At 42.9% G+C, this 469,763-nt stretch overlaps 2 protein-coding genes and 1 pseudogene across 9 annotated transcripts; 1 reads left to right on the forward strand and 2 right to left on the reverse strand.

Moving 5' to 3' along the window:
• The first annotated feature begins 58,670 nt into the window (after nucleotides 1–58,670).
• Nucleotides 58,671–387,998, forward strand: Csgalnact1 (chondroitin sulfate N-acetylgalactosaminyltransferase 1). Of its 8 annotated transcripts, none has more exons than XM_076553249.1 (13): nucleotides 58,671–59,066; nucleotides 87,420–87,713; nucleotides 135,288–135,402; nucleotides 204,010–204,162; nucleotides 204,469–204,545; nucleotides 230,863–230,951; nucleotides 294,650–295,571; nucleotides 343,927–344,143; nucleotides 357,100–357,201; nucleotides 374,087–374,265; nucleotides 375,097–375,191; nucleotides 383,445–383,526; nucleotides 386,140–387,998. In XM_076553249.1, exons 7-13 carry the CDS (start codon nucleotides 294,944–294,946, stop codon nucleotides 386,427–386,429), a joined length of 1,593 nt encoding a protein of 530 aa, XP_076409364.1. In that variant the 5' UTR covers nucleotides 58,671–59,066; nucleotides 87,420–87,713; nucleotides 135,288–135,402; nucleotides 204,010–204,162; nucleotides 204,469–204,545; nucleotides 230,863–230,951; nucleotides 294,650–294,943; the 3' UTR covers nucleotides 386,430–387,998. The 8 variants fall into 8 exon arrangements, with proteins under 8 accessions (XP_076409364.1, XP_042118409.1, XP_006989628.1 ...); XM_042262475.2 differs by lacking the exon at nucleotides 87,420–87,713 and adding an exon at nucleotides 159,819–159,924; XM_006989566.4 differs by lacking the exon at nucleotides 87,420–87,713.
• LOC102908691 (large ribosomal subunit protein P1 pseudogene) lies at nucleotides 109,586–110,028 on the reverse strand (annotated as a pseudogene).
• A 5,010-nt stretch (nucleotides 387,999–393,008) lies between the features above and the next one.
• Sh2d4a (SH2 domain containing 4A) lies at nucleotides 393,009–460,530 on the reverse strand. Its single transcript, XM_016007951.3, has 9 exons — nucleotides 460,392–460,530; nucleotides 455,087–455,454; nucleotides 444,966–445,122; nucleotides 443,020–443,191; nucleotides 419,436–419,547; nucleotides 417,272–417,473; nucleotides 413,407–413,537; nucleotides 397,367–397,587; nucleotides 393,009–396,941 (listed from the first exon to the last, which is right to left on the reverse strand). The coding sequence occupies exons 2-9, from the start codon at nucleotides 455,265–455,267 to the stop codon at nucleotides 396,849–396,851; spliced, it is 1,269 nt and encodes a 422-aa protein (XP_015863437.1). The 5' UTR covers nucleotides 455,268–455,454; nucleotides 460,392–460,530; the 3' UTR covers nucleotides 393,009–396,848.
• Nucleotides 460,531–469,763: the final 9,233 nt, after the last annotated feature.

The raw sequence follows: 469,763 nt of genomic DNA on the forward strand, positions 1-469,763 counted from the left end.
ATGGAGCTAAGTCCAGTGCTCAAAGAGATAAAAAGTTTAAAGAAAAGTCTGATGCTAAATGGAGTAAAGGGAGTGGTGACCTCATAGTGTGATTCCCTTGCAGGCTTTATAGCACACAGGAGAAAGAAATGATCCACGAAGAGACAAGAATGAAACTCAGCTCAGCCCAATTTTATTGTAGCCAGTGCTGGACCAGAACTTCTAAGACTGGCCCAGATCATTTTACTTTAGTCATATTTAAGCACAGCATGATTTTGAAAAAAAGTATTCAGATAACAATTAACTCAGCCCCAAGTGCACAACAATTCAAGGTATGTTTACATTGAGATTCCTTACAAAGTACATCTGGCTTCTTTCACAAGAATGGGTACTGTTAACCCAGAGATAGTGCCCAAGATTTAGGGTCTAGGGAGTTTGACTGAGGTAAACATAATGGGTGTTAGGATTGGTCTGGCCCTAAGATAACTTAATAGAAGTCACTTAGGCTGTTATAAAGTACAAGTGATCTTACTCATTAGACTGGGTTTATGATCTAAAAGCAATGCTCAAGATTTAGGGAAAAGGGTACTGGATAAGTAAAAGAATAAATTCTGGGAGATAAGGTAGAGCCTGTCTGATCAGACAGCACAGGATCACCAGGTTGTAAAATGACATCCTTCCTAGCATAACAGAAGAGCAACTTTGCACCTCATTCTTTTGAAGAAGTGAGCTGTGTGTTTAACTTTCCTGGCTTCTCCAGTGCTTATCTGTGTGCATAAGGCTTTTTGCTCTCTAGATCAGGACAAGACTCCACCCAGCCAAGCTTCCAACTTGTGAAATGGAATTTTAAAGAAGCATAAGCAGTGAAGGAAACCATCAAAACTAGGAAGCTATTGAAATGTATTTGAACAGGGGAACCAACAAGCAGAAGACCTTGGCAGCTTTGGACATGTGGTTCTGGCTTTAGAGTCAAGTATACAAGAAAGGGTCTGTAGAATCTCTCTCTGAAGCTAAGGAAAGCTGCTGAGGCCAGACATATATTAGGGGTGTCCCTGAATGGAGGCCCAGAGAGACCATTGTGTGGGGTGGTTTAAGTGAAGCCTGGATTTCATTGGAGACCAAGATGTTAGAGATTCCAGAGTTCTGGGATACCTGCCAAGGAGAGCTGCTAATGGTGTGGAAACAGACCAAGAGAGGGGGAGGTGTGTTGCCGTCAACAAAGCTGAAAGGAGCTGGAGATCTGAAGACTTCTTTGCCATCAGACATGGAGATGCAGAATTTGTTTGACCTGATGATTTTCAGTCCTGCTTTAGTCCAGTGTTTCCTCAGAATGCTCTCTTCCCTCCCTTTTGGAATGGTAAAGTATGTTCGGTGCCATTGTATGTTGGAAGTATGTGGTCTGCTTTTTGATTTTGATCTCACAGCGATAATAGTTAAGAGGCTGCCTTAAGTTTCAGAAGAGAGTTTGAATTTTGGACTTTCAAACAGTGTTGAGATTGTGATAGACTATGGTGACTTTCGAAGTTGGAGTAAAAGCATTTTGAATTAAGATATGGCTACAAGCCTATGAGGACCAGGGAGTGGAATGTGGGGGTTTGAAAGAGAATGGCCCCCACACGCTCATAGACTTGAATCTTTGGTCACCAAGGAGTGGCACTATTTGAAAGGATTAGGAGGTGTGGCCTTGTTGGAGAAAATGTGTCAGTGGGAGGTAGACTTTGAGGTTTCAAAAAGCCCATTCCAAGGCCAGAGTCTCTGTTCCTGCTGCCTGTGGATCAGATGTAGAACTCTCAGATACTACGACTCTACCACCATGCCTGTCACCATGCTCCTTGTCATGAGGTCAATAAACTAAACCCCTGAAACTGTAAACCAGTCCCAATTAAATATTTTCTGCTGTGGATACCACTCTATATAAATAAAACACTGATGGCCAGTGACCAGGCAGGAAGTATAGGTGGGACAAAGAGAGAGGAGAATTGGGGAAACAGGAAGAAGGAGGGGAGACACTGCAGCCACCGCCAAGACAAGCAGCATGTGAAGATGCTGATAAGCCACCAGCCATGTGGCAAGGTATAGATTTATAGAAATGGGTTAATTTAAGATAAAAGAACAGTTAACAAGAAGCCTGCCATGGCCATACAGTTTATAAGTGATATAAGCGTCTGAGTGATTATTTTATACATGGATTGTGGGACTGCGGGGCTTGGGGAACCTGGAGAGAAGCTCTCCAGCAACAAATGGCGCCCAACGGCTCGAGTTTCCACCTTAAACCTGAGAATATTTAATAACCAATTCTAAACAGAGCCAAAACCAGGTTCCTGCTTCTTGTCTCATATGAGCAGCTAGACGCCACAAAACGCAGGTTTGAACACTGGCGGGTTCCTGTTGAGTGCGTTTGACCGGCAGTATGGTGGGAATGAGGCGTCTGCCAGCAGCACAGTACGCTATGTGGTAGATTTAGTCTTTACTAGTATTAAAAAAAAAAAAAAAAGAGGTTTCTGGGCTACACACTGCTTTGATAAAAGCAAAGACCCATTATTTCTGAGACTTGATGACTCCCAGAGCTGGCGGAAAACGTACCACCGCCATGTTGGGAAGCTGAAGTGGTCGGAGCAAGCAGGCACAGCGCCGTTTCAGTCTTAGAATGGTGCAGTTTAAAGCAACAGATTCACAATACGTAGGCTTGAAAGAGACCAAAAAAAAAAAAAAGATAAATTAATATAAAAAAGCCACATAAAGATGGTTACCACACAGAGAATCTGGATTATGTTGTCTTTGATATTAGTAACTGAAGAAAAACATTTGATTGCAAAAGCTGTTGAGTTATGCCAAAATGTATATTTTAAAGGTACCTTGACTTCAAAATTTGGATTTAAGGATATGTTGCTTTGGAAAAGAGGTTGTGTTTTTGTTTCCACAAAAAGCCAGAGGCTGTGGATTTGTTCCAGATTAAGATACATCAGGTTTCACCAGCCAAGACCCCCTGAAAGGTCTCCGATGACACCATGGCCCAGATGATCCAACATCCAGAGCGGTTTCAAGGCAACTGGTTCACACAATACAGCCTCACGGACTACCCCCATAGGCCTAAAATTTTCTTTTGCGTCCCCATAAGATACAGCGCCCCCCTCCAGCAGGAAGTAGTAAGAGATGCTACGCCCAAATTCCCAAATATACCAAGCTGGCTTTAGAGGTGGAATTGTCTCACTCCCCCTCTAAACCCAGACATATTGCTTTAAAAAAAAAAATGGTTAAGAGATTCTTGTGTCCCAAATCAAAAGAGCCCTCTGGTGTGGGACAGAGAAAAACCAATATTTTTATTTAAAATAGGTTCATTATAAATGTGATCTCTTTCTAAAAAAGAAAAGGGGATTTAATATAGATATATAGGAGGATATAGAGATGATAAAATAAAAGGATAGATTAATCAACCTACTTTTAGAGAACAACTTGTTTAAAATGTTTTACATTGGTTTTATTGATACAATAAATGTTTTTATTGATACAAACTTGAGGTTAATTTTGTTATACTGTATATATATATATTTCTATTCTTGTTTGAGGTATTATGTTTATGTAACATTTAAAATTGTAATGGATAATTAAAAATAGATTAATAATTAGTCATCTATGATAATCATATTTGTAAGCCATGTTAGTTAAGTCTTCTAGGTATACACAGATATATTTCAGATAGATAGGTAATCTTCAAACACTTCATAGACCTAGAGAATATGGCATTTAAATAACTTAGAATTCTGTTGACATGAGACACAATTGCTCGTGTCTGCACCAATTGATCCCGAGAGAATGTTGGGCTTCTAAGCCATTTCCATTTGGAAGTTTGTCTTTTTGGCACAAAATGGCCTACTGGGCAAAGAACTGCCCTTGCCTTGACGGCTAACAGTACAAATGCAATGCTGTCCTTTCTGGACAAGCGGGACACAAGGAAAGCGACCACTGTACTCTGCCAAGACAGGGTAAGATGGTCTCTCAGAATTCCTGCTTCTAAAAATGGTCTGTCAGATACTCTAGGCCTGTAGCCAATTTGAATGCACCAACAATGCTGAGAAACATTAGGTGACTGTCCAGGCTGCCAGCTGTCTTGGTCTACTCTTGCAAGATTCCCGAAAGTTGCTTGCATCCGTCTACCATTTCTTAGGTACCATTATGTTCCTTCTCAGGTCTTTGATGTGGTTAAAGACTAGATAGTTGTAATTTCCTCAGTTATGATAAAAGATAAGTTAGATATAAAACTTTAAACTCACAAATATAAGATAGATAGGACATCTTCTTTAATATTGTAACTGTAATTCTTGCTCAATAATTGTTTTGTTATATGTAATATTACCATGTTAAAGTTAAAACCTTCCTTTTAAAAAAAAAAAGAAAAGGGGAAGTGCTGTGGATACCACTCTATATAAATAAAACACTGATGGCCAGTGACCAGGCAGGAAGTATAGGCGGGACAAAGAGAGAGGAGAATTGGGGAAACAGGAAGAAGGAGGGGAGACACTGCAGCCACCGCCAGGACAAGCAGCATGTGAAGACGCTGGTAAGCCACCAGCCACATGGCAAGGTATAGATTTATAGAAATGGGTTGATTTAAAATAAAAGAACAGTTAACAAGAAGCCTGCCATGGCCATACAGTTTATAAGTGATATAAGCGTCTGAGTGATTATTTTATAAGTGGATTGTGGCACTGCGGGGCTTGGGGAACCAGGAGAGAAGCTCTCCAGCAACAATTTTCTAAAAGTTGCTGTGGTCATGGTGTCTCTTCACAGCAATAGAATATTGACTAAGATAATGCATAAACCCTTTCTGCTTTACTTGGATATTTTTCAGACTTGACTTAGTTTCATTAGCACCCTTCATCCACAACTGAGCTGATGTTAGCTACAGTTCACTGTGTTAACATGTTAACTCTGTGATGTGTTGTGTCTGTTGGGGTATCAGTGTTTCTGAACATTTATAGTCCTAGGGATGTTGCTTATTTTCTCCAATGATGCCAGGAACAACCAAATTATGTGATGGCTTTGCAGGCCAATATTACTCAGTGATGGAGAACTTGGGACTTTGTAGAATGGACTAAAGCAGAAGACTGAATGTAGGTGGACTTTTCTGTCCCACCAGCCAGTTCCCAGATAACCACTTATATTAATTATAAATACTTGGTCAATAGCTTAGTCTTGTCTTTAGCTAGCTCTTATAACTTAAATTAACCCATTTCTATTAATATATATGCTGCCTGAGGCTCATTTACCTTATCTATCTACTTCACATCCTGCTCACTCTGCATCTCATAGCATCTCCTCAGACTCCACCCTTCTCCCCTGCATTCTCTCTGTGGAGGCCCAAAGAGGCTTCCTAGTAAGACCTTCCTCAAGGTCAGAATCTGAGCTTGCTTTACCCAGCAGGGCTGCATAATGGGATGATTTGGCCACAAGTATGGTTGCCAGGTGTTTTGAAGGGTCTACACTTGGATGTACATTGTGCTTTGATCTTGAAAGGGGAAGGTCTTTTGCCTTGCCTCTTGGCATTGTATAAAGAGCCCTTTGTAATAAATCTCAAGGTGAATGGGTATTGACCTAGGACCCTCTAGAAGTATCCTGTGTCTCTGTCTTTTTCTTGTCTCTGCCTATATTTCTATCTAATGCTTCCTCATTCCTCTCTCCTCTCCCCAAGAATGCTTAGAAAGGTAGGAGAAGGTTAGAGCTGGTCTCCCACGGACTCCAACACAAACAATAGAAGAGTCATATTATTACTTAGATACCTAAAATTACATGTAACACATATAAAGTCTATGTGTATACACATATACATATATAGTTTAAGTGAAATTATTCCATCTGGGATGATGTGGTGGTCTGAAGGAAAATGGTCGCCAAAGGGAGTGGCACTGTTAGGAGGTATGGCTTTGCTGGAGTAGGCATGGCCTTGTTGGAGAAAGTGTGTCACTGTGGGGGTGGGCTTTGAGGTCCCCTTGACTCAATCTATGCTCAGTATGACCCACAGTTGCTTCCGCTTCCTGTGAATTAAGGTGTAGGACTCTCGGCTCCTTCTCCAGCACCATGTCTACCTGCACACTGCCATGAAAACAATAGACTAAACCTCTGAAACTGTAAGCCAGGCCCAATTAAATGTTTTCCTTTATACGAGTTGCTGTGGTCATGGTGTCTCTTCACAGCAATAGAAACCCTAACTAAGACAATGTTCCCGCCAAGGCCATAGACTAACAAAATCCCCAATACTAGGCATGAGAAATCCACTTTCATGTTAGGAATCAGGGAGTCTGAGAGATTCTCAAAATAATATAGGCTATTGTCGTTGCTCTTAGCTGCCTCCTGGAGATTAAAGGTAAGTCTCTATTGCTGAAGACACCATGCATGTCAGACACAGGATCCAGAGGACTGCAGCTGGATCTGACCCGAAAGCTTCCTCCTTGTGAACTAGCTTTCATAGTACAGGAAAGTGCAATGCAAGGTTCTAAGGGAGGACTGATATTCCTACCCAGCTGTGACACCTATGAACTACAACAATGACCAGCATGGCACAATAGTCTCAAGGGAACAAGAGTGGCACTCATGTCAGTAGAAACCACCAGCTGTGTGATTGGACTTATAGCTTTCTCAGCAGGTGGAAAGTCATGTCTGGTACTGGAAACTAGCCAGACTACTCAGAGCTAGTAATGTCAAGGATCTCAGAGAAGAATCTACTATAGTCACCTTACTACACCACCATAATTCTTAGCTGCATTCTAAATACTTATCCTTATACACACAGAGAACTGTAACTCTCACAGCCCATCAAAGGAACTTCTTTTAGCAAAAGAAGCAGATCATTACAGATTACCACAACTGGTCAAAATGCAGAGAATGGGATGCCTGGCCACAATTAATATATCTGCAAAACAACTTCTGCACCCAGAGCTCAGGAAACATGAAGGAAGATTTTAAGAGCTAGAGAACCAGGAAATATGCTGTGAGATTGTCTTCTAGAAATGACAGAGAAGCTTCACCCATGATGCCTCAACAGTATAGCCTAGACTAGACCCAAACAAGTACAACACCAACAGACATGCTAACATGGGATGATTCCCCTCCCTAGACAAAGAACTGCAGCAACTAGGAAATGATAAAAAGAGAAATAGTCTATCCTAGGGATTATCGCTGTTTACCCAATACCAAGGGGATGGCCCTGAAATCATATACAGACAAGCAACACTATATAGACTCAGCAGTTTGTGTTTGTATATTTAGAGTTCTCTTTCTCTCTGTTTCTTTGTCTCTGTGTGTGTGTGTGTGAGAGAGAGAGAGACAGAGAGAGAAGAATAAAGAAAAAGAGGTTATGAATTCAAGACAGCAGAAGGTAGGAGGATTGGAGGAAAGAAACGGAAAGGGAAAAATCATGTAACTATATTTTAATGTAAAATTAAAAAATCTCTAAAATCAAAAACAAAAATACAGAAGAGAAATATCAGTCAGTAAGAAGGTCAGTTACCATAAAAATGATATAAGAAAGCTCCTTTGTTCTATAAGGTGAATGACTGAAAGGAGTGATCTGTTTTCCATTCCTCATTTCTATTTTCGTTGGATCCTTTCAGCCTGTGAAGTCATGGAGTCAGCTCCCTCTGCTAGGCTAATGGGAACACTCATTCTGTCCTGTACACGAAATGTTGCCCACTTTTGAAATCTCATATAAAAGTCAGAGCCTTGATCTATGTGCATCGCCATTGTGCTTTTCAAAGTTTCTTAGAGTCCCCAGTTAAATGTAGAAGGGCATTAAACAATGAAACCATGGTGGCGAGCGTCACGACCATGATTTCCAGCCTCTATCTGCGCTACTGTGGAATGCCCAACAGTGGTCAGAGCTCAGACCTGCCATTTGGAGAACAAAATCTTTATCGCCCACTCCAACTCCTGTAAACTTTTTTGGTTTTTTTCGAGACAGGGTTTCTCTGCGTAGCTTTGCGCCTTTTCCTGGAACTCACTTGGTAGCCCAGGCTGGCCTCAAACTCACAGAGATCCGCCTGGCTCTGCCTCCCGAGTGCTGGGATTAAAGGCGTGCGCCACCACCGCCTGGCCCTGGATCTCACTCTTTAGACCAGGCTGGCTTCAGATTCACAAAGATCGGCCTGGCGCTGCCTCCTGAGTGCTGGGATTAAAGGCGTGTGCCATCGCCCCCGGCATGAGTTTCACAATTCTTAATCCAGACAGATCCTGCTGGTTGGCCTCACACTGTTACTTTCCTTGACACCCTAAGGTCTTGCAATTCTGCTACAGTTTGTCCTAAATACTCAGTGTCAAAATTAATTTAACATTTATGAAAACTGACAGCAAGTTGCTGTGTGGGATTTAGGATCATCAAGAGTCAGCAGGAAATGAATTTTTAACAATATTTCAAGGACTTCTTCATGTTATTTTCTGGGTTATTCAAGGACATAAGAAGGTGTAGTTTTGTACATAAATGAAATCTAGCTATAGAAACACACTGGAGAAAAGTTTAAAAGCTTTGGGATTTCCTTACATTTGCTATCATACTAAAAGTAAAAAGGCATAGTATATTTAGATTAAACATTTTTTGATCTAGAGATGCAGCCCAATTGGTAGAGTATTTGCCTAGAAAATACAAAGCCCTGGGTTCAATCCCCAGAACCATATAAAACCAGGCACATGGAGTGCACACCTATAATCTCAGCATTCCAGAAACAGGAAAGAGGATCAGAAATTCGAGTCTATGTCCAGCTACACAGCACATTTGAGGCTTCCCTGTGCTATGTGAGACCTTTACCTTGCTTTCCAGTGCTTCTGTTGCAGTACTACAGGCTAAAGAAGAATAATGGGAAAGAAATACCCAAAGCTTATATTCTTTTGTATCAGGCTTCTTTTTTAATGCTTTATCTTTTTAGGTTAACATTTATTAATTTATTTATCTATTTATTTGTTTGTTTATTGCCAGCAGCCATTTATTAACCATTTATTAATGGTTCAGATTCCAGACATACTGTAGCCAATGCCTTACTTCATCTTTTAGTCAGTCCGGTGATCTTGTCTTCCTTATTTATCACGAGCATCCCAGCTTCTATAATGTGGGTTGTCTATCTCTTCATTCTCCCTCATTGAGAAGAGTTTGTGAAGGGCCACAGGACCCTTTTCTAGACTTCTCCAGCAGTCTAGATCTCACAAAATCAGCTCCACCATGCAGATGAGGCCATAGTTACCATGGGATCGACCAAACAACAAATTACCTTTTTAGGTAATCCCTCCTTGCTGATTTTGCCGTCACTGTGTGTAGATCATTTCATTTATGGACTTCAGGCTCGGGCACACTGATCAATGTATGATTTCACTCCAGCATCTTACCTGAAGCCTTGTTGAGCTTAATAGGGCTGCCATCGAAGGACAGCAAAGGCGAAGGAGCTGCAGGGCTTATCCCACGGAGAGCTTCGGTTCTGATGACAAAGGTCAGCCTGGGTTCTGCAGTATGGAGATGCTGCCAGCTTGCCATGCCGTCCTGACCATTCAACTCTTAGCTCTGTAAATTGACTCTGGTCCCTGTAATAGTGCTCAGCTTTCTCATAGACAAGCTTCCTGCTTGCCCCTTTGAAGCATCTTTCAGCCAGACTTCTTTTGAGGTGTTTTGCCTTCTACTCTACAGATTCCTTCACCTTTTCCTAAGGTTTCCTGGCACAGAACTAGCCTTTTTCTTCTGTGGTTCCAGCTGGAAGAGGCCTTTAGTTCTACTTTTAATTAAATCTGTTTTATTCTATCCTTGACTAAGCCTGTTTTATTCTCTGAATCATCAATACATTTAGTTTTTTTTTTTTCCATAAAGCCCTTTGTTTGCACCATTTTGTGTTGATGTCACAAAATACCTGGTGTGGAGTAAGTTGTAAACCCAAACAGCATGATGCTGGTATCTGGCCTGGGCTTGTTTCTGTATCAGTGTAGCAAATGACACTGTGATGAATGTATATGTAGTGTAGGAAATAGAGTGAAACCTTGCTAGAGCATGCAGAAGAGATTGCATTATTATAAGGAGTGACATGAGAACAAGCTGAGAAGTTTGAAGTCATTTAAAAAAATCAATTTGTTCAAATAGCATGCAAACTATCGGGCCAGGCTTGATTATGGCATTTCATATAGTTTGTGCATGCTCGCCTCCTCCTTTTCCTCTGTAGTCCCCCACCCTACTGTAGGTTCCCTTCCTTCCCTTGAGTTGTCCCCACTTCTACTTTGATGTCATATATAGGTGATATCACACACACACACACACACACACACACACACACACACACACACACACACACCTTTAAGTCTAGATATATGACCAGTCATAAGATATTTGTCTTTCATAGTCTGGCTTGTTTTGTTTAGTTACTGACCTTCGATTCCATCTATTTTCCTGTGAGTGAATTTGAATGAATGTGTATTTTATTCTTTGTGGGTGAATAAAAATACCTACACATGCTAAAAATGAGGATGGAACTCAATACAGAAAGTGAACAGAATTGGAAACAAGGGGTTGCTGTATGAATGTCTAATAGAGTGCGCATCGAGCCAAAATTAGCCATAGGAGATAGTGAATTATTATAAGATAATAATAATAAAAATATTCCTTAGGAATAAGGAGAACAATCCAAGAAACATATTTTAAAATATCAACAAAGAAACTTCAGAGTTAAATGGCACCTCCGAGCAAATGGACTTAGCAGATATCAATAGAATATTCCACCTGATATCTGGGGAATGCCATTTCTCTCCCCACCTTGTGAACTTCCTCTAAATAGTTCACCTTTTATAGTGTCTATCAAGTCTCAATAAAAGCAAGAAAATTGAAATAATTTCTTGTACCTTACCAGGTAAAAACAGAATGAAATTGAAATCAATAGCAGAACTCAGAAGCTGTACAGACACATGGGCATGGAATCATCCACCACAGAACCATAGAAACTAGGGAGAGAATTGAAATATTACTAGTATGAGGTGAGACTGAAAGAACAGCTACTCAGAACCTCGGAGCAAGGAGGGCTGGCTCCGGCTAGGAGTGTTCACAGGAACTCCCTTCAGTACAACCCATTCTCGAGGAAGCTAACTCAGTCCCGATACCTGCCTCACTCCTGGGAGACAAGACTAATGCCCCAGGCTCTCTACCTCAAAGATCTCATCACTTTCCAACACTGTTACATTAGAGACTGAGTTTGGGGACAACCCGTACCCAAACTATAGCAGTCCTATGTCTCCAAGTTCTTTAAAGTCAAGCATCACACTTAAAAGTCTTCTTAACGCTATGCACTTCTGAGTATAGTTGTTACTTGACTAGTATTTGTTAATTATTTGAGATATGAGAAACCTATAACTTTTAATTTGTAATAGATGGATAAAGGGATTCTTTTATTTTAGAAGATGCTGTATTAATAAGAATTCTGATGGGACTGAAAGCCGGGATTTTTCTTGGTGTTCTTGTCCAAATTATGGCTCAAACTTCCTGCATAACTTTTATTGCTGCCAGAACCTGTTTGGCATGTTAATAATTCATTGGCATGTGTATAGGTTGATAACTTGGTGTTTCACATTTGGTTCTAAGTCATTAGACAAAATAAATGAAACTTTCAAATAGGAAAAGGCCACTATTACTCAATTTTAAATGTAGAGCACCTTGTAATAGTTTGTGAATCAGTACTATAAATCATCTAGATATCCCATAAATTTAACAGTTCCGCATTCAAATTTTATTCCCCAGGCCTTTGCAAAAGCCATTGCTTTTATTCACCAGAATCAAGCAACGCTTAACTTTCCAAAAATAATTAATAATCATTATGGTAAATTAGAAAAGTACAGAAAAGCACATGAAAGAAAATATAAATCATAACTCAGTCGTTCAGAAATAAGCCTTTTTAACCATTGTAGATTACCATTCAGTGTGTGTGTGTGTTGGTATGTATGGAAGTCAGAGGCTGATATCTGGTATCTTCAATTGTCATCTTATGTTTTGAGATGGAGCCTCTCACTAAACCTGCTGGCTAGCAAGGTCCAGGGATCTGCCTACTTCTACTTCCCTGTTCTGCTATGATAGACTCATGTCTTCATCCCAGGCATTTAACACATGTGCTTGGTTTCCAGTCTTAAGTCTTTGTGCTTGTAAAGCAACAACTTCACACATGGAACTAAGTCCCCTCCCAAGGTCCCCTCCCTTGTTTACTAAGACAGGTTTTCATGTAGTTCAAGCTGGCTTTGAAATCATGACATTGTAGAGGATGATGCTGAACTCTTGATGCACCTGTATGTATATCAGATACATCTTACATTGCTCCCAAATTTGAGACTTAAATTTACACTTAAATATTTTTTATTGACTTTGAAAAGATAATTAAAAAACAAAAATATAATATTATGATGTCATATTCATATAATATAAAACTTTCTCTGGAGTACCTTTTTATTTCTGATATTTTTATTTTTATTTATTTATTTTTTGTTTTTTCTAGACAAGGTTTCTCTTTGTAGCTTTGTGCCTTTCCTGGAACTCACTTGGTAGCCCAGGCTGGCCTTGAACTCACAGAGATCCTCCTGGGTCTGCCTCCTGAGTGCTGGGATTAAAGGCGTGTGCCACCACCGCCCAGCTCTGATATTTTTCAAAATAACATCTTTGTTGTAAAAGAAATCATGAATATAGAAGATCACAAAAGGACTAGAGAGATGATTCAGAGGTTAAGAGCACTGGCTGCATTTCCAAAGGACCCAGGTTTGATTCCCAGCACCTAAATGGTGGTTCAAAAATCATCTGTAACTCCAATCTCAGGGTATCTGCTGTGCACCTCTGGCCTCTGTCAGCACTGAATACTCATGTTGCACAGACAGACATGCAGGCAAAACATCCATACACTTAAAATAAACAAAAATGTTAAAAAAAAAAAGAAAGAAAACTGGCCACTCCTGCCAGAGAACCAGGTAGGCTGAGTGCGTATCTTCACCTCTCTCTCAGCTTCTCCGGATCCAATCCTCCAATCTCATATCCAGCTCTATAGCAGACCTTTGGGGGTGACCTCCCTTCACAGTCTAACCCCCCAATCCAAGGAGACTAAATAATCAGATCTTGTGGAATACTCTCTTCTTTTCCTTGTGAGTTCTTCCAGACCCCTATCCCCATTCCTAAATGTCAGCTCCCAAAACCAGAAATATTTTTTACCTGGAAGCCCCAGTGGCCAAACCTACAGGTCCACAGAAAAGTTCCTACCAGGCAACACACAGCCACTACACTCTCCTAAAACAGAAAGGAAGGAACAAACACAACCCAACAAAGACAAGTCCAGAAATCAGCACCTAGAACTATATTCATCCTAATCCTAGATGCCTAGATGCCAGTATAAAAACACAACCAATAACATCCAGGACACTATGTCTCCATGAGAGCCCAGCTATCCTACCACAGTGCCCCATCCTGAATATTCCAACACAGCTGAAGCACAAGAGAAAGACCTTAAAATAGTTTATATGTTGATTAGAGATGATAGAGGTCTTTAAAGAGGAAATGAATAGATCCCTTAAAGAAATCTAGCAAACACACACACACACACACACACACACACACACACACACACACACACACACACAAATGGGGAAAGGGGTGAATAAAACTGTTCATAACCTGAAAATGGAAATAGAATCAATAAAGAAAACTCAAACTGAGGGAATTATGGAATTGAAAAATATAGGAATTTGAACAAGAATTACAGAGTAAAACTTCACTGACAGAATACAGGAGATGGAAGAGACAACCTAAGGTGTTGAAGATGTGTCAGAAGAAATGGATACCTTTGGCCAAAGAAAATGTTAAATCTAAAATGCTCCTGATGCAAAACATTCAGAAAATCTGGGACTCTATGAAAAGACCAAATATAAGAATATTAGAAATAGAGGAAGGAGAAGAATCCTAGCTCAAAGACCCAGAAAATATTTTCAGTGAAATCATAGAAGAAAATTTCCCTAACCTAAAGGAGGAGATGCCTATAAAGGTACAAGGAGCATTCAGAACACCAAACAGATTGGATCAGAAAAGAAATCCTCTTTGCCCATAATTATTAAAACACTAAATGAACAGAACAAAGAAAGAATATTAAAAGTTGTAAGGGAAACGACCAAGTAACATATAAAGGCAGACCTATTGGAACAGAGGTTCTCAACCTCCCTAATGTTGTGACCCTTTAATACAGTTCCTCATGTTGTGGTGACCTCCAACCATAAAATTATTTTTGTTGCTCCTTCATAACTGTAATTTTGCTACTGTTATGAATTGTAATGCAAATATCTAATATGCAGGATATCAGATATGTAACCCCTTTGAAATGGTCATTCGATTTCCACCCCCAAAGGGGTTACAACCCACAGATGTGTTGAAGACTCTCAGAGATCACAGATGCCATCCCAGACTACTATACCTAAGAAAACTTTCCATTCCCAATAGATAGAGAAAACAAGATATTCCATGATAAAGCCAAATTTAAGAAATATTTATCTACAAATCCATCCCTAGAGAAGATGCTAGAAGGAAAAATCCAACTTTTAAGGAGGTTAACTACACCCATGAAAACACAGAATAATAATCTCAGACCATCAAAATAGAAAGAAGGGAAACACACACACACATACCACCACCACCACCACCATCACCACAAATAACAACAACAAAAACAAAATAACAGGAATCAACAATCATTGGTCATTGATATCTCTCAATATCAAGGGTCTCATTCTTAGTAAAAAAGACACAGACTAACAGAATAGATGAAAAACAGGATATAGCCTTCTGCTGCATCCAAGAAACACACCTCATTATCAAGGATAGATATTACCTCGGTGTCAAGGTTGGAAAAAGATATTCCAAGCAAATGGACCCAAGAAGCAAGAAGGTATAGCCATTTTATTATCTGACAAAATAGACTAATATGACTAAACCTAGTCAAAAGAGATAGAGAAGGATGCTACATACTCATCAAAGGAAAAAACCACCAAGATGACATTTCGATTCTTAACTTCTATGCCCCAAATGCTATGTTCCCAAGTTTGTAAAAGAAACACTAATACAGTTTAAATCACACATTGATCCTCACATACTGGGAGACTTAAATACCCCACTGTCATCAATAAACAGGGCATCCAGAGAAAAACTAAACAGAGAAATACTGGAGTTGACATACATTATAAACCAAATGGACCTGACAGATCTTTACAAAACATTTCACCCAAACACAAAAGAATATACATTCTTCTCTGCACTGCACGGGACTTTCTTCAAAATTGACCACGTGCTTGGACACAGAGCAAGTCTCAACAGATATAAGAAAATAGAAATAACTCCCCGCATCCTATCTATCAGACCACTAGGGATGAAAGCTGGTTATCAACAACAACAGAAAAACTGGAAAGTTTTCAAACCCATGGAAAATTGACCAACTCACTATTGAATGAAAATGGGTCAAGACAGAAATTAGAGAAGTTCTAAAATGGAGTGAAAATGAATATAAAAACTTATGGGACACAGTGAAAATAGTGTTAAGAGGAAAGATTATAACACTAAGTACCAACATAAAAAAAGTGGAGAGTTCTCATATTAGCAATTTAACAGCACACCTAAATGCTCTAGAACAATAAGAAGAAATAACACCTAAGAGGCAAAAAATAATCAAATTGAGGGCTGAGATCAGTAAAATAGAAGCAAAGCGAACAATACAAAGACTCAATGAGACAAAGAGTTGGTTATTTGAGAAAATCAAGATAGACAAATACCTATCCAAACTAACTAAGACAGAAAAAGAATATCCATATTAATAAAATCAGAAACAAAAGGGGGGGACGTTATAACAGACACTCAGAAAATCCAGAGAATTGTAAGGACATATTTCAAAAATCTGTACTCTACCAAACTGGAAAACCTAAAAGAAATGGATAATTTTCTCAATAGGTACCATTTACCAAAGTTAAATCAAGATCAGATAAACAATTTAAATAGACCTATAACCTCCAGTGAAATAGAAGCAGTCATTCAAAGTCTCTCAACAAAAAAAAAAGCCCAAGGCCAGATGGATTTGGCAAAAAATTCTACTAGACTTTCAAAGAAGAGTTAATGCCAATACTCCTAAAATTTTCTGGATATTAGCTATTAAATAAATGATAAGCAAGTTATACTTCATAGACCCAGAGAGGTTAGGTATAGAAGAACAGACTTGGGGGAGGGCCACATGGATATCCCTGGGAGAGGGAAATAGAATAGATTTTATGGTGAATAGGGGTGGGTGAGAGAGGAACAGGAGGATCAGGTGGGGAGAGGAAGGGGAAATAGGGTTGAGTGAGGGAATGAGGGGAGAGACAGCTAGAACTGAGGGGCATTTGAGGGGTGAGGTGGAAACCTCCTACAGTGGAAACTTTCTAAAATATATGAAGGCGATCCTAATGAAGTCTCCAAATAATGAAGGAGTCCCAACTAGCCATCTCTTGTCACTAAATGAAGCTTTGAGTCCCAGGACTGGGTTACACAGAATTGAATATTTGGCTAACTGGCTCCAAACAACCCAGGCTGTGGTGAAGGCAATAGATTGTTCCCCACAAACTGACACCAAGGCCTCATTGCTGAATACATCACCCAAACACCTCCATGAACATGGATAAGTTGAGCTGGTGACTGTGGAGAACCTTCACCCCTCCATTCTACTGTCCCTTGGTATGGAGAGGTACTCCGCAGGCTACTAAAAGAAAAAGATAAACACCAATCCAGCCACAAAACCTTTGATCTACAATCTGTCCTGCTTACAAAATATGCTAGCACAAAGCTTGTGGGAGTAACCAACCACTGTCTGATTTGACTTAAGGCCCAGTCCACGAGATGGAATCCATACCCAACTCTGCTTGGGTTACCAAGATCCAATGACTAGATAGCCCAGGGACCTAGGGTTAAGCCAAACACTACATTTTTTTTTAAAGTAACAATAAAATAACTCCTTTTAGTGCCTTATTCAGTCTTTCATCAGAGAAGCTGTCTGTTATTGTTTTTGCTTTTTTTGGGGGCCTGCCACCCAGTTCCCCAATAAATCACACATGGAGGCATATTCTTAATTATGAATGCCTGTCCTTAGCTTGGCTTATTTCTAGCCAGCTTTTCTTGACTTTAAATTATCCCCATCTGTCTTTTGCCTCTAGGCTTTTATCTTTCTCTATTCCTGTATACCTTTCATTATTTCTTACTCCATGGCTGGCTGGGTGGCTGGGTGGCTGGGTGGCTGGGTGGCTGGGTGGCTGGGTGGCTGGGTGGTTGGGTGGCTGGGTGGCTGGCTTCTGGGTCCTCCTCCTCCTTTCTCTGGCTACCTGTTCCTTCTCCCAGATTTCTCCTTCTATATGTTCTCCCTGCCTGCCAGACCCATTTATCATGTCTCCTGCCTTGCTATTGGCCATTCAGTTCTTTATTAGACCGGCAGGTGTTTTAGACAGGCGTAATAACACAGCTTCACAGAGTTAAGCAAATGCAACATAAACAAAAGTAACACATCTTAAAATAATAGCCTACAACAGCTGTCTCTGCCAGACATTATACAGCGCGCGAGAGAGGTGGGAAATCACAGCTCTAAATAGGATGTCTATCTCAAATCCCTCCCCTCAGAGCTCAGGGAACCCTGCAGAAGAGGAGATGGAAAGAGTGGAAGAGTGGGTGGAGGACACCAGGAGAATAAGGTCCTTTAAATCAAACGAGCAAAGCTCATATGAACTCACAGAGACTGAAGCAGCAAACACAGGGCCCGCGTGGGTCTGCAGCAAGTCCTCTGCATATGTATTAGAGCTTTCAGTTTAGTATTTTTATGGGACTCCTGAGTATGTGAGCAAGTGGGTCTCTGATTCTTGTGCCTTCTCTTGCATCTCTTTTCCTTCTCTCTGTTTGCCTTGTCCAACTTCAATGTGATGATTTTTGTTTTTTCTTATTATATTGTATTGTGGGCCCTGGCCCCCCACTGTGAGTGGCTGCCACCTTGCTTGAGACCTTGACCAGATGTCCTCCCTTTTCAGATTCCCTGCCAGTTTCCTTCTCACCTAACCTCACCAGAGGTTCTTTGTTCGTGTATCCTGCATTTGGTGTAAACAGCTTAGATGCAAGAATGTAGAACATTGGACAGCGAACTTCTGCCCTCCAGGGATCCTCCATTGTGCTGTAAGCCTGTATTTAAGGTTTCCTCCCTCTTTCAATAAACGACATTTGGCATTCTGCTGTGACAAATGACTCACTGTCTCTTGTTTCTTATTTTTTAATGCACAGCTCCTCGCTCGGACATAGTGAATGGGTACCGGTAACGCGGGCGTTACTGCAACATTTTATGTTGTTTAAATAAAGAAAATCACGTAAAACAAAATTCAGTCTTGTGATTTGTTCTAAAATCAGCATTCTGGATGAGGGGATAGAACTATTATCTCCTAGAAGCCCATTCATGGGCTAGAGAGATGGCTTGGCTGTCCAGAGGGCCTGTGGTGCGAACATGGGACCTGGAATTCTGCTCCCAGCACCGATGCGACAAGTTGTAGGGGTTTCCTGCAAATCCTGGATCCCCAGCTCCAAGCAGGGCCAGACAGGCGGACTTCTGGAGCTTTCTGGCTTCCCCCATGACTGGACACAGTAGTCCTAGGTTCCTCAGAGGAACAGGTGGAGAGTGATGGAAAAAAGAGACCCAATACCCTCTTCTGGCACACACAAATAAATACATAAACTTTCTTTAAAAAAATAAAAACGTCCATTCACTGGCCCTTGCCCCATGTATATTCACTATCTGACTTTTGAAAACAACTTCCATGTGTATGGGTACAGAGTTAGTACCCAAGTGTGTACTCCTACACATTGTATGGTCTGTTAAAAGTTAGTATCTCACTCATTGTTATTTTGAAATTGAGGTGTGCTTCACCTGACCCAAAACTCCCCCTCCCCCCCCCCCCCCCCCCGTGTGAAGTGTGCAGTTTGCTGGTTTTGGGTACTTTCTCATGGATGAGCATGTAGGGGTAATATCCAACTCCAGAACACCTTATCCCTGAAGAGACGCTGCCACCATGAGCCCTCACTTCCTGTTCCTTTCCCAGCAGCCTCGGCAACCACCAGCCTATTTTCTGTTGCTGTGGCTCTTCCTGCCCTCCACATTTCACATACCTTGAATCAAAATGTGGCTCTGTGTCTGGCTTTTTGCCCTGTGTATAATTTTTGCAAGTTCATCTATCTTACATGGCATATGTTTTTAGTATTTCATTCCATTTATGATGGCCAACATGTAATCACATTTTGTTTATGTAGCCTCAACGGCTTGTCGCTCGTGTTGTTTCTGCATGCGGGCAGTATAAATGGTTTTATTAGAAACATTCTGGGCAAGCGTTTAGGCGAGCATGTGTTTCTGTTCTCTTGGGTACATGCGTGAGAGCTGGATTGCTGGATCACAGAGTCACTTTCTGCTCAACTTTTTGATGAGCTGCCAAATGGTTTACCCTAGCAGCTGCGCCATTTTACATCCTCGCTAGCATAGGCTTCATACTCCTGGGCTTAATTCCATAAATTGAGATTTTCCCTAAAAAAATCATTTCGAGGACAAAGGTTTTCCAATTTTCTTGTCAACCCTCATTATTCTGGAGTGCTTTCTACCCTATTTCTTTCTTCTCCTAACAATTTATCTATTAATAAAACTAAACTGTATGACCTGCAGATTTTCCCCCACACTTGGATTTTGCCGAATGTGTGCACAATGAACATTAAATCATCTCACTTATGCAAATTGGTGGCTGTTTCCAAAAGCTGGCTCATTCTAGATTTGGTTCATTTAACAAGTAGAAGACTAGGAGGTGGAAATATAGGCGTGGTGGTACATGCCTGTAATTCTGGAATTGGGGAGGTTAAGACTGGAGGATTTCCAAAAGTTCAAGAAAGCCTGGGGTACACAGTGAGACTCTGTCTCAAAAGAAGGGGGGTTGGAGAATGAGAGAATGTCAGTCCAGGGAGATACTTGAGTGGGCAAAGGTGCTTGCTGCCCAGCCTCATGACGGGAGTTCAAGTTCCTCAGGAACCATATGGTGGTAAGAGAGAATTAACTCTTACAAGTTGTCTTCTGACCTCCAACTTGTAAACAGCTTGTGAACATGTGCATACAGGCACACAAGAAATAAATAAATAGGTCTAACTTTTAAAGAGAAGGAGGCACATCGTTTCTTATTTTCTAGTGGTCGTCCTTGGTGTCCTTCTGGGTTTTGACATTGTCTCACTTGTAATGCCAGCTGGCCTGTAACTTGCAAAGCACACTTGCCATTGGTAGTTGGGGTCTAAGCTGGGTGTCTCCAGGTTCCTGAATGAGATAAAAGCCCACAGAGAGAGCAAAATAGCCAGGAAACTTCATTCCAAGTGATAGTACAGGTCCAAAAGTACACTACAGGAGGGCAGCAGGCCACGTGAGTGACAAAGCATTCCAGGGCTTGATTAATGTTTGGGGCTTTATTTTATGGGGTTCAAGGGGAGAGGAGTTTGGTTACAAGGAGTGAAACTTCAGTGGTTCTCTACTTTGACTAATGGGCTTGGATTATGTAAGCCTTGCTCACATATGTTCTTTCCCATAATGCATCTGTTTTTAACTGTGTGCATACCCAGTTACTTATAGGCTTAGTTTTGTAAATTGAGATTTTTTTCAAAGATTCACTTTGAGGATACAATTTGCCTTATCAGAGAGCGTATCCCAAACTAGTTTAGACAGGGCTGCCTATAGACCTCAAACTGTCTTCTAGGATGTGCCTGAATAGAAACAGGATGTTATACAGGGGAGTGACCTATTTCTATTGTTTACAGCAGGAATCCATGCAGCTCTGTGCAGGTGGGGCTCCTAACAGGTTGCTAAGTGCATAGTTTATGCAGGTAAAGGGTCTCAGGCTGCCAAGGATGTTGTTAGATGAGGAGTATGCATATAGCCAACGACATGTAAAGGCCCAGCATGCTAAACTATGCCTTATGCTTGCCTGCCTCAGCCTCTGATCTGCAGTGGTCCTCCTGCCTCTTCCTCCAAAGTATTGGGATTTTAGGAATGTACCTGCATGCCAGGCTCTGATGGTCTCATATGATGTGAAGTGACTTCAGACACCAGCAGCCACCGGTACTTCCTGTCCAGGTGTATTGGTCCACTGGGGGTTACAAAATGACAATATTCTAAGTCTAACATCTGATGTCACTCATTGGCTGGAATAGTTTGGTAACTATGGGGTATTTGTATACTGTGTAATAGTGTATTGCTGTGATTAGTGTAATAAAACACTGAATGGCCAGTAGCCAGGCAGGAGGTATAGGCAGGATTTCTGGGCAGAGAGAGGAAGTAGGAGGAAGAATCTAGACATGTGAGAGAGACACGAGGAGACATGGAAGAAGCAGGATGGGTGGTACATTACAGAATGTAGATGAATAGCAGTCGGTTAAGTTAAGTTATAAAAACTAGTTAAGAACAAGCTAAGGTCAAGCTTTCGTAATTAATAAATCTCCATGTCATTATTTGTGAGCTGGTGGCCCAAAGAACAATCCTACTACGTTATAATTCAGTTCATATAGGATATGGTTTATACTTGAGAGGACAAGTAGACAATCAATTTCTGTTTGTCAGTTTTTCAAGACACTTAGTAGCTTTCTTATGACCTTTCAGAACTCACCACTTTCATTGGCTCTTTTAAAACATTATTTTGTAGTGTTATAAAATCTTGTGTAAGTCATTTTGTTGATTTCAACCCACTGAAATTCGGAACCTTAGTGAGTGTCTATTGTCTCATCTTTGGCAGGTGGCTGCAGAACTTCTCAGTAGGCTGCAGTGATGTTCCCTCGTGACCTGAGGAGTCTTCTACAGCATTCCTTTTGCCTAGTGTAACAAAGTCCGCTGGGTGTGTCCTCTGCATCTTCTGTTTTCCACCTTCCAGCCCTTGAGAGGCCTTTGTGGTTCTTCGTTTGTTATGGTGTGTGGCAGACTGCCTTCCAACTTTAGCTTTTTCTCTTAGGGTATCTATTGTGCTGCCTCACCTGTTGAGTATTCCATGGTAACTCCCTTTTCTCATCTGCCAGATGCTGTGGTCCCTCTGCCTCCTCCCAGGAAGATGCTGGGAACCAAGCAGTACCATAACCAAGGAGTGCTTATCCCTGGACCAGCTACTGTAGAGATGGCCTGTCTCCTAGACCCGCTGAAAATATTGCCTGGAATTTGTTGTTTTTTCCCCCTGTTGTGGTTTCATTGTCATTGCATTCTTCACAATTCAGCAACTTTGAGAATCTGTTACTTGTGCCAATGATGACTTCCCATAGCCTTTCCTATTGTTTTCTTATTTTGAGCTGCAGAAGTCTTAAGCTTTAATGCTGACAAATTTATTAATATTTAATGTTATAATTTTATGTAGGTTTCATCCTCATAAAGGCTTCATCCATTCTAAACTCAGAAAAGTAATCTCTCCTATATTTTTAAATCTTTATTTTTGACTTTATCTTTTGTATATTAAAAACCAGAGTCAGACATGGTGGCTCATGCCTATAATTCTAATGCTTCAGAGGTCATGAGTTCAAGGTCAACTGGGGTACAAAATGAGACCTTGTCTTAACTATTTAAAAAAAGAAAGAGAAAGAGAGAAAAGAAAAACAGAAAGAATGCATTTGTAATTTATTTTGGAGTTTAGTGAAATTCAGGGCCCTGCATCTACTTTTCCAAATAGCTGTTTCTAAAACCTTTCATCCAGTGACCTAGGAACTGATTCAAGAGACCTCATTGATCACAGAATGCATTAGTTATTCTTCTGTTGCAGTGATAAAACACCATGACCAAAAGACAACTTAAGAAGTGGAGTTTATTTTGGCTTGTGGTTCCAGAAGGATGGGCCCACCTGTCAAGGAGGCATGGCAGCAAACAGAGTAGGAAGCTGAGAGGTCACATCTTTTTTTTTTTTTTTTTTTTTTTTTTTTTTTTTTTTGGGTTTTTCGAGACAGGGTTTCTCTGTGTAGCTTTGCGCCTTTCCTGGAACTCACTTGGTAGCCCAGGCTGGCCTCGAACTCACAGAGATCCACCTGGCTCTGCCTCCCGAGTGCTGGGATTAAAGGCGTGCGCCACCACCGCCCGGCCGAGAGGTCACATCTTTAACCTCAAGTCAAGCAGAGGCCAACTGGAAGTAGGGCAGGGCTTTCAACCTTAAAGCCCTCATGTGGTCTTCATTTACCATGGTCTCCTATTCCTTGTTCTCCCTCTCTGTTCTTGATCCAGCTGGGATCTCCCGCTCTCTTTCCCTCGACCCTCACCCTTCATTGCTCCTACTCATGTCCAGGCTATTCATGTAGATCTCATCCATTTCTCCATGTCTTCCTTAGAGTCCTGTTTTCCAGGTAGCCTCACTGGTGATGTGAGTAGTAGTCCAGTCATCCTTGTTCCACATCTAGCATCCTCCTATGAGTGAGTACATACCATATTTGTCTTTCTGAGTCTGGGTTACCTCACTCAGGATGATTTTTTCTAGATCCATCCATCTGCAAGCCTCATGATGTCATTGTTTTTCTCTGCTGAGTAGTATTCCATTATGTATATGTGCCACAATTTATTTATCCATTCTTCCATTGACGGGCATCTAGGTTGTTTCCAGGTTTTGGCTATTACAAACAATGCTGATATGAACATAACTGAGCAAGTGCTCTTGTAGTGTGATTGAGCATTTCTTGGGTATATGCCCAAGAGTGGTATAGCTGGATCTTACAAAGAGCTAAAGAGGCCCACAGAAATCCACAAAGATACCACCACAAAAGATTGCCGGCAATGGTCGAGAGACAGCCGGGACTGACCTACTCTGGTGATGGGATGGCCAACCACCCTAGTAGTTGGGCCAGAAACCCCATCCAAGGACTGAGGAATCTGGATGCAGACATCCACGGCTAGGCCCCGGGTGGAGCGCTGGGAGTCTAATTAGTGAGAAAGAGGAGGGTTTATATGAGCGAGAATTGTTGAAACCAAGGTTGGATAAAGCACAGGGACAAATAACCAAACGAATGGAAACACATGAACTATGAACCAAAGGCTGAGGGGCCTCCAACTGGATCAGGCCCTCTGAATAGGTGAGACAGTCGGATTGGCTTGATCTGTTTGGGAGGCATCTAGGCAGTGGTACCAGGTCCTGGGCTCGTTGCATAAGTTAGCTGTTTGAAACCTGGGACTTATGCAGGGATGCTTGGCTCAATCTGGGAGGAGGGGACTGGACCTGCTTGGACTGAGTCTATCAGGTCGATCCCAGTCCTCGGGGGAGACCTTGATCTGGAGGAGGTGGGAATGGGGGATGGGCTGGGGGGAAGGGGAGGGGAGCAGGAAGGGAGAGAACAAGGGAATCTGTGGCTATTATGTAGAATTGAATAGTATTGTAAAATAAAATAAAAATAAATAAAAAAAACAATAAATATCCAAGTTACAAAGTGAAAAAAAAAAAAAAACCAAAAACCTTCAAGCCCATCCCATAGGGGCATACTTCCTCCAGTATGGCGGAACTTCCTCCTAACCTCTCTAAACAGAGCCACCAATTTGGGATCCTGTGCCTGCACCAAAGGGAGACAGTTAAACCATCCAATGGAAAAAATAGTCTCTGTAGGTAAGTTTCTTATGTAAATATGTCTATTTCAGTGTCTGCATCATACTGCTTCAATAATCAAACTTTATTGGTGAGATGCCTCAGTAGATAAAGACACTGGTCACTGAGCCTGGTTGACCTAAGTTCCTTCCCCATGATAGAAGGAGAGAACAGACTGTGACAACTTTTCATCTGACTTCCACGTGCATGCTGTGCTGTTCACCCTCTCCTCCCTCCTAAAAAATGTAATTTTCTGTACGCACTAAGTTAAGAATTGTCCTTTTATTTATCCCCCTTGACATTTTCTTAATTATTCCTTTCCACTTGTTCTTAATTATTTGAACAAATTTCATCAGTCTCATAGGTATTTTGACTGGAAAGTTGCCAAGGAGTTTTATTTTTAAAACATGAGAGTTTTTCCATTCAGGGAAAGAGTGTATTTTTTCTGTCTGGTTGCCTCTTGTATTCCAAGTAAAGCTGTCTACATTTTTTTCCTGTCAATTCTCCAAGTCTTTTCCTAAGAGAAGGAACTCCATCTTAAATGGCAGGGACTGGTTCTGGAAGACACACAGCTGACTCCCAAACAGGGTTAAAATGCATATTGCTCCCAACTGGAAACCTACAGAATCAGGGAGTCAACCCGGGGTGTCCATCAAGAGCGAGTTCATGGAGCTGTCAAATTCCAGGGGCCGGGGCAGGAGTTATCAGCCTCTGCTCCTCACCATGGCATTTGCAGCAGGCCTCACTTCCCTCAGGGAGCAGAATTTGATTTGATAATAAGAGAAATAAGCGGCGTAGGGCTTGGTGCTTTGTACCTGTAATCCCAGCACTAGAGAGGCTGAGGCAGGAAGGCTACTGTATGTAAGAGGCAACCTGGGCTACAGAGTGAGACAGTGTCTCAGAAAAAAGAGGTGGTGGGGGCAGTGGGGGTTGGGGAGAAGTCACCAGAAACTATCAAACCAAGGTGTACAGGTTTTACCTTTCCTGTATAGAAAGAAATTCAAATATTATGACTCCTGGGAAGAAGTTGGGTTTTCTTTCTTTTCTTTTTTTTTTCTTTTTTTTTTCTTTTTCTTTTTTTTTTTTTTTTTGGTTTTTCAAGACAGGGTTTCTCTGTGTAGCTTTGCACCTTTCCTGGAATTCTCACTTGGTAGCCCAGGCTGGCCTCGAACTCACAGAGATCCGCCTGGCTCTGCCTCCCGAGTGCTGGGATTAAAGGCATGCGCCACCACCTGCCCGGCCTCTTTGCCTTTTCATAAGGTCCTAATAACTCATAAGCTTCTCAAGTCTTCAGCTCTCAGGGGTGCACCACCAAGCCTGGCCTCAGAGTTTTTACACTGGATGTTTTTTCATTGAATTTTTTTCTTTTGATTAAGTACAGCTTTCAACAAAAACAAACAAACAAAACCCTTTGAAGCCAGTCTACCCTGGAAAGGATGTTGCTTATTTTATCTGGTAGTTGTTTGAGGCCGAGGACCTCAGTGTTTCATGTGCTGATGCTGACACTCCCAGCTGGGTTATGCATCCACTGAAAAAGGCACAAACAGAACTTGGAGACTCCTTCACACTGTCCAAGTTTACTTTTTTAAAAGTTACATTTCCAGGTGTGGCAGCTCCCCCTGGCTTGGAACTAGTCAACCATCTAACCCAACCAAGGCCATGCCTATCTATTTCCATCTCAATTTCCTATGTATCGGTAGAATGCATGTGATTGGCTGCAGTTAGTTGTTTCAGAAAAGCCTTGTAATGTCTTGAAGGTTCCTGGCAAACAGTTCCACCAAACTTTTGTTTTCTTGACTGGGTTATACAGGATTAATTTTCCATTTTTAAAATTATTTATTCACTTTTCATATGTGTGCGGAAACCAGAGGTCAACATTAGCATCTTTCTCAGGTAGAGACCTTCTTTTTTGAGACATGCTATCTTGTGGAAATGATAAGGTACTGCACCTTGCTTTTTTACACTGGTTCTGGGGATTGGATTCAGGTCCTCATGCTGGTCCATGCCCTGGTTAGTTCTTATGGTCAACTTGAGACAACCTAGGGAAGAGGGAACCTCAACTGAAGAATTGCCTTAATCAGATTGGTCTGCAGGAATGTTTGTGGTGCCATTGACTTGACTGATGATTGACTTGGGAGGTGGAGTCTACTGTGGGCGGTGCCATCACTAGGCAGGTGGTCCTGGACTGTAAAAGAAGCTAACTGAATCTAAGGCAGTCCAGCCAGCCAGTGTTTTGTTTTGTTTTTGTTTTTGTTTTTTTCCCCCTTTAGTTCCTGCTTGAATTCCTGTCCTGACTTGACTCACTCAATGACGACTGTGACCTGGAAGTGTAAAAGGGACTGATTTCCCTTTCTCCCCTTTGTTGCTTTTGGTTGGGTGTTTTATCTCAGCAGCAGAATACAGACTAGGACATCCAGCTAACACTTTACTGACTGACCTGCCTCCTTAGCCCTAGTTTCCCATTTTAGATGCGGCTGTTGGAAATAAGACTCGGCGTGGAAGGCGTTATTCCATGAAGTCAGACTCTTTCCGTTTTGTAGCTTTTATCGGCGAAGTTTTATTCCTTTGTGTTAGTGGTTTTGGCACTAGGGACCTTTTCCCCACTCACGCTGGCTCACGACTAAGCCACCTTAGATTGCGGCTTTGGAAACGGGGGCCTGTTGCGGGGTCTTTCATATGACTACGCTAAGGGAACGAAGCCTGCAATATAACGCTCTCTGGCTTACAGTATTTTAGTTCTTTTGGTGGGGATTCTATCCTTTGTTATGTCCATTGGTGTTATTTTAATGGCTCGTTTTCAGAGAGATTAATTATCCCCTTGGCACATCTGCTTTCTCATTTTACATTTTTCCTTTCTGTGGCAGGATTGGAAAATAATAGAAAGCAGTTCCCACAGCTGCCTTAGTTACCAAGACAACCAAGCGTTGAAGTAGGTGGCTGCTTGACCGCCTTTCCTTTTTCTGAACTGTCCCTGTCCTAAAAGCTGCACATGTGTTAGGGAGTGCTGGCCGACAGCTAACGGGTATGGTAATTTTACTTTCTAGCAAGAACCTATATATCCTCATTATGGCTTAAGAACAAAGTCTTTTTAAAGAAATTCTTTAAGTTATCTTCAGAATTATTTTCAAAGAATACCTACACAGGTGATACATTTATAAGTGTTGAGTAGAAGAATGTAAAAACTTTAGGGAGGCTGAGGCAGGAAATTCTTGCAAATTCCCAGGCCATTGTAAGCTAGGTACTGAGACTCTGTTCTAGAAAAATAAAAACTTTAAACTTGAGAGTGGCGGTCTATGCCTATAATCCCAGCACTTGAGAGGCATGCGTAGTAGTATCAAGAGTCCAAGGCTATCCTTGGCTATATAACAAGTTTGAGACCAGCCTGGACTACATGAGACCCTATCTCAAAAAAGAAGAAAGGACTGGAGAGATGCCTCAGTTGGTAAAGAGCTTTTTAGAGCATGTATGAGGAGCTGAGTTCTGATTCCCAGGCACACAAGTAAAAGCTTGTGCAGTTGTGCCCTTCTGTGTCTTAGTTACTTTCCATTGCCATGGTAAAATGCCATGACCAAGGCAACTTAAAAAAGAAAGCATTTAATAGGGGCTTACACTTTCAGAGGGTGACTCGGTGACCATCATGGTGGGGAGGATGGCAGCAGGCAGGCATGGGGCTGGAGCAGTAGCTTACATCTGGTGCACAAGCTCTAGGAAAGAAAGCTAACAGGGAATGGTGTGGGCTTTTGAAACCTCAAAGCCCGCCCCCAGTGACACACCTCCTCCAACCAGGTCACACCTCCTAATCCTTCTCAAACAGTTCTACCAACTGGGAACCAAGCATTTAAATATATGAGACTATGAGGGCCAGTCTCATTCAAACCACCACATTCTGTAAACCCAGCTCTGGGGAGGTGGAAATAGGACAATCTAGGGAGCTCATTGGCTGTCCATTTTAGCCCAATCTGTGAACTCCATCTTCCAAGAAAGACCCTGTCTTCAAAAGCCAAGGTGAGTGACGGGGGAAGACTCTTGACATTGACATCTGGCCTCCACACACAGGTGCAGGCACAAATGAGCATGGACACACATGCTCACACATGGAGGTTGTACACGTATAGTATAAAAAGTACAAGTCTCCTGGGGAGGAGCTCATGAAGCCCCACCCATCCCCGAGGACATTGTGCAGCTAATGGTTTCTGGAGAAGGAGAGACGTTCCGTTTAGTGTTGTAGCCACTGGTAAATTGCCCATGGTCCTGCAAATAGACCCTCCTTTGTGTTCCTGTAAATAACCCTCATTAAACACTCCAGCACAGAGAAGGGAGTGGATCACAAGGCTCCACTGAGGGACCATTGGCAGCTGATGGCCTCTGTGGGCACCAGCATTTATGTGCACACACCCCAACAGAGACACACACATACACACATAACTCAATCTAGTAAATAAACTACTAGAAATTAAGAAAAACAAATTCAGTCACTATACAATATGAGAGCAACACACAAGTGTGAGTTAATTCCTATGCAGTGACAGTGAGCAATGGAAAAGGAGGTGGAGGAAACAGTTCTGTTTACTGCAGCACCCAGGGAAAAGTGCTTAGGTGAAAGCTTTATTAGAAAGGCAAATGACACCTTGTCCTTACAAACCTTTTTCTCCTTCCATCACGTGGGTGCCAGGTGCCTTCCGCTGAGCCTTCTCACCTGTGCGGGGTCCTCCTTTCCTGGCCCAGCTGCGCTACCAAAGCCTTCCTACCACGGGAGATGCCAGCCCTGTCTTACTCCTTTTGAGGAAAAGCCTTTTAGCCTGAGTTATATTACTTGTAGGTTTTGTTGTTTTGCCTTTATCGTGTTGAAAAAATGACTTCCATTCCTAATTCATGGAGTTTTTACCATGAAAATGGGTGAATTTTGTTAATGCGTTTTCTGCAGCTATTGAGATAGCTAGGTGGATTTCTCGGCTTCCCCCAATTAAATTGATATATTTAATTGATTTTCATAAACAGGACGTAAATATGATCAAAATATGTTTAAGTATGGCATGTTACAATGAAACCCTTTATTATATGGAAGGTGTGTGTGTGTGTGTGTGTGTGTGTGTGTGTGTGTGTTTACAAAATCTTTCCTTTAAGGTAAATATCCTGCACAGGGTGGTGACACGTGCCCGAAATTTTAGCACCTTTAGGGGGAGGCAGGAAGATCAAGAGTTTGAAGCCCATCTGACTACAAGTGACTCTGTCTCAAATAAAGGAAATATTTTCCCTTCATTTGATTTGAGGAACACATCTGGCACGACCCCTTTAATGTGCTGCTCAGTTTGGTTGGGTTGTATTTTGCTGAGGGCTACAGCTTCAGTATTCAAACGACATGTTGTTGGATAGCTGTCTTGTAATATCTCTGTCTGCCTTTGCCGTTGGGTTGACCATGGCCTCTACAGTTAGGAAATATACTCTCTCCTCTTTGGGTTTTGGGAAGAGTTCAGAAAATTGTGGAGTTAATTTTTCAGTCTTTGGTAGAATTTACCAGTAAGACCATTTGGTCTTGGGCTTTTCTTTATGTAATGTCTTTGATTTCTACACCAATCGTACAAGTTATAGGTCTGTCACTTTTTAAAAAATTTCTCCTTGGGTCAGTTTTATTTGTTTAGAAAAATCTGTCCATTTGGTCTAATTTGTTGGCATATAATGTTAAAGTATTCTCTTATAGCCCTTTTTACTTCCCTAATGTCAGTAACAATGTCTGTCTACTTGCCCCCTTAGATTTCTACAAATCTAATATAGGAACATGGATAAGTTTTAAGAGGGAGACTACTGAATTTACATTTCTTGCTTTTGCCTTTTTGAGATGAGGTTTCACGAAGCCCCCCACTGGCCTTGAACATGCTCCATAGCCAAGGATGACCTTGCATTTCTCATTCTCCTGCCTCAACATTCCAAATTCTGAGATTATAGGTACCTGCTGCCACTCCCAGCTCCCAGACCTCTTATTCTTAGTCTGTGTAGTTTATGTGTCACGAGTACAATCTTAGAACCAAAATTTAGAACTAAAACTCTTGAGTCTGGTTTGAGTCAGAGTCTATGGCTACAGATCTTTCTTCAGATGGTTCAGTGTTTTTGGAACATGGGATTCCCGGCACAGGAAGATCTAATGGGAGGGTTGCAATAGCATCCAGACCTGATGCTCCTGTTTTAGTAATGACATCAGGTGTATAACATCCTCATGGAGGGGAAACTGTGGTTGGTATATAACATCCATACTGAGCCTTCATGGGACTGAACTAACAGTCCATTGATGCTACAGTGCTGCAGACAGAGGAGTAAGAAGACAGAATCCCCAGTTCATGCTTCTGAAACTGCACCATTGCTCATTGTTGTTATTTTCCAGTTCACTCGATGTGCATACCTGATTCAACCTCATGGAAGATGTAAGTTAAACAAAAATCATAAAACAAGATTTCTACTTTTTAAAAGCAAGAATAGCTTCTAGAAATTAGAAAGCATTACAAAGTATGGAGAAGCCAATATCCTTTTTTATTTTATAGTTATTTTTTTTATTGATTTTTATATACCAACCACAGTTTCCCCTCCATCTCCACCACCTGCTCCCCCCCTTCCCCAGTCCACCCCCATCCACTCCTCAGAACCACCCCATCCATGTCTCAGAAAGGGTAAGACCTCCCATGGGGAGGCAACAATGCCTGGCACATTCAGTTGAGGCAAGACCAAGCCCCTCCCACCCCCATCAAGGCTAAGCAAGGCATCCCACCATATGAAATGGGCTTCAAAAAGCCAGCTCGTGCACCAGGGATAGATCCTGTGGTCCCACAGGATAAATTTGTGGTCCCACTGTCAGGGTTCCCACAAACAGACCAGACAACAAAACTGTTGCCCACATGCAGAGGTCCTAGTTCAGTCCCATGAAGGCTCAGTATGGTGACTTCTCAGAAAATTGGGAATCAATCTACCTCAAGACCGAGCAATATCACTCTTGGGCATATACTCAAAGGATGCTCAATCATACCACAAGGACACTTGCTCAACTATGTTCATAGCAGCATTATTCATAATAGACAGAACCTGGAAACAACATAGATACTCCTCAACAAAAGAATATATCAAGAAAATGTGGTACATTTGCTCAATGGAGTATTACTCAGCTGTAAAAAACAATATCATCATGAAATTTGAAGGCAAATGGATGGAATTGGAAAATATCATCCTGAGTGAGATAACACAGACTCAGAAGGACAAACATGGTATGTACTCACTCATAAACGGATACTAGATGTAAAGCAAAGGAAAACCAGATCACAATACACAGCTCCAGAGAAGTCAATATCCTTTAAGATGGAGAGAAATTTTATTGTTTCAATGAAGAGTCAAGACAGTGTTTCAAATGAGAGATAATGGTGTTGTGAATTGGTACATTTAGTAATTTGCCAATACATTCATAACTTTGTGTCAATAATTATTGATAAATACAGTCTGGGAAATAACCAATAAATATGTAAAGAGGTTTTTTTTTATGGAAAAAAGAAAGCCTTTTGAATAGTACAATAAAGTAGATTCATTTGGAAAGATAGGAATGAAGTATAAAAGATAATTTGACTGTGGAGTATCTAGGTGTCACTTGCATCAGGAATGTCCCAGAACAATGTTTTTCAGCTTGTGGGTTCTGACCAAAGGGCTATTACTCATGGCTGTATCTGAGGACAGTTTTGATTGTCCTGTTGGGGGTAGTAAGTGGGGACGTGTTACTGACATCTAGTGGTCAAGGTGAGAGAGACATCCTGCTGACATTGCCCATGCTTCTACCTTCACAACTGCTACTGTATGTAGACAAGAAGAGTTAAGAGCAATAGGTCAATGTACCTGTGCTTTGATTAGAGAATAAAATCACAAACGTACTACATTTGAGCTGCAAGAGAAGAGAATTACATAATTACCACGTTCCAGGGACACATTCTATTCTCTTAAAGAATATATAATTCTAATCCTATCACAAAATTAAAGGGCTGGCAAGATGCCTCAGATGGTAAGCTTTATGGCTGGAGTTTAACACTTGGAACCCACATGGTGGGAAAAAGAACTGACTCTACAAATTGTCCTCTGACTTCCACATATGTGCTGTGGCCTCTGTACATACACATACATACAAATTAACAAATGTAAGTTTAGAAGAATTATCCTTGAAATGTAACAAGAAATTAAGATAACTATGAAATGATATGTTAGTACCAGATAGAACTATAGAAAATGTGTTTTTATAAGAGAAGTTGCTACCAGGTGGCAACATCTGTATTCCCAGCATCTGGGACCTTGATATTGCCACAAGTTCAAGGCCAGTGGTATTATGGGGTCCACTTGGGTCCAACACAACTCAAACACCAAGTCAATGCAGAGAAGTGAAGTTTATTGTAATCAAGCTACTACTGGTCAATCAAGGACACAAAATAGAATCAGGAGCTGAACTGTGACCCCGAACTAGAACACTATGGAGCTTTTTTTTTTTTTTTTTTTTTTTTTTTTTTTGTGATATATATTTTTTATTTTACAATACCATTCAGTTCTGCATATCAGCCATGGGTTCCCCTATTCTCCCCCCTCCCACGCCCTCCCCTTACCTCCAGCCCACCCTCCATTCCCACCTCCTCCAGGACAAGTCCTCCCCCGAGGACTGTGATCGACTTGGTAGAATCAGTCCAGGGAGGTCCAGTCCCTTCCTCCCAGACTAAGCCAAGTGTCCCTGCATAAGTTCCTGGTTTCAAACAGCCAACTCATGGAATGAGCACAGGACTTGGTCCCACTGCCTAGATGCCTCCCAAACTGATCAAGCCGATCAACTGTCTCACCTATTCAGAGGGCTTGATCCAGCTGGGAGCCCCTCAGTCTTTGGTTCATAGTTCATGTGTTTCCATTCATTGGGCTATTTTTTTTTCAATAATTGAGTAAAACTGAAATTTATTATATGCCACAGTCGTCCTAGGGACCTCCATGCTATATATATAGCCTCTATGGTTCTATGGGTTGTGGTCTGATTGTTCATTTTATATCTAGAATCCACCAATGAGTGAGTACATACCATAACTGTCTTTCTGGGTTTGGGTTACCTCACTCAGGATGATTTTTTCTAGTTCCATCCATTTGCCTGCAAATTTCATGCTTTCATTGTTTTTCTCTGCTGAGTAGTACTCCATTGTGTATATGTACCACATTTTTTTCATCCATTCTTCCGTTGATGGGCATCTAGGTTGTTTCCAGGTTCTGGCTATTACAAATAGTGCTGCTATGAACATAGCTGAGCATGTATCTTTATGGTATGTATCAGCATTCTTTGGGTATATGCCCAAGAGTGGGATGGCTGGGTCTTGAGGTAGTTCGATTCCTAATTTTCTGAGAAACCGCCATACTGATTTCCATAGTGGTTGTACAAGTTTACATTCCCACCAACAGTGGAGGAGTGTTCCCTTTGCTCCACATCCTCTCCAACATTGGTTGTCATTGGTGTTTTTGATCTTAGCCATTCTAACAGGTGTAAGGTGGTATCTCAGAGTCGTTTTGATTTGCATTTCTCTGATGATTAAGGATGTTGAGCATTTCTTTAAATGTCTTTCAGCCATTTGTAGTTCTTGTTTTGTGAATTCTCTGTTTAGCTCTTTAGCCCATTTTTTAATTGGACTGTTCAGTGCTTTGATGTCTAGTTTCTTGAGTTCTTTATATATTGTGGAGATCAATCCTCTGTCAGATGTGGGGTTGGTGAAGATCTTTTCCCAATCTGTTGGCTGTCTTTTTGTCTTATTGACTGTGTCTTTTGCCCTGCAAAAGCTTCTCAGTTTTGAGAGGTCCCATTTATTAATGGTTGTGCTCAGGGTCTGTGCTGTTGGTGTTTTATTTAGGAAATGGTCTCCAGTGCCAATGCGTTCAAGAGTGCTTCCTATCTTCTTTTCTATTAAGTTTAGTGTAACTGGATTTATGCTTAGGTCTTTGATCCACTTGGACTTGAGTTTTGTGCATGGTGACAGATATGGATCTATTTGTAATCTTTTACATATTGACATCCAGTTATGCCAGCACCATTTGTTGAAGATACTTTCTTTTTTCCATTGTATAGTTTTGGCTCCTTTGTCAAAAACCAGGTGTTCATATGTGCATGGATTAATGTCAGGGTCTTCAATTCGATTCCATTGGTCTGTATGTCGGTTTTTATACCAGTACCAAGCTGTTTTTATTACTGTAGCTCTATAGTAGAGTTTGAGGTCCGGGATGGTGATGCCTCCAAGGGTTGCTTTATCGTATAGGATTCTTTTAGCTATCCTGGGTCTTTTGTTTTTCCATATAAAGTTGAGTATTTTTCTTTCCAAGTCTGTGAAGAATTGTGTTGGGATTTTGATGGGGATTGCATTGAATCTGTAGATTGCTTTTGGTAAGATTGCCATTTTTACTATGTTAATCCTACCTATCCATGAGCATGGGAGATCCTTCCATTTTCTGATATCTTCTTCAATTTCTTTCTTTAGAGATTTAAAGTTCTTATCAAAAAGGTCTTTCACTTGTTTAGTTAGTGTTATCCCAAGGTATTTTATATTATTTGTGGCTATTGTAAAGGGTGATGTTTCTCTGACTTCTTTCTCAGCCCTTTTATCATTTGTGTATAGGAGGGCTACTGATTTTTTTGAGTTGATCTTGTATCCTGCCACTTTACTGAAGGAGTTTATCAGCTGTAGAAGTTCCCTGGTAGAGTTTTTGGGGTCACTTATGTATACTATCATATCATCTGCAAATAGTGAAAGTTTGACTTCTTCCTTGCCAATTTGTATCCCTTTGATCTCCTTTTGTTGTTTTATTGCTCTAGCTAGAACTTCTAGTACTATATTGAATAAATATGGGGAGAGTGGACAGCCTTGTCTTGTTCCTGAATTTAGTGGTATCGCTTTGAGTTTCTCTCCATTTAATTTGATGTTTGCTGTTGGCTTGCTATAAATTGCTTTTATTATGTTTAGAAATGTTCCTTGTATTCCTATTCTTTCTAAGACCTTTATCATGAAGGGGTGTTGGATTTTGTCAAAGGCTTTTTCAGCATCTAGGGAGATGATCATGTGGTTTTTTTCTTTCAGTTTGTTTATATGGTGTATTACATTGACTGATTTCCGTATGTTGAACCATCCTTGCATCCCTGGGATGAATCCTACTTGGTCGTGATGGATGATTGTTTTGATGTATTCTTGGATTCGGTTTGCCAATATTTTGTTGAGTATTTTTGCATCAATGTTCATGAGGGAGATTGGTCTGTAGTTCTCTTTCTTTGTTGCATCTTTGTGTGGCTTGGGTATCAGGGTAATTGTAGCCTCATAAAAAGAGTTTGGTAGTGTTCCTTCTGTTTCTATTGTGTGGAACACTTTGAAGAGGATTGGTATTAGTTCTTCTTTGAAAGTCAGGTAGAATTCTGCACTGAAACCATCTGGTCCTGGGCTTTTTTTAGTTGGGAGACTTTTGATGACTGTTTCTATTTCTTTAGGGGTTATTGGTCTATTTAAATGGTTTATCTGGTCTTGATTTAATTTTGGTATTTGGTATTTATCCAGAAAATTGTCCATTTCTTCCTGGTTTTCCATTTTTGTGGAGTACAGGTTTTTGAAGTATGATCTGATGATTCTCTGGATTTCCTCATTGTCTGTTGTTATGTCTCCATTTTCATTTCTGATTTTGTGAATTTGGGTGCTCTCTCTTTGCCTTTTGGTTAATTTGGCTAGTGGTTTGTCTATCTTGTTGATTTTTTCAAAGAACCAACTCTTTGTTTCATTGATTTTTTGTATTGTTCTCTTGTTTTCTATTTCGTTGATTTCAGCCCTCAATTTGATTATTTCCTGGCGTCTATTTCTCCTGGGTGAGTTTGTTTCTTTTTGTTCTAGAGCTTTCAGTTGTGCTGTTAATTCATTGGTATGGGATTGCTCCATCTTCTTTATGTGTGCATTTAGAGCTATGAATTTTCCTCTTAGCACTGCTTTCATAGTGTCCCATAAGTTTGGGTATGTTGTACTTTCATTTTCATTGAATTCTAGGAACTCTTTAATTTCTGTCTTTATTTCTTCCTTGACCCATTGATGTTTCAGGTGGGTATTATTCAGTTTCCATGAGTTTGTGGGTTTTCTATAATTTTTGTTGTTATTGAGTTCTAACTTTAAGGCATGGTGGTCTGATAAAATACAGGAGGTTATTCCAATTTTTTTGTATCTGTTGAGATTTGTTTTGTGTCCAAGCATGTGGTCAATTTTTGAGAAGGTTCCATGGGGTGCTGAGAAGAAGGTATATTCTTTTGTGTTAGGATGGAATATTCTGTAGATATCTATTAGGTCCATTTGAGTCATAACATCTGTTAGGTCCTTTATTTCTTTGTTAAGTTTCAGTCTGGTAGATCTATCTTTTGGTGAGAGTGGTGTGTTAAAATCTCCCACTACTAATGTGTGGGGTTTGATGTGCGTTTTAAACTTTAGTAGTGTTTCTTTTATGAATGTGGGTGCTTTTGTATTTGGAGCATAAATGTTTAGAATCGAGACTTCATCTTGGTGGATTTTTCCTGTGATGAATATGTAATGTCCATCCTGGTCTCTTTTGATTGATTTTAGTTTGAAGTCTATTTTATTAGATATTAGGATAGCTACACCAGCTTGTTTCTTAGGTCCATTTGCTTGGAAAACCTTTTCCCAGCCCTTTACTCGGAGGTAGTGTCTGTCTTTGGAGTTAAGGTGTGTTTCTTGTATGCAGCATATGGATGGGTCCTGTTTTCTAATCCATTCTGTTAGCCTGTGTCTTTTTATAGGTGAGTTGAGACCATTGATATTGATGGATATTAATGACCAGTGATTGTTAATTCCTGTTATTTTTTGGTTGTGTTGTGTTGTCCTTCTGTGGTGTATGTTGGTGTAGGATTATCTATTGCTTGATTTTTCATGGATGTGTTTAGCTTCTTTGGGTTGGATTTTCCCTTCTAGTGCTTTCTGTAGGGCTGGGTTTGTGGACAGGTATTGATTAAATCTGGTTTTATCCTGGAATATTTTGTTTACTCCGCCTATGGTGATTAAGAGTTTTGCTGGGTATAATAGTCTGGGTTGGCATCCATGGTCTCTTAGTGTCTGCATGAGGTTTGTCCATGATCTTCTATCTTTCATAGTCTCTACTGAGTAGTCTGGTGTTATTCTGATGGGTTTGCCTTTATATGTTACTTGGTCCTTTTCCTTTGCAGCTCTTAATATTTTTTCTTTATTCTGTGTGTTTAGTGTTTTGATTATTATGTGGCGAGGGGACTTTTTTTTTGGATCCAGCCTATTCGGTGTTCTGTAAGCTTCTTGTATCTTCATAGGTATTTCTTTCTTTAGGTTAGGAAAGTTTTCTTCTATGATTTTGTTGAATATATTTTCTGTGCCTTTGAGTTGGTATTCTTCTCCTTCTTCTATCCCTATTATTCTTAGGTTTGGTCTTTTCATGGTGTCCCAAATTTCCTGGACGTTTTGTGTTAGGACTTTTTTGTCTTTATTGTTTTCTTTGACTGACGAATCTATTTTCTCTATCGTGTCTTCAGTGTCAGAGATTCTCTGTTCCATCTCTTGCAATCGGTTGGTTATGCTTGTTTCTGTAGTTCCTGTTCGTTTTGTCAGGATTTCTATTTCCAGCATTCCCTCAGCATGTGTTTTCTTTATTGTCTCAAATTCATTTTTCAGATCTTGGAATGTTTCTTTCATCTGTTTAATTGCTTTTTCTTGGCTTTCTTTAATTTCTTCCCATTTTTTGTTCGTTTTTTCTTCCATTTCTTTAAGGGAGTTTTTTATTTCCTCTTTAATGGAGTTTTTCATTTCCTCTTTAAGGGAAGTTTTTATTTCCTCTTTAAGGGAGTTTTTTATTTCCTCTTTAAGGAAAGTTTTTATTTCCTCTTTAAGGTAGTTTTTCAATTCCTCTTTAAGGAAAGTTTTTATTTCCTCATTGAGGGAATGTTTTATTTCTTCTTTAAGGGCCTCTATCATCTTCTTAATGTCATTTTTAGGGTTGATTTCTTCTGTTTCTTCTGTCATGGTATGTTTAGGTCTTGCAGGTGTAGAATCACTAGGTTCTGATGTTGCCATATAGGTCTTTATGTTGTTGCCTGTATTTTTGCACTGGCGCCTACTCATCTCTTCCTCTGTGAGGTGCAGGTGGTGTCTGTGTCTGAGAGTGCCTCTCTTGTTCTAATTTTTAGTCTTGGTTTAGTAGGGGTTCTTGGTTAAATTGGTGCTTTTGGGCTATTTCTTCAGGGGCTGCTGATTTCGATCGGTGAATTATATACTTATGATTCTGGTGATCTGGTTTGGTGTCTGGGTAGCACCTTCTTCTGTGTTCTCAGGTCACTTTTTGTTCATTTGTCAACTCCTCAGCTGATCTTGTTTCTTCAGACTTTAAACTGTAGGCATCTGAATCCTCTCCCAGATGGGTTTCAGCTGAGCAGGGTAGTCTCACCAACACCTCCAAGTTGTTGGGTTTCACAGGATCAGCAGCTGGGCCCTGGGTTGTCCTCAGACGGAGTGTTCAGATTCGTTCTGGTTCTGACCCACGGAGATAGCTTCTTCCCCAGATGTTGGGGTTAGGGGTGTCCCTGTTCCAAGCCGTGTCTGCTTGTCTCCGTCCCTGGGCCTGTTTACCTCTGCGGTCCGCCGCCGGGCCTGTATGTCCCTGTCAGCTGCCGCTGGGTCTGTCTGCCTCTGGGGGCCGCCCCCGGGCCTGAATGTCCCTGTCGGCCGCTGCACGTCTACCTCAGCGGGCTGCCGCTGGGCCCGTCTTCCTCCACAGGCCGCCGCCACAGGCCTACCTGCGTCGGCTTGTCTTCGCCACCGGGCCTGTCTACCTCTGTGGACCGCTGCTGGGCCTGAATGTCTCTGCCGGCTGCCGCCGGGCCTGAATATCTCTGTCGGCTGCCGCCGCTGGGCCCGTCTACCTCAGCGGGCTGCTGCTGGGCCCGTCTACCTCCGCGGGCCGCCGCCGCAGGCCTACCTGCGTCTGCTTGTCTCTGCCGCCGGGCCTGTCTACCTCTGTGGGCCGCCGCTGGGCCTGAATGTCTCTGCCGGCTGCTGCCGGGCCTGAATGTCCCTGTCGGCCGCTGCCGCCGGGCCCGTTTACCTCAGCGGGCCGCCGCTGGGCCCGTCTACTTCTGTGGGCCGCCGCTGGGCCTGAATGTCTCTGCCGGCTGCTGCCGGGCCTGAATGTCCCTGTCGGCCGCTGCCGCCGGGCCCGTTTACCTCAGCGGGCCGCCGCTGGGCCCGTCTACTTCTGTGGGCCGCCGCTGGGCCTGAATGTCTCTGCCGGCTGCCGCCGGGTCTGAATATCCCTGTCGGCTGCCGCCGCTGGGCCCGTCTACCTCCACGGGCCCCCGCCGCAGGCCTACCTGCGTCTGCTTGTCTTCGCCACCGGGCCTGTCTACCTCTGTGGACCGCTGCTGGGCCTGAATGTCTCTGCCGGCTGCCGCCGGGCCTGAATATCTCTGTCGGCTGCCGCCGCTGGGCCCGTCTACCTCAGCGGGCTGCTGCTGGGCCCGTCTACCTCCGCGGGCCGCCGCCGCAGGCCTACCTGCGTCTGCTTGTCTCTGCCGCCGGGCCTGTCTCCACTATGGAGCTTTTAAGCACAAAAGCTGTGAAAGCCACAGACATCTGTGCCGTTTTCCACCAATCAGGATTCAGGAGTGGGGGACCTTCCTAGGGACATTTCTTCGTGTTACATATATCCTGATCTCATTGGTTGGCTTGTTTAACTGTGGCTGAGTGGCTTGTCCAGCATTCATGTCTCAACTTGCCAACCAGGATGTCAGTCACCCAGGGAGGTCTTGGAAACTTAAGCTTTATTTGACTCATATTCAAAATGGAAGTTTTACTCATGATGGCTTCAGTTTGGTTCCTTCTTACAGTGTGACTACATAGCAATAATCTGTCTTAAAAAACAAAAACAAAACGTGTTATTATTGAATTGTTACTAATAGATATAACTGTATCAACAAAAAACTTTGTAATGATTGTGTGTAACATACCTTGATATATGTAAAAAATTGTACAATGATTAAATCAATCTAATTAACACACTCATCTTCTCATATAACTAATTTATTTTTCTCTTAAGGCCACTTAAAGTGTAACCTCCTAGCAATTTTCTATTTTGCAATACATTTACCACATTGTGCAATGGATCTCCAGAATTTGTTCTTCCCAGCTGAAACTTCATGCCCTTTAGCCTATAACTCTTTCACTCATCTCTAGAGCATTTTTCTTAAGGATGCTGAGGGTCCAGCCCAGGACCTTCCATACATGCTAGGGAAACACTCTCTAAAACTAATCATATTTTTATACAAAATATGTAGGAGTAGTTATGCACAATACTTCACATATGTAGATATGACGATGGTAAAAATTCATGTAAACAATGATGTCTTAAGGAAATCCCCTGAAAATCGCCACCAAATTATGATTAAGAACTTAATCAATACAATGGGCTCCTCCTGAGTTCCACGCCTGGTGTAACCACTTCTTTAAATAAGTATTTTTACCGTATTTGTTTACTTTATGTGTGTATGGGTTTGTGTGTTGGAGCGTAAGCCACAGCATGTGTGGAGGTCAGAGGACAGTTTGTGGGAATCAGTTATCTCCTTCGACCACGGAGGTCCTGCTGACCGAACTCTGGTCATAAGGCTTATGGGCAAGTGCTTTTGCCACTACGCCATCTTACTGGCCATTTGAAAACCTAGCTTTGTCACTTTCTTGCCTTTTAAGGCAATGCTTTCCTGTGTACGTATGGTTGTTCTTTTAAGTTTCTTTCCTACTCCTATCTATATAAAACATCATCATAATTAAGGCTGTCCCATATGACTTTATTCCTTTTACTCAGTATTTTTCATCTCATCACATGTGATCTATTCATGTTACTGCTATAAAACATCCTTTGAGGAATTATTCCAAATGTTGTGTATTCCTGTATATTATACATGAATGTGGGTTGTTGTGCCTTTGTAGGTTTAATTAAGGTAAAACGAAGTCACTGGGGTGGATTCTACCCCTATCTGTGTGCTTTAGGATCCTGAGGCCCTACATCACGGCTTTCCTTGAAGGCCTTTGTTTTACCTTCTGTTGTATCTCAGGGGATGCTGCTAATCCCTGACCCCTTCAGAGGACTCAGCTCAGTGCTGGAGTCTCAGGTTACTGTCCAGACTCTGAGTCATTAAAGGTGTCATCTACTTCACTGTGTGGGTCTATTGACTGTGATTTTTGTGTTTTAGTGCCGTGTTATCTGGTAGACCCATGTAGAATTGTTATGTGGCCACCACAAACCTAACCTTTTATTGGTGTAGCGACCCTCTGTGTCTCTAATAATTGTCTTTGTTCTAAAGCCTACTTTGTATATTCCAACTTGCTTTTGTGCATATTTTTCTATAATTTGATTTTTTAACTTACCTGGTTTTTCTTTTTCTTTTCTCTTTGTTATTCCTTCTTCTTTTCTGGATGAGACTTAAGGTCTTTCTAGGTCAGTATTAAGTATGTGTGTGTGTGTGTGTGTGTGTGTGTGTGTGTGTGTTTAGACAGACTCTTAAACAGCCAGTCTAGACTCAAATTCATTAAGAATAACCTTGAATTCCCGATTCTCTTCCTCAGCCTCCCAGGGGCTGAGATTGCAGGTATGTGCTTCCAGGCCTGGCTCTTATCTATCTCTTTAATGTTGACTTCTTATAGAAAGAATTATTATTGTTTCTTGCTTTAAAACTTATTCTAATCTAGCAACTGCCTTTTAATTGAAGTTAATAGTTGAAAGTTAGACAAGAAAGTCCCAAACTGATCCTAAATTGAATATTTTGTTATCCTTATTGATATATTAATAATAGGATGAATGAAAAATACTAAACTATGCCAAATACAAGTGGACTGGACATTGTAAATATAATTCTTTTTTAAAAAATTTATTTATATTTTATGTATGAGTGCTCTGCATATATACCTGCATGCCAGAAGAGGGCATCAGACCTATTACAGATGGCTGTGCACCACCATGTGATTGATGGGAATTAAACTCAGGACCTCTGGAAGAGCAGCCAATCCTCTTAATTGCTGAGCCATCTCTCCAACCCTGTGAATATAATTCTTACTAGATAATTGTTCTTATTGTATATAGTTTCACTTTTAAAGTTAATTCCTTTTCTTTCTATTTAGACAATATCTGGTAATTGTTCTTATTGTATATAGTTTTACTCTGTTAGAGTTAAAAATCTTTCCTTTTTGTTTAGACAAAAAGGGGGAAATGTTGTGGAATAATCTTTTTTGTTTGTTTGTTTGTTTATTTTTCAAGACAGGGTTTCTCTGTGTAGCTTTGTGCCTTTCTTGGAACTCATTATGTAGCCCAGCCTGGCCTTGAACTCACAGAGATCTGCCTGATTCTGTCTCCCAAGTGCTGGGATTAAAGGTGTGTGCCATCACTGCCTGGTGGAATAATCTTTTTGTACACTGTGAAGATGTGTCACTTGGATTGGTTTAATAAAAAGCTGAATGGCCAATAGCTAGGTAGGATTTTTGGGGCAGAGAGGATACTGGGAAGAAGAAGGGGGAGATGCCAGGGACATAGAGCAAGCAGGATGGGCACTATGGAAATTAGGTAATAAAGCCACAAGACAGAAAGTAAATTAATAGAAAGTAAATTAAATCATTAATTTAAGTTATAAAACCTAGTTAGAAATAAGCCTAAGCTACTGGCTGAGCTTTTATAATAAAAAAAAGAAAAATACTAAATTATTTGAAATCATTGTTGCCTTGTAGATGATAGAGATGTGTTTAGGGTTACCTAGATTCAGAAAAATGTGTTCATTGATTTTTTTCTATTTTCTAAACTCTATATAAGATAAAACAAAGAGAGTATGCTGTCAATTTGTGTGATTTCACCCTTTCTTATTTTCAGTCTGAAGTGACAGAGTTGCAAACAGTGACTATGTGGTGCTTTGAAAGAAAATGGCCCCCATAGGGAGTGGCACTATTAGGAGGTGTGACTTTGTTACTTGGGTGTGGCACAGTTGTTTCTGCTGCCAACAGATCAAGATGTGAAGCTCAGTTCCTTCTCCAGAACCATGTCTGCCTGCACACTGCTGTGAAGATATGACTAAAACTCTGAAACTGTAAGCCAGCCCTAATTCAATGTTTTCCTTGATAAGAGTTGTCGTGGTGTCTCTTCACAGCAATAGAAACCCTAACTAAGACAGGCTGCTTTCATCAGGCCCTAATCTGTTATTATTGAGTTTTTTATTTCCCCCAATGATGCTTGTTCCTGGTTTCACATGGAACTAAAAGCAGGATATGTTTTGAGTACTGAGGCTTGACTGAGTAGATCTCCACCCATCCTCTGCCTCTTCTCCCAGCTCCTGTCCAGCAGTGGGGCAGCAGACCCTTTTTTTTTTGATGCTTGGTGTAGCTGAAGTGGCCCACAGGGACCTGTAGTCCAGAGGCTGTAAGGATCCTGGCTTAGTCACTGTATTTCTCTAAGACTGAAGGAGATTTAGATTCCTGTGCAAACAATGCATAGTAAATCCCAATTTCTAACCTCTTGCTCCATTAGAAAATTTAAAACTCAAAGACAATGTAAAACATCTTTAAAGACACAAAAACCCCCTAGGTTATTAATGACTTCCTTTTAAGATTTTTTTTTTATGTGGATGTGTGTCTATCTGTGTGTTGGTGCCCATGTAAGCTAGAAGAGGGCATGAGATGCCATGGAGTTGGAGTTATAGGTGCTTGTGAATAACAACACTATGTGGGTACAGGGAACTTAAATCCTTTCTGTTCTTAACCATTGAGCCTTCTCTCCAGCCCCATTATTCATGCCATTCTAAGATATTTATATTATGGGAAATTTCAAATGTGCTAAAAAAATGGAGATGATGTTACAGTAAACCCCTGTGTTCTCATTCCCTAAACATTTGATCAATTTTTTTTTTTTTGCTTAACTCTGAACCTAACTTTTTTCCTCTTTCACTCTCTGAATCATTTTAAAGAAAATTAGGGATACCAGGTCATTAAACCTATAAATATTTCAGTATTTAAGTGAATCTTTAATCGTTTCTTAGTTCTACCCTCTCTTCATCAGGTTAGGTAAGAAGTTAATGATTTGTCCAAGACCATATATATGAGTGGCAGAAATGAAATAAGAATTTCAATGTTCCTAATATTTAATGTGTTCTTTCCTTGTAACACGTTGCCTTTAAAAAATTATATTTATTAGCCTGCTCAGTCTAGTCAGGCTGCTATAACAAAATTCTAAAAACTGGACAGCTTATAAACTATAGTTCCTGACAGTTCTGAGGCTGGGAAATCTAAGACCAAGGTGCCATGAGATTTGATATCTGGTGAGGGCTTGCTTTTTAGTTAATATATGGCACCTTCAAACTATAGAGAAAGGAGCAGACAGGTTCCCTGCTGCCTCTTAAGGGCCCTACCTCATTCATGACCTGGTGGCCACTCAATATCTCAGCACTCAAGACTATGTTTCAATGTATGTTTTTTTGGGGTGTGTGTGAATATTCAGACAATAACAACAACTTGAAAAATTAATGTAATTAGAAACACCAAACATGGTTGTGTACATCTTTAATCCCAGCACTTGGGAGGCAGAGACAGGTGGATCTCTGTGAGTTAGAGACCAGCCTGGCTTACACAGTAAGTTCCAGAACAGCAAGGGCTTCACAGAGAAACCCTGTCTTGAAAAAAGCAACAACATTAATGTAACTAGAACCTTTATCTTAAATCAGAACCATCTAGAGAGATTTTTAAAATGCAAACTCCTGAGTCCAAAACCTAGAGGATTTTATTTCTTAAGGCTGGAGTGGAACCAGCAGTATATATCTCTTCTTGAAGGTCAACTATGATATTTCAAAGAATTTTATTAACTAATTACTCCAAATCATTAAAAATTAAATTGCATAAACTTATAGTTATAAAATTACATAAAAACAGAGAAAACCAATATTCACGGCAGTGTTTTTTTGTGAACTTTTCTGTTCTTTATTGTTCTCTATACTGTTGAGGTTAGTCTGTTATGTATATATGTTGGAAATACCCTAAAGATTTAATTTTTGTAGCTTGTCTGTTTTGAGTCTCGGTCTCACTTTGTAGCCCAGGGCAGCCTGAAATTCCCTGTGAAACCCACGCTGGCTTTATAATCATGATAGTTCTTCTGCCTCAGCCTCTCAAGTGCTGGCATTGCAGGCATGCCCAGCTTGCAGGATGTTCAGGGGTGACACTGTGACATGATATCATTTACAGTCACAGTTATGCTGGGGCAGATGAGACCCAAGCGTAGATGGGAGGCAGGTTGAAGACAAGCATATACGGTGTGCCACTATACATATAACACATATAACACATACGCTGTATTTATTTCATGTGCTCATGTGTATACGTGAGTGTGCGTGTACCATGGTGAGCATATGGAGGTCAGCGGGCAATTTCCTGGAGTTGGCTCTCCCTTTTCACCACATAGGTCATCAACTCAGGTCATCAGGTGCCTTTATCTGCTGAGCAATCTTGCTGGCCACCAATTTGTTAAGCTTTGGCTTGTACCCTCTTGTAAAATGGTCACCCCTCATCAAGATGTGAGCATACCCGTGACCCCAAGTGTCTCATGCCTGTTGTAAACCTTCCTTCCTGTCCTCTCTCCACCCCACACCAAAGCAACCACTGATCTGCTTCCAGTCATGGAGCTTTGCATATGTTTGCATTTCCTGGAGTCTCACACAAATAAAATTAGCATTGCTTTTTTTCTGGGGTGTTTTCTTTTATTCTGCACCGCTATTTTGAGATTAAGTCTTGTTGCTCAGTATCTGGGTTATTTTTTTATGGTTTTTATTTCTTTTAGTTTTACTAGCATATATTAGTTATATGTAATAATTGATTTAATTTTCATACATGTATACATTGTATTTTGAACATATTCACCTCCAATTGTCCTCTCCTATCTTTCTCCCTCTTGCTAATTCTCTTCCCTTACCCAAATGTTCCCTTTTTCTTTTTTCATGACTTTTTAAAAGTCTTATTTTATTTTATGTTTATGAATGTTTTGCCTACATGTATGTATATGTACCACATATGTGCCCAGTGCCCTCAGAGGTCATAAGGGGGCTTTGGATTGTTGGGGACTATTATTTCAAGGTGTGTTACTTTTGCTTATATTGCCTTTGTTTAACTCTGTGAAGCTGTGTTACTGTGCCTGTGTTAAACACCTGATGGTCTAATAAAGAACTGAATGGCCAATAGCAAGGCAGGAGGAAGGAGAGGCGGGGCTGGCAGGCAGAGAGAATATATAGAAAGTGAAATCTGGGAGGAAAAATAAGCAGCCAGAGAAGGAGGAGGACTCTAGGGTCCAGCCACCCAGCTACACAGCCAGCCATGGAGTAAGAGTAAGATTTACAGAAGTAAGAGAACAGAAAAATCCCAGAGGCAAAAGGTAGATAGACTAGGTTAAGGAAATCTGGCAAGGAACTAAGCGAAGACAAGGCTGGGCATTCATAAGTAAGAATAAGCCTCCGTGTGTGATTTATTTGGGAGCTGGGTGGTGCCCTCCAACAAAGGAGCAAAAATAAACAACAACATCAGATCCCAAAGACCAGGGTCAGATACCCTGAAACTGGAGTTACAGATGGTTTTGAATTGCCAAGTGGATGCTGGGAACTGAACTTGGGTCCTCTGCCTGAGCCATGAGTGTTCTTATCCACCGAGTCATCTCCCCAGCCCTTTCCATGACTTGTTTTTGGTACTCTTTATTCTGAGATTATAATAAACCACACCATTTCTCTTTTCCGCCTTGCAGACTCTCCCATATAGCCATCCTTGCTCTCTTCCACATTCGTCCTCTTTTTTCATTAATCCTTATTGCATGTGTATATTTATATGCACATATGATATATTCCTAAATATAACCTGCTCGGCTTGTTCATGACTTTTTAGACTTTCAGTGAACTAATGAGTCTAGTTAAGATAACTAAAGCTGCAGGAGCCATTTACTAGTGGCCTCAGCAGTGAAGAAAGTGTTTCTTATTCTTCCAAGCAAGTCTAAACTGCCTATGGATTCTCAGGGACAAGTGGGGCCTCCCCACCAGTCACCATTAGCACCCTAAGTTCTTTATCATTCAACCGCTGTGGACATTTTGTATAATTCTTTTGTATATATATTTACTTCCTTTTGTCCTAGGTCATTGATGGCTGGATTAAATGGGCAAATACTATAGGTTGAACCTTATAAAAGCTCTCACATTATTTTTCTGAGTAGTAGATATTTATTTCCCCCTTCCATCCTTTTCTTCTTCTCTTCCATTCCTCAGCCTTCTTTCCTCCCTCTCTCCTTTTCTCTCTCACTTCATTCTTTCCCTTTCTCCCTTTGACATGGGCTGAGGAATTTCATGAGCGCACCGCAAGATGCTAGCCATGTAGCATAGCTCAAGCCCTCTTCTTTAAATGATCCCCAACATTTATTTGGTGGCGATGGGGAAGAAACTCATCGATATCAAAGGCCTTTCCAGAGTTTGAATCGCTTAACTTACCTTATCAGCTAAAAACGGATTTGTTTTCCAGTTTTTCTGCAGTCCTTATTTGCAGTTCTATTTTCCATTGTTAGTCTTTTAATTTAGGCAACCTCTTAGGATATATAGTAAAAGTTTTAAATTTATGTAATAAAAAGACATTCATCTCAGTAAGCATTATGCCATACACCATCTGATTGCAGAAGTCAAGCAGATGCAATAATTACTATTTAGTACATACGTATGCATTGCCAAATCCGCAGCAGAGCTGTTTATGTGTCTGTGGTACTTGTTGCCAGCTCCAAATTACCCATTTCCAGAATGTCTGTTTCAAAAGTTGTGAGGCCCATCACATTTTACTCAGGTTAACTGGGGCTATACTGCTAGTTTATTTCAATGATATGGTAGTTTCTTGTTATAAATTGTTGCCCTTAGGAGCTGCTTGGTGGGCCTCTCAATTTATCTGGTCTGAGTGGTGTCATGGACGGAGGGTCCGAGCTAGGACTGGGCAGGCCTCTATTTGTTAGTAGGCATTACACACCTCCCGTCTCCACAGTAGAGCAGTTAACTTCTTACTACCTGCAACTAAGGGGTCTGAGCTGCACTGGGGTGTCAGGAAGGACATGATCTTGAGGACTCTGTGTTCACGTGACAACTTGTATTCCAAGAAGTGGCTGCTGAAGCCTGATAGACCCTCACTGCCTAAATCTTGCATGTAGATTGACTGATGGCAGGATTGGAAGAGAGGCTGAATCTAGCTAATGGCTGATACATGGGAGCTTCAGACAGACAGACTTCAGAGGGAGTTGCTTCCAGAGGCCTCTTCCATATCTAAGAAAGAGGCAAGAAGTGAACAGAAGTGTGCCCAGTGTTTTGATGAATCTACAGTGCAGTATTATTACCGTATTTACTTGGCTGCTTTATCATCGCCGTATTGCGGTGCAAACACAGAACTGTATGTGGAGTGGTGGAGCTTTAGGATTTTCACCCTTCTCCTCGGCATTGTTCTCCAGAGCATGGCAGGAGTCCCGCAATCCTCTTCAAAAAAGTGCTTTTCCAATGGGAGAGTGATCTGTTTTTCTCCATCCAATCAAGAAAAAGTCTGTGTCTGAAGGGAAGCCCTGTTTATATATTCCAGGACTGGTAGTCTTCCAACATGCTAGTTAAAAAAAAAAAAGGAAGGAGAAGCCTGTGCTCTGTGGGAGGAAAAGAAACAAAGCTTCTTCATAAAGTTACAGATCTAGTTACGTAAGCACTGTGTGACCCTAGATGCTGGCTTAAGAAATTGAGAATGCATTGAGGACATTGACTGTACCCTCGAAGCACAGAACATGGTAAGATGAGATAGAAGAGGGGGTGCCTGAGGAAGTACTCACTCATTCACATCTGCTTGAACTTGAACTTTTTGTTGTAATGCAGTCATCCCTCAGTCTCTGTGGGAGACTGGGACAGGGCACCCCGTACTTACCAGAACCCAAAGTGGCTTGTATCCCTTGTATGAAGTTGGCAGACAATTTGCATAGACTTACAAATGTCCTTCTGTATGCTTTCAGTCATGTCTAAGTGACTTTTGGTGTCTATGTGACATCATTTATTGTACTATATTAGATTGCCTAGAAAGTAATGACAGGACATATGTCTGTATATGTTCAGTATGGATACACTTAAACGTATTTTCTATTTGAGGTTTGTTGAACCTGTGTATGTAGAAGTCACAGATAGAGACAGCCGGATATCCTCTGTTTCACATACCGTGAGTGAGACAAGGTGGAGAGCGTTGCCAGGTCACTGGAAGAGCTCGTGAAGTAGACAGCAGAGCACCGCTCTGGGAGCGATGTGGGCTGCAGCTCTGTCCTGGATTTATCTTGTTTTAAGAGGACAGCACTGGGGAGACAAATGGCTCTCAGATTTTTCCATCATTAAGAACCCATTTTGAACCTTGTAGGGTGATCTATGCCTCTAACCCCAGCACTGAGGGAGTTGAGGTAGAGAGTTCAAGGCCAGCCTAGGCTACATAGTGATTTCTAGGCAAGCCTGGGCTGTTGAGTGAAACTTTATCTAAAGAAAACGAAACAATACAGCCAGGCTTGGTGATGTGGACCTGGGAGGCTGAGGCAAGAAGATTAGGAGAGCCTCAGTTACTTAGTAAGTTTGAGGCCAAGCTGGAAAGAAGAACTGGTAGTTAACAGCACTTCTTGCTCTTTCAGAAGACCAGAGTTCCCTTCCCAGCACTATGTCAGGTAGCTCACAATCACCTGTATCTCTAGCTCCAGGGGGATCAAATGTTCTTTTCTGGCCTTTCTGCCCATATCCTAACATTTGTGTGCAAATACACACATGCACACACACATAAATGAAAAAACAAACAAACAAACCTGTAAACAAGCAAATGTATACAATTTTGAAACAGAAGAACCTGTTTTGTTATTTTTGTCATATAGATACAATATTTTGAAAGGCTTTGTGAGTTCTTTCGATTCCTTTATCTTTAGCTATAAGATAGGGAAAGCCCAAGGGTGTCTGTGGGAAAGTTGCTAATGAACTTGAGTATAAATCTTGGCCCTGGGATGGCTATCTCTGCTAAGCGGTGGAAGCTATATGACCTCTTTGAGCCTCATTCTCTCCCCGCTTTGTCCCCCACTCTTTGACCGTCTCTGTCTCTCTGTCCCTTGCCCCCACGTGTGTGTGTCAGACAGGGTATCGTTCTGTAGGCTCCGCTGGCCTGAAGCTCAAGCCTCGGTTTCTTCACAGAGCTGTGACAGATGTGTCAATGGCCATGTGACGAGAGCAGAAGCATGGTAAAAACCAAAGGCTTTAGTACATAACAATGGTGGCAATTATAACGAGAGCGCTTCCGCCGTCGGCGATTAGAGCTAACGGCACAGAAGCCCTGGCCTTTCTGGAGTCGCGGAACAAACTTGTCTCCAAAGGGATTCAGCAACGGTTGGTGTGAGCAGTGTTGATGTAGTGTTGAGGGGATACAGGAGTGAGTGACAGGTTTGGGGGGGCAGAGAAGGTTCTGGGTCTTAGGTGCAGACCTCTGTGTTAATTTTGTTTGTTGAGGTGAGAGCGGGGTTCAGGTGGGGAACAGTAGTGAAAAGGGGGATGAAAGTCGAGGAAGAAAAAGACACCAGGGCCAGGGCCAGGTTGGAGAGTCTAGAATTCAATGCAGAGATTGTTTCCGGATGGGGAATCTCCTGGCAGACAGCCGAGTGGGTTGTTAGAGCTTCCTGAGGCAGGAAGGAAATAAGGGGTGGGGTGGGGGGGGTGGTAACAGCTGACAGTGGGCGGAGACTCTGTGCGGGTCCAGGCTGGGAGTACACACCCTGCTCCTAGGTGGTACTGTGGTTCTCAACATATGACTAGACGCGTTTAGGGTAAACTCCGTACTTGTGTCTTCGGGTGAGAATCTGTGTGATGGTTTATACCCATCCTCGACTTGATGGGATCTAGAGTCACCCAGGAGGCAAACCTCTGGACGTGTTTGTGAGGGAGTTTGAAGATTTGATCGATTGAAATGGGAAGACTCACTCTAAATGTGGGTGGCACTGTTTTATAAGCCATGGTCCTAAACTTACAGAAAAGGAGGAAGTTGCGTGAGCACCAGTGTTAGTCACTGCACTTCCTGAGGGCAGATGCAATATGACAGTTTCTTCAAGCTCTTGCTCTCAAGGCTTCCCTGACATCATGGACTGTAACCTTGAACTGGGAGCCAAAATAAACTTGGAAGTTTCTTTTGTCTGCTACTGTATCAAAACTGGGATGGGTGACTAATACAGCCGTGACAGCCTGGGTGATGAAGGAAGGGACCTACCAGAGTTATTTTTCCCTCAGAGAATAAAAGAGGTTTATTCTCTTAAACCTCTGATATATGCAGATTTCAGTCAAAGGTTTAGTAACATGAAAGGCATATAACAAATTAGTGCATTGCTGAAATAGTTATTGTGCTGAAAGCCATCAAAATAAAGATTTAGTTACTTATGAATTAGTCCCTGTTTCTCATTGCTTATTTCTGGTTGCTATTGGTTTTCTAGGTCAAGACTAAAGCATGCCTGGAAATCTGTACGCAATGACAGGGTCACCACTCATCGTCCAGGAAGTCCTGTGATTTCATTAGCAGCAAACCAGGTTGGGCTCATTGTGAAATGTTAGTGTAACCACACAGATGTTTATGACTGTAAAATTCAGGGCAACTTTTTCTGTAGTTAACTTGTGCAGCCACACTGTGCGTATCTGATGTGGCTTTTGAAGGTCAGAAAAGGATGTCGGATCCTCTGGAGTGGGAGTCACAGGCAGTTGTAAATCATAGGATATGGGTGCTGGGTCCTCTGCAAGATAGGACGTGCCCTGAGCCATCACTCTAGACCCATCTAGTGACAGGACATTATGCTGTGACATCTCTCCACCTTCTGAAACTCCATGGCTTCTAAGCATCTCACTTTTTGGTTTCCCTCTGTCCTTCCACTTTCCTCCATGGAATCCTCTTTTTCTCTGAGCTGTGATGCCCATAGAGTCACCCTCATCTTCCTCTGTCCTAGGACTCTCTTAGCTCATCTTTCCACTTACTGTTTAGATGGCATTTTGTCCGTAGAGGATTTCCCATTCTTACTCTCCTCTCTCTAACCCTGGCCTTTCCTGAATTCATTTCCAACTTGTATCCGGACCTCTCCTCTGAGGCATCCCACAGATTCTGTGAAGGTTTAGTCAGGTTTTCATACTGATTTTTCTCTTTGACTTGAGCTATTAACAATTCACCTTTCTCTCCCCTTCTACAATCAGTGGCATTTTTAATGATTTATTTTTAGAATTGTGTATATGTCTATGTGCCCCAGTCTGTGTGCATATGAGTACAGATGCCCATGAAGGCCAGAGACATTGAACTTCTTTGGAGCTGGAGTTATTGGCCATTGTGAGCTGCTTGCTGTGGAAGCTGGGAACCAAACCTGGGTCCTCTGCAAGGGAAGCATGTGCTGCAGTTAACTGCTGGGCCGTCTCTCTAGCTCCAGGTGGTGGCAGCTTTGACCTTCTTTTTAAGGCACATCATGGAGATGTGCTCTGAGTAAAAGCAGGACTCTCCCATCAATAAAGAAAGCTGATTAAGCAACCAACAGTATTCACTTGTAAGTATATATTGGCACTCCACAAAAATTCATATAATAAAGTCTTTATCTGGCAGAGTTCCACATAATCTAGATCCTGGCCTTTGAGACTTGTCTCTTCTTTCTCTCTAAATGTCCCATATGTCCTGGTTATTTGGAATATTAACTATTTCCAGAACTTACTCAGTCCTTCCTTTACTCTGCTTTATGGATCAAGTGTGTCTTGGAGGTTGTCTCCCTCTTTTTTTCCTGCCTACCAAAGTCCTACATTCCTTGCAAGGTCCCTCCAGAAAAGCGATTCCTCACAGGAGGCTATCCAACTGCAGGTCACTCGGGGAACAGGCTTCCTTTTCTCTCCTCTGAGCTCTTACATGCCAGGTTCAGACTGTTCCACTAGATGTTAGGTTCCTCGGTGAGGACGATGCTTAGTCACTGTGTTTTCCCCACAGTGGACGGCACACAGTGACTGTCTCTCTTGCTGTGGGTAACTGAGTAATGATTTGACTAATGCATTTCCTCATAAGTGTGTCTCTTGAAGCCAGGGAGACAGTATAAGATCCTCAAGTTTGAAGGCAAAGTCCCTGCTGGCCTCCCTTTGTGTGCGGCTAGGCTAGGTGAACTGTAGCTGTATCTAGAGCCGAATAAACAAGGAAACCAGAAATGGATGCTCTTTGCTGTTATCGGTAAAACATAGTTTCCTCATCTCTGCCTCTTTGATTTGGCACAGCCTCCCACTTGTTGCCTTCCTTAGGTCGTTTTTCTTTGAGGGGTTATTGATTCTGAATGTGCTTGCTCTTCCTGTCTCCAAGCTGCTTCCTCTGTTTAGTGCTGACATATCCTACGGTCGCTCTCCTAATATCCTCGAGCACTCCTCCATGTATCACACTTTTCACTGTCAGTAATAAAGATCCTTACAATAATGCGTGTCATTGAAGCATATTTTATTAATGGAGAGTTTGCTACAGTGTATCTTTAGGCCAGTGGAAGGGTACAGAGTAAGGTCTTGAAAGCAGGACAGGGGTTTTATAGACATTGACCTAAATAATAAATGATCTAAGATGGCGATAATTGTTAGAAAGTTGATAATAATTTCAAGTAAGCCTATCCACCAGTTTAAAACAAATCAGTGCTGAAGTGAAAGTTAGGGGAATCTTTCTGTGACCTTTAAAGACTTGAGTTACTAAAGGGAAAATATTTAATATTTGAAAATGAGGGTTAGCAAGATGGCTCGGCCACTGAGCTTGATGACCTGACTTTGGTCCCTAGGACCCACAGAATAAATTGAGAGAAGTGATTCTATTAGGTTGTCCACTGATCTCCATACAGGTGCTGTGGCTCACATGCACATACATGTACACAAAACAAAAATGTAATAAAAATTAAAGGGAAAACATGCTCACTATTGGTGAAATTATTAAGGCCACTCCATGTAGTTAAAAGGAGATTTATTTAATGGCGTAACTTACAAATGAAGGGATAGGTAAGTTGAGGGTTCTGGGAAAGATGCAGTGCAGTCCGGTGGTGTTGTCTGGAGAGCTCTGTCTGTCCACCTCTAGCATCCGGATTCCCAACAGCAAGAGAGCGCAGCATGGCCCGATCTGGATCTCCTGTCTCCAGGGCCCTCCCTTGGCCCCGCGTTGTGGGCGTGATAGTTACCAAAGCCTCAATGGGGGTTGGAACTTCCAGACCAAAGCTGGAATGGCTACCCACTACAGCTCACAAAGTAGATTAAGATGTTATGTGAAATTTAAAAGAAAAAAAAGAAAGAAAACGAGTGTTTCTAGCTGAGATGAAAGGCCTTGGACGAGCTAGATCTCCGAACACTGGTGAGCAAATGCACATAACTTGACAAAGCAGGGAAGGCCCTGCTTTGAGCAGCCCTGTGCTTGCCTATCTGGGTGATGGCACAGGGATACAGGCAGCTGTGGACTGCTCTCCGGCGCTCCACTCACCTTATGTTTCTGAACGACCTTCTGCAGCTTGTTAATGTTCTCCAGAGTGAGAGGCCATGTAGTGCACAGAGACAGGGTGGAAAATCCACCCCTGAAGCATGGGGTGTGCCGGACAGATTTACTTGAGTCTTAGCTACACGGTTGCAAGTGTCACTTCCGAGAATGGCTCCTGCCTGCCATGTGGAGAAAAGATTAAAATGGGAGGGATATTTCCTCCTTTCAGACCTCCTGGATTGCTCTAGAAAGAAAAACATGGATAATGTAAATCTGAAAGTATTGTAAAACAGCCAATTAACTAATTTTTTGGGGGGTTGCTGGGATTAAACCCAGGGCCTTGCACATGCTGGGTAAGTACATCCCCTCTAAACTGCCTCCCAGCCCTTGTTTAGTTATTTATTTATTTTTTCCACTAGGATCTTACTGTGTAGCTCAGGCTGGCTTTGAACTTGTTAGGTATAGCACAGGCAGGATTAAAGTTAAGATCCTCTGCCTTGTTTGTGTCCAGTCAAAATACAAATTGTGGTAAGATGTGCATTCAAAGATGGAAATATGGAGACAGCCAGAAGAAGGTGAAAGTATCCCTCTCTCAGTTAACAGATATTAGTTAAGCCCCTACTGTGTTTGGGTTAAGGAACATTCCCTAGGAAAATAAAATCTACTTATTTGGTCTATATATTATTTACTTTATTCATTCCACATGGAAAAAATTATTTAGAATTCTATTTTATATTTCCAAGGTTGTTAAAAGTAGACTGTATAGAGTATAATTAAACCCCATCTTAATGACTACCACCCACAACACTACCTGGCTGATCTTTAATCTCTGCACAGAAAACCCCTTGCACCTAATGACGCGCCTCTGACTACACAGCCCGTCTCTGTGATCTGAGAATCAGATAACCCTGATAGTGGAGCTGAATTTAAAGGGAGAGTCAACACGACTCCAGTGTATCTCTGAGAAAGTAGAACAATTAAGCTTTAACGAATGAGTTTCACAACTGATGCTTCAGCTCCTGGATGGCCCGGGTCAAGTTTCTCAAGGATCCCGGTGAACTTGAGACACCCAATCTAGAATTATGCGAAATACTCCTGTACTTGGCGACTGTGTCTGTTTAAGACAGGTGATCAGCAAAATGAAGCTAGGTGTGATGTTCACACTTACACTCTCACACTTGGGGTGCTAAGGCAGGGGGGATGCGCAAGTTTGAGGCCACTCTGTGCTCCCTAGTGAGGCCTAAGCCAACCTGGACACACTTGTGTACAATATTCAGACTTGCCTTTTGTGACTACAAAAGCCTTCTACTTTAACTCATCCTGCTATTGCGTCTTCACTTGCTTCTAAAACTGTCTCTGTATTTCCTTAGCATTCCTATGCTGGCAATATGACCTTGTTATATCTTTATTATGTCTTCGGAAATCCAAACAGCATAATTTAATTTCTAAATCATGCTTGTGAAAGATATTTAACACCAAAACTAAACAAGCTAAAACTCAAGCAGTAAGTTTTAAAAACTGGTTTCAGCCAGGTAAGGCCCATGTCTATAATCCTAGTATACAGGAGGCCAAGGCAGGAGGACTGTGAGTTCAAGGCCAACCCGGGCCACATATCAGGACTGTCTATAAAAGAAAGCATTTTTTTTTCTGTTTACTTGTTTGATTTTTGGCTTTCCTTATTCTTCCTTTTTTTTTTTTTTTTTTTTTTTTTTTTTTTTTTTTTTTTTTTTTTTTTTTTCAACACAGGGTTTCTTTGTGTAGCCCTGGCTGTCCTGGAACTAGATCTATAGACCAGGCTGGCCTCAAACTCTCAGAGATCTGCCTGCCTCTGCCTTCCAAGTGCTGGGATTAAAGGCGAGTACCCCCCACTGCCTGGATGTTTTTACTTTTTCATCCAGTGCTGACTTCAGTGGTGACTGTCCGTCTGCACTCCCAGCACTCAGGAGCCTGAGGCAGGAGGATCATAGGTCATTCTGGGCTTGTGAGACCCTGTCTCTAAATAACAAAATAAAACTGTGCTTAGGCTTGGTGTTCTGCCTATCTTTCTGGCCCTTGGCCCTGGTGTATGGGAACCCATCTTTCTGCTATGCTCACTGCTCAGTTTTGCAGGACCTGCCTCTCCTGATGATGGAGACAAAGTGTGACTGTGACATCACTCTGTAAGAGAAGCTCCTGAGGAGACACGCCATTGTCAATCGACCATCTCTCTCGTTCATCCAGGGAAAGGTATCTTTTCTCAGAGACGTTGTTACTTGGTTTCATAGCTTCATCAGTTTCTCAGTTCACTTATTCTTCATATATTATGGATATATGAATGTAGTATTATAGTATTCATATAAGAACTGAGGGGCACCAATCCCTTAAACCTGGCTTTGGAGTTGATGTGCAGCTGTGCAGTGGCATCATATCCATTGGTATCCATTGCTGTGCTCCAGAGTCACTATCCAAATGGGAGAAGATGGAAAGTGGTAACCCGAGGAGGTACCTCCATATATGAAGCACCCATAAAGTAACTGCAACTAACCCTGAAATGATTTTACTCTTTCTTTTATATAGAGTAATAGAGATTATTACAGCTCTAATGTATCTCCTCCATCTTCCTCCTCAGGCCTACAGGGCACGTCTGTCGTGGGCCATGGCAACCTGTACTAAGTTTTCTAGCCCGTTTTCCAAACTAAAGTTTATGCTTTATTGCATGATTCTGGGGACATCATTGAATAGAGAGATGAGGGCTGCTTCAGTAGTCAAAAGCAACCAAAACTGTAACAACCTATCTATCACTTAAGGCTCTGAAGATGTTGCTTGGCTACCCACAGAGTGACTGAATATGAAATCGGAAAAAAAATCTTAACACAACCTGTAACTAACCTCCATGTAGTGACTTCCATCTGCAAATGGAAGTTGCAGTATGATTGCCTTTTGAGGCTGTCAGGAGATAACCTGGGGGTAATGGCTTGTGTCCATATAGGTATGCACATATGCATGCAGTGTTAACTGTTTATCATCTCCCTATCAGGCAGTGCTTTGATGCAGTCAGAGAAATGACACTGTATGTTTTGTTTGGTTGTTAAACACGGATTCTTTCTTCTGTTTTCCACAAATCTTAGCTGAGCTGATGTGGTGATACGGCCGCCAGAGGTCCTTGTAGGCATCGCTTAGCCACAGTGGGGCTGAAGGGTTAAAGGGGTTTCTGGTCTTCTGTAAATAAGAGCGTCTTAATGAAGGCATTATCACCACCACCCAGGGCAGTAAAAACAGCGAGCAGCTCATTAATTCTCTCGAGTACAGTTTATAAAGTTTTGGATGCAAGCCGTCTTTGGAATTAGAGCAATTTTAGGAAAGCAAATGACAAAGGGGGATGTGTGTGGGAGTGGGTGGGGGGAAGGAAGCAAACTTATAGGAGAGACACTGAGCCACCTCTCCCCTGGGGCACAGCCTCCAGCCGTGTCATAGTCCTTTCACCAACTTCTCTGGATGTCAGCGATCAGTTTAGGCTCGAAGGCTCCGTGGTGCAGAAGACCCTGCTCTCCACGCATGGTGTCTGCAGTGACAGTGCCCTGCTCTGCTCAGGAACCGGACGCACTGCAGAAGGGCCCTGGTGGAATCCGGTGACTGCAGCCAGGCGCGACCCCAGCCCTGAGGCCCACGCTGCCTCCACTACGCGGGCTCGGGGGCTCCCACCCCGAGGCGGGCACTGTGCTTGGCTGCTGTTCAGTCGGCGCTGGCCCCCCTCCCTCCCCCAGTCCCTGGAGGCTCCGTGGCTGCCGGAGCAGGAGGTGGAGCCCAGCCCTCGGCCGACTGGTAGGAGGGAAAGTTCGGCAGCAGCGGCGGGAGTAGCTTAGCAGCGGGAGCCCCGCCCGGCTGTCTGCAGGGCTGCCTGGGGTAAGTAGGGGTCCCTTACCCGGAGTACGGGCCGGGCGTGGCGGGCTGCGTGCGGGTGTGTTGCTGCCGCTCGCCTGTCCGCTCAGCCCAATGCCACTGCCCGCGCGACCTCAGGGTTGGCTCTCCGTCAGGGGTAGAGGACGACCCCACCGTTGGTCTCCTTGGATCACTGCTATCCTAGGGCGGAGGACTCCGTGATCACTACCCGCTGTAGCCGGTGCTAGGTGGGTGGCGGGATCGGTGCCTCTAGATGGACACGCGAGCGCAGCTCTGAGAGAGGGTCCCCAGTGCCGCACCCCGTGGTCAGCCCGGCTTCCCCAGCGCTTTTGGAGTCCAGAGCTGCTCGCTTACTATCCAGAAACCCCCTTTTCAAAGTAGCTTTGGCAAGTGCTGGCACCCCTAGTTTGCTGTCCCTGGATTATTTTTTGCTGTGATGGAGAGGGTGGCCCGTGGGCAGCACGATCTCCTGCGTTGTACCAGGGCAATGGTGACTCTCGGGATCCCGAGGGTCTCCACTATCTGAGTGTGAACCGGTGCAAGTGTGTGCGCCAGGGGTGGAGAGAAGCTCTCCCGAGGCATGGTCTTAGGGGGCAGTGGGGCGTTCCGAAGGCTGGAGGCAAAGGAAAACTGGGCTGGGCGAAGGCAAAGTTGTTTGTTTCTGCTACACTTCCTGCACCTGTACCTCTGTCGTCAGTGATTTTGAAATTATAGAGGAAAAGACATTAACAATACTGTACATGCCCAAACATTGAGCCTCGGTGGTTACTAAAAGGAAATAGTAATGAATGATAAGGTGGCTGTTTTTTTTGCAAACTCCATTTTTATTCTGATTGTAACATCTTAGCATGATTTTCACTTAAATGTCATTAAAGATAACTAACTTCCAGTTCCATGTTTATAGGGAATTTAAATGTTTAGTAAATCCCAGTAATTCTACAGGGTTTCTTGGATTGTGTTAACACTTTTCATTATAAGAGAGTCTCAATTATTGGGAACTGTGAGCATTAATAAACTGTGGGGTTTGGCCACGTGGAGAGAAGTCTTTTAAACGTGGAAATAGAAGTATAAGGCAGAGAGTAATTGGTACCCTAGGCGTAAAAGGTCACCTGAACACACAGAAGAATGATTACTCTGATAGAGGGATCATGCGTTGAGCTTCCAGAAAGTGCCAATTCTGGGGAAAGATGAGATGGGCCTTACCCACTGTAGGAAATTAATACCTGTAAAATCATTTCCTCTGCATTGAGCTACCTATTGGGTGTGTCCAACATGCAGCCAGCCTATGGTGTGCAATAGGGTGAAGAATAGCTATTAATATAGCTCAAGACAAAATCATGAATTTATTTAAAACACTAAGGGGTTTTTGTGATTAATTTTTTTTTCAACTTGGTGCAATTGTCAAGCTTGAATTTTGCAGCTTAGGACACACCTGCTGCCACTCCAAATCAAGAAATTATTCATTTATTTTCCTGAGACAGTGCTTCTTTTTGTAGTCCTGGCTGTCCTGGAATTCATTCTGTAGACCAGGCTGGCCTAGAAATCAGAGATCTGTCTGCCTCTGTCTCCTGAGTGTTCGGATTAAAGATATGCAACCACCAAATCATGATCACCCAATATTACTTTAATTCTCTCCATTTTCCTGTCTCAGATCTCATTGTAAACCATATTAGGGAACTTCAAAGAAAATATCCAAATGTTTGGATTCATCTGAAGCGTTTATCTAATAATTCTTTATCAATAAAAAGCCGGGAGTCAGATATCGAGGTAAGAACCTGAAAGATCGGAGAACAGCCACCAGAGACTTCCTATCTTTTCTGTCCTTCTGTCCAAAAGGGTCAAGATCCTCTCTAAGCCCCGCCTTACTACTTCCTCAGTCCTCCAAAACCTCAGCTAGCTCCGCCTTCTGATTCAAAACAAACTTTATTGTCAGAAAGCAATCAGTATTCACCCATTATATTACTGTGAGATTGTGCTTCGCTGTTCCTGAAAGCTGTCCTCCAAGATGCTTGTCCTACTTTTTAACTGCCTGACCCTGGGCAAGTCACTTGCTCTTTCCAATACCAGAGTTCTAATGTGCAAAATGGTTGCAACACTCCTCACATGATAGAGATATTTGGAGAATTAAATAACATTCTTTTCTAAGTGCTCAGAACAGTTGACCCTTTCCTGAGTGCTATCTCTTGTCTTTCTTAAATACTTTCAGATATGTTTTGACACTTAAAAACTTTAAAATTTGTAATTCTTCCTTTTATGTGATCTTTTGCCCATCCATCCATCCATCTATAATACATCCATGAGGCTATTTCTCACTGAAGGTCATTGGATTTTGCCCTGCTTGGCTGTTTGAACCTAGGAGTTGGTACTATGGAGGATGGTGGTAGGCAATGCTTCAGGGGTTTCTTTTGGCTGAGAATCCATCATGAGGATGTGAGATGATGAAGTGGACTTTCCAGCCTTCCTGTTTCCCAGTTCTGTGCTTTATAAGATGATACCACACTGAAAAGAAGAAAGGGTAGGCTGTGCATGACTACTGTTTCCCCTGCTTCCCTTTGCCATCCAACTCCATATTGGCAAGTAGTAAGGACTTAAGTGTTTGTTGGTTTGAAATTCACAGTGTAATGAAGTTATTCTTCAGGTCACATTCTTCTTTTTGTATTCCTGGTGAAAGGACCTTGGGCTTGTAAATTATAGCCCTACCATATATTAAGGCTAACAGAGGTACTAAAGAGGCTGAGCTCAGGTAGACTTTATTACCTATTGATTTTGGCCTCATGATAAAGTGGTCTTATAAAACTTGTAAAAGCCAGGTCTAGCAGTGGCTCCGCCACTAGGGGCCCCCTCTGCACACTGGATTACCCTGGGCTGTCATTTGCTCCCATCCTTCCTTCCTTTCAGAGAGCAGAGGAACAGATTTCTTCACCAGAAACGAATACGTATATGCAAATCTTTAACAAAGGACTGAAAAGAAATGAAATCTCTCTTTGATGGATTCAGTGGGCTTTTAAAAACAACTTTAGAGACTTAAAAATTGTTTTTTTTACTTTATATATCATAATATTCAAATATGGAATTTCTTAAATTTAGAAACTAAACACATGATTCAGATGTAGAATTTTAAAGTTTTTCTTTGTATATGTGTGTGTGTGTGTGTGTGTGTGTGTGTGTGTGTGTGTGTGTGTCCATCTGTTTTTGGTGGAACATTTTTTCTGAATCTTTTAATGTATTTAAAATAGCTTTTTCTCCTAAATGGATACTTGCTGTGTTATGTGTATGTCCTACATATACATTGTAATGTATTGTAGTAATATAAATTGCTTCTCAGGGGATTTTATGTAGCCAGTTGAAGCCCCCCCCCCTTCTCTGCCTCTTTTTCTTTTTGGCACTGCATTAAAGTTTACCTTTAACAATGTTTTGTTACATTCTACTATGCAGCATTAAAGGGCATCTTTCTTCTGTGTGAGCAGTTTTGTTTAAGGTAGGGCCTCATTATGTAGCAGGCTGGCTTCAAATCTCAGTGATCCCCCATGAGCTACCATACCCAACTATGAGTTTTGAAAAACTCTTTTACTTGTAAATTCTGATTTTAATAAGTTAGTCAGGCTTGAGAATATTTGTTGAACAACTTGAAGGTGCTTTTATTTCCTAGACATAACTTGTTATTTGGTAGAAGCAATACTGGCAGTGTATGTAAACAGGCATTATTGCCCCCAATGTGGCCATATTGTTTGCAAATAAATAAGAGAATATTTTCAGGTTTCCAGTGAGATTTAGTTTATTTTGGGAAACTAAACACCTTTATTCTGCACAGAAAAGGCAACTAAGGTAAGAGACCCAACAGACTGAGACCAATAGACTGAGACCCCAAACCTTACAAAAGGGTTTCTCTTCTTATTTATCAGAACCTTTCTGAATTCAGAAAAATTTCAGATATCCAGTTCTGATTTCCACACGGTGTGATTCGAAAAACAAGGAAATCTGATCGTTGTTGTTTTTCTATGAAGGTTCGGCCAGTCCATGGCTGAGGCACAAAATAAGAGAACTAACTTTTATTGTGAAGGCCATAGATAATTTTTATTATCACTTCCCCCCATTAGGCGGAATTTTTTGGATTGCTTTTAGGGTTCTGGCATATCAAAGAGTTGTGCAGATCCTGTTTGTACAAAGGAATGCTTTTCTAGAACCGGAAGAGGTTTTTAACTTCTGGCTAGGGAAGGGCTTGGCACCTCTAGCCTCTCCTTCCTCTTCCCAAGGCGGAAGTTGAGCCTAAGCCAGAATGACAGACATACAGCTTGCTGCGGGCCGTGATTTAGTTTGGGCAAAAGCCCTGAGCTGACAAAGATTATGGATGTTTGCCGGAGGTGCGGGAAATGAATGGCTCTTTATACCTGGGAGTCCTTTATAGGGACCTGCATTTGGGAGGTACCACCTATATGGAAATGACAACGGTGAGCTAGGATTCTTTGAACCTATCACTCAGCATAGGGTGCATGGATGATTTCTGTTGGTTTTAGGCAATGCAAAAACCAAACATTTGGTTATCCTGGGGTCACATTTGCTTCTTTATCTTATTTGCACACATCAAGGACGTTTGAGTTCATGAAGTGGGAAGCAAGGAAGTACAGTAGGTAGGTAGGTATACTGAGCACTGGGATAGCCTTGATTTTTGTATTCCCAAGGCATAGGTTAATTTAGCAATCTTCACGGATGGTTTCGGGAACGTCATCTATTCTGTTTCTGAAACTGAAGCCCTGGGTACCCTCAAAAGTGGCTTTTTTCTTGTCTCTCCTTTGTTAGATACTTAAGAAAGTGTTCTTTAGAAAAAGTCTCCTAGTGCAGCTGAGGCTGACCTTGAACTTTTTCTGCCTAAGCTTCCAGAATGCCAGGATTTCACACACCGAGGTTAGGTATTTGCTACTAAATTGACCAGTATGTTTTCATGGTGCTGCTGTTAGTCCATGAGTTGTCCTTGTACAATTTAGTGCTAGGTACTCCTTTCATGTGTGATTGACCATCCTGGGCTAAGCCTGGTAAGCATACAGCTCGTTAGAGTTCGGAGACCCTTACCTCCCTGCTGGACTCTCCTGTGGCACTGCCATGTGTGAAGTGTTGTCTGTAGAAGTGCTGAGAAGATTGCCTACTACACAGTAAGTTGTATATGTACATATGTGTGTATCTCTGTGCTGGTGTTTATTATAATTATTGCCTGGGTTGCTTTCAATGTAGATCAAGATCACTCTAGCCATTGAAATATCCTGACAAAGATTCAGTGAATTTAGTCCTTCTGGTAATGCTTTCAAAGCCAGGTACTTCATTGAAGTTTTCTCATAATACTTCAGTACAATGTAATTCTTTCCATCATAAAAGTGGCTAATGCTATGTTAAGTATGGGGCATGAGATGCTCATTTTAGCTTGCACAGCCACTTTGAGGTATGGTCACTGTTATTATCTGCACATTACAGGTGAGAGTACTAAGGTTGTGGAGAGGATACTTGTGTAAGGTTGGGTGGTAGAACTGGGTGTTAATCGACTTCTGCCTGGTTCCCACCTAGAACCCCTGCTGTTCCCAGCACCCCTCTCCGTGTGTGTGTGTGTGTGTGTGTGTGTGTGTGTGTGTGTGTGTGTGTGTGTAAGCCAGAGGTCAAGCTGGGGTGTTGTTCCTTAGGAACCATCAACCACTGGTTAGGCGGGGCTGTCTGGCTTGTGAGCCCTAGGGATTCAGTTGTCTGTGTCTCCCCGGTACTGGGGTTACTCATGCACACCACTATACCCTGCGTGCTCTGTGGCTGCTGGGGACCAACATAAGATCCTTATGCTTGCTTCGCAGGCAAGCTTTTTATTAACTGAGCAATTCCCCCAGCCTCTGCTGTTCCTTCCCCCCAGCATAAACTCCTTGAATTGGGCAATTGGGAAAATGTCTTAGGGTTCTGAAGGTCGATGAAACACTAGGACATTGATTTTCATTAGGTTATTGTATTGGCATCTATTTCTGGACAGGCTAGAGCAAGATAACAAATGCAGTTTTATCAGTGTGTCTGCTTCAGCACTTTTTATTTATGTTTGTACATCTAGGGATTTTTTCCCTAGTAGCTTAACATATATTGTAGATAACATTCCTATGTGATGGTGAACTTCTTTTCTTTCTTTTCTTTTTTGTTTGTTTCCTTGTTTTTTTTCTCTTTGAGACAGGGTTTTGGTTTCTCTGTGTAGCTCTGGTCATTTTGGAACTTGTTCTGTAGACCAGGCTGACCTCAAACTCTGAGGTCCACTCGCCTCTGCCTCTCCAGTTCTGAGATTAAAGGCATGCACCACCTCCACCTGGCTGATGGTTAACTTCTTATCAAGGCACTTTGCAGGCAAGTTATAAGAAGATATGTGAATAAAATCAAGTATGTGGGTTGCAGAATGCAAAGGTGTAAAGGCTGGGGCCAGCCATTCATGCATTCATTGGGCAAAGTGCTCATGTTCATGTTATGTAAAGGCTTCCCACTAGGTAATTCAAGGAATACAAAGAAGAGGTGAAAATGCAGAAAGAAGGTGTGTTTTATACTTGGAGCTGGGCAGTGCTGGGTTTGTTAGCCCAGCTGTATCTCTTCTTGGCTGTGGTGCCTGGACCCCCACCTCTTAGTTTCCTTGTATGAATTTTGCATGCGTAATGGAAACAATGCATTTTGGACTTGTTGCAAGAATTAACTAAAATCTCAGATAAAATGTCATGCCACTGTAAGTACCTGGTACCAATGACAGTACCTCCCTCTTTTTCCTCCTTAGCTATCTCCTCTCATGGTCTCCCATCCCTTCCTTCTTCCATCTGGTCCTGACTGTTCAGGGAGGCATGAATATAATGATACCTGAAATTCAAGGTAGAATGTAATCAACTGTTGAAAAATATATTCCTCTCTGGTTCCCCCCCATGAAGCTGGGAAAGACTTGGCAATGGTGTCAATTGGTCTGTGAACTGGCATTAGCCTAGGGTCCCTAGCCCATGTTGTCATTTTCTGAGCTGACCAGAAGAGGTTAATTTTTAGCAGCCCATGCCAACTTAGTGCTTAGTGTAGATGCCCATGATATAGAAAAAGGCTGGGGCTTGAGGGTAAAAGAGAGAGTGTTCAGGGAAATTGGAACAAGTTAGAAATGAATTCAAGGTAGGCTAAGCAGCAAATATTCAGGTTTTAGGAGTGAGCAAGGCTGACTCTTGGCAGCTTGTACCTGAGGGCCCTGGGGCTGGCTTGACGGTTCTGAGTTACAGACTTTACAGACAGGCTCTGTCCAGAAGCTCACAAGAGAACGGAAGCCCTTCTGCACCCCCAGCTTGTTGTATCGACTAATAGACATGTCTAGCTCCCCAGGCTCCGACTGTGGGGCTTTTCTGAAGGTGGTGCATCCTCTGCCAGCCAGAAGCTAAATCCAAATTGTTAGCTCTCTGCCAGTTCCCACTTGAGATTTCAAGGGTTAGTTGATATCACAGAAGAAATGAGCCTCTTGTTTTTTTCCTTTTTTCCATTTGGAGATTTGGTTAGAGACACCCATGTCTGCTTCACTGTGTGGCAGGGAGCCAGACCCACAGGGGCCCCTGGGTGTGTCTTCTTGGCACAGCCTGTATAGTGGGCTGTGTTGTAGACCAGGGTGGGTTTTACCAAGATGTGCCTGGTGGTTTTATGATAATGAGCCACTTTGTTTGGAGTGCAGAGGAGATGCTGTGTGTGGCGGGGCAGGAATGTGGGTTTTACAGCATCATTGCAGTTCAGGACCAGCTCATTCAGCCACGGAGCAGGAGGCCTTGAGTTATTTATTGTGTGATGGCACATAGGCATAAACTGACCCTTCTGTGAATAAGTAAACAGGACCTGCCCAGGTGTGAGAGAAGCTTGAGTTAGGGGGTTTAAAAATGTGGGGGAAAAAATAAACGCAGAATGGGGTTGGAGAACCATTTATTTAGAGCAATTTGCTGTAATTTTCAAAATCCCATTTTTATGGGATTCATAGAGTGTATTAAAATGAAAGCAACAAGCCAGCTTTAAAAACACAACAGAGGGAGAGCTTTGAAAAAAAAGATGAATAGTCCTTAAAGTGGAATTCAAGTTAGTTCACACGGGTGATTATTGGGGAAGATTATCATAATGAAAACAATTGGAGACAGGTGATAATCAGGAATTGTGGGAAGCAATGTCTGGAATGAAGAGGCAGTGTCCTTAACACCGAGGCTTTGGAAGGTGGAGTGGGTTGCACAAAGCTCAAATCTGGACAGTTTGTGTGATTTTAGGCAAGTCAGTTCTTTAGATTCTAGTTTCTCATTTAGAATATGAATCAGCCCGTCATGGTTTTCATGATGGGGGTTTGCTCATTAATGGAGATGTATGCAACCTTTGTTCTGCATGGCAGGTGCTTCATACATGGAAGAGATAAGAACTATTCTCTAGTTTTATTTTGGAGGCAATTTGGGAGACAAGAAGGAGACTGCTATATTTGCCATGGACCTTGAGTCTCTAAATTCTGCTCTTGGGTTAATTTTCTTACTGTCTTCAGTTCTTAGATCACTATAAACCAATATGTTTTTGGATTTCCACCAAGCATATGCCACGGTGATAAGTGAAATGAATTCCAGAAAACCATACTGGGTACCAGGATTAGTTACTTCCTTGTTATTATGACAAGATCCAGCAACTCAAGGAAGGAGGAGGGTTTCTTTTGACTTACAATTTGAGAGAAGAGTCCATCATGGTGGGGAAGACACAGTGGTGGGCACATGTGGTGGCTGGGCACCTTACACCTATAGTCAGGGAGCAAAGAGACATGGATGCTGTTGCTCAGTTTATTTCTCCTTTTCATTCACTTTGGGACCACAATACTTGGAATGTAATGGGCAACATTCATGGGTCTTTCCTACTAAATTAAATTTTCTGGAACATTCTCACAGATATACCTAGAGGAATGTTATCGTGGTGATTGATTCTATGTCCTGTCAAGTTGAGAGTCAAGATTGACCCTCATAGTATCATTACACAGTTTTTGATTGACGGCAGTGGGACCAGGGCTTTCTGTTCAGCATTGGATGTCTAATGTCTCCTGTCAGTCTTTAGACTTCCGTGGACATAAATAACTCAGATTACTCACAGTGCCTTTTGGTAACCCGTGTACCTAGGTTAGCAGTCAGTAACCTCATGAACCAAATGTAGAATTTCTTTGCTTATTGAGAATCAGGGCTCCATTTCTCCAACTTCTGCTCATCATTTCAAAATGGTGAATTTACTGGTGGTCAAGGGTAACAAGAGAGTGTTTGCATTTTTAACAAGGGAGGTGCAGTAGGGAGGTAGATATGAGTGGTTTGTAAATTTAATTGCCTGAAAGCATGAGAAAGTGTGTGTTTGATGTGGTGTTGGCTGGGCTTGGGCTGGAGAGAGCCCTGAGAGGTGTTGCTGGCTACTCTTGGGGCTAGATGACAGTGCAAATAGCCAGGGATGGCAGCTGTTCTTCATCACCAAAGAATGAAAGTTAGGGCATGAGTAGAGTAAGCTTAAATGAAGTTGGCTTTGTTCATTCAATAAATTCATATGGAGTAAAAATATTTGGAATGGCCACGCTGTGCATTTGAAAGAGTTGTTTTTCTTCCAGAGGGCTTTCAGAGTCCACAAAACAGTATTCTTGAAGCTAGAGGTATTGAGAAGACCATTGGTTAGTAAAACTATAGCCATTGAACTAGTAATATTTCTGAGATCATTGGTTTCATTTCAGTATGTTGCAGAAGTCCCAGCTCACTGGAGACATTCTGCAGACTATCACTGCGGATATACAGAAAGCCAGGAGGGACTAGTCTCAGATGACTCAGCTACCAAGCAGCATGATGTTGTTAGGAACAGACCCAGGTGGTTTGCTTCCATCATGCTGTTACTGATGAGGACGCAGCATTATTAAGCATGGTGGCTAGTTAGAGGTAATTCTAGGTGCTCCTACAATAATGCAGCAGATAGAGCTAGCTAACTGTCTGCCCTCAAGTTTCTCGGAACCTAATTACAGATGCGTACTGTGTGCTGAGTGTTTTGGTGCTGGCACAGATGAACAAAGGAGGAATTCTGGCTTTAGAAGTTCAGGGGGGCAGAGTTCTACAAAGGAGGGGCTTCGTGCTGCAGAGAATGTCTTCTCTTGGATGGTAAACACTCAGTGTCTGCATCAAGGATCTGGTTTTATTTCTTGCCGATTTCACAACATCAGAAGTGGAAATGGGAGGCTGGGGCAATAGTGAGTAAAGTGCTTGCTTGGCACCCACGAGGACCTGAGTTCAGCTCCTAGCATTTACAGAAAGCCCAAGCATGGGCATTTGTGACTCCGCACTGGGTGACAGTGCAGATCTTTGCAATTCAGCCAGATTAGACAGACTGGTAAGCTCCAGATTTAGAGACTGATGGATTTCAGTTTTGATGAGAGGACTTGTCAAAAAAAAAAAAAAAAAGCTGAGGAGAAATAGAAGAAGAAAACCAATGTAAACCTTTGGCTTTACGTGGTACCTGTACTCACGTCCTTATGTGTGTGCGTGCTTTAAATCCTTTAAAATGACCCCTCTCTCTTTCTCAAATGATCTTGGTTTCATTGGTACAACTTGTAGTTAGGTGGTTTAAATGTGAAACCCTTTGTTCTCTGCACTGCAAATCCACAGTCTTTCTGAAAATAAAGAGATTTTATTTTTAAGAATAGTTCTGAGGAGTTGTTTGGCGGCAAAAACGGGGGTGTACATATGGAAAGACATAGATTGTGTGTCACTGGGGATTGTCAGGGCTTGAAGGGTGGGCTTTTCAATTAAAAATAAGTCTCACTTTTCTCCTGAAATACGGAGTGCAGAATGATCAGAGACATCTCCTATAACCTAAGTACCATCGAAACAATTATTATAGAATTCATTTACCATTGGGAAAACGGTTTCTGACGATTGGGTCTGATCACTGTGTAGGCAGAACCTAGATTTGAACACATCTGCCTAGAGAGATTTGATCCCAAATTTCCCATACTTAACAAGTGAAAATAATGTTCTGGGCTGGGAGGGCAGCTCAGTTAGCACAGGACTTGCCTAGCATACACAAAGCTCCGAGTTTTGTCCCTGTATAAAATTAGAAATGCTGGTGCATGTTAGTAATTCTGGCACTAGGGAGGAATAGGCAAGAGGATCAAGAGTTCAAGGTCAGTAAATTCAAGGTTAACGTACATTGATGAACCTTGTAAAAAAACAAGCCAAACCAAACAACTAACCGTGGTATAGGACTATGGATACTTTAGTTGCCTTTATACCTTAGGTCAGTCTGTAGATTCCTGTGTAGGGACCATAGTTCAGTCCACCACGACATTTTCGATATATTCTAATGCCTATGGTGTGGTTAGGACAGAATGTCCACACATGAGGCTCTCCATAAATATAAATAGGTCAACAAATGCAGCAATTCCATCATCAATAGGGTTAGTACGGAACTGTGCTAGTGAATGGGCAGATGACTCTGTAGGATCCCTGTATGTGACGTAAAGCTGAGTTGGGTGAACAAAGCAGAGGACCGTGCTTATAAGTCTTTTATTATTACGTACAGCTTGTAACTATGCCTGTTTTCACTCTATCTCCACTTACTGTGTGCTTTCTTAAGAGTTACCTCTGAGCAAATTATGTATTCATCATCTTGTGGCAGGCTGGATCTCATACAGTCAGGAAGGCTTCCAGCACATTAAGTGCTCTTGAAGGTAATAAAAAAGGAGGGCTAATTACCTGACTGAAGTGATTACAAGAGAGATGTTGGACATCTTGACTCTCTGGGATTGTGACATCAGCAAAAGTGGCTTACAAAAGACTGCTTTGAGAAACAGCAAGGATATATCTCTTTGAATGAAGTTATTTTACTAAATCCATGGCGTGGGTGTATCCGTAGTTGACAGAGCATGAGGACTGGACTAAATAATGCATCAAGTGTCTGTGGGTGAAGTAATTTTAAAGTATGTGGCTGGTGTTCACAGTTGGAGCCTGTGAGATTTTACATTTAATGATTATACCTTTCCCATGGCCATCTGTCTTTCTCTTTAATAAGCAATACTCCTTATCAGGCCTGATTTGTGTACATTGATTGCACCATTATACTTGTTAAATATTAAAGCATTTTTCCCCGTGTGAAGTCTAATTAGGCAAAGTGTTCAGTGCAAGCCTGGAATTATCATTCAGAATAATAGCTCAGTCATTACCTGTGACACATACCTCAGTCTGCTGAATTGTGGACCTTTTATTCACCCCCTAAGAGAACACCAGTGTACTGATCTCTCGCTCTCACTCTTGCTCTCTTTCTTTTTGGTCCTCGAGATTGAACCCAGGGCCTTGTGCATGCTAAGCAAGCACTATGACACTGAACTATATCCCCAGCCATCTTTTCACTCTTTATTTCCTTTTTTATTTTAATATCTGTTATTAGTATTTTTGGGTGCATGTATGTGTGTGTTGGGTGTATGCATATGTATATGTGTATTTGCATTTGTGTGCATGTGCCTACAGAGACCTAAGGTTGGTGTTAGGTGTCTTTTTCAAATGCTCTTCGCCTTATAATATGCTGAGACAGAGTCTCTTGCCAAACCTGGAACTCACCATTTTTGGCTAGCCAGCTTACTCTAGGATTTTCCAATTTCTGCCTCTCTTTAGCCAGGACTACAGGCAGCTGTCATATCCACCTGGATTTTATATGGTTTCTGGGGGTCCTAGTTCCACTCTTCTTCATTGCATGGCAAGCACTTCATCTGCTGGGCCATCTTCTGGTTAATTAATTAATTAATTAATTGACTGACAGGGCCTTATGTAGTCCAGGCTGGCCCTGAAATTACTGTGTAGCCAAGGATGGCATTGAACTCCTGATCTTTGCCTCTTGACCGCTGGGATTGTAGACTTGTGTCAACACACCTGGCTCTCTTTTCTTATTTACAATTCAGAAAACTATCTGTAGACCTCTGTGAAACTGTGCATATAGACAGGTGCACACATACATGTGTCATATGAGGCTGATGGGTCTGAAGCAGATGAGGCCCAGCTTATGCTTTGTTATTCTCTGAGAGAGAAGCTTTTAAGCCACAAGTTTCTTGCAATGTCTGGTTATCAGGCTGATGGGTTCCCTCTCGGTGGTCCCAGTACATGCTAGGGTGTTCGAAAGTGCCTGTGTCCTGCCACACTTGCAAACATCAGCAATGTCGTGTTCCACTTATGGATGATGGGCATCAGTGTACCTGTATCTTTAAAGTGAAGATTTATTTCCATTTGATTTTGAATGTGGTCAGATAAAAATGAAATTTGTCTCTCAATTAAAATATGGACATGAACCTCATAGAATGGACCAGTGACTCCACATTTTCTTCTTTACGGATGGAGATGTGGAAGCTCGGAGGACATGTGGCACACTGAGGTCCTCATGGGTGCTGGAGGTAGGAACAGACCTGGAGTCCTGTACACCTGCACTTTCAACAGGGAGATCCTTGGCAGAGTATGATGGGGAGGACCCGTTTCCCGCTTCCCAGGCCCTTTACACATGGTATATTAGTAGCCTGGGGAGCTTGGGAAGTGTTTGAGGGCAAGATTCCTGCCTACAGCCAGCTGAAGACAGGGTCCGTATCATTTGAATTTATCTGGGCTCACAGAAGAATTTGCATTTTGTATTTGCTAATTGGCAGATTGCTGGGAACCGGAACTCAATGATTCAAAATCCAAGTGCAGCCTTGGAGAGTCTCAGTGTTCTGTAGCCAGTTAAATGAGCAGCAACAGCTGCCAGGCAGTGATCCCAGCGAGTGCTGGCTGCATCTGGCCAGTGTCAGGGCTCAGCTGGGGAGCTGGGCTTCGATGACAAAAACCTCAGTGTCTAACTTGATTTTTCACAGCCGGAAAGCACACTTCCTAGTTCTGCATATCTAACCTGAGATTGAAGAGGATCCAGAAGACCATTTACCTTAACAGTCACCTGTCGGTTTATACAGTACAATGCATAAGCCCATGAGCTCTGAGGTGTGATATGTCTGGGTTATACCAGCTGCCATTTGCTAACTGTGAAACTATTACTGTGCCACTCTGCCCTGCCACCCTGGTCCCATTCTTTTGTCTGCAAAGCAGGAGCAATAGCAAGCATTTATGTCTAGTTTGCTGTGTGCCAGGGGCTATCTCAATGCTATCGGGGTAGAAATCATTCAACCTTTACAGCACATTGTTCTTCAGCTTCTCCTCTTCTCAGTGGGGAAACTGAGGCCCAAAGAGGTGTAACGACTTGTTTAAGGTTGAGCCGGCATTTAAGTCTGGGCAACTGCATCTCTTTATCTGCAGAAAGGACTAAAGTGACTGTCAGGATCAGATGGGATAAATGAACCAAAAATACGAGCTCTCATCCTTGCTTGTCATCACATGCCCATGTTGCTTTCATAACAAAACCGGTGAGACCCTCTGAGGTAGCGTTTTCTTTTCTCATATCCAAGCTCTGTAAGGAACTGGATCAGAATCGGAGGGTTGCTTTGGCAATTTTAAAATCACCATAGACAGAATCTAGCAAACTGTTGCATGTCCCTGGAGCTGACGGGACAAGTGGACCCTGCACCAGGACAGGCACATCTGTGCCTGTCAGTCAAGGCTCCTTGTCTTCTCTCAGGGCTCCCCATGTGTTTCCTGGCAGAGAGTCTAAGGATCAAGTTGGCTTCTCCCTTAAAAAGTTAATCTTGTTAGCCATGTTCACACTGTTTCCTGTGCCCTGGAGCCAAACACACTCAGAAGACCCCAAGAGCAATTCCCTGATGTCTTCAGGAAAGCTTGTGACTCTCTTGGATAGTTATTTTTCTATTCACTTCTTTCCCTCTGTTGAGTTCGCAGCCCAGTTCACAGAGCCCAGTCATGCTTCCAGGTGATTTGGCTATGGAATGTAGGCATTGTCTTGTGCCTGTTGTTTTGTTTACTTCTAAATTAATAAATCATAAATACATATGTGTATATGTAACATGCTCATTACACATGTTAAGTTACAATAATAATGTCACTCTTCCTCAGCATCTAGAACATCCCCTCTCAAGCCCTGGGCATGCCCTTCTGGTCACATTTCCTTCCTTCGTCTTCCTCCACTGCAAGGGCAACAGATCTCTCAGCACTATAAACTACTTGCTGGATTTTCTTCAGTGCTCTACCACAGATGTACACCTCAGAGGAGTTCATCGTTTCTGAGACAGGTCACTGCAATAGGAAGTTTGACTGATACCTTAAGATAGACTAGTGAGAAGTTACTAAAATGAGTAGCGAGAAAGAAAACAAAAATGGAGACTTTTCAGAGGAAATAGTGAACACTAGCTTCATAGTCCATGAAAATTCTCCATATTCTGGAGGCATAGAATGCATCAATGTGGGATTTGTACCAGAATTTGTGTGAAGAAGCCTGGTCTGTGAGGCTCTGCCAGTCTGTCTTCCCAAGGAAGCTGTGTTGAAGCGCTCTGGACATGCGATGCTGCACGGGTGGATGGATGGATGGACAGACAGACGCTGCACAGACAGCAGGCTCTGTGTCCCTCCAGGCTAGGAACCAGAGGGTTCTGTTGGTAGAGTCACAGAGCTGGTAGGAAGCGTGGTGACATGGCTTGTGGATGTGATTTCCCTCTCTCTCATTGTGTGTGTGAACTTCCTGGAAGCAGACCTGGCCTTCTATGGTGACAGAGAAAGCCTGGAACTCTCACCTCTGCCCAGGGGCTCCATGTTCAGAGGGCAGAGGAGTAAATTTCAGGAAAGGGGAAGGTGGGATGGTGCAAAGAGAAAACTTGATTATATCACCACATCCCAGGGATGTAGGTCAGAGGGTCCCAGTGAGGGATCCACCAGAAACCTACCAAAGGGTCCAGGAGAAGGAAACAATCTTGGTTGAAATACGTGCTGGCCTAGAGAAAGTGAAGGTTTTTTTCAGTAGTGAGGATCAAGTCTGCCTTCATATCAACACAGGAAATGTAAAAATAGAAGTTTCTTTCTCTCTTAGATAGAAGTAACCGAGTCATTCAGAGACGGAGCTTTCTCAAACAGGCTCCAGGAACAAACCGCTTACTCTACTGCACCCATATCCTATGTGAGCAACCCTTGGAGGAAATTGCTAAAGCTCCAGCAGTCACATCACACTCCGGGCACAGGAGGAAGGGAAGGACAGAAGAAGTGTAGGCCTCCTCCCTTTCAAGGAAGCCTTTAGGATAGCCTACCAGGCTTTTTTTGCTTATATCTCATTCATCAGAGTTGAGTCACATGGTCACATTTGGCTGCAAGATTACCTAGGAAATGTAATGAGCCTGAGCCTGGGTAGTGGTGAGCCCAGCCGAGCACTGTGATTCTTGTGTAAACTGCCAGAGGCAGTCAGTAACCTCTGTCACTCCATTTTTACGACATTGTCAAGAGGTCTTTCTCCATACCTGGAGGGACCAGTGCTGCAACTATGGAATGGAGACGGAAGTGGGTGGACAAGGAGGACGCTCTGGTTTGTCTGCGAAGACCTGGCAGGGTGAGGAGCTGGGTCCAGAAACTCGGTGGTCCAGGATCTTCTTTGAAGGTCAGTCTACACACTCAGCTTTCTGCTTGCTGTATTTTCTGACACAGCATCCTTAGGGACTTTCTACCTAGGACTTTTCAACCCTAGGGACTTTCTATCACCTCCCAGTGGCTGGAGAGTTTCGCTGTCTTCTAACCCTTTCTTTGCTTATCAAGGGGACACGTGCTGCCAATAGTGAAGGTATTTTAATTTACTAACTTGACATATAGCTACTGTGCAATTTTAACAGCTAGTTTTAATAATTATCCTTTAAGATGAGCCTGATAATAACCAGACCAGGTTTACACTTTTGTTAGTTATCTCAAGAAGTGTCTGCTGAAATCAGGGTTCATAAGGCGTATTTACTTAGGTTGAGTGGGTTAATCAGATTTCATTTTTCTTCTCCTTTCCCTTTGTACCTTCCCCTTTCTGTTCCTCTTCCCTCACACCCTCCTGCTGTGGTACCGTTTTTGGAAGTGACATGTTTTACTCTCCCTTTCCTTAGTTTGTCTCATAGAATCTTTTCCACATGTTTTGATGTTAACAAAATTATTAACCGGTATCTCCTCCAGCCTCCCAAACCCCCTTTTCTTTTTAAGATAGTTTGCCATGTAGCCCGATTAGCCTGGGACTTGCTATAAGAATCAGGCTCAGCTGGAACTGGCAATAGTCCTCTTGTCTTCCAACTGCTGTGATTACAAGTGTGAGCCGCCACATTTGCCCTCATGCTGGTGCCTCTTCCTAAAAAGCAATATGGGATATTAAAAAAATATGATCCTGGCTGTTTATCGTTTAACAGTGCTGTTTGTTTTACAAAATTATCAAATTAGGTGCTATTGTATTTTGTAGTGAGCATTCACGTATATTTGCTGCATTTGTGTGTGTGTGTGTGTGTGTGTGTGTGTGTGTGTGTGTGTGTGTGTGTGTGTTTTCACTCACTGCTTTTGCATTTCAGACATTCTGGGATGTATACACTTCTGATACATTATCTCAAGGTTCTTATATTAAGAGTCTGTTAGCAGCACACTGCCTATGATTTGAATGTGATTTGGATCCCAGCTCTTTTATGCCCTTTGGCCTGGTTGACAGCAGGGGTTATTGGGAGTGAGCTTTGAGGGTTCTAGTCAGCTCCTACTTCTGACCCACATTATCAGCTTCCTGACCCACCAGTACATGAGAAGGGGCAGTTCTAAACTCCTGCCTTCCAGAGCCAGCTGCCTCTCCATGCCTTCCCTCCACGACAGACTATATCCCCTGGCACTATGCACCAAAAACAAACAAACAAACAAACGAATGAACCAACAAAAACAAAAAAAAGCTCTCCTCCTTTAAGTTACTTTGTAAGGGTTAGAGTGGCAAGTAAAACACATGCTCCCTGGGTTTGTTTTGCCAGTGGTGTGGTTTTATTCCTATTTCCGAAGCATAGCTCCATGAAGGACAGAGTTCTAGCCTGACATTAGACTCTCAAGACTTCAGACATTGTGTTCAAATCACTTTCTTTGTAGAGACACACCCTCTTCTCCGGGTGCTTGAAATGCCTCTCTTTCCCGACCACCTCTCGCTCCTCTTGAATGTTTTGATGGTAAGGGAGGCTTCATTGTGTGGATTTGTTTAGCATTTTGTTGCTTTCTAAACCCATGGTAAATTGTTTTTCATTAACCCCAGAGAATTCTCAGGTGTTATTTCTTTGAAGAAAACCTCTTCTGATATTGCTGGCTCTCTTCTGCAATTCCAGCAAGAAACACTACAGATTTTCCTCTTTCTTCCTTAGTCTATTTCCACATTTCCAGTCCCTCTGGACTGTCCTCAGAGTCTTCTCTTTTAAACTAGAGATAGAAACAGTTTATTAAGAAAGAGGAAATAGCTGGGGGCGGAGGTGCACACCTTTAATCTCAGCACTCGCAAGCAGAGGCAGGGAGATGGCTGTGAGTTAGGGACAGCCTGGTCTACAGAGTGTGTTCCCGGACAGCCAGAGAGCTACATAGTGAGACCTGTTTAAAAAAAGAGAGAAAGAAAGAAAGAAAGAAAGGAGAGAGAGAGAGAGAGAGAGAGAGAGAGAGAGAGAGAGAGAGAGAGAGAGAAAGGAAGAAAAGGAGAAAGGAAGGAAGAAAGGAAAGGAAAGGAAAGGAAAGGAAAGGAAAAGAAAAGAAAAAAAGAGCTGGGCGGTGGTGGCACACGCCTTTAATCCCAGCACTCGGGAGGCAGAGCCAGGCGGATCTCTGTGAGTTCGAGGCCAGCCTGGGCTACCAAGTGAGTTACAGGAAAGGTGCAAAGCTACACAGAGAAACCTTGTCTTGAAAAAAAAAAGAAAGGAAAAAAAAAAAAAAAGAAAAGAAAATATTCCGGAGACTAGAAGGGACCAATGAGTTAGGGAAAGAATTAAGCATGAAAAACCTATGGTAACGTCCTTAGTTCTGTCTCCTATTTTATAATTCCTTTCTTAACCATATTTAATATGTTTTGACCATGAAATATCCCCCATAGGCTCCCGTTTTGAAGCCTTGGTCTCACGTTAGTGACATTAATTTGGTGGTGGGGTCCAGCTGGAGAAACTAGGGTACTGGGAACATGACTTGAAAGATTATATGAGATCTCCAGTCTGCCTTCCCCACCTCTTTCCGCTTCCTGGCATGAGGTTCAGAATCTAATCTTCCTGCTGGGCAGTTGTGGTGCACACGTTTAATCGTTTAATCGCAGCACAGCACTTGGGAGGCAGAGGCAGGAGGATCTCTGTGAATTCGAGGCCAACCTGGTCTACAGAGTGAGATCCAGGACAGGCACCAAAACTACACAGAGAAACCCTGTTTAGAAAAAAAAAGAATCTTCTCTTCCACATATGGCTACTATTTTCCAACAAGTTCATGGGGATGAGCAACCACAGACTGAACCTTCCAAAACTGTGAATCAAAACCAAACTATTCCTTTTTTTAAATTGTTCTTGAATGTTTTGGTCACAGAACCTGTAAGGCACAATGTCTAGATCATCAATTAGATTTCTAATTAGGCATGGATATGCTGTGCATAAGGGTTGTCCAGTTAACAGATTTTGGTTCCATTTTTTTTTAGGTAATTCCTTTTTTATCTTTGTTTTTGAGCCTCTAGTGACTTTTATTCTGCTCCAAGCACACACAATGAACCTGCACGAAGTGATGCATGCACACTGTAATTGGAGGAAAAAGCCACAATCACTAGTTTACTCAATATAATAATTTCTAGCAAGACCACCCTGCAGTAACCTTTCCTGTAAAGGACTGCATGTTGACTACATTAGACACTGTGGCTAATCTGTCTATTCTGTCATTGTTTAACTGTGCGTTATGTGGTAAAAATCAATCACAGAAAATATATAGGGATTGAGCCTAGCTGCATTCTAATAAAACATTATTTATAAATGCAAATGGGCTCCACTTTTTGAATCCTGCTATGGAAATTTGAATTCTTCTCCATGTTTAGATGAATCAAAATATTTTCCACTATAATTATTTTAATCAAGAGAAACTGCTTTTGTATGCTCTTTAGCCAATTTTATTTGTACCATTTCTAAAAATCTCAACCATTATTGTTTTGTCTTAAAAATGTTTGCGTGTGGGGTAGGGGAAATGCCATATTCTGATGCCATTTTACATGAAGATGAGCAGAAAATACTCAACATTAAAGGTTGGTAAAGAAAATTTTACAAGAGAACAAGTTTTTGTTATACTGCATTTTATCTACTTAACATGATATCTGTATTACATATTTATTTGTTTTCAAATTTCTCCTAAGTGTCAGACTGCTTTTTGTTGTTTATTTCCCTCCCTCTCTCTCTCTCTCTCTCTCTCTCTCTCTCTCTCTCTCTCTCTCTCTCTCTCTCTCTCTGACACACACACATACACACACACACACACACACACATACACACACACACACACATTTATACTTGTAATGATGAACTGTCTTATGGTTTTTCTGTGACTAAAGATTTTTCATATGAAATTGCTAATTGGGGTCTTTTTTCCTTCTTATAGCTTCAATTTTTTCTTGTTCTCTTAAATATTTTCCCGAATTTTTAGACACTTTTTTCGTTACACTCTTGTATCTCTAAACCAAACATGTTTATTTTTTCATGATTCTGATATGTATAACTTTTGTGAATATGATTTTGCAAAATTTTTCTGTTTCTTGCTCATTGCAACTTTTCCCTTTAAGTGTTTTGTGGTATTTTACTTTGAGTGTTTGGTCACACAAACATTATCTTTGAGATTTTTGTGTGCATGTGGTCTATGTGTATATATGTGTTTATGTATATGTGTTTGTGTGTGATATATGCATTTATGTGTTTACATTCGGGTAGGTTTGTATGTGCTTGTGGAGGCTAGAGGTCAAGGTCAAAAGTCTTCAGTTGCTTGTCTATCTTATTTTCTGAGACAGAGTCTCTTGCTGAGCCTGGAGTTCACTGATTAGGCTAGACTGGCTGCCAGCGAGCCCTAGGAATTCTGTCTCCGCTTCCCCGACTTTTATGCAGGTTTTGGGATTCTGAAGTCAGGTCCTCAAGCTTTTGAAGTAAGCCTCCTGACTGAGCCATCTTTCCAGGACTGAAATGTTTTTGAGGCCTGTATTGAAAAAAATTTTTTTCCAGAGAGAACTTAAAATGATTTCCTTTTTTAATTTTTATTTTATGTGTATTTGTGTGAAGGTGTCAGATCCCCTGAAACCGGAGTTATAGATAATTATGAGCTGTCATGTGGGTGCTGGGAATTGAACCCAGGTCCTCTGGAAGAACGGCCTGTACTCTTAACCACTGAGCCATTTCTCCAGCCCTTGAAATGATTTCTTGGAGCAATCTGTGTTCTACCATTGTGCTTTGATTTCAGTGTAGTCTGAAGATGTTCCTCAAAGGTTCAATGTTAGAAACCCATCTTTAGTCTGTGATATTGGTTTAAAAGGTAGGGCCTGTGGGGAGGCCATTAGACCATTGTGTGCATGCCTTCAGAAAATGTAAATACTGTTCTCACTGAATGGGTGTGTTCCCTTAGGAGTGGATTAATTTTATTTTATTTTATTTATTTAGTCATTAGATGAGATTTCTAGCACAACAATTAGGGTATTTGGTCATCCTATCACCAGTAGTCTATTGTGGGGGTATCTTTGTGGATTTCTGGGGACCTCTCTAGCACTTTGCTTCTTCCTATTCTCATGTGGTATTCTTCATTTATCATGGTCTCTTATTTCTTGTTCTCCCTCTCTGTTCTTGATCCCGCTCCCCTAAGCTCTCTTTCCCTCGAACCTTGCCCTTCATTACCCCCACTCATGTCCAGGTTGTTCATGTAGATCTCATCCATTTCTCTGTCATTGGGCGATCCTTGTGTCTTTCTTAGGGTCCTGTTGTCTAGGTAGCCTCCCTGGAGTTGTGAGTAGCAGTCTAGTCATCCTTTGTTTTACATCTAGTATCCTCCTATGAGTGAGTAGATACCGTGTTTGTCTTTCTGAGTCTGGGTTACCTCACTCAGGATGATTTTTTCTAAATCCATCCATTTGCCTGCAAACCTCATGATGTTGTTGTTTTTCTTTGCTGAGTAGTATTCCATTGTGTATATGTACCACATTTTATTTATCCATTCTTCAGTTGAAGGGCATCTAGGTTGTTTCCAGGTTCTGGCTATTACAAACAATGCTGACATGAACATAGCTGAGCAAGTGCCCTTGTGGTATGATTGAGCATTCCTTGGGTATATGCCCAAGAGTGATGGTTTCAGCGCAGAATACTCAATAAAATATTGACAAACAGACTCCAAGAACACATCAAAACAATTATCCACCATGATCAAGTAGGCTTCATCCCAGGGATGCAAGGGTGGTTCAACATAAGTCCGCCAATGTAATACACCATATAAACAAACTCAAAGAAAAAAACCACATGATCATCTCACTAGATGCAGAAAAGGCATTTGACAAAATCCAATACCCCTTCATGATAAAGGTCTTGGAGCGATCAGGAATACAGGGAACATATCTAAACATAATAAAGGTAATTTACAGCAAGCCAACAGCCAACATCAAATTAAATGGAGAGAAACTCAAAGCGATTCCGCTAAAATCAGGAACAAGGCAAGGCTGTCCGCTCTCCCCATATTTATTCAATATAGTACTAGAAGTTCTAGCCAGAGCAATAAGACAACATAAGGAGATTAAGGGGATACAAATTGGAAAGGAAGAAGTCAAGCTTTCCCTATTTGCTGATGACATGATAGTATACTTAAGTGACCCCAAAGATTCAACCAAGGAACTTATACAGCTTATAAACACCTTCAGCAACATAGGAGTGGACTAATTTTAAAGCAAGGTCATCCCATACACATGCTTGGATTCTTCTAAATGTGGTCCTTCCCCTTTCTGTTCCTCTGCCACACTGTCCCTCATCCAACATGATGCCCACCAGAGGCAGAGCACATGGGGCTATCTCATCTTGAATTTTCAGCCTCCAAAACTGTAAGTTAGAGGAACCTCTTTCCTTTATAAGTACCCAGCCTCAGATTCCTTATTGTAGCAACAGAAAACAGCATTACGACTTTCAAAAGTCCTTCAGAGCAAAATATTTGGTATTTGGAGTGACAGTAGGTCAATGTCAGTCCATCACTGTTTGAAAGAACACTCTAGTCAGGCATCGAGGAAGGGTGTCCTCTCACTTTTATATCTGGAGCCATAGGTGAGCTATGCAATATTCTATATTCTTCATTTATGCCACATTTTTCTAGTTCAGTTCTTAACACTGTGTTTTTATTGAGGGAGGGTTCTGTGCATGGAATCCCTCTGGCAACTTTTAGGTCCAGTGTATGACAAAAGTATTGTCTCCTGTCCCATCTACCTGGATCACTAAAACAGATTTCTAGGCTGTAAGGTTGGTATATGCCCTAATAGCAAACCCAATTCTCTTATCTCTTTGGATCCTTGATTTTCTATTGTTTTGAGGCTCTGAAGATCTTCCTATTTTTCCTATAATGGTACCACAATTCAAATGTTCATTATAATACATAGAATATATATATATATATATATATATATATATATATATATATACATAGCTACATATACATACACATATAAGTGCATATGTTGTGTTTGTGTTTCTTTTTTAAACTTCAGTAACTAGATATTTTATACAGATTATTTTTGCCTGTCTAGTCTACTGTATTATTGGCAATGGGATTCTGTGTTTTCTTCTTCCCCAGATATTCTTGTGACCTCTCAGACATCGAGTCCAAAGTACACTCATTGAGAGAGGGTCATTTTCTAACTCTCTCCCGTGTCAAAAGGCAAGATGTAGACAGGTTAAATCTAGCAGAGTTTTTGAGCAAAGAGTTATTCGGAGTCAGTCAGCATCCTGGATCTGTGGAGGTTCAGAGAACGCCACCTAGCAATGGTGGCCAGCAGTGCTCATAGCTAGAGAATGGTGACATTCAGGAAGAGCTTAGGTGGGTATAACTCAGAGAGTTCATTATTTGGGAATGGCCTGATTGTTTGGCTGTCTGTAAATGGCTGAGGCTCAGGTGCTATGATTTCCCGAGACTTGGCTAGTTGCTGCTAGAATCACCCTTAAGTTGGGTTGCAGGTTGTTTCAATAGGAAGTTGCCATGGCAACATAGTGACTCAAAGTATGGAGGTAGCTTTAGGCTAAATTTCATTTAGTTTAACAGTTGATAGGTATCAAGGTGTGGCTTTCCTGTGTGGGGCAGAGCCTACTACAACTTTTGATACTTTTTAATCTCTTTTTGATAGAGAAAACTTTTTGATATAGAAATGTTGATACTGAATTAGAAAGGACTCAGGTGGTTATAGTTCTGAAGTCCTGGTCCAGCTTGGTCCCAGGCTATCACCTGAGTGTGTGGCCCCAGGAGCAATTGCAGAGTTGGGCATATGGACCTGCATCCCTGGTGTTCTAGTGGAATTGACATAAGTGCTTTTTAGAGACATTCAGGCCTCCTGCATGGCTTGGATGTGCCCTTCAGATTTGGGCATGCACACTGTTATGCTGATGCAAGCGGTATCTAGAGTGATAACTGAGGTTCCTCCCCAGTTACTTCCAGGTGCATTAAAATAAATTGAAAACTGATGGTCATTAGTGACGACAAATAAAGCTTAGTCTTTGCTCACAGTAGGGAAGCACTGTGTAGAATTCTCACATCATCTCGTATTGTCGCTGAAGGTCAGTGTGCATGCAGGTGCATAAAAATGACATACATAATTTAGTACAGGATGCTTCTGTGTCAGCAGAAGGATGTAGGCTGTTCAGCATACACAGTATGTTGTGCAGCACCATTGTTACCCTTTGATTAAAATTCTGTCTTAGGGACTCTGGGAGGAGGTTAGTGATAATCCATATTGGCATCCAACTTCACATGTCATACAGCTGCTGCCTCTGAACTGAGAATTTGAGACAATGGGGTTTGATTTGGTAGTTATCCTAGAGAGGGAATTGATTTATTCTTTCTAATGGAAAGCACAAGGCTTTGGAGTGGGAAATAATGGAAACTCTTTTACACCTAAATAGAATTTCACATCGACAGTGGGTGACATTTGGGCTACAGATATGGTCATGGAGTATGTTGCAAGGAGTATGTGCCAGATGGACAAGGTGCTTGGTAAAATTCTGGGATTAAAATACACAGATAAGATTTTATGTATATTTAGCTCACACTCACTGATATCTATCCTAAAAGCATTTCAGAGCCAAAGTACAAAACTCTGAGGTAGGTGGTAGTTGAGTATTCATTTGTCTACCCCAAATTTCTATTCTTTATCCAGCTACCTATTGATCCTCACACACCCTTCCTTTTTCAACACTGTTGGAATGGTCTCCAACAGAAGAATGGGACACTTGGTAATATAACCATTGGAAAGTATAAGCATCACATTTCCTAGTTGACATTTTGCCTGCCTGTTTTCCAAAATGTATTTGTGATGGCTACTTGTTTTACTTTCAAAATGGACAAACTGACAATAACAAATGTGTATCAAAGTTATAAGATAGCATGTTAGGGAATTATTTCTTTGTATGCGTATACATGTATGAGTATGTGTAAGGATGTGTGTGTGAAGATCAGAGGACAACTTTGCTATTTGAGACAGCATCTCTCATTAACCCGGGGCTCACTCCGTAGGCAAAGCTGACTGGCAAGTGAAGCCTGCGACATAATTGATAGAGGCATTAGGTTATGCTATATGCTGCCCTCTGACCACAGTTGCCAAAGATAAAGTTTGTGCATTTTTTGCTCTTTCATTCCAGGTTTATTATAAAGTTATGAACTGTAATACTATTTTACCTGGTTGTTCTTTTAACATGTCACACACATACACACACACACTTACATGCATGCATACATGCACAGCCTCCACAAATGCACACACACTTGCTCCATATGCATAAGTATACACACACACACACACACACACACACACACACACACACACACACACACACACACACGAGACAAGTCCTTGCTGGTGCTGGGAAGAAGTCTCATGAAGGTCCGGCTGCTTTTTATTTAAATTTTCAGTCATTGGAGAAGACTTAATATCAAGTGAAAGGTCAGTTACTAGTGAGTCAGAATTTGTTTGTGTGTTCTTATCTTCAAGAGATGGTTTCTGAATCTAGCTACTGGTTCTGGGATGTGCTTCATGGCAGCTGATAAATGACGCTTACCATAGCTGACACTTATTGATTTTAAATGGATGTATTTTGTTGCAGGAATGCCGTTAAGAACTCTTCACCCCTGCAGCTATCAGGAAATTAAAAACAATGTTTTTGAGTGCAGATCTTTCTTGTTAGTAAACATCCATCAAAGACAGCTTGAGGAATACAATTAGCACTGCACTAGTTCATCTGAAGCCATACCAGCGGCAGCACGTTAATTTCTAGAAGGAGAGAACCGAGTCAAGACAGCAGATTAAGACTGCAATGTTCGTGGGGCTGGAGAGATGGTTCAGCGGTTATGAGCACTGGCTGCTCTTCCGGTGGAGGACGTGGGTTCAATTCCCAGCGCTCATATGGCAGCTCACAACTGTTTGTAACTCTCGTTCCAGGGGATCTGACACCCTCACTCCAATGCACATAAAATAAAGTTAAAAAAGTATTTTTAAAAAGACTTATTTGTTTTTTTTTTTTAAATGACTGCAATGTTCACTTACATTACCTGATTCTTTCAACTCAGAAAACTTAGAATTGACTCTAAGGAAACATCTGGCGAATATACCGCATTTCCAGGAACAGTCTTGTTTTCTATGTATTGTCCACACATTATGGCGATCAAAACCCCTATCAGACATAACTAAGATGCCAGGATGGAATCTGAGCATAGCCTGACCACTCAGTTGTTCCTTGATACAGCATTTTAATTTGTTCTCTAGATGTATCATTTTATGGTACTAGCGATTCACTCTAAGATCTTGTGCATCTAGGCAAAGTCTAATTCAGAGATGTATCCCTGGCTGGCTGAGCTCTTAATATAAAATTACAGATATGAACAGGAAAACACCGATAGTTGCTTCATTAAGAAGTAAACTTAAGCAGAAACTTTAAACATTTTTATTTTAGTAAAAAAAAATACATATATATATATATATATATGTAGCATGTTTCTAAAAACCCAAATAAAACAAATTTATTAACAAAATAAATTCCTGCTTGAAACAAAACAACCTCATCCAGTTTTTCAAAAGAAGAGTTTTTTAATTTAATTTTTTATTTTATGCATATGAGTGTTTTACCTGAATGTATGTCTGTGCAGCATGGAAATACAATGCCTTCAGAGGTCAGAAGAGGGCATTGGATCACCTGGAACTGGAATTACAGATGCTTGTGAGGCAGCCAGCATGTGCTTGGAATTGAACCTAGGTCCTCTAGAAGAACAGTAGCACTCTGATGAGTCGCCTCTTAGCTCCTCACCCATTTATTTAAGGGTCTCTGAACCACCCTCCCAAGGGATCTGCTCCACACCCCCATGGAGGAGACCTATCAAATCCTGGGAGATATCTGCCCATCCCCCAATGCATCAAGTCATTCTTGTCTTCCCTCCCTGGACATTTCCCAGCTGTCCTGGCGGCACAGAGAATGCAAGGCTGGGGAAAGCTAGGGTCAGCCTTCCTGGGGAGCAATGACTTGGGCTCAGTGGGGAAGCTTGGGCTTGCAGGTTACATTCTGGTGTGCAAGATTTCTACGTGACAGGACACAGGAGAATTACGTCAGTGTCACTGGCCAATGAAACCCCAGGACAGTGTCAAAGCACACTTGGCTCTAGGAAGACAGTCAGGGACCATGAGGGATCAGCTTGCTCCAGTTCTCGGGCTGTTTGGTTCACTGGGAAATACCCATGGCTTTGCACTCATGAACAGACAGCACTCTGCTGAGTACAATGACCTACTTACTCCTTTCTTAGACATTTTACCGGTTTTGCTCACCTTCCAGTTGATTATTTTACAAGTCCATTCAGAATCGCAGCCTGCTTAGATATTATAACTCTGATCTGAGCACACACAGGTTTAACTCAGCAGAATGTTTTCAGTCACCCAGTGTAAGCAGTTTCTTTACGCGTGCAGGTGTGCAAATTCTGTTAGCAGCAGCATTTTTTGTTTTTTGGTTTGTTAGTTTTTCTTCAGTCCCTTCTTCTTAAGGCCCAGGCTGGGCTGCCATATGGGTCATGTGACCTAACTCCCAGGATTTGTTCTGTGCTTGCCACCGTAGTCCTTTGGGTGGCCCAGGGAGTTGGGGTTCAAGGGTGATGATAGTGAGATTTTGCAAAGGGGAGCATGGGGACTGTTCGTGTAGGTATTTTATTTTATTTTTTTATTTCTCAGGGAATGTGTTGTTCCTTTTCTGCCCTCTGTGCCAGCAAGAGCTGTGATGAGGTTAGAAGTCTCGCCATTTTGTGTGACTCGGCAGGATTTTGAAGGCTTTGACAGCTGATCACTTTGATGAGCCCTATGGACATTCTTTCTTTTGGACTTTACCTCCCCCGTACACAGAAGGAACGGTGGGTGACATCACCCTCCCTGCTCCTGCTTTCACCCTGTGACAGCAGGAGACACAGCCCGGTACAGTCACCAGTAATCTGAGGAGTGCCCTGCCTCCCTTTCAAGCCTTTTGGTCTGGTGAGAATATTTATTTCATTTATTTTTTTTTCCCATGACAGGGTCTCATTCTTTAAGCCAAGGCTTGCCTTAGTTATCCTCCTGTTGTAGCCTCCCAAATGCTGGGATTACAGATATAAGTTGGTGGCCAAGCTGAGGATATTGATGATGCCACAGGAAGGAATCTCACTGAGAGTCACTAGGAAGCATAGTAGAGCTCACAAGCTAAAGACAAGACAAGAAGATAGTACACACTTTGGATTTAAGTACGGGTGTTGAGACAGAGGGATGTGCTCAAGTGTCTTAACAATAGCTGTAGTGTTTTGTGACTTTTGAAGTCGCATTGTTCACTCAACACATTTTACAACCGGGTTTGAAGATTAAGCTGAGTTTATGCATTAAGTGAGCTGATTTACTTGCTTTCCTTATCTAGAAGAAACTCCTTTGTAGATAAAACTGTACAGTGGGTTGTGAGGGACATTGTTCAGGCTTGGGGATGGGAGGAAGGTATTGGCAAGGCTGAACTCAAGGTCACACAGGTTTCTGCTTTAATCACGCGCGGCCTACTTGTTTTAACATTCTTGGTGGTGGTATTGCTCCGAAAAGCGAGCAATCCCTGATTTTGTTAGTTTTGTTGAAGTTCTGGACTAACAGTCAAAGAGATATTCAGATTAGATCTTGAGGCATCTTTCCTTTCCCAGGTCCATTTACTTTGCAGTCTTTGTTCTGCCTTGTGCTGATGGGGAGAGGTCTTGGGGAAATGAAGAAAGGATGCTTCCTCACCCGGACGGAGCTGCTGCTTGGCTGTTAGGGAGCTTGTGACATTCTTCCTGGGACTTTAGACCACCCGTTCTTCTAACTAATGCAACCTGTGTGAAACCAAGGATCCTCTTAGCATTCTTCTCTGTGTGGCCAGGATAGAGGGCCAGGAAGGGAACAGACAACTCTTTCTTTTCACAGTCTTCATCCTATGACTCGACTCCTGTAACCAGACGCTGTAGGAGAAAAAAAAATGTTAACGTGCCATAAATTAAGTGAAAGTCTATGATGTGTGGTGACACAATGTGAGGATCTCCCATTGGATGGATGGCGACTGTTTCTAGTCTAGCTGGCCATCTGGTACTTGAAGTCTCCACAGCATCCCAGTTTGCCCACCTGTGCCTGAACACGCCAGGAGTCAGCAAACTCCTATTTTACAAGTCGGGCGGCTCAACGCAGAAGCATTCCCTATGATTTCCACTGCTTCCCCTTGTTGATCTTCAATTCTATCCCTGAGACAATTGAGCAATACCGAAATGAGTAAGGGGTAGGTAACCACTCCCACAAAAGCGTTGTCTACAACTATTCATGAAAACACGTAAGAAGCAAGCAAGCAAGTGAATAAATGCATAGAGTAAGCTCAGAGGCGCCTTGAGCTCTGTGTTGTTTAGTTCCCTTGGCTTCTCATACCTAAGGGCCTTGCTTTTCAAAAGATATCATTGGCTGTCTTTGCCAAAGTAGTAGATTTCAGAGGACGCACTGAGTCATATTTAACTGTTGAGATATCTATGGGATGTCTTGGGAGAGAAAAATGAGAGAACATTGTATTCATTGCCTTTGGGAACTCTATCGGCTAAAAACAAACAAACAAACAAACAAAAAACCAAAAGAAAAGCAGATAAAAAAAATTACCATTTTCAAGAATCTATTCTGTACCTCAAGGCTCTAGAAATCAAGTTGCTTGCTTGAAGTTGATTGCATTTTAACTTCCATTTCCATTCATCTTGTCTTGAATGGCCCAGGAGTCTTGCTGGTGAGCAAGTTAAGTCTTCTGGGGGTGAGGAAAGGTTTAGATTCTTTTTATCCCCACAGTGCAGTAATATACACCTAAAAGCATTTCAGAACTTTTGGTAAAAATTCTAAGAAAGTATTAACACTCAAGAAGTGAATTAACAAGCCACCTTTTTATGCAGCTTGTGACATGCCTCTTTAGTGAATGAATAGTACTTTATTCTGCCAAGGCACAAATCATGGGCTGAACTGTGGAATGAGCAAGCGGCACCTAAATCAATGAGGGTGTGTGTGTGTGTATGTGTGCGCTCAGATTAGAACAAGTCTGTGCAAATAAGATTAAGAGTCAGACCTAAACTCACAGAACCTGAGACAGGATGGAATTCTGACTTTAGCTCCCACCAGTGTTGGGGTGAAAGGACGTCTTTGGATTTGTCAAACACATCATTCTGGTGATTGCGGCAACAATACTGGCAGCACAAAACCCTGTAGCCAAGATCCTAACTTGCCACTTAGTTTTAGGGCTGATCTGAGTGTGTACTCATTTTTTCCCAAAAGCTGAACTATGACTGCAAAAAGCGAGACTTCTTTTGAAATGACGTAGAAATTACTACAAGGCTTCCTGCCTGCGAGTTACAAGGAATCTTTTCCATGGACACATCTTTTAATCCTCATGACCACCCTGTGAGATAGGTGCTGCCATTAGCTCAGTTTTACCAATGGGAAAACCGAGGCAATGAATGACTAAATGACCCATCCTGATGGTGTGGCTGGAAAGTGCTGGAACACAGATTTAAGAACCAGTGTTTGGTCCCTAGGTGTGGGCTCTGAATCAACACGTGACACCTCTTGCTTCACTTCTCTTAGGACAAAGCCCGATAGGGTGTTACAACAAAGAGACTAGCCAGCTTCAGAGTTTTAAAGAAGTATACATTAATTTCCCTTCTATTTGATGTCCCCGGAGCAGGCAGGGTGAAGGAGGTCTTCTAGGAAGGCAGGGGTGGGCGGGGCAGTGTGCTGCACATCTTCAGGAAGCCATGCGGAGGTTACGAGCAGATTTCACCTGTAAGGAGGGCAAGGAAGTAGAGCTGGTTCTTTTGCCCTCAGCCCCCCTCCCCTGGACCCATCACACAGAACTTTCTATCACCTTCTATCAAAGAGAACTTGGTTCCGCCCACCTTGGTTGCGCTGTCACAACCTACCCGCAGAGAAGAGGGGGAGAAATCCAGCATCGGTGTTAGGGAAAGGGGAGTGAAGTGGGTAACCAGCGCTCTCTACCATGGATGAAGGAAAAGAGGATACGGTTAACTTGGTAAAAATAACCTATCGTCACTACAAGAAACCTGGGAGAAAATAGGAACTTAAAAAGTGGAAGTAAAACTCACACAATTCTACTGATTAGGGCCTGCTTTTTTAAAACTGTCAATCATCTCCTTCCCCTAAAACGTTCAGTTTCTGTCAGGGGAACTATGTCTCTCTACTGTCAGGTGGTGTCTAGCAGGACTGAGAAGCAGGTGTTGGCTTTCTTTTGTCCTCCGGATGAGTGCCTGGCCTAGGCTGGGCCCACGGAGGACCTTTTCCCGAGGATCTCCAGCAGTTAAAAAGGCTGACAATCACTTCTCCCTTGTGCTAGCACTTGGCCACTACGCCCACCTGTGTGAGAAAGTTCTTGAAGTTGCTGCCTAGGAGTCTTTAGAACTACCAAATTCTAACTTATTTTGAAACTTGGCTTCTTAGCTCCCAGTCTCCTGAGCCCTTCGGTGTCCCGAGGAGACTGCTTCTGTTGAAGGAGGTCTGCCCTGGCTCCCGTGGTTGGCAGTTAATGGACCTGTGACAGCTGCAGTCCCAAGGAGGCCTCTGCCATTGAGTGACATACTTTCCATCCTCTGTCTTTTATTCTGTTGTTTTCACAGGGTATTATACGGTTCATACAGTTTCATACCGTTCCAAACTGCTTATACACCATGACTATAACTAATAACAATAATATATTGGAAAATTACTAAGAGACTAGTTGGCCAATGTTCTTACAGGCAAAAATATGTAAGCACGTGCAGTGATTAAAAATGTTGGTTATCTCTTAAAAATTAACAAAAATTGTATGTGTTCATGTTGTGTTAGGTGGGCGCACATTCGTGGATGTCAGAGGACAATCTTGTGGCACTAGTTCTCTTCTTCCACTTTTTCATGGGTTTGGGGGACCAGACTTGGTCATCAGGCTTTGCAGAAAGTGCCTTTACACACGGAGACACTTTATTGGCCCAGAAAATATGGTAATTTTGATGTAGTAACTCCACAATATATACATGTATCAAAACATCACGCTGTGCATTCTAAACATACACAAAGGGAAAGGACTTCTTCCCTGAAAAGAAAGTATTTTGTCAATTTCATGGGAGTGGTTTTATAAAATTAGATTAAATGGGTATTTCATATTTATTAATCTAGTTATTTTTGTCATTATTATTAGCCATTTTTTCTTTCTTATATATCATTTTAGGACAGCAGGAATATTTGATTTATTAAATGTTGTAAAAAACATTTATCTGTCTGTCTAGCTCTGTGTGTATGTATGTGCATGTGTAATATGTGCACATGTGTGCAGGTACCTGTGGAAGTCAGAAGAGGGCATCAGAACCTTCTGGAGCTGGAGTGACAGGTGGTTGTGAGCTGCCTGATGTGGGTTCCGGGAACTGAATTTGGGCTTTCTGCAGGAGTGGCGAGTGCTTTTAACTGCTGAACCATCTCTCCAGTCTCTAAAGATCTTATATTTCATTGAAAAAAGCCCACTTATCTTTCAGTTTCAAACATTTACAATGCATTTAACATCCATGCACTTTCTCTGCTTTCTGACTTCCAGGTATATTGGGCAGAATTACCAGTATTTTGTTGGAAACTTTAAATTCCCACACATTCCCCAGGTGCTCTGACTTGAATCTGAGATATTCCACCCTGGCTCATGCTTTGAGTACCTGTTTCCTGGCTGGTGGCTGCTGTTGTGGCTGCGGAATCTTTAGGGGATGAAGCCTAGCTGGAGGAAATGGGTCACTGGGGCTATGACTTTGCAGGTTATAGCTTGGCCTCTGGTTCTGGTCATTCCCTGCCTCCTGGTGCACCACTAAATGCTGCCAGGAGCTGAGCTGCTCTGGGTCCATTCCTTTCTCACTGTGATGGACTGACACCTCTAAAGCCATGAGCCAAAGTTTATACATGTGCACATACGTGCGCGCACGAGCACACACACACACACAGAGGCACACACATAGAGAAACACACACACACACAGACACATACATAGACACACACACATCACAATCCATTGCAATAGTCCCCCTTCTGTCATTATAATAACACACTGGAGTCCTCTAGTGAAACAGTGTATCATGGCAGGGGTGTGAAGCATAGGCAGCCTCTAGGCTCAGGAAAAGGCAAAGGAATGGATGGATTTCTCTTTCAGCCTTCAGAAGGGAAATCTAGCTCAGATAGAGCAAAGCCATTCACTCTATCTTCCAGGAAGGTACTAGGGTACAACCCCCTTCAACGTCCTCCAGAACCCAAGAATATCCCTGAGGCTCACCTCCTACAGATACACAGCAGCTCCTAATAATGCCATCCTGGGGGAACAAAGCCTTTAATTCACAGATCTGTGATTGACAAGCCAAACCATAGCACCAATAGGGTGTTCAATACTGAGACTAAATCTTAATATAATGTAGGCAGTTTGGTTGATTAAAATGTGTCAGAGTGTGTTCATCAGTTGTCAAAAGCATAGCACTTTAGTGGGGGATGATGATAATGAAGGAGGCTAGGCATATGTTGACTAGGGTAAGTGATATGCTAGAAATCTCCATACTTCATTTTCCTATGAACCCAAGTCCTATGAACCCAAGTCTGCCCCCTCATGAACCTTAAAAAATTCAGAGATTATGGTGCGTCGTCTTAGGCTTGTATCAAGCTGCTTTCCAGTAGCACCTCTGTGCTTTGGACATGCCGTGGGCAATGATTTGGATTGCTGTGCATTCTGGAACTCACCCATCTCTAGCTGGTTTGGAAGATAGAGTTCATTAAGAAATTCCCATAGCTTAGTGCCTGGATTTCTGCACCAGTGACACACGGTCCATCCTATCAGATGAACTCATTTCTGCTCTGAAGTGGTCACCTGGATTAGGGTGGAATCAGGGTCAAAATACACAGAAGCAAACAGAGATGAGAAGATGGAGGCAGGGGTGTGAACAAGGTTAGCATTTCAAGGTACCCAATTTCACACAGGTGCAGATGAGGAGACTCATGAGAGTCCAGCATCCTGCTCATGCAGACTGGGTCTGGAAGGCATTGCTAGCTAAAAGATACAACGTGGGTTGACACAGACATGCTACACAGGGACAGTATATTTCTGTACATGAAGCCCATAAGACTACAGTACCTGGAATATCAGAAAAGTGCTGTCTCTGTGGCTTGTTTTGTTTCTTATTTTCTTTCTTTTTTTTTTTTTTTGGTTTTTCCAGACAGGGTTTCTCTGTGTAGCTTTGCACCTTTCCCGGAACTCACTTGGTAGCCCAGGCTGGCCTCGAACTCACAGACATCCACCTGGCTCTGCCTTCTGAGTGCTGGGATTAAAGGCGTGCGCCACCACTGCCCAGCCTGTGGCTTGTTTTGAACCCTTAGCTCCTTGAGTATATTTTATGAACACTTATTTATTAGATGTCAGTTTTGTGAAGGGCAGAATCCTGGCCTCCCAGTAATGGCTACATCCTAATTCTCATAATCTGTAATATTACTTTAGGTATCAAAAGAAATCTTTCAAGGTGTGACTGGGTGGGGATGGGATAATCACAAGACTTGTAAAAAGAGTCGAAAGAAGATGAGATGATGAAATCAGAGAACAGTAGTGCTATAGGGAGAAAAATTCAGCCCATCGCTGCTGACTTTGGGAAAGGGATGATGAGTTATTGGCCAGGAAGCATAGGCAACTTCTAGGACCTGAGAAAGGCAAAAAAAAAAAAAAAAAAAAAAAGGATGGATTCCTCTTCAAGCCCTCAGAAGCAAAGTCTAGCTCAGACAGTGAGGTCCATCTTGGACTTCTGACCTCCAGAATTAGAAGATAGTCCATGGGTTTTTGTTTGTTAAAAAGCCGCCAAGTTTATGGAAATTAATACAGATGTGCTTTTGGATAGTGGCTATCTTGGATCTTTGGGCAACTCTTGGTCAGGTGACTGGGAAATGCCAAACTAGCATGGAGGTATATGCAGAAACCCCATTTTGGACCAAGTGTGGTGGTGATGTGAGCTTATAATTCTTAGGGTTGTATCGAGCTGCTTTCCAACAGCTTGGTTGGCCAAGACAGGAGCTTTGTGAGTTCAAAGAAAGCCTATGAAGGCTACACAGTGAAATCCTGCATTAGGCACAAATAGCCAGGAGATTTTTTAAATGGGACATTTGAGTTCTTCCCTGAAGCAAAGAGAAGGCAGTGTGTTCTTAAGACTGCTTGAAAAATGTCTCTTCCTTGTTAAAGATAGACTCTGATTACAAGGGAAAGTATAGGTTAGAGGTCTATTTCAAACTAAATGTTTATGTTTTCACTTAAATTTGGAGCCAGGACTGTTTATGGCTCCTAATATAGCCACTTGGACTTTCCAAAGTGTTTTTAGAATTTTCTCATGTAAGGTACCATTCAATGATGCAACTGTATCATTAAAATAATTATAAACTTTTCAGAGGAGGCTCTTTTTCCAAAAAGAAGGTTGCAGTGTGCAAGGAGCTAGCTGTGACCTTTGCGCTCATTCAGCAAAGATCGAGATTGTTGGCTCACCTCCCAACCCTCATATTTTCTCTCTACCATGGTGGCACTTATTCAGTGGTGACAGCTTTATAAGTCCTGTTCCATTGTCTACTTTCAATGACCTGAGAAATAATAGTCACCTAGTCTTGTGGTTTATAGATAAACATTTATGCACACCATTTACCGTATACTACATGCATTCGAAGAGCATAAAAACAAGACGCTTCTCAGTGATTCCAGCAATAATGAGACCTTTCTTAATGCCATCATGTTAAAAAACCTTCCTATTCTGGACCACTTCTCTATCGTTAGCATGTTAAATATATTAAACACATACTATGTTTTTAACTTTTTAGAGTTATGCAAAAAGACCCCCTCCCAATTAGGAGGGCTTGAAAAACAAGGGAAATAAGATTGACCTTGATCTCTCTGTGTGTGTGTACATGGGTGCATGTTTGCGTGTGTGCAGGTACATATCTGCATTTGGGTATGTGCACATGTGTGCATGTGGGGGCCAGAGGTCAACCTCTGGTGTCACTCCCGAAGAGCTCTCTATCCTTTTTCTTTTTTGAGACATTGTGTTTGGGGCTCTCCCATTTGTCAAGGCTGGTTAGCCAGTGAACTACAACTTAACCTCTTCCCTCTGCCTTTCCAGTGGTGGGATCACAAGTGTACACCGCTGTGCTGGGCTTTTTATGCAAGTGCCGGGGCTTGAACCCAGGTCCTCATGCTTGTGTGGCATGTGCTTTACCAACTGAGCTATCTATCTCCCCAGTCCTTGATCTTAAATTTTAATCTTAATTCATTCAGCTTTTGTCCAGAACACCTCTCCCTTTAAAGATGGAGGGTTCCAGAATGTGGGTTTGAGAATAACTCAGTTAGTTGGATATTAAATTGATATACACTGAGATTCACATGAATGTGAATGGACATACACACAGATGGGCATGCACACAAATGAACATGTGCATAGATGGATATGTGCATAGATGGACATGCGCATAGATGGACATGCGTATAGATGGACATGCACATAGAGGTTTTTCTAAAATAGAGATGATGAAAACCATTCAGCTTTTAGAGGTTGGAATTTCCCATTTAACTTTTGTCCCCAGAAGAGAAGCCGGTGGCAGATAGTGGCAGCCAATAAAACCCAAATATTCTAGTTGCTTTGAGGAGATCTGTAAAATGGCTGCACCTATCCTCATTCTTCTTTTCCAAGCAGTGTTCTCATATTGACTTGGTTTCCCATGTTGCAGATCCTGCCCGTGGGAGAAATTGCTCCTGTGATGTTATTGACCACAGAAGCCAGACTAGAGTCGCTGAGGGACACTTTTGAATTGTTGAGAACACAGGGCCAGTGTTCTACCTTGCCTCTTGACTGTGAGAAATCCCTCAGGACCAGAGAGACTGATGCTAGGCAAACACCAGATTTTATCAGGTGCATGTAGACACCTATGTTCACATGTTCCAGTAATCAGCCTTGGGAACTGGGCTGGGGAAGTGCTGTCCAAATAGGGTTGTTGGGCAGCTTTGTAGCTATACCAGCGTTTGTATTTTGGCCCTGCCATCCACTGTCCTCACTGGCTTTTTTTTTTTTTTTTTTTTTTGTAGACTTGACACAAGTTAGGATAATTTGGGAAGTGGGAACCTTAATTGAGAAATGTCCTCATCAGACTGGCCTGTGGGGCATTTTCTTGATTAATGATTGATATGGGAGGGCCAGGTTCACCATGGGTGGTTCCTGCCTGGGAAGGTGGTCCTGAACTGTATAGGAAAGCGGGCTGAACAGGCCGTGAGGAGAAGGCCAGTGTCAGAGTGTTTCTATGGCTTCTGCCTTGAGTTCTTGCTCTGACTTCCCCCAGTGATGAACTGTGATGTGGAAAGGTAAACTGAAATACACCCTTTCCTCCTCCAGTTGATTTGGCTACGATGTTTACTCACAGCAACAGAAACCCGAATTTAGACGAGTTATTCTGGGCTTGTAAGCTGAACTTATCAGGCCCTGTTTCCTTAACAGTAAACAGCATTTCCAAGCAGTAAATGTCCAAATGCTTTCAGCTGCTATTATTATTTTAATTAGCTAAAGGCATCCTAAGATAGTGTAAGCAGTTGATCAAATAATTGATTTATTTACCTATATAAGATGTCGATTAAGGCCTGCTGTGTCACAGGCACTGTGCTGTGCCTTCCTGGGAAAGTGATAGTTAACAGGGCAGGCAGAGCTGCCTCGGGCTGCATTGCTTTTGCTGCCTTCTTGGTTTTTATGTTCTTTTCACATCTAATTATGGAACAAGTAGATAAATAAATGCTCATTTTAAACCCATTTGAAATGTAAGCAAATTGCTTTCATTGAACTGAACTTAAGGCAGACTCAATTAATCAGCATTAAATTATGGGTAAAAAAAAATCAATGTGGAATTTCTATCTTTGCTTGCATTCAAGAGTTACTCTGTACTGGTAGCCAGTGTCTGCAGACTGTTAACTATAACATTTTAGATATGTGTTTCTTCAACTCACGTGTGCCAAGAAATTTATTTCTATGGTCATTGTGTTTTTTTTTTTTTTTGAAATTAATATGCCAAGGGATACATTTAGTGCTCCATGGAAATATTGACTTTATGCAAAAGAAATAGACTAAACTAATTTGCATATATTAATTTATGTGTGAGGCCCATCTCCTTAGACAGAAATGTGTTTTCTTTGTTATGATGAGAAGATGTGGTTATCTTTTCAAATTTAACCTTTTAGATTACAGATGTTGAATTCAGTTGACTTCTTGCAGTCCATTTGTTTAAAGTTAAAGCATTTTTTTTTGTAGTTATTGGTTTTGCAATGAGAATGATGGTTTCCAACATGTTGACTGAAGTCCATGGATCAGGATAGGCAGAGGGCTTCAGATTCTGGAGGGACTCAGGTGTGGTCAACATGTCCTCAGTACAAGATCTCCTGGGTGTTGTTTACAGGGAAGACCAAGTAGCCTTTGAAGAAAGGCTGTAGATCAGGATAGGTGGCTCTGAGGCTGCCACAGATGGTCATATCTTTTTTTTTTTTATTAACTTATAAATGCTCGGCCAGTAGCTCAGGCTTATTACTAAACTAGCTCTTACCCTACTTTGAAGAGGAAGGAAAAGTTGACAGCCTGATTCTGTGGGGGCCTGGCCTGGTGAAAGCAACCCAAGGCTCCCCAACCATGATGTGGACTCATGGATAACCTTATGGGGGTTCTGATGGCATGGACATTCTGCTTTGAAGCCTATGTGGTTTCAGAAGAACATGAGTTTGGCTCCTTCAGTTGAAGTGACTGGTAGTTGGGGACTTGGAGTGTAAGAGGGGAAGAGGTCAGCATGCAGCCAACAGCAGGTTTTCGAAGTTTGGTCAGCATGCAAGGCCTAAGATGAGGAGTCTGAAAAGCAATAATGCCCTCTTCATAGTAATAGTCCTGGAACTCAGAGTGCTGAAGGGGAGACAGATTTATTGTGAGGTCTGAAGAAGTCGGATCAGCCTGGACAAAAGGCAAAAGTGGCTGGCATGATGATTTTCTATAAAGCAATGGATTTTATGTTCCTGATTGCATGTCCCTGTCCCCTGAATTCTTCTTTGGCTGAGTTGTTCAGGGAGGTATGATCTCTGTGTCTAGTGATGCCCTCTCCCCAGCTTTCCCATCCTTTGGTTCAGGACACCAAGGTTTATCTAATAAATACCCTGGGGTTCGAGCTTCCCTCCTTTTCTGATACTTGTGCTCAGACACTCCGACTGCCTGTAACATCTCAGTCCCAGAGTGAACCGAGAGCTTGTCATCGACAAGCAGGCACCAGCTGCCAGCTAGGAAAGACAGGGGTTTAGTGCCCCTCCTTATTTGTGGTTCTTTAATGAGCTCTCTAAACATACCTCATAATGAAAATGGGCCATAATGATCTATTTCTTATGAGAGGAAGACATGGCAAATATCTCCTACATAGCTCTTAGGTGCCATCCTTGCCTGAACAACCCAATGGGGACTTTTATACAGTGGCAGGATTACCAACAGAGTGGGAAGAGGCTAGCTGCACTGTTTGATTGATGTATCTGATGACTCATATTTCAGACCTTGGCCTATTGTGGACCAAAAAAAAAAAAAAAAAAAAAAAAAAGGCTGCTTTACAGTACTGCATGCTTCCTTGGCTCTGCAGGCCCTCTCTATAGCCATTCTAGGACATGAGGCCTGGATGGAGGTCTGCTCACAGCTGCTGTTCTCATCAAAACGGGACCATTCAGGACAGGCCCTAGGTCCAGACTCCTTACCAAATCTTTGACTGCATGGTTTAACCTTGTTACTCAAACCCTGCTGTGTGATGTTGCTTAGCTCAGGGTACCTAAAGGCATAGGCCAGCAGCATCAGTATCTCCTCGAGGGAGATGGAAGAAAGCCTTTCCCCTAAGGACACTAAGAACACATGTTTAGAACATTCTTTGAAAGGAAGCGTCAGGGAGAGGGAATCCAAATGAAACAGTCCCATGCCCACATCTGGCCCAGATGCTCTCTCCAGCCCCATGTGGAGAATGATAGTAATTGCTTGACAGTACTCCCTAAGATGTGTGTTTTGTTCTACCCACAGAGATTTACCCTCTTAGACTGCACAGTGTCTCTCCAGGTGGGACAAATGTGGTGTTTTCCTGCCATGTGACCCAATTTAAATGCTTTTAACTCCACATCATTTCTCCCTCTTCTAGTCTCCCTTGATCACTCCAGCTATGGCTCACATACCTGTCACGTCACAGTTTGAATTATGAAAATTACTCTTGAGCTTCTTATCTCACTTCATAAATGACAACTGTTATAGACTTGGATCGTGTCTTATTTATCTCTCTCATTACCAGGCACAGATCCCCGTCATTGCTAAGGATGGAGGGTGGTTTTGTACAATGCTAAATCTAAACTGTTGGGTGGAAATCCAGGGCTCTTTCCCCACTAACTGTGGGGGATACTGGGTGGTGGCCTGGCTCCAGTGAAGCAGTTTTTCAACATCATCAGGTCCCAGGATCCTTCATGTGTTTGTTCTGCATTCTTTACCATCCACCTCCCAGGTGGTGAGAAGGGGAAACCATGACATGAGGAGATACAGGTCAGTGTCTGTGTTCTAATTGTAGGACAGGTAACCTTTATCCAAAATGTTTATGACCAGAAGTATTTTAGACTTAGTTTGTTTTAGATTTTGGAATAAAGTATGTTTTGATGATTTAAGCAATACTTTTGTATTTGCGTTTGCTGTGTGTATCTATGTTTGTATGTATGCGTGTGTATGTGTGTGTGTATCTATGTGTGTATGTATGCATGTGTATGTGTGTATCTATGTGTGTGTGTATGTGTGTGTGTATCCATGTGTGTGTATGTGTATCTATGTGTGTGTGTGTGTATCTATGTATGTGTGTTTGTGTGTGTGAAGGCCAGAGGTTGATGTTGCGTATCTGCTACTATCTTTCAACCTTATTTTTTTAAAAATGCGTTTATTATGCAAATTCATGTATTGTGTGTGTGTGTGTAAAGGTCGGCAGATAGCTTGTGGAAATTGGCTCTCTCTTTCCACCCTATGGGTTCTGGGGATCAAACTCAGGTTGTCAGACTTGGCAGCAAGCCTCCTTAACTACTGAGCCGTCTTGTCAGCCCTCCATCTTATTCTTTGAGACAGGATTTCTCACTGAACCGAGATCTCACTAGTCAACTAGATTGGCTGGCCAGTGAGCTCTGGGCTGAGAATCCACCTGTCTTTGCCTCTGTAGCAACCAGGTTATGGAAGTGTATGATCACATCTAGTTTTTATGTGGGCTGGATGTCTGAATTGGAGTTCTCATATTTCTGAGTCAGGCACTTTACCAACTGAGCCATCTGCCCAGCCAACTTGTCAATAACATCTTTACATCCTAGAGCAGGGACTAAATAAATCAAAATCAAACCAAGCCAGGACAACACTGTGAGTGATGTACATAGAGCCTGACCTTGTACAGGGTATTGTGAGGAGTCTGATGTTGTTATATGGTCCTGAACACATGCCATTTTATTACTTTTGTGGGTGTGCATATGTATGTATGTAGGGGGAATCTGGACATGTACAGAAAAGATATATTACAGTCATAGAGGTCTGGGGAATTGCTTTTTTTTATCCAGAATGGTAACTACATTGTTTTAAGCCTGCTTTTTGGATTGTGAAATTTTATACTCATGTCACATCAGTATATGATTTAAAAAGCTCTAGGATTTTGGAGCATTTCAGATTTCAAAGTGTTTGATAAGCAGTGTTGAACATTCATTAGAACAATGGCTTTGTCTGAAGGTCCCACAAAGGAGGCTTCTGCAGATCATTCACTGGCCTTCTGGAGTGTGGCACGTGACCATCCTCCTTGACAGGCTACTCTCCCCTGCAGAGAGGAAGTATTCATTGTTGTTATGATTTTATTATTTATTTCTATGTTTTCGCATATGCATGTGTGTGTGTGTGTGTGTGTGTGTGTGTGTGTGTGTGTGTGTGTGTGTAGATGTGTGTGGAGGCTAGGGGCCGATGCAGGGTGTGCTCCATGATTGCTCTCCACTTCCTATAGGAATTCATGGTCTCTCATGTGAACTCAGAGCTGGCTTGTTTGTTTAAACTAGCTGGTCATCTTCTCTAGGGATCTCATCTTAACCTCCCAAGCACTAGGTTGCACGTGTGCCCTCATACCCACTTTGTATTTCCATGGGTGCTGGGGATCCGAACTCTAGTCCTCACACATGTTGCAGGAAGTGCTTTACATACTTAATCATCCCCCCTAATTCTTTTGTGTATTTTCTTTTGCAAAGGGTATATTGCTGCCTGGAGCAAAGATGCATTCTCTTGGGAAAGAAGGAAGGGAAACACCGTGTGGGCTTCTGGCATTGTATAGCACACTCCCACACAGAAATGACTCACATCAGCCCATGCAGTTCGAATAACAAGCTTCACTGTTGTTGTACACAGGCAGCGCTGAGGTCCCTGTGAGTCTTGGCTAGCCAGGACAGCGGTGGCCAGAAGAACTTGTGCCCTCTTCTAGGCCTCTCTTTCTGTAACAACAAACCCCAACATGTGAAGGTCTTTCTTGCCGGCTTTGCATCCAGGGACTAAAAGGCTGTCTATGCCAGGAATGGTTAGGAATGAATGGAGCTTTCTCTGACTGCCTCCCTCCATCCAAATAAAAATGCAAGCAACATAGCCAGAAAAAATATATTAAGTCAGAAAGACATGTGAGTCAAAAAGAAAATAATGTGGAAAGCTATGATATCAGTCAGGACTGGAGCTGAGGTTCATTATAAGTATGTACTGTCAGGTCTTTACACTTCCTGGGAGTAAGATGCAAGTGAAATTCTCTGCTTTTTAGTGGTTATCAGGTAAAAGGAAAGAATCGAGCTTAATGTCTGCTTGTCCAAAGACAGGACGCTCAGGAGACACTGCACTTTTTTCAAACTTGAGATTTTGTAGGGTGGAAAGGAAGCCTGCTCATAGCCAGAATAGCCAAGGACAGCTTCTGATAGGAGAAGGGTTTCAGGTTCTAGGAATCCAAGAGACTTAGCAAATTCATGGTCATCTAAAGGGGTTCACGGGGCCCAGGACACTTACAGGAGGGAGCAGAGATGATGTGACATAAATAGGTTCTGATTTGGTTTGTTTTGTTTGTTTGGTGGTTTGTTTGTTTATTTTATCACCTTGACACAAACTAAAGTTATTTGGGAAGAGGAACCTTTCTTTTTATATATACATATATATTAATTTAAATTTTTTATTCATTTTACAAATTAACCACAGATTCCCCTCTTATCCCTCCTCCCATTCCTCCCCAGCCTTCCCCACCCCCAGTCCATCCCCATCCCCTCCTCCAAAAAGGGTAAGGGCTCACATGGGGAGTCAGTAAAACCTGGTACATTCAGTTGAGGCAGGACCAAGTTCCTCCCCTACATCAAGGCTTAGCAAGTCATCCCACCATAGGTAGTGGGCTCCAAAAAGCCAGGTCACACACCAGGGATAAGAGGGACCTTTCTTGATTAATGATTGATGTGGGAGGGCCCAGCCAAATCTGGGCCATGCCATTGCTGGGTTGCATAAGAAAGCAAACCGAGCAAGTCGATAAGCAGTGTTCCTCCATGGCCTCTGCTCCAGTCTTGCCTCTACGTCCCTGTCTTGAGTTCCCACCCTGAATTCCCTCCATGATGAACTATATATACTCTATGAGGCGAAATAAACCATTTCTTCTCCAAGCTGCTTTTGATCATGGTATTTATTACAGCAATAGAAACTTAACTAAGACCGGTGCTGCGTGCCCACGTGCTTGGTGTGAGGTAGGGTGAAGGGGGTTGAGGTGGGATGGCAAGTCATGGGAGGGATTGGGTAAGTTTAGAGATGGCTAAATAGTCCGGACGTTATCAGGTAAATGAGGTAACAGGATCAGAATAGTTGCTTGTGGAGATTACTAAGCATCCCATATAATAATGATTGCTTCATACAGAATAGAAACAGAGCATGGATTGCCAAACTAAAAGAAAAGAAAGCGTGTTCACCGTCTGGTTCTTAAGCCATGGTAGTCGCGCATTTCATGCGGCACAGGGTGGGGACTGCACGCACTGGTTTTAACTTCAGGCTTGGGCGTCCACTCTTTAAACAGGAAGATGGCTATAAGATAGGACCTTTAGACATGGCAGATTAGAGCTCTCAGCAGGGAGCTCTAGCATTCCAAGTGGAAGGTGTGCAGACACCCACCCATCAAGGGTAAGCCTTGGGATGGCAGTGTGGTGCTGGCAGATGTGTGAATGGGGGCACTTGACCGGCTTCTTGGTCACAGGAATACTTGGTGCCTGTCTCAAAGGAGGCTGGATCTGACTGGGGCTAAAAAACAAATTGCAACAGAATAGTCTCTGAGTAAGCTACTGGGGCTATTGCTGAACTGGCTCAGGGAGTTGGGTCCTGGGGAGTTAAGTGTGTTTACTCCTGGTCTGAGCCTCATTCCCAAACCACACAATGTGGGAGCAAAGGGGAGGCTGGGAGCAGGGAGCTACTCTTGGTGGCTCTGATGTGATCGTCCACAGCAGTTGGACACACACAGGCTTAGGATGTAGCTCAGTTGGCAGAGTGCTAGTTGGCAAGAAGGCCCAGTTTAGTCCCTAACACCATGGAAAGTGGGCGCTGATAGGTCCAATTCAAAGTCACCCCCAGCTACATAGTGTGTTTGAGGCCAGCTTGGGACCTGTGTGATTCTGCCTTAAACAACAGCGGCAGCAACAGCAGTAACAAACCCCAACCCCTAAATTTAAATAGAAAGTACATGCGTACATGCGCCCGGAGAGCAAAGTGTGGAGGCCTGGCAGGTATTTACAGCCTTGGAATGTCCCTGGGCTCCCATCTCTCTCGGTAACATTATAAGTTATGGATTTTAACATGGGTAGACAATGTAGGAACACTGAGCATGGTACATGGGACTCAGCGAACGCTAATCCCTTTCCCTCTCTCTGCCAAAAGCAATTATTTTCAAGTGATACTTATAAAAAAAAAGCCAGCCTCTGCACAGTGCTTAGCATGTACATTATCTCAATTAATCTTCACAGTAATCCTGTGAATTACTATTTTTCCCTCAGTTTATCCCCATTGAAGCTTAGAAGTTTCAACCGTGTGCTTGAGGACACAAAGCTACCAAGAGGAGAATGAAAGGTCTAATGTAGGACTCCTGACCTTCAGTTGCATATAATTGTAACTATGTTCTGATGATGGGTGCATAAGAGGGTCCAGTTAATCTTTACTTTTCAGTGCTATTTGGGTCTCTTCTGTGGGATGAGAATATAGGAAACCGTAAATGTGAAATATTAATCCTTCAAAAGGAAAGTCTGCTATTATTGCAGAATAAATTACTTTGCTTAAGATACAAGGTAATAATGCATAACAGTTACATAATAATAAACCATGATTGACATAGTAGGAAAACCCTGTATTCTGTTAGGCGAGGTGAAACATATTTAGAAATAGACTACCTTCAAGACAGGGCAAACCCTGTGCAAAGAATGACTAATCAGGCAATACTCTGGGCATACAGGAAAGAGGGCTGACCTAAAGGTGAGGAATGAGGAATGCTTTAAATGGATGGGTTGGTTATGTTTCTCTCTCTCCCTCTCGTATATATATATGAGAATGTATCTATATTAGGCTCCTGTGCACATGTATGTATGCCTGTGTATAAGCCAGAATGAACATTAAGTGTCTTGTTCAATGGCTGTTTACCTTATTTTTTGAGATAGCATCTTTCACTGAACCCGAAGTTCCCAAATTTTGTTAGACAGGCTGGCCAGTGAGCCAGAAAGTTCCTTCTATCTCTGCTTGCCTAGCTATGGGATCACAAACATTCCCAGATGCACCTGGCTTTGCGCATGGGTGTGAACATCTGAACTCAGATCCTTATGTGCGTCCAGCACTCCTGGATGGGTAGTCTTTAAGATGAATTTTGACGTTTAGAGTTAAGCACCAAGGTTATTAGTGGCAGAGAACCTAGGATAACAATGAAAAGAAACTTTTCAATTTGGAGATGTGGGCAGAAAGAGAGGGCTTCTCCCCAACTTTACAGTGAATAAACAAACAACAAACTGACTATTCATGAGGCCACCCACCACAGGAGGGCTGAGATTTAGGCTCCACTGAAATAAGACAGGCCCTCAGCATTACCTTAGCTGAATGACCCTCCACCAATCACAAAGGGCTGCAAGAGAATTTTGAATGTTCTCTCCACAAAGAAGCAATAAATGTACAAAAGATGGATGAGCTGATTAGCCTGCTTGGGTCATTACAAATCATATAGAGGGATTAACGTATCACAGTACAGCAGGTCCAATCTCTAGGCCCATCCACACTCAGTGACCCCCAGTACGTGAGTTTTGACTCTAACTTCAATACTTCATTTCCTCTTTTTCCTTCTGCTCATGGTTCCCCCCCCCCCACCTCCCCCACCCAGGGGGCTGGTGCCTCCATCAGGGTTAAGAGATGAGATTCAGGGAAAGTAAGCATCATGGCAGTGTCTGGCAGGTCTGTGACACCACACGTGGTTAATTTGTCACTTTCTAGACTGGAGAATATGGGACCACAGAGCAAAGAACAGGAAAGCAGTCCCCGTGGGCACGCCAGTTTGTTAGCCTGCTCCACAAGCAATCGGTGTGGTCTGTCAGGACCCTGCACGTCAGCCGTTTAATCTGCAGGGTGCTAGGCAGTGCTTTCGCCTCCATGTTCGTTCCTTTTATAGCTTATGACACATTTGGCAATTAAGCTTCTGAAAAAAATGTGAATTTTTAAGTGTGCTAGTATTGCTGATTTGGGATTTATGCTGAAAAAGCTTCCAGATAAGGTTAAGCTTTATTTGGCAGTATTCATTTCTTTAAATAGAAGCCATAGTGTACATTATTTCTTGTCAGTCAGCACACAGGATTCAATCTGCGGGATCCCATCACAGCAGCTACCTCTCATGCAATTTATTACTGAGCTGCTTAAAATGCCTTCCTCGGCCTCTTTTTCTACTTCTTCCCTGCCCCACCTTCTTGAAGGAGAGAAATATCCACGAGTGCTATGAAACTGATTGATAAACATTGTTGGGTAAAAATATGAGTTCTTGAACTTACAGATTCCATCTCTTTTTCATTCCCTGGAGCACAAGTCAGCTCTGTAACTGGATGACAATGTTCCTTGTCTTGGGCTAGACTAAGTATGACTGTCAGTTGTCTTTTGTAGACATATAAGAACCAAATACTGTTACCTGTTTATGCCAAAAACACATATTAAGAAGGAAAAGGACTATATAAAACCTGACTCTAGCTGGGCGGTGGTGGCACACGCCTTTAGTCCCAGCACTCGGGAGGCAGAGGCAGGCGAATCTCTGTGAGTTCGAGGCCAGCCTGGTCTACCAAGTGAGTTACAGGAAAGGCGCAAAACTGCACAGAGAAACCCTGTCTCGAAAAACCAAAAAAAAAAAAAAAACAAAACCCAAACAAACAAAAAAACCTGACTCCAACCTTCTTGGATACTGGCAGAGATCTGAAGGAAGCAGAGCCACATAGACAGTTTTCCTTGAAGATAAACAGTGTCTTAGTCCTCTATTTTTCTGGAAGTATTTCTGGGAACCAGATTCCACCTGATAGTGTAACAATGGAATAAGGGAGGAAGCTATGCAATAGATAAACCAGAAAGCATTTGACAGCACCCTGGTTGGTCCCGCAGTCTTAATAAAACAGAACAAACTCCAAGGATGAGTTCAGGAGAACTGCTTCTCAAACTGGCAAACGGCACTGTGAAGAAGTAATTATAGGCCTCCTACCCAATTTAACACATTTTGCAAGAAATGTTAAATGAAGCATTTCCCACCCTCCAAACATGTTCTCTCTTCTTGGATTTTTTTTTTCCTACAGAAAAGCACAGAGAAAGACAACAGATACTCATTTCCCCCTCCCTGGACTTAATAAGTACTAGTGTTGTGCCCTTCCTTCTCCAGATTGTTTCAAAACTGAAAGGAATAAAATATCTCAGCTCACTGGACCCCTTGCTCCTCCTGCCTCCCTCTTCTGAAGAAGCCTCGGTGGTAAGCTTGGTGTGCCTCCTGTCCCCAAGCATATTATCGTTAAGCTGACCTATGTCTTTTATGGGAGCCATCCTTCTTAGAGATGATCTTACTGCCTGATGATATGTGCCATAAAATAGACCAGATGTCAGGCTGCAGCAGCCTTGCTGAATGGGCTCTCAGTGGGTAATTATTTCCTGATACATGGATTATAAACCCTTCCTACTCTCCCTATATAGTCAAGCTGTGTTAATTTTTAATTATGCATTTTATAGAATGACAGGGACAATTATATCAATTTATAGTTTTTCTTGAGGTTTTGAATATTTCATATCAGAAGTCACAGATCACGTCCAGGGATACAGATCAAGCTGGTTAATTAGGATGTTTTCCCAGAAGTGCTCCTTAAGGAGGAAGAATAGAGGCTATGGGAAGGCACAGCTTGTCTCCATGCAGGCTGTGATGTGAGACTGGAAGGGACTGGTGTCTGAGTCAATTGTGGACCTAACCAAGCTATGAGCATGTTCGGCCGGGTTGCTGACTTGAGTGAATATTCTCAAGGGGTCCTTGGAAAATGAAAGGCCTTCACTCTGCACTTCCCCAGGGTATCCCCTAGTCTCTATGGATTGACACCTGACCTAAACATCCCAAATACATAGAGAGCCTGAAGAGTCTCCATGCCCAAGCCCTCCAGATCACCGCTTCAGAATGTTCTAAGGCAAGCTGAACCTTGGAGGTCCAATCATCTCTTAGTGAGAGTGCTGAGCCCCATTAGGAAGCTGAGCTTTGAGCACCCAGCCTCCCCTCCCCCCAGTCTTCTTCCTGCTTCACAAGTTCAGCGCATGTTTCCCAGCTGCAAGGGCACGTGAACTTCCCTTGCTATGGCACACACATGCATGTGCATACCATAACACACACACACACACACACACACACACACACACACACACACACACACACACTTGCAAAGAACTTGACAGGCAATATTGAAACAATATCCAACAAGAGTCACCTTCCCCCGACCCAGACAGGTTTTTCTTGAATTTGTAATCCCCCTGCTTCAGCCTCCTAAGTGCTGGAATTACAGGCATGCAAACAGCATACGTGGTTAGCTTTAATATATTCTCGTATTTCCATTTGCTCTTTCGTGAGGGACGGAGATGACCAGGCATAGATGAGGAAACAAGCTCAGAGCAGCTAAATAACATGTCGGAGTCTGTGTATGTGGTCGGTGATGGGATCAGATATTATACCTTTGTCTGGACATCATGAGAGTGGAGGGTCTTGCCGCCCCCCCCCCCCCCCATTCAGTGTTATTGCTGTGCTCATTCTCCCTGGGAAAGAATTTTAGTTTGTTTCACGATTCTAGAGGTTAAAGGGCATGGTGCTGGCATTTGCCTGGCTTCTGATGAGGGTCACAAGTTGGGTTATAATATTGCAGTGTACATGGCAAGTGCCACGATTCTCCGGTGGAGGTCAGAGCACCACTTTCGGGAGTCAGTTGTCGCCTCCACCTCATGGGTTCCTGGGGGGGCAAGCACCTCCAACAGCTGAGCTACCTTGCCATCTCTCAATCTGCTCTTTCAGTGGCAGAACCCTTCCCAAGAGAACTAACTCACTCTCGTGAGGAAAACATGAATCTTTCCACGACAGTGAAGCCATGTGGCCCAGGCACCTCTCAACACTATAGCATTGAGGACCGAATTTCAAAATGAAGGCTTTTTTTGTGTGCATTTTTAAAAAACAGTTTCAGCTTTTTATTGGACATGTTAACAAAAGATTTAGTCAAATAGACCAAAGCCCATATCATCATCAGATTCCTCAAATTCTTCCTTCTTTGCTTCCACTTTCTTCTCCTCAGCTGGGGAAGTCAGCTGGTAGAAGCAGCGGTGGAGAGGGCAGGACCACCTACTGGTGCGGCTCCAGCTGCTGGAGTGGGCCTACCAATCCATACATTGCAGATGATGCTTCCAATGCTGACATGAGTCAGGGCCTTTGCAAACAAGCCAGGCCAGAAAGGTCCAACACTGACACCAGCTGCTTTGATGAGGGCACTGATCTTACCCTCCATGACCTTGTCCTCATGCAGGATGAGGGCAGAATAGATGCCAGCCAGCTCAGAGATGAAGGCCATGTTGGTGACTGTGGGCACGTGCTCGTTGCCCGGGGCGAAGTAAGGGCCTCACTCAAACGCAGCCTTTGCTTCCTCAGAAGGACTGAGCACCATGGCGGCTGCTGAGGGAAAGCCAAAATGACATTTTTTAAGGATGACAAACTATAGCAGCACCATAACTCATATGCATGTACCTTGCATGGAGCAAACCATTTCATAATTAAACTATTAAAATCTAAAAATGAGGGCTGGGGTAATAATAGCTCTGTGGTAAAACACTTGCCTAGCATGGGTGAACTCCTAGGTTCCGTCTCCAATACTAAACCAAACCAAACCAAATGCCCTAAGAGAGGACTGTGACTAGTTAGCTTGACTTCAGGGCCAAAGTGACCTGCTTTCTTCCTCCTCAGTTCCTTTCTCTGCTTATCTTATCTCATCTCAGTACGAAGCTGTGTTAGTTTTCTTTTTTGTTGGCTGTGGTTAAAATACTCTGACGAAAGCAGCTTAGGGGAGACATGGTTAGGTTTATTCCATAGTTCATTTAAGAAAAGTCTTTTCACTATGAGCTCCTATAAAATAAAAACCTGTATACGTCTGGCATGTCACAACAGTCTTACTTTAAGAGTAAACATTCTTATTTTAAGAGGGAAAATTTTGGATAAAACAATCATACCAGAGCAAAACCATACTCTGGCAGCTTCTTTCTTTCCTTCCTTCCTTCCTTCCTTCCTTCCTTCCTTCCTTCCTTCCTTCCTTCCTTCCTTCCTTCCTTCCTTCCTTTCTTTCTTTCTTTCTTTCTTTCTTTCTTTCTTTCTTTCTTCCTTCCTTCTTTCCTTCCTTCCTTCCTTCCTTCCTTCCTTCCTTCCTTCCTTCCTTCCTTCCTTCCTTCCTTCCTTCCTTCCTTCTTTCTTTCTTTCTTTCTTTCCCTCCTTCCCTCCCTCCCTCCCTCCCTCCCTCCCTCCGTCTCTCCCTCCCTCCTTTCCTCCTCCTCTCTCTCTCTTGTTTTTTGTTTTTTTTCAGACAGGGTTTCTCTGTGTAGTTTTGGTGCCTGTCCTGGATCTCGCTCTGTAGACCAGGCTAGCCTCGAACTCACAGAGATTCACCTGGCTCTGCCTCCCGAGTGCTGGGATTAAAGGTGTGCGCCACCACCGCCCAGCTTCACCGTTTCTCTCTTAAGGCTAGGTTGGCTCTATTCCACAGCTGAGGTTCTCTTGGATGGATGTCCCATGGTTCTGGACTCTCCAGTATTCTGGGGTCTCTTCTGCAGCTTAGGCCTCACCTTCACAGCTCCATACAATAACCTCTCAGGGTCTCTTTGTGGAGACTTCAGCTCTGCCACTCAGAGCCTGGCTCCAGCTGCTCTTCCTGACCCCCTTGATCTTAGATCCTCCATGCGTTCAAAACCAGTACTACCTGGGTGACTCTTAAGATATTGCCAAGCTGTGCTGCCAGACTGGGATGTAGCTGGCCTTCACCCCAGCTGTATCAGCTCCTGTGTGTTGGTCCTGAGGAAACACAGGCCAGTTGTCAGAGTGCACTGTGGAAAGCCCCTTTACAACAGTGTTGATCTGTGAATTATAATTTTTTCTTCGGCACTAGCTTGAATAGCATTCCGTCTTAAAATTTCTTCTGCCAAACAAATCAGTCCATGGTCTTTAAATTTACCTTCACATCGTATCTCAGGATATGGACAGAATGAAGCCAGGTTCTTGGCTCAAATATCACACAAATGGCTCCTATCCAAGGTCGCGATCGAGTCCTTGTTCCTCTTCGCATGAGTCAGGCTTCCCCTGTCCTTCTTTCTCTCAGCATGACTGTCTTCAAGTTCCCATTAGACTCTCCCGTGAAACCCTTCTTCCTGCATTTCAAAGCTTCTCTAGCTCAATGAATCAAGCACTTCCCTATCCCTTTAACCATATAGTTCCTGAGCCTTAGTTCATCGTGACAGTCACCACATTCCTGCTACCGCAATCTGTGTTACAGTTCTTAGAGGACTAGAACTGATAGGACTAGTAGACATTGTGAATTAGATTGGCTTACATGATCCAGTCTGGGTAATCCAACAATAACTGTCTCACACTGGAAATCCAACAACTGGAAATCCAACAATAGCTGTCTCACACTGGAAATCCAACAATAGCTGTCTCACACTGGAAATCCAACAACTGGAAATCCATCAATAGCTGTCTCACACTGGAAATCCAACAACTGGAAATCCATCAATAGCTGTCACACAGTGGAAATCCAACAATAGCTGTTTCACACTGGAAAGGCCAAGAATCCAATAGTTGCTTACTCCACAAGACTGGGTGCCGGGCTGGAGGGATAGCTCAGCCGTTAAAGGCTAGGCTCACAACCAAAAATATAAGACTGGGTGCCTTAGCAGTCTCAATCCAGCACCAAAGGTCTGGAAAATTCCTTGAGAGGTGCTGGTATTCAGTCTACACTGGAAGCCTGAAGGAGCAGGGATTTGGGATCAGGAAAGGAATATAGCAGCAACAGAGTAGAAGAAATTGCCATCAAGTGTGAAGGCAAGCAGGCAAGAAACACGTTCCTTCTTCCGTCTCCTCTTTCCTGAGATGCCACTCGAAGATGTCACTCATGTTTAAGGTGGGTCTTCCCACTCCACATAATTTTTTTTATCATGGGAAGGCCCAGCTGCTTGCCTGTTAGTTGGTTCCAGATTGAGTCAAGCTTAACTATCATGGGATCTGTGAAAATTTTTATCACTTACATCCCTCACATGGTTTTAAGATCATTTTGAGACCTATAAAATCATGTTAGTTGAGTTTGTCTAGTTCTCCATTACAGGTTTTGTTTTTTAGGTGGCACTGGAGAGGGTGCCTTTACACATTATTTGTGGCAGTCTCATTTGTACTAATAGTATCAGTACAATGATTAACAGGGACTTCTTTTAGAAGTCCAATGGTTTTATAGTAATTGCAGAGACCCCCTCAACAAACACCAGAATGAGCCCTATTCTGTGAGTATGTGTGTTTTGCGTATGTGTTCATGTGGGTATGTGGACATGTGTGGAGGATGTGTCTGGGTTGCCCATGTGTTCATTTGGGTAAGTGGACTTATGTGGAGGCCAAAATTTGAAAGCAAGTATCTCCACTTATTGCTCTCCATGTTATATTTTGAAACTGGGTTGTCACTGAACCTGGAGCTCCTTAGTGTGATGAGGCCAGGCGACAGCGACCTCAAGGGGTCCTCCTGTTTTCACCCCTCCCAGTACTACCAGGGAAACAGTGTGCTGCTGCACCTGGGTTTTAGGAGCGTGCTAGGGATTTAAACTCATGCTTGTTCAACCCGCTCCTAACCTACAGAGCCATCTTCCTATTCTATCTGCCTTTGATCATTGCCTAAAGTCAAAATGACTCCCACCTCTGAGACATGCATTAGAAATATGCTTCCTCCTACTTCTGACCTACTGAACATTTGTGTCCTTATTTTACACTGGGCAACATTAAAGGAAGTAATGGGTAGATAGGAAGCCTATTTTATTTTATTTAATTGGGTCCCTGAGTTCACAGACTTATTCATTTGGATTAAATATTGTAATTTGCTGTTCTTAAATATACAGTGTTTTTGGACATAGAACCAAGAATTTCCTGGATTCAGCACCAGTATTTTCATTGACATTCTTGTTCTTAAATCCAATTTAACCTTTTGATATTTTCTCTTGAACTGCCTTCTGGTTTCCTGATGGGTTATTTTGGGTCACAGATGAAAACATCAGTGACCTCATATTGAACAGTCCCCTTGATGCTGGTAAGATTTCTCCTGCCTCTTCCTTCCTGTTTCTCATACATCTTTAGGGTTGCAAGTTTTCCTTTTGGGGAATATTTTTAGCCTATGGACTGTCCTTGTGTTGAGAGGAAGGGGAACCAATGCTTTTGCTGGGGCTTCCCACTCTGGGGAAGATCTCAAGCCCGGAACGGCCTGCTGCCCACTGCTGACATTGGCGACTGCTGTTTACACTTCCCAGGAAAAATGATTCCTCCGAGGGTAAACTGAGGTGCTTCTGGGTTCTTTGTGGACTCCGAGCTGGGGAAAGACACTACTTTAAAGCCGATTCAGTGTCTTCCAGCTTCTGATTTGAGCACCCTCATCTCGCAGCTCCACGTCTGCCTGCACTGCAGTGGCTGAAGTGCTCCCCGGGGATTCATTTGTCAACACTGCCACTTTCCTCTTAGGAAGTAACACTCCCTTGGAGGATGTAGAGGGATTTATGCTTTGACAACAGAGACATGCACAGAGCCAAGCTTTTGTCCTATACTGCAGGGGTGACAGTTCCTAGCCCTCTGGCAGAATCCCTTTAGAGCATGAAACAGCATTCTCCTTAATTTGAATGAGCTGAATTGTTAAATGGAGAAGGGTTGATGGTTCATAGACAAAGAATGAAAGCTATGGATAACTCCCCAGTTATTCTTGCATGCTCTGATTTATTTGTGAGTGTCCCTTATAATTGGTGTAGAGTCAATCATTTTTATTTGGTTAAAAAACCCACAACTTCCATGTCTCGGTTTATTTGCGACCACTGTACTCTCAAACCTGTGCCTTCATCCTCATGTTGGGACTTAGTTCGAAGTAGTCTCTGACCATTTAGGAAATGGTAGAAAATGAACCGTCATTCAGCATTGGGCAGTGCCAACAAAGTGGCATCAAGATTAGATTAGCGCGCATGTGTGTGCGTGTGCGTGTGCGTGTGTGTGTGTGTGTGTGTGTGTGTGTGTGTGTGTGTGTAGTGGTAGTAGTAGTAACAGTAGTAGTAGTGGTAGTAGCTTGTGTAGTGCATATTAGTCTTTCATGTTTGATATTATTGACTTGTAAGTGCCTAAAAGTAAGGACTCTGGTTCCATACCCTCCAGATTGAAAAGCCAGCTTCATCAGTTAGAGATTATAGTGCCTTGGACAAATTTCTTAAATTTTCCAGCCTCCCTCCATGCATAACATCTGGGGGTATCAATATCTCCTCCTCCTTCTTGTTCTTCCTCTTGTTTTTGCTCTTCTTCTTCTTCTTCTTCTTCTTCTTCTTCTTCTTCTTCTTCTTCTTCTTCTTCTTCTTCTTCTTCTTCTTCATCCACTGTCATTCATTTATAACAGACTGTCTCACTTTATAAGATGCAGTCTCTTTTCTCTATCTTCAGTATTCTTCCATGGAGATTTGTATTTGGCTTAGAATATTAGACCCTCTACTACTACGGATTCTTACACTCCTGAGGAATTGTTTTTCACTAAGGTAGGTGGAGAGGGGCAGATTGGAGGCACTGCTTTGTTTATTGTCTTAAAGATACCAGGGTAAATGAAATTCTCTTGGGCTCCTTTGTGCATGGGCTCAAGATAACTGAGCTGGTTCCAGCCCCTTGTTTCAAAGGTGAAAAAAAGGAGGCAGATAGATCATCACATGGGTTCCTGCAAACTGAATAAACTTTTAGTAAAATTCCTTGTTTGGAAAGCTAACTGAAAGACTTCTACTGGTATCTCATTAGTCAGTCCCATTTTCTTTTCTCTCCTCCTCCTCTTCCTCCTCCTCCTGCTCCTCCTCCTCCTCCTCCTCCTCCTTCTCCTCCTCCTCTTTTTGGTTTGGTTTTTGATACAGGGTTTCCCTGTGTAGCCCTTGCTGCTCTGGAACTCACTCTGTAGACTAAGCTGGCATCAAACTCAAAGATCTATCTACCTCTGCCTCCCAGAGTTCTGGGAATAAAGGCATGTGCCATCATGCCTGGCCCCATTTTCAGTGGATCTTGGGAAAGTTAATTTTTCTCTAGGAACTTTTCTTCTTTCAAAAATATAGACATTCTGTCACTGAAAGGGAGAATAGATAGCATCCTAACAGCAACTACTGGTTTTGGCCACAGTGAATCCTACCTTCAGGTTTCAAGAAATGTTTATGTTTTGTTTAACTCAAATTTTAAATTTATCTTGTATGTTTGTACACATGTAGCCACACATGTGGAAGAGGGATATGTGCATGCCAGCTTTTGGGAGTTGGTTCTCTCTTTCCAGCATGTGGGCCTTGGAGTTCAAATGAGGTCATCAGGCTCAGAAGCAGGCACTTGTACCTGATGAATCACCTTGAGATGTAGAGGAGGAGGGTGATTTATGGACGGGAAAGAATGCCACATTAAGTTTATATTGACAAAAGAACATCATGGCAACAGAGCACCATGACTTGCTGTCCTTGAGTTCAGGCAGAGTGGAATGCAAGCCTCCCTGTGAGTCTGAGGTCTAATATCACAACTCAGAAGTGGGAAGATGTTCTATCAGTGATTTATATAAGAGGAAAAATGACTTAATCTTCTTATGCTTCATTTACTATTTTAAAATAAATTATATCTATCAAAGCTTTTAAAAATTGTGATAAAATGCCTTCAACATTTACCAGGTTAGTAGAGAGTTCTCTGGCATACTATATATTCATGCTGTCAGTGATCATTACCACCCAGTCTCTAGAAGGCTCCATCTTGGAAGACTGAAACTCTGTCCCCATTCAGCAATAATTCTCTCTTTCCCACCTCCAGCTCCTGGCAACCACCATTCTACTTTTGGTCTCTCTCTGACTGTCCATAGTGCCTTATGTCAGTGGGGTCTCCCAGCATTTGTCTTTTATCGAATGGCCTACTTCACTTAGCTCAGTGTTTCCAGGGTTAATCCACACTGTAGCATGTGTCAAAATATCTTTCCTTTGTAAGGCTGAATACTATTTTGTTGTGTGTCTACTATATACATCGTATCCTTCATTGATAGACACCTGGTTTGTTTCCACCCTTTGGCATTGTGAGTAGCACTACAATGAACATGGGCATTAAATATTGTCTTCAAGAGTCTGCTTTCAACACATGTGGGTGGAATGGCTGGACTCATGATGCTGCATATACTCTTTTCTGGCTACATGTCCAATGTTACTCTTCCATAGTGAACAGTGAGTCCTGGAAGTGCAGCCTGATTTCAATTCATTCTCATACTGTTGGTGTGGTCACCCTGCTTGTCTCCTCCATTTCCTCATGTTTCCATGAACAATGTGTCACATAGCACACACCAATATTCCTAGAAGGAATGACTGAAGGAACATGATTATGTTGGTGGATGAATGACTACTGAAAGAATCTCATAATGGTCTAAAGCAGTGGCCAATAAACTACATGCCAGACCCGTCTATCACCTGTTTGGGGGTGTGGCCAGCTAAGAGTGGTTTGTAAGATGAACATTTTAAGTCTGACAATAAGGAACACTAATTTTGAACCCCAGTTAAGTGAGGTGTTGTCTACCCCCAAAGAACAGTCTTCATTTGTCTTATACTATAAAATATTCCCCTCTCAATTGAGGTGGCCGTTTCTGGCATTTCATCAACAACATTTTAGGAAATGGTTTGCTCCTTTTTGTCTGTGAGTACCTATATATTAGCCTAGATTGTGTTACTTGGTCCACAAGCTCTGCTCATAGTAAGCACCGAACAAATGATGCAATTTTCCTCTCTTAAACTTAACTCTTCTGTTCCTAAACTGAATTTCATAGAAAGAGTAGTCAGTTGGATTAGGTAAGGGTACTGGCTTTAAAAAGAGGCTATTCAATGACTTACTTTACTAGGTTATACATAATATGAACTGTAATTTGGGTTGGGGACAAACTTATTTCATATTGTGAAGTCTCCAGATTCCCTATGACAGTGACTTGGGCCACAAGCTGACTAAATTTGTGGTGTCTTAGCGAAAAGAAGACTCAATGTTTCCCTTTGCCAGTGCTTTGAGTACTTTAAAAACAAAGCCTGGGTCTACACACATGTTTTTCCTACTGGTCTTGTATCTTTAAGATCTTTAAAATTTTATGTTCAGAGTGTTTTCCTGTTCATTTTTTCATTTTATTAAGAAGAAACTATAAATGAAGCATAACAACGCCATCATTTTTCATTATTGCTAATGGTTTCATGACACGATGAAGTCTTATGCAATATAATGCTTTTTTTTTGGTGCCTCAAATGTTGGCAGGAAAATCATTTAGAAATATTACTGAATTTTCTCTAGCAAAAGAAAAAGCTTTTGACTCCACAAATTTTTCAAATATGAAATATGGTGCATTATATTGTGTGAAATCTCAGTAATTTTTGGAGGCAATCCCACACCTCCTACATTTCTGTCCTGACACTGTAATTCACAATCTCTAACCCAAAGTGCAACACAGCCTTTAAAATACTAGGAGTCTAAAAGCTAATTGTTTTACTTTTTCATGCTTCAATCATACCCTGAGTTAAATCTGCATTTCTTAGGTTATTGTGGAATTAATATGTTATTTGTTTTTTGTTTGTTTGTTTGTTTACTGTGTTTATGCTCTTGTGTGTGCTAGTGTACTTGTGTACAGGGACATATGGAGGCCAGAGGTGATGCTGATGGTCCTTCCTTGGGAGCCTTCCATCTTGTCTTTTGAGACAGGGTCTCTCACTGGTCTGGAACTCTCCAGGCAGGCTAAAATGACTGGCCAGCAAGTCCCAGTGACTTTATTCAATCTAACCTCCTCACTTTATAAGGAGAAACTGAGGCTAGGAGAGAGGAGTCCGTGTCAAAGCAGAGAAGGAACCAGGATGACTTTTGAGCTGTTTTCCTCTTGGATGTTATCGGTTAAAAGAAAATAAAGACAGTACGTATGACAGAGACTAGGGTACTGCCGACTTCCCATTCCAGACCTACGAATGGAAGAACCAACAGGAGTCAAATGTAAAGCACAGTGATTCAAAGTATCTCTAGCTGTGTAGAAGCTTGAATGATCAGTGTTAGGAAATTAACCATCTCTTTAAAACGTGCTGTAGTTCACACTGTTTGTATAGATGGGCTTTTTTTGTGGGGGAGGGTTCTACATCACCATGGATAAAGTTGAAATAACAGAATTTCTCAGCAAGCAAACCTAAGTGGCCAGAGGAGCAGCAGGCTTTAGGTACGTAGCCTGTGTTAACCCTGGGGCACCTCTGTGTCATCTCGGGGGCCCTTTGTAATTATTTTGTAGACCTGGTAACTTTGTGTGCCATCTCTGCTGCTCAGCCATCCTGGCACAAACTCTTGGCACTCTTGTGTATTTGTACAGTGGATAGTTTGGAAAGGGACCCAGCTAGCCATTTTTTTGCTTTCTTTTATTTTTTATTTTTATTAATGTCCTTTTTCTTAAGATAGCTGCGTGAGTTCCTGTGAGGAAAGACTGAGAATAGTTGAGCAAGAATGGAAGATCTCAAAAGCCTGCATTAAGACAGTTTAATCAGTTGTTTCAATTTACTTAACGTTCACAGAAACCCATGTTCATAAGTCTATAAGACCTCACGGGCACTAGTTGAGAATTTCTATAAGCCTCAGTGCAGACTGAAACATGTACAAGTCTATTGCTGTGTGCTTAGGAGCATCTTTGCCCTCGCATGCTGCTTCCAATCCCAAGACAGCAGCACCAGAGTCTTCGCTATATGCTGTTTCTTTATTTTTCTTTAACTTTTAGAACATTCATTAAGAGTCAGGTGTTCTTTTTTTTTTTTTTTTTTTTTTTTTTTTTTTTGGTTTTTCGAGACAGGGTTTCTCTGTGTAGCTTTGCGCCTTTTCCTGGAACTCACTTGGTAGCCCAGGCTGGCCTCGAACTCACAGAGATCCACCTGGCTCTGCCTCCCGAGTGCTGGGATTAAAGGCGTGCGCCACCACCGCCCGGCAAGAGTCAGGTGTTCTAAGCTGGGTTGTTAAGGATAATTCAGTGATTTCTTTTGAAATGCAAGTCATGGCGTGGGGTCAGTCTGCCTACAAAATGAGAAGCACCGAGGAAGGAAAAACTGTCGTTACACTGTCCCCACTGCGCTCATGTGGGCAGTTGCCCAGAACATAGTCGTTTTCTGGAACATTGTGTTCTGACTCCCGGTTGTACATCTATTGTGTCTCTGTAGCCAAAAGGAAACCGAGAGTTGTGAAAATATCAGGTGAGTTTGGAGCCAGTTCCTTAGGGACTTTAAACTTCATTTTTGGCTGGTTAGCTTAGACACTCACTTAATGGCATATACCAAGTTTAGGGTGAAGAAAACGGCAGCTACCTCAGGGACCAGCTAGTCCCAGGAGATCTGTAGTGTGGGTGGTTGGGGCTTGAGCTGGTACTGGAGCACAGTGGCACGGTCCAGTGTGTGAACTGAGGATGTAGATGTGAACAGGGGCTCCCTGGAGGAGAAGACATGAAAGAAAAGTCTTCAGTGGAGAGCCAAGTCAGCTGGGTAGGCATCAAGTAGGGCATGGTCAAGATTGGAGACGTGAAAGGAGGCTCATGAGTCATGGCCTGCAGAATCAAACAAGCACGTTAAGACAAGGACTTAGATAGGAAGATCTTTAGAGGGTGCGAAAAGCCAAATAGGAGATGATGAGGTCATTCAGAGATTAACAACTGAAACTCGCCACACCACAAAGGCTGGTGGAACAAAGGAGAGATGCAGAATAGCTAGAGAACAGGAGCTGTATGGCAGCTCCCAGAAGCACTTGAAACCACAGATAGAAGATGCCTGATAAAAACAGAGCCACAGAAAGCACAAAGCCACATGTCTTAGTCTCTTTTGTGCTTGGGTAACTTATATAATGGACATCATTTATTTGATGGCTCTGGTGTCCAGAAAACCCAAGGTCAGGGAGCTAGCATCCCATGATGGGAAAGAGAGGGAAGGAACTGAATTGGACTCCTGTGGTAATGGCATTGATTCATTCATGAGGGCACTGAGTGAATCACCTCCTAGAGATGTCCTGCCTCTCAGGAGATGCAGCAGGGGAGGAAGTTTCCCATGCCTGGACTTCACATTCAAACCTTAGCAGCACCTCTGGTGAGATCATCTACAGCAGAGAGAGGAAGGGGGTACCCTGGCTTCTTCTGATCTCTCATCTTCTAGTCTTCCACTGAATATGGCTAGAGTTAGTTGACAATTGATTCTGGAAAAGGCAGTTTTTAGATCAAGGGCAGGGGTGGATCACAGAGTGAACAGGCGCACGACTAGTGTGTAAGCATGGAGTAGGGCAGGACTGAACATACTCTTGGCAAGCGTACTGATGGGAGTCGGTGGCATTACAGAGCCTCCTGGTGTTGAGACCTTGGATGTGGCATCCATCATGGTTTCCAAAGCACAGGATTGGGTGCTAGCTATTCAGAGGCCACTGAGTGTTAGGTGACTGCTTATTCTCAGATTTCAGGGTTCTGGTGGGTTCTCTTTGGAATCCAGATATTCTTATTAACATCTTCTTGTCAGAGATGACCCCTCTATCCATTTTAAGTGACTGAACTTTTGTAGATGAGCAACAGAAAATTCTACTATGATAAATGTAAAATAAAATCTCTCTCTGAAAAGAAACTCATCCTAATGTTTCAATGTCCTGAATGGCTGCAAAAGTGACACTTTTTCTCAGTTAGTCATATAAACTCTAAATGAGGAGTTAGGGCATCTTCTGGCCCTTGTCCTCCTTCCACATGGTCTAGATAGAAAAATTTCTGCTTGAACCATCCCCATAATTGTGATGGCTGTCCTCACTGCTGTATCATGGGTACAGCATCCATAAGGACAACACTGTGTTATCTGCATTACAGAGAGGAAACAAGGTAAGCTGTCTGTAACAATGCTTTCAGCTGCTCAATGGCCCTCAAACTTTTGTGTGACTCACCCAGCGGGCCTGTTAAAATGCAGATGGCTCTAGTCCCCAACTTCTTGCACTCCGTTTATGATTAAGCACGACTCCGTGGGCCTAGACATTTGCATTGCCTACTGGTTCCCAGATGTCATTGCTACTCAGGAGATATCCTCAAAGTCACTACACTAGTACCTTGGCTAGTCACTGTGTTCCAGGCAAGTATTCTTATTTCCACCCTTCCACAGCTGAGGCTTCCCGAAGCCAAGTCACCGCTTCATAGCCACATGGTGAGGGAGAAGTAGTGGAAGGCCATTACTGGGTGCTGGTCTTACCCTCGGTCATCTGTGTTTGATTGTCATGCCTGGACCACCACCAGGATGACTATGCTGCAGGACTGGGTAGCCACCACCCTCTGGGCCTTCTGTGGAATGTGTGGTTTGTCTTAGCACTAAGGCATTGTCTTTTAAGAAATGAGATGAGGCTACATATTTTAAGGAATTTGGCCTTGTTCATGTAGTGAGCATTGACTTTTTGTTGCAAATGCCCCTGCTAGCTGACAGAGACTGTGAGATAGGGAAGTCCCAGTCACCTGCAGTCAGGGAGAGAATTCATGCATGGCTGGCAGAGCTGTTTGGGGCCTTCCCAAGGCTGGACTGGACACCTGGGACTACCTCATGCATGCAGTGTGGGACATTTGCCTTCACAATCAGCCCTGTATATTCCTGCTCAGAATGTGCCTGTTCCATCTGGTTCTATAAGAAGCCAATGGGATGATTAGTAAATCAGTTGTTTAGTTTGAGGGCTACTGTGGTCCAAACCAATGATCTTGACAGAGGATGGAGCATGTCTTCGTCTTCCATCCCAGATCTCTCACTTACAAACTCTACCTAATTTCCCACATCACCCATTGAACAAGGATGATCTAAGACTCGGCAGATAAAAAGGGCAGCTCTGCACAGCTTGCTACCTTCTTCTGCATGAATTTTAGTAACATATTAATTATTGATCCAGAGTGTCTTTATTGTTCCATCTGCAAGCTGCAAATGTGAATTCCGGACATGTATTTTTAAACATCTCTATTATGATCAAGCCAATTTGAATATCACAATGTAGTTTATTACAAGTGAGCTTTGTTTACAGAGGAAAAATCTGCTTAATATATGGTTTCTAGATTTTCATTTTTGCTAACTATAGCCAAATTCTGAGTTAGGAGAAACATGAGCTATTTTACTACTTAATAGTTCCATATATCATATTTCCAGAAGCTTCTATTGTGTTTGCTTTGTAGAGACAGAGAATTAAGATGGGAAGTAGAAAAAAAATCAATGTTCTGGGACCCGGAGTAAATTATAGGAATCAATAAATTTATAATGATACAGCTAAATCATAGATGACTTTACCTGGCTAATAATGTTTGTGTGTATGTGTTGTGTATACAGGCGTGCTTGCCTCTGTGTGTGTGTGTGTGTGTGTGTGTGTGTGTGTGTGTGTGTGTGTAGGACAGGGGTTAATTTCAGGTTTTTGCCATCACTTTCCACCTTATGTTCACGTTCTCTTCACTTGTTCGTGTCTGTCTGTATGGGTGTGCATGTGGAGGGCAAGGGCGGCTTGTGGGAGTCCATCCTCTCCTTCCACTCTGTAGATTCTAGGGATGGAACTCAAGCCGTCAGGCTTGGGGTTAACTGCCTTCATTGCCAAGCCATTTCTTCAACTCCACATTTCTTGAGACAAGGCCTCTCACTACACCTGAAGCTTGCCATTTTTGCTAGACTGGCTGGCCACCAAACCCTGGGAATCTGCCTGACTCTGTCACCCCATCCAGGCCAGTCATGAACCCCCAGGCATGGCTTTTATGTGGGTGCTGGGGATCTGAGCTCAGGTCCTTATGTGTAAGCAGTGAGTATATTGCTCATGGAGCATCTCCTCTGTCTTCCTGGATAATAACATTTAAAAGCAGCTTTACATGGTTATAAATTCAATTGGCACTGCCTTCTGAGAAAGCAAAATTATAAGCTTACATGTTCTGGAAACAAGTTCCCAAAGTCTTCACATACCAATTGTCTAATCAGTATTAGGAATTCTTTTAGGAATATACTTGCAACTTTTGTTGCAAGGTACCATTCTACAATTCCGTTAAGTTTGTGACTGCACTTTTCCAATCAAGTATAAGATATAGTATTATTTTTCATATATTGGCTTTGTTAAAAAACAAATTTTCAAGAAGAAATGGTAGCATATACTATAATTCCAGGACTGTGGTGGCACGTAGGGTAGGGGGTTGTGGAGTTGAGTCGGGGAAGGGGACAACAGAGGCTGAGGCAGGAGGACTCTGAGTTTAGGGCCAGCTTGAGTTATATAGTGAGGCTCTTTGTAAACAGAGGCTTTTCTGTCCTGCCCTGTCCCGTAAATAATCATTCAGAAGCTTGATATTATTTATAAATGCTTGATCTATTGCTAAGGCTTATTATTAATTAGCTCTTACAACTTAAATTAGCTAATTTCTATTAATCTATGTATTGCCGTGTGTCCATGGCATTACTGGTCTGCTGGCATCTTGATACTTGGGTGGCTGGATGGCATCTGTCAGACTCCGCCCTTCTCCTGTATCTGTGCTTGGATTTCCCACCTGGCTCTATCCTGTCTTGCTGTAGGCCAAAGCAGCTTTATTCATCAACCAATGATATTAACACATATTTACAGCGTACAGAAGATCGGGTGCCAGGTGAAGTGAGAACCCACAAAAGTCTGGTCAATAATTAAAGAGTGCAGTAGAAAAACAGACTCAGGAATACAGACAAAGTAGACAGCACGGCTAATCCAGCTGCTGTTGTCCTGCCATTCTGGCCAAGGGCAATGAGGACCAACCGCAAGCCATGCTCCAACCACTCGAGAGAGAGCACACGACCCCTTCCTCAGTTTTACCCAGTCATGTATCCAGAGAAAACCATTCTCATAGGGCTAGTCACCCCAAATGTCATTGGCTACACAGATTAAACTCCCATGACAGCTCTTCCTTTAAAAATCCCGAAACAGGTATGCCAAGATGATTCAGAAGTAATGGAGCTTGCTGCCAAGTCAGCTAGTAAGTTGAGTTTGATCCCTGGGATTCCAGTAGTAGAATGAAGGAGTGGTCCTCCTCCTGCAAGTTATCCTCTGACATTCACATTCACACCATCACACCATCACACACACACACACACACACACACACACACACACACACACACACACATACACACACACACACACTAAAGTGTACAAAACAATCCCAGAATCCACTCCCCACAGCAAATCCCTTAACCCACACATTTTTGTCAGTACAGCAGTGTACTTTGCTTTGACCATAAGTGACTTGCGAGTTGGAAGCATTTCATCTGTAGCGGAAGGAAAGGCAATCTCTCCTGGGCAGGGCACAGTGCCATTTGATTTTTTTTTTTTTTTTTTATAAAGCAGCCTGAGCAGGAACAAGGAAACAAAACAATACAAAGATTCGAGAACTGGATGGTTGATATCTGGTCATCCCAGCCTTCCTTCCATGATAAAATCAGCCTGTTTAGGAGTTGATCTCTGTGGGTTCTGGGAAGGCCAGAAAAACAAGTTAGTTTGGATTTGGTGATATGGAACTTGAACAGTTTTTGTTCAGTCTGTTGGGGTCTTCCTAAAGAAGTCTGTCTAAATCAGGGTCCTCCCATAAGTTTTATCCAACAGGTTAGCAGTTTAGCATGTAGAAAATTCTTGGCATGCCCTTCCTTTGCCCCTTACATCCCAGAGGTAAGTACACTCTAGCTGCCTGCAGAGTTTCCTGCTGAATAGTCAACCTCTCCCAAATAGTGGCTTGACACTGAGTTAGGTATTGAGCTCAGGACAGGTGACTAGGACACAGCTTGCTTTGGAAAGTTTAGGTTCTTTGCATAGTAGGTTGGAAGTCCAATGGGGTGCTAAATACTCCATTTCTAAGATGGCCACTCATGTGACTATCTGGTCAGCACCATATTCAGACTAGAAGCTCAGGAAGGACTGATAGCCAGAGGACCAAATAGACACCCCCAACCCCCCTTGGGACACACTGGGCTGCTATGGTAGCTGGGCTTAGAAAGAATCTATCCTAAAAGAACAGACTGCAGAACCACATTACAGCTGTTGGGACTGGGTCTGGGAAGTTATCTAGTGTCACTTCTGTAGTTTTCTATGGGTCCATGCACGTGTGGTTTGTGGATACCTGAGCACACAGATGAACATACATAGACATATACATCTCACACAGAGAGATTAAAAAAAATAAGACTTTAGCTGAGGCAAAAAGACAAGAGCAATTGCAGGAAGGAAGGAAGTGGGTAGACCCATATTGATGATCTTTTCTTTTTCTTCTTTCTTTTTGTAAAGAGAGTGAGAATGAAGTCAGTATGAAGAAGAATGTGGTGTTTTCCGCATTCACATATGTGACCTAATTTCCTTTCTACATTTTCCAAAGCACAAGTTGCTGTAATGCCATATAAAGATACTTGAATAATCCTTTTCTGTACAGCCAGGGAATCTCAGTGTGGCTCAAGGGATTGCCTACCCTCTGCTTTGCCTCTCTCCTTCTTTGGGATACCATCTTGTTTCCCAATAAACTGAGAAGATTTTTACATTAAAGTTGGGGGATGATATGACCGTCCCCAGTGGCATCCATATGGGAATAGCTTCTTCCCACCATTCTGTCCCCAGTCAGAACTGCCTTATCATCCAGCATCAACTGGCCACCTACAAACTGAGGCACAAACTCGCGGAGGGATGTTGTGCGGTGAGTATTGTCAGGTCCCTCACTCTTGAATTCCTCTCACACGTTCTAAACTGCTAAAGTCGTCAACAACAACACACGGTAGAAATGCAGGAGGTGATCGTCTGTAGCCTCGATGGCTGGTTCGGGCTCTACCATAAACCTGAGCTTTCTCTTGAAGGTCACAAGAATCTCCTGTAGTCATCTCCTCAAGATTTTTATTAAACAAGAAATTGGTCTGGAAGTATCAGTGACTGAAAATGCATTTTTTTCTCTTCCCGATCTGATGCTGTATTAGAATAACAGCTCTCTCTCTCTGGTTGTTTTCTTCTTTCTAAGAAGTGAAAACCACTGGTTAGATTAAACACTAAGGGAGTGTGAGGGAGTGGTGCTTCCTTCCTCTGACACATGAGAAATGGTGGACAGTCTTTCAGGAAAATTATTCCCATTAGCATGGTAATGATCCAAAGCTATAACAGAGAGAAAGAGAGAGTAATGGTGTCTAGTTGGTAATTTGTGCTAATTAACTGCTACAGAAAGGATTTCAGCTTAGTTAATTTCATCTTTCCATAGTTTGTATCACATTTGTGCCACCCAAGGTAGCACTGTGCATGAAGATTATTGCCATGATATAATCAAAGGGGGCATTCTTTAAGAGGAACTTGCAACTTGCATTTCTAAAGCAAAAATTTTAATTGCTACAGAGGGTAAGCCTTCAATTGTGCATGCATTTCCCAAGTTTTTCTGCTTTAAATAGACTAGCTATGGATCAAGTGTTCAAATTTACAGACAACTTGTGGACAAAATGTAAGATTTAAACCACAACACTAGTATGCTGGCTTATTCATTCTATATGATTTTGACTTAGGTGCAAATATTGTGCCAAATCTAAGAGGTAGGTGTTAAACTAACTAGTTGGATGCAGAGTCAGTAAAGGGAAAGAGATGTCTATTCTGATGACCATGATGACATCTGGGATATTCCTGTTACTTTCCCAGGGTAGTTGCTGAATTAATAGCAATAGGGGTATGGAGTTGTTACTTCCATGAATGTTCTGGCTGTGACTAGCTTGTCTTCCCTTAGGGAGAGGGGATTAAAACTTCACCTAAGCTCCATGTGGCAAGTGTGTCCTCCTGAACTGAGTACAGCATGCGGAATATAGTAGACTACTTCTGCTCTACCTGTAGGCTTGTCAAACATTCCCTCTGATGAGTCAGACACACTTCCTTGGACAGTCAAGTCAGTCCAATGTACCTCCCTGGAGTACTGGATCTTGAGCAAGCAACACACACCAAAAAAAGATGGTTACAAGTTACTTGCAGTAGCAGCAGCAGCAGCAGCAGCAGCAGCAGCAGCAGCAGCAGCTTCCCCTGTTATTTCTGAGACTGGTTATCTCCCTTGATCCTCTGGAGTGCTACCTCTGGGGATAAAGTGATGGTCATCTTTGCCTATTCAAAATGGTGCCAGAGGTGGCAAAGGTTAGTTCCATCCCATATTCTCAAATGAATCCTGACCAAGATAGTCTATTTCATAGTTGTCTCCAGGCTGCCACTTGTCTCCAGCTTTCTCTTGGGTCCTTTTCGTCCGGTCATCTTTGGCAGCCTCCTGGGTGAGTGCAAAGCTAAGTGTTGGCTTTCTCACTTCCCATTAACCAAGGTTGGTGCCCTGGTGATAAAGAGTGAGCTGTGCTCTTGCCTTTGCTGTGTGGCATTCCTGGAAAGTCTACATCACTGTAAGTTTTAGGCCTGTGGCGGCACACACACACACACACACACACACACACACACACACACACACACACACACACACACACACACGGTATGAATGTACATGCTAACTTTGATGAAGGAGCATGGGTGGACCTTATTACTAAGTATTACTAAATAACATCAGTGCAGTCAGGTGAGTTGCTTGGGGTCATCTGGCTATTAACTGGGAATGCAGAGTTTTAAAGCCTGTGCCTCCTGCCTCTAAAACCTCCTTCCTTTCCTGCTGATCTGTGTGTCAAGTCAGCCTATGGTGAAATACCCTCTCAGAGGTGTCCCACCCAGATCCGTAGTCTCCGCAGAGAAGGGTTACAGAGGACCAGTGGTGCTGTGTGCCTCTGAAGATGGTTCTGAGCTGTCTGAGGCACAGGCTCAGTTCCATGGCTTGAAGATCCTTGTCTCACACCTCCATCAGAGACCACACTGAGCTCAGCAATAATGATGGTACCCAACTTACAATTGTAGTGTTTTGACTTAACAGCAATGTGAAAGCAGTACACATCTGCTAGACAATGTACTGCAAATGGTTTGATTTTGGCCTTTTCTCTGATTAGTAAAACGTGTTCTTTCCTGTGATGCTCGACTGCTAGATGCTCTTCTTAGCGTGCTTACATATGTTATCTTAAGTTATCTTAACTTCAAGCCTACTCAACCCTGCCCTGCCCTGCTCTGCCTTACCCCACCCCACCCCAGCCTGCCCTTTCTTTCATTCACATTTTGAGAGTCTCATTATGTTTTCCAGGCTAGTTTTAAACTTATAATCCTCCTGCCTAAGCTCCAAGAGGGCTAGGATTATAGGCTTGTATCACGATGACTAGAACTTGAATTCAAAGCTGGTGCTCTGAGCTGTCACACTAAGTACATGCTATTATTTGCTATATATGATGTTATTATACATGATTACATGCAGAATTATTTAATGAGCACTTACTGAGGCTTCCTTCTGACTATGTTCTTTCTAGTCGGGTAAGTTGTACACAAAACATATAGTGTTATAGATGAATATGTAGGGGGAGGGATGGAACCAGGTTGTGGGGCATAAAGTATAGGCAAATTGGCTTCTCAAACAAGTCAAAGCCACACAAACATGAGGGATTGGCAGAGTTCTCAGTGAGTAATAGCACTGGCCATGTAAGCCTGATGATTTAAGTTTGATCTCCAGCTGCAGAACCACAGTAGAGGAGAGAACTCACTCTGGAAAGTTCTCTGGCCTATATGCATGTGCCCATGACACACACATACTCACAATCATATACATGCACATGTACACAGACACAGACACAGACACACACACACACACACACACACACACACACACACACACACACACACACACATGCTCACATACCACACTAAAACTTTCAAAAAAAAAGACACAAATATGAAACTGGGTATTAAGTAAAGAGAAATCAAAACCAAATCAAGGGTTTGAAGAAATTCTTGAAGTTTGGAGATTTGGTGCCTTCTTTTTCTTCTGAGAGCTTTCTTAGGCAGTTATTAGGATAACTGATGTAACAGGCTTTCAGACAAGAACCTGGCTTTCCCTCTCTTTTCAGAAGCCTAAACATTCAGAGGGGCCATTGCAAATGGATGGCCTTGCTTTAAGCTTCTCCAGCCTCTAAGAGGAGGGAGCCAACAGCTGGAGTCTACAGGGGACAGACGTGGGATCTAGGGTACAGCAAGAGGCCCTGGGGTTATGGAGAACCACTTCCCGACAGCTATGAAACAGATGATATTAAGTACTGGCCGACATTTTCCTCTCCTAATGTTATCATTTCTTGCCCTGGGTTTGTTAGCGCTACAGTTAACTACAGTATAATCTTGTAAATAGAGTAGCGATTTCTACTATATATATATATATATATTTTGCTTTAACTAGCTGATCCAATGCCATTTGTTAACTCACCCAGCTTTCTCATTTAATTTGAAATCACTTCTTGGATTTGATTCTTGATTTTTAATCCTGTCCCATTGACCTTCCCGTCTATTGCTGAGCCATTACCCAATCACTGCATTTTTACGTGTGCTTTTTTTGCTTGGCTTTTTTGTTTACTTGTTTGTTCTAGTTTCTGAGACAGTGCCTCACTTTGTAGCTAGGTTACCTAGAACCCAGTGTGGAGCTCAGGCTGGCCTTGAACTAATGCTTGAACCTTCCAAGTGCTGGAATTATAAGCACACATTACTATGCTCTGCTCAATCACTAAACTTTATTATATATTTTTACATGTGATGGGAGCAGGCCTCTCTCTGGGTAGCTTTTCCTTTTTTTCTTTTGAAAAAAGTCTTAATTTTTCTCTCAAATTTACTAATCAGAAGCTCATAAGGATGATTTTTTTTCAAGTTCTAGAAAGGAAATTCTATTGGGATTTAATTGGCTTAATATCCATTCTTGATGAAATGTAAATACTTAATTTATAAAGATCTGAAATCTTTATAGTATTAAGTTATATCTTCAGAAATATGGTGTGCCTCTATAATCTATTTTTGTTGGTTGTTCAGCATACTCTTTTGGTCTTCTTGTCAAAATTTTTATGTTCAACTTTATGCAGTTACTTTTGTGTTTGTTATGAAAGGCATCATATATATTTCCCCCCTAATCTTTTCTAACTGAATCTGCTTAAGTATAGAGAAATGATCTATTTATACATTATGTAGAGATGTACATATGTGCATATTGCAGAACTGGATTAAATCCAGGGCCACGCACATGCTAGGCAAGTTCTCTACTTCTGAACTACATCTCCGGCCCTAGAAAGACTACTTTTGAAAGAATTTAGTATCTTCCCCAACCAAATACTTCTAGTAATTGACCAGCAAACAATCAGGCCCTTTTACCTTTTCCTTCCTTTTTGAAACCCATTTTTGGAGTGGTTTCTGGAAATAAAATCTTGATAGTATAAGAACTGGATGTTGTCAATGGGCTTGGGCATTCCTGGTAGAGTTTCTCATCACAATGATTGTGATTCAGGGAGAGCAGGGCAAACCAAGGTAGGGATGCACAGGCTGCAAAAATTGTTATTGAAAGCCAAAGTGTGAATCGTAGAGCACAAATGTGTCTGTGGCATAGATCTGACTCTGTAACTTGATCTCTCATTGAATTTGATGGCTGCTTATCAGGGGTGTCTTAGAGGATGCTGTCTTCATGGCCCTTCGGACCTCCTGCAGTGCTGATCCAGTGGTGACAGATTGCTGCTGTGATGGATGGCCCGGGGAGCACCAAGGGGAGAGGGCCCTCCCTTCCTCTCTGCACATCTGTTGTTCTCTGCGTTGTTCTCTGGTTCAAATTTAGGTTCACCAGCCTCCTTCATATGCTTATTCAAAATCTCTCTCTCTCTCTCTCTCTCTCTCTCTCTCTCTCTCTCTCTCTCTCTCTCTCTCTCTTTCTCTCTCTCTCTCTCTGTGTATGTGGGGGAAGGGTGTTGCTGGAGGGCTTCTCTCCAGGTTCCCCAAGCCCCGCAGTCCCACAATCCATGTATAAAATAATCACTCAGACGCTTATATCACTTATAAACTGTATGGCCGTAGCAGGCTTCTTGCTAACTGTTCTTATATCTTAAATTAACCCATTTTTATAAATCTATACCTTGCCACGTGGCTGGTGGCTATCCTGGCGGTGGCTGCAGTGTCTCCCGCCTCAGCCTTCTGCTTCCCAGAATTCTCCTCTCTCTTTGTCCCACCTACTTCCTGCCTGGCCACTGGCCAATCAGTGTTTTATTTATTGACCAATCAGAGCAATTTGACATACAGACCATTCCACAGCAGAAGGGGTATGTATACATATATGTGACCGCAGGTCCCCAGTTTACTTACATCTGATTCCAAATGGCTCCCTTTTCCAACCTGATGATGTGGTTTAGGCCTCAAAGAATTGGCAGGTGCTGTAACAAGTCTCAAGGAGGGTAATGTGGCCTAGAAGATGGAGTGGAATCTGCTGGGCTCATCCCGAAAGCTCTGTACATAGATATGGTATAGCTGGAGGAGGTATCAATGGGACCCATGATGCCTGTTGCCTAGAGTATGGGCATCGCTTCTTGGCCAACCTAAGATATACAGATTAGTGTCTCTGTGTGAGTGGAGAGAGCAGGTGTGAGGTTGGAGCTGTGTCTGGGAGGTGAGACGCTAAAAGTAGTGAGGTCCATCACTCCAGACTTGAGAATGGTGGAATGTGCCAAGCTGATTTTAGGAACAAACTTTCATGGTTCTGGATTTGGGCTGTGTACCAACAAATTTATCACTTACCTCATGGAGGCCGAGAGGATGCATCCTAGATCTTTCTTTCTCCCCTCTCATCTCTGTCTCCCTTGGGCCCTTCGGACCTCCTGCAGTGCTGATCCAGTGGTGACAGATTGCTGCTGTGATGGATGGCCCGCGGAGCACCAAGGGGAGAGGGCCCTCCCTTCCTCTCTGCACATCTGTTGTTCTCTGCGTTGACCTTCTGCTCCAGGCAACCCCAGCTTTTTATTCAGTTTCCATTCTCATTTGCTGGACTTCCCTTGCCTGAGAGTTTCTTTCTTCAGCTGCCCTGGCATGGGCAGTAGGGGTCTTTACAGGGAGGTGGGGGATGCTTGCCTCGTTAGGTCATTGCCGTATTTGGATCCTTTAGTGGCAGAAAGAATTCCGTGGGTTCACATGGAAACTATCTCTCACAACACTTTCCCTGGAGAAGGTGCATGTCTAGTTTCAAATACCTGATTTATGAGCGAGCTTTGGAATAAAACGCGCTTGCCCTTGTGCTGGTGCTTCTAGACCGTTTTAGCATCTGCGAAGGTGCTGGGCATACTCAGGTTTCATAGCTGCACTAAGTCTGCTTTGAGTTGGAGACGCCTGTTCCAGCTCCAAACACCTGAGATTTTAGTTCACCTCTCTCAGTTTTGCAGGTTAGGAAACAAAGATCAGAAAACACAGGAAGTCAAACAGACTTTCATCTTGGGCACCAGCTTTCCAATCCCATCGTGCCCCTCGTTATGACCATCAGACTCCAAGGCTGCCATTTGGGTCTCTTGAAGGGTCTGCATGAGCCCCTCTTTGAGGGTCAATAGCACAGAGAGGTGGGGAGGGGGCATGAAGGCCTGAGCTGCCCACAGGGATGCCCAGGGCTGATGCTGGGCTGGTCTGTGTGTGAGGGTGGAGGGTGAAGGGTGGGGAAGTGCCATCAGAAACAGCTTCTTGAGTTTAAATGTGGCCCGTGGGCCATTTGCTGAGTCCTGCCATTCTTGTCAGTATATTAAAATGAGATTCATCTGTCTATGGAGTGAAATTGCTACAATTTTTTTTATAGCTTTGCGGCACTTTTGCATATATACCTGTTGTGGAATATTTGTGTAACTAGGCAAAGATGTGTTGCATTTGTTTATGTTGCAGAATATTACTTTAACTATGTGAGGGGGTGTTACGTTCATTTGTGCTGCATTTGTTTAATTAGGTAGAGTTATGATGCATTTATTTCACCCTGCCTGCTTAAAGCACCTGATTGGTCTAATAAAAAGCTGAATGGCCAATTGGTAAGCAGGAGAGGAATAGACAGGGCTGGTGGGCAGACAGCATAAGTAGGAGGAGAAATCTGGGCTTGAGAGAAGAGAAGGAGGAGGAGAGAACAAGGGAGAAAGAGAGGGACGTGCCTGGGGCCTGAAGCCAGGCAGCCACCAGCCAGCCAGACATGCGAAGCAGTGCAAGAAAGATACACAGAAATAAAGGTAAAAGACAAAATGTAGATAAGAGAAACAGGTCAAGGAATCAGAGCTAGTGGGGCAATCATAGGATAAGGCTGAGCATTCACAACTAATACAAGTCTCCTTGTCATGACTTGGGAGCTGGTTGGTGGCCCAGAAGAAAGTCCGCTACATATATCATTACCGGGAATGACAACATCCGTTCCTCTGAGCTTTGTGGAATCATTTCCCATGCTTCCAGTTGCGTAACATCTCTGTGGTTGTTTCCTCCTCTGTAAACAGGGGTAATGAGAAGGCCTCTTTAGTCCTTTTCTCGGGGTCACATGACAGGAGAAATGGAAGATGTCCAGCTCTAGACTGGCCCTCAATAGGCATCCCTTACCCTGTGCCTTCTATCAGTGTTGAAGCTGTGATTGTAACCAGCGCTTCTTGCTCACTGCCGGAGTCTCTCTCCACTCCCTCACAGCACAGGCTTCCTCGACTCCCTGGAACCTCCTCAAGCATTTGGGGGTATTTGCTGCTGTCCCAGAGAAATGTGTTACTACCTGCCCCCTGCTTCCAGTCTCTCCTCAGTCTGTTCTTCCCTCTGCAGTCAGCTCACATCAAACTTTATTTAGCCCTCTCCCCTGCTGATGACTTCTCTCCCTGTGTATAGAGGCAAAGTCGCCACAGTGCCCGTAGCATTGTTGGAGATCCCCGTTCCTACATTACTCCATTTCTCATCTCCCTCAGTTGACTCTGGTCACAGCGCTCTAGCCATTCTTTGGCTCTTTGATTGTGTCCCTGCAGGTTTTTGTCCTTGCTGTTCCCCTAACTGTTTCTAAGGACGTTCTGCCAGCTGTCCGTAGGACTGTCCCTTTGACCTGTCTCCTGATCTCTGCTCAAACATCTCCACAGAGACCCTACCCCTCTCTTACCCCTTTCTTCTCTCACTTGTCGGTATTCATAGCACTCATGGAACTTGCATTGTATACATTTGTCTGCCTCCTGTTATTAACTCTTTGATAATAAGTTATTTGAGTTTCTTTATTCAACACTATATTTTGGGTTCCTAGAATAGCACCTAGTATAGAATAGACTGTACATACTTGGTGAATGAATGACCTGAAAGACAAATGATATAATCTTAACCAAAAGGAAGATGGTACAGTTATTTCTAATCTTTTCCAAAACACTGTATTTTATGAGGGGTGAAGAAATGAATACTAACAAGTGCCCTTGGGGTCTGCCTCTGTAGTCCCCAGTATGAACAACCTACTCGAAGGAGATGAGTTCATTTCTGGCTCTTACATACTTTAACTTGGTTGTTTGGGTCCCATAAGACCATTTCTAAGGATAGATTTGAAAATTAAAGATGGGAATACCCAACTTTGATTCTTGTGTCCCATAGTACATCTTGAAGGAGGTTAGGGCAAAGCAGTTCTGAAGTCAGTATGGACCACATTGTCCATAATGAGGATACTCACTGTATTTTCTCTTAATCATGGAGCCATAACTTTTTCTATCTGCTATTTTCTCCCAGAGATTCTTTTTAATGCTGTCTGTTTTATTGTGAACAGGTCCCTTGACCACGAATGGCAGATTGAAGAGTTGTCATGTGAGAAACTTTAGACAATTGTTTCTGTGGCTGGAATCCTCAAATCTTCCACTTCATTGCCTCTGGAGCATAACCAGGTTGGTGGTGAAGATTTTGTCTTCATTTTTCTCATTGGTAGGACAAAGTACCTGACAATTTAAGGCAGGAAGCATTTCTTTCAGCTCACAGTTTAAGGGTACAGTCCACCAGGACAGCAAAGTAATGGCAGCTAGTCACATTGCACCCACAATCAGGAAACAGTGAGCAAGGAACCCCACACTTTCCCTTTTATTCCAGCCAGGCCCCTGGCCTGTGGAATGGTGCAACTCATACTGATGATGGGTCTTTCCACCTCAATGAATGCAATCTAGAAACTACCGCCCAGACACATTTAAGAGTTTGTTTCCATGGTGATTCTAATCCTATCCAGATGACAATCAATCTTAATCATCATAGATTTAGTAGATACACAGCTAAAAGACTTAAACTCAGATCCAGGGTGGACTCTCAAACCCACATCATCTTGTAGCTAAGTCCATTTGCAGTGAGTGTGTGAATTGGCCAACTGAATCATCCATAGAAAGGACAGTTGGCTTCCCAGTTGAAGAGTCAGGAGGGTGTTTGCTTCCTGCTTCTCCCAAGGCTGCATTGGAGAGGAAGAAATAGTTTCAGAAGGCTTTTACTACCAGTTAGCACTGGACTGGGGGGTTCTGACGATGTTAGAAGCATGAAAGGCAGTACTTACAACTCAGCATCTCCTATTGCCTCCACAGAGATGCTATTATTATTCAGTAGCATGTGCCCATAATGAACCATCTTATATGACAAATAAATGCTGTATTCTGTTGACATTTTTCTTTTTATTTTTGGAGTGTAGACTTCCCTCATTTGCCAAGCTTTGTACGAGTCTTATTTAGGCTTATTTCTTCTTTCTGTGGCAGTATAACTTGTTTCTTTTAAAAATAAAAGCAGACGTTTAATAATGCTACGACTAGAATTTAAGATGCTTAGTTTATAAACTATTAAAATATATTTCTCTTTTAGATTTCAAGACCAAAGCATTTATATAATTGTCACTTTCACATGACTAGGAAGAGGGATGATAATGAAAGTGTTTTCTGCATTGTCTCTACAGGCTACTTAGCATTTACTCAGATATTCATAGTATTCTTTAGCTGCCCAGATTGCATGGTGGTTTCCGTATCTTAAGGCATTAAGAGATGCATTGCCACCTTATGAAGCAGGTGCTAAATATGTCTGAGATCTGACTCACCCTCTTCATAGAAGGAAGCTTCAGTGGGAGGAAACGTTTCCAGGCATCTCTAAAGCTGGATGGAAGGCAGCATTCTTCATGAACACCCTGTAATTTTTTGTTATTTATTAACCCAGTGGGTAGTCATGGCTTGTTCCTCTTTGTACCAGTCTGTGTGCTCCACAGGCACTTAAGGTAGACTTCTCTACTATAAGGAGTATTTCTGCTACGTAAAGAAGCTGATGGTAGAGCAATGGGGGAAGCCAGAGCACTTCTGTGGAGGCTGATGAAGATTGTCATGTGTGGGTGGTTGAGAATCTTCACAGGAGAGAGAGAGAAAAGGAGTCTGAATTGGAGCTCATTTGAGAAACTTCTGACTTGTGTATTCAAGTATTGATATACGTAACCCCATGCTCCTGACTTTGTATTAGCTCACATCTTTACTTTTCTCATCACACACACACACACACACACACACACACACACACACACACACACACACACACACTCAAAAATAAGAAAAATCTAATTGCCTTGCAGAGCAGAGCAGTTAAAATAATATTGTGTGCTTATGAATTGGAATTCCCCAGAGTCATTTAAAAATCATATTGTAAAATAATATTTAATGACTTGGAGATAGAGATATGCTTACCGTATTTTAAATGCAAAATAAAAAGTATGAGACATAAATATGGCACTGGGTTGTTAATGTTGTACTGTCAGTTTGTCTCACTGAATACGGTACTAATCTGTGCTTGTCCTTCCCGCTGCTCCTGCACCCCCAGAGTGCCTGCCCTACCTGGCCCTTCATTTTCCTGCAGTATCTACCATGTTCTAATAAGCTGCCAAGTTCACTTGTTTCTACCAATTTTTATCATCTTTATCTCTTGATGGAATATAAATTATTAGAGGCAGAGGTTTATATATTTTGTTCACAGTGACTCCCCCAAAGCTAAGGACAGTCAATGTCCTATACATAGCAGCTAGAATAAATATTGATGAACAAACTCATGGAGGAAATGTGGTTAAAGTATAATATGATTGACCATACTTTTATTTTTCTGAATTTTTCATTTTCCTATGATAAGCTTTTTTTTTTTTTCTATAATTAGAGGGAAGGAAGGCTACACATGAATTCTTCATATAGACCTGAAGAGGTCATCTTTGGGAAATGTCTGAATGAATGACTAAAGATGGCAGAGTCAAATCGCTCTAGTTGGATGTCTTAGTACCTATTGTGTTAGGTCTGGGTTCTGGGCTTGTCTAGCCACCTGGTCTTGAATCTACCTTTGTTTTCTCTACCCACCGTCTCCATCATCTCCCTCTCCTGGGCCCAATGCTGGTCCTTGGGCCCTCTGCTGAGGTCTGCCCCTAAACCTTTGTCTGTGTCTTCTCTTTCCTAGGTTTTTGTTGTTGTTGTACTAATTATTTCAATTTCTGCATTTTCTTTGAATGTCAGTTTGTATCCTGCTCTTTTTCTTTTTAATGACTTTCTGTGCTGACTCTCGCTTCATCAATTTTTGAAGTTCCCTGGCAGCTGTGGAGTATGCCAGGCCCTCAGAGTGATGCCTCCAGCTGTAAGGCAACCATGTTTATCACCGCGTTAGCTAAAGAGGCCAAAAATCTGCCACCAGTGGGAACCCGGTGGAATCTGGCTCCATCTATTTTAAGCCAGAAACCAACCATAGAAACACTTAGAGCACATATGCTTTTCTTGTCTCATGTGTTACTTTTTATTTTTTTTCCCTCGGTGAGCACATGACAAGCTGTTTAAGAAAAAGCTTTCTATTTTCTACCTTTCTTGTCTTCAGGAGTGCGGAAGCCCTTCTGGTCTCGGAGTTACTTCCATGTGATTTAGTTAGTGGCTACTTGGATTCCCATCTAGAAAATAGACATTATTTCTTACCTTTCTCAGATGGCATTAGAGTAGTTTAGGGGGACTTGAGTGCCTTTGGAGACTATATACATACATACATACATACATACATTTAATATCAGGTTCTTATTAATATTTTAAACACTAATAAACTAAAGTGAAATATTCAAGATCAAACTTGGTTGCTACAACCTCCTGTTAAAATTGTAAAATCATTTTGTTCAAAGGTATAGATTGATTTTGAGGAAGAAGGATATTACATAACAGAGTTCTCAATTCAATAAGGGCTTATTGAGATTCTGCTGTTTATTACTGCAGCAGGCAGTGAAGGAAATTGTAGAGATCAGCTAAAAATGGCCCGTGAACAATACAAGCAAGAAAGATCTATTGTTGAATATTTCAAAGAGGAAGAGATTACTCAGGTAAGCATGCGTGGATGTTGTGATAACGACAGAATTATGAAAAGGTTAGTAGGTGTAGGCTGTAGACTGGAGGAAACAAAGGATTCCACATGTGGATGAGAAAATCAAGAGAGGAGGGGAAAAGGGCATTCATGGGAGGCGGCCTGTGGCTCGTGGGCAGGACTTCAGGGAGCAGGCAGATGAGGCGGTGGGAGATGAGATGAAAAGGCAGGTTTCCTAGTGTCATCTCTGTTGCTGTGATGAAATGCCTTGATCAAAAGCAACTTAGGGGTGAAGGGGTTTGTTTTATCTCACAATTCCAGGCTGTATGCTATCACTTTGGGGGAGTCACAGCCGCAGGTGTAGCCAGAGTTTTCCTGCCTTGTCCACAGTCAGAACAAAGGCAGGAAAACTCTAGCTACAAGAGGGTGCTGGAAATATCACATCATATAATGTCACCAGCAGAGAGAATGCGTGCACACATACCTAGTACTCAGAGTCTTTTCTACTCTTATACAGTACAGTGTCCCAAGCCTGGGATAGTACTGCCCAGAGTTAGCTGGGTCTTCCCACATCCATTAAGGAAATCAAGACAATCCCTCGCAGATATTCCCACAAGCCAAGTGATCTGGATAGTCCTTCATCAAGACTCTCTTTGGAAGTGATTCCAAGTTGTGTCAAGTTGACAAAACTTACCATTTCAACAGGGTTAGGAAGCAGACGGAAGGAGGGCTTTCAGGCTGAGGAAGCACCTCTATGTTCAGCCTCGTAAGGGACCTTTGTAGGTTCAACACCCGAAATGAGGTTGGAAAGAGAAGGTTTACAGCTCCATTGTATTTGACAAAACAGCTAGAGGCCCAACGTTGTTGGTGTTTGAGATAGTGTCTTTCACCTCATAGCTCAGTTCTTAAAGGAAGGCCCAAAACCCGAGGGGAAGAGCTGTTCATATCCAGCATTATAACGCTTCTCCCTGCCTTCTGTGATCCTGACAACATAGTCGGACTGCAACCTGGATCTGCAAATTTACTCAAACGACTATTAAGAAAATAGGAGTTAGCCGGGCGGTGGTGGCGCACGCCTTTAATCCCAGCACTCGGGAGGCAGAGGCAGGCGGATCTCTGTGAGTTCGAGGCCAGCCTGGTCTACCAAGTGAGTTCCAGGAAAGGCGCAAAGCTACACAAAGAAACCCTGTCTCGAAAAACCAAAAAAAAAAAAAAGAAAAAAGAAAATAGGAGTTAATTTTAAATGGATTTTTTTTTTTTATCAAAGCTATGTAGTAAGAAATCAATATGCTTCTAACAAGAGTTGGTGAATCCGGATGCTAAAAATCCCACTAGAGCTGGGACTATGTGGTGATATCAGAATGGTGTCAATATGATCAATAGAATATAGATGTTTAGCCAGTGTTCTGATTTGGATGCCACTTTAGTGTATTTCTTTGTGCACAAGTTGTTTCATAAGCAATAAATAGTCATCTGTACCATTTTGAAATGTTTTGATGAAAATCTAAACATGGTTACTGGAAGATTATAAATTAGGTTTATATTATTATTATTATTATTATTATTATTATTATTATAGTTTTCATAGTATTTCAGTAGGGTCTTCCTGTCAAAGGTTACTTATAATAATTTTATTATTTCAAGTAGATTAGCCACTTAGATGTGTTGAACTAAGTCTCTGAATTTCGTTTTGTTCATGAAGTCATGTGTCAGTTAAAATTTTCTTGTATTATTTAAATTTTGAACTTAACCATTACTTTTTAAAAAAATTCTATTTGAAAACAGTATATTTTAGAATATTTAGTAGTATATTTAGAAAAATAATTAGGGGACTCATTTCAAATGTTTGATGATTATCTTTCTAGAAGTGTGTGTGCATGTGTACATGTGTACTATGTGTATGTGCATGTGTGTGTGTGTGTGCACATGTGTGTATCTGAGATGGGAACTGAGTGAGCAGAGAAACAGGCTGAGTTGTGACTGACCCTATCTTAGGGTAGTTCCAGAGAAGAGGTGACATTGAAGGACTGGAGGAAGGGTGACTTCCTACGACTTTACAAACCTTAAGAAGAGAAGCTGGGACCAGCAGTGGCCCAGTGGGTAAGAAGTTATTGTTTCCAAGCCTGATGACCTGAGTTCAATCCCCAGAACCCATGCGGTGGAAGAAAATAACCAATTTCTGCAAGTTCTCCTCTGACCCCCGCATGAGAACTTTGCTACACACAAATAAATAAATAAATAAATAAATAAATAAATATGTAAGTAATAAATAAATAAGTAAGTAAGTAAGTAAGTAAGTAAGTAAGTAAGTAAATAAATAAATAAATAAATAAATATAATAAAAATGAATGGGGGCTTTTTACCATGCCACATTTGTATTTTTAAAGAAAGATAGAAAAGTGTACTTGTCCAAACCACTTTTCCTCATGTAGGTTAGCATGTGCACACCCTGGCTAGTCTTTCCTCTCTTACAGTGCTTCCAGCTTCCATTTCTAATATTTGAAATTTAAAAATTTCTACTTCAACTTTACTAGTTCCATTTTCAGAGATTTTCACTCTGATCCACACTTTAATTACATTTGTTTTAAATATTTAGTTGGAGAAAAGTCCCGTGATCACTCATAGAGTTTAATCCTTTTTTCACATGTTTTGTTGAATGTTTGAATTCATGCCCATGCTTAATGCTCCTGTAATGAAAATATATGGATGGAATAATCTTCCATTCCACGCTCTGTTCTGTGAGTTATCGTGATTTATGGCCCATGATTTTCACATTCTGCCTGATGAGGCAGTAAATGATCTTTTCAGCTTTTTGAAAGTGCTCCTCACTCGTGGGGCAGACATTAGGTTTTGAGTTTCAAATACCTTTTCCTTACTGTCGTTTGGTGGTTGTGCTGCCTGAAGGACCTTGACCCCTTGCGGTGTCAATCATACATGGCTCAAGGGAGGTGTCACAGACAGAAGTCTTTCACTGTCGTTCATTATTGCTCTCGCATTGTGTCGATCAAAAGTTAAATCACCCCGTTCATAATCTTCTGAAGTAGGCTAGACATTAGCACACTTTGCAAAGAACGTTTTGGCAAATGAAGTGAAAGGCTGAGTGGACTAGGGAGAAGCAGAAGAAATGTTGATATTTTTCATGGAAACTGGGGCATGTTATTTAACTTTTCTGGGGTTCTCTTCCCGTACTGTGAGGTAAAGGCAATAGATGGGACACTTTTCATTCCGACCTTATCCCCTGCCATTCTGTGGCTGCTGACATCTGTTGGGGGCGGGGGGGCTTTGACCTGTGCAGAGTTCTAGGCATCTTCACAGCCTCCAGCTTGGAGACCTGGCTGCAGAAGCCTCAGAGGACAGGCAGCAGGCACTTCCTAGTATTTGCAGGGACAAAGGACTGAATTTTAAAGGCAGTGGAGTTATACTTGTTAAACAACTTGAAGTAACTCTGAAAGGAGTTAAAATATGGACGGCCACACAAGAGCTGTCGTGAAAAAAATACCTAAAGTGGAATCTTCAACCAGAAAGATGAAAAGTGAAGAAATAGAAAGTCCTGGAAATTGCTAGAATGTGGTTTTATAAGCATGAGTGCTGTTGACCTTGTCCTGGGGAGGGGGTAAGATATAGGGAAGTTGAAGTCTTGTGTTTGATTGGACAGTGGGGATATTCTTTCTACCTGGAAATTATTCATTGTCACCAATGTATCAAATCCACTGCTTTATGTGATACGTTGAACTGGTGCATTCGGGACCATCCATGTCTTCTGTGGGAAGAACAAGGGCTGCGTCGTCTTAGGTTCCTGATTCACTCTTGGTTCTGGTGGCATATGGAATTTTGTGCTAGACTGAGGTTCTACCCCTAGGTTGTAGCTCAGTTGTGAAGTCTGGAAGATATTAGACTCAGGCAGGGGGATTTCAACATTGGCCATGAGAAAAGAACAAATGTCTACTCAAAGTCTGAGCATCTTTGAGATGTTTACCTTTCCTTGTTCCTTGCTGTTGAGTTTTTTCTTCTATTTGTTGTTTTAGAAAGCAAACTGTTTATAAACATACATCTTATAAGCAGTTAAAATGCTATATTAAAAGCATGAAAGAACCATTTTGTTTTTAAAAGCTCAATTCAGCAGTGAATATTTTAAAAATAAATTTGCCTTTTATTTCCACAAATCTTCAAATTTACCCATCAAGGTGATTTGAAGCAGAGTAAAAAACACTATTTCTTTATCTAGGAATTCCATAAAAGCCAGTGATATCTTCAATCTGCTCTTAGATTTACAGCTCTGAAAAATGTTTTCAGTGTAAAATGCCAGTGGGAGTTACTTTTGGGGCAAGCAGATGACTTTCAAGAACGACTGGGATAAAGTAGCTTCATTTCTGAGAACCTAGACTGAGCCATTGTGCAGGTACCTGGCAGGGTCCAGCCTATGACCTGGCAGTGACTTCCTTGGCCAGCTAGGAGTAGTCCTTGAGATGAGAACTGGAAGTCTCAAGAGTGAGTAGTATCAGTTCTTGTCTTGTATACAGAGTGACATTTGCCCATCATTTTGACATTGCCAGGATCTGAGCCTGGAAATGATGTTAGGACCATTATCAGAATCAGAGAGAGCTGATCCATGGTAGGAAGAAAAGGAGGACTAAGAGCAGGAGAAGGATGTGGAAGGAGGGAGAGGCAAAGGAGAAGGAAAGAAAAAAGGAGGAGGAGGAGGAGGAGGAGGAGGAGGAGGAGGAGGAGCTTTGTGTTTGGTGCTCAATCACTTCTCATATCTCAGATTCCTTACTCAAGGACTGAAACCTTTCACACAATAAAAATACAGCAACACACGCACATACACACACGTACACACATATGCACACACATACAGACATACACAGACACACATACAGAGACACACACACATGCACACACACAGACACAGACACACAGACACACATACACATATGCACACACATACAGACACACACAGACACACATACACATATGCACACACATACAGACACACAGACACACAGACACACAGACACACACACACACACACACACTTCCCCCCAAGGCTTTAGATAACACACAGGTTCCCTACCTTCCTCTGATTCCAATCGGGAACCAGGCTTCGTCCTTTGATCCAGGTTAGATCTACAGAAACTCAAGGGAGTGTGGCCACCCCAGCCACACAATGCCTGATGTGTCAAGAAAGCTTTTGCATTCTTCAGGACTCTCTCTCCCCAGCCTGTGGAAGTGTGTGCTGTACCATTTGGAAGGGGGTTCAAAATAGGAACCCCTCACTTGAGGGATAAAGAAAAATTAGGATGTTTAGTAATCAACTGTTTTAAAATTTAAGGTTTTCTCTGAATATATTTACTTGTAATGAGTGATTTTCAGTAATTTTTGTTTTTAAGATTTTTAAAGATGGGAGAATTAAAAAAAACACCCAAAGGGAACAGTTTTTATAGCATCTTATCCTTAAACTACATCAGGAAATAAGACTTTTTATTACTAGTTTTTAAAATTAGCATATAAAGTAATGGATTTCATTACAACATTTGCATATATTCTTTGTTCCTGTCGATTACCACTACTCTCCTCCCTTGTTGTCCACCCCCTCCCTCTGGTCCCCTCCTCCTTCAATAACCCCTCTGCTTTGATGTCACATGTATTCTATTACTCCCCACCTTTATAGCTCCCCCTCCTATTTTCATGTCTCATGATCGCCCCCCCCCCATATATATATTTATAAAGCACAAGCTCTAGGATCCCCACCAGAGGAAGTGTGTGAAACTGTTCTCTGGAGTCTGGCTGAGTTAACATAATGATTTCCAGGTCCATTCACTTTTCTGCAAATGTCATGATGTCATTTTCTTCACAGCTTAACAAAATTCCACTGTGCACGTGTACCACATTTTCTTTATCTATTTATAGACATCCTGGCAGGTTCTATTTCCTACCTATTGTGAATGGTTCTGTAATAAACATGGATGTGCAAGTACTGTGTGGTAGGTCTGAAGACTTCTTTGGGTATATATATATATATATATATATATATATATCCAGCAGTAGTAAGCTGGGACATGTGGTAGTTTCAGTTGAATTTTTTAAAGAAACCTCTATACTAATTTCCACACTTGGTGGAAATTACACCAGTTTATACCCCGAGTAGCAATGGGTAAGGGTTTGTTTGTTTTTAACTAGCAGCTTTGCCAGCATTGGTTGAAATTCACTAGGAGATAAACATAACCTATAGTAAGTGCAGGCCTCATCTTAAGTCATGGAGGATAGAAAACAAACTCTGTCTTCAGGATGCTGTTCTCTTTTTAAGGTGCCCACATAGCTGTGGGGAGGAAGCTGCGATGAGTCACGGGAACCTTAACAGACTCAGAAAGCACATCCCTTTGTTCTGTGCTTCCCTTTCCAGGCATCTCTAGGACTGGGATGTTTTTCCTTTCCTCACAGTAAATGTGCCCAACACTAGAGTTTCTGCCCCTGGGGTCACCAAATTCTCTCTTGGGAGTGGTCATGTTGTAGGGGGGAATGACATTAATTGGGTGGGGGTGGCATGGTAGCTCCCTCACTCCACATAAATCGCCTCATCAGCTCCCATTTGCTCACAGTGGACAGCAATGGAGCCAAAGGAGAACATTGCTAGTGTTCGCCATCGGCACTGAAGGGTGGAAACCAAACAAAGGGCTCCAGATGTGTTTACCGCACGTATTTCAGCGGCCACCTGCAAGGGCAGCTGCTTTCCTTTTCACTTATGGTTTCCTATCAGGAAGCAGGAACTCAGAGCTCACTAGAAGGCTTCCTCTCTGAGGGCAGGATTGTCCAGAGCAGTCCTAGCTGTCAACTGTTGAGGATGATGTGAACCTTTTAACCTCGGTGTCACACCCGCCATGCAGCTTTGACCTCTAAATCAGCAAGAACACCAAGGCCAGGAGGTGATGCTGCAATTGTTTTGGTTGATGAATCTCAGCAAAGAGCTGGGGTTGGGGAGAATGGGGTAAGGGTCATTTTAAAGTAACAATAGAAAGGAGGTTGATACTATGGGAGCAACTTCAAAACACCTAATCTCTACTCCTTGAAAAGTGAAAGTTAGGAAGAGGAGTGAGGACTTATTTCCTAGACCTTGAAACATTAGATGAAGTTAATTATGAAGAGACACATCCCACCAAGAGGCCCAGAGCTGGCCTATGAATGTTGAAGAGAGTCAAGACACAGCCATGAGTTTATTTGTGAGTGACAGATGCATGACTCCGGGAAGAGGTATGGATGTTCCTCTCGGTTTCATAGAAAGTGGTTGCCAGATAGTTTCTCTTGCTAACAGAATCTTCCATGTGTTTATCACATTAGTTTTATAGAGTATAACATGAGAACAGAGCATGAACATCCCTAGACCCCTTCCAGTTCAGGTTGTATGTGGCTGTAGCATCCCTAGAGCTATCTGAAAAGATTGTTTGGAAAGTCTTAACTGAAGCATGAGCCATGGTCCCGAACCTCCCACGTATATTATCAGGCTGCAGACTGCTGCATTCCTTAGATGCCAGGCAGATTTCCACTTTCAGTTTTTCTTTTCACTTTATAAATAACTTTTTTTTTTTTGTGCTTCATGGCAAGCATGCAGGAGACTTTTGCAGCATTTTATTGAGATTCTGGGCTGGGTGGCAGATATCAGGAGGGACCTCTACTCAGTGACTCATCTTCATACTCTCTGAACAGGAGGAGGGCCTTCCTTCAATACCTAGTATGCCCTGTATGATGACATATCAATTAATTCAGAATGTCGGGCATTTTAGGTATACTGAGACCAGGAGATTCTGGTTTGGGTTACAGAGACCCCTCTACAACCAGATGGCAACGGGGAAATGTTGGCTTTTCCCACAGTTTTGAAAGATTGTAATCTTCAGGAGGATGTGGCACCATGGTATTACATGAAGATTATGCAGCCTAACCCTCCTTCTGCCTCTCATCAGCAGTAATGGAAGGTTATAATTATCCCCAATTTACAGATGAAGAAATTGAGGCTTAGGGAGATTGAGTAATTTGCCTGCAGGTTCCATAGTTAATAGTTAGGCCTGTAACTCCAGTTTATCTGGTGCCCAGACTAGATAGACTCTTAGATCTGCTGAATCTTCTCATCTTTATACTCTGTTTCTCTTTGGCCCCGCAGCAGGATGTATTGGATAACACAGTAGGTCCTTTAAAGATGTGTGTATGGAATTATGGGTAGGAAGAGGAACTTCAGAGATCAGCAGATTGACCAGTTCCTAAGCCTTCACCTCACTATTCCAGCTGTAAGATGTAATGTCTTGTGACTCAATTTCTCCATCTAGAGCAGAGGGACAATAACAGTGCCTACCCTAGAGTTAGTTGTCAAAACGTTCAATGAAGTTCTACATAGAATGCAGTTAGGATGAATCAAGTTTTTGATTAAGAGTAAATGTGAGCCATTATTATTATTATGATTATTATTATTAATTATTATTCCATAGTTTGTTGTCATCTCAGGCAACAGAATAGGTAGGCACTTTGTGGATGGTAAGAAACACACAACTCTGTCTCCTCCTGGACATGCAGTATTGGAAGGTCATGTGCTCCTGGTGTCACAGCCAAGAAGACAATTCTGCAAGCAGCATATTAAGCAGGTGTCCTGGTGTCCTCAAGCCACCTACAATAGGAGAAGCTGAAGGACCTGCCAGTTTTCAGCCCACAACTAAGACATAGATTAACTTGGTGTTTCTCTCTCTCTCTCTCTCTCTCTCTCTCTCTCTCTCTCTCTCTCTCTCTCTCTCTCTGTGATACTCTTAACATAAAAAGAGAAAATTATCCTTAAAGCCAATACCCAATTTTGTTGAAAAAGACTTTTATAGTAATTTATAACATCCAGGAAGGTTTTGTTCAAATATTTTCAGAGTCATTACCAGTACAGTGATACAAGTTCTGGGAATTCATATGACAAATTGTTTATTCCTAGCAAACATTCAATTGATCAGAAGTCCAATTTGTTGGAGAAGGCTTCATAAGAGGTTGAATTGGCAATGAAAGTGAGTGGCTCCTGCTGGCACAACAGAGTATGAGGATACCCAGACAGAGGGGAGCGCCCGAGAAGAGTCTGGCAGAGTTGGTTCTCAGCAATTCCTCCTCTTGACTTTTCTTGGTAGCTACTACCTTGAAACACATCTTAAAAAAAAAAGTATTGTGATCTGAGTGTGGTGGCACATGGCTGTAATTACGGCACTTGTGTGATAGACAATGAGGAAATCAAGTCAACCTTGGTAACATAGACAGTCCCAAGCCAGCCTGGGCTATATGAGACCTCGAGACAAACAAATCAAAACAACAAACAAAGTATTAAGAATAATTTTACTAATCGTTTCTGCTACATTGAACATGGAGTGGCTTAAACGCAATTTGGAGGCCAAGAAGCATATACCTAAGATGCTGGTGGTGGACTCTGTCTGGCAGGGCTTTGATGAGTGCTGTTGGTGCTACAGAGGAGATGGTTTGCCGAAACATCTGTCCTCCCCTGATAATGGCAGAGATGAGTGCTGTTGGTGCTACAGAGGAGATGGTTTGCCGAAACATCTGTCCTCCCCTGATAATGACAGAGATGAGTGCTGCAGAGGAAAGGCTTTCATTTATTCCAGGAAAATGATTTCTACCAATCATTATTTTTCAAAGAGATTGAGCCATACCATTCTATAAAAATTATTGCCCTGAAATTTATTTGATTCTTACTCAGTGTATTTTATTCAATTTGTTAGCTGAATGAAGACGTCATACTTTTTTTTTTCCTTTCTTTCCAATTCCTCATACTCAGATGATTGTTAGATTTTGTTTTTTCAGAGGAACTACACAAATAATTTTTTAAAAGTCTCTGCCTTGGGACTGGAGAGAGAGCCCAGGAGTTAAGAGTGTTTACATTTTCCATTTTAAAGATGGAGACATTGAGGAAAAGTAACTCTTCCTGGTTGCTTAACCCTGAGTGGGTGGGGCCACTGTGATTGGACTTAGATATGTGTGGTGGGATGTTTTCTCTCTTCACTGAGCCATAAATTCATGGTATAAACTGGCTCCCTTTTCAGCGTTAAACATTTAGTATACTTAAATGCATTTCCCTTTTGTTTTCAATTCAAAGTTCACTACTATATTAACAGAACACGTCCTTGTAGGAAAATTGTGAGCATGTCCGGTTTCTGTTATTCATTTTTCATTTGGAGGAACAGCTGGAAAACATTATGTCCAGTGACTGCTTCTGACTTAATGACTCAGGTTTGTGTCATAGTGTGGGGCTTCTCACACCCTCTCCAAGCCATCACGAGGAGTGCTTTTGGAGACTGCTGACCAAGGCATGTTTTTGTGAGAGGAGCACACCAGGAATTTCAGAATTCACTGCTCAGGATAAGAGCTTATATCCCTGTGGGAGGAACTGAGCCTCATCTTGTGTGAACCATATAGACTGATTTCTCATAAGGAAGTAAAATTTCCCTAGAGAGGAAGAAGGAGGAATCATAGTTACATGTCAGACAGTCACAACTACAGCCATTGTGATGGCTATTTTTCATGGTCAACTTGAGTACATCTGAAATGAACTAAAACTCAATTATCTGGGTACACATGTGAGGAATTTTCTTCTTAATTTAATCATTTGAAGTAGGAAGGCCCACTTTTAATCTGTACCTTTTGAGGTATGAAGATACACCTTTAATCCAGATCTTTTGAGGTGGTAAGATCCACATCTTCTGCTGGCAGCCTACATAAAGGACATGGAAGAAGGAAGCTTTAGTTCTTGGATTGCTTTCTCACACGCTCCCTTTCAAGTCCATTCCTTTACTGGTATCAGCATACTTTTTTGGAATTCTGAGGTATACTGAAGACTAGCTAAGACATCCAGCCTTGTGAACTGAACAACTACTGGATTTTTGGACCTTTAATTCGTAGACAGCCATTTTTGGAGTAGCGGGACCACAGTCTATAAGCCATTCTAATATGTGTGTGTGTTCAATATGTATTTATACTATAAATTCTGTTTCTCTTGAGAACCATGACTAGTACAGCCTTTATTATGTTCTTAGTAACTACATGGAGATATGGGTGAGTGACTGGGTGGAAACAGAGAACCTCTAGAGAAATGTGTGGCTGAAGATCTCATTAGATTCTAAAATTGTTTAGATGGAACATAAAGAAATGGGGCTGGATGAAGGCCAAGAGCAGGACCCCAAGGCACACACAGCCCATAAAAATGGAGCCTGAAAGGCAAAGAACAGGCTCCCCAATTCAGAGATGAGAAAGTTACAGCTGGAGGAACACCCATAATGTTCATGAAGCAAGATCCTCAGGCCCTAGTAACCAACAAAGTATTTGTTAGATTCATTTATAAAGATTTCATAATATGAAAACTGACAGAAGGTGACCACTGACTGGAATTGTAGGTAAAGGAGGAGCAAACTAGAGAAGTGTTTTGATTTGGCTGAGGAGGAGGGCGCATGGTTTCATGATGTGGCGCAACAGATCTGGGAGGTGGGACATGTTCGAAGACTGGAAGGCTTCAGCTGCCATCAGGTCATAATTCATTTCCATGGTTGTAATAAAAATGGTGAGCTTAGGCACTCTCTAAACTATCTAGAGAGACCACATCTAGAGAGAGGAAGCTCAGTGCAGAGAGCTGGTTGATAGAAACTGTCGGAGTTCCTGCTCTGTTGCTGTGGTAAAACACCATGACCAAAAAAACTCATAAAAGAAGGCATGTAACTTGGTTTGTGGTTTCAGGGGGTTAGAGTTCATGATGGTAGAGCAAAGGAGCAGATGCAAGTTCATATCTCGATCCACAACCAAGAGTCAGAGAGAAACATGGGGAATAGTGAGAGTCTTTTGAAACCTCAAAGCCGACTTCCATTGACACACCTCATCCAACAAGGCCACACTTCCTAATCCTTCCCAAAGAGTTCTACCAAGTATTCAAGCATAGGAACCTATGGGGGCATACTCATTCAAGTCACCACAGAAATATTTGAGGGTACAGGGACACATAGCTAGAAGGTCATGGAGCAATAGACATTGACATCTGATTAGCTGAGTGGGGAGCATGTTTGAAGGAAAATCGGGACTTTTCTTTGCTAGAGAAAGGGGTCAAGGGTCCACTGATTTTGCTTAAGATTATTACAATAAATGAATGGTAGATATCTAAGTACATGGTCAAAAGATGATGGAAAGAGGGAATTGAGAGAAAAAGTTAAAAGATAATAGAGAGGAGAAAACTGAAGGAGTGAGATTCCAAAGGGGTATATGGGAGGAGTGAAGCATCCTATGAATTAGCCCGGATGCAATCTGGACTGGTGAGATGCATTGGCTTCTAGAGATGCGCAGATGGTCACAGTCAGGGAATATCTGATTTGGTACATAATAGCCCATAAGTTATATCAGCTCACCCACTTTGACCTAGAGCTTTAAAATATATAACATTGGAAAAGTTCTTGCTGGAGTTTGATGCAATTTTTATTAGAACATTATCTGCATGTGTTTTGGGTTACAAGAATAAGACTAAACTTTTCATAAGGTAGACCCTAGACCAGCTGATAAAACTAAGACAGGGAATGGCAACTTCAAAGTACTCCACCCCTGTACTCTGTCCAGCCCTGGGACCATGTTTCCCTCTGCATTATTTGGTATTCTGGTGCTGTTGATTCTTTTAGAATCACTTAGTAACTCCTTTTCTCAAAGATTTCCAATAGTCCATTTTTTAAACATACAATTGTACATTTACACAAATTCACACCACTTGCTGCACAACTTTGCTTTGGTGCTCACTGAAGACACACAAGCTAGGCACAGGGACGTGTGTTGTGGTTTTCATGGGTCTTTGCTCTCCATGTCCCAGAAGGCAGAGGTTTGCATTGCTTTACTTATATGGAGTTTCTTTATTTGCCCCTCAACTTAATGTTTTTTATTAATTATTTGGTGAGTTCATACAATGCACCCCCAATCACACTTGCTTTCCGTTCCTCCCAGATACACCCACCCTTGTGACACCCCCTCAAAAAAACCCTCCAATGTCCAATTTGTGTTGCCCATACGCTAACTGGATCATGGTCAAACTCCCAGTGACCAGACCCGTAAAGAAAACTGAGTCTCCTGTGCCCCACCTGACCCCCAGAAACCATCAACTTGGAAGAGCTGCACTTTCACATCTTTATCATAAATTTTAAGGACTCTCTTCAAAAGTGTCATGTCTGAACTGTTTCTTTTGGGGGGTGAGGATGGGGGAGAGGTTGGCACAGAAGCCTTCACTCTCTCTCATTCTCAACTATGAGTCTGCAGCCATGAGTAGCACCGCAAAAGAAGCTCCCCTGACCACAGCAGCATGGCCTCTGGCGGCAGCACAGATCATGGACTTCAACATGGTTTCTATCGACGTGGTTTCTGGTGACATCATGGATCACAGAAGTCTTTTGAGGAGGCTTAACCCAGGAAAGGAACCATTCTTCATCTCGGATATCTTGTTGCTCAGAGTCAGGGCGATGATGGGGTTGGTCAGCATGTCCGGGGACTGGGTATTCGAGAGCTCCAAGCTGCTCTACACTACCTGACCCTTGGCACCAGCCGCCCTGCCAGTAACCCAGACATGACCATTACGTTTGCAGCCTGTGGGCAACGCTGCACCCCATGCTCCCCTCCCCCAAGCAGGGCAAGTGGCGCAATTAGCAGCAGCAGTGCCAGCTCCAGGAGGGCCTGGTGGTGGCCCAAGCCTCCCAATGGCTGAGGACTGGCTCTACTCAGTAATGACAATCCCTCCTTCACCCCACCCCCACCGTACCTGTAACTACTGCTACGTCTCTAGTTCCACCTGCAATGATGGCTCCACGCTGCAGGCCTGGACTGTGGGCTGAGTGGCATGCTCACATACCTGTCGCCATCTTGCCACTTCATTCCACCATCTTTTCCCCGTCTCCTTGTTTTTATTTTAAATAGGGGTCTCACTATATACCCCAAGCTTGCCTGGAACTTACCTCTCCTGCTTCTTACTCCTGACTCCTGAAATTCCAGTTGTGTACCAGTATGCCAGCTACGGTTCTGTGGTGAGTGTGTGTGTGTGTGTGTGTGTGTGTGTGTGTGTGTGTGTGTGTGTGTGTGTGTTCTTTACCTTTTCTAAGAAGCTGCCACTCACTTCTACTCTGAAATCATTATCCCCACCCCCTGACACGTGCTCCTTGTTCCATGTCCTGCGCTGTAGTTGCTTTAATGGGAACTTCCTCATTATTTTAGTGTGTAGTTTTCGATCTTACACACATTTCCAGTATAGCCTGTCTCTACATCATGGTGCAGATTTCACTAAGGCCACCAGGGGACAGGGACAACCCCGCTGACCCTGTCTTCAACTTCTTGTGTTCTACTATTCCTAGCACACTATTTATGCTCATCAGATGAATTTTAAGTTAAAAATTGTAAGTGCTTCAAAACTGCTCACTCATACATACAATGATAGGCTAATTCCTAACCCTTCTAAACTATTCATGAAATCAGAACCCTCCTGAATCTTTGGGAAACTATGTGGAATTACATTGGGTTATTGTTCAGATTTGAAAGCAAAGGACTCACAGGCAACTATTCTCCCCGAAGTTCACACTGCTCACAGCTTCTAAGAGAAAAATCCATTTCCTTTCCTGCATTTGAAGGATCACAATAGTTGCAATTTAGTTCTTCAGCTTGATTCCTCAGAGTTGTGTTTAATTAGACATCATCTGGCATGCTTCAGTTCAGGCTGTTGCCTGTCACCATTGGTGTCTCAGTCACTAGGGAGCTTGTGAGAAGTGCTGAGTCTTGGTGCCCTGCTCAGGCCTGCTGAACCTGTGCATTTGAACAGTATCCCCAGAGCTGGCTCATGTCCAGACTTCACAAGCGCCATGCTGTGCTATGGATCTTGTGTTACAGAAGAGTACATGTACATCACAACTCTATGGCACCCTTCTGTGTGCTTCATATATTCTGATGATGCAACTTCTGTATCTATAAATATTTTACATAAAATTATGTATCTCTCTGTTATTGTTGGTAATAGATGGGGCAATATGCTGTTATTTTCACTACCTGGAATGCATTTAACTTCTTCCTTTATGTAGAAATAAAGTCAAAGGTTTCTACTCTCCTGATTAATCTGTAGTGGATAAACAACCTCAACCCTCACCTGTAGCAATAGGCACAATGTGTGTGTGTGTGCATGCGCATGCACACATGTGTGCAACATGTGTATGCTTGTATATATGTATATAAATGTGCATGTATGTGTACATATGCATATGTATATGAGTGTATGTGTACATATATATGTGTGTATGTATGTATGTGTATATTTATAAGAGAGTGCATATTTTATCATTTCTCTGTGATTGCTTTGGAAATTTCTCATGCTCCTAACTATGGATTCTGTTTACAATGAATTGTATTTTTCATTTTCGAGTCCCTTAAAAAACAGAGGGCTTAATTATATAAGTAAATATGGGAATAAAAATTCATTTTGTTAAAAATGCATTATTCATATGTGGTGCAGTTTGCATGGTCCTTCTTGACAATTTATTCAAGCAAACAATGACAAGTGAGTGGATTATTAATTTTAGACAGCTTATGCTTGTGACAGAATTCCAAAGATTTGGGTAGAAGTAAGTCTTCCGCCTCCACCTTCTATCTGTGCTGAACTGTCTCTCCTCTTTTAAGGTGGCTTCCCCCCCCTTTTTTTTAGTTTTTAAATTAATTCTATTCTCATATATTAGGTCCTGATTGCAGTTTCCCTTCCTCCCTCCCCTCCCAGTCCCACCCACCCATCCACCTCTCCTCCATTGTGTCTCTTCAGAAAGGGCAGGCCTTCCATGGATATCAACCAGCCAAGGTATATCAAGTTGCTGTGAGATGAGGCGCCTCCCCTCATATTAAGGCACGACAAGGCAACCTAATAGGAGAAAAGGGTCCCAAAAGCAGGCAAAAGAGTCAGAGACAGCCCCTGCTCCCACTATTAGGAGTCCCCCAAGAAGACCGAGCTACACAACTGTCACACATATGCAGAGGGCCTAGGTCAGTCCCGTGCAGGCTCCTAGGTTGTCGGTTCAGTCTCTGTGAGCCTCTATGAACCTAGGTTAGTTGATCGTGTGGGTTTTCTTGTGGCTCCCACAATCCTTCCTCCCCCTTTTTCCACAGGATTCCCCAAGCTCCCCCTAATGTTTGGCTGTGGGTCTCTGCATCTGTTTCCATCAGTTGCTGGGTGCAGCCTCTCTGATAAAAATTGGGCTAGGCACCAATCTATGAGTAGAGCAGAATATCATTTGTAATCATGTCATTGACATTTTTCCCCTCCAGTCACATTTGGTTCTATTCTAGGTCTCTGAGCAATCCAGCGTCTGGGTCCTGGCCCTCCAGGCAGTGGCAGGCATGGGCTCCCTCTCATGGGATGGGTCTCATGCTGGACCAGTCATTGGCTGGCCACTCGTACAATCTCTGCACCACCTTTACCCCAGCACATCTTGTAGGCAGGACAAATTGTAGGTTGAAGATTTTGTGGCTGGGTTGGTGTCCCAGTCCCTGCACTGGAAATCTTGTCTGGTTACAGAAGATGGCCAGTTCAGGCCCCTTATCCCCCAATGCTAGAAATCTTAGCTAGGGTCATCCTCATTGATTTCTGGGACTTTCCATTGCATTAGGTTTCTAGCTTGTCCCAGAGATGCACCCCACCCCCAGTTCTAGTTGTTTCTCCAAGTACTCTCTCCCTCCATCCTTCCTCCACCTGGTCCCTCCTGTTCCCATCCATCCACACTCCCATCCACTCTAAATATCTATTCTATTTCCCCATCCCAGGGAGTTTCATGCATCACCCCTCGAGCTCTCCTTGTTCCGGAGCTTCTCTGGGTCTGTGGATTGTAGCTTGGGTATCCTTTACTTTGTAGCTAATATCTACTCATAAGTGAGTTCATACCATGTTATCTTACATACCTAACTCAGAATGTTTTTTTCTAGTCCATCCATTTGCCTGAGAATTTCCTGGTGTTATTTTTTTTAATAGTTGAGAAATACTCCATTGTGTGAATGTATCACATTTTCTTTATACATTCTTTGGTTGAGGGGCATCTAGATTGTTTCCAGGTTCCGACTATTACAAATAAAGCTGCTATGAACATAGTTGAGTAAGTGTCTTTGTGGCATGATGGAGCATCCTTTGGGTATATGCCCAGGACTGGTATATAGCTGGGTCTTGAGTTAGGTTGATTCCCTGTTTTCTAAGAAACCGCATATTGATTTCTAAAGTAGACATACAAGTTTGCACTCCCACCAGCAATGGAGGAGTGTTTCCCTTGCTCCACATGCTTTCCAGCATGAGCTGTCACTTGTGTTTTTGATTTATCCATTCTGACAGGTATAAGATGGAATCTCAGAGTCATTTTGATTTGCATTTCTCTGACAGCTAAGGATGTTGAACATTTCTATAAGTGCTTCTTAGTAATTTGAGATTCATTTGTTGAGAATGCTCCATTTAGATCTGTACTCCATCTTCTAATTGGATTATTTGATTCATTGATGTCTAGTTTCTTGAGTTCTTTATATACTTGGGAAATTATACCCCTGTCAGATGTAGGGTTGGTGAATATCTTTTCCCATTCTATAGACTGCCGTTTTGTCCTATTGACAGTGACTTTTGCCTTACAGAAGCTTTTCAGTTTCATGAGGCTACATTTATTAATTGTTGATCTTAGTGTCTGTGCTTATTGGTGTTCAATTCAGGAAGTTGTCTCCTGTGCCAGTGCCTTCAAGGCTATTCCCAACTTTCTCTTCTATCAGGTTCAGTGTTTTATGTTGAGGTCTTTGATCCACTTGGACTTGAGTTTTGTGCAGGGTAGTAGATATGGGTCTATTTGCATTGTTCTACTTGTTGACATCAAGTTGGACCAGCACCATGGTTAAAGATGCTTTCTTTTTTCCATTGTATAATTTTGGCTTCTTTGTCAAAATTTAGGTGTCTATAGGTGTGTTGATTTACATCTGGGCATTTGGTTTGATTCCATTGATAAACCTATTTTGTTTTAATGCAAATACTATGTGGATTCTATTACTATAGCTCTGTAGTAGAACTTAAAATTAGAATATTTTTTTCTAGCCTTTTACTCTGAGGTAATATCTGTATTATGTTAAGGTATGTTTTTGGAGGCAGCAGAAAGCTAGATCCTGTTTTTGCATCCAGTCTATTAGCTTGTGTCTTTTTATTGGGGAAGTGAGTCCATTGATGTTGAGAGATATTAATGGCCAATGACTGTTAATTCTGGTTATTTTGTATTTTGTTGTTGTTGTTGTTGTTTTAGTGTGTATGTGTGTCTGTGTGTCTGTGTGTGCGCATGTGTATATGTATAAGTGTATATGTGTGGTGTGCTTCTTTTAGTTTTGCTGGTGTGAAATTATTTATTCCCTGTGTTTTCACAGGTGTGGTTAACCTCCTCAGGTTGGAATTTTCTTTCTAGTGTTTTCTATAGGGCTGCATTTGTGGATAGATATTGTTTGAATTCAACTTCATCATGAAAGTTTGATGTAGTCAGGACTAAGACAGTGGGCTCTGAGACCATGTGAGACTTCGAACCCCAGCCAGTTGCTCTGCGGAGAAGCTGTTAGACTTCACTGTGCCTTGATTTTGTCACCTGAAAAGTGGGAACCGCTGAGAGTAGGAGTTTCTGAAAGGAACAAATGAGATAATTCATGTGACATGCTGAAAACCAACTCTTGGCATGCAACAGTTAACAAGTACAAGTTAAACGGTGTGGGTATTTCTTTACATCCTTGTCATTTTCATGTATAATAGTAAGTAGTATTTGTTTAAATATGTTGCTTTTAGAAACCCAGCAACATGAGATTTTTCACCTGAGCACATGGAGATTGGCTGTCTTAGGGATTGAACGGCCTCACTTTTTTGCTCCAGAGCATTCAACTTTGTGGATAAACTTATTAATTTTGATATATAAATTTTTATTATTTGTTTAATTTATGTAATTTTAAAATATGTTAAAGGAAAATTTTAATATGAATGTATTTGATTTATATAATTCACGTATCCAGCTTTCAAGTGGTGACTATCGGGCTGCTTTCGTTCTTGTGATGTGAGGAAGCCCTGGAAGTAAGCTGTGAGCCCATGCAGGGCAGCGTCCGACCATAGGCTTCTAGAGCCAGAATCAAATCAGGAAATGGTCACAGCATAGGTTCCAGGACAGTGTACCTCATCTGCAAAGTGTGAAAATGCTCACTTTTGACAGTCACATTTCAACCGTAATGTTCAAAATTTCAGTTTTATTTTCAGGTGTAATAAGAATACCTATTTGGAAATTGGATCAGGATTCCAAGGTTCTCTGGAACAGTTAGTGGGTAGAGCCAGGGAGATGGTGCTTACTCCTTAAGTAACGTTAGAAGGGACAACAGATTTCTATGGGAATTCCTGTGAAATCCACAGCACATGGTCCCCATAGCCACCAACTACTAAGGATTCCTGAGCTATGGGGGAAAAGCAAAGAGTTTGGGAAGAGAACACGAACAGTGGTGCATTTCATTAGTTTGCATCACAGCCTGGCCTCTCTCTGCCCCTTGAACTTGTCTTGGCTGAGCAGAGCTGTCTGTTGGTCCAGTTTCTGAGAATGCCTTTCTCGTTCCTTCACACAGACAGGCCATTGTGCAGATCTTATTGCTTCCCAAACGGACCATATAGCTTCTGTCAGGAGGTAGGTGGGCAACTTTCTCTGTTTTCAGATAAAATCTCTCAAGTAAGATGTGTTGATTTCAGCTTCCAGTATCTTATATTATATGACCTTCAGTAGTACTTTTTAGACAGCCTAAAATATTTTCAATCCCTTCTTACATATTTTATTGTTTATAATAAATTTAGCCACTGTGTTTTATATAGTTCATGACACACTGCCCTCCTGACACATAACTCTAGTCTCTGGTGAGAATTAGGATTTATAATGAAATATATATTTTTTAGTCTATTTGGCAAGTGCTCAAGGTTATATTTACATATACAAATGAGCTGAGGAAGTGAAAACTGAAAAACAAAAAAATTAGCATTCTAAGAGGAAACAAACACTTGAACATTTTTTTTTTTTTTTTGGTTACTGACATTGATCCAAAAATACTTGTTGGCTATTCAATGTGTTGATCATGACACACTGTCAAGGGTGAAAGCAGTGTGATGGCTGACCTCTCGGAACCTAGTAGGAATGTCCCTGCTCCTTCAGAACACCTGGTCTGTGGGTCTGAGCTTGGTAGTCTTGAGCTTGTGCGGGGGTTGTTCTCAGCCCAGACGGATTCTTATTAAAGGACCAGACAGACAAGGTGAGTGAAATCCCTTAACTGCCTCCCTCCACTTATCATTTTAAGGACCAAAGGGAACTTTTCGTGTATTTCTAAGGAACTGAGTACTAAACAGTACTCGCCAACATTGTGGTCATTTATTGTTTAGAAATTTGATAGCATCTTAACTGGCAGTGGCAACTTGTGTCTTTTCCCCTTTCTTTAGAATCTACTCAAAACAAATGATGCTCTCACGTATCACATAGCTGTCGTGGATAGCTCCTGCTGTGTGCTGTCTTTTGCCAATTAACTATGAATAGTCACATGCGTCAAGAATAGAGATATTCGTGTATTCACTTATCTTTTACATATCTACATGATTTAGATAAAATAGCAGTAGAGAATGTAAGGGACAACTGAAACTCACACCCATGGCTTTCTCTCCCACCCAGTACAAAGGTGCCCCTACTAACATAAATGTCCACCATGCCTGTTACATACATTTTTTTCTCAAAATAAGAGCTCATTATTACTCCAAGTTCAATGACCCTTAATGTTTATTATGATCAATTTTAATGTTGCTATTGATTCTCAGTGGCTCTATAAATTGTCTTTATTACTTCTCTGCAGACTGAGACTTTATGACTTCTCTGCAGACTCACTGGCAGGTTGTCAGAACTGCCTTTTCTCTTTCCAGTGATTGCTGGTAGCCACAGAGTCTTGCAGCAGCAGCTGGTGATGGCCAGAACTTAGCATGCCTGCTCCTTCCCGCAAGGTCATCGTCTGATTCTCTTAGCATCATGGTACGTGCCGTGTGGTACCCACTTACTGCACACGCTTACCTTGTGTTTCTAGAATTTGTCTCTTATCTTGTTACTGAGTAATATTGATTTCCGTCTTCATGAATTCTTCCCAGCACTGCCAATTTTCTTCCCTCTTTGTCTTCGACATCTCTTTTAAAGTCATGTTCAATAGGCTTATCCTAGATTTGCTGAGTTCTCGCTGAATTTATTTTCCTTTTACTTAAAAGTTTTATTGAATTTTCTCTGACATACTCCCCCATCTTCTGTGGTTTCACCAATCCTGCTCTGACATTTTTTTTTTAAACTTTCTTCCATCCCCAATTTTATGCAGACTCAGGGCTTGGGACATAGTAGGCACAGTATAAGCCAACTCTTACACTCGGTCCAGACACTCGCTGTCCTGGGAGCTGTACCTAGGCAACGCCCACATCATCAGTTAGGTTGCTGACACAGCATTTTTTTCTGCCTCTTCCAGCCTCTCTCCAGCATCAAGCAAGGCCTTTCCCCATGCTTTCCATTGGGCCAGAAAAGCAAAAATGATGCCCATGGCACCAGAGACGCTGGTGACTGGCTTCTCTTCATGGAGTTATTGGTAGTTCAGCAAGTTTTCCATTGCTTTCCATGAGATTATTTCCCTTGGCTCTAGGTAAAGAGGGCAACAAAAGATCAAAGAAACTATTCCCCCAAGTCCAGCAAGGTGAACCAGTGAGTTCATTTGAGTTGCTTCTAGGAGCTTGGATCTTTGTTTACTTACAAGAGGATGGGTGTCTCAAAGGCACCTGCATCACTAAAAGGCTCACACCAGCAGTAACAACATACAAAAGTCATGTCCTTTGTGCAACTGTGGGGTGCCTCTTGGGGAAGAGTCTCCTCTCCCACAGCATTGATTTATTGCCTATGTAGCCTCAGGAGAGGGATCTGCGACCTTCCTGAGCCTCTTGAATCTCCCCCCTCACTGTAGAAAGTAACACTCCGATCCACAGGAAACCGTTACAGAACGGAAATCTGTGATTTTCACTGTAAGGCTTTGAACCAGCTGCCCTGTTTTCTCACTCTACACCCACCCTTCAAGGTTAGCTGCTTCTGTGCTTGATAGTGGAGAAGAGGATGGATACCATGGGAGCAGGTTAATGATCTCATACCGTTTGTACGCTTCTGTACTGGGTGGGTTCTACTCCTAGTCCCTGGGACAGTCTAAACTAATCTATACCAAAGCTATTCAGTACTAAAGTATGTTTTATCCCTTTGGTCTTCTTCAGTTGAACCATCTCCTTCATATCTTAATTACAGGGTTTCTGGGTTATTCCCTGCTGTTGTATCTTAATACTCTTGCATCATACTCCATAGGGTTATTCATTTCCCCCAGTTGATTTGTTAATAACCCCAGTATATTGCTTCCTTTGTTCATTATATTAGCAGCAAGTGACTAGCAAGGCCTGTTTCCCAACTTCCTGCCCTAATAAGGACAGGCCCCCATTAATTATAGTGTTTTGCTCTAACAATCTAATAATGTCCAAATCAAGGTTATTGATCTTGTTTCTTTTAATGAATCTGGCTTTGCTGTTACAGAATATTTATTGGCTCTTGTCATTTGTGTACAAACTCTGTATTTACTCTTTCCTGGGGATGAGCATTGTGCTGGTGTTTATGCCAGTGTATTTTTAAGAAATGTCTGGCTCATGTTGGGATAAGATCGTGAGAAATTTAGGGTATGTCTTAGTCTCATAAGATACCATAAAATATGTCTTGCATGTGCCCATGTGTGTATGTGCCTTTGGAGGTCATAGGTGTCTTTCTAAATGGCTCTTTATGTTGTATTTTGAGACAGCATCTCTCGTTAAACCTGGAGCTCACCAGTTTGGCCAGCCTTGCCTGGCCAGAAAGTCCTAGGATCTGCCAGTCTCTGCCTTCTCAGAACTGGGATTATAGGTGTGAACTGCCACACCTGGCTTTTATGTGAGTGCTGGGTATCAAACTCAGGTCCTCAAGGTTGCACAGCAAATGCCTTACCAACTGAACCATCTCTCTAATGACTTGATAATGATTTTTAATCTGCATTATGACATCTTATATCACATGCCAGAGGTCATTATCAGTTGTTTTCTGGTTGAGAATGAGTCTCGGCTTATTGAGCATCAACATTTTTCTTTCTGTTGTCTTCTTTTGAGAGGTTAAGGGTTGTTTTCCAAGTTTGTTTTTTTCTGACTAGGGAAATTAGGTATTGCCAATGGTGGAAAGCATAGAAAAGTATTTAAACAATAAAATACTATAATCTATCTTCTAGGGAAATTATAGTGATGATCACTAATGACCATTTTGATGTATTTATTTTAAATCCTGTATGTGAACACACACACACACACACACACACACACACACACACACACACACACACACACACACATTTCCTGAGCTGGGAAGCTGGCTTTGTGGGTAAAAGACATTTCATATGCAAGCCTGATTGAGGCCTGATGATCTAGTTTGATCCCAGGCATTTACAGGAGGAGAGAGACCACAAATTGTCCTCTGACCTCTACACATACTCACAGCATTTATACACCTGCACTCATACTCATACTATACAAATACAACTACCCACCACAACAATAATATTAAACAAGTAAAAAGACACTTTTGCTAGGCATAATTTAAATCGGAATGTAGAATATTGGCATATGGATTTGTCATAATTTATCAGTCATTTCATTCCTTAGAGTTAGGTATTCAAACCCTGCATTATGTATCATGGCCCAATGTACATCTTAATACATTTATATCTTTGTATATACATTTGTAACTGTTTTGTCTAGATTTATTCCTTTAGGAATTGTATTTATTATTGTGTATGTATGATGTGTGTCTGTGTGTCATGATGTGTATGTTGTGTGGAGGTCTGAGGACAACGCTGTGGGATTGGTTCTTTCCTTCTACTGCAGCAGACTTTCTTTTGGGCCACCAACCAGCTCCCAAATCATGACACAGAGAATTATTATTAGTTATGAATGCTCAGCCTCACCTTAGTTCTTACTTTAATCTTCTTCTCTGTATCTACATTTTGCCCTGGGGCTTTTTACCATTCTTTCTTTCTGTATGTCCTACTTTCCCTGTTTCTAGTGTTTGCTGCCTGGTGGCTGCCTGGCTTCCGGCCCTGGGTGTGCTCCTTTCTTTCTCTTTCTTTCTCTTCTCCCTCTTCTCTCTCAAGCTTAGATTTCTCCTACTCATTCTCTCTGCTCTGGGCCAGCCCCATCTATCCCTCCCCTGCCTAGCTATTGGCTCTTCAGCGTCTTACTAGACCAATCAGGTGCCTTAAGCAGGCAAGGTGAAACAAATGCCACCCATCTTTACATAATTAAACAAATGCAGCACAGACAAATGTAATGCACCTTTACATCACTAACAAAGGCAGCAGAAACAAACGTAACACACCCTCACATATTTAAAGTAACATTCCACAGCATAAACAAATGTAACACTTCTTTGCTTAGTTAAAATAATATTCCACCACATTCCACTGTTCTGTGTGTTTTGGAAATCACACTCAGGTTATTAAGTGTTTACCCACCAAACCGTCTCTCCAGCCCCTACATTGACTTTTCTGAAGGAAAATTGTTTGATCAAAAATCAAGGCCACTGGAAGTGTGCTTGATATGATTTATAGAAGAGAAATGAGTCTGTTTTTGTTTCATTCATAGATGAGCTGGAGCCTGTATTGTGTACTCACAGGGCTAATTTGATCACCTAAACCTAATGATGCTGTCTTCATTTGCAAACTCCAAAAGTACTTCTTACAGTCTCAAAGCAGTCATTGTTGGCATGTAAATGGTTAATTTTATTTAATATTTAAAAATACTATATAATATATAATAATATGCTTACTATATTAGCATTATAGGTAACATATAATTGTAAGTTTAGAAGACTGAGTCCAGGGCCTTGAGCCACACTATTCAAGTGCTCTACTACTGAGCTACATCTCTAGCCCCAAAATTTATTAATTGAATTTATTAAATTTATTTTCAAGTATTCATGTATATCGTATGTGTGTGTGCATGTATTAATACTATAGTTTTAGAATGCTGTTCCCCACAAAGGGAGAGGAGAAATATTTAATTATGTTTTCTCTAATAGAATTTTAGAATTATTTAAGAATATAATTTATTCTAAATATTACAAAATACTGAACTTAATTTTCCTCCCACAAATAATCAGTTGGCCTAGAAATTCTTGTTAACTCAGCCTTTCTGCACCTCTTTCCCACACACTTTTTCAATATTCTGTCATGTGCTAATTTCTTATACGTATTAAGATCTCCTTCAGTTTTCTGTTAATTTTTGTGTTATTGATCTGGTTTAGGTTTATTCTCTCTCTCTCTCTCTCTCTCTCTCTCTCTCTCTCTCTCTCTCTCTCTCGTGTGTGCATGTGTGTAGATGTAACCAATCGTATTATTAAAATAAGAAACACAGAGCCAATGTAAAAGAGAAAGCCGAGAGGTCAGAGCTCAGAGATAAAATCTTACCTCCTGCAGTGCTCCTAGCTTCCCAGAGAGAGAGGGAGGTACTTCCTGTGTCTCTGTTTAAATAATCTTTCTGTTCTGCCTTCTCATTGGTTGTAAACCCAACCACATGACTGCCTCATCACTGCCTGTAAGTACCGCCCTCCAGGTCTTAAAGGCGTATGTCTCCAATACTGGCTGTATCCCTGAACACACAGAAATTTACCTAGCTCTTCTAACCACCATGCTCTTGCTATGGCTCTAATAGCTCTGACCCCAGGGCAACTTTATTTATTAACATAAAATAAAAACAACATTTCAGTACAAATAAAATATCACCACGTGTGTGTGTGTGTGTGTGTGTGTGTGTGATGCTCCTCAATTTCCACTGACCTTGTTATTGGAGACAGAGTATCTCATGACCTGGAGCTCATTGAGTTGTCTAGGCTTGCTGGCCAGCAAGTCCCAGGGCTCTGCCTGCTTCTGCCTCTTGAGTCCTGGGGATTAGAGATACGTGCCACTCTGCCTATTGTTGATTTTAAGGTAAATTTTAGTTACTGTGTGCCTAAGTATTGTCTAAGTATATGAGTAAGTGTGTAGGCACCTATGTGGGCATGTTCACGTTCAGAGGACAGAAGAGGGCATCAGATTCCTCAGGGCTGAAGCTACAGCTACAGGTGTTTCCAGGACTTCTAACTTGTTACATTGGTTCTGGGATCCAAACTCCAGACCTCATGATGAACTGCTAAACTATCTCTAAACCTTTCCTTTCCTATTTTTTTTTTAAAGTGGATTCTTAGGGTCAAACTCTGGTCCTCCTGCTTTCATTAGAAACACTTTTCCCTTTGAGTCATCTCCCAAGCTACTTATACTCCTAATTATCATTGCTTTCCCAATTTTTTTGGGGGGTGGTGGTGGTGGTGATTTTCCCTTCTGACTTTTTTCAAAAACTCCTTCAACCTTAAACATTGTATTTGTATGGATCTTAATAATTGGCCAAATTCCTTAACCCTACCACCTTTGCCTCCTTTTTCTTACTGTAAATCAAAGACAAAATAAAAGCAAACAAACAAAAGAAACACAAACACCTCTGGACTTTTTATTAGAATTGTGTGAACCCAGCCCATGGACTTGGGGCAGACTTGAACTCTGCTTACTCCCTGTCCACCAAGGTATTGTCCTTTCCCACGGAGGGCCCTGGGTTTTCTCTATTTTAGTCATTTTGTCTGATGGCATGGCCAATGTGCTTGGCTCAGGCAGGGATGTGGCAGAAGCAGCCTGTGGGGCAGATGCTGCCAGCGAGTGGTCCTCATGTACAGAATGGCTTTCAGGCTCTGACAGGGCTGCACAGCGCCCCAGAGGAGAATGTGCAACAGAACCTGCACAGAGCACAGGGCCCCAACTATCTCACTCTCTGGTCCTTTTCTTTGCTTGGATGCTGTGGCCCTCGAGACAGGCTTTCACTATCCAGCCCAGGCTGGCTTTGAACTTACAGTCCTCCTGTCTCAGCTCCCTGGGTGCTGGGATTACAGGTTTGTGCTACTAAGTGTAGGTTTTATTGAGCCCTTTTCAGGAAAAGTGTGTTCAAGGCATGGGGTCCTCAGAGTAGTGTCGTAGGTGCAGAGGGCATTTGGAGGTCATAAATGGACAATAGTCATCATTTCCATTCACTTTCCTCCTCTTCAGCATCTTGTGTAGGAAGCTGTTGCTTGTTTAATGCGTTGAAGGCAATGTTTTAAAAGACATGAGTAAGTGAATGCCTGCAGGTTTGTTCCTTCCTACCTATGCTTTCTTCTCAACATTTTAAATGATCTTTTCATATACTTAAAAAATGCCTTGAGTACACATTGTGCAATTCTTTAAAAAGGTTTTCCATTTGGAAGGGGCCTGTTGACTCATGTGAAAATCTCATTTTCATCACCTGCCCCATGCAGCTGCACTGCTGTTAGTCAGCATCTGTCCAGATGGAAGGCCTCTCAACAGGAAGGGTTCTCAGTGTGGTTTTCCACTCTGCCTGCTGCACCCAGTCCAGAGCAGGGTTGTGTCATAGACATCATCTTAATTACACTGAAGCGTTTTTTAAAACTTGATGTGATCTGGTCTATTATCCAATTAACTTCCATCTGTTATCATCAGACAAAACCCCAGGCTCCCAGGAATAGGATAATATGTATGTGTGTAGAGGGGGAGGGGTTTAGGGATGTGAAGACAGTGCTTTCACTGTGGGTATCCTGAAGGTTATCCTGAAGGATCTTGCAGACTTTTCCAAGATCTTGTTGGAGGGAGAGTCAAGATAAAGTTTAGGAAAAAATAGGCAAGTTTTTAGGTAGCCAATACCAATCACAGGGGCCATGGCCTTTGGGAGAAGCCTACAGGAGGGGAGATGTAAGAGATAAGCAGGGAAATGCACTTGTTTCACATTGAGATTTCAGTCTTGAAGGATGGGTCCACCGTCTAAGCAGTTCCATGCAGGTCTCTCTGCTGCGTCTCAGAGACTGTGGTTGTTCATGCACTGTGGATAACATGGGAGGAAAACATCCAAAGTTTATGTCTTATGTCCCCAAGTTTACTTTCTGAAATATTGAAATGATTTTCTAGAAGTTTCATAGCTTCTCTCTCTCTCTCTCTCTCTCTCTCTCTCTCTCTCTCTCTCTCTCTCTCTCTCTCAGTGTAGAATTATTCAAGATGGACACAAGGCTTTGTAGAGTCTGTCTAGTAGAACTGATACAAGTTGGCAAAGACTTGTAACTTCTCCGCAAAACTTCTAAAGAAAAGATACTGGGATTAAATCAGATTCACAGGTGACAGATCAAGTATTGAGAAACATGTTGGCGCCTCACTGTTCAGTTCTGCTGGAATCTGCTTAAAATTAATAGAGATTTTCTGATGCAGCTGGGGACTGATTTGAGTTTTGAGTCCAAGTATGTACATTTTCCAGATGTAATCATTTTACCCAGTAAATGAAAGGATGGCTGTCTCCAAGAATCAAGCCATCACATCAGGAATGTGTCTGGCTGCAGTTGGATATTCAGTAAAGAACATTTTAGTCACTCAATTCTGAAGAGTTTTTAGGGAATTTCCTATTTAGAAAAAGTTAGTTTTAGGAATGAAGGAGAAAAAATGATCATTTAAAATTGGGAGATTTACATGCATGCATCATATACATTAGAGTCTTCTTTTTTCTTCCAGATATACTTAACATTTTTTTGCTAAGGTAATCTCAGTTTATTGAACATAAATAATAATGACTGAATAACAATTAATATAAAAGTTTTAGTACATAGTGCATATAAGTATATATATTTCATAAAGTAGGCTTGACATATAAATATTTCCTACTCTATTATTTCACAGCTAGCAAGTTCCATAGGGTGTGAGGTAAGGTGCTGATGCTAAGTAGCCATCCGTTTGCTAAAATACCATTGGTAGGATCTAGCATCCTTGTGCATCTTTATTCTTTCACTTCAGTGCACTGCCCTCTGGATGCTCTCATTAGCAGATGATGATGATGCTCTCATCATCATTGTCCAGTGAGTCCTATGGACAGAGCAGAGGTCTTGGTAGCTTCTAATGGGTGCTATGCTACCTTACCTCCTTGCTACATGTATTCCATTCCTTTCCAGGTCTCTAGAACATAGCCCTATGTATTAATGAAGAATTGTACCTGGGCCCTCCCAGACATTGCATCTCAACCCTTTGAAGGGCATTGCCTGAATCTTGGTGATATAGAGTTACTGTAGCATCTGACAGCATTAGGTCATCAGCTCCTTGTACTTCGTCCTGCCCATGGTGGACCCTCAGCCCATGTTTGTTGAGAGAAGTACTGGACAATCAAGTTGTCACCTTGGGATTATGACCTTAATTGGACACTGCACAATGATAATAAAAGTGATAACATTTATGAATTGGTGGCTTCACAAGAACTTTGTCTATTTATTTGTTTTTGTTTTTCCAGACAGGGTCTCATGGCAAGGACATCTTATATAATGGCATTTCATTTCACCCAAACACTTGAATTACATTAGTCAGGATATGCCAGGCTGTGCCTCACTGTTCCCCTGTCTGTACTCCACAGACTAGACAAGATGATTGGAGGCTGCTTCAAACTCATCATGACTCTGTTTCTCAAGTCTAGGCAAGATCATAGGGAGGACAGAGCATCATATGTGGACTTTTCATTGTCTAGACCTAGCAGTAGCAAGCCAAATACCGGTTCCTATTTCATTGTCAGAACCAAACAGAAGGGGCATTCATCAGCAGGGGTCTGAGGTGGTCTTCCATGTACTGGAAAGGAGAGGAAGACTAAACATTGGTGTGTAACAATGATACTGGCTATTGCAAGTTGTACAATGCCATTATTCAATGACTCCCACTTTATAGACAATAAAAACTGAGGCCCAGGGCTGAGAAGATAATTCATCTGGTAAAGTGATTGCTCCACACACACGAGGACCTGAGTTCGTTCTGAGTGATGATTCACATTCAGATCCCAAGCACCTAAGTAAAAAAGTGGTGTGCTAGCACATGTCTGTAACCCCAGTGATGGGGAGAGGTGGAGGTAGGTAGACTCATGGGCTAGCTAGCCAGCCAGTCTAACCAATCAGTGGAGAGACTCTGTCTCAAAAAATAAGGTGGACAGCAGCTGAAGAAGATTGGACATTGGCTTTTGGTACTCACACGGACACACACACACACACACACACATACACACACACACACACACACACGCTCAGAAAGTTTATGTGACTTGTTCAATGTTAGACTACACACATAAGGCAAAGTAAGGTCTGGATTTTCAGATTCCATGATCTTAATAAACCACGGAGCATTCCTTTTTAAAAGGAAATTCATTTTTTTCTTAGAATAGCCTGGCTTTGGTGAGGACGAGAATAATAGCAGCACTGGGTTTGGGCTTGGAGAAGCCAGTTTTATAAGACCAATTTCTATCATTCACTTACTGGTCCAGGTATTAGAACCACTTCTCTGGGATGATATCCCCACAGGGATAATGGCTATGATGGCCATGTGAAGTGGTGTATCTGTTGGTACCTTGAGAGGTGTGATGTATAAACATGATGTTGTCAGTACTGAATGACACCTGCTTTCTGAACTGGCCCTGTGCAGATTCCTAAAACATGACCGTCCATGCTACCTACAAGAAAGTTTCTTCTCCTGTAGAAAATAGAGCCTGTAAAGTTATTATGGCCCATTTAGTTATTTCCCTTGTAAAAGTCGATGCCATATAGAGTGTAACAGGAACGCTCACTTCATTTGCACGAGCTCTTCCGTGGGCAGCAGCATGGAATCTTGACAGGATTGATTAACTCTGGTCCTTCATTTCCCTTGCACTATTCTTGAAATCATATTTTGTTTTGAAGATAAATTTATTTTATGTGTGTGAGTGTTTTGCCTGCCTGCCTGCATATACGCCTGCATGCATATGTGCCCACAGAGGTTAGAAGAGGCTAATGGGTACCCGAGAACTGGAGTTGCAGAAGGTTATAAATGCCATGTGGGCACTGGGAGAGGAACCTGGGTCCTCTGCAAGAGCAATAGGTGCTCTTAACCATTGAGACATCTCTCCAGGCCCCTTGAAATCACACTTTAACAGTCCATTCCTGGTAGTAAGTGTTCCTGTGAGCATTCTCTCTGACACACGTGAATATTGTCACTGCGAATTCAGGAAACACTTCACATTGTTTTGTGGGTCAAGCAGTTGTGTGTTGCCTAAGACTTAAGTAAAGCAGTCCTTTCCTGAAGGGGGAAGGAAAGGAAACACTTGTCAGGTCTGCCGTCAGCAGCCTCGGTTTCTGCCTGCCGAAGGACTCGCGAGGCTGGAGTTCCCAGTCTTTGTCTCCTGATTCGAGAATCTCCCAAGCTCTCCAACTTAGGTGTGCTCACTGCTTCTCCCGAGCCTGCAGAGAGCCTCTCACTTAGTCAGGAACTGGGGAACTGGGCCTCTAGGGTGTTTTGTGCAGTCCAGCCTCCACATTGCTTCAGATGTGATGTCCTAGGTTTAATAGCCCTTTGACCTCCTCCTTCCTGGCACAGGCTTCCGTGCAATAAATTCATGGCATCAGAAAGGAAAAATGTTTCGGTGGCGATTTGTGAGTGAAAACACCCATTAAACAAACAAACAAACAAATAGGCACATGTTTTCCGCAGACCCTGTCTTTTGGGTATGCCTACCCCTGTTGTCTCAATATGGCCCCTACTAACCAAGGGCGAACATGCCACACCTTCCTCCTGCTCTCCCATTTGCTTGGACAGAAAGCCTGTTATTATTGATAGTTCAGTAGTTGGTCCTTGTGAAAATGAGCTTTCACTTAAGTAAGACATTTTCATGACTGGATAGTGGGGCTCTTTAATTTTATTCTTTTAGAGAGGCTAGGAAAACATTTACATTTGCTCCCATTTATTTGTCCTTTTCAGAGTCATAAAGAGTCATAGAGAACTCATCAGGGAATGGACTACCACAACAGCCTTCCTTACTGCTTGAACCACAAAACACGGAAAGAAGGCTTCTGTAGTATTAGAAGCTTTCGTCTAATTATAAGTGGCGCTTTTGACTGACCTTGGAAGTTACCTAAGTCTTTTTAGTGCTCTCATGCCAGCCTGTGTCCACAGAAGTGTTAAGAGTCTGTTGGATTTACACACTATCTTCCCAGAGGCTTGGTTGGACTCCTTTGTGATGGGATTGATGGATTCACCCTGCACCTCTTGGCTTGCACAGGTAGCATATCTTCTCTGTCCTTTCCCTTACATAACCAGCCTTTGCACAGGTCTCCTGCAGCTGTTTGCGTTCCAGTTCTTTTGTGCATTTGGATTTCCGTGCCAACTGCAGCTCCAACACTCCTTTCCGCTTCATTGTCCCCCCTCTATTGTTTCTGCTCCTCCAGTCAATGATTTACTCCGTGGTTTGATAACTTTCCTTGTGCTATTGAAAACCATAACTAATTAGGACAATGAGCCAGTTTAAAATCTTCCAGCACAGAAAGCAGAAGGGTGGGTCTGAGGTGTGGTTCAATCTAGAAACAAGTTAGAGGCGGCGTTGGTGGGGACTGAGAGGGGAGCGGGGCCCTGTCCTCTCCTCTGCAGATGGTCTTATCTGCTTCCGTTTTCTGCCCAGGCCCAGGGAATCCTGGAGACAGTTCCGGCAGAAGATGATCCCGGGGTGCCTTTCTTAGATGAAGCCTGAAGGGTGTGGTGGACGAAGGGACACAGAGAACCAGGGAAGGGGCCTGCAGGTGGCTCAGCGCATGCTAAAGCTGGGTAGCTAGGACTGGATCCTAATGCTATGATTCTTGGTCTCCAGGAACTAACAATTTAGATTGGCTGTCCAGGTTTCCCTGTACCTTCTTCTCCAGCTTCCTCCTAAAAGCTGACAGAAGCCAGTGAGTCCCATCTACTGCCACTTCCTGTGACCCTATCCAGTGTCTGCCTTCTGTTTTAAACTGATAGCCTGCAGGGGGGCTGTATAAGCATCCTTTTGGATTTAGCTAATATCTGCATCAGGCACCTGGTTTCTGGCATGTTATACATGAATAACAATACAATGTCTTCCAGCCTGTCCATCTTGTTATAAGTGAGAAGATGTCATCTTTTTTATGGCCATGTAGCTTTCCATTGTGTATATGTGTACCATTCACCGTTAGTGGGTCCTTGGGATGATTTCATCCAATAACTATAAATAGTGATGTCATAAATATGAGAATGGGATCTTTTTGAGATTTGGTTCAGGTCTTTGCTCACTTTTGATTGACTTAAGTTTTACCACTCCATTATAACTCCCACACCTGGAGCTCACAGATCCCTGTGGGAAAAGGAGTGGAAAGAGTGTAAAAGCCAGAGAATCAGGGAGTTTGCTATGGGATTGTGTCTCCTAAAGTGCTGGAAGCTCCCCCTGTGAAGTCTCATCAACAGGGCTAGATAAACATGACCTGAACGAGGGTGACACCAGTGTACAGGCAGATGTAGAAGGGGACGCTCATGAAATCCTAATCTTATACAAAGAACGACAGGCAACTAGGGAGTGCCGAGAGCTGGAGAAATAGTCTTCCTCAGGGAAGAGCATGTCACTTGATTATCCAATACCAAATGGTCAGCTCTGAAAACATGCAGGTACCATTACACAGACTGAGCAAATTGTATTCATGTATTAAGGCATGTGTGTGTGTGCATGTGTGTGTATGTGTGTGTGTGTGTGTGTGTGTGTGTTTGTATGTGTATGTGTATGTGTGTGTTTGAGTAAGAAAAGTTAAAGAAATAAGAGATCATGAATTTGAAAATAAGCAAGGGGCAGGAGACACATGGGCAGGTTTAGAGGGAGGAAGGGTAGGGGAAAATGATGTAATTATATTATAATCTCAAAAATAAAATATTTAAAAATTATACACAAATACACATGAATCAAAACATCATTTTGTATTCATAAATATGTAGTTATTATAGGTAATTGACAAAGCAATGAAGGCAAAAATAACAGAATTAATTTAGACTTGACTCTCTTCTTCTTCTTCTTCTTCTTCTTCTTCTTCTTCTTCTTCTTCTTCTTCTTCTTCTTCTTCTTCTTCTTTTTGGTCTTTTGAGACGGGGTTTCTTTGTGTAACAGCCCTGGCTGTCCTGGAACTCACGTCGTAGACCAGGCTGGCCTTGAACTCACAGAAATCTGCCTGCTTCTGACTCCCAAGTGCTGGGATTAAAGGCCTGCGCCACCACCGTCCAGCTTAGAGTTGACTCTTAAACAGTAGGTGTAATACTTAGGTTGTTATATTTTCTGTCAAATGCAAATGACCCTTAGAAGTTAGTCCTGCCCTGACAGTGATAAGCTAAATTTCCCATCCTTTTATTTATTTTACCTTTTTAAAAACCAAAATTCAGCTTTACTATATAGATCAGCCCTTAAAGGGATGCTGCTATCTGGATAAACTGCATTAGACTTAATGTGTGTGTGTGTGATAATATTAACAGTGTCTGTAGGCTTATTTTCCCTTCTATGCATACAATCACATAAGGTGTTATGCTAACATAAAGTTTTAAATGCTTTTATTTTAAGTATCAGCCTGTGGGGGCATAATCAAGACCTAACAGAAGGGAAAATGAGGCTTATGACATTATCATGCAAAAAAGGAACATTATCATAGACTAGAGAGAAAAGCCATAAAAGAAGAGTCCTATCAGCTTCATATGGTAAATAAAAAAGAACAATCGCTGCTATTAGTAAAGTACTAAAATCGCTAACTCTGAATGGATCGTCGGAAGATTGTTGAGTGGAAAAGGAGGCGGTTTGGTTTATCTGTTGACCTGGAAAATGAGTTTTCAGGGAAGAACATTCCGCTGAATGCTTTGAGAGCAGATGGCACGAGCTGAGAAGTCATTGCTCTCCGTAACGGACGGCACACTGGGAATGCTGCTCCCAGGACTCGGATTAGCTGATGACAGCATGGCCACAAAGCATTTCATAATCAAGGAAGGACCGTAGACAACTCTGAAGAGAGAGACTCTAGTTACATATATTCAATAGAGAATTCTAGAAGAATTCTGCCAAGTTCTCAAGGTGAGGATGCCTCTATCGTCTGTGTGGATGTAATGTAAGCAAACTTCAGATGCTGCAGTTGTGGCTTTGGGGAAAACAAAACCAAGTGTATAAAACCTGTAAACCGCGGGCTGGGAGATGGCTCAGGTGGTATAGCTCTTGCTGCACAAACCTATGGAGTTTAGTTTGCAGAATCCAGGAGAAAAGCTGTGTGGGCAGCAGGTACCCGTAATCACAGTGCTGGGGAGTCACACAGGAGGATTCTGGAGCTGGCTTGATGACTAGCCTAACTGAATTGAAGAACTCCAGGCCAATGAGACATCATGTCTCAAAACATAAGGGGGAGAGTGACTGAGGAAGACACTCACTGTCGACCTTTGTCCTTCTTGTGCACCTGGACATACATACATATACATGTGCACACACTAGTTGGGTCATATAGGACCTATCAATGCTTTCAGACATAGAGGAACACAGATCTTAGAGACCAGCCCTTCTCTTTGAAGTAACCCCAATGTATCAAGGGGGTCAAGATGGTTCCAGAGAGTCTTGCAGCTGTGCAGGTAGGAGTTTTGTCTACCTGGTGGTACCAAGGATCAGAGGACATGACAAAGAAGGGGGAAAAGGAGCAACCTAGATCCACCGCTCCACTGCGCTTCCCTCCAACCCCAGGTAACTTGCACATTGTGAGGCATGCCAGATGTGCTGATTTCCTCCGGACACAGGCAAGTAGAACTTGCGATCAGAGCTGGCAGCAGAAGGAACATTTGGAGGTATTAGAGGTAAAAATGGGCATCGGGGAAGCTGAGCAGAGAAGCAACCTGAGGCCACCCTGCCCTTGACTCCAGCAGGCTTTACAAAGGCATGAACAACCTTGGGGCTCAGGCAGGGGCTCAGTGATAGCCCCTTGCCTTTCCCAGCAGCAGAAGACAAGAGGACTCTTTACCCTCCTCTCCTGTTGCCAATTTTCAGGCAACCAGGCACAGGAGAAATCACATTGCCATGAAATGTGAAGTAAACTGATTTTATTTATTATTGAATGCAAAAGAGCACAGCTACTTCACGCAAATGTAATCATGTAAACGTTTGTGGAACTTGAAACATTTAGCTTCCAGAGAGTCAAGTCCTTATGCAGATGACGACTGATAGCCCTGTCATTAAATTGCATATGTAAATTCCTTTATTTACATATGATGGTTGTTCTAGTCAGCCCAAACAAAATACTATACATTTTATATAATAATGTAACATAAACAATGAGCATTCATTTCTTCATAGCTCTGGAGGCTCTAGATCAGCAGTTCTCAACCCGTGGATCACGACCCCTTTGACAAACATCCATCTCTAAAAATATTTACATTACGACTCATAACAGTAGAAAAATTACAGTTATGAAGTAGCAACAAAAATAATTTTATGTTTGGGGGTCACCACCGTAAACATCAGGGACTAGATTAAGGGGTGCAGCATTAGGAAGGTTGAGAAAACACTGTTCTAGATAAAAATGTGGAGTGAGATGAAAGTCTGGGTGAGGGCTCCCTTGAGGACCACACATGGAGGTTTCCTCTTTGTGTCCTCACATGGCTGGAACAAAGAACAAACCCTGTGATGTCTCTCCTCACAAAGGCTCTGATCCCTTCCTGGACACTCCACCCTCATGAACTCACTGAAGCTGCCTGCATCCCCGAGGCCCTCATTCCATCCCACTAGGAGTCAAGGCTTCCAGTGCGAACTTGGAGAAATGGACTGATTCAGCAAAAAATGTCAACTCAAAGCTGTTTCATACAGACATAAATGACAAAGTCATTTTAGGAACAATAAATAGGAGATAAAGCATCAAATGCATATTTTAATTTTAAGTGAAATCGTAAATGTCCTGGATCATTTTTGTTGTCATTAAAAATGAGGTAAAAATAAGCATTTCTATTTCCTGAAGGGGCGCCCACGGGTCATGATCCTATGTCTGTAGAGCTTTGGGCAATATCCCTAGAGGCTGGGCTTCTGCCCAGGGAAGTGTAGGGACAAACAGGAAGGTGTTCTCCCTGTGTCTGGGCAGGACGCTGTTCCCTGAGTATGACTTACTACAGCACAGCTGGGTCCCCATCCTAGGGAGGAGTAACCCCCCCCCCTTAGAGTTTGTTCAGTAACAGAATGCCAAACTCCAACTCCAGCACCTATTTTATAAGACCACTACAGTGATTGCCACAACCTGAGAGGATTAAATAATAAAAGTGTGTTGTTTTCAGCCAGTAGGATGGCTCAGTGGGTGAAGGAATCTCCCTCCAACACCAGCAACCCCAGTTCAGCTCCTAGGTCCTGCAAAATGGAAGGAGAGAACCAACGCTCTCAGGTTGTCCTCTGACCTTGACTCATGGGCCTTGACACATGTGCAATCACACGCATTATAAACACACAAACAGTAAATAAGTGTAAGAGTGTATTATCACATGGATGTGAACATTAGATGTCTTAGACCTGAGAAAGTCTGAAAGGTGAAAATGGGCCATTTGTAAACTACAGGGCAAAACCATTTCTTGTCTTTCTAGCTCCAGGTGGTGGCTGTGGGTTCTCAGCCTTCCTTTGATTGGGGCAGAGACTATAGGGGTGCTAAAACCTCCAAACCTATGAACTACCTTTCCTTTTTATAAGTCTTATGTATTTTGTTACAGAATGGAAAGCTGACTAATAACTTATGAGGGTACCAACTATGAAAGTTTAAGGGACCCATCTGTAGTATGGCTTCATATTGGCTAATTACATCTGTAACCATCTTTATTTCCTATAAGGTCTTATTCTGGGATATCAGAGATTGGGATTTCAACATATGTCCCTTTATAAAAAGATTTTACTTTATTATACAGAATTACATAAGGACACACACACACACACACACACACACACACACACACACACACACACACATTTGAAACAATCTACCCCCAGATCTGGCTCCCCTCTCTTCCTTGGACCTTCCTGCTCCTCTTTGCTCCCCTAGGCAGTCTCGTCTGGTTGTATCTATAAACTCTAGGATCCACAAATGATCTTTCAAGACTGACTTAGTTACTCTGTGTGGTTACCTGTAGTCCCATCCATTTTCCCACAAATGGCATGCTTCATTCTTCTTCATGCTTTATCCCTTATCTGGTCCTTTGTTGATGGACACGTAGTTTGGTTCCGTATGTTAACTGTCGTGTGTCATGCTGCAGTCAACATTGATGTACAAGTGTTCCTGCTTTTTTCAGGGACACCATTCAGCGCCTGACAGAACATTATACAACTTTATATCTTTGGTGAAGACTGAGACTATTTTTTTCTTTTTTGTTTTCTCAGTCTCCAACTCCTTTTAAAGAAGGCCCCAGCAGAGCAAACATCACTCTGCATGGATCTTTGAGTAACAGGGGTGAGAATTCCCTTAGTGCTGGGGAGGCTTGAGTGCTCTGTTTTGCTGGAAGCTTCTTACACCGAAGGAAGTTTCAGTGTGACATACAGGAATGCCTAGATGCATTCGAGGTTAAAAACAGAAGCACTGGAGGGTACTCCACACAATGCAGCCATCAGAACCAAAGAGAAGCTATTCCAAATGCTATGCTTATTTCTGCCTGGCGCTCTTTTGCGTTTGCTTTGCCATTCGGTTTGGAAAAGCTTTCAGGCATCTTTGCCACCTAATTATGGACCACTTCCAAAGCCTTTAGGGGAGCTGTCATAAACAGCAGATATGCAGTCGAGGAGAAAGATTTGCTTTATAGGGTTTGATTTTTGCCTGTTAAGAACGGGCACATAAAACAGGCCATTTACAATGGCAAGAACTTTGCCAGTATTCTTTTCAGGGTAGATGTGTTATGTGACTTTTGATTATATTAAGTCTCACAGACATGAAGTCATAACGATGGAAAGTTCACATTTAAGAAAAATGTCAAATGGAATGGCTGCTTTTCAAGAACCTTTTTTTTTTTCCTTCTTCACGTTATTGCCTGAATCTTTATGGAGTTAATGAACATCAAAACCACCACGTAAACATGCAGGCGTGAAATGTAGCTCTGAGAACCACTAAGAAAACATTACTATTTGAAAAATTAAGCCACAGCAGGTGTGGTAATACATAGCAAAAATGTTCTTCCCATTATCCTGTTTCTCCAATTTCAAAAAAAAAAAGTGCTAGGATTTGGATATGGCAGGATGGGAAGGAAAACCCAGACCCCACCCCCACCCCTCCACACGGCCCCATTTCACATCTCTTTGTGTCCTAGAATAGCGTGAACTAATTTAGGGTGCCACAAATGCTTGTTTAAAGCCGAGTAGAGCTTGTAAAACAAAGTCCAATCCAGAAGTGTCAATGCAAGGGCCTCGTGAAGCTAGTTTTTAATCTCTGTGCCTTAGGTGTCTGCTGCCACTGAAAGCTCTTTAGTGTGTCAGGCATGGAAGGCCAAACTTGATCTGGCTCCCTGAAGCTCCCCATGCTTCAGGTGTAATATAACACCCGCCCTGCCTTTAGCACTGTGAATTAATGGATTTAAATAAGTTTGCTCTTTTGTCAGAGATGGGGTTTCCAAGAATGATGATTATGGGATGAATTTAAAAGATTGTCTTTGGACAGTTGAACCAGTATGCTTTAGGAAAGATACACTTATTTAAAACAAGATACCACTATAACCCTATGGCAAAAATCTAAGTACTGACAATGCCAAGTTCTTCATGGATATGGGGCAGGATGTGCCCCATATCCGTGTTCACAGCTGGGGGTGATGGAAAGTGATACAGCTGCCTCAAATGTAATCTGTCTCTCCTCTGCTCTCGCTGACTCGCTTCCTCCCTCCCTCCCTCCCTCCCTCCTCCCTCCCTCCCTCCCTTCCTTCCTTCCTTCCTTCCTTCCTTCCTTCCTTTCCTTTCCTTTTTTTGAAATAAGGTCTCATATAACCCAGGCTGGACTTGAACTTGCTATATAGCCAAGGATGACATCAACTCTTGGTTCTCCTGTCTCTACTTCTACGTGCTGGGATTACAGGCATGTATTGCTATCCTTTCCTAATTTGTCAGTTTCTTACAAAACCAAACATAGTCTCAAACAGTAACTGTGATCCTTGATATTTATACAAACATGTTAATGATATGACTACCCCCAAGCTTGCATATAATTCATAGCTTGCACATAATTCATAATTATCAATATTGGGGACATCCAAAATGTCCTTTAGTATGAGAAGGGATACACAAGTAGTGACATCCTCCCTCAGTGGAGTATTAGATAGTAATGAATTAAACCTGTAACCCTATATTTGTCAAATCCCATTGACCCTGAAATAAGCTATACACATTTAAAATAGCAACATATCAATATTGATATATCCACTGTAAAAAAAAAAGTATACCACACTAATGAAAGATATAACCACTGGGTGAATATGTGTGAAGAGAAGAGACAAGTGAATATTCCATGCTTTCCACTCAATGTATCTAACAACTTAAAACTGCTCTTTGGGAACGAATGTCTATGAAAGAAAGAACTATGAAGCCATAAGAAGATATAGAAGAAACTTAAAAAAATATATTTGCTAAATGAAAGAGATCAGCCTGAAAAGCTACTTACTGTGTGATTCTGACTGAATGGGAATAGGAAAACAAAACTATTGGGACTGAAACATTTGGCGGTAAGAGGGATGGCTGTGGGAAGCACAGGGCAGTTGTCGGGCAGTGACACTGGCAGGCATCATGGGGACATGCCCTTTGCTCAGAGCACATGCGTCTGCTACAAAGAGTCCAGATTAGAGTGTGGGCTTTGTGAATTCAAATGACTTGACATTGGCCTGCCAGTTGTAATGAATGTTCTAAGCCAATGGGAAATATGAATAGTAATGAAACCCAGGGGAGGTGCTTGGGACTTTATGAAAGCTTTGTTGTTTCTGCTCAGTTTTTCATAAACCTCCATGTCTAGAAAAGTCTATTTTTCACTTAAACATTTAGCAAAGACATATGACCCAATTTTAGTTTTCACAAATACAGTTTCATTAGAGTACACAGATACCCCACTTGGAGAACTTTGGTGATATCCCTTTCCTGGTGCTTTAACCATCGTTATCTATAACTGTCTGCAAACAGTGTCCTCTTTTGGAGCCTGTTGGCCTGGGTGGGAAGAGCCCTTCCTTCCCACTGGTATATTTACTGTTTCGTGGCTATCTCTGTACCCGTCTGCTTTTGTTTTTGAAATCTCCGGAGGCTGGGCTGTTCAGCAGCCCAAGTCTTCTTTCACTCTTACTCAATGTCTACTTTATACCTGGATTGCTGGGCAACTCAGTGTTGCTCTCTAGAAGAAGAGAGCCCTGAACTTCCTCTTCCTCTTTGGTTTCTTCTAATTGCATTTGTCATCCCCTTCAGGGATGTTCAAGGGAGGATGATACAGTAGAAACAAAGGTGAACTTGCTGGACCAAACGGAGTTCCCTTTAGAATGGCCTAATGGAGATGAGGGCAGGAGCTGGTGTCAAATCGGTTAGTAACGTTGGCGGGGACTGATATGTCTCCAACTGGAAGGGAGTGTATTTGATTATCTGATCTGGTCTGATGTGAGGAGGCAGGGGCCTCTGCAAACCCTTTACTCTATAATTTTTATAGTGAAAAGGTCTGAGAGGTAAAGGCAGACAACAGAGGTTCGAACCTGTTCCATGGTGGGTGACTGGGTTGCCTTAGGTAGGCCTCACCTCACGCTCCTTAAGTGTGAGATGAGAATGACCACATCTGCTGTACATTTAGCTACAGGGATGGAGCAGCTAACACACATGAAGCACCTCACGTGGGGCCTAGTCATGTGCTGGCTTGTGCCGTGCCTTCCCTGCTGGTTTAATTTCACTCTTGGCTTTTTTCTTTTAGTGATGAGAATCAAACTAAGGACCTTACTCATGGCAGGCTTCATTCCCAGTGCCCACCCCTGGTTCTGTGCCCAGCCCTGACTCTGTTTTTCCTTTTTATTATCTCAAAAGGAAGAATATAAGCCAGGCAGTGAAGATTCCTTTCATCTCAGCACTCAGGAGGCAGAGGCCAGTGGATCTCTAAGTTTGAGGCCAGCCTGGTCTACACAGAATGTTCCAGGACAGCCAGGGAGACACAGAGAAACCTTGTCTTGAAAAACCAAAAAAAAAAAAAAAAAAAGAAAGAAAAGAAAAGAAAAGTGTAATGTGTCCCAGTTTTATTCTTGCTTAGAAGGTTATAAAAACACTTTTTAATGTCAAACTAAACTCTACTTTTTCAATTCAGTTTCTGTCACTTGTCCTATATCCTCTGGACATGCTCTCAAAAGCTGTCACAAAAGGTGGCAATTACAATCCTTCCTGACTTGATTAAATAGCCCCAATTACTCTGACCTATTCAGAGAGAAGCTGCGAGCATCCCTTTGAAATGGTCCTTACCTCTGTCAGTGCTCTTCTGCCTTTCAGAACTGCGGGTTGCTGATCAGCATGCATGCACTCGGTGGCTTTCCTGTGGGACTGACGGATGCAGAATGTGCTAGAATGATTGCTTCCCAGCTTTTTGCATGCCCTGGTTCGTTCACTCCAGCATTTTGTAATGTCTTTCTTTCCCTCTATTTGACTGCTTCTGAGTCAAACAAACAAACCAAAACACTACTTTATTCCAGGCTTGGTAGTGTACAAACCCCAGCACTCAAAAGGCCGAGACAGGGGCTGGAGAGATGGCTCAGAGGTTAAGAGCACTGACTGCTCTTCCAGAGGTCCTGAGTTCAATTCCCAGCAACCACATGGTGGCTCATAGCCATCTGTAATGAGATCTGGTGCCCTCTTCTGTATACATAATAAATAAATAAATCTTAAAAAAAAAGTAAAAAAAAACAAAAAAAAGGACAAGACAGGAGGATTAATAAGAGTTTGTGTCCAGTCTTAGTTTATAGTAAGAGTCTGTTTATAAACAATCAAACAAATACTTCTTGTTAAGATCAAGGTCTCTGGAACTGGGATTTCCGGGTGTGACTATTATGTTATCCACTTAGCAGTGGTGTCCTGGCCCACATTTCTTCATTTTTCTGAAACTTGGTTTCTTCACCTGTTAAATCCCTAAAGATCTAGGGATTTAATGTATTGCTAGACACAAAGTTCTCTGCAGTGTGGATACATGGAACACACAACAAAAATTAGTTATTTAAAAATCTTTTTATTTTGAAATTATTTTAGACTGTCAAGAAGCTAAAAATACCTACTTACGTGTACCCCAAGATAGCTAAGATTGCAGCCCACCACAAAATTATAAACTTACTTAAAATGGTATGAGAATTTGTTTGAATGATATTTTTGTAACTTGATTGCATAGTTCTTGATTGTGAATTTTGAAGATGACACATGGAAGAAAATTGGATACTAACTACATGAGGTCATCTCTAGATGATATATAACACCTGATGTGATAGAAGTACACTATAAATAGTTGTCACCTTGTAATGTTTAGAGAGTAATTACAAGCAAAACATTTCTCCCCATACTCAGTTTCGACACAACCACCATAGACCCAACTATGTAGCAGAGGTCAGCAATAATGCAACTCTCCCCCCTCAAGCATTTTGGAGTTCCTCCTTGTTGCATGCGAAGATGGAGACCATTCGATCTGGAGGCCAAGTGTACTTCCAAGATCCACTGAGCTTACATAGTGTCATGTGATTTGTTCTGGCCAATTACAGTGGAGTGGAGCTGACACGTCATTCCTAGATTGAGATAATTGAGTGATTCTCACAGTGCTCCTCTGTTTCTGCTGCCCGAGTGACATCACATCAATTCTGAAGCCAGAGGACAGCAGCCCGATGTCCCTAGTCATCACTTCAAACTCTATTAACTGTTAGGTTGGGATTGAAAGAAGTAAAGATTTCTTGTGTTAAAGCATTGGAATTGGGGGATGTGTGTCAAGGCACTTAGTGTTAATTATTCCAATAAGCAGACAGTTGCATTTCTGAAAATGAATCCCTTGATTCACAGTCTCCAGGAAGCATGTGAAAGCATGTAAGCAACTTCAGAAAGCAAGAGCATGAGGAAAGCTCCATTTCTGGTGTGCAATAAATACATAAAATAAAATAAATGTGGGTATTATGTGTATAATCTCAAGTAGCAGAGAGAGAGTCTCTTCATCTTATTCAAGCCCGAGAAGGATTGTCAGCAACAGATGTGTCAAAAGATATAAATACAGAACCTCAGAGGGTCTGGTCAGTTGAGGGGTTGTCACTGTAGTGTAGGGTGGGTAAGCTTTCCCCCATTGGGAGGGTAGAGCCAGACAATAGAGGGAAGGGCCAAGGGTCTGTAGCATACAACTACTGACTCCATTTCTCACAATGAAATAGAATATTCTTGTGTTCAAGGAGGTAGTTTTCCAGAACCCAGATTTAAGATATTTCACCATTTGCCTCAAATGACCTCTTAAACCAAGGAGCAGGTGGAAATCTTTTATTTTGAAATTTTATTCATTTTTTAATTAATTTTTAAAAATTTTTAAATATTTAAATTTTTTATCAAAATGTATTGTGTGGTGGGGTGTACATGTGAAGGTCAGAGAACAACTTTGTGAAGTTCTTCCCTCTTTTCACGTGCCTTTATGTGGGGCTCTAGGGATGAAATTCAGATTTCTAGGTTTGCATGTCAAACACTTTTACCCACTGAGCCATCCTACCTGTCCTCAAGGTCTCTTCGAGTGAATGCAAACCGTCCTTTAATGAAAGAGAACGTATTTCAGGCCATCACAGAGCAGTGAGCAGTCAGCAAGACTCTTGGCTCCAATGATCCCTTTTGAAAGGGCTTCTATTTTTATTGACTCCAAGTTCTTAATAAATAACCATAGACTCATGAAACATTTAAACATTCATTAGTTAATACCCAACACCCGGGGACATTCTTTTATCTTTTCATTAACTGATTATTGGCTTAATTCTACTGAGTTCACAGGGAACCCCCTCTGTATAAAGCTCAGTCGTTAGAGATTAATAGAAATCATTCATACAGATAGTCAGTTGCTGTGAAAATTCTTGTGTCCTTGAACATGATGTAAATACAGTGTACCTATATATGAAATTCTCAAAAAATGGTTTACAAATTTTAAAAACTGTGATTTCTTTTCATCTGTTCTCGTGATTTTTTTCTTTTCTTTAAAAAAAAAATTAACTAAATTCTGAAATTCATCCTTCTCCCCAAATGTGATTGTATTGGCCTCAGGTTAGAAATTCCAGATAATGCAATTAATGCTTCAGTGTTTAAAGAAGAATTTGAGAAGTAAAAATGAAACACATCAGCAACTGATTTAGCTAAGTCCAGTCATCCCAGAACCAGTTAACTGTGCTGTCATGTATTTTTGTCTGGTATCAACATAATTACTCTGGTGGATATTTAAAATGAATGAGGTAGCCAGGTGGCGGTGGTGCACACCTTTAATCCCAGCACTTGGGAGGCAGAACCAGGTGGATCTCTGTGAGTTCCAGGCCAGCCTGGGCTACAGAGTGAGATCCAGGACAGACACCAAAACTATGCAGAGAAACCCTGTCTTGAAAAACAACAACAACAAAATCCCAAAAACCAAAAAACAAAACAAAGAAAACAAAATAAAAAAGAATGAGGTGACTTATTCTCACATAACAAAATACTGTGGGAGAAATGTTGTGTTTTTAATATGCAAGTTTTGTAAAATATGCTCTGTGCCCCTAAAAAGCCCCCAATCTAATGTGCTAAGTGCTATTCTTTTAGTGAATAGATTTTTTTAAAAAACATAATATGATAGTTTCTTTTTCTGGGATGAGTGTTCTTGCATTGTTCTAGTGACTGGTGAGCAGGTGGTGCCTGTTATATCCATGCACCTTCATAAAATTTATTTTTAAGCAATGGTTAGCATTAAGAGCTATTTCAGGAGTTGGGGAGGTGGCTCAGCTGTTAAGAGCACTGGCTTCTTCTATAGAGGACCAGGATTTGCTCTTAGCACCATCATGGTGGTTCAAAATTGCCTATAACCCCAGTTCCAGGGGAATGTAACACCTTCTTCTGGCTTACCAGGAGCACCAAGCATACACAAGAGGCACACATACATGCATGTAGAGAAATATTCATATACATGAAATAAAGATAAATCTTAAAAAAGGCCTACTTCATATGTAGCACTGAATGACAGAACTTCATAGACACATATCCAAGTTTAATAACAATAATAAAAATGAAATTTTTGGAATTACTTTCTAGACTGTATACATGGATATTTAAGAACTCTAAATAATAAAAGGCCATGTTTCATCCAGTTCAGTACACAGAAGTTTATCTGTCTGAGGGACACAAACTAGGAACTGGGAGGATGTGTCAATAAATGTGCCGCAGGGAGGTGCTTGGAGGAAATTCTTTTAAGGGTGTGCTGCTACTGTACATTTCCCACAAGCTCAGTGATAAGCAGTGATTGTGCTGCAGCTCAAAGTTGGCCACAGTGGACTATTTACCTCCCATAGTATTGACTATATATCAAGACTTGACTTATTGTTTTGTCGTCTAGACTTAAGATGATGAAGATTGAAGGTTAAAGTGGATCGTGTCTTCTGTCTGCAGCATTATGTCATGAATGGTGCAAGCACTATTGAACAGTCTTCTGATAGTAGAAAGTGATCAGGCCTGGAAGGGCCACTCAGCAACCTTGGGTGAATGACATGCTTTAGTGTCAACATGAAGGAAAATATCAGAAAGCATTCATGTTTGAACTCTACTCACACACTCACACGTTCATTTCAACCATGGGTTTTCTGTTGATAGAATGTGTCAAAAGTTAAAGAATCAAAAGGCTATTCAAATTTAGAATAAATATATTACATGTTTTGTTATTCATAAGTTGTGTGCAACACATAGGTTCTATCAGTCAGGTTTACAGAGAGCCTATGCCATGCTGGCAGATACGCATGTTTCCTTCACTGAAGAGCTGGATGGTCCACATTCGTCAGGACACCACTACTCCCCTGAAACTACAAGTAGATGGCTTGTTATTTTATCTATGGACTTTCCAAGAATCTTAGGTTGAAACTTAACAATTGTTCCTGACTTAAATATGACAATGGCTTCTTTATTAATTTCTCTATGAAAGTTTTCTTACAACTTGAATTTTTCCTTTTCTTGTTCCCAGAAAAGCTACCAGGACTCTATCTTTTCACAGAATTTTTACCTCTTTAAGAGTTTCGCTGTCTCCTTATAATACCACATATATTGTTCTCTACCTTTGGCCAAAAAGCTTTTCTTATTAATGTGACATCCCCTTTAAAGCTCCTCATAGGGATCTTCTGTCTGCTTTGGGTCCAAGAATGTCTTGTACTCTCCATCTGAGGTACCTTTGCTCCTCCTGATGACCCTGGTAGGAACTGAAAGGAAACATCTGGAGACTCTCCCCACCTCCCTGGGTGTTGCTGCATTGCTTCTTGCCCAGCACTCATAATAGGGTATTTTCAAAACAAACATTAATATTTTAAATTTTAAATCAAGGCTTTATTCCTCTTTAGTGCTAGGAATAATCATAGTACATGAAAATAGAATTTATTTAGTGAGTGCTTAATGGTTGGGCCATACACAGCCATTTGTATTATTTCCTGATACCTCATGCCTGTGTCAGTCTCTTTCTGTCACCACAAAGGCTCTCTGAAACAACAAACTTGTAAAGAGAAACAGTTTATTTTGGTCCACAGTTTGGGAGCCTCCAGTCCATGATTGGTCGGCCCTTGGTCTTGGGTTTGTGCTACAGCATCACATCGTGGCAGGACACCCGGTAGAACAAGGTGACTTCCTTCATGGCCAGGAAGCAAACGAGAACACGGAGGCGGGGAGGGCCCCACAATTCCCGTTCGTGCGATGGCATCGGTGAATAAGAGAGCATCTGCTAGATGTCCTGTCTTAAAGGCTCCATGGCCTCCTCATGGGAGGAGAACCCCACTGCCTAAGCAGTAGCTGCACTGTTCTCGGAGGTTTACAAAGGACACACTGAGAAGGAAAAGACTGCTTGCTCAGAGTCTCAAGGGGCCAAACTCAGACTGAGCGTAAACTCATCTGGCGCCGTGAGTGTCACATGGTACCTACTGTCCCTTGCCAAGGTCTTGTACTGTTTCTTTTGTGCCGACTCATTTGTCTCGACTCCAGTTTTTCGTATCAGTGTTTCAATCGCTTTCCTTGAAACTGAGTCTGAAGTCAGGGCCGTTTTATTACTATGACACTGAGATGATGTGTTTTAAAAATCAACAGCAGTGAAAAGATCCTTGGGCTTCTCTCAGCCCATGTCACCACGGCCACCAAACCCTGACTCTAGTCTCTTCATCTCATCGCTCACCTAATACTCGGATTCCTCAGGTCAGGCTCTCCCATCTTTGCTGGTTCCATATGAAGTGGCTCTGGCACCTTTAAGATGTAGCTCCTTCTTTGCAAGTAGGTTTCCCAACTCCTATGTGCCCACAGGAGTCTGGAACTCCAGGCACACCGAATGCCTTACAGGTCCCATCATGATTTCCCGTAAGTGCTCTGTCTAGGGCCCTCATTCTCCATCTCTCCTTTCTTCTCTCATCTGTACTTCCACCTGTCTGCCCTGACCGCGTCTGAGCTGGGTCAGCCTGACCCAGTTCGATGCCCTTCCCATACCCATGCCTCCTCAAGGCCCATGGTCTTCTACATTGAGCGTTGTAGGGATAGTGGTGTTTTCTTTTCTCTATTTTCAACAGTGGGAGGTAATCCACGAGCTCTGGGGAGAGAGAGTGACCGAACACAACCCCTTTAGAGAAGGTGACTCAGGACATTTCTGTGAGATGACTAAGGTTTGCCTGTTTAATCACTCACATCGACTGTGAAAATTGTCTGTTCTTCCTTAGAGGCAAAGAGAACTGTGGATAGAAGGAAATGGATGGTGGTGATAATTACATTATGAAATGCAGCAGCAGGGAGAAATGTCGAGAGTTAATTACAGATGCAACTGTGCCAGGAAGAAGTACCTGCTGAGAACTTGGGCATTCCAGTCCTTTGGACCATGCCTTCCAAGAAAATGGAAAATTGGATATTAGGATCATCCAAGTGCTTTCAGGGCTGTGTACCACAGAGTTCACACTTACCTGCATTATCATTCTTACCATATTTTCATATAGTTCTGAGATATAAAGGCTCCTGGAAGATCTGAGTATTTCCCGATCATAATAATATGTGTAAATCTCATTTTAAGAACATAGGTGTAAAATGATTTTAAGATTTTATTTGGAGGCATATCATTATTCTTCCTACCAGGAAATAAATAAATGAAATGTTAACATAAGGTAATGCAACTTTATTTGCAGACACCTTAACACGTAAAAAAATGTAAGTCAAAATGAATACAAAGTAACTCAGTGAAGGTACTTCAGGAAGCCAGTCTCAGGAGGCTGCCTTTGTTTGAAATGTCTTTGGGACTTCTTATTCAGAATTATCTTGGAGCACGTGGCATAGATTTTTTTTTTTTTTACTAGCATTGGCAAATTGATGTCTATGTAGCAAAGGTCTGTGAACAGAATGAATATCTGTCTGAACTATATTATTGTCCTCTTTATTTAATGTGATCATTCTATTTATGATAGAAATTTATGTTCCTTTGGAGAACAGAGAAGACTATTTTAAAAATTTCACGCATGTATTCTGTATTTACATCTTTTGCCCCCTCCTCCTCATCTCTCCAACCCCTTCTGTGCTTGATCCCCAGGGAAGAGAAGTTCCCCCTCTCACAGCAGGTTGTTAACTGTCAGTAGCCTTCATTTAGGGGAAGGCCTATGGAGATTCCCCTTACAGGCTGGCATGTCAACTGACGTTGTCATTGTCTAGGTCTTGTTTGGGTTACCACATTGTTGAAGTATCATGGGAAAAGCTTCTATGTTGTCACTAGAGGGTAATACACACACACACACACACACACACACACACACACACACACACACACATACACACACTCACACACACACACATACACACACTCACACACTCATACACACACACAGACACACACACACATACACACACACATACACACACATACACACACATACACACAATCATCTGTATTAATGAAAAGATTTCAGACAAATGTCACCGTGGATTTCCTGGTCCTCTGGCTCTTACAGTCTTTCTGCCCTCTCTTGTAAGTTGTTCCCAGAGCCTTAGATGTAGGAGATGTGTTGTAAGGTATCTTCTGGGGCTGGGCTCCCCATGATCCCTTGTTCTGTATGTTTTGACCAGTTGTAACTTTTCATAATGATCTCCATCTGCTAAAAGAGGCTTCTGTAAAAAAGAATAATAACACGATCTGTCTTTTAGGTTAGTAAGCATTCTTGGAAAAACAAACAAAAACAAACAAACAAACAAACAACAAATCACAGGGATTGAGAGCCTGGAAATGATGAAAGGTTGGGAATTCTCACCCAGTGGCTTCTCTGAGATTCCTATGTCTGTGGGGTGGAATTTTCCCATTCCCATTTCTGGATCCTGTAATCACTTGGGGGAAGCTGTGGCTTCTAAGGTTATCTTTGATTTATTTTAGAATTTTGATCACCCCTTTTCTAAGTAGAGAAAAGTAGCACAATGAATAAGCAAAAAAAATCCCTTAATGTAAGTAGAATATTACTTTTAAATGCCCTTTTTCCAGTGTGAAGAAAGCCATAGAACAACTTCTTGAGCTGAAAACTAATCAAAATAAATGAAAATCATTCTATATTACATTTATAGAACCTTATAATATGTTATAATATTTTACTATCTTCTATATTAGTAAGAAGATTTCAGGCAAAACTCAGTACTGTGAATACACAATGTGATATTTTATGTCAAAAAAGAACCACACAAAACATGGAACCTCCCTTGGCAGTCAAAGAAAGAGAATATCTCATAGCATGTGCATATTACACTAAGATAAAATTCTATTTTATGTGCCTTATGCTTTACCTGTTTGTACTTAATATCACATCATGAATACATTGCCATTTCATTAAATATTTTACTACATTTGAATATTTTATTGTGAATTTCATGCAGTGTGTTCTAATTATGTTCACCCTCTTCCCCAACAACTCTTCAAGATCCAATCCCCTTCCTTCCTCACCCATCCCATCAAGGCCAATTTGTACTGCCCAAATATTTTTGAGTATGTGGCCTTCTAATGGAGTATGCTCTACTTATTAGGGCTTAGCTCTTAGAGAAAAATGACCTTCCCTCTGCCAGAAGTCATGAATTCCAAACTCTATTTGGTTAGGGGTGAGACTTTGTGCCCTCCTCCCCTTCCCATGCTGGGGTTTGGTCTGGCTTAAGCTTGTGCATACGTTATACATGCTGTTGTAACCACTGAGTTCGAACATGCAGCTGCCTTGCTCTGTGCAGCAGATACTCTTTCCGGGTGGTCATCCACCTCTTCTGGCTCTTCCACCCCTTCCACCCCTTTCCCACAATGATCCCTGAGCCTTGGGAGGAGGGGTGTGGTGTACACGTAGGGATGAACAGTCTGTCCTCTCGCCTTTTTCTCTGCACCTTGACTACTTTGGGGTCTTTGTATTAATCACCCTCTATTGCAAAGCTTCTTTGATGAAGGTTGAAAGATCCCTTAATTTATGGGTGTAATGATGACTCATTAGGGGTTGGTTTAATACTATGCCCATTTGGTTTTCAGTGGCTGCATTCCATTCCACCATGTATATCCACACTGTATGGAGGGCTTCCCTATTCAGAGCAGACAGTACGGCTGCACCCTTAATGCTAAAATTATCCTTAAAATAAACAGCCCAGTTGTGGAATGAGGTTTGTATCTGGGGTTGGGGAAGGGTGGTGAATAGCATTATGAAACAATGTATAAAATTCTTAAAGAATTAATAAAAATATTATAAAATGAAGAACACTATAGCACATTGCCCAGGGCTGGGTTGTAGCTCAGCAGCAGGGATTTCCTTAGCATCTGCAAGGCTCTGAGTTCACTCTTCAGCACCAACCACCAAAATAAACCACCAAATAAACAAAAATTTATAAAGCTTATTGTCTATGTATGCTAATTCACTAATATTTTTAGCTTTCACATAAAACACGTTTAGCCAATTTAAGGTAAACTACTTTGTTAAAAAATGGAATTTTTACTTTCAGCAAAGTTGACATTTTTCACATATTCGTCATGCTACTCTTCAGTCTCAAATTCTGCTCTATTTAATATAAATATTGTCACCTAAATGTTCTAGTCATTCCTGTTTTTCTAGATATATTGTCTTCTCCTTTCTTTTATGTTGTGAAGCCATGTGGCTGGAGGCCTCTCTACAAGCAGCATATAGCTCGGCATCCAGAAGTTCTGTCTTCCACTGAGGTGTTAACCTGTTCACATTCATCATTATGCTTTGGTCTTTCAAACCATTTGACTTTAAATGTTTCTTGCTAGTCCCTATGGCTTATTACCTAGATCATATTTGTGTTTATTTTTTTTGGTAGTGTAAATGGTACAGAGATGAAGCTCAATGTTAACTTACTATTCTAAAAAGTAAAAATGGAGTGGGATGTGGTAGTATCTGCTTATAATCCTATATTTGGGAGTTGGTGACAGAGGGCTTCGAATTTCATGACGAGTCTTGGCTACACAGTAAGTTTGAGGCTGGCCTGGGCTATATGAGACCCCATCTTACACCATTAAATAAATAAAAATTGGATTGACTCATATTAGCTCTGAAGGTTAATCTCAAAAAAGGAGAGAAAAAAAAAGCCAAAAACCCAGGGGCATTTTTAGAGTAAGCACTGGTTGTCACAGAAGTCTGCTCTAAAGGGCAAAACTCATTTGATTTAAAACTGTTGACATTTTATGTAAAAAAAAAATAGTGGTATATATCAGGCTTCTTAAAATTTTCCTACTTAGGTCTCCTTTTCCTCCTATAAATTTTTACATGACTCCAGGTAAACACATGGACAACATAGGCATGCAAGCCAAATGTTATTGGTGATTAATCATAATGAAATATGGTTTAAAGCAATTTTTTGATAGATCATATAATTTTCCAAAATGAGATGGCTGTGCTTGTTTATATTTACATAACAAATTAAACCTTTAATGGATATTTGGCACTGTGGGCCTTAGAAAGTCTTGAACATTTTTCAGTTGATTGATGCCTTTATAATTGGCAGTGCTGAGAACAATATTTGTATATACACACAGTAAAAAGTTATGGTAGTATGAAGTCCTTTTCCAGTCTCAATCAAAATTATTTCAGCAATTTTTTTCATGAGCCTTAATTCAGTTATTCAAACAACAGTTTTAAAAATCAGACATCTAATTCATATTCTTTGGAGATATATTAATTTGATGCTTACATGCTGAGAAATGACAGTAGGAAAATATTAAAAGTTTTGTTTTCCATAATTAAACCATTATGTTTCCACATAAGCAAAAATATTTTATATGTACATTAAAAACACTGCAATTCATAGCATACTACAATCTTAAATCTAGTTGAAGTTGTAGGCAGAAGTTTCTGTCCCTCCAGCAACTCTCAAATACCCAGCAGCTGCTTTCCAAAACACCATACAGGGGCTTATATTAATTATATATGCTCATCCAGTAGCTCAGGCTTATAACTAACTGGCTCTTACACTTAATTAACCCATAATTCTTATCAATGTTTAACCATGCACCTTGGCACCTTTTCTCAGTACTACATTCTCATCTTGCTTCCTCTGTGTCTGGCTGATGACTCCTGATGCTACCCTTCCTCTTCCCAGTATTCTTAGTTTTGTTGCCCTGCCTATACTTCTTGCCTGGCTACTGGCCAATCAGTGTTTTATTAAACCATTTTGAGTGACAAATCCTTACAGTGTACAAGAGGGTTATTCCACAGCACGAGGTGATTCAGGCAGTGTTTGTTGGCAATGTTGGGCTTGAAGGAATCTACCATACAAAGTGCTGAAGCCCTGTGCACAGAACCAAGGTCCCAGTGAGGTCATGTGGTGCAACACCGGTGAGCAATGCCATGGACACTTAAGATTCACTTTGGGGTTGATTTAGAATCACTTTTTGATTTCTCTATATTCAGAAACCTTTTAAAGTTGTCAGATTTTGTGACTCATTCAGGGTTATGACCTAATGTAGGGTCAATGTTCCTTACTAAGCTGTGCAATGTTATTCATTAAGCAGCGCTGTTTACCATGCTAGAAAAGCCACAAGGTACAACAGACGCACTGTAAGAGTTTATTAAGGGGAGGAAATAGAAGGGGTGCTTAGGCCTATGGAAAGATCATGCAGGAAGAGGAGGCGGGATATGTGGAATCTGCTTTTATAGATCCCACACACACATGTGCATATGGACTCATGTAGCTACGCCACGCATGGGCATAGATTACGTGATCACGCTGCGTGCAAGTTACATGATCATGCAGCACATGGATTACGTGGGACTTAAGTCCCTGGGATGACTAAGCATCTTGCCAGCACATGCACAGTCATGGAGGAATGGCTAGGAATTCTAACAGTCACAACGCACAATTTAAAAAGTGGTGTATATTAAGGTCATTTTAAAAACATGTCGCTCTACCAGTTTGACCCCTTGTTTACTTCAGGACTCTAAAATAAAAGTGATGATTATGAAACCCTTCCCCAAGCCTCTGTCTCTGCTGTGCACCCACTGACCACTCGATGATACAAAGATGGACAGTAACAATGAAGGGCCAGCAAGGACATTCACTGGCATGTCAGAACTTTCCTGGATCGTTTTCCTTCTTGGATTCAGTTTCTCACTTCAGAGTTTAAGAGTGTAGGACTTATCTGTCACTTATTCTGTCACAAAGGCTTTAATCTGGGATCAAAAACATTATTAAGTATGTTCTGAAATAGCTTTGGGATCAAACCTCACATAGAACAAGAAGCACAAAGGCAACATAATGCATAAATATTATTTTATTTTAAATGTGTGTGCGCGCGCAGGCAGATGAGTGCAGGTGCTCTCAGAGGCCAGACATATCAGATCCCCCTGAAGTTAGAGTTACAGGCAGTAGTGGATCACCTGACATAGAAATCCGGGTCTTAGACAAGGCAGTATGTCTGCTAAGTACCGAGTCATCTCTCTATGTTTTAAAAGAAAGGGATGAAAGATTGTGAGCTGACCCAAGACTCTGTGTCTTGATCCAAAAGGTGGCTATGCACTGATAACAACGTGTAAAAGGCCACTGAGCTAAGGAGGTGTGCTTTATAGACTCAGGTTAAAAACGAATTGCAAGGTGTTGAAGGCTGTGTTTTGAGGCTGGATGGCACCGTGAGAAACCCACAGGAAAAAGCTAGTAAGATAGCAGCCCTTAGTAGCCTTGGAGTCTCAGCTGGTGAGTTACAGCTGTAAAAGATGAATTTATCATGTCTACTTAGTGAAGCCCTTGGGAGTACTGAATGAGTGGCAAGGTACAGAGAGCACCTGGTACCAGGTGATTGAGACTTACTGTGTAAAAGAAACAGAAAGAGTATCACACAGGTGAGTCAGTTTCAAGGCACTCAGAGACTCCCATCACTCTCTTGAAATCACCCCACCATCAATAAATATTGACATCTCAGTGTTAGAGAGACTGGATAAAAAGGCAGACGTATTTTATTGATAATATCACAGATTCTTATTATTTTTTTTGAAAATCACCTGGCAATTTGTAATAAGCCACATAGCTGATTATGGTTTTTAAGTTGCTAATTCCCTACTTCAGACTGTATACTAAGGAAATAGCTCAACAAAACCCACAAGATTTATTTACTTAAAAATGCTTGACTGGGTTATGATAAAGTATGGCTGAAAGATGGCTAATTAAACATTCTTTTAGCAACATGGTGGGATATTGCTCCATTGAAAATGGCAGATATATAGGCTAGGTAGATACATAGAGAAGTCAAGCAAAAAATTAGGAAATAGTGTGCCTGTGGTGAATGCTGAACACATAAAGCATGTTTACATGATGATAAAGGTTGGCAGTGAACTGTCAATCACTGCTGTAATAGAGGAAAGATGGAATCTACATTTTGAGGGTTGGTTCATAATAGTATCATGATTGCTAAATAAGCCCATCAAGGAATGCAAACACATAAATCATATATCCAGAGACAAAACAGTGTTTATGAAAATGGTATGCAAAGGGCAGAGCAAGACATCTGTGTAGGTAGAGGACAGGATAGAGATTATGTTCCTTGTGATTTCAGAGCTTGAGCAAACCGTGCGTCGTGAAAGTAGTTACCACACAGAAAAATGCTTTTCCCAAAAATAATTTTCAGTTTGGCTAAATTCCCAAAATAGTGAAATGAAAATTCATGAGAGAAGTTATTCCAGAGATAGCAAGTTCCTAGTCAGCTGCTCTGTTATTTTTTTACTCAAGTTTTCTTTCCTTCTTTCCCCCCTTTCATGATGAAAGGGAAGGCTTTCTACATGCTGAGATGTTTTACAACCCCCTTATTTTGTCTGTCTCTGTCTGTCTATCTGTCTGTCTCTCTCTCTCTCTGCCTCTCCAAAGGGCCACAAAATCCATTCACTTAAAAAGAGAAAATGATTGATTTTTTTCATACAAAGAGCAAACGCTCATGTTAGAGCCCCAGTAGGACTGGACCTACAGGGCAACCATAGCCCCAATCCCCCAGGCACCAGTGTTCCTTCCAGATGCAGGGAACATCAGATGAGCTGGCTGGAGTGGTAACAGGGGTGGGGAAGTGAGAGGGATGGGGTGGGGTGGGGTGGGGCGTGGGATTTGGTTCAGGTCACACTTTCCTCCTTTTCTATTGCCAGAAGGTTCAAATCAGCACTTGAGTGATTTTGAAATGAAAAAATATTGTTAGGGTATCAGAATAACATGGCAGCCCCTGGATGGGATCCCGCTTCCTTTTGGGGTGTTCATGTTTGGAAAATGGTGCAGAATCTTGCTAAGTATGGGAGAGCTTCAGGTCTTTCAGGGAAGGGAGAAAGCTTTGAACTTGACATGTATGTATTGTTATCCTGTTGACCCCAATACTTGTTGACTCCAGTAACAGCGATAAGAAGGATTTCCCGAAGGAATCTTGAACTGTTAGTCTAAAACTTTAGTTTTGCTAAAGAGAAAATAGATCCAAGGATGAAAATTGGCTTGCCCACATTTACAGCCACTAGATCGGGTGTGGCCCAGAGCGGTTCTGAGGATTTCTGCCCATTCTCTTGCCCCCGCTCTTTCTGTGGCCCCCCACTCTTCCATGATTGCTTCATTGGTCTCTTCTAGAACCACACAAATGACTAACATCCAACTTTGAAGTGTAGCTGGTGGCTATTTAGTGCACAAAGAGCCTCTTGAAGCCGTGAGAGGCATGAGTCAGCAAGTCATAAAACAGAGCGCCACTCCAGGATCCCATGTTTGCTGTCTTTGTTTGTCTACCAGAAGGCAGGAGTTTCATCGCCAGCATCCCAACTGTGGCGTCACGCTACCTGGGATGGTGTGTGACCCTACCAAACTCTTTGAACTCTCTGAACTGGAGAGTCCTCCCCTGCACCCTGGAGTTCTGTATCTGTCCCTGCTAGATTGGTTAGGTGAAATTATTAGAAAAAATATCTTTTTTGATGGGGCCCTGCCTTATTGAAAGCATTCAATATAAATGCTAGTTGCTGTTTTACTCAAGAGGGCAGTTGTAATTACTTAGGCCTACATCTTAAAAGAAAAGGGGTACTATATTTTAAAAAGTTATTCTTTTCACATGTTATTAGAGGGGGTAGGAGACCACTTGTCATAGTGGAGGTCAGAGGACAAATTGCAGGGAGACAGTTCTTTCCTTCTACCAAATGTGTCCTGAGGGTCACACTCACATCATTAAGCTTGGCATCAAGAACTCTTACCCACTGAGCCATCTCAGCAGCCCACAGCTCTGTACATGTTGTGGGGGCAGAGTATTGTGTAGGCACAGTTAGTTGGTGCTTTCAAAGACTTTTCTGGGGCTCCCTCTTACCTCATATTTTTAACAGAACATAGCAAGGACTAAAAGCATATTTTAATGATTTAAAAATGTATTGATTAAGCATCTGTGGTCCCTGCACTTATATGTAATTTCATTGCTATCTTCTATGCATAGTAAGCAGTATACAGAAATTATAGATTCCCTATGGCAATATTCATTTGCATTTTGTGGGCAGTTTTGTTAAATGATGCGTATGTATAAGCAATATTACTGTTTATTTATTTGAAACTTGAGATACATATTTTTTTCTGCATCTCTGGTTTAAACTCTACCCCTCTATAAATCCTTCCACCAGCCCAATCCAGTGGAGTAATTGAATAAATCTATTACATAAACATTTACACAAGGTTTATATTTTCATGGTAGAATATTAATTTGTAATGTCACAATCCGTATCTGAAAGTATGGATGGTGTGTTCTCAATCCTCGCTTAGTGGAACAGGGCCTGGAATATACTGGGAAACGGATACAGCAAACTAATGCATTTTCAGGATAATGAGGGCTCATCAGGATGCAAGTATATTGCTGCACGGACATTTTTTTTCCTTATCATGGTATCTTTCAACATGGACATTCTCACATCTGGCAAGATGACAAAATTGCCACTCCCCTCCCCCCAAAAATGTCTGTTCCACTTTGATGAAAGGTGGAATTTCTTCATCTGTCAGTGTCACAAGCCCTGTGAGTCCAATAGATCAACCTTCAGTGCCAGCCACAGAGTCTGGGCAGTGCGAAGTCAGACAGAATCATAAAGAAGCCAGAGAAAACAAACTTTACCCGTTCTATCTCACACTCATGTTCTGGGCACTTGTCCTGAGTGCTCCCACCCGAGAAGGCTGGGAGCACTCGGCACCTGGAAGGCACGGCAATGATGGAGATGCCTTCGTTGCCGTGATCGGAGCGATGCGGCAAGGATTCTAGTAGCAGATGGACTTTATGTGGAGTCATAAAGAGCAAGTCTTTTTTTGCTGTCCTGTAAGGGAATTGGAGGATGATCTATCTGATTCGAGTTGTGGTTTGCAGGTGATTTACTCAATGTCGTCTGATGACCTAAGAGCCAACCTGAAAAGGCTTCGACTTCTAGCGTTTGTTTCATGATTTTGTAAGTCTGGTGTATATGCACGGCTGTTCAGCTGTCTGTGGAAGGCAGAGGTCAATGCTCGGTGTCTTCCTCAAAACCTCCTTCTACCTTACTTTTTGAAACAGGGTTTCTCATGGAACCTGGAGCCAGCAAGCTGCAGGGCTCCTCCTGTCTTCGTCTCTCCAGTGCCAGGATTATAGCATTTACGCTTCCCCCTAGCTTTTGTGTGTGTGTGTGTGCTGAGGAGCTGAAGTAGTCCTTATGCTTCTGTGGCGAGTACTTTGTCAACTGAGCAGTCTCTGAAGCCTAGGCCTGGCGGACTTGAACCACAGTCCTGTGCCCACTCCCCACTGTGCCCCCTACTGTTTTAGTGCCCGATCTGTGTGCATTGTGGATTTTGTTTTCTTTGGGTTGTCTCTGTTGCCTGGGTCACTGCATGCCCCATGAGCTGTTGTTGATCGGTGTGTCTTCGGTGGGATGACTTGTCTTTGTGACATGAAGAAAGCCCACCCTGAGAGGTGTATTTGGTCAATGAAAAAAATGTGTTAGAATTGCCTGCTCTGCATTAGTGAATCTGAATAAACTGTTATACTCAGAAAGTCCATAACCTTAAGTGTTCACCAGCTTGGACTTTCTTCAAGCCCCTCCTCTCTCCTAGTCTTCACAACTAAGCTATACTGCCGTGCATCTCTCTTGTTATTTCAACTTGTTGCCCTCTGTAACTAATCTTAGACAAGAATTCTCAGCTGGGCGGGGATGAACAGTCAAGGCTCACGCTCCCTCACTGAGAACCACTGATGTCCCACCCTTCCTTTCACAGATCCTGAACTGGATACTCATAGGTGTTTAGGACTTGCAGGAAGCCTTAGTCATCCACACAAGAGGACAGGCCACATTTCTTTTTCTGTGTGGGATTACATGTTGCTGACTCCCTGGGGCATTGTTCATGTCTCATTGGCATCTTAGATGCCATCAAGCTGAGCAGGGCCAGCCCGGAAGGGTTCCCTGGAAGAGTGTGTCTAGTACAACGAATATATGTGACTACAGCTATGGTGTTACAGACTGTCTGCTGGGAAACAGCTCTCATTAGAAGGAAGGGCTGTCTGTACTTACACGTCTCTATCTTAGCTGATTTGGGAGAAAGATTGTGTTGTTGGTCTTAACTAAAGCAAACAGAAAAACTTAGTTTCTTGAGAAAACTAGTTAGAACTCCGACTCTGGTTTTCATTAGTATCTCTTTCTTTATGCACCGCCAAGCCCCACTCTTTGTGTTTCTAGTTGTCATGTGATCTGAAACACTTTCATTTTCTACACATTCATGGTTTGTTCATACACTGAAAGCATGAAGACAGTTCACACTCGGGGATTAAGGGATTCCCATGCAACTAATCCTGTACATTTTATTATTTTTATCTTTAGATATACTTGCCTTATTTCATGAGAATGAATGTTTTGCTTGTGTATATATATGTATGTGTGCCATATGTATGCCTGGTGTCTGCAGAGGCCAGGAGAGGGAATCAGATTCTCTAGACTGGAGTTGTAAATGGTTCAGAGTCACCAGATAGGTGCTGGGAACTGAATGCAGGTCCTCTGCAAGGGCAACAAGTGCTCTTCCCTGCCAGGTATCTGGCTCCTAGCGCTGTGTGTACTAAAGGAACACAGATGTTTAGACAGCATAATTGTGTTACACAAGGTATCTCCATTGACCAAAGTGAGAAGCTGAAGTGAAGAAAATAAGCGTGGCATACTTCAGCGGAAGGATTATGAAGAAGATATTTTTTTCAATGTGCATCTGTGCTTTCTGAACTAGGGACACAAAGTTCATCCTGTTTTTTATTAATTTTTTTTATTTTACAGAATGACAAAAAGTAACCTCTGGGATGGGGATCATGGCTTTAGAAATCAGTTATGCCCTAAAACACTATTTACAGTCAAATTATTCAATGTGGAAGGAATGCAGTTAAGAATATGGTGGCATGCTTCTTGCAATGCCTAAAGTCCCAGAGTACTTTCTTTTCTGAAACATAGTTTTGAAAAAGATGATAATTTTAGAAGCTGGACACACAGTACTGATCCTGTTCCCAGCTCTGGCTCTCAGTACCAACAGGCAGAGAACTCCACTGACTCATATTTAAAAAGTTTTCACTCAGCCAGGCAATGGTGGAGCATGTCCTTAATCCCAGCACTCGGGAGGCAGAGCCAGGCAGATCTGTGAGTTCGAGGCCAGCCTGATCTATAGAGCTAGATCCAGGACAGGCACCAAAACAACACAGAGAAATCTTGTCTCGAAAAAAATGAAAAATAAAAAAACAAAACAAAACAAAGCAAAAAGTTGTCACTCAGGATTCAAAGTGTATGCTTTTATCTACATGTGTACAATGGAAATCTCAGTGGGATGCTTGGGTGGGTTATTGGTGTGTGTGTGTGTGTATGTGTGTACTTCTGCTATAGTGACCATGTCTAGGGGAAGAGGCCTTGAACTCCTTCGTCCTTATTGTACCAATCAGTGAGTCTAACATCCATGATTGTTTAGATGAATAGAAGGTGTGAATATTTAATTTGAGGGAAGTGCAGATGTCTTATAGCTTCAGGCATCTACATTCTTGGGCAAGTTGTGTTTTCGCCCTTGGAAGCAAGTAGTGGGATGAACATTGTCTTGGGTATGATGTATTGACTAGCCTGGCTCCTAGGTTATGAAGATATTATTGCTTTCGATGTATTCAGTGTCACAGTTTTTAGGTAGTCTTCTTGTAACAGGACTAAAAGCTAGCTTATTTCAGGAGATGTGCTAATGAACAGATGCCAAATTCTACTCCTTTGGTTGAGATGGTAGATATCCCGATCTGTTAGAGTCCCAGATGGAAAAACCTCTAAAATGCACACACATGTATTTTTTTTTTTCTGTGATTTCTCCCATCTACTCTTGAGCTCTTTTCTACCTTCTTCTTACCACCCCTTAAACAACTGTGGCCACAAGAGGTCTACGTTAATCCTCACTCTCAGTGCCGAACTGTCCAAAACACAGTGAGCTGACTAACAACTGATGAGGAAGGGAACCTGAGCCGAGACAAAGGTACTGAGACTCAGGGATATTTTCTTGCAACTTTCACAAATGGCATAACAAGGCTCTGCATCTGGACTTTTCAGTTGTTAACTGGGTTCCATTCCTTGCTTTTAGTATATTCTCATTCTGTCTTATTCTTTAATAGTCAGGAAGACTTACGCAAAGATTTGTTTTTGTCATTGAGATTTCCGTCTATTTATTTATTTATTTTTTGGTTGAGGAGGGCAAGATCGCATGCACCACAGGCAGGTGTCAAACTCACTATGCTGAAAAAAGCAGGCCTGGAGCTCCCGCCCTTCCTGCCTCTGTGCCAAATGCTATGTTACTGATATTTCTTATGAAGAAAGATCAGGTCGATCCAGGGGAGACTGTGTTCTAAAGGCCTCGGTGACCATCTGTGGATGCTGGTGGCATATCTACTTGGTCACTTCTCTTCTGCAGCTACTAGTCTACCGACCCTATCTCCATTACTAAAGACCAACACAGGAGACTGGTGTCTCAGTTCTTTCCTGGTTCCTGAGCTAAAACCACCCTGACAGAAGCAATTTAAGGGAGAATGGCTTATTTTGGTTTGCAATTCCGAGGTTTATACTCCATCATGGTGGGCGAGTCATGACAGTAGGCAGAGGAGACCTGGTGGTCGGAGCTAGCTGCTAGCTGGTCACATTTTATCCACACTAAAAAAGCAGAGGGAACAGGAAACGGAGCTGGGCATAAAACCTCAAGTACCATACACAGTGATCCATTTCCTCTAGTGAGGCCCTACTTCCTAAAATTCCACAACCTTCCACAATAGAGTTGACAGCCGGGACTAAGTATTTAGATATGTCAGCCAATGGGGTGGGGGCACAGTTCATGTTCATCTCACAGCCAGGACCTTCATGGGCAGTGTCAAGTACTGGAAAGAGGGAGGTTTGCTTTTCTCTTCGGTGTTTTTGGGTTTGAAAGTTTAAAAAACAACAACAAAACAAAACAGACAAAACAAACAAAAACCCCTGTCTTTACCATATATTAGCCATGCAGATTTCTTCACCTTCTTCCACCACGCCTCTGTAAAAGATGGGAACTATGAATACATGTGTCCTTGGTGTTGTTGTGGCTGCTGCACAGCTTCCTAAGCAAAGCAGAAGTGCCGCAGAGGGCCCGCCGCCTGGGTCTGCTCGAACACACTCCTTTCTCTTCGCCATCTCTACTGTTTATCTTCTGAAAATTTTCACCATGCTGCTTTGTTTCCACCCTGGTCACACTCTTGGTTTTGCTGGCGATTCTGCATTCTTGTGCTGTCCTCTCCTTCACCAGCTTGAGAGGGTTCCTCATCTTTGGAGGAACAAGAGGTTGGGATTACTAAGGGGACTATGCACTTCCCAGAGCCTAGGAGCAGAGTTTTAATGAGTTCTTTGACTGGAAGCGGAGGAAGGAAGGAGCTGAGCTGTCCTCCGATTCCAACCTGCCTACTACCAGGGTCTCAAAGCTGGCTGAATGTGGATGGCTGTGTGCATATGAAATGACTGAAGGTTTCTGTTCCAGCCGCTGGCATGAGAGAAGAATGACTGGGTTTATTAATGATCTTGCAGAGCTATGAGCTGACAGTCTATTTGTTTTCATTATGTAAACCAGCGTGGTTTGGGATTATGCAGATTTGCACCTTTTTACTTAGAAGCCAAAGAATATTCATTAAGGATATCAATAAAGACCAAGCCTGGTGATTGAATCTCCAAAGCTGTCCCCTGCATGCTGAAAGACAGAAAACTTAAGGGGTTGAGAGGATGAGAGATTGATTGGAAGGCAAATTATAAACCCATTTCAGCTCTTGGCCTGCAGGCTGGGAAGTAACGTTATTTGTTGTCAGGGATGGGAAACAACTCAGCTTCAGGTCCAAGCGATTATTCCACGTTGCCACTGCTGCCTCTCTGCCAACCGCGGCTCCATTTAGACATAGATTAATTAGGCTGGCAGAGGGGGAGGTGGGCGGTGAGAGCAGGTCTGAAGCGGGCTGCTCTGCCATCGTCTCCGCTTTGGAGGTCTGGAGATGTGCCCCCCAGGAAGACGACAACCCTCTTTCATTGCTAAAACCCACAGCAAACCCGGGTGAGACAGTGTGGATGGAAAACACTCTGAACTTCTATAGTAATTCACTGCACATGTCTACGGACTTCCTTAACGCCGGAGAGTCAGAAAAAAAAAATCTCCAAACTTAGTTACTGGCAGGCTGTCCCCATGGAGACAGGGGGGACCAGCTAGCAATCTGTAGACTTGAGTGGCTTATCCATCTTTCCTCTGTATAAACCATGTAGGACTTTTTATTATTCCTGCACGTGAAATAGAAATGGTAGTGTATACACACACGTGGATATATTATGCCCATTATCTGAATTATGGGACAGATGGGATAAAAATAAGGAAAACTCTCGGGGGGAGTGAGCCCCAAGTTAGTTCATTGAAAACAGTATTTTATAGACTTGACAAGAGGGCTTTAGTTCCTCACCGGCATCCTTCTCAGCGGCTTTCTCACGGGGAGTCTTTGACCTGGACGTCTTTCATATTCTGCTTGTATCTCAGCTGACAACATCTGTTTCCTCAAGGGCCGGGACAGTGTGGGGTTCATTTGTAACTCACTCGACCACCACCTTAGTGAGGGCAAGATGGGAGTGGAGAGCTGGGGGCTAGGCAGGCGTTCCTGCCCTCGGGTGGGGGTGGGGAGCCTGGAGATTATCAACAGCACCCAGTCCATCCTCTCCAGCATTCTGGGCACCGCGGCAGGCGCCCACACCGCCAGCGTAGCATCCCCCTGGTGGGCATTCTGCAGCAGCAGCCTGTGTTGGTGCTGCTCGGGGGCTGTGGTGAGCAACGGCTATAAGACTCCAATAGGGAACCCTTGCAGTGTGTGGATTCTTGCCTCTCCATGAAAACTCAGAGGAGGAATTTTCTCTTTTACTGTTAACACTTCATGGCACGGATTTTTTTTTCTTCCCCCCAGTGGTGGCGCTGAGCTGAACGCGGTGCGAGCAGAAGGGGGCGGTACTTTCCGTCTGGACCCTGACTTGGAAGCCAAGTGCGACTCCAGGGCAGTCACCACCAGAAGCAGATGTGCGATCCATCGGAGCAGCTGTGTGCCTTTCTTTCTGCGGAGGTTAGCTTGTTTGGGGTTGTTCTTTTCCACGTGGAAGTGCGGGTGTTTGGCTTTCCTCCTTCCTCAGCGGGGCTTTCGTGCGTTTAAATATTGATGGTTTCATTTTAAAAACAAATATTTTGCATTTACTTATTAAAAGGGGAAGGGGAGATACGCTACTGCTTTGGGGTGGGGTAATAATGTTCAGATGAATTGTGAATTATATACTAAATCACATGCATTTTACCGTTATTAAATCTCACCTACATTTAAAGCATGGAAATTTACAGGGGTTACCCCCTATTTCTTTTCTTCTTACCATTTTAGACTCTTTTCCATTACAAGAAGAGAAGCCAAGATCGTTTTTAGCCACTGAAGGACTTATGTAGCACTTATTCTTACAGGTAAGTGGTCTGTTTATCACAGGTGACTTAGAAAACTTACCTGGTCTGCTCCGTTGGGGCCTCTCAGCTATGTATGGCACGTGTTCAATTCATCTTACTTTTAATAGTCATAGTAATGAAGTTATTTCAAGGTATCAATATTTTTTAAGTAGCTCAATTGCTCTGCTTTGAATCTTCTCACCCACTGGCTATAATCTCTATTCCACTATCAAGACTCTCAGTATTTCTGTCTTCTTAGAATGCCAGCCAACAGCCTAGCTAGAAGGGCTTTGTAATTCTCTCTCTCTCTTCCTCTCTCTCTCTCTCTCTCTATATATATATATATATATATATATATAGATATATATATATAGATATATATAGATATATAGATATATATATAGATAGATATAGATGTGTGTGTGTGTGTGTGTGTGTGTGTGTGTGTGTGTGTGTGTGTGTGTAAAACTGTCTACTTAATCAGGAACAAGTTGAGGCAGAATATTAACCTTTCTGAAAGATTCATTCTGCTACCAAATGGATACAGTGATTTTTGATCAAGGTACAAAATAGTTGTTCAAGCAAAATGGTTTGGGAAGATGAATGCCCCCTTGTAACACCCCTAAGGGTGTTTAATTGGAACTATTTGAGAATAGCTTCCTTATGAATACATGCTGTTGGTTTAGGCCTTGGAATAAGTGTAAAATCTCTGATAGCTTGTTTTGCTCTTATATCCAATAATTTTGAGGTTTTTTTTTCTCTAAGATATTTAACTACAACTGGGAAGATTAATGTTTAAAAATGTAATTTCAGAACTTCAGAAATGAAGGCAAGAGAATTAGGAGTTCAGGGTCATCTTTACCTACATAGCAAGGTCCAGGCTAGCCTGGGCTGCAAGAGATCCTGCCTCAATACAAATAAGAGCTTGTGAGAAATTGTTAATGTTGGAGAGTGTACGGGGAGTTGTACACACGAAACCTTTTCTTTTACAGTTTTCTCTAGAAATACAAATGAAAAGTAGACAGAAATGAAGACACTTGTCTTCTAGGTGTCTTTCAAAAAGAGCTGTTTCCTCTTAACATATTTTAGTAGAAGTTTTGTTCATGATTTTGCATTATTGAGAATGGGGGCAGTGTTCCAGCATTTTTATCCTGATTAAGATAAAAAAAGTAGAAGTTAAGTTACATGACTTGATTTTACATGAGTGAACTGCCTTATATGAAGATGATAGAAAATATAGAATCTTAAAAGGGACCACATTTGAATTGTTTATAAAGAAAACATAAACAACCTCAGCCAAAAGTGAGTAATAGGAACACAATAATGGAGATTACATCTTCACAAACTCTTCTCTGAGTAGCAAGTCAAGGAGCTATGAAGACTGATTGGGGCCAACTTCAGGGCGCAGAGAATGGCTCTCATCTTGAGTCTTAGGATGCTTAATGTTTTCAAGAATGACTTGGATGATGTAAAAGAGAACACTGTCATTTAAAAATCACATGTGCCGTAACTGTTAAAGCCTTAAGATGAAGTAGAAAGGAGCCAGGGTGAAAATTAGCAGGAGAATTAATCAAAAGCTGATCAAAGTCTATGTGGGAGAAAATGCAAAGCCAGGGGGTGTTTGTGTTCTGAAGCTGTTGGGGTGGTAAGACAGGGCAGTGATTGGGTAGTGGAGGGCAGGCTGTGAGGCATCCATTGGATATGAATACCAGTTATAGTTCTGTTAAAACCTAGGACAGCACCAGGAGATACTGCCCAGGAACCAGGAGGCCTGCTAGCTGAGTGCTGGCTTGGGAGAGTTGCCAACTGCTCTGTACTTCACTGTACGGACTCAGGCTTGGGATATGGCAGCAGTGATGGACAGGTCCTCCACCTAGCACAGGGCTGCTAAACATGGACTTAACCTCGTGTGGAAGGGGTTAATTCTTGTTTCAGACATTTAACAGCAGTAGGCTATTCATACCTTACAGTACAAATACCCTTGTGTCCTGTATTGTTTTTCTTGTTGTGATGGAGTTAACTGTCCAAATATCTTAAGGGAGGGAGGATTGGTTCTGGCACACAGTTCTGGACATGCAGTCTGTCCTGCCGGTGAAGGTGGCGGAAGCTGCTACGGCTGTGGCGTTAGGTGGGAAGTAGATGGCTATGTCATCGGGGCAGTCAGGAAGCAGAGAACAGGGGCAGGAACTTGAGAGATTTATAACTCATAAGCCCCATCCCTAGAGATCCAAGTCAAGAGCCTGTAGCCAAAAGATCCCAAACCTTCCATAATGACAGCATCCTGGAAGGAAGAATAGTGTGGAGGTGAACTGCTTCAAACAGTCATAGTGAGTTGAGGAGGAATGGACAGGAACGGGGATCAGAAGGTGTAACCTTACTAGAAGGATCAGACTAGTTAAGGACCAAGTTTTTAGACACACGAGCTGATGGGAGCCACTGCACAGACAAACCATAATTAAGTCCGACATGCCTTCATCCTGGAGTCTGTCCCAACATGGTCCCTTCTCAGTGAATTAACCCTTGCCACAGTTTTATCCTCACTTGGTGCTTGCCACAGCTCACTGACATATTTCCTGCATCTGCATTTCCATACCCATAATTCTCTTCTTAAGGAAGAGCTTTGCTCTTCTCCCTGAGTGCAGCCTCTACCGCTCTTTACACCTCCATGCCCTTGGTCACACTGCTCTGGTCTTCCCACCTCCTGACCTCTTGTTCATCCCTCCCTTACTCATTGTGACTGTCTGAAGCTGTTGACCTCCAGACTATTCTTCCTGCCAGGATGCTGTCATCTTGTAACCCCTCAGGGAACTCTTACTCACCCTTTAAAGCTCAGTTCCGCAGCAGTCCACATAGCAAAGCATCCTGCATTGACATTGCTTAGCTCTGACAACCAGAATATAGCTTCTGTGTGGAGCCACGTGGAAGGGGTGAACGAGTGAATGGAAAAGTTAATGAAGGGACAATTCACACCTGAACACGTCTCCTGTCATTGTATTCCCTGGACACCTTCGTTGTCTCTTTTCCTGGGGAAACATTAATAAACACCTGTTCATCCCAGGTAAAGCAACAATGGCAGAACACGTAGCTGATTCCACCGAAGTCCTGCTGGGTGAGCCAGTGAGTTTATCGGGGACATTTACAGGAATAAGGATGAGAGGTCACACACATGGGTGACTCACATGGAGCTACATCAGCAAATAGGTCATCCCAGTAAGAGTGGTGACTCACGGAAGCTACATCGGGGGTGGGGGTGGGGGTTCCTGCACAAGTAGCAGTCGTCTCCATGGAAGAGTCTCCCATCCCTCATTTGCTTACTGTGTACATAACCTTATGGAGGGGCATTTGTGAATGTTATTGAGTTTCCCAAGGCTGGCAAGTTTCCTTAGGTTTCTGAGTCTTAAGAGCTCCTCTCATCCCTCCAGGAGAGAATGTTTCAGTTCAGAGGGAACATCTATGGAACATCCTTTTGCATTCTGTTCATGGCTTGTCGCCTTGCTGCTTACACAATGCTGTTCTCAGCTCGCCCTGTCCTTTCTCATTTCAGTGGTCCGGCTCTTTGGATAGTGTCTTGGGAACAGGGATTCTGTTTGTAGATATCTAGTCTTGTGAGTCTTTGCTGTTCTTCCACAAGTTCAAAAAACACAACTGCCATGTAGCATAAGGTTGAAAACCAAGTGAATATTCAACATAAGCATAACAGTGAACATCGTGATGACATTGTCACTAATGACAAGGTGGTTCTGGGAGATATTTCACCTGGGGGCTGGGAAGACGGCCCAATGGATAGAGAGGACTTGTGGCACAGGTATCCCAGTTTGGATCCTTAGCAGCACCCACCTATGAGTCAGGCATGAAACTGTGTGGCTCTAACCCCAGAACTTTCTGGCTAGCAAGTCTAGCCAAAAGAACAAGTTTCTTGGTTTAATGAGGTGCCCTGTCTCAAAAATGAAAGGAGAGACCAACAGAAGAAGATATTCAAAGTTCAGCAGGGTGGGTTTGTGATGGCATGGGCATCTTCTACTAGACGTTCATTTATTCCAGTTGACACGTGATTGGGTCTGGCTTCTCACCTTTCCCGTTGTCTGGGGACTGCTTCTTAAAGCTCTGTGAGGATAACATCTGTCTTCAAGGTTGTGCTTCACTCTCATCTTCAGGGCGTGTTCTGATGTCTCCTGTCTGTGGGACACCCCTGCCTCTTTATGCTTGTCTCTCTCTAGTCTTTCTTGGGACTCAACTGATCAGGAGTGATGGAGGTGTAGCAGGAGCGTTTTCTGAATCCTCTGCGGGTAGGGCTGTTGTGTCTCTTATTTATTTATTTTTGTTGTTGTTGATATTCATCTACTCATTATATACCATAGTTTGGGCTTCATTGACCTCAGAAGAGACGTGGTCTCTGTTTTTAGGATCTAGTAAATATCTGTTGAGATCTATCTTAGAATGATTTATGGTACCTGAAAATTCTTTTCAGTTCCTAACACCGTCAGCATTTTTGATTGCTCAGTTTGGTACTGTGCCCACCTGTCCTCTTTCATTTTTTTTTTTTTTTTAAATCCCTCTGTGAGTCTAGTTTTTGAACCAAACAACCTAGCCCCAGCCCCAGAGCTTCTGAGTTAAACATGTATGAAGGGATGTCAAAAAAGTGGAGGCAAACCCAGATCTATTTTCAGATAAATAAAATATGGTCTGCCCTCACATTGGGTTATTATTCAGTTTTCAGAGGGGTAGCCACATGCTGTTGATGAGCCTTGCAGACATTATGTTAAGTGAAATAAGCCAGAAAGAAGGCAACAGATTCTATATGATGCCACACAGCTATGAGGTACCTAGAATAGCAATATTGGCAGGAAGTAGGATATAATGCCAGGGGCAGAGGAGAATGCAGAGTTGTTCAGTTGAATGGTTCAGAAGATTGGTTACAGTGAATGTACTTGGTACCTTAAGCTGTGGATGTGGGTTATAGTCTTCAACGTATAGTTGGCTAAAATGGTCAGTTTTATGTTGTATACAGTTTGTCACAATAAAAAAATAAAGAATCTGATTCTACAGTGACACCCTTTAAAAGGAAAAACAAGTGAAAGGGGTTTCTTTGATGTAGCTATTTTTTCCCTTTTAGTTTTATTCTTTTATAGTTAAGCAAATAAATCTATCTTTGAATTTAAATATATTACATATTTTTTCAAACCCATAGTTCCATTAGTAAGATCTTTGAATTTTATTTTAGATCCTGTTCCTTTTCTTATTGATTTTTTTTTTGCAGATAAGATGTGATTGTGATTTATTCTCTCACCTCTTTTTCTTCATCAAAGATAATAGGGTCTCAGTGCTCATCTAGAAATACTTGTATGACACTTTAAAAATTACTTTCAAGAGAGAAATAGCTGGGCGGTGGCGCACACCTTTAATCCCAGCACTTGGGAGGCAGAGGCAGGTGATCTGTGAGAGTTCAAGGTCAGCCTGGTCTACAGAGCAAGTTCTGGGGCAGCCAGGGCTACACACAGAGAAACCCTGTCTCAAAAAACCAAGAGAGAGGGAGAGAGGAAGGGAGGGTGGGGGACCAGGCTTAGAAAGATACATGTCACACTCCCTCTCATTTACACTCTAGATTTAAACTTACACGCATGTATGCATGTTTATATGGCAGAAAAATAGAGTGAAGAACAGAAAAGGGAAGGAAGAAATCTTCAGCGTGTGTGGGGAGAGTGGTGGAAACGTGATGTGATATGAGAGCCAAAGAGGGGCCCTTTGGGAAGATAGAAGGGACTGGCAGGAGAGGACAGGGAGGATGAAGGCTGCATAAGAACACGCCCACATTATTTGTGTATGCTTGTATTAAAGTATCACAAGGAAGCCCATCACTTTTTATGCTAACTAAAGATGAGTAGGCCTAGTTTGATGACCAAGAGCAGAAGTATTTGTTCTGTCACTAATGGGGGCATGGAAATCACATTTCAGGAGGTGATTTAACATGTCACAAGAAGCCATCTATTTCGGTCTTTTTCCCCCCATAATCATATTAATATTCCATCTTTGTGGAAAACCATGCGTTGGAAGTGTAACTCACACTCCGAATGCCCAGAAACACCAAGGAAGTTGTTCTTTGTACTCAGTTTCTGACCCACTGTTTTTCCTGCAGAATTTATAGCAAAGCCAGAATCCCATCAGCCGAGGAACATGTTAGCTGAGAAGGGAGGAGCGCCAGAGTGTGATGGAGTGGTGTAGACGGGGCAGGAGTGAGGGTGAAAATCTGAGCGTGTGGGGTGGGCGAGGAAGGCTATATTTTTCTTGTTGAATGTTTAGGCTTTTTCATATTACAAATATGATTGTGAAGTCGATTCCTCCTCCCCAGAAATAATAAACAAACAAATAAATAATAAAGAAATCCATCTCTTCTACTTGGCAAAACATCCAATCCGAGGTGAGATTTAAACTCTTTTCTAAAGTTCCTTAAAAATATACTGCAAACAGAAATATGATTTACTATTTCAACTTCAGTGTTTCAAGAAGAGTCACACATAATCTACTCATCCAGTACAGAGAGAGGCCTACTGTGTGTTTGGCTTTCAGAGCCTGTTCTGGTCATGGTTCCTGGACTTGAAGTCGGTCTAGGGCGAAGGTCTCCACCATAGTGGTTGATGAGAAAAGTGTGTGCTGTTTTCCAAGAGCTGGTGTTCCTTCCGTGAAAAGCCTTTTACTCTGAGGGTCTGGCTTTTCCTTTCTATTAATCAGCATTTGAATTTTCTTTTAGGGTCACTCATTAATTGCATCATGATGGTCAGTTTTCGTTTCTTATGCTTTAGAGTATAAAATACCTAATATCATTTAGCATTTTTGGTTGCAAGAACCAGAAAATGAATTTACATTTTTATTTTCCAGTTTTTATTACATTTATTTACTGTGTGTGCATGTGTGATTGTGTACATGTGTGTGTCACAGGTGTGTGAAGGTCAGAGGACAACTTCCTGAGTTGGTTATAATCTTCCACATGGGGTCTAGGGATCAAAGTCAGGTTGTTAGGGTTGATAGCTCGTGCCTGGGCCATCTCAGGAGAAAAGGAATTCATTAGGGAAATACCCCACAAAAGTGGTGGGAAGTTTAAGAAATCACAATCTCATACTTAATCAAAACTTAAAGCAGGAGTGGCTTGTCCCATCAGATGTGTTTGTAACTTTTGAAAACATGTAAATAGTCAACCTTGTCCTAAGTGTGTGTAACATGATCTTCCTTATGACTGGGGTAACTGACTTAAACACTATCACTTGTTTTATAATATTTAACTTTTATGATAATTTCCTTGCCATGAACTGAATTAAAGCCCTTCCCTATAGCTTTGGAAAAATTGTTTCTGTCCTAATTTGAGTCATAGCCTGATGCTGGATTGAAGGCTGTCCCTGAGTGTATATTAGCTGGGTGCCACCTTCCCAAGAGACAAGACTGCTTAAGTTTAATCTTTGAGAATAAGTAAGAAATTGTCGAGTCAGTAAGCTGAAAGAAGTTTCCATGGAAAAGCATTGGCTGGAGGTGGAAGACAGTGTTAGGGATCTGCACGAGATTTGATGTGATGAGCACAGAGGAGCACAGGGATTGTGTGGAAGACGGGCCTCAGAGGTAACCCCAAGAGTGAGGTTATGATATCTGACCAAGAGCTGTGTGAACCAAGGCCACTGTCACAGCAGGGCCGAGGAGGGGGCCAGAGAGTAGAGAATCATGATTACAGGAAAGAGGAGTTGAAGACGACCTCGTCACATGCAGCCCAGAGCAGTGAGGACTGGAGTGGACCAGAAAAGAAGAAGACAAGAGGCTCGTGGCAGCGGACTCCTAGGCTAACCTGCCCTGTTAAGTCAGTTGCAAAGTGGTGCTTTTAACATCACTTGGTTTCATTGCTGTTTTGTTTTCTCTTTTTGATTAACTGTGTGAGCTCTTGAGGGTGATGTCCTCTTGGTACAATATGGCATCATTAGAGCCTAGCATGATGCCTGGAACATAGGAGGTGTTGGCCAAATACTTAGTGTATAATGCTAGCTAGGGATGGGTAATGAGAAGGGCCTTGTGCTCTTCTAATTGGGTCCGTGGTAAACTGTACAACAAAGGATGGGAAGCTTCAATCAATGTCAAGCAGTGTCTGTTTTCTCATGCTTCTTTTGATAATCTCTTCCTTTGTTCCTCTCTCAGGAGGAATGTGACATACTTGTCTTCAAGGAGCATCCTAGAGGGAGAGGCCGGGAGAGCTTAGTTTCAGCACAAGGTTGGGGAGCCAGGAGGGAAGAAACTGGAGGGCTCAGTTTCCCAGGGTGCTTACACCAAATTCCTAGGAAGCCTGTAGTAATGAGCTGTGTGGACCAGTAGGGGCTGCAGGTAGCTTTAACTACAGGTGTCAGTTTCTCTGTGGTGGGTCCTAACTCTCCTTGTCCATAACCCATAAACAAATATAGAGTACTTTAGAGCATAAACCATTGTCCTTTAAGTACAACTTTGTGGCTGCAGTTTCCCAGAGTGGAAAGGGCCAGCTGAAAGCAGAAAGCCACAGAATGGCCCTTTGGCCAACATGTAGCTGTCTTCAAAGGTCTCAGAGAATGTTGGGAGCCCTTAGCTGCACTCACCATCACAGTACAGAATCACTGGGAAGTCATGTGGCCCTGCCCACAAGGCTACCAGGATGATTCTGACTTTCCTTTCCCTGTGGCAAGCCCCAGCCATCATGGCTCCTGTCAGGGTGGTTGGTAGGATGGCACTTTTCAGGCTTGACATCATTAGGTGTTTTCATGAGTTCTGTGGGCTATGCATTACAGCATGTGCAGCAGGCTAGGTCTGACAATCTACTCTGTATGATTTGGTACTACCACAGTGGACTTCCTGGCGTAGGTGGTGTAGTTACGATCCTGTTCAGTTAAGCTTCTGGCTTCTTGCACTCAAAGGTAGCATACACGGCACTTTAATTTTGAACCTATGTTCTTTGGATATAGTTTCAAAGTATAGGAAAGCAGCAAATTAGGACTAGAGCAAGTAATTTTCACACAACCTTTGCCCAGGCTAACCCACTGTTAGCATTGTGTGTCCCCTGCGCCCTGTGTATAACACACACACACACACACACACACACACACACACACACACACACACCATAGATAGTATTTTAAACCACATGAGAATGAGTGTTTACATTATAGACCTTTACCTTAAATATCCAGCATGGACTTCCTAATTCAAAGGCAAGTCTCTCATGTAACAACAGTGCAGTTTTAATATCAACAAACCTAACATTTCTCTAAACTTGCCAGATTTACTATCTGTGTTCTGGGTTGTAAATCAGTGCCGTAATGACCTTTTTTTTAAAGCATGTTTCTCTTCAAGTACCAGGCCTGGGTAGGGACTTTCATCATCGTGTCTCTGTGTCTCTGTGCTCCTTCAATCTGAAACATTTTCAGAGCCTTTCTTCATCGTTGTGGAGATGTTTTTGAAGAACATAATCTTTTGTTCTTTTTCTATTATGTGTCTACCTGCAGAAGACCTACAAAAAACAAAACAAAACATGAATGCCAGGGAGAGACTGGCTGCGAAGGGGGAGGGGGTCAGAGGGAGAATGAAAGGAATGAGGAAGGATAATTTTAAGGGCGAATATTATCAAAAGGTATTGCATACATACATGTCAAAAGTCACAAATGAGAAAACAAAGTTAAAGAAAGAACATTCCTCACTTTTGCGTAGATGTGTAGGACACATTATTCCATGTAGGTCCTGCATTCTAGCCGGAAATCTCATTGGCAGTGATAGCTGTTAACCCACCACCACACCTGAAGTCACATGATGTCCATCTGTCTTCTATTGTGATATTCGTTTTCCTAATCCATGCCTGATTTCTTCCCCATATACTCACCATTTCCCCCTTAAACTAATAAGAAACAGGTTGTTTTTCATAGCCCATCTGTTTTGATACCTATCAGTCAGCTATTGCCCCACGGTGAAATCAGCATTCTTAAAGCCTCCTCTTTACAATTATGATGTCTGGCTCAGAGCGCAGCTCCCGCCTAATCTTATTATATGCTGAGAGCTCAGGTGGGGAAACAAGATGAATGGATATAAAGGGCTGAAAGGGAGCGAAGGCAGCTATCACGGAGCTGCACTGAATGCTTGTTTGGTATCATAGTGAGTGATTCTGAATAGCCCGTACTTGGGAGTTTATAATGAAGATTTGCGGTTTCACAACTAGGAAAACATCCTTCAGCTGGCAGGTTGTAGTGAGTGTGTATTTCAGTCTCTCTTCCTTCGACCCTCGGCACCTCCAGCAACAAAGGTGGCTGGAGCCACACATGGAGACACAGTGTAGACTCACAGTTACGGGGGCTGCCGTGACTTCATGAGGCGCGGTCCAGGAGCAGGTGTCGTTGGCAAATATCTGAAAAATGAAGCTATCTTGTTCTTTGTTCTCCTGTTTTGAGGATGAATCAAGAGGTTTCACAGGTTGGACGTTCTGAAATGTCTTGGCTCATGCATGCTGCCACTAGCGTCTCACCGACTTTCACAGAATCTCTCAACTAAAAGAAAAATCTGCTTTTAAAATTGTGTAATCAAGTCTGTCAGGCAAATGATTTTATGTCCTAATAACTTAGTGGCTGTTTGAAAAAACAAAGGAACTTATCTGCCTGAGCTCACTCTTCTGTAACAATTCCTTAATAATGGGAGGTGGCAGCCCATAGGGATGGTTCATCCATGGAATAGAATTAGCCCCCACCACCTCATTGTGTGTGGCAGTTTCTTTTTATTACAGAAACTTCCCAGCATTGTGTGACAAAACGTTTCCTGGAAAGATGCAACACATATGTCTACTCATCCCAGACAGTGATCCCATGACAGACATGGGATCTGTCTGTCATGGATGGGATCATGGTGGTACAGATACTACCGGAGTCCAATTTGGTGAACCATTAAGTTTTACTAGGGTTACTTATAGGAATATGGATGAAGGGTTACTTACAGGAGCAGAACTGATTCAAAGACAGCTGTATTATCACCAAGCGTTACCCCGGATGAGTGACAGCTCATAAAAGCTGGGAAATGCAGAGCACATTGAAGATCCTGTAGGCATCTCAACTGGGTGGAGCCTGTCCTTTCCAGGGGCCTCAGTTGCACTAAACCTCTTCCAGGCAGCTCAGCTGGCTTCTCGTTGTTTCCATGTAGCTGATGTGGTCTCAGAGTCTTTTTTGCAGATTTTCTCCTTGAGTGTCCTTGCCGCTTGACTTCACTGTGCCTAAGGGAAAGTCTCCCAGTTTTTATTGCTTAGTCTAACTGGGAGGGGCCTAGCGAATCTGGTTAGTTTCAGGGACTTCCTGAAGCCATTTTGAATTGTTTACCTTCCTGCTTAAGGCGCTTCCTGTAGGATGGAATCTCTAAAGAAACAGTTAGACTACACCCAGGCAGCAAAGTTTCAAGGCTCTAATGCCATCAAAGGGAATACAGTTTGCTGTAATTTCACAGGTATGAGCTGTCCTAAGCCAGTAGTTGTCATGGTATCCAACAGATGTCCAACATCGCTATATTTTGCTCAAAATTCAAAATATCCCGAAGTACTATTGTGGCACTCCATTGATGTCTCAGGTACCTTAGTACATAATTTGGGAACTACTGCTTAGGTAAAAGAGATTTTCAGCGCAGTACATATTCTATCATCCTTCCATAGCTTTCAGCCAGCCAAACAGCCTGTGTGGTACAGGTTAGGAGCAAGATAACTGTCAGAAGAGGTAAGGCCTCCTCTGTGCATGGGTAGGAGGCAGAGATAATGGAATAGGATGATATTCACACTAACTGACAGAAGGTAGAAATTCCTTCTTCTATATATGATAGATGTCAGCTCAAGGGGCCTAACTGTGGCCTCCAGGATGATGCTTCATTGTATGCTGCTGAGCAAGGAAGAGAATGATGGCTGTTTTGCTCTGTTGCTGATGAGCTGAGATGTTCTTACTTAACAATTTTTTGTTTGGTTTGTATTTTAATTGGCCCTTCCCAAAGGTATTTATCTTCCTTTGTAAATTGTTTGTAAAACATTTCAGCATCATCCGCTTCAGACTTTGGAAGAATGCTATACCTTTTCAAGAAACTAGGATTGTAGAAAGATTTATGCCTTTTCCATTACAAAATGCAATTGCTCCAAATTAGCTGGGTTCCAGTAGCAGTCTGATCTGCTGATGCGATAATTTTGATTTTATGGATTTGAACATCAGCTATGGAAAGACTCCTGATGGGAGACTTTTGAACATTTTAGCAGCTTTAGCGGACTACCTAGGAATGGCTGCTTTACCTGGCCTGCGGCTTTTAGAGGCAAGGGTCTTGGCAGATGTTTTTCCCATCAGAGCAGCAGCGTGCGTGAATACGGGAACAGGAACTCAGGTCGCATGACACCTAGCGATTCTTCAAACAGCGAGGTGGCTCGGCATTCAGAGAAAGGGTTGAATGTCAGCAGATCTTGGCTCTCACAAGGTCCTGGACACCAGATCAAGTTTGTCCCTGTGACATGTAGGGTATTTGTCACTTCTGATCCACTCCAGAAAGGTCACAGAACACCCTTTCTCTCCCATGAGTCTCTGGGCTCCACTTCTCCAGCCTGTGCTGGATTCAGAGTCCGACTCCGTCCTTGTTTGATGATGAGGACAGTGAGGCTCAGAGACCTGAAAGAGAGGGTCATCTGAGGTCATATGGATCGGTACATGGGGCAAGGAAGCTGGTCCACAACACACACCAGGCTACCAGAGCACTTCCTTTCAGCTCTCAACAGTTGAAGGATTTTTTTTTGTGACCAAAGAGACAGATGGATTATGACAGTGAACTTGCAAGAAAGTTGAAATGGCATTTGTTAAATATTTGGATTCATCATAGATCTGGAATGAAAGATTCATAAGGACAAAGCCTTTTAATCTACTATTTGCTGCTGCCCAGGACACAGTCTGGTGTTTGGGGAAGTCTGTGAATTTGTCAACAGAGAACACAGTGGACTATAATTTATGTTTCTGAAAATTATTTACACTTACTATATGGAAGAAGTACTAAATTCTTTCTATTTTTTTTTTTGTAGATGAGCTTTATTTAATAATTTTTTTTTTTTTTTTTTTGGTTTTTCGAGACAGGGTTTCTCTATGTAGCTTTGCGCCTTTCCTGGAGCTCACTTGGTAGCCCAGGCTGGCCTCGAACTCACAGAGATCCGCCTGCCTCTGCCTCCCGAGTGCTGGGATTAAAGGCGTCCGCCACCACCGCCCGGCTTATTTAATAATTTACTAAAATCAAATAACAAATCAAAATGTTAATGTTTATAAGAGTTCCCGGGGGCTGGAGTGATGGCTGTTGGTGGTGGGTTTTAGTCCTTTTTACCCTTTTGGTAGGCCCACCACCCAGCTCCCAAATAAACCACACAAGGAGGCTTATTATTACTTATGAATGCCCAGCCTTAGCTTGGCTTAGTTTCCAGCCAGCTTTCCTTATCATAAAATATCCCATCTACCTTTTGCCTCTGGGCTTTTCCTGTTCTCTTACTTCTGTAAATCTTATTCTTACTCCATGGCTCTCTGTGTAGCTGGGTGGCTGGCCCCTGGAGTCCTTCTCCTTTTCTGGCTCCTAGTTCTCCAATCCCTCTTCCCAGATTTCTCCTTCTATTTATACTCTCTGCCTGCCTATCCTTTTTCCAGCCTTGCTATTGGCAAATTCTTTATTAAACCATCAGATATTTTAGACAGGAATAATAACACAGCTTCACAGAATTAAACAAGCACATCATAAACAAAAGTAACACACCTTAAAATAATATGCTTCTGCAGATGGTTCATCATTTAAGAGCACTGCTTGCTCTTCCAGAGGTCCTAAGTTCAATTCTCAGTAATCACATGGTGGCTTACAACCATCCATAATGTTGGCCTATGGGCACACATGCAGGCAGAACACTGTATACATAATAAATAAATAAATAAATAAATAAATAAATAAATAAATCTTTAAATAAAAAAGAATCCCATCAGCAATAGTTATACTTTGAGTGTAATCATGATATCAATAATCTTTTGAGGCATCTAGCTATTATTTTTAGCTATGTATATGTATGTGAGGCTGTATGAGTTCATGTGCATCATGTATGTGCAAGCAGCCAGAGGGCACTGGATCCCCAAGAACTGGAGTTACAGGTAGTTGTAAGTGGCCTGATGGGGTGCTGGGGACTGAAGCCCAGTTCTCTACAAAAGAGGTATGTCCTGTTAACTGCTGCCCCATCTCTCCATGTCTCAATAATCTTATTGTCAGTAACTGAATACCTTGTCTATGGCACTTTGTGCATGTCTGTATGTATACATTTTAATATAATGTTTTTTATTTATTCTTTGGAAATTTGATATATGCATACAATGAATTTTGTTTACTTTCCTCCTTCAAATCTTCCCAAACTTCATGTGCTTTAAAAAAAAAATAAGCCTTTGAGACATATTAGAGCTGCCCACGCAGGAGTAGGCATGGTGCTGTCCACTGAGCATGGTCAACTTACCGTGTACTTCACCCTTAAGGAAGCTGACTCTCTTTTCCATTTTGTTGTATGTTTTTAATATTGGTCACGAATGGAATGCAGATACGAAATGGATTGTAGATCCATCTTTTACTTGTGTTGAACATTTAAAATTCTGACTCCCCCAAGAGGAAAGCATGAGAGGATAGCCTATCCTTGATAATGAGGGCATCAAACAACCTTGAGGTTGGAAGCTACCATGCCTTCTGGCATTCTGTTGTGAAGCATGGACAAGAAATCATTGCTTTTAATTAGGATGTACAGCACGTGGGCCTTCTATATCCTCTCTATGTCAAGACCGAGCTACTGCTGAGAATATGGATTATCTGGCAACACTATCCCATCAGTAATATGTGTCCAGTTTCATTTTATTACTTGTGTTTGTTTCTATGGGGAATAAATTAGGAAAATACTGTGGTGTTTGGAGGACCTTCACAGGTAGGTGATATGAGAAACTGGATTCTCACCACTTGGTTCTGAACTAGTCTGCAAATGGAAGTAGTTTTTTAGCAAATTGCTCTTGGGATCCTACAGCGCATAGCGAAATCCAAAGGTCAAGAACATGAACACGGTTTTAAACGAATATTTTCACTGCACCGTCTTTCCAGGAAACCTGTAGAGGCAACTAATGAGGAGTCATTACATTATATTCCCAAAGGTGTCCTCCAGGGATTGCCGGTGTTGTGGGAGCTTTCCAGAACTTTTATGAGCAGATGAACTTGGCAATAACTTACGTGGCATACCTTTAGCCCATTAAAGGTTTGGAGAATTCTAAAGGAAAAGCAGACACATTGTTTAACTGCAGCTTCTCCAGATTTTCTCAGCGCCTTTCTAGAATGAGGTCTGTTTCTTTACTTTTTAATGAATCCCACCCTACCTCAGCAGTCTTTGAGCCGTGCACCCAGGGGGGACCCAGGCTCTGAGGCTAAGCTTCACCCCTCTAGGAGCTGTAAGCTGAAAGTGCTTCCCTCTGACTTGGAGTTTTAAGAAGACAGGGATGCACCTCCAGAGACTGTATGTCTAGGGCTGGTGCTACCTGCAGCTTTGGTGAATGCAGCAGATGGTATTTTATGATCTAGAGCTGAGAATTACTGCATTTGGAAGAGGTTTCTAGGGACCATTTCATTCCTATAAGACTAAGACAGGCATCTTCATCTTGTAAGCTTCTCTCTGTGTGTGGGTGTTTGTTGGGGGTTCAAGTGTGCGCTATAACACATGTGCACTTGTACGTGGAGGTCAGATGTCAATTTCCGGTGGTCTTCTTCAGATTCCATCCACCTTGTTTTCTAAGACATGATCTCTCATTGGTCTGGTACTCACCTGCCAGGCTAGGCGAGCTGGCCAGTGTGCTCCAGGGACCTGCCTGTCTCCCCCTCTTCAACATTGAAATTACAAACACACACCACCAAATCCCTTTTCCTTCCTTCCTTCCTTCCTTCCTTCCTTCCTTCCTTCCTTCCTTCCTTCCTTCCTTCCTTCCTTCTTTCCTATCTTCCTTCCTTCCTTCCTTCCTTCCTTCCTTCCTTCCTTCCTTCCTTCCTTCCTTCCTTCCTTCTTTCCTATCTTCCTTCCTTCCTTCCTTCCTTCCTTCCTTCCTTCCTTCCTTCCTTCCTTCCCTCCTTCCTTCCTCCCTTCCTTTCTCCCTCCCTCCCTCTCTCCCTCCCCTCCCCTCCTGTCCTCTCCCCTCCTTCCTTCTTTCCTATCTTCCTTCCTTCCTTTCTTTCTAACACATGTCTGGGGATTGACCTCAGGTCCTCACGCTCTCATGGCGAACACTTTACTGACTGAGCTGTTTTCCAGTGCCATCTTGTAAAATCTTTCAGATACCAAGTGTATTTGCTAAAGGGAATTGGCCTTTGGGTGGAATAGAGGTCCTCTGCCTCCCCGCACCTCTCCTTGTTCTCTAGTTGGGGCTCTGGCATAGCTCTGTGGCAAGTCCGGACTTGAAGGCCACCAGAAGGCTGTAAATAAGTGGTTAAGAATGAGAACAATGCCGAGGGGCTTTCCAAAGCCAGTGTGGCTGAGGCCTGAGGCTCTGCTTTGTCAATACAACTGGGTGATTGGGTAAGGCATCGGCAGGTTGGATGTTCTCTTAGAGAAAGGGGCTTTGTTGTGGTTCTTTTCATCTTGGACTTCATGCTTTACTGTTCTCTAGAATCTCCCCCATTGGCCCGTTGCCATGAGAAACCAGGTAGGAAACAGTGTAGCTAATTAGCAGGTTTTCATAGTCACCTATCAGGTAATTGATACAAAGATGGCAAAATGTTGATCTTTTCCAAGAAGGCTCACAGGTGGGAAAACATACTGGCAGTGGGTTACAGGGATTGACTTTAGCTGCGAGACTTTTGTTAACATTTTTAGAAAATGCACAAGCAGCTAAATATTTTATCACAGGAAGGAGAATGAAGTTTGGGTTTATGAGGTTAATAAAGTGCTTTGATGAGGGCAATTTATGTTTAGCCTGCAGTCATATGTGGTCACTAGCTGCCACTGCTTCCATGTGTCCCTAAAAGTTCACATGTTGGAAACAGTCCCCCAAATAATCATATGTAAAGGATATTTTTGCAAGTTATAAGTTATTGAGTCTCAGGTATTTTGTTACAGCAATAGAAAGTGGACTGAGACACTAACCTTGGAAGCAGCCCCTTCTTTTAAACGTGAAGCTGGAAGAGAGACCCTTTGCTGGTCTGCATTCTTTTAGTGGAGTTATGGAGTGATTGGCCTTGGGGTAGGCCAGAAGAAAGGAAGACAGTCACTTGCTGTAGAGTGTTCCAAGTGCTGTGTGACCTATTTTACATATAACTCCCTCTTTATTATCTTCTACAGCCCTTGAGGGATAGTTCTTACTAACTCCTTAACTGAAGATGAGCTATGGAGACCTGAGATAAAATAGCTTGTCCAAAGGTACATAGCTAGAGAGTGATGGGAAAAGAATTTAAATTTAAATCTACTCAGTTCCAAAGTCTACTTTGATGTCTGCTCTTCTGTCCTGCCGTCAACGGCTGTCATCCATCTTCATGGGCACCAGTCTTGCTTCAGAAGATCTTTGCAATAGAATGGAGAGGTAAACTCACAATTCTGATTTGAAAAAAAAGAAAGAAAGAGCTGCCTTCTTGTAATGCTAGACTGCTGATTATATATAGTGACTAGCCATGAATGGAGACTGAGTTATGGTTGCAGTCATGATGCATCCCTCTGAAAGACAAAAATGCAGTACCACACCAGAGGACCTGGTTAGTTTATCTCATTTAGGTTATACTTCCTCTGATTTTTGAAAAGGCAGTTAATGGTGTTCATTAGCTCTGTGTCTGAAGTCTAGAATTTAGTGGCATTAACTAGAATTTTATAATGGTGTAAACAATTCCTTAGAGGAGATAAACAATCGCTCGGTGTGGCATAAAGCTAATATCAGTATAATAAATATTAATTTAGCAAGGCTAGGTGTTATGTTAGCCTAAGCTTTTTAGTAAGTCAAATATCCAGGTAATTCTTAATCTGTCAGAAGTCTTTTTTATTTTAACCTGGTTTGTGCTTCAATGTGAAAATAAACATAGACTTGTGTAGAGGCCCACAAAGGTTTCTGGTGAGATCTGAGCTTGCTTTACCTAGCAGAGCTGCATTAGAGGATTGCTTGACCACATGCACGGTTACCAGGTGATTAGAAGGGGCTACACTTGGCTGTGAGGTTTGCTTTGATCTAGCAAGGGGAGGTCTTTTGGTCCACTCCTTGGCATTCCTTTAAAAAGTCCTTTAGAAGAGACAGAAAGGGCTTGTGGATAAGGATCCAGGCCCTCCTGAGCCATCCTGTGCTTCTGTCTGTTTCTCTCCTTTCTATCCTTCTATCTAAATATTTCTCACTTCTTCCTCTTCAAGAGTACCCTGGGGTAAAGTGGGAGTGGGTCTCCCACAGACTTGAAAATTGTGGTATGAATAATATTAAGTATCTCCAAAGTCTACAAAATACCAAATAACATTACTTAGGAGGCACATGAATCTAAATATGCCAGTTTAGAGATCACAAGACTTCTCAAATGTTAGCTCTGAGAGGTCACCATTTGGTTTGACTCTGTCAGGTGGACAATCTTCAGATCTTTCACAGCTAGTGGATGGGAGACATGGACTCCTTATTGTAGATAGTGTCATATTACACTGGACCATTGTGTGTGCATGGGTGTATGTTGGTATGGTTGTGCATGTCTGTGAGTATATGCAGATAGTGTGTTACATTGGAGCATTGCGTGCATCAGTGTACTTATGCATGTGTATGAGTGTATGTAGATAGTGTTGATGACATTTGAGTGGTGTGTGTCAGTGTGCTTATGCATGTGTGTGAGTGTATGTAGATAGTGTTGATGACATTTGAGCGGTGTGTGTGTCAGTGTGCTTGCATATTTGTACATTGCATGTGAAGATCAGTGGACAACCTCAAGTATTATTCCGCAGCTACTGTCTACTTTTATTTCTCTAAGACAGGGTCTCTTACTGGCCTAGAACTGATCAATAGGCTAGGCTGGCTGGCCAACAAGCTCCAGGTATGAAACTATCTTTGCCCCCCAGTACGGTAATCACAAGAGTATACCAGCACACCTGGATTTTTTTTTTTTAACATATGTTCTGGGGAATCAAACTCAAGTCCTTCTGCTTGTGAGGAGAGAACTTTACTGAATAAGTGCTCCCTGCCCCATGGAGCATTTTAAGGAAACAGTATAGTCAAGCCTCTCATGTGCAGGCTGTTAGGCTTGGCCTGGTTTATGTTTCTAACGTGTTAGCTAATCACAAGCAAGAAATACAGACACACCCTGCGGGCTGCTGCGTGGTGGTGGCTCATGCTCAGATCACTGGCCTGAGTCCTTGCAAACATCTATTTCTCATGTGAGCCCAGGCTTTAATGGCAGAACCATGCAGCCCATGTTTTAACAAACTCAGTGCAGAAGCAGGTGGCCAGCTGATTCCGGAAGCATTTGATTCCTGTGATTTAGTTATTGCAGAACAATGATCGGTTTAAACCCAAATGTGGAGGCTCTGTGGCTTGTGCAAGGCGGTAGGGAACACCTGAAGAAGGAAAGAAGCCGCTGCTGAATGGCTGCCCTGGAGTATAAACTCATCGAGGCCTGTTATCAAAATTATAACAGAGAGTTGTAACAGTCAAGAGTCTTAAGGAAAACATAGCTCTCTGCTGAAATATCTGTTTATCACTACTAGGAAGGTCTGAGAAAATTTAGTATCTTGGTAAGTTTATGGAAAGGATCACTTGCAATGCGTCCGGCAGCTTTATTTTTTATTATCATTCAGGCTGCTCTGGCATCATATATAAACAACACTTTTCACTGGATACAGTGTAGCTCAGACTTGACCCATCTCCAAAACACATACATCACTGTCAGTGATTGCCCTCCAGGTAGAAACTAATTCCTCATTCCAGATTTCTAGATGGGAAATCATTTGAGGCAATTCAAGAGGTACCATAATGATGGCAAAATGATACCAAAACATGGAAGTCAGTTTTGTTATGATGCTGCCAGTCTCCAGAGTTAGCATGCACAGGGGGACTCATTTAGTGATAAGTGTTAAAAAATGTATCACTTACCAGGTCAAGAAGATTAGGGGAAATACTGGCTTATATAAACAAACATGGCCACCTGGCTTCTGGGGTGCCTTGATCTGGGAACTTAGATCTCATGGTTCTCTTCTTCTTGTTGGCTTCACTTTAAGGAGTAAAAGTGCTATAGCATCTTAAGATGTGGGTGAAAAATGAGCATACTTCTTTCTCAGTAGTCCTGGCAGAGTTCAAGAATGACTCCCCTTGGTAGTGACTGGGTCATACATCCATTTCTATGCCAATCACCACAGTCAGGGGGCTCTCATTACTCAGCTTACCAGGTCTGGAGGTGTGTGTCATTCCTTAAACAGATGATTTCCTCCGAACAGATGCCATAGAAAGTGGTGAACATAAGAGGTGTTTCCAGGCTCTTCAAAATGCCCACACCTTAAGGAAAACAAGAGACAGAAATTCATCTCCTCTATCTCCACACTACAGAGACACTAATGCACATTTAGGGTCTGAATGGCTTAAGCAGTCAATCTTGTAGTAAGAGTGTTGATTTTCCTTTCATAAATCAAATCTCTAGCTTTTTATGAAACTTTAATCTTTTCTTTTATTCACTAGAACAGTATCTAAAATGTCCCCAACCCCTAGATGAAGGCATATGTAGTACCTGATAACAGCCATTGATTGAGGGTGGTGTTCTGGCACAGTTGTATTTTTTATTCTAATTATTTTAGTTCTATCATTTCCAAGACACATTTGGATAATAGAGAGAACTGAAGCAGAGCGTGGACCAGTAAGCAGTAACCTTTAAACATAGTTATCTGGATGTTTTTCCACTTAGGTTCTTTTTCTGTCAATAAAGATAAATAATGTTCTAAGCTGAGAGAAGCATAATAGACTGTGGAGTCATTTGAAGTTATAAGCTAAATGCCGACTGTCTATGTGATAAGAAATCAGTCTAACCATACAAGATAATGGTTGACTTTTATTTTCTACCTTAAGGAGCCAGAGTTCTAGAAATTGAAATGATGAATATGGATTGCTGTGTTGTTGGTCCTCAGCAAAGGTTGCATTTCTAGGTTCATTTTCAGAGTTGAGGGATCATTAGATTTCAATAAAATATTTTCTCCTTATACAATAAATCATGGATTTCTTAAACAGAGTTAAAAAAAAGATTTTGTATGTTAAAACCGATATCTAGTAGAATTTTCCCTAAATTGACCTAACATTTCGAGTCGGGGCCTTTAGAAGAGACTCATCTGCAATTTTGTCCTTACTTGAATCATAGCAACATGGAGAAGAGAGGCCTCTGCTTCCACAGTGGAGCTTGGAGCTCTGAGGCAAGCGTGAACACGCCATTTCCCCCTCCCTGCCATCCTCCCTTTCAGCTCAGCTGTTCTGTTATTTGGGGGGTATAACTTTGTTTTTAATGTTAAAGTCCTATTCCTTTTTTAATTTTTTTTATTAAGAGATTTTCTATTCATTTTACATATCAGCCATGAATTCCCCTGTCCTCCCTCCTCCAACCCCCAGCCTCTCCCCCAATTCCATCCCCCATTCCCACCTCCTCCAAGGCAAGGTCTCCCCTGGGGAGTCAGCAGAGCCTGGTACATTCAGGTGAGGCAGGTCCAGTCCCCTCCTCCCTGCACTCAAGCTGAGCAAAGTGTCTCAGCATAGGCCCTAGGTTCCAAAAAGCCGACTCATGCACCAATATTTTTTTTATCTGAATAGTTTCCCCTCCCTCTCCACCTCCTGGTTGCTGCATCTCTCTCTCCCATTCAGATCCACTCCCTCTCTGTCTCTCTTTGGAAAAGAACAGGCTTCTGGGACATAACAACCAAACATGACAAAATAAAATAGAATAAGATAAAACAAAACCCATCACATTAAAGATGGACAAGCCAAGTCAACAGACAAATCAAAGAGCCCCATGAGAAGGCATAAGAGTCAGAGACCCATTTGTTTGCATACATGGGAGTCCCATAAAAGTACTAAACCAAAAGCTATAGTATATGTGCAGAAACAAATCCAACATATTAAAGATGGCCAAGCTAAGCCAACAGAAAAATAAAAGAGCCCCATGAGAAGGCACAAGAATCAGAGATCCACTTGTTTGCATACATGGGAGTCCTGTAAAAGTACTAAGCCAAGAGCTGTAGTATATGTGCAGAGCACCTGGTACAGGCCTGTGTGGGCCCTGTGCTTGCTGCCTCAGTCTCTGTGAGTTCCTTCCCCTCTGGCTCTTGCCCTCTTTCTGTCTTTTCTTCTGCAGGCTCCCAGAGGGCTGAGGGGAGGGATGTGATGGAGACATCCCGTTTAGAGCAGTGTGTTCTATGGTCTCTCTCTCTCTGCACCGTGTCTTGCTGTGGGTCTCTGTATTTGTTCCTATCTAGTCCTAGCTGTTCTTGAGTTGTTTCTCTTTAGGGAAAATACTCTCTTGTTTTCTTAAATTCCTCCTAAATGGAGTTGGAGGTGCTTAATCCAGAGCTTGGGGTCTTTCCTCAGTTTCAGAGAATTCTCAGCATCACATGGCACTCACTTCTCTAGTTGTCCTTCCTTTCTTCTCAGTGCTTCTGATTAACTATTTTACATCACCATCTATTTCCTAGAGTAGCCCCTCTTGCAAAGCCATCTATTTTTCTTATAATTTTTAGAGCTCCCTTTGATTTTTTTTTAAGATACAGATGACTAGTATCTGGTAAAATTTTCCATCTTTATTTCTCAAGCATAGTAATGAGAGTATTTGATTCTGATCATTGTGACACATAGGTCAGCTGTAATCCTCTCTTGCCTGTCTTCCCTCCTCTTGGTTTTGGCCATTTGCTCCCCTTTGTTGTTATTCATAATTTTTTAATCAGACATTCTATATTTTATATATAAAATTGTAGAGGTCTATAGAGGCAGGGCTGGTAGGAGCACTGGAGACCTGAGCTCCGTTCCCAGCTCCCACACGACAGCTCACAAGCTTCTGTGACTCCGTCCCCGGGTGTCTGATGGCCTCCTCTGACCACGGCACAGGCACTCCACTCACATGGCACACAGACATACCTGCAGGCGAAGCACCCATCCATACACATTGAAAAACCAGAGAAGAAAAAACAGAAATAAAGGTCGAGTGCCTGCATGCCGGTGTCCTCCCCGGGAAAGGGTTTAATCTTTCCCCGTGGAAGACAGCAGAATAAAACTGTTCATTCAGAGCCATTCAGTTATTTCAAAGATCAGAGCAGGAATTTGAGTTTGGTTTCGGTCTTGTTTTCTTGACTCCCAAGGCACAGCCCACTGAGACCTTGCCTGAAATCACAGGATGCTTACTAAGGGCCCTTTGTCTGTGGTAGACCCTAAAGTTCAACTCCCAGGTAAACTAAGGTAGCCACAACTTGTGCTTGGGATTTTAGACCCTTGACAGCAGCTTTCTCATAGCTTTAGATCTATCAAATCCTTTAAGTCAAAGGTGGAGAAGAAGGCTCGGGTTGTTTCTAAGGGTTCCTTCGGGTCCTCAGCACCTCAAGTCCTTGTTGTACTGGCTGTCCTCAATTTCCTTTTGGTCTCCTCAGCTAGGGGAGGCTCCTAAGCTACGAGTCATGTAGAAACTGATTGATGAAGGAAGCAAGATGCAAAGGGAGAGCTCTGCGTCCTGTGTTTCCTCCGTTCCCTCAAGTCCGTTTGTCTTGATTGAAGATGAGTGCTCGAGACAGCACATCCTTCTTCTGCTTCGGCTTTTCCTTCTCTTTCATCCAACTTTTGTAATTGTTCTCAGTAGAGAACTCAGTGGATTTTTCCAATTATAGTTTGGAATTATGCAATCTAAGGTTTTCCATAACTGCAGGGTATGTGGGAGTATTATGTGTTTGTAACAAAGGTTTGCTTTAGGAACAGAGGGTATGTGAAATATTCTAACTCTATTCAAGTTAAAATCATGATATGTTTATTTTGTTGCTGTCTCTTTCTTCTTTATAGCTGAATAGGCTAGAGGTTGCAGATAATGGTAGAATCCCTACCACTGAGGACATCTCTGTCCTGTAGTAGAGATACAGACCTGTTTATCACTTATCTCCATCTACATGTACACCTCCCTCTCTGGAGTTATAGGTTGTCCTAAGTTCTTCAGAGTGAAGTAAAGGATGTTATAAAAGGGAGTAAGAAAACATTGCGACCAGGAGAAAGGGTTTTAGAGAAAGTGTCCACTTAGCAGTGTTGCCCAAGGACTGAAGATTGGAAGGAATTATCCCAGCAAAGAGGGCTTTCTAGAAGCAATAGGCTGTGCACAGGCTCAGAAGCAAGAACTTGGTTTGTGTGATAACTGATAGCATGTCAGTGTGTCCCTGGCATTTCTGGAGTGAAGAAGAGGGATGTGTGGGCAGTGGGGGATAGAAGAAAGGAATGGGGGCAGGTGAATTTGGGCCTTTATGATTTCTCCTAAATGCAGTTGAAGGCACTTCATGCTTAGGTACTCAGGGTCTTCTACTATACCTAAATCACCCCAGAAGCTTTGTGAGCATTGCAAGACCAGAAGAGAAGGTCCATTTAGGAATTTTTAATAGAAAGAACATATTAAGCTGGCAAGAACAGGCTTGATCCTAACTGAAAGGCAGAGACATAAACAATAACATTAAGAATATAGGTGGTAGTTCAGTCTAAATGTGAGAGGCACTGGGGTGATGAACATCTCCCTCTTGGGTGAGATGGCTGATTTATGAATATATGGAGGGTCTCAGGAAGCTACTGAGTGTGATACGTGCTTCTTGCCCTGGATTATCACGGCCCTTGCTACTGACCACATGCTGGCCCAGCTTATGTAACATGGCTGGGACTTTGAGAGACATGAAAAAAAAAGTCTATATGATAAATTCTTGCTCTAAATGCCAGTGGCAAACTATCTACCTATAGGCAAATACAATTTAGCAGGCATCTGTGGCCTGTTTGTTGCCCTGTGCCTCCGAGGTGGCCTCGCCTGCATGCTGCCCGCACCTGAACTTGAAGGCGGTATCTGATCTGGAAGCAGGCACCAGCCCTTCGCTGGGTGGAAGGGAGCTAGCACGCTTTGTCAGTTTTTCCGCTGCCGCCCCGCTCTGTGCAGCCACACCTACACGATCCATTGGTGTTGGACTCCACCAGGCCCTTTATTTCACATTTGAACTGTGGCTAGGGGCTGAGTAACTGCTGTGAGCCCGGTACTAACAGCTTCATGTAGTCCTTGGCTGTGAGTGCTCCCGCGGAGCTGGGACTCATCTCAGCCACCTCTCTTGTTTTACAGTTAAGTCACAATAGCTTAACTCCAAACACTGTTCCTGTTTCTCAGTCAGATGTCTGGGAAGTGGCAGATCCTGGCCCCATCCCCATTCCATGTCATTTTTAGACCCAATGGGGGTGTGTTCTGTTTGATTTAGTGTTTTCCCCGCCTAAGGCAGAAACCTGATCCCACACACGCAACAGGATGGCCTGTGCTGCTAACCGCCTGCTTTAGCGAGTTTGTGGCTAACTTCTCCTTGCTGTGACCAGACGCCTGACACGAAGCAGTTTAAGGGAGGGGTTTGTTTTGTCTCATGGTTGGAGGGTACCATACAGGCCTATCCTGGCGGGAAGGGCATCTCCGCGGGAGTGTGACGCAGCTGATCACCCTGTGTCTGAAGTCAGGAGGCAGAGAGATGAATGCTGGTGCTCAGCTTGCTGTGTGTGTGTGTCCATCCGTCCAAAGGGTAATCTTTGACATCACCCTATCTCCTGGAGCTTGCTGGTTACTTAGACTGACTGGCCCATGAGCCCCAGGGATCCTCTTCCCCTGAGCTGGGTTGTAAGCACCCTGGACTAAAGATCAAATGATGTTTGTGAGGCAAATTCTTAACTGAGTTGTCTCCAGAGCTCAGTCCCCCCCCTCCTTTTTTTTCAATCTTGGACCCCACCCCACAGGGTCCTGTCTACATTCAGGGTGACGTTGACTCATCCGTGAAGCCTCTCTGGAGACACCCTCACAAACATGCCCAGAGGGGTGTCTCCTAGGTGATTCTTCATCGGGTCAAGTCTCCGGGGAAGCATCCCATCATTGTCATTTTATTCCACACCCCCAGCCCCAAGAGTAGAACTGGTGCACACTCCAGCAAGGCTGGCGACAACTCCAGAACTATTGCTAGGTGAAAAAAAAAAAAGTTTAGCCAAACTTTTCCTAGTTAAAAATAGAAGGAAGCCCAAGACAGAGGGGGGTAATGGGCTTTTCTTCTACGAGCAATCTTTGTGAGTGAAGTTTACCCCTCTCTCTTTTCTACCAGGAACGGCAGAGTTTAGTAGAGATTGGATGGTCCCAGGCTTCTGACCTAAGTAAAGATGGAGGACATGTGGATGTTGACATAACCCACGGGTAAGTGAGTCTGTTGTGCATTCTCTAACTGGGTGTCAATGCAGAGGTTGTACATTCTGGCCTGCCCCAGAGCATAGAGAGGAACATTGATGAGCGAAGTTATGGTTATTGCCAGTGATAGAGGAAAAAAATCCAAATGTGTGGGCTCTGGGAGAGCCACAGATGGCATCCCACTCATGGACATGCCCCTGCATTGCCCTTGTTTGGTCAGACTAGCTTGCACTCTTTAGCAGGTGAGATAGGAAGATTCCTCTGTCAAAGTGAAGGGGCTTCTGTCTGCCGATTGGGAGTGTGCTGGGAGATGCAACCAGATGTGGCAAGAGATGGCTGCTCAGGATTGAGATTCCCCGCCAGCAAGACTTGTCGGGTCCCTCTCCGTATCAGCTGTGATGACCAATGGACAAACAGTGACAGTCTTACTGTGTGGAGTAGTGGCCAGTCTGACCAAAGAATGGGTCACAAGGAAATGACTCCTAACAGCTGAGGTTGGGATCTCCCCAGGCTTGGCTCTTCTCCATCATCAGAGAAGAAGGAGAAGTACCCTTCCTTTCCCTCTGCCCACCTCCCTCTGCCCACCTCCCTCTGCTCATCTCCCTCTTCTCACCTCCCTCTGCCCATCTGAGCCCTTAGCTCACTAGTCTGAGATCCCTACAAAACAGAAGTGAACAGTCATGGGCATGACATTGACATATGTCCTTTGTTTAAAAAAATACTTTTATTTATGTGAATATGTCTATATGGGTATATGCCATATGTCTGCTGGTGCCTGTGAAGCCAGAAAAGGCATTGGATCCCCTGGAGCTGGGATTATAGGCGGTTATGAGTCACTTGACGTGGTGCTTGGAACTAAACATGGGTCCTCTGAAAGGGTAGGAAGCACTCTTTATTCTTCAGTCATCTCACAGAACTGCCTAAATGTATAAATACAACCTGCTCAGTCTGTTTAGTGTTACCTGTGACTTCAAGACTGATCAGTTGGTATTGGATACCAATTGGGGGCTCATCCCTGGGGAACACAGTTTCTCCTATTCCCAGCATTCCCAAGTTTCCTATAGTTCTTTGTCTAGGGTTGGGTGGGACCCCATAAGATTTCCTACTTACATGTTAGCATGTCTGTTGATGTTGTACCAATTTGGGTCTGTTTTAGGCAGCCAGATAGTTAAGATTTTACGAGTGAAGTTTCCTTGTCATTTTCAGGATACAGCCAATGGTCCTTATGAAGACTTTTGATTCTTAAATTCTTCCCATCACACAAATAAAATCTAATGAACTTTCATGAACCTGCCATCCAGCCCCGATGAACACTAACACTTTGCCAGTCTTACTTCATTTGTTCCTTTCAGGCTCTCAGTGGTTAAAAACATTTGTGTGGGGGTCTTACTCCGTGGCCCAGATGGCCTTGAACTCAAAGTGCTCTGCTCTTCACCTACGTTCTATTCCTAGCTTGTCTTCCCGAGTACGGAGGCACAGGCCCGTGCCACCATCCCTGGCTATTTAAAAACTTTTGTAGAACCACTTTAAGGCAATTATCAGGCATTATGCCATTTCACATATAAATACGGCCGTGTACATTTCTAATTGAAAAAGACTTTTATTTTCACAACCATTACAGCATTATTGTTCCCAAGTGTATTGGTTCATTGTACCATGCAATACCTAATCCATATTCAAATTTCCCCAGAGGCTTCAAAGTTATCTTTTTATTGTTTCTTTTCAAATTCATATGTGAACACAGCCCTCACTTTACATTTTATCACTGTATCTTGTAACTTTATTTTATTATGCATCCAGTCCCCCATTCCTCTTTCTTTCTCATGGCTTGCTTTGATGGAGATGTAGTTTCATTTTTCCTATGGCAGTTCACCCTTCTGATGGATAGCCTCTGCAAGGAATCCTGTAACTCATTTCTCTGTCTTGGGTATAATCTGTGAGTTGGCACATTGTCTCAGCAACTTGGTTAAATTCAGTGTAATTTCTTTTAGACAAGAGTGCTTCCTAAGTAGCAGTGGTGTGTGTGTGTGTGTGTGTGTGTGTGTGTGTGTGTGTGTGTGTGTGTGTGTGTGTGTGTGTATCAGGCTATTTTATTTATCAATGTGGATTAATATTTTTGGATGCACTGGGAACTAAGGTCGGTCACTTTCCAAGGGGAAAGGATATCCAGAGTGTAGCCAGGGGTAACAGTTACTGGAAAAAGTAGAACCTCTGGGTTTAACAGTCAGCCGAGTCTCTTGGGCTGCTCTGGCTGAGGTGTAATGGAATTTCTCACCAGGGATCCAAATTCAATACATGTGTGAGTTGGCAGACAAGATGGTTTTGAAAATAAGCCACAAGCTTTGAATGATCAGACTATGGACAAGAGGCAGGGCTGTAAAGAGAAGATTCTGGACACAGCCTGGCCTTTTATCCTTAGTCTTTCTGGAACTTCCTGGGGATGTAATTGCTGGGCTCCCTCGCTTGCAGGGAACCAAGCAGAGGCTGGAATCTTGTAGTTTAGGTGGAGATTTGTGCAAGGCTGTTCTGTGGATTCTGGCGCCATGAGCGAGGCTTTCCTGACAGAGTCTGCCTGTCCTGCCAGTGTTTGTGAAGAAAGTGAAACTAAGTGATTTCTGTTTGTGTGCCAGCGATGGGCTGCCTCTGAGAACAACTGGCATGTTCTCTTTGCTCTGTCTAGTAAATTGACCTCTGCGGAAGGGACCCTGTTAGTTTTTTTCTTTCGTTTTTACTCTTTGCTCTTTGGGGGCCTGCAACCAAGCTCCCAACTAAATACATGGATACTTATTCTTACCTATGAATGCCTGGCCTTAGCTTGGCTTGTTTCTAACCAACTTTTCTTAAATTATCCCATCTACTTTTTGTCTCTGGACTTTTACATTTATCTATTCTATTTCTTTCTTTTTTTACTCCATAACTGGGTGAGTGGCTCAGTGGCTGGCCCCTGGCATCCACCTCTCCTTTTCCTTTTCTCATTCTTCCCTCTTCTCTTTTTCTCCTTCTATTTATTCTCGCTGCCTGGCAGCCCTGCCTATCCCCCTCCAGCCTAGCTATTGGCTGTTCAGCTCTTTATTAGACCAATCAGGTATTTTAGACAGGCAAAATAACAGAGTTATTAGAGTTAAACAAATGAACATAAAAGAATGCAACACATCTTTGCATCATTAAACAAATGTTCCAAAGCATGAATGAATGTAACACATCTTAAACTAATATTCCACAGTAGACCCCAGGAGCCAGAAATGGATGCCAGATTCCAAGGGTATAGAGGTGGTTTTAAGACAGCATGGCCTTAAACTGCACTCACCAAAGGCTCGGGGATTGGCAAGAGAGATGCCTCCTGGATTGGGAGAGGATTATTTTGTTTTGTAGTGATAAGGATGGAATCCAGGTCCTTGCACAGGCTAGGCGAGAGCTAAACAACTGAGCTACACCCCAGCTCCAACTCCAGGATGGAGACACTCTTTCAAGGCTACCATCCAGCAGCTCACACAGGGCGGAACAAGCATTGAGTGCTCTGGGCCCATAGAATTGGTTGCCAGCTTTTGATAACATCAGCTCTAGTAAGAGCTGTCTCCTCCTCCTCCTTCCTCTTTCCTTGTATTCCAAAGCCTGTGGGGATTAACAGCTGTTGAAGGCAATCTTGATGCTCAGCCTACTTTAAGACTTGGTCTGAAACCCATCTAGACTTGGAAGGAAGAGTTGAACTTCTAAATATTACTGTAAAAATGGTTGAAGTATTTAATAAGTTCAAGTGATTCCTAATGACTTCAAGTTAAGAGGAAGGTCCTGGCACCTGCTGAAGTTTTCATACAGAACAAAAGAAAGTTCACCTTCCAACCTCTCCAATGGGACTCTTCAAAGAACAAAGTAAACATAAAATGTTTTGATCATATCCTTGTAGCCTGTTTGCCTAGCTTTCTGGTAACATAGCTGGTTAGTGCTTGAATGACAAAATTGGTAAAGGCTAACTTGCTGGCTGAGGAGAAGGTGAACCAAGCTGACTTCATCTCTTTCCTGCCTTCAGATCAAAGTGCAGCCTCAGAGCTCTGTAGCCAGGGGCACACATCCTTCAGATGGCCTGTCAGTGCCAAGTGGAAAACTGGCTTTCAGTCATTTCAACCTTGTTATCATCTTGTGACTTCCCAGCTGGCTGAACAAGTGTGCTTTTGACTCAAAATGCCTCATGCTGTCTTCTGATTCTTTCGATGTGACTTTCAGGGTCACGGAAATTTTGTAGAGAAAAGTACTCCAGTATGTCTTTACCGGGTATTCACCTTTACTGAGGTAGAGTGAACCGCTGTTTCCTTTACTTCTTTGAGAATGATTATTATGATGAAAAAATGGCCACACATAAACTTTTTCATTGCTGCACCCAAAATATGTGATAGGAACAAGAAAAGAAAATTTTATTCTGCCTCATGGTTTTAAAGGTTTTAGTCCTTTATAGAGGCGAAAGCGTCCAATGGAGTGGCATGGTCTATGGTGTCGGGAACATGGATTAGAGGCTCTACAGTACATCAGGAAGCAGGGACCAGGCTAAAACCTTTAAAGGTCCATTCCAACATTCCACAAGTGAGGCCCCAAAGCCTAAGATCTTACAGCCTCCCCAATTAGCACCACCCACTGAAGAACAAGCATTCATGATATGAACCTGGCCAGGGGAACATTTCAGATTCAAGCCACACAGTCTATAAGCATTTAATAATCCCACTTCTGCTGGTTTTCTTTGTTTTAAAAACAAAAGCTCCCTATTCAATGTTATCTAACCAAAGGGCACAATACTCAATGATTTTATTTACAGTTGGGTAGACAAAGGTAGCCCTATAGGAAGACTGTACTGTGTGTGCTGAGTGAGAGCTTGTTCGTCATGGGTAGAGCATGCATATCAGTGACTCTTCTGCTGGTTCAAGTAGCTTCAGCTGATTTATTGGTGTTTGAGCCTTAATTATTTTGCAAATCATGTTTCCCTGAGAAATTTATGAATATTGATGCTTTTTTGATATCCTGGCCCAACCAGTTCCAAAAACTACTGTAATTTTTCTATTAGTCTCACTGTCTGGCCCACTATCCTATTCTTTCATCGACTACCCACAAAAAATGACAAGAAAGGGAGGAAACTGATAGTATAGATTTTAAGGTTTTTATACATTCGATTTGGGAAGTTGAAATTCTGTAAACTTTTAGGTCTTCTAGGAGAGATGCTGAGCTGTAGGGAAATTGTTCTCTGAAAATGAAAAAAAAATTATGAAAACATTATTATTTTTGAGGGAAAATAGGTGTTTAACTTCTTGCTGCTGGTTTTTTTTCTGGTTACTGGCCAATTTTGCTATTTCTAATACAAGAAAAACACTTGATGGTGAATAATTTGCTCAAGTCAGATAAAACACAAAATTATAATGTATGATAGATGTGTTTCCATTCGTGTGGAAAGTCATACTGAAGACCATCCAAAGTACAGTAGTGAGTTGTTGTTAAAATGGGGCAGGCAGTTTTAATCCACATTTTGAATGAATCATACTTCTTTGGAAGCCCTTCAGGGGGCATGTGGCATCTTCTAAGAGATTGATGGTGGTCCTCTGATGCTGGTTCTCATGGAAGCAAGCATGGAGGGCAGAGATTTTTGCTCCATTTTGCTGAAGGATTGAGGGTTTTCTTTAAAGCTCTCTGAAAGGTTCTTGGCTAATTTTCAAGAGGTTTGGCTGTGACAACTGAGGTAATGTTATTTAACATGACTTTCCAGAATTTTTCAAATGCTGGAGATTTCATCTAGAGATACTTATATAATATAACTTCATTTCTGCTTTAGCTATTAATAATGTATTCAGTCTCTCTTTTAATGCAGATGATATATTAACCATATCAGTCTCCAGAAGAAGAGGTAGCAACTGCAAGTGGTTGATTTGGTGGTCCTTATTTTTGGCTCCTCCCATTGTTTTTAGACTTTGACGTAATATTGCTCACATAGCTCCCACCGCTGGCTTCTGTAATGTTTAAGTGGTGGCTTGATAGCTCTCTAGTTAGGGGTTGGCCTAGATAAGATAGAGGGTTTAGCGGATGGGTGAATAATGTGTATCAACCGTAGAGTTCCATGAATTAGCTACGTCTCTGTATGTGTCTTATTAACCACGCAGAGCCCTCAGTGATAGCTATTGCTTGGAACAGACTGAGGACTTTCATGTACAGACAGGGGGTGCTATTGTTTTTAAAAGCAGGGCTAAGGGTCAAACCCAGAGTCTTGTACTACTTGCTCTTGCCACTGCACTGCACCCCTGGTAGATACCCATCTCTGTGTCTGTCCTGTTACCTCTGGATGTCTTCCTGTGTCTGTCTTTTGAATAGGTTCATTTTAGATGTTATCAGGGAGCAAACAGTTGATACAGAAACTATGTAGGGTAGAGTAAGATCCATATTTGACTGGCTGAAGAATTCTTTCAGACGATCCAATGTCCAAGTTATAACTAACAACAAAAGTATGTTTAATGATGATTGGCTTCCCATAATTAAAGTGATTAAAACAAATATTAAGCTGTTGAGAAACAGTGTTTTTTAAATTTTACCTTTTTAATGAAGTATCAGTAAACAAAACACAGAAATCTTCAACCTACAATCCAGTGGAAATTGACATATGATGCACATGTTTGCTTTCCATATAGATCAAGATACAAGTGCCAAGTATGATGGGACATGTCTGAATCACAGCACTTGGAAGGCCAAGGGGGACTGCTAGTGTGAAACTAATATGGACTGCATTACAAGGCCCTATCTAAATAAATACCGAAATAATTTCTAACACACACACACACACACACACACACACACACACACACACACACACACGGACACACATACACAGCGACTCAAGATGTGTTTGTTGCTTTAGGAGTTTGTGTGCACTTCCTATTTCGGGTAGCTGTGAGGCACCCGGCAGAGGCGCTGGGAACTGATCCTTGGTCTTCTGCAAGAGCAGCGGGCACTCTTAACTGGGGAGTCATTTCTTTGGCACCCCACAGTGATTTCTTACTCGCCTCTCTCTCATATTTTATAGCCCCTTGCCAAAAGAAAGCCACTATTCTGACTTCTAGTCTCAGCCAGCATCCTGAGGATGTCTTGTCTGTTCTGGAACTTCACACAAATGGCACCACAAAACATATACTCCTTCTTTCTGGAGTGTATACTTGAGTAAAAATACCTTTTCCGTGGCAGGGCCATTCCATTGAGTGAATATACTACCATTTAATTGTTCATAACTTTACTGATGGACAGTCTTCTAGTTTTAATAATTTTGTATTAGTATGTGCATATTACGGGGGGCTTGCACATGTGGAGGTCAGAGGTTACTTTTGTGTAGCCATTTTTCTCTTCATATCTTTACATAGATTCTGGGGTTGAACTCAGGTCATCAGGTTTACATTGTATTGGGGAAAGAAATGTCTTATCCACTAAGCCATCTCACTAGTCCTTCAGGTTTTTCTTTATTATTTTGAATAAAGCATCTCTGAACATCATGTACATGTTTTCTGGTGGTCATGTCTGTTATTGAGTTATAGAGTAGACAGACACTTACTTTTTAGGACACACTGATAGACAGTTTTCCAAATTGATTATGTCAAATTAGACTCCACCAGCCAGATATGTGAATTCTAGTTGATTGTCAAACTTGCCAACACTTGGTATTGTTCAGGATCAATTTGAAACACTTTAAAAAATGCTAGCTCTAAATCTGAAATACAAAGTTCACATCAAGTCAGTGACATTTTATTTAAATAAAAATTTGAATCACAGGTGTCATTATTATTGCATGCCTTCTGGGTTCAACATGCTTTACTGTGGCATGAGGCCTCTAGAGAATAAAATATAACCTCTTCTTTCAAGATTTCCATATGTCATGCATGGGGTGCCATAGACAACAACTCACCAGCAGAACAAGTCATGTCCTTACTCCCCTGTCAAGTGTGTCCTGCATGTTTCCAGTACCTTTTCACCTTTCCTACAGCCCTGGGAGGTCATTAACACTGTACTTTCCAAGATATGTCGCTGTGTCAACTTGTCTGGCTAATGGTGATGTGCATAATGATATGTTGCAGATCTGTCTACCTAAAAGCACCCAACACTCTCCTCTACCCATCAGGATTTATTCCCCCAAACCTTGTTTGTGAATGAAGTAAATTAAGTTGTAGTATTAAAGCAGGATAATGGCTTGTTTGTTTATCTCTTCCCAGAAGTATTTTCATTTTAATAGTGGATTCTAGGAGACAGTATCTCACTCAGCTCCATGGAATTAATGAATACATGTTTGGTGTGTTTCAAGCTAATGGAAAAATTAAAATTTTTTTTTACAACATTTATTTATATATTTTTGTGTGAAAACTTCACGCAAGTGTACAATGTATCTTGGTCACATCCTCCCTATGACCTCCCTCACCTCATCCCCTCACTACACTTCTTCCTTCCCAACTTCATATCCTCTTTATATTCTATAACCCATTGAGTTCCATTAGTGTTGCGCATAGGTTCGTGAATGTGGGGGTCATCCCTTGGAGCATGGGCAACCTGCTAATGTCCACTCCCTAGCTGAGACCTGCCACTACCCCTCCCTCTGCATCTGCCACTAGCTCTTCGACCAGGGTTAGGGCTTTGGGAGACACTCCCTGCTCTGCGATGGATTTTTACCTTGATTCATCTTGCATGGGTCACATCCAGGTTTGAGTTCATGTGAGCAACAACCATGTTATGTTCTAAGGCCAGCATTTCACAACACCCCTCCACATCCTGCATCTCTTACATTCTTCTGACCCTTCTTCCATAGTGGTCTCTGAGATTTCCTTATAGAGATGACCATAAATGATGCTGTGTATTTTGCCTACATGTGAGGCATAAAATAAGGCAGAAATGTCAAATCCGTCCAATGTAAGGATGAACTGACATGAACATATATGTATTGGCTTTGGCGATTTAATTCTGAGTGGACTGACTGAAGAATGTCTCAGATGCATTCATTTTATAGGTCTTACCCGATAAGATAATTTTTCCAAACAGATGCTTCTTTATGCTCACAATATAATTGAAACATTTAAAGTATTTCTATATGTCACATATATATATATATAGTACTTAATGTGGAAATTCAAATTAATAGGATGGCTGTGGAGTCCTTCGACGATCTGATGGGAGGGTCCCAGCGCCTCTGGTGTGGAGAAGGTGATGGGATGCAGAATGAAAGTATGGAGGTGGGAGAGGTCCGCAGCCATGACCCCAGAAGCAGCCGCAATAGCACCGAGATGTCATCAGCTTGACTAACTGATTCGAAGCAGTGCCGATGGGATTCTAGATGGAAGATAGCCAAGAGAACAGGAAGAGAATGAGGGAAGATTCCTCTCCTGGTTGGAGCAGGGCTGTGGGTAGTATCTTCCTTTCCTGAGATGGGACAGACTGAGGAAAGAGAAGTCTTGGAAAAGAAAACTAAGAGGTTATTTGTAGGTACGTTAAGTGAAAAGGGTGCTGTAACTGAAGTTTAACCGAAGTCTTGTGGGAGCTCTGGGAACAGGGGGATCGTTATGTTATTTGACGGTGCTAGTGTATCATTGCCAGGAGCGGTAGAGACAGACCTCCGGGCTCAGAAACAGCTCCTGTGTGAAGCTGTGAGTGTTGATGAGATGAACTTGGCAGAGGGAGAAGAGAGCACCATAGCAGCAGTCTAGGGTTGGAGGGGGGGTATGATTGGAGAGAGCTGAGTATAGGCTGAGGCCCTGCACTGTTATGCAAGTAGGTTTAGCACTCCTTACAAACTCCTGGGAGTTCCTGTAGACTGCTGACGATGAGGAGTTCTGAGCAGATTTGTGGGCAGAAGGCAGGACCCACAACTTTGATGGGTAGATTAAAGGCGTGAGAGGGACAGGGAGACCTTGGGAGGCTGTTGTGCTAAGTCACAAAAGGGGTCATGGAGCAGGATCTGAAGTAGGACAGTGGCAGATGGAAGAGAAACAGACGGATCTAAAACATGATAATGACACCCTGGGCCGGGCTCTGACTCCTTTGACACCAATGTGGAAGCGGGTATTGACAGGGGAGGAACAGCAATCGGTGACTCCAGGCCAGCTGGGAGCAGCTAGCGGCTTCTGCATACTAAACACCTTTTTATTACTATTTTGATTGTACAAGCAGCCTCAAAATCATTTTTATGTGTCTAGAGAATTTTGATGATGTAAGTTAACTTAACAGCAGTTTCAGTGACCACAAAGGGCCTCTCCATGAACATGGTAAAGCCCTGGATCTGTAGGATAGAAGCCATCAGGATTCCAGCCTCTGGTGTAGCTGTGGGAAGACTCAGGTTTGTGGTAGTGGAGAGCTCCGAGCAGCCCGCAGCTGTTCTCCTTCCATGTGACCCGGGTTTGCTGCCAGACACCTCCCCATAGGAGTTCCAACCAAAAGGGCTCAGGGCATGGAGGCCTGGGGGTGGCCCCTCCAGGTGATCAGAGACAAGGGATGTGGGCACTGAGAGGACTTGTTGGGAGAGATGACCCTTCGCCAGCCGATCTCGGCCCTGTTCCGGCTCTGATGCTCCTCATCTGTCTATCGCCCCAGGACACTACTCTCTTCTCCTCTCCCTGCAGCCTTCCTTCGCTGCCAAGGCCGTCCTCACTCTTGGCTCATTGCAAGTCGAAACAGATTCACAGCTTGTTCCTTCTGCTCTTGGCCCTGTCGTCGGTTTGGTGACAAAGCAAATGGGTTTAGAGAGTCCTGATTCTCATGCTTCCTGCCTTTTCTTACTTATTTGTTTGTCTTGGAAAGGAAGGCAAGATTCTCAGTTCTGTCCCATCACCGGACCTTTGGTGCAACAATGCAGAGTGACTTCAGCCCCAGGTCAAAGTCATGCTCAGCACTGGACTCATTCACAGGCTCTGGGACAGAGCAGAGTGGAAGGGTCCCGAGCCAAGAGCCCAGCGGGGTCACAAGAGGAGCTAATGAATAGAGAAAAGTCACCATATTATTTTCTGTGTTTCTTAGTGCGCTCCATTCCTACTGAGTTTGTTTATGATAATGAAACACATTCAATATCTTCCTAAATTTTTAAATTTACATATTTTATTTGCTTATTTTTATTATCAGTTACAACATACATACTCAAAACTCCACAGATTATGAGTTATAAGCTAATAAACAATAAGACTATCAACATTCCATTAACTTAGGATGTGGCCAGCCTAACAAATCCCTCCTTAGTTTCCTGCTTGGCCACTTACCTTCCTCCTTCACAGACATACACTTACTAATTGTTAAGGTGATTTTCTTACTGCCGACAACAATCAATCCCATTACTCTCTAAACAGATCAATTTATTTGTGTTGAACTATGCATCACTGGAGAATGCTTGCACTTGTTGTCCAGGGTGTTATTTTTCTGTTTTTGACTATTCTTGACGCTTTGCATTTTCATATAAACTTTTAGGATCAACTTAGTCAAGGCCTACAACCCTAACATAAAATTTATGGGATTATGTTGAAAGCTTAAATTAATTTGGAGAGAACTGACATTTTTACAAGATGGAGTCCTTATTTAAGTCCCTTTAAATGTCTTACAAAGCTGGACTTGTTTGTGTGTTTGTTTTTTCTCACAGACTTCGTGTGCCTTTTGTTAGAATCATTACCAGGCACTCTATATGTTTAGAAGCTGTTGCAATTGCTGTCTCTTTTAGGATTTGACTTTTTGTGTGAGGCTGTTGAAAAAAATTCATTGGCTTTTTTGCTTTCTCTTGCTTTGGCAACTTCTGTGACCATTCGGAGTGCTCCATGAACTCAGTCTTGCATTTGGGAACAATGTTGGCTTGTTTCTTGCTTTCTAATCTTTATACCATTTGCTTGTGCCTTCATATCCTGCCTGGGCCCCGAAGGGATGCTGAAGGCTGATGGCTGGCCTTCCTCTTGCTTTTGATAATGAAGGGAAGTTCTCAGCACTTAACCATTAAGTATGATGTTCAGATAGTAATTTTTCATGTGTAATTTAATAAAGGGAGATGGGAGCAGCCTTCTGTTCTGACTTTTCGAAGAGCTTCAAGTCATGAAGGTTGTATTTTATCAAGTGTATTTTCTATGTGTGTTGAAATGGTTATATGCTTTTTCTGTTTCCAGTTCTTAATTAGAGAAGTTAAATTCATGCTTTTGGTGTGTTACCTAGTTAGTAATTGTAAAATCAACTTTCTCACAATGATATATTTTGTATTACCAGATTCAGTTTGATAAAACACTGAATAGGGTCTTTGTATCTACATTCATGAGAGAAATTAGCCTGTGATTTACCTTTTCATACCATTTCTGTTGTTTGTTAAAATGGGGCACTGGAATATTTTCATCTCATTCTGAAGTTTCCCAAAGGAAAAAAAAATTAAGTTTATAAAACATACTTGAGTAATTTTGTTGTCTTGGCATAGAGTTATTTGCCTATGCACACAACTCAAGGAATGTTAGATACTTAGAAGTTGTCTTCCTTTGGGAAACTTCAAATCATGTTCAGAATGTTTTCAGTTTGACAAATATCAGTTATTTCATGGGAAAAAAAACCCAGTATGTTCTTTCAAAACTTCTTCAAAGAAATGCTGGCAACTTGGCTCTGATGGCCTCATCTTTGGGTGAAACATTATTTTTTTAAAGATAACTGTAGTAACAAGTTTCTCAATAGTGCACTTTAGTTTCTAAATTAAAGGTCAGCGTGGAAAGAGTGTTTCTCATCATGAAGAACCCATGACACTAATAGTTTAAGTATTGAGTCATTGCTTGAACAGTGCCCTGTCTAGACCAAATTTTCACTTTTGGAAAAGAAAGACAAGTAATTTAAGCTAAAATTCAAAATCTAGGTTAAAGACACATGATGTAAAATATACAGTGTTGGCTGATATTAATTAGCTTTTGGATCCATATATGTATATATATATATATATATATATATATATATATATATATATCACACACACACATATATATATATATGATACAAGTACATACATATAATGATAGATATGTATATAAGGATCCTTCTCTCTACTAACACATTTTCAAGAGTGTTCAGAGACCACTTGGAAGCCCAGACCGTGCAATTTCCTCAGCTGGAGGCAACCTTGGCTCTCTAATTATAGAATACCATTTGTTTTGTAAGGACTGAGCCCAGGAGATCATATAGACTAGGCAAGTGTTCTTAGAATATTGTTTCTGCTGGGCATGAGTAGAGCATGCTTTCCTGCTCTTGGGAGGCAAAGGCAGGTGGCTCTCTATGAGTTCAAGACTAGCATGGTCTAGATAAAGAACAGGAGCTTATTTGTCTCACCATTTCTAGCAATCTCAAAATACAGTACTGCCACCCAGTCATCTCTGATGAGGTCCTTCTGGATAGCAGTGTGGTGGTAGGGTGTGTGAGAGGGGCAGATGACAGGAAAAGGAAGGAAGGAAGGAAGGGATGGAGAGAGGGAGGGGAGAAGAAGGCTGAATTGAGAAAGAACTACATCCTTCATTACCCATTCTTGTGAGAACTAAAGCATTTTGAGAGCTCTGTGCTAATTCCCTATGAAGACAACTCTGCCATCAAGGCCTTGGCTCTTAATGGTTGTACCACCTCGATACCAGCACATGGGTGAGGAGGCCTCAAGCATGTGAACTTTTGGAGAACACATTCTAACAAACCATAACTAGTCATGAGAAGGAGGTGCATGCAAGGAAGAAAACAGAGATGACAGGGAGAGTTGTATTAGGCAGGATAGTTTGAAAAAGATCATTGAGGGGCTGGAAAGATGGCTCAGTAGTTAAAGGCACCGACTGCTTTCCCAAAGAACTGGGTTCAAATCCCAGCACCCACATGGCAGCTAACAACTGTCTGTAACTCCAAGATCTGACATTTGCACACAGACTTACCTACAGGCAAAACACCAATGCACATAAAATAAAAGTAAGTAAATTTAAAAAAATCATTGAGTAAGTAACCTTTGAGCAAAGCCTGAATGAAAGGAGGAAAGAAGACCTATGGGTAGCTGGGAGAAGACTCTTAGAAAAAGAGAGCAGAAGATGCATAGCATTCTCCAAGCATTTGCTCCTTCCCAGGAACAGCAGGGGGCCTATTTGCTAAAGCAAAATTAGTAAGGGAAGATCTCAATTTGCAAGGCAGGCTATGACACCAGTTGCCAGATCACCCAGGGGCTTATAGATCAAGGGTAGAACTTCCAGGCTTATTTTAAGTGTGACAGGAAGACATTGGCAAGGTTGGACCATTAAGTCAAGCTGAATATTCTGCCTAGAGTAATCTGAGAAGAGACATAATGGAAGAGGTACGGAGGTGACTGCCCATTGCAGTTTTACAGAGAGGGACCAAGGATGCAAGGATGGAGAAATGCAGGAAATGCAAGGTACAATGGAGGCAGCTTTGTTCTTTTCCCCTCTGCCTTTTAAAAATTAATTTTTAAGTCAGCATCTAGAGTAACAGATCTTACCATGGACTTCTTGACATATCTTAACAGTGAAGGCAAACAATATTTTCAGAAGACTCAGGCACAGGATAGCAGGCAGACTCCTGGATCACTGTATTTATAAAAATGCTCTGGATGAGCAGTGCTTGATTCCAGGCTAAGTCTTTTGTATTGTTAGACTTGTTTAAGTTTAATGGCGTATTACTATGGCCACAGGGTAACTCTGAGTGTTGATCCAAGGAAATTATCCTGTAAGAAATAAACAAGAAAGAAGGCGGCAGAGAGAATCTATTAGCTAGTGGCTGGGTGCAGCAGATAGAAGCTTGCATACAGAACAGATCCAATAATGCTGAGTTCTCCTTGTGCCAACTCATTAAGTTGCCAAGTGACAAGCAGCACTGTTTGTCAGCCGTCCCCGTTGCCGTGGTGCGGTGACACCAAATGCTGATTCTGTATTGATACAAAAGGCAAATCCATTGGATTTCAATAGTACTGATTGTCATTCTTTTTTTCCCTTCTGAAACAAAAAGCACATGTTGAAATAGTATCTTATTCAGAAATTAAATATGTGTTTTCATGTAAATTGTTAAAGGGAACGGGGGACATGCATTACAGACCATTCCAGATGACATGTTTTTAAAAGGGACAAGTGATAATGAGCGCTTCTCTTACATAGTTGCTGTGACTCCTCCTGTGACCATGTCGCCAAGGGGATAAAATGTTTCAGCAAATGTGTTTCTAGAACATTACATTTCTAGTAGTTTCCGTGTCAGCTTGACATGGTACATCCTAGTTCAGGCAAAGGTGATACAGGTGACTGGACACTGAATTTTGTAAGCAAGTTGAAAAGCTAGATCTATTTCCCTGGTATTGGCTGTCTAGTACATGCTCAGTGAGGTCTAAGACAGCTACACAGCGTCACAGCGTCACACCGCACAGATAGATTTGAATGCCACAGATATCCCCTGTAGCCAGTGTCAGGGTCTCCCTTGATTTCTGTATTGAATTCATTAGGAATTGTGCTGCATTTAACTGAGTAGACTTTGAATACATAATCTCGGTACTCAGCCTGGGTCCTTCCTGAGCTCTGCCCTTTGGAGTGGAACTCATGCGCATCTGAGTTTCTTCTGTCTTCACCCTCTACCCAACTTGGCTTCAGGAAGACTAAGTGTTTTGGTTCTTTTCTTGCTGTGTGTGTGTGTGTGTGTGTGTGTGTATGGGGGGCAGGTGGTCCATGTGCACACATGTACAAGTCCATGTAGGAGCAACAGAACAACCTGGGATGTTATTTGTCAGGAGCCATTCACCTGCTTGACATAGAGCCTCTCACTGGCATGGAACTTGCCTAGCAGTCTTGGCTGGCTTGCTAGTGATCCCAGGGGATCAGCCTAGCTCCACATTGGCCGCACTGGGATCATAAGACTGGGACACCATGCTCAGCATTTTAAAAAAAAAGGTTGTTTGTTTGTTTGTTTTTTTAAACATGAGTTCTGGGGATCGAACTCAGATCCTTGTGCTCACAAGGTAAAGCACCATACTGGCTGAGCCATCTCCCAGCCCTTTTGCAAACCCCTTCCTCCCTTCAAGATTGAGTTTTCTCTAGGGTTTCATCCTTGGACCACTCTTTAATCCTACCACCTGATCTCTAGACAACCTCACTCACAGGTTTGGTTTGAACCTATGGACTGTCAAACTGTGATCTCGAAGCCAAATCAGTGCTGTAACCTTTAACCTTTACACCGTGGACACGGCAGACTCTGGAGGGTCTGTGCTGCCCGCTCTGTTTTATCCCTCAGCTGCTTCCCCTGCCCTGAGCACTAGTGTGCTTGGTAGCTCCTCTTATCCATCCATCTACTTACAATCTTCCCTACAACACAACGATAACAAAATCCTACGTTTCGTTATTTCGTACTCTGTCTTCTTTCGGGTATTCATCACAGTAGCTCACACCTATGATTAAAGAGGCAACCAGTACAGAATGGTTCATGATGGAAGCCATCAGGAGGATTTCCTTGCCTCACTCCCCGCCCCACCCCCCCGCCCCCCGCCCCGTTCTTTAACTCCTACAACTACTTCTCCTTGACCATCTCCTTCTCCATCATCACGTCTCTGGGTGTGGTGCTTACACTATCATTTCATGATTAGCAGTTTGGGCCACTACAGGCTTCTGCCACCCCCTTCTGCTCCTTCTCCCACCTTTAATCAACATTGTCTCATAACGGTCATCAGTCCCTCTGCTAAGTGAACTTGCACTGTTTATAGTTCATGCTTTGCTTTATTGCCCAAACACAGATAGCCTCCCTTGGCTCCTGATCCAGAGGATGAAAGTATTGGCGTGTCTACCTTCAGCTTCTCTCCCTACTTTCCTTATCATCTTCTGTGAAGAGCAAGGACACTCTGCTTACCAAAATGGACATTTCTTTGACACATTGGTCAACTTATTTTCCCTCAAAGCCTTGAAGACATCTCTCCACTGTCCTTGACATCCATTGTGACTGATGATAAATCTGACCTGCATCTAATTTTCCTTCACTCTTGGGTGATTCTTGCTTTCTCTTTGGATCTGAACTTCTGAGGCATTCCTGTCTTCTGTTCAGACATACGTGTTTTCTTCTAGTATTTTCTTAATTCTTTACTTTCCAGGGTTTCTATAACTTGGTAAACAATGGATAAACTGGAAGTTATACTTTAGATGACCATCCTAGTCTCATTTCCATTGCTGTGATAAATACCCTGACAAGAGCGACAACTGACAGCTCTGGCTGCAGTCTATCCTTGCAGGGAAGTCAAGGCAGGAGCTTGAAGCAGCTAATCACACCCATAGTCAAGAGCAGAGACAATACATGCGTGAAAGCTTAATCTCAGCTCATTTTCTCCTCTTTCTAATAAAGTGCTGCTACCCAAAGTGGGCATATTAGTTAACATAATCAAGACACTTCTCCACACAGATGCCCACAGACCAACTTGATCTGCACAATCCCTTATTGAGACTCTTCCTATGTTATGTCAAGGTGACAAAATTAACTGTAAAAATGACTATATTTTCTCTTCTGTATTCTGTAATATTTCTTTTGCTGTATCTGCAAACCATTTATTTGTTTATGCATTTTATTTTTTTATTGAATTGTATGTGGAGAGGGAAATTCAATTAGCTTTTTCTTGTTGTATAATTATTTTTCCATAGCATCTTATAATTGCAGTGTTTTCTTAGCCCACTAAGGATTTTAATTATATTTTTAAAATTCTGTAATTTAATTTTCTGAAAATTTGTATTTGGAGCTTCTTTTGCTTATTGTATCTTCTCTGTTTTGTTGACTTTTGAAATCCTGGGCTGGTTCCTGTCTTGTCATGCTGTGCTGTTTCTTCAGTCATAAGAAACACTGGGAAAGCTGTGTTGGACCTTTGACTGGTGGGCTTTGCTTTAGAGCAGTGGGGTGAGGTGGGAAACCCTTCCACGCCAGGACTACTCATTGGTAGATTGTAGAGGCCTTTTTCTAAGCTATCTATTCTCTATACTAGGTGCCCAGTACAGTGCTGATTCACTTCTAAGGGAAAGGGTACATCCTTCATCCCTCTGGCTTGCTGTTAGGTATGTCCTCCCTCCCAGTTCAATGTTGAAAACTGGAATTTGGAAGTTTGGACACAATGGGAGGTTTGGGGTCATGAGGTGGAATCCTTATGAGTGAATAAATGCCTTTTGGGGGGGCAAATAAGCTTTCAGGGAATTTGGTCTCCTTTTCCCTCCTTTGCATGTGCCCATTTACCATTCTGCTTTTAGTCTTTGTTGAAGTAACATAAAACCTTCTCTAGAAGCTGAGCAGATGCTGGCACTCTATATTTGAGTGTCTGGCACCATAAGTGAAAATTAATTTTTATCCTTTATAAGTCATACAGGTCCGGGTATTTTATAGGGACATACCCCTTTTTACTTCATTTACAAGATCATTTAGTACATGTAAGTTTTCCTTTATTTTAACATGATCCAATTGATCAATCTTTATGGTTAGTGCTTTGTACATCTTCTTTAAGGGATCTCCTCCCAACCTGAAATGCATTAGATAGGAATTTGTTCTTCTCTATCTGGAATTCATTTCAGTGTGTAGGTAATATGAAGTCTGGTCAAATTTCCGTGCTATTAATGAGTGGGCACAAACCTAGATTTTCTTAATAACATATAAGTCAAGAAGGCCAGTTGGGTGTGTCTTCTGTCTTCTCCATCTGTCCTCCATCTGTCTTGTTGTGTACCTCCTCCCCTGCTGTGCCCTGCTCCATGACCCCCTGCTATTCATCAGTGAATTCCCAGAAGGAGCCTATGTGTGTCATTTGTGGAGGGCAGTGACTGGTAAAGGAAGATATAACTTGTTGGTCTATTTGGCTACAGTCTGACTCTATTTTCATGACACTTTTTAATGCAAGGAAGCTACAATATTTGAAAAAAATACTTTTACACAACACCTAGTTATTCACAGAATAAATAAAAACTCAAAGGGTAAACATTTCATCTTAGAATCATACAGCTCACCACATCTAGGTTCACAATGCAAGCGAGTCTATGTCAACAACCAGGGACAGACCTTCCAGAGAATCTGCTGGTTTTCTGTGTTGCCCATTCTCACAAACGTGGGCCTCAGCAAGTATTTACTGGGTCTGGACTGCCTAATAGGTCTATAATAGAGTAGACCACACAGAGACAAAAACAAACCTAAGAATGTGGTTGGTTAAAAAATGGTTAAAGAGATGCTGACACTGCTTGTTTTAGTCAACACTGTGGTTGATATTAAGATCCACCGTCTGTTAAGGACAAGAAAGAAGCACGTCTAGAAGTATCTTTGTACGTGAGGTGGAAGGCTGAGGTGAGGGCTCAGAAGGCAAAGAATTTACTATGCAACAGTGAAGAAGCTTTGACTCCCCAGCACCCAAGTAAAGGCCACGTAAGCATGAACCTACCCATGATCCCAGAGTGTAGGAGGCAGGGACAGGGTCCCAGGAGCAAGCTATGGAGCCAGACGAGCTGGAACAGTGAGTTCTGGGGTCAGTGAGAGATCCTGACTTAACATGTAGGTTGGACAGTAATAGAAGAAGACACATGAACTTGGGCCTCCATACATGCACACATACATGTATACCCGCTCTTCACACATTCATGCATGCCCACACACATGTAAAAAACATTCATAGATTTACACACACCACACATCAATACACACAGGGAGAAAAAAGGGGCAACAGCCAGGCAGATGTCACATGCCTGTGATCTCAGCACTCCAAGGCCCGAGGAAGGAGAATCTAGAATTCAAGGGCAGTCTGGGCTACAGAGCGAGACCCTGTGTCAAAACAAAGGAGACAAACTTCCAGAGTGTGGTACACTGCAAAGAAAAATCTTCAGGGTCAGAGGAAGTAATTTTTGCCTCAATCTTAAAGTGCCACCCACATTTTGAATGCAGCCATTTTAATGTGCATGAGATCAACCTCTGATTTCTTCAAAAGATTTATCAAAATGTGCATGCGTGAATCTGGAAATGGGGCTGAGTCTGTTTAGGAATGTTCTTTATTACACACAAACATGTAGTTTTTTTCTGCTAGCAAAAGAAGAAATTTTAAAATAAGAAGCTTTAAATAACCGTGATCAGCTCTTACATAAAGTCTATTGGAAGGAAAAGAAAGCTGATGTTACTGTACAGTGCTCACCTTGAAGGGGTGAAGTTTTCTTGTTTTTAATGTAATTCCAGATAATCTCATGCTCTCTCCTGGTAATTCTTTACATTCTTTGCTGTTAGTCTGTGCTAATTTTTCTATTGCAAATGGAAACAGAATAATCAAGGGGCGGGGACATGTGGCATAGGATAATCCTCACCCACTTTCAGTCAGTAGCAAATCTCCCGTTAGCCTGTTCTCCAGTGCATAGTCTGTTCCTTTAGCTCTTTCCTCCACGCCAGTTTCCGGATCTTCTGAATGCTGTTTTCATCCCATCATATCCCCAACTCCTGCTTCATCTGTTAATTATCATTTGCACGCTCCAAAATCGAAGGTCATGTTTTGGCCCAGGTATGCTCAGGGGTTGGCCAAACTTTTAGGATGGTACTCTCCAACTCTCTAATCACCTAACCTGGATTTTATTTTTATAGTAAATGATTTCCAGGTTTACGGTTAGAAGTGGCAGTTTACCCATGCTAGTTTATCTCTGTGACCTCCTAAGACTGCTCACAATGATGGGCACAAAATGAAAAAGCTGCAAGTTCTTAGAAAAAGCTGCAAGTTCTTAAAGGGAATGGACTCTGGGGGCTGCAGATGAAGGATGTGGAGAAAGTTCTGGAAAGTGGAAAGCAAATAGTTGAGTAGAAAATGTGTTAACAGAGGAGAAAATGCTGGAAGCAAAGGGATCACAAGGAGGGAAGAGAGTTCAAGGCAGACAGATAGTGCTGGGCACAAGGAAGCCCCAATCCCTGGATGAACCTCTGTGCCAAAGACAGGTAGGAGGGCAAGGTAAAACACCGTGACTGGTCAGAAGTCTCCATTCCTCACTCCATCCTAAATGGCTAAAGAAATACTCATGCTGAGTGGATTTTCCAAAGGAATTCAGCTACGGAAACTGAATTTGGACACAGATATATTTGACAAGTTCTTAAAGAAAAACAAATATTTATGAGTAAGTATGTGTATAGAATAATGCTTTTTCTCTTCTGTGGATTCAGAACTCTGACGATTGTTAGCTTGTCCTCTAACCCTGGATTAGGGGGTTGGGGAATCATTGTGGGGGGGACTAATTGGGTGACCAAGAAAGCCAGATGAACATGCCTCATCAAATAGCTGGACCCATCCAATCATGTCACATATGCTGTTTGAGGTCACAGGGTGGACAGCCAGGTCCTGTCATTCACTGGAGGGTCGCCTCCCATAGCAATGAATGTGAACTGGTTAAGTAAGGAGCAGGGAGGGGCTTCAGAGAGCCTGGATCAAGGGGGAGAGAGACCTTAAAAACAATAATTGATGTCCTTTGAGACTACAGGAAATACATACATGATGTCCACAAAAGGAGACTTGGAAATGGAAACTAGGAGGACATAAATGAAAAGTTCAGAGAGGAGTCGGACCACTGATGAAAACTCCCAGGCAGCAGAACCAAAAGGAGCTGGAGACCGAAGAGAGAGCAGGAGGCTATGAAGGCGCCCTTTGCAGAGTCCTAACTAATGAATTTCAGAAAGAGAACAAGTAAAATGCTAGAGGAGAACACGCTGAAAGAAGCCACGATGAGCCCCAACACACATTTGTTCAAGTCTGTGAATAAAATATCTATTTTTTCAAAAAGTTTTGACAGAGAAAAAAGTAGGTCACATTTAGAGTCTCAGGGAGCCAACAAGTCTCCGACTTCTCAAACACAGCAGTTGACGCCAGAGATAACTGAGATATACCTTGAGGCATAGGTTATGAAAACCTAATGCAGTAGAAGCTTCCTGAAATATAGACACACATGAAGGCAATCTAAATGAAATTGCCAAATAACAGGGAGACAGAGCCCCAATTGGACATCTCTTTTCACCAAGTGAAGCTTCCAGAACCAGGATTGAGTTACATCTAAATGAGTTGTTGGCCAAAAGGGTCCCATGGACACTCCCAATAACCCAGGCTGTTGCCAAGACTATAGCTTATTCTCCACATACAGACGGCAAGGTCCTATTGCTCAAGACAACACCTGCACAACTCACTGAACATTGAGACATCAAACTGATGCCTACCTAGAGCCTGCACCACCACAGGCTAGTATTCTTGGTACTCTGAGGAGTACTCTTCATGCTACAAAAAAAGAAATGTAAACACCAGCCTAGCTAGCTATGAATCCTTCCACCTACATTGGTGTCCGGCCTACAAGATATGCTAGTGCAATGGGGGCACAAAGTTTGTAGGAGTAACCAACCGATACTGATTTGACTGATATGAGATGGAATCCATACCTAATACTGCTTGTATGACCAAGAACCTGAGACTAAATGGCCCAGGGACTAGGGTAAAACCAAGAACTACTGTACTACTCAAGGCATGTAGCAATACAGTGAGTCTTAATGACATTCCGCTGTACTCATAGATCAGTGCCTTGTTTAGCCATCATCAGAGACGCTTCCTGCTACAGCAGATGGGAACAAATACAGAGACCCACAGCCAGAAATTATGCAGAGAGTGAGAGACCTGGTAACACTCAGCCCTAAACAGGATGTCTCCATCAAATCCCTCCCTTCAGAGCTCAGGGAACCCTGTGGAAGAGGAGGAGGAAAGAATGTAAGAGCCAGAGGGATTGGAGAACACCAAGGAAATAAGGCCTTCTAAACACAACAGGACCAACATGCATATGAACTCACAGACTGGGGCAGCATGCACCGGGCATGCACAGATCTCACCAGATGGGCTCTTATACCTCAAAGAAGAAGTGGACACATTCCTCTATACCTAACCCCAAAGCTATTTTCAATTGATAACCACCTGCAAATGAAAATTCAGTTTTCTTCAAGGGAGTCTCACTGGGGGAACAAACTACTCTGAAATATAGGCTGCATGGCCAGCAGTAGATGGCCAACAGAAAACAAATTCAATGGCACCTTTGGTGTTCCTTGTCTCATAATAAAATGTCAGGGCTTTTAAAAAAAATTATCATTGTTTTTCATTATTTCTTTTCTTTCCTCTTCTCTTTTCTTTGTTTTTAACCCTTTTAACCCATATACATATGGCTTCTGTTGATTGTGCAAAGGAATGGATCTCTGTGTCTATTGTGTGTCTTTTGTCTTTTCCTGGACTGTTTTCCTTCTGTTTATTTATTTTGTCCTATTCCAATGTGTTGTTTTTTGTTTTATCTTATTATAATTTATTATTATCCCTTAGATGTCTGTTTGTTTTCTAATGAGAGTCAGAAAGGGGGTGGATCAACATGGGAGGTGAGGTGGGGAGGAACAGAGGGATGGAAAATCATAATCATAATTATGTGAGAAAATGCCTTTTCAATAAAAGAAAAATTGCAATAAGTAAGCAATAAAATAAATCTGAGGGAAATCCGAGCCTACCTGGAGTCCTGTGCCTGATCACATGCAATCAAACGCAGGGTAGAACAGTCATGGCTGCAGAGTGACTTAAGGTCTCCAAAGTTCTCTTCCCTTTCCTGGAGACTGGAGAAAGCTGCCCTCTCCAAAGGCGACAAGACAAAAAGCGTTTAGGATACCGGTGAAATCTCTCTGCTGGGGGCTGTGCAGAGATTTGAGAGCCTGAGAGGCTGATGGGGGCAACTCACTGTCCTAGTCTGGAAACCCCAAGAACCTGGAGTTCTGAAGTCCAAGCATGGCTGCAAATGGTCCCTGCTCCAGAGGAGGAAGGGAAAGATGGATTTGCCCTGCTTCTTTGTTCTGTCTAGGCTGACATGCTTACCCACACTGGGTAAGGCACAGTCTTCATTCCAGTGTGCACCGGTTCAAATGTCAATCTTCTCTGGAAATGAAATCACCGACAAACCTCATTAGTGCTTTGCCAGTCATCTAAGTATCTGTTCATCAAGTCAACTCAATGGCTAAAATCCATGATCATGGGACGTAAAGGAAAGTTTCAGGTTCACATCTGGGTATCACCTGTGTCAGCCCTGGAAGTCAGGAGGATGGCCCAAGGAAATCAGAACAAAACAAAACAAAAATGCAATGCACTGGAAAGATCACCTGGTGTATTTATCCATCATGAGATTGTCTTCTAGATGTGCTTAAGTATGAGGAAAATAGATACATTTAAAAAACACCAAAGAAAAATGTGAGACAGTTATTGGCATGAGAAATAAATGCAACAGATTATACAATAACTAGTATACTATTGGGTTCAATTATGAATGATATTAAATCATTATAATGGTACAAATACTCAATTTTATTATAACCAAAAATTATGATATGATTAAATTGAGAGGATTTTGGCTGGGCTGTGTGAGCATGTGTGGAAGGTTAGGGATCTGGACCTCCTCATCTTACCTGGAAGAATCTCATAGGTATTAAAGAGGACTAAAGGCAGTTGAATATTATTTTAATGTGAATGTCAGCACTAAACATCTGAAAGAGTTGGAAATTACTACCTTTGTACTTTGGGACTTAAGGTTGGTTTGAGTGAGAACTATTGATTGTTTAGGTTCAATTTGATTTTTGCTTTTACAGTTATGTGCGTATACTGTTTTGAAATATAACAATACTTTTTTTCACTTATAAAATTTTAATATATTTCCAGAAATATTGTTTAAAGTCATATTTATTTGAAAAAAACTGACAGAAGTATGTTTTGGGAGGTTATTGAAAAGATGACATACGGTTTAGTTTAATATGAGTTTGAGTTCAGATGCACATTCAGCTGGATGTTTGACAGGGGGGTTTGTGAGAATATGTTATTTTATTCCCATATGTAATATCCAGCTCTTCTACACTATTTATCAAGTATTTGGAAAAGGTGCTAGAACAGTTGGGAACCAATTTCTTGTCCCTCCTCCTCCCTCCTCACCACACTCACCCTCCTCTTCCTCCTCACCACACTCACCCTCCTCCTCCCTCCTCACCACACTTACCCTCCTCCTCCCTCCTCACCACACTCACCCTCCTCCTCCCTCCTCACCACACTCACCCTCCTCCTCCCTCCTCACCACACTCACCCTCCTCTTCCTCCTCACCACACTCACCCTCCTCCTCCCTCCTCACCACATTTACCCTCCTCCTCCCTCCTCACCACACTCACCCTCCTCCTCCCTCCTCACCACACTTACCCTCCTCCTCCCTCCTCACCACACTCACCCTCCTCCTCCCTCCTCACCACACTCACCCTCCTCCTCCCTCCTCACCACACTCACCCTCACCCTCCTCACCACACTCACCCTCACCCTCCTCACCACACTCACCCTCCTCCTCCCTCCTCACCACACTCACCCTCCTCCTCCCTCCTCACCACACTCACCCTCACCCTCCTCACCACACTCACCCTCACCCTCCTCCCTCCTCACCACACTCACCCTCCTCCTCCCTCCTCACCACACTCACCCTCCTCCTCCCTCCTCACCACACTCACCCTCCTCCTCCCTCCTCACCACACTCACCCTCCTCCTCCCTCCTCACCACACTCACCCTCCTCCTCCCTCCTCACCACACTCACCCTCACCCTCCTCACCACACTCACCCTCACCCTCCTCCCTCCTCACCACACTCACCCTCCTCCTCCCTCCTCACCACACTCACCCTCCTCCTCCCTCCTCACCACACTCACCCTCCTCCTCCCTCCTCACCACACTCATCCTCCTCCTCCCTCCTCACCACACTCACCCTCACCCTCCTCACCACACTCACCCTCACCCTCCTCCCTCCTCACCACACTCACCCTCCTCCTCCCTCCTCACCACACTCACCCTCACCCTCCTCCCTCCTCACCACACTCACCCTCACCCTCCTCCCTCCTCACCACACTCACCCTCACCCTCCTCCCTCCTCACCACACTCACCCTCCTCCTCCCTCCTCACCACACTCACCCTCACCCTCCTCCCTCCTCACCACACTCACCCTCCTCCTCCCTCCTCACCACACTCACCCTCCTCCTCTCCCCTCCTCACCACACTCACCCTCCTCCTCCCTCCTCACCACACTCCCCCTCCTCCTCCCTCCTCACCACACTCATCCTCCTCCTCCCTCCTCACCACACTTACCCTCCTCCTCCCTCCTCACCACACTCCCCCTCCCCCTCCTTACCACACTTACCCTCCTCCTCCCTCCTCACCACACTCCCCCTCCTCCTCCCTCCTCACCACACTCACCCTCCTCTTCCCTCCCACTCTTCTCCACACTCACCCATGCCTCTCAGGGCCTCACCATACACCGTCCCTTCTGCCCTTATGTAAGCTTTTCTCTTACTTCACCTCTCAGTATTTTTTTTTTTTTTTTTTTGGTTTTTCAAGATAGGGTTTCTCTGTGTAGCTTTGTGCCTTTCCTGGAACTCACTTGGTAGCCCAGGCTGGCCTCAAACTCACAGAGATCTGCCTGGCTCTGCCTCCCCAGTGCTGGGATTAAAGGTGTGTGCCACCACTGCCTGGCAGTATTTTTTTTTTTTTAATCAGGAAGCGATTTGTTTTAGAAACTGGTCATCTCATCTCCCCCCTTTCCAGTAAGTTTTTAGGTACCGTTCTTGATGCAAAAGAAATTCATAGAACACATTGTTCTACCAAGTGCTCAGTGCATTCCTGATTCAGAATGGGTGATGGCATAGGCCGTTAGGAGTTAGAGATTTTACACCTGCCCCGTGTTAGAGTGTACGTCGGGTTACCCTTCAAAAATGGCCTGCAGATATCAAGCAGACTCCCAGCACATCCAAGCCTTCGCTGTTACATCATCATTTGCCATGCTCTGCAGAACACTTCCTCTCCCGGCTGCCTTTCCCAGCCGGGAGGAGTGGGGATATCATTTTCTGTCTGTCATATTCCTGAGGGTAGAAATACCTTGAGAGAGTACTCTGAGGCACTGGCAAGCTTTCTGGTGTTTCTAGAAAACTACTGGTGAATGTTTCTAGAGAGAAGACTTGTGCTGATGGAATACTGTCAGCTGTCCCTGGGAAGAGTGTTGTCTTGATTAGTAGCAAGACTAAAGAACCTCCTAATATCTCTTGGATAATTGACTCAGGACGTCAGCTAAAATATCAAGTCTCGGGTTGCTCTAGAATCCAAGAGCTTTGCAGACAACAGACCCCTAGGTACTTGTGTGTGCTTTTTAGCTTTCATCTAGACTTGGATAGAGACTCAAGGAAACTTAAGACATTATTTGATTAGCAATTTGGGGGGACTGTATAAATAATCACACAATGAACAAGGACAGTTGGTGGGTCATGTAGAAGGAAACAATGGGAACTTGGCCAGTCCTTTAAACAGGCTGATTTGGTAATAATCCTCCCCATCCAGTGGACATGAGCTCATTAACATGATCTCTGTGGGGGACTTCCATTGCCAGTTGACTGAATTAAATTGGGAATGTAGCACATTGGAAGACTCACACTTACTTTCTTAAAAAAATTATTAAAATGCAAGTTCACATACCATAAAGATCACCTATTTAAGGTATATAATTCAATGGTTTTAACATAATGTACTTTTCATTTTAAAAGTATTGTAAAATATATGTACCAAATCTTTTTAATGTTGTAACATAAAAATTGCCATTTGTATCAGTCCAAGTTCTTAGAGGAGCAGAACCCAGAGAATATGTGTGAATGCATATATGTATGATTTAAAAGGAGATTTTAGTAGAGTTACACAATTGGAGAAGAGATAGTACAGCAATGGCTGTCTATATACTGTGAGACGTAGGACTTGGTAGATGCTCACTCTAAGGATCCAGAAACCTCAGAACAAGAAGGACCAGTGCTGCAGCCTGAGTATGAGGCTGTCGCCTTAGAAGCTCACTGGAAAGTCGTGAGTGTGAACTGATGTTGGAAGGCAGGACAGTCTAAATTCTGATGTCCGGAGGTGGTGGCAATAGACACTTCGCTCAAGACTTGTGCTTCTGCACACTTGCTGCCTCCTCCCTTCCGCTTTCATTTCTTCTGTCCTTGCACTGGATTGGACACTATGCCCAACATTCAGAGCACACCTAACCCCTTGAGCTTCTGTTCTACATGTCAATCATCTCTAGAAATGCCCCCATAGACACATCTAGAGGCATGCTTCACTAATACCTAAGTGTCTTTCAGTCCAAGCAGGACTATCCATCAAGCCATTTTAACTATTTATAAGTACATATGTGTTCAGCAGCATTAGGAAAGTCACATTATTGTTTAACTGTCGCTACCATCCAGCTATGACACTCTTTTAATCTTGCAAAACTGAACTTCTCTGTCCCTATAAACAATAAACCCATACCCTACCCTCACCCTAGCGTCATTAACCAGGTTTTTGCTTTCTATGTATATATGAATTTGTCCACAACATTTGCCTTTTGCATTTGGCTTATTCATTAGCATAATAGTCCCAGAGTTTATACATGTTGTAGCATGCAGGAGAATTTTATCCCCTTTCAAAGATGAATTAGTATTTCATTGTTTATCAATTAGTCTATTAATGTACATTTGAGTTTTCTCTTCCTTTTGGCTACATGTGAACAAGTATTTGTTCAAATCCAGAAGGGCTAAATTCTAACCAGTTCTTTCCAGTTCATATAACCTAACATGGAGAGGAAAGAATTTCACTTGCTTTTTGTATAGCTGTCATTCAGGGATCAATATGAGTCAAAGGGACTCCATGGGATAGATGCTTGGAGAGTGCCTTAGAGTTTCTGTCACTGTGAAGAGACACCATGACCACAGCAACTCTTATAAAGGAAAACATTTCATTGGGGCTGGCTTATAATGTCAGAGGCTTAGTCCATTATCATCATGGCAGGACATGGTGGCATGCAGGCAGACATGGTGCTGGAGAAGGAGCTGAGAATTCTACATCTTGATCCACAAGCATCAGGGAAAGAACTGAGACACTGGGAGTGTCCTGAGCATAGGAGACTGCAAAGTCCACCTCCATAGGTCCTTGAACAAGGCTACACCTACCCACATCTCCTAATAGCTCTGCTCCCTATGGGGACCACTTTCTTTCAATCTGCCAGAGAGTTTATCAAGAGGTGGTGATATAAAAAAGGTGGAAGTGCAGGAAATCAGAAGACTGACAGGCAGAAAAGGTTGTGTTGTGTCTGTTCCCCGTTGCTAACACTGTAAGGTTTCAGAAGAAAGCTAAGCTTACACAGTGGTCATGTGATCCATGGTTTCTGAATGGCCTACAATTGAGGCCCAAATAACTATACTTCATGAAGAAAGACATCTCAAACGCTAATGATTCAGGGACCTACAGAGGACTTTGCACTTGTAGGGACAGAATATAAAACTCCTCTAGTCTATTGGATTTTATTAAATGTGTAAAATATATTAAGCTACCCCTTGTCTCTAAAATGCCATAGTGATGGGTTTAAATACTTTGGCACCTACATGTTCTCCATGACTCTATCACAATCATGTAACTATGCTTGCACTTTGTAGACTACATGCCTTGTTTACGTTCTTTCTGTACTGCTTAAGGAAGACACAGACAGCATATCTTTTCTCCATCTCTCCTCAGACTTTTCTACCTTTAGCCTCCTGGAGACTTTGGGAGGATAAGCACATGGAAATTCAGTGTGCTAATTTGACTACTTTCGTTCTTTGGAGCTTGCTTTGTTCTTTTAGCTAAAAATTTAATTTTAGTAGATAAATAATTGTAGGTATTTATGAAGCATAGAGTGTTATTTTGATATGTTTAGAATGTGGAATAAATAAATCAGAGTAATTAACAAATCCATCACCATATAGAGTTATTTTTCTGGATGACATTAAAAATTTCTTTTAGCAATTTTGGAATATACATTTTTTATTTATTATATCCACCATGCAATAAAGTGGATAAACTCAGAGTGCATTATGCTAAGTAAAATATGTATTTATATGCTCATTTCATTTATATAGAAACCATTACTGGGTACTTTCTATGTCTGAAGTGCTGTACTAGATATTGAGGATAAATGAAAAACTCCGGTGCAGTCCTGGCCTGCAGGAAATTGGCCAGTCAAGTCAATCATGGAGCAAATTCAATGGTAGTGGTCCCTGATCCCTCAATGTCAGTGTTGCTTTCACAGACTAAGTCCTTGTGAAAATCCTCACAGTCTTATCTTCCATGAAAAAATCTGCCTGACCACTGGGCATGGAGTTGGGAGAAGAGTTGAGGCAAAAGGATTACTGTGCATTTTGAGTCTCGCCTGGACTACATAGTGAGTTCTAAACTAGCCTGGGTTACAGAGCGAATTCCAGGCAATCTAGGCTTGTAGAAAAAGATCTGCCCCTCCTCCCTTCCAAAGTCTCCTAGTAATCTAAAGCTCCATTTGAATATGAATTTTCTTGCAGAAAAGTGGTTTTCTAGGTTGTCTATTAATTTAAGAAGACTTTCTAGACACGGCTATGGCACAGGAGACAGTAATATGGCAACTGCTAACATATGTGAGAAAGCCCTTCTCTGGATACGGGTCAAATTTAGACCAGTCTGGAAACATGACTGTTTCAGTTCCGCTGGAGAAGAATGTATGGATGATCTGCCTGTCTACAGCTACTCCCTGGAGCTCTTGAGTTCCTGTGTGGTCTCACAGCTTACCTCCATCCTGGGAGCCGAGTTACTGAGAGTAAAAGTGTAGAAGAGTGGACTGACCCTTCCAGTTTTGTTTGTTTGCTTTGGCAGGGTCTCCAGTGCTGGGGGGCTTGAATTCTTTTTCTCCTGTGTTTTGGGAGGACAGGTTTGCATCATCCCGTCTCATACGCCTGCTCCAGAAGTTCCTTCTGGGAGCCCTATTCTATACCTTGTGTTCTTTCCTACAGACTTTCCCTTTTCTCTTCCTAGTTCATGCAGCTGGCTTCTATTTGCATGATGAGGTGGTCTGTGCACAGTTTTCCTAGAACAGTGAGTGATGGTGGGACCCACTGTAGAGTTAAAACCCCACACAAGAGATACAGGAATAACGTTCCTGCTAAAGATGTATGAATTTACTCCTGACATTTTCCCAGGATAGCTACGGGGCCATATCCCATATTTGCCTTAGAAATGTAACAAAATATCTGGATAAAGATGTTTCAGATCTTCTCTGCCATTTTTGATATCAAAGAGGTTCCTAGAACAAGAGAATTGTTCATTGTGGTGCATATCTATTTGGAATTGCTTTGGTCTAGGTTTATGCATTTATAAAGTAGTTAAGAAATGAAACAGGGCTTTCCTCTTCCAGAGGAACCAGAAGGCTGAACAGTTTTCCTTCTCCACTGGGGAAAAAAACTAAATTCTTGTATTTTTATTAAACATCTGTGTTTTCGTGTTTAATGTGCTCAGCACTTCAGTAATAAATGTTACTTGGTGATAATTTATTCCCAGTATTTTTTAAGCTGTATACATTTTAAAAGTGGAAGGGAGGTGTATTCAATTACATTTTGTTAAAATTGAATTTGAGAAGTGAAGGCCTGGTTTCCCTGGTGGTAGCACACAGTACAGCTGTCTTCTCTGCTTTATTTGGTTGCCTCTGGGCAGAAAGCAGATGTATTGTTTGGGGCTCTCTCTAAATTCATCGTTTGACAGCCATGTCCTTCCAGCCACCAGACTGTTCTCTTCCCATTCATTAAATGGCAGCAAAGCAGCCTAGAAGTTACAGTTGTGTCTCCGTCACATAAACCCCATCTCATCAGCCCTGCTTGATTATCCCGTGTTTCCTGAAGGGCGAATGAACACCTTTCTACCTCTCTCCTAAAAATCCAAACCGATGGGCAGGCAGACAGCAGTTGCTAACTCCGTGGTTCCCCTTTGGGAAATTAGCCATTCTTACAGAAGAGGGAATAATGTGCTTTGGGATGAGAGGATGGAGTGGGAGCATTCCCACATTCTCAGTGGTTCACTAGAAGGGCTCAGGATCAGTGTATAGGTGCACAGACAAAATTAACGGTGGTGTGACAGCAAGGACACACAGCTAGATGGCAGGCAGAAGCGGCAACAGTGGCGTGTGGAGCACGTGCGTGCCTCTTCCTATGTGAAGCTCACAAGGCACATACCCACCTCTGCCATGAAAAGTACAGCAGTATGAGTCCGGGTTCCTTCCCAGGCAAACGCATTTGAGTCTTGGGGTGTAGGGAGAACACATAGGCATTCTCTGCCTAGAAACCACCGTTCAATACCAGGCTCTCAGAAGAAGGCAGCTGCCCACCGTGAGTCACATTGTTGGTACAAACGATCAAGGCACAGAAAACTGATCTTATCAGTTAGACAGTCCTTATCTGCCTAGGAAACTTTCCGCCGGCCGCATTCCCAGAGCCGGCCAGGGCAGCCTTGTCAGCAGACCTCTCTGAAGACAGCGCCCCAGGCAGCGTCTCCGGAGCTCTTGTAAACAGTTGGTGAAAACGCACTGAAGCCTGAGTGACAGGGATGAGGGAGGGCCGTGTGAGCTGGACTATTAGAGGTCAGACTTTACACTTGATAAAGACATTTAGAACCAAAGATAAATTTGGAAAATTCTCTGTAAAAAATTTCTAAGTTTAAAACCAAAAAAACTTAGGAATATGATTTTTTAAAATTACAGTTTATCATAATTTGTGTTATATTTTGTGCATGTAAGAAGACTGCTTCCAGAATTTTCTGATTTAGTTACTGTACAGTTGAAATCGGGTCTTGTTGCCAACAACTTAAATTAGACCATGCTGTCTGCTTATTGAACAATTGTGGTGAATATTTCTGGAATAGCTGGGACCTTTCTATTACATTATTGGAAGTATGAATACCAAATTGGATTCACCCAGAAATGGAATTAGAAGTTAGTGACAGACTACAATATTTATTTTATAAAAATAATTCAACTATTTTAGAACCCTTTAGTCAATAAAATAATTGAGAAATTACAGCATCTCCCTGTTTTGAGTCATAACTGTTCTTCTTAAAAGTTCAGTGAATTAAGAGGTGTTAGGTAGGTGAATGAACAAAGATGATAGGATGGTGGAGACGTGTCTAGAAGCCACCTGTTTCCTTCCCGCTGAGGGCCTGAGTGTGGTTTCCTCCTGCAGAAAAGTTCAAAGCTGCCTCCGTACAAAGTAGCCCTCATTTCCTGTCTGTATTCTGTAAGAATGTCATTCAAAATCTGTGGAGGGCAGTTGCTCTAATGGAGGGAAAGGAAAACAAGTTGAGAGTTCTGGGACTCGACTTGGGAGACTCCTAAGGAGCCATAGCGCTGAGCCGGTTATCTGAGGTGTTGAATGGTTCCTTTGTCACTAACAGGGGTTTGATCTCATGTGACACGAACATTGTTCCCTTGTTGTTCTGGCTTAACTGTTGACTGACAGTGTTTTATACCAGGAATTTAAATTTCATTTCCTTAGTAGGGCTTAGCTACTAGGCACCATTGTACAACACACACACACACACACACACACAGTGTATGTTTGTGTAGGTACATGTATACATTTGTGTGTGGGAGCCTTGTGTTTGCTCCCTGTCTCTCACTCGCTTTTTCTTGCTCTTTTTCATTCCTGGAGTGAAATTCCTGTCAACATTGAGCAGCTCACAGATGATGGCATTTGAAAAAGCCTTCCTTGTCACCCGCTCTTTTTCATCCCAAACTAGACAGTCTCCTTGGGTAAAGAAGTCCCTGTAATGAGATCTACACACACCAGCACCCCTGTTCTTTCGCATAAACACATCTTGTCTGCATCCGAGGAGTTGATGATGACTGAAGACCTTTGCTGTCAAATGCTATAGTAGTCAAGTAAGAACTGCCAGAAGCAGTGTTTGACGGGAGTCTAAGGGGCTGGTGTAAAGGTGCTCTCCTCTCTCCGGGCCAGACGCAGAAAGGGATGCTGGGAACATCCAAAGACGGAATCTTGTATCCTACAATATGTGTTTATTGAAACCAACAATGGGAATGTATACGATCAGAACTAATGAAGGTAAACATCACTTCATAAGGTGTCATCTGCCAGTCAGAGAAAACAGTCACATAACTGTGTCATTTATGCCCCAGGCATAATTTATAGGGAGTTAATAATGAACAGTACATGATTCCTTATTAATTAACCCTCACTCTGGGAAGAGGCAAGAGTGTAGATAATGAGGATGAGTGGGCAGGCAAAGTGGATGCACTGTGACGTGCTGGTGGGCATTGAGTCCGGACCCAGACAAGCTGTCCTGAAAGGGGGCATACATGCTGCTGTGCTGATGCTGAGGATGTGCAGAGAAAGCTCAGGCAAAGGGAAAAGAGCCTCCAGCTTGGAGGACAGGGACAGGGGACTTGACACATAATTCTGCACAAGCGAGAAGAATCAAGGACTCACCCAAGACCTGCACCATCTACTCCTTCTTCATTGTGTTACAGTCCCCTCTAGGGAATGTTGGGGCTTAAATGTCATGAATATCTCTATAATAATCCAGCAGACAAAGGGAGCATAGTTAGCTGGACAAGTCATGAAATCCTGTTTATATATTTAGGTTTATGACTTTTAGTCATGTGACAGCTGTGTATATATACACATATATTTAATTTAAATTAACACAGAAGTTTTGAATTTCAGTGAAGTTTATTTTTTCAACATTTCTCACCACTGATCATGCTTTTGGTGCCAAGGTAAAAAAAACTCCGTCTAGTGTTATCTCCCAAAGATTTCCTATTTTCTAAATATTTTACAAGTTTAACCTTGTACATTGAAATCTGCAATCCATTTTGTGTTAATCTTTGTATACACTGTGAGATGTAGAATGAATACTCCTTCAATCTTCTCAGTTGTCTGGAAACAGTACCTGTGCTGCTAACATCCCCGCCTCCTGGGACGTGACCCCTACACCTTGGGAAGAAGTCACTGGTGCATCTCAGCTGGGTGTCTGTCTTGATCCTCTGTTCTGAACCACTGGTCCACGTGGGGTTCTATTGGTATCACGTGACTTTGCCTACCACTGCCTTCCGTAATTTCTGAAGTGGACAAACTGCTTCCTCCCACTTCACTCTTTGTCGAATTGCCTTGAGTGTAGCCACTGCTTTCTCATACAAAATTTAGGATAATCTTATTTATTTTTGTACAGCAATCCTGCTCAGATTTTTATAGGAGTTCTGTTAAATCTTGTACCCAGTTGGGAAGAATTTTGTATTCCCTATATTGACTGTTAATTCATGAATATATTTTCCATAAATCCACTTATTTACACCTTTGAATTCTTTCATCAGTGTTTTTATTAGTGTTTTCAGCAGATATATCTTATGATTTATAGATTTATAGCTCTATGTATTTCAATTTTTAGGTAGTTGTGTTACTGTATTTTTAATATACCGTATGTGCATCAGTAGTACATGGACATATAATTGGGTAGTTTTCATTTTTTAGGTTCAGAGAAACTTAAGAAGGTAGAGAGATATCTCACATACCTCCACCTGCTCCCTAATATATAGTCTCCACACTAAAACACTACAATTCAGAGTGGTAAATCCATCACAATTGATAAACCTACACAGACTCATCATAATCACCCAAAATAGCACATTTAATATAATTGATTTTTGTATCTTTTGACTTTGCTTGGAGGTTTTGGGGACCAGTTTGGATTATCTATCTAGATGATTACACCATCTTCAAATATTGACATTTTACCTTCTTTACTTCGATTTTATACACTTTTATTTCCTTTCTTTTCTATTTTTTTTAAACCAGCCAGAATTTCTACAGCAGCTACTAGGAGTTGGAAGATTGCATATCTTTGCTCTTTTCCTGATATCACAAGGAAAGCATCTGGGATTTCAGCATTAATATAAGTAATATTAGCTCTAGGGGTTTTGTAGGTGTTTTTGTTCAAATTGAAGAAATTTCCCGTATTCACTTTATCGGAGGCTTTTAATCACAAGTGGGTCTGATGAGTTTTATGAGTTTCACTCTTTTTTCCATGAGACTACACGACATCTCATCTGTAGCTCGTTAGCATGTAAGCTGCATTGAAGGTTAAGTGTAGGAGCTCACTGTTTAAAAATTGTATTCACGTTTAACTTGTTGGTTCCACTCTCATTCCCAAGAGTAAGTGGAACATTGTTTTTGTCTGCTATAACCGAAAGTCCTACTTTACAACTGCTAATGAGTCCATCAACTATTGTTTAAGATATTCCAAAGGTGTAAAATTGTACTGTTACTATTAATGGTCATTTAATTGACTGAGTCGTTGTATGAGTATATAATGTATATTTTTCTTGAGCATTGTTTTTAATCACGAGGCTTCAGTTGATGAATCATCCATTCAAGGAGGTCACGCCTAAGCATGTATCAACTCTTATTCCATGGCTCATTGATGTCACTGGGGCAGAAGTTGCAGGTTATTAATTATCTCAGACCATTGGTTTGAAAGTAGTTTAACTGGCCACTTGGTTAGTGAATGAATCCTTCTCAAAGGTGCTGAGAGAACATTCCTTGATTCTCTTCTCCTCCCTTCTTTCTCTTTCTCCTCTTCTCTTGAAAGCTGTTAGAGGGCTGGAAAACTTAACTAGTTAGTCCATATAGTTAAACAGAAGAGACAATGATGTTTTTAGTTATGTTTTGGTGTAATCCACAAGACAGTAATAGCCTTAGGGACTATAATTTGGAAATGTTAGATGTATGTTAAAATGTATGAGAAGCATATCTTTTCCGCCCATTCCCTCCTGCATTACAGATGGTTTGAGCTTTTGCTCTGTTCCATGTGATTGTGCCTCCAGCCCGAACTGCTAATTCTGTTTCCCCACTGACTTTAAAGCAAGCAGCCGTGTGCTTTGCGGTGCCCAGTGCTTCTGTGGTTTGCAGAGGTCCCTACTTCTGGAGGCAATAGTGTGATATCAACAGACACACACACAAAACGTATCGCTCTACTTACCAGGACTGCACCGATTACAAATTCTCCCTGTTGGGTCTGCACATGAGAGCATGGCGTCCAGTGCAGGAGACATTCTGAGAAACTGCTAACGGTTATTATTTGAATCTCTCGGGCATTTTTATGCCTCCTTTAATTGTCATTCCCTGAGCATTTTCGACATTTTCAGGAGAGTTTAGGTCACTTGGGGCTTTTTCATTTCAGATTCAATTTTCTATTTCTTCTACTTTTAGACCTTCCAAGAAATAGTTTTTGGTGGATTTCATCTAATCTTCCTCAGACCTTGGCTTAATGGCTTCTGAGAGGTCATCGTGTGTGTTGTTTCACTTTCGCATCCCTGCCACAGCAATGAGAATGCAGGGGCTCCATTCCCCAGGAATTTTCCTCTTCATTATACTCCAGGGAGCCCAACTGTCTGCTTGCTCATATGCAGTATTTTTTCAATCTTTACTCTTATTCATAAATTACTGGATAAGATGATGCATTCTTGATGTTAGTTTTTAAAACCATATATTCTTGTTTTTAATTAAGTCTACGAGTGTGGGCAGTACGTGCACATGAGTGCAGATGTGTGCAGATGCAGAGGCACCCACTCTCTCTGGATCTGGACACACAGTTGATTCTGAGCCACTGGGCCTGGTGAGTCCATAGTGCTGAGAACTAACCTCGGGTCCTATACAAGAGAAATACAGGCTTTGAGCCACCGAGAGATGGCTCCAGCCATTGCAGTGCTCCTTTCAAGTTCAGACTTTTGAAGAGAAGACCAAATGCTAACATCTGAGCACCTAGAGCAATTGAATTAGTATCAGTGCTGGCAAGAGGGGACTTAGAAGACTTGGGAAGGCTGCATTTTGATAGAAGAGCTAAGCTTTTCTTTGCATGCCCTCATAGTTTTACATGTCTTATCATTCTGGCCTTTTGAAGAAGTTTTTCCTTAGCTTTATACTTATGATATATCTAGTTTGTTTCCCCAAATAGATTGTGTCTTCTTACAGAAAAGTATCTAAGAATTTCTTCCAGGGTCCCAAAGCAGGGAGTGTGATGATAAGTATGTTGTGGCCACTCAAATTGCAGCTGAGCATGAGTCTGCTTGCATGTACCAAATGAAGAAGATCTGCTCCTTGTTCTCCAAGACCATCTAGTGCTTTAGAGGGATGGAAAATGCAGGAAAGTGTGTGATCAGGTTAGAGTGTAGCTCAGGAGAGTGCTTACCTAGTGTGTGGTGGAACTGACTGGGCTCATTTCCCAGAAGCACAAGCAGCAGGAGCAAGAGCAACAAATATGAAAATATATGATCTGAGTCACTTGATGACAAATCAGGATAGAAATAGAGTCATAGAGTAAATTTTCATAAATAAATTGGTATTTAAGGTAAGTGAGAACGAATAAGGTGAGGATTTGGAAAGGGGAGATGTTAAAATAAAGAAAGAAGAGCATTTAAGGCAAACATTACAACATGATCATAGAAATTGCCATCAAAGTACCAAGGATGACAGACAAGGGGCCCATTTTCAGATCAGATATAGTTTAGAGAAGTAGAGCATCTATGTGAACACTCTCCTGCGGTTCAGATGGTTCTGAGATAGACGTGCTAGGTGACACCTTACTCCCTAGGCCATCTTTCCTGGGGTCTAAGATGGAGCACATGGCCTCTGGCTCTTGCTGATGGTTGGGATACAGTAGGAAACAGGACTGGAAGGTGAGGAGAAGACTAAGGTAGAAGGATGTTGAGGGTCGGAATGGGACTTACTTTGTGTATAGTTATTATTGAAGTTGTATCTTAGTAAAACTAAGGCAGCTGTGGAGGAGCATCTGGAGTGGGAAGGCCAGTCTGGGAGCTCTTCCTTGGAACATGAAGCAGAGAAATGTTTAAGGAGATAAGAAAGAGGAGGCAAAGCAGATAATAGACTTTTGTAATATGGAAAAGGTATATATATATCTCAGTCTTGTATGCTCTCATTTCCAGCAATCTTCAATTGTTTATTGCTTCTCAAGTAGGATGGATTCAGACAGCATAAAGCAGCCATGACTGCTTCAATAAGAGTGTGTTTTAAACACTACATTGCAACAATAATCTGGCTGTAAACATTCTATGTTTCTAAAAGTTGACAAGAAGGAGCAAAGAATAACACAAAAGACCTGTGCCTTCCCATAAGCCTAAGATGATAACAAGCTAGCATAGAATTCCCAGCACACAACAATGCTGAAACAGTGTGAATGTCAGGACCCTCTTCCCAAAAGTGGAAAAGAAAAACTCTGGCCAAATATGGGGAGTTAGGAGGTTCAGAAGGATGCTGTCTTCTGCTCCTGTCCAGGAGGCTCTGCACACAGAGGAAGGGAAGAGCAGGCAGAAGAAACCTTGGTCTGTCGTCTGCCAAAAAGTCATGGAGTTTATAACAGGGCTCTGATGGGCACAACAGTGTGAGGATCTGATGGGAGGGAAGGCAGCAGTGGATGGTGGTGAGTACACAGCACGAGATAGGATCAGTGATCTGCTCCATGCCCCCTGGGCATGAGGGCCAAGCTGAATTTGAACATGGAAAATCAAGTTCTTTCTTTTTCAAAGAAGTCGCAGTTGACCTACAATTTCACCTTGCCTCAACTGTGAAGAGGGGAGACAGATGAAGCTGAACTCTTGGGGTGCCTAAGACCCTAACTTCGCTTCCTTTGTATTGAGAGGCTGGGAGCAGAAGAGGGTGGGACTGACCAATGTGATTTACTTGGGAAGTGGTGAGTGGCAGGAACATGACATAGGATTCTATTGGATCGTAGGTTGTGACATTATCTTTCCAAATGACAGCACATACGTACACTCAAAGCTGTCCCAGCTGTTACCGAACTGAGCTTTCCACCGCCTGTCTGGGAGTTGCTTTCCCATCCAAGAGACATCTGATTAGCATAGAAAAACGCATGCCCTTTCCTTTTGGCCCAGATTCGCTTTCTAAATTAAGTGCAGAAGGAGTGAAAATTCTAGCAGATGGATTAATTAGCTAATTGTTTTACAATAATCTAGAAGGCGTGAGCTTTGGGGTTTAAGTCTTTCCAACTCTAAAATAAGGATGCTAGCTGCTTGCCTCCTGTGCTGGAATGTCATGGTGAGCTAGTGAGTAGTCTGTAAGGAGTTTCAAGCTTTCTGAAATCAGTCTAAGGGCTTTATTCCTTTAATTTGTCATTATGGTCTTCTGCAATAGGACATGACAGCCTTATCATTGCCAGTGATTTGGGTTCTTGGGCATTCAGCTTGAAGTTTGGAGCTTATAAACTAGCTGGTATCTGTTGTGTGATGGGAGCTGCCCTGGGGAATGGCAGAAAACATGGCCGAGGCTCAGCAGCATTGTTCTAGAAGCAGTATCAGGTTGCAGTGAAATGTGGAGCAGAACTGTCCCATTGCTCATTGCATGTGACACATTTCTTGTCACCAATCCTTTTCTCATTAGAATATCTTAGAAGTGAGATGTGAAGTCTTGCCAACCTTGTGGGTAATTGATTTTTTTTTTCTGCTTTGCTTTTTGGAAGCAAGAATTTAGCACCTCAGTTATAGCAGTGTTTATATATCCTCATTTATAATTTATAAATGCAGAGAGCAAATCCTCAGTACAAGCTCTGCTGCTTATCGACAATAATGAATGAAAGGGCTTATAGATACTGTGAAATCCTATGTATCTATAGTCAAGGGAGGGTTGGTGAATAGCCATTATTTCCCTTATGATCTTTTTATCTATTCTTATTCTTGAAACTTACTAGTAAATGATAAAAGGGTCACAAAAATGATTAATGAGATGTTAAGAACTCAAACCTTTTGCAGTTTATCTGTGTATATGTATGCTGTGTGTGTGCACATGTGCATTTTTCTGTATGAATATGGATGTGCACGTAGAGGTAAAAGGAAAATTGAGAATGGCCCTTGCCTTTCGCTTTATTAGAGGTATGGTTTCATGTTCTATACCACTGTGTATACCAGCCTAGCTGGCTAGTTAGCTTCTGGGGATTCTCCCTTTCCTTCCCTTCCTTCTTACCTTAGGAGGATTGGAATCACAGACACCCACTACTGCATCCTGCCTTATGTAGGTTCTGGGCTCCGAACTCAGGTCCTCAGCAGTTGCATAGCAAGTGATTTGCACAGCGTCTTGTTTCCTGCCTAGGAGTTTAAGTCTCAAAGTGAAAAGAAACGGAAGGTGACAGATCGTTTTCGGGATCTAACTCCTGTGCACCTGCCACCAGTTTTGAGCAAGACTTGGAGGCTGTAGGGAAAGTTAGTGTCTAGGAAGAACCTTGGGCCATAGCCTTCCCACCTATTCCAGTGCAGTGGACATCCACCTGTTACGTAGTTCTCTGCTCCTCCATTGCCCACCCTCCCCGCACCTCACACACACTCTCCTCTCCTTGGAGCTAACCTACTTCAAAGGATTTCTCATATTCATTGTCTCCATTTCCTTCACAAATACCCTTTAACTTACTCCAACATCTTCCATGCCCACTCTCTGCCACACCGGACAGTTCTACTGCGTCCTTTCTATAAGTGCATTGTTAAAATTTTCGTTCTTCATATTTTTTATTAAGAATGACAACCTCATAGACTCACCCCTCGGCTTCAGAAATAAAATCTTAAGAACAACTGTTCCCTGGTGCCGTCCCCAAAGGCTCCACTTCCACCCCCATCATTCTACCTCTCTCCCAAGGGACAAGTACTGCCCTAAGACAGGTAAGTGTATGTGGACATTAAGACTCAATTTGTCTTCCACGTGTGTGGTCCGCCAGTTCCTTCCAGACAAAGACCATTGGGAGTATGCCACAGAGAACATGGGGTGATTACCTGTAGCAAAGGTTAGGTTAACACTCACTATGGAGGTTCACAAAGTTCATAAATGCTAAGAATGGTTAAGAAACCTATTACTTGGGTTTGGGCTTTGGTGGGGAAAGGCCTGAAGGAGAGATTTTTCTCTAGGTTGAATGCAGGATTATTTCTTTCAATAAATCTTGTCTATGAGGGAGCTAGGTGGCTAAGGTAAGAAGTAGCCGACAAATAGTTTTGGCTGAGAGGTGTTCGGTAATTTATAGACGGTGTTTTTGTTTAATGTTTAAGCAAAATTATAAGACGACCTTATTTTATCTCTTTAAATCATGTCCTCAGAGCGACCTTACTGAAGGTTTATATTTATGGTGATGTTCATAGCCAACAGCAGGATAGTGTGTCCCTGTTGTGAATGTCAGGGCAGCTTATAAACCACAAAGGTGGCTTTCTCCCCTTTCTTTTTGGATTTGAATGAGCTGAGAGAGTGTATTCAGATATAGGGAGCTGAAATACCAGCTAATACAGAGAACATGCCTCGGGTAAGTGGCGTAGTGGCCTTGCTAATTCGTTGTGTGTTACTGTAACCAATCTCCTGTCATAGGCAGTGCACAGAGAAAGCGGGCTCAATTGAATGTCCAATGAGCGAGCGCCATGAGGGCTCCCCTGGCAGTATCTCAAGGCAGAGAGCCTCATACTGCAGATCTGCATGCAAGAGACAGAAAGAGAAGGGGCAGCAGACAGGGAGAGAGGAAGGAGAGAGAGACCATACAGTGAAAGAAGCAGGAAGGAACCCAAGAGGGGCCAGGCTCATGTTCCATGATATCAACCCCTGACGCACGCACGCACGCACGCACGCACGCACGCACGCACGCACGGCGTGTCTGTCTCTGTATCTCTATCATCTCTCGCTGAGGAAATGACTCAGTTCTGAGAAAACTATGTTAATTTCTTTCTATGGGGTACCCCTACGACCTGACACAGAAGTCCCCACTAAAAGCTTAGCACGTGAGCACCGATTAGCACAGGAGCCTCTGGGAGGCGTGCTCCAACCGAATCACCAGAATGCAAGTGCTGAGCACAGAACTGCGGAGCTCCCCATTCCAGTCATGGGTGGCCCTACTGCCGCTGCTTCGGGGAAACCACTCTATGTTGAGGCAACACAGACCTGCTCTGGAAATGCCTCTTGATTTCCTTCGCAGCTTATCTCCTTTTCTTGCCCATGACATTGAAGATGTCTACAGCTGAAGAACCTCACTTGCCCATCACTCTCTAGCACACCCGTGGACCCCTCCAACATCATCCTTTGGCTAGTTTCAACAATGACGTGGACCCTTGATCGCTCTCCAGCCTTGACTTGGCTTCTCTGATGTGCTCACCCATCTCTCCGTGGATATCTCTAGGTACTTCCACTTGCCTTATCAACTTATTATCCATATCCTGAATTTAATGTTTCTGGTACCAAAACCTTGATCCCATTGCCCCATATCAGCAGCCCACCTGCACTCAGACACGATGTTGCCTCATGCCTCCTAGCCACTGCCATTCATAATTTAGTTATTCTGTCTGTCAGAAAGGGTCCCCCCCCCCCCGCTTTCTCTTTCTGGATAAACCCTTCCTCAGAGACTTAGCTGTCTTCCCCTGCACAGAGCCTTCTCTGACTCCTCTGGAGGAGATGGACTATTCCTCCTATGTAACCATTAGCCCCTTTGTTCCTCTGTCATCACAGCTGCCTCATTCCTTCACCCACCTCTCACCTCCAGCATCCAGCAGCAAACTTGAAACGCTTTGAGTTCAGGAACCTTATCCTAGTACTCTTTATGTACTGAGACCTGTGTATCTAGCATAAATAGATTGGAATATATATGCACATATACATATATATATATATATATACACACATATATGCATCTTACCTCTTAAATGAGACCTGGCCCTAAGTGTGGCATTAATCAATATTTGTTAAACATCTTGCTGTCTAAGGATTCCCCCCCCCCCCCGTGTGTGTGTGTGTGTGTGTGTATGTGTGTGTGTGTGTGTGTGTGTGTGTGTGTTTTCTCGTGTGTACTATGACATGTGTACAGAGGAGAGGACAGCTTTGGGGAGTTGGTTATCTCCTTTTAGCACATGAGCCCCAAAATCTCACCCGGGTTGTCAGACATGAATAGCAAACAAGCATCTGAGTCATCTTGCTGGCCTTATCTAAGAATTTCTGTTAGAATTTTTCTAGTCCTAAAATAACCAGGAATTTGATCTTTCAATAAAAATATTAAGCCAAGTATGTTATGTGCTTGTATTTTTGCTTTACTGAGAAAATGCATTTCTCCAAAGTATTGAAATTGATGTTAGATGATCTAGGCAGTGTTTTTCCTTTTAAATTACATATTCTCAGAAACAGTTGTTTTTATTTGGGCTGTGACTCCTAATCATTTCAGCAGTATCTTCCTCAGGGAAATACAAATGTTCCGTTTTACTCTTAATTTTCACCTACAAATCATGGTTCTTCTGCTCTTGCACTTGAGGAGATGTCAACCCTGAGATGGGAACCAGGACTCCTGCTTTCCAACCCTGAGTTATTTTCCCCAGACCTGGCTGGATTTCGTGAGGGAGATGAGTTTGGGTGGAATGTAATACAAGGTGAACTCTGGCAATGCTCGGCCTACAGAGTTGGGCAGATGTTTCTGTCCTCCTCCTCCTCCTCTTCTTCTTCTTCTTCTTTGTTTTTGTTTTTCTAGACATGGTTTCTCTGTGTACCTATGGCTGTCCTGGTAGGACACTCACTGTGTAGACCAGGCTGGCCTCTAACTTGAAGATCCACCTGCCTCTGCTTCCCAAGTGCTTGGTTTAAAGATATACACCACCACGCCCAGCTTATTATTTACTTCCAAAAGGCTTTTGTTTCGAAATAATTATGTATTAATTGGACGTTGCAAAGGTCCTTTTTATGTCTTATTTCGCTTCCCTGTTCCCATGAATATGATAAATGAAATAGAATGTCAAAAACACACACACTAAATACTTCCTGTGACCTTTCTAAATCTGACCTTGTAGGTAGCTCTATAAAAGATGTAAACATCACAAGAGTTTTAATGGGCACTGACAGTGCTCCTCAGCAGGCATAGGAGGAGCCAGGTAGAGTCAATGTGGATGTCTGGGCAGGTGAACAGCTAGTCCAGACGGTAAGCAAGGCATAGGTGAGGTGTACATAAGGGAATTGTCAGGCCTGGGCAGCTGGGAGAGGAAGAAGGCAGAGTGCTGATCGGAGAACAGATCACTGTTTGCACATGTTTCCTATGTAAATAAGGATTTCCCCAGCCCCTCTGATGATCACCTTTGATTTTTTTCCCTCAAGCTAGAATCCTTTGAAATGTCTGCAGGTTCTTGGTGTCAGTCACAGGGGAGATAAAAGCTGGGGTGGCCCTTTAACTCTGTAAAGCACTTGCAAGGTTGTTAATAGAAAACTGGCAAACTTTTCATTTATAACTAAGATGGGGTGCTCTCGAAAGAGACCTCGGCCTGGCAAGTCAGTTGGACAAAGTACACAGTTTCCGTACTGAAGACATATCCTTGGTTAATCGAACCCCAAGCGCAAAGATGCCGAAGTCTGTAAATGGTATGAAGCACAGAGGCCTGAGGATGTGGTCTGGTTGTGTCTTCCACTGTTTCTGGATGGACTAGGTCTTCTCAGGGCACAGATGCTGGCTATGTGTCATGGTGGGGACAGTCTCCTCAGGTGCTGTTACAGCCCCTTCCATCTGGTTCCTGAAGCGGGGCTCTGGGCTGTCGGATACGCTACACTCCAGTATGACCCTGTTGCTCATGCCAGTCATCTCACTGAGCTAAAACACAGGAAATAAACAAGTGAGGGACTTCAGGGACACCCTGGTTAGCCTCCTCTGGCTAAGGAAACTTCTAAAACTCTTGATCATATTGTAAAGCCTTTAACGGAGATTAAGTGATGTTCATTAAAAGCTGAATCCTTCTCAGATTCTCTATTCCACAGGATAATTGCACTTATATCAGTCTTGAGACCCATTAAGTTGGTTCTAGGGGGGAAAAGTCTCACCTTTTCTTTCTACAGAAAGGGAGCTAATATTAAAAAATAATAAAGCAGAAGGGACTGCAACAAGTCCATTGTATTTTCAGCTTTCCCTGGGGCCATATAAAAAAGGTTTGATAGCTCAGAGACAGTCAAGCTAGGAAAAAAATACAGAAAAAAAAATTATATGGTCAATAAAATGGTGAATTTTTAGATTTCCCCACTTTTTATTAAGAATTGGATGAGAATGGGGGAATAGTCAGATGCACAGCACATCTTAGGTCTATGGCCATTTAGATCATGTGTCCCCATCTCCATCTATCTAATAAAAATGTGCACTTCAATAGGAGCCATGGAAACTTCTCTGATCTTTTAGTTCAACATGGTCCTTTTTACACAGTAAGCATTTCGTACGTATTTGGTAGTCAGTTGGACATGACTTGTGTCCTGTCACATGAGCTGGATTTGAGAATAGATTCATAGTGACACAGATGTGCTACCTCACATATGCTCTACGGAAGGGTCCCACATGTGACACCTCGCACAGCCTTAGTGCAGGGGGGAGGGGCTTGGACCTGCCTCAACTGAATATACTGCTGACTCCCCATGGGAGACCTTGCCTTGGAGGAGGTGGGAATGGGGGGTAGGTTGGGGGGGAAGGCTGGAGGGGGTGGCGGGAGGGAGGAGAGGGGGGTCTGTGGTTGGTATGTAAAATGAATAGAAAATTTCTTAATAATAAAAATAAAAATAAAAGAGTCCCACATGCTGGGCTGGGGGCGGGGGATAGTTCTTGCCTTGCAAGCATAAGGATCTAAGTTTGCTTCCCAGAACCTCCATTTTAAAAATCCCTGTATAGTGGGATGCACCTGTAGTCCAGCACTGGGGAGTCAAGGGTGGGTGGATCTCTTGGTCTCGCTGGACTCTTTGGCAGATTCTAGGCCAATGAGAGACCCTGTCTCAAGAAACACCCGAGGAATGATGACCAAGATTGTCTCTACTTATGTACAACTGTATAAATACACACACACACACACACACACACACACACACACACACACACACACTCCCACATAGCATCTTTCTAGTAAGTGTGGGCAGGGTGATGAGCATGCCGTGACTTCAGAGCCTGTCCCTTGCTTTCCTCAGTCGCCTGCTACAAGGTTAGTCACTCCAGCATGAGATAGAATGTTTCATTATTTTGTTCCTTGGAGATTATTCAAACGCAGTTCTAATTTCAACAATCATTGCAGTTCCATGTATATAATCAAAGGACCATTTTCCAATTTTATTTTTCATGTGGAAGCATTTTATGTCCACCCTGAGAAGAAGCTTTTCAGTGAGACTCATAACTAGGGGAGTGACATTCTGTTGAAAGAAGGAATCAAAGAATTCTTTCTCTTCCTGCACACATCTGGATGCTTAGTTGGGAAGGTTTAAGGTCATTCTGAACCCTGGGAATATGTATAGTAGCAGCAGCTGACACTGGCGAATCAATCATGTCATTTTGACCTGCTGACAAATTGCAATTCGGAAGTATGCTGGAGACTGGGATTCCACCCATGTTACTTGCTGTCTGCTGCTGCTGGGCAGCGAGCGTTCAGTGGAACCATGCCTAGGCGTCTAGTGAGTTCTCAGGTGCAGAAAAACTTGCTTGATGCTTACAGTCTCATGTCTACAGCCACAACATATATCGTCCCGAGGTCCACTGTTTCCACCTCCATGCCAGGCACCTTCACATCAATGGCCCCTTTAGTCTCCCGGGTACCATTCTATTCAAATGGGAATGGAGGGAAACTTTTCAGGTTAGCTGCTTGTCTTCCCTCTGTCTTTCTCCCTGAAACCATAAGGCTCCCTTTGATCCTCTAACCCAAAGCCGTAGTCCCTTCCCTCTCCTTTCCTCTTCCCTGCCCGCTCCTTCCCCTCCATTCATTCCCATTCCCCTTTGAAAAATAAACTAGGGTTGGGGGATTCTAAGGCTATGAGTTACAGATCTCTCTCAGAATCTGTAGACTGTTAGCTCTAGGGCCCCAATGATGCCAAAATTTGGAGATGCTTACGCCCCTTTTATAAAATGACATCATATTTTGCATGTAATAAATATCTTCCCTTATATTTTAAATAATTTTTAGATTATTCAGAATACCTAGTACAATGTATTAATTAAACACTTTTCCTGGATTAGGGAATAAGAATAAGTAAAAATAATCTGTGCCTGTTCAATATAAGCACAACTTTTAAAGAATATTTCAATCTATTGTTTGAATCCACAGACATGGAACCAGTGAATACAGAAGGTTGAATGTTTGATTTAAATTCTAAGGTGCAGTTTAGAGGTGAAGGACAGGGTCTTGAGTTTGGGGTCCTGGTGATCATCATGCTTTTACCCAGCTCTGTCGCTTTACCCAACCATCATTCCATTTCTTGTCCCTGACGACCCTGCCATTCCAACCCCTCTCCTATTGTTTACGAGTTGAGCTCCCAATGATGGAAAATTGACTTTGCTCTAAAAGCTGTGACAAGTGCTTTGCATGCACTATCTCAGTTTTCAACACAAAACCTCTTCAGGGAAGACCCTTTAGTGTTTGGGAGACAAAGGCAGAGAGAAACCAAATAAGGCAGGACTCACATGACTGGACCCCAGGAACCCTGCTCTCAACTGCTAAACTGTATCCTGAAGAAAAAGAATATAAAAGATATGTAAATGCTTAGCAAACCGCAAATTGACACAGGAAGTTTTATTTAGTGTCCAGAATTGGCAGGTGCTTCCCTGGGCAGATAGTTTGAAGAATGTAGGCAGAACTCTCTTGCCAAAGCCCCACCCCTGTGTCCAGTTTAGAATCAGCACTTCCAAAAGCACACTAGCCTTTCTTGTGAGTCTTCAGATGTGTGTGCTGCTGTTAAAAATGGGAGCTCCATCTCCTGAGTCATGCAAACCAGACCCCAGACCCTACTTCTGGTGGATATTCTGTCACCTCATGGAATGAGTCTCCTAGTCTTGTGGATAGCATCTGTGGTGGTCTGGCGAGTATGTCCCCCATAAATGCACACATTTTTACACCTGGCCCCCAGTTGGGGGTGCTGTTTGGGGAGGCTTGGGAGGCAGAGCCTAGCTGAAGAAAGAGCCATGTCACTGGGGCAGTCTTGCTGAGTTTAAGATCCTGCCCCACTCCCACTTTGTTCTCTCTGCTCCATGCTTATAGTGAAGGATGTGAGCCCTTAGCTCCTAGACCGGCCCACCATGCCTGCTGCCTGTTGCCTTGTCTTCTGGCCATGATTGACTCTTACCCCTCTGCAGCCATAATCCAAAATAAATTCTTTCTTCTATTTATTTATTTATTTATTTATTTATTTATTTATTTATTTATTTATTTATTTATTTATTTATTTATTCATGCCAGAAGTAGAACAGTAACTAATACAGTATCCAAGAAATAATTCCTGGACCCCCGTCTCTCCTTTTCTTTGGTCCTATTGCCTTAATTCAAATCCTTCCTTATCTGTAATAGGGTAATGATTGCAGATCTGCTATTCGTAATGCCAGTCTCTGATTTATACTCATACTGCCCATGTGCTAAACGTCAACTCTTATCATGTGGACTTTCAGTTTAAAAACCCCACCACGGTATAGGAGTCCTTTGCTGTAACCCTTTCCCACTACGTTTCTGTTGCCCCTTACACACTCCATCTCTCCTGTGGTTGGTCATTCTGACTTCCAGGTCATCCTGCATAGCCAGGAAGGTGAAGCTGGCAGGAAGCACATGCAGAGTCCCGAGGGTGATGCAGAGAGAACACATTTGGGAAACGTTAAACGGTGCTGAACTGGAAAACAAGTATGCATTAAATACATGCTGTATGCAATCTCTTTGGGTGTACAAACCATAACTTCTATTTCAGAAAACTCTGTTTGCAACCACAATATTATGAAATGTTTTCAGCTACTATCATAATCTTTGCTCTCTGAGCAGAGATAGTTGGCCTTGGGCCTAACGGCAGGAGTCTGGTGTGAGACGCTAAAGGGAACATAGGCAGTACCAGGAAAGACACTCAGGTTGGGTGAGCTGGAGCCATGACATTAATAAATATTGTCTACAATATTAAATTTTATTTTGTCAAAGAGGAATATAAATAGTTATTTGTTTTGGAGCTTCCTATTATATTTTTCTACAATCGATCTATCATCTATCTGTCTGTCTATCTGTCTATCTATCTATCTATCTATCTATCTATCTATCTATCTATCTATCTATCTATCTATCTATCTAAGGACCAGTCTGGCCTCAAACTCAGAGATCCCCCTGCCTCTACCTCCCAAGTTCTGTGATTAAAGCCATGTGCCACCACCGCCCAGCATTATTTTTCTACACATTTTGACTCTGTTTCCATTCTCAGAGAGATGCTATAAAGAGAGGTGGCTTTGTTGAACTTGTTTTATAGAGTTTCTAAAATAATTCTTCATGACGTGTACTTTCTCTAGTGCTCTTATGTAATTACAACCTTCCAAAAGGAAGCCTCTCCTTTGTGTGCTGATGGCTGCCTTGTAAACGGGGAAGGGAGAAGGGGGAGACGTTAGGCTGGTAATTTTGTCTGACAACAGTGACAGTTTCCTTCTTCACCTTTTTCGCTTCACTCAGCTAACAAAACTCTTCCAAGACCCCATGAGGGCAGGTCTGACCTCCTTCCATTTGGCATGTTCCCTGTTGTTTTTTTCGGGGGCATGGAACTAGGGACCAATAAGTTGGTTGATGTCTGGGATGGAGAATGGGATGCCAGATGCTAACCACAGAGAAGAAAAACACATGACCTTTATGTGGCCACAGGTATCTGAGTTGGCCCTTCCTTCTCAGGTAGTCATTGCTTATACCAAGCAGAGTGTCCTACCTAGCGGCCCCCAAGTTGGAAGTGGGAAAGGTTCCATGCTCACCTTTAAGTCAAAGTGTGGGCCCTATTCAAGTCAGATATTAGTAGGTTGTCTACTTGGGACACTATGTCCTGTCTCTAGATGGCTTCTTTGCTCTTCCCTCTTGCCCTTTGTTGGAACGCTGCCATACATACATACATACACACACACACACACACACACACACACACACACACACACGTTCCCATATTATCATTTTTTTTTTATTCTGTATATGCTGAGTTGTTCTCTTTGCTCTCTAAAATGTAAAGCTGACTGCAGAAAGTCATTGTAATATTCTAGAATTAGCAAACCTTCCATCCTTCTGGGGACTATGATAGCCAGCTTTATGTCCCTCTAATAGATGCCTGAGATCATCACCTCATTGAATTGATTGATTTTGGCCAATGGTTTTGCACATTCCAGTTCACGTGTGATTGTCCCTTTGCTTTGGGGCTGTGCTGGGAAATATAGCATGTCGAGACCACACAGTGGAATAAAACCACTAGTCTCGTGGCTGAGATGCAAAAGAGAGAAGCAAGGGTCAAGGGTCCATTATCTCCTTTCAGAATGTGACTTTCCCACCAACCTGAAGCCCTCCCACTGGGCTCTTCCTCTTGAAGGTTGTAGTACCTCCTAATAGTGCCAAGCCAAGAACCAACGTATTAGCACACAGGCTTTGGAAAGCACGCCAGACCCCCTAACCACCTGACCCTGTTTCTTGGCCTTGGAAAATGGAGATCAGTGGCTTGCTATTGAGAGTATCACAAGAGTGCAGTGAATCTCCAGCAATACAGGAGGCTCAACTTTCACCTACTGCCCCATGCAAAGCCTTTTTTCTGAGACTCCCAACGAGACCATACTCCCAGGGTAGCTTTCTTGGTCTCTGAGCCGGCTTCTCTCTCTTTCCCTTTATTGCAGTGTTTTCTATAGTTTGCTTTGCTCTCGGAGATCTGAGGCCCTCGGTCAACAGTGTCTCCCACTCTGCGCTTCCCTTGTCTCTGCTGACATGACCTGTAGCACATTTTATCTGAAAGGCAAGAGCTCCAGTTTGCTTCTTTCTGTGTTGTTTTTCACGGAATGAAATTGAAAACATTTTGCCCAGAGCTACCAGACCCTATCTATGCAGCACAGCATGGCGTGATTCACTCTGATCTCACCTTGTGGCTAATACTTAGCAATCAGCACTCAGCAGCTCCACCTGCAATTTGTGTATGACATTGTACTTATTGAATAGCTTCGAGCATGGCCTGGGTTCTAGGCATTGTTTTCTCTTAATTAGTCCCCTAATGTTCATCATGTTCATTACCAACATGAATTTCACTGGAAAGCTGTGCTGCATGATCTCAGGACTGGATCCCTCTAAGCATTCACTTCTCTGCGTCTGCCCCAGTGCCAGGCTGGCTTTGGCTGCAAGAAGGAGGCTAAAGTAACACCATGGTGCATGACCATGGCCATGGCTTGATTCTCAAGAGGAAAGAAAAGAGCACAGTGCTTGGCATCTGAACACTCCCATTGCTGCCAGCCACCATGCTCACTGACCTAGAGCTGTTCTCTCTTACTTTTGAAGAGACGACTGTCTCTCAGTTAATTAAAAATTCCACTTGCCAGGGTGCCTTCTAATTAAGATGTCTTAAACTTGATATGCGTGTATAATCTTCTGGCCTCTGCTCAGAAACACTTGAACGCTGCAGACATCGTGTCCCGGGTCCAATTGGGGAACAGTAACCCAAAGGCTCACACCGTTATGCTTGGATATATGATGTTTGATATTGGAGTGTGGGATTGATAGCCAGTGACAAAATGTGAATCACAGCTGACTGGGAAGCAAGCAGCTCGAACTAGGGAAACAACTCTTCTCCTGTTGGGGATGCTGGGGGTTCTCGTCAATGGAAAGCTTCACCCTCAGCTCAGAAACTGGAAAACTGGGGTGCATTGGGTCTGCAATGAGGAGCGTGTGCCAGCAAACAGTTTGGATTATTGAGGATGCTGGGCAGTACAGTCTAGTGGGTACACGCTGAGGCTGAGAGTCATCTGGAGTGGTGCTTGGCCACTGGCCCGGGCTGGGCACCTTGGACAAGTCACTTCACTGCTCTCTAAGCCTCAATGTTCTTATCTTTAATTGGCTTAATAAGACTTACCTCATGGGATTAAATGAGATAATGCTTGTAAAGTGCTTAGTGCTGGTGTCTGGCCTGAAGTAAGTGCTCACTAAGTGGCCGTAATTGTGAGAAGTAGGAGGGTGTAGGAAGCCTTGCTCTAAGGGTTCTTGTCTCGCAGTGCCAGGGTGGCTCCCAACAGCACTGAGGAAAAAGCAAGCTAGGCAGATCCCTCTGCAAGGGTTCACAGCTGACTCAGCTTACATCTCTGACGGAGACATCCTACTTCTGGGAAAAGGGTCTCCATTCTACCCAGGTCCCTTGAGTAGGGTCCTATTATTCTGTCTTTGCACCCTATTGACTCCACATCTGCTGCCTGTGCCGACCGACTGCCTCAAAGCTCCCTGAAGCCCGAATGAAGATGGTAAGGGGTGGGAATGGAAGACACTTGCAACAGAGAGGACCCCTTCGAGAAAGTTTTCTCTACCAAGATCTACCAGTAAATGAAAAATAGAAAGCACAAAGGGAGAAGAGTTAACTAAGGTGGCTGGGAGAATTTCGTACCTTTGCAGTATGCGCCATTATCATGATTAATTTGTATATCTTCATTTTCTGATTAGCCAACCTCAATTTATTTTCTGCCTTTCTCTTGTTCTGCATCTATAGATGGGAAAATGCTATAGGATGATTATTTAAGGAAATGGTCTTACAGAGGAGAGGCTGTAGGGCGCCACCAAGCTCGGGAGTCCTTAACTGAGGAGTAAGCAGCAAGCCAGTTCCATTGGGCTATGTGTGTGCTGAGAACCAGCTCTCAGGGACTGGGCACGGGGAAACCTCACAGGGCAGACCCCCGAGAACCATCTTAAAGCTGCGTCTGGGTCCTCTCAGTTAGGAGGAAGGAGAAGTGAGCTCCCGGTCTGAGTGTGTGGCTGAGCCGCAGATGTTGGGACTTCCGGAAGGAGGCAGCGGAGCCCAGAGCAGGAACATCCGCCTGAACCCAAGGTTCCCTGTCGAGGAAGGGAGCAAAGCAGAGCCTCCTGGGGCTCCAGACTCAGTCCTGGCAGGAACTCTGTCCTGTGAGTGACTAAGAACCTCAAGCAGTACTCCTGGGTTTAGTGGGGCCACCTGTGTGAAAATGCTTTAAAATAGTTTATACATCATTATTTCAGAGATGCTGCTTTGTAAACACACAAAACAACATTGTGGAACTTGATTGTAACTTACAAGTGAGTATATTTACATATACATTACTTACCCGAAAGCTACTTACTGAGCTAGGGGAATGGCTCCATTAGTAAAATGCCCACCATGCAAGCCTGAGCAAGGCATGGGCCCATGTGTCTGTAACCTCAGGGCTGCAGGGGTGGGCACGTGCAGGTCTTTGTGACTGGCTAGCCAATTGGTGAGTGCTGGATTCAGGCAAAACCCATCTCAAAAATAAGGTATAAAGAAGTTGAGGAAGATGTCTTATGTCAACCCCTGTATATGTATATTCAGGCACCTATATGCACGTGTGTATGTGTGCGTGTGTGTGCGTGGTGCGTGCGTGCACGTGTGTGTGTGCATGCATGTGTGTGTATGTGTGCGTGCGTGCGTGTGTGCGTGCGTGTGCGTGTGTGCGTGTACGTGTGCATGTGTCTGTGTGTGTGTGTGCGCGTGCGCGCTCGTGTGTGTGTGTGTGTGTGTGTGTGTGCGTGCGTGCGTGTGTGTCCGTGCGTGTGTGTCCGTGTGTGTGTGTGTGTGTGTGTGTGTGTGTGTGTGTGTGTACACCTCCCATCCACACACTGGATGCCTGGAATATGCTATTTATTTTTAATAAGTTTAGGGGCATCTGTTCTCTACTGGTGCTAAGGGGGAGGTAGCAGACTACATAGACCCTTCTCAATGAGAGGTCTGAGCCACTGCTTGGTGTTAAGCAGCCTGGTGTCCTCCCTAGAGAGAGTCAAAGAGTGTGTCAGGCTCTGTCACAGCCAAGGAGAAATGCTTGGTAACTGACTGTTGGTTTTTCTCTGAAAAGCTCATGTCTCTGAGATTTGGCTTAAGCATCCCTTAATTTATTCAGTGGTAGCTGATGTACCTCCCTCCCGACATCCACTTCTGCAGTCTCTTTCAGGGGCGCACCTAAGGCTAAAGCACTTGGCACATATCTATATGCTGACTAATGACTCCATGGAGCATAGACACCTGTAATCCAGAAGGAGGTGTGGGGAACTGAGAAGCCCCCGATGAAGCTTTCAGTTGGACTGGGAAAATAATAAGGCATCTGTCTGTTTTCAGATTATTTTACCTACTATGAAAGTACTCTTGGCCTTGAACTAATTAAGTATACATACCATGCAGATTATTATAAATGCGATACAACAGTTGCTAGGGTAGTTGAGTACTCTTATTTCTAGAAAATGCAGGTGCAGACATGCATTTTTATGTGCACATGTGCATGCACTGAGAGTAGCATCTGGAAACTTTAGGGTCTTTCAACCCTAATAAAGGTTTGTTTTCGTCTGACTTCAATCGACTCTCCCATTAGTTTCTTCAATAGAGACCTTTACCGTCCTTTACTGAGCCGTACGGGCTTCTCCTGCTGTGCCTCAGGCTCTCCCTTCCTGCTGTTAGGCTGGTGGGGGGGGTTAGTGCAGTGTCTAACAGGAGATGGTGGGGAGTGGACAAGAAAACCCCGCTGAGGGAGCTGTTCTGCCCTACACGATAAAGTGGAACCATGTGTCCCCAGCGACAAGTCAAAAGCAAAAGATGGTAGAAGAGATGGCTCAGGGATGCTTTCTACATGTCTCTTCTGAGCACCACAGGGGAGCACCCCTTCATTCCAGGGACAGAGGCACTTGTGGCGTGCTCCACCATCCTTGAATCATGTGACCTGCGGCTCATGATAGTCACCTACGTCTAAGCAGTACCCCATTGTTGACTCCAGGGTTTTGTACAGGGTTCCCCTAGAACATTATTAAATTCTACTCAGAGTTTAGTACTTCCCCACAGTCCTTGATGTTAAAAATAAAAGAGAGCTGGTTTGTCATAAACACAAACTGCTTGCCAGTGAAATCTTGGGCTTTGGAAACAGGTGCTGTGGCAGAGAGGACATTGAGATTCACATCAGAGAAGGATTTGGGTGCCAGCCATTTGGCTTTGGGCTGTGAGGGGAGGCTGACAGCTTCTTTGAGTCTTCTGTTTCCAAATGGAGGTGTGGTTACAGGAGCACCTTTCTGACCACATAAGATTACTATATCATAGGAAATAAGCATGTTAAAGCCATATCACAAAGTAAAAACAAAAACAAAAAATGTGCTATTTGCGAGTGTCCATTTTGTGTGAGTTTTCAAGCCTGTAATTCTATGCATCAACTCTCTAGTGATACATAACAAATTATCCCCAGACCTGGAAGTTTAAAGCCTAGGGACTTATCACATCTCACAAGAGCTTGGAAGTAGTTGCTTAACTCGGTGGTCTGGTTCAGTCTCTCGTGAGGTCGCCCTGAAGCTGTCATGCTCCTGTCAATTCAAGGTCTGTCTGTGGCTGAGGAATCCATATCTATCCCCACTGGCTGGCCCGTCTCAGTTCCCCACTGGATATTGCCTGGAGGTTTCAGTTTATCACTTCATGCTCTGTCCCAATGGGCCTCCTGAAAAGAAGGAAGGAAGAATACATTGTAGAGGGAGGAGGTTGGGAGGGCAGAAGGGAGAGAGAGAGAGAATATGAGAGAGTGAATATGAGAGAGTGAATACCCAAAGTAGAAGCTGCTGTCTTTTAACACATAATGTGACAAATGCCACATCACCTTTTCTGCCCCGTTTGGCTGGTGACTCGCTTCAAACAGCAAGTACATGTGGGACAAATCAGATGATTGTGGGAATACTAGGATTTAGTAATCTTGAAAGGTCACCTTGGAAGAGGGCCGACACACCCCACCTACAGGAATTTAAGCAGGGCTTTGAGGTGAAGAGGATTCTAAGTGTCTAAGCTCAGCTGATGTTAGATTCTATCCATTTTGGAGAGCATTTGCAAACCCTGAATAAGAATGAGAATCCTTACATACCATCCTTCCCATGCTTACCCGGGATGCTGTGTTTATCCCCGAGATGTGATTTGGTGTCCGTTCTGTTGGTACAGTTGGTCCTTTGCCTGGAGCCTCATTTGCTTCCTGGCAATCAAAGAGCTTGCTGTCCACACCGGAGTGGAGCTGACTGGCATGGTGGTGCTGGGCTTCGGCCTACCACTTCCTGACCCAGCAGACACTGCCTGTTTCTTTCCTCCATCTCCTGGCTTGCCTGCACATGGGGTGGAGAGGTCTTGCTGGATTTATTGCCTCTCCTTGAATGGTTCCCTTTATCACTCACAAGGCCTCTCATTATGCAGCACTCTGCTGCCTGACCTGGTCTCTTCACGAGCCCACCATCTTTTCTGTGTGCTACAGAATCTGACAGCATTTTGTCCACAGGGCTTGTCCTGGAGTCCTTCGTGATTTATGAGCTTCTTGTGGACACAAATAGACTTTTGCAGGTGTTCTGTCATGGTGCATAGATCTCGTGACCAAAAGTCTACTGAGAAGGAAATGTCAACACCCTTCCTAATAGCAATGCCCGCTCCGAGTACAGAAATTCTAATATCTACTGCTTCTCTGGGGCAGCTTGTAGGCTCAGTTCGGTTTCATCGCCTGGGAGCTGAGTGGTAACAGCACTGGAATATCTTAACCGATATTGATCATTCCTACCATTGCCCTACCCCAGTTTTATTAATTTCTATTTATTTTCTTAGGTCTCATTCTCACTCTGACATAATAATTATAGATGTGAATAGGCACGGATACTTTACATCTGTTTTAATAGCATTCGTCTGTTTGGGGTTCAAAGTATAGTTCTTTAAAAAGATATAAGTTCCTACAAACTGACTAAAGATGGGATTTGTACTTAACTCATTTGTTGTCTCTTCCTCCCTCTCTGCCCACCCTGTGTGTGTGTGTGTGTGTGTGTGTGTGTGTGTGTGTGTGTGTGTGTGTGTGTGTGCATCAGCATCTATGTCGGTGTCTGTTTAGAAGTCAGAGAGCCAGCAACCTTGAATGTCAGGAGTCATGCATCCACCTTTATAATACAAGGTCCCTCACTGGGGCCTGAGACTCACAAATTAGGCTAGACTGGCTGGTCAGCAAGCCCCAGAGATCCGCCTGTTTATGCCTTCCTTGGGCTACACCAAGCTTTTCACTCGAGGGCTGGGAATCAGACTCAGGTCCTCATGCCTGGCCAGCAGACACTTTCCCAACAGAGCCGTCTGCCAGCCTCTCACCTGCTCTTTTTTTTGGGGGGAGGGGTTGTCTGTTTGTTTATATATAAAGGCAATCCTAGATAGAATAAACCGAAACTAATATTGTTGGGTCATTGCTGTGTTCTCCTGGGGAAGTCCCCAGATGTTCCTTAGTCTGGGTGCATTGTCAGAGCTGTTGTCCACCCTACACTTGGAGTCTGGAGAAACTCATCCCATTGCTAGATTACTTGGCAATGGCCCATATGTCCTCCAGAATACCTGTCTCCAAAACTCAGGAAGAGCTGTCAATTCCTTAGGCACCCCCTAGCTCTATGTCTTGCAGTTATAAATCTCTTTGGGTTATTCTACTGTGGAGGGATAGAGGCTCGCCCTCTCAGAGAACACTCCAAGTGTGAGAGCACCGGTCCTATTCAACAGGATCCCACACTTCACAGGAGACTATGGAGAAGCCACTCCCCCAAATGGTGCCACGCTCAGAGCTCTTCAGAATGACAGCAAAGCTCATAAGAATGGTATTGTGCTTTGTGTCTCCGTCAGTCCACTGGTAAATACAGTGGCAAGATGTGGCCTTTGGTAAATACAGTGGCAATATTTGGCACATCTCAGACTCATCCTTGGGGGCTACCAGGAGGGAGAAAGTGTTGGGCAAAACCCATCAATGAGGATGAGTGAATAAAAATGTAAGTGGCAGGAAGCCTGACAAACGGGAGGATTTCTGACAATAATAAAACCCAAGTACCCACTTCTTTTCGCCCAAGCATCCCAAATCAGTTAATGACAGGGTTGTCTTCTTCCTCCACATACCCTCCCCGTCCCAGAGATTTCACGAGAGACTTCGCTGGGCTGAAAAGCTGAGTTCCCTGTCTCTTTCAAACAATAGCACAGTGTGACTGTGATCTCATAAAGCTATATTTTTACTGTCATCTGGAAAGTGTAGTAGTCCTTGGTAATTACATGGTACTTTCCATCTGCGAGAGAGTCAACACTACATATACGTTAAATCTAATGCTCCAACTCCTCTGCCAAGACCAGAGAGGGTGCTGTGCTTTCACTGGTCCGCCTGTGTCTTGCTAGATTATCTTTTCTGAAGCGGGCAGAGCTGGTAAAGTGACCCCCATCACTTACTGTGAGGCTAAGTAAACTGTCTGGGTTTTCCACAGAAGCAAGAGCGCTGAGGACCAGTGTTTCCTAACTGTAGCAAGCAAATACTCGTCTGCAGAATATCAGCCTCGGCATCATCACCAGTTACTATGTTTGATTACAGATTCGATTCCTAGAAACATTAGGAAATATTTTGTCTGTTCAAGGGTGCAGAATGTTGTTTCTGATGCATTGTCTGCTCCCAACATTTTACATAGAAAAAAAAAATTGCCGACTCTTTGGCAGCAGGCTTTGGTATCCTGTTTTTTTTTTCTTTCTAAATGTCTGTGCTTCCATTCTGTAGTCTGTTCACTCTGCTGAGAATTTCCTTTGCAGTGAAGAAGTTTCTAATTCCACATAATAATAGTTGTCAATTCTTAAGGCTATTTTCGTGCTTTCAGGGTTCTATCCAGAATTTTTTCTCTATACATGTGTCTTCTTTTCTATGTTTATTTCTAGTGATTTCATTTTTTCAGGTTTTAATTTAATGTCTGTTCACTTTAACTTAATGTCCTCTTTGAACTGATTTTTGTACAGGCTGAGAGACACACCGATACAATTTCTTTCTTCTTCATGTCAATATCTGGTTTTGCCTGCATAGTTTAATTAAATAAGATAGGTGTTTCCAGGAGATGTTTGTGACAATTTTGTCAAAAATTTGGTGTCCGTAGCTGTGAGGGTTTATTTCCGGGTCCAGTTTGTGTTCCATGGCCTGCATGAGTGAGCCTCACATTGTCTTGGTCACTGTGACTCTGGACAACAGTTTGAAGTCACATGTTGCGGTAATTCCAGCACCATTCTTTTTGCCCAGGATTGCTTGGCCATCTGTGATCTCTGTGTTCCCATATGAAGTTTAGGATTTCCATCCCCCCCCACACACATACCAATCCTATGAGGAATGTCATTTGAATTTTGATAGAAATTGAATCTGCCCATTAATTTTGGTAGTGTAGCCATTTAAACATTTTAATGAAGGGTAGGGAGCATGCTAGAGCACATGTGGTGTGTTACTGGAAAGGGGGATACTGGGGGCCACAGTGGGGAGAGGAGCAGCAAGTTGAGGTCGTGAGTGATTGGGGGAAATCAACCAAAACCAGGTATGCACAAAAATATGGCACTGAAACCTGTTACTTGGTTTGCTGAAGAAAATTGAAAAAGTCTGTTGTCTCACAAGATGTCTTGGTTCCCTTGGCTCCTTTTCCTCTTTTTCTCTGATGAGTGGAGTCCAGATAAACTAATGAATTTTCAAAGTCAAACTAACTAGACTTTAAAACATATTTTACATGTGTGCGTGTGTGCGTGTGTGTGTGTGTGTGTGTGTGTGTGTGTGTGTGTGTGTTTATACACACAAGAAAGTTGGTTTCCTCATTCTACCACATGGGGCTAAAGCATCCAAATAATCAGGTCCAGGCTGCGTGTGTGCGTGTGTGCGTGTGTGCGTGTGTGCGTGTGTGCGTGTGTGCGTGCGTGTGTGTGTGTGTGTGTGTGTGTGTGTGTGTGTGTGTGTGTGTATACACACAAGAAAGTTGGTTTCCTCATTCTACCACATGGGGCTAAAGCATCCAAATAATCAGGTCCAGGCTTGGTGGAAGGTGCCTTTACCCACTGACTCATCTCACGGCAACCCCTAATACTTGTAAGCAAAAGACCTGTGGGTATAACAGATAGCCTATAGTTTTAATTTTCTGCTAGTGTTTGTTGTTTGAGACAGGGTCTGTCTACAGAGCCCTGGCTGTCCTCGAACCCAATGTAGACTAGGCTAGACTCAAATTCAGAGATCTGCCTGTCTCTGCCTTTGGAGCACAAGGATTAAAGGCGTGTACTACCACTGCCCTAGTTTTAATTTTCTTAAACATAGTCTTAATGCATTGCTTCAGTTAAACCAACATGACTTCAATCCATTATGCAAATGAAACATTTATTCCATTAAAATTTGGTAGCATGATTGCCTCTCTTAATTTTTCACAGCACAATAAATTGTGTTGAATGTTCCGTTTCTTTGTTTTTTGATTTTCTTATTTTGCCTGTAATGACAACGTATTTAAAATAAAAGTCTTTAAAATGGCAGAATAATGTGATAACATGTCCTCACTGATAATTTAATACTTGGCTATAATGAGCTTGTCTGAGAGATTTCATTAAAAACAGCAAGGTGCCTGAACATCAAAACCAAGATGGTTTTAATCACAGAATTATAGTAATTATACAAATCCTGAGATTTTCATCAGACATAAAAGGCTTCCAAGGGCAAGCATACACTTTAAACCTTATACTAATAACTATGTATTGTTCTAAATTATAGTTGAGAGACTCCTTGGGGCTATAGAAATACTAGAGAATAGATCAGAGAGAAAACGTTATATACTAAACTTTTACAATTTTGGTGGTGTGGGGACATTGGAAAGAGGCTTGTCTCCTGGGCAGTGCTAGAGGACCTCCCCTGTGTGAACACTGAATGTAGCAGGTGCACAGTGCACTCAGGACAGGCCAGTGAGCCTGGATCGTCATCGTGCTTGAGTGCAGAGAATGTCAGTGGGACTTCTTTCCACCGGGGGAGCTGGAGGTGCATTTTGCCCGGACTCTTTCTTCCCCTCTGGGACACAGCACTTGGAAAAGGAGTCATTATTGTCCCAGAACCTAGACTGCTGAGGTTGAGAAAGGACACTAAAAATTATTTCATCATTATAGGGATTATTGAAAATGCCATTTTCATAAAGTGGCAAAGTGCAGGTCCTCCTTGATTTTAAGAGACCTGGTATGTAAAGATACACAAGTAATGTTTTACAAAGATATCCCTAAACAAAAGTATTTATTTCATCTAATTTTATTGGTTCGTTGATTAATTTATGGCTATGAATACAAGGGTGATTAAAAAAGGGGGGGACACTTCAAAATTAATGTGTCAAGAGATGTTGTCTGTGGCAGAGGAGGGAGGAAGGGTGGCCTTGGAGACATGGAGATGGTGAGTGTGGCTTGCTCCCCCTTTATTACAAGGATTAGGTGTTAGGGGAAGACACAGAAGTCCTCATGTAGACTGGAAGAGGTATGCCTAGATAACTTGAGTCCTGACAAGATAGCATCTCATCCCTGCTCTCCTCACCCATCCCTGGCTGTGGCAAACTCCTCGCTGCCACTTGCAGGGATGACTGGAGATTTGGTGGGACACCTGTCATAGAATCCTTCTTTGTATTTGTGTTTGAACTTCTGGATACGGCCCTACTTGTTCAGAAAGCTCACCGTCTGTTCTGATGGCCATTGGGCCTGCCTCAGAGGTATCCACACGTGACTGCAGTCCTCCTCCTTCTGGACAGCACCAGCAGAGCAGTCTGCCACCAGTAATTTCAGTGCCATTGAAGTATTGCTTTTGTGCATTAAAATAAGTGTCATCGTGAGGAACTCCAACATACAGAGAAATAGAGATGAGTCAAAAAAAAATCAGTCTCAATTCTCAACAGAAGTACTCTCTGCATTTATCAGTGGTTCCCACCCATCTTTTCATGTTTCCTTTGATGCATATTGTGTTCTGATATACAAACACACTTAAACTTAATTATCTGCCATAAACAATTTCAGTAAATCTTGGGAGGGCAGTCAATTGACTATTGATTGCCATAGGGAATGAGCCCTTGGTGTCTTAAGCAGTGGACTGCAACTTCATGTAACTGAATGTGGGGTTCATGAGAAATCCCGCAACTGTAAGGTTTCTGAACACATAGTGACCAGAATTGCTTCAAATCCAAATCCCCAATGAATCCATGTGTTTCTAGCAGTACTCACCCAAGCTGCACTGGGAGACTTCACGGAAGCCTTGATTCTCAAGACAAAACGTGCGCTTTGCATTGCACATACTATTACACCATACAACAACAGCGAAGGCCCAAAACACCCCAGTCCGGAAGTATGTTAGGAACTGTGGTGTATTTATTGCCCGTGCAAATTTTTCCACTCTGGTAGATACATGATGGCTTGATTGTAGTAAACAAAGACTTTTAGTGTTCTCCTTCTGCTGTTCCTCGGAATGTAAGTATCAAATTAGTGTATCTTGGATTTGATGGGGTTGAAATATTTGGTTTAAATAATTTCTATATGAGTTTTCCACTAGGGTTTCATAAATAATGACTAAACAAATGTTGACTTGGGATCAGGGAAGCATTTTCAATAATTTCTGAAAACACTTTAAATAGACTTCTACTGTTTTTCATTACATATTTATGCAAAGTGCTTTTCTTAGTACCGGTGATTATAGAATCAAAATATTGATCAGTTCTGCAAAATGAGGAAGATGAGTTTTCCATCCTGCCGTATCAAATATTCAGCCAAGACTGAATTATGTCAGGGAATCACATACACCTCATTAATATGCACATTTGCTTAATCTTCAATAAATGTTGAAATTGTATGTATATAAAAGAATTGCTTTAAAATAAATGTATGATTTGTGGTGACTAAATAGTTGACTTGTGTGCTTATTTTATATAACTATATACTTTGGATCAAGTGAAAATTTCTCAGGTGAAAAGGGATCCTGAGTGGGAAAAGTTCAAGTCTGAGTGGAAACACTAAGGGTCCCTGTCCTTTGTGTCTTCTCAGGTTTCCCCTCATCTCCAGTGCATCAGGAAGGCTATGATGGGAACACATGAAAGAACTTGGAGGTCCCATTTAACTGGTTGTTTCTGCCTAGAAGATCTTCCCTTGGAAGCAGGACAGCGGTCCTGTGTAATGGTTGACCTCCAAAGGCAGGCCGCATTCTAGAAGGAAATGGATAAAATTGGTCCAGGGGACTTCAGAGGCATTGTGGTCTAATCAGGAAAGCCCTTGTGTGGGGCCTTCCCATTGCCCTGGGATGCTGCACACGCTGGACGCATGGCCTGCACCTGAGTGAGGATGGTCCGTCGTGGGCTGCTGGGGTGGATTTCTCGGGTAGTAATTCTGCTGGTGCTGCTCTGCTGTGCCATCTCTGTCCTCTACATGTTAGCCTGCACCCCAAAAGGCGACCAGGAGCAGTTGGGACTGCCACGGGCCAATGGTCCCACAGGCAAAGATGGCTACCAAGCAGTGCTGCAAGAGCGTGAGGAACAGCATCGCAACTATGTGAATAGCCTTAAGCGACAGATCGCACAGCTCAAGGATGAACTGCAGGCACGCAGTGAGCAGCTCCGCAAAGGGCAGGACCAGGCCAGTGATGCCACCGGCCTGCGCTCAGGCTGGGATCCTGCACCCAAAGCCCAAGCCGATCTGCTGGCCTTCTTGCGCAGTCAGGTGGACAAGGCCGAGGTCCATACAGGTGTCAAGCTGGCCACCGAGTATGCTGCTGTGCCTTTTGATAGCTTCACCCTGCAGAAAGTGTACCAGCTGGAAACCGGCCTGACCCGCCACCCTGAGGAGAAGCCGGTGAGGAAGGACAAGCGCGATGAGCTGGTGGAAGCTGTCGAATCGGCCCTAGAGAGTCTGAACAGCCCTGTGGAGAGCAGCCCACACCAGCGTCCTTACACGGCTGCGGACTTCATAGAAGGTGGGCATGCTTGGAGATTTTTGGGGTGCGGGGAGGGGGATTGAGAAAACACTTCCGAAGTACCTCAGAGCCTAGGTAGGTCTCTGGGGTGACTGGTGTCGAGTTTCATGAGGGAGACACCAAAGGTGTACTGGAGAGTTGTTGTTTTCCGGAAACTCTTGCTTCTCCTCACTTTCTGTTGGAAATTGCACTAAATACAGTTTAGTTGTTCTGTGTTAGAAGAAGGTAACACTTCATGCTTTGGATGGCAAAGTACTTGCCTGGAAGGCATGAAGACTTGGAGTTCAGGTTCTCTGCATCCAGATAGGCAGCTCAATTTTAATAAAAGACCTTGTATGGAAGGATCAGGTGGAGAACAGTTGAGGAAGACACCCATTGTCATCCTCTGGTTTCCACATGCAAACTCACTTGTGCACATTATCAGACATGCCCACCCTCCCCCACAAAAGAAGAGATAAACCAAAATATAGATATAAAACCCTGAAACCCAAATAGAATATACGAGTAACTCTATTGTGTCCTTTACCCTAGATACTTGTAGAAATTGGGTTGGGCTATGAGACCCAGAAGAAAACAGAGCAAAGCATTTACATGTGCCAGACCCTGGGGGATGACTGCTGAATGGACCCTTTGTGTTCAGCAGGGCACTGTTAGGAAGTACTTATTAATTAAGGGAAATGCTGGTGCTACAGATCCCAAGTTGACAGAGCCAGGATTTGAACTCAAGAAGACTGAGCCTTGAGTGCATGTCCTTAGCTACAGTGTCACATGCAGATTGTTGTAGCTGATGGAAATGAGAAGGGCGGTTCACTCTTTGCATGGGCACAGTCTGGGACTGACTGTGTTTGTGTTTGATTCCTGAGGAGACACTCTCCTTATCTACTTTCTTGGAAGACTCATTGGTATCTTATTAATGGACGCATTATTACTGGTTCAGAAACATCTACTCATTTGGGATAAGCCATTGAGGGCATCTAGTTCCATTACTCCACTTCTGGATAGATTCTTCTTCAACATGGCCCCAAATACAGCTGCGTCTTTTTAATTGTTACTTTTTCTGTCGGGAAACCATACCATTGCCCCCCAGGAAAGACAGTTTCTCTTCAGTCAAAAATCCTCCCAGGCAAGGGTGACAACTAAAATGATCAAGTGTTTGCATTGGAAGTGCAAGGACCTGAGTTCAATACCCCGGGACACCATCACCACCACCACCACCACTGCACACAAAGCCAGGTGTGATGGTGCCCACTTGTAATCCCAGTTCTAGGGAGGTGGAGACAGGCCCGTCACTGATGCTCACCATCGAGCTAGCCTAGACTACTTGGCAAGTTCCAGGCCAATTAGAGATCCTGGCCTCTACATGCATGCACACATGCACCTACACATATGAGAGCACCCAGGCATGTGTGCCCATGCACATATGCATGTGTGTGCATACACACACAATCCTCTGCTATTTCCTGTTCCCTGTATGCACTTGGCTGTCTTGTGGGGTTTTTTTTAATTTTACATTTGAGCTGCAAATTCATGAACTTTCAATATATAATCATTTTTCACATACTTAGAGCCTGGTAAAGAAATCTTTTGGAGAGAGGATTTTTGTAATTCATGCATTCAAGATACAAGAGAGAGAGAGAGAGAGAGAGAGAGAGAGAGAGAGAGAGAGAGAGAGAGAATGCATCTCTAGCCACTAACTAGGGCAATAATAAGCATATGATGAGCATTCAGTAAGAGTTCAGGTTTGGATGAGGCAGCATCACATTTGATGGTGCTTTATAGTTTATGAGGTGCTTCTACATTTATTATTTTACTAGCTGACCCTCGGGAGATATCATTAAACATCATTTTAAAGAAACCACTGCTCTGCCACGCTCCCTTGAGTATGCTATAGATTGCTGCCCACATACAAAGCAATTTGAAAAGAACTTGATTACAAATCAATGCCTGCAGCTTGGAAAGTTTGCCCTTTTGATTTCCAATCTGCCTTCATTTTTGAAATCTCCATCTGCTTTTCTTTATCTGGCCTTGATATGTAAGGCCAGTCTTTCTCAGTCAGCAGGGACAGCAACTCGGGCTTGCTTGCTCTGAGATCTGGCTGACTGTCAGTGAGAGACATCCTCACCCAAGCTGCCTGGTGTTGGTCCCATGTATAAAACACAGCTGATATCCCTAGGGAGACCAACTCACATGCAGCTTCTGAATTCTAGATAATTATTCTCATGTGCTGTATAAATGAAGATAAGACACTTTAAATATATTTGTGTGTAACTGATAGTTACAAACAGCTCAGGTTATTTATTTTTTAAAAAAATTGTTATCCATACCAAAGCAATCTGGGGGCCATCTTTTATGGCCACGGGAAGTGAGGCCTTTGGGAAGAGTCTCCAAGTCAGAAGAAGATGTAGGAAGCAGAATTTAAGTTCAGCATAAGGATGAAGTTGAAAACGGTGTTGCCTCTGAACTGAGTGAAATTCCTGTCAGTATAGGAATCAACTGGAAGACCATAGAGCTGGAGTTGTGAATTGTGGTTCTTATTGCAGAGAGCTGTTTGGACGGAATTATCCTTCATCTTCTCAGTCCTGGCTCACTTTTCTTTCATCTGCACCTATTCAAAGTGAGAGAAGCAAATGGGAAAAGTCCGCATGAGATCTGTTTTCTGGAAGGAGTTTGAGCCGTAATAAGGACTTTGCTGGGAGTAATATATTTTAAACAACTTCTTTGCAATTCTAAACATAACTGGAGAGAAAAATGACTTGGTCTGATGTATGAGACTTTGGTGGTCCAAAGTTGGAGTCATTTAGCAAAAATCCATGGGAAATTAAGTTAAACAGGAATGTTCTGTGTGCTTAGGAAATTCTAAAGGCAGTCAGCAAATTGCCTGCTGCTGGACTAGCAAGGCAAGGATGGGGTTGCTTGTGGGTGTACTAGTGTCTTCTCCTGTTGCTATGACCACATACTTCACAAGAAGCAGCTTAAGGTTTATTTGGACTTACAAGGTTTAGGGAATATAGTCCACCACGGAGGAGGAAGCACGGTGAGAGGCAGATCCACAGCTCAGGTGGGTACTCCTCACTCACATTTTAGTGCCACAAGAAGCAGAGAGTATACAGGAAGTAGGCTGGGGCCGTAATGCCTCAAGGCACCCCCGAGTTACCCACTTCTTGCAGCTAGACTCTGCCTCCTAAAGGTCCCACAACATTCCAAAGACAGTACCTTTCACTGGGGACTAAGTGTTCGGACACACGAGGCTACGGGGACATTTCACATTCAAACCACAGCAGTTTTTAAAGAAATAATAAAACACTACGGCATGGAATGCTTTCAGGTAACAGTGGTATAAAACTTAAGGTGAGGCAGGCAACATGAGCGTGGGGCTCTGTACGATTTACAACAAGACCCTTAGGCTCCTGGAGAAATGGCTTGCTCCTCTGTCAGTAAGAAACTCAGTGTGCATGTCTGCCCAGGCCCTTCCCAGACCTGGACGGAAGAATGCCCCACCATCCACTCACTAGGTGACCAAAGACAAGTCACCTCCCCTACAAAAGGAGACACTGAGAATGAACACAGTGACTTCTGCTGTTGCAGTGACGATTCTGTACTTCTAAGGAGCTTGCAGAAGGAGAAGAGCACACGTCTGTCTATATAATTTCTATCTATAGGATTTGTTATTTGTCTCTAAAATCTAAGGGGAGCAATAGTTATCTCTGTGTTCATGGTTTCTCAGAGGCATTGAGTTTTTTGTTGGATTCTCATTTAATAGAGTTAATTTTTTGCAGCTATTTGGAAAGAGAAGCAAACATCAAGCTGTAATCAAGCCCCTGCCTCAGAATGTCTAATTGCTTGTCTCCTCGTTTCTTTACATTTTATTACTTATTCCTTCAGAGGAAGATACCCACACTGGCATGCCACTGGCATTTGTCTTTGATTTTATGTTTCTTTAAGAGAGTAGTGAACATGATTGGCGTCGTTCCACGAAGCCATTTACCTTTCAAAATCTTCTGCAAGCCAAATATGTGTCAGTGGGGCCCCTCGGTGAACTCGTAATGTCTGTTGTCACAGTAGGGTTTCTCTGTCACTAACCTGTGATGCTCTCCTTCCTGCAGCTACTGCAGGGTTAATGGCTTGGCAAGAGAGTTCAAACGCCAAATGACTCAAACTGGGCTTGTGATGGAGTCAAACTCCGATCTCTCAGAAAGTTTGAGGGTAATGTGGTTTGAATGTACCCCCTTCAAAAATTCAGATGTTGATAATATGCCAGTCTTGAGGGCTTGGGCACTGAGGGAGTAGAGCTTCATGAAGGTGATTGAGGCTTTCACAAAAGCGGTTCCTTGCAGCATCCTGTAGCTGCCCTTCCGCCTCCTTCACCATATGGAACACAGCATCCCTCCCAGGAGGATGCAGGACTCCATAGACAATGAACCTGTAGCAGGGTCATCTTGAGCTTACAGGAGCCTAACGCTGTGAAGAAGTACATTTCTATCCTTTACAAATTATCCTGCTTCAGGAATTTTCTTATAGTAACAAAATTGACTATGAGAGGGGTACCCGGAGATGTATTTTAAAACCAGGCAATTTGGAGGTTGCTATATGACTTTGTAGGTGGTTGTTCAATCAGTCCTGACCTGCTGTCCATTACAATCAGGACTTCGGGGAGCTTTTGAGGTTTGGAGATCCACTGGTTATTTGTCACCATGCGACTTTTAGTGACTTCTGTGGTCACTTCGTTCAAGCTTGCCTGGTCAAGTCAAATGTAACTCTATATCTGGATTTTAGCAGGCTGCTGGTAAACAATATGTCAGGGACGACACTGGGCAGGAAAGAGATTCCTCCCGCAGCACTCCTGCCAGGGACATGCCTCTTGTTAGCCACTTGGTGATGGAGTAGAAATGACAAGATGCAGTCTAATGAATTGCTGCACATCTAGGGATCCAGCTGCAGAAATAGGGAAGAGTGGAGATTCTGGAGGTCACCCTGGGTGACCCTTGACTTATTTTTAGGGTATGGTGGTACATGGCAGGGGGCTGTGGTAGATATGAAAGCAAAGTATATAAGGTCTTGAGTTATACCTCAGAGTCCTGAGCCAGTGTCTACAGGAGATTGGAGGCATAGAGCTCTTGATATCAGTTCTGCTGGAAGAGCAGCATTGGTTTCCGCCTAAGTTATGAGCAGGTCTGTGAGGTATCAGGCTCCCCTCTCACTCACTTATCTACCTTCTACTGCTCTCAAATCTCATTTGTTTGCTGATGCTTTAATTTCCTATGCTAAGGGATAAATGATATAAATTCTGGAATTAGACATAAGAGGCTTAAATGTAGGCAAACGGCTCAGAGCTACACGTGGTGGAGTAAATTCTCCTGCGATGATGTCAAAAAGGAAAGTAGCTTTGGTTTCTTTCCAGGGGGCAGGAATCCCACTTCTAGGCATTCCATCCAGCCTCTCAATCCAGGAGGGCTCATGCGGGAAGAATACACTGCTGTTGCCCAATTATTTGCTATCCTCCACTTTTATTTTGTTCTGGGCTTTGCAACCATGTGGCTGACCCTACCTCTCACACTGGGAGGGTAGGAATGGATAGTTAAGAAGGAAGGACATTGGTATCAGACAATCAACTCTACAGTTCTAACACTTTTGCAGAGGGCCAACTCCATTGGCTCCCAAGGGACTGGGAAGCAGGGAACCTGTGCAAGATGTGTATTTTGTTATAAGATTAAGGGATGGTTGAGAACGGCTTTCCATTGTGATCTTGTGACTGGCAGTTTGATTATCCTTATTGGGGGTACGTCAGTTCCCACTGAGCTTTTAAAAGTGAGCTTGCACTGTTCCTGACTTACATTCTACCTTCAGAACATGTCACGAGAGACTCTAGGGTGCAGCTCAGGGGAGGAGCACTTTCTTAATATTTGTGAGCTCTAAGCTTCTAGACCCATAAAAAAAGGAAAAAAGAAAAGAGGAAGAAAAGGGAGAGAGGGAGGGAGGGATGCAGAGACAGAGAGACGGAGGGAGAGAATGAATAGCCCAAAGGGGAATTTGTAATATTGTGGGAGAACCAGGATGGAGGATGAGGGAACTGGGTCATGGCACAGATTGGAAGGACATGGGAACTATGAGGGTTAGGGGGACAGGCAAAGGGTGCCTTCACACACAGGTGTATCTGGGGGTGTGCTGGGCCGGCTGCTCAGACCTCAGCTTTCTAAGCCATGATGGATGGGATGTGTTGCTTCTGGGAAAGGAGTCATTTGGAACCTGGCTGCTGGCTTCTCCAGTTAGGGAGTAGTTGGGTCCTCGCCCTCAGACTTTATCAGCATGTATAGATGAAGTGCTTCCTCTGTGTATAGAATGTCCCGGCCGTTTGAGAGCTAATAAAGGATAAAGCTAATTAAAGACCTAATAAGTTGTTTACGCAGAGAGACAAAACTCTGAGTGAGGGAGACTTGAGTTGAGGGAATTGAGCCTTGGTGCCATGAGCTTTAGAATCAGTAGCTGATAGTAGCTGAGAGATCAAGGGAGAGGCTGAAGGTAGTGGGGTATGAGTTGGCCTTCAAGGACAAGAATGGGCACCTGAAGAGGAGAGATGAATTAGATGCTAAAGGTAGCAGAGAATGGAACACCATGCTTCTGGAAGACGGACCGACTTGAACATGGGCTTAAGGCGATGATTAGAAGAGGACTGTAGCTCATGAGCTTGGGGATGGGGCACAGGGATGCTTTGGATCTGGAAGGGTACTACAGCTAGAAGAGGCTCTTGAGCTCCAGATAGCCTCCTCCTCACAATTCTGCAGGCTTCTAATATTCCACAACTGCAACATCCTGAGGACCACTGTAACCTGTGATGGTGATTGCTATGGCTTATTCCAGCTGGGTGTATGTTGGAACACATTCTGACATTTCGTAAGCACAATCTCCTGCCAATTTCTCCTTTCCTGGGATGAGAGGCTCTCATTATCTCCATTTAGCCCAGGTGGAAGCTGAAATTGGAAGAGGGTGAGGACCCTAAGGTTGCACAGCTGCTGAGCAACAGCGTCACCATGGCGGAGCCTGAGAATTCTGCTGCTCTGCTCGGAAGGTGGCCGGCTAAATATACTAAACAGCTTTAGGATGATGTCAGGCAATCTTTCTTGAAACAGGTGCAGGACTGAAAAACATGCTGGGTAGAGACCTCATAGTTGTGTCTTGTGAAAACATCCTTGGGAAACTGTATTCAAAGCAAAGGAAAAATGTGTGTTGGGGAGACGAACAGAAAGAGGTCCAGAAAAGAAAATATGCTGAAGACAAGGTCTTTATGTTGTTTTGTTTTGTTTGAGCCAGGTTGGTTTCATGTGGTCCAGGCTAGCCTCAAATCCACTGTACAAATGAGTAGGACCTTGAATTCCTCATCTTAAAGACTCTACTTCCCATGTTCAGGGATAACAATTCATTAATTTAACCAAAGGAAGATGTCGTGCCATCATAATCTATTTTCCTTGGCTATAACAGAATACCACAGATTGGGGAACAGTACAAACAGCAGGAAAACAGTAGAAATTTATTATATGAGTAGAGGCTGGGAAGTCCAAACCAAAAGAAAATCTAGCCAAACTCATTGTATCGGGAATGCCCTCGGAAGGAAGGACTATGAATTCACTGTTGGCCCAGTTGTCTCTTGAATATACCACCCCCTAATATTGTTACAGTGAGAGATTTCAGCAGGTGTTAGAGGAGGCAGTGAAACCACAGAAGGTTCATAGAAGCCGTTGACATTGAAAACTTGATTTGAACTGCTGGGACTCTTTCTTTCGGAATGATTGCAGAGCAATGGGAAAAGGAAGCAGGGAAGATATTGAATCAGAACGTCTCACAGAAACACCTCAAGAGCAGTGTGCTTTGCTAGTCGGTTCCTGAAGGGCATAGCAAAGGTTTGCATTGCTGTTAGTGTCTCCAAAGCCTGCTTTCCATCGACTTTGCATGTGAGGTTGATTTCCGATGTAGAGAGCCCTGGGGGGTCTCACCCACCCTCCCCTGGCACTTCTGCTTCCTGCTGCCCCTCCTTCCTTTATCCAGCTGCTGATGTTCATCATGATGTGCACATCTTGACCTTCCTCCTCTGCACAGTGCCTCACCAAGACAGCCCCGCATCTCTGTCTATCCAACAATTTATGCTGTTTCCTCTAAGAAATATTTTCTGAGCCTTCTAGCTGGAAGACTTTCCTTACTCTTTGCAAAGGAGCATCTCAGGTGTGAGGTCATTGCTCAAGCCTCTCCAGCTACTTTATCAGTCCTTTGTTCAAGTTTAACTGACAGCTGACCCTGACCACTTTTAGAAACAGTAATTGAAGAGCTAGATTTCTCTGCTCATGGAATGCGAACTGTCACAGCCATCTTTTCATTCTGTCTTATCCTATTTGGAGTTCTGCTAAGTGAGGCTTTTGAGAAGTGTAACTGTTGCTGGTCCTGTTGCGGGGGAGTGGAGGAGCCGTGTCTCCTGGTCCTCTTTTTCTTCCTTGTATGCAGTAGCCTTGGGGGGGGGGGGTGATCTATGTCTCAATCAGCTTTCACCTCTCATATCCTATTGTATGCACTACACAGCCCTTAAAAAAGAAATCGCTTGAAACTCTTTGGAAGACTACTTATCTAAAATATGAGGTTACACACAGTGTTCACATTTGGCAATTTGCTCTGCCCTTACAGTTTTACTGTAAGCTGGCAATTTGGATGGGGGGGGGGAGCTTTCCATAGTAGTATCCACTATGAACAGGTTTCCAGCTTGAACCACAAATCTGAAAATACAAACAGATACTGAGAGCACAAGATACATGGGTGTGGAAACATAGCTTTCTTAGTAAACGACTTTCTTTTTCTGTATTAAGCTTTGCTAGTTCCTTCTTGATATGGCAGTTAAGAATTAAGGCACTTTTTAAAGACTTTAGTTTGAAATAATTTTAGAACTGTGGGGGAAATGCAAACACAGTATGAGATGCCAACCATGGCACAGTCACCCAGACTGGGAAAGGAGCCTTACCTGAGAGTTTGATCTCTGTACTTTCAAGTCCTTTCAGCCAACCACAAGCTGAAAACATTAGATGGAAAATTCCAAGAAAAAAAAAAAGGATTTGTCACTTTTAAATTCATTTTGTTATAGTATGCTATTAAAATAGTCTGTTTTATTGTCTCTTACTGTGCCTAATTTAAATATTAAGCTTTATCATAAATGAGTATGTATATGTAGGGCAAAATCAGCCGTGTACAGGGTTCTGTAACCTCTCTCGGGTCTCAGAATTCATGGACAATGGGGAGCTACTGTACAGTGCTATTAATTAAAACTTTGTTTGTTTTGTTTTTTCATACTTTCCACACTGGGTGGCTCTGAACTTCTGTCTGCACTTGATGGCCGTCGTTTACTTTGGCATATCCTGTATCAGTACTTTTTGCAAATCTGTCTTTCCCTGTCCCCTGTCTTTCCGGAACGTTGGCGGTGGATGTGTGACACTACTCAGATGTTCTTGCATGCTCTGCTTCTGTTACCTTTTTACTCGGGGTTTTAGTTGAAGGCTTTTGCGTTGACCCATCTCCTTGGTGAAGGAGTGAGGCAGTGAGAGCATCGCTTACTGTATGACCACACTTGTCTTTCTGGAATTTCCATTTGATTCTTGCCATCGCCGCCTCTCAGCGGAGGTGGCCTGTGAGGCTGTGTGCATCCACTTTCTCTGCTGGAGCTTTTAGCTGGTCAACCCATGTCTTTTGAATTCTCCGGTGCATGGTTCTACTGTCTGTGGCATATCTGGGTTTGGCTCTGATTAATGGTTCTTGGTAGGGGATTGTTTTTTTCCCCTTGCTTTTCTGATACCTCATTTTTTTCTGCCCCAAACCAGATATCTTGTATAGAAATAGAGGTTGAGGTAACTGAATATGGCTCCCCCACCCCTCGCCCTTAGTGTGTGTTGGGGGAAGTAAGGTCATCCACATGTTCCTCAACATAGGAAATGGTTATATCCAATGCATTCATTTTCACAGGTTGAAATCATTATAGGTTGAAAATGCATGCAATTCACTAAAGTCATAGCTCATTCTAGCTTGCCTTAAACATGTTCATAAAACTTACATTAGTCTAGTATTGTATGAAATCACCTATTTTCTAATAAAGTATTGAAAGTTTCATGTAATTTATTAAATATGTTTCTGAAAGCAGAAAACAAAGTGGCTATACAGACTCCTTCCTCTAGTAAGGTAAGAGAAGGTTCAATCAACCATCATAAGTTGTAGACCAGACTCTGTAGTCAGGATATAGGTGGGCTTGGAGTTTATTGTTGCTATGGTTACTCTTAGTGAAACAGAGGCTTCAGATACCTCAATGGTACAGGTTTATGTTTGTGTTTAGGGTGAGGGTTGCTGTGACTAGCACAGCCTTTGGGACCCTGAAATTTAGGTCTCCTGTGTACTCTGTATCTTACAGGATATCTCCTTAAATCTTTTTCCTGGAAAATGTATTGCAGTCAAAAATGTCTACTGCTATTCTACTGTGCCTTGTTTCCTGAAGCTTGTTAGCTTGGCTCAACAGAGGAGTGCAGAGCTGTGGGGTGAGACTGTTGCTAATGTTTCATTATATCTCAATCTCAGGCAAGCACCATGACACTGGATTTTGGGATAGTCCCTGAGGAAGACTACTTTATCTCTTCATTCCCCAAGAGAGAGACTATATGGTACACTTTTCCACTCAAGTAAGGCTCCTTCTCTAGGGGAGAGACAAGGGTTGAGGACTTTCTTGTCCCCCCTCCCAGGTGGCTGCTTCCCCTCACCAGGTCACATGATGAGGCCTTTGGAGGTTCCTTTTGGTCATTTCTGTTAATAGTCAATGACAGTCCAGGAGAAAAAACATGGAAAACTAAACATTTCTCCAAGAGACAAAAGCAAGACAAAATGCCTCCCAAGGAACTTCACTGTCCTATGGCTCTGGACCTCCATCATTTTGATCTTCCCTTTTTATGGCTGACTATGCACGCCACAAAAACAAGTTCTCATGTTCCAACCTCAGACTTAGAGCCAGTTCTTTGTTCTGTGAGGTAAACTGTGATTAAGTATTTCTTGTTTAATTCTTGCTTTTAAAGTTATTCTGGCTCTTTTTACTCTAAGAAATACCTCTACTTCATTAAACTTGGCATAGAAACAGAAGTGTGAAACCCCCTTTTTAAATAATAATTTAAACCCTATTAATTGCTTCATTGGCCTGCGTTGTACTACAAACCAATCATCTTGTCTCATACCTCCCGACCTGGTCTCTCCCATTGCACACAGTTCACTGGTCTGTAAGAAATACATCTCATTGGTTTCACTCTTGAGTTTTGTTGTGGTCACACCCCCGAATCTGGAAGACTATTAATAAAAGTCTTACTCTGAGCAAAGCCTCAGTTCCTATGATCTATGGCCATGGGGCAAAGGAATGCCAGTTTCTGTATTGTCGAATTTTGGGGTTTCGGTGACAACTTAAGAAGAGGAAGGATTTATTTCACTCGGTCTTTCAGAGGCCCAGTCCGTCATGGGATGAAAGTACAGTGGAGCAAATCACATTGCAGGAGCTGAGAAGCCAAGAGAGAAAGTGCCTGAGCTGATAAGGGCTTTCTCCATTTTCCCTTTTATACCACTGAGCCTCATCCCAATGGGACAGCGCCACCCACATCCCGAGTTGAATAAAGCACCCCCTCCTCACACAGAATGTGCCTTTTGACAATCTCCTAAATGCTTCTTAATCTAGTCAAATTGACAATCAAGATAAGCCATCACTTTTTTCTTAACATTCCCACCCCCTCCCCCCCCCCCTTTTTTTTTTATAACCCTGTCTTAAGCCAGGCTCTTATTCTTTGGGTTTTAATGTGTAAACACTGGCACCTGGGTTTTTTTTCTCTTAAATGCTGTATTCTCACAAGGATAACTGTACATTTTAAAAGAGACCATTCTTTGAGAATTTCATACAGTGTATTTTTTACCATATTCTTTCTCATCCCCAACTCCTTCTGGATCTTCCCCTCTCCTTACTCACCCAACTTCATTTTCTTTTACTCTTATGGATGGAAAGAAAGAAAGAAAGAAAGAAAGAAAGAAAGAAAGAAAGGAAGGAAGGAAGGAAGGAAGGAAGGAAGGAAGGAAGGAAGGAAGGAAGGAAGGAAGGAAGGAAGAGAGAGAAAGAGAGAAAGAAAGGGGAATGTCTAGACTAAGAAGCATGTAGGAAATTATTAAAAAGCACTTTCTGTGTGAGTTGGGGAGGACGTTACCCAGCTCTGGATTTGGATAGCATTATCCCATTGGATGGGGGCCCCGGGGATATAAAAGGGAAATGGCATTTCATCAGGAAATGAAGTCAAGACTTTAAAGCCTCAAGAGGCATCTTTCCGATTCTTGTCATGCTTCTTCCTCTGGAACCCTGTCACAGGGAATTGTCTCTGTTTGTTTCCTTTCCCTGTGCCCATCCCATTGGGCCCTAGAGCATCACCAGCAGCTCATAGCTAACGCCTGGGTTCCCATCCCACTGCTAGCCTGTAAAAGGAGTAGTTCCTTCCTCAGTGCCCCTGGTGATGCGTCATTCTGAGTTTCCAAGTTACAGCTGAATGGATGTCATGGTTACAGTTTGGGTGGGTTTATGGAAAGCTAGCAATGCCATGTCACGGGTGCCTAAGTGGGCTCAAGGGGCAGGACGGAGGGAGAGAACTAAGTTGGTACTGTAAGGATATGAATTTGATCTCAGCACCCAAACAAAAAGCCAGGTGTAGTAGTATACGTTTGTAATTCCAGTGCTGAGGAGGTGGCAAAAGAGATCTCTAGGGCTTGCTGGCCAAGCAGCATAGAAAAATTGGTGATTCCAAGCCAGTGAAAGACCGTGACTCTAAAACAAGGTACATAGGTGTATGAGAAAATACACCCAAGGTTGATCCATGATTTCAAAATGCATATGCTCACACATGCACGTATGTGCACACATATGGACACACCAAAAGACATGTCTATGGGATAGTCTGAGTATCTCACCATAGCCAAGGATCTTTCTTCTGTACTTTCAAGTGACTTATGAATATGGTTTTGACCAGCACCCATTTGTAAACAAAGGACCGTGTCCCTGTATTTCCTAGCTTTATCCATGTCATTGTCAGAATCTATATTACTTCCCTAGGGAAAAGGACCTCATTATTACCAAATAGTGAGATAATTTTGGCCATTAGCAAGAGACTGGGTCTGTGTGCCACATTCCTCCCTCTCTCCGTTCATCGGAGTGGACATGCACAGAGAGAGCCTTAGTCAGCTTTGTGTCAGTGAGATACAATATCTGATTAGAAGGAGAAAGGGTTTAATTTGACCCACAGTTTCAGAGGTTCCACACCATGTTCCCTTGGCTCCATTGCTGCTGGGTCTGTGGGGGAAGCAGAGCATCATGGTTGGTGATACACAGAACAGAACAGCTTCCCTCTTGGTAGCTGGGAAGCAGAACACAAGAGACTAGAAGAGGCTGGGATTATATCATATTCATCAAGAGCAAACCTCATGGACTATTTCTTCTAGTCTCCTAAAGTGTCTACCCCCTCTCAATCACAGCACCACCAGCTGAGGACTAAGTTTTCAACAGGTGACTCATTGAGAGACATGCCTGATCAGAACGATAACAGAAGGTTCCGACTTTGTTCTACGCTTGAGTGAGAGAGTGCCCGAGTAAGCTTATTCCTATTACACAGGGGTAGTAGGAGCTGAGTGGGAAAGGGATAAATGAAGAAAGAGGCCCCATCATAAAGCTTTTCCTAAGTCTCATGTTTAACTCTTTCTGCCTCAAGATTCTTGTTTATATTGTGGACAGACATAAAAGGAATAAATAGGCCTTTCCAACTATGGAGGACTCCAGACGATTTATCAATTCATATGGAAAAATGAAATTTTGAGAGGTCAGTTCATCTGCTTTTGTGAGAAGGATACTAACTGCACAGAGTGGAGCCAAGGGAAATTAAATTGCACGAGGAAGTGATTAAGTGTTACTTGAAACTTCTCAGGTAGTGAAACGTCTGAGTAGATGTGTAGTTGAAAATAGTGAGATTTCCGCTGTTACAATTTCAAAGACTTATTCATGGGTCTCTACTCATTGAATTGCCTTAGACATTGTCAGTGCTGGCTATAGACAAGTCAAACAATATAATTCCTACTCCAGAGTCTAGTAGACAGACAGCACATACATGGATAATGACATCACAGGGCCATACAATGAGAAAGTGATAGAGAGGAGACAGAGACTTTGTTCTGTCCAGGTTGAAATAGCTAGAAAAGACATATCGATAAAGAATACCCTTGAGCACAGCTTTTAAAAAGAAGTATGAGTTGATTCAGGCCAAGGGTGTGTGTGTGTGTGTGTGTGTGTGTGTGTGTGTGTGTGTGTGTGTGCGTGCGTGCGTGCGTGTGTGTGTGTGTGTGTGTGTGTGTGTGTGTGTGTGTGTGTTGAGTGGAGAGAGAGAAATAAAAAGATACACAGACAGAGAGAGACAGAAAGTTTAGGCAGTCAGAATAATATGTGTAAAACAGATGCTTATCAGCTTTCTGTATGTAGACAACTATGAGTGATAAGATAAAACTTGAATATAAAGTAGAAGTATCATAAGAGGAAGTGGAGGGAGGGGACATGGCAAGGTAAGAACCCTGAAGAATTAGGCAGATCAATACAATTGTGTAAAAAAGTAAAAACAAAACAAAAAATAAATTAAAAAAAAGATCATGCTGATATGATATATAAATAGTTTATTCTGCAAGACCCCGAGGCTATGTACCATTCAACATGCCATGATGGATTTACTTTCTAGCTGGGTCATTCAGATAGCAAGATAGAGCATCTGTTTGACAGAATTAGATGGAGGCAGGACTAAAAAGCAGTCTGGAAGTTCTTCAAAATGTTAATTATAACATAATCATATAATCCAACTTTTATATTCCTATGTGTCTGACAATGAAAAACAAAATACACATTCACCCCAAATTTGTATGCAAATGTTCATACTAACACTGTTTATCACAAATAGAAGATGAAAGTAACCTAAATATCCATTAACAGGTGATTGAATAATAAAATGTGAGACATTTACACAGTGGAAAATAATTGAGCCTTAGAAAGAAATAAAGTAGGCTGGAGAGATGTCTCAGCAGTTAAGAGCATGTGTTGATCTTGTAGAGGATCTAGGTTCAGTTCCCAACACCCACGTGGTATATCACAACCATCCATAACTCCAGTTTCAAGGGATCCAGTGTCTTCTTCTAACCACCTCCCCTCACCCTGTGCCCCGTCACTATATAGTGTATGTACTCAGGCAAAACACTCAATACTTAACAAAATTAAATAACTCTATAAAAGAGAAAGAAAGTAATGATGTGCTGGTACTTGCTACTTAAAAATATTATACTGAGTGGAAGAAACTAAATAAAATGCCATATGCTGCATAGTTCCAGTTAAGGGAAATGTCCAGAATTGGCTCTTCTATCAGGGCAGAGAGGAGATTAGTGGCTGATAGGTTTTCCCAGGTGCATGGATGGAATGGGGGTTATACTGATGGGTAGCATTTCCTTTGGAGGAGATGGCACGCTCTAAATTTAGTTGTAGTGGTTACAGAACTCTGAATGCACCAAAATAACTGACTTGTATACTGAAAATGGTAAATTGCTTGGCATTAACATCTCAGGGAACTGATTAAAATTAAAAGATACAGTCTCTGCCCTCAAAGAAAAAGTAAAAAGACTGAAGCTGGAAGATTAATTTAGAAGTTTTTAAAATAGTGAGGTGACTAAGGGGTTCCTGAGTGGATACAGTAGGAAGCATGTAAGCTAAGCATGTTCTGGACATTGTTTTCTTTAGGGTACATATGATCTGGGATTTCCCATAGAACTCAACAGAGTTTAATGGAGAAGCTAATAAACATACTTATATTAGAGGTTTAAAAAAAAGAATTTAAGGCAACTATCATATTTCTTGATGTCAGGATTCTTTGCCACTTACGGGATTGCTAACACATATCCTTCTCTCATGAGACATTAATGTGATCATGAGAGGTGGGCACTGTCTAAAAGAAGGGAATATCAAATATTATTTTTACTATATATAGGAAACAAAATTCAGTAGAGAAAATGATGAGCTATCTCTCCTTACATTGTTGTGATAATACTCAATTGACTACCACAAAGATGAATTTCCAACTTGCAAGTAATTTCCCTAATATGCTTTCACTAGTTGGAGGCTAAACACTCCAGCATAATAGCCAAAATCACATACCCACTAGTTGGCTGCTGTCTGTTGGCACTGAGGCTCAGGTGAGGGCTGGCAGGATGGACTAGAAAATGCAGATGAGTCTCCAGGTGATGTTGAAGTGAACAGTGCCATTACCATGAAAGTCTGTAGAACAGAACTCATGTGAGATCGAAGCACTATGCCTCCTATAAGTGAGACTTGGAGCAACTGGGCAGCCCAGCAGGGTAGATGGTACAGGTTTTAATCCTGAAACAGGGAGTAAGGCTGGAGGTTGAAAGTACAGATAGCTGATGTGATCTAACAGGACCAGTGTGCTGGAACCTGAAGACAGACAGGAGTTCACCACTCTTGGGTGATTACGTATTCAGCAAATATCAACTGAATCCCACAACATGCCTGGAATAGCCCAAGGACCTCAGCGTGAGGGCTGTGTGCCCTTGACCCTGGATAAGTTCTCATTTAGAAGGAGCCTTCATGGTTCTCATGTAGTTAGTGACTTCTTAACTAAATGCTATAAATTTCTAGGTGTTTTCTGAGAGTCTCAGCAGTTATCAATGATCCTTTAAGGCTAGAGTGTAAGCACAGTATTCATTTTCAAAGTTTGAATTGTGAGCATTTCTGGTCAATGAGTGGAGTTTACGAGCAATGCTGAGTGTACTTTGGCTTCCCTTCCATGTTTAATGAGACCATTAATCTCTGTAACCTCCGCCCACAAACTATGGTACATGGAATTCAAGAAAACTTGCAGATTACTTGGCCTAATATAGCATGTGTGGAACGTAAAAGTATGCTTTATTACCCTTTAACCATGAGCCAAAAATACTTCGAACAAGTCATGTCCTTTTGACACTGTTGAACAACACAGAAAGACTGAGAATAGAATGGAAAAAAGACTATTTTGATTAAATATGCACATAAAAATGAGTTGTTATTTAAGCTCAGACAAATATCACTAAAGATAATTGAGTGAAAAATAGGAACTGATAGATACACAAGTGCATGCGTGTGTGTGTGTGTGTGTGTGTGTGTATGAGAGAGAGAGAGAGAGAGAGAGAGAGATAGAGAGAGAGAGAGAGAGAGAGAGAGAGAGAGAACGTTTAATTTTTCCTACCAGAGAAGAAGAGAAAAAATGAAAGTACAAATTGGGCATCAAATAATCACAATATAGAAAGTGAACAGATATATAATAAATATATGATATTGGTAAGGACAGGCGAATTAAAATGTATATGTAGTAATGATAGTATAAATTGGTACAACTATTATGTGAGGTGATTTTTTTTAAATCAAGAACCTTTAAAATGTTGAAACACTTTACTAGTGTTTTCAACTCTAAAAATGTATTCTGAAGAATATCATGAATATTTATATCAAGATTATTCATCATGAGGCTGGAGAGATGGCTCAGTGATTAAGAGCACATACTACTCATAAAAATCAGAATTCGGTTCCTAGCACCCACGTTGTGCATCTCCCAGCTACCTGTATCTCCAGTTCCAGGGGTGTCTATATCTCTGACCTTCATAGGCACCTGCACTCATACATATCCCCCCCACATATACAGACACACACATGAACATGCATGTAGAGTGTTCATCATAATCAGAAACAATTCTGATATCTAGCAAAAGGAGACTGGTGAAGTTGTTCAGTGTCTGGACAAAAGCATAGTGTAGTTTTAAGTAACATAGAGGAAAGCCTTATTGTGAGAAAAACTATCATTTTAATTATGAAAAGTAGAAAATATAACTATTAAGGAGAAAAGATTAAGAGGATAAACATACTGTACTTAAATAGTTTTTTTTTTAATTTTATATGTGTTAGAATGCCAATGCTATGTTTACCAGACTTTCTACTTTAAGCAACTGATATCTTTCTACTTTCTGATAGGGTGTGAAAATTCTCAAATTATAATGGTTCACTCAAAATAAAATACTTATTTCATATTCAATTATTTTAATTTTATGTATATATGTTAGTGTCTGTGTGTATGTATGTATACCATGTTGCGTGGTGCCAAAGGAGGCCAGAGTTGTACATCAGATATAATGGAAGTAGAGTTACAAGTGGTTATGAGTCACTCTATGTGGGTGCTAGAAACCAAACCTAGGTCCTCTGCAAGACCAGCAAGTGACCTTAACTCCTGAGCCATCTCTCTAGGCCAAAAAGAATGTTTGACTTCCTAAACAGGACAAAACAATGTAGTTGGAACAGACAATATCACAGGAGTTCTGTTCTAAGCTTTTCCTGTTGTCTGCTTCATCTCAAGAACCCAGAGAGAAGAACACAAAATTACAGGTTCCCCCTCAATGTTACTGGCTTAACAAGGAGACCGTCTGAAGAACTGAAGCTCTTTGTAGGAAGGTGACCACCCACTTTGTCCCTGTGCCTGAACTGCACTTCTGCTAGCCTCCCAAGCGCAAGTCAACCATGCAGTTCAGACCAGCGAGGTCTACCAGATAGCTATTCCTACATGTGTCGTGGGGTAGCTGAAGGAGCAGCTCTGGTCCCCTTCCTTTTCCTCCTGCATCTGACAATGCTTTCTCACTGTTTCCCGACTTCAGAGATTCTTGTGAAATGAATGAGTTTTAACCGGTAAGAAGAAAACAAACAAACAAAAGACCCACCAAGCACCTCTTCTTCCTGCCCTTAGGGAGTAAAAAATAAATAAGTAAAAAGACCCTTTCCCAACAGCACCGTTTTTGTTTTTGTTTTTGTTTTTTTAAGTTTATTTTTGTAGACTGTCTCTCTTTTCTCTTTCCTTCTCAACAATATGTGTCACAGTCAGTTTGCAGAAACCAGAGTGCACTGTGGCTGCCTGTCCTGTGCTGCCTCCCACCTGTGGCCTGTTCTGTACTCGGCAGTATATTCAGAATGTCTCAATGCCTAGTATTTCCCAAACTATTTCAAGAGGGGCTAGGAAGTCAGATGAAAAAGCAGGACCATTGATCAGGACTGCTCTCTAAATGTGCCTGGCTCTAATTCTCAGCTCCTGGAAATTAGAGATATTTTGGGGACATCAAGAGAACAGATGGCCAGTGAAGGCAGCTAGCCCATGTGGTAATTAGTCTACACAGGCAAATTGGTCATTTTATGAATCTGGAGTAGAAATGGTCTTGTTTGTGCCACTCTAGGAAAGACACATTGGCTAGAATGGACAGAGCTGGAATGTGTGTGCAAAAATAACATGGTAGTTGATAGATCACCAATTTACTAAAGATTTCTTTGCAATTAGGCTGAAGGAGAGCATTTTTGTTTGTTTTAAAATTGAAATTAGAAATAATTGAAATTGAAATTTGGACTCACTTATATTTAATAGTTAATAGTACTTTAATAACTAATAAAATACATTATTATGACTAGAACAAGACAAAATGACTTAATTGTTCAGTGATACCAAGTGGCACACCCTGTGTTCACTGTATTTGTGTCCTGTCATTGTGGATTAAGTTTTCTGGATCCCTTGCTGGGATATGATAGAGAACCTTTCTTCACACTACTAACTCCAAGGTGAAGTAAAGTGTCTGGTACACACACACACACACACACACACACACACACACACACACACACCAGTTAAATATTGAATAAATAAATGAACTCATAAAAGGGGACCACTGTTTAGTCATGCTGATTCTACACACCTTTTTTTCTTCTGTATTTCCATGAACCAACCCAAATACCTCACTTGGTTCACTAGTTTTCCTCTCTTCTATGGATGCCTGACAACATTTTCCAGTGTGTGCTCAAACTGCCCTTTGCTATGAACCCTTCTTAGGTGGCCTGGTCTCTGCATCTGCATCTCCATTTTCTTCTTGGAGGAAGTATATCCTCATATCTTCCAGTGGAGGCTCTTGTTTCTTCTTGGACTTCTTTTCATGTCATCATAACTGCGAATAAGTAATTTCTCAAACTCTCCAGTCATCACTTGTGGACAGGAAAGTTTTATTAGACAACCTTTTCCCACTGCTGCTTCTCCTTTGAGTTTGATTTAGAGTCAGGCTGCCTGGGTTTAAACTCCAGCTGAATACTTTAGCTGTCATATATCCAAGGCAGTTGGTTTATTTTACTTCTTAGTTGCTTAACCTGTGTTTTTCAGTTTATCTGCAAAATGAAATCATTAATATCAAAGTGTGAGATTATTGTAAGCAATATATAAGCTATTATATATACTACTTTTATAACAATTAATGCACAGCAGATCCTATCAATTATTGTTGCTGTTTATGTAACTTATTAGCTTTGGAAGAAATCATTTTTTATGGCATCAGAAATTCTTTAGACTCTTTCTTGGGTCTCTGGAGAAAGTTCGTCCTTTGAAGGAAGAGTATTCACACACTCCTGAATTATTGTTGATTTTCTCTAAGATACCATTGGTTAATGGTTAGTTCATTTTCCTTTCTAAACTTATCTCCAAAAATACCATTTAATGCAAATAAAACTAAGCATTTTCAGGAAGGAAGTTAAAATTCTTACTTAACTCTATTTTAATGTTAAAGTCACCAGCAGTTGTAATGAAAATTATAGTACATAAATCACATTTCTTCTCAACCATGTTCTTTATGGCTTTTTTCATAATAGCCAGAAACTGGAAATATTCTAGATATCCTCAATAGAAGAATGGGTTAAAAAAAAGTAGTGCACTTACACAGTGGAGTGTTTTACTCAGTAATTACTCACATGTTTTAAAAAATGACATCATGAAATTTGCAGGCAAATGAAATGGAACTAGAAAAAAAATCATCTGAGTGAGGTAACCAATGAAGATAAATATGGATCCACTTATAAGTGGATATTAGTTGTTAAGTAAGTGATACCCAAGCTGTAATCCATAGATCCAGAGAGGTTAGTTAAAGAGGAGGGGTCTGGGGCATGCAGGGATCTCCCTGGAGGGGGAAATAGAATAGATTTTGTGGGTAGACTGGGAGTGGGGAGAGGAGGAGGAGGTGGGAAAACCAGGTGGGTGAAGATGGAGTAGAGGGAGAGAGTGAGGGGGGAGATAGTTGGAATTGGGGGCACTTGTGGGTTGTATGGAAACCTAGTGCAGGAGAAACTTCCTGGAATGTATGAATGTGATCTTAATGAAGATTCCTAGTAGTGGGGATGTGGAGTCTCAACTGGCCATCTCTTGTCACCAGGTGACAAAATTTAAAAAAGAAAAAAAAAGAATCATATATATGTATGTGTATATATATATACATATATACATATATATTATATCTGTTTGCATGAAAGGCTGTCTCTTGGGAAGGAAATGACAAGGAGAATTTTGGATTTAGGATACATGTCAAGCTTCATTAACGTTTGAGCACTTCTCAAAATGTGTGCTTCTGCTTTCTCCTGTCAGTAACTGAACTGTTGATGCCATCCTAGAATTCTAAGGCTTCCTCCAATAAAGAGCTCAGTGTTATCCTGGTCCCCACAGTGTTATTTTCTCATTAAAATTCACACTGTGGGGATGGGTGGCTTACAAGGGATGCTCCACTGCTTGTGAAGGATGCTTCTCTGCTGAGAACTACTTTGAAGACCAGAGATGTCCAAAGCACCTAAGCTGTGGCACAGGAGACGTATTTAGGCAATAGCTTCTTACCTGTTGGAATTTTGTCAACAGGTGGCCTTTCAAAGCCTGGTCATTTTTCTTCCCATGGAACTTGACTCATTAGTCTTATTGACTTTCCACTCATCCTGCTAATTGCTATTAGATTCCAGTTTCTCTGGGCCAGAGCTCCTTTTCCTCACCCATTCTTCTACGTGGAGACTCCGCAGTGATTTGCCCCTTCCATGGTTTTCCCCTGACTATGTCCAGGAACCTGCCAGTCCGAGAATGGCTGTCCAGGAACTTCATATCTAAGCAAGAGAAGCCGTGAAAGACGCTTGTCCTTTGACGTCCAGACACCACAGCAATGGCTAGGCAGTGAAATGTTTTTGCAGGGGATGCTGCTTAGAGCAAAATGGTTTGTCTTTTAAAAGCGGTGCTGTGCAGCGGAATATTAACATGATAGATGAGTCTCTGGTGCAGAGTCTGAGCAAATGTTAAAGCAAAAGCTTTTAGGAGTAAAATTTAAGCTCTTTAGAGTTGTCAGTCGGAGAAAAAAACCTGAGGTAATTCTTCAAAATGGAAGCTGTATATAAAAGTGCAAGTTGGCACCTGAATGTTGTTTGACTCTCTTCCCCAAAACTAATGGGTAAAGGATTTCTCTTCACCTGTGCCTCCTAAAAGGCGTGCTAGTAAATCCTGCTTTCCTGTCACGGGGCCTTTAAGTAGTAGATAGCATTTTTAGTTACCATTCCTTCAACTAATGTACTCAGCACACGTCAGCTGCTGTTGCTAGCATGGAGGAACCCAGCAGTGAACCCCACACCAATCCAGACTTGCGGGGCATATTAATTAACTTTTCTAATTACTGTCACAAAATATCTGGCAGGAAGACCTAAAGGTACGGAAGATGATTTTAACTCATGGATGCAGGGATTTTCCAGTCCATTATGGCTGAGGAGGCATGACATCAGAAGTAGTTAGATATCCTCAGGAGCCTGAGGTAGCTGGCCACACAGAAACTGGGACTAGAATGGCTCCCTGGCAGTTCCATTTCCTGGCACCTGACACAGAAACAAAAAGTAGGACCAAAATCAGAGGCAGGTAGAGACCCCAAAATCCTATCCTTAATGGGCTACATCCATCAGTTAGGACCCCTGTGCCTAAGGCTTCATAACCTCATATACAGTTAACACCAGCTGGGAGCCAATTCTTAATGGCTTGTGGGTAATGCTCCAGATTCAAATCATAAAATGGATGGGAGAAGTAAATACAAACTCAGAAAGCCATTCACATGGCCTTGGAAGAGGGGATTCCCTTTGCAGAAGAAACACAAAGGAGTTTAGAGGGACATGGGTTCCCGGGAAGAGTATTACAGTCTTGAATGAGACACAGAGGTCTAGCTTTCCTGAGAAGGTAGCATCGGAGCATGCAGTTGAGGAGGGAGGGAGCCATTTATGTATCTGCAGGGGGAGGTTTCCAGATGGGAGGGATGGCTACTACACAAGCCCTAGGCAAGGTTATACTCGCTCTAACGAATGAAGGTGTGAGATTCCAGTGTAGACAAGGAGGGTCGGATGGAGAACAGAAGAGGAAGTGAAGTCAGGGAATTAGACGTTAAGGAGGAAGCCTTAGAATTCATGTGGTCAGTAAGAACAGAGAAGGAACTACGACTTTGACGCTTAGTGAGATAGAAAGGCATCAACTGATGTTAGAGAAAGGGCAGTACATTAGTCAGGGTTCTCTAGAGGAACAGAACGTATAGAATTATGTGTGTGTGTGTGTGTGTGTGTGTGTGTGTGTGTGTGTGTGTGTGTGTGTCTGTGTGTGTATGGTGTATCATTCTAATAATTCATTCATATATATCAACATATATCTATATCTATCTATATCTATATCTATATCTATATCTATCTATCTATATTTATCTATATATATCTATATATCTATGAGTTATTGGGATGGCTTACAGGCTGTGTAAGGTCCAGATAGTTCAATGATAGCTGTCTACCAAGGGAAGGTCCGAGAATCCGGTGGTTATTCAGTCCATGAGGCTGTATATCTTAGCTAGTCTTCTGTGTATGTTGGAATCCCAAAAAAGTAGTGTCTAATGCCAGTGAAGGAATGGACTTGCTAGTGAAACTGAGGGCAACAGGCAATAAGAGCAAGCTTCCTTCTTCCATGTCCTTTATATAGGCTGCCAGCAGAAGGTGTGGCCCAGATTCAAAGTGGATCGTCTCACCTCAAAAGTGCAGATTAGAAGTGAGTCTTCTCACCTCAAATGATTTAACTGAGAATCATCTCTCACAGGGGTGCCCGCCCATTCCTTTGGATTTTGGTTAACTCCAGACATAGTCCAGTTGACAACCAAGAACAGCCATCACAGGTAGCATGAACTGACTTAAGTTTGGAAAACATTACTGAATTCTGTACCAAGAAGAGATTGATTGTACAGAGTCAAGGCAGCAGCGAGAACACCGTTAGGTGGCCTGCGCAGTTCCTGGGCAGGAGTGAGAGCGCTCAGACTATGCTGACAGCAGAGGAGATGCTTAGCAGTGATCAGTGTCTGGTCAGACCCTGCAGTTAGAACTGATGCAAAGGCTGGCAGGAGAAACAGATGAAACGATGAAGACGGTGGTCATGCCAACCTGCATCGTGACATGAGGGAGCTGCTGTGCATGTGTCACATGAAAATATGTGCATATGGACTCAAGCCATGTTGGAGAATGGTGAGCCCTGGGTGACTGAGGTGGTCGTTTCTAATTGTATTAGTTTTCCTGGGCTTCCATAACAAAGCATCATAGACCAAGGTGGCTGAAACCAAAATTGACTTTCTCACATTTTGGGGTTCTGCACAAGTCCAAGATGATGGTGTCATAGGGCTTGGTTTGTTTTGAAGTGTCTCACAGATTTGCCACACAGGTGACCACCTTCTTGCTGTGGTCCTCACGGAGGCCTTCCTCTGTAAGTGTACATTTTTGGATCTCTCTTCTGTGTTCAGCATTTTTTTTTTCTTTCAGCAACACCAATTGGACTGGATTTGAATTCATCCTATGCTCTTATTTCAGGAAGATCATCAAACCTACTCTTGCATGGCATAGGATGAAATGATATCCAGGGAAAGATATTCTGAGCTGAGTTATAATGAGTGAGTGGGAACTAGCAGAGGAAGGAAAACAGTGGCCCGGGAAAAGACAGGAGGCCACGTGCAGCAATATTTGCAGAGCAGAATTTGGTCAATTCATGGATGTGGAGCACATTTCGATTGGAGCTTTGAGCCTGGGGTCTGGATGTGTTCAGATGAGGTTGTTGATGTCATTGACAGAAATTGAGCAGTAAGTGTACTGTGCTCCTCTCTGTCTCTCTGTTCGTCTCTGTATTTCTGTCTCTCCGTCTCTGTCTGTCTCTCTGTCTCTGTCTGTCTCTGTCTCTCTCTCTCTCTCTCTCCCTCTCTCTCTCTCTCTCTCTCTCTGTACTCCATAAAGGGGATGCACATGTTTAAAGTCTGCAAAGAGCTCATATGTGGATGTATGTTTGGGGCTATATATCAAGCTATCAAGCTGTTGTAGAATATAGATGAAAGATCCATCAACTCCTGTGATCATTTTGAAATCTTAAAAATGTATTTCCAAAGTTACTACAAGGTGTGGTATTCCAACATCACTATAAATTTTAGCTTTGTGCCTAAAATGGTGAAGACACAGACTTGTTCATATAAGTTCTGAATTGCTTTCGTGATGGCGGTGTTTAGATGACTAGCAACACGTTGTATACGTATATCAGCACTTTTTCCCCATGCTCTAACTACTGTATTAGGCATTCAAGATACAGAAATTATAATATTAGCTATGAAATTTTAGCTCTCAGTATATGTGCTTGTCTCTAATCTCAGAACCTCTTTCCTCTGAGTTGTTCTGAGGCTCCTATGTGTGTGTTCTGTGATGTGATTTTGGAGTCTTTGAGAGAGACATTGGCAAGCATAGTTAACTAGAGCCCTATGAGCACACCCCCAAACACACACAATTACACACAAAACCTAATGTCAAAATTGTCCATGAGTATGCTTTTGTGAACCCTCTAGGTTTCTCTATTCCTTTGTCAAGATGTAAGACAAAGAAATGATTTGAAAATAAGATGCAATCTTTACTGTAGGTGATAAAACATAATATCAGATACATGAAGATAAAAACAGGAAATATATGAACAAGTTGTTGTTGATGATGACAGACACCTGGGGCAGGAGGCCAAATAGGCACCAGGTATTCAGGAGATAGAAGAAGAAGCCAGTTGGGTTGGCAACACCAGCCAATAAAGTTAGGTAAGAGTAAAATGGGATTGGAAAGAGTGTGGTTTCATTAGCCACACAGAGGAACTGTTGTCCTTACAAAGCTAATGTTTGACCCATTGGAATAAGACTATCGGCATTGCAACAATAGGAACATTTTAGGAACGTGTGCAGGTGATGTCCTGACACAAATGGGGACCATCCTAAGGACAGAGTTCAGAACCCTTCTCTTGTGTAGGAGACTAAGCACAGCAGTGTGAGGGTGGATTGTGTGGAAAGTTTCTGTGTGGGAATTTGGAGTGATCATTCATTGGGAATACAGATCCCTCGTGTTTCCACCCATGATGTCCCTGTCAGTTCTAATTGCAAAGAATTCATTCCTGGGGTAAGCTCAGTGGGGATATCAGACAGGAAGAGAAAGATTCTCCTGTTTTTAAGGATATATTTTATATCATCAGTGCAAAACATTTCTGATCTCCTAACCTCAGGGAATTTGACTTTCCCATGATGCCCCAACAGCTGAGCACTGGGCTCTGATTTTGTAATGCACACGAACATATTCATATTCTGCAGTAGGGAGGCAACTGAAATACGTATGGCTGAGTTCATTTATAATTCAAACCTAAGAAAATAAGCATACTGTGCTGTGAAAGGTGTTCTTCCAGAGCTGTGCCTCTACAAAGGAGTGGCTGTCTTCCTGCTGTTTATGACTTGCCTGGCTCTTTTTTTTTTCCAGTATAATATTTTTTATCGATTCTTTGGGAATTTCATATCATGCACCCTGGTCACACTTACTTCCCAGTCCTTCCCTCACCCTTGTGATTTCCCTCCCCAACAAAAAGAAAAGAAAAAAAAAGAAGTCCAATTTGTGATATGTGTATACTCACTGGAGTGTGGTCAAATTCTCAGTGGCCTGCCCTCTCTCTCTCTCAAGTCTCTCAACTTCTGAAAGTACTTGATAAGAAATACTAACAGCCCAAGACTTTGGCATGGCAGCTGTGTGAGCATCCCTTCATTCTGGAGAGTTGCCAGGACAGAACAACAATTCTTTCACATTTTTGGTGGCACTGGAATTTTTTATAAACCTCCGATAGTGTCGTCAAGACATAATAAATCCACAAAAGAGAATAAGGTAGAATAAATGAGAGAGGTGAAGTGCTTTCCACGTTTTATTATATAACAATGGGAGGGACATGTTACCTTGGAAAGCTGAGGAGATAGCTCAGTCAGTAAAGTCCTTGCCCTGTGTACATGAAGACCGAGTCTGCAGCACCTACATAAGAAGCCAGATGCTAGGATGTGAGCTGTAATCCCACTGCTGGGCAGGCAGATGGAAGAGGGTTCCTGGGGCTTGGTCACTGGCATTCTAGCTGAATTGGTGAGCTCCAAATTCAATGGGAGAGTCTAAGAAAGAAAGAAAGAAAGAAAGAAAGAAAGAAAGAAAGAAAGAAAGAAAGAAAGAAAGAAAGAAAGAAAGAAAGAAAGAAAGAAAGAAAGAAAGAAAGAAAGAGAGAGAGAGAAAGAGACAAGAGCAATTGAGGAGGACACTGGATGTTGATCTCTGGACTACACACACACACACACACACACACACACACACACACACACACATACACACGTGCACAGGTACCAAAAACACTCAAGCCAACAACAACAAAACAAAACACACATACACAAATGTTGAACTGTATTAAATTATTGACCCTTTCAAAGCAAAAGCCAGCATTCAGGAAACCATGGGAGGAGTCTTTCAAGAATAAATATTTAATTAGTGATGAAAGTCACATTTCTCCATGTGCCACTTTGAGGGGAGGGGTGTATCAGCAATCTCAAGATCCTGAACACTGGCCTTTGAAAGTGGCAATAATTTGATATAGCTCAACAGGAATGAGTGCATGCACACACACACACACACACACACACACACACACACACACACACACACACAGCCCAGAGATCAGCATCTGATGTTCTCTTCAATTGTTCTCATCTTATTTTTGTTTTATAGACATACTCTCCTCTTGAAAATGGAGCACACCGATTCAGCTAGACCGTCAGTGTATGCAAGGATGGAATGGATAGTGAAGTGTTTCGGTTTTTGTTTCTTTGATTCTGTGGCTTTTGAGGTGTCTTTGTGTTATAGTCAGTTGTAAGGATTTTGCGCGTGAATCCCTCCCCTACTGCTTGCTTATACTTCTCGCGCTTCCATCCCCTCACATCTTGACAACTCATGTCCTTTAATAGCTGTTGCCATTAATAAGACCGTCTAAGCTTTGAGGTTTTAACTTTGCATTCCACCACCCAATCATTCGCTCACTGGACACCTGAGACGTCTCCTTATTCCCTATAAGTGTTTTTCTCATAGAAATTTCCACCAACAAACATTACTAATCTAAGATGGCAAGGATTTTACGAACAAGGGCAAGCCGAGCCTGTGACTACCTAGGAGGAGGAGCTGCAGAAGGCACCAGGGAGCCTTTTAAGGAGAACAATGAGCACCATTTGGAAGTGCTTGAGGTTTTACTGCTGTTCCTGCCTGTTTGCTCTGAACATTAGCTTTCAAAGGACAAATGCCTCTGTCACATTAGGCCTTGGCAACATTAACACTACTTTACCAGTGCAATTTATTGTAATAGAGCAACTCAATGGTAGAGAAAAAGGAGGCATTTTTCATCACTTAACTCCTACATTTGACTTGAAAAGTAACAGTAGGTTTATTGGCCAAGTACTTGTACCCCGAGACTGGCTGAGAATGCCTTTGGCTGCATATGGAAGTCACTAGCTTATGGGAGTGTTGAAATCATATTCCCCAAATCAATGCCTTCCAAACCTGACTGCACATTACAGTCTCCTAGGGAGCACAAGCCACACTACAAAGTAATTAAATCAGAATCTGTGGGAGCACAGTCAGCCTGTCGATGTTTTTAAAGCTCCCAGGTGATTGTACTGGCCAGCCACAGATGTGAATGGACACTTAAATCACCAAATTGAGAGGTTGTTGGACCTTACAGCTAATAATGCCCAAGCCTGTAAGCATGGGACTCGGGCATTCTTGATTGAATGCCATGAAATTTGGTTGACCACATCTGTTTAAAAATCACAGGGCTTCAGACCATTTTGGGGAAAACTGAGTCTTTCTTCCCACAGTCTGAAATACTCTTCTGACACTTATTGAGTGCTGGAGATGTTTTGTGCATTGCTGGAAGGGCTTCAGATGTCTCAGTCCTCACACTGTCCCTACCGCACAGCTGTTGTATTAGGAATGGGTTTATCCTAGGAGTGAGATCATGGAGACAAAGAAAGGATAAGTCTTTCCCAAGAGTACTCAACTGGGACTTGAACCCAGCACACTGTGTTCTCTGAGAGTTCCTGTTTCATGACTTCCCATAAAAAGAGAGACAGTGAAGACCTGTTTTATCTGACACATACTCTCTAAACACTGTACTCAAGTGGACAGTACTCTACGATGTCCAGGTACATCTCCTATTTGTACCTCCGTAGGTAGCAGGTCTACATATTGATTGTCAGAAAAATGACTTAAAAGCAATTGCTTTAAAATAATAATTCTTCGCAGGTGGCCTGTGGTACTTATCTCCTTGGATAGCAACTTAATTATTTAGTTTGTATATTAAACATTTTAAGAGTACTTCTTTGGCCCAGGGATTAAAGTACATTATTATTGAAGAGTTTGTAAAGATTGCCTTATCTCCCTTTTGTTTTTTAAAGATCTACTTTTATTTTGTGTATATGGATGTTTTGCCTGCATGTATGTCTGCACCACGTGCATGAGGTACCTGAGGAGGCCAGAAGAAAGCATAAGATTCCATTGGGACTGGAGCTGCAGAGAGTTGTGAGCAGTCATGTAGGTGCTGGGAATGGAACCCAGGTCCTTTGCAAGAGCAGCCAGTGCTCTTAACCACTGAGCCATCTCTCCAGGCCCCGTCTTTCTATTTCAGGTTTCTGTTGTGAATCCATTACAATCACAAAACACATTGCTTCTATTTCGATTCTTTTAAAACTGTGGTTTGTTCTGTGGCCCCAGTTACATTTCTAAGAGTGCTTGGAGATGTGTTTTTTATGCTGTTAGAGTGACATATTCTCCAGCTGTTGATTAGACCTTGTTTGTTGATTGGACTGTTCACATCTTCTGTGTTCTTCCTGACATGATGTCCAACATGTCTGTCAGTTGCTGGAAGGGTGCGTGAATCCCCAGATATTACTGTAGATCCATATATTCTTTCAGCAGTCCATTTTCATTTTATGTATTTTGAGGCTTGATCATTTCATGTCTATATGTTTAACATTATGTCTTCCTGAATTTATCTTTGCATCATTTTATAACATTTGTTTTTGCTTTGTCTCTATATTAATAGTCTTTGTTCTAACCTTGCTTTGTAAAAAATACTGTTTTCTGACATTTCTCTCTTCATCACTTTCCCCACGAATATATCTGTGTTACTAAATGTGAAGTGAATTCCTTACAGACAACCTGTTATGACAATGTTTTATTTTTAATCCACTGTGCCACTGTGTTTGTGTGTGTGTGTGTGTGTGTGTGTGTGTGTGTGTGTGTGTGTGTGTATAGGTACTTATGTTTATATATATGGCATGCGTGTAATGGTTGTGGAGGCACCAGCTCACACTTGCTTGCTGATTTTCAAGTACTGTCCACCTTATTTTTTGAGACAGGGTCTCTCACTCACCTGGAACTTGCCAAGTAAGTCCAGGCTGGCTGGTGAGTCCCAGGGATTCTCCAGCTCTGTTTTACCAGCCTCGAGACCACAAGTTCTTCCATGACCAGCTTTTTCATATGGGTTCTGGAGATTTAATTCTGTTCCTCCTGCTTGTATGGCAAGCACTTAATAGACTCAGCTCTCTCCATAACCCCTTTCCTTTTAATTTGTCCCTGTAAGTATATCTTAAGATAATTATTGATATACTAGAATTTTTTTCCTGGATTAACTAGCTACAGAATGGATGTACATTTTCATTGGCAAGCTATATTCTCTGACAAACATATGGTATGTAAGCATGTTATGCTCAAAACTTTATTCTATTCTATTCTATTCTATTCTATTCTATTCTATTTATTATACCTGAAAACTGAAGCTCTAATGTTATGTCAACATTATGACATAATTTCATTCATAAACCAAGGGGTTAAAATAAATATAGCTATCAATGAGAACTTGACCAAGGGGCTGTCTCTGTTGTTGACAGTGTAGCCAAAATACAAGTTTAACATCATCTACTTGAAAATTTTTCTAGGCTAAATTAATTGTGGCCATGTGCAACTACATGAGATTTTGTTGCCTCAGCCAAATACTTCTTGCTGTGATTGTGGATTTAGAACTTTTTATTCTGAGGGAAGTGAAGGTCCTACCAAGATACTCCCACTGTCCAGCTCCAGGTGGAGGTTGAGTGGTCTCATGCTCTGTGTACTATGTTGTAAGAGTCTATCAATAAAACAGAGTGCACAGTCACTGGTGCCTTACGATGTCGGCATACCGTTAGAGCTTTCATTTTCAGGTGCAATGTAATCTGGCAGTTCTGAGCATAGCATGCTTACCTGCCGTAAGTTTGTCAGAGAATGTAATAAAAGCAAAACCTCTACCCACCAGCAATTACCAGGCACTCAAGCCCTAGCAATAATGGCTACATTGCAGACCAGAATTTAATGGTTTAGTATCACCATTCTGTGGGACAAGGAATTCAGAAAAGACAGATGAAGGTGGCATGCCTCTGCCCCCTCTGTCTAGAAAGCTGGAAGAGGATTTGACATCTAGAGGGTAAAATCACCCAAACCACTGTTTACCCCCAGTCCTGGCACTTGACCTGTGGGGACACAAAGATCAGCAGTGTCTGCATATGATTTGTCCATGGCTTATGCCTTTAGGCTTTAAGACATCCCAGGGCTATTGGAACCTGTTCCATAGCATTCCGGGGTCCCAGAGAAGACTGTCCAGTGAAGAAGGTGGACACTGCATCATTTCACTTTCCTCCCTGCTCAAAGCACAGCCAGATCTCAGGGAACAGCAAAGACAGAAATCTTTTTTGATGAGAATTTTGTCTAAGGATCTGAAGGTCATGACTCATTTAAAGAAAAACCTAGGAAATGTACTTACTACCTATCTGGGTTCAATATTATCTAGTCCTATGGGTTCACTTAAGTTTGAGAAAAAGTCCTTTTACTAAATTAGCATCTGAAAACTGAAGTTGTGTTCTGTTGGCATTTTATGAAATTCTTTTGACTCTTCAGTGTACTATGGAATCATGTCATGCTAGTCAAAAGGCTGTGGAGATTTTGTAGAAGCAATAACTGTCATACCCCAAAGTTGCAGTACTCTTCAGGCTTGTTGCCATGTCATGAGTACTGAAAGTTATTATTGTTTAATTCCTATGCTGTACAGATGGGGAAACTGAGGCTTTGGGGATAGATTTTGCCCAAAGTCACAGAACAAGTGAATGATGCAATGGAATTTAAAAATCATGCATCTCTTTGCCCCAGGCCAGCATGGCTCTGTAAGAACTTTCTTTGGCTTTGTCACTTTCTGACTTACCACCACACAGATTGGCATGATTAAAACATAGCTTGGCATTCTGAGCGGACATTTAATGTTCAGTAAGAAAACCCCTTTTGGATGGCAAATCTTCTGTTTGCCAGTAGTTAGCTTTTTAAATTATTTCCAGCTATGCCTTTTGACTCCAAAGGAAACACAATTTTTACTTTATTCTTGTGCTTTGTATATTCCCATTGAATCAATGTGTGTGTGTGTGTGTGTGTGTGTGTGTGTGTGTGTGTGTGTGTGTGCGAGCGTGCGCGCACATGCATGCACAGAGTATGAGGGAGGGGATGAGAATGTGAACATATTTGAGTTTGTAAGGACCTGGAGGAAAGTGTGGCTCAGGACGCAGACTTCTGACAGGACGTTAACCTCCGGGGAGGCTACTTAAGGCCTTTATGCTGATTAGAACTTATTTGTCAGAGTCACTGTTCTACTGTTATCGAGAAACATCATGACCACGGCAACTCTTATAAAAGGAAGCATCTATTTGGGACTGCCTTACAGTTTCAGAGGTTTAGTCCATTATCATCGTGGCAGGAAACATGGCAGCATGCATGCAGACATGGGGCTGGAGAAGGAGCTAAGAGTCCTACATCTGGATCAGCGGGCAGCTAGAAGAGAGTGACACTGGGCCTGGCTTGAGCATCTGAAACCTCAAAACCCACCCCCAGTGACACACCTCCTGCACTGGGGCCACACCTCCTAATCCTTTCAAACTAGTGCCACTCCCTGCTTGCTAACTAATCAATTATATGAGCCCATGGAGGCCATTCCCATTCAAACGACCACAGCACTTTTAGCAACTGAACATTTACATTGTTATAAGTTATATTTTAGTTATGGTAGTTGTCAAAAACAAGTAAAACACCTAAAGCAATATCAAATCAAGCCAACAACTCCTAATGTAGCAAATGGTAAGGCCTCCTCTGTGATTCTGACAAGGTTTCTGTGAACGAGAACCTCCCAGGTCTCTCAATTCCATATCTTACTGTATAGAAATATACTTCATTCCACTTCTTGGCTTACTGGACTCCCATGGTTTCCTGGATGTTCTTTATGAGTCTTCTGTACTCTCATATTTTCTGATCATCCTACGTCAAGTTGTTATGCTGTACAACTCAACCTTCTTAATTCAGTTCAGACATTTTCCTGTCTGGATGAACTTCCAGAATACTTCCCCTCAGGGCTGTGGTGTTCTCTCAGAGTCCTCAGCCCCCACTGCAGTGACATAACTAAGGGACTGTGAGGAGTTAGTGGGTTAACGAAGCGATTCTAGTCATCACCATCTTATCTTCACCTAGCAGCCTGTGAATTTAGAATATTTGCAAGAAATGATACCTTATCCCAATTGTATTTAAAAGCCACCAGTGTTTGAGCCACATCTTACAACTTTCTCTACATTGGGAAGTGGGTATTTGGGGAAGGGGAGAGGCAACGGGTTCTACAAGTAAGTTTGCCTGATGATTTTTGAAGTTGGTATGGACATCAGTTTCTCTGCTTATGTGTGACACTGAAACCAATAGAGACAGCACCTCCTTGTACTTGCTCATAAATTCTGCTAGATTGGACCATGACTATTGTGTATGATAATGACTAGTTATTCTTTTTTATTTTCTGGCCCCAAAGACTCAAATGTTATCAGTTTGGAATTAAAATGGTGGTTCCCAAAAGACAGTGTCCTACCCTGTGATAGTTTGAATGAAAATGACCCACATAGGGTCATATGTCTGAATGCTTGGCCCCCAGTCAGTGCAACTGTTTAGGAAGGATTAAGAGGTGTTTCCTTGTTGGAATAGATTTGGCCTTGTAGGAGGAAATGTGTCACTGGGAGTGGGCTTTGAGGTTTCAGAAGCCCAAGCCAGGCTAAATCTCTCTCTCTCTCTCTGCTTGCTGCCTATGGATCAGATTACAAAATTGTCAGCTATGGCATCAACAACATGCCTACCCACCACCATGCTCCCTGCCATGATTATCATGGACTAGCCCTCTGAAACTGTAAGCAAGCCCCCAATTAAAAGCTTTCTTTTAAAATTGCCTTAGTCATGGTGTCTTCTCACAGCAATGGAACAATTACTAAGACATACCCTAATTCAATAGGTAGATTGTGGAGCCCAAGAACTTGTATTTTATAAAGCTTACAAGTTTCTACTGGAAAAGATGAATTCCAGTCAACTAATATCTATTATGGCAGACAATGTAACCCATTTTCTAGACTTACTATTTATTTCTTGGTCTTTCTGTAGTTACAGCTTATTTGTACTTAGAAATTCCTCAGAAGTGCATATAATTTTCCCCCAGATGACTAGTGGATTCAAACTTATAGCTTATTTGTGAAACTAAAATGAATTCCTACTACTGGCTAATTAAATCACTCAGGCAAACACGAGATATGTAACATGACATTCCTTGAAGTACAAAGCCATTGATGTTGATGCTTTGAGAGTTCAAAGGAATCCATTTCTTAGAACCAGGAAGTAGAAATCCTGGGCTATTAAATGGTTTGGTTAAGGTACAAAGTATAAAAGTATAAGAACTGAGACTCTCTGGCATGGATGTTGACCAGTCTCAGAAGTTTGTCTGGAGGGGCTGGAAGACTCAGTGTATCTGGCAGAGGGAAGTGATCTATTCTAATTATATTAGTGTTTGTGAGCAAATATTCAGGCATCATATGATATGGGATTTTGCTAACTAGTATGGTTGATTAAAGAAGAGAATAGTAAGATGAAAGGACCCAATAATTCAACATTTTCAGCTAATATTATGAATTAAAAATGGATTTCATAAGACACTTTAAATATATCACTGTATTATTATTGAAACTTTACATTGACTCAAATATTACACAGATGAATATACATTACAAACTCTTTAACAGAAAAAAATTTGACTGCAATAATAGGAAAAAGAAGATGTTCCACCCCCACCCAATACCACCTGTGGCAGGTGAGAGAGCTGGGGTCACAAGAGTGGGAGAGCTAGACCTGAACCTCACTGACTACAATGTTTCCCCTCTGGGCAGCACAAGAGAGCTGACCCCATTGTTGGGGAAGCAGGTGAGAGAAACAGAGTTAACCCTGCACCTCCTTGTCTGCCATGAGATAGCATAAGTGAGGAAAAGATGCCCTTCCCTCTCCGCTGCATGCTATTTATAGCAGACAAGAGAGCTGGTCCCCGGCCACAACAGTGAGAGAACCAAGCCTACAGTACACCAGCTGTAGTACACAGGAGAGCAGGTCCTGCACCCTGCCTGGGGAGCTCACTAGAGCTGGTCCTGTTGTTGAGGATGCAGGGGAACCCGTCCTGAGGGCATGAGAGCAGAAGAGCTGCCCCCACTGCCCCCTCATATGCTCCCTGCAGCAATCAGGAGAGGGGCCTGCACCTTGCCTGGGCAAAAGAGTAGAGCTGGCCCTGGTGGTATGAGTGAGTGGACCTGGGGCATCGGCTCTCGGGGCTTAAGAGCAGGAGAACTGGCCCTGCTCCTTGCTGTAGGCTGCATTGGGTGAGCTAGCCAAAGAAGTGTTGAAGAGCTTATCTGGGTAGTGAAGATGAGGGAAAGCCAGCAAGCTGACCAACCCAGCTATCACCCAGGCCCAGAACAAGGGCTATGAGTTCGCCCACCCCAATATCCACCAAATCTATGAACTGTTGGAGCATGTGGAGGAGGTGACCCTACAGATCCAAACAGCAGGATCTCCATGACACAGGACAATAACAGGTTATCCAAGAGGAACAGCAGGATATCTCCCAGTGAGAGTCCATTATCAGTGTTGCAGCAGCCAGACCAATGACTCATGGCAATGAATACTTGCAAGTAAAATGAATGGACTAAAAGGTAGACTGTGTGTCACAATGGACCACCATACAGCTTCCACAAGATTCCTTTTCTTTCTTTCTTTTTTTTTTGTTCTTGTTTTTGGGGATGTGTGTGTGTGTGTGTGTGTGTGTGTGTGTGTGTGTGTGTGTGTGTGTTTGTTTGTTGTTTGTTGTTTGTCCTTTCTTTTAACTTTGGTTTTGTTTTGCGGGGAGGTCAGCAAGGGCAGAGGGCATATGCGAAGGGACTGGGAGAGAAGTGGGATCAAAATGCATGATGTGAAATTCACAAAGAACGAATAAAAATAAAAAAGAAAAACCAACAAATACTAGGAAAAACATCTAGGTCTACAATGGCAAATTTTAAAAATATCAGTAATTGGGTTCTGCTTTCAAGACCATTTAATGCCAGCGCAGTGAGCAGACACGCTTTTTCTGAAGTCTCGGCCTGTGTAACTAAAGGCAATCAGCTGTTCAGTGACTAATGGCCCAGACTGAATTGACACAATGGTAATGGCAATGACACTTATCCTGGGAGTGTTAACATTGCTGAGTGCTGCTTATCCACCAGATGTGCATATTTTACACACATTGATTTGATCTTCACAGTATCTCTTAGAAAAGTGAAATATTACTACTAACCATATCTGAAAGACAAATAAATATGGATTTCCAGGAATCAATAACACATTATCTTACTTTTCAAAGATCAATTTTAAGGCTGGCTTTCTGATGTACTTTAGGGAGCTGGTTAGCTTTTTGAAGCATTGTAATTTTCTCTAGTCTCAAAAGTCAGTTTCAATGAGAAAGAACAGAACAGCATTAAAAATCATCCTTTTTATGGTAAGGTTGATCTACTTGGAAGAGCTGAACCATGGCATGGCTCGTCAATTCAATCGTGTGTCCATCCATCTGTGAACACATGGTGTATAACCTTGATTAAGTTATGTATTTAATGCTTCAAAGGCCTCTATTTAACCACATGTAACAAGAAAAATCTTATCTATTTGAAAACTACTTTAAAAATCAAGAGAGTACTTGTGAACATGGTTGGAAAGCCAGATGTGAATTGGAGTAAATGTAACTCAGTTAAGACATGTACCTGCTAGTTTGGTAGCAAGTTGACTGGATGGAAAGTAATGTGTAGACTAAGTCAGCGGTTGGCCACAGACAACAGCTTGACCACACATCCCCTGGGCTCTGATCCTTTATCTCCTGCTTCTGCTTGTTCCTGTCTTAAGTTTTCAGCCTTTCCATAGCATTCGGAGTAGATGGTTGTACTCTATTTTGAGAGAAAGCCTTGGCAGTTGTTCAGAAGCAAACCTTGATAATGGCAGCTCTGGCTTCCCCTCTATGATTGTTTGGTCCAGAATCTCCAAAGAGCTCTTCACTAGCTTTACCTCACCACCACCACCCCCCCACACACACACACCTGACTTCTTCAATTTCCATGTGTCTAAGTGCATATCCGTAACTTCTGATCACTGGTTTCTTAAAATAAGGTCAGAGAAAGAACTGCCAGTTCTTCCTAAGAAACTAAAATTTTCAAATAAGGAGAATTGAAGGCATGGAAACAAAAAGGGTGTTTAGAGGCCTTGGACAGCTTGTTGTGTGGGTCTGGGAAACTCACGCATTGAGATAAAAATGTCCGTTTCCCAGTGAGGCTACATCCTCAGCCCTTGTCTCTTCTGGAACAGGTTGAACTTAAAAATCTCAATAATCTTAGCATCTTCAAGTTGACTCTTCCTCCATCCTCCTGTTAGTATTTCTGTCTTTGGTCACTTCTTGCTGGTTCCTTCTGCGTGTACACTTTGAGTCTTCCTTCTTCTTTAACTCCGCCCTTTCTTAGGCATCACTGCCCCTCCTGCAGCCCCGCCCCCCACCGTGTTCCTCCAGTCACTCGCTTGGTAGAGTATGACTCTGTGCCCACCCTCCATCGCTGCCTTATGGAGCTCCACCCTAAACAATGAGGCACTATCTCGGTGCTTTCTCTGCCAGCTGCTTTTTGCTGCTGGGAGACGACAGGCCATGAAGGAGCTCGGGAGAAGGCTCAATGGGCAAATGAAATACAAGGCAAATGAAATACAAGCAAAAGTACTGGAGACTGAGTGCCCAGCACCCATGTAGAAAGCTGGGCCTGGCTCCCTATGCCTGTAACCCCAGCATCCCGGGACAGAAGCAGGTAGATCTCAGCAGCTTGCTAAATAGCCAAACTATGCAAAATTATGAGTTTCTGGTACAGTAAGAGACACGGTCTCCAGGAAACAAGGCAGCGAGTGATCCAGGGAAACCCCTGGCATCCTGCTCTGGCCTTTGCATGGGTACTTGTACCTGAGTGTCACATGCGTGCGCCACACATTAGAAGAAGAAAAAGGAGGAGGAGGAGCAATGAAAGAAGTGAGGGAGGCAGGGAGGGAGGGAGGGAGGGAGGGGAGGGGTGGAAGGGAAGAATGGTGGAAGGAGGGAGGGAGGGGGGAAGGACCCCCTGAACTCCCACACTGACTTCATCGTAGTCTTCTGATCGCCAATCTGATGTTTTGGAAAGCCTTCCCTGCATGCTTCCTCAGCTTCTTCTCCCATCTACACCATCACCATCCCAATCCACCAGCAGCGCCCCTCTTAAGCCCGTTACTCCACCTTTAATTCCTTACTCTGTTGCTTCCAATGCTGGATCCCCGATCTTCATTTCTGTCCTCTTCGGGGATCTAGATAAATTCCGTGCCTTTGCCAATCCTTTTCTGGGTGGTGGATCCATCCGCCTCTCTGTTCCTCATTCCATCCATGTGTTCTCATTACCTACTCTTTGTTCCTTTCCTTCCACGTAAGAAATTGTCTCTCCATGTGTCTTTTCGTAAGTCCCTCTGCTTTCTGCCCAAATGTATGTATTCCCTCCCTAGTCAAGCACATCTACTAGTCAAGCTGCCTACTCCGTTCCCTCTGTGCAGCAAACCTTCACTGCGCTGTGGAAACACAGTTCCCGCTCCGCTTTTTAAAGAGCTGGTCTTCAAGTAGGGGGAGCAGTGATGAGCAGGCAGGTGGACTGGGCATGCAGATGGCTTGCAGTGAAGGAGCTTGAATAATATGGAAGAGGTGGTAGAGCAGCTGGGGCAAGGAACTGGAGGATGCAGGGGTGAAATGGAGGCCTGGAGGATGCAGAGGGTGGGATGGAGACCTGGAGGATGCAGGGGTGAAATGGAGGCCTGGAGGATGCAGGGTTGAAATGGAGGCCTGGAGGATGCAGGGGTGAAATAGAGGCCTGGAGGATGCAGGGGTGAAATAGAGACCTGGAGGATGCAGGGGTGAAATAGAGGCCTGGAGGATGCAGGGGGTGAAATGGAGGCCTGGAGAATGGAGAAGGTGAAATAGAGACCTGGAGGATGCAGGGGGTTAAATAGAGACCTGGAGGATGCAGGGGTGAAATGGAGGCCTGGAGGATGCAGGGGTGAAATGGAGGCCTGGAGGATGCAGGGGGTGAAATGGAGGCCTGGAGGATGCAGAGGGTGAAATGGAGGGCTGGAGGATGCAGGGGTGAAATGGAGGGCTGGAGGATGCAGGGGTGAAATGGAGGCCTGTCTGGGGAAGTGGCTGCAGAGTTGAGGCCTACATTAGAGGAAGAATCTAGCTAGGTTGGCAACTGGGGAAGATCTCAGACACCGAAGGAAGGGGGCAAAGGTCCAGAGGTAAGAATAAACTTGACAGTTGCAAAATGAAAGAAAAGCTCTCATCTCTTCACTACTACTGCATTCAGATCGGCCCCAGTGTGGCTTGCATCCATCTCCACCTCTTCTCTGAAGCCACAATTGGTGTGGTCGCTAACGAGCTACCCGCCCCATCCCCTGGGCTGTCTGGATCCTCCTTTACCAGACCTTGAAGCCGTATTTTGTATTTAACACTGACTCGATGACTTTACTGTCTTCTGTACCTGAGTCCTCCGGTCACTGAGACTTCTCAGTCCTCTTCTGCAGATCCATGTACACTGTGTCTGAAGGTGTGTATACCCCATATCTGCATCCTGGGTTCTCTGTCTGTCTGTCCTTCCTATTTTAACTAATTTGAAATGCACAGGATTGTTGGTCATGATCACCATACAAAACAACTGATCACTAAAACGTCACCAGTCTGAGACTTGGTACTTTTAAACCTCTAACTTCCCTTTCCGCATCCCTTCCTCGCCTTCCAGACCCTGGTAATCACCATTCTCTCTGCCTCCTTTTTTTTTTTTTTTGTTTGTTTGTTTTAGATTCCACATGTAACTGAGAATTCAATATTTGTCTTATAGGGTTTGGCTGATTTTCCTCAGCAAAATTTCGACTCCATCCACATTGTCACAAGTGGCACTGTATCTTCCTTTTCAAGACCAAAGGATGCTGAGGTTGCTTCCATGTCGTGGATGTTAGGAACAGTGCTCTGGACATACTAAGCTCCTGCTTCATTGTCTAATGGCTCTTTCTAGATTATCTCACCCATACCCAAAGCTTTAATTTATAGGGTGGGAATATGCAGATCAGTATCTCTACAGAAGTCTCCCTAGTGACTTCCAACCTACTTACTCAGCTGCTAAAGTCAGTATGTCCAATGCTTGCCTGAGTTCTCCCCTGTAGCTGCAATGATGTTACATGTCTCCCGGACTCGCCCCCAGGACCCCAATCACCAGCCAAGTTTTTTTCTGCTTCTTCCTTCCCTATCTTATCTGTGACCACCAGTTTGGGTAGGACCTTTACCACTTCCTGATGTTCCTGGTAGTTCCTTCCTGATGATTCCTGATCTCATTTCCCGTCATCCGCCTGAGTCTTACACTGCTGTGAGGTAATTGTCCTAAGACCGTTATCTCTCCCCCTTTTAAAACAATAAGCTGGTTCCGCTGTGGCCCAGGACAAAGCCATGCCTGTGAGGACGACCAAGTGGGCACAGGTGGCATGGCTTTCAGTGAGTCCCCACTCGTCTTCCACGTCTCTCACACACCTGTATCCTTCTGCACTCCATCCTTGCTCACACCTGTCAAACCTGCCTACCCTGCAGATGCTGGCGTGTGGTTGTTTGTTTTGCTCTTTTCAATGTCTTCCTGTACGCTGCTCTCTTTCTTCGGCGTTCCCTCTGATTTTAGTCTCAGGAAACACCCACTCAGTCTTCAGTTCTGGTAAAACACCTACCAAACTGCCCTCAACTTTCGTCAGGTGGGGATGCATTTATGTCTACTCTCTGATGGCTCAGGCGGATTCAGTAACTGTGCCTTTTACATAGTCTATTTTCTTTACCTGTGTGCTTTCTTCTCTAGTATGTAAATTCAGAATCAGGATTCTTTCATCAGAAGTTTTGTTCTCTCTCTCTCTCTCTCTCTCTCTCTCTCTCTCTCTCTCTCTCTCTCTCTCTCTGTGTGTGTGTGTACTAGCTACATGTGTGCAGGTGCCTATGGAGGCCAGGAGAGGGTGTGTGAGGCACTGGAGCTGATGTTACAGATAGTTGTGAGCTGTCTGATGTGAATACTGTAAACCCAGATCCTTTGGAAGACCATCCTTTGAGTGTTGACGGTGTCCTTGCTTAGCAGCATCTCTTATGTGATGTGGGGCAGGGTCAGTGAGGCCCAGCTTTCACCGAGCCTGGCAATCAGAAGGGAAACATGATGGCTTCCATTGAAACACTGGACTCCTCCATGCGCCTTCAGTGTCTCCTCCTGTTGTCTAATCCCAGCAGACTTATTGTGGTAGGACACAGACAGTTGCTAGGGCTTCTGAGGAAGCAAGAAGCAGCTCAGCTAAGTGAGGCCCCCAGAAAGTCTGGGGAGAGTAAGAACTTGCCTACTTCAATCTGTGACATGACCAAATACACTATGGAGAAATTGAGAAAGGTGAATTTTATGAGGTCTAGAAATGACATGTCATCCAAGTGCAATTGTTCAGACAACTGATGTAGCAAGTATCAAAAGGGGGAATATTATCATCTTAGGGTGAAATCTCTGCACTTGGCTGATTTTCTCCCTGAGCAGAATAGGTAGCATGTGATCCTCTAGAGATGGAGAGAAGCAGATGTATAGTCTTTAAAGGCAGTTTACGGTGGTGGATTTTATAAAATGGGAAAGTACAGTACACATACATAATTTTTAAAATGTAATGTTCTGTCTTATCCTCTGTTGACAGTTCATCTGTCTCTGTTTTCTCCTGCCTGTTCTGATCTTCCTCCCCTGAAGTCGGCCCTCTGTATCCACAGCCTCAGCACCTGTGCAGTGAACCAAACTTGGATTGAAACTACTCAAAAATAATCGCAGCTTTACTGAGCATGTGCAGACCTTTTCATGTCATTGGCCCCTGAATGATAGAGGGAAACAATTATTTACATAAAATCTGCTCTTTGGGGGATTATAAGCAACCAAAATTATCTAAAGCATAGAGGTTATATATAAATTTTATGCTATTTAATATAAGGGATTTGAGCATCTTCCTCTACTTTGGTACCCAGTGGGATCCTAGAATGCCTTTGTAGTTTACTGAGGGATAACTATAGTCTTCTCAGTGGAAAATCTTTTCCCCTATAAAAGTCATGCTTTTCTACACTCACTACCTCAGTGCTTCACAGACTGGAGTGCAGATTATTTAGTAACTGTCAAAATTATATGGAAAGTGAAGAAAAAGCTGAGTGTGCAAGGGTCACCCATGAGTATGGAAGTGCAGCAGGTTTCTCTGCCCTCTATGCTGTTTATTCTGACTTCCAGGCAGCAATTTCCCATGATCCTCATTCCGCTAGTCCAGTTGTCAGTGTTATGTGTGAACAGTAACTCCAGGGAGTCAGGACTATGAGCCAGGTAACCAGTAACAAATGGGTCCTTGAGACAAACGATGGCTTCTCTGAGTCTCTGGGTCTCATACGGCTGGACCAGTCGATTTCCACATCCTTTTTTTTTTCTCAAGTACTGAGAAAGTGGTTTTAGTAAAGGAAAGTTTAAGGACTGTGAGAAGAAAAAATGTCTGGAGGATGAAAGATCACTTTAGATTGAGAATGTGGCAGGAAATTTCCCACGAGAGAGAAGGTGAGATTAGAAAGGCTAAGAGGTAGGCACAGCACTACTGAAACTTATGTGCCTGTGACAAAGCATAAGAACCTTTCAGAGGAGAGCAGTATGGTGGAAAACTCACATACCATTAAATTGATCAGGAGCAACTTCTAATTATTTAGTTCAGTAATATTCACGTAATTTGTCAGCCATCACCATCATCCATCTCCAGAATACTTTTATCCTCCCAAATAAAAACCTTGGGCTCATGGATTGCTTTCCTAGCAGATATAAGGCCCTGGGTTCAATGCCTAGTGGTACAAAAAACTAAACAAAGAAAACTCACAACCATATCTGTGAGCTGGTAACTCCTCATTCCTCACCCTCCTGCCTCTTTAGTCATCCCCGTTCTACTTTTTGTTTCTTGTTTTGACTGTTTGGGTGTCTTATTAAAGTGAATTATGCAGCATTTCTCACTGTGTGACTTGCATACTTCACCTAACACAGTGTTCTCAAAATCCACCTTTGTAGGACACATCAAATTACATTCCGTTTTCATATTGAATAATATTCAATCGTATGCTTACACCACATTTTGTTTATCCATCACTCAATGGAAAATTGCATTGTCTCTCTTAGCTGTTCTGAACCATATGGCCTCGAACATACATCTAGCTCTTTTGAGGGATTTCCAAACGTTTTTGAACAGCAGCTGCGCCATTTTACATCCCCACTGAGAATGTACAAGGGTTCCTTCTAGATTCTCCATGGGGACAAGTGGCTATGTCTTCAGTCTAAATCAGCCTGACTGTAGCTCAGACTGCACCTGAGGCAGTGACAAATATGACAACAGATTGGTGCCAGACTTTGGGTCTTGAAGCCAGGCTATGGCACTGGTGCTTTTTCTGCACCAGTTTGGGGAAGCTGGTGAGGCAAGGACAAGTTACAAGGGTACCACAGGCAGCTTGAGAACCACAGGCAGCTGGAGACCCAAAGGCTGCGTGTAATGTGAACTGAGACCCGGAGGCCTGGACATTGGTCGGCATTTGATTACAGCCAACTAGCTAGGTTAAAGATTTAGTTCTAGGTGGGAGTCCTGGGTTCCATGTGGGAAAGCTGGAAAGGTGGGGATGAATGCAGACAGAGTGAATGGAATTCTTGAGAATAAAGAAGGTGTTTTTGCTGGTGAGAGGTTTGAGGAATTCTGCATGGCTCAGCCAGTCATTCAACACTGGTCATCTTAAGTATACGCATGTGGAATGATGGTAAGAAGTGGTACACCCCTTATCCTTTGTCGTTTTGATTTCCGAGGTGACTATAGCACACAGAAAAGGGAGAGAACCAGTTAGCCGGGTGATTCTTGGCCTAGTCAGGAATCGGCTTTGCAGCGGGGCTGGGAGTGTGGCTGGATGGTAGAGGACTGCTTACTCTGTGTGGATGAGTCATGGGTTTCCTTCCCATAATGGAGGAAAGGGGCAGGGGAAGAGAGGGCGAGCGCAGGCTGTAGCTGTGGAGCTGCTTCTTTCACAGGGAGCATCCTCTTGCTGTGGGTTACAAAGCTGGGCCCCCAGTAAGAAAAACATTGCATTAAGATGTTTGCATGGAGAGCTGAAACCCAAACCCAAAGTAAGGAATGGACTGCAGGCACCAGAGGTGTGTCTAAACAAGATCCAAGCTGGAGCTACAAAAGTCTTATTTTTGTGCTTAATTTGCATAATAATAAAATGATTGTATTATGACAGCCCACAAGTAGTATATCTTTTATCTGGAATAACTGGCACCAGACATGGTTCAGATTTTTGAGGATTTTAGATCTTGGTGTATTTGCAGACATTTTACCAACTAGACCAGAAAATACTAAATCAAAAATGGTTTAAAATGGAAAACTTATGAGCATTGTTTATACTTAAGTTTCACATTTTGAGTTTTCCAATTAGGAATGCCCAACCTGTGTAACAAAGGTGTTTGTGTGGCCCTTGGTTCTGTGTTGGCTATGTGTCATACTAAAAACACCACTCCCTCTTGGTGTTCCTGACCCTTTTCTCTCTGATCCATTGTGTTTTGATTACTGAAGATTCCACAGAGCAAGGGCTCCACTAGGTGTTGTCCTCTGAGCTGAAATAAGGCAGACTATAGTGCCTTTTCATGCAGCTGTTCAAGGTTATGTAAGTGCTTGATGATGATGGCTGGGTGGTAAGTGTGGATCTCAGTTTGGTGGATCTCAGATTAAGGAAGGTTTTAAGTAACTTATTTTCAAAATAAATATAGTTAAGGGGTCTAAAATCAGGTTTGTAAGATGTAAGTGCGGTGATCTAAGCATGGGCAACCACCCTTGTCTTTTTTATATGAGTTCTGGTGATCAAACAGTTCCTCTTGCAAACAATACACTAGCTTACAGGATCCCTGCTGCCCTGTATGTTTTTTATCTGCAAGTTCAACTGAAAACAGTTTTTCCCAGGCCTGTGGCTGGTGCTAAATCTATATTGCCGACATCAAATAACAAAAGCATTTGTGGCTGGGTGGTGGTGGTGGGCGGCGGCGGCAGCGGCTGTGCACGCCTTTAATCCCAGCACTTGGGAGGCAGAGCCAGGTGGATCTCTGTGAGTTTGAGGCCAGCCTGGGCTACAGAGCGAGATCCAGGAAAGGTACCAAAGTGACACAGAGAAACCTTGTCTCAAAAAAACAGAAGGAGGAGGAGGAGATGAAGAAGAAGAAGAAGAAGAAGAAGAAGAAGAAGAAGAAGAAGAAGAAGAAGAAGAAGAAGAAGAAGAAGAAGAAGAAGAAGAAGAAGAAGAAGAAGAAGAAGCATTTGTCAAGGCTCAGCCACTAACCTCAAGGGCTGTTCAAGTGTGTAGCTAGATATACCTCTGTGCCTATTGGACTTCTGTGTGACTCAGCAGGGCCTCATTTGGGCTGTGTGAAGATGCTGTAGTCTAACCCAGTGCCGTAGACATCATTAGAGTCCTCTTTCCTTTCTTGGGACTAATTACCTAAAAGAATTAACGGACTTTGAAGGCACTATCTGATGTTTCCAAAGAAGTCCTTAGAGCCTCCAAAGGAATAAATCTTTTCCTCTCTTCTTTGATTGGCTGAAGAAAGATACTAAGTTCTTTACCAACAGGAGCTCAGTTATTCTCCCAGCAGCCCTCACATTGCGGGTAGCAGAGCAGGATGTCCCTTTGTTGTACCCCAGGAAGCAGCAAAGGCTTCAGAAGAGAACTGATTCCTTCAGTCACCCTTGCTCGCTGCCAGTACACTGTGCCTTTTGAATTTTAATCAGGCCCATTGGATGACTGCAAGAAATGAGAACACAATGAAAATTCACAGTACCAGACTCTTCTACACCTCAGAGAGATCTAAACCTTGGGTAAAATCAAAGAGGCTACAAGACCAGAGCTCTAGGATGAAAAAGTTCCCAAAAGTCAAAAGACAAAGAAGAGAACTAGGCAATGTGTGTGGAGAAGATATGTGTTTCCCACAGAAGAAACGAAGAAGGAGCGTGAGGAAGAAAAGGGAAATGGCTTGTGAGATGCCCTCGAGAGCCGTAACTCACCATCAGCCAGAATGTTCCCGTGGAGATTTACTTCTGTAGCTAATCAGAGACAAGGAGGTACATTTTCATCTAATGTGGGACTTAAGAATAAGACGAAGTTGTAGAATGGGAAATACGGCGTAAGTCAAAGATAAAAGCTTCTCTCCTAATTTGTTGGATGTTACTAACTTTTGTCTACTTTTAAGAAAACACCCACAATGCCAGGGATCCTAGGGAAGAACATGGGCCTAGGGAGTTGTTTAGTCTTTAGATGTGGCAGTTCTGTCAGGTTGGCCTTAATGAGCATCCTCCTGAGAGCTGAGTGAGATGGTAAGGCTGCATCTTCAGTCTGACAGGTGACACTCAGTGACGTGAAGGCAACATAAATAAACTTCTCCGTTTCTCTTCCTTCCTAATATACCATGTTTCATCAGCACCGACAGGAGAAGGGAGGGTAAAGATGAGAGAAACATTCATGTACGCTTTACTATGTGCCAAGCACTGTGGGGACCTGTTGGTAAACACTCCAGCATTTGGTGATGGTGGTGCTGGAGGTGGAACCCAGGGCCTGGCACATGCTAAGCAAGCTTTCTATCACTGAGGCACATCAGTGATTCACTGAGTAATAAAGGTTAGCCTTGAACTCACTCTGTAGCCCAGGCAAGCCTTCAACTTGTGATCTTCTTGCATCAGCCTCCAGATTATGCCACTAAGATGCTGTTTATTCTGTGAGGTAAAGGAGGTATGGGAAGATGAAATAGTTTTCCACAGTGCCACCATGGAGCCAGAATTTTAACATATGTTTTGGCCTTGAACACACGTATTCTGGGGTTCTTAATCACACTGCTTAGAGGCAGGATGATGTGTTCCTGCCGTCACACTGGATACTTTAAGTGTTGTCTTAATACTTCTGGAAGCTTTGGGATGGGAGGGGCACATGTTTACAGCCCTATTTGCTTCCAAGATGGCCCCATAAATCACTATAGTTGATTCATCAGAAATGAATATAATTGCACAGAGATAATTTTAGTGTACAGTTTTAAATTAAATAAACAGTAATGTTCATATTATAATGCTTTATAAAATGTATACAATATCAGTAAAGGACACATCCTAATCTACATTATATCAGACTTATTCTACATTTCTAATAGTCTTTTTTCAATGATCCTAAATATATAAATAGTTTTGTATCTAATATTACAAACATTCCCTGTGGCTTTATGAGGGTTTTATAACTGATTTTTAGACTGACGGGGTTTTTAAAAAATATTAATTATATTTCAGGTTTTCTAATCACAGAATATGGAGATCTAATATTAATTTTAAAGGCATTTGTTGTAGATCTTGGTTATAGAAAGAATAGCCAAAGCTCACTTTTCTAAAACCATCTTTCCTTGTTCTGCCTTGTAGGGATCTACCGGACAGAAAGGGATAAAGGCACTTTGTATGAGCTCACCTTCAAAGGGGACCACAAACATGAATTCCAACGACTAGTCCTATTTCGACCATTTGGCCCCATCATGAAAGTGAAAAAGGAGAAACTCAACATGGCTTCCACGCTTATCAACGTTATCGTGCCCCTAGCGAGAAGGGTGGACAAGTTCCGGCACTTCATGCAGAACTTCAGGTGCGTGCGTTTGCAGGGAGCCCCGCTCCTTTCCTAACATGGCCTTCATTTCCTTCCAGCTGCAAAGGCTCCTTTCCTCTCTTCCACCCAGGGTTCTTCATGAAGTTTGCCACTTGTATTTGCCTTTCCCTAAAGCAAGTAGAAAGGCCTTGCTTTAGTGAATTCTCCTTAGAAGGAAAGTCTAGGAAGGATGGGCGATCAACAGGGCTACATATCACCTTCATTCTGACATGATGAACCAGCTCTGCACACGTCACCTTCATTCTGACTTGATGAACCAGCTCTGCACACATCACCTTCATTCTGACTTGAGCCTGGGCTCCCGAGCCAAAAATGAAATTCTCAGAGGCAAGCAAATGAGGTTCAGCGTCATCTGTAGCAGGCAGGAGCTGGCTGATGGTGACAATCCCCACATCAATGATGACTCTGGATGAGAAAGAGGCCCTGGCTCAGCAGAAGACTGGCTTCATTTGCTGTGCTGCTCTGACTGCATCTGGAGTAGATTGAATCACACTCTGTTTCTCATTCTTAGCTGCATGCCCTAAGAGACTGAGTTTAACGCTGTGGCAGAAAGGCTTCAGGGCTCCTCTTGACAGGTGCTCAGTAAGGAGACCTTTATTCCAGGGTGCACTGGTAGAGCTGGTGTGTACATAACTGGAAACCTCTACTGAGCAACAGTGGGTCTCATTATCTTTTATGTATGGAATCTGCATATAGGCCGAGGTTAACCAGCTAAATGACGAAGTCACTTTGTTTTAAGAAGCCAGCTTATTTTATCCAATTATAAATCTTGAAAGATTTAGCTGATTTTTCAAATCTCGCATCATTAAGTTCCTATTATTAAGAAGTCAGTAGAAAAATATGATTGGCAGTTCTCAAAATTCCAGCTCAAGAGCACAAGAGAAATCCTTTTGTAAATAAGCTGTTTGTGTCAGGATCAAATCATCTTTGAAGAGACCATTGAATCATCTGGTAATGGAAGACAGAAGCCACATCTGAGAGCCAAAGGCTGGAAAGGATAGTGTGTACAAAGGCAGATTCCCAGCACAGGTGGGCACTGGGGCAGAGACTGAGTGGAGTATCTGCTGTGCAGCCAAGGAGCTTCTGAAAAAGTGGAATGTAACATCACGAGTACCCAGGGCATTTAATTCTATGTGTAGGAACACAGTAAAAAGATGATTTTCAAAACACACAACAGGGAGATTACACAAAACGTGGTGCTAGAACAAATGACCGAGCAGAGCTGGGAAAAGTAACTCTTTTTTCACACCTAAATTTAAAATCCAGCCAACCAAGCTGAATAGGTCCCATGGGAACCCCCATGCAATGCAGGCTGTTGCCAAGTCACTAGGCTTCTCTCCACAAACTGATGGCAAGTCCCCGTCGCTGAGGACAACACCTGCACAGCTCCCAGGACACGGAGACGTCGAGCTGGTGCCTACCTGGAGCCCGCCCGCATCCTTTCGTGCTGACATCTTTGGACAGGACAGTACTCTGCACACTACCAAAGGAGAGACTTAAATACCAACCCACGTATAAACTCTCAGCTCGACAACAGTGTGACAACAGTGTCCTGCCTGCAAGATAGGCTAGCGCAATGACGGCACAAAGTTTGTGGGAGTCACCAGCCAATATCTGGTTTGATGGAAAACCCACTCTAAGAGATGAAACCACATACTGCTTGGGTGACTAAGAATCTGAGGCCAGAGAGCACAGGGACTTAGGGTAAAACAAAGACTGCTTCCCCCCCCCAAAAAAAATATAGCAATAAAATGACTCCTAATGACATCCTACTTTTCAAAAAAAAAATGTAGCAATAAAATGGCTCCTAATGGCATCCTGCTATACTCATAGATTGGTGCCTTGCTCAGCCATCATCAGAGAAGCTTCCTCCTGCCAGAGATGGGAACAAATACAGAGACCACAGCCAGATATTATGGAGAGAGAGAGAGAGAGAGAGAGAGAGAGAGAGAGAGAGAGAGAGAGAGAGAGAGAGAGAGAGAGAGATCTTGGAACACTCAGGAGATATCAAGAGATAGCAAATCCCTCCTCTCAGGGCTCAGGGAACCCTGTGGAAGAGGAGGCAGAAAGACTCTAAGAGTTGTCAGAGGGGAGAGGAGACACTAAGAAAACAAGGCCCTCTAATCAACATATGAACCCACAGAGATCGAGACAGCATGTACCAGGCCTGCAGGAGTCTGTACTCGTTGGGGTCTAGAGCTAAAAAGAAAAGTAGTCACATGCCTCTAATCCCTAACCCAGAAGCAATCTCCAATTGAAAACCACTTGTACATGAAAACTGAGTTTTCTACACTGGGGAGACAAACTACTCTTAAGGGTAGGCTGCATGCTCAGCAGTAGCTGACCAACCGAAAATGAACTCAATTGGCAGCTTTGGAGGTGCCTTGACTCATAATGTTGTGTCAGGGTTCTTCCTTTTTAAAAAAATCTTATTTGTTTAAATTCTATATTCATTTTTACTATGTCTATATTTTTCTTCTCTCTTTTTACCCTACAGGTCCTTTGCAAATACATTATGGTTTCCAGTTTAGTAATTTTATGGGATTCCTGAGTGTGTGACAAGTGGGTCTTTATTTCTTGTGCCTTCTCTTGGGCTCTTTTCCCTGTATTTGTTTGTTTTGTCCAATTCCAATGCGTTAGTTTTATTTTATCTATTCTATTCTGTTCTGTTCTGTTCCCATAGAAGACTGTTTTCTAATGAAAAGCAGAAGGGGATGATCTGTATGGGAGGGGAGGTGGGAAGGAGCTGGAAGGGGTAGAGGGAGGGGAGCTAGAATCACAATATATTACATGAGAAAAAATGATATTTTCAACCAAAAGAGGGGAAACATCTGGCCAATTAAATGTTTTGACACAATTCATCTGATCATAAAATAACTGGGAGAACATGTAGGGACTATTTATTAATGTTGACTGTTGTTATGACGTCCTTTCCAACTTCCGATTGGAACATTTCAGCTCTAGTTGACACTGAAGACTGTACTATGAGTGATTTTTAACCTTTACCTGTTGTGTACATTACCTCATAATGTCCCAATATTTTATATTTGTTTTAAAATCCAGGGCCAGGGAAATGGCTCATGGATTTAAAAAAAAGTCTTTCTGCACAAGCTTGATGACCTGAGTTCATTCCTGGAGCCCCCATAATGGTGGAGGGAGAGAACAAAGTCCATGGAGAAGTCCTTTTCCCTATATACTCTAACTATGGCACATACCACATACATTATGTCTATTTGCATAACAGTATGAAATAAAATTATTTAAAAATTCAACAAAAGGTCATCTCAGAGTTTCTAACTTAGAATGGATACTTAGCTTCTAAAAGTGATTACTTGGCAGCTACAATATATTTAAGCAATGTAGAATGAAATAAGGAATAGATTATTTTAAAAGCAACCCACAGCTAAACATTATTTACTTTAATTCAATACCATTTCACGCAACCTTTCTTAACGTATATGTTATGGAAAGGATAGTTCACTGGCTATGAATAATTCAATACTGCATGAAATATCTTACTTGTTCCATTTTTAATGAATTAAATTTTACCTCCTTAAATCTGTAGTAAAAAAATCTGAGTATGCTAGAAGGAACTGCTGAGCTTCTCGCAAATGTGTCTTCACTCTGAAGCGATATTAATGCATAAGAGATCTGTCTCATAGTGAAAAGGTTACTCACAGAACAAACTATAATTATAATGTCCTTGAATCACATTTTAGTATCACACTAAATTGACGAAGGAATTACAGTAGGAAGAAAGGGTCCACACATTCTGGGCGCTCTCTTTCCTCTGTCATCCCTCCACATTCCAAGTTTAGTACCCTCTATTTTTACCTAGTTGGGGGATGCAAGCCTTAGTTTCTGTTTTGCAAAAGGCAAATTCTATATTCAGATTTGTTGCATTTACCTAGTGTTCTTAAAATAACATCCCCATCCCTCAGTTCTTGGTTGTGTTTAATGGGTAAGAAATACAAGGACAGCCATAAATGTTTTAACACTGACTGTCTACTGTTACCTTTGTAGTGTTAACAGGACAGGTGGCCTGGCTGGGCTTAAGGGCTTGGAGAATACTTTACTCAGGACTTTATGGGCTTTCTTTTAACATTGAATGGTGCCATGGAAATGTATTAAGAATCTTTAATTTTTCTTTTCTAAAAGTGACTTTTACCTCAAGGCCAAAAGGATCCTTCTTTAGTCTTAAATTATAGTAACTTAATCAGTATATGTCTCTTCTTGGTATTGATTGTTCTTAACCATTTGCCAGGAATATAGTTGCTATGTTGTTTTATGGACTCTTTTGTGTTAAGGGGTGATGATGGTTTGAATGAGAATGTCCCCCATAGGCTCATATATTTGAATGATTGGTCCCTAGTTGGTAGAACTGTTTGGGAAGGATTGGGAGGTGTGGACTTGTTGGAGGGGGTAAGTCAGAGATGGACTTTGATGTTTCCGAAGCTTATATCATTCCCAGCTTGCTCTCACTTTCTCTGTCTCTCTCTGTCTCTCTGTCTCTGTCCCACAGCCCATGGCATTCTATAGACGCTGGGTTTAGATCCTCATGCTTTCTGAGCAAGCACGCTTGCTCACTGGGTCACCTACCCAGCCCTTCGCTCTGCCTTTTGTTCCTTTACCTGCATGCGTGTGAGCCTTCTCTTTGATCTTTTACAGACGTGCCCTGTATCTTTCTAAGACACTTCTGTTTGTCTTGACATTGATTTATTTCCTGAGAATACACTGTGCCTGGTCCTATTATTTTCTTTTGTTTTAAAATTAACTTTTTAAAATTGAATTCATATTTTGCGAAAGTGGAACAATCGTAAGAAAGCTTCTTTTGTTTGATCCTGATTTCCTTTGAGACTATGTTTTCTTCCTACTTTGAATGCCATTAAAAAACAAAACATCCTACCTCTGTCTCCCTTCGCCCTTCTCCCCACACCCCCTTTCTTCCTCCTCATGCCCCAAGGGTGCAGTTGCTGTGCTGTTCCACAATCACAGGCCTGCCTGGGCTTCAGCCCCATCTGAGGGCCGCTGTACCCACCCCTAGCTGCACCCTGAGGGCAGAAGAGTGTTCTAGTGACCTCTGGGATGTGAGAGCGCAGGGGGAGGGGAAGAGCCCAGCGGGCTGTGTGCAGCCTCTCTTGGCCATTCCGGTTGCTGTGGCCCTTCTCGGCTGTGGGATGGTATGGAGCTTTCCCAGGCCACCTTCTTAGTCAGATCTCAACACCACTCCGTGCGCCAATGCACTCCTCACAAACCAGAGCTGCACAGAGGCTTGCTTTTGTGGGTGATGAGCTTGAGAAGTGCTAACTTTCTCACCCGTGTTGTTTGGGGATTGATGGAAAGTGCTTAGGAGGTGTAGGGATGGAAGCAAGGACAAAGCCTGGGCAGGCCTTTGGCTCAGACACAATACAAACTCATCCGTGTGCTCGTTTTCTGAACTTCCAAGCAGACAGGGAGACCAGGGGGAAACAAGGGCTAGTTTATATTAGCCTTCGTATGTAATGAGAAAAAGCCATTGTTGGGTGAGGCAAGCTTATTTCCAGCAGTGGACCTTCAGGGCTTTCATTTAAGAGGTAATGGATGCCAGGTGATGATATTCCTAGCCGGCACAACAATTATGATGGCAAGGGTTAGGTCTTTCCATCTCCTGACAAAGAATCAAAAATCCCACTTTGCCTTTTGGGACCAATACAGATGACTCTAGTCTTGGTGATGCAGGGCTTCCGGGTGTGAACTCGTCTTGGATCCTGGCGGTCATTGGCTGGCACTTATGAAGGCTCCCTTGTTGCTGCCATCAGGTTGGCCTGCATGTGAAAGCCAGAGACCTCACGTGCCATTCCGTCACCCACGAATAGCTCCCATCCCTTGGGATCACGGGATATCTGGGGCTCCCAGGGGAACTCTGCTCGAGTCAGGTCATGTTCGCACGGGCACTCTTGGCCCAGGAGCTATCGCCTTAACCTGCCTCCTCTTCTTGGCTTTCGTTAACCACCTCGTTTTTGCCTTTGAAGCTCTCTCACATTTGGCTGTGACTCTGAGTTTCTCTCATCTGGGTTATAGATTTTAGGCTCATCTATTATTTCCTCGTGTGCTTTGTTTGATATCAGGAACACCCTCACAATAACAAAGCTATAGATCTTCGGATCGTTATCTCTGCCACTCCCAGCAAGGGTGGGAGATTTTAATGGGAAATAGTCTTCATAACTTTTTTTTCAAACCTTTTTTCTCTTTCTTCCAAGCTTGATTGCTTTTTGTTTTGACTGCTTCCGGGTGGAGTGAACCCTTTTTCTTGTCAAGTTCCTCTTCAGACTGGGTGGGTTATGTTTGTTTGAATGTCCTTCACTTTCTCCTTCTGGCTCTTCTCATCTCTCTCAAGGCATTCTTGATGTTTTAATGGACTATCAGGGTCATTTTCTACTTGACTTTCTTTAGAAATTTTCTCTTTCATTCCATTTTGGCCTAGAACCAACCTTTAAGAAGGCTCTGGAAATTTCCGGCGGGGGGGGGGGGGAATTAAAGCAGGAATTATATATTTCAATTGAAACAATCTTCCAACATTTGGCTAAGCTGATATAGGTGACTGAAAGCCCTCTAGCCACCAGGACTATGACAGAGATAGATTCCTGTGCCCCCTGTATTCCTTAAGGACAGTATGCTGTTTTATGTAATACGGTCATCTTTCTAATCCATGTCCCGACACCAGTCCTGTGAGCAATTTCACTACTCACAAAGCAGAGCTACACCAAGAAGCTTGCATGGCTGACGAGCTTGAGAAACGCTAAAACTTCATCAGTCATGTTGTTGTTTTAATAGCTGTCCTTGGGGACCTAAGAGAAGAGGTGTTTAGTATGAGCTACACGTTGTATAGAGATGTCTAGTCAAGAGACTGAAACGTGGTCAATGGGAAGAGTGGTTGTGTTTGCTGTATTGTAACGAGAATCAGGAAAGTTGCTTGATTACAGGTCAGAATCCACCATCGCGTCTTAACAAGGAGCCGAACACCCAAATAATAGAACAGTAGAATTGTTCGTTAGTTCACATTGGCAAAGGGGTAAGAGGAAGGATGCACCAAACCCAAAACAGAGTGCTGGGATATAAGCAGAGGCCAGAGTGCACCAGTAACCCTCTGTTCCTCTCCAGAATGGAATCTCTTCCTTACAGTTTTCCCAGTTCCTTTATCACTGAGCGATTTCCCTCCTGTTGACATTATAAACCGTTGGCAAACTGTGGGCTCTTGCGTGAAGTACCCCAATTCCTGATACATTTTCCTACTCCTAACATGTTTGAGGAGAAACTGACTTAGAAAAGAGTAGCGATGAGATTCCTCGTAGCTAAGCCTTTTCTTAGCTGTGGAAGTCTCCTTCTGCTCCTCCTCACCTGTGGTGCTGACTGACCTGAGATGATGTCTCCTTCTCAGAACCCATCAGCCTCCTGAAGTTAACTCTCCTTGCTGTCCTCTTGACTCAGCAGCCTCCATAACTGTGGTTATTCCACACCGTACTACATTTAAGCTCTTCGGTTATCCCAGTTTTTCTGGAAATTAAGCATCTCCTTACACATGGGATTTTCACTGGTAAAACATGGAGACTCTAGAGTGAACCTGGATTGTTATTCTCCTGGAGGGAATTCTACATGATGACCCTTTGTTAATCCTTCTCCAAGGGAAAAAAAATGCATCGCATAACCCAGGTGCTCACTGAATGTGGACTCTTTCTTGAGTTTGTGTGTTGATCTTATTTATGTTGCCCCAACATAGTATTCACAGATAAGTTTGATAAAGTTGATTAAGGTAGGCATGGTGGCTTAAGACTATAATCACAGCCCTTGGGAGATGTTCTTGATGAGGGAGGTTAATGCCATTTTGAAGCCAGCCTGGGCCACATAAAAAGTTGCAGGCTAGCCTGGGCTATAGAATGAGAGACCTCAGAAAAATAAATAAATAAAAATTAGAAACCCCAAAGACTAAAAAGGTAGCTTACTTATGTCATGGTGTTAAAGGTTTAAGGCTTGATCCTAACACCGACTTGTTCCTGGTGAGGATGTCGTTGTGACCGGATCAGGATGAGGACGCATCAGACATGGAGAAGCAGCCGCAGGAAGGAGAGAAGCCTTCAGGAGCCGGATAATGCCTGGCTCTCCCAGATCTGCCCTCCCCCACTCCTCTTCTTTTCTCTCCCTTCCCCTCCCTTCCTCTCCCCTCTTCATCTCCCCTTGCCTCCCTTTCCATGCCCTCCTCTCACCTCCTCTCTTCCTCTCCCCACCCACCCCCTGCACTTTTCTTGCTTTCCCTTCCTCTCCCCTTCCTTACCTACCTCCCCCTTCCTTACCCACCTCCCCCTTCCTTACCCACCTCCCCCTTGTCCCCCCTGTCCCTTCCCCCTTCCTTTCCCTTCACCCTCCCTGTTCCCTTTCTATGTCTCTTTTCCCCCCTTCTTTTCTTTTCTTCTGAGACAGGATCTGGCTGGGAACCATAGTCTGTTTCCCAAATGGCATGTATCACCATGTCTAGGTAACGACACAGGAACACGCCTAGGTCTCAGGAAACCCAAAGTGACTCCTTCCAATGGCAGTGTCCCCGGTCACCTACTCACCTTATGCTAAACCCTACCTCCTAATATCACCCCGCGGAAAGCCAAGCTACCACCACGGCAATTCCTTTTTCACGAAAACCACAGTATTGCGCTTCCCCAGGCCACTCGGCATGAGGTCTAAAAACTGACATCCCCAACTTCATGACACAGCTTCCTGCCTTGTCTCATCCAGCACAAGAGCACTCATCCTCCATGACTCTGCCAGTCTTTCCTGGTGTTCGCCAGGGGCGTCTCAAGTGGGCAAGGCCATGTGTTGAGCATGCACTGCCAGCCCAAGTGTCACAGAACAGGTGACCTCCCTGCTTCTGATTGACAGCTGAGGCAGCTGCTGCTCACAGGTGCCTCAGAGGCTGCTGCTGTCACTGTCCTCACCCTCAGCGCCCAACCCCCATTGTGCTTACACTGCCTTGCTAACTTTGATTCCCTTCAAGTCCCTGCCTAGATCACCAATGCCCCTTGAAGGCTTCCTGTTCTGTAAAGAAAGCACAGCTTGTAGGGTTGCTTCAGCACCGTGTCTCCCCTGGCCTCACATGGGATTTCACAAGGCATTGGAGGGATGCTTTCTTCCTGCCTCCCATGCTCCCCTGTCACAGATCAGGTGTTTTTACCAAACCTGATTCTTCAGACAGGGGCTCAGAACTGAGGACATTCTTCTGTAACTCAATCTTCCCAGCCCTGAGTCCATTTGGCAAAGTGTGGTCATACTTTTGGTTATGACAATTGGATTAGGGGAATGCTGTCAGCACAACATTGGTGGAGGCCTGGGATGATGCTGAACACCCTTCGGCACACAGGACACTCTTCTCACATCTTCCAAGCTCAGTTCTGTGCTGTATTGGAGAAATTATTTTGGCCACTCCACGTAGTTAAAAGGATATTTATTTAAGGGTGTAACTCACAAATTAAGTAATGGGTAGGTCGCAGGGTCTGGGGAAGGTGTATTGCAATCCAGCAATGTTCTCCGGAGCTCTGCACAATCCACCTTTCACCGTCCTGCATCCCGGCACCAAGAGAGCGCATAGAGAGAGCGCTGGCCCATCCAGCTCTGGGTCCCCAGGCGCCTCCCCTTGCCCCACCTCGTAGGCGTGGCAGTTGCCAGAGTCTCAATGGGGGTTGGAACTTCCAGATCCAAGCTGGAATGGCTACCCACTACAGTGCTGAGTTTGAGAATCCATGCCTGAGGTGAGTTCTCTGTCTAGGGATACAACATCTCCCACAAATAGGCCTAGGGAAGCATTCTGCAGACCACCAGATCTGTTTGACGGTACCTGACCAGCTTCCATATCAGGAACCTAAGACAATCAGTCCTTCTACACAACGATTTCCATGTGGAGTTTTGTTGAGGTTTCCTCTACTCCACATCTGTCTAAACACAACACTGCACTGTGCTTAGCAGTGAATCCTGTACAGTGAAGCCCAAGCTGTCAAGTCTGATAGACCACCCCCCACAACCTACCCCCTGCCTTGCTAAGGTTGCCCTGGAGACTATCAATCCTTATAGAACCAGATGTGTGTATTGCTCCCTGCACAGCTCTCAGAGGTCGCTGGAATGCATTTTCTTACCTCTAAACTAAGACTTTGAGCAATGGACTCCACACTCCAGGTACAGATCAGTCCTACAGACTAATGACAGAACTTTGACCTCTCAGGAAATAAAAATATAGATATGCATAAAGGACGGTAACCCACATTTTCTGCCTAAATATGTATCCTAACTAGTCCCTGCACTCTGTGTGATAATGACTCAGGGAAGGGCCAACTGTTTTCTAGAAAAATCATTCTAAAAAGCTATGGTATTTGTGAAGTGGAAACAGAATTTTCAGTTTCCAGTTTGGGGTCAAGGAATTGGGGCTGTTGAGGTAATGGGAAGGAAGCATCTGTGGACATAATGTGCTCCCTAAGAGGGGCTCATGAGGTTGGGGTTCCCTGGAATCATTTTATAGTTTCACTTATCACTCAACCACAGTGTCCCTGGAGACATGCTTACAGAAGTGGGACTGTATTACTATCAGTATTACTGATAGCATTGTCCAAATGCAAGTAATTAACACCGTAAAGCCAGAAGTCTATATGCAGCATGAGTCAGTTGTTTAAGACTTCTTTTTAAATTTATCTCTGAAACAAAGATATATCTTCACATGGCCATAGCCACACATATTCCCATACACTCTCAGGGGTGGGGTAGTCAAATGGGAGAGATTTTGAAAAGCACAAAGACCATCCACACAGCAATAGGGGTCTGCACAATCCCATATTCTCAAGGAGCATTGAATAGTTTCATTGTGGGTAGCTTGAGTCCTGCCTAGGAGGTAGGAAACTTCTTCAAAGGCAGACAATCCAGTCCCACTTGTTGAAGATCCCCTGGTGGAGTGTCTAGCATGTGGTATATTGTCAACAAATACTTGTTGAGTGAATGAAGCAAAGACTTCACAAACATCTAAAGTGAAGAACTGGAGACAGACACCAGGGCAAGCTTGGATTTGCCTTTCTGAGATCCCTAATCTGGCCATTTAAGGGTTGGGCCCGACCCATCTCCCTGATTTAAAAACACCAATGAGAGAGAGGTAGCAAAGATGTTACTGGAAAACACAGAAGGCTTTAATTCAGGCCCAGCAGGTGACTGGCTCCTGATTCTGGGATGGATCCCCCTGCACCCCACACACACTCACTCACACTCACACACTTTTGAAGAACAGTTTCTCCAGCACGTGGCCTATGTACATGGTTTCCTTCCACTTATCTGGCAGATTTGGCAAGGGGACCTATGAGCACAGAGACTTTGTCAGAAGCATGTCTACAGCGAGGCCAAGGCTTACATCCCCAATGGTGTCAGAGTGACCTTCCTTCTTGACCCCAGCTTTCTGAACTCTTCCCATACTCCAAGTCCCAACCCAGCCGGAGAACTCGCCATGCCTCCAACATTCTCCTTCTCTGATGCCTTCATCTGTGCTTGTTTTATCGGCTAAGTCCATTTTTCTAGGGCAGGAGCCATGTCTTCTGTTGTTTCCAATGCTTCCCATCAACCCCAGGAATGTGGTTCTCCCCTTTTGATGTCATAACAAAAAATATCTAGTAACTTGACCTCTGTAAGTAGGGCCAAGATATTTCTGGAGTCTATGATTTGGATTATTGTATAAATGTCAACAGCAGAAGGAGGGCACAGGAAATACCCAAATATTTCAAAATAGCATCTCACCAGCAGAATTTCTGTAACAACTGGCTCCCAGGAAACACCAGTTCACATTATCTACATACTAATATGAATGCATGCCTGGCTGTATACATAAATATTTATGTGTATGTATATTTACATTTACAGGTATGCACACATACAGTTGCACACACATGTATTTGAAGAGCAAACCCTCAGAAGAACTTAGCAGATCAGCTAGATGTTATGTTTGAAAGAATAGGACATAGCAAACAACACATAAGCTTTGGTGAGAATAGTCTAGACTAGTCAAGAGCCAAAGACCTGGCCCTAAGAGCTGAAGCAAATGGCTTCTCTGTCAGGACCATGAGTCACCAGGTTGGAGCAGAGCAATGGGGCAGTGGCAGCTTTTGTGTATGGAGACTTTTGCTGTAAATAGGTAAAGACTCCCTATAGGGACTATGGCCATGAGGGGATTCCCAGTTTTAAATCATACTGTTACACCCCAGGATCCTCTTCCCAGGCCTTGACTCCTTCAAGCTGTACAGAAATCTTTTGATCAAAACTTTTGTGCCTAGGGTTGTATATGTCTACTTCATTAACTCATGAGGAGTTATAATGGTGGGAACCTGCTTGGAAGGGTAGGGTGCACACACAATGCTGGAATTCCTTGACAGTCCATATAACACTGGGTGTTTCCAAGGCTTCCCACTGTCCTAAACCAAAGAGTGATGGTTTATTGTGGGCCATTTGGGAATGAGGACTGTGTTGTTTGTCCCACACCAGGGAAATATCCACAGACAAAGCCTCTTGTTTCTCCCTCTCTGGACATTAGATTTCTCACAGAACTAATGTCTTATATCCCAGAGACTTCTCAGAACTCTTTCCAGAACAACCTGAGGGCCCCAGGTGGGCTATTCCAACGGCAGGTTGACTCTAAGGTGTCTTTCATCTGATGTTTTATTTCCCACATCTGCATATTTAAATTTAATAATTTTCCTGATAAGATAAATAAATGTTGAGCGGCCGATCAGGGTGCTCGTCTCTTCTGTCTTGAGTTTACTTTAAGCCTCTTTGCACTTTACAAAAAAAAAAAATGAGGAAAAAGAAGAAGGAGGAGGGAGGGGGAGTCAGTTTGTGTCTTCCTGTAAATGTACAGACAGGCCCAGACATACATGTGTTTTGTTTTCCAGGGAGATGTGTATCCAACAGGATGGGAGAGTTCACCTCACCGTTGTGTACTTTGGGAAAGAAGAAATGAATGAAGTCAAAGGAATACTTGAAAACACTTCCAAGTAAGTGTGTCTGGTTAGTTTTCCTTTCCTTAACACAGGATATCCGGGAAAGTTCATTGTCGGCTGTGCACAGGAGAATTAAGAACCTCCCCTCCCAGGAGACCACCCTGTCTGGCACTGTTGTGTCGGGGTGATAAGTTCGACAGCAGACATAAACTGCCCTGTTTGGCAAAGGTTTAGAACATGGGCTTCTGGGAACTCACGCATAACTGAAGGCAATCTCTCTCAGCACCACAGGTTGAAGACTTTCATGTTTGCAGAGTCAGATTTCGGGAGAACACAACTGTGCCGTGAGCTCCCACTCAGCCCCTGCTTGACAGGCTAAGAGTAACACTCAGGCTCCAATCCCATCCATGGAGCAAATGGTCTCACCCTCTCATCTCTGCCTTTCATCCATTATTCATTTCAAGACATCAGGGGACACCCAGAAGGGGTGGCTGAGGCAGGATCCTTGATTAAACCCATCCAGCGAACAGAAATTACTCAATCAAAGCCTTTAGGCCTGGGGTTACATGTTTATAACTCATTGATCAGTTGCAGAGTGTAAAAGGGTATTCAGAAGCAGCAAAGATGGATTCTTTTTTTTTCTTCCAAGATAAATAACCCACGGCATCCTGTGCAAATGAGGAGGCCAGCATGGTCCGGTTGTGTGCCACATTTGCTTGCCAAAGAGGTGGGCAGACTCAGCTGAGAAGTCGGGTGGACAACTGGGATAGATGTGAAGCTTTGGCGGCTTCAATAGTACTCAGTGGCAGAACTAGTCTGAGCAGGCCCGTATGGTTTGGATAGAAACAGGACTGTCTGCTTTGAGTTTCTGGTACGTGGTAATTGGAGGACAGTTGAAGGAAAAGCTTCTAAGGTGGAGAACACTTTCAGCGTTGTTCCATGCTGTTACCAGACTTGTGTTAACGGGCACAATTAAAATTTTAATCACCCCGAAAGCAGAGGTCATCTGCGGTAGCTCTCTGACCAAGCACCCCACCACATCTGGTTTTGTAAATAAAGTTTAATTGGATATAAGAAGGTCTGTGGATGTACATGTTATTTATGGCTGTAAGACTCACAAAGCCTAACCAATTTACTATCTGGTTCTTTATAGAAGAAGAAAATGGTTTACCTGTATCCTAAAGGAATGGGAGTTAAAAAGTAGTGAAGAACCGTGTGTGAGGATCATCAAATGGGAGAAAATAATTGGATACACTGAATGTGGTTGAAATAGAAATCCCTCAGGTCTAATTCTTCCCTCTTTGCTCAGCAGTGGCAAGCACAGATGGTTAGGACTCATGTTCTCTGCCCAATGGGTAGCTGAGAGCATCTTTGCTACTATCCATTCCTGGACAAAAAAGTTTTCAAAGTTTTCCAGGTGCCTCAAACCTGCAATCAGGATAGAAAAGTACTGTAAAAAAAAAAAAAAAAAAAAAAAAAAAAAGTGGTGGCCGCCCCTGGGGCTGCACCCTGAATTGCAGGTCACAGCGTCATTCCAAGTCACTCCAACATGTTTTAAGTGTCTGTCCAGGCAGGTGATTCCAGTGTGCAAACAGAATTGGCAAATCCCATCACCTTGGGTTGGCACTTTTTTTCATATCGCAAAGGACGTTGGGACATTTGCTGATGGTTACACAGATTCAGACTTATAGAAACTTTATTTACAAGTGGCAGGTGACTTTAAACATGCTATAGGAAATATTCTTTCTAAGGACTGGAAGGCTTAAGTACTTTTATCAAGTAAGTCTTCCCCACGTCAAGTTTCCCGGGTTACTAAATGTCATAAGAATGTGATGCCACAGACATTGACTAACACATTTGTGCTTTCCACAATGTTCAAACTTATTGAAAAGCAATAAGTTCATAAGATGTAATGATTTTAAGATTTATTTTTTACGATACATGTGTGCATGTTTTGCCTGCATGTATTTGTGTGTACTTTGTGGTACTCTCAGGGGTCAGAGGAGGGTGTCAGATCCCCTGGAACTTGAGTTATAGCAGTTGTAAGGTGCCACGTGGGTGCTTGTAATAAAAAAGAGCAGGAAATGCTCTTAACCATTGAGCCATCTCTCTACCCCAAGGTATCCATTGATTCTAATTGTATCCATTAGTCAGATAATCTTGTCTACCTTGGTAATCTGACTGAGGCAAATACATGTTTTTTTTATTTTAATATTGATTTCTAATATGAACACTCAACGTCATAGAGCACATAACATGCAGTAGGTCCGTTTATATGCATGTATAGTGGTTACAGAATGAACATAAGAGGCTAAAGCAGACATTAAGAGGTTTTAGAAGTGGGCTGAGAAAAGTGTAAGTAGAGTCTGTGTGCACAAGACAAAAGAACACAGTACGATGAAGACGCTGATGCTGTAGGGGTCAAAGGGCAGGAGAGTTAGGTTTGGGAGTGCAGATGTTGTCAGCTGTGGAGACAAGTGGGTAGAAACTGGTCTGAGCAAGAAATGGTGGATTCAAGTCCAGACAGGACTCACACACACACACACACACACACACACACACACACACACACACACACACACACACGCACACCTGAGGCTTTAATATCTCCACTGTTCTTTTAAGATGGTAATAATATTTGTTCATTGGCCTTTTATTTTCAATTATTATTTTTACGAATGATATCATTGGCTATTCATAGCAACTTTTGGTGCATGCATGTATGTGTAATATGCATGTGTATATGCATTTTCACATGTGTACGTATGGGTATATACACACATGTGTGCATGTATGTGGACACCTGAGGTGGACATTGGGCATCTTTTTCAAATGCTCTTCACCTTGTGCATAGATGTAAACCATCTCTGACTGAACTTCAAGCTAGAAGTCTGCAAAAGTCTGGTTAGCTGATTGTCCTAGGATTCCCTGTCTGTGCCTCCCACTTGCTAGGACTGCAGATGGGCGACCACATGGCTTCTGGGACTGTGGTTCACATGCTCGCACAGCAAGCGTTTTTCCTGCTAAGCCATCTTCCCAGGCTCTTTGGCCCTTTGTGTCTGGCTTTTTGAGGTAGGTATCGTTATCAGCCCTGTTCTATAGATGAAGAAACTGGGCCTTAGGGAGATTGTCCCTGGGGCCTTCACTCCAGTCACATGAGAGAGCCATAGCCCCTTGCACCCCCCTGTGCCCTCCTAAGATTCATAATTGTTAGTTGAAGGTAATGAGATTTGTAATCAGACGAAATGACATTCGCTTCATTTGGAGATCAGTATTGTAATTAAAGTGTTCTAAATCCAGCTAAATGTAAACATTTTAAGAATAGCTAAAAATACAGCCTTGTTTAATGACTAGTTTGCAGTGTTTTATGTTCTCTTTTCCCAAGTTTGTACTTCCTCAATTGAGCTTTGTATTTCAGCTGATTGCTACAGACTGGTGGTTTGCAAACCCTGGTTGTGATTCATTAGAGGATTTCAAAATCAATTCAGTGGGCTTAGCCCAGTGTTTTTGAACACGGCATAGAGCAGGGTGCAAATTTTCAGCATGAATCACAGGTAATAAGGATACATATCATTTCCTGAAATACTGATTTCATCGTGCATGCCTATGTGCCTGCACATGTGCTTGTCCTGCGATATGAAGACAGCATGTTGCTTTGTAAAGATTGTGGTTCAGATATTTACAAGCCACGGTAACAGAAAACAACACAAATTACTTCCAAGTCCCTGATCCTTAGTCTACAGATTTTCCCAGGGTTTATCTACTGTCAAATAAAAGCTTAATTCAGGAGCTCTCAGGTATGCGTAAGCTTTGGTATAACCTTGGATGCTTTCTAACAAGCAGAATACTTGGACCCAGCCCCAGATACTGAGTCTGCAGGCTGGAGTTGCAGCCTGGGAAGCAGTGTTTCAGTTTCCATGTGCACTGTGGTGTCTGGTCATAGCTCACTTTGAGCAGCACCATCTGACTGTAACTGTAGAAGAGGATATTTAAAAAACTGTAACTTATAGCTGAATTATCATGCATTGACAAGTTCATCTTTGTTTGATCATGAGGACACAGGGGCATCTTTCAGAGGAATCATCTATGAGAATTGAGGCATTAACAATGAGACACTGAGGATAGGGAACTAGCTCCTTGGGTAAGTTACGTGCTGCATAAACATGAAGAGCAGATTTTGGATGTTCAGCACTCGTAAACTCTGGGTGTGGTCATATGTGTCTATAACTCTGGAACTGGAGGTAGGAGAGGAGACAGGAAGATCTGCAGAGCTTATTGTACAGTTTATTTAGCCAATCAGTGAATACTAGCCTTAATGAGAGATTCTGTTTCAAAAGATAAGACGGACATCAATTGTGAAAGATACCTGATGTTGACTTCTGACTTCTATAAACACACTCACACACATATACATGCAATCACATAAACCTATACACACACAAACATGCATGTACATATATGATACATGGATGTATACACACACACACACACACACACACACACACACACACACAAATAGATTGCTCTACCCCATGTGGGTGAGGAGAAGAGAAGCTTGTCATTGTAGTGGTGGTGATATTATCATGGACCTGTCTTATCACAGTGTGTGTTAGCATATCATGCCTCTTTGAAATCATTTCATGAAGATTTCATTCAGATAACTGAGGGGAGAATTTGTGTGTGTCTCGACTAAGAAAGACCACATGTAAATTCCTGCCCTCTAATGTTGAGAACATCGAAATCAGACAATCACAAATGTAAATGGGGATGTGAAAAAATTGGAAATCTTGCCCACTGATGGCAGAAATGCACAATGATGCTACTGTATAAGATTTCCATGGTTCTTTACATGGTTTAGAATAGAATTAACATCTAAACTAGAAATTTCATTCCCAGGTAAATCCAAAAATAACTGAAAATCAGCATTTAAAAAACTGTGCACAAGCATTCAATGATATTATGATCAATTTGCAAAATGAAGACAACCCAGATGTTCATTTTGAGTTAATCTTATTATATCCAGTCACTTCACTAAAGGAGATCAAAGGGATACAAATTGGCAAGGAAGAAGTCAAACTTTCACTATTTGCAGATGATATGATAGTATACATAAGTGACCCCAAAAACTCTACCAGGGAACTTCTACAGCTGATAAACTCCTTCAGTAAAGTGGCAGGATACAAGATCAACTCAAAAAAATCAGTAGCCCTCCTATACACAAATGATAAAAGGGCTGAGAAAGAAGTCAGAGAAACATCACCCTTTACAATAGCCACAAATAATATAAAATACCTTGGGATAACACTAACTAAACAAGTGAAAGACCTTTTTGATAAGAACTTTAAATCTCTAAAGAAAGAAATTGAAGAAGATATCAGAAAATGGAAGGATCTCCCATGCTCATGGATAGGCAGGATTAACATAGTAAAAATGGCAATCTTACCAAAAGCAATCTACAGATTCAATGCAATCCCCATCAAAATCCCAACACAATTCTTCACAGACTTGGAAAGAAAAATACTCAACTTTATATGGAAAAACAAAAGACCCAGGATAGCTAAAAGAATCCTATACGATAAAGCAACCCTTGGAGGCATCACCATCCCGGACCTCAAACTCTACTATAGAGCTATAGTAATAAAAACAGCTTGGTACTGGTATAAAAACCGACATACGGACCAATGGAATCGAATTGAAGACCCTGACATTAATCCATGCACATATGAACACCTGGTTTTTGACAAAGGAGCCAAAACTATACAATGGAACAAAGAAAGTATCTTCAACAAATGGTGCTGGCATAACTGGATGTCAATATGTAAAAGATTACAAATAGATCCATATCTGTCACCGTGCACAAAACTCAAGTCCAAGTGGATCAAAGACCTAAACATAAATCCAGTTACACTAAACTTAATAGAAAAGAAGATAGGAAGCACTCTTGAACGCATTGGCACTGGAGACCATTTCCTAAATAAAACACCGACAGCACAAACCCTGAGCACAACCATTAATAAATGGGACCTCTCAAAACTGAGAAGCTTTTGCAGGGCAAAAGACACAGTCAATAAGACAAAAAGACACCCAACAGATTGGGAAAAGATCTTCACCAACCCCACATCTGACAGAGGATTGATCTCCACAATATATAAAGAACTCAAGAAACTAGACATCAAAGCACTGAACAGTCCAATTAAAAAATGGGCTAAAGAGCTAAACAGAGAATTCACAAAACAAGAACTACAAATGGCTGAAAGACATTTAAAGAAATGCTCAACATCCTTAATCATCAGAGAAATGCAAATCAAAACGACTCTGAGATACCACCTTACACCTGTTAGAATGGCTAAGATCAAAAACACCAATGACAACCAATGTTGGAGAGGATGTGGAGCAAAGGGAACACTCCTCCACTGTTGGTGGGAATGTAAACTTGTACAACCACTGTGGAAATCAGTATGGCAGTTTCTCAGAAAATTAGGAATCGAACTACCTCAAGACCCAGCCATCCCACTCTTGGGCATATACCCAAAGAATGCTGATACATACCATAAAGATACATGCTCAGCTATGTTCATAGCAGCACTATTTGTAATAGCCAGAACCTGGAAACAACCTAGATGCCCATCAACGGAAGAATGGATGAAAAAAATGTGGTACATATACACAATGGAGTACTACTCAGCAGAGAAAAACAATGAAAGCATGAAATTTGCAGGCAAATGGATGGAACTAGAAAAAATCATCCTGAGTGAGGTAACCCAAACCCAGAAAGACAGTTATGGTATGTACTCACTCATTGGTGTATTCTAGATATAAAATGAACAATCAGACCACAACCCATAGAACCATAGAGGCTATATATATAGCATGGAGGTCCCTAGGATGACTGTGGCATATAATCAATTTCAGTTTTACTCAATTATTGAAAAAAAAATAGCCAAATGAATGGAAACACATGAACTATGAACCAAAGGCTGAGGGGCTCCCAGCTGGATCAGGCCCTCTGAATAGGTGAGACAGTTGATTGGCTTGATCAGTTTGGGAGGCATCTAGGCAGTGGGACCAAGTCCTGTGCTCATTCCATGAGTTGGCTGTTTGAAACCAGGAACTTATGCAGGGACACTTGGCTTAGTCTGGGAGGAAGGGACTGGACCTCCCTGAACTGAGTCTACCAAGTTGATCACAGTCCTCGGGGGAGGACTTGTCCTGGAGGAGGTGGGAATGGAGGGTGGGCTGGGGGTAAGGGGAGGGCGTGGGAGGGGGGAGAATAGGGGAACCCATGGCTGATATGTAGAACTGAATGGTATTGTAAAATAAAAAATATATATCACAAAAAAAAAAAAGATTTCCATGGTTCTTTACATGGTTTAGAATAGAATTAACATCTAAACTAGAAATTTCATTCCCAGGTAAATCCAAAAATAACTAAAAATCAGCATTTAAACAACTGTGCACAAGCATTCAATGATATTATGATCAATTTGCAAAATGAAGACAACCCAGATGTTCATTTTGAGTTAATCTTATTATATCCAGTCACTTCGCTAAAGGTGTTTATTACCTTTAGAAGTTCCCTGATAGAAATTTTGGGGTCACTTATGTATACTAACATATCACTTGTGAATAGCAAAAGTTTGACTTCTTCCTTTCCAATTTGTATCCCCTGATCTCTTTTAGTTGTCTTATTGTTCTAGCTAGAATTTCAAGTAATACACTGAATAGATATGGAGAGAGTGGACAGCCTTGTCTTGTTCCTGATTTTAGTGGAATAGCTTTGAGTTTCTTTCCATGTAATATAGTGTTGGCTATTGGCTTGCTGTATATTGCTTTTATTAAGCTTAGTTATGTCCCTTGTATCACTGATCTCTCCAAGACCTTTATCATGAAAGAGGGTTAGATCTTGTCAAAGACCTTTTCAGCATCTAATGAGATGATCCTGTGGGCTTTTTTCCTCCAGTTTGTTTATTGCAGGTTACATTGACATATTTTCATATGTTGAACAATCTCTGTACCTCTGAGATGAAGCTTACTTGATCACAGTGGATGATCTTATTGATGTGTTCTTGAATTCAGTTTGCAAGTATTTTATTGAGTATTTTTGCATCAATGTTCATGATAAAAATGGGCCTGTATTTTCTTTCTTTGTTGAGTCTTTATGTGGTTTGGGTATCAGGGTGACTGTAAGAAAGAATTTGGCAATGTTCCTTCTGTTTCTATTGTGTGGAATATTTTGAGGAATATTGGTATTAGCTCTTCTTTGAAAGTCTGGTAGAATTATGCACCAAAACTGGCCCTGGGCTTGTTGTAGTTGTAGTTGTTGTGAGACTTTTAATGACTGCTTCTATTTCCTCAGGGGTTATAGGTCTATTTAAATTGTTTATCTGATCTGGACTTGGGTAAGTGGTATCTTCCAAGAAAATTATCTATTTCTTTTCGATTTTCCAATTTTGAGGAGTACAAGTTTTTGAAGTATGACCTGATGATTCTCTGGATTTTCTCAGTATCTGTTGTGATGTGCCCCTTTTCATTTCTGATTTTGTTAATTTAGATATTTTCTTTCTGCCTTTTGGTTAGTTTGGATAAGAGTCTGTCTATCTTGTTGATTTTCTCAAAGAACCAAGTATTTGTTTCATTGATTCTTTGTATTGTTCTCTTTGTTTCTATTTTATTGATTTCAGATCTCAGTTTGATTATTTCCTAGTGTCTATTCCTCCTGGATGAGTTTGCTTCTTTTTGTTCTAGAGCTTTCAGGTGTGCTGTTAAGCTGCTAATAAGAGATGCTTCTAAATTCTTTATGCAGGCACTTAACTTTTCTCTTAGCATTGCTTTCATTTTGTTCCATAAGTTTGGGTATGTTGTACATTCATTTTCATTGACTTCTAGGAGTCAATTTAATTTTTTTCTTTACTTCTTCCTTGACCCAGTGGTAATTTAGTAGAGAGTTGTTCGGTTTTCAAGAGTTGTAGGCTTTCTGTTGTTTCTGTTGTTGTTGAAATCCAGCTTTAATCTGGGGTGGTCTGTTAAGATGCAGGGGGTTATTTCAATCTTCTTCTATCTGTTGAGACTTGCTTTGTGATTGAGTACATGGTCAATTTCTGTGAGGTGTTGAGTAGAAGGTGTATTCTTTTGTCTTTGGGTGAAATGTTCTGTAGATATCTGTTAGGCCATTTGGGTCATTACATCTGTTAGTTCTGTTACTTCTTTGTTTAATTTCTATCCATTAGTGAGAGTGGGGTGTTGAAGTCTCCCACTAATAATGTGTGGGTTTGATGTGTGATTTAAGCTTTAGTAATGTTTCTCTTACTAATGTGGGTGCCCTTGTATTTGGGGCAAAGGTGTTCAAAATTGAGACATTATCTTGGTGGATTTTTTCTTTAATGAATATAAAATGTCCATCTCCATCTCTTTTGATTAATTTTGGTTGAAAGTTTGTTTTGTTAGATATAAGAATAGCTTATACTAGCTTGCTTCTTGGGACCATTTTCTTGGAAAATCTTTTTCCAACACTTTACTCAGAGGTAATGTCTATCTTTGATGTTGAGGTGTGTTTCTTATATGCAGCAGAAATTTGGATCCTGTTTCAAATCCATTCTGTTAGCATGTGTCTTTTTATTGGCAAATTGATATTGAGAGATATTAATGACCAATGATTATTAATTCCTGCTATTTTTTTAGTGGTGGTGATGACAGTCATAATAATAGTAGCAGTAAGAGTAGATGAGTGTGTGTGTGTGTGTGTGTGTGTGTGTGTGTGTGTGTGTGTGTGTGTGTGTTCCTTTGGGTTTTGCTGGTGTGAGATTATCTATTGCCTGTGTTTTTGTGGGTGCAGCTAACTTCCTTGGGTTGGAGTTTTCTTTCTAGTACCTTCTGTAGAGCTATATTTGTGGATAGATATTGTTTAAACTTGACTTTGTCTTACTTTCTCCATCTATGGTGATTGAAAGTTTTTCTGGGTATAGTAGTCTAGGCTGGCATCTGTGGTCTCTTAGAGTCTGCAGGACTCTTCTGGCTTTTAGTCTCTATTGAGAAGTAGGTTGTAATTCTAATAGTTCTGCCTTTATATGTTACTTGGCCTTTTTCCCTTGCAGCTTTTAATATTCTTTCTTTCTTCTATATGTTTAGTGTTTTGATTATTATGTGGCATGGAGATTCTCTTTTCTGATCCAATCTATTTGGTGTTCTATAAGCTTCTTGTATGTTTATAAGTATGTTCTTTCAGTTAGGAAAATTTCTTCTTTGATTTTGTTAAATATTCTCTCTCTCTCTCTCTCTCTCTCTCTCTCTCTCTCTCTCTCTCTCTCTCTCTCTCTCTGAGCTGGGATTCTTTGTCTTCTATTTCTATTATTCTTAGGTTTGGTCTTTTTCATAGTATTACAGATTTCCTGGTTTTTGTGTTAAGAATTTTTTAGATTTAACGTTTTCTTTGATTGATTAATCTATTTCTTCTATTGTATCTTCAACCCCTGAGATTTTCTCTTCCATCTCTTGTACTCTGTTGGTGATGCTCACATCTGTAGTTCCTGTTCACTTACCCAGATTTTCCACTTCTAGAATTCCCTCAGTTTGTGTTTTCTTCATTCCTTCTGTTTTAATTTCCAGGTCTTGAATAGTTTCCTTCCCCTATTTGTTTTTTTTTTTTTTCTTTTCTTGGTATTCTTTAAGGAGTTTATCAAATTCCTACAATTTTTTATTGTCTTTTCCTCAATTTTTTTTAAGGGAGTTTTTGTTGTTGTTGTTTTGGTTTTTTTGTGACAGGATTTCTCTATGTAGCTTTGGTGCCTTTCCTGGAACTCGCTCTGTAGACCAGGCTGGCCTTGAATTCAGAGAGAACAATCTGGCTCTGCCTCCTGAGTGCTGGAATTAAAATTGTGCAACACCACCACTCCACTCTTTAAGGGAGTTTTTAATTTCCTCTTTAGGGACCTCTATAATCTTCATAAAGTTGTTTTTCAGGATATTTTATTGTGCTTCAGCTGCCTTGGAGTATTCGTGTCTTGCTGTTGTAGGATGGTTGGGGTCTGGTGGTGCCATATTGCCCTGGCTATTGTTGATTGTGTTCTCACACTGGTGTCTAGGCATCTGGTTTGGGGATGATTATAGGTCTAGGTGCTGATTTCTGAGTTTGTCTTTTTTGAATGGGTATTTTGCTCCTTAGTTTCTGTTTCCATTTGGTCTTCTAGTCTTTGTGTCCTGGATTTCTAGTGGCTTTCTGATCTAGTAGGGAGCCTCTGTCCAAGTTTGAGCTAGTGTTCTGGTGGCTAGTTTGGTCTTTGATGCAGCGGTGGGTCTCTGTTCTTCTGATTGGTGTGCCCTGTTTTTCTGACTGTTGTGATTTGCCCCTGTTTTTCTGACTGGTATGGTCTGTGCATGAGCAGTGGGATTCTGCAGGAGTGGGGGGTGCAGGGCCTAGCAGAGGTATTAGTGATGAGACAGGAGAGGGAGGGCCACAGGATGGATCCTGAGGATCAGAATCTGGGGTGCGGGGCTGGTTGGCTGGCAGGCAGTCACTCACCTGTTCTTCTGACTGGTGTGGACTGTACCTGAGACAGTGAAGCCTGCCGGACTTGGGTGGGAAGGCTGGCCACAGGGAAAATGGTGAAGTGGGAGATCTTGGAAAGTGGAATAGGTCTTGGAGAAAGAGAATTCAGGAAGTAGGATCGTCCAGGTGGCAGGCAGGTCACTCATCTGTTCCTCTGACTGGGGTGGCCTGCATCTGAGCAGTAGAATTCTGCCCGAGTTTAGGGCTAAAGTATTTTTTTTTTAAATAAAGGGCTATCATGAGAAGTGTCACATTAAGACAATTTCTTTGCAGTTGTAAGAAAATGTCTGTATTAGAAACAACCATACTAGGCAGGAAGGGCTTTAACCATGTTTAATCCGCTCATTCTGAGAAATACAAGGCAATTAGGGGAATTAGAAGCAGCAGAAGCAATAGCTTTCTCAGGTCATCATAACCGCCACAAACTGAGTACTTGGAACTGAGAAGTCCCCACACAGCAGGTTTATCATATCGAAGAAAGGGATGGGAGTGGGAGATTCAAGAGCTTTTTTAATTAATAATACAATTCAAGAAGTAATTGGGAATGAATCATGTACCCTCTTGTGTCCGTACTAGGAATTCACATAGTAGTGAGAAGGAGAGTCCACATTCTACTGTCTTCAATGCCTGTTTCTTGCTAGGCCACAGCTATAGGCATATCACCACATATTACATTTCATTGTAAGAGTAAACTAAATATTTCAAAACAAACTGCACGCTATTTTTCTCTGCTCTGTTTTCTGTTACTCTGCATTTACCTTATCTTGAAAGGTAAGGTTTTATTTATCCATCCAAGTCTACTGGGACCAACTCTTTCAGATGTGGGTAGTGGGCTTATATAAGTTAGGGGTAGCCAAGGGCTTCCTGGTTACCACTGGGGGGGGGGGACTGAACTCTCCTTGTAGGAGAAGCTTTCTCCAGACAGCAAGTCCTTCGGGAAGTACCCGAAGAGCCTCAGTCATTTCTATCACTCATCTCTAGCTCTGTCGAGTGTTTTTAGTCTCCCCTTGGTCCTCGTGTGTGCCCCTTACCACCCAGTACTGGATAATTTCTGCAGGGGTGTGTACATGCAGCTGCTGCCTCGAAAGGATCGGAACCTGCAAAAGCCTCCTGTGCATTGGTACATTTGATAGCATAAGGTGTCAAAGACGCAAGAGGGACAGCGGCAGGACTCGGTAGAACGCTCAGAGAGGGCTCTTCTGTTTGCCAGGAAGCAGCTGAAAGGTGATACTCAAGTGTGAAGCTTGCAGAACGAGAGCCCCTTTCACAGAAATAGATGAAGATCGTGTGTAGTAGAAAAGGATCACCGAGGAGCGAGAGGAGGTCCCCGTTACATGCACACTTTTTGACTCGACTATCATGACCATCTATGGCTTGTCACCACAGGTGGGCCATAGACAGCAGAGCGAACAGGGTGCTAGCATGGGCCTCAGTGGTCTGCACTCAGGGCTGAGGGTTTTTCCAGTTCCACCCCTCCACAGTGGACTTTGAGGCTTTGCTATTCCGGCAGCCAAGGGGAAGCCGTAGATGGACGACAGAAGTAGCACTGTTCTTCCCCGGCCACGGATGGCTGACCACACTCTGCTTTCTTTGTGCGTTAGTGTCCCACTAATCAGGGCCTGGAGAACTGTCAGGATTTCAGAGGATGCTAGAGGAAACTTGTCCCCTGGCTTCCATGCCCAAGGAAGATGAAGGGGGCAAGAAGGATTGTAGAGGACAGAGTGCTGTGGGGCATGGGCAGAGGCTGCTGGGACTTCATGTGTTTGTACCCCAGTAGTGCCCTGCTGTGTAACCATGTGTGCACAGTGGAGATGCCCTCCTGGGGCTGCCAGTTTTCACATCATGAATGCTGTAGCCTGGGGGGGAGATGCACACCGGAGGGTGAGTGTGATGCACATTGGGAATGGGTGGTGCCCTGGGAATAGCACAGACTACCTTATCTTCAGAGAAAGCCTGGGTGAAAAGGGAAAAGCAAATTGCGCTGTGTGAGGGCAGACAAAAGGTTTCCAGGAATAGTTCCCTGAGTAATCTTTCTTGAGAAGCAACACATTCATGCACACAGTTCGATGTTCAAGTACTTTTTCTAAAAGTCTTTCAAATTAAGAACATCTCAAGCACTAGTACCATGGATGCCCCTCCTCTTTTTCCAAAGACCGCTGTAAGCCCAGGCCCCTCCCCTTCCTTCTGCTGCTGTGGAGCTGATGATGGTGTTTATTAGGGCAACCAGCTGGAGCCAGGGTGTTCTCACAGTAGATTTATTTGTGCGTTGGGCAGGCAGAAGCATCAGATGTTTGGTCTCCCAGCCTTTTGCTATCTCTTTGCTATTTGTTTGCCAATGTCCCTCCTATAGGTTGTTGCATCTTTCACACTGTTGGCTCAGACGGTCACGCCACTCACCCGTTCTTCTGCTCAAGGTGAGCTGACTTCTTGGAGTAGCTCTGCCAGCCGACTGGCTGCAGGCTGCCCCAGGCAGAGGTAGCAGTGTGACTGCTCTTCCACTGTGACATTAACCAAAGTGTGCCTCTTGCCTTAGGAAATGTTGCTTGCTATCATGCATATGGAAAGCATGCTTGAGCCAAGTGTGGTGACGCATTCCTGTGACCCCAAAACTTGGAAGGCGGATTGTCAGTTGGAGCCTAACCTGGTCTATATAGCAAGACCCTATCTCATTAAACCTAATACATAAACAAATGAATAAATAAATAAGCTTTTTATATTTAAAATATTTCATGATAGATTTTTGAAATTCTCTTTGGAAAGTTACCTTTTAAATGATGAGTCTGATACAACCTGAGTGAGTACTGTGTTTTGAAATGACAACCTTCCTACTTTGTAAACCAGATAACAAATACCTTTGTGGTCCAGGAGACAGGGTCTCGGAGGATATAAAAGCTGAAACAAAACAGACCCTGTATGAAGCATCTGGGAGATCTGGCTGGAAAGCCCCTTAGATGAACAGGTGAAATCCAGGCTTCTCCCTCAGGTGAAGCTTCCCTTGGGCAGGAGGACATGGGCTGTGCCAACTTAGAACAGTTGGGGCTGTAGAAATCTCTAGGAGCTGGAGGCTGCCTGCCAGGTCCTCACGGCGCTTGTGTGTCTGTGGAGCCAGAGCTGTGCTTTCCTTAACCAGTGCCAGGTGTGATTCTGGAAAGGATTGGAACACAGCCTCGGTGCTAATTGAAGAAGCTGTGGGCTGGAGGCACCACCCCTGAGCAGAGGATCAAAGATAAAACTCTGAAGGCAGAGGCCAATCACAGTACTGAAGTAAATGAAGACTTGCAGTCCAGGGGGATGTCAGAGCTGAAGGGGCCTTGGAACTTGGTGAACAAGGTTTAGGAGAAAGACAGCAAAGGAGAGAGAATAAATAAATTAGAAGCACACTGAGAGCTAGAACCGCTCTAACTTCTAGTCCTAAGTCTGTATTCACACACATTCATAGACATCCAGTGTGCGCCTGGATGACCAGGCGCAGTTGCTGGCCCTGGGTCTGGGTTTGCTGACTCAGAGAGCAGAGCTCTTCACATACTGAGGTCTTCCACCCAGATCTCAGGCTGTAGGTCCCGTCTGGCGTCAGACGGAGGCTAGGCTGCACCCAGAGATTCCGGAGATAAAATACCAAGCTTCCTCCAAGATCTGAAAGAAGACAGTAAGTCACAGAAGAGTAGCCAAACTGGTTTCTGTGATTAAACCCCCAGATACTAGCACTACTTAGCATGCGAGAAGCTTAGGACTTTGGTAATTTGTGTTGACCTTCAGCCAAGGGAGTTACAAGAAACATAAACTATTAATAATGGAAATAGTTTTCCTCCTGTATCTGCTGAATATATCAAGACAGGAGAAGCTGGGGAGTGGTGGGGCTGGGCTGAGATAGGAAAGGCAGGGAGTGAGGGTAGAGCAAGCCATGATCAAAGACAGATGGAGTCAACAAGAAGGAGAACGGCCAGATGCCAACCCCTGGGCACACAGATGCTGAAACAGGACTGAATGAGGCCTTTCATTCTACCTGATGGAAGGCTGTCCAGGACCCATTTGCACCAAGTAACTTATGTTTTGCCCAGATGAGTCCTGTTTCAGAAGGTTCTGCCACTTCTGGGGAAGTTCAGCAACTAAAGAATCTTCAGCAGCCTGGGCTTGGAAATCCTTCTGCTGATGATGGGAGGAGCTGGTGCTTACATCGCAAGATTCCCCTTACTACCACTTATAAAGTCACTTTAGAAGGCTAGGGAGGCCGTTACTACTTCCTTTCTGCAAATGACGCAACTAAAGAATGAGCTTGTCCTCCTCACATAGCTAGCCAACAGTGCAGCTAGGTCTGATGCATTATTGTCTTCCAACTACAAGGTAGTCAGTCCTCTTTCTTACCATGTAATGCTGCTGTTCCTATGCTAGGAAGGAAGAGAGGGAGGGAGGGAGGAAGAGAGGGAGGGAGGGAGGGAGGGAGGGAGGGAGGGAGGGAGGGAGGGAGGAAGGGAGGGAGGAAGGGAGGAAGAAAGGGAGGGAGGGAGGGAGGGAGGGAGGGAAGGAGGAAGGAAGGAAGGAAGGAAGGAAGGAAGGAAGGAAGGAAGGAAGGAAGGAAGGAAGATAGATTTCTGCTTGTCTGGGGCAGCACATCTTGAGAACATGTTGCCTGGCTCCTGGGCTTGAAACAGAAAAAAAAAAAAAAAAAGATGCTGGGAAGCCACATTCTACTGAGCTTTAGGCACCGGGTTTATTTGAGCGGCCCAGAAAGCATGGGGATGTGTTTGGGTTGTGTTTCTACTTAACTAATTCTAAATTCTGCCACAAAGAATGTGCATTAGTGATAACAATAGCCATCTCAATATACAAGAATTAGCAGAAAAAGAAGAAATAAATTCATATTGCAACTTTATTGGGGGCAAGAGAGATAGCTCAGTGGATAAGAGCACATAGTGTTCTTGTAGAGAACCCATTTTTTCCCAGCATACATGTATGGCTCACAACTACCTCCAACTCCAGCTCCGGGGAAATCACACATCCTCTTCTGGCTTCCACGAGCAGCTACACACACAAATACACATAATTAACTTTTTTTAATTAAGTTCAGTAGAAACTGGGCATGGTAGCATATACCTGCAATGTCAGCAGAGGTAGGAAGATCATGAAATCAAGGTTAGCCTGGGCTGGACAGCAAGACCTTATCACAAAACAAAACAAAATAACAAAGTTTGCAAGGTGTTCTCTGTCCTTTGAACCCCAGGGGTGTCTATTCAGTCTGGCTATTCTGTCCTTGCCTGGGTGGCCCCACCCCTCTCAGGGCTGCAGAATGTTCAGAGGGGGGTGGCCCCAGCTGTGCCTTTTCCGGGGGATTCTGTCCTCCTGGGCAGTGTGGTGGTGGGCGGCGCTCCCTGACCTTCTTCTGCTCCCCGCACCTTCTAGAGCTGCCAACTTCAGGAACTTCACCTTCATCCAGCTGAATGGAGAATTTTCCCGGGGGAAGGGACTGGACGTCGGAGCCCGCTTCTGGAAGGGAAGCAATGTCCTGCTCTTTTTCTGTGACGTGGACATCTACTTCACCTCCGAGTTCCTCAACACGTGCAGGCTGAACACACAGCCAGGTTTGTGGTGTCTCTTTCTTACCTCTTGCGGGGGCCCCTCTCTCTTTCCCTCAGGCTCTGCTGTCTGCACAGTCCCCTCTGCCATTCTGCTGAGGGGTCAGAACCACTTCCCTTCCAGTCGCAAGGAAGGTGACCTTGTTCAACACGTCCTCGGGTGCTGTGCAGCAGGCATGCCAGTCACTCTGACTCTGGGACCGTCTTGAGCCCCTGTGCAGAACCCCTTTCTGTTCCCCCTGGGAGGGCCGATGAATGTGACATCCACAGGAGACAGTGGGCCAGAAGACATGGGCCTGGGAAAGCCATTCAAATATGAAAGGAAAAAAATTAGCTATGGGCCGTTTGCAAGGCCACGGCTGGAAGAAACCCCACATACACAAACAATATCTGTGGAGTGAGGCACAGCTGATAGACAGCTAAGAGTCCTGGTGTGGACATTTGGTGTTAAAATATGGCAAAGGGCAGCTGTTCTGAGCCCTCTACTGCCCAGGATCTCCTTGCCTTCCTTTGCAAGTCTTTAAGGTTGTGCCCTTCAAGGGCTTTTTGCATGCAGGACAGGGACACTGGGACCCTCTTCCATTGTTTCGGGGAATGAAATTCCAGCCACTGGTTGTCAATGACTTGTGTATTGTTCTCATCCTGGGAGGACAGAAAGGTTTGAGAATCAGACTACCTAGTCTAGCTGGTGCAATATTTCTAAGATCTAGACTAGAATTGAGTGAAGGGAGAAGAAAAGAATGGGCGAAAATGCCTGGGCCGATGGCTGACCGCATACAACAAGGCCGGCCGTGAAGCGAGTCTCTTGTAAGCTGCTGTTTGCTTTCTGGTTTGCAGGGAAGAAGGTATTTTATCCGGTTCTTTTCAGCCAGTATAACCCTGGCATAATCTACGGTCATCAGGATGCAGTCCCACCCCTGGAGCAGCAGCTGGTGAGTAATTACTCTGCAGATGCCCGTGGGTGGTGTTCCATGTCGCTCATTGCTGGGGCACCTGACCGTGAGGAAAGGTGAGCGGGATCCGCAGACCAAGCCCCACAGTGGTTTTTAAGTTAGGCAGATGCTCTGGCCTTTGCTCCAAAGTGCCATGTTGATTAAAAGTGCTTGCAATATTTAAAAGTGGAAATAAATAGGAACCATATCTTATGAGAGGGTAATTTCACACCTTCCTAGTTTTCTTCTATGGTTTTAGGAATTGCTATTATTGGATTACAGCTAGAGCATACTTTTTCTTTATCATTACAAAATCTAGCAAGAAAAGTGAGGCTGGTACTAAACTAAGATTAAGAAATGGGAACACCTAAAATAGTGGGAAATGGGTGATAGAAAGGGGTGACTTACCCCATGGTGGCAGTGAGTCAGTGGGGAACAAGGACCCATCCTGTCCCCTGGCCCTTCACTCATCCCATCGTATCCCACTGCATCACCACTGCTACCCTTCCCTGTATTGGGGCAGATGTTGGCATCAGTGGTGGCACCAGAAAGGTAGCTTTCGAAGAAACAGTAGAGGGGCTTCTCTGCTAGGATCTTGGCTGCACAAGTGAGAGGTCGTGGAACCACAGAGCCCCTAGGGCCTGTTCAATCTCTCGTCACCACAGACGCTGAAGCAGACCGGAAAATGGGAACTGAGGCAATCCAGGAGAGTATCCCCGCACCCCTCCAAGGCTGTTGGAATAGTACCCTTTGCCCATGTGGAGTATGCTCCAAGACCCTCACCGGATGCCTGGGATAAGGAATAATACCAAGCCATAAATAACACCAAGCCCTGTCCATAGTGTGGCTTTCTTTATACTTCCACCCATGGTACCATTAGTTATAAATTAGCAATGAGAGACTAACAACAATGACCAATGATAATATAGAACCCAACAATATCCTAAAATAAGCGTTATGTAAAACACAACTTACTCCTTTCTGGAATTATCCATTTAGTGTTTTCAGACCTAAGCTGATAGCAGTAACTAAAGTCGTGGAGTGTATGTGGTAGGTAATACATGTGGCTGCCTGGGCACAGAACAGACCCTCCTCTCACACCACTCAGGGTGATCTTTCCATCAGTGAGAGTATTTTGGACATCTCTGCCTCTTGTTAGCAAGCCTGGAAATGGGATGTAGACATACAGATGCGATGGGACGAAGTCTCCTCATGCCCCATGTCATGGGAGAACAGTGCTCTGCAAAGTTCACTGGAGTAGCTGACGGTGATAAGTTTTCATAAGTAACAGAACCCGTTCCCTCCAGGCTTGACCCATGCCCTTCACCCTCCCCCAGGTCACCTCTGACAGCTGATGTGATTCTTCTGGAGAACACTGAAGCTGTGGGTGTTTTCGGAATGGAGGATGTTCATGGCCCATGCTTGTCCGAGCATGATTTTTGTGGGCTTAAGCCAGAAAGTACATAAACAGTCCCCTCTCCTTCCGTCGGATTTTAACATGGCAGATGTAGTGCATTACTGTCTACATCTCTATCTGGGATTTGTAGATGAAAACAATACAGTTCCACAGTCACCCACCAGTTTTCTACCCATGAGAGATAAGTCTCCTGTGAGGACAGAGGCTTCTGGCTCCCCTTCCCAGGAGTTGTAAGCTTCTCATGGAAGGATGTTAAAGGAAAAGGGACCAAGTATTTGTTTTCTTTCAACCAATGAGAATAAAAATTCCTTTGATTTTAAATAACGCTCTGTTTTACATTTGACATTGGAAATGATTAATGTTTCTAGTTCAAATTCATAAAAGCCCTATTTGCTAGCAAGGACTTCTTTTCATTTCATAATCTAAAGGTTCTGTCCTTTCTAGTTCATCCTGCTGAGAGCAGGTAGGATGGGAGGCAGAGAGACAGATAGCACAGAAGCAGGTCTGTCAGACTCACAGAATAAGCAGTCCCGGTGGGAAGAGCTCAGATCCCTCAGATCCCAGAGGCCACAGTTAGAAGCTGGACCACCCTGCATCCTTCGAGATTTGCTTCCTAAAGCATCATTGACCTCTCCTCCAGCACATAAAGCTGCTGTTTCAGAGTTCATTATTTACAATTATTTAGTTCAGTGAAATACAGCGATTTCAAGGTTTCCCCAGACCCCAGAGAAATGCAGAATTGTGTCCTTCATTAGACAAGTCACTTATTTTATTTTATTTTTACTTATGTATGTAAAGTCAATCAAGGGTATGAGATCTCTTGAAGCTGAAGTTACATCTAATACAGGTGCTGGAAACCAAGCTCAGGTCCTCTGCAAGAACAGACAGACCGCTTAGCCCTGGAGCCATGTGTACCATCCCAAGACAAATTGAAACTTGATCATTTGCTGCCCACAGAGGTCTGCTCCAGGTCCTGTTACTAGAATCAGAAGAACCATGATTGTTTCATACAGTCAGGCCTGATTGATCAGAGATCCCTCAACCAACCACTCTTCACGGAGACTGAATGAATGGTCCAAGGCTGCAGTCAGGAGCTAGGGAGATGGCTCAGGAAATAAAGAGCTTGCTGTGCAAGCTTGAGAACCTGAGTCCAGGTCCCCACCCCATCCCAGACATGAAACCCCCAGCACCGGGAGAGTGATGGAGACAGGTAGATTCCAAAAGGAGAGGTTGGACAGTCACTAGCCAGAAAGTCTAGCCAAACTGTCAGCTCCAGGTTCCTTAGAGACATTGTCTCAAAAAATAATGTGAAGAGTGACAGAGAAAGACACCCAAAGTTAACCTCTGGCCTCTACCCAGGCACAGGTGAGCACCCATACATAAATGTGCAGGCACAGGTGCACACCAGCACCCACATGCATGTACACACACACACACACACACACACACACACACACACACACACACACATGCACACATGCACACTTTTGAGCCCCAAATTAAGATTGAAAGATGTCTGAGTGACAAAGCTTAGCCCACACTAAGGTGTCCCTCCTCTTGAGCAATGGGGTTAGATCTGCCAAGCATCCCCAAGAGAGCTGAGGCATAAAGAAAATGGCCTAACAAGAATTCTAGAGGCAAAGATCAAACTACAGAAATTAATACAGTAGGGACAGAATGTGTAGGTGGCAAAACACCAGAAAATAAAAAGTAATGGCTGGAGATGGGTAAATTAGGAGAGATTTCCCCCGAGATTGCATTTTGGCTCAGTCTAGACTGTGTATATATTAACCAATCCTTCATAGCCCTCCCTGGGACACAGCAGGACCTCAGGTGAGGTGGGGAATGTAGGTTCAGAATGGAGCTGTAATGAAGGTTACCTGTGCAAATGAGATGACGTTTCCCAGCAGCCCCGCAAACACAGCCTCCTGTTCAATGTTTCAGGGATGAGTTTCCATGCCTATCATGTCCTGGCGTTTCCATTTTGCCTGCAGATGAAAGCAAGGATTTCGGTGTGTGTTCAGATGACTTCTTATTTACTTAACCCCTGCATACAAATCATTAGTAATAAGTGACACTGTGGGATTTTCGTGCTGATATTTCATTTTTGAGTTTTAAGCCATGAAACTTGCTGGTGCCTTAATGCAGAACAGCAGACAGAGAAGGGAATGACTGTAATTTAAATCAATGTTCACTTTAAACATTCTACCTTGCTGGCTCAGCCTGTTAGTCTATGCTGAGATCCCTGCAGAAGCCTCCTACTTCTCCTATCTTTAGATTCGGACCCTCCCCACACTCCAGTCTTTCCTCACCCTCTGCCAGAGACTGGTTTTGAAAAAACAAATTAATTCCACTTTTTTTTTTAAAGTGTTTATGGCATAAAGCCAGTGGCATGCTTGCAAATGTTTAACAATCCACTCTTGGAAAGAAGAAGAAAGAAAAAAAAAGCCCTGGTGATGGTGTTCGCCAATTTCTATGGTGTAAATAATCCCACTGTGGCTTATTTTGGACTCACCAGTGTGTTACCACAGGGCATGCAGCTGGGAAGAGATGTATGCAAATCTGGTGAGCCAGGTTAGACTGTCTCAAGCACAGGGCTGCAAACTCTGATTTCTTGTCGGGACTAATTGTTCTCCATAAACCAACCCAACCTGGTTGCAAAGAAGATGTCAGCTAATCCCAGCACCCGGCCGATGACACCAGCTCCATCGCTACCCCAGGCAGCCTGTCGTCATCATACAGCACAGCTGCTCACAGTCTCCAAGTGCTGTCCTGTTCCTCCAGGCCGCCACCTTCCCAGTTTTAGTCTCTCGGCGTTCGATGCAGACTGCGATGTCCGCCGTGCAGTGACACTCGTGGCTTGGGGACACTGTTGAGTGTCTGTGACTGTGCTTCTCACTGCCCTCGTCCTCTCTTGATTACACCTGCGCTGCTTTACCTGCCTCAAGTAGTTTGTGTGTGTGAACCTGGAGGCTGATAGCAAGTGTCTTCCTTAATCCTCCCTAATTATTCTTTTTACGATTTCATACATGTATTAATGTATCCAGGTCCTTTTTCCTTCCTGTTACCCTCTTATGTTATTCTTATTCCCTGTGGGTCCCCGCTTCTTCCCCGCACCTTATTATTTGAGACAGGGTCTCTCTCTCTTTCTCTCCCTCCCTCCTCCCTCCCCCTCCCCCTTCTCTCCCTTCCTCTCTTCTTTTCCTCCTTCTTCCCTTCTCCACCAAGCTCTGACTATGTAGCTCCCTGATCTATCTATTCTGCCTGGACAATGAACAGTAGGGACACACACTGCGCTGCACCTAGCTTTTTATGTGAGTTCTAGGGATCTGAACACTGGACTCCACACTTGTGACGTAATCACCTTACCAAGAAGCCATTTCTCAGCTCCTCAATCAGTTGAGCTCTTTTATTTGGCAGTTGGACTTACTGAGCATTTTAACCACTGACATGTGCTCCAGTTTTTAGCGCTGTCTGACGAGCATAGTATATGCAGTGTACCCTGGCAGACTGGTTCTGTTTATGCGGAAAACATATACTTACTAAGTAACGAAAGTAACTGGAGAATCCTTCACTGTGACTATGCAGTCTTCCATAATTCTCAGCAGGGTAAGTGGCATCAACATCTCGGTTCACACATGCAGAAGTCCAGGTTCAGAGGGCACAAGTTCACTAGCTGCAATTCCTGCAGCTGCCGACTGGGAGAGGGATAGATGTGAGTGCCACACTATGAGGCTAAGCTTGACTGAGGATGATGAGCTGAAGGAACTGTATCCTTTGGCTTCAGTGTGCTTCAAGGAGGACCAAGATTCTAGATCCCAGAAATGAAAGACTTAGTGGGTCTGTGTCCAGCGTGAACCCCTTAGAAGACACTGTCATCCTTTATCCAGAAACTAATAAGATGTGTGAAAATGAGACTATGTGGAGATATAGAAGGAGATGAGATTTGAGCCCATTATTAAATAAATTCTGGGGCCCTGTGGCTCCAGAATACATTATTTCTTAAGAAATTAAACCAGGATCTTCATGGGAATCCTAGCCCCGAGCTCTGTTGCAGCAGGCTGAGTGAACTTCAGCAAATCACTCTGCCTCCATTTGCAGAGGTCTCAAGAAGAGGGCACATGGCCTTCCCCCTGAGAACCCTCTGCATTGTGATCACCAGCCTTCAGTTCCCAAATAATAAAGAGTCAGACCCAGAAATTGCTGCAATTCAGTGTATCTAGTACTCATGGGCAGGGTTTGTTATATCAGTAGAGTATCTCAGAACAAAACCAAAACGCAGACCCTTGTTCCAAAAGTGTTCAGAATTTAAAGACAGCTGCAATAAGCGTGGGGCTCTGAGTTTGCGGGCCACATGCTTGTGAACATGCCCAGCTCCTAAGCATTCCTAGGACATAGAAGGCTGATCAGATCTAGCTTCGGTTCTAGGGAGACACTCTTTGATTCAGAGAGAATAGTCTGTCCAAAGTCTTTGCTACCAACTTAATTTTAAGATCCAGATTACTTCATAGGCATCTGTCCAACCCACCACCATTAAATCAGACAGACAACTGCCTGGGCTCCAGGCTGCTGTGCAGCTGTGAGGCCACTGTGTTCCCCTCAACTCTAGAGGGAGTTGCTGATTTGTGTTTTGATCCTAATAAAAAATAAATAGCCCCTGTCACATGACTGGCTCACAAATCTGCGATTCTAGAAACTTCCTTGGGAGATCCCAGCCTGAAACCCAGGAGAACATGGCATACTTGGTCCCACAGTCTTTTGCAAACCTCTGTGGAGTAGGAAGGTGCTACAGAAAGAGTGGACAGGAGGCTGGCACCGAAGGTCAACTTGAAAGTGACAGTGGCGCCTGTCGATAGATTGAGGGAATTTAGAAATAGAGGAAGAGGTCAGGAACTTTTAAGTTTTAGTCTTTATCCCGTGGTAGAGCCATTGGAGTATATATTTGAACACTTGTGCAGAATGGTGGGACTCCTTGTGCCTGTCTCAATGTGTACGAGCCACACTTGGTGCCTTAGGCCTCAAGAGCATGAGGACATTTTTGCCTGTTGGTCTCAATCCACGCCATCCTGACAGTTGTCCCCACCGGTCCACCTAGGCTTTTGCTGAGGTTCTTGCTGACAAGTGTCTCTCACTTGAAGCATGTTTGTCTCCACAGGCTAGGAGCCATGGTTACCTCAGAACTGTTCCTCCTCCATCCACTAAGGAAGTATCTACTAATTGCACAGCTGTGTGGTGAGCAGTGTTCTGGGTGCTGGCGACACAGGGGACTAGGATTCTGGCTGAAATCCCCCAAGGGTGATAGTTGAAGACCACAAACTGAGAAACAAATATACCCATGGGATCATTTCACTGCTAGTGTTATAAGGAAGTTGAGCCAGGGTCACAGTACAGAGGGGAAATGAGGACTGGCAATTGTACGGCATTGGCCAGAGGAGGCAGACAAGAGGCTGGCACCCTGAGCAATGACGAGTAAGAGAAGGGTGACATAAATAACCTTTGCACTATTGAATTTGGGCATACAAGAAGTCTTTCTTCTTGTTAAGAAAGTTAAGATTCATTAATTGTTTTGCAAGACATTTATCAAATATAATTTAGGCTGTGGGAAGGTTCTAGAACACGGAATAACGGTGGTGTAATAAATGAGCTAGAAGACTCTCCAGCTGGGATTTAGCTCAACTCTTCGTTGTATAGAAAAGGAAATGGGGGCTTGAAATCAGGAGGCCAGCCTGAGGTGGAACGAGTGGCCAGTGGCGCAGCTGATCCCCTCCCTTTCTCCTGAGCTGGTAGAGATGAGCAGCCAACAGAGCCAGGCTTCAGTCATAGGGACTCCCCTAGGCCCTCTGTTTCCCTCTCCCCGGGAGGCGACTTCCTGTCTTCTAAGCACCTATGGAGATGGCAAAGATCATGGGGGAAAAGGAGCTAAAAGGATTTCAAACCCATTTCCAGACTTACTTATGACAAATCTGTGTGTGCATATATGTGTGTGTGCATGTGCCTCTGTGTGTGCCTGTGTGTATGAGAATTCATGTATGTGTGCATGTGCGTGTGTGTGTGTGTGTGTGCATGTGTGTGTGTGCACGTGTGCATGTGTGTGTGTGTGTGTGTGTGTGTGCGCGCGCGCGCACATGCTGATCTCTATTATTTTTTAAGTTTTGTTGCCTCAGCAAATTGGTAATTTTCTCCAAGGAAAGAAACCGAGCAGTAGTGTGTTGCCCTGATTTTTTTCAGCAACCGGTTGGCCGGCCTCTCGGCCACCCTGCAGGCTGGCACATCCAGCAGGAGCTTCCTGGAGCAGCTTCTTCCTTTATAGACCTACCCTCTCCTCAGCCAGCCGGAGGGAGCAGGGCCAGTGAGCCAGGACCAATCTTGGGTATTTCCTCTCTTTCCCTGTGGTTGGACTGTGAATTCTAAGCTGTTCCCAGGCCTGGTCTCAACTTCCTGAGCCCTTTGCGGGCTCTGTGCCCAGGCCTGTGTAAGGGGCCCAGCCTCACATCTCTTTAGCACGAGGACCAAGCGCCAGACATGTAGGTGGCTTTTCCATGGCACCAACTACTCAAAAACCCTGCTCTCTGAGGTTGTTTTTGGTTGTGTGCGAGAGAGTGTGTGCATGTTTTCATGCCTACACCCTAAAAACATCCTGGCCAAAGGTGCCCAAACTCAATTCTTTTTGGTGTACACACACACACACACACACACACACACACACACACACACACACACACCTCCATCTTGCCTATTTGTTGGCGGGGGGAGTCAGTATTGAGCACTACTCACCTAAGTATGTAAATATCAGTTTTATAATCTCTCTCTCTGACAGTTGTTTTTTTTCCTTGCAGGTTATAAAGAAGGAGACTGGATTTTGGAGGGACTTTGGATTTGGGATGACTTGTCAGTACCGGTCAGACTTCATCAACATAGGTGAGATTAAAGCTTGAGTCTACTGCCACCTGGAGGCCACTGTCCTGCAGGCCTCGAGCAGTCTGCAGGTTCCTCTGGGTAAAGATGCTGCCATTTCCCCAAACAGTACTGCCCCTCTGGTCACAGGCAGCAGCACTTGGGACCTTGTCATATACACCAGTGTCTCTCAGGTGTACCCAGTAACATTAATAGGACAGACACTGTGAGCCCCCAGGAATGAGGAAAAAGAGGAGACTCTGGGAAAAGCACGTGCAAAGAAGACCCATGTTTCACTCTGGTGACCCTTATTTAAAGACCCCATATGTCACTTTAAGCTCTGAGTATGCAGTTGCTGTCAACATGAGCACACATGTTCAAGCATCTCTACACATATAGACACACAGATATGCATGGACACAGAGATGCAGACAGGTATATACACACGTGCTCAATGACACATGTTTGAACACAGACACACATGCACACACAGAGATGTACATGCACACATGTCCACATAGATACAGACATACACACTCACTTATCTATACAGACATGCATACGTTTACATGTACATATACAGAGGCACACACAAAAATGTACACAGGCACACACATACATGTGTGTGCATATAGAAGATTAAATGAACATATTTGCAAATACATATGAGCTTGCCTGAGAACTCAGAAAGGAAAAACCAATGGGTTCCAGCAGAACAGAGCACAGTGCTCAGAGGCACAGGGACCTCCTGAGGCCTCACAGTAAGTGGGAAATGAGGAATAGGCTTGACTCTACACACCTAGGCCAAGAAGGAACAGGTCCCAAACCTTGGCTTGCACTCTGAGGAAGCCCTTCTCTCTGGGAAGCGATGGAGAGACTCCTCCTCAGGCCTCTCAGGTACCTCATCCCTCTCTCCCATTTTGAAAGTAGGTAGCAGAGGCAGGCCCAAGTACATGTTGTTCCATAGATATCACCAGGTTAAAATGAGAATAATGTCAAGCCACCTGGATTTGTGTCGCGGAGGAGGCGGCAGAAGGCCAGGGTGCCGGGTCTTGAGTGGCAGCTACTCTGAAGAGCCAGCAGGTCTTCTGTCCTGTCTCCAGGCAAACATTCCTAGGTGACTATATGCGTATCAGATTCCCAAAAATAATATTCAAATTTTAAAAATAATTCCCATTTCAAAAAACTATTGTTTCCTTGCTTGGTGTGCAGAAGGTGATAATATGTGCCAGGGCTCTTATGTTTATCACGTTTGGATTCGTATTGCATTGGGTTCTGAAGATAGAGGTCACTACATATCTTTCAAGAAGTGAGCACAATGAGATGAAGAGGGTGTTCTTCCTCAGGGGGCCACTGCTGTGACCTCAGAGCTCCTCAGTTGCCTTGGATGCCATTCTTTGCAACGGTGTCCTTATTTGCAAGTGTGTGTGTGTGTGTGTATGTATGTCCCTGGTATTTAATAAGAGATGCTAAGGACAATATTCTAGTTTATTTGGTTACGCTATCTACTTCATTAGAGGTTTTAAAAACACCAAAGGTCAGGCAGGCATCATCATGTAGCCTCATTCTTCTATTCCCTGTATTTAAGAGGCAAAGACAGTAGCAATAAAAACTCAAGGCCCGGACTGTACAGCAAGAGACTGTCTCAGAAAAAAAGAACAACAACAACAACAAAAAACCTTGTCAAGTTCAGTAGCAACTTTGCTAGAAAAAAAAAGGATCTAAATTCTGACTGTCAGCTTGTGATCTCCCTCTTCTTGCTGTCCCCCTACTGCAGGGACACAGTCACTCATAAACCACACCACTCAGGGTTTCTGGTCTTGAGTTTTTCTAGTCTGAACTGGCCCTGACCAGAGCAGTATTAGCTAAGGCATGGGGACAGGGATAAAGAGGCCACATGAGAATGTTTGGGACAGGATACAGTGATAGAAGGAAGCCACGCCCAGACAGAAAATGCAGGGTTTGCCTTGCAAGGTGTCAAGTTCAAAAGGAGGGATGCCCCTGAAGCTCTTAATCCTGGGCCAGAGCTACTCATATGTACTACTGATGGCTCTTTCAAGCAGCCCAATTCTTCGAATCCTGTCCAACAGCCTGTTATGTGATGAAGTTTTTGTGGTCTGCCATGAAGATCATTCCTGTTGGTCATGCCCATCTCAAGTCTATGACACTGGGAACTTGGATAAATGTGCTTCAAATGGCACCTCCCCTGAATACTTCCTCATTGTGTGTATGGGGGCATGGAGTCCAGGGGACAACTTCAAATATCACTCCTCAGGTATCATCCACATTTCTAATTTTGGGACAGTCTCCCATTGGCCTGGAACTTGTCAAGCAGGCTAGGTTGACTGACCAGCAAGGCCCGGTCATTCACCTGTCTCTGCCTCCTTGGTGCTGGACTTGAAAGTGCAAGCCACCATTCAGGTATCCACTCTTGGGTTTTAAAGTTTTTCAATATGTGTTCTTGGGCGGGGGTGGAACTTAGTTCCTCATGCTTACAAAGCCAGTACTCCACCAATCAAGTTATCTCCCTATCCACCTCCCCCTACCCCACCCCCACCCCCCACCATGCTCTTGATGAAAAATCCACGGAGGCCGAGTATGTGCCACACAATTGAGTAGCATGTTCTGTTCCCACAGGTGGATTTGACCTGGACATCAAAGGCTGGGGTGGTGAAGATGTACACCTGTACCGGAAGTATCTCCACAGCAACCTCATAGTGGTACGCACACCTGTGCGGGGACTTTTCCACCTTTGGCATGAGAAGCGCTGTATGGATGAACTGACCCCTGAGCAGTACAAGATGTGCATGCAATCCAAGGCCATGAATGAGGCATCCCACGGGCAGCTGGGGATGCTTGTCTTCCGGCATGAAATAGAGGCTCACCTTCGCAAACAGAAGCAGAAAGCGGGCAGTAAAAAGACATGATCTCCCAGGCACAGATCAGCGAAGACTTCCAGTTGTTTGCCGTTGGCTGTTCTGAAAAAGTAGATGCAATAAGGTATAGACTTCCACAAAGGGTGACCAAGAATCTGATGAGGAGGAGAGATGGAAGTAGAGAGTCTCCGGTTTCTGTTGGCCCTGTGTAGGGTGACAGTGACTGTGTTTACAGCAAAATGATCCCTCTGTCCCTGCTCACCGAAATAGTCACAGCCTCAGACAAGTTCTGTAGAAAGTTCACTAGAAGAGATGCGTGCATCTGGCTTCTCTTCTTAGGAATGATTACATCAGAGGGCCTTGGTATCCAGGACTACCCACATCTCAGAAGGAGCAAAGGACCTGTGAGAAGTGCAGAGATCCGACAGGAGCACCCTCCAGGGGACAATGAGCAAAATCAAAGAGACCTGGAAACAAACTGTCAACACTGTCATCCCCCCAATATTAACCAAAAAATAACCCTCTCGTTTCAGTTATCTTTAGTCACTATTCTAAAAATGCACTTTTTGTTTTGCTTGTATCGTGCTTATTTAATTACCTATTGGCAAGCCTTGGTAGGAGCACATTGTAGTATATACACTTGTACGATTTCTAAGATTTGTTTTTATTTTTTGTTGTTTTTGTTGGTATGTTTATTTGAGACGGTCTGGACACAGAGCCTGAACTAACTTTGAAATCATGGTCCTCCTGCCTCAGCAGCCCGAGTGCTGAAATTACAGGTGTGCACCACCACCACTGGCAAGGAGGCGTGTGAGAGAACCTTCAGGTGCCAACATCTGGGCGCAAATCTGAGGATGTGCCAAACTCAAAGATAAGGCAATGTGTGGAGCTGCCGAGAGAATGGTATATTGAAACTGTCTACGACTATCCGAAGAGGAACAATCAAACACTACAGAAAGGAAAAGACACTGTCATCTCCACCATCAAGGAACACTAAGACCTTGGTATGTTTCCTAGAGAACATGCCTTCTCCTCAGGAGAAATGGGGACCACTTTCTTACCTGTTTGAATAAACCAAAGTTATGAACCAAACTATCGCTTTTCAAAGCAGGGTGCTCTTCCTGGTCTCTGGCTTCCATAAGAAGAAAATGCAGAAAAAAATATATACATATATTTTGTGAAAGACCAGTCCATCAACCCAGCGAGATGGGAAATTTTGCTACATTTTCACTCACTCCTGGCCATGTGGAAACAACTTATTTTTAAAATAAGCAATGTTGCTTGGTTGCCAAGACACTTCTGAAGCTCGCATTTTCTTACAACTTCAAACTCTTTTTTAAAAAAATAAATATGGTTACCATCGAGTGGTTTCTACATCTATGTGCAAATTATTTATTTATTAGCCAGCACCAGATGCATGAGCTAATTACCTCCTCTGTCTCCGTGCCTTCTGTTTGCCCACAGTGAATTCATTGTTTAAACGCTTCAAGAACACTCAAGCTGTGTGTTTAAAAAAAAAAGCATTGTATTGATTTGTACTGGTAGTTTATAAAGTTTAATTAAAACATGAGACATAAATGAAAGGTGGCATTGCACAGCTAATAAAATGTGTGAATGTGATTTCTTCCTGGGATAAGGATGCAGTGTCTTGAGTTTGGGGAGATTCTTTTATGCATAGAGCAGGGCTTTCCAGTGTTAGCGCTGTTGACATTTGGGGCTTGATCACTTAGCAGGGGAGGTGACTGTCCTGTGCAACATTCCTGTAGTCCCTCCACACACTGAATGCCAGGGCCATCTCCCCCTCAGTTTTTGACAACCAGAATGTCTCCAATCATTGTCAAATACTCAAGGAAAGGGAGCATGACTCCTGGTTGAGAACCACCAAGATAGAAGGAAACTTTTGACATTTCACTCATGCTAATTTTTAGTTAGATGAAATTGAAAAATGATTTCTGAAACCCATTTCCACGCTACCTTTGCAATATTCACATACTCCTGTGATTTTAGAGCCTTCAGGGCATGTAACTGTTGCCTCCCAATAGTGGTCCTTATGGATTTGTGACTGACACTTGATATTCTCACCGAGGCAGGGGGATTGCTATCCCACAAGGGTAGAGGCAGCCATCAAATGTTCAGATGTCTCTTGGTGTTGCAGGCCCTGGATGACTCCAGGATAATCAGCATTTAAACTTGTTCGCACCGTATACGTTACAGATGTCTATGATACGGAATAAGAGTTTTGTTTGTTTCTTGAGACAAGGTCTCATTTTGTAGCCCAGGATGGGCTGAAAGTCCCCCTGTTCCCTCTGCCTCAGACCCTCAAGTGCCTTGGTTACAGTTGTGTACAAGCACACCTCACTAAGAATTGATTTCAACAGTTGCTGAGAGGACTAGAAAAAGGCCTCCGTGGGTAACGTGAACTCAGATCCCCTCTGGCCCCAACACTATATGCATGGAAAGCAAAGCTGGGAGAAGCCTGGGGGCCCGTGTCTAGCCAGACTGGCTGAACCAGCATGCTCCAAGTTTCCTGAGAGACCTTCTCTAAAAAACCAAAGTGGAGAGCAGTAGAGGAAGACACACAATGTGTGCACACACGTTGAGGGCCCATAGTGAAGCCCATTATTATGTATGATAACTTGAAAAAAGTCTAATTTCAAATGTCACTGAGGGTAAGTGAAGAGGACAGGAAACAATTTCCTTCATCTTAAAGCTTAGCTTAGCTGCCATTTCAGTCTGAAATGTCTCCTGAAGGCTCATCTGTTACAGATGTGGCTGCCAGTGGATGGGATCTTGGGCAGTGATTGGCTTCTGGGGTCTCTAACTTCATTAGTGGATCTATCCCTCCATGCATTCATCCTTTCATGACATTCCTAATTTGATGGTGACAGGAAGCCAGGAGGTGAGGACTCTGGAGGAAGATCCAGTCCTGGTCCTCTGAACTCTTCCTAGCTCTCCTTACTTCCTGTCCACCTGGGAGGAGATGGAACCCCAAGCTTATGTAAATGAAGGTGGAGGAGGCCCCACTAAACCTAAAAGGGGGCTGGAATTCAAACTTACACAGCAAAGGAAAGTGGAAATGAAACTGAACAACTCAGGCTCATTACCTCTTACAAAGAAAGGACACCACCAGATGCCTGCCTAGTCAAAGGCCTCTTTGGAGACTTACTCTATTCCTGTCCCTGTACCTTGCTTAGTAAGCAGTCCAGTTGCCTTTTAATATACTTGGGGTCCCAACCAAGTACTGCTAATGATGCTGTTGTGGGGGAGCTGTTAGCAGCTCTTCCCAACTCTTTGATGATGACAGATTGAATCTAGAATGAGAATTGACAGTTAATGCTACAGATCAGGCCTCCCAAACTCTAGCCACCACACCTACCTAGCCTTCTGTTAAATATTTGTCAACAAACAATGACTCTCAGTGGCATACGTCACATCCTTGTGCTGGATCTCTCCAATCCTGTGCTTTCCAGCACACATAAGTGTGGACACCTTGCCTTCTTCCACACTAGGTAAGTAGCTCCCAAAATTTTAACTCTTTGTTTCAGGAAAAAAACCCTCTATTATTTTATCTAATCCTACCAGAAAGAAGTCTGAGTCAGGCAAGTCCAGACCTCCATCCTCTGTGTGTGTTCTTCCCACTGTTCCGCTCCTGCAGCCCCACATAAGAAACAAGAAAGAGGAGTGAAGCTTGTTGACCCAGCAGACCAGGAAGAGCCACACAACCCCGCCACCTGCACCTCTCCAACTGCAGAGAGATGAGCCTCAGAGCCAGGCTCTTAAGCAGGACCCCAAAAGGTGAGGTTTAAAGACTCTCAAATAGAAGGTCAGATGGGGGGATCCTCGTGTTTAAAGGGGGACTGACTCTTCCTGGGAGTTGCTGATGAGATCATGACCTTGGGCAGTTTCTTAGGAGGGCAGGTGTGTTTTGCTCCTGTGCCCACTGATGCCTGAGCTCCCGGTGATTACATTCTCGCTAGCTACGTATTATCATTCAAAGCTGTTTCTCCTGGCAAGACTCAGGCTTTGTTGTTACTGCCAAAAAGTTGTGGGGTCTGTGCCAGTTGGTTTGGGGGATTTGGTTTTTCCCCAACACACAGAATATGTTATTTCCTGTCCACAGAGATACCTTTTAAAATGCCTCTGCTTTGCTTAGCCTTTGAAGGTTCCCTCTGCAGAAGTCAATCCCAGCATCCCCCGGGGCTTATCTTTTGGCAGTTCTAGTAAGAAAGAGGACAGGGATCCTGAAACAGGTAATAGGAAAGGAGGACATAGTGAATGTCACAGTCTGGGAGGGCAGGACACCAGTGGAGAGAAGCCAGGCCATGTTCCTCCCTTCACTGTTTCCCCAACATTTGTCAAGAGCCAGTGGGGGTTCTCTGCTAGAACTAACCGAATGTCTAGGAGTCTGGTGTGGGTGGTTAGGAGACCCGAATTTATTCCCTGTTCTGCCACCACACTTGTGCACACTGAGGTGTGCCCAGTGCTCCTGGTAGCTCCTCCCCCCCACCCCCTGTCTCGGATCTTAGTCCGTTTAACGTCCACATCTACCACCAATCTCAGCCTCCAACCCATGTTGAAAACCTGCAAGAAGATCTTTCTCCACTGAGGTCTTAAAGACATTTTAAATGAATCTAACTGTTTGAAATACAGACAAAAAAATAGTATATCACCCAAATTAAATTTAAAACCTGAGGATATTTTTTAATTTCTCTTTTTTATCCCCTGGAACAACTCTCACATAAAGTTGAGCCATATAAAGACGACGTCCACAGTATGGAGGGCTGTCAGAAACAGCCAGAATGGCCTGGGTGAGACGCTGTGTAAGACTCCTTCACACCATTGAGAAAGACCCCCAAGGAGAAGAAGGCATTGCCACTTTGGTTGTTGTGACCCAGTGCTGGAGTGGGGGTGTTACTGGGATTTTTGACTTGCTGGGGAGTCTTCAGAATGGAACAACCTTCCCACTGAGGAAAACGCACAACTGACTTAGATGGACATGTGCACTGGGCCTAATCTGCACCACTAGCGTAGGGTAGACAGGCAGAGGAGGTTCCAAATTCATACGTCTTCTCCTCGAAAAGGAGATGTTAACTTGGAGATTATGATTAGGCATGTCTTGGCCACTGAGTCAATTTGACAACTGCCAACTTAGAGACAAAAGATGGTTACTGCTAACCTCAGGGTTGTCAAAACCACTAGGAAATGACCCTCCCCTCCCTTGCCATTTCAATCCCAAGCTAACTGGTCCATTTCGCTTTAGGTCAACTAGCTAGCATTCTGTCTAGATCATTATTATATCCTCAACAGTTCAAAAACGTCCCTTGTACCCTTAAAATAGTTCCCCAGATTCCAGGAAACTGGCCATCATGCTGCATGGCCCAGTTGGTTGTAGAAGCCGGCTTCATGAAGGAACACTCACAGCGAGTGGTACACTTAGGAGGCTTTCACTATGCGGGGCACTTGACGTCACTCTTTTCTAATCTTCAGAACCCAGGCGACTTCGGTAACTCATTTTAGAAGGTAAAACTCATGCAGGTTCAGCTTTTTTTCCTTTTTATGATTCCACATGACTAATCGATGATCTAGGCAGGACACAGTCCTAAGCCCACTGCAGGGCTTTCTTACTGCTATGTCAAGCTGCTTCATTATCCAATTATGTATGTGTACATATATCTTGGTCAATCGTTGTTGTTGGGGGTTTTTTTTGTTCTTTTTTTTTTTTCATACAGGGTTTCTCTGTGTAGTTTTGGTGCCTGTCCTGGAACTCTCTCTGTAGACCAGGCTGGCCTCGAACTCACAAAGATCCACCTGGCTCTGCCTCCCAAGTGCTGGGATTAAAGGTGTGGGCCACCGCCCTGCTCTGTGGAGTGGTCACATAGAACACAGAATTAACATGTCAGTGTTACTGTGGAGTGATCACATAGAAAACAGAATTAACATGTCAGTGTTACTGTGGAGTGATCACATAGAACACAGAATTAACATGTCTGTGTTACTGTGGAGTGGTCACATAGAACACGGAATTAACATGTCTGTGTTACTGTGGAGTGGTCACATAGAACACGGAATTAACATGTCTGTGTTACTGTGGAGTGGTCACATAGAACACGGAATTAACATGTCAGTGTTACTGTGGAGTGGTCACATAGAACACGGAATTAACATGTCAGTGTTACTGTGGAGTGGCCACAGTAGAGCACAGATTTAACATGGTAGGAAATCCAGTCTCTCCTTCCACAGACTCAGGGATGAGTAGCTCTCCTAATATACAGCAGAAAGGAGGTATAAGCTAATGAAAAAATTGTAAAAATAGAAATCAAGGAGAGAAACCTAAGTATCTATCCCTAAAGGACAAGAAAACACAATTTAAACAAAACTATTAAAGATATAATTGTGGAAAAGCTATAATTATAAGGAAAAAGCTGCATTCTAAGAAAGATGAATATAATGCTCCCTGAAATAAAGTCATTTGCCTGTCTGAGTCCTACTTTGTTCTGGTATATGGTCAGACTACTGCACACTAGCCCAACCTGGGGTCGGGAAGAGGGTGAGCGGGTCCAAGCACATCAGGGTGCAGGATGATCCTGGGCATCGGTGAGTGTGATGGCAAAGAACACCCGGGAAACTGTGTGTGAAAACAGCTCGTTTATTAGGAGAGGACAGGGAACAATTATACCCCAGGAAAAATGGCCGGTTGGATCCACGTGGTGGTATCCTATTGGTTGAGGCAAGAACATGGACGGCGCTTCATTTCCATACTCTGGAGCAGCAGGGACCAGGGGAACACACCTTATAATGTCATAGAAAAGAGAGGAAGTCCAGCCTGGGATGTTTCAGTGGTCAGACAAGCAGCAACCATTCCTCTGAGCCTTGAGATGCAAGCTCTTATCGGTTGCTGTGTGCACCAGGGCGTGTCCCCACCTGGGGAAGCTAATTGCTGGGGTCTGTTGGTGCCCAGGCAAGGTGGTCAAGCAGCCAAACTCCTGCTGCTCTCAGGAGGAGAAAATCCGGGGTAGGCATGCTTCAACCCCTTCTTAGCTTCAGGCCGTCCCCTCAGACATTCTAATCAAAACAGAAGGAAAGAAGCTCCATGGATATGTTCCTGTCATTCTATAAATATTTTGTGTGTATTCTGTACTCAAACTAGTGTGAGCCCCAAACTACATGCGTGCAAGGGTCACAAATGTGCCTTATGAAGAAGATGCTTGCATTTGATTGACCCGTAGGGAAGTCTCTGGGGGTAGTTTCTTGATTGATGATTGATGTGGGAGGGCCCAGCTCACTTTGGTTCCTGCCAGGTCTGGGAAGGTGATCCTGGGAAGTGTAAGAAAGGTAGCTGAATGCAAGCCTGAGAACAAGCCAGCAAGTAGCATTGCTCACTGCCTTCTGCTTCGGTTCCTGCCTTGACTTCCTCCAGTAATTGACGATGATTGGGATGTGTAAGCCAAGTAAACCTTTTTCTCCTCTGGGTTGCTTCCGGTCATGGTGTTTATCACAATAGAACGCAGACTAGAACAATGCTAGTCCACCAAAGAATGACCAATGGCAAAGCCTTGGCTCAAATCGGAAATCCTGGGTAGAGATGCCCTGAGATAGTTGGGGGGAACACGTTCATGATCTGCCCCTTTGGTTCCTTTTGGTCCAATTGTTCCTGTGTTCTTCCTTAGCCTAGGTAATGTTTGAGCTGACACATCTTCACCTGGCTTGCCATGGCAATATAAAGGCCAGAAAATTTGAGGTGACTGTAGCAGGGACTTTCCAAAGTCTTCCTGATAGAAAGAAGAATCAATGTGGGCCAGGGCTGGCACTTGGCTCTAGCCCAAGACACAAGTGTCCACAGGCCTGAGTCCCTGAGATTGGAAACCTGTACGACAGTCTAAAGGTGACACCCTGGATTAAAAAACCTTGAGCAGAAAGGGCAGGACTCTAGGCTTTTTGACACAGCAGAAACAGGAGACCAGGCCAGGGTTGGACCCCACCTCAGACCATACCTAGTATGAGACACTGTCAGGACAATGAGGGTGAGTATTCAGGTTCCTTAGCCCATTTAGTTGAATTTCCCAATTCTGTAAACCATTTCCTGCCCTCAGAATTTCAATATTTCTCCTGGCCACTGTATCACCGAACACTAGACAGTTTATTTCTTTGTGTGTCGATACCAATAAGATCAAAGAGTACAGAACTCAAATATACTCCTCTTGCTATTACATTAGGTTAACTGGCTTGAGTTCTTTCTTAATCTTATTCTGGCCACAACACAGAGTGATATATTTGGACATAGCCATACATGCTGCCTACATAAGTATTTCAGCACCCTACCATCAGCCGGATCCCACACTGAGTAAAGCGGAGAGAGCTAGTTGAGTACCATCATTCATCTCTCTCTATTTTCTAACTGTGGTTCTACGTGATCAGCTGTGGCAGGCTCCTGCCACTGTGGGTTCCCCGTCATGATAAACTGCACGCTCACACTGTGAGCGGAAATAAACCCGTCTTTCCTTCCTCACCTTGCTTTTGGCAGGTATTTTGGTCACCTCAATGAGAAAAGTAACTAGTATAGATAGGTAAAGAGCCCATTCAAGATAACCAGGAAAACAGTGGAGAGAGATGGGAACAGGACAAAGATTCTGAGTGATGTCCTAACCACTGAGTCATGGAAACAAAGCTAAAAGGAGTACCTTATAAAAATTTCACAATATGAACCACATGGAATATTTTAAGAACCAAGTTGACTGTAATCTGAATTTCAAAGTTTTCTCATGGGCGTGCACACCAACCTCTACCTCAGTTCATTGTGCATTTGACTGCTGCACCCAAGGAACAACTGTAGCGCCTTTCTACTTTGCTTAAAAGGCAAGTTCAAAAACAGCACAGATAGGCTTAGCTGTGGGCAAAGTTCCTTCCTCCTAGGAAAACATGACACTGAATGACTCGCACACTCCTTGGTCACCATCCAGAGGTTGGCCCCACCTCATCGATCTGAGCTAAAAATGGCTGGAGATTTGATTTAAGGATGATGTAGGGCAGGAGATTCCTGGCTGAATAAATCTGTGTCCCAGGGCTAGACAGCATTGCTTGGAATGTTCTTCCCATACCCAAGTTTTATTTCATAGTGAGGGTGAGGACTGTAACAAGAAACAAGCCCATGAAATGTGTGTGGGATCTGCGGCTGCATAAACTCTTGCACTAGTTTTCTGAGAGTGCTGTAAAAAGTTACCATATATCCGGTGACTTTGACGTTTATTACCTCACAGTTCTCAAGGCAAGCAGGCTGCAGTGATGGTGCAAACAATAATAACAGGGCCGTGTTTTTGTCTTCTAGAGTTCCAGGGAGATTCTACCCTGAGTGCTGTCGTCTTCCAGCATCCCTGGCAGCCTCTGATCACGGCTGCATCACTCACTCTCCGTCTCTGTGGTTCCTTAGCCTTCATCTCTCTGTGTGTCTCTCTCTAAATCTCTCTTCCTTGTCTAGATGCCAGTCATTAGAGTCAGGGCCTACTCTACTTATCTTGTCTGCAAAGACCCTATTTCCATATCAGGTCACACCCCTGTACAGAGAGGTCAGTACTTTGTGTTTTCTTGATGTGGGACACAATTCAACTTTCAATAGGTGGTATCCAAGACACTCGCTCTGTTCTTCTCTTTGGACCATGAATACATGAGTCCTTCCACGGCCGGCCGCACACAGCATCTTTTGTATGTATTCACAGATAGAGGTGAGGGAGGCAGAACAAAATGAGGAGCAAGCTGTAAGATGCTGCAGGTCCCTCCTGCCACTGTGTGTGCTGTATCTAGTAGTTATTGTTTGTATTTGTTTGTTTGTTTGTTTGTTTGTTTGTTTGTACATGGTAAGTCTCTCTCTCCAGGTACTAAAACTTCTCTTTCAGTTCCCAATCGGGACTTGCTTTTCTAGCTCTTAAATCCTGGCTCCAACACATACAGAAAAGGTTGTCTTTTGAGGATAATCTCAGCCCTTAGTTAGGACATTTTTTCCCCAGTATAATAAAGCCAAGATGGAAGTTCACATAAGCAGGAGACTGAGACCTTTGAGTGCATACCAAAGACGGAGCATGTGATCACAAAATAGTTCACTTGTTTTTTTTTGTTTGTTTGTTTGTTTTTTTTACAGTAACACCTTAATTGCTAAAAAGATTTCAATTTACACTTGTTATTTTATCTTATATACATCATTAGGGTCATATCCTTCAAGGTCCTATCTTCGTATTAGAATGTTGTTGAAATGGGTACACTTCTCCCTCTTCCTTTCAGAATGAGGGAGAGGTCATATCCCCTTGAATTGAACTCCAGCATTTATGCAGAATAGAGGATTCAATTTAGACCTCACAGACATTGTTCACTGTTGGCTCTGTCACAGAGTGATTTTGGCATCACATGCAAATGTCCACCTCAGAGGTGTCTGTCCAGAGGAGAACCCAGCTGGAGGCTGGAGGCTGATCTGGGTGAGAGCTGTCACTCAAAGAGCTCCAGGTAGTCGGGTGGCTTGTCTTGTTGACCACAGGGGTACATCAGGAGCTCCTTCCCCAGGGAGGTTATGGGCTCTTCCTGTCAATCAAAGCACAGAGTCAGGTGGCAGCTGTGTGGTAGATGCCCTTGCTAGCTCCTCAGAGAATATCACTCCTCTATTCTAGATTTATGCAAACCTATACTGGCTTAAAACAATCTTAAAAGCTATTTTCCTCCTGCTAGCTTCCCTTTCCTGCTAGAGCCCACGTTCTAGCATAGAACCTTCCACAGATGTGATCAGTATGCACATCTCCAGTGTTCTCAGCCCCAGTAGGATATGTCTGAGTATGTCAGGAGGATAGGATCAAGGACATAGAATTAAGATTCCTTATTATCAGGGGGAATAATGTGCCACCCCCTCCCGCTGCTTGCTCTTGAGCTGTATGCCTAGCCATGCCTGTCTTTATTATATATCTAAGTGACACTAGTTCCCAAGGCAAATTAAAGCATGTGAATGGCTTCACCTTGTGATATTCCACCAAATCTGCCAGAGTGGCGTGCTGCAGCTGGTCCACACCCAGGAAGCTGTACGAGTCGGCAGATGCATCTATGAGGAAATGTTTGCAGCCCTCCTCAGACAGGTAGGACAGGGCATAGCCCTTGATCTTCTCACTGACGCGGATCAGAAAACTGCCCGGCACGCCTGTGCTCAGAAGTTCATTTGCTTTCTTTAGTGTGAGAATCCCTGTGGGAAGGGGGGGAAAAAGTCATTTCAGCAAAGTCCCTGCAGACCACTCCTCTGCTGCCCCTCACCATACGAGTAGAGTTTGGTGAAAGGCAGAGCTATTCCGTGTGTATTTTAAGGTCCTCGGGAATCAGTAGAAGCAAACCAATAAACAAAACTCTTGGTATTTGATAACTGGACAAACACAAAACAAATAGTTGGTTAACTTGCAGCAAGCTAGGTCATATTGGAGGGAGGGTCTTCAGCTCAAGAGTTTCCTCCATCAAGCTGGTCTGTAGGTCATTTCCTTGAGTAGTGATTGATTAGGGGGGCCCAGACCTCTTTGGGTGGTGCCACCCCAGCAGGCAGTCCTGAGTTGTATAAGAAACCAACGTGAGCAAGCCAGGAAGCAGCACTCCTTCTTAGTCCCTGCTTCAGTTTCTGCCTCCAGATTCCTGCCATAAGTTCCCGCCCTGCCCTCCCCCGATGACATGTTGTGATTTGGGAGTTACAAGCTGGAATAAACCCTTTCCTTCCCAAGTTGCTTTTGGACAGTGTTTTAATCATAGCAACAGGGAAGCAAGCTGGGACAGTGAAAGAACTGTAGTTACAAACAGTTTCACTTAGACCCATCTGGATTAACACAAGCTGTCTACCACTTATGAAAGTTTGGTGTGTTATCTTGACGGTGGTGTTGGGATTTGTCAGATCCGAAGTGAACTTCCGATGCTCTTGTAGGACCACCACTGTCTAATTATCAGGAGAACCAGACTTGGTCTAAAATAGTAGTTCTCCAACAGAAGCACATGGGAGATTAAAGCCCCCCCTGCTGTGAAGTTAAGGTGACTTGCATAGAGGATGAATGAGGAGAAAGACCCACCCTGAATGCCGGTAGCACTGCCCCATTGGCTAGTGGACGAGATGAAAAGAATGAGAAGAAGAAAGCCAGCTGAGGGCTAGAATGCTCTTTTCTCCACTTCCACATCCAATATGATGTGACTAGTCTCTCCCACATACTCCCCCTGCCAGTGTTTCCTGCTCATCGTGATGGGAAGAGCCTCCCTCCCATTCCCACTGCCAATGTTTCCTGCTCATCATGATGGGAAGAACCTCCCTCCCATTCCCACTGCCAATGTTTCCTGCTCATCATGATGGGAAGAGCCTCCCTCCCATTCCCACTGCCAGTGTTTCCTGCTCATCATGATGGGAAGAGCCTCCCTCTCAGTCCCCCTGCCAGTGTTTCTCTGTCATGGAACCAAATAAATCTTCTCTCTCGTGGTATTACTGTCAGGTATTGTGTTCACAGTGATGTAAGAAGCAACGGATACAATTGTCATGGGTGTGGGTGATACTTCTATTCACAGGGTAGAGGCCAGGGCTGCTACTGATCATGCACAAGGCAGTCTGGCACTGTAAAAATATCATCCAGCATAAAGCATCAATGGTGATAAAGTTGATACAGCCTAGTCTAGGAGGCCCTGAAAGTTAGTGACAGAATCAGAAGATACTCTGGTCTACTGAGTGCCAGATCCCAGTACCAGGTCTTCTGAATTCTACTAAAACTAATATCCACTGGTCTTTGAAAGGCTAGAGTTTAACTTATGTCTTCATATTTATATTCAAAGGGGTAAGTTCTACATACAGACAAATATGCAGCTTTACGTAGAGAGGTATAATTAAGATGTCTCCTGAATTCCCACTCTCATTTCCCAGTTCACAGGCTTTCACTCATCCTTCAAAGTTCCCTTCTTATTTCTATTATAGTTCGTGAAATGAATAGCCAGCATTGTAAACGCACAGAAAATAATCAACAGCACAGCTTGCTGAATTACCCCGTGGGCTCTGATTTGGGAGGGAGGAGCAATGTTCTTTTCGCGTTCACTCTGCTTTGCAGCAGACAGAAGCTCCTGGCTTCTTGTGTTCCACCCTTACCTTGCTGCAGATAGTCAAGTTCCGGCAACTAAGGAAACCAACAGAAGCCTTCCTCGTGAAAGGGAAATGGGTTCTCACAGCCCTTCTAATTGCTAGTGATTTTTTTTAGTTCACTAAGTAAGCCTCAGCCACCCAGAGCACAATGTTAAAAAAAAAACAAACACCAAAAAAAAAAAAAAAACCCTCTGTAAGTAAATCTTTAATGAGAGGAAGAATTTAAAAAGCCCCATTCCCCCCACGTCAAGATCAACCCACCAACACTTCTCCTACCTGCTCTTTGCCCATCACTGTTCAGGAAGATCATGGCCCCAGTCCTATACCACAAAGCCCAGCATGAGAGCTTGTATCAAGCACTGGGGTTGGGAAAATGAGGAGAGATCCCTCTACTCAGATAGGAAATGGCATCCAAAAGAAAAGAAACCCAGGGCATCTCTCCCAGAGACCACAGCTCTATTGTTGTGCCTCTCAGAAAGGTTGCTGATGCATGTCTACCATAAACATTCACCATAGTTGAAATAGGAAATACCCTCTCCCGCAACACACCCCAGTTCATGTCTCCAATGCTTGGTTTCTGGATGCTGGTGCCATTTGGGGAGAATGTAAATCTTTGGGAGGCAGAGCCTAGCTGGAGGAAGTAACCAGAGGGATGTCCTTACATGCCCATTTGCTTGTTCTCTTCCTCTCTTTCCTGTCTTCCCTGAGATTGGATCTTCTGCACATTCTCCTATCCTCAGGACGTTCTGCCTATATGCATGGTGCCAAACAGCAGGCTTGATCCTCTCAGATGAAGAACGAATATCATCTCCTTTCAGTTGTTCTTGATGGAATTTTGGTCACAGCAACACCAAGTGTGAACATTCTACCTGTCAGTCATTGTTCTAAACATTGTTCTCTGCGGCACCCGGGCAACCGTGGCTCCACAGTGACTGAGTGAGCGTCTCAGTTCAGAAGCTGCACTGTCTGTATCAAAAGCTCTAATAATGGCCCAGCAGACACAGGCTATTGCTTTCATTGTCTCTTTTGCCTTTCTATACATCTCTGGTTCCATGAATAAATTGTCTAAAAGATAGCTGTAAGTTGTAAGAAGGCCACAAACAACCATTCTCTGCCAGGACTACCCCATGATGGAAGTTAGAAGACGCCATATTACATTGCCTAGGAAAGGAGGACTATTTTTTCACAGACACTGCAAATCTCCCTTCAGAAACAAGAACTTATTAAACTTCTGTCTGGAGGAAAAGTAGTATTACAGAAAATCATTTCTTATTACAACCAAACTTACTGACAGATGAAGTCTTTAGTTCTAAATTCCTTAACAGAATGGATAGATGTGTATAGTCAATGACATCTGAGTGGTACCCAGATGGATATGGATTCTTAAAAAGAAAGTTCTTGTGGAAAATTAAAAGGAAACCTGGGCTATTTTTTTCCTAAAAATCGGGTGGTTTAGTAAGAATAAATCAAAGTATCTGCAAGCCTTCTGACCTCTGCAATCATTACCCATTACATACTATCTTAGCACTATCTAATCTCCTACGACACCAGAACACAATAAAATTATTTTGCAGTAAATGCCAGGTCATAATGCAATCTCCTTACATATCACAGGGGTGAGGACAGGCTCAAAGGTGAGGGCCCTGTGCAAGAGGGTGGTTGCTTTCTACCTGCTTAGCCATGTAATTCACTTTCCTTAGCACAGGCTCTTGTATCTAAAAACATAGGTTAATGTAAATGTTTCTTCACGGAAGTCCTTGGGGGACAAGGGAAATGGATGCTTTGAGGAGCCATGGCCACTGCCAGCCTCATGAGAGCCATGTCTGTGAAAGATAGGAATTATTGAGTACAAAGCCAAGTTCCAAAGTCAGGTATACTGGTCAGTGTGGTGTGAGCAATGTCCTCACAGGCTCTGAATATGCACACTGCATTTCTCTAAGAATTATGAAACAACAGTCTTCACACCACCTCTCAATTCATGACACTTAGGGGCTGCCTCTGGGTATCAGCAATCTTCACACATTGTAAAGAAACCAGAGCAATCTGAAGCCCTGGAAGGGGGAGGGGAGTTCTGTGAGGGCAGAGAAAGAGAAAGGCGTATTGCTTTTATTTATTTGTTGGTTTGTTTATTGAGGCATCTCTCTAACAGCCCAGGCGGGCCTGGAGCTCACAGAGATCTGTCTGCCTTTGCAGGTATTAAAGTCATATGCTACCATGTCTGACTAGTATTCAGTAAGTTTAATGGGATAGATTTCTACCAGGAAAATAGTCCATATATTTTAAGAGTAGAATCGAGCTGGAAAGCAGCAGATGGGTGTGAGGTGTCACTGCATGAGGTCTCATGGGCAGCAACTGTCCCTAAAGGGTCAAGGCACAACTAGAATTGAAACTTCTGGGAGTGTGAACATTGGTGTGCAGGCCCAATAAGTGGAAGTGAAACCAGAAGGAAGGGAAATATGGTGTGGGATATTGTGATCATATTCTGACACTCCCAAGATTGCCAATAAAGTTTGCTTTGAATCAGAGGGCGGAGCTAACTACTACTGACCAGAATTAGCCATAGAGATTTTGGAGGACTGAGGACAGATAGAGAGACACAGGAAGTAGTAGGGCATGGTTTGGAGAGAGTCTCCATCCTTTTTGGATTGAGGAAAGAGAGAGAGAGGAGGAGGTCACTGGTCACTTCTCCACTGATTCTCTGATCATTCATGTTCTTACTCAGACATCTGATTCCCGAGTTTTTATTTATAAAAAGTAACTAGAAAAATGCTACATTTGGTGCTCCAACACATGGCATGACCACGTGGACAGAGAAGTCATGCCAGTCAGTACCTCTCTGCAGTTGCCCCTGGACCTCTCCAGGAGCACTCACAATTGTCAGCTGCTGCTTGCAGAGACTCTGGAAAGTGGGCTCAGCAACTCCCAAGAGCTGGAGCAGTAAACACAGCTCCCCTCACACGCCTGCCTACATGAGGCTAGGCTCTCAGAGAACCAAGGGGGTGGAGCCAGCTGCCAGAACTGAGTGGCACAGGGCCTATCCACGGCCTAGCAGTTTCAATTTTGGTGCACATGGTCAGAGAATGCTTCAGATGCTTACTAAAGGCAGGTCCAGCCCCCCCCCCCAAAAAAAATGTGCTTAACTTCAATGCTAAAGAAAAAAATGGGTATAGACAGTCATAGGAACAAAATATAGTCTAAAAATAATAAAGTTAAGTCTTTAAAGAAAGAATAAGTAATAAAAAAAATAAGCCACATCAGGTTAGGGGATAAATAGGGCATCTGGATCCTGTATGGTGCTTTATTGACTTTGAAGTTTTGAATGCTGATGAGCAAGCAACAGCTGCTGAGAGACATTGGATTATAGAGGGACTGCTTAATTAAACCAGCCTATATACTTTAGAGATATCTTGGCTTAGAATGGAAGTCAAGAAACATGTTACATCCACAGGAAACAAAAAGCTTGGATCCCTTCAAATTTAGTAAAGATCAGACTAGGAGAGACCTCCTAATGATCTTGGATGCAGACATGAAGGGAAAAGCCAGGAAGAACTACAAGTTAGTGATGTGTGTGTTGACTGACATGGGAACAGCTCTCAGACTGGATGAGGCATGATAAATCTAGTTCGTCACAGACTCTTCATTACAGTTTGGTTATAAAGTCCAAGCATACTTATAAAATTGACAGATGCCTTTTACCTGCTCAAACATAAAACAGAATATCATCTTTAGCTGACTTGTCACAGCACAAATTTTATACTTGTGTTAATACAGAGATGTATGTTACCTTTAAAAGTTTGTGTGTTTTCAGAAAAGAAAAGACTTAGAAACTGATAAAAAAAAAAAAAAAACAAGTAGCCCAGGTGATCCAGCCTCTCAGAATGCTTGTATTGCAGTTTCCTCAAAATTCTGCATCCAGAACAACTTCAGAGCTGCTAGCTGAAACGGTCCAGCCTCACAGACTACTCCAACCATGACCTCAGATAAGCTCTGGACTTTCCCATTTCATAAAGATTGGACAACAAATAATACAGCAGCTCTCCCAGGACTTGACATTATCTCAATTTTCTCAATGTCTCCTAAAGATGCCATCACCCGCAGACAACAGGAAGCAGTCTAGAAAACATGATATTTTAGATAGACAGATGGTCTTCAAACACTTTAGATATTACATAATATGGCATGTAAGATATTTTAATAACATAAGACTTTTCATGACAATGAGACATGTCTGCTCCTGGCAGCACCAATCTACTTCTGACAAGATGATGATCATCGAAGACCCTCCATAAAGAATTTGCTTTCTTTGTGGCAAAAGTTAGTCACTGGGCAAGAAATTGCCCTTGACTCGATGGCTGACAGTATGCTGTCCAAATTAGACAAGCAGGACACAAAAGAACGTGACTGCTAGACTTTGCCAAGACAAGGTAAGACAGTCCTTCAAAATTCCTGCTTCAAAGAAGTCTGTCAGATATTCTAGGCCTGTAGGTTAAAGATGGATCCCCTGACATTGTAAAGGAACCTTGGGTGATTGTCCAGGCAGCCAAATGTTTCTGTCATTTCTATAGTTTTGAAAGTTGTTTGCTCTGCACTTCCTATTTACTCGGGTAATGTATCCTTCTCAGGTCTCTGATAGAGTTGAAAACTAGACAGTCATAGTGACAGTTTTTCTCGTTACCAAATTCAGAAAAGAAACTCACAAAAGAGGTGTAAAGTGTATAAGATTGAGAGACATAAAATCCTAAATTGTTTATCTAAAAAATGTTTTGAAGTCTAAAAAAATAGTTATGGGTTGGTAATACATGTTAGGATAGAAAGTGAATTAGGTACAAAACTTTGGACTCACCAAGGTAGGATACATAATGGAGTATTTTCTCTGAATTTTCCAAATGCAAATGGATTAGAAATTGTGAACCTGATGATTGTTCTTATTGTATATAGCTTTACTATGTTAGAGTTAAAGCCTTTCCATTTTATTTTGACAAAAGGGGGAAATGTTATGAGATATTTTTATTGCATTCTGATGCTCCCAAGACCAATAATAAAGTTTGTTCTAATTAGAGGGCAGGGATAGCTACTAGCTGACAAAATACAGTCCCACATACTCCTCTCTGTATAATGATAGGGATGGGAACCTTCCATAGCAGCACCATGAAGCAGAACATCCTGCAATGAGGAAAATGTCTTGTGTTGGCCAGATGATTGCTGCCAACCCCAGGTATTTATTGAGATTTGAACTAGAGTGAATATGTCTGTGGACTCAAACTTCAGCTTTATTTTGTTTCCTTAGTTACTTGGCATGTTGTGGTCAATAGCTACTGCATTGGACTGTTTTGTTTTTAGACTTCCCTGGAATGAAGGTGTGACCAAAACAGCCCCGAGAAAACTGATTTCTGCCCAGAAGAGAACCACAGACCCAAAGGGACTCACAGGGGCTCTAGTTAGAAATCCAGCGGGCAGAGAGTACTCCACAAGAAGAAGTTGGTAGGATGATTATTCCCATAGCACCTTCTGGAGAATTCCCACTCAATCTGCAACCAGAGAATATGAGGCATTTGGATGCCTCCTAAGCTATTTCCTCTGGCCCTGCAGAGCACCTACCTGGCACCCATCACCCATGAGTGCTCACCTGGTCTCAGCTGTGTAGGCTCATGTACAGCACATTCCATAAGGACCATCGTGTCCTTCCCCACTTCCTTATGACCTTCTAGCAGTCAGGCCCCCACACTGACATACTTTATATCTTCAGCACCCAGCCCTGGAAAAGACCCAGCCAACTGATTCCATCTCATAATCGACACCTCTGTGAAGCTACTGCCTCTGGTCTGAGAACTGTTAGATAGAGTCAAGGGATGTGTGCCCTTCTGTATGAACTGCCACCAACTGTGCAGCTGTAGAACATACTTCCCGTGTCTGGAAAAATGTATGTTTGGATGAAATGAAAGATTACCAAATAATGACGCGATGTATTGCTTCATTGATCCCTTAGGGCAACCCTACAAAAGAGTAAGTAATACGACCACTTTGAAGGAAGCCTTAAGGGGATGGAGAGATAGCACAGCGGTTAAGAGCAGCTGCAAGGGACCCGAAGTTGCATTCCCAGTACACACACGGCTTACAACCATCTGTAACTCCAAGCACCCATATGGCAGCTCACAGCTCCCTGTGATTCCAGTCCCAGGTGATCTAATTACTACTCTCTCCAGGCCTCCATAGGCACTGAGCATGAGTGTGGTACAAATACATATATGCAGGCAAACACTCATATAGTTAAAATAAAAATAATAAATAATTTAAAAATGCCTCCAAGTATGTTCACAAAGAACTACATAGCCCTATAGGGTCCTTAAGAAGATCAGGATAAGTGTGTCACTGGTTCTAGGCATTGAGCCTATAACCAAACTCTTACCCACTCAACCAGGAAACCTCCTCCCATGATGATACAGTGTGCTTCTGTTTATGTTTCATCTTTTATTTAATCTTCAAAGTGTTCTAAATAAAGAGAGCTGGTACTATTATCATCCCATTTTGTAGACAAGCAAGCTAAGCAGGGGGAAGCCAATGCCAAGGTTGCAGGATCAGGGTCTGTTCTGGGTCCTCAGCTCTGGTATTTTGCTTTGAACTCATTATTCTCATCAAATTTTACAAATGTGTTTTCCACAAAGAGGTGCTCGTATCTACCCTGAGCAAGTTATAGAAGATGCATGCCTCTTAAAATACTAAGAGTGGTCAGGCTGGGTGTTCAGATCCTACTAGGGGGCTATTTCCCACTCTCCTCAGCTCAGGCTTTGTGGTGTAGATACCTGAGGCTACACTCAGGGCTGTCACAATGCTACAAGACATTGTGGCCATTGCAATGCTTCCCAGAGCCAGGAGGCTGCAGGTTGCCAGTGTCCTGGGCTGGCCTCCCATGCCTCCTCTTCTTCCTTTGCCATCTGTGCTACACTCCTGCCTCTGGGCTTCCCCAAAAATATGCAAAGGGAGAGGCTGCTGGAAAACAGCATTTGCAGAGGGACATGTCTCTGCTGTTAGGGTACCCTGGAGTCTCCTATGCCAATCTGCCTGCAGCATAGGATGAGGAGCAACTGTTTCTACAGTCTCCAGCTGCACCCGGAAGAGGATCTGAGGCTCCACAGCCTCTCCTTTCTAACCCATGCACTTTCAGCTCCTTCTGCACTTCAAAGCAGTATTCCTGAGAGCTCTGGGACCTGCCCCAAGTCCCAGCTCAGAAAAGATGACCATGACCAAAGCTCTGAAAATATCACTCAAATGTTTCCCTCATAGTTAAAGGACAGAATGATTAGCATTCCCCATTCTCATTCGCTCTCTTGATGGTGACACTTACCACCCAGTGCTTAGTGTGCACCTCGCACAGTTTTGAGTACTCTATATCTATTAAAAGATTTGGTCCTTAGTCATCCTGCATCAGCAGAAAAGTGACAGAAACACAGAAGTCATGTCTTCTGGCCAAGGCCACATGGCTTCAGATATGAAGCCATTCAACCAACTCCATATGTGTGCTCTTAACCACCACTTATTTCTTTAGGTTTCTTTCCCTGACATAAAGAAACAGTGTCCAACATTATATGGTTGTGGTAAGAAAATGTGTGCTGATCAAGAAAAGTCTAAGGACAGAAATCATTATTTCTTCAATGCTCTAGAATCCCATTTCTACACAGATCCTAAGCAGGATCCCTCAAAGCAGAGGTATTCACTCTTGCTTCTACTATACCCACTCTGCTGACCACTGGCTTCTGGATAAACCTGAAGCTCCAAAAGTATGATGGAAAACTATAAGACTACATCCTGAATCATAGGTACAATGCTTGCCTAACATACTGGGCCCCATCCCTATGCATGTGAGCATGTGCGTATGTACACACACACACACACACACACACACACAATTGGCATCTTGGACATGTGTAACTCAAGTAACATTATTTGCAACACATTAGTAATGGAAAATTTGAAGTCCAAGGCCTCTATTCTCAACATTAATAGAAATCACAGTGACATCTTTGCAGATGGCACTGAGTCATTGATAAGAAAGATCAGAGTATTCCAGAAAAGGACAGCAGTGCACAGCATTCTCTGCAGAAGAACTAAAACCTGTGCAGCTTTAACCCCTTTCTGTTTTATCTTCTCCAGTTCCTTAAAAATTTGCACAAACCCAAAATCTGTATGCAGCCAATAGAGAAATATAGATAATAATGATGACAAGTGTCTTGATGCCACTAATGTAAGTTTACTTGCTAAACAGAGCCATGCTGGTTCCTCCAAGAGCATACAGTGACCACCAGGGAATGGGCTTCCAGTTGCCTGCCACACACAGTGGTGATGCATTTTTTTTGCTTCTTAGTCATAGTCTAATTGCTTCATGAAATGTGTGTGCCCTAGATATAATGACATAGGATGCAAGCCATCACCTGAGGCTTAGCTACAGACTAGGAAATGCCACATACATCAATAATTTGTGCTTGGAAGACAGCTATATGAGAACCCCTTTGTGGAAGATGAGCAGAATTTGATGTCCTACATTAAGAAATCTCTCCTCTGAAGAGAGATGGTCCAAGGATAGATCACTAATAGGCACTGACTGGCAGGTCTGCTGAGGTGTATCTACGAGTATTTCTTAATGAGATCAGTTGCTTACACCAGCCATGATGGTGTCTTGTCCCCTTGCAGAAGGAACTGAGGCTATGGCAAAAGCTGAAGAAATGGAGAAACATACAAGACCTCACCATGATGGCTGTCTACAGGAAGCTTGAATTCCAGGAATAACTACTCCCACAAAAGATGGAGAAAATTTACCAGAGGCAGAGAGCTGTATCAAACTAGAAGCAATGTAAACATCTGTAGTATGAGCCAAGACTGTCAAATCCCACTAAAAGTAGAGAATTTGCTTCCAGAGTGGCCTAAAGTATAAATTCTTGGGACTACAGCATCTAGGAGGCAGGCTCAATCACATGCCACGTCAGCAAAAGGCATCCACAGGGAATAAACAAGGACGGGGCTACTTCGCGGAGCTCAGTCATGTCCTATTTGGTAACTTAATAATTTCAAAACTAACTTTCAACCAGATATGAAAAGCAAGTGTGTGAGTGAAATTACCCAGCAACAAAGACTGCTGAGGAAACCCTCAATGAGAAATGGGTTCCTGTTAGGTTTCTGTACATGAGCAACTTGCAACTTGGGGATCTTGTCTGGAGCCTTATTATGTCATTAATGGGCAACTGTGTCCCAGCCTAAAGGCCGGACATGTACCCCCATGCTGTCTCTCTGAGCCTCTCTTTTTGTTTCCTCTCTGCCAGGCCTGGCTTCTCCATCCTATGCCCTCTTCTTTCTAATGAAGCCCATTCTGACTCTGGTAGCCATGGCTCATGACTCTTCCACCAAACAACAAGCACCGTTTATTCTTTCAGTTCCTACCTTCCTTTCTGTGTTTTTACAGTCTCTGGCAGCTTCTAAGACACCTACACTGTGACATTTTAGTCACTTAGGAGAGGTGAGGAAACGTTGGTAGAGTGAAGTAATGAACTTGTGGTAGAACTTCAAACCTGAGTTGTGTTTATTCATTGACTCTCTCAGTGAGTCCACAAAGCATGTTAGTGGGTATAATGCATTATGTATCAATACATTCTGGAGTTGTATTGATATATAACCTCAGAACCTGGGGTTAGCTTATGCTCGGTGACTTTGCTGGTCAGTTGGGCAGGAGGACTCTCTGGAGTTTATCCATATACTTCATAAACACCAGAGACTGAACAGTGCGGCTAAAAGACTGCAGGACCCTAGTGCTAGCTGCAAGAATAAAATGGATTAAAAACTGGTATTGTTTTCAAGGGACAAGACACTTGAGCAGAGAATTACAGTCTAGGACAGCAGGATGGGAAGAGATAAAAATAACACAGACAAGAAGAAATAATCCCTTTTGTTGAGGAAACCAAAAATCAGACTTAATGTCAGTATTTGGAAGATCATGAGTGTCGGAGACCTAAGAGTTTACTTCGGCAGCTCCAGCCTGCCTGGCGGCCGCATCCTCTCCCACAGGCTCAGCTTGGGCTGACTTTCCAAACACCAAACCCTCTGAGCCTTTGTGGTGGCTTCTGTCCCGTGTCACCATCGCCTTCTGAGATGAGCTGCCTTCTTAGGGACAGGCCCTTAGTCAGTCCTCGCAAAGGACACAGCGTTTGCAGTCATTAAGTCCTGTTTTACTGAAGAACCACATGCTCCCTGCGTACCTGTTGCTCAGGACGCTGAGACCGTGATGAAGGGAAGAGCGGAAGCAAAGGCAGGGCCAGAACGGAAGCCTTGTTCTCCAGGGCTCTTCTGAACTCTTCCCACACGAGCTCATTTGCTCTCTACAGAAACCCCTGCGCGTATTTACCCTCTCCCCATTCACCAGGGAGAAAGTGCAACTCACAGCTTGATGTTCTGGAAATTAGGCTTCTAAACTCCTTGCCTCTTTCATTTCTCTTCATTTCCACCCTTGTGGGGTAGAAATGAAAGACCAGGACATTCAAAAACAATGGTGTATATGGTATAAAATTAGAAAGTCACCGCAGATACCCAGATATAGGGCAGGCCCAGGAAAGACACGAAAAGACCTCATGCTTACACCTCACACTGATCCTTGGCACAGAGACCGCCTACAACTAAAACAAACACCAACACATTTAACGGCAGTGAAAGGGCTGAGGAGGTGGCTAAAGTACCTAATACACAGCCAAAAGACCCGCGTTCCTATTCTTAGCACCCACACCGAAGCTGGGTGCTAAGTACTTAGGCTCAGTACTGGAGAAGTGCAGAGAGGCAGATGCCAAGGACTTGCTGGCCAGCAAGCTCCAGGATCAGTGAGAATCCTGTCTCAAAGGTCAAAGTGGAGAGTGACAGAGGAAGAAGCCTGACAATGACCTCTACACCCTCATGCACAGGCATGGAGGCCAGCATATGCATGCACACATAAATAGATAGCATTGCTAAGACAGGACAGAAAGGCAGGAGGCAGAACAGGGGGGGCAGATGGAGTGGGATAAATATCAGTAAAGTGAAATACACAAATGTATGAAATATTGTAAGAAAAACCATTATTCCCATGCTTACTAAAAAATGTTTTCTTTTTAAAAAAAAGCAATAAAAATGGTTAAGGTGGTAAATTTTAAGTAATGGGAAGTTTAACACAATAATAAACAGAAAGATATCTGTATACCTTGCATCTATGAAAAAAATAAATTGCATGTTGGTTGTACGCACTACAGGCAGAAAATCATAAAAGATAAAAACTGAACTGAACAGCACTGAAATGAAAATGTGTGCCTTAAAATGTGCCAGGGTGTTAAAAGGGAAATCATAGACTGAAAGAAAGTATAGCTAGCCCATATAATTGATAAATTATGAGTATTTAGAATATACAAAATTCTACAAATCAAAACAGAAATTCAATAAATATCCTGGAAAATGATCAAAACATCTGAAGAGCTGATGCAGCAAACACTCACCCAACAAACACATGAGGGGCCCAGGCTCACTGCACATCAGGGCAAGCACAATCGTTACAGTTCCACTGTGGACCCACAAGACAGAAGGACATGAAGTCAGGCAGCATCAAGCATGGGCAAGCACAGAGAAGAGCAGAAACGCGGGAACGGACAGACGGAGGTGTATACATTGGGGTCATCGTGTCAGGGGCATTTGGTAACACTCAGTATGGACTGAGTGTACCTTGTTCAACACGCTTATCCACAAGTGCTTCCGATTTTGGAGGTTGTTTTCATGATAACGTACTTCAGTAGACCCACAAGTTGAGCATTTAGAACCAGAAAATATAGGACATGACATGTTCTAAAATCTGAAGTATTTGAGCAACATGTTAGCTCAAGTTCTGGAGTGTTTCTGATTTTGGCTGTTTGGATTAGGAATGTTCAACATGCATACTTAAACATACATATGTCTCTCCTTTCCAGAAATTCTATATCTGGATAAAGCCTGAGGATGCTATGTGAGTATGATGAGATGTACTCAAGAGTGATATCAGGCCATTTCTATATTACTAACTAGGAAACACATGAGCAGTTGTATTTCAGAGAAACAAAGTGTGCTCCACCCTCTCTCCGTCATGGAAATGTGAAACTCAGTCTTCCTAAAATGGAAGATGAGGATATATGCTGACTGCATATTTATCATCACATTATTTATTTATCATATTATTTATTTTGCTTGTAACCATGATAAATATTTGTAGAACAAAACAACAATGTCATATTTATAAAGTATTATATGTAACACTCCGGAGTTGCATTTTCTAAGCAAAGCTCCCAGGGGATTGTTAGTCCTGCTACGTCTTCTAGCTTCCCACGACTCTTTCAGACAGAACTGAAAAAGTTCATATATCAGAATTCTCAATGACATCAGCTAGCACTTCCAATAACACTTTCATACCCGTCTGTTTAAAAAAAAACAAAACCACAGAAACGAACGTATGACCGCTCTCGTAATCAGGGATGGGATACAGCAACTGTCCAAGGCCACAGGAACTACAAATGCCGATTTCCTGTGCTTATCTTAGAAAGGAAACCATGGACAGCGGACAATGGAGGTGGCCCTGGCGGAGGCATGCAGAGTCAGCAGAGTTCTCTGTTGGTCTCTGACTGCAGCACACCTGCACAGAGGGGAGAGACACTTGCCACCCTGCCCCTGGAGGGGGTAGCAGTCCTTCAGGAATCGTCAAAACCCATGTCTGACCTTCAGACATATTCAAGGACAGCTGGCAGGTCTGCTGAGACACAGGCTACAAAGCGGCTGTCAGGAAAAAGCCATCACGCATGAGCTGGGGGCTTTAGAAGTGGTTGCTCACGCTGTGTGTTTGAGAACTTCTTTTCTGTGGTCTATTTGTGTGTACAGTGATGCTACTGAAAAGTGAGACGCCTTAAACATAGTTCAAACCAAGACACTCAAACCAAGACAAGTGGGAGAGAATGCCTAGGATGCATACTTAGGGAGTAAGTCCAATTCAACTATGGGCAATTCCTTCTTTTCTCTTTTCTTTTCTTTTCTTTTTTTTTTTCTTTTCTTTTCTTTTCTTTTCTTTTCTTTTCTTTTCTTTTCTTTTCTTTTCTTTTCTTTTCTTTTCTTTTCTCTGTTGGGATTAGAACTGGGCACTTCATACATTCTCAGCAAGTAACTCTGTCAGAGCTATACCCCAGTCACCTAACCACAGGTCATAAAGAAACAGCCGACTTTTCTTAAAATGAAGCAGCCAGTGAGTATCACCTGGGTCGACAGAGGAGCCTCAGTTAACCATCGTCTTAAGCCAAATGCTGAAATGATCAGCTAATACTATCCCAGGACTCAAAGAACTCTGCCTTGCAGACGACATACTAGAGCATCAAAAAAGAAGGATCAAAGTCACAGGATTCTTTAAGATCAAAAAAGCTTCAGATTCTCATTTAGAGGATGAGGAAATTGGGGTCAAGTAGGTTGAGCAGCTATAGAAAGAGACCACTGTTTCTTCAGGGTAGTGCAACTAGTTAAGAAAGCTGACCTTCTGCCTGCTGACCTGACCCCACTACATCAATCAGCCCCCACTGGGTTTCTAGTGGAGGAAGACAGTGGCGTTTGCTGAAGTTATACTCTCTCCTCTGAGTCCCTAAGGAAGCCCTGCTTTTCCCATCTACCCTGGAGTGCTGTATTTGTGGTGAAGAATTAACCCACATCATGCACAGTGGCCATGAATACCGACTGCTTTCTAAGTAGGCACAAGAAAGCAGCCCTCTGCAAAGAACTGAGAAAATGCTTCATGAGAATAATGTGCAAGACTGTTAGTACAGCATGGAGAAGGGAGGGGAAAGCCCTCATTGTTTGTCTTTCTTGGAGCAAGCATGTCTGATCTGCCACAGAGATGGTCTCGGTACTCACCGTGGAACCAGGGAGCGATGGTGTCTGAGTTTTTCTGGAAACCTGCACGGAATGGCAGCTGTTCCTCTTTGAACCATCGAATGATGTCCTCCTGGGTGGAGCTGGACTCTGTCCTTATCACTCCCTGATTCCTGTGATGGGTAAGACGATTCTCAAGTTAGCGCTAACTATTTTGAAACAATGTCCTCCATGCTGCTATATTCATAGATCAGAGTCTGGCTCAGCCACTATGGAGAAGCTTCCTCCTACAGCAGATGGGAACTAATACAGAGACCCACAGCCAGACATTATTCAGAGAGTGAAAGACCTAGGAACACTCAGCCATAAATGTCTCCATCCAATCCCTACCCTGAGGGCTCAGGAAGCTGTGTGGAAAAGGACACCAAGAGAGTGGAATAGCCAGGGGGTATGGATGGCACCAAGAAAAAGATCTTCTAGACACAGCACACACGACCTCACAGAGACTGTGGCAGCATGCACAGGGCCTGCACAGGTCTGAATCAGCTAGGATCCAGTGCTGAGAGGGGAAAGTGGACATGAGCTCTCATTACTAACCCAGACCAACTGACACCTGCTTACAAAGGAAAAAGAATTAGTTTTCTCACTGGGTGTACAAACTTAAAAGAAGCCCCATGCCCAGCAGTAAATACCTACACAAAATGAACTCAATGGTGTTTTGGGGGGAAAAATTGTCTTATAATATTTTGTTTGGGCATTTTTTTAAATCTCACTGGTCTTTTGATTGTTTATTATGATTTCTAATTGTGTGTTTTTATGGGTTTTATTTTTTGTGTTTGTCTTATTTTTTAACTGTTTCTTTTAAGTTACTTTTTATGCTGATTTGTTTGTTTTTCTATTTGCCTGCTTGTTTTCTAAAGAAGAGAGAAAGAAGGTAAAGAGTTGGATGGATGGAGATGTTGGGGGGACCTGGGAGGGAATGGAGGGGGAACTGTGATCAGAATATATACATTTTCAATAAAAAATAAGCTTATGGGAATTTATGACAATCTGATTATAGATGTAATATTTTTATCTGTGCTAAAGGAGAATTAAAGTTTTAATTGTAATTTAAGGGAAAAATAATGATCCATGTGTATGCATATATGTGTATAGCCTTACACATATACACATATGTGTGTGTGTGTGTGTACATACATATGCACATACAAACTGACTTATAACAATTCAAACAATGAAGAAGTGGAAATATTCAAGAAAAAATTTCTACTATACTAAGCATGTACAGACATTTTTGATTATTATTATTCATCAAACAATACCACATAAGTATTTACATATTTGTATAGCACTTACATTATATTAGTCATTATAAGTGATTTAGAGATTATTTAAAGTACAGGGAGACTATGCATGCATTATATGCAAACATTGCACCATTTTATACAAGGGGCTTGAGCATCTTTCACATTTTGGTCTCTTCAAGGGGTCTTGGGAATTGTCGCCGTAGATACTGATGGACAGCTTTATGCAGAGAGGGAGAGGGGTGAGGAAGAAGAAAAGGGTGAGGGAGAAGACAAGGGAGGAAGAGGTGGGAGGAAAGAATTACATTCATTTCCATTTCCAACATCTAATCATGAGGCAGAGTTAATGGTAGGTTGGGCCCCCTATGTGCCACCATTATATGGTTCTTCAAGGTCAGAGAATAAGAAACACCTTCATCTGTCTGGTCCTAAAGGACCAGTCATAGCAATAACCACTACTGTGTTAGATTCAAATTCACTTTACTATGGGTTAGGAGGTCCACGAACTTCCAATTAACAATTGGAGGAAAGAAGAGTTCAGAAGTGGGAGCTGCTTTCCTGGAGAGGATGGGTGTGTGAACAAAGGCAAGCACACGTAATGTAATGACCTAGCTGCCTCCCTAACTCCCTAAATCACTTGCTTTTCCTCTTCTTCCTCGGTTTCTGCTCACCTCCTTCTCTTGCTTCTTCTCTCACACTCTGAGGAGGTTTATTTCTACTAAAAGATGCTCTTGGAAGAAGAAGGTAAAGGGAGTAAGTCTGCAGACCAGGAAGGAAAGATAGACAACAGCACCATCTTGAAATCTACTCAGCATCGGAAGGGGGTTCTGGGGTGGGTGGGTCCCACCACAGAAGGCAGAACCGCAAGGTAATAAACATTATTCCCAAATCCTACTCAACCGACCGCTGGATGAGCAGAGTGAACTTTCATGCATATATGCAAATACGGCTATGTATTATCATTTATGACATTCAGAGAATTTGAGAGAAAATGTCTTATAATATTTGACTTCTCCAGGAAGCAGACCTGGCATACACACGTGAGATTATAAGACAAATTATCATACTAGTTTCCACATTAGCTTCCTTTTCTCCACAGAATCCTCAGAGATGGAGTAAAATTCCACATACATGGGACAGGCTAGTGTCTGTGTTTCTCTGGGCTGGATCCTGACTGACCTGTCATAGCTGCCCAGAGTCCCAAGCCTCACCCCATCCATTCTGACACACAGAGAGCTCTTCACACAGTGTCTTAAGTTGGAAAAAATGATCTGAGCACAACTAACAAGAACCATTTCCTTCCCTTTAAAGGCCACCTGCACTGCCATCCATTAAATACAGTAAAAACTACAGGAAAGAGACATCATGTGAGCCGCATACATGCTACCCCATGAAGGTGCTAGAAAACAAGAAAAAGCTGTTCATGAAGCTCTGTGGCCAGAGTTACACTAGGCAGAGCCATGTGCAGGAGTTTATTTGAGAGCTGTTACAAAGCTAACAGGAGACACATATTTCCTGACTTTTTATTTTTAACTGGAAGGGGAAAAATAAAAAATAAAACCTCACTTCCCAAAGTGTGTACATGATGTTGGTCACCACGTCTCAATAGGGAACTTTCAGGGCAGTAGGAAGAAATAATTACAGAAAAAGAAATGAGTCACCCTTGTGTTTCCTCTGAGGTCATAATCCCTATTTAGAAAAAACTATTTTGTTTTTCAAATTAAGAAACAAAGATTATTTGTTTCATTTTGCCGAACTCTTAACGGAGAAGTATTTTTAGTTTTGATTTCAGAAGGCAATGCTAGCTGCAGTCTGGAGCATGCAATCAAAAACCGATCTTAAAAAATTTCTTTCTAAATATTGGAATATTAGGGCTGAAGATGTAGCTTAGTAGTATAGTGCTTGCCTAACATGTGAGAGGCCCTGGGTTTGATCCCTACTACAAGCTATCAAAAAAATTAGAATATTAACAAGTCTATAAATCAGTAGTCATTTTTAATAAAGAATTTGATAGCAAACCTGAGGGATGGGGTTTTATTCTGGTTATCAGTATTTTCTTTTTTTAGCCTGCCAGCATGTGCTATGCCTAGAAGACAAAGGTGCCTTCATCCCCAAATAGAGACTTGGATCCAGGATGGAGCATTTCAAAATTCTGAACCTATGACCTCGGTTCTGCACCTTAGAAAGAGAATTGCCCTCAGACCCTGACTCTTCAGCAGTCAACGGTAGTCCCAGGCTTGCGGATAGAGTCTGCCTGCTTGCAGGATCCTACTTTGCTATTTTTTTTTACCACTAGAGGCAATGTTGAGCATCATCCATCCTCCCACTCCCCCATGCCCCCTGTTTCTCTTTCCCGTTAGCTTGCTGCCTCTGGGTGGAGGCGGGGAACAGGAAATCACCTATCTAGACATCTTCTCCCTGTGCTTGGGTTATAATTATAGCCACTGTGGATATCTTACAGCGAAGAAGGCAAGGCTAGAGGCCAGCTAGAGGCCAGCCTGCGCTGACCTAAGCAGCGAGCCAGCTCCCGGTGTCCCAAGATATATAGCTTTAATCAGCCCATCCCAGGGCTTGTGATGAAACCCATACATGTGGTTTCTTACCCTACAGACTTTGGAGGGTTTCCTAGTGGGTGTAGGAACTGGGGCTTCGGGGGAAGAGGAGGTCTTCTAGGCTTCTGTGGGCCAGCCAGAGGGCTCTGCATTCCCTCTCCACTCCTTCCCCTTTGGGATAGCCTCTTGTAGTCTTCCCGAGCTTGTTTGGCTAAGGAGCGTCTCTTCTCATCGGCTGCCTTGGATTTTCGCACTAGAAAGACAAAAGCGTCTGAGGAAGTCCATCAGGCTTGCCAAAGGTCACATTCAGAGCCGGCAGACACAGGAGACTCAGTGCTGAGCAGTGGTGCCCTGGGAAGGCTCCTGGCAGAGTTGGCCTTGTGCTTATATTAACAATCACCCCCTGTACCTAGGATAACATTTTAAGAGCTCTCCTGCGCTTGCTGCAGCATTCCTATCTGCATTTGGGAGCTGAGGACTTCCCGAGAAGGAGAGGAAAGAAGGACAAAGGGGAAGGGGGGAGGTGGAAGTGGAAATACATAGCAAGTTCACTACTGCACTTTGCAGGACAGAGCCGTGAGGTTGGAGAGACTGGGAACAGCAGAGGCCAGAACCACATTCCTGATATAGGCATGGTCCGGACGCAGTGCATTCCAAGTCGTGAGCAGAGACTAGGAAGGCAGGACTTCACCATCACAGGTGACCTAGGAAAAGAAAAGCTAGGCCGGTCACATCTAGAGTCCACTAGAGGCTTCACTGAATGTAAATTGGCCCAAAAGACAGAAAGTAAAGGAATTTTACCCAGAACACCTTAGTAAATGTACAAAGCACTTCCAGTGTGTCCTTGAGGCTTAATTACTTTCTAAAATAGAGGGCATTGTCATGTTCTAGCCTTATAGTGTTAAAGAGTAACGCAAGACACAATAGCCATTTCTTCAGGGAAGAGGAGGTCGTTCGAGACAGGGTTTCTCTGAGTAGCCTTGGCTGTCTTTGAACTTGCTCTGTAGATCAGGCTGACCTTGAACTCACAGAGATCTGTTTGCCTCTGCTTCCCCAGTGCTGGGGTTAAAGGCATGTATCATTTCTGCACAACTTCAAAGTTTCCAGGTTTCTTCGTTTTGTTTTGTTTGCAATAACCATTTTCATTGAGGGTTTTTTTTTTAAAATAATTGAGGTATTATGGGTTAAATATTGCCATGTTTGTTTAACATTGTAGACATACTAAAAACATTTCATCCTACCAGAGTTTCAGTGCTTAGCACAAGAAGGCCACAGATTGGATCTCGCAAATATTTTTTGTTTCACAAAAACTTTTAGCATAATGGAATGTAACAGAACTGCAGACCAATTTAGGATTCTTAGAATCCTGAAAACCTTGATGTTCAGGTTCTGCCTCTCTCCTTGCCTCAAGCAACTATCAGGCAGTTGAGTCTTCTCTGTTGATGCCAAGGGAAGACTCTAATCCATTCTTAAGCCTGGGTTGCCCATCCTCTGCCTGACCTGTCTTCCTGGTTTGGCCCTGGCAGTACAAGCTCAAAAGAGCGTCAATGTTGGGTCAGAGGCATAGAGCCATGAGGATGATGCAAATATACTCCACCTGTTAATTCTGCACACTTTGTATTACGAAGTTATATGGTGGACATTTCACAGTATACCTCATACTCACCTGAGATAGGTCAGGTTTTTTGTTTTTTGTTTTTTGTTTTTTTAAAAAAAAAACTGTTTAAAAGCATATGCACTATTGAGAACTTGGGGAGAAAACCAAAACAGAGTAACAAGAAGTAAAATTCAAATGAATAATTTAAAACCCAGCTTCTCCAAGAAAATCAAGTTTCACATAATCTCCCTGTTCTCTCCATCATAATTTAGAATTTTAAAATAGTGATATTTTATACTACTTATAATTTTTTTCTTCTACAAGAAAAGGACATATTTTAATTGTCAATGGGCATTCTTCCATGGGATATTTTTCATAACGATATACAATTCTAGCATACAGAAAGGTTATAATGTAATGATATAAAGATGAATGAAAAGCCTTCTTCTACCCAGACATCTGAGCAGTTATCACTTACTGATAACATCTGAGTGACAACTCAATGCAAAGACACTTCTCAAGGATGCCCTTCCAGTGCCCCCTGGCTGAATCATTTCACTGGAAGAAGGTCCAGCTGAGGGCCTGGATGGTGCGTCTGAGACCCCCCCGGGTACTCACAAGATGCCTGCCATTCTGAATCCTCTTTCCAGCTCTTGTATATCTGCTTGGCTTTCTCGTCCTCTATTTGTTTTATTTCTTCATCTTCCTTTTTCTTGACGGGCTCTTTAGTCTGTTTAAAAATAAAAATAGAGATGGGAAGTGGTGAAAGAATGTGGCCGTTTTTTTAAGAGGACAAAGGCACCGTGCCTTCTATTTAACTGTCTCTGGCCCACTAGGGAGGTACTTGGTGTACCTTGGGTCAGAGGCATAGAGTCATGAGGATGATGCAAATATACCCCAGCTGTCAATCCTGTATACTTTGCATTATAAAGTTATATGGTGGGCATTTCATAGTATACCTCATACTCAACTGAGATGGATCAGTTTAAAAAAAAAACAACTGTTTAAAAGCATATGCACTATTGAGAACTTGGGAGAAAACCAAAACAGAGTAACAAGAAGTAAAATTCAAATGAATAATTTAAAATCCAGCTTCTCCAAGAAAATCGAGGTTCACATGTTAATAATCTCCAAGAGCTCCAGCTACCTCTGTGTGGGACTCTAGACTCTGTTCCTGATCCTCTCACAGGCTGTTCCTGATCTTCTCACAGAAGCGAAAAAGAAGAACATAACACAGAGTTACTGTGAGCATCCATGTTTTCAGGAGAGCCTAGCACATCGCACAGCACCTAAGACCTTTCTAAGCAGTCCTTCCCCAGATGTGGCATTTAGCTACTCCAAATATACTTCTCTGAAGTAAATATGCTGCATCATGGGGCCAGTGTAGACACTGACCTGCTGTAGCTAACAGGATCCCAAGAGCAATCTCAGCTGGGTGGGGTCTAAATGTTCTCCAACCTTGTATCCAAATAGGAGAATGTGATATGTGATTTGGGGTGTTCAAAAAAGGAATGAGGCGCTTTTTTTCCCTTAAAACACACACAAAAATATCACTTTGAAAAAGGGAAATACACTCCAGAGTGAGTTCAAGTTCAGCACAATTTTGTAACATGTCTCAAAATGAAAAGAGGGTCGTGACCACAGCTTGGGCATAGACCAGCTCTGTGGAAGCTCTGTTCCTGGCTTGCTTAGCATGTGAGAAGCTCCAAGCTCAATCCCCTGTGCCACAAGAGGAGGAGGAAGACCACGAAATGACAATGATGACTTCCCAGCTACAAAGATGGATTCAATGTGTCAAGTACCAGCTGTCCCAGCATCAGGACCTGAATTTGAATCCCTAGTATCCATCTAGTAGCTGGGCCTTGTGGCATGTGCCTGTAATCCCAGTGCTGGCAGGGTAAAGACAGGTACACACTGGGGGCAAACAGCATGCTCTAGGCTAAGTGAGAGACCAAGTCTCAAAAAATATGCAAAGCCACAGAGGAAGACATCCAGAGCACGCACGGGCTTCTGCATGCTTGTATATTGGCAAGGAAATCCTCTCCCAGGTAGATATCACACACACACACACACACACCACCCTATCTCCAAATGTGCACAAAGATTGCCTTGCGATGAAAGTATTTTACCACAATTAAAATACAAATTGTGGTGGGAACCTGGGTTTGGGTCGCTGTAGGAAACCATAAACCACCACAAAGGCAGTCAAACTGTGAAACTGTGCTTTGAGCACATCTTTTATTTTTACCCTTTTCTTACATTGTTTTCCTGCCGAGAGCCAAGCTCCTACCGTTTGTGGCCCAGCGTTTTATAAAATCCAAAGAACAGCTTTTGGTTTCTGAAATGACTGCTAAAACTTGCCATCTTTTGCTGAAGCTGTTTATGAGCCTGAAGTACATCAAAGTATTGCTCGCAATTTTCAAACTTGAACAGGAGGGAAAACAAAAACTCTTCAAAGAGGAACTCTGTTCATTAGTACACCTCTTCCCAGGGAGAAGTAAACAAGCTAGTTATGAAGAAAACGTTCTCCCCACGTCAAGACTGAGGAAACAGTGAGGTCACTGGGGATGCTGACAGCAGCACAGACCCCCGAAAGGCTGGGGCATCGCCAAGCCCACCCCAGCACAGTGACCACTCATAGTTCTGTTCCTGGAATTTTTGGCCCAACTTCCAGACAGAGCCATTGAAAAGCTTCCTCCAACCTACCAATTACTTACTGCTTACCTAACTTTGGAATGGGTCAGGAGTGCTTACAACTTCTTGTAACTTCTCCATCTTGTATCCCTCCTTCCCTCCCCACTCCTGGATGGAATGTCTTAGCAGAGGAACCAGCTAACACTTAGCAGCACATGCGTATGTATTTATTTAATCTCTCCATCTCTTTGTTCCTGGCTCTTTGTCTAGGTGTGTTCATATGTGGGGGTACATCTGTGCAGGAGTGAGAGGACGTGTAGAGGCTAGTGTTCAACATCAAGTGTGTTACCCAATCATTTCCTCACCTACTTTTCGAGACAAGTTCTTTCATTGAGCCTGGAGCTCCTTGATTGTCTAGACCTGACTGGCCAGCAAGTGCCAGATATCTGCGTGTCTCTGCCTGCCTGGTTCTGAGATTATAGGCATGCACATTTTTATCCGGGGATCAGAATTCAGGTCCCAATGCTTGCACAGCAAGCAGTTTACCAACTGAGCTATCTCCCAAGCCCCGGTATTTATTTTTAAATAATAACCCCAAAACACAGCCATGACATCAGATTAGGATGCTCAGTATGAACAATAAGCTGGACAATGTATTTTACTTTTGTTAATGTGTATGCATGTGTACACATGTGTGCAGGTGCCCTTGTTAGACAAAGGAGGTATTAAATTCCTTGGAGTCTGGGGGAGTTGTGAGCTGCCTAACGTTGATGGTTGGTAGGAATCAAACTCAGGTCCTCCTTAAGAGCAGGGTTCACTGCAGCCAAACCCTCTACTGCCCCCTGCCCAGGTCGTTGTTTACAAGAAGTTTCAAAAGTGAACCCACCGAAGGAAAAATATTGAGAAAATAACAGGGAGAGTGCTTGGTTGATAGCTGATAATCAAGCCTGGCAGTGCTATCTTTAGTAAACCCAATCCTTTCTTCCCTACAGTGTAATTATATGGGCACAGTGGGGGAGGAGAGAAAATGAATAAGCCTCACAAGTTAATAGCGGATGAGATCTGGCCCTGACCTTTCTGTTTATCCAAAGAAGCTAGAAAAGTAAAGAACTCTTTCTTTTTTTTTTTTGTTTTTTTTTTTTTTTTTTTTTTGTTTTTCGAGACAGGGTTTCTCTGTGTAGCTTTGCGCCTTTCCTGGAACTCACTTGGTAGCCCAGGTTGGCCTCGAACTCACAGAGATCCGCCTGGCTCTGCCTCCCGAGTGCTGGGATTAAAGGCGTGCGCCACCACCGCCCGGCCAAGAACTCTTTCTAAGCTAACATCTAAGAGGGCAAACCTTGTTCTATCACCTTTGTTCGATGGGATCTGGGGGGCGACCCTCTCATTCTCTCCAAATACCTGTCATCATGCTTTGGGCACATCAAGCATGCCTTCTCCTCCGTGTCTTTTTGCCTGGAATTCCCTCTGCCTGGACCACGCTTCCCTCCATCCATCCACATTGCCTCTCCAGGGCTCTGCTCCAGCACCACCTCCTCAGAATGGTCTTCTCCAACCACTACCCACATCCCAGCATCCTTCAGCCTCTACATTATGCTTTATTTTTTTTTCCAGATTTCTTATGATCACCAGACTGCAGAGATAAATTTACCTTTTCTCACCCCCCTATCCAGAACATAAGCTCCCTGAAGGGAAGAAATTTTATCTAATTTTATGATAAAATGTCTTCACTTTTCACACCCATACTTGGGTACATAGCAGGCATTCAGCAAATACTTCTTGAATGAAGATACGGCTTGACTTTTTTGGCTTTCATCATTTAAGCTGATATGATGTAATTAGGGACAATTGTACTGAAATTTTTTCCACTGATTTCCAGCATGTAGTCATTCCTAAGTGTCTAGGAACCCCTGGCGACACTGAAAATCTCCAGATACTTAAGTCTCTCATATAAGGAAGCACAGTGTTTGCGGTTAACCTATATACTTCCTTGTGTTTACATTAAATCACCTATCATAATTCCAGGTAAATACTTTCTAGGTATTTATTGCACATGACCAGTACAAATGCAGTGATTTTCAAATGCTTGTGATAGATACATGGTTAATTGAATTCCTAAATGTAGGGTGGAGATGCCCTTCATTGTCAATACACACACAAGGACGAACGTTCCAAAAACACAACAGCATTTCTCTAAAGACTTTATTCATTCATTCATTTGTATGTGTGTGTGTGTGTGTGTGTGTGTGTGTGTGTGTGTGTGTGTGTGTGTTCAGGTACATGTACCCGCACACACATGCAGAGGCCAGAAGAGAGCACCTCCATTACTCTCCATCTATTCCTTTGAGAAGGGATCTTCCCTCAACCTGGAGCTTGCATTTTCTTTGCTAAGCTAGAAGCCAGAAACACAGAAATGGTTCTTCTGCTTCCACCCCTCTTGGAGAGGGCTACAGGTGTGGTGTGGTGTGGTGTGGTGTGGTGTGGTGTGGTGTGGTGTGTGTGTGTGTGTGTGTGTATGCATGTGTGTGTATATGCATGTGTGTGTGTGTGTGTGTGTGTATGCATGAGTGTGTATGAGACTCCCAGCCTCTTATGTGGATGCTGGGAACCCAGCTCTAGTCCTCGTGACTGCACAGCAAGCAGGCATTCTGAATTGCTGAGCCATCCTTCCAGTCCTGAATTCATCGTGATTTCTTGATGTTCCACAACTGTAAGCTGTCTCTATTAGTGGGGGTCACTAAAGAAGAGTTAGGGAGTAGATCACATGGCCCACAGGAACTTCTAGGCAGCCTCTTCGAAAGCCCATTCTTAGGCCTGGACCCATTAGAAAACTTCTCCTCTTGGCCTTGGGTTTTACCATGAATTTTCAGACCTATTGTGCATCAAATCCTACCACAATCTATCCCTAATTTATTGTGAACAGCCTGTGATCTGACAGCAATCTAATATAGTGGGGAAAGCAGGGTGCTGTGGGATATTCAATTACACTGTGAATCCCGAGTTTGCGTTTGCTTTAATTAAATACAACCAACCTTGGGCCAGGAAGCCGAGTCAGCACCTAGTTGACAGAAGCAATCATAGAGAATCAGAGGGTGTCTGTAGGATGATAGACAGATGCACAGGAAGTAGTAGGGAGGGACTTTGTGTTTTGGATTTTGACAGAGCAGAAGAAGAACACCTGCTTTAGGAGATGCCGAGCTAAGAGAGAAGGTCAACTAGTTGCTATTCAACCCTTCTGAGCCAGCAGGTATTCATCCCAGCCTTCGACTCTGAGTCTTATTAATACATAGACTGAGAGAGGTTTAATTAAAAGCTATATTTGGTGGCAGCAACAGAGCTGGTGCCTGCGGGAACAGAAATCCCACCAGGTTAGGGTGTACGCGGTGGCGTGGCCACTGCCAGAAGCAGACCGGTAACTGCGGAGCCGCAATTGCTGACTGAAACAGCCATAGATTACGATTAAAGTCCATCCTCTGCGCCGACGGAAAAGCAATAGCAGGGCTTGTTCTTTAAGGACAAGGTCATGTCTGGACGGATGGAAAAGCAATCCCAGGCCCAAAGAAGTTCTCGGCTCAATGGACAGTGGCAGCAGAAGCCGCTGCTCATCCCAGCAGCGAGGCTCACAGAGACAGCAAGCACATAAGCCACTTGAGCAGGAGTCCCAGTTGATGCCAGGCTTGATAGGCCATTTGTCACTCTCTAGAACCAGTCTTCCCTGGATGTTCCCAGCCGCAGGGGATGCCGCCTCTGTTCTGGCTCTTTGGCGAGAAGTTCAGCAGATACATCTTGGCATCTGTTCCTTGCGTGACATCCAAGACGGTCCCAGCTCAAGATAAATGGGGAAAGACGAATAGCTGTGCTTGTGGCTTTCAAGACAGATTCCACATTCTGCTGCCTAATTTCATGTCTGCATGATCCTAATTAACTAATTTGTGAAACATTAGTGGAAATGGCTATGCATCTAGCCCCCTGAAGACAGAATGCAAATCTATTTTACCTGGTGGAATCCATATGCCTGCACATGACTGATGGAATCTGCCAACTTTTGTTCAGTACATCTTGGAAAAACTGCATTGTGACTAAAAATTAGAAACACACACATGTGGATATTCTTTATTTGTGCTGAAATGTGGTGATATTTTATTTGTGCTTTGATAAATAAAGCTTGCCTGGAGATCAGAGGAAATAGCAAGCCATTTTAAGTAAACACAAATGTCAGGCAGTGGTAGCACATGCCCTTAATCCGATCACTTAGCAGACAGGGTCTCTGTGTGTTCAAGGCCATACGAGGGAACAGAGCCAAGCGTGGTGACACACGCCTTAAATCCCAGTATCAACCATAGAGACCTGGAGGTCTGTACAGACAGGCAGTGGCAAGGAAGTGAGGTAGCTGGGCTAAGAGCCAATGGGAGGGCAGAAAAGCAAGGCAATAAAGGCATGGGTAAGACAGGAAGTAGCTCGCATTTGGAAGCTGCGGCATAGTGAGGTTGGCTGGTGACTATTCCTATTTCCCTGATCTCTCAAAGCTTTCACACCTATATTTGGCTTCATGTTTTTTATTTAATAAGACCATCTAGAAATTCATCTACACACACATTTTTTTGTAGTGTTTAGAATTGTGAAGTAATTTCAGAAGCTGATCTATCAGTGTTTCCCACAGATCTGGAGTCACCAAGTCTCTCTTCCCGCTGGCACCCAAGTTCCTGAGCCAAGCTGCCTGGCAGCATACGAAAGCACTATCTTTCCAGTCAGTAGAGCATAGAGATGGATGAATGACCACAAGTCAGGAGCTGACGGTTCGGTCCGTCTTATTCCCATGATGCCTGATGCCTGGGGGAATTTGGATATCCTCTAGATGTCAACAAGATTCCTTAATTTAAGGAGTGACCCTGTGGAGCTCAGCCCTACTGAGAACAAACAGCCATCCAGGAATGTTAAAAACAAAAAGTAACCGTGTGTGTGTGTGTGTGTGTGTGTGTGTGTGTGTGTGTGTGTGTGTGTTACATCTTGGGTCTATTTTTTTCCCAAATGTTTCACTGCCCTAAGCTGATAAAATAGGCCATTACAAACTGACAGCACATTTCAAGCTTTCTGCTGAGAGTTTGTTTTACTCGTGGTGTGTAGTTGAATTTATGGTAACTTTACCAGCACTTGCTAGCCACTTGGAGGTCTACAATGGTACAGTGTTGTATTAGGGATTTAGTATTGTGTTAACTCTGGGTGATATCTTTGATGACAGAACTCATTTTCAGGAGAAGAAACTGTGTCTCAGGGTTGTGGGGGAACACACACTGGCTTTTGTTAATGTATATGATTTCTGTGCTGCTGATATTGCAGCCACAGGAAAGCCAGATGCAGGCCAAAAGATCATTTATGCTGATGACTTGAAAGTGAATAAAGCCTATAGGCTTCCCAATCCCCACTTGCATATTCATATGCATTAAGGAACACTTAGCTGCTAGGCATCAGAAATAGAGGCCAGAGACCAGTTCCCTCATCACAAGTTAGAACTGTTTCTTCAACTGCCTCGGATGACTTTGAAAAAATCATTGAATTCTTTTCTGTCCTCAGAGATGTGGACTTTGAGGACAGGCTCAAGCTCCCTTTCCTCGTTGGTCTAAGACCCATGGAGCCTTACATTCCAAACAGGGTCAGTTTCTTGTGTTGAAAACCAGGAGGCAGATAGGCACCCCACCTTGACCCCTCCTCAAGGTCTATAGATGATGTTCCGAATGCACTGAGCTGTACTCTTAAAATCAGGACTGGACCCATTTATACTCCAAGTTTTGAAAATCTCTAAAGCCACATGTCATAACGGCTTGGCCCTTAAGCTGACTGATCCATCCATGAAACAAGAGATCTTTGAACCAACATTCTGTTAGAGACCCGACCACTCCCCCACCTATTGAACTCCCAAGACTTAAGTGTTCCCTGAACTAGCATAAAGCCACCAGACATCTAGTGGTGACCCACTTATTCAGAAGTGTCATGTCTTTTATCAAATACCACCACCCCATCACTTCATCTCTTGCTCGGTGATGTGACCTGCATGGGTAACACTTCAACACTTCAGACCTCTTGTATGAGTTGCCTTGAGTCTCTCGGAACCACTTACTTAGAGCACAATACAGCATTGTTTTCTCAGCACTCACTATTTAAAATTTACCTTAAACTTTTTCTTTTCTTCTTTCACTGGCATTTTCACCCTGCTCACGGGTTTTGAACTTATCAGCTATGACAGGATTGTTAATAGTCTTGAAATAACCAAGAGCTAAGCACACACAATGTGCCAGACAGTGTCAACTGAAGCAAGTGTGTCAGCGACGAGAAAGAGCCCTGTGGTCATGAATACAAACCACCCAGCGGTGAGCTCAGAGTGTCAGAGCGTCTTTGTCTTTAAAATTCTAGGTTCAGTTTTCAAAACCAAGATGCACACTTTGGATCTCAAGTAGACTTATTTTGGTATGGACCTGAATCTTATTAACCACCCTAGAGCTGAATAATTCTGTTCGAATACTTTTATATATTGAAATTATGCCATAAAGCTCTTCATACATACTAACAACCATGTTTATAAAAATTCTGCTTTTCAAGGTGATCCAAGGTTTGACATTTCTCAAAGGGTTGAAGCAAAATGAAGGACTTAAGACTTGCATAAAGCATGTCCACTCAGATACACTGACATATATTTTACCAACCCAGGAAATGCACTGTGTATAATGTAATAGGCTGAAAAATGCATCCAATAAATTTATTTATTAAAAACAATCCACCTTGACAGACTCAAACATGATGGTTTATGATGTCTATACAAGAGGAAGACAATCTCAGAAATGTGCCTTCCACTTAAGCATTCGAAGGAAGAATGAGCTGTTGGAGATGGTACTGGCCCTCTCTGAAGATGATCAGTATGCTCTGCACTTATTCCTATAGAAAAGAAATAGAAGAAAAGTGCCCTCTACCATAATAACTTAAGCTTATAAAGCAGTTTCGTGTTCAATGCATCATTTGACCTTTATATCACGTGTCAGAGCAGGTATGTCCCTTTACCAAAGAGGTGAGGTATGAGGGCAGAGACTCAAGCCCATGTCCTTTCTGTATCTAAAGTTGGTTCCATTCATTCTCTCAGAGGGAACAAGAGGGTCTTCTCACACACACATCAGCCTCCACAGCCATCTTCTACCTGTTACCCTAAAGAAATGTAGCAGATACTGAAAAATTTATAGTCAGAGTTAAAGCAATCACATCAGCTTCGTGTTTGCTATGTTAAAAAAAAAATGCCTTCAAGAGTAGCTACCCAAAAATTTCCCAAATAAAGAGGGAACTAGAAAGTTAATAATAACAGGAACTACAGAGTCTCCTGCAGCCCAAGTCAGAATGGAAGTCTCCATTAAATCTGGGAGTGTAGCTCATCCAGTTGGACAGATGAGAGTATATTTTAAAAGCTATTAGAACTGGAAGTATGGCAATTTCATCTACATAAGCAACTGGGTTATAGATTGATGCTGCTGATGCTATAGTTATTATAAGGCTGCAAACTGCAATCCCCCAAGAGAATAGAAGTCATACAAGAGGGATTATTCTAATTATATTCACTTGTAAAATTGATTTGCAAACCATTCATTTAGCATTCACTTTATTTAAAAACAGGTTTATACGATCAAACAAATGCCAGGGACCCTTCATTTCAACTATGTCAGAAGACTCCAATAAACGAAATATTTTTTGTATTCACATTTTGGGAACAAAGATAAAAATAATGAGTTAATATAAAACTGAGATCTTATTTTTTTTAAAGCAAATGACTACACTTTCAACTATCCTATTTTCCTATACTTTTTAACTATGATACTTTATAATAGAAGGATATTTAGAATAATAACTTCCATAAGGGTAAATACCATGCCAGCTTGGTCCAGCATCACTGAGTCTTCTACAAAAAATAGAACATTGACCCACATTTAATAAAGCCTCATAAATATTGGGTGAATAAACAAATACAAAAGAAATTCACAAAATGTTTTCTTAATCACTAAAAAATATGCAATCTAGTTTTGTTAGTAATCAAGACAGAGAGACTTCATGTGCTGTAAAAATCAGCAGTTTCATTTCACTAACTAGTCAATAAAGTAACTAGACTATCTTCCTTTCCATCACTTTAATAGATACCTATAATATTTAGCTTTTGAGCACACTGGGATTTAGCCTTTTGCTTATGAAATACCAGGCGAGAGAGAGATTTCCCAAGGCAAGCAGACTAACAGGGTGAAAATAAAATCAATTTTATTGCTGAAAATAGCTATGTGCTCCTTAAAAAGAGATCTTACCAAAACATTCTTCAGGACAATGGAAACCAAGGAATATTTTCCTCACTTGTCTTATTTGTTTTTTTAGCAAATAATTTTAGACCATTGAATGCTTTAAATGAAAAATACAATAAGCTCTAACACAGTGGTTCTCAACCTTCCTAATGATGTGACCCTTTACTGCAGTTCCTCATGTTGAGGTGACCCTAACCATAAAATTATTTTCATTGCTACTTCATAATTGTAACTTTGCTACCCTTATGAATCGTTATGTAACTATATGTGTTTTCTGATAGTCTTAGGCTACCCCTGTGAAAGGATCATTCAGTCCCCAGAGAGGTCACAACCCATGGGTTGAGAATAACCACTCTAACACGACATTTGATTTAAGGACACACCTTTACATAAAATATCACGTTTAGTCTCTGGTTTATTCTGCACATTAGAGTATGAACGGTTATGTCAGGAGAACTTCAGTCATTGCTCTTGAACCTTCCTTCCTACAGTCCTACATGGCAATGTGGAGACCACAGAAAATGAAATCAGCTAGGAAGGGTTGTCAAGGCAAAGCATTTCAGATGCCAAGTTTTAAAGGCTGTTCTTGCATTCACATCTATAAAGCAGCTTTAAAAACAGGCAAGCAAGACAACGAAGTTGTTCAAGCACAAGATATAAAACAATGAACTATGGTTGAGAGGATAGTCAAGCTTTAAAGCATAACTGATTCAAGAAGTCTTGATCAATGGGGTGGAGGAGAGTACAAATAACTGTAGAACATGGCTTTTCCTATCGTGCAGGATATTCTGTAAAACACTTCCCTGTACAGTTATATATATATAATGTATATTCATACATTAGTCCAGTGACACACAGCTACTGTAACCCCCATCTTAGAGGTCATGAAACCCAGCTCCAAAGAGTTAATGACTGATTCCAAGTGCTCAACTTGACCTTTGGTCTACTGACTCAAAATTTCTTCTTACTTTCCTCCAATTCTACCAATGAGTTGGGTGGGCAAATCACTGAAAATGGCACCTAAAACATCAGTCGACGCTAGGAACTTAGTACAAAGCAAAGCTGTTTAAAAGTTGTTACCAACTTCATCACATACAATACCCCAGACTGTGTTTCTCTGTTGTGTTAGAGACATTATCTTTCCTCTTTTCTAATTTATTTTACATTAGTGTCTTATGCCAGATGCTTTCTGTTTATTTATTTTTTGTCTTTTTAAAAAGAACAGCTTAAGTGGCTTATAAAGTGCTAGCATTTTGTGAGTGTGTCTTATACAAAATCATATTCTGTAAACTCTCCTGAATTCTATTAGCTAAAATCGAAAGTACTTGGGTAACCACATTAGGCTCCAATTATAGCTCTTCTCTTGGTTCGTGAATTAGAAAGATAAGCACACACTTGTTCTTTCTTTGTCTTTATCTGACTTGCCAGTATTTTATCTTTCACAAAAAAAAAATACTGAAATGCATCCTCCATATATTCTGTGAAGGAGTCTACATCAAAAGAAACAGTTACTGATTTGAGGGTAGGATTGTCTCTCTTCTCTGTTCACAGCTAGTTCTGGCCTCCAAATTCTAGCCTGAACTTCAGAAATGGATTTCCTTGTGCTGTTTATACTGCCTCTCACTGTGTGTCCTCAACTCCCTGGCCTCCCAAGACTTGTGATATGACTCATGATAATGCCCACTGCTGTAGGAAGCTGGTCCACACCGTGATGTTTCCAGGGACCCTGGCCTCGGATGACTACTTTAGGATAGGCACAAGCTTCTCAACCTTGCCACACACACAACATCAATACATATTTCTGTTTGCTCACCTACTTTTCAGAAGCCCCAAGGCTACAGAAAATCTAAAAATGTGGCTGCTCAACTACAACATTTTGAGGCATGTATGTTTAAAACAAAACAAACAAATAAAAAAAATACAGTTCAGCACATACATTTTAGGCTCCTTCAAAGAAGTAGTCTATATTAGGCTCCCACTTTGTGTGTGTGTGTGTGTGTATGTGTGTGTGTGTGTGTGTGTGTGTGTGTGTGTGTGTGTGTGTGTGTATTCATGTGTGTGAGCAGGTTCACCTGCACCTTGTACACACACATGTAGAAGCCAGAGGATCACCTCACAGCTCCTCGTCTATTCTCTTGGGAGAGCCAAAGTTATGTTTTAAGTTTTAATTGCTGTGCCTACGAGGTCCATAAAGCAAAAATGCCTCTGACCTGAAGCCACTTCCCAAGGACAGATACTGAAATGCTGTAGGATGTTGTTCAAAAAGATAACAAGCCACATATTTTCGATCCCCTAAACAAATTTCTTAGACCCAACTGTACTGGATTTGCTTAATCACATGTAGATGGGTAGATGAGATGTAGACAAGCAAGAAATATGTCAGGTTGTATGCTTGTCTCTGTTTGGATGTAGGTGGGAGGTACATAGGCAGGAAGTACATCAGGATATATGCTTGTTCCTGATTAGGAAATATGTAGGCTTACGGGCTTACCTGTATAAGCCTCTGCAAAATGTGACTCGTGGCCATTTTGAATGGACCTGGCCAGAGTCCATCATCCTGGACAGTATTTAATTAAAGCTTGCTTCAAATTTGGCTCAAAATTGTGTATTGGTCTTATCCTTGCCCAGTGGGATTAACATTCTCTATCTTGCTTTTTAAGACAGGGTTTCTCACTGGCCCCCAAATGAACCAAGTAGGCTATAATGGGTAGCATGCGAGCTCCAGGGATCCACACATCTCTTTCACCCTGGAGTTAGAATTACAAAAGAGCACTACCATGCCCAGATTTAAAAATCATTAAAAAGTAGGTTCTAGAGATGAAATTAAGGTTCTCTCGCTAGCAAGGCATGCACTTACCGGGGAAGCAATCTCCCCAGCCTTAGCCTCCCATGTCTGAAGCATCCTTTTGTAAAAGCAATCAGTTAAAATCCAGTTGAGATAATTGCTGGTTTCAGAGTAGATAGAGGCTTCACTTTGGTTTGGAAGGGCAGTAGAGAAGACAGAAGAGCTGGGTGGAAGGTTTTCGGTTGTCACTATGCCTTGACCGGTAACTGCTGTGCACTGTCGGGTAGCACTCATACTGTGTGCACGCAAAGCACATAGTGTGTCTTGTGGGGACACATACTGGTGAGAGCCAACAGCTCTCAACTCCAACTCCTTTTGGTTAAAGAAAATAAGACACAGAAGACTCTTGTTGGCTTTGTAATCTGCTGTCTGAGAGGTTTTATTTTTTTCTTTTTACTTCATGGTACTTCTTTGAACCCAGATGTTTATGAGAGACAGAGAGACTCACCGAGTTTATTCAGTTGCTTGCATGAATGAGGGTGGGAGATGAACTAGAGCAGGAGCAACCAATGGACCAGAGGATATACCAAGGGGAAAATGACACCCATTTCCCCCAGCCACCACTGTCTACAGTCCCTCAGGGAGGGGTGGGGCCTCATAAGCCCTTACCCCTTCCATAATGGAATTTTGAGGTGATTAATCTTGTGTAGCTCTTATACAGATAATCCCTAATTTTAATCTCCTGTTTTGCTATGTGGCTCTGAAGGTCATTTCTGCAGAACTAGTAGGATAATTCTCTAGAGATAAAAATGTAAAAGGGAGCAAATATAGTCTTATTCAAGGTTCCTTTTAGGAACAAGGACAGTCAGTTTTCTAATATTAATGAGTTTCTAAACTACACTTTGCATTCAAGCAGAGAACCACAAAGGACTTATCTTAAAAATTATCAGAGTCTGGTATCCTCCTATTCTGTCTTCTCAGATTCTCTTGCAGGAAGTGGGAAGAAACATAGAGACTGTTCAGACAGCTGTCTCTATTGAGTGACCCCAAGGAGCTCTATGCAGCTGCAGGATCCAGCTAGTTCCCGCTCGACTCCCTGGACCAGGGGTTCACACAGTGTCTCATCTACCATCCCGTGTCCTATTAATCCCTCACCATACTTGTATTTGCCTGGAAATGGCATCTGGTTCCCAACCTGTTTATCTCGGAACCCAGCTCAATGACAGCAAAGTCCTACCACTGACTACCTGCTCCAGTTCAGTGACAGGCACCCATAAACACTGAGTGATCTGCTCAGAACCACAGCTGTCTTGCAGAATAGGAAAGAGCATCACTTGTGAGATATCTTAATTGCATCATCCCTGAAAGAAGGGAAAGACAGAAAGCAACAGCTTTGCAGAATAAAAGCTGTGTTCTCAGCTCTAACAGCCTGTTGTGAGAGACTGTCCTCTGACCCAAGTAAATGCCCTCTTGGGACATTCAGTTGTGCCTGTTTGCAAAATATCATCCCAGCCAGGCTAGCTGACTGTTCACAGCCCCCCAGTGGAGGAGTGTAAAGAGTCACAAGCCCCTCCTTGAAACATTCATCTTCTCTCTGCCACCTGTTGTATGTAACTTTGCCTTAATTGCATGTGGCCTAAGGAAGACTGGAAGGGGGGGGGTCCATCTATGCAGCAATGGGGAAGCCTGTTACAGGACATTTGATCACAATGTGTAAAAGACACATTCTGTTTGGTTTAATAAAGAGCTGAATGGCCAATAGCTGGGCAGCAGAGAATAGGCGGGACTTCTGAAGAACTCCGGAAGGAATCAGAGGTGCAGGGAATTCACCAGTGAGACATGGGTAAGTTACCTGTACAGTATGGAGGAGAGGTAAAGAGCCACGTGGCAGAATGTAGATTAATATGAACAGGTTAATTTAAATTTTAAGAACTAGTTGGAAACAAGCCTAAGCTAAGGCCAAGTTTTTATAATTAATAAGAAGTCTCTGTGTCATTATTTGGGAGCTGGTTGTCCAAAGAAAGTCCAACTACAGAAGCCCTCACCTTTGCTGGGTAAAGTATTTTCAGGTATGACCCATTGGGGAAGAGCACCCATACCTTGGTAACCCTTTCACCTACACTCTGTAAGGAAGCCCACTAGATTCATTGGTTTCCCCAGTATAAATTTGGGTGGAATTGTGTCTCAGTTTGTCTTTGGGACCTTAGTAGAAGGGGTAAACATTGCTTATATTTGTCTTCCCCCAGGAAGAAATTTTAGTAGCACAGCCTCCTCTTCAGCATGAACAAATCTGGGATTCCCTCACCTCTGATTCATCGCCAGAGAAGTGAGAAGAACCAAGTCTGTGCTCCTGAGAGGATCTCACATCTGAAGGACTTAACTGAATGAATCCTACTTTTCCCATCAGTTCTCACGAGGCTAGCTTCATGTCGACAAATTATCTCAGCTCCCTTTTAAAGGGATGACGTCACTCCATTTAATCTATGCTATACAGGGAACTGGATCCCTAGCAAGCTCTTTCCCCAAGTCATAGAGTTGTTTACAATCACTGAAAATGTCCTTTTCCAGAATATATCACTTCCGTGGTGCTAGCAACATGCCTTACAGGTACCTAGTACTTCACTGGACAGTCAGTTTGGGACATTCCTTGATAAAATGAAAAATGTAAACCAAAATAGATATATTATTTAAAGAAATCTTTTGTGAACATCATATTGTGTGTATAGGAAGATGCCCCATGACTGGATCTCATATTTTCTTGCCCTCACAGCAGGGTTCAAATTACTCAACTCCAAAACCTCCAGTTTGTTTCTAGTGATTAGAAGGTGAGGCAGAAGTGCTTCTCTCCTAGAACTGGAGAAAGGTCTTCCATTGTTCTGCAAAGGATGCCTTTGGATGACGTCATTTGCTAACTTAGGCATCAGAGCCCAAAGATACTTTAGCATAAAATAATCCAAAATCAAATCTGTTGACCTGGCTCTTTATGTTCTGGTTAAAACTGCAGAAACCATTCCATGGATAGAAATCTCTGTCTCTCTACATACTTTAGATGTGAGAAGAACAGCTATTACTCAGGTGACCATGAGGTAAGTTTTTGAGTCAGGGATAAAGGAGATCTGAACAGGTCTGTCTTTTACCTGTAATAATGTACTTTCTGTTCATAAAAATTGAGTTTGCCTTGACCTTGTATATCACACTTCTACCTCTTGCTTGAATGTGGAAGTATTGAACTCACAGTGTCAAAGGCTCTAGCCATTGAAACTGCATGGGAACCCTAGTCAACAGCCAGAAGTGATTCGAGAAAATACCCTTCAGGCCATGCAGATAGGGTGTTGGCTTGAAGTACAAATGTGTATCACAGGAAGGGACTATGAGTAGTCATCTCAGCCATCAGATTCCCTCACTACAACCAGTCCACAAGACTTCATGTGGCTACCTGGAGTACTCTGTTGAGGCTGTGAGACCTGACTTATTCACCAGGGGAGGTTTGACAGTCAATTAGTCACATGTGTCCTAGATGCAGGTGTTAGGCATGCAGGTATGCTCTGTACTTAGACCATTGTTTAAACAGTTTTCATTTCATACAAAAAAAGCAATGTCCTGCTGTCACAGAACCAGACAGAAAACCCAGTGCTTCTCATCAGACTTTATCACACATGCTCTTAGTTATGTTACCACAACTCAAAATAATCCTTTCTTGATAATTCTAAAATCTAAAAGGCTCTGAAAATACTTGGACTAACATGTAGCATTCATAATATTTATAATGTTTGACTATAGGGTGCTTCCGCAAAGCTTTCTGAGGGGCATTATCCATTGTATAGTATGGGAGTTTATCAACTTTTTCACCTGTGACCCCCTTTCACCTGAGAAACTGCTCTGTGGTCCAAAATAGGGGTCAAAAATAGGAATACAAAACAAACATTTGCAGATAATAAATCATGAAGAAATTTATTTTTACAATAATTCTTTAGTACATATTTTACCAGTGATTAAAGATGAAAGTAAAATTGCACGCTGATGAGATTTATTATTATTGTGCATACATAATTCAATATAGGCTGAATGTTTGCTTCTTCGGGTTGGAGAGCATCTTCAGTGTTCTTCAGGGTTAAACACTATTTTTATTTTATGAGCATCAGTACTAAGAACACTGCTTCACATAAGTACATAGTACAAAAGGCAGGGGTACTTTTAGGGCTATTTCAGAAATCACTCAATATTCTGTTCTAATCCCAAGCCAATTTTTTTTTAATATAAAACTGAAGTCAGCAACTCAAACAGCAATTTTTAAAACCAAGCATGCTAATAATATAATCCAAAAATAAGCTAATTTATAGATATTGAGGGATGACTATAGGAAAATAGTGAAAATCTTTGTTTTCCATAGTCAAGCCATTATGTTTCTATAAGAACAGACAACTTTGTATATACAGTGAGAACTGAAATTCACAGTACATAATGCTCTCAAATATGAGCTAAGACATTCCAAGCAGCGCCCACTGCCTCACAGAATGATGGGAGTAACAGTGGTCACGTGGTATGTTCACCGAAGTCATATGACACAACCAAATCAAGTACTACCAGAAGCTCCTTGGATTTGTTAGACATTTGATTTTGAATTAATCTTTGTTCAGTGTAAGTTCAGAAACCTTGCACTATTGCCAACATTTGCATCTCCTGCATTCAGTTATGTGACCCAATATGGAGTCATGTGTTCACATTTCTTGTACAAAGTCTGAGATAATCTGAATCCTGAAACACGATAATCTGAATTCTGGAACACATCTTGGCCTAGATGTTTTGATTGCTGAGTGGCAGGCATATACTATTGAGCCCCGTCCTTACAGGCATGATAGACAGAATGACCTCTACAGGTAGCCACATGGTAATTCCTAGAACCTGGGTTAGATGGCAACAGGAACTTCATAGTCATTAGTGACAAGCAATGAGTCTAAACGGAGAAATTACCCTGGATGGTCCCATAGGACACATGAGCTGTTAAAAGCAGAGCACTCGCTCCGATGGGAGTCAGAGAGACAGAGCAGAAGGGAAACCAGAGAGATTCTATGCTAGAAACAGCCGTCATCACCCTGAAGGGCCACAGAGAAAGAGACGGGCTGCAAGCCACCTCCAGGAGCCGATTGTCCCCTAACTGATACCATCAGCTAACTGTGCCCTGGTTGGCAGAGATACAACGAGGCTTTTAGATGGCCCACTTGGCCAAGAGTCCTAACAAGTGTGGCTTCTTCTCGAGAACCACCAGCTAGCTGCCCGTGTGGTGTGAGTTCAGCCTCGCAAGACCTTAAACCTGCCACACCAGGCTTCGGTACCATTTCAGTGCACTACGTGCATTGCTGTTTGTTTTTACAGTAACAAAACCAACCCCCAAGACCAGCCTGCTTCCACCTGCAGAGTGCAGCCTCTGGCCATCACTCCCCTCCTGGGTCCTAGCCTACATGCCCGATCCCAGTCAGGCTGTTCTCTTCCCTGGCTCTCCCACAGAACACGTTCGTTCTGTGCTTTCACACCATTGGCACTCTGCTCTGCAAACCTCTCCTTCACCCATCTAGCATGCCATCTTCCCCCCAGTATCCGACTCATACCCACACCAGTGCACCACTCCCCTCCTGAAACTTGATGAAGCCCCGCCTCATCCTTGGCTTCTAGCCGCTTCCCTTCTCCCCACAGTGGAATTAAAACCCTGGAAGGGGGAAGATCTTGTTTTATGCCCCCCTGCAGGCTCCCTAATGGCCTGCCATTACATGTGCTGAACCATGGAAAAGTAGTCACTCAGGGAAGGGGTGAGTCAGGTAAACCAGCCCAGGAGTGCCAGGCAGTGAAGCGTGGAGCCAGGGGTTTCATGGGCAGCCAGCGCAGGCCAGTGTTTCTACTGAAAATAAACCCTCCTAGTCACTGGGACTTGCAGTTTTCAAAGCGCTTCTGAATCCATTACCTCATATGGTTTGTACCCACAACCCATGAGATAAACAGTGCAGGTATTTGAATAAAGTCTTTGAATTCGCATATAAAGAAATGGGGTTCACCGTGACACTTTCATATCTCACCTTTTGCTTCTCCACTTTTCTTCTCTCTCCTGTCCCCTCTGTCCCTTTCTACTGTCCCCTTTCTCCTGTCTTCATGACACACATATTCCATTACTTCCCCACTTTTATAGATGAAAAACCAGAGGCCCCCAAATTTTATGGGATTTTCCCAGACGTCCCAGGAACAAACTCTACCACGTGTCCTCAGCTTCTCACCCTCATGTGGAACAACCAGGCAGCGCTAACGATCCATGCAAAGCTTACAAGGAGTGAGAAGCAAAAGGCTAGAGCCTGGCCGTGGACAAACAACCCCTGTGTGAGTAAGTCTAAAGGGACAGTATAGCGAATGATTGGGCAGCACACCCGACATCCTCCTCTGGCCTCAGTGGAGCGTGGGCACGAACATCTGCATATGTATCATACACACATGCACACACATACATGTGCACACAAGCATGCATGTGTACACACACACACACACACACACACACACACACACACACACACACACACAGTTTATTTGGAGATATTTTTCTTCATAATAGATTTTAGGCCTGGTAAGACCCTAGAGTTTCAACTACAATTTCCTTTCATTCCAGAGTTAGAATATACTACAGCTAAAACTTGAAAATCTTTGCTGGGAAATGGATTTCAGTTAAAAACATATAGGATGACTCTTCTTCCTCTAGCCTCTTCCCACAGGAGTGTTCATCTGCAGGAAAAGGTCTGGAAACAGTGGCAAATGGCTTTGTCGTGTCTAAAAGCATACCAAAGTTATTATGAGACTGGGGGCTGAGGTAGATATGCAGAACAAGGCCGTTCCAATCTGTGATTTGGAGGCATATCTTGTCATCTCCTTGACCATCAATTTCTTCACTTTATAAAAGAATCTCTTGTAGGTGCCTTGTTCATACGTCAGAAGAAGTTATAAAATGAATGGGGAATGAAATGTCAGCATGAAGAAAAGTTCTAAGGCAAACCTCACGTGCTTATGTATAAGACAGGCTCCTACCCCGTCTACCGCTGTGGGCAGCATGAGAAACCCTTCCTGTGTCCAAACCACAGCTCCTCTTGCAGGAGATGCTGGTGGCTTCCCACTCCCTAGACAGGAAGTGTGCAGGCTTGGCTGTGTTACCCGTCCCTGCTCTCACAGCAATGCAAAACTAATTCTTTTCAAAATATAAAGCTGCTCAAAACTCATGGATGATTTCCAACTATTTCCAAAAATAGAGTAAAACACTGACACACCCCTTCCTATCTGTCCTTGCTCACTTCCAGGGTAACAAGACTTTCACACCTCCCCTTCTGCTTGATCCCCTCAAAGGCTTTTCCCATGCTGCCATTGGCTGGAACTGTAGCCCCCAAGAGTCCTTTGTTGACCATCCCACACCCAAGTCCTCACAGAGGCCATTCCGGAAGCCCTGGCCCAAGTCCTAATGTAATGGGGATGCATGGAAACCCATAATTTCCCTCAGAGCACTTATTATCATTTGAAATTAAACATTAGTTAAATCTCTCCCTACCTCCACATCAGTAAAGCTCCTGATGGTGTGGTTATTTTGACTCCAACTTTGTTATCCCGAATGCTTTAGTAATTAGTAATTAAATCAGGCTTGGGGCACTGCCTTGCTCTCTATAAGTTAAAACTACTATTGAGAAAGAGGAACAGGAACCAACCAAACACCTGGCAGGTGTTGGGGATTGACTTGGTGCATTTGTATTTATTATCTCTTTCACTCATCCCAAAATTCTACTAGATAGTATTAGTCTCTCTTTGCTGCTATACCAATCCATGACCGACGCAGTAGTTTACACTGTGGTAATATAGGCAGGGTTTACAAGCAAAATATAAATAGGCCATTAAGTAGATTCCACATGTTACACAGGAGTCTGCCATTCAAACGTAAAGGTCACTGAGCATCCCACTGCTAGAGGGAACTTCAGGAAACATCACAGCAGAACTTGGCAGAACTCCCAACCCCAACATGGGGAAAGCAGAGATAGAGAAAAAAAAAACAAAAAACTTTCACCAACATCCACATTTCTTGGATCTAAATGTTTCCTTCCCCCCCCCCCCATCACTTTCCATTTGAAACTTTAGCAGACAGAGGAGTGGGAGAGTGCCTCTCTACCCTTATGACACGTTTGCACGAGATAAATCACGGTGGATGTTTAGTTTCTCTTGTAAACTTTTATCCTAGTTTTGAAAAATGCGATACCTCTGACAATGGAATTCAAGCATAAAGATAAGCGTGCATGCCTGGTGTTCGCTGGGGTTTTTGTTGTTGCTGCTGCTCTTCATTTCAGGGGTCTTAGAAACAGAGTAGCTTGGAGAGAGTTTAGTCTATAGCATGTGGAGTGCACACTGAGTATCATGTGGAGTGCACACTGAGTATCATGTGGAGTGCACACTGAGTATCATGTGGAGTGCACACCGAATATCATGTGGAGTGCACACCGAGTATCATGTAGAGTGCATACCGAGTATCATGTGGAGTGCACACTGAGTAGCATGTGGAGTGCACACTGAGTATCATGTGGAGTGCACACTGAGTATCATGTGGAGTGCACACTGAGTATCATGTGGGGTGCACACTAAGTATGAGAAAGCTTGGGAGCCTTGCTGAGAAGATGAGGGGGAGTCCTCAGGGCTGATATGAAGATTCAAACCAAATTCTAGAACTTCGGATTAAGACTACAAGTCTCATATTTGTGGAGTTTCTTCTTCGTCTTCACAGTAAGGACACAGTCACTAGTAAGAGTCAACAGTTGAGAGGGTAGGAGAGACAGCTCGGCAGTGAAGAGCACTGGCTGCTCTTCCAGAGGACCTGGGTTTGACTACTAACATCCTCAATGGCAGCTCACAACTATCTGTAACTCCATAGGATATGACGCCCTCTTCTGGCCTCCTTAGGCAATGTATATACACCATGCACATACATACACACAGACACAGGCATACAGACAAATAAGTCTCTGAAGAGGAAATGACAATTCAGGAGTAACTTAGGGATCAAGAAGACCTCGGTATGAATGAGACCTTGAGCATGTCGCTTATCCAAGCCTACCTCACTTGTAAGACAAACAAAGACAGAGGTTTCAGGAAGGCTCAGTCAGTAAAGGGCTGGCTCTACAAGTGTGAGGATTTAAGTTCAGTCCTCAGAACCCATGTAGAGAGGTTGAGGAATGCATGCTTGCAATCCCAGAACTGCAGAAGCAGAAAGAGGAGAATTTCTTGCTCACTGCCCGCCCCGCACCCCCCCCCCAAGTCTAGTCTGACTGGTGAGCTTCAAGCTAATGAGAGACCTTATCTAAATTGAGGTAGATGATTTTCTTCACAAAGACACTGAAGATTGTCTTCTGGCCTCCACATACATGCACACATACCTGTACTCACATGTGAAGAGAGGTACATTAAAAATAAGTAAAATGGACAAAGATAAGCAGTAGCTAATTCCCAGTATTGTGAGCACCAAAGGAGACATTCTGCAGCCTGATCTGCCTTTGCCCACAGAATAACCCTTGAGTCCTGTTAATGATTAGAATATTATCAGACTCGGAAAGTGGGCAGGACAGAGATAACCATATCCCCATGGGCCAGCCTCAAAGGGAGCTTCAGGCAGCTGCCTAGTCACATGTAACCCACGTGGACTTGAACGTAAGTCAAACAACAGCCAATCGTCTGTTAATTCACACTGTAATTAAATTTCTGGCAGAATATTGTACTTTGTAATACAGTTTATTGTTCTTCCAAACTGTCATCCAAGAAGCAAATTATATTTGAGCTTTCTAAAGCATCTGGTCCATAAAAGAATTCGTACCAGTTCTTAGCATAAAATTCTATTTTGTGGAGAAGGCAGCTATTGGTACATTGCATGCAGAATCCAGAAGCCAAAACTCATGTTTAGAGCCCATGCATTAAAAAAAGGAAGACTCAACAGAACGTAATCTAACTCGGGAATGGGCTGAGCCCTGCCTGCATGGATCTGTGAGTCAAGTGTTACTGGACCACAGCCATACTTGCTCATTTGTGTGCAGTCACGAAGAGGATTATTTGGCCCACAAAGCCTACCTTATTTACTATTTGACTTTCACTGAGGAAACAAAACAAAACGAAAACAAACAAATGAGTGTTTATAGTCTTCTGTTATAGAATGGGGAAAATTTGAAAACATAGTAAAATGTCAAACTTTACTTTTCTTGTCAGTACCAGCCGCCCTGGGGAAAAGACGATGCTTAACTGTATGCATAAAGTATAAGGTAAAAAGTGCCCCACCCCCAATCTAAGGTGACTGACGGGACCATAAAGGTTGGAGGTGTCTGAGCTTCCAGAGCACGGCTCCGTTTGTGTCGGTGGCCGCTTCCCTTCCCCTCCCTGGCTGTGGGATTCTGCACATTGGTGTGCAGGTATGACTCACATGGGCTTTGTCCTCACTCTTGGTCGCTGTTGCTCTGGGTCCTTGCCCTGGCGTCTCCTCTGCCGCTGCTTTCCTGGTCACATTCTGCGGCTCCAGCTTCTCTGGTGCCTGCTGACCACAGCTCTGTGACTTTGTTCTCAAGCTATTGGTGAATTCCACAGACTGGGCTTTCCTGCAGAGAAACAAAGGGGAAATGATCAAACCCTTCTTCGACAGGAACAGGCTTTCCAAGGCAGGGGTCTACAATCAAACTATGTGAAAAGCAACAGCAGCTTGTGTATTATAACGCTTATCATCTGGTAGGTCTTTGCCTAGAACTTTAACTAAATCTTTCTTTATAACAACCACCTGAGGTTATCCTCGTGTTACAATAAAAGGTTCAAAGAAATACTATAATTTACCCAAGACCACATAACAGTTTTGTCAGGATTTGAACCCAGGGTTACCCAGCTCCTGATCCAGCTAGGCTACCGGTATATGCTGCCTTCCTATGGCCATTCAAAGAATATCCCCTGAATCGCTGTATGTTCATTTATAGTTTTAACATCGTGAGAATTGGAGTGAGACACTATTAGCCTTTGGGCGCTGAAGTTAGGTCCAGACATCTTTTCCAGTTTCAGCTCACCAGCTCACTAGTGGAGCAGCCCAGAACTTGAGGAGGATACCCAGCAGAGGTGATCAATCACCTGCCTCTGTTCCAAGTCTTTTATGTGTCCAGTTGACTATGTCAATTCGCCATGAAAATCTCACTGTCCCGAGAAGAGGTTCAGACTCCCATGCCTAGCCTTCAAAGTACCTTAAAGCATCATTCCCCATCTCCCAGGGTTCACCTGATACTGTACCCCAAGCACTGAGAAGGTTTCACCACCACCACCACCCCCACCCCCACAGAGCTGTGCAAAACCAAGTTGGGGAATCGTGACTGCGTCCTCTACTTGAATTTCTCTCCCAACCTTCTATAGCCGGACAGCCAACTCTTCCTCAACGCTCAACTCACATTTCCCCTCTTCTGGCATCAATCAGAATGCTGGGCCTCCACCTGGACCAGGGGGGTTCTATTTACACCTTAACCAAGTCTCCCTCTGGGCACAGCCTGCATTGTGGCAGCTGCTTGTGTATCTTGCCTTGTTTCCTTCGTGGGCTGGAATGAATTCTTCTGATTCTCTTGGCATTCCTGATGCCTGGCATAGCACAAGTAGCTGTGGACTCTGCCATTCAGCTGCCCACAGCTGGTTCAGTTCTCCCAAACACACCTGACACGTGGCTTCATCCTGTTGTGCTGCCCCAGGAAGATGCTGATAGAGCTGTGGTGGTGGTGGTGGTGGTGGAGGAGGAGGAGGAGGAGGAGGAGGAGCCAGCATGTTCATGCAAATCAGCACTGGGATGTCTGTCAGAGCCACGAAGCAGTTGCTTGGCAGCATTGCGGGCGAGAAGGGTATTGCTGAAAGCTCAAGTGAACTTTCTAGAAAGATCTAAGGTGATCTTTGACCCTCAGATTTCACTGTGTTCTCCTGCCAGATGCTGTGAGCAAGAGGTGTCTCTCCAGAGTGGTGGTGTTGAATGTGAAACACCCCCAGAAGCTCATGTGTCTGCATACTTGGTCTGTAGCTGACGGGAATGTTGTAGAACCTTCGGGAGGTAGAGTCTCACAGGAGGAAGTGAGTCACGGGGGGGGGGGGGGGGGGGGGGGGGCGGGCCTTATACTCCAGCCCCACTTTCCGTTCACCCTGCTGCTTGACTGTAGGTGTCCTGTGACCAGGTTCCTGCCACCATGCCTTCCCGGCCATGATGGACTATATCCCTTTTTAATTTTGAGACAAAGAGACCTTTACTTCCCTGAGTTGCTTTGTTAAGTATCCTGTCACAGCAATGAAAAGAAGTAACTGATACACGCTGCCTTCGTAAATGCAGCCAGTCTCCGGCGGCACGGGGTGCAGCGCTCCTACCTGAGCTCTGAGTCCTGCGCTGCTCTCAGGTGCACCCTCTCAGCCAGGATCTCGTCACACAGCACGTCGTAGGGCTTGTCCAGATGGTGCTCACCCATCACCCAAACCCACACCTTCTTATCGGCGCCCAGCTTCCAGTGGACAGATTTGCCATTCTCTGCAAACAAAACAAAATTGGGGTTGAACAAATTATTTATAGGGTATTATGTGTCCCAATCACTTTAGTATTTTCTGTCTTGGGAGCGTGGGCGTTAAACAAAACACTTTTAACCTGCTCAGGAGCTAGGGACTGCAAAGGTTTCTTTACAAATACAATGTGCCTGGTCCTCACACTGCCAGATGCTGAGAGAGGATGAAAGCAAACAGAGTGAGCTAGCATCGGGTACCACCTCTTCAGCCTAAGAATTTCCCCATTACCCAGAACTGAGCAGCTATCCAAGCATCTGGTGTTTCCACTACCATTACAGGGCCTTCGATGCATGTGTTTTAGAGTTAGACCGGTTTCGTTCTAATAATTAGCCTGGCTACCTACCAGCTTTGTGACTTAGAAACATTCATATTTTTAAGACTCGATTTCCTCATCTGCCAAATGGGAATATTAACATCCATCACAATGGTGGCTGTGAAGAACAGGCATGCTAAGGATGCCCCTGCGCCTGCCACATAATAGGAGTTCAACAGAGGTTAACTACTATCACCAGCCAGCCTATTATTTACTTATGGGGCTGCTTGGAGATTCACACCAGCATGTGAGAAGATAATACTACCTGGGTAGTATGACACTTGGTGAAGCTACTTAAATAACCCTTGTTTACAATTGGTCCAGGGGTTGTATTTCATCTAGTTTCTAAGCTCCAGAAATGTAGCCAGATGGGAGCTTGGTCCCAGAGACCAGGGAAATGTGACGTGTGATTAGGAGAGGCCAAAAATACAGTCCATAAACTAAAGGAATAGACCTGGGATCTGCGCAGGTCATTGTGGTCCAAAGTTAGGTGTAGCCAATACCTTCAAACCAGCCAAAGATGCTGAATGAGATGTAGCATATGCTGATCATGTGGTATTCCTTAGAAATCCACACTGGGGTTGCTGTGGTCTTATGCTAAATGGAGGAAGCTTTTCAATTTGAAGGTTCATATACTATTGGCCCGTTTCAGAGTGCTATTTCAGGTTGCATTACAAAAGCAGGCTGCCAAAGTTGATCTCTGTTTTCTGCTCTTCTCCAGATAAATGATCTCATCCTGAAGTGTTGTTCAAATCTTAAATGGTCTTATAATAATATTTAAAAAAAAAAAAAAAACAGAGCCAGATAACAGGTGAAAGCTCAAAGATCAGAGAAGCAGAACAGCCAGCCACTAGTTCTTACCTCTACGAAATCCTCAGTCTAAAAAGAGTGAGTTCCTATTTCCTCACGCTTTATGTACCTTTCTCTGCCCAGCCATCACTTCCTGGGACTAAAGGCGGGTGTGCTTCCCAAGCAAAGGCATGAGCTCTCAAGTGCTGGGATTAAAGGTGTGTGCCACCACTGCCTGCCCTCTATGTCTGATCTCGTGGCTGGCTCTGTCCTCTGATCCTCAGGTAAGTTTATTAGGGTACACAGTATGTCACCACATCGCAGTCTTGGGGAGTTCTAAAAACCACTGAGGAGAGTGGGGCACATTTGTACAATCTTCACCACAGGACCTAAGGCAGAAGGAACTGCCCTGACCCTGCTTTCACAGGCAGAGACACAGCAAAGGTGGAACCCAGGTGGAAAGGGAGATGGTACCCCGAGAACTCTTCTGGGGAAAGGCCCTGGGGCCAGCCCTCACTGGTCTTGCAGTTTCAGGCCATGTCAAATGTTTCATTAACTCCAGAAAGCTATCATACCTCATAAAACTACCTCTGTTACACACTCCCGAGTCCAACGATAATATTTTTATTATGCCCATCTCTCAAACTTCACTTAAATAACTCTCTGCTGACATTCTTTGGCAGCAGGAGGCTGACACCTCGGGCAGACAGTGGTAGCATGCCAAGAGAGGCAAAGACTCAGAGCCCAGAGAGTCATTGTTCAGCTGGGACACCAGATGCATGTCCCCCAAACCGTTTTCATAGAGGCTGCAGGCTGCAGGTGGCTGTGACGGGGTGGGACAGACAAAACCCAGAACTGGAGGTGTGCCGTGGAGAGTGTGCAGGAACTGAGTAGAGAGGGACCAAGAGACAGCCAGAGCTCAGCAAACACAAGAGGGTTAGGAAGTACTGTGGCCACAAAGAAACATGGGCAAGTCGTGTAAGGACGAGATTCAAAGCGTCACACTTAGCCAGGTTCTCGCCAGTGAGTAGCCTGTGTTCTGTCCCCAGAGTCCCTTGAGTAGGTACAGAAAGCAAATGAGGTGGAGACTGGCCAGGTGGACTTGGAAATTACCTTACACATATTATCATTGAAATCACTGGAATAACTGGACTCACAGAGAGAAGGATGCCAAGAAGAGAGCCTGGGAGAAACATGGGCTTCATCCAGGGGCAGAGGAAAAGAATCCGATTTATTTATAAATAATATGAAAGCGGAGAATTCTGATTCCCCAAGTAATGAGGTTAAGATAGAAGATGACTGGGAAAGTGCAGAGCCGTGCAGATGAGAGGGGAAAGAAAGGTGGTATTCAATGATGCTGAGGGGACCAGGCATGTCCGGGATACAGGAGGAGGCAGGAGACTCGGAATGGTGAGGACCGGCTTAGACAGCAGGTGTGCATTGTAGAGTCCGTCGGTGAAGAGAAAAGAGGGTGCAGCTGTCTGTTCAGCAGACATTTCCAGAATATCTGTACACTCCAGCGCTGCTCCGAGGGCCTCGGGACAGAGGGAACAGTGGAAGAGCAAAGCCGCACGAGAGAGCTCCTTGCATTGAGGAAACAGGGCGGGGCTTCTCCCTGGGCTGCTGGAAAGTGAACCGGTAAGAATGCCGGGAAAGATCAGAAGGATAGATAGAAGGGCTGCAGAGGTAGGTAAAAAGAAAGCATTGGCTGGGGATGCGGCTCTGCTGGTAGAATGCTAACCGACCACATCTGAGACCCTGGACTCAATTTCAAGCACAACTACAAAATCAGGCATGGTGGTTCATGCCTGTACTCACGGCACTCGGGAGATGGAGGCAGGAAAATCTGTTTAATGACATCCTTGGCTGCCTAGGGAATTGGAGTTCAGCCTGGGATATGTGGGACCTTGTAACTAAAGGAGGAGGAGAAAGAGGAGCAGGAGGGGGAGGGGGAAAGAGAAAAGCAGAGAATAGGCACGCACAGAGCCATGCAGCTCCTGCCACACCTCTTTAAAGAAAAGCTATAAACTTAGGAATTCTAAATGAGACATGTGTAATATCTCTTTCACAGTCCAGCACTACCCCGTCATTCTGGATTTCCCATTTATCTCGCCTTGAAATTATATGCACTCTTAAATTTGAACACGTGGAGGGAGGGAGTTTGTATAGCACTTCCACATAATTACAAGGTCTTTTGCTTCTCTAGTCTTTTAAGTGTGACTCTACAACCACAGGTCTCTTTCTGATTGCTATCTCAGGGGATCTTACAAAATTATTCTAAAACCAGCTTTTCTAGAAAAGTGGGTCTGTCCTGCTCGGGGACTACATCATAAGAACTGCCAAGCAGAGGCCTGTAGTCATACCTGGTTCTGAGAAGTCTTTTATCTGGACTAAGAGATTTTTCCCTACTCAGAGCCACATGCAAACCCTCTCATGAGGCAGGGCTGTAAAATGTCATATAAAAACGGAGCAGCACATCTCTTCGTCAGAGAAATGGCCAGACTACTTCAGTCTTATATTCCTGGTTATAACATAACACTGTTGTGTTTGCTTCTTCCTATATGATGGGTCCAGAAGGAATACAAGCTTCTCATGACAAGTCAGGGATGTATTACAGTAACCCTTTCCTGGGACATTGGTGGATGCTCATACTAATCATTACACATAACCCTAGGCTATTCATAACCCTACTTTATTGTGAGTCCATTGAGCTCCAGGGAAAGTATTGCCCCAAGATGGTAAACTACGGCACATTGAAAGAATTCAGTCTGTGTGACTGCCAGAAGGAGGGTTCCTACAACAATACTAAGTCAACAATCCTAAGGTTCTTCTACACACTGCCACCCCAGAGGCCCCTGGAGTATCTTTCACCACTCTGTGTTTCTTCTAAGAAACCTCATCCTCAAGTAGACACCAAACAATGACCATCAGCTGCCCGTGACCTCTGAGTCCTCATGCTATGGCCAATGTCCCTTCTGACTGGGGGATGCCTACACCATACTCATTTTCACATACTACCCTAGGTCACATGTTTTATTGTGAGGCCATGGCATCTCAGAGAAGGAACTTCTTCAAGATGAAACAGCCACTGCATCCTGAGAGGGAAATTCAAAACTGATCTGTGTGACTAAAGAATTATTTCTAATGTGTGATCTAAACTGAGACACTGAGAGTAAAAAGAGAGCCAATAGGATAACCAGTAAGCTGGGGTGGCCTACATGACGGTCAATATAGTGTTCTTTCTCATCTCATAGGGTGAAATGGGGCATGAACAGGCCGGATCTGTCTCCATTTTTTAATGAAGGCCAAAGCCAATTTCTATCAAGTCTTCCTCAAATTACTTGGGGTTTTTTCCCCTATAATTTCTAATCCTGCTAAATGTGCTGGAGTTCTTAACACCAAACTCATTTGTAATTTAATAAAATCATATGCATAGCTTAGAGAGCGAAAAGTTGGGTGACATGCCTGATACCACAGTCCCAGGAAGTGACTGGTGGATGGATAAGTGAGACTCCCAATCAAAAGAGTAGACAGAAGCAATAAATCAAGAAGGGAGAGCGTAGGGTTTAAGGGCAGCAAGAGGGATGGAAAATGCAGCAATTGCCTGGAAGACATGCAATACCAGGGAATTCAAAGCTAGATAGATAGACAAAATGTTAAGGCAAGAGGTTAAGTCAACCTGCTCAGAAAAGACTAGGGATTTAACTGGACTCAAATTCAAATTGATGGTTCCAGTTTGGGTTTATACAAATTGCATCTTTCCACTTGTTTCTTTATTTGTAAGAATAAAGGAGACAATGCTGATCTCACTGAGTTCTCACAATAATTAAGTGAGATGGTTTTCATGTGAAGCTTTAGCCTGCCACATGATAACAGGCCAATAGGTAGGTAGGGGGAATAGGTAGGGAGAATCTCCATAGACAAGAAAAGGCAAAGTAAAATCTATAAGATTTAATGGCTGGGGATAGGTAAGGGCAGAGAGGAGCCACAATGCCTCCTAGCCATTTGGCTTTAGTGACTAGGCAGAGAGCAGAGCTGCCATCATGACAGAGTGACAGACAGGACCAGGGGCTGATGAGGAACCATAGGAAAACTTGGCAAGAATTTTCTTTGTGGCAATCTTGCAGGGCTCATGGGCCATGTGAACAGAAATTCTCATGAGATAGTAACGATCAGACCAAAGCCTGGCAAAAAGTCTCTTGGCAATATGCATTTGAGTCGCTGCTTTATAGAAGAAAAAGGATTCAGCTATTTGTCTAGCTATCATTTCCAAAGGCCCCGCTGCATTCCAGCTCAGCTCTATGGAACCATTGCTTCCTGGAAACAGAAGACTAGCTAAAGGAACGTGCCTGCGGTAACAATAAGAATCCAGCAAATGGAGATGAATTCAAGCCTTAGTCATTACTCTATAACTGTGAAGAGATACCATGGCCAAGGCAACTCTTACAAAAGAAACTATTTAGCTGGGGCCTTGCTTACGGTTTCCGAGGGTTAGTCTGTTTTTATCATGGTGGGGAGCATGGCGACATGCATGGTGCTGGAGCCGTCACTGAGAACTGCATTGTGATCCACAGGCAGATAAGAGGGGGCTGGTAATGCTGGGACTGGCATGGGCCTTTGAAACCTCAAAGCTCCTGCTAGTTATACATCTCCAGCAAGGAATGCAGCTGTTGGGGGCAGGGAGAAATGGGGAGAGGGCGAGATTTTAAAAAAAGATTGAAGTTGGGCCACAGTGCTTTTATGACACAGCCTCAGAAGTCAGGCTCTGTATTGAGCATAGTAATCCTTTCAAACAGTTATATCCCCTGGTGACTAAACATTCAAATATATGAGCCTATGACAGTCATTCTCATTCAAATCACCATGTGCATCTCAAGTACACATATCTCAAGGGCAGATGAGGACACACCATCCCAGCCACCAGACCCTCACCTAGACTTTGGGCTCTTGTCCTCTGCTTCATTAAGAACCAATTAAAAAAAAAGTGCAGGGGAACCATGTCTTCTTGTTTGTGTTAATGTGACAAAGCACACAGGAAAAGTGCCAACTGCTGTCTTAGATACAGGCAAGGCATCTTTAGAAAGTGCTCCCAAACCCCAGTTACGCTTGCCACGTACCGCGTTTGTTCATAACACCAGTTTGGGGAGAATCAAAGTCAGGGTCTATTCCAGCTGTCGTTTCCCAGCTATTTGTTCAAGGCAAGTTAATTAATGACTGACCTTCACTTTCCCCATCCATAAAATGTAAACAGTACTTCATGCCGCAAGCTTGGTTGTTATTATTTAGTGAGATAATATACTGAAGCATGCAGCTCAGAGTCTGAATGAAACAGCCAGCCTGAAACACACTGGCTGGGGTTCCTATGAAAGTCTAGAGCAGAGAGCAGTACTGTCCAAATGGGGACCACATCCACAATGATGACTTTTCTAACATTCTGACACCTAAAAACTAGTGACATTTATTCAAATCTTGCATCCAACCCAAGAAATCTAATAGCAAACTTCCATGTCTACTTTTTTTTTATATTTTCCTACTACCCAAGTCTTTAAAATCTGGTGGTTTACACCCTTTCCCCCCTAAGCACTGGAAATTAAACCCAGTTTATTCTCCTTCTAGGTGACGACTACTCTGAGCTGTATTCCCATTCCCAGCCCCTTATACTTTAAAGCATTTTTCCATTTTCAAGTGTGTGTGTGTGGTAGGGGGGTGTGAATGTATGTATACATATTTGCATGTGTATGTGTACATACATGTAGGTTCTCTTGCACATGTGCACATGTCCATGATCCAAGGTTGAGGTCAGGAATCATCTTGAATGGCTCTTCTATGTTCTTCAGTGAGACAGGGACTCCGTGAAACCCAGAGCTTGCCAATACAGTTTGTCTAGCTAGCCAGTTTACTCTGGGGGTCCCCTGGCTTTGCCTTTCAAGGTTAAACTTGCAGATGGGCTGACAAGACCATTCAGAATTTACACAGATTCTGGAGATCTGAACTCAAGTCCTCACATGGGTACAGTAAGTACTTTAGTCACTAGGCCATCTTCCAGCCTTCATTTTACTTTTTATTTGAGGCAGGGTCTCACAAAGGTCTCTAGGTTAGACTTGAACTCACTCTGTAGCCTAGGCAGGTTACCGTTCTCAAGCTCCCAAGAAGCTTCAATTGCACATCTATGCCACCGAGACCTTCATTACATATTCATCAAACCTCAATTCTGAGTTGTGGTACAGCCATGTGTGGCTCCTTGCTACAATATTCAGTCCTCTTAGCTATCACATAGCAAAAACAGTCAGTCCATAATTGTCTCCTGCTTTATGAAGGACAATGTCTCACGAGAATTTAGAAAGCATCTGGTCTATTGTTGGTTCAATCCCTGCTGCCAATGATTTTCTCAGCCCTTCCTGCATTCACCTTAAGATTATAGAAAGTCAGGAGAGTCCCACAGTGGTCTGTGCTTTTCTAGAGAAAAGAACTTTTAACACAATGAAGACATGGTATAAAGGAATGGGGGGGGGGGGCATAAGATCGATACAATAGAGAGGAACAACCTCCAAAGCCATGGCTGGGCTGTGAATGTGGGCAGGAAGAGCCTGTGGTCCAGGACAAGCTGGAGGCAGGCAGGGCTGGGGGCAGGTAGAACGCACATGTCAGTAAGGTGGGGATAAATGTGGGAGGCCAAGACATGATGGTTACAGGCCCAGTGGGTCCACAGCACAGACAGGGCCCTGGGCAACCACTGGGCACCTTGCTGCCACTTTGGACCACCTGTGGTTTCGGCTCCAAAGGCTGGGCAAGATTAAATATGAGAAGCACTTGCTTTCTAGAGGAAGTGGAGAATTTTTTCCTGCTCTCTGGTTATGAGAGGAACTAGTTAAATGTCAGTCATCTTTCTCCAAGTGCTAAAGGATTTCAAGGGGTAATAAACATCTGATAAGCAATATTGATAGAACTTTCACTGTTTTCATTATATTTATATTAGCATACTTCTTCTACCATCATTTAACTAAAAAGGTAATGCGGATTTCTTTTGAAAGCTGTATTCAAAACTCTACAAGGAAACAGTTAAGCAAAGAAACTGAAATAATTGCCTCAGGTTACCACAAGGAAAACAACTCAGCAAATTTGAGAAGCCCACAGTTTAGTAAAGGACCCAGGGGCAAGCACTCTTTTGGTCTCAACAGTCCCCAAAGTCACTCCACCATACCAGCATATCAGGATTTCAATGAGCAGGGTGCCCTAGAGGAGCCCAGCTGTTTGATAAAACTTCCTGGGGATGCAAGGAGATGAACAGCTAAGCCATCCCCCAATGCTTCAGCTCACCAGGACTGTTTTGAAGGAAAAGTTGTAATCTGGATAGTGCAATAAAAATTCCACAGATGTGAGCATATGTACTGGGTATAGCTTTACATATAGAAGATCTCTAAGGGTTATATCTTAGAGATCTGTTTGTCTGTCTTGGCCTATATCAGTGGACAGTTAATACCAACATTGCACAAATTTGGGGAGAATGAGACATAAGGTATGTGTTTCACAGAGTATCTAAAATACCAATAAGATATTACTATGTTCCTTTTTTTTTTTAATATTATGTCCAGGACTTTTTGGTTATTGGTTTGTTGCTAATGTGGTAGGGGTACTTGAGGTTGACCCTAGTGCTTCCTGTATGCCCATGCAGGCATCCTCACCCTGATCTACACCCAGTTGTCTATGTTGTATAAGATAATAATAATTGAAATACCCATATTTGTTTTTCTTATCAGTATATAGACCTCATAAAAAGAATTTACAGTATGAGGCAAAGGCCACTAAACTGATTTCCACTTTGAATCTGTGTATCCGGCAAGCATGCCAGTGGGATTTTCTCAACTATTGAAATCCTGAGCAGTTTTATAAAATTTTGCTTTTCCTGGCTTAATAAAAAAAAAAGTGAAGAGAAATTGAGTGTGACTACCTCAATAAGTGACCTTGAAAACTGTGTGCATGTGTATGCAAGTGTGTGTGTGTGTGTGTGTGTGTGTGTGTGTGTGTGTGTGTACATGTGTATGTGTTTAGTTAAGTACTGATCCATGACAGAGCCTACATGTGTGTGGGGGTTTGGGTAGTTAATGTACACCTTCCATATTTGTGCATGTATACATTTAGGTCATAATGAACAAAGAATTCCTCCCCTGATGATTTCAAAAGAACTCTTTCAAACTCCTAGGGATTCGTTCAGCCATGAAGAAGTACATCTGAGAATCATTCCACACTAAGCATTTGCACTATAGAGATTTGCTTTCCTTAAGCAAGTTCCTTACATTTTAACAGGCATGCCTTTAAAATGGTAACTTCAAAAAGTGCCTGAAGTTGATGACGCATAGTCACACTTGCTGTCCAAGTACTTTGTATTATAATGGCAAAATGCTAAGCCAAATGCTAAGGAGGGGTGGTGGTGATGGTAAAGACCTTCCTTAATGCCCCACAAGTCAAAATCTAGGATGGCTTTTTGTTTTCTGGAGATGCTGGGATGGAGATGAGAGGCTCATGTACGTTAGGCAAGTGCTCTGAATTACACCCCCATTCCTTATCACAGACTTCACCATACTGTAAGGATAATCTGATTTTAGACAAAATACTTAAAACGTAAACACTGCATGGTGGGTATTCTATGTGTTTACATGTGAGCAGAGGCAGACTTCCAGTTGAAAACCTGACTTAAGAAGTAGCATAGGATCTAGCCACACAGTCACGGTTCATACCTGGCCAGCCAGTGAGTGGTGTGAGCCCTTCCAGCGAGGCAGCCAGCCTCCTGCCTCCCCATTCGCAGCACGGAGAAGGAGGAGGCTAGACTTACCTTTCTTTGGTCTGGATTTCACTGGCAAGGACTCCTTTCTTTCCATGGCGGCTTCTCTTTCTTTCCACCGCCGGATCTGTTCCTCCCTCATCTTGTAGAACAAGATCTGCTTCTGCTCCTCACTGAGCTCCGCCAGCAGGTCAGGGTCTATGAACATATCTGCCAGTATCTGTCTCAGCATCCTTGCTGATCACAGGAACCTCTGCACCTGTAGCAGAGGCTTCTGGAAATGACTTGCTCCCAGCAGGCTGGCACTTGGGCACCTCCACAGACCTTCCCAGAGGCTGGAACACCCCAGCAGTAATGACCCGCTGGGACAGGAACTCAGCAGAGTGGTTTCTTTCGTAAATGCTGTTCAGTGGACAAACCTGCAAAGAGCGACAGCCCAAATCAGGTGATAAAATGTATAGATTCTGTACGGGAGTAGGCTAGTCAAGAAAGCCAGGAGGAACTACAGTATAGTTCTTTATTTTAAAGAGAAAGAGGAGAAAAGTCGTGGTATGTTTTGATAAGAGTTTGTATAACCTCTATCCCATGATAGATACTTTATCGGAAAAACCCTAACTTTGTACAGGCCGGCCTCAGGGAAACGGAAATCTAACAGAGGTTTGTCTGGCCTTCTCCCGACCGAACAAACACGTTATTATCTCAGAGCCTCCCAAATGCCAACAGCATGGCCGAAAAGCACCAACACCAATAACAATAACAAAAACAAAAGGTCACCAGAGGAAATTAAAATACCCTCCCCAAATTCCAAAGGAAAATATCACATTGGAGATATTTTTAGGGGAACAGAGCCATTCTCAAAGAAGTAAAAAGAAGGAATAAAACTGAGAGAGCGCTGTCTTCCTTTTCCTTTCTCTTAAGCACTGCATGAATACAACCATGTGCTTTCTCCTTCACAAAGGACATTTCCAGACAACCCAGCAGAGCCACGAGAGCAGCGCCAGTACAAAAGAGAACATGCCCGAACATTCTGGAAGGTTACCAGCTCGTAAGTGTCCCCTTTCCAGGAACCTAATTTAGTAAAATAGAAGTTTCAGGCCAGATACCTGTGGGGGCGGGGGTGGGGGGTGGAGGTCACTGGCTTTTGTCTTTGGTTTATAAGTTTATCAGGAGGTTCCTTCAGAAAGAGGCTGTGGACTCGGGCAAGCATGGTATCAAGAAGGTAGCACTTCCTCTAGTTCTGCTTAGTTTACATAGTTTTATTTGGGTTAATGCTTTTAGATGTCAAACCTTCAGACTTTCTATGAGTACAACACACACATGTATTATGAATGCATGTGTGTACACACATGTATGCCACAGGGGACAATCTCAGGCCTTCCACCTTGTTTGGGACAAGCTTTCTCTTTTTCTTGTTCAACACTTTGTAGACCAACCATGCTAGATGACTCGAAAGCTCTAGGGAGCCTCCTGATTCCACCTTTTACCTCAGCAGAGGGGCACTGGGATTAGATGCCACTGCGTGTGGGGTCCTAGCGCACCCTCATGCTTTATTTACCCACCCATCTCCCCGGCCCCAAACCCTTACACTTTTATCATCAGGAGGAAATACTACATATGTATATGCACAAATATATGGAGAAAAAACATTCGATTTGTCCCAAATGTCATAGGAAGTACAAAAGTCTCACTATGACATTTCAGAATCATCTATGTTCTAAAAGATCAACTATAATTTTCATGCCCACAGTGCTTCAGTAATCCTGCTTCTAGCCATACCCGCTCAAACTTCTTGTTTCTCCATAGGGAGCAAAACATACTTCCATTGAAAACAGTTAGTAGGCCACATCACGACCACAGTTGTCTTGACTCCCCCTGCCTCTTCCCCATCTTTGTGAGTTTTAATCCTGTTTCCTTCCCTTCCTCTTCCGATTCCTTGTAAAGTGGCTTCTTGAACACAGTCCTTTCAGACACGCTCACTCAGTAGTCAGGTGCCACAGGACATCAGCAGCATTCAGACTCACTAATTATTCATTGTACAGCAGGGCCTTGGAGCTATGTGTACTGTTCCTACCCGCAACCTATTTTCTCCCACAGCACTTAGCTACTGGGATTCAAATGGAACATGCTAATAATACAGGGAAGGTTAAGCAGCATTAAAATGAATGCCAAGGCTGTAGCTTGGTCAGGTATACCTCTGTCAGGACCCCCAGTTAAGCTTGCATGTTGCTTTGAGATGATCCTCAAAGGGTTATATGGCATAGAGTCAATGTCTTGTGATATTTTGGTTCTAGCACATTCTCATGCAATAGAGCAGTTCCACCCTAAAGGAAGTGTTTATAGAAGATATTCTTCTCCCACAGAAAGAATCTGGTCCTTTGGCTCATGTGACTCCAAGGTCCTGAGGTAAAGTAGTAGGTAAATAAAGTAAATGGCTCCTTGAAATTCCAGGACACAGCCAAAATGGCTACATTCCATGACCTCAGTGGTTGGTGACCATAGAACAGGATAGAAAAATTAGCAACTGATGAGGTCTGCAGCTCTTATTCTACCCCCAATCTTTAATCAAGTGAATAGTATTAGAGGGTCAGAGAGAGCTGAAAATTAACTCCCTCCAAGAGCCAAGGGCACATTCCTCCCGGAGTACTCTGATAACAGAACCAACACTTAACTGTTGCAAGCACTAACTCAAACACTCAGCGTAAGTCAACTTCCTCCCTCCACTCCCTAACTCCAAGAGGCCAGCCCCGCTTCACAGCTGAGGCGGACAGTGATAGCTGGGAGGCTGCAGAGCCTGGCAGGTACGCTGTCCACTGCATTGACTGGAGGCTGCAAGTTTAACCAGGAGCCCAGAATCGGGGTGTGATGCCGCTTTTAGAATTTCAGAACGAAGACCAGAAAATATCCCTGGGAAGAGAGCTGCAGATGAGGAGATAGATACCTCAGCAAGTGCAGAAGCCCAACCCATCCACCACAGATAAGATGAGAGGAGGCCACAGAAGAAAACACCCCGCCCAGGAAGGAGCACAGAGCTGCCTGCCACACTGGCCCAGTGGTGAATTTGTCTTCCTCGGGCTCACTACTTGCCAGATACTTTGTCTCCCCAGTATTCCCTTCCACGGCACCTCCGTAAAGAGTTGTGCACACGTTTTGTTTTGCCTTGTGTAGCAAACATGGACTTCAAGCATTGAGGTTAGTTAGTCAGTTTTGTTGTATAGTCCTGAGAAGTAAACCCTGTCCCTTGTACGTGCTGGGCAATCCCTCTGTTGCTGAGCTACATCCCCAGCCCTCCTTTTGCTTTATACTTTGAGACGGAGTCTAAGTTGCCCAGGGTGGTTTTGAATATCCTCTAGGCTAGGTATGCTTTTGACTTTCTATACTGACTGCCTCTGCTCTCACATAACAGGGACTGTAGACCCTGACCACCAGGGCCAGCTTAATCATTCTTGAAAAAGGGACAAGTGGCTCCTGGTGTCCCCAGAGAATACAAAGGAAACCCAGTTAACAAGTGTCTTTGGCTATTGACTATGGGCACCAACCTGGACTGCTGATTCACTCTGGATGAACCTCCTGCCACTGTCCTCAAGGCTTTCCTATAGCAGACCCCAACACAGCAGTATGTTCATGGGCTACCCCAAGGGACACTAGCCCAGCCAGGATTCCCAGCTTCGCCTCTAGTAAGCTGTGACTTTGGGAGATCACTTCACATCTTCGGACTCAGTTTCCCAATCAGTAAAATCAATCTGGGAATCTTTGTGACTTGTGGATTGTGAGATAAAATCTACCTTGAAGTTATTGAGAGAGGTACAGGAAATAAAAACAAGGAAATTAGCCAGTCAGGGGTTTTCCTACTTTCACTCGGACGGGACATTCACTGCTGACTCACCCAGTTGTGTTTGGGTCTCACATGGAGTGCAGTTATTCAAGATTCAACACAATGTGCAGTTCAACCAACTTGTTTTTCTTCTCCTGCGACACTTTTCTTGAAAAGGACAAATAAGAAGCAACAAGGCCACACCTGTTGCTCACTCTAAAAATTTCTAAAGAGTCCTAAGTTTGGGTAAATTCCCAGGATACCTTAAGATCTCTGGTCTGACTTGAATACTTTCTGCTTTTCTACAACAAAACTGTTTTTAATTAATATGGGGCCTAATAAATAACAATCATACCCTCACTACAGCCCAATCCATCATAAAAATGTGGTGTGTAAGTATATCCCTAAAACTAAGAACCCAGTTTAAATTCTACTTATCCTTTAAACATCTACCTTTGTCTTCAGGCTTTGGGTTGTTTTATTCAAATTTTTTTCTTATTTATACGATGATTTTTGAGAATAAAACAAATTGCAAGTAGTGAGATCAGTTGGATGTTTTATAAATGCTTTCAAGTACCTAGAAAAAAATCTGTCCGTGCCAAATCTTCACCTAAGTATTCCTCCCACTTATTTATTAAATTTAAAAAAAATTATAAACATTGTTTTGTTACAGAAGCAAAGAGAAGCTTGTGGGAGAGCTGCAGAAGAGGCTGCCACGCTGCTTCTCTCAGGCCATAGGAAAGGGAGATACGGTTGAGAAAACCTACAAAAAGACCCATGAACCCCTAAGACAGGAGCGGCCAGGAAGCCTTGGCCCAGCTGACTGGAGCTGGTTCTGAATTGAGCCTTGACCCAGAACCGAGAGGAGGCGACACCGCCCGCCCCTCCCTGTACCACGTGGGGGCGCCGGCACAAGGGTGTCCCGGAGCTGGGAAGGAACTCATGGAGTTCTGCGTGGGCTGAAACCGGTTTTCAGGGCTCTCTGTCTGGAAGGTCTCCGGGCCAGGAGAGACCCCTGGACACGGGCTGATTTGCCAGCACTGCGGCCAGCACCCAGCAACTGCAACGTGGCCCAAACCCTCGCAGGTGGCTTCCTCCGGCTGCACCTGCCCCAGTCCGGTGGACACACTCGTCTGGTGTGCATGCACACTGCCCGAACCCCACAACTTCCCCGAAAGACGCCAAGTCGACGCCTATTCTCCTCCCACTGGAGGCACCGGGTATATCGATCACAAACCCCCTGTCTTCCGGCCGCAACTCACCCTGCCGCGGCTGCTGACTCTGGACACCCTATACCGGACACCGGACACCACCGACCGCGGGTTCCGCAGGGCACCTGAGCCCGCCCTGCGCGCGGTGGAGGAGGGACCCGAGGGACAGATGCGCGGAGACCAGGGTCTCACCACGCTCCTAGCCCTGGCCCCAGTGCTGCCCCCCTCGTCCTGGAGACCCAACTCCCGGGTCCCACTGCCCGCTCCCCCTTCTTCCTGGCTCCGTGCTCCAGCGTCCCACCCCATCCACCACCGCCGCCACCGGGTCACCTACCTGCTCAGGACCCAGAGCAAGGTGGCCCAAGCACCTGCCACCTTCAGATTGCCTCCGGCAGCTGTCCAGGAAGAGAAGGGAGGACAGGCTGAGACCCAGCCGGGCGGGCAGTCTGGACAAACACTCGGGCCCAGAAGGACGCTCAGCGTCCAGCTCGGAGCCCTGGCCCGCCCCGCCGCGCCCACATGCCGGGGTGACTGGCTGGGCGCTCCCTCCGGGCCCCACCCTGGTGCTGGAGACGCTCCAGGGCCACTAGGCTAGGCTTGGCTGCCTTGGTCCAGAGACAGTAAGGCAATCCTTGGTTAATCTAGAGCGTTGTCTGCAGTCCGGGATGGTTTGTCCCGCCATCTCAGAGGGGGTCCGAGGGACTTATTAATGACAACAGCCCGGCCGGCCCCTTCCACACTCAACTTGCTAGGTGGAGCCTGTGGAGGCGGGCAGGCCCTTCTGGGAACCTGGGTCCTGCAAGCCAAGTTGGCTCTCTCTCTCTGAAGTTCTGCGCCTACATTTCTACAGCTTACTCTCTCCTTTCTCTTTTGTTGACATTAAGTAAATAATCAAACTCTGAAGCATTTGTTACTCCAGGTGTGGCTTTTACTGGGCAGGATCAGGGAAGAGAAAAGCCGGAATGTGGGAGTCTGAAGACACCAGGGACAGGGACAGCCAGGCAGAGAAACCTGAAAGGGGAGTTGTGTGTGTGTGTGTTTGGGGGTGGGGGGCGGTTGGTGGAAAAAAAACCTGTGATTAACAGAAGAGGACCAGGGTGGTGCAGGGCACAGCCTAAGCACATCAGGGAGGAAAGCTTAGCAGAGTGGAAAGCTGGAAGGGCCTTTTCCATCGGAAAGGAATGTTATGGATGTGTGGAGGAAAACAGTGCTGGGCGGCGAGGCTGATGGACGCAGGACCCCAGACTGGGAGTGCTGGAGAGAAGTGCTATAAACAAGAATCGTGGTGTTTCTTTATACAGCCTATCCAATCAGTTTAGAAGCCTGACATGCTGTGCCCACGCGTTGTTTATCTTAGGCTTTCCCAACTGCAGGAAACTCTGGAGTTGAAAAACCCTAAGGCAGGGGCCATACCCTACATTCTCAGGAAACAGAATCAACTGTTCAGGAATGGCGCTTGGGATCCATTCAGGGAAGGATTCCTGGCCCAAGGCTTAGTCTGCATGGCCAGTGAGGTGCTTTAGGCTGGCATGTCCTCTCCTCTGCTTAGGGGCTGTATCTGCTCAGCCAGTGTCCTCACACTCCCTGGATGGGAGTTAGGGAACTGCACGAGCCCCCTGAGGCAGCTAAAAGTCTCACGGGACACTGATGCTGTCACCAGTTATCCCCCTCCACTCTCCTTCTGTCTCCATGTCCTGGCAAGCCCGTCCTAACAGCAGCCCTACCCCTGTACTGCCCACCTTGCAGTTTCCCACTCAGGACAGTAGCGGTGCCTGGCCCGTTCGGATGTCACGGGAGTGAAGTGAGATAATGCAAGCAAAGTGCTCAGAGCATGGCTGGCTGATATGTGTGAATACGCACTGCATGCCAGAGACTGTTGAGCAGACAGGGGTTTTTGCACAAAGTATTCAGGAGAGTTTCCGACATGCAATACATATTCAAACACATTAGTTCATATTATTCCACACCACACATTATAATTTCTTATTCCTCCCATCTCATACCAAGGCTATAAATTTTGTCTCCCACCTGACCTTGACTCTAGGCTCTCCCGAGTCATCCTAGTCAAAGCATGCAAACCCTTGCTGTACCAGCATTGGTCTGTGTGTCCAGGAGAACATAGCAGAAGTGATGGTATGCCATTTCCTAGACTAGCTGGTGGTGGTGGCAAAGTTTTGTTATCCCAGCACCCAGGATGCTGAAATAGAAAGAAAGCCGTTCAAGGCCAATGTGAGCTGATTAGCTGCAGGCCAGCCTGGATTCACAGTGAATGCATACAACAATGTAAAAGAATTCTGTAGCTCTGTCTTAGCCTGTATGTCTCTCTCTTCCTCCACCATCCCTTCTCCTTCCCCCTCTGTGTCTCCCATACCCTTAAAACATTCATGCCGGGAGATAAGAATTTCCATATCAAGTGATCCATTGGAGAAATCCACCCAGAGAGACACTAAGGCCAAAGCCACACAAATTAACTTGGAAGATCCTCAGCTGCCCTCAAGCTTTTCAGAAACTACAATACTGACTGGCCTGTAGCTTCACTAAAAATTCATGCTACTGCTCAGTTAAGCTGAACTCCTGATCTGTACACACCTCAAGATAAACCATCTGCATTGAGGTAAGTCAGTAATTCGGGGGTCGTTTGTTCCTCCGAAGTGAATAACCAATGGGCCCCCACACTGGTCTTATTTCTACCCAAATTTAACTAGCACTCGTGTATAGAAAATGACCTGGATGCATCATTTAAACACTGAGCCCATACCTCAGCCCAGAGCTAAGAAATAGAACATTGCAGGGCTCTGGCATCTGCATTTCAAACAAGTACCTCAGGTGATCCAGTCAAAGTAAAGGCCTTAAAGTCTGTGCCCCAGGCTGTCCAGACTGAGAGTGGGGCTGTTGAATTATATCTTTTCCATAAATAATTGATCGATCTCTTATCCACCATTCGGTTGCTGAAACATTTTCAGTGCCTACCCTCTCTCCTGCCCAGTGAATTAAGACCAAACCGCGGGCAAACTTTTAGCAGCCCGGACAGCCCAACGCTGAGCCCTTTCGGCCATATCACCTTGCTATTAGATACCCTACCCTCCTGTAATCTCGTTGTTACAAGCTCTAACCCACAGGCTCTGCAGCTTCACACTGGGTCCATTGTCTAAAATGTCTCACTCTACAGCTCACCTTAGGAAAATTTCACCTCTCCTGAAGTGTCAGCCTTTAGGACATTTCTTTGCTTACCTCTCTTCCCCCCACTCAGAAACAGTCCTTATTGCACCCACTGATATCAAATTTAGCAACTAACACCCCTGGGAACATTTCACGCACACCTGGTAGAGTCTAGGCCATGTGGTGACAATTGAGGGGCAGCAGAGTCCATGGCTTGGGTCCCTGACACAGTGGCATTGCCACACACAGTGCCTACATGCAGATTTCAGTCTCCTTTGAAATCAATGCCTTGATAGCAGGGACTAACACCTAGGGTAAGCGTTGGTATCCAAGAATTGGTAGTTGAATGAATGCCAGTCCAAATGAACACAGACCATACAAAAACATGGTTACGATTTATTCAGTGCAGAACCAAGACTCAAATCGTCCCTCTTCATGCCATGAGCCTCTTTCCTGTGCTTGTTACCATCTCTTCTCTCGGGCATTTGCCTTTGGTTGAGGAACCTTGCTGCTCAGTACTGCCAAGTACAGCACACAGCACAGCGTGGGTACAATTGTGTGGAGGCCAGGCACAGAGATCATGGTGTGTAAAGAGACCCCTGGAGTTGTGCAAACTGGAAGTCCTTTTGTCTCCAGGAAGATAATTTGTCATTTTTCTAAATAAAACAATTTATGTTTAAGTTCTCCTGGAAATGGAAGTTACCCTTTCTTTATAAAACACAATATAATAAGCATCAATAATATTTTCCTGTCGTCGTATATTATCAGCATTAGAAACCCAGACAACTTTTGGGAACTCTTTAAGAAGCGAGTTCTATTTGTCCCACAGTGACTGTGAGGTAGACAGGAAAGAGAAATACTAAAAATTTAAAGTTTGCTGTATCTTATGAAACCCTAAAATCAATCTCATTTAGTTCATCAGTCTGAAGTAACAATCCTATGAACCGAGTGTTCCTAGTGTGGTGTCTGCAGTTAGATGTCATGTTGATTTATTTCAGTTCCTTCATGGCTTGGGGGTGGGACTTTCCCTCCTTGTCATAAAGAGCAAGATAAACTGTTGGCCTTTCATCCACTTCCAAAGCCAATTGACTATTTCCTGTCCCATGAGCTACCTCCACATTCCCATCTTCTCAAGCACCCAGTCTCATTTGTCGGGATCCACACATTGTGTCCTGTGCTTCTGTAATGCCATGGAAATGACCTGTGGCCCACAACTGCTGAGCTGAGGCTTAAGCTTGGAATTGGACAATAACCCAAGTTGTAAGAAACACCTTTCAATAGCCTCTGGTGCTTTTTTTTTTTTCACAACCCAAAGCTGTAAGGGACAAACAGAAGCAAGTTCTCCCTAGTCTCCTGACACACCCCTGGGTCTTCCAAGATTCTGTTGAGTTGAAAAAAATCAATCTTCTACCAGATTCAAAACTGATTTGCAACAATATAACTAATCTCTGACATGCAGTTTTGCAAAAAACACACAAATTTCTGCTAGTTTTGTGCTAGGATTAATGCAAATGAATACTTAGAAGTGATTCTTAAACAATGCTTAAAGCAACTCAGGGACATCTTTCTTAAAGCTTATCTCTTTGCACCCCTTCACTCTGTACCCCAAGAAGTTCTTATATGATGAGGATGAGCACAGACATCAGCATTTTCTCATAGAATCCATGAAAACCTCAGTCTGGCTATGGCTGAGAACCTTTAAAATTCAGAGTCAGCAAGATGGCTCAGTGGGTAAAGGCACTAGCCCCACAAGCATGGAGGCCTGAGATTGATCCCCCCAAACCCACATAGAGTGCATGGAGAAAACTGACTCTACAGTGATGTCTTCTGACCTCCACAGGCACGTTATGGTTTAAGTGCACCCCCAATCATATATCCACATGTGCATGCAAACACAATAACAATAAAGATTTTAAATAGTTTAAATGAAAGCTATAGAAACAGAGTTTTGAAGAGGTAGTATCAACCTTTACTATCATGGTCATCTTCTTGGTTCTGGTCCTCAGGCACGTTTCCCAGCCCTGTCTGGGGTAGATGCCCTCCACCCGGCCTATCATCCAGTAAGGCAGCAATCAAATGATCCCTGAATTCAGTGTCTGGCTCTTTACAGATGCCCACTTATGTACATGCTGATCTTCTTTTACTGCTTTCTGGTGATGAAATTCCAGTGTTCCCTCTGACCCTGGAACTGGGGAAAACATTTCCTTAGGCCACATGCCCATGTTCTGGTTTACGTCCTATCTTTCCTGAAGGTATCTGACATTCTGTCTTCCAGGACACCAGTGGTTCCCAACAAACCATTTCTCTAAGAGATACTCATTTGCCTGAGCACTCTTTTCTACCTGCAAATTCTGCCTGTGAGCAAAGACAAGTTCAATGTGTGTTCGAGTAGAGAGAGCCATCTTATGGCCTCTGTGGTAAGAGCTATTGTTTGAGCTTGAGACAGAGTTGAGTTTTACTAACATGTTGGTATTTAAATGAGAAGGGCATGTTCACACCATACACATAGGCTTCCGGTAAGAAAACCCAGCCAATAAATGACAGATCATGCTCCAGAAATGGGGAAATATAGACCCTTGAGCCCTTCAGAGAAAGGAATCTATCTCCATAGAAAAGTTATGGAGCCACACTTCTCAACGCTAAATAATGAAAGCACCGACCATAGCTTTCCAAGATATTATTCAAAGAGGAGATGTTTTATGAGCTTTAGGGCTAGGAAGAATCTAGACATTATCTAGACTTCTTTTACAGTTGGAGAGAAATACAAAGGAAAAAGAAGATTAAGTGTCACAAAGTCAGTTGGCTGCTTATACCTCAATGAAAGAATTTGGGGTTCCTAGCACATGGCTTTGACAAAGTTGCCACTCTTTTGGCTGTTCATTCCCTCAATAAACTCAGGGGGCAGACTAAAGACTCCTACCATCTCAGCTCATTTCCACACAGAGCACCTCTGAACACACTCTCTCTCCCTTTTTTTTCTTCCTCCTCCTTTGAGACAGAATGTCACAGGATAGCCTAGGCTAGACTCAAACTCCTGATCTTCTTGCCTCGTTCTCAAAGTGCTGTGGTATTAAAAGGCATGTACCACCATGCCCATTTCTGCCTCCATCTCTTGTTAAGGCCACTGGGGACCACATCCGGAGCTTCAAGGTTGGCCGAAGGTATATAGGCTGAACGCTGGTCTAGGCCCGCAGTTGCAGACCTGCAGGCCAGACATCAAGCTTTGGAGCTCTTTCTGGAAAAAGACAAAGCCTGGGCCATGACTTCTCAGTATGCTAAACAAACAGGGATTAACAACCTATCAATTCTAAGTGTTTCCCTGGGTCAACTCTAAACAAGAGAAGAACTATAAAGAAAAGAGAAGGAAAGAGAAAACAGTGAGGGACAGAAGAATTGCCATCAGAAGGTTAAAGAGGGTGGAGAAGATTTAAAAGTACTTTGAAATTTGGACTTTCGCTCTTAATTGATAAGAGAATGTGTGGGTACAAAGGGATTCAAGAATTTGCCTGGGTTAGTGCAATAGTTTGGACCATGGCAGAACTAAGGCTAGGTCTAAAAACTTCTAACATCCAGTTCAGACTCATTCCAATGCCCAACACTGTCTGCAGAATTCCCTCATTCCTTCCTGCTAAACTATATCAATAAGGGTAGCTATGAGACATGATAAGCACACCTGTAATTTAAGTGCCGTGTGGTGGAAGCCAGATGCTAGCAAGTTGGAGGCCAGCCTGGGCTACACAGTAAGTGCCTGTCTCAAAATAATGCAGACTAGGGATGTAGCTCAGCAGTGGAGTGTTTGCCGAGTATCTGCAAGACCGGGAGTTCAATCCCCAACAATACACACACACACACACACACACACACACACACACACACACACACACACACACAGAGAGAGAGAGAGAGAGAGAGAGAGAGAGACAGAGACAGAGACAGAGACAGAGACAGAGAGACAGAGAGACAGAGACAGAGACAGAGACAGAGACAGAGAGTGACAGACAGAGACAGAGAGAGACAGAAAGCAGGAATTGGTCTCATTAGGTTTGTATTGCCAGAGCCTAACTTAGAGCAAGTCATATGGAAAGCTCTTAGTCATGTTTTTTTTTTAATTAATTAATTAATTAATTTAAACTTGGCCTAGCACTAGAGAAAGAAACATTGCCTCCTGGAATGGTCTACACAGGCTCAATTTTTAAAAATTAAATCATTGTACCCGTAAAGATTATTGATATTTTTTGTGGAATTCTCTTCAACCAAGGAATGTTTCTGCAGCTTAAATGTTCTGAAATAGGGTGCCTTATGTAAGAATAGTGGGGGACCTCCTGGAGAGTATACCAGCAGCACACTGAAGTTTTACACTTCCAATTTTACTTTCTATTGGTTTTTGAAATATACTTTATTATAAAAAATATGAATAAATAAAATTTGTTTTTGAATGCCAGTTCTAACTACATATAAGTTCATCAAGCTGTATAGTCTTTGAGTCTGGTTAGTTTTAATGTGTAGTGTTTTCTGTATTTGGATGTTGCACAGCTTTTCAAATTGCCATCCACTCCATGCACGATAAAAAATCTTTTATCTGTTTAGACCTATAGCAGTACGTGGGACCGGACTAGACTGTCTGCATACGGGAGAAAGTTGTGTAGCTGGGCCTGTTTGAGGGGCCCCTGGCAGTGGGATTAGGATCTATCCCTGGTGTATGAACTGGCTTTCTGGAGCTCAGGGCCTATGGTTGGACACCTTGCTCACCCTTGATGCAGCGAGGAGGGACTTGATCCTACCTCAACTGAATGTAGCAGGCTTTGCTGTCCCCCCATGGGAGGACTTACCCTTTTGGAGGAGGGGACGGGAGGTGGGCTGGAGAAGAAGGCAGAGGGGAGGGAGGACGGGAAAAGAGATGAGAGGGGTTTCTGTGGTTGGTATGTAAAATGAATTTAAAATTTTTTATCTTCAGGATGTGAGTGACACAATTTTAAGTAAAAACACTGTCTTGAGATACAGCCTTTCTAGAACACTAACGCAGAACAATTATCATTTCTATGATTAATGTTATAATTTTAATTATATATCATCTTAGGTTGTTATTCAACAGTTTCATTGTTCTTGGCTCCCTGGCTAATTGTAAATTACACCCTTTGTGCATTGTATTTCTTTTATATCTTTCTTCTGGCAATTAACAGGCACATGGAGCACATCCGATGAGTTCCTGTGTTTAGAAGACTAGGCTAAGGAGGCAGAGTTCCTTCGCTGCTGCTCTCGGGGTGACTAACTGTTGAGAGAGAACTTCCCCTGACTCCCTCTTGATCCAACTTAAGGTATTGACTGCAATTCTGTTTTACTTAATGCCTTCTACTTCTTCTTAAGAGACACATTTCTTTCTTTTTAACTCACATAGTTTTGCCAGTAGGATTAAAAAAAATAGACAAAGTTGAGATCACTATTTCCAGTTTTCTCCTCCTACTTAACACACAACCTCTGGGTGTGGAGCATCCATTGATAAAGTAAAAGGAAAATGAGTGTCGTGCACGCCTCTTATCTCTGGGTGAGAGGAATGAGTCAGTCCATGGTGACCTTGACTAGAGGACTCAAAAGGAGGAAATAGAACGAATAGAAATCATTACAATAATTTTTAATAAGAAGTGGGATGTGTGGACGCTGCATAGGCTACAGAGTCAAAGCTATGGGTGTTGCAGGAACATTTCAGATTGCTCTCAAGGAGGAATGTGCCTGATTGGGGCCGAAATAAGGAAGGCAAAAAGATTCTAAATGCAAAGGCTGGAAGTAAGAAAGACAATCCTCTGTAGAGAACTGATTTTCAAGCACAATAGGGTTAGAGAAGATGTGGGATCTTTGGGACTAGACTGAGATGAGCCAAGAGTGTAAGACCCAAGATAAGGTTTTTTTTCATCAGCAGTTGGTGATGTTGTAGTAGAGCGTGCTGAGTTTGGGGGTGGTTAATATGGCAGTGTATGGACATGGAGTGAAACTGAAGGCGGGGTGAGCTTGCAAAGTCAGTAGTAATATGAGAGTGAATTAAGGTAGCAGGAATGGAGAGGAAAGAACACATGTGGAAGACATGATGGATAAAAATGTGTGCTTCAATAATAGTTACAAGTGGGGAAGGAAGGCCATTAGGTGAAAGAACACAGACATGGTTTTAGCTCATATACTTAACACAGTAGAGAACTCCTGAACAGCGTTCTACAAAAACCTTATTTTCCAACCATTTGGCCTCAAGGGAGCCACTGAAGGCACAATGCAGGAAAGGGCCAGTGACCAGCTGTAATTCCTTCTCCTTTTCTCTACATGAAGTTCTGACTTCTTCCTTGGTTCATAAAATCATTTCCTTCCACAGCTTCACACCAAGCTAGCTGACCTGGTCAAATCTACTGCTGAGTGTGTGAAGCAATATTGACTCCGATGTCATCCAGCTCAGTCATCCCAATAGCCCAAGCATGGAGCAGCCTTGTAAATCCTAGAAAATCCCAGGCTCAAAGAATTCAAACCTCACAGAGGCTGTCCTTCTGGGAGACAAACAGAACATTTC

Source organism: Peromyscus maniculatus, chromosome 17, assembly GCF_049852395.1.
Source record: "Peromyscus maniculatus bairdii isolate BWxNUB_F1_BW_parent chromosome 17, HU_Pman_BW_mat_3.1, whole genome shotgun sequence".
NCBI classification, from domain to species: Eukaryota; Metazoa; Chordata; class Mammalia; order Rodentia; family Cricetidae; genus Peromyscus; species Peromyscus maniculatus.

What these genes read in the sequence shown, in the direction of transcription:
- Csgalnact1 (XM_076553249.1), top strand. Translation starts at nt 294,944, where the DNA reads ATGGTCCGTCGTGGGCTGCTGGGGTGGATTTCTCGGGTAGTAATTCTG. An exon ending in ATACTTGAAAACACTTCCAA is followed by an intron (nt 357,202 to 374,086) that starts GTAAGTGTGTCT and finishes CGCACCTTCTAG; the next exon opens with AGCTGCCAACTTCAGGAACT. An exon ending in GTCAGACTTCATCAACATAG is followed by an intron (nt 383,527 to 386,139) that starts GTGAGATTAAAG and finishes CTGTTCCCACAG; the next exon opens with GTGGATTTGACCTGGACATC.
- Sh2d4a (XM_016007951.3), bottom strand. Translation starts at nt 455,267, where the DNA reads ATGCTGAGACAGATACTGGCAGATATGTTCATAGACCCTGACCTGCTG. An exon ending in AACCCTCCAAAGTCTGTAGG is followed by an intron (nt 413,538 to 417,271) that starts GTAAGAAACCAC and finishes TACCCATCACAG; the next exon opens with GAATCAGGGAGTGATAAGGA. An exon ending in CATCGCTCCCTGGTTCCACG is followed by an intron (nt 397,588 to 413,406) that starts GTGAGTACCGAG and finishes CCCTTCCCACAG; the next exon opens with GGATTCTCACACTAAAGAAA.